The sequence below is a fragment of the Nyctibius grandis genome, chromosome 7, assembly GCF_013368605.1.
Source record: "Nyctibius grandis isolate bNycGra1 chromosome 7, bNycGra1.pri, whole genome shotgun sequence".
Classification (NCBI taxonomy): Eukaryota; Metazoa; Chordata; class Aves; order Nyctibiiformes; family Nyctibiidae; genus Nyctibius; species Nyctibius grandis.
Window position 1 is genome coordinate 36,631,324 of NC_090664.1, and position 546,935 is coordinate 37,178,258.

At 39.8% G+C, this 546,935-nt stretch overlaps 4 protein-coding genes across 9 annotated transcripts; 3 read left to right on the plus strand and 1 right to left on the minus strand.

The window, feature by feature from the left end:
- Positions 1-9,728: 9,728 nt before the first annotated feature.
- SLC39A12 (solute carrier family 39 member 12) lies at positions 9,729-42,568 on the plus strand. The gene is made up of 12 exons (XM_068405364.1): positions 9,729-9,998; positions 13,922-14,203; positions 16,694-16,901; positions 19,394-19,596; positions 23,733-23,904; positions 26,484-26,656; positions 27,923-28,075; positions 29,278-29,388; positions 31,707-31,770; positions 35,475-35,633; positions 37,043-37,230; positions 42,440-42,568. The coding sequence occupies exons 1-12, from the start codon at positions 9,729-9,731 to the stop codon at positions 42,566-42,568; spliced, it is 2,112 nt and encodes a 703-aa protein (XP_068261465.1).
- Positions 42,569-82,452: 39,884 nt separating this feature from the next.
- On the plus strand, positions 82,453-360,489 carry CACNB2 (calcium voltage-gated channel auxiliary subunit beta 2). 3 transcript variants are annotated; one of them, XM_068404461.1, is made up of 14 exons: positions 82,453-82,551; positions 95,183-95,275; positions 266,980-267,099; positions 314,254-314,376; positions 319,675-319,811; positions 321,624-321,700; positions 325,604-325,737; positions 329,110-329,190; positions 329,505-329,563; positions 332,656-332,765; positions 352,721-352,872; positions 353,613-353,708; positions 355,054-355,239; positions 359,958-360,489. In XM_068404461.1, the coding sequence occupies exons 1-14, from the start codon at positions 82,453-82,455 to the stop codon at positions 360,441-360,443; spliced, it is 1,953 nt and encodes a 650-aa protein (XP_068260562.1). In that variant the 3' UTR covers positions 360,444-360,489. The 3 variants fall into 3 exon arrangements, with proteins under 3 accessions (XP_068260562.1, XP_068260564.1, XP_068260565.1); XM_068404463.1 differs by lacking the exon at positions 325,604-325,737 and adding an exon at positions 325,883-325,902; XM_068404464.1 differs by lacking the exon at positions 359,958-360,489 and adding an exon at positions 356,650-356,697.
- Positions 360,490-367,020: 6,531 nt separating this feature from the next.
- Positions 367,021-391,941, minus strand: NSUN6 (NOP2/Sun RNA methyltransferase 6). Of its 3 annotated transcripts, none has more exons than XM_068404853.1 (12): positions 391,908-391,941; positions 389,097-389,191; positions 388,192-388,347; positions 386,456-386,535; positions 385,144-385,253; positions 383,128-383,281; positions 381,416-381,497; positions 378,426-378,545; positions 374,619-374,763; positions 372,628-372,776; positions 371,536-371,661; positions 367,021-368,659 (listed from the first exon to the last, which is right to left on the minus strand). In XM_068404853.1, the coding sequence occupies exons 2-12, from the start codon at positions 389,169-389,171 to the stop codon at positions 368,447-368,449; spliced, it is 1,410 nt and encodes a 469-aa protein (XP_068260954.1). In that variant the 5' UTR covers positions 389,172-389,191; positions 391,908-391,941; the 3' UTR covers positions 367,021-368,446. The 3 variants fall into 3 exon arrangements, with proteins under 3 accessions (XP_068260954.1, XP_068260953.1, XP_068260952.1); XM_068404852.1 differs by having other exon boundaries at positions 389,097-389,205; positions 391,908-391,936; XM_068404851.1 differs by having other exon boundaries at positions 389,097-389,205; positions 391,268-391,916.
- A 1,804-nt stretch (positions 391,942-393,745) lies between these two features.
- On the plus strand, positions 393,746-411,487 carry ARL5B (ADP ribosylation factor like GTPase 5B). 2 transcript variants are annotated; one of them, XM_068404737.1, is made up of 6 exons: positions 393,746-393,913; positions 402,567-402,627; positions 403,817-403,964; positions 406,841-406,924; positions 408,562-408,713; positions 409,452-411,487. In XM_068404737.1, the coding sequence occupies exons 1-6, from the start codon at positions 393,868-393,870 to the stop codon at positions 409,498-409,500; spliced, it is 540 nt and encodes a 179-aa protein (XP_068260838.1). In that variant the 5' UTR covers positions 393,746-393,867; the 3' UTR covers positions 409,501-411,487. The 2 variants fall into 2 exon arrangements, with proteins under 2 accessions (XP_068260838.1, XP_068260839.1); XM_068404738.1 differs by lacking the exon at positions 393,746-393,913 and adding an exon at positions 399,749-399,869.
- The last annotated feature ends 135,448 nt before the right edge of the window (positions 411,488-546,935 follow it).

Here is a 546,935-nt window from a genome sequence, read left to right on the forward strand (position 1 = left end):
GAAGTATTATTAAAATACAGCAATTCTGTTCCAGGAACTAGTGATACAAAGAATTCTTTGGCCAACACTGAGCAGAATGAACAGTGTGTCCTATTGATGATAAAATAAGAATTGTTCCTAAATTGGGTAGAACAATGGTACAAGAATATATGGTGTATTAACTCAAACTGAATTTGCAAAGTTAAAATAGGAGTTGATTTTGTATTTTCTGTATGTATTCTCATAGGCTAGGAAAAAGCAAGCCTTTATTTTATAATCTGAGGGTTACATATGTGCATTCATTGTGAATACTGGTATTTAGGTTATGTGGTTATATATAGATAAACAACTTTTAAAAGTAAAATCTTTCTTTCATAAAGTACAAGCATTTATGATAAAAAACCTCCTCTCTCACTTCTCTTGTTATCAAACCTTCAAACAGTGGCTCTAATACTGGGTTACATGGGGGAGATACTAGTTGGTCAGTAGTTTTAATGAAGGTAGAAAGTAAGTTCACTGTAATGCGATGAAGTTTGTATTTGGTTAAATTTGTTTTCTCTCAATACTGGTTCTTTCACTGTCCTTCCATTCTAGGATTTTCCTTTTTTCTTTTCACCTTTATTGCTTCAACATCTGTTACTTGAAGCCCATCTACTCACTCGACTATTCTGTAAGCTATTGTTAGTGTTGGTGCTACCTGCAAACTTTGTGAATTTAAGACAAAGAGAGGGAAAGAAACGGTCTTCCCTCCCCTCACCCTGACTCGTATTCATGACCCAGAAACTTGTATTTTTCCTTTGTTTTTAGGTAGACTTGAAGGCCTCGAGAAAAATCAGTCTTCTGTCAGGCAACAATTACCATGGTGTTTGCGTGCAGTGACTCTTCCCTACTGTGAGAATTTCTTTAGAACAACTGAACACTGAGTCATAGTTTGAAAAACAGAAAGTAATGTGAGCAAACACTTACCTTAATTTCTGTAATACTAAAAATGATTTATAAATATTTTGTAAAGTAAGACAAATTACATAAAGGGACTTTTGAGTGGTTTTTAAGCTTAAGATGATGACTATCCAACAGGAAAGGAACATTCCAATATGTTGAGGTCAGCAGTCAATGGCTGAAGAAGTGACATACAATACATAAGTCAGTTTCCTACAAGATGAATAGAATAACTGTCAAAAGGTTATTTTTCAGTTTTAAAACCTTAATTGTTTTCTATTAAAATATTACTTGGTGTTCTATGCTGTAACGCTACCTAATATTTCAATTGGGATATTTAAATTTGTAGTTTAACATATGTAATTGGACCATAAATGCTTTGGACTGGATGAGACATTGTTAGAAAAATCAGCTCATGTTTTTTGAGCCTAGTGTCTTTGGAAAACTAAAGGAGCAGAAACAAACAATATACGTAATAATAGAGTCTGATAACGCTCCAGGACGTAACCAAACAATAGGCAGTGAAAAGCTGAGTAACCAAGTTCTGCATCTATTTAGTGTAAAAGGAGGTGAGATAGCTGAAGGTGACTTGATGGCCTAGTAGCTATACTTTAATGTTTAGATACCTTCAGTAAATTTGGGCTGCGAAAATTCCTAAGGACGAACACAAGAGCATTTTTCCCCCATATGTTTTCAACTTAAAAATGAGCAACATCATATACATCCTTTTGAAGCCCTCTCTTTTTCTTGCCCAAGGTACTCATAGCTCCTACTGTGACTAAGTTCTTGATTATAATTAACGTTACTGTTGAATAGTCTTTATGGTTACCCTTACGTCCCATTTTTTTTTTTTGAAACACAGCCAGATAGTCAGCAATGGAGAGGTTGTATGAGGGAGAAATCTGTAGTAAGATGGGGGCAATTAATGAGGCTTTAGATCACACTTTCCATTTAAATGAACACTTTCTTTTTGTTAACCCGTATGAGCTTTCATGCCAGGAATATCTTAGGACAATAAATGTCACAGATTGGTTCTGTAATAGAATCATAGAATCATAGAGTCGTTTTGGTTGGAAAGGACCTTTAAGATCATCGAGTCCAACCATTAACCTAACAAAACCATTAACCTAACACTACTAAGTCCACCACTAAACCATATCCCTAAGCACCACATCTATTTGTCTTCTAAAAACCTCCAGGGATGGTGACTCGACCACTTCCCTGGGCAGCCTGTTCCAGTGCTTGACAACCCTTTCAGTGAAGAAATTTGTCCTGATATCCATGCTAAACCTCCCCTGGTGCAACTTGAGGCCGTTTCCTCTTGTCCTATCGCTTGTTACCTGGGAGAAGAGACTAACAGCCTCCTCACTACAACCTCCTTTCAGGTATCTGTAGAGAGCAATAAGGTCTCCCCTCAGACTCCTTTTCTCCAGACTAAATAACCCCAATTCCCTCAGCCGCTCCTCATAAGACTTGTTCTCCAGACCCTTCACCAGCTTTCTTGCCCTTTGTTGGACTCTCTCCAGCACCTTGACGTCTTTCTTGTAGTGAGGGGCCCAAAACTGAATACGGTATTCAAGGTGCTGCTTCACCAGTGCTGAGTACAGAGAGATGATCGCTTCCCTTGTCCTGCTGGCCACACTATTTCTGATACAGCCTAGGATGCTGTTGGCCTTCTTGGCCACCTGGGCACACTGCTGGCTCATGTTCAGCCAGCTGTCGCCTAATACCCCCAGGTCCTTTTCCACCGGGCCACTTTCCAACCACTCTTCCCCCAGCTTGTAGCGCTGTATGGGGTTGTTATGGCCAAAGTGTAGGACCCGGCACTTGGCCTTGTTCAACCTCATACCATTGGTCTCAGCCCATCTATCTAACTTGTCCAGATCCCTCCGCAGAGCCTTCCTACCCTCAAGCAGATCAACACTCCCGCTCAACTTGGTGTTGTCGGTGAACTTACTGTGCATGCACTTGATCCCCTCGTCCAGATCACTGATAAAGATATTAAAGAGAACTGGCCTCAACACTGGGGAACACCACTTGTGACCGGCCGCCAACTAGATTTAACTCCATTTATGACAATTCTTTGGACTTGGCCATCCAAGCCAGTTTTTTATCCAGCGGTAAAATTAGAAGGGCCAAAGCCCAGCTAGAACTTAATCTGGCCACTGCCATAAAAGGCAATGAAAAATGTTTCTACAAATACATTAGCCACAAGAGGAGGGCCAAGGAGAATCTCCATCCTTTACTGGATGTGGGAGGAAACAATGTGACAAAGGATGAGGAAGAGGCTGAGGTGCTTAATGCCTTCTTTGCCTCAGTCTTTAGTAGTAAGACCAGTTGTTCTCCAGGTACCCAGACCCCTGAGCTGGAAGACAGGGATGGGGAGCAGAGCGAAGGCCCCATGATCCATGGGTAAATGGTTAGTGACCTGCTACACCACTTAGACACACACAAGTCCATGGGGCAGGATGGGATCCACCCAAGGGTACTGAGGGAGCTGGTGGAAGTGCTCACCAAGCCACTTTCCATCATTTATCAGCAGTCCCGGCTAACCGGGGAGGTCCCAGCTGACTGGAAATTAGCAAATGTGACACCCATCTACAAGAAGGTCTGGAAGGAGGATCTGGGGAACTACAGGCCTGTCAGTCTGACCTCGGTGCCAGGGAAGATTATGGAGCAGATCGTCTTGAGTGACATCGTGGGGCACATACAGGACAACCAGGCAATCAGGCCCAGTCAGCACAGGTTTATGAAAGGCAGGTCCTGCTTGATTAACCTGATCTCCTTTTATGACAAGATGACCCACTTACTGGATGAGGGAAAGGCTGTGGACGTTGTCTGCCTGGACTTTAGTAAAGCCTTTGACACTGTCTCCCACAGCATTCTCTGGGAGAAACTGACTGCTCATAGGTGAGAACACACTTTTGAAGGTACAATTCTCAAAACATAAGAGGCTTTGCTGGCTGAGAGGGGAAGTAATCCATGAGTTCTTTGTGTTCTATTTTAATGTAACTAGATTTCCAGGTCTTCTTAGGACATTTTATGTGACTAAAAGGTGAATTTCACAATCCTGAATTGATATAAGGCTTGTTCCAGAATGTATATTAATATATAGAACTCTATGTTAAAATATGTAACTCAGATAATTTCAATAGCATAATTTATTTTAATTCATTGCCAATCTTAATATATGTGATATTGTTAGGGTTGACATGTGAGGCCAATGAAGCTGAATAGACTGTGGTAATTTTAAAGCACTGACATTTTTTATTACAGTACTCTGGCATTAGTTCATTGGCCAAGATGCTTTATATATTGAAATTCTACACAAATTACCTGCAAAATGTAGTCCTTTCATATGTCAATATGCTTCCTATGGCTGTAATTATAGCAATGTGCACACATCACATTAATAACATGGAGGAAATCTGCAGTACCACAAGATTCTCTTCTATTTGCCATAATTGCTGCCATTAGTAAAAGGGCAAAAAACGCATTTTCTTAGTCCATCAAAACAAGTTATACAGTATTTAAAGAATAAGAATTATATAGCTGCGTTTCTCAGTAAGCTGTGAACTTCAGCAGGGGTCTTGCTACAAGGATGCCTACGTTCTTTCCCATTCTGGCGTACAAATAAAATTCAGCCATATGTCAGGCTGGTAGAGTTAATAGGAATGTCCTTGTCACCTCAGAGAGAGTTCTCTAAAGAGTTTTCCTATTCCTACATAATTTATTCACCGATTCTTTGAAAACCAGTAAATTGCAGAGTGCAGTTATTCATGGCATTTGTGAATGGGCAACTTGCTTTTGTTCTCGCAGCAAGTGCGTAGGTAAGAGAAACAACAAGATAAGCTGCAGTAAGTCTTACTGGTTCACTTAAAATTAAAATCAATTAAGTAAATAAAAATCGTGTAACCAAAGACGGCTTACTACATGTGCTTATCATGTTCTGTGTCTGATTATGCATTTGGAAATTGCCTTCACTTCTATTCACTAAGAATGGAAGTTGGGTTATTACTATTGAGCTTTCTAAGTCATAAAAGTTTGCATTTGTGTGTGGAGAAATTTTGATATGCAGTTCTCTGAGATCATGAATCCAATCATGAAATGAAAATAAGAATTTGAAATGTTCCCATTTTTATCACTCAAAAATTGTTTTCCTGCGACGTGTACCTATGCCTGTCAGCAATCAGTTACTCTCTTACAAGTATCCCTCCATGGTAACTCTTCAAACTGATTAAACATGATTGATTATCTCTGCAAGTTCTTGAGCTCAGATCCTTGCTTGATCATGCCAACGTCCTTAACTAAGTGTAGAATGGAAAATAAAAAAAAAAATTTTAATTTCCTTATTTAATCAGGAAGTTCATCATGCCTCTGGTTTTGCTATATAGAGTCTGTTGTCATGTTAGAATGGTAAGATATTTCAATTTGAGCTACCTCAGTTCTCCAGTTCCTCTGAGGGCTCTTTCTTCCATGCTGTCATGGTTTAAAGCTGGGCTGGCTATTAAACCTGTGGCAGATGCTCTCTATTATCCCCCCCCTCCCCGCAAAGGGAAAGGGAAAGGGAAAAGGGAGAGAGACTTCCGGGTTGGAAAGTTAAAACAGTTTTAATAAACTATAATAATGAAAAAGAGTATAATAATAATAATAGAAATAATCAAATATATACAAATATATATACAAAACCAAGATTGAGCTCCCCTGAAGTCAGCCACGTCACCACCGGCACTGCAGGACAGGCTCCGGGAAGGCCCAGCCTGGGCCTAGCGACGGTCGAGAGCTGGATTCAGGGATGCACGGATCGGGATCGGGGGCAGCAGGAAAACAGTCGGAGTCCTCCTTGGACACCGGCCATAGCAGAAAGAGAGTGAGACCCTCGTGATCCCCCCGCTTTATACCGAGAATGACGTGTACGGGATGGAATACCCTAGTTGGTCAGTTTTGGGTCACCTGCCCTGTCCGCTCCCCCCTCCAGCTGCGACCCCCCCTTCGGCTTTTCACTCGTAAGCAGTGAGGAATTTAGCAGTGACCTTGGTTTTCTCTAAGAACAAGTACAGCAAGAGCCTTACTGCACAACATCCCTACCGGTGCCTCAGCGATAACTACAGACTTCGAGCGTTATCAGTCCTGGAAGCAGACAGTGTCTGCAAAACATGCAGTTAGTTTCAGAAAGTGCAGTTACCTAGAGGAGACTTAGCTGAAAGTAAAAATCACTGAAAGGAAAATTGGCCTGGTTTAGGCCAAACCAGGACACGTGCATATTATCATTCTACAGTAAGCAGAGAGTTGCTGGCTCATGACCATTGTGCATGGACTTTTTTTCCCCTTTATTAAAAATCACCGAAAGACATGCAACTGAATTTGAGCCAAAATGGCAGAGACTTATAACACATGAGAGAATAATAATTGTGATAAGTTCTTCGAGAAGTTTAAAGACATTAAACTGTACCAGTGATTTTTCTGTCTGTGTATTTCAGTGAACTTCTAATAGGCATCTAACTACACAGCTCTGTTATTATCATTGTCCCATTTCATCAGTTGACACAGCATCAAGATGGGTAGGTAGTAGGGGAATAATGCTACTACAGAAGGGTTTGAAAAAAGGACTTAGCAATTGATGCTAGCAATTACTTAAAAAGTAGTAATCCAAGTGCTGTGTAGACAGAAAAATTCTTTGATGACAGTGGCATGACTGAAAGCACAGGTAGTGCTGCAGTGTCAGGGGTAAAAGCAGAGGCTGAGACTTGAGTCATCATCGGTTATTTTGCCACCACTGAGAAACTCATTTACAAGCCAGAAGAGGTTTGCAACACTTAGTCTTAAAAAGGGAAATGAAACCAATTGTTATGTGTTGCTTTTTAATACACTGAACGCTTCCTTTTTTACCATCACTCTGTAATATAAACGTTAATGTAAGATATAGCCAGTATTATTATGTAAATCTTCTCTCAGCAGCTTTCAATAGTTATAAATCAACAAATGTGTTTTTAAATGTTAGCTTCTCTCAATAAATTGAAACAATTCACCCTCTGTTTGTACACTTTAATTGGATAGAATGAATTCTTAGTTTCAATTTGTAATTATATACAAAACACCAAATTCTATACAGATAAACCTATTCTGTTTGGAGACTGAGCAATCCCCGGAATTAAATGCTGTAAGCTATTCCCTCATTATCTGAGGAATTATTTTTATTAGTGGAACAGATCTGGACATAGTTAGCTTTGTTTCACAGAGCAAATTATATAAAAGCAAGAGGAGATGCGTATTATCATGTGTTTCTGCTTTTCAGTCATTCATATAAAAATACATTTTTGAGATTAAAATTTCTGTAATTCTTGTTTGCATAGACTTGCATATTTGACAATGTTAGTTTGATAAATATTTTTTGCAATTTATGAAGTAAAATAAAAGATAATTTGATACAAATCTGAGGGTTTCTTTTGTCCTTCAGTATCTAATAGTAGGGCTGATTTTTAAAATGCTCAGTCTTGATCACATAAGAGTTTGTACATACTTCCATGTACTTGTACTTTGTATTTTTGAGAACATTTGTTTACATTTTGCACTTCCCTCAAGCTGCTGTTGTCAGTTTACATTTTTTTTATAGTCAGTATCAGTTGCCAGTTCTCAGCCTTACTAAAACAAGGCTGTTCCCTTTGAGCTCAGCACCTTGTAGGAAACATCACCAACATTTTAGAAACCAGGATTTTTTATCAATCTAGCTTTAAAGAGAATTATGACATTTGTATTCCTACAGGCTTACTCTTCACAGGGTTTGTTCAGCCAGCTGAGATGCTAATTCTTCATTACTGCACCGAAGGTTTGGAAAGTGGGAGAATGATATGACTGGTGTACTTGTCGCTGTGGAAATCTGTCAGTCATAACAGTTTTCACTAACTTCCAGTGCAATAATATTGTAATGGCATGGTGACGTAAATGTTGACCTTGTAACAGCATCCCTCTGGAAAATCTGAGTGGAAGAAATTTTTTTTTCACCCAGTCTGAGCTATCCCAGCTTCTTTAATTGGTGCAAATGTGGCACAGAATAAGCGGGGATGAAAGAGCCTGTTCTCTATGACCAGTGTTTCCCAAAGAAAAATACCAGGTGCTTGAAAAGATTTCCGTTTCTATTCTGTTCTCATATTTGCAAAAAGAGGTAGTGTTTTGATGAAAAAAAGAAATTCAGGTTCGTTGTAAAATTGCTTAGATAATATAGTAATGTAGAGAAGAGTTAGAGTGCTTGCATGTATTATCCATCGTAATGAAATACATTCTTCAGTAGATTTTATACATCTTGCACTGCTAAAATAAAGTAGAAAAATTTTACATAAAATAACTACCAAAATATGTGAAATACATTCAATAATGTGATGCTTAGAACTTGCCAAGAACATGTACTAATTCCTATCCACCTCCATTGTTACCTTAAGAGCAGTTCTCTCCATAGCAACTGAATACTTTTCAAGGCAGCAATAAACTAATCCTCTTCAGCTTCCAGAGCACCATCAAGGAATTTTAAAAACTTTGGACTTCCAGCAGCTAAATACTTCTGAGGATTCAGAAGGCCACAAAGCTAGATATACAAGCATTCTTTTTCCCTTCAGAAGGTAAGAAAATAATGTTTAGAAATAAGTGCGTCCTCATAACAATGATAGATATTCCTAACTGCTAACGGTAAAATATATCTAAACACAAAAAGATTTTCTAACATCTAAAAACATACTAACCTTTATCTGAGTGAATGCCAATTTGAATTCAGCAGTTCCTTTTTAATTTTAAATACTTTGTTAGCAGAGTTTCCTTTAAAATAAGATACACATGTATCATATTGCAGTTAAAAGAAGCTGAACTTATGTGTGACTGTTTAACACATGTGCATTATCAATGTATGTCATTGCCAGCATCTGCCCATCAATAAAATGAAAACCTCTTTGTGTAAAACAGAAGTGAAACTCTTTTATGTTTCTTGTGCTTTGATATTGAGACAGATTATTGTTAAAGCAGAGGAGATGGTATATTAGGAAGGATAGTGATGAGGAAGGTTTATAGTAAAAAATGTCTTTTGCATCTAGAATTAACAAGTTAAACTTGTTGCTTCTGGTGTGTTTATCTTGTTTATTCACTGAGTTCTATGAATGAAATTATGACCTCGGTTTTGTAACTCTTTCATCTGATCATAAAATATCACTAATTTTTAAGTACATCCTGTTCATTCTTGTTTTGTGTTGTATAGCTACAGTTTGGTAATGTTGGTAAAGTGTTTTGAAAATAAAACCTGCTCTATGTCATTGCTGTATAATATAATTACTGCACATTTGTATCAGAATTAGACTAGTAATCTTTATTTACAGCTATTTTTGCTACTAAAAACCTGTTTCATAATGGAATGAAAGTGAAAACTATGGTATTTTCCTGTTCTTACTGAAGAGGATTATTAGTGAATGCAATAACATAACACTGAAATGAAAACCATACACTTTACTTTTATGAGGAGGGAAGGGCACTTTGAGTCAACCTCTTGGTACTTCTACAGAAGTTTTAAGGCCGTGGTTGTCTTAGTTTCCTGCTGTTCTGGGCTATAAAGCCCTTACAGGCTCCCTGTTGTTCAAAAACAGCTTGTCACTGCAAATCAGCTTAGCCGACCAATTAATAAATCCTTTCAAACATATTGCATTCACACTAATTAAAGGGTTGGGGTTTTTTTTCCCCTTTACCATTCAGACTCCTCAGGTTGCGAGTTTAAGCTGTGAAGTACAAACAACAATCCAACATTCAGTGCAGATCACGCACTGCAGGAAGAGGAGATGTGTTTTCTGACCAAGCATCCAGCTCTTGGGGTGGTATGTTCTGCTTTCATATTCTGCGTGCTCATTGCTGAAGGACAGCCTGGGGAAGAGCATGGGCAGGATGGCAGCTCTGCTCCCAGCCGAGGCTATCTGATGGAAGTTTTACACGTTCTTTCAGCTGACAACACTGAGCTCCACATGAACCACTCACGAGAACTGGTCAAAATGTTACTGGAGAGAGCTGAGTGCCCACAGCGGATTTATGGCATGCAAGAGGATTGTAATCTGGTTAGTGCTTCAATTAACAAGGGATATCTTTACAGGATCGTCAGTGAGTTCTAAAATTATTTATTACAGTGATGATACTCTACTGAATACAAAACCTAAACTTGTAAAGGGCTTGTTGTTGCAGCAAAAAATTGTCCCTGCTTTAATCGTTTCATTCTGAATTATTAATATTTATTGTTTGAGCTCATGAAGAGAGATTCCAAACATGACAGGCATTTCTTAAAAATGCCATGCTTCAGTCGCATTAACACTAATAGTTTTACTTTAAAAGTTGTCAAGTGTTTATTTTCCAACAAAGATTTTTCTACTTTATCCTGATCTAACTATAAAAGCATGAGCTTGAATTTGGGACACAAAGGATTTCCACTGTGGAAAGACATAGGTAAAAATTGGGGACCAGTTCTGCCACATTTTTTTTGTTCTGGATTTTAGTGCATAAAAATAAAACCCAGACAGGATTGTCTCAGACAGGATTGTCTCAGATTTATGTGCCACTTCCCTGAAATATTCAACATTCAGGGAAGGGTTTTGGTAGCAGTTCAGGTCAAGGAAAATCAAAGGCAGAACAATGAATCTACAGATCCAAATTGAAACTGGAAATAGTCCAAGGTACAGCTTCACAGAAGGTTTGGTTGTCTAGTTGAGTTGAGAATATTTTCAGAACTGATTCCTGATTTGACAAAGAAAGGAACAAGTGTAATAAGATTTTTGGTTCTTGTAGGACAGAGACAGTGGTAAGTGAGCAGCTGAAAGGGACTACAAAGGGCTTGGTCAGTCTTGGCGCTGATTACCATTACTCTAGCTCTGGCATTGTTCAGTGACCTACATACAGCAGCGTGTCACTTTATATAAGAATTATGAGGAATGTCATAAAGGTGAATGCTTTCACAATATACTATTTTTGGCAATCTGCCAAGCCAATGAAGTGGAGATCTTTTTCTCCTGTGCAGTAGACAACTACTCACTTAATTAGCCTTTCCTTAAATTATGTCATTTTTCATATGAGCCCCAATGTGAAATTTCATACATAAATAACGTGAGTGCCTGTTATTCCTTAAATGGGTAATTTTTACAAAGGAGATTGTGCAGTTTTTGTCTTTGCACATATGGGCAATGGATATGTACCGAATATGGACCAAGATCAAAAGCTGAGAATGTATTAAACAGTAATGGGTATTGAGTCCTCCCAAACTTCACAAAATGGGTCTAGGCCTTCTTGTTCTCCCTATTTATTTTGCTTCTCTGGATTGCCGTATTTTTTCTTGTGTTTGGGATGTATTTGTGGAGAGCATTGCCCACTGTGTCCTTGTGTGGAAGAAATCTAAGTGAAACTTAGCTGGGGTTTACTTTGGACAGGACTTCCACTCTGTTTACGTTTCATCTTGGAAATTTCCTGTGGGAAGAATTTGAGGATTTTCACCATTTCCAGTACTTCTCAGTGTTGGCTGTGTCAGTAACACTGCACACATCCTCCACTGCCAGTGCCACATGAACACAGTTGTCTATAGAAAATCCATGAGAGAGAGAGAGATGGCATCTTCAGTCACTTGCAGCCCACGTGGCACTGTGCTGAAATCTTCCAAGTTGATTTAGTAAACCAAGATAGCAAAAACTGTGTGGGAAGCGCTATCCTTCAAGATCATCAAAATTTGAAACAGAATGCCCCACCTTATCTTGGCATTTCCTTTCCCACACTTGTTGGGAATAACAAATTGATTTCAGACTCAACTTTCCCTTCTAAAGCCAGCATTCCAATCATACCACATGACTTTGTTTTCAGGTTGTTTTTTTTTCATTTTTAATGATGTCTCCAATGGGTATTTATAAGCAGTGAAGTTTAACACTTTTTTACACCCTTTTTTGGTTTGTTGTCACGTATTGGCCCCAAGACTCTTTGGGCAGGGTCTGGCAGCTATTAAATGGCATCTGACACTTCTTTATCTCCTAAGCACACAGAAGTCATATATTTCTTGCAATGGTAAGATAATTTTTTCTAACTTCTGGCCTCTTAAAAGAAACTCAGGTTTGAGTGCCCAGGTTCAAAGTTGGCCTCCTTTTTATAGCAAATAAACGTTTCTAAACCAAGGCCATGCAGAGAGTTATGCCTGTAAAATATCAGTAACAGCAAAATAACCAGTGATGGACCAATTTATATCCTCTTGATATCCCCTCAAGGGTCACTCTCTATGGGCTACTACGGAGTAGCTGCATCTTTTACAACACACCTGCTTACTTCCAATTAGCAATTTCCTTTTCAGTCATCTTCCTTGCAAGAGCAAACAGCCGCCTCACTGATTACAATTTATCCTCACTGGGTTTTGAAATGTTATAGAAGTCTTTCAAAATCTTCCACTACACGCAGTACATTTATTGTATTGCTATTGAGCGTTTGAAAAGGCTTGTTGACTAAATGGAGGTCTTTTGGGACAGAAAAACGAATAACTATATTCTTCCTAGCCCAAATACTAATTCTCAGAGACATGCATTAGAAAAAATTAGAATTATAGATCTTGATAGACAATGTAGGCAGGGCACAGTGGATCATACTATAATCTAGTTTATTTACGAGTATAAATATTTAATTTGGCAATTACCATCCACAGTTCTCCTTTTTTTTAGACTGAGTATTTGTGAGAATTTTTGTTAGAATTATTACCATTAAAAAGTAGCAGCTCTCTCAATTCTTTCAAGGATCATTGGCTTCTGAACACGACAATGTGTGTTTGATTCTACTCAGCTTCTGTGTAGGAAAATGAACTAACATACAAGGTGAGCCACATGGATCAACACATCATGCTTGTAGTCACAAAAAATTGTGACAAACTAGGTTTGTCCGACAAACTAGGTTCTGTCTGGATTCATGAATTTATTAGAGTGCAGTTTTGATCCTCCCATGGTACCTTCATGTGTTGTAGCTTCTTCTCTGAAATGTACAGTCCGGCTGCTCTACTGTAATAGTTGAGATTAGCTGACATGCCTATAACATGCTTGGAAAAGAGCCAGTTGGAAAAAAACAGGTATACAATGAATAACAAGAGTTACAGGATCTCTTCAAGTAAGATTCTTTATTCTGGAATTCAGTATCTTATTTCCCATAGCCTGACATAAAACTCTATTAGTCTTCTGGTCTAATTTTAAAGACTAACTTTTGCTTGAGCTAGCAAAAGTTTCTGGAAGGTGTCTTTGTATCAAGAAAAATGGAGGAGTTTTTATATATATTTGTATATCTATTTAAAAATATGTACTCAGACAGGAAGCCTGCACAGGGTGAGTATATCATTTCAGTCCCTCTTGAAATGCATTTGGAGGACTAAAAGGTGTTGAGACCTTGTGCTGGCTCCGCACTGGACCAAATTGTTCAAGTTAATAGAATTCATTGAGAAAAAATAAGAGTAGCTGTATGCTTGCAGGGAAAATTAAGTCTTTTAGCAGTGCATTAAATGTGATAGAACTTCTGTTTACATACTGTGAATTAACTACAGTCCAGATACAGATAAGTCTTTGTCTTATGATGTAAACACATATAGAATGCACAGGTGAGAATATGAATAGTCCTAGCCCTTATCTAATATATTTATTACCAGAAATGTAACCTGTTGAAGCCAGTGGAAGACTTTCAATTCTCTGCAATGACTGAACAGAGTTAGTCCTGTTTTGTAGTAAATTTTAAATCCCTTGGATGCTTGACATTTCTTCAAAACAGAAGGGGCTCAGGAAAAAACAGTGTGATCTTGCAGCCGTAGAACTGCAATGAATTACACGCACCCTCCTCCTGCCGTTCCTTCAGCCTGCATCTGTGTAGGCTTAGGTTCAAACCTTTAAATATGAGTTGAATTTTCCTGTTCTCCTCTCTAATTGTATTTGCAGATGACTGACAATGTGTTACCTGAGTTGAATTTCCATTTATTTTTATTTTTTCACAGTGCCTTGAACCAGATGCTTTGTTACTAATAGCTGGTGGAGATTTAAAAGACCATCTCAGCGAAGAAGTATTTGAGAGAATTTCTCTTATTCTTCTCTACTACATTCTTCATCATAGAGATGTGTGTTCTTCAGAACTCATGTTGAATAACAAGGATTACAAATTTTTCCTACAGAGTATGCTTAGTTTAAGACATGATGAAGACTGTTATTATTTTTCACGGAATGAAACTGAAGATATTTTGGCTGCAGTAAGGCAACATTTTAAAACTTCTGAAACCCAGGTAAAAAAAAACATAAATAAAAATAACTTCATATTTATTACGGATATAATGCCTTTAAGCTAGTTCAGACATTGTGTCAGTATCATGGTCCTCCAGATAACTGGTAAATAACAGTGAGAGAGCCCAGGCTGAACACCAGTCTTTTGTTGTACATGCTGTTTAAGGAGCCTTCTCCGTGACTTGCTTTTGCATGTGCTACCCAGCACTTCCACAGAGTCTGCTGAGACATAATTGGGGAGATAGTGCATATTAGGGACTATTCGCAATAGGTAATTTAGATGCAGTTGCCCTGCTTAGGGCAGATGGAAAAGAGCATAGCTGTGTAGATGCAAGATCTTGCACTTGGCTTCAAGGACAGAAAATACTTTCTCATCTCTTGTTTTTATTAGTATAGATGTACTAGCAGTGATTATATTGAAATGGTATAAAGCAGAACATCTCCAAAACTAGTCTGTCTGTATAGCAGAAATGATGAATCATTTTGCTCTGATGAGATCCTTGCCAGGCCCTGCAATTCCATGTCCATCCAAAGAAGGGTGGAATAAGGAATCTGTCCAAAGACATGATGGTTTCCTTCAGTTGGGACACATACATTTGTGACTAATTATCTACCAGCACGAACATGCCTTGTAGACAGAGTGATACAGATAAGCTTAAATTTAAAGTTAAAAAAAAAAAAAAGGCATATTGAGCATATGCAGCTACAAACATCCTTTTAAAGTCAGGGAACAGGCAGCAAGTTTTCTCACCACTGTTTATTATTCCTTATCTCAAGCTGGGTCTGTAAAATAGTAGAATAATATTCTGGAGTTCACAATCTAACGAAAAACTGTTTTCCTTGTAACGGGCAATAAAATAAGTTTTTGCCAGATAAGATAACTCCTAAAGTACAGGTTGACCTCCTGTGAGAAGCCCCTTAGATCTGTTCATAATATGCAAGTTGAATTTGGTTTATTGCGAAGTTTGAATTTGCTCTTTTCTTTTTCATTTCATTATATTTTAATTTACACCATACTGTAGTAGAGTTTCCTATGCAAACAGAAGATGTCTAGGAGTCCTGGCTGTGCAGCAGAATGTTGAGGGCCTCCAGTTCCTCTTTCTGTGTTCTTTGTGTAATCGTTTCCCATCATAAATTATTCATTGACCAGTACTTTTGGTTCTGAGTCTTGGTGAACGTGCCGATTTCTAAGAACTCCAATGGTATCTGGGCAACTGTAAAGAGGCATCGGTGGGTATTTGGCATGTCAAGATAGAATAACAATCCATAAAGTGCTTTACTGTGTGGTCTGTTTGTTTATGCTGGCAGTATTATCAGTTGTCAAGCCTGTTCAGTAACTGAGACTTCACCACTCACTGACATGAGGGAAAAGAGGGATATTGTATGAAAGGTACTCAAAACAGTATAGACTATCTAATGCTTAGAATCACCACACTTGAGTTATGGAAAAGAGCCAATGCTGCAGGGTAGTAATAGAAGAATAGCATCTTTAGTGGCTCTTTATATGTTTTGATTTCACAGAAAATATCCTCTTCTCAGTCATAGCACCTAATGTATTATTTGAAATGAGAGATGAAATTTTGGGTTGTGGAAATTTAGATGTGTAATGGATGGACAGAAAAAGAAATGCCAGCCTCCTCTCTGCAGAGTTTAAGGCATATATAGAGATGAGTATGTGTAAAATAAATTATTACTGTACTGGTTCATCTAGTTGACTTTTCAATTTAGTTAATATGGGTTAGAGACAAATGAACTTAAATATTTATCACCATTTTTTTGTATCTCTCAAACCCCAACTGTTTGCAATGAAAATAAACAAGAAAGGCAGAAATGGAAGGAAACAGGGATAAATTTCCAGGTAACTGGGAGAGCTGTACCCTCACTTCAGACATGCACACATCCACACCCATGGGTGTATACAACTGTCTACTGCTCTGTTTGGTTAGCCAGCAGGGAACTCGCCCTTTATCTGCAGAATTATATCTTTACATATCATCCCCAGATAACTGTCCCATAACAAATTATTGATTCCATTTAATAGATAGGGAACTAAAAATATTAAGAGAATTCTTTCTGAAGTTTGGGATAAAGAGTTAAGGTCTGTATTATTTGAGTCAATTTCTTGTGCCTTAACAAAAATTCTTTCCTTTCCTGCCACTTTCTGGAAGTAGATGTAGATGCAATTGAAGAGGACACAGGTGTAGTAGAAACAGCATGAAAATAACACTAAACAAAAATAACCTGAATGGACTGTACTTCTTCCCCGTCAGACACTGAGTAAAATTTCAGGCTTTTTCATTCTGTGCCTGTTCTCCTGAAAATGTCCTCTGTTTCATGTTTGCTGTCCTGCTGTCCATTACAGCTTTAATCATAGTATTTTTTCTACTCTGGCTGTCTGTGAAAGTATTATCTCCATTTTCTCCTCCTGTCACTCTGATTATTTAAATGGAGGTGACCAGGGCTGTCTTCATGCTGTTTTCTCCTGATTTCAGTGTGTTGATGTGAGTACTCTGGAGAAAAATGCTGATATAACGGACAGAGATGGTGCTGATGAAAACACTCTTCCACGCCTGGCTGCTTTAATCATTACTCTGGCTCTCCGAGGAGTCTGTATGGGGAAAGCGAGTTTGCCCTCCCCAGAATTCTTTATAAAATATATTTTCAATTCTCTAAACAGTACCACTGAGCTCCAAGTGACAGGTAAGCTATTTATTCATCTCTAGTCACCTTTTGCAACACACATTTGCGTAAAACATCTTTAAATGCCTAAAGGACTTTTTGCACTTCATTTTGGATTTAAATGTCATTTCATTTTAGAGCTGATAAGTAGTCTCTTCTAAATTTAAATTTTATTTTGGAAAATAAAATCCTTATTTTGATAATTCTCTGAAAGGTATAAAACAACTTATTAAATTAATAAATGTGTATTAAATGTGTAAATTCTTAGATTATTAAATGTGTATCATCACATTAATTTATTATGTAATTGCTCAGCACAGTCTGAACTACCCAAGAGAGCTCTGAGTGGCAATCTAGCTGTGAGGGCAGAGTTTAATGGGGCCTCGTTTACGTTGCTTCTTTATGCCAATCTTTATACATTGCAAGACTCATTTAGGGGTAGATGGGATAATTCATATACAGTAGCCAGATTAGACACCTTAGTCACTCACACTTCAGTGTAGACATACCCCCAGAAGAGATGAAATATACACAGGACACTCAGTTTTGAGCAAATGCTCTCTGCTCTCTGCCTGCTGTACCTGAAAACACCTTTATGGTTTGTGCTTCCCTACCCACCTTCCGATCTTAGTACCCAGTCAGTGAGTCTGGAATATGCAAAGTTCATTTTCTTCAGGAGCTCTGTTGCTAGATGATCAGAAATGCTACTTAACCTAAATAAATAGAAGTATAGGAGAGTTTTGAGTGGTCCAAAAATAAAAAAAAAAAATAGAAAACACAAGTGTTGAGCTCTCAGCAGCTGTTATTAAGTTCTGTAAAAGATTCTGCATGCTTAGTAGTTTAAGAAGCTAAACCATCCATTCAGGGGCCTACCATGGATTTAGAAGGTTATTATAAGACATCTGCTTTTCCTTGTTTGTGGTAACTACTAATAGCAACACTTTACAAGCTTTTTAAAGCACTTTTAAAAAGTTACATTAAGTATGGGTTAAAACAGCTTAAAAAGTTGAATTAAGCATAAGTAAAAACATTTTTACCACTCTTAGGTTACACAGAGGCACATTGAATCACAGAAGTAAATAATAAAAAAAAAAAGAACAAAATCCTCAGCCTGAAACTTGGGCTCCTAGATTGTACTTGCATAAACTGGTTTTGCAGCAAAACTCTTCCTTTAAAATTGCCAAGCCAGATCTAAAATAATTGACTCACAAGAATGGATGGAGCCATCTGGGCACAGTGCTACTAAATAGCTATATATGGTGAAATCCAGGCCTCAGGGAAGACAATAGCAAGACTTTATGGTTGGTGGAGTTAGAGTGTCATTCAGAGAAACAAAAAAATATTTTTAACCAGTTTGTTACAGTGTAAATATATTTTAAGTCTAAGCTAGTTAAATTGTCCCTTTAAATGTATTCAAATTCTTAATATTAATTGCAGGAAAGAGCAAGGAACTGGCAGCATGGAAAAAAAAGAAAATTAGAGTTGACTACATTTAGAAAACAAATCTTAGCTTCAGCTCCATTCAGATCTGTTTGCTCGAGACAAAGAAAGTAGAAAAATATCTTATCACAAGTCTTTTTGTAAGATTTGCCATTATGATTATACCATTTGGTTTTTCTGAATAACAATATTAAAAAATAAAGGATTATCACATCTTAACATTCTTAATCTCATTGATCTAAATTCCTTTGAAATTAACTTGTGGATTGCTTTTGTTTCCGATGGACAAACTCAGCTTTACAGAAACTATCACTATGGCTTCATCTTGAAAATGCAGGTGTGAAGGAAGGTGATAGGTAAGATAGGACAGAGCATGCCCCCTCATATAACCAAGCATTTCATCAGCGGGCACACCCATTGCACTCAGGTTATGTCATCAGATACATCCCTGCAGTGTCTCAGGTTTGGATTGGGGGTCTTGGCTTCCTCCTTCCTACTTCAGTGCTGTAAACAGGCATGCTTCCAGATTAGCAACTTGACCAAAGGAGAGAGAAAATCCGCTGCTCTGTGTTCCACTTCTGAAGTGCGAAGGGCAGCATAGCATCCTGAAGATTGCTTTCAGGTCACCCTGTAAAGGATCTGTCTTCCTGGTCATTCTGGACTATCCGAATACCTGTCCATGGTGTCTTAGCGTGGTGTTCCATTTACATGGGAAAATTTGAAGAATGATGAAGCTATTTAGCAGTAATTTGTAGACAACTTTGGCAGAGACCGATGATTAAATGGAAGATGAATTGCCTTTCAGTCACAGCTGTATTCCTCTGAAATAGTCATAGGCAAAACATCTGAGTGTGGTAGTGTAAAGAAGGAAAGGCTGAGTGTATATGTGTCTTGAACTTCTAGAGGTGTTGAGCGCAAATTACCTACAGTACCAAACTGAGGAGAGAAAAAAGTATTAAAATGAGTTGAATTAATGTTAAAACTAACAAAATTTTAACAACTAATTTTGTTTTTTTTCTTTTTAAATGTGTATTTTCCCATGGTAACATATCTGTTTTCTAATTAATTACTAGAACTAGAAGAGCTCCTAAACCTGCTTACAGCAAAAAAGACCTGCACTGCAAATGGACAATTCCACAGTCATAAAAGAAGACGTTATAGTGTGGCAATCAGAGATATTGGGAACAGAAATATTCCAGTCAAGACAAACCATACAAAAGGAGGCTATCTGAAAGGTTATATTGAAGATCATGAAGGGGATACAGATTGGGATCAGGTTAATTTGTTTTTATGCTGTAGTATTGGTCACAGAATTTCAGTGATAAAAGTTCAAATTGATTTGCAAACACTACATTATTTCTGAGGTAAAATTTATTAATTTGAAAAAGTCCTGTAGATACTGAATTATATTTTTATATAGTCGTATTCGTTTAAATATTAATTGGGGGAAGAATTTTATGGATGTTGAATGTATGATTAAAGTAGCTAGGAGGGGCTAACAGAATGGTTAGCGTAATGCAGAATCAGGTGTCTCTTCAAGACAAGAGAGGACTGTAGTACCATGTAGTACCATGGCTTCAATGTTTTCACATATTTATTAAAGATTTCTTGTGTTCTTGCGTTGCAGAGCTTCTAGGGCCCCTTAAGTGACCTTGTAAAAAGAAGGCTTGTTCTGTACTAAGGAAAAAAGTAAATTAAGGTCTCTATGTAAGTTGTTTATAAAAGACTTTTGTAAACTGAAGATTGGCATTTCCAAACACTTCTAACAGCCGTCTGTGGAATCCAGAAGCCTCCTTTAGAAAATATAGAGTCTGTAAGACAGGACTTTATCTACTACTCAGTATCCTCTTTGAGGTGTTTGAAGGACAGTAGGTCGTTGCAGGTGACTTTATCCTTATCCTAAATATTAGAAAATAAATACATTTTGTTTACAACAGTGATTAAGATGGTAATTGACTTCCATCCTTTAGACTGGAAGACATTCCTTAGGCAAAAAATGAGACTTCAAAGTATATACTTTGTATATATTTTGACGTATACATTTGAAATATATATTTCAAATAACATGTATCTATTGTTTTCAGTTATTTATGACTGAAGTCAACTCAACGACAATGTTTCTTCTCCATTTAGGAGAATAACAGATGTGCAATTGACTTTTGTTGTGTGGTCATTTTACGATGTGGAGGTGAGACAAATAGCATCTGGTTAATTGCCATTCTGATAGACATTTATCTATGTAATTTTATTGTAATTGGAATACATACCACATCAATATATTTATTTCTTTCCAGCTGACCACAAAAGACAATCATGCTGATCAGCATGATGAGGCATTTAATGGGGTCTCAAAATAATTTTAAATTAAGGTCATTTTAAATGTGTTTCATATTAATTTTAAATTATGAAGAGCAGAAATCAGTAGTGATACTATCTGTACCAAGAAGTAAAATTCTTCAGCAATAGAAGACTTTATAAAACACAATTTTTGATTTCTTGAACTTCTGAGACTGACTGTAACTCAAAAGATAAGTATGCAGGGGAGTTATATGAGGCTTGGGACTCAAACTGAGTGCCAAATATTCTATATAGATGAAAAAAATCACAAAAAAACATCTGGAGAGAAGAGAATTTTTCTTCTTTATTAATTCCTAGTTTCTCTTTTTTATTCCATTCCTTTTCTTTCTAGCTATGTCTACTTTGTTTGACGTTTGTCATAAAGTTAGAAGGTTTTGTGTTTTAGTGTTTCATTGCTAATTTTGTCTCCTGCTTTCTGCACGTATCTGTGATAGCCATTGTGCTCCATTAGTAACTGATGCTGCCACGTATGAGGCATTGGCTCATTTATGGCTTGTGTTTACTAACTCATTAAGATCTGTAATTTGATTTTTAGATAGAAATTATACTTTGAAACATTATCACAGAAAAAAAGATCACTGCTTTCTTTTTAAGTCATCATCGTCTCTACTGATTTAAAAAAATGCATATAAAACAAGTAAGTAGTAGATGATCTAACAAGAGCAATAATATTAAGTTCCATTAAACTATGTCACAATATCTATGTATTCATTTATTATTCCTCATTGAAGAAACATGGATTTTGGAAACCAAAATTGTCCATCCATACATACAGTTTTTCATATGCAAATTCAATTTACTTGTTTCTTCAGTATCATCCTCCAGGGGTACACACATAGTTCCTTTACTAATGGAGACTTGGTACTCTGCTTCCCTGTGTTAAAAAGCTTAAAAGGCTAGGGCTTGCAACTGGAAAACCTGCAGGTCCTCATGCCTCAAGACTTATGAGAACATTTTCCTAAGTAAGCATTAAGAATTTTTTTTATGTGTGGGTGGAATGTTTATTTTACAGATGAGATCTTGCTTTTTCTTTTAAAATTCCTGATAATAAAATTACATTTGAATTTAGGTTCATAGTAATCATGGACCTCATCTTGTCTATCCTACTTCTCAAAACAGGGCCAACATGAAAGTCAAATCGAGTTTCACAGGGCCATGTCCAGCTGAATTCTGAATGTCTCCAAAGATGGAGATTCCACAGTCTTTCTGGGAAATCTGTACCAGTGCTTTATTGACCTAATTTTGATTTTTTTTTAATTACAGCAAATTGGAATTTTTCCTGCTGCAACTAATACCTATTGCCTCTCATCCTTTTGCCGTACACCTCCGAGAGGACTCTGGCTCTATTTTCCCTATAAACCCCATTAGAGAATTGAAGACTGAAGATACCCCCAACCCTTCTCTTCTCCAAACTGAACAAACCCAGACCCCTCAGCCTCTCCCTGCACATCATGTGCCACAGTTCCCTAGCCATCTTGGTGGTCCTCCATTGGACTTCCCCCAATTTGCCAATGTCTTTCTTGTGCTGCTGGTTATTAAACTGGACATAGTCCAGATGTCCTGAGTGGAGGACAATAATCTTTTCCCATTACCTGTTGGCTACACTCTTGCTAACGCAGCCCACTTTGCAGTTAGCCTTCATTGCCACAAGGGCACACTGGTGACTCATGTTCAACTTGTCTGTCAGGAACCAAAAGGCTTTTTCTGTAAAGCTACCTTCCAGTCAGTTTTTCCCAGCCTTTATTGATGCATGAGGTTATTCTGTTTGAAGCACAATAAATTTGTCTTTGCTGATCTTCATGAAGGTCTTGTCAGCCCATTTCTTTGGCTTGTCAAGATCCCTCTAAATAGCAGCCATACCCATCAGCATATTGACTACTTGTCCCATTTGGATTTCATCTGTGAAAGGGATATGGTGTACTCTGTTCCATCACTCAGGTCATTGCTGAAGGCATTAAATAATATCAACCCCTGTACTGACCAGTGAGGAATGCTGCTCATAACCAGCCACCAGCTAGACTTCCAAATTGATACCAGTTGCTGGTGTTCCCTACTTCTAGAGTCAAAGTCACTGTCTAGAACAGGCAAACTGAAGGTCTTTTCTAATATGGTAGTTCCTGGATTGTCTTCACACTCTCCTTCTCCTTGGAGGCAGAACAGACTAGATCCGTGTGGCAAGATCACCTGTTGTCCTAAAGACCTGAATGTGGGATTCAGTATCAGTACTCAATTCATTCAGATTCTGAGTGAGCTACAAGGCATATTTTACTTTACTAATGGATGAACAAAGGCAGGAAGATATTGTTTTTTAATTGGGTTATTTAAAAGTAATGATAATTACAACTTTTTTATTTAAATAGTAATTTTATTTCAAAAGAAACTTAAGCTTCAGTGATTAGCACATAATATTTAGGAATCCCTTGATTCTCAGCTGCAGACTACTTTAAATGAAAGAAACAAAGATTTGTCTTTGAATTGAATTGAATCACAACTAATCAGATGGGATTAAGAAATGAAGATTAAGCCTTTAAGTAAAATAGTATATTTTATCTGGACCACTTCTTTTTAAAGTTCTTACAGAAATTGCCACTAGAACTGTTCAAATGCTAACTGCTCATGTTAAAGACACAAACATGCAGCACAAGGACAAATTTCAGTACTGCCTTGGTACAGGCAGCATCTTACATTAATAGCTAAGAATATGATTTGTGTTCGCATTAAAATATTTTTATTGGCACAAATAATAATAAAATATTTAGAGATATTATTGTGTTGGATCCTCATGATATTAACAGGCTTCAATAGAAATTGTGCTACTTCATACCAAAGATTCTGGTCTTTCTGAAATATACAGAAGTATCGAATTTTAATTGGGAAAAAAAGAATTAGAAGTAATTGAAGTAATTGAAGCAACTTAACCAGAAAAGAGTATATGGAAAACAAGCTTTTCTAGGTCGTATAACCCTGTGTTATTCTGAGATCCCATATTTAACCTCAACATTAAATGCAAGTATATGCAACATCTTCAGTAACTGTGTATACTTTTCTACATAGGTTTGTTTCTCTGCCAATGAACTTGTGAAGATATTTTTTAAGAACAGTTCTTCCTCCATTTCTAAGGATCACTTCAAGCAAATCAGTCCAGCTATCATTCAGCAACTATTAAGTTGTCCATGTCAGCTTCCTGACCCCAAGCAGACAAAGCTTCCACCAACAACTTTGGAAAGTAAGTTATGTTATCAGTACAGTATTGTGAAAATTCAGGTGAAGGGGTGCAGGGGCTTAACTTCTGGAGACATTTCATTTATTAATAAACCTTAAACCAAAACATGATGAGATTTTTGTACTCTGTAGTTTATGCTCTCTATAATTTCATAGCATACATGTCAGATAATAGTACTGTACTGAGAAGTGACAGGTCCTTATAAGTGTGTTGCTGGGCAGCAATGACCTGTTTTGTGGAATTTCCACCAGGTTCATTCTAGATTCATTACATTGCTCTTATATATAGCCTCACATTTATGTTAGCTGGTGTTTTATACCATACTGTGGCATATGCTTGATATACATAAGTTCTGTGTGAATGTTGCTGATTGTTCATGTTGTGATATTCTACAGCAGAGAAGCTTTGGGGATACTACTGTAGGAAGAAAAACAACCAGAAAACCAGTCACATGGGCAGCAGGACTTGTGTGACAGAGCTGGAACAAGAGTATAATCAGATTGTTTCCAGTTGCAGTCATAGCCCTCACATGCCACTGCTTCCAGGGATTTCTGCCCCATCTGTTCTGCTGATTCAGCTTCTCCTGTAACCAATCCCTAGTCCACCCTATCAAAAAAAAAATCTGAATCTGATCAGATCTAAGGACTTCTTAATGTGTTTCCTGTTTGGTTTTTTTTTTTATTTTAAACCAGCGATATCTGGTGAGTGGTTACAAACATAGGCTTGCTGGTGTATTATACGGGGCATTAATTTCTGGTGGGGGATTTGGGAGCCGGGAATGAGCAAAAAAGGAATGGGTATCTAACCTTAATCACTTGCATCTAGAGCAGCACTTTTAGGCTACAAATCAATGCTTTCAATAACTGTCCTCATATCTACATGGCCAGCTGTAGATGACTAGATCTTTTAGGAGCTAGAAAGCTTTCCCACTTCCTGCTGGCCAACGATCCTTATGGAACAGCACTTTCAATCTCTAAATTCTATCTATACTTTAATCTACACATGTTAAGCAGCTCGTGGGAATGAGTTGAGCTATCATTCCATGGTGTACAGATTACTTAAACTATGAGTGTGAATTAAAAAAACGTGTTAGATAAGGGAATGAAAGAACACTCGTGGATATCCCAAGAATGGTTATAGGAGAAAGAAATGTAGAAAATAGGAATAATCATTATAGCTCCCCAGAAGGCAGCAGTCCTTCTTTCTTATGTTATCTCTCTTCTCATTACCGGAACACCTTGCAGTCTTTACTGCTTTTATCTTTTCTATGCTACATGCATATGCCCATATTTCAGATGTAGAATCAAGGGTCAAAGAGAGTAAGGAACTTACCCAGGTCATATACAAGGTTCATACAAATTCACAGTTTGAGATTCTCCCAAGTCTAAGGCCATCAGCCCAATCAATGACATTTTAGTGATCTCATAAAGGTGAGAGATCTCTGTAGATGAGAAAAACTGAACTATTCAAACACAGAACAGAATTATAAAGAGCCCTTTCTGCAGCCCTTTCTCTGTGCTTTTTGGCAAAAGAAGGTTTCCATGACCACAGGGACACTTCTGCTGGCTTGAGACAAAGACCTTTAGGTTTGACCTATGTGTGACCCTGTGACCTGAGCACAGGCTCATTAATTTTATTCTCAGTTCTATTTTACTGACAGGCTTTGCTGTTTTGGCTAAGTCACCAAGGCCTGACCTTCCCCAAGTATTTACTATGCTCTTGTTTTTGGATGTGCAGTTTGTGAAATTTACTGTCTGATTTTATGAGGTGCTGAGCACTTGCAGTGCTATTAAAGTGTGAAACATTGTGACACTTTTGAATATTTTGGCATTAGTTCCTTCATGTCTGTTTCTCATCAGTATTTTACCTCCACCGTAAGACTTTTGTACAGATTAATCAGGATTGTGCAAAAGGTTGGAAATGTGAGCAGCGTGTAACTCTGAAGAACTATAAGAGTAACCTTCCAAAAACCCCAGTAATCTGGGAAAAACAGATTGGTGGTCCTGATGTAGTAACTAAGGGAGTGTATGTCCACAACACATTTGTAAACGTAATTTGGACCAAAGAGTTTATGCTTAGAACCTAAATCAGATGCCTACATATGTCTGAGGTTTTAGGCCTTGGTTTGTTTACTGAATATGATTTGGTTAATAACGTGATGTTGACTGTAAAGATACACAGGTGTGGCATGTGAGGGCATGCAATAACAAGCATAAATCTCTCAAGAGAGGAAACAAATGCAGATCAGCATTCACTGTGCTGCTCTGAGTGTCTCTAATCTGCACAGTCACAGTCTATTTAGCTCTTTAAGGTCTGAAATTTGGAAGCACTAGACTGTATTACCTGTAAAGCCTGAAAAAATGAATGTTTTTTTACGCTTCCAATTCTGTCATCTATATCACACATGACTAGAAAAATCTATGTAGCACGATGAATCACATCTCCTCTGTGTGCTTGTACACAGAGGTGGCAGAACATAGCCTCAAAACCAAATACAAATACAAAACAAATACTCAAACACAAATACAAACACTGGACGATTAAAGGTGCACTTGTTTTGTTTCATTTGTTTTTCCCTACAGAATATGGTTACAGTACTGTTGCTGTTTTACTTATTACTATTGGATCTATGTTTGGTACAACCCTCATTTTATTTAACTCCTGTCAAGAAATCTATACACTCATTTTACAGCTGTTTGTCGGTTTGGCTGTTGGGACCCTTTCTGGAGATGCATTGCTACACCTTATTCCTCAGGTAGGTAATACACATTTTGTGTTTTTAAAATGCTGGCACATATGCACATGCACACACACACAGAGAAAAGTTTCATTTAAACCTGACTAATGCTTATCTGTTTAAAATTAAAGCTTTCCATGACATCTGTGAACCAACTACCCAGCATTCCAATTACATTTGCACTTCGTAGTTCAGAGAGAAATTCAAAGTAGAGAGAAGCAGAAATCAATGAATGATGAATTCAGAGAAGATAAGGTTCCTATTTTCACAAAAACTTTTCAGAAAACTCATGAGTCCTGTGCAAGCCAGGTTTCTAGGTGTGTATTAAACTCTTTCATGAGGCAAATTCTGTACTATGTTTTAGGAGAAATAGTTCAAAGGTTGTATGAGGCATCCACAGTCCCCTCCACACATTCTTCCAGAGAACCAGGGGCTATCAGCCTAATTAATCCTGCTGCCTAGAACTGTAATAAAATGAGTGCTATATTTTTTTCCTAAATTAATAAAATAAATTTTAAGAATAGGATAGCGTGTAAAACAGAATCAAATTTTCCATTGTGAATTCATTTATTTTTGACTGAGTCTCCTCTGATATGACACAACTGTTATGAGTAGACTTCAACGGGTCATTGAAAGAGTGCTTCACACCTTCACTTGAGATTCTCGTCAAAATGTTCTTCATACTCAATACATCACCTCTAGAAGCAGAACTGGGAGAGTGGTTTGAGGAAGGCAATTCTCAGTGAACGTCAGACAAATGCGTTTCTTTAAGAAATACCTTTTGAGTGTGAAAGTATTCTCCTTTATCAGTTTTAAGTGACTTATCCAGTAGCCTTTAAAGTGCCCACTTTCAGAGCAAAGGAGGGCTACCATGCTGTGCCACTGGGGAAAAATGGAAGAATATCCACCAGCAGAAAGATTTATGGATTATTTTCAATATGAAGTTTACATTTTAAGATGATGCTTAGTAACTTTTTAGACTTTAAAGATCAATATACTCCAAACAAAATATAATAAATATATATAAAAGGGCAATTTCATGAAACTGTCTCTAAAAATATTGTTCCTTTCAACGTTGTGACATAATGAAGTATAGCAGAGTCTCCTAATAATTCATTTCATCCATCTACTCTTCAGCTGATTAGCTTGAAACACAATTAAATTTGAAAGAGATGGCAAAAGAAAATTTTGAGAATAAATTGAATTAACACATTATGGATTATTCTAGCAAAAATTAAAACATTGCCATTTTAAATTTTTTTATTTTATTTCTTTTTTTTTTAGACTCTTGGTTTGCATAAACATGAAGCACAAGAGGTAGAACATTTCTATGAGGGGAAAGAATATATTTGGAAACTTTTGGGAATAATTGGAGGAATTCATGGATTTTTTCTGATAGAAAAGTGTTTCTTTCTTTTGGTAACACCACGTGACCAGGTAAAGCTTTGTACAATTTATCCTTAAAAAAATCTCTTTTATTTTGAGATTTTACAGAGCACAAAATGTTAAAAAGATTGCTGACAATAATTATCATTTGTATGAGTTAAAATAAGCATTAAAAATAGCTTTCCAAAGTGCTCCTACCAGAGTTACTTTCAATTTCTATTTCACTTTGCTCTGTGGATTTTGTATGTGCTCCATGTGCTTCATGAGTGTGCTTAATATATTTATAACTCAAGAAGGAAACAGTTAATTGAATGTGTTCCATAAGCATACTGTCATGACTAGCACTGGAGCAGGTGGAGAGTGTGTATCCATATGAAATGGACAGTTGTTTACGCTCTGTTTGAAGAGGAGGAAGACATAGATGTAAGCACAAGATATTTTAAAGAAAGATATCTTAAAATTTCCAAATAGTTTTTGACCCCTATCCCAAGCTTTGAAAATCTAGTATGTATGTTGCGGTCAGTAGAACCCAATCCTATATTAATAATATCTTCTTTCTCACTGCCATGCTTATAGTAATTCTATTACTTTATTTCAGTGTGGCTGGTGCCTGAAAATACAATTACACACAAGGATATAATGTAACACAAAGTGTGTTGGCTCATTAAGTTTCCTCAGCATGGGAGACTATCTTAATGTCACTTAAGAAGTGTTTGCTTGTTCTGTTTTACAGAGAGTGTTTTAATGACTGGCCTGATTTAGATAGGCAGCAATGAGTGCCTATTCCCACTATCTTTGAGTCAACCATAAGAATATTATGTGAAATTAATAGAATGAGAGTATTTTGATGTTGGTGATATTTTATTTGTTTGGTAAAAAGTAGTCCTTTATATTACTTATTTGGAGAGGAGGGCTTTATCAGCATCCCACAAATCTTTAAACATGTTCTGCTGAGAACTGGATGAATTCTGAAAGTTAATTTTTAGATCCATCTCAGCTTCAAATTTTAATATTCAGTTTTAAAACAAAATAAGTTTCATTAAACCATTGTGGTTGTCACTGATTTATTTGATTAACTTTTCAGGTTTTTTTTTAATCAAATAAGCATTAGGAAATGTTGATGCTATCTTTTTCAATAGGTTTTATTTTGAAAAAAATAATTCTTATAAATGCTGGACTTTCACAAAAGGCTGAGAAAGACTGCACCTGTGTTCACTGGGTTTCAGAACTAATTGCAAAGCATCTTCATTCAGCAGGGCCTTTCTTTAGTTAATGGGCACTGGGGACATTCCCATGATCTTCCAGTGGAATCTGAATTAAATGAACATTCAGGCAGAGGCAAATCTACTTCAACCATACAGTTGGTAGGTTACCAATATGGCATACTTCCCTGATTTTATATCCTTCTTTCTCTGTTCCTCAAAAAATGAACCAAATTAATGTAATAAATCAGTATTATTTTTCAGTCTTTATTGATTTGTCCTTTATTACATGACACAATTGTCAGGAATCTCTAGATTTTGAAGTTTGTAATGAGCTTTTACAGAGATTTCAAACGGAGATTTTTACAATAACTTTTCTTAAGTGTGTATCAGATTGATATAACAATACACTTCCTGTACTACCATCGTTTGTGGATAAAATTCTTGAAGATTTTCCTCCTCCCTTCTTTTTAAAAATTTATCATATGTAAGGGCGGACTCTCCATGGGAAAAACTTCAGGATTTTTTAGCAGTGAGAGTTAAGTGCATAATTAGTGTACAGATTAAATCTTGGACTGTTCTTGAGCATTTTCCCACAGATTTGAAGAGTAACATAAACAATCTGGATATCTGGGAATGGTGCTTACCTATAAGAAGTTACATAATTTTCTGTTGGTCTGTGGAAAGTATCCAGACAGATATATCTTTGCAAACTAAATTGACTCATACTTTTTAACGTGTTTTCTCTTTTTCCAACAAACCTCTTCAGTTTATATGTAACATCTAGATACACAGGTTCCTGGTTATTTAAATCAGAATCTCCAGAGGTATTCTATCATGTGAACTCCATTTTACTAAAGCAGTTGTGATGGGTAAGAAAGAATCTCATGAGCCACTGCTAATCTCTCACACACAGTTGGGAAACTCTCAATTGAATGCAGAGCAAACAGACAAGTGAAGAATGTTTACTGATTTGTGAGCCACGTCATAGCTTCCTGTTTATGATAATGAATGAGCTCGTCATTCCCCTCAGATGCAAGATCCCCCTAAAGTTATGTATAGATCACATGAACCAGCCTGGCTTAGCTAGTTTGTACCAGAGAAGCCAATTTTTCAGAGTCATGTGAGTAATAGTAAGACAAACACTGGTTGACTAAGAAAAGCTTATAAATCCTTCAGGTCATTGATTAGTCTTGCAGTTTTGACTCAGAGTTCAAAGAAGTGGCATGTGAATAAATATTATAAGAGAAGTGGAACAATTACTGGAATTCATATGATTGGCTGCAATCATGGGAATTAGAGACTTTTATTTTTCCTATAAAATGTAGGATTTAAAAACCAAATCCTTTCCCTTCCTTCCTCATGCCTTTACAGCACATATCCCACATCACAACCAAGCTAATACCAGCCAAGAAACATATCCTGTTTTGCAGCCTGTACACATCTCTGTTATAGTTTTCAGAGCGGTGGCTGCTGTCCCCAGCAAAGCACTCTTCCATGCTGCTGTTGACTCTTCACTGCCTGCCATAATTTGCTTTTTTTGCCAAACAAAGAAAAGATAGTGATCATAAATTCAGTTTTTCTAGTTTCAAACAAACAAGTTTTTTGGCTCATCTCACCCTCAGACAAATTTCTAATAATTTCTTTTGTCAGAAAGAAAAGCCTCAGGGAGGTATGGGGGGAGAGAGATTCCTCATGTTCTCCCTTCTCTCCCCACAGTTGCAGTTTCTGTTAATTAAACATTAGGTCTGGTGCAGCAAATTAACTCTCTAGGATAAGGACAAAGATACTGTCTCTTTCTTCACTTGAAATAAGGGTAAATTTCACTCATCACAGTGCAGTGTACTCATGTGCTGCTATGCCCAGCCGGTGACACCTGATGCTGAGACAAAGCCCTAACTGAAGGCCAAGCAGCGAGGCACTGGAGGCTGTACCACCCTGAAGGAAAAACCCTGTATTTTGAAAGGGAGTGAAACCTACCTATGATCATCTTTTTGAGCCTTGTGTTTTCACAGAGTAACTGTGAAGAACATGAACTCTGAAGAGACTGGTGTCTACCCATTTTTCTCTGTAAATCCTGTAGACACCCTATCCAGCAGGAAACTACGATTATCCGGTCATTACAAAATGAAAAGATACAATCTGAGTTATGATGTCCTTTTTAGATCTGCATTTGGCTCAGATTTTTGTTTTCAAGCAGAAACGTGATTTTCTTGGGTTACAACAGTGCTTATGAATGTCTCTCTTCCTACCTGAGTTAGACTGTAACCTTTTCTGGACAAGGGAGATTTCTTTTTTGTGTGTCTCTGCAGTATCAATCACACTGCCAGTGCTCAATAAATGATTCTAATTATATCTATGCAATTAACAGCAACTATCTTTAATTCAAAAAGCTTTAACTTATTTGATATTTTCCTGTATTTATAGCAGCAGCTGGAAGAGCCCCTTAACACTGATCCATTATCTTTGCTTTTAACTAGAGAAGCCCAGAAGATTCTGAGTCTGCTGAAGTTCCTCCAGAAAGTAAGGCGATCAGCAAAAAAAGTTAGTATCAATAAAAAGACTAGATTAGCAACAGGAAAAGCCTTAAGACCTAAGATGGAATTGAAAGTGTGAAGCTAGCTTAGCTCTGCGTTTGCTATGTGCTACCTCACCACATCTGATGGTGCTTGACTACATAATTAAATATCTTCTTAAAGACCTTTTCAGCTGCCAACCCTGTAATTGTGAAGTTCATTAATCTCATACTGTCCGTGCTTTAGTGTTTGTTTACTCACTGTTGCAAAACATTTTTCTAAAGCCTTTGGTTAAAGGGAAACATTCAAAATTTAATACAAACCAGATTTTTTTAATTGTAAACTTTGCTTGGGCTTTTATTTCTGAAGGTAGTGAAACAATTGGTTTTTTGGCTCACTATACTAATATAATTCTTCTTGCTTCTTCTCTTACATGGTAAAGCAATAGCCTCGTTAAACCAGTAATGTTTTATTACATGTGTGGAAGTATGGGCTCATGATGGCTCTAAGTTTTAGTACAATCTGTTTTCTTCAGAGAGCTTCAAAGTAATTCTTATCTTCTCTGTTTTGTTGCTGCTTACTCCGAAACATGGGAAAATAGAGCATAAACCAAACTCTGGCTTTGACTGTACTTGTGTGACCTTGGTGAATTTAGTAGAGTTGCAGTCATTCAACTGAGGGAATGGCATTTTAATTGAAATCAGTACTATAATTGATTCCCCTTTATTTTGTGATCTCAGATCTCAGGTCATCAGTTTGATTTATTTAACAGTGTCATTATCTTCTTTTAGGTTTCTAATATTCTTCTCTGTTCTTGTGAATTTCATTTCCATTTCTGAGGCATTTGAAATCTGGATTTCCATTTATTCAGTCTCACCTATCCAGCAGTACACAATCCAGTGCCAGTTTCAGTGTGACTATTAGTCCACCTCTAGATGTTTCCATTCCGTTCAATCATCACTACCTGCTAAGCACAAACAAATTTCTAGTGATCTCAATATTATGTGTTCCAAATAACTAAATTTGGCCTATAACTAAATTTGGGGTAGTTTCTCAGTAAAATTCTTTGTTTGGTTCAATTTTTTCCTCATAGCTCAGTTTTACCTCTGTATTAGAAATTAATAAGTGAAACCGTAGTAAGAAAAGGGGGTTGTTTTGTTTTAGGGATTTTTTGAGAATACATATTTTCAAAAGTTTGTGTTGATGCAGTTCTTGTGAATAGCTAAATGCATAAACATACCTGGGTACCTTGGTACTGAGCTAAACTTTTAGGTGTTTTTTTCCAAAATGGAATGGAATCTGCAGCTCTAAGACAGAAGCCTGACATCTCCAGAAATGCCAGACTTCACTGTAAATGCATGGCAAGTAGGGCTGTGAGAGGAATCAGTCACCTTAGATAGCCAGTGAGTAACTCAGAAAGCAATAAGCTACTGGAAGAAAAAGATTTTTCACTGGCCCTTTCCTTCTCATTTATCCACACTTGTTCTATCAATATGTGAAAAGATCAAACAGTAGCGTTTTTTCTATTTGGTATACTTAGTGAGACGTTACATTAACTAGAAATATTTTTGCTGTATGAGTAATGAAAATGTTGGAAAAAAGATCTATTTATGGATAAATGTTTGCTTTAAACTTTTATTCAAAGCTTAAAAAGAATCATCTATAGTGGGAATCCTGCACCCATTAACTTTATGAAAATTACAGAATAGAATTTTTTATGAGTTCCAATCCCTGATTTAAGCAGAGAAAATAATCAAAAAGAAATGTAGGATTGTTTAAGAAGAGGCTTTGTAGAAATGGTTAGGATAATAAGTCAATAGTTAATAGTTACTGTTGCAGCAATGTAATGCAGTGAGATAATTGCCAGTAACAAATTTGCCTTAAAATATGCTGAAAGCAAATTAAGATAAACATTCAGATTTGTTTATATATGCATCTTCTTAACTTTCAGTCAAGTAATTTCACAAAGCTTACATTTGCAATTGCTCCATAATGTTAACCTGATCCCTGTGTTATACTATAGACAACATGTTGGTGTGAGTTCAAGTAATTATGGTACATCTTCTTCAACAATCAGATAGTTGAATAAAACAGACTAATATCTCAGGGCAGGCCATGATTTCATCCTCTCCAGTGCTTATTACAAATCACAAACTTGATGTTGTGCAGCAATCTATTATTTCTATCTAACTCATGCTCTGCGCTATTGATTATAAACTGCCCATAGTGTTTAGAAAGAACTGTGCAAACTGGGGACATCCATGTCTGGCTCTGTAAGCTGGCAGGAAAATCTAACAAGCCTGCCAATTTTTCTGAACCCGCAGAGCTCCCAGGCAACTAGGGAGGATTTTCTGAATACAGTTGTTAGGCTTTTATGTGCTGTGTGTTTTTTTATAATAGTCTGAAGACTTCAATTCTAGCCAGTTTCTGTAAGAAAAACATCTCCCCTATCACTATAAAATGGTCATCTCTGGAAAAACATTACTGAAGTGAAACCTTGTGATAACTATGTTCAGACAGTTTTGTGCAGCTCCACATTAGCTGCTTAGACTGTCATATTATGTCTGTGTGGGGCCATCAAAAGTCAGGAAAATACATGTTTAGGGTCCAAATCACGACCCTGCTTCTTCAGGCATAAAAGCAACCCTTTACAAAGTGTTGGGTCCCTACTGTGTAGAGGGAAGCTGAATGAGTTTCCTGAGAGGCCTTAGGATGTCCTGCTTGTATGATTATGGTTAAAATGGATGGAACAAAGTACAGGATAGGGGAGGCAGTCATATGTTGCTGAGCCTAGACATTGAGCCTATGTATGGAAGCTCATTGCTACATGAAGGGACAAAATCCCTCCCCGTGAATCCATTCAGCGTGCTACTGAGCTGTCTGGGCTACAGACTGGACAGAGAGACTGTCCCTAATTCCCTAGCTTGATTTCAGTACTTGTAGCACTAGTAGCACCCTTTCCACTCATGTCAGATGCCTGACCGTGAACATCCAATGTGCTGTTCCACAATAAAGCAAGGTCACAGAGCAGTATGGGAAAGAAAAACAGCCATCTGCATCCATGAGTGATGCTGCAGACAGGAGTACTATGAGCATAACAGCCATTAATTGACTGGAACAAAAGTTGAAAATGCGCATGCTGTAACGCTGTACTAATAGTGTTACTCCAAGGCTCTTTGCCTTTCATCTCCATCTTTCACTGTAATACAATCTCATAAAAAGCCAACTCTGAAAATATTCCTCAGTAGTAATACTAAAATGAAGAGCTGCTTGAGACCAAATATTCATCTTCACTATAGCTGTGCAATTCTGTGAGTGACAGTGGAAAAACTCCTATTAAGAAAAAAAATAACATCTAGGAAAACTTGTGTGAATTTCAGCAACCAAAGAAAGATTAATGGGAACCCTTAGGATATATCATGAGACTGGACTCCAGCCTAATTCTAATTTTTTGTCTAATAGTTGACCTAGTAGAAATAAGGAAGCTACTTCCTGGTATTTGCATCTCTGAATTATTCTACAACCTACTTTTTTGTTTCAAATGTATTGAAGGAAGTGTAATAACAAGGACAAAACAGATAAACACTATTTTCCTCTGATTATTATGACTTTTCATAATGTTACATATGAGGTCACAAAAAAAACCAAATCATTTGTAACATAGCAAAAATCTGTCTGTGTTAAAACTTCTGGGCTTTTTTGTTGTTTGTTTGTTTGTTTGTCTTTTCCCAGGTAAAAAAATTAGCTTGTTAGCAATAATGGTTCTGGTGGGTGACAGTCTTCACAATTTTGCTGATGGCTTGGTAATAGGAGCAGCATTCTCATCCTCAACAGAAACAGGTGTGACAACGACTATTGCTATTTTATGCCATGAAATTCCTCATGAAATGGGTAAGAAATATATATGTGCATTTCTCCTGATTGGTTTTGTAGTTCCAGGTTTTCCAAAGAATTCTTTCCTGTATGACATTAGTGGGAATTCTTCTTGCTTGTAGCGTCATGGTCTATAACATTAATGTGTGAGATGGACGTATAAAAAGGCTGTGTTCTTCTCTTTCCCCTTCACAAAAAGGAGAGAAGGCTTCTGCCCTCATTGTTGGATACAATCTCATTTATCCTTCTCCACATGTAAATGCCATCAGGTCAGAGTGGCCCTTTATTCTCATGCGTATAGACACAAAAAATAGTAAGCTGTGATCAAGAGCTATGTGTGCCCGACACAATGGGCTGTCTAAGATTTTTAATACACAGCAGAGCCATTTAACAATGTATTCTTCACGCTACCCTCATTCCTGCTGCTAATCAAGAATAACAAGATAAAAAAAAAAAGATGTGTGACCCATTTTACTACCAGGCAGGACAGGAAGATAGTTCTATTGAACAGTGTCCTCAGTTATCTCCTTGTGGTAAATATTTCAGTGAGGATGAAGTTGTTCTTGTCATTGTGTTGATGAACATATATAAGCAGGCAAATTTGAGATCAGAACTGTGGATTCTCATTTCTATTTTTAAATGACTGGAGATTTCATGTGCTGTCTATGTACAAAACTTCCCCAAACAAAAAGGTGGGATGGGAATTTGCTGTAAAACTGGTAACTCTTGTTTGCATAGCAAAGAAATTACCAAAATACTGAGCATCTAACTCCAAAGACAGACTTTCTTAATTCTGGGGCAGTAGTGCCCCAGTGTCAAAGTGGCATTTCTACACTCACAGAGAAGGATTTTCAAAATCTTCTACTGTGGATCTGTTATGAAATCATTTCTTTTAGAGGAAAAATCTGTGATGGGATTCTGATGTACAATTTACCAAAGTTAATTAGGCCTGAAATCAGTGGAATTAAACTGAAATCAGACTGGAATAGGTTTTTCTGACTTGCAGCACCTGTAAAACACTCAAAGGCCATGCTGCAAATATCCTCACATGATTTGAACTGGCAAGTTCCCAATCGAGAAAGATTTAGAAACTCTGGGAAAGCATGTGACTTCACTTTTGCGTGTATCCAAGTTGGAAATGCCACAGAACATCGAGAACTAACAGAAAGCCACTCCTGTGTACTGTATGCTATATTTAGGAACAGCTAAACAAATACAAGTCAATATGGGTTTTGGTTTTGTTTTTTGTTTTTTTTTTCCACACAGAATGAGTTTATAACTAATTCTACAGAAATCTAAGGGCAGGCCTTCATCATTCACTATCTTTGTGCTTATCTTAATTATTTTCCTTCATTTTTTATTACCAAGAATCTTACAAATGCATTTATCATCTAAATAATAAATTTTACGTCTTTTTGTCTATGCAGGAGATTTCGCTGTGCTGCTAAGTACAGGGCTCCCCACGAAGACTGCAATTTTGATGAATTTTATAAGTGCGCTAACAGCATTCTTAGGACTTTATATTGGCCTTTCTTTATCAATTGACCCATGCATTCAAAACTGGATCTTTACTGTTACAGCTGGAATGTTCTTGTATTTATCTTTAGCAGAAATGGTGAGAACTTCAGTCTATTGTTATACTTTCCTTTTAACATAGCCACATCACAGATGAGTGTCAGACAAATGCAGGTGGCTTAACTTGGAGAGAAAACGGGTTCATAGGCTTCTTGGGAAGAGCATGTCATCTGCCCTGTGTGTGTACAGTGCTTGGAACAAGTCTGGTTTTGTATGGCATCACTGCATGATAGGTGTAATTAGTAATAAAAAGGTGAAATAAAGGCTATTAAGAGGTTAATATATGAGAAAGGCATGAAGGACTTTTAAAGGGGGAAAAGGTAAACAATATATTTTTAGGCCTGATAGAGTTACTTAGTACAGCATAAAGAAACATTTGAACCTGCAGGGTTTTTTAAAATCTTCAAGAAATTGGTTGCTTTTTTTTCTTTTTACTGCCCTTTTCTTTATATATTTTTCACCCATTGTTTCAACACGAATTTGCTCTTTCTGAACTAAAATGCAGATGCTTATTCTGTGTTCTTTCTGGCCAGCCTTTCTATCTCAGAGAGGTCTGGATGAGCTCCTAAGCAATTCAAAACCCATCAGATATTGTATCTACTTTTTCATATTTGCCCATCATTTTTCACACTCACAGTTCAATAGCAATGATCCGACTATAGAAAAATAAAGTGTGAAGATATACATTAGGAGAAAGGTCTAAGGACTGTAGAAGAATGTGATGGAATCATAACTCACACAGATGCCTCAGGCCACATCATTTATTGAAAAGATGGCTGACTGTTACACTTGTAACAGTGCATAACTTAATTACCTTGCCAGCTTATTTTAAATGTCATATAGCTCTTTAACCTACGTGTGTTAATGTAAAGTTACTTGTAAGCTTCTGAACAAAGACCAAATATTTTGAGTGATTAGATCAAGAAGGGGGAAAAAACAGAGGTCTGTCTCTTCATAAATTATTACTATGTTTTTCCCAAGCCTGGCTGCCTCTCTGTTCTGTTCACTACCACCCCCCACACGATGCCTGAGATATCATTTGCCAGGTTCAAGCACGATATTTTAAACCTGTTATGCCATGCCAGTATTATAACCTATTTAAAAATCTACTTGTAATAATTGACCTTAGACCTTGGGTGTATTTTAGTCTATTTTTGCTACTGTAACAAAAGTAGAGTGAACATAAAGTACTCCTAAAGAGTTTATGAAGTAACTGCCTGAGGATTGTGGATGTGTCAACAGTCCTGACTGAGGTGGTAAATAAGAGACAAGAACCCTGTGTACCAAGTTGCATCTTGTTCTGACACAGAGAAATTTGGAAGTGAGGCTGCCAACCTACTCAATAGGCAAGGTTTTACTAATGTGCCTAAGAGTGATTTAGGCATATTTTTCCTTCAGTATAGGATCAGCATCCATCAGGGATCGACAAGCTCCCAGAACAACACCATGGCTTTCCCTGAGTCTTCAAAGCTATGTGCCAACTGTAAACCCCGAGAGATGACACAGTTCCAGGCAGAGACAGGGACAAGTTTTTCCCATGTTTTCAGCTTGTCACCATAATCTTGTTCTTGATGTGAAGAGGAGAAAGAAGGGAGAGGAGAGGATCTTGTTTCTCTCACCACCCTTTTATTAATAGAGATTCCAATCAGCCTTTCTCTGCATTTTGTCAAAAGAACTGCCATTGGGTTGCTCACCTAGTTGTGTCAGAATTGCAAGTGTTGAATAATACAGGTATTATTTTATTTAAAAAAATATTCCTGCAGTACTGCAGGAATCTATAGATCTGAAAAGTTTTGTATGTTTGTATAGTATATCTCAAAAGAAAATCAGCCATGCTTTATGTATTTTTCAACTTTCTGCACAGAAGTAACTTCTATTTTCTGCTGCATTCTCATCTACAAACAGCAGTCATCAGTGTTGCTGCCAATGGGGTACAAATACCAAATTGTGTACAAAGCTTAACTATAATTTTCAGTATTTGTTTTATGGGCTTTCATGTATTCATGTGCTTGTCAGAGAAGCAGTTAAATAAGAGAACAGCAATTAAATAAGACTGAACAGCCTCACTGGTTTCTGTGCTGAGAAACGTTGAGGGGTATGAGGTGGAGGTTCGTTGACAGGACAGCATTGTGAGATTGCTGCCGCAGTCAAGGTTGCACAAAACTACTTCTGTGATTAATTAAATGTTTTTCATTTCTACAAATAGCATTCTAGCTCCATTAACAAGTAGGGTAGGTTAATAATTTTTAAAATCTGAGGAAAAGGCCAAAAGATAAAATTATTTATATCCTTCATAATTTTTCACCAAGGAATTGTGCAAAACTTCATCTTCTCCATAAACAGGGAAGGTGGAAGGGAGGAGTATTTTGTCTTGTGAATGTGTATGCGCAGGTGTAATATTGCAATGTAAATTGTTTGTTGCTTCAGGATATGCGTGTGAGTAAACACCTGTAATATTGTGGGTTTAGTTGTTTCACCAAAATTAAATCCCCTGAAAACTAGATTTTTATGAGCAGTATAGTGAGATTTTTTGGTACTTGATGTCTGTTTAGAGGTCATTAGTTTAATCATACCTTTGCACTGTTTCCAAAGATCCTTTCATTAATAACATACCTTTTCTTTAACACAAATTTAATCTGAATTGAAACTTGAGACACCAATATATGGAATGGAACAGACCAACTCACTCCTAATGAACTAATTCTTTGACAAATCATGTCCCCTTCTCCTCTTGGAAAATAAACTTGAAAATCCTTTATCAGCCTCTCAAATGAGAATCTATGAAGTAATCATTATGGATATTTATGAAATCACATGTATTGTATTAAACCCCAAGGACTGGGTTGTCATTTCTGAGTGATTGTACAGATCATATTGGTTTATATGGTTCCTCACTAGAAAGACTTGCTGTCTAATTTGAAAGGAGGAGATAGAAGCAAGAAAGACAACAGGATATCAAAGAAATAGGAGCTAGCCAGCCACCCCCTGAGGCAACTAACTGATGTTTTCTCTGACTAACCTTAAAAATCTTTCTATTTTTGGAGAAAAAGGGGTCTTTTAAAAGTGACTTATTGGGCTGGTGCAGTGCAGCAGTCATGCCAAATATGCCCCAGCTTGGTAGAATTCTTGTTTAGCCAGCACATGGTTGAGAGCCCCTCATGCCTTCCTTCAGCATGCTGCTTCCTAATTCTTCGTATCTTTAATGCGCTCATGATAACATGAGCTGGAGTGGGAATAGAGTAGTCCCTTGATCAACAGTAACTCTTTTGCCTCTAACAGACTTCAAGCATTAGCAAGCGTGATGGCATCCAACAGCTCGGATGTGGTGCTGTCTTCCCTTAATTTGTGAAGTGGTTTGCATCTGCCGGTTGAATAGGCTTGTGCTTCCTAAACAAGAAGTTTTCTCTGCTGTACCACACTCATTTGTGTTCAGAGAGAGTTGAGGAACCACAGCTGATACTGTGTCATCAATCAGCTTTTATTTTCAAAGAGATAAGCAGGGATGTCACACTAGGTAAAGCTATAGAAATGGTCTGTGTTCTTGATAACATGCACATAGGTTAGGTGGAGGGAGCAGAGACCTGCACTGGACATAGAAGGGGTACTACCTGCTGAGAATTCCTTTTTAAAACTTTCTTAGGAACCTACTGTGCATGTGTGTAACTCATAAACTGGCACTGACAGCGATAAGAGAAAATACTAGCTTTTGCAGTGAGACGGGAAAAAGTTTCCTATTTAAAGAACTTGTTCACTCAGACACTGGGGAAGAGGACAAAATAGACTGATTATAAGGATAAATAAGAAAGACCAAAGGCTTGGAACCCTGAATTCAGGCCTGGGTCTTAATTAACGTTTTTTACTTACATATACAACAAAAACCACATGCTCCGAACACTTACAAGCTGTCAGTTCAGATTTTGATTTACATCAGAACTTTGAGGTGTTTACAGTTACTTTAGATTAAAAGCTTCTGATGATCCTTCAATATAAATTAAATATAACTACATGAGTTTCTAAGATGTGAATTTGTACCATAATTTAAACCACTGCCTAGTTGTTACGAAAATCCAGGACGTATGGGTTTGCCTGTTATTTTTACACAAAACTTGAAAGTGGAGACAGATTTTTCGCTAGTTTTCTTTTGGGCCCATGCCAACTTCCAGAGAAAGAAAAGTGCAGGACAAGCAGACCCAGAGACCCCCCTCTGACCGAGGGAAGGACAAGCATAGCAAACAGATGCAAGGATACCCTGTTAGCCTCCTTGGTCAGCACCACTGCACTGTCTCCCGGTGGCTGACACTGTTACAGCTCCTGTGAGGAGGCTCTAAAGAGCAGAGGAAATAAGTAGCTTCATTCAAGCACAGGCTGCGAGTGGAGCAGGAAGGGATGATGGGCGAGTGCCAGGACCACTCGCTCTTGAAGTCCACAACAAATAGACAAAAAAACCAAAACCCAACCTAAACCAAAAGTTAGTACCAGGCCATTGCTCTATATTTATTTCCAAAGTTGACGTGAAAGTATCAGCAGTCATTAGTGTCTCCCCTGGTGTCTATAATACCTAAAGCATAAATACTAAGAGAGTCTGAGCCTGAGGCTTCATTTTCACAGGCTGAGACATACATTTTGTTTAAAACTTTGATAAAAGAGACCATGTAGGGTGGAACGTCAATGTAAGTAGCTTTTAATATGATTATAAACAGCTGCTTCTCCTTTATTTGATTTAAAACTCACAGAGAAAAATATTAAATGTCATTTTTTCAAGCATATTTTAAAAATCCTGTTTTCTACTTGTATGTTTGCTAAAACCCAAGTAAATAGGAGTGTTGCCAGTTATTTCAGTAAGAGCAGGATTGACCCTATATATAGTAATAAAACAAAAAATCTCAAACAAGTTTATTCCCACAAAAGGGAATCGCTATTTTTACTAAATAAGCATTTCCTTATTGACAGCTGTATAAAATTACTAAAAGCTATTGAGAAGCTAACAAATTTTGGAATCTCATTTATAATTCTTGTCGGTGCTAGTAAAAGAACCAAAATGGATAGAATTTGATTAATTTAAATATTTCATTGTGGAGATCAGCATTGTTACAATGTACAGAACATGCTACAGATTAATAGCTATATTCAGAAACTTAGCATTTTGAAAGTTTTTTTTTTAATGAAGTTTGCCTTGTTTTCCCATAAGACTTTTTTTCCCAGAGATTAATATATCTGGCTCTCATTCTGGTGTCTTATTCTTTTTTTAGCTTCCTGAAATGACTCATATTCAGACACGGCGACCCTGGTTGATGTTTCTCCTACAGAACCTTGGATTACTATTAGGCTGGCTTTGCCTCTTACTTTTGGCTATATATGAACAGAAAATTAAAATATAAGTTTTCTATTGGAAATCTTGAAGTACCACTTGTGACAGTGGATAGCATTCTTCACAATTTTGTCATGTCTGCCATAGTGATATATAAATTAAGTTGCTGGGATTTTTATATCTGAACAGTAGATAACTATTTCACTTTATTAACTTATTGTTCAGATTTTGTAATATTTTTTGTAAACATGAATGTTTAGAATTATGTTTTATTTGTTACTGAGTTTACCAGATCCCATGCTCAAACTCACAGGAGCTTTTGATTAGTTTTTATTGAGACTGTTCTAGTTGAATGCTCTAAGTGATCTCTGCCAGTCTGTTTGAAGAAAAGAATAAAACATTTTTATATGCAATAATTAAAGTGGACTAACCATAGCTGAATAATTTGAAGCAGAAATGTTTTTTGCCTCTTAGTACAAAGAATAAATGTATTTCTATAAAACTAAAAAGTATAGCAAAACTAAGCTGTTAAATGGCATACATCAATCGCACAATATCTGCACTATCTATCTACTTCGTCAACATGAAGATCCTCAGTAGCCATATCTTACTGGTCCACTGTGGCAGGTAAAAAATGACAAGTGTAAATGTTGAAGTTTATGATCTAGAAATCTGAGAATGCCCTTTTCTGACTGTAATATAGTTTCTCTTATGTGTAATGGAATCTGTGACAGTCAAGCATTGGTCTATAGTAACTGTCAGAGTAACCACCCGCCTTCTGCATTATCCCACCTCTGATGGTTGCTCATAGCAAATGCTTATGAAGGTTTATAAGAAATATGTTTAAATTCTTTTTCCCTGATATGCCTTCCAGGCTCCTCAAATCAAGGGATTCTTTGAGCCAGATGTTGCTTCTTAGCCATCATGTTTAATAAACACCACTAGTACCTTCCCGTCAGCAATTAACTTATTCATAGATGCGCGATGTGCATTATTGAAAGAGCTTTTTCAATTGTCTAAAGTGCATGTAGCTGTGCTCTCTTAGGGCCTCCCTGCAACCCCCTCCATCCTGAGTGATTGTTGTGTAATTAGTCCTCTTGATTTCAAGGGAATTCTGCATAAGTGGAGATGACTCATTTAATTTAGTATTGCAGAATCAAGCCTGAAACAAATATACAAATTCTGCCCTGATTTTGAGGTGCTGAGCAACCTCCAGGAGGTACTAAGCAGCACTCAGCTGTGCGATTTCTGCTACTTACACGCTATCAATTTTTGGTGTAAGGACCCCCCCCGCCACCTAATTTATATTTTTGTATAAGAATTGAGATGCATTCTTTCTCCCTCCTCGGACGAATTGTGGAAATAGGGAGAGCAAATTACAGAACAAAGATATATTCTTTATGCAGCAAGAGGATATTTTCCTTGTCTTAACGCAAGCTTGAAACATGGCTACATTATGACACACTATGACTGTCTCACAATGTGTCCTGTGTTTATTTGACAGCTCCTAGTGAAGGTACAAATATTCTCATGTTACAGAGGGGAATAGAGTCTACTTTCCTAGAGCAGACTGTCAGAACTGTAATTTCTCAAAGGCTTCCTGGGCACCATACTACCTTGTCAACAAAATGTAAAGTGAAAATAATTCTGAATCTCATTGTTTATAATAGCCCAGATTCATGGGCTTATGAACCCCTAGTCAAGCACAGAATTACCCTTGGGAAAAACACCTAAAAATAATTTTAAAGGTAGGTATGCACTCATTTTCAGTGCCTGTTAGTTATGAGAATCTGTAGCAAACACCCCAGTGCACATCTAAATTTACATCTAGGCATTTACATACCTTCAAAAACCCTTGTCCCAGACAATTTATCCAAGGTCACACAGTAAGTCTCTGTCTGACTAGGGAAATGAACTGAGCTGTTTTAAGCCCCAAAGTAAAATCCTAGCTTGTTTTATTTAGGTGTGCAAATATTATGACTGCTTTTTCTGTTGATTTACCTTTGAAAGATGAGCTGAGAAGCCTCTCTCATCTTTCTCTGATGCTTCTCTTTGAATAGTTTACATTTTCCAGGAGTTTGTGCTTGCTTTTAATAAGGTAAGATTTTTTTAAAAGTGGTTTCCCAGTATTTCGTCTGTTTGTATTGGCACCAAGTCACTCCATGACCTTCAGCTGTGACAGTCAATTCAAGCAATAGCAGGACACCACTGGACGTAAGCAAAATCTATTCTTGTATCAGATGGTGCAAATGAATATTGGAAACATTTGTTATTTCAAAGAGAAGAGCTACCATAGTTTGAATGTTTATGTATGCATAATGTTTACTACCACAGAAAACAAGATGACCAATATGACCATATTTTGGCAATGTTTTTGTATTCTGAAATATTTTTCGACTATTTATTAATGTGTTGGAAAGAGGGCAAGTAATTTCTGGCAGTGTGTACTTTAAAGTTGCATATGAGCATAGGTTCACATCCTGACATGATCTGTAAACATATTGTGTCCACATCTGTTCAGAAAATGCCATCGTTTGGCTGTGTATATTTATCAGGTTTCTTGATCACATTTAATAACCAAGTTTATTTACACAGCTTCCATTGCAGGCACAAATATGTTGATCAGAATGCCAGTTAGTCCTCATTTCTGCCACAGAGCTCATATGCTTTTGTGGTATTTGTCTATAAGTGAGCAGTTCTGTCACCATTTTGCCCTGGTGTCAAGTCTGAACACCTGAAGTCTTGTTAGCGCGCGGAAGTTTGAATTCCTATGGCACTTGTGCGAGAACTTATCTCACTTCTTAAAGTTGCTGCCATTGCTGTAATTCTCTTGACATCAGTGTCTTTAAAAAGATACTGAAGGTGGAGTATTACCACGTGTAAAACAAGACTAGACTGTATATTAGGAACAAAGCATCATACAGAGGGCTGGAAACTGTTCCCATAGGTCACTGAATTAGGAAAGTAAATCAGTTTAAACCTGCAGGATTCATCTTTTTTGTCAACGCTCTCTGAAAATCCCAAGAAAAAGGATAGAAGAATATGGTTTTGTGTTCTTACAAAAGAGGAGGTGGTGCACAAGTATTCTTATGATGCATTCTCTTTCTGTTTGTTTTAAATTCTGTAGAGTTTATTCATACAGATTTCAAACAAGACTCTATTTAAAGCCAGGTATTTCTTCCTGTTCCTCCAAACCTAACAGACAGAGAGCATAATATGCCAATGTTTTTCATTGAGTCAAATCCTGAGTAAGGACTGCAGAACTTCATCACTTGCAGCCCTTAAATCATGACTAGATATCTCTCTAAGAGGTATGCAATTACTCAAACAGATGTTATGTGCTTGATGGAGAGATTACTCGGTGAGGTTTTACAGCCTGTCAGGCAGTTCTGACTAGATAATCATAATGTTCCTTTGAAACCCTAAAATATATGAATCTATAGATACAGAAATTTTTCTGGAAGAAGCTGGTTAGTATTTCTCTCTTTCATCTATTCTTAGGTTTCAGGCACTCTCAAGATGAAAAAGATAGAAAATATCTTGCTTTCCTACACAGAAAATTATAGTGAAAAGGAAAGGTTGAAAGAATTTGTTTGCTACAGTATTTTTTCTTGGAAGTTAAATGGCAGAGTGCCTCATAAAAAATACTTCCAATTCCAAACTACCAGGGATCCTAAGCATAAGAGAGCTGACCTTGTACCTCTCTTTTCTGTATATGTTACAGATTACCCAGTGACTCCTAAGATAAATAGTACCTTCTTTGCAGCCAGCTATGGTAATGCCGTTAGAAGCTTCTGGAGCTCATCTGCATGTTTGAAATACTGCCATCTATTCCTTCACTGTATTTTATGCTTTAGGCATGAATGTGGCATTTCTCCAGAGACAAAAAATACATTTTTCATATAAGAAAACATGGTTAGTTTTGATACGTATATTTGGATTGTTTTTCTTTCACCTTGCCATTGCATTTGAGAAAGCATATTATCATCGTAACAATTTTTAGCCTGCAGCTAGCAACCAAAAACAGGTTTATATCAAAGTAAGGATTAGGGCTGATACTTTTATAATAAAGGCATACTTTATCAATGTTGTTAACTTTTCTTGCTTTACTGTAACCTTTTGTTGAGTCTTCCTCTCATTTAAAAATAAGCTGCCTTCTATTGTGAGTGTAGCTGTAGGAATGTGACTACAGAAAATACAAGCAGTAGTTACACAATGGCTTTAATCAAAACAAAAAGTCCTGCGATTTATTTTACTAGACCCACCTTCATTCCTTTCTCCCCAAAAGAACAAAAAATCCACACGCGGAGCTGTTGCTCTGGGTCACGTAGGGCAATGCAAGAAGTGCCTTCTTCCTTTTATGTCTCTGATAACAGGACCAAGCACAATGGGAGACCCTGCGTAGACGTCTGGTTGCATTGAAGTCACTGCCAAGCTCCCATCGGCAGGAGCGTGGAACAGCATCCTGGTGCCAGGGGCGCAGGAATCGCAGAGGGCTGGTGACGCTTCCTTTCACAGAGCTGACAGGAGACAGAGCAGGCAGAGGGACTCCAGCGGGGCATACTTCAGTGCAGCTCTTCAACAGTTGTAGCAGAAGGATCAAAGGTTTTATAGCTGTCTCTGTACCATCCTGCAGGAGCTCACTTCAGGGCAAATTCTCAGACAGTTCACGTTGTCTTGTCTTTGGACGTGAAGGATATTGCAAAAGCGATCTGGCTGATAACCCTGTGAGTGCAGGCTCCCACAGTGCAATAATCCACAGGACCCCAGTAGTCAGGGTGACCCAAGGGAATGCCACTTCTCTGCAGAGGAACCTCCGACGATTCTCTCATAAATAAAGGAAAAGGCCTGTAGTCATGACCAGAGTGGTCCACCTTCACATTACAGCTGCAGGGCACCCAAATGGAGCATGATGTGGCAGTACCTCCTCCCCAGGGTCTCAGCTCTGACATTGCCAGAGAGCATTAAACACAGGATTACCTGGCAACCTGAATCTACCTAGCAACCATTTACATATAAACCCAAGATAATGCCGACCAACTGCTAATCCAGTGCTGTAGATGCATCTATAGGTGACATCATTTTGTCCCACTGTAGCTGGCTGGGGAGCCCTCCCTCATTTTTTTCCCAGAGGCCAGCGGAAATTAACTTGACATATCCCAGAGAGGTGACAAGAGACATGCACAGGGGAATAGACTAGTCAATTATTATGATACATTCCAGTCTTAATTTAAGGCCACGCCAAATTCTGCTGTCTCTCCATGGGCTCTCATACTGCAGGGAAGGCACCAGGACAATGTCTGCACTGGTCTGTTGGATAGCTGTCCAGGCTGTTCTTGCCAGGGTACATGGTGGGTGAGCAGCAGCCATATCTCAGGCCTGACAATTGTTTCAGTGTATCCCAGGTGTCCCTGTCATTGCAGACCAGATATGGCATCCACTCACACACTGCCTCATGCAGAAAGTCTTTTTGGCTTTCCTGGCAAGGACTTTATAGCATTTGTCCTGCCACCTGCTTGTCTGCGCTATGCAAGTAGCATAACCCATATGGTATGGGCTTCTACCTGTTCTCCTCCACCATCCATATTGATGGCTTTGGAGCAATGTGTTCCAGCTGTTTGTGACTTCTGATGTTCAGAAAGGGCAACAGAGCGTTGGAAACTTCACTGAGAACCACACAGAGGGAGACAGCATTATCTACACTGTGGTACCACCAATTTGATTCTTCTTATTTGAGAGACACTGCTATGAGTACTGAACACAAACACAAGTCATTCCTTTTTATTTCACACTGAAGTGTGTTGGTGTTGTCTTGGTGGTCTTGGGTGGTTTTATCACTAGCAACTGGTAGTGTGTCCTAATTTCAGGACTTCAAAGGCCATTTTCAAATTCTTGTGCAAAGGCTTAGTATGAGCTCCAGAGCAAGAGTACACCTACTTTATGGCTGCCATCCCAATCCAGAAGTCTGTGGGTATTGCAGTTCTTAAGTATACACGCAAAAGTCATTTATATGCATGGTACAGCACCTCAGTAGCAACCAGCTGTAATTATCAGCAAGTTTAGAAAGAAGTAAGTGGACAATACCTATCTGGTGATTTAGTATGTCCAGGGCAGCATAGCAGCATTCAGAAAACATGACACCCACAACTGAGCTATAGCCATGAATGTAATTCTTTTCCCAGGTACTATCCACGTGAGGAGTCCCATGAGTATTAGAATCATTCTGTCATACTCCAGGACTTCACTGATGACCATTTTTAGTGCACTTTGCACAAGGCTTCAGAAGAAAACATGCAATGGAGAATAAGGCCTCTTCTGTAATTTGGTAAAGAAATGAATACAAGTGGCAATGCACTCTGAATTGCATAGTGATTCATCATCCTGCGCAAATTCAAAGCACCTCCCTTTTCACTTTGAGACAAACAGGGCAAAACAGATACATAACAGGAAAGCCAGAACAAGGAAATGTCCAGGAGAAGGTTCTTGTAGATGACTCTGTAAATGCCAAAACAAACAACAAATATGTAAAGAATATTACCCCCTTCTCATTGTAGTTCATTCTCATTGGTAAGCACAAAACCCACACAATTCTCCACAAATGCTGCTGGAAAATATCGTGTCTAAGAAGTTCAGCTTTAACACTGGAAATAGTTTAAATATTACAAAACAGATGACTTCTAATAACTCTTAAACTTGAGACATGCATTGAAAATATGATCCATATATTCATAGCCATATATTTTGGAAAATACATATTCATAGTTGATTAAATCAGTATAATTTCATGTGCACGAGTTCAATTCCATCTCAAGTAATGAAAAGGAAAAAAGCTTAGGAGAGCATAGTCCATTTCTATCATTTCCTACTACCATAAAACCTACTTTTTAATTTGGCTTTTTGTACTTGCTATTAGCAAGAATATGCCATTTGTCTAGACAACAGAGTAGCTGACTGTCTGGCATAGCGTTTCTGGCATTATTAGGGTGGACTAAGAAAGCACATGACTATTTGTTGTAAATTCTTTTCTAGCATGTAATATTTTAATACACCATCAAAATTCTTAGGTTGGATTGCACTTAATTAACACTCCATTCTCGACCTTGATTCTCCTTCATGGAGCTGTGATTTTAGAAGTAATTATAATGTACTTCACTTGAGTATAGTGTGTTTTTTTGTTTCCTTCCCTTCCTCTCATTTCATTTCTGTCAGGGTTTAAAGCTGGGCTGGCGATTAAACCTGCAGCAGACGCTCTCTGTTAACCCTCCCCCCTCACCCGAAGGGAAAGGGAAAGGGAAAAGGGAGAGAGACTTACGGGTTGGAAAGTTAAAACAGTTTTAATAAACCTATAATAATGAAAAAGAGTATAATAATAATATTGGAATAATCAAATATATACAAATATATATACAAAACCAAGATCGAGCTCCCCCGATGTCGGCAACGTCCCCACCGGCACTGCAGGGCAGGCTCCGGGAAGGCCCAGGCTGGGCCTAACGACGGTCGAGAGCTGGATTCAGGGATGCAGATCAGAATCGGGATCGGGGGCAGCAGGAAAACAGTCAGAGTCCTCCTTGGACACCGGCCATAGCAGAAAGAGCAAGAGCGAGCAAGAGCGAGACCCTCGTGATCCCCCCGCTTTATACCGAGAATGACGTGTATGGGATGGAATACCCTCGTTGGTCAATTTTGGGTCACCTGCCCTGTCTGCTCCCCCCTGCAGCTGCGACCCCCCTTCGGCTTTTCACTTGTAAGCAGTGAGGAATTCAGCGGTGACCTTGGTTTCTCTAAGAAAAAAGTACAGCAAGAGCCTTACTGCACAAAATCCCTACCGGTGCCTCAGCGATAACTACAAACTTCGAGCGTTATCAGTCCTGGAAGCAGACACTGTCTGCAAAACATGTAGTTAGTTTCAGAAAGTGCAGTTACTTAGAGGAGACTTAGCTGAAAGTAAAAATCACTGAAAGGAAAATCGGCCTGGTTTAGGCCAAACCAAGACAATTTCTCCCCCCAATACAATTTCTGCTATGTGTTAAGTTTCAGCATTGGTGGAAAAAACCTAATTTGTCAGAAGATCTTTTTCCAGACATTTCATAATTATAGTGTGTGTTGGATCAGGGGCAAGAGGGACTTCAGAAAGGATGGTTCTAACTAGAGTAAGAGCAGTTCCTACCCACGTTTTGTTGGTATCAGAAAGCATGCTCCAGCTTTAAAGGGAAAAAAGGAAAAAAAAATATTTAAATGGCATGGTGCAAATACCACCATTGGTATTCACCAATCATTTTAACCCAGACTACAAGTGATCAGATCTCCTGCACTTTTCCAATCACTTTTAAAGTTATTGCTTCCCAGCTGAGACATATTAGCTGACACTGGGCATGTGCCTAATATTTTGGAAATTCTCAGTAAAACAATTGCTAACCACTTTCACTTTTACAACCTACTAGTATTACAGATGAAGACACAGAAAACCAGTTTCTAATAATGGATAGTTATTTGATTTAGGCAATATAAACTCAAAATTCCTGATGACTTGAAGTAGGTATTAATGAATTTGCAATATGTTCTTGCAGTTTGCAGTTCTGGTATGAATGTAAACCACATCATTAACAAGAGTTGCTTTTGATTCTCTTGTACCTATGTCATATAAGACATATTTCATACCTTTCCCTCTTCCTCCACAATTCACAACACAGAAGTTATCTCAGATTCAAGACAGTAAGAACAAACCTTTAGGTCCCTAGCTTTCTCAAGAATTACATTTTTGTATGTTCAAAATGGTTATTTGAATAATAAAAAGGCCCTTTCTTCTCTTCTGCACTTTTGTCCTACTTATTTGACAAAGAATTGTCAAGCTTGTTCCCCAGCAAAATTGGTGGCTCACGTGGTAAGAAACAGACCGTCTTGGCAGAAGAGTCATCCATGGTCACTATATTCATGGTTACAAAATCACGTCAGATGTCAGATTCAGACTTTGCTCTCTAATGCCCTTATGATCAGCGAGACTTACTTCGTAGCATGTAAATGCATAAACCGCTTGAATTCTCAGGTTAGTTTTACACTGGTGAAACTTTACTAAAAGCAATAATTTGTGCTTTATACTATTTTAAACAAAAGAAAACATGGACTTTTGCATTCTTTTTGTAACAAAAAACCCAAGTCTGCACAGTGCATCTGTTGCTGAGATCTACATGATAAGATCATCTGAAATACAGCCGGCAACCAGCACTGTTTCTCAAGTACTGAAAGTTCTTAGGCAGTATGTTTGATTGATGAAAAACACATTGCGTGTTCATTTATCCCCTATGTCTATTTAAAATGTGAGATATAAACATCTCTTCTACAAACATACTCAACAAACCTATATCTGTTTTACATCCTTCAGTCACCGCAATGACATTTCGTTAGCTAATCCATTGTGGAACTGACTTTTAACAAAATAGAAGCAAATTCAATTTGTTAAGTTTAACCTGATCATGTAATACCCTTCCAGTAAGTCTAGTGCTACAATTCTGGCTGCCTTATGTTATTGTTTTCTGGTGACAGATAGGCTGCGGCAAATACTTCTACCATAATTAATCTGCTCCAAGGGGGAGAAAAAAAGAAGAGTTGAAAGTAGACTTCTAAATGATATGGTACTGCACTTTGTAGTGTGAATGGGTCCTTACGATTTTTGGCTCTATGAAGGTAAGACAAATAAGACAGTACAAAACTGCGTGCAGTGACAGGGAAGAAGCAATGCTTGATATCTCTGGTACTAGTTTGGCACCAGGTCTGTTAGTCCAGTTTTGGCACTAGGTTGCTTCTCTTTAACTCTGCCTGTTGGCTACATCTACTATTTAACTCTAATTATACAGTGTTTCATATTACCTACTTAAATGAGAAAGTAATTGATCAAGCTCTCTCAGGGAACATCTAATGAAGAAGAGAGTTCCTTCCCAAATGAGATTTTTTCATGCCTTGTCTACCACACAATCCCATCAGTTGAGCTCTCCAGGAAGGTAAGAAAATGGAAAGACTTCTACAAGAGTTCAGTGGAAAATTCAAAACCCAGGGATTTCCTAACAGTTTTAAGCAGCATCTGTGGATGCTTCAAGTAATCCCTAGGTCTTGGTAAGTTTGTCAGTTTGTCTATCATCAGTAGTTAGATACAACAAAAGACACTTCCTTAGGTGCATGGTTTGATATCTGCACTAGACTTTGGAAGAGAGCACGAGGACGGCAGAGCAGAATAGAATTGTCAGTGAAAAGCCCCAAATATCGTGTACAGAAACCAGCCATTTCTAGAGATGGCTAATGCAAAAGATAGCAAAATGTCTTAATCCCACCTTTCTCTCTACAGTTTAGAGGTCTTTGAGATTGCAGGGATAATCCTTTAATCGGTCTGGATCTAATCCTCTCCTGAGGACACACACCTTATCTTTCAAAGATCTGAACCTTGTCACTCTTCTCTTTCAGAGATTGTCTGAAGGAAGCTGTTCTGCCAAATTTTATAAAGCAGGATGGCAAATCAGAATACTCAAAAGCTAGTCTGAAACTAGTAGTCCCAATTCCAGAGACTGCTTATGCATTTTCTCCAGGGCTTATTAAATGTAAATACAGAAACTCTCCTTGGAGCAAAGACTAGAGTCCACAGGTGATAAAGTGGTTACCAGGTTGGAAAGTAACAGAATCACAGAAGACCTAACGTGGGAAGGCACCTCTAGAGATTGTCTAGTCCAACCACCCTTGCTCAGAGCAGGCTCAGCTAGAGAAGGTTGCCCATGGCCATGTCCAGCTAGGTTTTGAGAATCTCCAAGGATGGAGACTGCACAACCTCTCTGGGCAACCTGTGCCAGTGCTCAGTCACTGTCACAGTAAAAAAAAAGTGTTTTTTAATGTTTAAGTAGAATTTCTTGTATTTCAATTTGTGCACATCACCTCATGTCCTATCACTAGATACCACTGAGAAGAGTCTGGCTCCATCTTCTTTTGTTGGAGTGAGTCCAGAGGAGGGCGACCAAGCTGGTGAAGGGTCTGGAGGGTCTGACCTACGAGGAATGGCTGAGGGAGCTGGGGTTGTTTAGCCTGGAGAAGAGGAGGCTCAGAGGTGACCTTGTTGCAGTCTACAACTACCTGAAGGGAGGCTGTAGTGAAGTGGGAGTCGGCCTCTTCTCCCAGGCAACTAGTGATAAGACAAGAGGACATAGCCTCAAGCTTCACCAGGGGAGGTTCAGGTTGGACATCAGGAAGAATTTCTTCTCAGAAAGGGTCATTAGACATTGGAACGGTCTACCTAGGGAGATGGTGGAGTCACCATCTCTGGATGTGTTTAAGAAAAGACTGGACATGGCACTTAGTGCCATGGTCTAGTTGACATGGTGGTGCAAGGGCAATGGTTGGACTCGATGATCCCAGAGGTCTCTTCCAACCTGATTGATTCTGTGATTCTTTACTGTTTTACTTCAGGTATCCACACTCACGTATAAGATGCCCCTGCGTCTTCTCTTCTCCAGGCTGAACAGTCCCAGTTCTCTCAGCTTCTCCTCATGCAGCAAATGCTCCAAGCACTTAACCATCTTTGTGGATCTTCACTGACCTTATATGGCCATGTCTGTCTTGTCATGGGGAGCCCAGCACTGGGCCTAGCACTCCAGATGTGTCTCACCAGGGCTAAGCAGAGAGGGTCACCTCCCTCAGGCTGCTGTAAATGCTTTGCCTAAGTAAGCCCAGGAGGCTTTTGACCTTATGTGCTGCAAGGACACGTTGCTGGCTCACATCCAACTTCTCCACCAGGATCCTTGGAGTCTTTTATGTAAAGCTGCTTTCCAGCTCGTCCCAGTCTGTATTGGTGCATGGGATTATTCCTCCCCAGGGGCAGGACTTGGCATTTCCATTTGTCGAACTTCATGAGATTCCTGTTCGCCCATTTCTCCAGCCTGTCAAGGTCCCTCTGAATGGCAGCACAAGCCCCAAGTGTATTAGCTACTCCTCCCAGTTTTGTACCACCTGCAAGTCATATTCCTTCTTTGATTTCTCTCTGACCTACTACCTTAAATTAATTCTTATAGAGTGCTAATGGGAATAGAGGAGTGCCACTCCTGTCACGGTTTAAAGCTGGGCCGGCTATTAACCCAGTGGCAGACGCTCTCTGTTAACCCTCTCCCCCCCCACCCTAAGGGAAAGGGAAAAGAGAGAGAGACTTATGGGTTGGAAAGTTAAAACAGTTTTAATAAACTATAGCAATGAAAAAGAGTATAATAAGAATAATTGAAATAATCAAATATATACAAATATATACAAAACCAAGATCGAGAGCTTGGAAATCCTCCTCAGGCAGAGTTGCTCCCCCCAGCACAGGCAGAGGGGAAAATGCAGTAGCTCCCCCTGCCATCACACCTGCAGGCTTTTAACTGGAGAACTGGCAAAGCTGGTACCAATCAGTGGGAGACAGGAGGGTGCCTCCCTCCTGGGCCCCACCTCCAGGAGGCAGTGGGTTAGTGATAAATAGGAAAGTGAGAATGACATGTATGGGATGGAATACCTTGTTGGTCAATCTTGGGTCACCTGCCCTGTCTGCTCCTCCCTGCAGGTGCAACCCCCCTTTGGCTCTTCACTCGTAAGCAGTGAGGAATTCAGCAGTGACCTTGGTTTCTTTAAGACTAATTGGCCTGGTTTGGGCCAAACCAGGACAGCTCCTCAGAATGGCCAATAACTGTGATGTAAACATAGTCCTTTGGGGAGTAGGGAACAGGGGTTTCAACCTCCTGCTGATGAAAGCAACAAGCCAATATACCATTAAAGTTCTCTATGCATTAGATACCTTGCATAAGGATAGGTATCTGCGTTTCTCTCTCAACCATCTCGGGAAAGGCAGTGACCATACTTTTTTTCAGAGGCCAGTTCACACATTAGGCAATTTTGAAGCATTTCTTGACTGTGCCCTAGAAAATGCTTAATTTCTATATCCTGAATCCTTGAGAGATACATTCTGATTTGCTCAGACTGTGACAGAAACTGAATTTTAGGGGGCTTACAAATCAAATGGGAGTTTCTCAATGTGCTGATGTACCTCTAAAAATTATACATCAAATGAGTGGGTGCTCCAGGATTGCAACTTTTAAACTAGGTGCTTGGGTTCTGCTTAACTCCTGCTTCAAACATCTTAATAGTCTATGGGCTCTAGAGGGTCTTACAGAGGGAAAGCAAATGTCACAAGCTTTTGATGCAAGGATATGACATATAGCAACTTCACCGTAGCTTTGTCCTTTCCATCCAGCCTTGTAGAGCCCCCACAGTGTACAATATCCACTGTCAAACTAAGGCTACAGACTCTAGAGAAGGGAGGAGAATGAGATGAGACAGATATTGCATAGTTATTTCATCCCATCTAACACTGCCAGCCAATCCACATCCCTGCAAATTAGTACAGTTTATGCTGTACAAAGAGCATTAGAGCTACAGATTTTTATGTTTAAAAGTTTAAACAAGTAAACATTTTTGAAAAATAAAAATAAAAATTGCTGTCTCTACATACTACCTATCATCTCCAGCCATCTCCATTTCAAAGCTATGCGAATATGTGAAGTACCCAAACATCATTTCATTAATAAGCTTGTTTGGAAGTCCAAAATTCAAAGAATAATGTCTTCTTTTCATAAGTTAACAGTTTAATTGCTATCAATAAACTTCTTCAGTTTCCTGCACTGCACAGTTTTGACTGTACTATGAGCTTTCCACGCTTTTGTTAATCCCAAAATGTGCCCATCAGATAAAATTTTCTATTTGGATAGCACTTCTTATCTTTCCAAAGTTGTTCATAAGTCTGGAACATAAGCTTTAAAATGCCAAGTTACTAAGATGTCTCTTTATCTGAGTGAATGCATCATCAGTTAAAGGAATAGTCCCTTACATTTCGGAGATTGCCTTGAGAGAAACCAGGAAGAAATTAAAGATAAACAAGAGTGAACTACGATAATGATCTGAATGTCTCTCAAATGTGTTCTCAATGCATTTTAATTGTATAATTTAATGTAATACAAATTTTATAAATCACAGACACTTTGATTAGAATAGTTTTCAGAGACCCTGCTTCATTTCTATAGCAGTTTCAGGCCTGACTCCTGCTTGAAGTCATTGAAATTCATCCACACAAAACAGTTTTGCATCCCCAAAGGGACTCAAAGGGGTCATTTTAACACAAATACCAGCTGACAGATTTCAAGGCTCCTCTGGTGTCTTTGAGAGTCCAAATATAAGAAAAAAATCTGTACCTATCTAAGAGAATTGGTGTGGTACAAATGGATAATATGCAGAACTGCGATTCCTTCAGTAGACCACAGACATTTGTGGTAGAATGAAAGCAGGATTTTTGGCTTATTTAGTATTTCATCAGAACAGAAGAGAAACTAATCAGGTAAAATATGGGACGTGGCAAGACTAAAAGGTATTAAACAAGACAGACTGTACATAAGAAAAGGGGTGACCCACAAGCAACAGCTTCTTTGTCTCCTCAATACACAATGACCCTCTCACCTCCACAAGCTGAGAGAGAAAATGTCATGTCATGAGGTTTCGGCCCACTACCGTCTCCAGCCCATGTTGTAACAGCTGATTTGTTTGGCTTGCTGTTCTCTGTGAAGGAAGTCATGGGGGTAGTGCTCCTCTATCTAGTCTAGTCTTTTCCTAAGGGGTGTTACAACTTAGTTATCCCTAACTCTGGCAAATTTAGTTGACAAAGGAAGCAAGGGACAGACTGATTAACAGGTCATTTGATCATACAGCTTTTACATCCCCTGAAAAGTTAAGCTAAAAGAATCACTGTAGGACGTAGTTCACCCTGACGTTCACGGCTTTAACAGCAGTTTGAGTTTCAACAAGAAACTCCCAGCTACTCTCTTCCTGATCAGGAAAGTGTTTGAAGGCAATAGCTTCTACAACATTATTCAAACATGACAATATCCAAACCAACACTCCAGTTCTCAAAATTCAAATTTCAAATTTAAAAAAAAAAACCAACAACAAAACAATTAGGCCCATCTAGTCTGGCTAAAGCCTAAAGGGGAAATGCTATCTAAAATACAGTGGCAAGATCAAGTTTTTGCTGAACTTCTGGTGAAGTTTTGTACTATATTGATGCTGTGTTTGTATTTTGAAGATTGCAGAGCAAACACTAAGTAAATTTAGATTGCTTTTGCTTTATGAAGTTTTGATAGTCTCCCATCTTCTCAGATGAGCTGTGTGTCTCTAGTTAACCTCATAATTATACAGGCAAGGAGATTAAAACATGTTTTGCTTTGGTCTAGAAAAGTATGAGACTAATGAAATGGTAAGATAATTTTAAAAGATAAAGAGAAAATGTTGCCTCTTTCTAAGTGTAGCAGTCAGTTCATATATTTATCCTTTCACAAAAAAAAAAAAAGGAATTGCTTCTTTCTTGCTATCAAAAATTTATCAGCATTTATAGTTGTAAATGTAGTTACCTGCCCAATATTTCCTCTGTAGAAAACCAAAATTAAATTATTTCTTTAACAGTGAAATGAGTTCTTTGAAAGCTCACAAATGTATACTTCTGTGCTGTTTCAAGTACTTCTAGTACTTTGATTACATGCTTTCTTAAAGGTTGATCAGGTGACTACAACTAGTTAGCACTTCACAAAGGTGCTACAATATAAAGTGGAGGATATTAAGTGGATTTATTGCAAGAATATTTGCTCCTGTTGACTTTTTTCCAAAATGTTCAACATTCAGTTGCTCCAGGAAAAGCTCTTTTATTCACCTTAAGACTCATATTTTACTGTGGTAAAGTGAAAGACAATCTCTTTCTTGTGCTGTTAACAGCTATGGAATTGCAAACAGCTTCTATTCACCCAAGGCATGCTATATTTCAGTAATATTTCATTCCAAAAGGGATTTATTTAATGTGAAAATCTTTAAAATTCTATTTCCTTAAGAAGTATAATTCCTATCCTTTTCATGACACAGGTTAGTGGGTTTGGCATAAAATCCATTATAAGCTCATTGGTCTGTAATAAAGTCTGATTTCATCATGGAATTTTTTAGATATTGTTTCTTGACATCTTTCAGTTATAAACAATATAAACCAGAAGTTGTTGATACAGCTTCTATAGAGAAACTAATCTCTATTTTCTAAATAATGTTTATATTATTTTATAATATTTCTTTTATTTTATAATATTTCCATTATTTTATAATATTTCTATTTTCTAAATAATGTTCATTAATGTTTATAAATATGTAAAGGGCAAGTGTCACGAGGATGGAGCCAGGGTCTTCTCAGTGACATCCCTTGACAGGACAAGGGGCAATGGGTGCAAGATGGAACACAGGTAGGTTCCACATAAATATGAGAAAAAACTTCTTTACAGTGAGGGTAACTGAACACTGGAACAGGCTGCCCAGAGAGGCTGTGGAGTCTCCTTCTCTGGAGTCATTCAAAACCCACCTGGATGCGTTCCTGTGTGATATGATCTAGGTAATCCTGCTCCGGCAGGGGGATTGGACTAGATGATCTTTTGAGGTCCCTTCCAATCCCTAACATTCTGTGATTCTGTTATTGTGTGAAATGCTGTAATTCTCTCTGGGTCAGATACGTATTGCTCATAAAATCATAGCAAATAAAAGTTCGTATCATAAAACATAGGAAAATGCTAACATTTTTAGTGAAGTGACCCCTACCTGTATATTGCATGTTTGCCCTCAGAACACATTTATGGTCTGAAGAAAATCTGGAGATAATGAAAGTGGTAGTAAATGCATTCTTAGGAATACTGTATACTTCATACTAACCACATATTTATGGTGTGGGCCAGATCCAAGACAGTAGAAAAGAAAATTAATAGCTATTTTCTGGCAGGAGAGTTTACTCCATTATTATGCACTGGATATCACAACAAAGAAGGGCTGTTTCTATTCGGGCTCTCACAGTGAATTGACAGGATATTTGGCTGTCATCCTTAAAATTTTTGGATATTGTCACGGTTTAAAGCTGGGCTAGCTATTAACCAGGTGGCAGATGCTCTCTGTTAACCCTTTCCCCCCCCCGCAAGGGAAAGGGAAAGGGAAAAGGGAGAGAGACTTATGGGTTGGAAAGTTAAAACAGTTTTAATAAACTATAGTAATGAAAAAGGATATAATAACAATAATAATAGAAATAATCAAATATATACAAATATATACAAAGCCAAGATTGAGAGCTTGGAAATCCTCCTCAGGCAGAGTTGCTCCCCCAGCATGGGCAGAGGGGAAAATGCAGTAGCTCCACCCAGCACAGACAGAGGGCAAAATGCAAAAGCTCCCCTGCCATCACACCTGCAGGCTTTTAACTGGAGAATTGGCAAAGCTGGTACCAATCAGTGGGAGACAGGAGGGCCCCTCCCTCCTGGGCCCCACCTCCAGGAGGCAGTGGGTTAGTGATAAGCAGGAAAGTGAGAATGACATGTATGGGATGGAATACCTTGCCGGTCAATCCTGGGTCACCTGCCCCGTCCACTCCTCCCTGCAGGTACAACCCCCTTCGGCTCTTCACTCATAAGCAGTGAGGAATTTAGCAGTGACCTTGGTTTCTCTAAGACTAATTGGCCTGGTTTGGGCCAAACCAGGACATTCCACCCCTTATTCCATACCATTCATGTCATACTCAGATCACCACTACCTTTTCATTTTCAAATATAGATATACATATCACTAGTTTATGATTCATCTTTATGCAAAAAGTCCATCGAGTTCATTTGGTTCAGGATTGTGGGTTTCCATCTGGTTAGCAGTCTCTCAGCAGTCTTTCTGGCTAGCAGTCTCTCTTTGTCATGGTTCGTGCCCACGGGTTGCAGGTTAAAGATGTCAGACTCGAGGAGGTTACTGGACGCCACTTGATGAAGCTAGCTCCGGTCTCATCACCACTGTCTTAACCTGAAAGACACTTATGCAGCAACAACATACAGTTCAGAATTAAGTAGTCTCACCCAGAATCAGATCACCTTCAGGGACACATCAGACTTCACCATCTTGCAACATCACCCACCAAGTACATCCAGGTCCCTGAGCAAAAGCAATCCCACGAATGGGTTTACCTTTGCCCGTTACAGGAAGAATCCAGACAGTTTTTCCCAATAGATTCCTTTCATGCACCACCGGGACTTTATCTCCTTCTACTGTATGTAGAAGGTCTGACTGAGCAGGGCCAGCTCGATTGATAGATCCCCTGGTGTTAACTAACCAGGTAGCTTGTGCCAGATGCTTATCCCAGTTTTTAAAGGTTCCACCCCCCATTGCTTTCAGGGTAGTTTTTAACAGCCCATTATACCGTTCAATTTTCCCAGAGGCTGGTGCATGATAGGGGATGTGATATACCCATTCGATGCCATGCTCTTTGGCCCAGTTGTCTATGAGACTGTTTTTGAAATGAGTCCCATTGTCCGACTCAATTCTCTCTGGCGTGCCATGTCGCCACAAGATTTGCTTTTCAAGGCCCAGAATAGTGTTCCGGGCAGTGGCATGGGGCACAGAGTATGTTTCCAACCATCCGGTGGTCGCCTCCACCATGGTAAGCACATAGCGTTTACCCTGGCGGGTTTGAGGGAGTGTGATATAGTCAATTTGCCAGGCTTCCCCATATTTATATTTCAATCACCGCCCCCCATACCACAAAGGTTTTAACCGTTTGGCTTGCTTAATTGTGGCGCATGTTTCACAATCATGGATAACCTGTGCAATAGAGTCCATGGTTAAGTCCACCCCTCGGTCACGAGCCCATCTGTATGTTGCATCTCTCCCTTGATGACCTGAAGTGTCATGAGCCCACCGAGCTAAAAATAGTTCACCTTTATGTTCCCAGTCCAAATCTATTTGGAACACTTTAGCAGCTTGATCCGCTTGTTGGTTGTTTCGATGTTCCTCAGTTGCCCGACTTTTAGGTACGGGAGCATCTACATGACGTACCTTCACGACTAGTTCCTCTAGCTGAGCAGCAATATCTTGCCACAATTCAGCAGCCCAAATAGGTTTCCCTTTGCGCTGCCAGTTGCTTCGCTTCCACTGCTTTAACCACCCCCACAAGGCATTTGCTACCATCCATGAGTCAGTATAAAGATACAGCCTTGGCCACTTTTCTCGTTTAGCAATGTCTAAAGCCAGCTGGATGGTTTTTACCTCTGCAAATTGACTTGATTCACCTTGTCCTTCTGTGGCTTCTGTGACTCGTCGTATAGGACTCCATACAGCAGCTTTCCACTTCCGATGCTTTCCTACAAGACGGCAAGATCCATCGGTGAACAGGACATACTGCTTCTCATCCTCTGGTAGTTCATTATATGGTGGGGCTTCTTCAGCACGTGTCACCTCCTTTTCTGGTGGCATTCCGAAGTCTTTGCCTTCTGGCCAGTCCATGATTACTTCTAAGATTCCTGGGCGATTAGGGTTTCCTATTCGAGCCCTCTGCGTAATTAATGCAATCCATTTACTCCACGTCGCATCAGTTGCATGATGGGTAGTGGGAACCTTACCCTTGAACATCCAGCCTAGTACCGGTAATCGAGGTGCTAGGAGAAGTTGTGCTTCAGTACCAATTACCTCTGAGGCAGCTCTAACTCCTTCATATGCTGCCAGTATCTCTTTTTCAGTTGGGGTGTAATTGGCCTCAGAGCCCTTGTATCCTCGACTCCAAAATCCTAGGGGTCGACCTCGAGTCTCCCCTGGCACTTTCTGCCAGAGGCTCCAGGTAGGACCATTGTCCCCAGCTGAGGTGTAAAGCACATTTTTAACATCTTGTCCCGTACAGACTGGTCCAAGGGCTACTGCATGCACAATCTCTTGTTTAATCTGGTCAAAAGCCTGTCGTTGTTCAGGGCCCCACTGAAAATCATTCTTCTTTCTGGTCACTTGATAAAGAGGGCGTACAATCTGGCTGTAATCTGGAATATGCATTCTCCAGAAACCCACAACGCCTAAGAAGGCTTGTGTTTCCTTTTTGTTAGTTGGTGGGGACATGGCTGTTATTTTGTTGATCACCTCTATCGGGATCTGGTGACGCCCATCTTGCCATTTAATCCCTAAAAACTGGATCTCCCGGGCAGGTCCCTTGACCTTGCCTCTTTTTATGGCAAAACCAGCTTGCAGAAGAATTTGGATTATTTTCTCCCCTTTGTCAAAAACTTCTGCTGCTGTATCTCCCCACACAATGATGTCATCAATGTATTGCAAATGTTCTGGAGCTCCACCCTTTTCTAGTGCAGTCTGGATCAGTCCGTGGCAAATAGTAGGACTGTGTTTCCACCCCTGGGGCAGTCGATTCCAGGTGTACTGGATACCTCTCCAGGTAAAAGCAAACTGTGGCCTGCACTTTGGTGCCAAGGGAATAGAGAAAAATGCATTAGCAATGTCTATGGTGGCATACCACTTGGCTGCCTTTGACTCCAGTTCGTATTGAAGTTCTAGCATGTCTGGCACAGCAGCACTCAGCGATGGCGTAACTTCATTTAGGCCACGATAGTCCACAGTTAATCTCCATTCTCCATCAGACTTTCGCACTGGCCATATAGGACTATTAAAGGGTGAGCGAGTCTTGCCAATCACTCCTTGATTTTCTAATTGTCTAATCAGTTTATGAATGGGGATCAAGGAGTCTCGATTGGTGCGATATTGTCGTCGGTGCACCGTGGCAGTAGCAATTGGCACCTGTTGTTCTTCAACCTTCAGCAACCCCACAACAGAAGGATCTTCTGAGAGGCCAGGCAAGGTAGACAGCTGTTTAATGTCCTCAGTCTCTACAGCTGCTATACCAAAGGCCCATCTATACCCTTTTGGGTCCTTGAAATACCCTCTCTTGAGGCAGTCTATGCCAAGGATGCACGGAGCATCTGGGCCAGTCACAATGGGGTGCTTTTTCCATTCATTTTCAGTTAGGCTCACTTCGGCCTCCAATACAGATAACACTTGAGATCCCCCTGTTACTCCTGAAATACTGATAGGTTCTGCCCCTTTATGATCCGATGGCATTAGGGTGCACTGTGCACCAGTGTCTACCAGGGCTCGATACCTTTGTGGTTTTAATGTGCCAGGCCATCGAATCCACACAGTCCAATAAATCCGGTTGTCCCTCTCCTCCACCTGGCTGGAGGCAGGGCCCCCCTAATTAAGAAATGGATTCGTGCTGCTCACAGGGACTGGACCTTCATTTCTCCTATTCACACTTGGGAAAAAGTGATTTGAGGCCCATCTCCCCTGACTGGGGTCCTGCTCACTGGTAACTGGAGCAGCCATCCTTCTAGAAAAATTCTCTCTGGCATTTCTTTTAGCTTGCAACTCATGTACTCGTGCCTGTAGGGTACTGGTAGGTTGTCCATGCCATCTGCTCATGTCCTCCCCATAACCACGCAGGGCAAACCACAGGATACCTCGTGATGTGTTCCGTTTCCTTTGAGCTGGTCCTGTAGGAGAGCGTTTTCTCCTAAAGGCTGCAACGCGCGCCTGTGTAGGTAGAGAGTCAAGTTTATTCTCGATCATGGACAGTTTGTCTGACAGTTGTTTAAATGAGTCCTTGTTCTCCTTAGTCAGTTTTTCCACAGCCGAGATGCGTGCCTGCAGTGGGGAAGAAATACTATCTTCATACTGTCGCATACAGTTAGCCATTTCGCCCACAGTAGAACGTGCCATATCATCTTATACCCATACATTGTCAATATTAGTATGGGGAGATGTCGGTGGAGCATTCTTCACGACCTTCCGGAACATGGATCGGTTGCATTCCACTTCATCAGGATCTACAGGATCTACAATGTCCCGTGGGTGTCTATAAATAATCTCTTGCACAGCCAGTTCTCTAAGGTAGTTAATACCTTTTTCTATAGTGGTCCATTTGCTCAGGTGGCTCATAACATCATCTTTATAGGGATACCTGCTCTTTACAGCTGACAAGAGTCGCCTCCAGAGACTGATAGTGTTTGACTTTCTTGCAAGCGCCTTATCAATACCACCATCTCTGGACAGGGATCCCAGCTGTCTGGCTTCTCTGCCATCCAATTGCATGCTGTCTGCCCCATTATCCCAGCATCGGAGCAACCAGGTAATAATAGGTTCACTGTCATAACGGCTGAAGTCTTTCCTTATATTTCTCAGGTCCTTCAGGGATAAAGAGTGGTAGGTTATCTCTACGTCCGAGTCCTCCTCTTGTGATAGTTCTGCTTTAGAAGGACCTTTCTTCTGTGAGGGGTCTGCTTTAAAAGGACGATTGAGGAAACCCCCATCTGTGTTGGGCCCTAACTCTGCCTGAGAAGGGCCCTCACCTGGGTCATATGATGGCTCTGCCTTAGAAGGCTCTGAGTCATCATCCTTCACTTCAAGAGCTGATTTCTTTTGGTATTTCTTCCTGGTTACAGGAGCAATTGGTACAGATTCGATAGATGCTGGAGTCTGAGTAGATGCAGTGGCTGTCGGGGGAGTGCTGAGAGTCTGAGTAGCTGCAGTGGCCATCTTGGGGGGTGTAGCAGCTGTGGTACAGGCTGCCGAGGCTTCAGTGGGTTTAGTGGCTGTAGCGGCAGTACACACTGTAGGATCTGAGGTGGCTGCATAACACCTACAACTGTCCCTGCACCGATATTTAATCTTATCCCACATCAGAAACACATTCAGGACAACCGAAAATAAAAACATGCCACCTAGACAGCACCATCCTAATTTCGCAAAATCTCGTGGAATCAGCTTGGCAGAAAAGGAGAAGGTACTATTTCCAGAAGTAAAACTGGAAGTGTAATCATTAACAGAATCTGCTAAAGGACGCCTGGAACGTGCAGATGAAGTTGCTACTACTGATTCGCGATTAAAGCTGCCCATCATTGTGTCATAGAGATAAGAGATCGGAATATTAACTGCCCAGTTTATCACAGCATAAATCAGTATCAAACCCCATACCAAAACAATACATTTCGACCAGCGCCCACTGCTAAACGGCATGTAAACATTCATAAGCAGCAAGCAATAACACAGTGCCCACGGCAGGTAAGGCATCATTGCAATACTCAATTGTGAAAGAAACTCCATAAAAAGATGAGATAACACAGCATTCAAAAATGACATCACCATCTTCACTATCTGTTTTAACTTTCCAACTCCTGGTAAATCTCAAAGGAAGAAATCTGATATTCTCTCAGCTGAGCTCTCCGGGTCTCCTCCCACCAGAGCCAGGATTCAACTTATCAGAGCAACCTGTTGGAGCTTCTCTCAAGCCCCACGTTGGGCACCAATAAATCTGTCACTGTTTAAAGCTGGGCTAGCTATTAACCAGGTGGCAGATGCTCTCTGTTAACCCTTTCCCCCCCCACAAGGGAAAGGGAAAAGGGAGAGAGACTTATGGGTTGGAAAGTTAAAACAGTTTTAATAAACTATAGTAATGAAAAAGAATATAATAACAATAATAATAGAAATAATCAAATATATACAAATATATACAAAGCCAAGATTGAGAGCTTGGAAATCCTCCTCAGGCAGAGTTGCTCCCCCAGCATGGGCAGAGGGGAAAATGCAGTAGCTCCACCCAGCACAGACAGAGGGCAAAATGCAAAAGCTCCCCTGCCATCACACCTGCAGGCTTTTAACTGGAGAATTGGCAAAGCTGGTACCAATCAGTGGGAGACAGGAGGGCCCCTCCCTCCTGGGCCCCACCCTCCAGGAGGCAGTGGGTTAGTGATAAGCAGGAAAGTTGAGAATGACATGTATGGGATGGAATACCTTGCCGGTCAATCCTGGGTCACCCTGCCCCCGTCCACTCCTCCCTGCAGGTACAACCCCCTTCGGCTCTTCACTCGTAAGCAGTGAGGAATTTAGCAGTGACCTTGGTTTCTCTAAGACTAATTGGCCTGGTTTGGGCCAAACCAGGACAGATATACAAAACAAAGTTTTGCAATAAATATTTACATTTGTTGTTTTATATAAAGCACTGTGCCAAGACAAAATCAGAAAAAGGCTTTAAACCTTCAAAAATGTTGAAGTAATATTTAGCTTTTCTCATTTTAAAGCGTTCCTTTCTTTTAACTGTATTTGCGCTTCTCATTTGGGAATTCCTAGCAAGATCAAATTGTCTGAGGCTTTTAACATAATGGAAGACAAAATTTGGAAGCTGCCATGGAAAACAGGTTATTATCCTGTGAACTTGTTTTCTAACCAAGATTTTATAGAGATTCAGAAGTTTAGGTGGATATTTCAGGTCTCTTCGGTGAGGATATTTTGTAAGGAAATAATAATGTCTATCTGACTAGATCTCATTTTAGGGGTTTGAGTATTTTAAACAGTAGCTGGTACAAAATCTTGAAGTGAGATTTGTATTTATTTGTTTGTTAAAGAGAATCACAACCAAAGTAAGCAAAGTTGCATTCATGTGAAGTTACTACTGAGAAATGGAAAAGATAGCAGTAAATGTAGCTGTAGTATGTAGGGTGAGAGGGTGTCAGGGTGAGAGCAGTGGATCTGCCTGGCGTGCCCAGCTCAGGGCCAGGTACTGCACTGCTACATTACTTCCCCAGGTTTCAGATTTCCACCAGCTGTATAGGGGAGTGGTGTCAGGATAGCAATTAGATAAATGTGTCTCTCAGGTTTGTTGATTATGAGCCAAATGTTGATTCTTCAGTATTACAGTATGGCACTATTGCATCCACATAGGGAAGAGATGTACACTCGATATTCCAACCTGGTTTTCAGGCTACTATGCAAAAAGGGCTATCTAATAGGGGCCAGTGTTATAAATTTTCTGAAGAGCAATAGTTGTAGCAAATTTAGAGAACTGCTTCATCTTATGGCAGTTTTAATACTTGATAGCAGCCCAGAGCACTGGAACAATCAAACTAGAAAAATCTGATCTCCTCTCTAGAGTGACTTATCTGGCAATGCTCAGAGAACCTGACCTAATTTCAGCAAGCCTTCTTGCACTCATGCTAATATGAAATGTGACAAGAGCACTTAAAAACTATTCCTGATAAAATCTCAGGGGCAAAGGGTGGCTTGTGTCTGCATCCTATCTCATTACCGCAGCAGGCAGCTATATAAACTGAGCTGTCTTAGCTGGAATCCAAGTGACTCATCACTTTAAAGACAATTACAATGTTAGCATAGATTTAAAGCATCCATTCTATAGTAGCTTGAAACATTCCCTATGGCCTGTAAAGGAGATGACTGTTTATAAATAAGAGTGCATATTTATATTGTTAATGTTTTCCTTTTCTCTTAAAAATTTATGATAATTATTCCAAAATAGTTCATCCGTATAAAATACATGAGAGTATTGTCAAGAATAATTGATTGTTTTAAATGATTATTAGAAGAGCTCAATTCAGAGATCTCCTATAGGAGTTTATCAGTCGAAATAACATATAAGTTATCCCAATAAGATGTTATTCAGCTGGCCTACTTGTAAAGGTGTAGTCATTCTAGGACACCTGATGTCACAGAGAGTTTTTATTATTATTATTATTATTATTATTATTATTTAGGTGTTATATAATAATAATAATAATAATAATAATAATAATAATAATAATATACTAGCCTGCTTGATATGATATCCTTTATTAGACTTGATTTACATTTATGGAGCTGAAATAAAATACTGTCTTTTCAAAAAGTTATGCCTAGACCTGGTGCAGTATGATGTGATTGTCACACCACTGGTAACATGGGTACGATGTTTACAAGTCTCTCAGGAGAGTTTTGTTGCTCACAAGTAACACTGATGAAATGTTATTTTTAGAAATGTTATCATACTTAGTGTTTTTACCAGCGACAGTATTGTGCATGAGACTAGTGCTGTTAGAAGTGTGTTCACAGCATCATTGTTAATCTGAGAAGCTTCCATGACTGCTACAACCCATATACACTTAAAATAACCAGGATGCAAGTTCTGTAAGGCTCTAGTAATAAAATCCCCATGTAGAAGTGCATTGGTAACAAAAATTAAAATCAGAATAAATACCAGAGGACAAGGGCATGGAAAAACATGAAATAACGTGGAATAACATGGAATAACATGGAGCAACTTCGATGCTGCTTTGATGAAAAGGTAGGAGCCACCAGAGATCAGACTGTGGAATTTTAGCCTCAAGAAAGTGATCAGATTTATTAGGCAACAAATTATATTTTCATTCTGTATGATGGCTCCAATGGCTATTGGATCAAACAGTGTTTCAAAACCACAGATATTTGTTTGGTTGGTACTCAATATGCCAACCTGGTAGGTACGTATATGCAGCCATTAGATAAATTTCAAACTCTGAAATGGAGAATCATACTCAATCCGTATCAATGAACCTTCTTTTTTGATTCTGCTCCCCTTATAGCTAAAACTTTTTCCATGGTACCTCTCAGCACAGTGTAGCTTTTTGACATTTTGACCTTTTTCTAAGTGGGAAATACAGCTCTAAACATGTTTTCCTTTTGAACTTTATGAAAAGCAAGTGAGGAGCTGTAGAAGCAAAGGTCTCTTGGCATTTATATACTGACTAGTGTGAAAGGGAATTAGTCATATAAGCCAACATTTTAAAATCCTTCCAAACTAAGATTAATTACCCGATGTTCCAGGAACTTTATCATCAGTCCAGTAAGTCGTGATGTCTTTGCTTTGTGGTATATGTTGTAGTTGCCTTTTTGGCGCTGTATAGTATTTCCTGGAGGGCTTCAAGGGCTGCAGTTACACAGCTTTTTGCATGAACTGAGTTTACTGCACACAATTTCAGGCTACAGGAAATATAAGCAGTCTGTAGGTCTTCTCTTGATTATAGTGCAATCTGGAAAGTACCACTACAGGAATCTAATCTGTCTTTGCTCTAAATGCATGGGTAGTAGTGCTAACAAAAATTGCATGTGAGACTCACTCACAGTACCCAGAGAACAGCCAAACATCACTTCCCATTCATGAAATCCTGCTGTGTTTATCTTAGGGCATTTTGGCCTCATAGTTTCCATGTATGTAGTCATAGCCACATGGAGCAATCTTTGGTTAAACCATCTCCCCTCTAAAAACAATAAGGAAAATAAACACCAGAAATGTTAGAGGTGCTCTGAGAGCCCTGCACTCAGCTTACCTGTGAGTTCCAGCATGTATCCCACTGTAGCCAAGGATCACACAGGCTGCAGCCATAAACCAGAGCTAGTTTACAATAGCTGGCCAGCACAGAAGAAGCGTGCTTGCAGCAGGACAGAGTGCAGTACGTGACAGCCACCTGAGTAGTACCAGCTCGCTCAGGCTGAATTTACAGCCCTCGCTGAGCACCGCTGCTTTCCCGTTATCCGTGCTGGCTCACTTCGGTCACTTGCAGTACAGATTTCTGGCTGCCTGGAGGCGCACTGTGAGACACCTTTACACACGTTGCTAAACCATGTTGTCACAGAGCAGCTGGTGTTCCACAGCAGGCTTTCATTTACCCTTGGCTTCATAAATCTTTGTGGATCAGCAGTGGTGTTTCAAAATCATTTTGAAGCAGGGGAGAAGGTGATGAAATAATTGGGATTTCCAGTTTGCAGCAATTCACTCTCAGCAAAGCCAAATATTTAGCAATTCATATGTTTCTTGCTAGAAATACGAAGATGCAATCTCTGCAGATGTAATTATTCACAATATTAACAACATCTTGGGGTATTTTTACAGAGAGCACAGTAAGCTGATATAGAGGTTATGAAAATGACTCTTGACAAGGCTGGTACTTGTTAATCATAGGTCTCATGAAGAACTGTAATTTCTTACTTACAAAGATAGGAAGAAGTTTCAAAGATCATGTGGTCCTTGTCTGAAACACCTAACAAACAATGAAGGTGCTGATGGCACTTCTGCGGCAGCACAGCCTCAGGACTTCACATTTTCTGAGAACTTCTAGTACTGCTCCCATACCAGTGAAACTAGACAACGTGGTAAGAGTCCACAGCCTGTCCATGTTAACAACATTATTTCCCTATTGTTAGCCTGGATGGCTAAGTAAAGACTAAAACTGTTTGGAAAAGATTTTATATTCTATAGAAAACAACACCTTTTCATCGAATAATGCTTCTGTCTGTGCTTTCACTTTTCAAGCCTTGCAGGCCTTTATTAATTTTACTTTACCAGCAATCTTCTTTTTATTTCCTTTCTTTTTTTTCCTTTTTTTTTTTCACCAAACTTGGCCTTGGATCACAGACAGATGAACCTGGGCTACAGGTTACAAGTGGGGTTTACTATATGCTTTTGTCAGTAATGTTGGCCAGCCAAATCTAGTCCTTTTTTGTACAAATGATAAACACAGTCATCAAGTAATAGCACTGAATTATTCTAAAGATGTTTGATTCCACTTGTTTGGGTGATGACAGTGGTTAGGCAGCGAACAATTTTAAGATACTAAACCTTGAAAGACTTTTAGTGGGGGGGGGGTGGGTGTTTGGTTTCGTAATAAAATGATCCTATACACTTCTTACATACGGCTACCAATCTGATCATTAACTTTGTAACACAATGCTACTTCTAACTCTGGGCTCGGAAAATATAATCCAACTACCTTTTCATAATATTTTACCTGTTACCTAAGTTCATTCTTAAGTACTTTCCTTACAGAAGCATATGTTTAATAAAGAAGATGAGGAAATGTTAGTGAATGCTGTATGTTCCTTTGCACTGATGGGTGCATCGTTTTACCTCCTGAACAAAGATTATTTTTAAAAAAGGAATTACTTTTAAAACATTTTGCATTTATAGTTTTTGTACTTGTATGTTACACTTAGAATCATTCTATCTTTTTATGTTGCTCATCATTAAAAATATGTATGTGCATAGACCAACAGGACATATAGTAACTGTGCTGAAAGAGTTTTGGTTTCTGATTTTAAGGATAATTTGGTTTATAATCTAAAATCTGTTTTATTACCCAAAAACCACAAAAGGACATTTTAGGTGTGTAGTATCATCAGCTTTGTTTAACACTTGTGTCTTCAATACTTTTTATCATATTTTTTATTTGATTTGACAATCAGATTTGATTTCCTCTAAAAGATGTTGTGTGGTATCTCTGAAGATTAAGCTACTTCTAAAATGTAAGGTCTGATCTAAAAATAGGATTACCCTTATAAAATGTGATCTGAATTGAGGTTCTGCAGTAGTAAAGAGCAAACCTGAAAAGCTCTGCTGGGGTGCCAGGTGATCTCAGAGGCACTCAACTCAATGGACATCGCATTTCTTTTTTGAGTCGCACCTGTGAGCAAAGACTATGTAACTTTTTTCCGTAAGAAACACCTAAAAGAATGCTTAGATCCACATTATTTATCTATTAGAAGGTTCTTGTAACTATCACAAATGGTCTGTCCTGAAAACAAGGTTTCTTGGGACTAGGAATGAGAAGAGTAAATATTAGTTTTTAATCCAATGGTTGAATATTCCAAGAAGATGGGAATATCCTGAGATTTGATTCCTGTTCCTAAAGGACATTTTAATTTATCCAATGCCTATTTTGGTTAAAAAGCCAGAATAGTCTCACCTTGGAAACATTTAACTGTTCTGTTGCCTTCTTTTTCCTGATCTGTAAGTTACAATTTCACTGGCTTATTATACTACTATTTTTAATCAATGTTATATATAAAAATGTTCAAAAAAGAATTGCATTTTAGATCATACAATGCAAGACAACTAGCAAAATTACTAATTCTGTCAGACATTCAGAATAATGAAAGCATTAAATGTACTTGAACACATCTTGTACGTGAAAGACACCTGTGTTGAAGTTGTTTTTCCCTTTCTAGTTGAAGCATGGTAGCAATGTAGAAGACCGGTGAATTTTCTTACAACACACAGAATGTAGCTATGCAAAGGAAGGGATTATATACAAATGCTATACTAGATTGTGGTAAATAAACTTTTATTGCAGTTGCAAACAGCAACATGAAATGCTAATTAAATAGAGTTTATAGACAGTTATTTGCACAACGGCATATGTGCGACCAAGAAAAACAGAGCAGAGACTCGGGCTGCGCAGTGAACTGGGGGTGCAGTGGTGAGTAGCACGCATTTTTGACAGCATCACTTTATGAGGAGCACTTATGAGCAGCACCTAATCTTCTCTTTTTGAAGTGTCAGAGCAAGAAGGATATAAGAAGTTTCTTTCTTCTACATGATCTTCGTGTTCTGCCTGATATTTTGGTGTGCACTCCGTTTGCATTGCTAATTGACAAGAAAGGCATGTAAAAGCCCTCTATTACAACTTTAACCTTGTTTATTTAGGGGGAAAAAAAAGAAAGAAAGATTATCTGGATGTTTCTACTTACACTGGCAAAAAGTTCCCTAGTAAAAGCCCTTTTAGGTTTACCACTAGTGGTTGAACACAACATTGCAGTCAAACTAACGCTTCTTCCAGAAGGAACTACACAGCAAATGAAGTTGGAATCGCTGAATGGGTGACCACACTCAGCTGGCCACTGTGCTGCTTTAGGACATTGCTGCCTCAGCAAAAAGGATGGCCAAATGACTATTTTACTGGTTGGAGAACTACTGCACTCAACTTACGAGTGAGAACCAAGAATTAATCTTGTTTTAAATTAGCATGCTGGATTTGAAACAGCAGGAGTCCAGGAGTTGATTCATGAACAATAGTTTGGCTGCAAACAGCTAAAACTTCGGTCCTGACTGTCTCACTGTGTTTACTGTCATTGTTTCCTTTATGCTGGGTGACATATATAGCAAAACTGAATAAAACAGTATTGTTTTTGGTAAAAGCATGCAGTAGAGATTTTTCTCAAAGAAAACAACCTCACAGTGGACCAAACTGCAAATCCCTGAGCAGTTAATAATGAGATTCACACTGATAAGTAATCCGTATGACATTGGACATATTACTTAGCAAGTAGACATTCACCAATGTATTATTCTGTTAGGAGATTTGCTCTAATACACGGTGTTGGCTTTTTTCATGTGTGTTTGATCTATTCTAAATGTTTTGTGTCAGCCTGTAGAAACGAAAACATTTTTTTTGCTATGTGTTGAATAGTAGATGAGCATTTGGAAGACATAAAAATATTTACTACAGTAAATATTGAATTAGTTTGTACAAAGTGCTTCGGAATGCTTGCATGAAGTAAGAATTGTGTTAGTGTTTATATCCAATGCAAAAGAAAACTTGTTGTTTGGTCTTCTGTCATCCAGTTAATAACTAGTGTAGAGCGCTTTGTAACTCATGAAAGGTTCTATGAAGCTAATGAAGCTACTTACATGAATGATTTGCGGGACTCCTTTTGGTGTCTTTATATACAGCTCATTCACAAATCCAGGAAAACTAGGGCTTAAGTAATAGACGAACATGAATTGTTCTCTTTTTTGATGCTTCTGTCTTCAGGTGGGCATGAAAAATTGCACTGCAGTTAGTAGGACTAGTAGCAAGGGCTGGGCTTCAGGGTTGCATCCGGTTTTCTTTTCTTACCACTAGAACATGACTAAAATGTCCCCCAATTTCTCTAGCCAAATCTGGATGTCAGCAAATGAACAGGTGATCCTGCTGACAGACGGCTCAGGTAGGAAGCCGACAAGATTAAAGATTAATTTGGAAAATACCATATCACTTCATCAACCTTCACACGTCTTTGTGTAACTCTAAAACTAAGTTAATTTAACATAATGTCAATGTCAAGCATCACTTAAGCAAGCTATGCTTTAAAATTGTCTCTGACTAGTTATTTTGGGGGTCTGAAATATATCCATCTCACTAAAACCACATTGTTAGAAGAAAATAAGAGACTTTGATGATGGAGTTTCTCTGCTTTGAGAGCTCTACAGTGATTCAGTCATGGGGAAATATAGATTAATGTATGTTACTGTGAAAGCTGAAACAACAGATTTAGAACACATTTATTTTTGTGATAGGGTAATCTGAGTATCAACTTTAAAAAATTAAGACATATCTTATTTTACAGTTTCTTTTTTAATGTTGGCATTGGTTAATATGACACTCAAAAATAATTTTTCTGTTCTCTTTAACTCCTTATACAGAAACAGTCCACAGGAACTAGTCTAGCAATAAATAGCTTCAATATTCTTGTTCCTATATTAACTCCTGGTTCAGGAGTTCATGAGCTGTGAGGGAATAAACAGATGCACACTGACTATATTTTTGTTTAAAAAAAGAAAACAAAACGACTGGGTGAAATTGAATATTGCCCAAACAAAGGCTGTAAAATCTCATCCTGAATTTATTTTATTCTCAAGAAAAACCATTTAACGTACAGAAAAATTACTAATTACCAAAGACCATGTTCCATTCTTGTGGAGGAAATTTTTTAAGGCTTTGCTCATTATCACTGTCTGAAATGTAATTTTCTTCCTGTTATGCTAGAATATGCTCCACATATCTTTGTAGAATTAGGGCTCTGGCTAACAGGCTGCTGCTTTAGTATTTGTTGCCATGGAGCTGCCTCTGCCTATTGAATTCAGATGGCACACTGAAGTTGATCCAGTCGGTCACTAAAACGTGTCTTCAGTGACCACAGAATTTCGTAAAGTCCGTAAGGAAAAGCAAGTCCTGTTCACATTTCCTATTAAGGTATTGTTTTAAGTAAAACTGAAGGTTTGTTTTTCATGGGATGCTTTGTGAGATCACTGATGGCCTGACATTCCCTCCTTGAAAGAACAATGCTTTGTCATTATTGTTCTTTGCTGTCTTTTTCAGAAATATCCATTCAGGAAAATAATCCAAGAGCGAACGTGGACATGTTTCATCACTGCTTTCACCAGGAGCAGCAGCTCCTGCGCTTCCCAGCAGGGGTGGTACGGCATTGTTTGATTTTTAATGTCCTGGGTGTCACAGGCTTGTACATCAATACAAATGCAATACACCGATACAAGCTGTTGGCTTTTAATAGATACATAATTTTAAAAGTTGATCCTTTCCTATTACTTTTATCGGTGTAATTCCATCGTGCAAAAAAAAAAAAGATATTACATCTATTTCAAGCTATTTTTTCTACAGAATAGACCAGGGCAAAATTGAAGGGAAATTTGTTTTCTTAGTATCTAATGATGTAAAGAAACCATCCAGATTTGAGAAACATGTCATAGAAAGTACTTGAGAGTATATTTTAAAATACACAGTTTCAAAATAATACTAAAGTACATATTTAGCTACAAAATGTAGAATAAATCTGATTTACGCTTGCCACAGTTTTCTTCTTTGCACATAAGTAAGAACAAAATGTTGCTATTAGGCTTCTGGCATTTTTTTCTAAGGAAGTCATATGGAATACCATTGTGATGTTACAATAAAAAACTATTATCTCAGCACAAACTTGGTTCTTAGGTTTTCGAGGGACACTTCAAGGACAGTTATCTTAATAAAATGGAGAGCTGCACAGAATCAGAGGGGAAGGTGGTGAAGTCTTATGCACTGTTTCATGTTTCAGGTAGACAAATGTTTCTCTCAAAATTTTACTCTGGAAATAGATAAGATGGTTTTGATGGCAATTAATTGTCTGTGGCTAATACAGAATTTACATCATGGTATTAATGTGGCTGCTGATATCTTATTTTTCAGAACCATTTTTCTTATGAAACTTGAAGGCTGCTAAAGCTTCATTGAAAATTGCTTTCTTACAAAATGAGAACTTCAACTTTGGTAAAGATTGGGGGGCAGGTGAGTAAAAGAGGCTTAGCTGTAAGGGAGAAAAAAGAGGAACAAACAAAAGCTTGAAGACTTGTCTTTCCTCACCCTCCTTTTGCTGCACAAAATCAAAGTATTTACCAAAAATTACTTTTTAGAAGCCAAACTGACATTATTCTGCAGTAATGTTTTCAAAACTGACCCTGGTTGTAGTTTGATGCTTATAGCTAAGCCGCTCTAAGGGCTGGTGTGCTGCCAGGAAGGAATTCTTGCAACCCTGCTCTACGCCGTGTATTCCTGCTGTCCCCCTCTTCCCCTTTCACCCTGGCCGTTGCACTTAGCGGACTTCATGGTAAGATGGCTCATGGAGATAAAGCAGCAGGGAATTAACCCTAAGAAAGGTAATTAGTTTTCTGCTACATTTTACTTTTAATTCTTGAGTGGAGTCCCCCTTGCTCAGAGAAGCACAAGTGGTGTGCAATAGGAGATCAGGTTAGCGCAGCCAAGGCGAGGAGGGAGGGAAACGACTTCTGGCAAACGCCCGCTGTTAAAATCGACTTCACAGAATCACAGAATCAATCAGGTTGGAAGAGACCTCTGGGATCATCAAGTCCAACCATTGCCCTGACACCACCATGTCAATTAGACCATGGCACTAAGTGCCATGTCCAGTCTTTTCTTAAATACATCCAGAGATGGTGACTCCACCACCTCCCTGGGCAGCCCGTTCCAATGTCTAATAACCCTTTCTGAGAAGAAATTCTTCCTAATGTCCAACCTTAACCTCCCCTGGTGAAGCTTGAGGCTGTGTCCTCTTGTCCTATCACTAGTTGCCTGGGAGAAGAGGCCGACTCCCACTACACTACAACCTCCCTTCAGGTAGTTGTAGACTGCAATAAGGTCACCTCTGAGCCTCCTCTTCTCCAGACTAAACAACCCCAGCTCCCTCAGCCGTTCCTCGTAGGTCAGACCCTCCAGACCCTGCACCAGCTTGGTCGCCCTCCTCTGGACTCGCTCCAACACCTCAACATCTTTCTTGAAGTGCGGGGCCCAGAACGGGACACAGTATTCAAGATGCGGCCTCACCAGTGCCGAGTAGAGAGGGACGATCACTTCCCTAGACCGGCTGGCTACACTATTCCTAATAGAGGCCAGGATGTCATTGGCCTTCTTGGCCACCTGGGCACACTGCTGGCTCATGTTTAGCCGGCTGTCGATCAGCACCCCCAGGTCTCTTTCCGCTGGGCTGCTTTCTAACCACTCTTCCCCCAGCCTGTAGCGCTGCAGGTGGTTGTTGTGGCTGAAGTGTAAGACCCGGCACTTGTTCTTGTTGAACCTCATGCTTCCTTGATGGTAACGTGGAGCTGTGCCATCAACGATCTGTGCTTCAGATCTGTGCATGTGTAAATTGGCAAAGAATTTGTAAACCCTTATGCGTATTAGCTCTGCCTTGGTAATGATGAGTTAACTGTCAACCACGTTGATGGTTTTGCAATCCTCATACAGAGTAGAGGTTGTTATTGTCTTTTCTTACACCATTTATTGTGAATGAAGTTTTGCTTCGGTGCCACAAATAAGTGATTGTCGGGTGGAAAAAAAATATGTCTTCCCTAAAGCAGAAAAGCCCAAGCTGAGCACAGGGCTTAATGAAGGGTAGAGGAAAGGCCAACCTCAAGGATCTGAGAAGGGCTCGGATGCCATCCTTGGACACAGGCCGCACAGTCTATTAAAAGCTGTCTCTCATGTCAGTAACTCACATGGGCTGAGCATATTTGTGGGTGAGAGCGCTATAAAGCCTTTTTGTGCTCTTGTGATTCAAGTATTTAATAATAAGAGAGCAATAATGCTATAAATAGGAACACCAAAGTTGGTAAGGACTGAGGATACAAAATGAGATATGTGGTCTCAGTTATGACAGGAGGGCAGAGAAAAAGGAAAGAAACTATCAACTGAAACCAGCAACTTCTACAGAAGTGCTTAATCAAACATGAACTTTGTGTACAACCCATCGAAAACAAAATTGCCTCTCACAAAGTGAACAGCTTGCGAGCGGGAGCGTGCCTTTTTTGGTCACGTTTTGCAAAGGGCTGAAAATATGTGCTTAGTAGGTGTTGTGTCTTTTGCAAGTATTGCGAGCCTTCCTGTGCACTAGGAGCATTTTTGCCAGTGTTTGTATCTTGCTCATATCTTCCATCATGCAGAAACCTTGTTCCTTCCAGTCCTCTTCCTCCCCCCTCAAATATGTCGTAACAATATCAATCAAGGTGTTGCTGCATGGCACCTATATCCTAAAGAAAAAAGCATAATAAACACGAGCTGGAAGAACAGATAAATTCATTAAATCCAGCCAGGCAGTGCTGTGCTCTGATACAGACTGATAATAGATTCATAAGTGAGCTTGTCTGGAGTGTTTTTGTTCAGACTCGTCGTGTGAAAGATAAAGTACAAAAATAAGAGGAATCTCTTCAGTTTGCACTTGTGACAGCCAGCTTCCAGTTTGTCACTGGAGAAGAAGATGAACTATGTCTGTTCCAAGATATTAAATCCAGGTAACTGAGTGACTTCTTGTTTTCACAATATTGAATTTCTAGCTACAATGCATTTTAAACAGGAGGTGGCACAGAGTAATAGGTGGCCAGCACTTCTTTTTAACTGATATTCCTAAAGAAATTCGCTGTATCAGGGCTTTAAACATACGCTCAATTAGAAGCACTTTAGTAGTTTCGTAAGAGTCGTCGTAACTCATCGGCCTATATTTATGCAAGTTTTTAATGATCTCCCTTGGGCCTAATTTATTAGCTTTTAGCTGCATTTGCACAAATATCAGCCAACCATCCTAGGCCTATTTTTGCACATTCAGGTGATGGTTATAGACTATATCAATCCTGTACTCACTGTACCTGTGTGCAAAGGTTAGGACACGGTGCTGACACTACATTCTTATATTGGTGGTAAGGGACAATTAAATATGCAAGGTAATACTGTGCTCCTTGCTCTAAAAGGACATCTAATCTCTCATACAACAAAAAAGTTTTTTTTTGGCACCCAAATCAGGTTATCTTCTTTGTCAGCCTAAGGTTTTGGGGTTGTTTCTTTAAAAGAAAAAACAAAAAACCAGATTCTCTTTTCTTCTGGTCTTCCAACATTTACATGTTTAGAAAAATCCAAATAAGCATGCACAACACCTCTCCATTGCAGATAAAGGCATGAAAAAACACAGCAGAGTGGTTTTCTGCTGAGAAGTGGTTAGGCATAGCAGGTTGTTTTCCCCTTGAGAAAGAACGAGCAGTTTGGAATCTCTGCATATTGTTTTTACACATTGACCCTTATCCTGGAGCAGATGTGGCCAAAAACAGCATACAGAGGGATGACTGCATGCGTATGTGTTCAGCTGAAGGATTTTCACTGCACATTTCAAGGTTAGAGAACTCTGTTCAACTGCTACACAAAAGGAGTGAAACAGAGTAAGATACTTACAATTATTTTTCTAGGCTAATCTTCTGGCCACTTATTACATCAAGGCAGTGAATGCTAATTGCTACTAAATAACCGTTAGGTAGAATATTTTTTCTCAGGAAGAAAAACAAAATAAACTTACTAGAAATTTGGAGGTGATTAGCATGCATGGGGTTTGTTGTGTTTTTTTTTTTTAAAGAAAAGCGTACAACACAACTATTTATATTTAACTATTTTTTTAAAGTCAGTGAGTTCCTTTTTGTTTATTTGTGCCCTAAAAACTTCTTTCCTGAGTCCCTGCTTTCTACAGCCCTTGTATGTAGCAAAATTATTACCTTTATCTTTTCATAAAGAAAAGAAGACAGAGTAATCATAAAAGCAAACAAAAAATGAACTTCATTTGGTATATTCAAGCTGTAATTTATGAGGGAGTAGAAATACCCTTTCAACACAGATACACAATTTATGGTTTTAGAAACTATAATGCTTCCAAAATGATCTTTACTGCTCTTAAAGAGGATGGTATACTTGAAAAAAAACGCTATGTTATTTATATACTCTTTACAAGGAAAAATCCAGGGGGCAATATGAAGGACCACTGTTACATGATTAAATATCTTCCACTCTGTTCTCTGTGTGAGAAAGAACAGGCGATCTCTGATGGGTGCCTGAAAATTTACCAAGTAAATGTACCGAATCACAGTGGATCAAGTGCTTTTCACAGAGAATGGTTTGAAACAGAAGGATAAATGGTTCCAAAGTTATAAAGGAGTTATCTTGCAATAACAACACCCCACTTAGCAATCATTAACAGGAATACTGTGTTTAGGTACTTCAGTAAATCTTTACGTATATATTATCCTTCCTTAATTATTATGATGGTCACAAAAAGTAACTCAATTAAAACAACCTAATCTGGAAGTGACAAAGAACTAACTACTTCAAGGCCTATATTAGAAGGTGAAGTATGCATTCTTCCCACCAAATATGTAAAGAGAAAAATACCTTTTTGGTTACAGCCACTAAGAGAGTATCTGGAAGCAGTCCAGGCTCTAGCATCTTTATAGTTTCAAGATTATTCAGCATCTCTATTGAACTATTTGAATGAAATGTAAGCATGTAAAAGACATTCTTTTCACTTAAAATTAAGTTTCTGTTTTGCCATAGACAACTTTGACAAAATTCTAGAAATTATTTTTGAAGAATACTACAACTTTTCAACATGAAATGTGAAACTTTTTGGACAAGTGAAAGTTCTCAAGCTGCTTCAAACCTCGGAGCACTTCCACTTGCAGAGAAAGCCAATTCCTTCTCAAGAAATGGGCAGCTCCTGCAGGATATTTTCACTATTCATATGAGAAAATCTGTAGGGGTAAGCTAGTTCAGTGAGGAAATTTGTTAGCTGTCATGGAAAATGTAATAAATCAACAACACAATTGGGAGAAAGCTTGACAGTACTTCTTGAAATTGAACTGCTTTTGTGCTGGTTTTGGTTCGCTGGTTTCTTTTCCTGTAGGTGACTATTATATTGCTCTTAGTAACAGTTGTGATTTTAAGTATATGACATGAGGCCACTCAAGAGTTTCTGTACTAATTTCTCACTGTTTGCGATCAACTGATACGCAATTTCACAAACAATCACAAAGTCATACTGAAAACATAAATTTCCCTCTCATGCTCCATGGAGCACAGCTAGGTCCAATCCAAAGATGAGGACGAGAGGTAACGGGTCTTCCTCTACAAAACCTCTTCTGACAAGTATCAGTCCATTGTGTGCTTATGTGGTCAGAGGGTTCAGTCTCTGTCAGGACAACCAGAAAGTCGGATTTTGTTGCCAAGAAATGAACGATAGATCACCTCAAGGGTGGAGGGTGATTTTCCCAGGTCAGGATTTGAACGGGTCTTTCAAAAGCCTCCTGTGGGGTACTGGATAAAACGATTGAAATTGTGCTGCTACAGGTTATATAAAATTAGACAGTGGGCTTTATCTGACCTGCTAGCTAGGAATTACTCACCCCTTGTTGATATGTGCATGGGAACCTCCAAGAAGTACAGGAAAAACCATATTAACAAGACAGTATTAACAAGACAGACCTATGGAACTTTCTCTTCGGAAAGTGCAGGTTTGCTCACTAAAACCAACCATACCCCACGACTCGGGCTTCGATACGGGTCGAGACACGCGATGCCACATGGTCAGGGCTGAGGGAGGGGCGCACCCTGACCCCCGCGCTCCCGGCCGTACCTGGCGCGGCGGGGAGGGCTGCCTGAGGGGGAGCGGCGCGCGCCAACCACCGCTCCTACCCAAACTGCGCCCGGGAACCGGCCCTCCGCAAGCCACGGAGCTCTCCGACCGCCGGGAAGCGCCGTTTACGAACAACCTACTGACGGCAGACGGGAGCGAGCCCCTCCCGCCCTCGGCCTCGGCCACGGCTGCGCCGGGGCTGACCCAGCCCGGCGCACGCCCACCGCCCGGCCCCCGCTCCCACGGCCCGGCCGAGTGGCGGGGAAAAGCAGGGCGTGACCCCCGGCTCCCCGGCCCCAAGTTTCTTGCTCGCCCCTGCGCCGCGGCCGCGCAGCCCGCCGCCCCCGCCCCGCGCTGCCGGCGGGGAGGCAGGCACCGCCCCGCGCCCGCCGCCCGGTAGCAGCCGGGAGGGAGATGCTCGTTGTCACTTTCCCTCGTCCCCACGCACCGCCCCCTGCCCTCCCCCCGCGCCCGGCGGCGGCGGTGCCCCGTCCCGTGGCGCCGCGCTGCGCGCTCCCCGCCGGCAGCAGGCCGGGCCCCGTCGCCGCCGCCGCCCGCGTCCGCCCGCCCGCCCCCTCCCCGGGCATGGCCGGGTGCTGAGGGGCGCCCCGCCGCCCCGGCTCGACTCGGCACGGCTCTGCCCCGCCGAGGGGCTCGGCGCCCAGCCGCCCGCTCTCCTCGCCAATGGTCCACAGCGACATGTCCAAATCGCCTCCCAGCCCGGCGCAGGAGGTGCAGATGGAGCTGCTGGACAACCCCCTGCCCGCGGCGGCGGCAGCGCAGGTACCGCGGGGGCGGGAGGGCTCGGCCGGCGGGGCGGGGGGCGGCGGGGCCGGGCCGGGCTCGGAGGGCTTCGCCTTGAAGCAGCGGGCGGCGGGCTGGGAGAGGCGGGGAGGGGAGCGGCGGGTCTGCCGGAGCTCCCCGTCCTTCAACTTCGGCTCCCCGCCGTCAGAAAAGTTTGACGGCTCTACTAAGGCGCCCGAAACCCCTGTCCTCGCCCCCACCCCCAAACGCCGTTTAATTAACACTCCCAGTGGGATGCTCTGTGCCATAGAAGCTTCGCAAGTCAAAAGAATCTCGCAGCTTTCTGGAGGGTGGATATATGAGAATACGTTGCTGTTAAGGTGCTCTTCCGTGCACGTATTACTCACCGGTTACGGCTATTTTCTCCTGCTTCAGTAACCTGTTGTATCTGTACCTGATGCTTACCATGCACTGCTGAAACCTTTTCATCTCTTATACAGGCTGGTAACAGTCTGTGTTGATGGAGGAGGGAGATTCTCGACGGTTATTGAGCAGGAATTTTGTGGAGGCTGAACGTACTGAGCGCGCTGCAGTTCTAAGCTGCTCGATTACCGTGCAGAAGGTGGTTGTACTGTCATCTCTGAAATTTTAACAACTTGGGCCGCGTGCACTGCGTTCAGGTGGATGTATGAGCAGAGGGAGGCAGGGTACGGATGTTGGCACGTTTGGTAAAGACTTTATGTTTTGAAAGGTGGTTCCTGTTTAGTATACGAATGTTGCATAATATCTTCGAGGTTGCAATAGTTGGCTACAAAGACTTACGGTGCTATTTTTAAACCCAGTAAAAGGGTGGTAAAATCTGATTGCGTGCGTTTTAAATTACAAACATGCTTGTTCTTGTTAGGACAGAGTTTTTTTCCTTTTGGGGTGGCAGTTTTTGTTGCTGCTGCCAAAGCTATCTCTGATACTTTATTTTCTTTGAGGAAGTGGTCCAGTTTCATCACAGAAGTGCCCGATTGCCAGAGGAAAATGCTGTCAGTCTGTCAAAAGACTCGCTAATTGATCTTACTGGGGACCAGTGACAGTAGAACAAAATCTGGGCACTGAAACAGACTAGGTTAAGCTAAAAAAGAAAAAATGTCTCTTTGGATGTGAATTTGACTGCAGCCTCCAAGTGCAGAACAGACCTTTCAGTAGGGCCATATGCTTCGCCAGCTTCTCCAGAAGCAGTGGCAAAGGAACTAATTTCTGACCTAAAAATCCCCCCCTTTTTATATCTTTTCAGCCCCAAGCACAGAATCAGCAACTGTCAAATCATATGGTGCCTCTCTGCTGTGGACAAATGTCAAATACTGATCATAAAACGGATTTTTCACCCCTCCTTTTAACTAGCCATAAAGAACCTTTGTTTAGAGAGGAAGGATAGTTTGCTAACACCCACGTTATTTATATTTCAGGTAAAGAACTTATATTCTGTTTTATAGAATTGGTTTCTGAACACTTGCAGCCAAAAAGGTTTACTTTTTAAGATAGTAATACTGCAGCTTTTTAGTTCAGGGAATGTTTTTCAGTTTTCAGAACCAAAGCCATCAGGCAAAGCAAGAATCATATCTTCTCCATATATACGTATTCTACATAAAACTTTGGTGTAGAGGAAATAAGATTATGGACACAAAAGAGCCCTTTGAATAATAATGTTAGTTAATTCCTTAGCACGATCTGCATTGAGAAACAATTATTCTGATTTGTATTTTTGCTCATTAACATGATTTCCAAAAAATCAATATTGTAAGATCTTGCTGCTTTGGAACATACAGTGAGAAGGAGAGGCTTAATGAGAGCATGTGAATCATCAAGTAGATTGCCTACAGGTGCTTCAGTCGTGCCCACTGCTATCTTTTCACTAAGGTACTTGAGTATTAATCCTGGAAACATTTCATGCCAAGTAATGCGTGAGGGAAAAAAACCCAATATGCGAGCTTCTGGAGTGATATCACTCCTAAAAGTATTCTCTCTGAAGTGCTACTTCTGGGAATTATCATTTAGCAAAATATAATTGAAGAGCTTTTGTAGAGCTGTAATAAGCCTCAAAATTTCTTTATCCAATAATTTTGCTTTTGCAAAGCTGAGGATTTCTTTTAACCTGGCTGTACATCATGGTCGATGTCTTAGATCATGCCTGTCCATCCATTTTGGCCAAACTTGTCACCACTTGGCAGAGGAGTGATATTAATTAACATTCTGGACATAATTACTCTTAAAAGGTAATTAAATACGTGGAATATTCCTAGATAGCCTCTGTGTAAAATTTATTTCTTCTTTTCATAATGCATTTTCCTAACAAGATCTGCAAACAAAATGAAATCCCTTTAGGTGTTGATCATGACAGATATGCTGTACTCTCCCTGGGAACTTCTTTTCAATGGGAACAAGGTATTGGTGTGCTATTTAGGTATTACCTAAAATTCTGTGGCTTTTGGGTCCATGCTACTGTAAAAACATAGTTCTAGGTACTCACTTTGATCCTGGTCCAGATGGGCTTGCGGTATAGTTTCAGATGTCCAGTTTTATTCAGATGAATGCCCATGCTAACAGTTACAGTGTGGACCTATTCACACAATGTCCAGGTATATGTCAGTGCACGGTGGTAGTTTTAGGTGTGGCCCTTTTGTATTAATTCAGCATTTGATCTTCTGAAATTGTAAACCAAGCAAACTCTGTTCAAATGCATCATTGTTTGATGATCGGTATCTGTTTTTTAAAAAATCAACTCCAGTCCTCTTTTTAATTCTTTAATTCAAGAACTCCTTAATTCTACAAAGTTGAATTAGTAGAATATTCACTTTAATAATTTTAATTAACCCAGATGCTATGCTGATTTGTTTATAATATATTATAACATAGCATATTAATGCCTTTCATGGTAACTCTTGGCCTCTCTTCTCTTTTCCCTCTCTCCCGTGTTTTTTTTTTCTGATCCTACTTCAAAGTCCCTCAATCCCCAGAAATCATTAGATTCTATTTCTATTGCTATTTTCTCATCATAAAGCTTCCTGTGTTGTGTCATAGGAACAGGCATAGCAAATCAGAACAGTAAATTACATGAGACGTTTCAAAGAAAATATGATGAAACCTTGTATCAAGCAACTACAGACTACCTTGCGGAGGGAGAAGGTATCTTACCCTGGATGAATTCTTCCCTGTTCCCGATTATTATTTTCCTCCTGTTCGTTTTCTTGCCTTCTTATGCATCATCTGTCAGTGCAAGTCCTAGCAACCTGACACCTTTTAAATGAAAACAATTCTCTACTTGATTGTTTTCTTCAGCTCTTTCACTTGCGTTATGATTTCCTCTGTGCCCTGATACTGTTAAGTGCTTCCTCCTCCCAAGTCTAAAGGCTTCATCATCCCAGCAGCACTTGGCTCCAGCTGCGCAGGTTGCATTGCTGAAGGTAAACTGCCAGCATGGGGTTAGGGACAGGCTTGTTCAGTTTTCCTTCTGCATTTACTGCAATTGATGTTAATGTGAATTTTAGAGTAATGTGCATGTGGTAACTCCAGAATATCAGGTTAGTTATTTGGCCCTAGCACTGACTGTTGTTCTTCCTGGATCTCCAGCTATCTTCTCAGTTGCACAGCACCACCCCTTCACTGCCTGTCTTGTGGTAATGAGGAATGGAAAGAATAGCCAGCGATTTATTCTCAGCAGATTAATCAGACTGCCCTCTGCTGCTCTCTTTCAGCTGAGTTGATTTATCGTAATTCATACTGTGTTTACCTATTCTTCAAATAAACATTTTGCAACAGCGTATTTCCCAGTACTGACTTGCAAGAATACTTTGTAAGTGATAAACAAACAAAATTTATATCCCTTTGCTTACTTAAATAATAACAATAACCATTTGTTATAGAGGCATGGAAGGTTTTGCTCAGCATCCCTAGAAGCCAGATCCAATGTAGCAGCAGCTCAGTGGAGTATATACAAATGAAGAAGAGATGAAATGCAACTCCATTCATTGGACTTTCTCAGGGTCCTCCGCAAGAGGTAGTGTTTTCTCTCCTGATGTGGTAACTTCCTTTCAGTGTTGTATTCCTTACTGACAAAAGTAATTTTTAATAGTCCTTCTAGCCAGCCCGTCTAGGGAAGTGATCGTCCCTCTCTACTCGGCACTGGTGAGGCTGCATCTTGAGTACTGTGTTCAGTTCCGGGCCCCGCACTTCAAGAAAGATGTTGAGGTGTTGGAGCGAGTCCAGAGGAGGGCGACCAAGCTGGTGCAGGGTCTGGAGGGTCTGACCTACGAGGAACGGCTGAGGGAGCTGGGGTTGTTTAGTCTGGAGAAGAGGAGGCTCAGAGGTGACCTTATTGCAGTCTACAACTACCTGAAGGGAGGTTGTAGTGAAGTGGGAGTCGGCCTCTTCTCCCGGGCAACTAGTGATAGGACAAGAGGACATAGCCTCAAGCTTCACCAGGGGAGGTTCATGTTGGACATCAGGAAGAATTTCTTTACAGAAAGGGTTATTAGACATTGGAATGGGCTGCCCAGGGAGGTGGTGGAGTCACCATCTCTGGATGTGTTTAAGAAAAGACTGGACATGGCACTTAGTGCCATGGTCTAGTTGACATGGTGGTGCAAGGGCAACGGTTGGACTCGATGATCCCTGAGGTCTCTTCCAGCCTGGTTGATTCTGTGATTCTGTGATTCACAGAAGAAGGCCCTTTAGGTTTCAGCTGTTACTTTTCTGATGAGTCTCCTCTGCTCTTCGGGTTTATTTTGCATTGTTCTGAACTCTGTCAGTAATAGGTGATCTTGCATGCTCATGCCTTCCAGAGACATTTATTTGCCACTTGAGTATAGCACATCATCAGCATATATGGGCTATAGTAATTGTTTTTTACATTTTCCTCAAGTGTAAAATCCCTCTGAAATAATTCAACAGTTTCAGTCCTAACTTATTTGTGTATCTGGTAACCATCTTCTACAGGCAATCTCTGTTTTTGTCTTGTTTTGTCTCTAGGTTTATAATTTCAAATCGTTATGGATGAAAAGTTCCTGTACTCTTCCAAGGCTGGCTTCTCTAGAGTCTCAGTTACTTTTCTTCTGCTTCTTTTACTCAGTTCTTTCCTGTGCCGGGATAGAAGAGTTTCAAAATAGCACAAAGCAACCAAAATCACCCTCCCTGTACTCCAAGGGCTTGCCTTAGTCTCTCTCGGCGGGGCAGCAGACCCTTAGCAGAGGAAAGCTTCCCCATAGTTGGCTCTTGCTCCCTGCAAATATCTTTCTGTCAGGGAGTCAGATCTCTTTTTCTGTTTGCTTGTGTAAGAAAAAGACAGAAATCCATGGAGAGCAGGTGGGGAGGAGCGGGCACGTGGCCTATAACTGCAGTTGCCAATCTTAAAAGGCTGTGGGAGGCACAGTGGGGTTTGGGCATGAGCTTCAACACCACCTGCTGTTGGGTACTCCTGTCTTGCTGAGTTGGGAGCAGACATCTTCATCACTGGTGTTACAGGGAGATGTGCAGCAGATTTGCACCGAGGTGGGTTCCCAAGTCACTGGGGAGGAGGAGAGCAGGCCAAGTCCCCTACTTCTTGTCTGGCGGGTGGAAGCTGCCAGGTGACCTGGTCTGAGGCCAGGGTGAGAGCACTGGGAGATGGCTTAGAAGTGTAGGAACTGGTGAGAATTGGGCTATTTCTAGCTGCAGTATTGGCAAGGCTTTATCGCAGGCCAGCAGAAAAGAGCATCAAAGATTTAACCCTGTCACAAATTTCTCAGCAGAAATGGATTTTCTTTTTTATGGAGGGAAAAAGGAGCATCTGTCACATACTTGTTTTTCGATTATGGATGCAAGTTTGGATAAATAGATTATTTGTGGAGGTTTTTTGTTTGTTTGTTTGGATGAATTTTTTTTGGTGTAGCTGCAGGATTTTATAAAAGGACTGTGGAATGGACTTAGCAGACTCTTCACTGCAGCTTGCATGAACTCGATGACTGTATATGGAGAGCCTCAATTTGATAGGATTCCTGAAGGGAAGCCTTGTATTTTCTGAGTTGTGTCCTGATAACAAATGTTGTTTTATTGAAGAAATCCAGGTTTTTAGACCTAACCTTGGGATTCTTCTCTGCTATAGGGACATGAGTCTGTGCTCCTCAGGCAACCTCTTCGCTGGAGGTATGTCTCAGGGCTGAGTGCCTGTCACAGGACTGCACTGATGTTGACTGTGTAGGATGACCTGAAACCCTGGCCCTGAGACAGAGGCAAGCCAGGATATATTGCTATGTCCAACATTGCTCTGTTGCCCCCATTCCAGTTGTGGAATAGAGCTGTGGAGTGCTGGGGAGCTCGTCACCAAGGTCTGTGTACATCTTCCAGCCCTTGGCTGTACTGTCAGAAAGCTGACCTCCCCTGCTTTATGAGATTAGTGTGACTTGTGGTGCAAAGGACAGAAATATTCATGTCTCTTTCTGTAGCTGACCCTTTATATCCAAAGATGTGCAGTTTGTGTTGTTTGAGTGTGAGTGTGGGAGTTTACAGTTACGCAGCCGATGCTGGAGGCTATACCACCCAGTAGCTGGAGGGTATAATTTCTGACTGGTGGCAAGCCTGGCCATTGATCAGAGAGGGCTCAGGAGGTCTGACCTACAGGAACATTCTGTTGCCTTGCTGTAAGGAATTGATTAAAGTGACAATGGCTTGTCCTTCTAAGAGGTGGATAGAGCTGGATGTGCGTGTTCTGCACTGTCCTGGCATGCCATTCTTTGTCCGGGACATGGGCATTTTTAAATATCTTTCAAAGCTTTTGCATGGGAAGGAAAAATGCTTAGTGCACTCTTTCATTTCTGACTTTTCTAGAAATTCTCTAATCCTTCAAGGGGTCTCTCTTTACCTTTAGGTATTCTTTTGATCCTTGTAATTGGTGTTTTGTTCATCTGAGATTGTGTAAGCTTCATTCCAGCTCTAAATTTTTGTTTTTCTGGTTTTGTTCTCTCCAATTCCTTTTTGCGTCTTTGTTTCGAGACCCGACTTGACATCAGTGACTCTGCTGCCTAAAGCTTCTGCACCGTTCCTTCATTCTTTGAATAAGACCAGTAGGCGAGTTTTTAAGGGTTTATCTTTGCCACCTGCCATCAGTCTCAATAACTGGTGCTATTTTACCTTTTATAATCAGTAAAGGTTCAGGCTCATGCTGTGTATAGTCTTCACCTCTGCTTTGACATATTTCCAGTTCTGGGCCCCCCAGTTCAAGAAAGATAAGGGAACTACTGGAGAGAGTCCAGCGGAGGGTTATGAAGATGATCAGAGGACTGGAGCATCTCTCTTATGAGGAAAGGCTGAGAGAGCTGGGTCTGTTTAGTATGGAGAAGAGAGACTGAGGGGAGATCTTATAAATACTTACAAATACCTTAGGGGCAGGTGTCAAGAGGATGAGGCCAGGCTCTTCTCAGTGGTGTTCAGCAACAGGACAAGGGGCAACGGGCACAAACTGAAACATGGGAAGTTTCATCTGAACATGAGAAAAAACTTCTTTACTTTTGAGGGTGACAGAGCACTGGAACAGGCTGCCCAGGGAGGTTATGGAGTCTCCTTCTCTGGAGATATTAAAAACCCTCCTGGACGCGACCCTGTGCAACGTGCTCTAGGGGAACCTGCTTTGGCAGAGGGTTGGACTAGATAATCTCCAGAGGTCCCTTCCAACCTGAACCATTCTGTGATAAAATACCGTTGGAGTGATTACTGGTGAAGAGCATTTTAAGATTCTCACTGAAGATCAGTTCCCTGGTTGTAGATAGCCGGTCATTTTAAATGTTTTATATTTCCTCTTCCAGATTATAGTATTTTGCCTGCAGAGATAAGCCATGCCTTCTGCTTGTCATGCGTGTTAGAGGATTAAATGTTACGGATGCATGCTTTTCATGTGTTGAGGCAGAACCTCATCAAAATTAAAGGGTTTCACTGAGCAACATTGATCTCAGCTGTTTGTCACAATGAGTAATTGTATATGAAACTGTTAATTATCAGGAGACTGCTATGCATGCCTCTAGTGCTTCATATCATTCCCATATTTTGTTTGATTACATGAGTTGAATAAAGGTTGCACAATGTACTTTCATGTCAGAGTTGGGAGGCGGAGTCTTTCTTTGCTTTATTAAGACTTTGTTGATGAAATAGTTTTACAAGATTACTTTGGTAGGGTTTGTTTTGTTTTGTTTTGTTTTTTTGTTTTGTTTTGTTTTTTTGGTTTTGTTTTGTTTTTTTGGTTTTGTTTTTTTTTTTTTTTTTAAGGTTTCACATTGTCTGCCAGGTATTTTAAGAAGCTGTAGAACATAAATGCCTGTGTTGTGTTTCTCATCTCTGGCAACTCAGCCAATTTTAAAAGAACTTCACACATCTGACTAATAAACCAAACTACAGTTTTGATCTTGTAAACACTTACATGTATACATAACTTTGTTTGTGTAAGATGTTCTGCTGAAATCCAATGAGAACGTTCCTGTCTGCAAACTTTTTATATAAACAGGCTTGTTCGCAGGGCTGGAGTTGGTTGTATTAAAATTAGCTGGGGCAAGCGATGGTATGCCATAGGCAGCCGGTTATGCTGGGTTTTGAGATTGTTACCATTGGGCACCGTATACTGGGGTGCAGAGACACTTGGTCCCCTATGGTTGTTCTGTTAGGTACAGCTACTGTACAGGTTAAGAACGACTGCCCCGTGTTGCTGCTTTTACTGGCCAATGTCCGTACATCGTGATTCAGGCCTTTATTTTTAGCTACCCAATTGCAGCCAGCTGCTGCACAGAACACAGATAAGGCAGCTAATTTTAATATGAAAATCATAGTAACATATTGGGTTCATTGTTAAAAAAATTTCTTTTTTTTTTTTTCCCAGAATTGAAAGTAACTGGTAGATTATTTTTTTTTGTACAAAGGTCTTGTTCTCGCATTAAGCTCTTATGGAAAAAATACACTCAAAGAAGCAAAACATAATGAATATGACAGGATGAGTATTCATGATTCTCCACATGACAGAGATAGTTAATCATTTTTTAAAATATGTAAGAATCTGTTTTGTTTATGGAAGACTTATCTCATTTTTAGAAGAAAGTTTCAAACATTTCTGACTGTGGGAATAAGCTTGAAAGGCCTGGAACACAAATGTAATCCCAGCTTAGCATCCTTTAAAATAATGAGAATAGTTATTAAATGCCGCTCTTCCCATATGCCAAAATTGTCCCCCTTTCCCCTGATTCAGAATCGTTCTGTGCATGGAAACAGCTGTAAAACTGACTTTCCCTATACTGTGTAGCCAAGACATGGCCTGCCATCATCTCAACTGTGTTTTTGTGTTTAAAGTTAGTATTTAGCTTGTGCTCCTGAATAATTTCCACTATATAAGACTAGAAGAAAAAAGTGTGTGCTGCTGTGCACCAAAAAAAAACCCCCAAAACTGAAAAATCAAGGTGAGTTTCAGTCTGAGCTGCATTTGCTGTGTGATGTTGCCTGAAATAAATGCTTTTAGTTGTTGCTACGCAGGTAGAGAAGTGTGCATTTTATCTGTGCTTGTAATGCGTTTTTATTCTGCTCTTGTTTGTTTTATCCTCAGCAAAAAACAGTCCCTCTTTTGCCTTTGTAGTAATTTTTTGTGTTATAAAAGTGAACACTATGATTCTGTACATAAAATAAATATTGAAGAAACTGGGTACAAATACAGAAAATGTGACTGTGAAAGAGAATATGTGTACATTTTTCCTAGTATCTCCTTAGGGATTACACAATACTATACTGTACATTATTTATGAAATTGCTTAGTGTGCTCTTTATGTAGATGCTTTATATTTTTGAGTTGCTATGTGAATGTTATGAATTCTTTATTTTTTTGTAAGTATATTTCCATATTCTTCCACAAAAATTGGAGAAAAGAGGGTCAGAATGTTGTCGGGTAACTACAGTGAGTTACCTCAATAAGAACCATTTTAAGAGGTAAATTTTGATTTAAAGCTATTGTTTTATTTGAAGACTACTGATGTCAAAGATACTTTTTCTGTATTTTAGGTACCTTAATATTATATTATATTAGATGGAATATTATATTATATTGGGTGGAAAAAGATGGTTCTGATAGAACTGCCTGTTCTAACAGTAACTGGAAAATGTTTTGAATAATTTGCTGGTAATGGTGGTTCCGATCTACTTTTTATTCTTATAGATCTATGAAGACCTTTCTATTATCAAAAAGTTCTTCTGTTATCAAAGATCCCTTTTAGAAATGCAACCATATAAAGTCATTCCTCATTCAATTTTAATTTTTACATTTTTGTGACCTACTGGGTTACAGTTCTAGACGCATCAGAAAGTCCTATTTTCATCCCCATAATGTGTAGAGTGCTGATTTTTATATAGTTATGGCCTAACCAACATGTGTAGTATGGCTTTTAACAGTTTTGTTAAAATCATATGAATTTGTCAAAATATCTTTCCCATAAATCTATATTTTGGGGGAAAATAATTGATTTTCTCATAAGTCATTGTTAGTTCAGTGACATAACAGGTATAAATTATTTGTGCTGAGAATCAGGGTCAGGCTGACAGATCTATTGTTACTTGAGTCATTCTTTCTAAAAGATTGGTATAATATTAGATTTCAACCAGTGCTCCGAACTTGCCCAAAATCAATGCTTATGGTCTGGATACAGCTTGAGATCGTTCTCTTGCATCTCGTGGTGGCAAGTTACCTGGATTTGTCAATCTGACAAATGATCTGAAGTTAGCAGTGGCTATCTGTCGTCCTCCTCAATTACTCTTAGATGGCAAAATATTTCATCATACTTACCATATGTGTTACTGCTAAGAGCTACAGCTCAGATTTCAAAGTCGTGATCTTAAAAATCTGCCAGTATGATATTTTAAGTGCACCTCCGAGTCTGTGCTGGAGCCCACCCTTCCCTACCATGAGAACCGAGGGGACCAACACCCAAAGCTCAGCGTGGTGCTCTCAAGATTGCCCAAGCCCAGAGAAAGACATGCTTTATGCACCCAGGCAGAGTTTTACCCCGGGGTTTGTTGTATCAGGGCCAGGTTGTCAGGAGTGTTGTGTTTTAACACGTGCACAGCCACATTCTCCAATAAGCTAGTCATAATTTTCTCGTCCTGCCTAAACCCAGGACCGACAGCAGCTTATGGCCAAAGTCAACAGCAGGATGCAGATGCATGGACTTGGAATCCTAGGAAATAATAGTGGATAAATAATATAATTTGTTATTGTAATATTTTGAGATACCAGCACGCCAGTATCGTACTATCGAGAGGGTTTGTTGTTGTTGTGTACTTTAAGGAGAACAATAAGATTTCTGTAAAGGAATTTTTATTCTTGGGAGAAGGATTGTAAGATAGTATGGGGGAGGATATGAAATTACTATCTGAAAATTTAGCATGTAGGTGATGGAGCCTGGTGTTTGGTTTTGTGTTGCCTTTTTTTTCCCCTGAGTTATTGTGGAACTCGAAAGTTCAGTGCTGAATGCAAGATGAGAGCTAAGATCGGGAAGAGGCCAAGGCAGACCTTGAAAGAGAAGACAGAGACCCTGTTTATTGCAGGGAACTGTGGGAGGTATTTAAAGACAGGAGACATGATCCAGAGAGATGGATTAGTAAAATGACATTTACAGCAGCATGATGAGTAAGGAAACAAATTGCGTTTATCAACCTCAAGGAAAATAATGTTTGAAGTAGTCAAGACATGATTTTGGTGTAAGTTTAGATGAATTTAAGCAAAGTGACTAGATAGGAAGAGCTGTCTCTTAACGTAGTTGTGCAGAACAAATCTGTGAGATTTTGCTATACCTGGGAGATGTGCCCTGGGAAGGGCCTGAGGTGGTGTCATGGCACAGTTTACAATTACTACAAAAACGAGTGGTTGCAAATAGCATAGTTTTAAACTCTTTCATGTTTTTTGATGGTTCATATTCATTGCACAGAACAAATAGCTTTTTTTGAAGGGGTTGGGCCATTTGCTGTGTTTCTAAACCATAGTTTAATAATTTTTGATTCAGCCAGCCATTGCTTTCTCCTGGTGTCTTTTTGATTTCCTAATAGATAAGAACGATGCCTTGCTTTTTAGTTACATATTATCACTTTTCCAGTTACATGTTTAGTCCTTTTTTATTGTTATACTGCTTTTTCTTACTTCAACTTTAAAAAAAAGTTATTATAAATTCTTCCTCAGTTGTAAGATTGTATCTGAATCAAAAAGTTGTTGGTCACTTCTTGCTGTTTAATGTTCCCTCAGCTGACTTGGCTCATAGCTGTGATGTGCTGGAGACTGCTCCACTATCTCCTTTTGTAGCTTATTTATTTAAACTAGCTGCAAAATAAACTGTACTTTTTAATCATTGTGACTTGGGTGAATAATAGTACAACTATACAAGTCTATAAATGCTTCTCCAAACCTGAACGTGAAAAAACCCCAGAACATCCAGGGCTCAACTGGCCAAGCCTAGTTGTGTTTGTGAGCACTCGCGCATGTTGTCCCATCAGTTACTTACTGAATATGCGCTTATTAATTGGCATGAAGCTGATCATCTGAATCCCTGCTAGCCCAGGAGACTTTGGTGATGCTTCTACTGAAAGCTTTCTGTGCAACACAAACTAATGCTGTTCCTCTAATCTTTTTTTTTCACAGTCTTATGGTAAAGGGGCAAGAAGAAAAAACCGATTTAAAGGATCAGATGGGAGTACGTCTTCTGACACTACCTCTAACAGTTTCGTACGCCAGGTATGTGTTTTTCAGCTTGTAAAAGACTGGCTGCCGCTGATGTTAATGTTCAAGTAATTTTTTTTTTGGAAAATTGTCAAATCAAAGAGTGATACTGTAGCCTGAGAAATAGCAGAAGTCTTTGCCGACACAATGAAAAATATTTGGTTGCTATTGTTTTGATCTTGGCAGAAAAATACTTTTTCATTTCTCATCCATTTCCATGTATAGTAGTTTTCATTATTTTTGTTACTCTAATGCTGTTAGGTGATTAAAGCTGGAGGAGGAGGTGGAGTCTGATGGGAGCACCTAAAGTGGCAACATTTAGGAGAAAGCATCAAAACCCTACTAATACTCAGGGTTTTCCTGCTTAAAATAGTGCTGTGTGAGGCAGATGTTTTCCTCACACATCCCAGTGTTATTTTAAGGCGTGGGTTGGAGGGGAAATCCCTGGCAGCACTTGTCCCCATCGCACTGATGCTGAAAGGCCTGTAGAGGATGGAGCGGTGCCATAGGCTTCCATTACATGTGCTTATGTGTCCCTCCGTCAGAGGGAGAGACCCAAGTGTAACCTCATGGGGATCCCAGACCTGTGTGGGTGCTTGGAGGACAGCTCAATCTGGCCAACAGAGGTGATAAAAAATGCAGGGAAGGGTATCCAGAGCCCAGTGTGGTCTTTGGCTGCAGAATGGTGCTACTGAAGCTGTCCTTTTGTGGAAGGAAAGTGTGTTTCGATGTGCTTGTGGTTGACAACAACTTAGGGAGCATGAAGGGTACCAAGAGCATCACAGTGACTATGCCTGTGCAGAGTCTGAAATACAGTTCTTCGTGTCCTGCTGATTTAAGCCATGGTTTTGCAAATGCAGACTTTGCTATCTTTTTTGGAGGGGTTCTGAAATTCAGGAGGTTTCATTGCAGAATTTTTGATTTTGCCATAAGCAGGCACCAGACCTCCTTCTCTACTGGCTTATCTTGCATGTTCCTTCATCTCAAAACATTTAATGGCTCCACTGCTGTTGCATTGGTTGTATCAGTACACATCTGCTTGCAGAATTCTTCTACTTTGTCCTGCTCTGATCATGCTAGCAGGTTTTGTGATAGGCTGTGGGTCTGATAAAATCAGGCCCCCTATTACATTTCAGTGTCTGTTGGACATAGGTGTGAAATATTAATTGATCATGAGTGGTTTTTAGTGGCTGTAAACAATATAAGGGTGGAAACCCTGGTTCAATAAATTACTTATTTGTGACATTTTGTCCTGTTTAAAAATACTCTGAAAAAAGCAGTCCAAGTAGTGTTTGAGAGCTGCAACAGGATCTCCCAGTTCCAAGGAATCTTTGTAAGGAAATCTGTGTTGCTGTTTTCCTTAGCTCCTCGTGGATGTTGAATTCAGCCCGGAACATTTTTAGCAGAATATGAGTGTTTATTTTACACTGGCTGCAGATGGTTCTTTGCCTTTCTTGTTTACCTAAATGAAGTGTGAAGTTGGTCTCAAGTATTGCTCCTTGCTGTAATGAGGGGGAGCAGGGCAAAGAGGATGTAGTACAAGGAGGTGGATCATCAAACTACATACAGATGTTGAGATGGACTCCTGTAGTGAGTGGAGATCTGGTTGGCTCTATAGACTGTGGGGCATGATTTATCAAATCTTCAAAACAGACATATAAAACAGGGTTGATGAGCTACAGTTTAAAAGTGTCTATATCTTTGCCAGGGCTCTAAAGGGCGCATAGAGTGTGACTACCTCAAGTGTAGATTTTTACAGAAGAGATTTACATATTTCCCTGAGATAAATACAAATTTGTAGTTACTCAAGTGATATAATACAAATGACCGAAAGGAAAATAGGCTTCTGTGAAAAACAGAGATTTAATAGATTGCTGAAGCAAAACTGAGTTTTGAAACGGCATTGTCACTGACGATAATAAAGGAATGTTAATGGATAAATATATGTTATGTGACATTGTCCAAAATTATTTTAAAAAAGGAAAATCATCACAAAACATTCCTCGTTAGTAATGTACAGGCAGAACTGTTCGAGTTGTAGCAGCTGTATGAGAGAAGTGTCTCTTCACAGTTGCTGCTGAGAGGTTTATTTCAGAGCTTGGACTGCATCTTCAGCAGGCTTTCCTGCTCTGATTCTCCGCCTGGGAAAGCTTGGTTTTCTCCTGCACTAAGGAAGAATTGCCACCAGCGTGACCAGGGTGCCCAGTGCCCCAGATATTAAACAGAATAGATGCAGTCGGTTTCTGCTGGCTCAGCTGCCGTGCCCTTCCCAGGAACTACCTCAGTGCTGCATATTGCTTGTCTCTGTCTTTCTTGGACAGTATTTTACATGGTATAAATGAACATAATTATTTTGCCATAAGATTTATTTGCAGGAGAAAAAGTGACTCCAAGAATTTGGTGTTTCTCCTGAGACAGGTGAAAGCTGCAGAAAAGCAGAGTGGACAAATGAATCCAAACCCAGTAGAATCAATGATGTACCTGTTTATTTTCTGTTATTTTATTTTAGTGCTGTTTTAAAACCAGGAAGTCAATTTTTGCTTGGAAAGGGGTTTGTGGGTTTTTTTTGACAGCAGTTTTGATCCAGACGTGGGATACACACAACCTGTTTCTTTCAGCAACGCTTATGATGCCTATAGCTGCCTTTTTTGCCTCCGACTTCCTTTTTTGCCCCCTCGCTTCCTGTCTCCTTTCACATTTACTTCTTAACTTATCCTGCACCTTTTATGTGCATCTATACAAGTACTCCCTTCTGCAGTCAAGAAAGAATCCTGGGATTGTCCTGGACATTCATTGCTAAGGTCTGCCTACGTTCCTCATAAAGAAGAAAGAATGTTTGGAAGGTGCTTTTGCATCATATTTAGCTGGCCTGTCCTTAAACTGGGAGAGCTGTGAGAGGCGTGCAGGTTCTTGTCGTAAGCATCAATGGGAAGTGGACGTTTCCTAACACAGAAATATATTGGTGCTGCATAAAAGAAGAAACATGTCTACTCCTAAAGAAATGTTATGCATCTGGAAGGCAGTGGAGGTATTGTGCAAGAGCAAGGGTATAGGATTCAGTCTTTTGAATCCACAGAGCTGCTTGGCCATTTAAGTTAAAGCTGCTGCAGGAGGGAGGGAGTTAGTATCTATTACTATGACAAAGCTTTATTGTGTCTGCATTTTGCTATTTCCTTAAGGACATATGCACCTCTGGCTCCAGTATGTACCTGGCAAGTTTCCTGCAATGCATACCAAATGCTACAGTAGTAAAAATAATGCCAACTTAGTTTTATTTGAATGAGAGAGAACAAAGTAACATTTTATTCAAGTTGCTTGAAAATTCCTGCTGTAGTATAAGGAGAATGAAACGCACTCTGCACAGCCCTGTGCACAATGATGTTTCCATTTAAATCTGTTTTTCAGAGTGCTGAAATAGAGCAGAGCAATCTATCCAGTATTGTTTCTAATGTCTATAAAAGAAGCATTAAACTGAAACAAGAGCAATTATATATATATAAAATACAAATTTAAAAAACCATTCTTTTCAATCCAGTTAAACCTCTTCTCTGCTGTGAATTTTATCTATTGCTATAGGGTTTTATTTCTGTTTTTCACTTGTGACACTGTAAAACCTATGAGATTTTAGGAGAATGTTTTGGATCCTGTTCTACTTGTTTGTGACAAAAAATTGTTTAGTTTTGTCTCCAGAATATTATTGATTATATTGGAGCTTAAAAAAATGACAACAGCTTGGCCTTCTTTTCACTTGTCAACAGCTACTGCTTGACTTTTCAGTAGCAGGAGAGGGAAGAATTTTTTTTCCCTCTGTTGTGTTGTGAAGTTGTATTGGCAATGAAGCAATGTATTTGAAAAGCAAAAGCATCATTGCACACCAATCAGCTCCTAACTGACTTTAATTAGTTGTCTTCAGGGAGCTAAAGAACATTGTGTTTTACAGTTTTCATCATCTTTTTTGAGCTTTGGAGTGATAAGCTGCTTGTTCTTAGGGTTAGCTATGAAAGACTGAATTGGATCTGATCTCTACTTGCTGCCATTTTGACTGATGCATGGTAGTGATTTTGTTCCCAAGGGTTTTTTTCAAAACTCAGATCAGACAAAATATTTTGCAGACAACACTATGGCACTTCCCAGAAACTTTATTTTAAGCAAAATGCATGTTCTGATAGCATTACATATTTTGTGGTTGCACTTCTGGACCTGTCTTTGTCGAGGTTTTGTTTTAAATCCTAATGATTAATCACAGAGGCAACCTAAGTTGTTAGGATTTTTACGTATTGCAAACGCATATTAGATATTGTGAAACAGACTGTAGACTATGGACTTGCTTACTGAAATATTTAAGGGTTTACAAATCTGGGGCTTTTGCCTTTAAATATTGGCTTGATGCCTGTTACACTGTGTTCACGCAAAAACACAGCTATAAATAATTATGTAGGGAATTCATTATTCTTCTACTTTCCTCTAAGGACCTCTGCCTAACTGTGTAATTACCTATTGAATTTTATGAATGGTAAAACTAAGATTTGCACTAAAAAATTATTTGAAAATATTGACTTAGTTTTTCTCATAAACATGCCTCTTAATCCTGAATTCACCAGAGTACTGGGCCATGTCAGAAATCTATTCCTCTTCTTTTAATTGCTTTTTTTTTTTTCCAGATACAGAGCTTAGCTTTGATTTTTTTCCTTTTCATGAGGGGAAAAGCTTATGTATTCAGCTCATACACGCAGCCTGCCAGTGAGGCAATGCATTTACAGGCTGAGCCACGAAGGGCTGGTATAGAGTGGGCACAGATATTAGCTTTGGTCTTAATGCCCAGTACTAACAGTCTTATGCTTTCTCTGCTAAGACTGTTACTGCATCTTGAAGACTATGTGTGAACAAGATTATGGCTAGCCAGAAAATCTAAATAAATAATGAAAAAAAAAAAAGCACATTTGCAAATTAATATATTCTTACATTCTTTGTGTGCCTCTAATTATGAGACATGTTTGGCTTGTAGAGAAGAAAGGAGCTTTTGACTTGCCTTTAGCTTTTAAACAAAACAAAATGAGGTATGTCAGAAATTTTTAGAAGTATTGTGCAAACACCGATTGTAATACATGAAAATTTGGCTTGATTTTCTCATCTTTTATTTCCGATGCTAATGTCTGGGCATATTTTTGTTAGGTTCAGGTTTCTTCTGGTCTGATTCTGCTGATTTCATTGAAAGCCACAGCAGTGATGCTTGTGGCATGTGCTTGCTATTGTGGTTGCATTGAAGCCTTATGCAAGTGATACATACTAGAACACCTGCTTATTTGAAACACATTAAAACCGTTATTTCATGGGTTTTTAATTTGGTGGAATTGTGATATCCTATGTTTTTCACTGTAAATTATAAGTTTTTGAAGGAAATGTATTGCACTTGGATAAAGCCATGTTACAGTGAGGTTGGTACATGGAGTATGATGTCTGTACTGCTGTGTTGTGGTGTTAGCGGGAGCTAACATAAATTAGATGATGTCCCTAGGAGTTGTACTAGTGTGGGAAAGCGACTATTTTTTATGTATTTCTTGTCATATGAAGTATACCAAGTTTACTGCGGAGGAGTGGGTGAAGCACTTAGAGCAGTGTAGGGTTTCATAAGAATATGTCAGTTCAGCTGTTGATGTAGAGTTTCATTCATGGCTGGTATCACAGTTCCTCAGTCATCTGGTAAAAACCAGTTAGGGATTGGGAAGAAGGCAGCTTTTAGAAGGGGTCTGGATTGAGAGTGTGTGGCTGGAGGAAGGAAGGGTGGAGGGAGAAAGGGACTGTCCCTTCTGATGGTAGTTGTGGAGCTGCCCTTAAGGCTCCGTAGGCATGGGAAAATCACATTAGGCTCATTGGGCTATAGATTTCCTCAGCTGTAGTAAGGGTTTGAAAAGTCTCCTTTTTTGGCCTGGAGAGAATAGAACAGATGCCCCTATAAAGCATGGGATTTTGGCATACATGACTGGAGGGGAGGTGGCTGAGAAAAACCCAGCGGAAAGGAAGTTCATTTGCGGACTTCAGTTCTTTCATGGGCCCTTTTTTTGTCTCAGATGGTTTCTAAGAATAGAAATCAAAATGATGCCATGTGTTTTAAAAAAACCCACACACCCGCTAACCAAAACAAACAGGGAAAACATCATAAAGCTCTTCTTACATGTCCATTTACTCTTCTTTTAGCAGGGTGTGAGAAAATTACAGGGGGGAGCGACTAAATATACTACTTTATTAAAAACTGAAGGATAGAAGCCTTCTTTATAGCCTTGAATGGGCATAGATGTTTGTTACTTTGCGTGCAGCTGAAGTCAACACATCCTTTTCCAAGCAGCAGTGGAAATTTTGAAGATGGGGCTTATATCTGATGGCTGCTGGGATGATTGCCAGCATTGCTTTTGAGCTTGCTAAGATGATGGGTGGGTGTTGTGAGGTGTCTGAGAGGACACATGTGGCCTCCTGCAAGGGGACGGGAGAGATGCGAGCCCTGAGGTGGGAGATGGCAGCCCGCTGGTGGCAGCTGTTGGACCTTCTCCTTTGGCATTCCCATTGCTGCTGTCTCATGTGTGCCTCCTGCCTGTGTGCTTCTCCTCTGGGTCTATCGGGAAGACAAGAAATGGGGCTTTCCAGCCGCTCAGGAACTACCACAGCCTGCACTCAAGTTTGGCAGAGTCAGATGTGAACCTTTGTAGTGGGGAGTTCAAAGGGCGCGACAGGACTTGTGCATCCCTGAGCCACATGGGATTTCTGCAGGTGATAGGGCTGCCTCCATGCTGGTGAGGAGGAGGAGGTGGAGGCAAGGGCTCGGCTGCTCAGGCAGTCAGAGATGTGAGGGTTTTTTAAGCAGCTAGGCAAACTGATGGAGGTAAACCATTATCTTTGCAACTTTCTAAATATACAGTTGGAGACTCTTCCATCATGGTGCATGGCATAGGGAATGAGCAGAAAGGCTTAAGCCTGACTGTGTTTTTAGGCTTTCTCCTTGGCCAAATTATCTTCCTGACTGGCGATTGCTCTCTAGCAGTCTCAGTCTTGCAGTTTTGTGCTAATCAGAGTGTGTTTTGCCTGAGCTGAACCTCTCAAAGCCTTACAGCTGCACCAAGAACCTCCTTGCCTGTATTTGCTGGTCTTTAGGGTGGGGTATAGCAGGAGCTCTAAGAAAAAACTACACAGTTGTAAACAGTTAAGATCAAAATTAGGAATAGGATTGAATGAGAATCAAGTGTTTTGTTTTATTTTGTCCCCTGCTTCTCCCAGGAAATTCACTGTGGTTTCTGGTTCTCGTATGCAGCATTGTCTCACTCAAAATAATAGTTTTTAACATTGTGGGGAGATGCAAGGTTTATTATGTGCTATCATAGATGTCTTCTAGTTATAGTAAGCACCAACATACAAAGTATCTGCAATGGGACAAGGGTTCTGGTGCATACATCTAATTACATTGTCCACGTTTAGCCCGCACCCGGGGCTAAACAATAAACAGTTTTTCTCTCACCCAATGTCCCTTCCCCAAATGAGGAAGGGAATTGGGAAAAGGAGGAAGACTTGTAGGTTGAAGTTAATCAGATTTAATGAAATGAAGAAATCAATATAAATGACAACACAAACCAGACAAAACTATACTTATCTAACAACTGACAAGTTGCTCCAGGAATCACAATGAGGGAGAGGGAGGAGAGGCAAGGAGAAGAGGAAGAGCCCTACCTCTTCCTAGCAGGCCTTCTCTTTTATAGTGAACTTGATGTCAATGGTATAGAATACACCTTGGGCCAGCCTGGGTCAGCTGCCCTGGGTTTAACTGCTGAGAGCCTTGATCACCGTGGCTGGTCACAAACTGAAACCAAATCCCAATGAAACCAGGACATACAGCTAATGCAAAAACGGTCAGAAATAATTTACAAAGATAAATGCATATTTTCACAGCTTTTTCTTACAGGCCTATTTAGTTGGAGTAGATTTGGTTTAGGGTTGTTTTTTAAAAATTTTTTTAAATGGAGTAGTCCATTGGAATTGTATATTTTTTTAAAAAGGCCTAAGATGTGGGGTTTTTTTCAGAAATAAGATGTTTTAAGTCACGTGCAAAATTCATGTTTATAATTATACGTAAAAGCACCATAAACATAGCTGCTGACTTAGTTCCTTTTACGGAAAAGTAAATCTGAAGTGATTTTTGTCATTTTAAACATTGTATTGATTTTCAGGCTTTGCATTTATGCTGTATGGTTTTGATTGGGAATAAATGCCTAAAAAAAGGGAACAGTTTTGTCCTCTGTAAAGCAAATGTTGTCTCCTGCTCCAAAATGCAAGCAGTTTCAAGGAAAATTAACCGCCGGCTGGCTGATGTGCAGCAAGCTGCTTAAGTTTCTCTCCAGTATGGAGCCTTGCTGCTCTTAGTCTCTGCAGGGCTCAGGGGGTAAAGAGAGATACTTTGCAATTAGCCGGAGGGATCTTCTGTATCTTTTGTCTTTCACAATACCCTACCAGTACATTCCTGCTCAAACTCAGGACTGTTTGGTCGTACCTCACTAAGTAGATATGTTGCAACATATACAAGTGCCATTTCTGTCCAAGTAGTCACGAAGTTGCCAGTTTTATGGGCAGTTGCAGCAGGGAGCTGTCTTCTCTTGGGCTACGTGTTTAGACAGTACTTCCAATGCTGATTATATGTTCCTGTAGATTTGAATGGTGCTTTTTTTGTGTGATCTGACTCAGACTTTTCTTTGCTGGAATATCAGGTTCACTGAAAAGCTTAGTGCTCTGCCACTTCTAAAATGAATTGTAAATCTTCTAAGGAATTTACAATAAAGCTTTTTTTTCTCGGTATTGAATTGCAGAGTGACATCCGTGTGAGCACAATTAGTGCGTGTTTTATTCACTGATGGTCACATAATATTTTAGTTCCCAAATATGACTGGTCTGAAAAATAGTAGGACCTGAAGCAGTCTTAGATATATGAAAAACTGGAAAGCTACCCTTCCTTTAAATCTGATATTGCAGAATACCTGAATTCTTCCACCTCTGCCAAAGGAGGTCATTAATAATGCTGTTGAGCTGCATAGTGTTAGTTCTAAGCTCCACATAAACCTGTAGTCTCCTATATGATAAATTATTGTCATCAGATGGTTTACTCATAGGATAATCAAGTCTTGGGTAGGAAAGAGAACTGGTTCTTGCAGACGAGTGGGGAGCTGGAAGAGGAAAGGATGGGTGAAATGAAAAAGGGAGAAATATATCTATATATGCCTTTGATATCTTTCCTCCTATTGTCTCCAAGTGGTATTTTTGAGTTTTCAATTGTTTTGCAGATTGAACCAGAAAATATTTCTGAAGTCTGGGAAGGCTGTTACAGGATGAAAACTAGACTTCTGCTTTTATGCCGAATTAGCTTGAGATGCTATGTCTTTTATGTTGGAAATACAGCTTTAAGCCATGGTTGATCAGTTGGCTCTCAAAAGTCTGCTTATCAGATTCTGCTTTTGGAGCGACTGAGCTGAAGGCAGGCGCCGTTGTTCCTGTAGAAACAGTGAAGCATGGCTAGTTGGGTTTATTTTTCCTACAAACTATGAAAATTATAGTATATATTCAGTAATCTCCCCTTACTACTTTTCTAAAAACATGTTATTGCATGCATAGCTCTCTGAAAAATAAATCATTCTTCGTCCACCTTCTTTGACCTTATTTACTTTTCAAGGCGGCTTTTGAAAACAGTAAAGTGTCAAGGAAATGTGTGCTTATAATGAAAGTTTGAAGATTATTTCAGCCTTGCCCTTGAAATAATTGCCAAGGAAATTGCCAGGGTTAGTAATAGAGTATAATCAGAAGTCAGTTGGTTTTACACATCTCTTCCCAACATTAGCTACAATTTATCCATCATCTGCCATTTATACTGAAATGGAAATAAGCTGCTTGTGTTGTTAAATAACATGCTAAAACAATGTTAAAATAAAATTTCCCATGCTTAGGAGAAATAATGTTTGCTCAAACTCCATCAGCATTTTTAAGATATCTGTCCTGGTTTTGCAGGGATATAATTTGTAGAACCACTTTTCTGTTACATTTTGTTTCAATTTGTGGCCAGCTGTGGTATGGTGATCAAGGCCATTAGCAGTGAAAGCCAGGGCAGCTGACCCAGGCTGGCCCACAGGTGTGTTCTGTAACATTAACATCAGGTTCACTATAAATGAGAAGGCTTGGTGGGAATTTGGGGTTCTTTGTTCTGCTCTCCTTTCCCTCTTTTTCCTCTCTTCTTAACAGTTGTGATCTCTGGAGGATCTTGCCACCACTCTGTGGGCTGAGTATAACTTTGTGTCTTTTGTATTAGTATTGATATTGGTTTTCTTATTTTATTAAATCTGTTTAAATTTCAACCCCTGAGTCTCCCTCCTTTTCCCAATTCCCTTTCTTGGTTGGGGAGGGGTTTTGGGTGATAGAACAACTGGTTATTGTTTAGTCCTGGGTGCGGGCTAAATGGAGACAATATCAAAGGGTAAAATTTGTAAAATCCTCATGTTCCTGTTATTATCTGAGAAAAGTGAGCACTATTTAAAATGCTGTTACAGACATGACAAAGAAATGAAAGCACATTAATAGATTTGACTGACTATGCTGTTACTATACTTTGAAATCTGAATGTAAAAAATGAGTCAACACCTTACATAATAAGTAAGTGTGGTGATAAAGTGTGGTGCTGAGATAAAGCCTCCAAATGAGATGACAAACCAAGTGGAAGAGAAACAGCATCGGTTTGAGGCCTAAGAAGCTGTGATTCATTGGAGATAGTCTGGAAGAATTGACAGTATGCTGTGTGTTTTTTTTATGGAAACAACTTAACTCTGGAAGGTTTAAGATTTTTCTAATGTTATTTGATTATTTGCTTATAATCAAGAAGCTACTTGGACCAGTACTTAAACTTTTTTGCACAGTGTTCAGCCTATGTGTGATATGTATTTATTTTAGACTGCATGCAATTTAAAATAACTTGAATTTGCATTGTTAGCTGAAATATTGCTGAAGGTTTTGAAGAGAGAAACTGCTTAAAGGTTATAATGCTCTGCCAGCAGCTTTGCAAAAAGTTTTGGGATTACCTCCCATAGGTAGTGTTTGAACTTCAAGAACACCTATACACATTAGCAGTATGCAATTCTTATTTGAACCACTCCTTATATCTGTATTTCATTTTTAAAGTGCATGCTTGGTATTCTCTCAGCCATGCAGCCCTGGCTAGCGATGGCAGTTGAAGCCAGTCACTCTGCCAGAGTGTCCTTGTGATAGACAGTGGGCGTGAGAAGGGCTTGTGCCAACCTGTCAGCCACAAATTAGGTCCTTCTCCCTTCCTCTACTCTGAGGCAAATCTGCTAATACCCATTTTATGATGCTCTGATGCCTTCTCTCTTTGCATCTCTTTCCTAAAATCCTTAGTTAAACTAGCGAGATGATTTATTAATGCTGTATTAAAACTCACGTATTGAAAGTTTTCTGTTTACCATGGAACATTCCCTTTCTTAAACCCAGGTGGCTAATTCTAAATCTTTCATGCTCAGATGCAGGCAAGGGAGCGGTGCTAGTGAATGGAAACTGTGCAGGGGAACTCCACGTGTCCAGAAAATGTGTGATTGCTAGGTCGTTGTCAAAGCTTGGGGTTCATAGAGGCCTGGGTCCAGGTTTTTCACTGAGAGAGGCAGAGGATCTGCTCTGCACTTTGAGGTATCTGATTCCTGTGTGCACGAAACTGTAACTTGTAATGAAAAGTGTTACCCTCGGGTCCAGGTCTACAAATGCCTGAACTTCTGCATGAGCCAGCAGGTCTTGTTAGGAGGCTACTTGTGATGAAGATGAATTTAGAGGAGGAGTCCAAATTAAGACACTTTTTTTTTTTTTTGACCTTTTCCAGTTTGGCTCAAGGGTCTCATCTCAACCCAGTAGACTTTTGTGTTTCTTCGTCTCTTTGGTCAACTGTATGTTTTTTTGCATCTGCCTGAGTAGCTTGTCAAATAGACACAACTATCATAAGTCCTGCAGAAACTCTATGAACAGATTATGTGAGTTACTTTGTCTTGAAAAAGAGCCAAGAAATGTCATCTTTCTTCCAGTGGGGCTGGATTCTTTTATTGCCACTCATAGCTAGGATCTCTGGTGGCACACTTGAAAATGAATAATCTAAGCCACAACTTAAAAATGTAACAAAGGATTGAGAAGCAAAGCATATTCTATACATGGCCTGTATTATATCTCCTAAATAGTTATCTCATACATCCTTAGCAGGCCACTTTTTTTTTTTTTTACCCTCTTGGAACTTGGCAAAGTTTTCTAGAAGGAAGTAGTAAATTTAAAAAAGAAATAATTCCTTTGTTGTCTGCAGTTTAGCTTTTAGATTGCTGTTTCAGAGATCCCTGTCCCTTATTTCTGGCAATCAGTTAACTTTCTTCAAGTATCTGTAGAGTGTCATCATCTCGGACCAATGGGTATGTGTTATAATTTTGCTGCGACAGTTTACATAGACCCTGCCTATTTCCACCTGCCTTCTTCCATTTTTTTTTTTTTGAAGGACCCATATCTCAAAGGCTGATGTAATAAATAATTACTTTATGATACCAAGAGAAAGTGTTTTAATTTAAACACTTAATCATTCTAAAAGAATAAAAAAGTGAATAGCATTCATCTCAGACCAAAGACAATTTGAAACATTGTGACAAAATAAAACACTATGGTTACATTTGCACTTAAAATTATCTCTCTAGAACCTGGAGACTTCCTCTGAATCTGTCAGGACTGTGTACTTACCAGCATTGGTAGTTCTAGAAATCTTACATACTTCCAGTTTGATCATGAACATTTTAAGTAGAAAGGTTTTTTGTTATGGATGTATATATAAAAATAATATATATATAAAATTTATTCATATTTTATTAGAATCTATAAATATCTAACTATGTATCTCTATGTATATAATGATCAAACTCCTGGCAGTCTTGGGTACACAGCAGTATCACATTTTATCCTTCCTGCAAGTTTTTGCTATTCAGAGTGTGACTCGGAACTAGCTTAATTGGTCCCCGTTATATGCCTGAAAGTCAACATGGTGAAATCCAGTTTAACACAACTTCAGAATTTGGCATTTCATCTGGTATTCTTCTTTCTATCTGAAACTGGCTTTCTTCCTTGGCAAGATTCGTCATGTCAGTCCAGAGCTAAATCCTTACACCATACTCAGGAAATCCAGTGGTCTCCTTTGACATGCAATGTTCATGCACTTTTTGTTATGCTACACCCTGTGCTTTCTCACAGAGTCAGCTAAATCTAGGGCTTATTTCCAGCATGCATGAACTCTATCTACTTTGGAGAATGTCCTATTAGTTCTTCCAGAAATGGCAAATGGAGCTCAGAAACACGGAAAAATCTGTATCTTTGGTATTTCATCTCCTGCTCATAACTATAACTATGGATGTTTCATTGTTGATGTGGGGAAGCACTTATGGATGACTTGCATTTAGCTCAGAGTTATTAATCACCAGGGGAAACAGAGATGAAATAATAATGAAACCCACTGCTGCAGTATTTGCTTGATTAAATGAAAGAGGGAAAGTTCATCCATGGGAACAGGTAGAGTCTGAAGTATTATAGTTTTGGCAGATCTTTATTTCATTTATGCTTTTATCACCTCTGCAGAACAAAAGTGCACAGCTTCCCCCACAGTCAGTCCTCTGTGATGGTTCTCTTGGGGTTGCTCTGAACTGGATCTGGTTTTACTGCACTCCTGACTAAAGACTGAAGCATGTTGTTCAGAAGGTGGCATTGATCTACTCCATTTTTCTAATTTTTGTGCTGTAAAACACTTAACTTGTTTAGACTTGCCACTTACATTGGTTCTGCAGGCCATTTACAAGAAGAAACAGACCTTGGCTGGATGAAATTATTAACTCTGCTGTTTCCAAGGTAGTTTTAGTTTTCTATCGTTGGGAAATTTGCAGTCAGTCAGCTTACAATTCTGGATCAATTTACACATGGGAAAAGGAGAGTTCTTCATTTAGATATTGAATTCCTTCCTCTTATTGCCTGATTATTTGGTAGACATTGGACTTGGGGGAAATCCTATTCCTAGCTTATACAAAACTTAAGCAGAAAGTTTCTAGGCAGACTTTCTTGGCAGCACACACAGTATTTTATTTTTTGTGTTAGAAAAGTTCACTGTATTTATAAGACCAGTATTATTCATGTTTTTTCAGAACACATACTTGAAGTCAAGCAGCTGCAACTTACAGTTAATCTGGCAAACATTTACCTCTCTGCGTACTCGGAGTATCAGTCAGGGATTTTTCTCTACGAGCTCTTTATAAGGCTCTTTGAAAGGTCTCACCAATGTGGTTCTGCCAGCTATGGAAGAGGACCTTAACTTTGTCTTATTTGTACTAACGGACCTTCCTTTTGAGTCTGTTTAACTGTGTATGCATCATTGCATTTTTCTTTGAAAGTGGTATTTTAATGGTCACTTGAGTTGGAAATACAATAGCCCTTATGTTTCCAGTAAGACAGGATATGTCTCAAAATACATCATTGGTTTTATTATGTAAGTAAGCCCCAAAGCAGAACACTGCCAAAATCTGAAATGTGTATAAAACCATCTATGCCAACTTGGGAAAGTGCTTCTCACTGTTTTGCACTCGGCTGGTGAGAATGTTTGCCAGCCACTGGGGCAAGGATACACCCCTCAGGCCAGCGGGTGAGCTGCTGAAGATTAATTTACCAATGCTGGCAGCTACCAGACTCCGCGCTCGCGCTGGCTTGCTGGGGCAGAGGGGCTGCACAGGCTGCTCAGCCTGCTGTAAGAGGAAGGCTCTGGGTGCTGTGTCCTGACAGGTCTCCTCTCTGTTCCCAGGTGGTAAGCCCAGCAGTCAGGAGGCCTGTGCATTGCTGGCATGCTGCTTCTCAGCCTCAGAGGACCATAGGAGCAGTCACTTGGATGTATACTACATACAGTACAGCCCAGGGCTGAAGAGTGGTTGAAGTCCATATCAAGTGCTAGGTTAATGGTTGGACTCGATCTTAAAGGTCTTCTCCAACCAAAACGATTCTATGCCAAAAACTGTCGAATCTGGATGCCTTAGTCCCTCTGGTTTTGCCCAAACTATGGGAAGCCCCTAGGTTTGGATCATACCCTGCCTGCACCGTGGCAAGCAGAGGTGTCTGTGGGCACCATTGCCTTTTTCCTCACCCCTACATTGTCGTTTCCCTGGAAGTAAACAAGTTCTCAAGGACACCCAACCTGCTGTGTGTTCCCAGAAGGTTCTGAGTTTGGGCAATGGCTGGACCATTCTCTCCTGGGGCTGCAGGACATTCCTCCCACGGGTTCACACCTGTCTTGTTTGCATGGGTGTCTGCAGCTACTAAAAGGAGAGATCAAATCCTGTTTTGAAAGAGTGTTTTGACAAAAAATGTATTGGAAATTGGGAGGTAAGCAGGTGCTCAGTATGAGACAGGTCTGGAAACAGACAGGAATGGAAATGAAATTAATATATCAATGCAGAGAATAGTTCCCAGCCTTTGTAAGCAGAAAACCCAGAATACTAGGGTGAATGAAATTTTCCCACTGTGCCTACAAACACTTTATACAGCCATTTGCTGTATAGAGTATACTAGGGATTTCTGAATAGAACTGATTTATCCAATTGCTAGCAGTCTGTTGTTTGTTAGGTCTCTACGCACCATAAATGAGGGTGACTGAGGCATTTGGATAAACATTGCTTCTTCCTTATATGGTACATCCTTACCATCGAAGAGAGTGTCTATTAATTACTATCCACTTTGCAAACTTCTCTGTTTTTTCATGAGAAGATAGGGTACAATTTGTACTATTCTATTTTAGAATATTTTTTTTTCTTGCTTTTATCTTGCTTTTCTAGGAGAAAAGGAGAACCTGGTACAAAGTCAACCCTCATTGTTGCTTAGCACATTTGGTGTGCCTCCAGTGGATGCTGTTGGCGTCAGCCAAGGCAGAAAGTGCCACTTGAGCTCTCACCCGAGCTAGCAGCATTCCTGTGCATGCTTGGTGATTATGCAGACAGACCATCTCTTCCAGAAGTTGCTTTGTATTGCCTAAATTAGTCTGCTGCTCTGAATTACTCTCCAGAAGAGGGTAATTGTAGTCCCACTGAGTACAGGGGGAACATCAGGGAGCCAGCTTTCTCATTTAGCTGCCTGTGGTTGGTTGCTGTGGATAGTCTCTTTTGCTCATACATGTATCTAATGGTCAGACTCTTCTCAGTTGATGTTTCTGCAGCTTTTTAACATTGTTAGTGCCTCTTTAGTTATTGAGCACAGATTCAGCACACATTGCTACAGTGTTTTCTGCATCTATGCATCTTTCTTATTTCTATGGAACCTTTTTGCATCTGTTCTACTTTATTGAAATCATATGGTCTATACCTATGGGGTGTAGAATACAGCGGCACATAAGCTGTTTTTAGTTTTATTGCTGTTCTGCGTTTAGGAGTGACTCATTGCTCTGGAGATTGAGTTGATATAACATTTGCACATCTCATTAGTCTAATACTGTAATTCCCAGGAAACATTACAGTGAAAAAGCCTACTGTTCAGACGGTGCATGGTGAGCTTTACTTTATTGATAATACCATGGTCTGCATGTAACAATCCTAGGTGTAATTTTCTAGCAAATGAAAATACAATACAAGGAGTCCTTTACAGAATCCAAAAAGTGATGTCTTGGAACTCAGACCTCAGGGAGCACCGGATCCAGAGTTTTAAAAGGCTTCAGTTTAATTCTGTTAGTCATACCATTCATTGTCATTAATATCAACCTTGATGCTTTTCTGAGCAGTGACATTTTTCTTTCTTTTTCAATATAAAGCTTGGAAATTGGTGACAGCTACCTGATTCAGCAAGAGATTGGTTTGAAAACTGTTTTAAAGCTCTTATTTTATGTAATGGTAGTCCATAAAGTGATACAGAATAATAAAACAAATGGAAAACCTCATACAGCCTTACTCCCCTGTAGTTTTACAATTCTCATTTAGGCAAGAATTTTAATGTGGAGCATAGCTAGTGAGCTACTTTTTAAATTTTGAGGACTAGATTGATCATCTTCTTGTTTCACTATTTGTTTCTATGTCATCTTGGAATACAATGTGTCATGTCTCCCCTCCTTCCCTCCTCTTCCAAAAAACCTCAAACCAAAAAGAGCTAATGAAGGGTCTATACAGTCTCTTTTTGCAGTATAAAAAATTCTGAAAGTGAGGAGAAACTGAAGGTAATGTACACCTTGCCAAACAGTCATTCCCAATATTAATTGTAATGGAATGTGCCTATTGCAGAAACGACAAGCAAAAAGTAGGGAGCAAAACCAGTGGAGAGTCCACTGGAAAACACTTTACTGTACTCAAGCTTCAAACCTCTCACTTCAAAGGCAGTAATATTAGGCCAGGCTTAGGAGCAGCCTGTTTTGCTGGGCCTGGGCAGCCCGCCTCCACATGAACTTGAAGTCCTCCTATGTGGAGCAAAAGCTTGGTGTTTGCCATAACATCCTTCACGGTGAGTGTTAGAGTTTGCAGCATTTGTGTATTGTCTGGGAGCAATAGTTTTGAGTTAGTCAAGTTGTTATGATAACATACCAAGGATGAAGATTCAGGCTGTGTAAAATGTATGGACAGTTCTTAATTTAAGCCAAACTCCCTGGTTGTAATTTTTGTTTTCCCCTGCTGTAAGCAGATAGCACAGTGAGGTGCATGTGCAAACTGAAGTGAAGAGCTTTGCTTTTTTTTAAGTTATCCAGTGTGTGTGTGTGTATACATGTTTTATTTTCTTTTTCTCCAGAGGACATAAAAAAAGTCCACTTGTCTTGAAAGTTCTGGGCCAACTGGTAGGCACCTGATGTGTGAATTTGCCCACAGTTGCTGGAGCAATGTTCCCCAAGTCGCAGTGATTGTTTTTTTTTTTGGCTCATGTAAATGACATCTGCTCTATTCAATGTTTTATGCATTCCAGGGACTCTCTGTTTATTGCAAGTACAAGACTAGGTGCAGAAACTCCAATTTGAGAAATATTTCTTTGACTTCCTATAACTTCAGATTTTGACCTCCGGTTTAGGTTGGAGAGCATACCTACAAACAATCCAATCTAGTAGGTGGTGTTTTATCATGTCTTGGTTCAAGATACAGAAATATAAATGAGCAAGTGAGCAACAGGTAAACTGTATGGACATAATTACCTGTAATTAATAGATTTTTAGATACCTCAAGTCCATGGACAACCTTGGATATTTCCTCTGCAGCCTCTCTTCATTGTCTGCCTGGGATTCTTAACCTCTAGGCTAAGATAAATGCCAAAATAGTCACCTTTTTTCTTTTTGTTTATTTTGTCCAAACCTTTATTCTGTTTCACAGCTTAAGACGTAGCATTGATTTATGGATAAACTGTAGTAAAAGTTCTCGTGAGTAAAACAGGAACATTTGATCAGAAAGTGATGTCCCAAATATTAACAGCTTTACAGTAAAAGACAAAAAAGAAATATACCTTCCCATACCTTGCTTAATTACCAAATAAACCTTATAAGAATAAATAACTCTGTGTTTGTAATGTATGTTTGAAAGAGCGGTTTTTAATCCAAGCTTCATTGTTTCTAAATTGCCGTAGAAATTTCTTTAACTTTGATCAGTAACATCCCCTATGTGCTACAAGCAGTAAGCAGAGTACATAATCTTTCTAGAATGTGTTTGACACATGCTTTCACTGTTCTCTAAAATATTTATGTGAATTAGAATAAGTTGTTTTCAAAATTTTTTTGAAAGTACATCTTTTTGGACCTTTTGTTTCCTTTTTTTTTTAACTTACAGTCTGTATGACTATATCTTAGTATCTCTACTATTGTGATTTGTCTTTGCATTTCTTCAGATAAGAAAAGTCTTTCAGGCTGGATTTATATAAGACCTTTTGTTCCAAATATCTTCCATGTCCTTTAAAAAAAAAAAAAAAAAAAGAAAAAGCAGTGTATTATTGCCCAGATGATTAAAATGTGAATTAAATATCCTTTGATATTGAAGCAGCTTTGGTTGAGGCAATAGGCACCTGCCACGTGTTTGGGAGCAAGGAAAATTGCGAGAGGAATGAGAGGGAGTCAGAACGTGATTAAAATTTGGCAAGGTGCTGAAATAAGTTCTTCAGCAACGGGAGGGGTTTCACGACGTGTGGGGTGGGGTGAATTTCCCCAGCCAGGAGGGCAACCCCCGGACCAGCCTGTGGGGAGAAGGTGAGAAGCAGCAGCTATAATTAGGCAGGGAGTGAGGACAGGGTGTGTGCCAAGAGCAGGACCCCTGAGCAGCTCCTTGTGTCCTGCTTGAGCCTTTCTTTCTCCAGGGCCTGGCGAGGGCCTTGTCCTTGAGCAATGACAGGAACGGGCAAAGAGAAGGTTAATTTGGGGTAGGAATTATAAACATAGGGGAAACGCGGCCTCTCATGCCATTTCTTTGGTGTCTAACAAGCATGGGGCCAGCTCTGTGAAGAGCGAGTTGTGGACGAGTGTCCAAGCAAAGAAAATGTATGCTGCGTTTTGGTGTTTTTTCAGCTTGAAAAGCAAACAGGAGTGTTTTGTTCATAGCCTCTGTCAGCGTATGCTCAAGGCACGTGTGTCAGGCTGAAGTGTCTACTGTGTGAGCGGGGAGTGGGGGGGCTCTTATATGTGTGACCCTGTTAATTGTGTTAAATGAGCAGGGAGGGAAAAATATGAAGTGCTTGAACAGCTGACAGGAGCATTCAGCATTTAATATCCTTATCTGCCCAGAAATTTAAGCGTTAAAGAGGCATGATTTGTTACAATCATTTTCCCCTCTTGGAGCAGTTATCTGGGCTCTAAGTAATGGATTATTTTGAGGAGGAAATAAATGCCTCGAAGACACAACTCGCTGCCCTCACAAATGACTTTATATCTTTTTTTCCCACTTTTTTTCCTCTGCTTCATGTTACTCATGTTTCAGCCTGAGAGCTCCAACACTGTGGCGGGTCCCATCGCGCTGGACAGGGTTTGGTATGAAGTGTTTCATAGAATCCTAGAATGGTTTGGGTTGGAAGGGAACTTTAAGGGTCATCTAGTCCAGCTTCTCCTGCATTAAGCAGGGACATCTTCAACTAGATCAGGTCACTCAGAGTGCTGTCCAACCTGACCTTCAATGTTTCCAAGGATGGGGCATCTACCACCTCTCTGGGCAACTTGTTCTAGAGTTTCACCACCCTCTTCATAAAAAACTTCTTCCTTATTTCTGTTCTGAGATCTAGCTTCCTTCCCACCTGCTCTCTGTGCTCTTGAGGATACTTGCACATTGGAAGAAGTTTGTTCCCAGATCTGTTCCTGGCCCCATTTTGGGGTTACTTTGAACTCTAAGGCTGGTTACTGGAAGCTTTAAGAAGACTCCTTGGAGCACATCGGTATCAATGAGCTGAAGCTCAGTAATCCTGAATCATTTGCATCAGTTTTGTCTCTATCTAGCCACTGAAATGCCTAGAACTCTCTTCTCATTGGACCCACTGTGCTATTTTTTTACCCATAAGTCACTTTAAAAATAATTCTTTCAAGTAAAATTAAATCTAATCTTTAATAGATACAGCTCATGAGTGGAGTAAATGATTGCTTAGTGTAGGTATTTTAAAATATGACTATTTTAAAACAGATGTGTTTCTTGTTTTATTTACTTGCTGGGAGCAGGGTTCAGGTGTCTGTAATCTTTCCCTGCCAGAGCTGATGCTATCGTTACCAGGTCACTTCTGCAAGGAGCACTCTTCCTTTCTCTGCACCAGGGTAAGTGATGGAATCAGCTCTTGGAGACGAGACACAGGGCCCTATGCCTGACAGTCTGCAGAAATCAAGTATTTCAGACTTTGCAGAGGGCACGCTAAGTCTTAGACCCAAGGATGAGCTGGAAACAATTCCTGTGGAAGAAATTCAAAGCCTTAAACCTGAGGACTTGCAGGAATCTGCTCCTGCTGAAGCAACACAGGACACTAAACCTAAGACTGGGCAGGTACGGCAAAGGGTTTGGAGTGTTTTTATGGTTATAGTAATGTATTTGTTAGCAATTATAAACTTAGTTTTCTCAATTAGGCTTGAGAAGACTTGTTTGGGTTTTACAGATTGAGCCTGTTATTTCTGTAGAGGTAGGATCTGTGAAGCCCCAGCGAGGTCTGTGGTGCAGGGCTGTTAGGTGCATGCCATGCAAACCTTTTTTGCCTTAGCTAGGCAAAAGAAGTTTCTGTATGGTGCTGTCATATTCAGGTGGATGGAGTGGACTGAGTGTATCTTTGCAAGCTGACCTACATAGCTAACTTCTCGCTATAACGCTGGGCACTATCCATAGTGGATAAATTCAAGCTGTCCTAATACGATGTGGACTTCTGTGCGCAATTTGAAATTACTAGCCTCTGTTCAGAGTGAGGCTAAAAATATGATTGTTTCTATCTGTAATAGTCTTTGTTTTCTTTGTGGTATTGTGTTTCTCTGCAGAAAATTGCACTCCACAGTGCCATCACACAGCTCAAGGAGATACATGTATATTGGGGCCTTCAAGTAGAGCAGATGTAAAATAACCTTTCTACATTGGAACAAACTTAAAATCTTTTTTGGTGTTGTTCATAACAAGGGTTAAAAAAATGTCAGGAATGAGAGACAGACTTGATGAACAGTCCTGGTGACGTGATCCTTCACTGCAGCACGAGCCCTTGTTCTAAGCAGACATGTCCTAAACACTGGACTATGTTCTTGCCCAGAAATTTTCTCCTCTGCAAAGTTTTCCGATTTGTGTGAAGTGTTCAGCACTCACTGCAGCAGGCAGTTGAACCATCTCCTATGCTCCAGGTGAGTGTCCTACCCAGCAGGCTAGCAGGTCCATATCTTTTCCTCCGAGTCAGTAGTCCAAATCTACCAGAAGCTGGATCTTAGCCTGTCTGTCTACATCCTGCATGGGTGTCTTTCTGTTCCTTGAAGACTTGTTTTGTGATGAGTGTTTTGGGGTTTTTTAAACTGAAATTTTCACCAGAAGTCCTATCCTGAGCTTGAGAAGTCTGTCCCAAAGAAAATTTTGGTAAAAATAGCATATTGTTGCAAAAAGTCTACACTGACAGATTGACTGCTTTTATCTACAGAGTTGTTCTTTTGAAAAACTCTTAAGAAACGTTAGGAAGAATTCCTTGTCAGAATGAAAAGATGACTGTTGTTTCTGGATGAAAGAATACTTAGTAATACAACAAGAAAATTAACAAGTGTCTGACATTATAACAATACAGGAATCTGAAAATGTTTTTTATAGAGTGCCTTGACTCTGTCAGAAAAATCTTAACTTCTGATGTTGAGAAGGTTTTTTCTTTTTCTTGTTGAGGGTTTGTCTGAGCTTTAGACAGAAGAAGGGTCAGGGTGAGATGGTAGTCCTCTTAATCAGTGTGACATGCAAAAACTCAGATAATAAAATTTTGAAGAATAAATGCTGCTTGAAAAAAGGCTTTCCTTCTACTTCTAAAAATGATTTCTTGGTATAAGCAAACTTCACTCTAAAACTTAGCCTTTAATCTTTGATTTTCCTATTTGTCAAATATCTTGATTAGTTACTAAATCAGAATATTAGTCCATCCGTAAGGTTAAAATGTGAGGGAATTCCTTAAGTTCCACTTTAACAGGGCATCTTTTATATCTTTTTACCCAGGTAATATTTCTATAAAGCATTAGTAATGAAATGTGACAATATTTGACCATTATAGTATAAGAGCCATCTAGTTTTGCTGTTGCTTACATCAGTGCTCACCCTACCATACGTTTTGTGCAATTTTGCAGTTTTTGCCAAATTTGTTCTGCAGTGATCCACAGAAGCCCATGTGTCATAGTTAGAGCTCTGGTTTTGGTATGAGATATACCACATGCTGCCACATGTTTGCACTTAGCGTTGCCAAATGTAAGAGTGTGCTTGATTAATGAGCAGTTGTGATCCCGTTACATGTGTCTGATGTTCTTCAGGCTGGTTTGTAAAGCCGAATTGACAGGAAATCGGCCCCAATGCACGTCTTCAAGTATGTGAGTCGGGAAAGGACAAGGGCTATTTTCAAAACCTTGTGTTTTAATCTTGGCATAGTTTATTACTTTGCTCTGACACTGCTGAACATACAGTTTCAGAACACAGAAATACAGCTCCAGGAAAGCACTGACTTTGGCATAGCCCTCCCTTTTTCTTTGTCTAATAGCTGGGAACAGTTCTTGCTGTTTAGTTCTGTAATGTTTCTCGAGTTCTTTTTGCTGTTGCTGACTGTGTGTGCAGGACCTCATACGTTATGGGGTTGTATGTGTACATGGCCCCTTTCAAAATGAAACGATTAATCATGCTGATAAAGTTGAAAAATCTTGGCACATGTACAGGAGTTCTTTGCTTATATTCAGAAGCTCTTTTTATTGTTTTTAAAATTCATCCAAAGTACATCTCAACATTTCTTTAAACTCTAGTGAACATTTAATTGAGCTAAAAAAAGGGGGGGATTCATTAGAAAATACGTTCTCTCTTAGGAAATTTCTTATTCTTAATACTTTGAACTAGATACAAATAAGTTTAGAAGTGATTTCCATTAGTGTTTTGATGTGAGGTAAATAAAAGTAAAGAGCCATTTATAAAGAACTGAAGACTGCTGTTAGTAATGAAGCAAAATGCTCAATCTATGCTTTTAAAAATATTTCTGCCTTTTTAGGACTGTCAAGAGGCAAACTTTCAGTGTATTCTGGAAACTAAGTACTTGCATTATATAATGATGTGTGTGTAGTTCTTGAACTTTTAAAATGATGTTTAGTTTATGAACTTTTCAACTTGAGCTACAGCAGATTCTGCCCGGTGACAGAAAGTACACAGAAGTTACAACCTGCAGTTTCATTAGATGCCTGGACTAAGTTTATTTTCTAACACGTCAGTATGAATGCCATTCATTCCCCAGCCTTTATATTCAGGGACTCTTAACAGATTTATGGATCTTGAGTGTCTTTTTCTCTCTGTCTCTTTGTCATCCTCCCTCCCCTTCTTTTCTGGCATCGTTTTGTAATGATTCAGATATTCCACTATTATTCTGTATTTAAAGTGAAAGTAGTGTTTGCAAGAAATGCCAGTCTAATGGACCGGGAAATTCTGGTTTCTTATCTTTAGAACCAACCCAGGATAGACAGTGGCCAGCCCAGCATCATCACACAGATGAGAAAGCCACCATTTCTTATGAATCTTAGCCTACAAATGGGGAGTCCTTAGTGGCAAATGACTGCCCTTAAAAACAGCAGAAGCATGTACTGTTATGGGAACCCAGACTGAACTGGGTGTGGGAGTTTGTGTTTGTTTCCTACAGTTTTGTGTTTGTTTCCTACAGAGGCTACATTTGCCCCTGTAAAGTGTGTGTGTGGTTACATAAGAACGAGTGAAATGCTTAGCCAAATATTTGGGTTTCTGGGTAACCCAAAAAGGATGGGAGACTTCCCTGACTGGATCACATATGGCACTGTTCTCTGTTGGGATGCTGCTGGTTCAGCATTACTCTCAAGGTGTTATTCTGCACCACCCTGATGGTGGTTTCCCATTCTGCACTGCTTGTTCTGTTCCCTTTCTCAATGAGAATAACTTTGTTGGTTGCTCCAAGTCAGTCTAATAGGTCTCGCATAAAGAAACTAATAGTTTGCTTCAGACTGGCTCCTTGTTACAACATATGCATTCATAGTATGTATGTATGCACCACTAGTGCCTTCTGTCAGTACTTTCTTTGGATGCAAACAGAAAACAACCGTAAAAGGACCTGCAGTTTGCAACGTTGGTTTGTTCCCAACATTTGTTACATCATGCCTTCTTCGGGGAGCGCAGTTGCATGTCATCTTCACGTATGTTCAGAGTACATTAGAATGAGTGGATGTTGTTCTTTCCCAAAGAATATGCAGCTCTTGTTTCTGTTTGTGATCAAGAGCAATTTAGATTGATAATATCCTCGGAGAAAGAAAAAAATATTTGTAGTGATGGATATCCTTCATTTGAAGCAACCTGATTTCTGTTGTCTTATTCTCAGTAGCATCTTAATTGTCAGAATTTGCAGTGTTCATGGTGGTGCCTTGCTTGCCTTAAGGGGATTCATGTCCAAATTTTGTCAGACTGCCTAATGCTTCGTGAATTTTTCATTAATGCTTTTAATTGTATTGGAGATAGCTCCTGTGATTTTTGGCTTTTCTTCTAGTCTGCATTAATGATTGCTTCAACTGGTTGTAACAGGATTTACTTGGACATGGGATGTTACCCTGCATTATTGGCCTGTCCTGGATGAGTCCTGTTTTATAAATATGTAACAAGCTGAATCTGAAGCCAGCAACTGGAAATGAGTTTGGCTTGTTCAGGCTGGTCTGTAGTTTATTGGCACATGACTTTTTGTATTTGAACCCGAGTTAAGCTGTTGATTTCGAAGCCGAATATCCCATCAGGAAACTGCTGCTTCTTTCAAGCTGTGTTTTGCTGTCCCTGGCTGTGGTCAGTAAGCTGGTGCTAAAAGAGGTGAAGTAAGTGCACTGCATGACTTACTGTACAGTGTTGAAGCCTTTTGTAACCACGGCCTGCCCAAGTCCCAGTGTGAAACCTGGGTGAGCAGCTGGAGAATTATGTATCATTGCTTGTAACGAAGAGTCATAACTTAGGCAAATATACGTGGTGACTCAGGGGGCCCCGTGAACTGTGAAAACAGACAACAGATTAGTTTCAGAGGGGCAGGTAGCTGAATGCCCAGCAACCTCACTTCAGCAAACCAAGGAGTGGAAAATGGCACACAGCGTTAAATGCCAAATGATCCTAAACACAGACTTGAATTATATGTGTGATTTCAGATTCTAGATGAAAATGAGGTCTCATAAATCAGTAACAACAAGGAGGAGAAGAAAGTGTAAGGTTGAGCTTGGTTTATAAAAGGATTTTTAGAGATCATAGCATTGTGAATCAGGTTTATTATTGTAACTCAAATAACATTAATTTAGGCCTCACATTATCTAAATTACTTAAGCACATCAAAAGTGTTTCTCTACACTTCAGTATTTATGGAGCTAACAGTGATCATTGCAAGTTTCTTCTGTTCTTTTTAATGCTAAAAATCCCCTTCACCCACTTTGTTCTTCCCCCTCCCTCACCTTCCTTCAAATAACCTTTCCTGTTTTTTAAAATGTGTGCCATTTACCTTTATTCTTATAGACTGTTCAAAATGCCGTTACTCTCACCTAATTTGTCCAGCTTCAGTTTCTAATCCTTTGCTTTTGTTGTGATGTTTTCTACTAGATTAAAGACCTGTTTACTGTTAGAAGCCTTTCATGCTCTATCTTACATGTAATCCCTGTTCAAGCCACCTCCTAACTTTCTTACTGCAATAAACAGACTCAACTGCTTTAACATGCCCAAAGTAATTTTTCTAGCACTTGTCTAAAATTTTAGTTTTCAGCAGCAGCCTAAAAGATGTGTGGATACCTCTCCTGCATGTATTATCCCAGTAGTAATCTTACTAATACCCTAACACCACCTACCTGTTCTCTCTTGACGTTTCTTTATAGGTTCAAAGATCAGGTTGACCTTCTAAGCTACAGACCTGCAGAGAGACTTTGTGTGAAACCAATATTGTTCTTGATCCTTTCTAGATTGCTGCTTTCCTAGGTACTCTAATATTACCTAGTCCCTCTTTTTAAATAGATCTGTGTGTTTGGCTTAAACTAATTTAATCAGGCCAAGTTCCACATATGTGAGTCATCTCCATCGTTGTTTATTGCATCCTAGAGTTTTCAGATGAACCCACCAGTGCAGCGTCCAGTTTGCTGATTACCCTTTTCCTGCAAACTCATTGGCTTATTTCATCAAACTTGGCAGAGCAGTGGAGATCCCAAAGATGTTAGTTTTATACTGATTTTGTGGAAAAAAAGAGCGGGGGCTGTGAAGCAGACAGAAATGGATGGTTCCACAGTGGGCAGACGGGTGAAATCTGGCCTTTGCCCACTCTGTATGGCAATGGTTGGGCAGGCAGTATATGTGAAGCTTGCTATGGGCCAACAAGCATAGCTTGTAGCTTCAGACAGCCACTATCTTCTGAAGCTTGTCCTTGCAGAGGTGGGAGAGGATATATATGGAAACTGGGAGCTCTGTGTTGACGCCCAGAGTGGGGATTTGGCACATGAGGGAGCTTAGGGAATTGGAGACACTGGGCTAATGCGATGGTTGTGATGGCGAAATGTGTAAGGTCGTAAGACAGACAAATGTAGGTTTTGCTGGTTTAGGCTGCCATTAGCTCCACTGAACTGGTCTGATCCCATGCAGCCATTCTTACGTTCGCATGTTAGATATGTCATGGGTCTGGGCTATATATTTAGACTCAAATGGAATTGTTTGCACTTTACTTTCTTGTCAAATGTTGTTTATTTGTCAAAATACCAAACAACCAAACCTATCTGAAAAAAATATTTTTATTTAGGTTAAAAAAATGACTGTACTATCCTAGTTTTTTGTAACAAAAAAGTTCTAACAGGAGATAGTCATAGCTAGAAGCACTAAGCACGTATTTTTAAAACAGCAGAAGAAACGTAGTGTTGCATTACTTTGGGTACTGTATGACAGTGCTGAGAGTGCTGTTTGAGACCTAGCCTGTGTTTTCAAAGATAAATTCTACATGGTTAGGCAGCTAATGCATTATTCATGTGATACTAGGGAGAAGTATAGATTTCTACTGATACTCACATATGGCTCGCTAGAGCAGTAGTATCTAGTCTTTCTTGCCGTTGCCTGCCATGGGGAAACATGAGCAGGCAGACGTTGTGCTGTTACTGGGCACTTTAGACCCCATCCTCTGCTGTGTAGAAAGCCACCGGACTGTAAAATGCAAAAAGGGAATGGCAATGAGAAGATATTAATTTTTGTTGAATTTTTTGATGACTGGTTCAGTTTCAAGTAACACCTTTTAATAATGATGTTTATGTATTTGATTTCTTTTTTTTCAAATTTATATTTTCTTCCTTAAAAATACTCTAGAAGAAATATGTCTGAGCATGTATATCAAGAAGAAACAGACAAAAATTTTAGATGGCCTTCAACTGCATTTTTCAGAAGAAGTTTTAAAAATGTTACCAGGCCAGATTACATGAGTTTTTCTGTGTTACTTTCTGTTGCTTTTTTTAATAATAGCTTCTAAATAAGAATGCATTATGATATAAATATAGACGATAACTCATGTTGCATGTCCTCTTTAAATGATTTGCCCATTGAATTTGCTCTACCAAATCTATCTGTTATAAATATTTTGTTGGTGTCCAGGCACTATTCAAATAAACTTTCTAATAATGTCTCTGAAGTCTGACATAACAGGAAATTTGTTATGGTTATATAAAGGTGGAACTTGACAAGATTAAGACATTGGGCCATGGAGTGTTTGACTGTGAAGCTCAAATGTTCAGTTTGAGTCGAGTGTATGAAATTACTTTGTACTACTGAAGACAAATGATGTTGTAGTAGGTTTGACTTATGAAAATGAAGGAAATTGATAGAAAAGCAGGTCATATTGGAGTGTTTTATTTATTCTGAAGACTGCTTCTCTTAATGGTATGGAAATTGGGTCAGTTGTTTCCTCTCCAACCTTCTGTGATCCACTAATGTCCAAATGCTTTTAATTTCTACTCTTGTTTTACTTGGTAGCTATGAGCTCCCATGCAGATCTAATGTCATCCTTTGTAGGAATATGGGGAATATAGTTTTGATTTTAAGTCCATTGAGGCCAGGATTGTATAATTTATGTCTATATAGTGTCTGACAAATCAGTCTCTGATGTTTCTTCAAGTCTTGCAAGACATTTTAGGCTAAATTTTTACTACGTGTACTATTAGCAATAACTGGTTGGAGAGTCACCTTATATTTTTCTAGTTTATTAATACAGCATATTTAATGTTGTTTTTTGCACTGACCCTTCAAAATATAACCACAAGAATCCTGTTTTGCCTGAAGAATTTAATGAAAAAATCTTCTAGAGGTTCAGGGGTGTATCTCTTTACCATGCAAGAAGATTGAATTAAAAGCTGTCAAACCTTCAAGGGAAGTTTCCACAGCTGGCATGTGATGGCATTAGACCTAGATTACAAGAAATAAGAGTGAGTTCCTGATAGCTAGGCGTTTTTTTTGGTGTTATTAAAAAATTGCTTCACCTATTGGCAAGGCACATCAAGTCCATTGGGTGGTCTATGAAGTGGCTGCCAGCAATTGCTTCTGCAGTTCAAATAATCAGATTGTAAAGATCGGTGTCCGGTGATCTGTTCTTGGCCTGCTTCAGGAGATTTCGTAGTCGTATATAAAGCAAACACTAAAAAAAGGCACATTTTTAAATGGGCAGTGAAATTTAACACACGCTATTCTGTGAATGCCAATTAAATCACCAGAATTCACATTTAATTTCTTGTCAAATACTACCCATTCAAGTGTAAACTCTATGAAGTTGAGCTACATGCTGCAGTTGGCGTCTTCTGGAAATCCTGCTGAAAGTGATAAAAAGTGCTTGAAAGTGTTATAGAAAACTGGTAAGAAGACAGAATTACATTACAGAGAAGTATTATTGCAGACGTGTGAGCATGATGGATTCATGTGTTGAATATAAAGTTAGGTCAATGTTTGTGTTTTGTTTTGGTTTTTTTTTTTTCCTTTTTGACCAACACATTAAAAATATTATACACAGGATAAATTATCATGAAAAAAAAAGGGGAAGACAGTGTCAATATTATTTTTGGAGTATTTTTAAAGTATTTTTCTTCAGTTTGTTTAGTTTGAATTATTTTTATTCTTGTGACTGCAAATATGGTCAACTAGGTTAATTATATTAATCAAAGATAGTGACTGATGAATCAGGCAAGGAAGGACAAGAAGTCGTCATTGCTTCAGTAATAACTGAGCAAAGCATACTGTAAATGCAAAATACACTCCAAACGAGTGTGCACAGGGACATATTTTAAAGAGGCTGCTAGAGCTGGTTTCTGTAATTCTTTCTCTCTTCATGATCCCTGCTGAAACACAGCTCTGTGTCCCCATGTTAATCACACAAGGAATAGCTCTTCTAGATTTTTACTCCCCATGCTTTGTAAATTATTTACAGAGTAAAGTAGCATTAAAATTTCCTATCATATATTATAAAAAAAAGGTTCAGAATGTAATAATATTCAAAGTGGAAGTACAATAGCTTTATTTAAGACTAAGTTATAATGTTTTTCTGCTGACAACAGTAATGTCCTATTTGGGTAATTTGTTTTTGTTGTATCTCATCAACATTTATTCAGGGAAACAGAAAATGTGGTCATATATAGTTTCTAAAATATAAATAATTGTTAGAAAAGCATAATATATAATATATGTGTCTTTTAATGGCAAAGGTACTGTGCCCATAATTATTACGGGGGTTGTTTTTTATTCATTTAGAATTGTAAATTGCATAGTTTCTTTGTGAAATAAGTTTGTCTTTTTTTCTGCTCAGCAATCAGGCTTAGGTCCTTTTGAATATAGATGTTTGTCTTACGTCATTTTTGCATTAGAGTAGTACAGAGATAAATGTGTTAAAACCGCAGTTGCTGTGCACTGCCAGTACGTGTGTATTTTTTTCCTGATATGTATCCTGCTGCATGTGCTGGCCAGCATCATGTGCGTGTGTATAATGGATTCCTCTTTTTGTGTTTTCATATGTCCTCTGAGGATGAATCTGTTGTTGCATGTAATTGTAAAATTCAGAACATATTCTCTCGGTGACCCCAAATGTTATATTTTTTCATGCTTGTAGTGTTGCTGCCAGCTTAAAGGATATCTAAGCTTAAGGACACAAATACATGAAAACGTGCTTCCAGAACTCTGACTTTGTCCTTCACTGTTTAATATTTCATAAAGTGTCTCAATACTGTGAATAAACAAAAGCATGGCTATTGCTCAGTTCTGTTTGAATTAGGCTGCAGCGAGTACATATAGAGTACTAAATCACTGCTTCAAGGATGGTTATAGAAAATGATTTGTCAGTTGTATTGACTGATTGATGCCCTGATGAAAGGAAAACTGGTTTTGACTACAGTGCAAATGTTCTGTGTCATCTAAATTTTGCAGTTAAAAGTTAAAGACATAAGAAAATTTGTCAATGAATATTGAAACCAGCCTTTTATGTTATGTAAATCAATTTAGTTGAATTAAAATAAAGACTTAATATGCAGAAGCCAGTGTTAAATGGTTATTTAGCATATTTAGGGAGAAGGTGAAGTGCAATAACTAGTTTTTTGTATACTTGCTGAGGTGGTTTTGGAATTCAAAGAGCTACAGGAAAAAAAAAAAAAAGCTTTTAAGAAATTCTACTATAGTTGTAAAGGGTAGACCAGCAAGGAGGTTAATCGTGTTTTCACTTAGTTTCCATGCAAGTTCCAGATAAATTGTAAGAACAATCAGAGGACAGTGAACTGGTTAATATTTACAGAATTATGTTCTTGGATACGGAACTGTTGCTTTTTTGTTGGCCTGGAAAATGAAATTCCATTTTAATTTCTAAATATATATGTTTGTTCCTCCTGCTCTCTGAAATTTATGTTTAGACCAATACACATGACATGGATGCTAAGTTTACCTAAAACAAGTATCAATCTTGCCAGCCTTGACAAGGTTAGGGGAATTGTTCTGACCTTTTGCAGTGTCAGTTAAAATGGAATATGTCTCATGCTTCAGTTTTACAGATGCCAGAGATGAAGACAAACTTTCTAATAAGAATAGTTTTGATTCCATCTTACACTTCACCATCCTGTGCTGGAAGTAGATCTCTATTCCGACAAGATTATTTTGTGTTTAAAATTCATGCATGTTATTTTAAAAATTTTCATAGATTTTAATTTCTCTGGTAGTACACATATATTTATCATAGAGCACTAAAGCAATAAATCGTAGTGGATAAAGCAGTATAGAATTCCCAGATATCATAAATTGTAAGTTAGTTATATAATTGCAGGGAAGAAGTTCTGCTGTACTGTGAGTATCTGAGGATATAGTTAGTGTTAATGTTCATTAACTTGGTAAGAGATGTATTTTGAGAATGTAAAGCAAATTGGATCACACACTGTTGTGTTACTAAACATTTATGAAACATTTTAATATAATTTTAAGAAGATTGGTTTAGGTGTATGTGTGTTTTGGTTTTTTTTTTTTTTTTCAAATTGTCATTATCTCCATAGATGGCCTATTTGCTCTCATGTTCCCACTTTCAGTGTGAGGTTTCAACACATCTAAAGATCAAAACTGAACAAAACTCATAAATTTCCTTGATTTTGTGCTGAAAATTTTGCATGATATTATTAAAGAGACAAAAGTGAACTCTACTTTCCTGCAAGATTTCAGGGTCTTCTTTCTTTATATATTGAGAAATACTTGAAAATTGATATGGAAGTGAATCTCCTGATTATACAATGGTTTGGATAAGTGTGAACCAGATTCTTTACGTAGGAAGATAAAGTGGAAGCTGTATGGGAAAGTGAAGCTCAAGGTGTGTCCCAAATGTACCCCAATCCTTTATGGATCTGGAATTGTCCAAACCAATGGTTGAACCGTATTTGTGCTGGAAACATTTTGTCCGGGGGACCTGAGTAAATCTTGTCTGAAATAAAAACCTTTCTGCATATAGCGGAGGCCTATAGGGGCCTTGGCACCAATTTCTTCGATCCATTGAATGACTCCGGTTGTGCTGTATAACTGCTAATGGAGACATAGCCAAGAATATAATCTCCTACGGGTGTTAATGACTTCCTTAGATCCCACGACCTCCCCACTTCTTGCTTGTATAAGCACTAGTATGTTTGGTAAAACTTGTTACTATCAGAGTTAGAGGGTTTTTTTTAGTTACAGGCTTCCATTCCTTGCACACTGTGCAAACCTATTGGAAGATACGATATTGCCTTGACTTTTGGCTAAAAAATGAATAAGGATTGTTAGTAGTACAAGGTACTTGTGAAGCCAGGGAATTTGTTTTTGAAAGCTGTTATCTACCATATGTATTATCAAGAAGGATATATAGCATCTTAACATTTATTTCATTGTTCACTGATATCAGTAATGTGATAAACTCACCAAATGGGTTTGTGGGCAAAATTATGAAACCAACATTTTAGACCTATTTAATTTTGCCTAAATCTGTGAAAAAAGAGTACACACTGGCTACAACTGTTGGTTATTTTTCAGGATAATTATAGGTCCAAGCTAAGATTGCTTGAGTGCTGAGATTACTCCCACATCTAAACAAATATAGACATCTTTACAAAGGGGATTTTGAAGGTCTATAACATGAAGGACACTCTTTAGCACTCAATTGAGCTCTTCTTACAAGACTCATTCTGAATTCTTTCATAGCTACACTCAGTCAAGTAGCTCCTGGCTTTGAGTGCCAATGCAACCTATGTTTCCTGTAAAAATAAAAGCATCTCAATGATTAAAATCTCATCTTTTAATTGTTTTATTCCCATTGCTCTTTGCTGTCTGGGTTAGGCCACGTTTCTTTGTCGTATGGCATGAGAAGATTGGATGCTGTGGAGCTTGTGTGCCACCTGAAGGACCACCTAGGTGGGCTGTTCTCTGCCGTGTCTGAAGAGTGGGGAAGATGGTGGCAGGGAATGTGCAGCCATTGCCCCAGCAATTCATCTAAGCTGTGTGCTTTTTCCAGTGCTGTTTGGATACAGGCAGGAAGTAGGTTTTCAGGCTTGGTGAATATCTGGCCATAATTGTTTGCTCTCATCTGCCATCTTGTCCAGAGACATATGTTTCTTTTCATCTCAGCGCTTCAGGCAGAGTAGAGAAGGGTGGTGTGTGCTGGAGCAGTCACCTGCACTGTCACCCAGCTGTCCTGCTGCCTCGACCCAGGGAAGTGGACTAGGAGCTGTACAGACCATCCAGACCACAGGCTGAGCATCTGTGTCTTAGTCCATCCTGAGGGTGAGGAAGTGGGTTTAAGGAGCTGGCACTCAAACTCTAGTGAAGAATAAACTTCTAACAGCATAGGACCACCACGGTGGTTCCTTCATGCTCCTTCCCCATACTGAAGAGAGAATTGGTTTTGTGATTGTTCCAGATTGGCCCCTTTCTGCTTTGCATGAACCCAGGAGGCTGTAATCCCTGCCTTCAGCGTGTGAGTGATTGATATTCAGCAAATCAGCATTTTCCCAGGCAAAAGAAATGGATTGGTGTTGATAATTTTTTTTATTCACTGATTCCTGGTTCTATAATTTATTAAAAGCCTATTCATAGCCAGTTAATTTCCACCAAAAATCACATTTAGTACAAAAGTATTTCCCCATCTAGATATAATGGTCCCTTTTATTTTCTCAGGATTTAAAATACTGGAAGGTAAAGAAGAGAGTGCCTTGCATCGCTAACATTGAATTTACCTTCCATTCATGTGAGGTGTGCCTTAATATAATGTTGTTCTATTCAGCACACGAACTGCGTGACACAGATGCCTCTCTGGTTATAGAGGGGTTTGGTGTGTTTTTTTTTCCCTTTATTGTTTTCTCATATGCTGATTTCTATGGTTTATTAGGAACCAATTTTCAAAAGCTGGACAAGCCTATATACTTTAGAAACAGGGTGGTTAAATATTGCTGTCTGAAATGATATCTTCCTGAAAGCAGTTCTGTATAGCAGATAGTAAGAAATATTATGCTAGTAGCTCCCTTACAGTGTTTGAGTTTCAGAATAAAATAGTAACCAAATACTTTATTAGCACATGGACTATGGATCTTGAGGGTCACATATGTTTGGTATCTGGCTTTTTTATAAAGATGTCTTTTGTAGTTAGGGAGATAGAAATGGTGAATAATAATTTTCATTCTATTAAGTAAAACTTTTTTTTTAGCAGCATATGTAGATATCTTGCACTTAAATAATATTTTAACACTGGAGTTGAACATTAAGGAGCAATATATTTTAAATCCATGAATAGTTTTCCAGTATGCAAAATCCCCCATTTTGTTTCCTTGCTATGATTCCTTTTGATTACAGATGGTCTGTGTGATAGTTGCTATAGAAACCAGACCATTTTATTTCAATCTCTCCCTGTTGCTATGGTGTGCAGAGAGCTGCTATGTATGAAGTGTCATTTAGATGTTTTTGTGATACTCCATGTAATAGTTAATTTGCAATCAATATTCTCTAACAGCAGATATAGTAATGTGACACGCTAATTAATGCCTTCTACCACCAACTGTTGGATACAACAGTTGGGCAGAAATTAGTAGCAAAGTTAGTTTAATGAATCCTACAGATACAGCTTTCTTTAAATGCTTAATATTAGAAGACAGTAACTCGGTTAGCTCACTGTTAGGCAGAATTGTATTTCTTGCCGTAGCACGGTCCTTAACTGAGCGCTGGCGTGCAAGGCACCCAGAACCTCTGAAGGCGGAGAACTCGGGTCTCCAGGGAGCCCCGCAGCAGCCGCCACGCCAGCCGAAGAGGCTGGTTTTGCAATCTACAGTTGCTAGTTACAGCTGTAGCCTTCTGGCAGCTCCTGCAGGCAGCAGCAATGGGAACTGCTGAGTGTGAATAAGCTGGAGCGCAGCTGTCCTGGCCTCCAACCTTCACCCTTCTGCCAGCCTGAAAGAAAACTAGTGTGGGGTAGTGTGTAACACTTGTAACACTTCCATGTTGCAGTTTTCCTTGCTGGATTTGACACCTAAAAATAAAAAGTCAGTTTCTATCAGATTTCAAAAATTAGATTTTCAGGAAATACTCTGAGGATGGCATGAACGAGTCCTTGGTGAAGATGATGATGATGTATTGTCATTATTCTCAGATGAAGATCAGATTATTTTTCATGCAGAATAGTTGTATCCAGAACAAAAGCCTCACCTGAAGCAGGTTAGTGAGGATATCTGCATCCCACAGCAAATCTTCAGTGATTAGTTGCCTGCCAGCTGACTTAGTTTAGTAGTATCTCCTACTTGATTTATTTTGCTCACACCCCACAACAGAGATGCTGGTGCAGCATAAAAATAATAAAACTTGCCCTGCGTCTGAGATGTCAGGAAGAGTCTGCATCGCAGGAGCGTGGTGGCTCTTTGCCTCCCTTCTGGGGTTAACCAGCCCCTGGGGGTTTTGTGCCATGTAGGGGTCAGGAACGGGGTTGCTGCTGTTGGGGTGGGCTGGCACAGGATCTTGGTCTGAAGCGCTGGTGTGCTCCCCAGCACTACGTTCTGTGAAAGTAAAGCAGGTTCTGTGGGGATTTCATTTGTTCCCAAGTTTTGCCACCCCAGAGAGGCTCCAAAATCCTCGTTCCACTTTCCCTGCACCGTTTCAGTAATAAATAGCAAGGAGCATTTAGATGATGTTAGTTATGTCTTGAAGCTTCACCAACCAACCTGCTTTGTGGTTCTGTCTCTAAGACGGGAAAATTGTACCATCAAGGTGCATCTGTATATGGCTTTGGTAGAGTTGTTTCAAGGGAGAGACTTGAGTCATGAAGTGGAAGTCATTTTGAGACAGGAAAACTTAATGATAGTCCCTTTTCAGATGTGAAATGTTCTTTAATATTATTTAACTGTCAGTAAAGAGGAATAAAGAGAAATTCTTTGTTGTGTTAAGAGGGGTTCTGGGGAAATTATGTGTGTGCTTTGAAAGTGCAAGAAGATAAACTGTTGCAAACATCTGGATCCCTCTGCCAGTTTATGCATTATGGACTACTTATGTGTTAGTGTATCTCCATTGATCGTGCTTAAGTATTCAGAGTTAAGCCTGGTATAAGTTAAATGAGAATTCTTCTTCAGCCTAGCTAATTGCCTCACAGCTCACACTTCACCTTGTTTTAAATTTTTTCAAGGCATTTGCATAATAAATATATGGAGTTAAAATGTGGTGAATTGAATTTTGTCTTAATCTCATTTGCAGTGCTGAAGTTGAGCAGCACATATGCCTGTTACCTACCATCTGAGCAGCTGAATCAGGAGATAGTCATGGCACTTACACTTTCCACTGTTTTTTTTTTTTTATCACTTCTCTTTCTGTTTATTCTTGTGATGGAGCTTAAAATGAAATAATTGAAACTTCTGGTTTAGGTCTCATGCCTTTGTTTAGAAAAAAAATTATTTTTTGCATCTTGAAGAAACATTGAATCACATAGCTACGAGTGCAAAGCACAATTCTTGATTCTTTGAGAGAGAGAGATACGTTTATCATGTCGTAGGAATTGGCTTCTAAATTGTACCCTTTCCAACGCACATGTGTACCAGTGGCACTCGCAGGGTTTGTATTTCACGTATGTGCTTTGCTGTGAGAACGGGAACCTTCTGTCACAGTCTGGATGGATTATGGGTTTGAGCCCTGTCGTATTCTCATAATATGGATTTTCACAGTTGTAATACTTTATTAATATTTACAAAGGAGAGGATAAGTGCCATTAAAGAGCCAATAGTGTATTGCAGACTCTCTGACAGTAAAGTAAATGCACATTTCAGCATAACTCTTCATATTAAAAGTTAAATTTTTGCTTAAATAGTCTGCTTAATTAAAAATTAGATCACTCAAGACACTACAGCATTGAGAAAAGCTGTCTGAAGCTGTTGCTGTAATAGTCAAAATTGAAACAGAAGGTAAAATATGTTTTTGTTCTGTCTCATTCATTCTTTTTGTTTTTTACTGTTGTATGTGAGCTAAAGAAAATGAAAGACCACTAATCTAGATAATTGAGTCTGGTCAGCCAAGACACATTGAGAATCTGACATCTGGAAACATCAGGGTACATTAATTTTTTTCGTTTTAAGTGTCTGCATTTTAAAGGCCACTATTAAGGCTGACGTGCCGTGTTTGTGGTTTGGGCTGTTTCCAAAATCAATCTTTGTCATAAAATATTTGCCCATGTGGATGGTATTGAAGGGAGGTATACAGATGGCTGCATGAACACATAGGACCAGAATCAATTTTTTTTCACATGCGGGACTATGCACCTGTTTGTGGTCCCCTCAACAAAATGCTGGCTATAAAGGTTAGAGGACAGCAGTCTTGGTTTTCTTTCTTTTTTTTTTTTTTTTTTTTGGAAGGAAGTTTAAATTAGGCCATTCTCATCTGGTATCATATAAAATGTAATCCAGAGATTATCTTTAAAACTTTAAGGTTTTATTTTGCGAGTCCAGATTGACTTGCTTCTTAGTAACAGAAAAATCATAGTAACCATTAGAAGTCACAGTTTATTACCAAGTTACATATAATGTGTCCTTAAGCAGGAAATGTTGCTTCCATCATGGTGGCATAAATAAATTTCAATTTTTGACTGGAATGAATTTGACTACATTATTTCAGGCATATCATGATAATTTTAAGTATAGTTTTAGGGTTTGTAGTCATTTAGCAACTGGATAATTTTTAATTACAGGTGAAGTATTTTTCATTTATTTCTTACAGGTTGAGCTTGTTTGTACTATTTTCATTCTTAAGTGTCTTGTAAAAATGCCTAAACAAGAAAAAAAAATTCATTAAAAATTTTCTTAAAAGCATAGTCATTATGTTCAAGACTATGTCCTACAGAGATTTCCTTTATACCCTAAAGAAGGCTGCTCCATTTTTAACTAACTCTCTTAATCCCACTTCAGCAAAAGTGAGGCATCTCTGGCTTCTTTAGTTGTGATGAGCTGTACTTGCTTGTAAAAACCCCAAGAATATTGCTGTAAAGTTGGACTGCAGGATGTCACTACAGGGTAAGAAGAGGAGCAAGAGCTTGTTGCTGCCATTTCAGGGAGAGACATCTAGTGTCTTGTTGCAAGTTAGCATGGAAATAACCTTTATAATTTTTTTTTTCTCCTTTAAAACAGGTTAGACTCAAAATAGCACCTTAAGAGCACAAAATCATGCCTGTGATTTATTTGTCTTAGGGCAGTTTTTACTGTAGACAAAACATTGCCAGTGGTGCAGGAATCTTTTTTTCTTTTTAACAGACATTTGGTACTTGTTGTAATAGTGCTTTATGATTAACCATGGAGGTAGGAGTTTTTTAAAATTTGTTTCATTAGAAAACCAGGCATGGCATGGTTATTGTGTATACTTGTATTTCTGAAGTGAAAATTTCTCTGTTGAAGAGTTGAGTCAAAGTGGAATGAAGCTTCTCCTGCAATTACATGTTTATTGCTTCTTTGCTGAAAATGGATGTAGATCTAAATCCATCATTTTTTTTCTGAGTGTGGACTTGACTTTAATGGCTCAGCATGCTGTGAGTATTAACTAAACATTCTTTCTATCGGTTTGTCAACTAATGTGTTTTCATAGAATCATAGAATGGTTTGCGTTGGAAGGGACCTTAAAGATCATCTAGTTCCAACCCGGCTGCCATAGGCAGGGACACCTTTCCACTAGATCAGGTTGCTCAAAGCCCCATCTAACCTGGCCTTAAATACAGCCAGGGAGGGGGCATCTACAGCTTCTCTGGGCAACCTGTTCCAGTGTCTCACCACCTGCACAGTAAAGAATTTCTTCCTAATATCTAATCTAGATCTACCCTCTTTCAGTTTAAAACCATTCCCTCTCGTCCTGTCACTACTTGTCCTTGTAAAAAGACCCTCTCCCTCTTTCCTGTAGGCCCCCTTCAGGTACTGGAAGGCTGCTATAAGGTCTCCCTGGAGCCTTCTCTTCTCCAGGCTGAAAAGCCCCAACTCTCTCAGCCTCTCTTCATAGGAGAGGTGCTCCAGCCCTCTGATCATCTTCGTGGCCTTCCTCGGGACTTGCTCCAACAGCTCTATGTCCTTCTTATGTTGGGGGGCCCCAGAGCTGGATGCAGTACTCCAGGTTGGGTCTCACGAGAGTGGAGTAAAGGGGCAGAATCACCTCCCTCGACCTGCTGGCCACGCTGCTTTTGATGCAGCCCAGGATGCGGTTGGCCTTCTGGGCTGCAACTGCACATTGCCGGCTCATGTTGAGCTTCTCATCAACCATCACCCCTAAGTCCTTCTCCTCAGGGCTGCTCTCAATGCATTGTCCTAGCCTGTATTTGTGCTTGGGATTGCCCCGACCCACGTGCAGGACCTTGGACTTGGCCTTGTTGAACTTCATGCGGTTCACACAGGCACAGCGCTCAAGCCTGTCAAGGTCCCTCTGGATGGCATCCCTTCCCTCCAGCATGTCCACAACACCTCACAGCTTGGTGTCGTTGGCAAACTTGCTGAGGGCGCACTCAATCCCACTGTCCATGATGCTGACAAAGATGTTAAACAGGACGGGTCCCAATACCGACCCCTGAGGAACGCCACTTGTCACTGGTGTCCACTTGGATATTGAACCGTTGACCATAACTCTTTGAGTGCGACCATCCAGCCAATTCCTTATCCACCAAGTGGTCCATCTGTCAAGTCCATGTCTCTCCAATTTAGAGACAAGGATGTCGTGCAGGATAGTGTCAAATGCTTTGCACAAGTCCAGGTAGATGACATCAGTTGCTCTTCCCCTATCCACCAGTGCTGTAACTCCTTTGTAGAAGGCCACCAAATTTCTCAGGCATGATTTGCCCTTGGTGAAGCCATGTTGGCTGTCACCAATCACCTCCTTGTTTTCCATGTGCCTTAGCATAGTTTCCAAGAGGATCTGCTCCATGATCTTGCCAGGCACAGAGGTGAGAATGACTGGCCTGTAGTTCCCTGGGTCTTCATTTTTTCCCCTTCTTGAAAATGGGGGTTTTGTTTCCCCTTTTTCAGTCGGTGGGAACTTCACCAGACTGCCACGACTTCTCAAAAATAATGGATAGCAGCTTAGCAACTTCGTCCGCCAGTTCCCTCAGGACCTGTGGATGCACCTCATCAGGTCCCATGGACTTGTGCACCTTCAGGTTCCTTAGATGGTCTCGAACCTGATCTTCTCCTACAGTGGGTGGTTCATCATCCTTCCAGTCCCTGCCTCTGCCTTCTGTGACTTGGGTGGTGAGGCTAGAGCTCTTGCCAGTGAAGACTGAGGCAAAGAAGTCATTGAGTACCTCAGCCTTCTCCATATCTTGGGTAACCAGGTCTCCCATTTCCTTCCGGAGAGGGCCCACATTTTCCCTAGTCTTCCTTTTATCACTGACATACCTATAGAAGCATTTCTTGTTGCCCTTGCCATCCCTGGCCAGATGTAATTCTATCAGGGCTTTAGCTTTCCTAACCTGGTCCCTGGCTTCTCGGACAATTTCCCTGTATTCCTCCCAGGCTACCTGCCCTTGCTTCTACCCTCTGTAGGCTTCCTTCTTGTGCCTGATTTTATCCAGAAGCTCCTTGTTCATCCATGCAGGCCTCCTGGCGTTTTTGCCTGCCTTCCTCTTTGTCGCGATGCATCGCTCCTGAGCCTGGAGGAGGTGGTCCTTGAATACTAACCAGCTTTCTTGGGGCCCTTTTCCCTCCAGGGCTTTATCCCAAGGGACTTTCCCAAGCAGGTCCCTGAAGAGGTCAAAGTCTGCTCTCCTGAAATCCAGGGTGGTGAGCTGGCTGTGCGCCCTCCTTTCTGCCCTATATATCTTGAACTCCACCATTTCATGGTAGCTGCAACCAAGGCTACCCTTGAGCTTCATGTCCCCCACCAGCCCCTCCTTGTTGGTGAGAATAAGGTCCAGCACAGCACCTCTTCTCGTATGCTCCTCTATCACTTGGAGAAGGAAGTTGTCATCCACGCATTCCAGGAACCTCCTGGATTGCTTGTGCCCAGCTGTGTTGTCCTTCCAACAGATGTCAGGGTGGTTGAAGTCCCCCATGAGGACCAGGACCTGTGAACGTGAGGCTACATCTGTCTGTGGAGGGCCTCATCTGCTTGGCCATCCTGGTCAGGTGGCCTGTAGCAGACGCCCACTATAATGTCTCCCATCCCTGCCCGCCCTTTAATCCTGACCCATAAGCTTTCCGTCAGCTCCTCCTCCATCCAAAGACAGAGCTCCATGCACTCAAACTGATCATTGACATAGAGCGCAACACCCCCTCCTCGTCTCCGCTGCCTGTCCTTCCTAAAAAGCCTGTATTCCTCCATTCCAACGCTCCAGTCGTCAGAGTCATCCCACCATGTGTCTGTGATGCCAATAAGGTCGTAGCCTTGCAGGTATGCACACGTCTCTAGTTCCTCTTGTTTGTTCCCCATGCTCCGTGTATTTACATAGAGGCATTTCCATTGGGCCCCGGACGAAGCTGCCTTGCGGCCTGAAATTCCTATCCGTGGCTCTTCTGGCGCTCTCCTGCCGACTTGCCATCCTTCTCCAGTCTCTGGGCACCTATTACTGGCCTTGGCATCGGACTGGCTGAATTGGGATGTGTAGAAGTTTGGTTGAGTGAGAAGGAGCACGATCTTGTGCCACTGAGCAGCCTGAGCAACCCAGGCTTTGAGCAAGGGTTAAGCCCAGAGCTAGCAACCTTGGACTCCCCTTGCACAGTGCAGAACAAAGAACCCCGTGGTGCCTGCTTCGCGGGAAGCAAAACTACATCTGGGAGGGGGGGCGGTCACGGCTCTGAATATGTAAACCTATGGACCAATCACAAGTGCGATCGGGGCGCGTGATTAACATATGCATAGTCTATATAACCACTGCTTTCTTTGTTAATAAACGAGAAGCTTCCATACTCACATTGAGATCGTGAAGTTTACTCCGGTCCTTTCCCCAGCACCTGCGAGCACGCCTCCCCCGGTTTTCCCCGTACTACAACTGGTAGCAGAGGATGGTTCCCTTCGGCGTGCTCTCTCCGAGACTGCGGTAAGCAGCGAAAAGGAGGTGTTGGGAAAAAGACGGCTGGGAGCGGTGCTGTTCGGGTTCAATTAAGGGCAGAGCAGACACTGGAATAGTTGGCCACTCAGCTCCCAGAGTTCAGGTGACGTTCGGGTTCAATTAAGGACAGAGCAGACACTGGAAAAGGGGCAGCCATGGAGACAGAGGCTGCAGCCACGCTGCTTGCAGATGTATTCTCTAAGAGAGGGAGCGAGACAGCGGAGAAACAGCTAATTAAGCTGATAAAGTTGGGCCAGCGCTGGGGACATTTTAAAGACACAGCGCTTGTATTTTCTGTGGAGGAATGGAGAGAAGTGGGAGACATTATGTGGGAAAAGACTGTTGAGAGGGACCCCGAGGAAAAAGAAATTAAGGAGGTGCGTGAACTCTGGCAAAACGTGATAGAGACTTTAAAAACTATGAGGGCAGCAAGAGAGGTCGCCCGCGTGGCTGCTGAGATGCGGCCGGCGCCGCCGGAGCCCAACCCCCCCCGCTAAAATAGAGAAACCTGGGGTTCTGGCTCGTTTCTTCAGGTTACCGGCGGTTAAGGGCATGTCGGCAAACATAAAGCCATCCCTGGCGGAGGTTCGTACGGCGGTAGAAGCGGCGAGCTCCCGGGAGAAATGGCGCAGTAAGAATTTAGAGGAGGAGGTTGCGAACAAAGAAATGCGTGGCGCTCCTAGGACCGCGTGGCAAAGGGAGCGGAAACAGGAGGGGGAGGGGTGGTCAGCCCCTCCGGACGCTGCGCGGCTGGCTGGCGGAGAGGCGGGCGGGCTCATCCCCTCTGCGCTGCCGGAGTACCCGCCCCTTCCGCCCTCGCCCTGTCAATCAAGATCCACACCACCTGACCGTGGGAACCTGGAAACGGATGTCACGAGTCTCCTGCAACAGGTTTTGCGGGAATTGCAGGATTTAAAGGTACAGCGACCCGAATTAAGAGCACCCGCTCCTGGATTACAAAACAAAGACAACTCCAGGGATGCTCCGCTTCCATCTGCACCTAGGGCACCGAGGTGGAGTGGGGTGATTCGTGATGCCATATTAGAAGGACACTGGAGTGCAGCAGCAAATCTAGGAGGAGTAGGAGCTTTTCCAGTGCTACAACAGAATGGAGTAGCTACTTGGGAACCACATGATTGGAAAATTCTCCAACAAGCAAAAGCTGCAGTTACCCAGTATGGAGTAAAATCAGATGCTACAAGGAATATAGTCTCCTGGATTTTTTCTGCGGATCTTTTATGCCCGCATGACTCCCGGAATTTAATGAAACTGTTGCTGACACCTACTCAGTTCCTGTTGTGGGGTTCAGAATGGGCACAACGAGCAGCCAATGAAGCTGCACGGAGAATGAACGATCCAAATGATCCTTTACATGGAGTTACTATGGACATTCTCACAGGCCAAGGAGCTTATTCTACGGTGCAAGCACAGTTACAGTTACCAGCAGTAGTACAACAAAAATCTGCACAGCTTGCATTTGAAGCATTCCAAGCCTTGCCTGGCTCCGCAATCCCGTCATTCAGATCGGTGGTTCAAGGAGCTACGGAGAAATATGAGAACTTTATTAATAGACTATGGGAAGCCGTAATGAATCATCCTGATCTTGATGAGGATAACAGGCAGCAGATGTTAAAGATCCTGGCTTTTGATAACGCAAACAGACAAACTAAACAGTTGCTCGCTAGCTTACCTAAAGGTGCAGGAGTGGAAGAAATGGTGAAGCGAGTCGAACGTGCTGATATGCAGAGAGCTAACAATACCGTTGCTGCTGCTGTGCAAAGTGCTGTTAAGGAGGTGGTTCGACCTTTGGCAGCGCTGGTACAACAAAGAGGGACACGACGACCAACGCGAGCGGGACAATCCTTTCAAGGAAATTGCTATCGATGTGGAGAGAACGGACATGTCAGAAAAGATTGCCGAGCTGCTGTCTGGTGTGATACCTGCCAGAGGAATAATCATTCAACTAAGGCGTGTCAGGGAAACTTCTACAGGAGCGCGGAGAGGGGCCGCGTGAGGAAACAAGTCAACCCATCATACGAACCAAAGGTTTTTTACAACAGCACCAACCAGCAACCCAAGGAAGCCTGGGGTTCGACGTGGAAATTACAGTAGATGTCACCTTGCGAAGTCAAGAAGTACAGAAGGTCCCTACTAATGTACAGGGTCCGCTAAGCGGGGGTTTCGATCCCATGGGAGGACTTCTGTTAGGACGATCTTCTGCTGGTATAAAAGGACTTATAATACTTCCAGGAATCATAGATGCAGACTATACCGGGATCGTATATATTATGATGTATACGCTTAATCCACCTATGTTTGTGCCAAAAGGTAGTCGAGTTGGACAAATAATCCCCCTTTCTGCCTATCAACAAGGTGCTAATACGACTACCTACCGTGGAGATTGTGGATTTGGCTCCACAGGACCAGCGGTATGTTTTACCACGAGAATGGACAACAGACCAAATATGTCAATCACAATGTCTCAGAACAACACTCGTATAAAGGTACAGGCCTTGTTGGATACAGGTGCCGACGTCACCATTGTCAGTTGACGCATCTGGCCAAGTAATTGGACACTAGAAACACCTGATTCAGACATTGCTGGCATTGGTGGGAATTCTATGACAGCTGTTAGTCATCACCCTGTGACCTTACACTTTCCAGAGGGACAGCGTGTAACTTTGAAAGTTTATGTCTTGTCCTTGCCTGGGGTTTTGGAAGCACTCATAGGGCGAGATGTTTTAAGTCAGATTGGTGCGGTTCTTACAACCACCCATTTTTGATAATGGCCGCTGGAGAGCAGTCGCCCAATCCACCCTTGACTTGGTTATCAGATGAGCCTGTGTGGGTTGACCAGTGGCCTATGACTGAAGAGCGACTGCAGATTACTAAGGGACTGGTGGAGGAACAGTTAAAAGCAGGACATATCAAACCCTCAGTTAGTCCTTGGAATACACCCATTTTTGTCATCCCTAAGAAAAGTGGAAAGTGGAGATTATTACATGATTTACGGAAAATTAATGAGCAAATGCAAGCAATGGGAGCATTGCAACCAGGTATTCCGTCACCTAACATGTTACCAGCAGGATGGCATATATTGATTGTAGACTTGAAGGACTGTTTTTTCACCATATCTTTACATCCTCAGGACACCATGAGGTTTGCCTTTTCTGTTCCTGTTATCAACAAAGCGGAACCAGCTCAAAGGTATGAATGGGTAGTTCTACCGCAGGGCATGAAAAATTCACCTACGTTATGTCAGCTTTATGTGGCATGGGCACTGAAACCATTGCGCCAGCTATGGCCACAGACTATCATCTATCATTATATGGATGATATTTTGTTATGTCAGGCCGATCCTTTTTCAGAAGAAAGTCTCCACAAACTAACAGCAACGTTGGCGGAGAAAGGTCTCGTGATTGCACCAGAAAAGATTCAACGAACTGATTCCTGGAAATACTTAGGATGGACAATTTCAGATGCTCAAATCCGGCCTCAAAAGGTGGAGCTACATACAGATTTGAAGAACCTGAGGGATGTACAAACACTTCTCGGAGATATTCAGTGGGTCCGTAACTGTGTCGGTATCTCGAACACCGAGATTGCCCCCCTCACCGAACTGCTGCGACGATCACACCCTGCTGACACCATACAGCTGTCTGAGACTCAACAAAGCACGTTGCGGTCAATCATCGCCAAATTACAAACTGCATGGTCGTCGCGACGCATTCGTGAACTACCTGTGTCTCTGCTTGTAATTAACAGTGAAAATATGGTTTGTGGTGTCATTTGTCAGTGGCAAAACAAAAAGGGGGAACTCCCCCAGGGCTACAACCAATGCCACTACAAATGCCACGATAAAGATGAAGCTTTTTGGGTGTTGGAATGGGTATTCCTTAGTGTACAACCAAAGACAAGCATACAGACTAGACCAGAAGCCATAGGGGAACTAGTGAGAAAGGGTAGATCTAGGATTATAGAATTAACGGGACTGGATCCAGCGGATATTAGTATTCCTGTTAATGCTGTAGACCTCGAATGGTGGTTCCGTAATTCTCGACCCATTCAGGAGGCGTTTTTGGGGTACGAAGGAAGAATCCATTCACAGCAACCAAAAGGTAAATTATGGCAGATATTACAGAAAAATCAATGGATAGAAAAATCTAAAGTACAGAAAACACCAATAGTGGAAGGGTTAACGGTCTATACAGATGCAGGAAAGAAACAGCACAAAGCGGTGTGTGTGTGGCAGGAAAAAGGGAATTGGGTACACCACATGCTGTATGGTCAGACCGATGATACTTTACAGACTCTGGAACTATCTGCCGTAGGCTGGGCCTTAACAAATTGGCTGGATGGGGCTATAAATATAGTCACAGATTCTATGTACGTAGCAGGTGTCATCCCACTATTGGAGGAGGCATTGCTCCGAAACACACAAAATCCCCGCCTTGGGCAGTTATTCTTGCAATTACGGTCTATTACGCGACAACGCAGTGCGCCTTGTTGCATAATACATGTGCGGAGTCATCAATGGGATCTTGGTCTGGGGAAGGGCAATCAGGTGGCAGACTCTCTGGTTAGTCCTGCTTGCCATATTCCTCCTTTAGACAAATTTCAACAAGCTAGACAAAGTCATGAGCATTTCCATCAAAATGCAAAAGGAATACAGAGACAATTTGGAATAACAGAAAATGAGGCAAAATCTATTGTTCAAGCATGTCCGAGGTGTGGGGCTCAGGGACCAGGCATTGGTATTGGTGTAAACCCGAAGGGTTTGGCAGCACTTGAGCTATGGCAGATGGATGTAACACATATTCCGGAGTTTGGGAGACAAAAATATGTACATGTCACAGTAGATACTTTCTCGAGGTTAATCTGGGCATCTGCAATGTCCGGAGAAAAGGCACAACAGGTTTGTAAACATTTGTTGGCGTGTTTTGCCGTTATGGGGGTGCCAGAACAGATCAAAACAGATAATGGGCCAGCATGTACCAGCCAAAAGTTTCGTGTATTTTCAACACGCTGGGGAGTGAAACATGTTACTGGTATACCACACTCCCCGACAGGTCAAGGGATCATCGAACGCACCCATAGAACCATAAAGGAATATTTAAGAAGACAGAAGGAGGTAGATACTGATCCAACATCGCGGTTGCATAAAGTGTTGTTTACTTTGAATTTTCTGTGTTTAACAGGGGACCGAGAAGAACCACCGGTTGTTGTACATCACCAGCAGTTGAAATTTAATAACAACACCATTATACCTCAGTTACAGGTGATTTATCGGGAACCTGCTACAGGGGAGTGGAAAGGACCGGTGCCAGTGATCCTTAGTGGCCGGGGATATATGTGCGTGGCCACTGACCAGGGACCACTTTGGGTGCCGAGCCGATCAGTAAAACCACACCTCCCCGAGAAATCGCATGGGTGATGGAACTGGTAAAAATGGTTCTTACAGGAGTTCTTGTGATTGCAGTTATATTGTTAATGTTACCATGTTTATTTTCTTGTTTGCAGAAAGCGTTAATGAAACTTGTGAATCAGGCCTGGCTTGCTCACAAACAAGAAGGGGGAATTGTAGAGGTTTGGTTGAGTGAGAAGGAGCACGATCTTGTGCCACTGAGCAGTCTGAGCAACCCAGGCTTTGAGCAAGGGTTAAGCCCAGAGCTAGCGACCTTGGACTCTCCTTGCACTGTGCAGAACAAAGAACCCTGTGGTGCCTGCTTCGCGGGAAGCAAAACTACATCTGGGAGGGGGGGCGGTCACGGCTCCGAATATGTAAACCTATGGACCAATCACAAGTGCGATCGGGGCGCGTGATTAACATATGCATAGTCTATATAACCACTGCTTTCTTTGTTAATAAACGAGAAGCTTCCATACTCACATTGAGATAACGTAGCTTACTCCGGTCCGTTCCCCAGCACCCGCGAGCACGCCTCCCCCAGTTTTCCCCTTACTACAGGGATGGACTGAGGATCCCCTCCCCCGGCAAAGCTAGTTTAAAGCCCTCTTTACGTTTTATGTATTATTAGCGATGGAGTTCTTGTTGACTGGACTAATGTCTGTCTTCTGTCCTCACACTTTTCTTTCCCCTTTGTGCTACTTTTAAAAATTACATTGTAATCTCTTTGGAACACATGCTTTGCTCTGAGTTCTGTGAAGTACTTCACACAATTGGAAGCAATGAAAATTATCAGGTATTACAAATATTACACCTAAATTCACATTCTAGATGCTGAAAAGTAGCCAAGAGTAAACTAAGATTTTTTTAAGTAAAGAAAAGGGAAAAATATACATATAGCTTAAAAAAAAAAAGAGAAAGGAAAAATATCTTTACTTGTTTTATTCCAGAATTCAGGAGCCACTTTGGGCTAAGTTTGGCAGCCCCTCCATTGCTCAGCTTTTACTATTTTTTGTGTAAGGTATAGCACACAGAACTAAATTACAAAACAAACTTGCAGGAAGCAAAACTCGCTTCACTCTATTTTAATAGAAATAATGAATATACTATTGAGATTCCTAACAAAAATTAAATCTACACGATTTGATGGAGCACAATATTAAATTCAAACAGTAAGTCCACAAATGTGTTTGACAACTAATGTCTTCGTTCAAGAGAAAACTGCCTCCTCCTTTGTTTGATGCTGAAACCATTCTGTGCCTATTGTGTGTGTGGCAGCAGCTGTATAAAATGATTTCCTATACTATGAATATAGTTAATTGCTGCAGCTATATTTTCCCTTGGTGAAAAAAAAAAAGCACCGTGTCATCTGAAGGGGAAAGGAGAAAAGGCAAAAAAAGCTTCAGGATTGGAATTGGAACTGTGAGTTTGTTTTCTCTATGCTTTGTCAAGGTAGTTGGGTACTGAAAAGATAAGCCTGTCAGTGAGTTTGAAAGTTGCTGTGGTGCTGGAAAGTTGCTATCCTTATGATGAATGCCATGCCAACAACGTGACATCTGTGAACAGTGTAACAGATACCCATCTCCATGAGTCATTGGTGATGAGGAATGTTCTTGGTTATTCTAAGATGTAGGACTGTGTTGAGAAATGTCTGTCTTTTTCATGAGCTGAATCTCTCTTCACGCTGTGGACCTGTTTGCCACTTCATTAACACTGTCACTTCTGTCTTCAATTTTGCTGAGGGAAGAGACAACTTAGTGTGTATGAGGCACATCCTTTCACCTACCCTGCAAAGGTGTCAAGCTGTCAAGCTGCTCAAAACATGAAAGATGTGTTGGACTCTTTCTTCCTATCTCCCGTTCACCCTGCTTACTTTTCTGAAGATTAGGGAGTATATTAATGTATAGATTTTAGCCTCGAACTTTGTTTTCCTTTAGTCTTTTTGGCATTTGCTCCCTATAAAATAATTGTGAGAACAGGTGGGTATGTAAAACATAACAATTTTTATGTTGATCATTAGTAGTCCTTTTAGGAACCACAGTTGTGTTTGAAGGAGAAATAGCTGTAAATTCAGAACCAATTTCAGTCACTGGTATAAAGCCATAAAGTTTTAAGATATTTTATTAATTCCCTTTCTGAATATTTTTTTTTTAGTGACTGATTTCTCAAAAAGAAGCTCACTAACTTGTTGGGTACTGGTGGCACATTATGGAGAAGCTGGAGAGTGTGGCTAAGCATAAGATGTACAAACTTTCCTGTGTCTCTGATACTGGACAAAGAGAATTTGCGGTAAATCCTTCTGAATCATTTCATTCTGTGAATGAAACCAAGTTGGTACTTGTCCAGGACTAAGCATTTGGTGTATGATAGTGTTGCTTAGCCTGTTACTAGGTGTCAAGACTAAGTATACCTGATGCCACGCCAGAACACATCTACAATTGATCTGAATCCAGCTGCACTCTTTGTTAATAACATTTATTCCCTCTATCATAACGAAAGTAATATGCAGATATAGTCTAAATCAACCATTTTGTAAGTGAGGTGAGCTGCACTTTGAATCCTCTGTGGAAAAGCAGTGAGGATATAAGATTGGACATGGAAAGTTATTTTTGTCTTTTAGTCCTATTTTGCTTTTAGCCTTATTTCCCAAATGTATTAAGTATTGCACGCAGTTAGGTGATACCTAACTTTTACCCTCTGCAATATTTGAAGGAAATTCTGGCAAGACTAACTGACAAACATCTCTTTTGTACGAGGAAAAGTCCTAAAAAGAATGAATGATGTCGAGGGATGGGAGAAAGCAAGATTTATGTAACTGCTTGTAGTGACCTGATAAAACTGTGATGAAAGGAGTGGAAGTACTGTATTGATTTTTAAAAGAGCTATAGCATACATTTATGGAAGAGATTGTCCTTAAATAACGATAGACACTCCTGAATTAGCAGCAGTTAAGATTTTTATGCATTGTGAAGAGTAGGTGAGAGACTGGAGGGGATAGCGGAACATCTTTTTGCATAAAATTTGTTGTCTTTTGACTTTCATGAAGCTGAGATTGAAATACCAGCTCTGCATTCCCAGCACTCGTGTATGCCGTAGTAGTGTGAAAGGGTATGTGGGTATGCTGGCCTCTCTTTGCCATTTTTTAACCATTCATGATCAAACTCAGTGGTGGTGTTGAATAGGTTGAAATTAGACATTCTTGGGCCACCCTAAGCCTTCTTCCAGGGATAATGTAAAGTGGGGCAAACTGGGCCATCTGCTTCAGGAGCAGATCCCAGTTCTGGAGCTCCTCCTGCAGACTTTAGCAGGGGCGCAGCAGTGCCTGGGACTGCACTGGGCAGTCGGAGGAGCTGTCTCCCATCCCCAGCTCTCCTGTCATTCTGGTGGACGCTTCCTATTCAGGCTGGACTTTGGAGGGTGGGGAAGGGGCCTAAGTTTGCTCATCTGTAAGCGATGCTGATGCCAATTCCTTGCCTTTCCCTGGGGAGGAGGTAGCGGGCAGTGGGAAAGTGTTGGGCTGGTTGCCAGCAGGGCCCTGCAGGATATTAAACTGCAACATAAATTGGTAAAGTTGGTGAAAGGGAGTTTAAGTTCTGTCTTTGAAACAATCTTTTTGTTTTCAAGGCTGACCATTTCTTTTTTTTCCTTCAAAAAAGAAAAAGAAAAGATATGTATTAAGTAGTTTAAGAAACTAAACATTTCCTTAGAGATCAAATGAGAGGTTTGAGGCGCTTAATATTACATTTCATGAATTGTTCGTGTCTGTGTAAACAACCTGATTTTTTCTTTTTTTACTGGAACTCAACTTACTTTCTTAATCTGTAACAGTCCAAAAATTATTTTCTTGCAGGATGTCTTTTGACTTCTGGCATCGTTCTAGTTATCTGCTCTTATTCATTCTCAGAATGGAGCTACTATTTTTTTGGTTTTTTTTAGTCATCACTTGATGTCTAGTGTTATCCTCATTTCAGGATTCGAAGTGGTATTTATGAGGGAGTGTAAAGGTATTAGCAGTGCATAGCACCACAGTTTGTTTCCTATATCATACTTTTATTTGCAACTAGTAACGCTTTCTGACTTTATGCCTCTCAGAGAATAAAACACATAACTGCGACATGCTGCGGTTCACAATACTGTGCTGTATTCGTTATCATGTATACATTACATAGCTATGAAACATGCAGTCCCTGTTTTGCTACTGATCCCTCATTCCAGTCTGTTTGAACTTCTGATAGCTCTGTTATCAAAACAATATACCATCCAAACAGAGAAGCCAAGATTAGTCAGTCTTAAGTTTATGCAGCCTGTCTCAGGAGACAAGGGCTTCCTGACACCACATCAGGTTTCAAGCGAAGCAGGACTGCGAGGCTTAAAATGTTTTCACTTCCAGTGAAACGCCTCAGTGCCATCTGAATTCTTCCAGGCAACAAGTAGCTGGAGGAAGTAGAAATTTCATTACTTAATACCCCAGGGATGTCTTATTCGAGTTCACGAGACATGCCATCTGGAAATTCTTGTTCATTCACATGCTGCAGCCTTTTTTGGACACTGAAGAGCTCCAAGGTGCTTGGTTTGAGTTGCTTTGGAAGTGCCCAAAATGAAATGGGCAGAAATGTTTGAGAGTCTTTATTAAAAATAAATAAATAGTTAAAAAATCTGTTTCCATCTGAGTTGCCCAGGTTACCCTGCCCTGCTATGAAGCCAGTCCAAACTTTGCTGCTGCATACCGCTACACTCCAAGCACTGCCTCTTTTTCTTCTACTTTTCACTCAGTTGTCCCTTAAAATTCCTCATGGGTCACCAGCAGCAGGATATCCTTCTCTCTCTGTCTCTTTTTTTCTGCCCCCTGAACCTTTACCCACCAGATGTTCCAGCAGAGTCCATGGGGGCTGTGGAAACATCGCCAATCACAGCCAAGCACTCTTGGCACAACCATTGTGACATTTTCGTGGCATCCATGTAGCTGTCTTGGTTTTCATTGCATATGTTTGCTAGGATGCAAGCTTGGGGTCTCCTGGTTTAATTGGGTTTTGTTTGGAAAATGTGAATTTGGGAAAAGTCTTTGATTTGGCAGAGCCTGACGTGTGGCAGAGGTATACTTTGTGGTTTGCTGTCTCTTTTCGCCTCCTACCCCACAGCCCTGGCTGTGGAGCTCAAGGGCTCCTGGGGCTTTCATGGTCTAGGGTATGGCAGCTGCCCGTGGAGCCAGGGGCTGGGAAACCCTCATCCTCTTGGAGACTGGCAAAGCCGGGAGGGTGCCACAAAACTGATAGTAACATGTGGTTTTCATCACTTACTGTTGCGTAACACAGACATCCTTTTTGGGTCTTGGGTCAGGCTGAAGAAGAAGGTTTTGAATGACTTCAATGAAGTGTGCTGAAATTTTAATAATAAAACATGATTTATTTTGCTATTTAAAAATCTATTCAAATCTATTTAGCCTTAGTTTCTAAGGTTTTTTGTCTCAAAATTGAGGCTCTTTGTGACTTCTGTGTAATGGTAGCAGTGTTTATCCCTCAGTGTTCCTACAGAATCTACAGTTTCTTTTTAAATGGCTACTTTTTTAAGCAAATGTGTAGGAAATTAATATTTAGTGAGATTCTCCCCCTCAGTCTGAGGGCAAAACTGGCAAATGAGCCCAGTACATAGAGGGAGAAATAAGTTTTATTTTTTTAGGAAACCAGACTACAATGCTATTATTTGCTTGCTTCTGTTTGATTTGAAATAGTGAAATATAGCCCTTTGTTTGCAGAAGATTCACTTCATATTGCACCAGCTGCTTTTACCATACTAGATTCTATTTATTTTCCTAGAAGAAGTTTTAAATAAGATGTGATATATATTAAAAGAAAAAAAAAAAGCTTGGTGGTGTTTTTTTTTTTTTCTTTTTAAGAAAGAACTATCAGGGAATTTCACTGAGTACTCTGAACTTCTTAAGAAATGTGTTTTGTGTTGTGTTTGAACTTCTCCATTCATTATGTTGTGGTTTGCCTATCAGTAACATCACAATTCAGTAGAAATATATTAGACAGCTGTTTTCCAAGAGTCCAACAAGTTTGGTAGTTATGGAGGGAATACCTGAAGAAGGCTGTGGAAGATACTGAAACTTCTGTAAAAGAAAGTTTTGTTGTATTTTTTTTTTAATATTGTAGCTTGTGTTTACTTTTTCATAGCAGCACATTCTTAAAACTTTCCAGCATTTTCTTAATACCTATAAAAGCTTGACAAAATAATTGTAAAGCATCGTGTAATTGTCTTTTGAATACATTTTTTCTTCAGTTAGTAATAAGGACAGATTTAGAAAAACAAACTTATTTTCAATAAAAATTAAACTGGTTATGCCTTTGCTTATTAAGTAAAATGCATAAGTAATAGAGCATTACTTTCCTGTTGTATTCTAAATGCTGAGCATTAAGTAGTGTAAGAAATGGAGATTGTAAATTCTTTCTTTAAGCAACAAGACTGATGCAAGTTAAGTTTGGGCAAAATTCTGTAGAATTTTATGTATTCAGTGTTTGTAGAATCAGGGAATGGTTGAGGTGGGAAAGCACCGCTGGAGATCATCAAGTCCAACCCCCTGCTCAGCACAGGCTCAGGTAGAACTGCTTGCTCACAGCCGTGTCCGGAAAGGTTTTAAGTATAACCAAGGATGGAGACTGCATGGTCTCTTTGGGCAATCTGTTACAGTGCATGACCACCCTCACTATAAAAAATAGTTTTCTTATACTTAATTAGAATTGTCTGTATTTCAATTTGTGCCCGTTGTCTCTTGTCCTGTCATGGAGCACCACTGAGCAGTCTGGCTCTTTATGACTTCCTTTCAGGTATGTATATATATGGATAAGATCTTCCTGAACCTTCTCTTCTCCAGGCTGAACAGTCCCAGCTTTCTGTCTCTCCTTGCACGCTAGATGCTCTGAGCCCTTCATCACCTTCATGGCCCTTGGCTGGACTCACTCCAGTATGTCTATCTTGATGAGGCTGTGTTTCTCTGGGAAAGATTATTTTCTCTGGGGAAGAATATATTCTGTGGGGAAGAAGATTTGCAAGATTATGCACTGTTGGAAAAGTGTGGTGAGCGCTCCCCCTCTTAGAGGTGCCATGAGTTCAGTGGTTTGGAGCCCTTCTGTGATGGACAGAGTTTGTATGCCTTAAACAACTTGTTTGACAACTCTGGCTGGAGAAGGGTATGTGTACTACAGAGGCCTGCAAGTCTGGCAAAAGATAAGGGTCTTGGGAACAGAACAATACCCCTGCCGTGCCTTAATTGTTGTGATTTACAACTCTGGCTAGAGGAAGAGATAAGTCCTGCGGAGGCGGGATGGTATCTTTTCCTTGGGACCAGCCTACATGTGCAACAACTTTGCAAGGCCTCAACTACGCTTGTGCAGAAGTGGGGTCATACAGCGGACACCACAACTAGGGGATCACGACCACCAGACACCCCTTGGGGGACCACCGACTCATTTCGATAACAATCTAAGACTCCAAAGCGCAGGCGTCCCAATTATAATGCATGAGAAGCGAGAGAGGGGAGATGTTACCACCCTCTCCTATCTCGCATGCAAATGACCTAAAGTATTTAGACCTTCTCGCTTGGGATGCTGGTGTGCGCTCCTGCCCGCCACCTGAGGACCGATCCTGTAAGCGATTTACCAAAGGAGCAACTCTGCAAGCAACTTACCAACACTACGAACAACTTACATCGCTGGATCCCAGGGTGGTGATATCTCTCTTTTCCTCTCTCATAGTCTCTATCCTCTCTCTCTTTTCCTTTTCCCTTTTCTCTCTTTTCTCAATGCCTTTAGAAACCCAAGACACTTACAACCATGCCACTTTCCCTGTGTTAATAAATTGTTCTTAATTTCATACCAGTTATTTGGTGTCGTTTCACCTTAATTTACTCCAAGGGATTTATGAACTAGTTGTGACCAGGTCGTAACACCTTCTGAGATCCAGGGGCTCCTCATGAGCCCTCACTGTGGACAGCATTGTAAGCTGCTTCCAAATGACCTGTCAGGAGATTCCTGCTTTTTTGGGGCTGAAAAATCAAAGGTAGCCAGCTGTGAGAGTACCTTTCTATCTCTACCATGTGCTCCAGAACCTGGACTGCTCAAATGTGCTTAGCAGGTGGTTTGTCTTTTGTTCCTCCATGTCCATCCCCTCCTCCTCCCTTGCAGTGTACTCTGGACAGAGAGTTGCAGCAATTTAGATTAAAAATGTCATAGTTTGAGCTAGGGTTAAGGTAAGAGACAAATTCAGTGTGGTTCTGGCTGTTTATTTTAACCTCTGCTGTGACACAGAAGCTCATAGATTTTATAGCTGCGTCACTGTGATCAGTGGCTTACTGACATGTTAAATGACACACATCTAGGAATGGGAGTGGATGCTACTGGGCAAAAATACATTCCACATCTACTGCGTGTAGCTGGTAACTTTCCAAACGAGCAGTGCACATTGCTTTGGAATGACTTGTTCTCGGTCTGGTTCATTCTGTTTTCTTTCCTCCTCGTTCTGAGTGGGACATTTTTTGTTGACTTTCGCTTAAAAGAAAATGCAAACTAAATAGTGTCGATACTCAGCACTAGCTTTTCCCCCTTTACTGTAAAGAACATGATCAAAACTGTCAAGCATTTAGTATCTGCAGTGGTTGGCTCCCCTTTGATGCTCACACTCCTCCTTCTGTCCAGTCTCCCTCCCTTGACAATGTGATGCTGTAGCCCTAGTGGCTTTTAATGAGCTTGAGCTGGATATGACAAGAGCTTACCATTAGCACACACACTTGGTACAGTAAGTTTATAATTTTCTGACTGGGTAAGTTGTTTAGTCAAGTCAAAAGCCCTTGACTGTGGAGTTCACCATACTTCTATCTTAGAGTTAGCCAGATTTGTCCTGTGAAACATGAGTAAACAAGCCAGGATCCTCCTCTCTTTGTGTAGTCTTTGGGCACTTCATGCTCCTGGCCCATGAATTTTTTTGGAAGAGGGAGATACTAATATTGGGAATAGATTTTTATTAAGTGATGGCTCAGTAGTTCTATGGGGACTGTGGGACAGCAAAGCTCTTCTAAGCTTCTTTCTTTAACATGTGCCCCCGTAAGTCAGATGGGGTTTACTCTGCACTATATTTGCAGAGAGTTTGTGGATCAACTAATGAAGTGTATTTCATGTCACTATTACCTGTATTGCAGGTACCACTAATTCCAGTACATCGGGATGTGTAAGTGTATATAGTAGACAGCTTGGAATTTAACTTAAAACATGATTCAAAAAGCATATCATAGAATACCAGGTTGGAAGGGACCTCAAGGAGCATCTGGTCCAACCTTTCTTGGCAAAAGCACGGTCTAGACAATGTGCTGAAATAAAAAGGAAAAATAAGAACTAGCAAGAGAAGGTTGAAAAGGAGAAGGAGGTACTACAAGGAAAGGTTAAAAGACTGGCTGTCTTGCTAAAGTATTTGCTGGAATTCAACCATATGGAGAGTTTGACTGTGCTGATTTGAAAGGAAGAAAAGCAGCTTTTATGTCAAAAACATAAGGAGTACTGTGTCCTTTGTAGTCAAAAGATAGCATTACTGTTCCTGGTAGCAAGCCAGAAGATAGTGTGTATGTGTTCACAGGTATTCTTTTCTAAACTTATGATCTGTATTCATTATTTTTATTGTTGCCAAGTGCAGTAATTTCTGCATGTGATTTCAAGAACATTCGCTAAAAATATTTTACCTTCAGTATTTTAAGAATTTTAATAGATAGATGAAGCAGTTTAATAATAATTACAGATAATGTCATAAAATCGGTTTCTGTTTACTGACTTTTTGTTATTTTACACTTTTTTTTTATTTTCTGTGGCATTTTTAATAAATCCTTTTATATTCAAATAGAAAGATGAAAAGTCAAGTTTCAAATTATTTAGTTACTCGTAATTGTTCTTTGGCCAACTTTGCCACCTAGTGGCTATAATTAAACAGAACAGTTCATTTTCTTGATTTTTTTAAAAAAGTAATGTAGCACACTATTGCTGTATTTTTTCCTTTGCATTGGATTTTCTGTGATTTTTGTGTTGGCATAATTTTCAGGTGCAACTGAACTCACTCATAATATGCTTATGAAAATAAGCACTTTATCTTCTGATGTTGTTTAAAAGCGTAATAGATGAGTGACTGCAAGTATAGGAGAGTTTAATATTAGACAATTTATGTTTTTTTAAGAAAGCAGTCTTCTCGTAATAGAATCAAAAGACAAAACTGAAAGGCCTGTTAAAATCTCTCATGAAAAAACTGTAATTTTAGGCCTCTGCTTGTATCTATTACAGACTGATTTTCCTCTAATATCCTTGTAGCATATGTAAAATAAACCATCCTCCTTTAGATACAGTCCCTACAAAGTGGAGAAAGGAGAAACCTGCATCTGCAGTGCTTTAGCTTCTAGTATGCTTTGTAAGCACCTTTGCAGACTGCTGAATGCATAGTAGTAGCAATAAAGACTGTAAAAGTATTATTTTATCCCCTTCCTCTTGCTCCTAATTCTGATGCAGAACCAGATCAAAAAGAAATAGAAATTAATATGACCCTAAATTGTAATTTTGTATGTTGTAGTGCCTTTATTTCTGTGAAATGCAATTAAAAGAGAAACTCCACAACAGCTGTTTCCTCAGTCTCCCATATCCTGTGATGGTGTACATGCTATGAACAACTGCAGTAGACAAGAAATGCGTGGGGCAGTGATGAACCCTGAAACCTCTGGGCAGTGGTTCAGCTGCTGTCTCCTCTCTGGGCTACACCAAGCCACAAGCAAGGCAGCTCCCCAATTTATAATTTATATGTAACCTTTTTCTTAAATATAGAAGCATTACCATTTTTATCCTTCCTCAAATACTTTGAGCTGACCTTGTTAAATACATTTTTACTAAATTTAAAGAGAGGTGTTAAGGGAAAAATAATTATTTCAATAGAAAATAAAGCATCACTACCCATAAAATGGGCATTTGAAATTAACAGTGATATTTAATGTTGGTAAATGTTATGATCACCATTGCAGCAAGTAGGTTTTTAGACATGGGTTATCTCCTTTCAATCTCTTTTAGGTTCCAAAGGAAAAAAGTAGCTGTTCTCTGAGCAGCAGAGCTACAGAAGCTTGATTTCCTTTTCTTATATGTGCTTTTTTTCTTTGATGTATTCCAATAACAATAATTCTTTCTAGGCAAGTGACAGCATGCGCTGTGACTGATTCAAAAATGTATGTGTGGTGGTTTCCCACACATATAGGCACGATATAGTATAAGTGGCCTGGCAGAGCATGTGACGCTTGTTTATAATTTAGTATGATTTTGTAATTATCAGGGGTTTCATTGTCTCTTATTTTATCCATCTTCTAGTACTCACCAAGCCTGTAGAAACAAAATATCTTTGAAACTTCCACTATTTGAATTAAATTGACTGACAGGTGCAGAAGCTGATGAGGTGTTGAAAGGGGGGAGAATCTGCTGGATGAAAGGAAGGATCACACAATTACATAAAGCTTTGTTCGCTAAGAAACCTTATCTAAAAAGCTATGGAAAGGCCATCACACATCTTGATCGAAGTATGACCTAGAGAGCATTCTGCATATAATAAGAAACTAAAATAGCATAGACACCTTGTTAATGTTGTCATAGCATTCATATTATCAGATTCAATACAGCAAGCTATTTCACTGTTGGAATACGTTCAATAAATCCCTGAAGTACAGGGGTCGGTAAACACAGGAGGTGGTACAGACTTTGTCTTTAATGAGAAAGAAGCAAGTCCTTGACTTTTGAGCTGGGGACTAGGGAGAGGTGCTGATAGTGTCTGAGATGGCATTAGAGATGACCTTCACATGGAAGGAGAAAACAAAGATGACTAGGTGTAGAAGCTGCCAAATGTGCGTTGTTAATGAGATTTCTGATAACATCTGTATATGCATGGTGTGACCTGAACTCGTGGCAGAACATACCTGAGAATTAGAGTTCTCAGGTGGAAACAGTAAGATTGTAGACAAATTGAAGGAAAGAAGAGAGGATACCACATAGAAACATGGTGTGTTCAAATACCCGTCAGACAGGACAGCCTGAAAAGCAGGCTGCCAATGCAGATAATGATGGATAGAAGTAGAGGATCACAAGAAAATTCAAAGAAAAGACTAATGATTAAGGGAGAAATAGGGCAATGAATAGATTTAGCATACAAGGGTACAAAAAAGAATCAGTGGAGGATCAAGTTGCAATGAAGAAGAGGAAGCCAACGCCAGAAAAAGAGAAGGAAAAACTGGTGGCAATAGCTAGGGCTTAGAGCCCACAGAGAAAATAATTTGAAGTACAGTTGATGTTTCTGGATAACAGGAGACAGAATAAACTGCAGGCAAAGGGAATGATGGGGCATAAAGAACTTCAACAGGCATGAAGAGGACAACACGTGTCTGTGTGTGGAAATGCCTGTAAAGGAGACTAGATAGCTTGGATAGCAGATCCCATAAAATCTCCTCCTGCATCAGAGTGGTGGTCCATCTAGCACAGTAGTCTGTCTCTAACTGGAGTTTAAAAAAATGCTAGTTAGAGAGGGTATGAGAGAGCCTGTCAGCTTCATAAGGTCCCTTGTTCTCCTTGTTTTGTTAGAGGGTATATCCCTGCTATTTGCATTTCTGTCGGTTTGTGGATCTGCTATTCTTGAATTTATTCAGCCCTCGCTTCCCCAGTAGTGTCTGTGGTACTGCCAGTGGCAGCAAATTCCAGAATTTCATGCCTGATGTTGTAAGAAGTATTTTATTTTACTTGGTTTACTTTATTTTACTTGTTTGAAACTGATATTCTAGAAAGTTTAAAGTATGACTCGCTGATTGCAGTTCTCTGACGTAGATCTGTATGAGAACAACTACATCTATAGCTAGGCTGATAGCTTGACAGCTTCATACAAACCAAGGTTAGTGATCATTTGAGGCAAATTATTCAGTATCTGTCTTTGGAGAGCTTTAAACATGTTGAAAAATGAGCTTACAAAAATTGCAGTTTATGTTACCTCTGTAGATGAACAGGCACAATTAGGATTGCATGTATTACCTCTTTCAGGACACACTCTGATAACAATGAGGGACTGCCTTATTAAAAGATAATTTTAAAATTATTTAACTTATTTTTGCTCAGAAATTATGTATGCATAGATGATGTAAGCAAGAAGGTTTTAAGTATTACTAATTAATTAATACATGCTAACTAGCAAAAATAGCATAGTGATAAATCACTAAATCAAAAGATTTCAGGTTACAAGGGTTTTGCTCTTTTTCAGTCTGCATTGAGAAATAGTTGTCTGCAACTTCAGCAGCTTTATAAGGAAAAATAAATTAAAAATTGGGCAGTACAGCTCTGAAGTAAAGCCAGCCAGCATGAAGCCCTCTTAATGAATATGAAGACTCCTTAGCACTAATATTCTTTTCCAGAGAAAGGCTGGCAGAGAAGAAGTTGTTTATAACATTAATAGAAAGTCAACAACATTCATTTCTGGTGGAAGACAGGAAGGTGGGAGCCATAGTTGGCAAAAGCTTGTTGTCAATAATTAAATCAGCAAACTGTTATTTAAGAATGTTTACTGAATGCAGAAGTCTTGAGCTAGTACTGCGTATTTTTTTACATTACATTTAGTTACTTAGATTTTTCCTGGAGAATACAGATCACATATAGATGATACAGTAGAGGTGATCCACTTGGAATGCCACTAAATAAGCAGCGGACTGAAGAGAACAGCATTGTGTTCTTTCAAGCAGTGCAGGAGTTGGACATGAACAAAAGTAGGTTCTCGAAAAGCCTTGGGTGGAATGGAGTATAGCACATTGTCAGTAAAACGTCACGTGCAGAAAGATGATACCACTGGAGAGAAGTCATGTTCTTAAGGTCATTTCCAGTATTTTTTGAGAGCCAGGTTTTTCATACCTTTTTTTTGGGGGGGGGGGTGTGTGTAATGTATTGTATAATATGTAACAAACGCTTCATAAAAGTTGGACTGTTTTTGAGAATCTCATGTAGGTTTTTACCACTAACTTCATAAGGAAAATATGTTTTGGTTTTGGTTTTGATTTTGGAGGGAGAGACTGTATGACTTTCTCTACAGTTCACAAAGCCAAGGGATTCAGAAACAGCCTGTTCTGCCAAAAAGTCTGAAATGCTTTTGTCATAATTTCTCTTGTCACCGTAGACCCCTCATACAGTTTTGCATGGGTGTTTAAAATGCTTTATTTATAGAGAACCGAGTGACTTAAAATATCTCAAATGAGTTTCTCTGAAGTGCTGCATGGAAAGAATGTTAAATGGTACTGAGTAAATTAATCCATTTAACAACTGACTAATATGCCAAAAACCTTTAGCTAAAAATAATACATTATTTCATAAACGTCGACTCAGATAAACCACTAAGAAGTGGGCCTGAAAAGCTTTAAAAGAATTACAGTTAGAAGCAAATCAAAGATTTTCATGTAAATTTAGGAATCGATTCAAGTACTTAAAACGAAGTTGTTGCGATGCAACTGAGAAAATTAGACCTAAATATTTGTGTGTATAAATTTTAGGGGGAGAGGCCTTTCTGAGGGACAATAGTTTACACGGAGTATCCATATCACTAAGCTAACGTCCTAGAAACATATCTCTCAGTAATCTTTGAAGGGTCATGTTGACTGGGGAAGGTTTGTGACGACTGATAGAAAGCAAATATAACCACAGTCTTCATAAAGCGTGAGAAGAAGGATCTGGGGAGCTACAGGCTGCTCAGCCTTACCTCGATTCCTGTGAAGGTGATGGAGCAGTTCCTCTTGGAAACCATTACTAAACATATGAAGCACAGGTAGGTGACTGGAAGTAGTCAGCGTAGATTTACAAAGGGCAAATCAAGCTTGACCAGCTTGACAGCCTTTTAAAATGAGATGATGTCATTGTTTAACCCCAGCCAGCAGGTTAAGCGGACACTGTCTGCAAAACATGCAGTTAGTTTCAGAAAGTGCAGTTACTTAGAAGAAACTTAACTGAAAAGAAAATTGCTTCTGTTCATGTCCAAACCAGGACAGATGATTGGTTTAGAAGACTAGAGGAGAAGAGTGGATGCTGTTTATCTTGCCTCTGGCAAGGTTTTTCCAAGCTGTTTCCCGGGACATCCTCATAGACAAAATGATGGACTAAATAAGTGGATGGTGAAGCAGAGTGAAACCTGTCAGAACTGTCAGGATTGAAGTGTTGTGATCAGCAGCATGAAGTCCAGCCCAGCTGGAGGCCAGTAGCTAGGTGCCCCAGGGGTGGTCCTGGAGCAAATATGGTTTAACCTCTTCATTAATAGTCTGGATGATTGGGCGGAGTCTACCCTGAGCAAGTTTGCAGATGCTACAAAACTGGGAGGAGTGAGTGAAACATCAGAGGGTTGTGCTGCCATCCATACGGACCTCAACAGGCTGGAGAAATGATCTGACAGGAACCTCGTAGAGTTCAATAAAGGGAGGTGCAAAGTTGTGCACCTAAGAAAGAATATAACCCCATGTACCAGTATAGACTGTGGCTGATCAGCTAGAAAACAACTTTGTAGCAAAGGCCCTGGGGGTCCTGATGGACTTCAGGTGAACAAGAGTCAGCAACGTGTCCTTGCAGCAAAGGCCAGCAGCCTCCTGGGCTGTGTTAGGAAGAGTGCTGCTGGCAGGTCAAGGGAGGTGATCCTTGCCCTCTGCTCAACTGTGGTGAGACACATCTGGAGTGCTTGGTCTAGTTTTGGGCTCCCTAGGAAAAGAGAGACATGGACATTCTAAGAGTGAGTCCAGCCAAGGGCCACAAAGTTGATAAAGGGCTTGGAGCATGTGTCATACAAGGACAGACTGAGAGGGCTGGCTGGAACTGTTCAGCTGCAGAAGGGAAGGCTCAGGGGGATCTTCTCCATATGTATAAATACCTGAATGGAAGCAGTAAAGAAGATGCTTCTTTACTAGATTCTTCTCAGTGGTGCCCCATAACAGGACAAGAGGCAATGGGCACAAAATGAAATATAGGCAATTCCAATTAAACATAAAAAACCCCTTTTGTCTGTGGGGATGGTCAAGCACTTTAACAGGTTGCCCAGAGAGGTTATGGAGTCTCCATCCTTGGAGATAATTTGAAACTCACCTGGACACAGCCCTGAGCAACCTGCTGTAGCTGAGCCTGCTCTGAGCAGGGTGTTGGATCGGTTGGACACCGATCTCCAACGGTGCCTTCCCACTCAACCATTCTGTGGTTCTGTGAGTAAATTGACATAATAATTTAGTGGAACTTAGCTGTAGAGGATCCCGAATGTAGCACAGGGTGGGCAGTCATTTTTCTGTGACTCGTTTTGATGGGGGGCTGTGTCTTGTGGGTTTTTTTAATCCAGAAAAAGGATTCAGCATGGTTTTATTCTGTCATTGTTCTCCTTTGGAATGGATGCGATGCCTTTTGAGGTAGTTGGGGCAGCTGTGCATTGAGCTTGCTGGCATTGAACACTTCAGATCCATCTCATTAGCTCAGGGCAGTCACTTGATCAGATTATGGAAGGTCTGGACACGAGCTTTGGGTGACTGTGAGCTGGCAGAGGCTTTACCCAGATAGTGCTGGTTAGCTGAGGAAGCCAATCAAAGCAAATGATAACAATTTTCCGACAGCCTCTTTTTCTTTTCCCACCTTTCAGTTTATATAACCTGTGAAATGAAGCACTTGAGGAGAATACAAATAGCTGTATCACTCATTTACACTCCAAGGGTTCATTCCTACTCAACCTTTCATGCCAGCCTATTCATTTAATTTCAGATAAAAACATTTGTCCTTTCTTCCATGTTGTTTCAATATTGGAGAAACTGCCTCTAAGTATTTGAAAATCAACCTCGCCGATTACTTCAAAACACTTTTGAAGTTTCTCCTTAGTTATTGTACCTGTTGGTATATTTGTCACCACTGTGTCACTGTTTCTTCCTGCTAAGTGTCTATACCAATCTTTTGAATATTGTTTTTTATGTATCTGATAAGCTCCTTTTTTGAAGCTGCTATCATTTTGCCCTGTGTGCGAAAATAAAATTATTCACTGAGAACATTAACCTTGGTATTGTCTTAATGATAACGGCTAACTAAAAGTTTGTTTCAAAAATATATCACAAGAAATACAAAATCAGAAGAATTGCTGTGTTCATAGAGCTATTTTTTTCAATGTTAGAGCATGGAAAAAGTATCTTTCACTGGCTTGGTAATATTCTGTCTTTTAGTGAGGTTTTCTGATTTTTAGTTCTTCTTGGGTTAGATGCCTTGTTACACCTTCAATTTAAGGTATCATGGAGGTGTTTTTATTAGAGTGACAATGTTAAGGGTGGTTTTGGTTGTGGATTTGCAAGAATTATTACATTGTTGCAGTTTGCCTAAAGACTAAGTTCACCCAGAAAGTGCTGCCTGAATAGTCAGCATTTCTTTAAATGCAATAAACACTGCTAGACATCACAAATGTGGTAATGAGAATGAGGAATACAAAAGAAAGTAAAATCCAATGTGTGCACTGAAGAAAATTTAACAGAAGATGTAAACGGTCCGATTTTGTATTCACTGCATTGTCTTATGAGGACTGTAAACAAAGTCATATTTGCAGAACATAAAATTTTACTGGATTTCAATTACAGATGAGTTTGACTCGGAGATACTTGTGTCCCTTCTATCCTCAAAATAGTCATCCCCCCCCTCCCCTCCATAAAAAGCAACTTAGAATCAAGTTGAAAAAAATGTCTTTGGTAATTGCTTGAAGTATGGTCATGACAAAGTATTTTAGTAATTTGGGAACAGGAGGGGAGAGAGACAACCAAACAATTTTCCTACCTATGTTGAAAGGAGAGATTTTATGGGGTTAGCTTGTGAAATTTTTGGTTGTGAGAGTAGATACACGCTAATTTGAGTAAAGTTGTGATACTGGTTATGTAAGGGATGGTCATGGTTGCTATGGGTCGTCTTGTTGAGTTTTAGGAAGAGCTAGAAATATAGATGCATTTATCTTCTTCAGAAGCGATCGAAACTTCTAAAATTAATTGCTGCTTTTTCATACTGTTTGCCTTACCAATGCAAGAAACTCTTACGCAAAACCAATATTCTCAATGATTTCAAAATAAATTTCTCAAATCTTAAAAAAAAGTTAAATGTATAACATATAGCTGAAGTATGGCTTTCATACTGGTGTTACTTTCTGTATGGATCTTCCCCAAGAGTAAAAAGTAGTCATTATAAGGAGAGAATAGAGAGAACTGATTGTTATGTATGTACGTATGCAACTGCTGTACTATTCCTTCTAGCTTTATTTGATTAGCTGTTTTGAACAAGTGATTCTTTTTTTTATGGTAATGTTCAATATGTCCTGATTTCCAAATGCTTTTTTCTTCCCGCTAATTGTCATTATAGCTATATTTATTAATGGTTTTGTTAGAATAACTCTAAACAGTCCTGATCTGAAGAGATCACAGAATCACAGAATTAATGGTCTGCATTGTTTATTGGTCCAGTATGCTGCTTTTGGACTGTGAAATTGTTACAAGGACACTTCCGTATGTGTCTTTATGAAGTACCAACTTCCGTCCTCCTGCTAAAGATAAATCATTACCTATCTGACTGTGTGGTAGGAGGTAAAATAAAGCTAACTTAGATTTAGGTGTATAGATTAGGTCCTTACATCCACAACTTCCTGTTTTTAATTATATTACTCTTATTACATTTTTTTAAGATGCTGAGAGCATCTGCAGGTCCAGCTGAGATGAGTTATCAGCAATACATCTTCACTAACAATTGTGGCTGTACACCAAAAGTACATTTGGCTTAGAAAGACCAGTCAACCCATTGGTGTCCATAGAAGCTGCTAGTTGTTAGATGGTCTGGAAGAAAAAAACTACCAAAAGAAAACCCCAAACCAGTTAAGCTAGTGACATTTGAATGGCTAAATATGTGCTTTGGTCCCCAAAGACACGTAGATGCTTAGCACTGCTGGTTTGTTTTGTTTTTAAAGAGGGAAATTGCACATGAAAAAGAAAAGTACTTGAAATTGGCAGAAGTTAGTTGCCTAAATTGAGTTTTAGTTGCCAGACTTTGGGATTGCAAATGTTAACTCTCTAATTACTTGGTTTCAGCAGAGTCAGAGGGCTTCCCACTCCTATGGGCAGATCTTTATTATCTTCCACTGGAAGAAAACTCTTTCCAGGCCATTCAACTAGTTTGAATACCTGATATCATTTTGCTTACATACAGATAACTTGCCTTCTTTGGAGTCCCCTCCTTCAAGCTTGGAAGCCAAGCTAATCTCTGAGGATCATCATCTTCTTCTTCCTTACCCTTTTGAGAAGATTTAACCCTTTCAATAGCCATCATCACACAGCCTACATAAAGAAAGGGTAGACATATCTTGTATAATCTCTAATTTTTTCATTGCAGATTTTAATAAACTTAGTCATGAAATTAAAAAGAAAAGTACCTTTATCTTTGCCTTTTGAAAGAAATATATTGGCCCTCTTATTTTACTATTTTGAACATACTATGTATTCGATTTTTTAGCAAAATTTGGTGGTGAAAGTGTTAAGTTTGCCTTCGTGTTAAAAAAGCGAATTGTGTAGTCATCTGGCTGGAGATGTACAGTACTGGAGACATTTGAGACTCTTAGACCACTGCCATAAAGTACTGAAGGATTTAATTTTAAGATATAATATAGCTATTAAGCCTTTTCAGTACTGGAATATTCAGTCCCTCCCAGAAGAAGTGTGATGAACTGTGATTGTAAACAGGTTAATTTAATCTGACCTGATTCCAGATGTGTCCCCTTATTGCTTTAAGGTTAATAATTTTTCGTTATATTTATCTTTTCAAAATCATTATCTGTAAGTCTCAATTATCCAAGTATTTAATTAGCTCTATCAGTGTTTTAGATTAAAAAAAAAAGAAGAAAAAAAAAAAGGGTGTTAATCCCCAAGGCTAAGTGTATATTCTGAGTTTTGATATTCTCTCAATTTCTTTTTGTAAACAGTATCAGCAGAGGAGACTGTGCCTCTGATGCGAATCAGGTAGTAAGGCCACTCAGCAGTCCTGCCTACAATTCATGTGAAACACGTATCGCCAGACAAAGCATCTGACTATTTGGAGGGTGGTTCTGTAGTCTTGAGAATCCAGAGTGAATTAAAGTCTAGACTCTGTCATTTTTTCAGGCTGTTGGGAAGGGATAAATAACAAATCAGATATGCCCAAGACAGAACAGAGGTAAAGCTGAAGCAGGGATGCTCTTGCTGGTTTGTGCATTGGGAAGAAAGCTGTAATAGCAGCAGCAGCAATAACAACAGCAGCAGCGGCAGCAGCAGCAGCAAGAGACCTTCGGAAAGCCGGGTGTTGCAGTAGTCTGAGATATAACGATCTTGTTACATCTCTTTCCTAAGTTCAGAATGGATGATATAAACCTTATGCCACGTGTAGTAAAAGATGTATATGAATACGGAATTTGCTTTGTAATAACTGGATGCTGAGGAAATAAAGACGTGCCTCTGGGTTTTTGTTGCTGTTTTTTTTCCTGCCTTTTTTTTTTTTAATCATCTGAAGAGATTGATTTACTCAGAGAAAGTAAGCTTCATCTGTCTTTAAGATAATTTAAAAGGACAGCTTGGGAGCTGGAGGGTGACTGTTTTTCTACCTGTTTCCTTGCACCTGGGACTGAAAAGTGAGGAGAGATGGACAGTGTCTCAGAGGAGACAGGGATGACCGAAGCTTCGTGAAACCGTACACTGATTGTTGTCTGCTGTCCTCTTCATGCAGTGCTGTGGGCTGGTGCACCGACGGCGAGTACGGGTTTCCTATGTAAGTTTTTGTTTGTATTAGAATGACGCTAACTTGTATGTTCAACTCCTACTATATTAGATGGGATGGGATGCCTCAGGCAGGTATTTTAATGTATATATGAGTGACCAACCAAGGCACTAAGTATCTGCGAAATAAGTTTTTACAGCATGGAGACACAAGGATTGTTTTAACAGGTATGAGTTTCTTGTCATCTATTTTTTTCAGAACTTGCTCATATCAAGACTATATCTTGTTTCAAAATAACCTGCAGTGATAAAAGACTGGAAGTCTGACCCTTCTGACTTCTTTTTTAAATGGTGTATTCTTTCTCGCTAGTAGCTCTGCGTAAGTGGAGTAATTAGAAAAGGATAGCTCTATTCATATACAATAACTGAAAATCAATTAAAGTTATAAGCAATTATGGACTGGGACAAAAATTGTTTGAAAGACCCTGAGGAAAATAAAATCATCTTGTGAGGTAGCTCTTTTGAAAAAGAGCAGTAGTACAGTGGCAGAAGTATGGCCTGATGGTTTGCATGGTTTGTTTGCTTTCCAGAACAGGATAATTCAGTACTCTGGTATGATAAGACTGCTGTGTATTGCAAAATGGCTGTCTCTAATAAATTCCACAAGGAAGACCAGTGCCAAAGCTTAAGTATTAGTAATGAAAAAGATTGGCTATTAGCTGAAATATGTCTGAACTATACTCAGCTGATGTGATAATCTCCTACGTAATCCATTTATGTTTTAACATTTCTTTTCCATTCTGCTATTCAGTTGTCAGATGTGATAAGAAACAGGAGGTTGGAACGATCTGTCTAAGCTGCAAATTGAAATTGCTGAGTATTTGCAACAAGCAGCTCATAGCTTGTTGCGGGAGAAAAGAGCAAATATATCAGGAGAAATAGTTCTGTTGTCAGGAATGCTGTGTATTTCTCTGTGTCATAGAAAGCCTTTTTACACAATGTTTAAAAAATGATCACAGAACAAGCAAGGTCATAAATAGGTGTAATCTAAGTCAAAGTTTGTATAGGGGATTGATGGAGAGAATAAAATTATTAAAAAGAAAGCAAGTCTCTCCAGATTATATTGCAGAGATGTAAACAATTAGAAATGCAAGTGTGGTCATAGTTGTTTTGCACAGATAATTTGACTTTGGATGTATTTTGCTCTCACTGGTGCAACAGTTGATACTGTTCTGTAAGAAGCAGGCAGAAGCATGGATATGCAGATGAGATCCTTGCTCAAGGTTAGAACTTAAACAGTACAGTATTTTGCATAAATTATGCAAACCCCAATGTTTAGTTCATTTTAACCATCAATTCGATATAAAATCAGAATTTGGACGTCTGTTGCGCAGATACTTATTTGATATATAGCTATTCCCCCTGTTACGCAGAAATTGAAATATGAATACATTGAAAGCACTTCTTTTTTGTTAGCGCTCTCATGCCGGTGGAGGTTGGGGTGTATGAAAATAATGACATCTTGAGATGCATCACCTACCCTTTCATTTCTCCTTGTTATTGTTACTTAACAGTAGCACCAGTCACTGTGAATAATATTATCTAGACAGAATAAAATATTTGCCTGTTTACTAAGTGTGTTTCACAACCTGGAAGTGTCAGAATACTAATTTGTGAACGACCATGACATCTACTTGAGTTTAGCCTCAGACTAAACACATTGAACTCCATCAATTCCATCATTTTTTGGATGTTTGTGGGCAATGGAGAGAAAGATGCTTGGTGAACGTCTTATAAAGTACTAAGTTTTGTACCTTATTTTGTGGTACTTGTTGTGTAAAGAGTATTGTGCAACGCTGCTGGGCCTCGTGGTATTCTGAGTACCTCGCTAACTGTATACAGAAAGGATGCTCAGTCTTAGTTAGTGAAATGTAGTTTGCCCTTGATCTTTTTGGTCCGAACCCCATTACGTGAAAGATGACCGTGTTCTCAAATGACTTAATTACAATGAAAATTCTCTCTGTTGTTTGGATCCTTGATTATCCAAACCCGTTATTATTGAATTTTTTTGGTGCTCCCCATGGCATTGGGCTAATTGAGGTTGTACTGTGTGATCCTTTTGGGATGAAAGCACTGAAATGAAAGTGAGCCAAGATATGACCCTTTTTATTAATGTCTGACTCACTGGGGGAAAACATCAGACTTTTATTCTGGGTTATTAGTTTACAGTTCTTAAGTTGCTTATGAATTGTAGTGGTGAATGATCCAACTTAGAAGTTTTTTTTTATTTTGGGGGGGGGAAGTTTAAGATATTATACTTTATGCATTGAAAAACGTATGGCAAAGTCTAACTGACTATTGTTTTGCAACCAATACAGCTCTTTCTGGTCCAGGTCCTAAAAACTGTGCAGATCTTAGGCTTAATCAATTTCTTTGGTCATGTCTGTGAGATGGGGTCATGCCTTTTGTCAAATGGGATCCATTTTCGGTAGTATGGAGAAACAGCTGTGTGGAGCTCTTCTGGGGGACAATCTCGTCTCTTTCTGAAACGTGGAGTCTAAAACGTTAGTACTAATTGTATGTTGCCCAAAATGTTTTCACAACTCTCACTGCCAGCATGTCACAGAACATCTAAATGTGCTGGAGCCTAAAGACTGACCAGTATATTTTAGCTTTCAAACTTTAGTCTATCCACCTGTTGGTCCATCCTTCAGGAGAAGTTACAATCTGATGGAAGTCACTCAGAAATCTTACACTTCTTCAGCTCTCTGCAGTTCTCCCTGGATGTGTCTGGAAAGCCACCATGAAGGCTGTTTGAACATAGAGTCCAAGATATTTCCAGAGTCTGCACGTTTCCGAATAGAACAATTAGCTGTTAACACTTTGCCTGACTGTATGTACTGTCTCCTCAGTGCTGGGAGAGTGGTCTCATTTGCAGTGGTGCAACATACCTGTCAAACTGGAAAAATTGCTTCCATGGTGACATAATAGGGGTTGACTCTGAATTTTTTATCCATGGCAAGTGAAAGACATGACAGGTACAGGAGGAGAGACTGCATAGTTTCTTGAGAGGCTCTTCAAGATGTTGAACTTGGAAGTGACCTAATGCATAGCTCAAAGTCACCTACTGGAGCATACCAAACTGGCAAACCCAAGCGCGTTGAGCACGTTAGTGTAGTGCAAAGCACAGCTAGGCTTCCTGGCTTCTCAGGGTGCAGGCGTGTTTGCAAAGTACATGGTTTATTGCTGATCTTACAGCTGTACAAGGAGTAGGTGGGTCTAGCCAGGGAGGGCCAACATCTTATGATAAGCTGGATAGGCAAGCCACAGGCTGGAATCCATTGTATTTTTAAAAACAGCTTGAAATCTTTGGTTGTGTGGGTTTCCCAACACCAATATTTATTTATTTAGTAGTTTGAAAACTCATCTTGTTGACTGTTTGAAATTTTGCTTTATTTTTATTTCTTAGAATTATCAAATGACATTTTTGCTTAGGTGAAAAGACTATTCGGAATAAGTCTCAGCCAATCACAGAATCACAGAATCACACAGAATGTTAGGGATTGGAAGGGACCTCGAAAGATCATCTAGTCCAATCCCCCTGCCGGGGCAGGATTGCCTAGACCATATCACACAGGAACGCGTCCAGGCGGGTTTTGAATGTCTCCAGAGAAGGAGACTCCACAACCTCTCTGGGCAGCCTGTTCCAGTGTTCAGTCACCCTTACAGTAAAGAAGTTTTTCCTCAAATTTAAGTGGAACCTCCTGTGCTCCAGCTTGCACCCATTGCCCCTTGTCCTGTCAAGGGATGTCACTGAGAAGAGCCTGGCTCCATCCTCTTGACACTTGCCCTTTACATATTTATAAACATTAATGAGGTCACCCCTCAGTCTCCTCTTCTCTAAGCTAAAGAGACCCAGCTCCCTCAGCCTCTCCTCATAAGGGAGATGTTCCACCCCCTTAATCATCTTTGTGGCTCTGCGCTGGACTCTCTCTAGCACTTCCCTGTCCTTCTTGAACTGAGGGGCCCAGAACTGGACACAATACTCCAGATGCGGCCTCACCAGGGCAGAGTAGAGGGGGAGGAGAACCTCTCTCGACCTGCTGACCACACCCCTTCTAATACACCCCAGGATGCCATTGGCCTTCTTGGCCACAAGGGCACATTGCTGGCTCATGGTCATCCTGTTGTCCACTAGGACCCCCAGGTCCCTTTCCCCTACACTGCTCTCCAACAGGTCTGTCCCCAACTTGTACTGGTACATGGGGTTGTTCTTGCCCAGATGCAGGACTCTACACTTGCCCTTGTTATATTTCATTAAATTTCTCCCCGCCCAACTCTCCAGCCTGTCCAGGTCTCTCTGAATGGCTGCGCAGCCTTCCGGCATCTCAGCCACTCCTCCCAGTTTTGTGAAAACTATAGCAATGTTTTAAAGATTTTTCTCAGATATATAACTGATTTGATAAAGCGTCGAGGTGATGTCTGGAAGGCAAATATTCATTACTCTGACTATAATCATTTCCAAAGGACTATTACAATTTGATATTTAAAAAAAACCACCAACCTTAAAAACATGCATTCCAAAACAATATAAACTTTATTTAAAGATTAGTAGTGAAATTTATGGTATGGCTTGCACTGTGTATTTTAGTTTAATGTAATTAAGGACCTTGCTATAGTTTTGTTTCAAGATGCTGCTTTGCTAATGGTGGGGACTGTAATTGGAGAGCTTTCTGCCTGCAGCAGCAAGCAGGTTCCAGACAGCAGGCTTTTTGTGCCTGAGTCTGGAGGATATTTCAGACCTCCTGAGGGAATGTTCTCTTTTTGGTGGTGTTAGATTTGAACTAGGTTTTTTTGTCTGTTCCTCTTGGTACTGTAATCTTTTCCATCTATCACTTAATCATTTTTCTCGCCAGACCATTCTTTATCATAGCATGTCCTTCTCCTCCTTCCTTTTGCTCATTACCTCCCTATCTTTTCTTCGTTGCTGATTTATAGGGTTATTTTTTTTCCAGATATAACTACTTTTTTCCCTCTTCTCCACCATGCTTCTCTGGTTTTGACATGCAGAAATCTTGCTTCACATTTGGAAACTTCTGTTCCTTCTGTTGAAATTAGTCCCAGCCTTATAATTTCCCTTCCCAGGACTGCACCTGCCAGGGCTATTTCTGTGACCCTTAATACTTCTGTGTCATGAACCCTCACCTTGTATTTATCCCTCTTCTTTTCTCTATTGCTGCTGTTGTCAGTTTTAGTGGAAGTTCGAGCTGTTCAAAAGCAGAAGTTGCAGGCAAAGGCAGCTGTTGATGAAGTGTTGTTATTATCAGGATTTGCCTCCACAATTCTCATCTTTGTGTATTGTAGGCAGAAAACCAACATGTTGTGAAGGAGGAAAGAAAGTACAAGGAAGTTGGGGTTTTCTGATAGTGAGAATTAAATGATATGTTTTAGTGTAAACACAGTGTATTTACACCTTAAAGGAATTGGCTGGACTAGCAAAAATAGCCCTTTAACTTTCTTAAGTGACTGGACTGTCCTTGGCACTGGGTGGGTATGGCTGACATAAAACTGTTGGGGAGCAACTCATAAGCTCTAGATTTGGGGGAATCTTTGTGTATTTTAAATACCTATCAGAAGTCCTTTTGCATTTTTTCTGTATCCTACTTTTCTAATATTTTACTTTAGTAATATGGAAAGAAAACAATAAGTGAATAAAGTAGAATAAACTGGTGTGGCAATACTTAAAGGGCAAGTGACCTGAACCAAGACTCTGTCACTCCTTGTATACCAGCCAAACCAGGGGCAAACTTTGCACTGGCCAAACTAAAGGGAAATAATCCTCTTTATCTGCGTTTACTCTGCTACAATTGTCTAACAGCCTATATTCATTATGTTGTGGAGTATTACTGAAGCTAACCAGTTTCTATTGCATTCCAGTCCTTTCAAGTGAAACCACCCATTTGCTGTAATTGTTTTGGGTTTTACATATTAGGTGGCCATAATTTCTTACTTTTGACTCCTGTGGCTGTGTTTAAATGATTGCGTTCCATTTTACTAGCATAGAGTTTGGACTACAAAGCCTTTCTTTAAAGAAACAAAACAAGACTATATTTCTTTGTCTCCTTTCTTTAAGTGCTTTCTTCTTGCTGCATTCCCTAGGTACAACCTTTGAATTTAATTAACTAGCAAAAGGGGCTTCTTTTGAAAAAATTTCTTACAGTTAGGAGGATTAAATGGAACATTTATAGCTCATTGTGCATTCTGAAGTAAAATTATATAACAGTGTGGCTGGTGGATAAAATATTGTGACAATATATGCAGTAAGGGCCTGCTCTCTTTCATTTTGTATGTAATGTAACTGCTTGAATAATAGATTTAAAATATTTTAAAATTCTAGTCAGCAGCAATATCACAATTCTAAATATACTGAAATAAAGAATTAGAGAGCCCCATTTTAGTTATTTTCCTCTATCCTCTCTGTTAAGGCTGAATTCATATTTCCGTTGGTGATGCTGTCACTAACTGCTAAACTGGGACATTACTTTGTTACCCTCTGCTAGTTGGGGTATATCAAAGTAGTAACATTATTCGCATTGTTTATGACAAGAAAAGCTCGAACTTGTGCAACCAATCTGCTTCCCTCATAAGCTCCTCCTCCTATACCAGTAGCACCCTTGACTTTGATTTTATGCATATTATTTTAGTGTTAAGAGTTTTCTGAAGCTGTATTTTAAATAAGCTGTTCTTTAAAAGGCTATGTGTTTTCTGAAACCTGTGTTATATTCATGAAAATAAGTTGCAAATTTGCAGGAAGTCATGCACTTAGAGCACTGTATGCTCTACTATTAGTCTCTTGGAGTTAATGAGTGGGAATCAGGACTTGTACCCTCTGTCTCCAGACCTGCCAGTGATTCATCCTGTGGCTGTGGACAAATCATGTGGAAAGAGGCCTGAGGCGCTTCCTTTCCACAAAACTGTGACTCTTTGATGGAAGGAGAATCCTGCTGTACAAGTATGTGTGCAGAAGGATAACGTTTTCTATGAAAACTGAAAAAAAGAATATTTGTTAAAAATTAGCACTTACAACTAACTTAAGAGGTTGTCACAAGTAAAATAGAACCCATTTTCATCCTTCATTTCTTTTCGGCTCACAGTCTTTTTACCCTCTGCCTTTTCCCTGACTTCATACACAGTGACCTTTGCTATCCTCACTTGATAAAAAAGTTTTTCTCGTTTTTTCTTGGTCTTTTACTGATTTAGTTTTTGTGTTCTCTCCTGACTATATTTTTTCCCTTCAATATTTACTTCTTCTTTCTGCTCTTCTTGGGTGTAATATCTTTGGGTATAATGCTTACTGACTTCAGTGGTAGAGGAAAAATTTAAGTATTCTTGGCAATTCTAATGCATTTTCTGATGAGTTGGCATTCCATAACAATTTTATGAGACTGTGAAGTCATGATGAATTAACTGTCTGTCTTACAGTACTAATTGAGTCTCCTGACTTCTCTGAGGAAGATTGCCATGTTTAATGTCTTTCCTACTATCTTTATACTAAACCAGAGTAGCAAAATTAATAACTTACTATAAGGGAAATAAGAGGATAAAAAAAAAAAACCCCTTTTAGATCTGAATTGAAAAGATAGATTTGGTGAAGTGCTGAACATAGCAAGAGTGCTTCAATGAGCAGGAACTGCTCTGGAAAAGGTCTTGCAATGGTTTTGGTGTGATTAAACATCCCCTTCTGTCAGGAATGTTGAAGGAAAAGGTAGTTGTTGGTTAGTGAAGAAAAGAAGAAACAGAGAGGGTCAAGGTCAAGATAGGCTGGAAGAGGCCAAACCAGATTATTGAAAGAAGGTCAGTTCTTTACTTCATCTTAAAAGAGCTAAAAGAATACAATTTGCTTAAGTAATGGGTTAATGTGCCTTTTGTATGTAGCAGAAAAAGAAGCTTCGGGCTTTTGTGGAGTCCTTAAGAAATTTTGCTAGTCAAGTCAAGACGAAATGAAATTAGGACTGAGAGTCTAGGAGGTGTTTTGGTTTGCATTGGTTTGAACATATAATTTACACCTTAGTGAACAAGTTCACTTGTAGAGCTCTTTTATATGTCATTCCTTGTCACACCTACTTTAACATTATTCGTGGGTGCAGATATTGCCAGAACTGTCCAGGATGTAGATGTTAATAAGTCTCATGGTTACAACATTATCTTTTCTGTCTGGTTCAACCAAGCACACACTTATGTAAGAAACAGGTTATTCATGAACCTATGACATCAGGTAGCAAGCCCTTTATCCTGAGCATGCTGTATTAATAGTTTATGCATATTCTTTATTTTAAAATAGCTAGTTGCCAGGGATGAGTAGTTTTTACACACTCTTCCTCTAGATGGAACCACTCTGCTGCTTCACTTGGCTGAAATAAATACTATTTGTTTAACAGCTGAAGAAACTGCTGCAGCATGTACTTGCAATCGTGCATCTATGTTCAAGTGCGCACACATGGCTAGGAGCATACTGTGTGGCATTAGAGGCATGATGCAAAAGAAGGAATGCTCTTGGGTTTTGTATTGCTTCTGGAAATAAATAATTTGAAGGTAGTGTTTGCAAACTTTGATCTGTTACAGAGTAGTGAAAATTATTGTCTTTATGGGAATAGTGCCCTACTTATTCTGCATCTGGCAAAATGCAGTCAGATGCTTCATCCTGTCCCTCATCTCTGTAAACTCTGTTTCAGACTTTATAACCAGACTGTTAGCAATAACACTTACCATCTTCACATTTTATAATCCTTTCTCTTTATGGGTTTGTGCACAGAACTTTGTCTACTATACCAGGCATTAATACCTCTATTTTCAGTAGGAACATCTTGCTTCATTTACTGCTTCTTTACTTCCATTTGTTTTTTTGCAGAAACTATCCCAGTTAAAAAGTATTTCTTTTTTTTTTTTTTTTTACTAATGCTTTTCCCATATTTTGTGGTTATGTGTTTTTTTTCAGGAAGTTGCGTATACAACTTTTTGAAGGTTTCTCTGTTTTTACCTGACTTGGAAATAAGTGGGTCTGTTTAACTCTTATCTTCTTGGACACAGTACCATAATTCAAGTAATATGGACGGCTGAATTTTTACAGATTTTAATTGAACTATGTTGTCTAATGATTGCTGGTAGTCGTCGAAGTACTGTCATGTTTCACGTTTGATCTATTGAATCAGCAACGAGCCATGATCCGTTAAACCTATTTATATTTTAGTAATAGTCAATCTACACATGGACTAACATATTTGTCTAGGTTACATATAGATTACAATACAAACTTTAAGAGAAGACAACAGGCGCAACAAGACACTAAGGGCAGGAGAAGGAAAGAAACGTTACCCTGCTTGAGGCAAAGAAATGTTCATTAAACCAGGCAAGTACATGAGATGATACCTGGTCTAAGAAGGAAATATTTGCATCTCTGAGGAAACAAAACAGTATTCATTTTGACAGGAAGAATGACCATGCAGTTTTGTAAATCTGGAGGAAATAAATTAAGTCTCAGTGACAAACATTGAGGGGGACTTCAATGATCAGATTCATTATAAAGTGCTAAGTGCCTCACCAAAAACAGGTTCTTAGTGAGGGTTGCAGCCTGAGGGTTAAGAGAAGCAGGAAGAGGGAAAATGCAGTAGAAACACAGGAAAGTCTGTGGAAAGTTTTCTGGGGGAGGATTTAGCTTCTTCACTTTTGTCTTCATAAAAATTTTTAACTGTTGACTGCTGTGGAAGTTGTAAGGAAATACTTTTCTTTTTGTTTTTATCTTGACCTGGCTTGTGTTGGATGTTGGAAAGTGCCTGCGTAATAACATGCCTCATCCAAGCCTATTGTGAGTCAAACATCCCAATGTATTCACTGCATATTTTAAGAAATATTCTATTTGTCCAGTGCATCCTCCAGGGTGTCCAAAGGTAATAAGGTCTGCCCTAGAAAGGGGTGTCCCAGGGTCAGCTGAGTCTGTGTCCCAGGTGTGTCCCAGTCACTGGTGGGAACTGAGAGAGCAACGTTTGAACAGGTCTCCAGTGAGCTTGCCAAAAAACATTTTAAAACTGTTTTCCCTTTTATGATCTATGGTGATACACCCTTCCATCCATACAGATGAGAATTTCTCAAAAATTAAAAAGATTTAAAAAAAAAAAAAAGGAAAAAGAAAAAAATTAAGACAACTTCTAAGGAAAGCTGGAGGATTACACGGCAAATCTCTCCTGGTCTGAAGTGCAGTGACCTGGCTCAGCCTTGCCATTACTGAGCTCCTGCCAACCATGGGCACAGGTCTTCATGCAGGGGACCCTTCCTGCATGCATGCATTTGCAAATGTGGTGTTTAGGCCAAATATTCTCCTCTTATTTTACACGCATTTTTGAAATTTCTTTGGATTCAAAGAGATATGGCATCATCTTGTAATTTTTTTGTGCTAGTACTGGTACTTATGCTTTCTGTACCCTTTGAGAAATGGCACGATTATAGGCGGGGAAAAAAAAAATCTTTGTTTTCCTAGATACTGTAAAAGTACCAAAGGAATAGTGCAGATGTTTTGCATTAGGGAAGTCATATATATTCTAGAAAAAATACATTTAGTCAGAGAACATGGATGATAGATGATACAGAAAAGCCAGTTTGTGACTACTGCAGTAAAAAAAGTTGTTCAAGAACAGCTCAACCAGCCGGAAATAAAAATTTTGTAAAACTGCCAAGGTCAGTGAGACCCAAAGAGATTTGCTGATTAAATGATGGTCACATGCTCATGTGCCTGTGGATTGTGTTTAATTTCTGTACTTTCATGCTGCAAAATTGAAAGCATGCTAAAAGAAGAAAAAATAGTCCACAAACTAAAGCATGCATTTGCAGTCATTACTTTAGAGGTTGTACTGTTTTTTTGTGTACCTGACAAGTTTCTGGGGTGCTCTCCAAATACGAAGTTGTGTGAATCTCAAATTGAAAATAACTGCTGTGCAACTTTGTATCACATAAAATGTAGATTTGTAATCTAGAAGGTGGAAAAGTAATTTCTTTATTTATTTATATAAAAGAAATTATTACTTTCTGGTTCCTTGATTCAATGTAGCAAATTAGACAGACAATTTTTAATATAAGAATTAATAAAAGCGACTAATTTATTGAAGTAAATACAAAGCACGTACCATGATTTCAATAGATTAACTTTTTCAGTTTGAACTTCAGAGATTCCCCAGTGTACTTCCCAAACTGAATAGGTATAATATGGCGTTGTTATCATAACACTATAGATTAGCCTGTCTAGTCAGTAGGATTGGGCTGTGACGGTGAATGTTAGGACCCAGGAAAAGCTGATTTGTAAGAAATGCTTTCTTTCTACACTGGAGAATTGTTTAGATTTCCCAATAAGAACTGGGATAAGGGATTGAAACATGCCAGTTATTCACAACTCAGGAGGGTAAAGTCTCTTGCCCAAGACAAGGGCGTTAGATGAATTTAAGGCTATTTGAGGGAATTGTAATGGCGTGTTGCTTGCCAAAATGAGATGCAGACTCCAGCAAGCTGGAGAAAGTATGACCGGGACTGTTTTCAGCCACCAAGCCTGGTTCTTCTAGTTCAGTTTCAGCTTGTTGGGGCAGGACATCTGTGCCAGCCCAGCAGCAGGGACCTTGGTGGTACCAAGAGGAGTATGGAGGAACCTGAGGGCCCCTGCTGCGCAAGGTAAACCCGTCTCCGAGAGCATATTGCTCTAAAGTCTCGGAGATCAATGTGAATATTGAGGTTCACACAGTTTGTCAAAATGAAGTTTTGAGGCTCTGCTGGTGGCTGCACTTTGCTGTGAAGGAGGACAGAGGAGAGAGCCCACCAGAGACCACCGCTGCCGCGGTTGCTGCTTGCCTCCTGCCGCCCAGTGCTGCGGCCTGGTGACGCCGAGGCGGGATACAGCCTTCCCTGTGCAGGAGGCGATGACGGGAGTAACGGATGCTGCCTCTTCGCCAGCCTCAATTTAAGGTACATTGCAGCCCTAGTGTTATATATTGTGAATATTGTTGAGATAGAGATGTTTGTGCTAGATTATGGAGTTTTTTCTTCACATAAACCTTTTTGGTTTGCAGAGGTGGTCTGTACCACTGGCTCTTCTCTCAGCTCAGGAGGCCACGCTCTGACGCCTCCTGTTAACAGGCACCATAAATGGCCGAATATCATTCTGCCATGTGCTAGTCCCATCGCTTTCACCCATCAGCGCCCAAGACGCACTCCTGAGCTCTCTCTGCTGCTGGAACGTTTAATTTGGTGCATGAAAGATGATGTAATTTGTGGCCTTTTTCCAGTACAATACTTTTGATTATATTGGATTGTGTTGAGCAGCCCAGGAGGATAATCTGTGTATGTAATACATAAAAATTACCTGGACAAGCTGAATGTTATTTAATTACCTTTTTTGTTGTCCCCTATTTCTGCCTTTTCTCCTCAGAGCCTCTTGTTGACTTTATCTACAAAGGTACTGTAAGCCAGAGCCAGGTGTTTTCCCTTGATCTGTCCTGGCCTGGCTGCTCACACCACACTTGTTCTCTTCCCTGCACGTAGATGCTAAAAAACAAGAAGGAGAGATACAGATCCATCATATCATTTTGTTTGTAGCAAATATAAATAGTCATGAGAAAGGTGAGATCAAAAAAGGCTGTACAAGCCAGACGCACCGTCTTCAAGATGAAAAATAATGTCATCTTTGTTTTTAAGAGCATGTTTCAGAGCATTTTTGTTTTGAAATCCTTGCTTCATGGTATGTTGCTTGTCCCTGAGGAATGATGTGACATGGTAGAACAGATTCTGATGTTTGCTGCCTTTTCACTGATGATTTCATTGATTAAAATACAACATTGTATGAGTTTAAAATAAAACTGCCTCTCTGAAATGCTTACACAGTTCTAGTAGTGATTTTGAACGTCACTACTCAACTTCATTGCACGTTTTTAGCAATTTGAGTTTGAGATACTTTATGATGATGTCTAATAACAACTGAGAAGAAAATCCTACCAATGGTAGGAAGGCTGAGTTCGCCTGTACTGTATCTGATACCAAAAACCCAAAACAAAACAATTGAACATTGAATAAATTCAGCATCCTGTCCTTTTCAAACATTGAACGTGTCGCTGAAAGTTTTATAATCTCAGTTATTGCTGTAGTCTAGGATATTTGGCTTTTCAGGCAGTGAATTTTCAATCAATGCAGGAGATAGCCACAGGAAAACAGTATCATCTGACGGGGTATTTAATTAGTGTTAGAAGTAAAAACAAAGTTAAAATAAATTTTTGTTTCCCCAAGCACCTTTATACTCTTTCATGGCTTTGCTTATGTGTACAATGTTCCTGTTGATTTGTTATATAAAATATTGCAAATGACTCAACTTCTTTTTGTGTGTGTGTGTTCTAAAGGAATTGTTGGAGTAGTCATCAGAAAATAACAGAAAAACACAAAAAATAACAATAAATAAGAAGAAAATATTCAAGTTATTATGCCAGTAAATCATAGCAAAGGATATTGCCCAACTGTTTGAATGAATAAATGAATGAAAAGCATTTATTTAATGTAAATATATTTGGATGAGAGATGCATACCAAAGGGTTGAGGTAGTAGGTTTCATAGTGTACTCACTGTACTTCTGATTTCCTTATATATGAATTAGACAAAACCTTCAGGTGTGTAGGAAAATTAATAGTTTTTGAAAAAGTCATAGATATCAGAATTCCTATTGCTTCTTAAGGTTTGAGGAACATTTTTAATCAAAATATTCTTAGAATTAATATATTACCTCAGTAACTGATACCTTTGTTAATGTGTGGTACATTTCCTTCTTTCAGAGAAAGGCTTGATTTGGCTTACTATTGATTATTGAATGATGCTTTTGGTTATTTTTCTTTGTAATCTCAAATACAATTTAGTATGTGACTCTCACCAAGTATTAAATATCAGTTCTTTCAATATTTTTAGTACTTCCATTATTACTCACATGCAATGAACTGAATTACCACTGAAATATTACATTTATATACTGTTTAAGCTTTCCTTTGCCATGAGTGTGTCATTAATTTTCTACTTACAAATATCCAATGTGAACTTTTCAGTAACCTCTAAAGCATCATGTAGAAGCTTGTAAAAATCATATGTATTTTCCATTTCTTTCAGTGAACCTCTTTCTTGCACTTTTCTGCATTACTATGAAACCTTTATGTTTGTGCTTTGTACTGCTGAATAGGACAGATATGGAAAGAAATTTATTGTCCTGCCTACCTTAGAAACAAACTACTGAAAACAGATACTGCATGTTATTAACATCCATAGAATTTCTTCCTGATGAATATAACCTTGTGACAACTGCTGAAGAATTATTTTTAAATCAAACTTTGAGTTATCTGAATTTTGTTTTTTTTTTTTTTTCACAGCTTTGTAGTTAGGGGGATTCTGGCTGTTTGTAAACCCATTCCATTTTCTTCCCTGACTGCTGGGCTGTACCGGCGTGACGGCAGCCTTCTCACCTTGCTACCCAACCCCTTCTTTCATCCTCTACTCATCAGCTCTGAAATTGTGCAACTTGGAGGTTTTCTACAACCGTGGTCTCTTCCAGAAGAAGTTTTTGAGAATTAGGTTAGAGGAAATAAGCTGATCCTTTGAGAAACACTAGTTACAAGTGTGATTTGGAATAAGCTGTGGGGATCTGCTTAGAGCAAGAGGTCAGTCTGCCACTGTCCTGTGTTTGGCCATCTGAGCGGGATGGTGGCACAGATCCCTGTTGGCTGGGGCTGACAGGAGGGACAGGGAAGCTGGGAGGAGGATGGAGAGAAGAGCAGGTGCTGGGCTGTGCAGTCACAAGTCATTTGGTGGCAGGGAGGAGATGACTGCCAAGATATGGAGCTAGTGAGGACAGCAGGAGGAGAAAGAGGAGGAGGGACCAGTGTCTGAGCTGCAGTATCTTTCTGGTATCAGTAAACAAAAGACCATGTGCCTCACCCTTTTTGAGGGCCTGGCCTATGTAAAGAATAAGGATTACGATTTGATAGCCCATGTCATGGGTTCCTGTGTTATGTGTACAAAGGCTTTTCTTTAATGATCTTCATTAGGCAGTGCAGTCTTCTATAATGTTCATCTAATTGCTTCACAAACTTTAATGAGTAAATTTACAGCATTTCTTTGTTGTTATTTCTGTTTTATATCTAGAGAGCAGACACGCTAATTCCAGTGTCTGCTGATTTTGAGGAGCCAAATTGAAATGACTCTGGCAACGTGCATCTGTTTCAGCCACAGCTCTGAGCTGAGAACAGTTGTGGGAAGTACCATGAAGCTTGTTGCAATCAAAATCATTCCGTGAATTCATATGTTTGTTGTTTTTTTTTTCTGGTGGTGATGGTGCTGGGACTTTTATTAAAATCTATAGAAAAATAAAAAAAGGAAAACCTCTGCATTATAGAGTGTTGAGATTAGGAAGTCAGTTATCTGAAAGCTGAAACACCCTAGAATAGTGTGTACACTGCAATGCGGTATTTAAAGGCCAAGAACCACATGATTTTTTCCTAAGATCACAGCTATATTCATCACTGGATGGCTGATACTCAAAAAAAAATAATCAATTTTCTTGATGTGAGGCACCACTTTGTTGCTGAAGTAGAAGGTCAGAAAGTGAATGTAGGACAGGAAGAGAGAGGATAGTTTTATGAATAAGACGGAAATGGATTTGGTGCTTGTTTGGCTCTTGGCAAGGCTGGACATTTTGCTTAAATCAGAGATTCAGATCATTCTCTAAGTGTCTTGTGTACCACCATTTGGGAATACCTGGTTTAAAACAACTCTGTGATCTCAAAATTGAAGTGATCAAGATTTATTTGCAGAACTGCTGAGTATGCAATACAGCGGAAGTCCACAAGTGTGCTCTAAATACAGAAAGTACTACAGAATATTAAATTCTTGGAAGGATCAGACCAGAACCCTCTCAGACTAGAGTCCTCATTAACTAATTGACTCATCTGGAATTGATATTCCAGCTATCAAATGAGAATAACAATAGCATTTTCCCTCACAAGCATCTTCAGAAATTATGCTCATTAAAGACGGGAAAACTATCGGCTGTTGCAGTGACTGTACAAGAAATGCAGACTCAGAAAGGAGATGATGCATGATGAACACGTGCGGAATATGTCTGTCATTTCAGGTTTATTGTTCAGCATTGCTCATCTGATGAGGACCTTCTGTTTTCTACAATGAGATTTGTGTCCTCTGGAATTACACCATAGGTCCTACACATAACAGGGCTAATTTCTGGACTTTCTAGTCTTGTTAGCATCTAAATTTTCAACACTTATTGTCTTTTAATTCATTATGTTTTGCAGTAGGAATTTTTAATGCATCCTGTTGGCACTAAATTAGCTGTTTTAATTCAGTATTTCTAACTCCTTCTGTATGAGGGAATAAATTTAGTTCATTTTACTTGAGCATGTGTCTGGCAAGCCAACAGCAACTACTGCTCTAAGATTTTGTGAACTGAGTTAATATTAAGAAGAAGTAGAAAACTCAAATGCCAGCTGTTTTCCAGCTTGTTTGTATGGAACCAAGTTTGTGTTTATTAGCACAGTATATAGGGTCAGACCTGATCTAATCTGTTCTACACCAGTGACAGTACTGTAGGATATCTTTGCGTTAGGTTCTAATGTAACAAACTATACTTATATCCTCTAACTTTCAGAATGGAATAAAGTCATTAATTTCTCTGTGAAATATTTTATTTTCTTTAATATGTCTAGACATGGTATATTTGAAACAGAACTGTTTCTAATAACTGCTTAACATCTCATTGAGAATGTTAAAGTGTTTCACTGCAGAAAGTTGCCACACTGCTGTAGGGATGTCTATCCGATCATATACCCTTTTATTTCACCTGTCCAGCTACTAGAATTTGAACCTCATTGAAGGCAATTATCCACAGTTTTATTTGAGCTCCAATCATTTAAAAAATTGAGTGTAGCTTTGCAGAGTAGAGTTCTTCCAGAGGATGCTATTACCCTTATGCTGTGGGACCTGGACAAGAGCCTGGTACGTGGTGTGTGTTGTGACGGGCATTTACTACACAGCATCCTGTCCATACATGTGTATGGACAGCATACATCCATACATCACACTTGGACTTTCAGAAAAGATGTGCTGTCTTTCTGCTGTGCTGGTGGTGACTCACTTCACATTTGTAAGCTGGCATCTAAATGCACTAACTCAGATTGTTTCATTGGGGATACATGTATGATATATTAGAACTGTAGAAACTATGAAAACTTAACTGGGAAGTAGAAATTTGTGCCTTTATAAGTGTACAAATGTATGTTTATAGTGTTTCTGTCTGTGCAAGCATGCAACATGCAGGTGCTTACCTTTAGCATTCTGAGAAGTCCAGAAATTCTTACCTTTTAATTTATTTGCAGGTAATTTTTTAAGTAGAACTGAGATTACCTCAGTGGCAGCCTCATTTATGTTACGTATCCTGTTGAAGTTAATGTTTCTTTTGGTTTATGTATTCTTGTTTATGCCATTTCTTCTTCCTAGGACTAAAATGGGATTTGTACTCATTAGGGCCCCCTCTTCCCAGGAACTGGCTTTAGGCAGACTTTTCTCAGCCCAGTTCCTTTTTTCAATTATATATTGACTGTACTGCAGATTCAGCAAAGATTGCAAAAACCACAGATTCATGTCTGTTTAGGGTGCTTCAGGTTGCTCCTGCTGACATCAACTTATTAGTTTCACTCCACTGGAACTGGGGGAATTACAGAGACTAATGACATAGTAATGAAACAAGTGTTGGCTGTTTAATATCTCTGCTTGATTATCAATTAGTGGAAAGCAAAATAGCTTCTGAAGTTATTTTTTCCGTGTTAAGAACTAACTTGTTGCAGAACAGCATTGAAATCTCCCTTGCATTTATTTCTGTTATTTTCATCTGTTTTATTCCTCTCAAAAATAATGGGGTTTGTGGGCTTTTTTTTTACTCTATTACTTGCATGCATCTTATCATTTTATGATCAAAGTCAGATAGAGGGAAATAGTAAATTGATATCAAAGTATGTGGGAATTCTTGTTTGCGAACAGGGAAGGACTTGTGGGTGATGTGATGGCTGGAGGCTGTCTTGGGCATAGTGATCATGAAATGGTAGAGTTTTTGATTCTTGGAGAAGTAAGGAAGGGGGTCAGCTGAACTGCTACCTTGGACTTCCGAGGGCAGACTTTGGCCTGTTTAGGAGCCTGGTTGACAGAGTCCCTTGGGAGGCAGTTCTGAAGGGCAAAGGAGTCCAGGAAGGCTGGACAGTCTTCAAGAAAGAAATCGTAAAGGCAGAGAAGCAGACTGTCCTCATGTGCTGAAAGACGAGCCGGCGGGGAAGAAGACTGGCCTGGCTGAACAGAGCTTTGACAGGAACTCGGTAAAAAAAAAAGAGAGTTTATGAGCTTTGGAAGAAGGGGCAGGCCACTCAGGAGGACTACAAGGATGTTGTGAGGCTATGCAGGGAAAAAATTAGAAGGACCAAAGCCCAACTAGAACTTAATCTGGCCACTGCCCTAAAAGGCAATAAAAAATGTTTCTACAAATACATTAGCCACAAGAGGAGGGCCAAGGAGAATCTCCATCCTTTACTGGATGTGGGAGGAAACATGGTGACAAAGGATGAGGAAGAGGCTGAGGTGCTTAATGCCTTCTTTGCCTCAGTCTTTAGTAGTAAGACCAGTTGTTCTCCAGGTACCCAGCCCCCTGAGCTGGAAGACAGGGACGGGGAGCAGAGTGAAGGCCCCATAATCCACAGAGAAATGGTTAGAGACTTGCTATGCCACTTAGACAAGCATAAGTCTATGGGGCCAGATGGGATCCACCCAAGAGTACTGAGGGAGCTGGTGGAAGTGCTCACCAAGCCACCTTACATCATTTATCAGCAGTCCCGGCTAACCGGGGAGGTCCCAGCTGACTGGAAATTAGCAAATGTGACACCCATCTACAAGAAGGGCCGAAGGAGGATCCGGGGAACTACAGGCCTGTCAGTCTGACCTCGGTGCCAGGGAAGATTATGGAGCAGATCATCTTGAGTGCTATCATGGGGCACATACAGGACAACCAGGTGATCAGGCCCAGTCAGCACGGGTTTATGAAAGGCACGTCCTGCTTGACTAACCTGATCTCCTTCTGTGACAAGATGACCCACTTACTGGATGAGGGAAAGGCTGTGGACGTTGTCTGCCTGGACTTTAGTAAAGCCTTTGACACTGTCTCCCACAGCATTCTCTGGGAGAAACTGGCTGTTCATGGCTTGGATGGGTGTACGCTTCGCTGGGTAAAAAACTGGCTGGATGGCTGGGCCCAAAGAGTTGTCGTGAATGGAGTTAAATCCAGTTGGCGGCTGGTCACAAGTGTCGTTCCCCAGAGCTCAACATTGCAGCCAGTTCTGTTCAATATCTTTATCAATGATCTGGATGAGGGGATTGAGTGCACCCTCAGTAAGTTTGCAGATGACACCCAAGTTGGGCGGGAGTGTTGATCTGCTTGAGGGCAGGAAGGCTCTGCAGAGGGATCTGGACAGGCTGGATCGATGGGCTGAGGCCAACTGTATGAGGTTCAGCAAGGCCAAGTGTTGGGTCCTGCACTTGGGGCACAACAGCCCCATGCACTGCTACAGGCTTGGGGAAGAGTGGCTGGAAAGCTGCCTGGTGGAAAAGGACCTGTGGGTGTTGGTCAATGGCTGGCTGAATATGAGCCAGCAGTGTGCCCAGGTGGCCAAGAAGGCCAAGAGCATCCTGGCTTGTATCAGAAACAGCAGGATGAGGGAAGTGATCGTCCCCCTGTAATCGGCACTGGTGAGGCCACACCTCAACATCCTGTGTTCAGTTTTGGGCCCCTCACTACAACACAAGGCATTGAGGTGCTCGAGAGACTCCAAAGAAGGGCAACAAAACTGGTGAAGGGTCTGGAGAACAAGTCTTATGAGGAGCAGCTGAGGGAACTGGGATTGTTTAGGCTGGACAAAAGGAGGCTCAGGGGAGACCTTATTGCTGTCTACAAGTACCTGATAGGATGTTGTAGCGAGGAGGTGTTAGTCTCTTCTCCCAGGTAACAAGCGATAGGACGAGAGGAAACAGCCTCAAGTTGTACCAGAGGAGGTTTAGACTGGGTATCAGGAAAAAATTCTTCACTGAAAGAGTTTTCCAGCATTGGAAGAGGCTGCCCGGGGAAGTGGTGGAGTCACCATCCCTGGAGGTATTTAAAAGATGAGTAGATGTGGTGCTTAGGGACATGGTCTAGTGGTGGACTTGGCAGTGACAGGTTAGTGGTTGGACTCAGTGATCTTAAAGGTCCTTTACAACCAAAACAATTCTGTGATTCTGTAACGATTCTGTGAATTCTGTTGTGATATTTGTATGTGTTACATATATATAAGTATGCATGCATACTATAAATATCGTATATAAGGGAGGTTTTGTCACTGTAAAAATGAATGTCAGTGGCAGCTTCTCACTGCTAACAAAACCATATATGAGATGAAACAATGTTATTTATCTCATACAAGTAATTTATATTTTATCAGAGATCTATTCCAGTGATATTAAGAGAAAGTATAGAGATCTATAGCACAGAGTTATTCGTAACAGACACACTCCTTTTTCTGGTGAGGAGCACATATTAGATTAGAAATATTTCAACAGAAATGAATGGATAAAAATACCATAGTCTTCATTGATGTTGAAGTCGAATCTTGTGCATTTAAGCACGTGCCTCTAACAGGAACAAAGGCACGACCTAAAAAGCTTTTCTTGATTATGTGTCACTGATGAATGGAAGGCAGCTCCTGTCAATAAGCAGGGCTAAGTGTTTAAGACATGGAGCTGTTGGAGCAAGTCCAGACGAGGGCCACGAAGATGATCAGAGGGCTGGAGCACCTCTCCTGTGAAGACAGGCTGAGAGTTGGGGCTCTTCAGCCTGGAGAAGAGAAGGCTCCAGGGAGACCTCATAGCAGCCCTCCAATACCTGAAGGGGTCCTACAGGAAAGAGGGAGAGGGGCTTTTTACAAGGACAAGTAGTGACAGGGTGAGGGGGAATGGTTTTAAACTGAAAGAGGGTAGAGGCCCCCTCCCTGGCCGTGTTTAAGGCCAGATTGGATGAGGCTTTGAGCAACCTGATCTAGTGGAAGGTGTCCCTGCCTGTGGCAGGGAGGGTTGGAACTAGAGGATCTTTCAGGTCCCTTCCAACCCAAACCATTCTATGTTTCTATGATTCTAAGACTGGCTTGTAGTTTATTGTCTCCAGATAATTTTAACTCACAAGCTTCGTTCTATGGCATTTTATGCCTTGAAAACTATTGTTTGTGCATTGCCGTCTGAGGACTTTATTTGGCCATCATAATTATGCTGCTACCTCAGAGAATTTTTACTCTTTCTGCCTTTCAGTGTCAGTTTTTAAAATTTATAGTTTCTTTCTCAGGACAAGGACTATTTATATTTTCTGTATGGAAAGATAAAACATTATCAGTATGAAGTGCTCCTGTGATTAAGACTGAACCAGAGGTATTTCCTCTGACTTGTTTCAGTCAGCACTTGATGTATCAGATACTTGAATGAATCTTCTCCCGGTGATGCAACAGCTTGTCCAGATAGAGGAAAAACATCGTAGGGGAACTGCATAAATCCTGAGCTTCTGTGTGCCATTGTGCATCTGTTAACCTGGTATATCATGAGTGACTGGTTAATGGCTTGCTGGCAAGTGATTCTGTGGTCAGCATGAACAGTAAAGGGGATAATAGATGTCTTTGATATACTATTCATGTAAAGATGAATCCAAGAAGAATGTGCGTCACTGGTGAAAATCAATGCCAGAGTTCCAAGATTGAGTAAAGTTATTCCGTATGCCATATGAGAGAACAGTTATAAGATCTTGGAGAGTCTCTGTAACCCAGAAGTGCTGCATAGTTGAGCAAGATAGATACAGGTGTGCATATACCTGTATATGAAGCTTCAGATTTTCCTACTAGCTTCAGTTATGGAATTAAAAGAAAGAAGGATGTATTGTATTGTATTTTAACATTTATCTTTGTAGTTTTCACTGAAACTTACAAAATATATGTATTTCATACGTGGCCGCCTCGTTTAAAGGATGACATGAACAGTACTAGTGCAATTTAGAGATACAAATACATATCCAACTTTGAGCTTCATTGAAGGTAGCAAGTTCAGCCTGCTGTTTTCTAATTTTGTCTTCCCTGGAATGTGTATTGACGTGTGATATATACAACCTAAGTCCTGATGTAAGGCTGTCAACATACAGTAGTACAGCGTTTCAAAATTTTGTTCTGTAATATCCAAGGTATTCTATAGCTCAATATTTTTGAAAAGGCTAGAAACTTTTTTTTTCTGAATATAGACAACATTTAATAGTTGCATTCTTTGTGATGTTTTTTTTCAGAAGTTAATTACAGTTTCTTTAACTATGGCAGGATTTCCACCTACTGGATTATATTTGAACATCTGCACTAGAATAATGATGTTACTCTGAAATGAAAGACCTGCTGTTAAACTACCCAGGAATTCATACTGTCTCAAATAGATGGTTCTACTTCATCAACTTCTAGAGTTTATCTGCTGCTTATTTCCTAGATACAAATCAAGGTCTTACAGTTCTAGATAAAGATGCTGATGGGCCAGTAATGGGTAGTGCTTCAGCACTATTGTCTGTCCCAGTAAGGGTAAACAGTTTCTAGAGTTTCTTTTAACAAAAAATTATGCTGTCATCTTGGAAAAGACCTTAATATTTCTTTAATACCTGCAAGCAAATTATGGACCATCCACAAATTGAATTTGTGGAATCATGAACTCATTGCATTTATACAAATACATTAAATAATGGGTGCAAAGTGACAGATGATGCTTGGAGCATAATCTAGGTCTGTATCATGAGCAGATAATAATATTAATTTATTATTTAGGAAGTCCTAGAAAAATGTCATGTTGTAATGCAAACTGCATCTGTGTGTCACAGTTATGGTGTCTGTCAGCTGGACTTAACTGAAAATTGTACGGTTTTTATTGTTTTTTATCATCTCACCCCCTTACTTGTTCTGTTCCACCAGTCTCCTTTTGTATTTTAATTTTTGTTTTCTTCTTTTCAAGATTCAATAACGCAGTTTTATGAAGGCTCTATAATTTTATAATACATCCTACCTTTTTACTTGATAGCTTATGTTTGTATTTAAATAAATGAATATATATATTTGAATATGGTTCAGGGAGGTCACTTTCTCATACATTTAAGGATATGCTTTGGAAAAAGCACATTCGAATTAGATTGATTGTGAGTTGCACCGATACCAGCAGTAGGATTTGCAGGTGTTACCCACGCGAAGGATGATGCTTCTCACATGTTCAGTGCTCAGACGCCACGCAGTTATGCTTGTACTTGATCCGTATTTGAGCAGCAGCAATCATACACAGAGTGTTTTAGGCACATAATGCCACTCTTTGATATACCATGCTTTCTGGTGAATCCGTGAGACTCCAGCAAACTCTTCCATCTGGAAATGGTTTGAAACATTCCCCTGTAAATTCATGCAGCTACTAAAAGCTGGATCCCTTTTCTCTTTTTAAAGACAGCGCAGTCTGGCTTGTTTTTACTGCACCGTTTCTCTTAAAATGGACTGCTCCAAATGCTCTCATACTGTGCAGTGGAGCATAAGTATTTTGCAAATGGTACTGGCCCGCATGCTGAGTGAGGAAGCAGAGGCCTTCCTGTATAATCCGATTTCAATCAACTCACTCTAATCACTACTGATAGTTGCAAAATTTAGCCTGGATCTGCTCTGGTAATCTAGATTGACAGGAGGTAAAAGTAAAGGGACAGAAGGGCACCGGAACAAAGAGAAACGAGCAGGGACAGTGATTTTCTGCTTTTGCTTCCCCTTCTGGGATGTGTGTCTGTGCTGGAGGGTGCACCCAGTGCCACGGCGGAGGTGCCGGGACAGCAGGTGCCCTCCGTGGGGCTGGAGTGGCAACCACCACACCACGGGTGCGCACAGCACAACAGGTACCTGTGCGACCTGTTGGTGTACATTATTTATTGACATTGAGATCCTAATTCTCTTTATTACTTGGAAGATCCTGAGGTCGTGAAATATTCAGGCATAGCAGCAGTTAAACGGTGCAGCCAGCAACTGGGCGTCTCTTCAACATTCTCTGAAGGCGAGTGGCTTCCAGTGTTGAGTTTCATTCTCCTACAAGCTCCAGTCTCGGAGCTTGGGTGGAAGCTCAGTGGGTAACTGGGTTTTGCCGGTGGAAGGGGGAAGTGTCTGTGGGAGTAGGTCCTTTTGACTTTTGGTTTTAACTTTTCTGAAAGAAGAGCCAACTTTGGATTTCATGGATATACAGAAATACAGCCAGCTGCTGCTGAAGACAGGTATTTCACAAAGATTTGTCTCTGTTTGACTGGATTGTACATTGGGAAGAAAAATGACTTTTTTTATTGTTACCTGACCACATGCCCAGTGTACCTGTGTCAGGCAGGCTAAGGGATTGTACTCCCTGGGGTAACAGAGGCACCTGGACTACCCCTCCATCTGACTTTCCATGCTGGTGGGGCTGTTGTTGGTCATCTCAGCCTTGCATGTTGCCATGCCAAAAACACCCAAGGCTAAAAATGTGTCCTGGGTAAGTACAAAAGGATGAACAAAGTTCCTATAAATATGCATTTTTTTCAGATATGTATGAATATGCTTCTCTCTCTCTATATATATATATATGTTGAAGTATAAACTTAAATAGACTGAGGTGTAAAGTAGATAAAAAAAATTATAAGAGATTAAATGTCATAATTATTTAAATTATTCCTAAGAATTAAGGAAAAAAATACAATAATTGGAACACTGGTATTTTAAAGAAACTATATTTTAAATTTATTATGGAAATTAAAAAAAATATAGTCTTTCAACTTACATGGTTTTGATATATACTTTTCATATATGCTAGTAAAGGGTTTGTGCTATGTGCTTTTAAATCAATTGCAAAATTGATGTAGCTTTCAGGGGACAGGATCAAGGCCTTACTCTTAAGGTTTAAAGATCTAGAGGAGTTTAATTATTTTAATTATATTTAAATTTCTATTTTTGTATACTTCACTGATCTGTGAATGTAGGTATTCTTATGTGTAGTATGATCCACATCTTTAAACATTATTAAAAAAGTCTCAGGAGTTGTTCCAGTATGTTGTAATAAGTTGTAATGCACAGTGGGTTGAGGGAGTCTGTGTTCAGTGTCTTTTCTGTTGACTTTTTTCTTTTTTACTAAGAAAATACGTCGTCATTTTGTCCTTATACATTATTTCTGTGTCAGAAACTAGGTTTCCCTGTTGGGGAATAAAGTAAGCCATGAAATATAATTCCAGAGTAAGTAACAGTGCCCTTTCCTAACCCCCATCACGTATGATTATACAATGCTGCCAGCGCACAGCCTGCTCTACCAAATGAGCTGAATATCACCAAACCCCAGTTTCACGCAGAAACCTGGACATGCTGGCAACTGCTCAGGAGATGGCTTTAGGGCTTCTTCAGTGACCTCACTGAGTCCCGAATCTTGCCCCAGCTGCGTTGCACATAACTGCATTACCTTGTCTACAGTGCTGGCGTTGCTCGGGAATAAAGGACATCACTGCCAGACATGAGGGTGCAGATACCTTCCCTCCCCTGTGACTGCTCAGTGATTAATAGCTATGAAAATCCATTGTTTCAGATTCCTTAAAAATTTATGTGTGTTCATGAAGCAGGCTATGGTTGTATATAAGCATAGTTGATAGATGTTTGTATCCCCCAGCTTAGGTACTGAGGGATAAACTGCTCACATACACAGTGTGTCCTCCTGGAAGCAGAAATCTTTTCTTTGTATGTTTGCAGCTATTATTATCCCCAGGTTTAGGTATTTAAAATAGCTATTTCTGGTGATTAGGTTGGAGAACACCAAGGTACTTACTCTTACCCATAGTTTCGCACTGTGGAATAATCACCAAGAATAAAATAAATAAGACCTCTCTTCCCCTCCATCCTTTCACTACAAGTTTGCATACAAAACGAAATAGATATACGCTGTCATGAAAATAGTAAATTTTGGTAATTATTTCAATGGAATGATTGATACAGACTTCATCTATCATGGCATAGCCCTATGTTGCAGACATTAATGACCTTTAATAGTTTCACTAAACCATTAGTTGCACATGTGAAATGTATAAACTATAAACTGATTTGAAAATTCCAGTGCAAAAATGGCAACTTACATGTTTGCAACTATGTGCTATATAAAGAAATAGATGCAGCATCCAAACCACTGTATGGGATTTGGGATTATTTCTACTTTATGTAATGGTTTTCTCCTTCAAAAAGAAATAAATAAAACTGCAAAAGTTATTTGTAAGGATTTCTGACTTAATTTTTAATTAAGTGTATTCTATTAGTAATTTATGGTTGTGACTGGATATCTGTTTGAGACACAGAGAACAAAAGAAAGAAATTCATAGTTCTATAAAAAGATGAAGATAGTTTTATGTAACTCTTGCATTCACCTCTTTCCCTTTGGTTTTCTTGCGGGGGGGGTGTGCGTTTAATCACTTCATCCATCTTTGGCAACATAGTATAAAAATTATTCACTACTAAGTGATGGAAGGTATCATTTCTTTAGTAAGTATAAAGATAATTTTGTGACCAGTATTTTAAATGAAAAAAAAATTAGAATAGCTATTGCACTGAGGATGTTTAAAACAAGTGATGAGAATTTTTCAGAACATAATAGTGATTTTTTTTCTAGTGCTCTAATGTTTTGAAAACCTGAGATACCCTGCAGTGAAGTAAAAGGGCACCTTACAGTATCAGATACCTGCTCAAAGTATCAATTGGTTTAAATCCCAACAAATGGAGATTACCTTCAACTCCCTGGAAATCTGGAATCTGACTCTGGAAGTTTTACCTGTCTGGAGATTTGATCTTGACCTTTGTGCATATGCAGTGAAAATATGAGGGTCCAAGACTGAATCATATGGATGAGTACAAGAAAAAAATTTTGGCTATAATCTAGCAAAGCACTTCAACATCTACTGAAATTTCAGCTTATTTCTCACCTGTGTAAAATTTAAGATTGTGGTCAACCACTTTGCTGAATCAGCATGTTTGCTAAATTTATATTATTCTGTAACTGAAGTTGACATTTGATCCTTGTGTCTTTAGCATACAAGCTCCTAAGGACAGAAACTGTGCTATGCTGGTGTATCTTTCCCTTTAGGGCTTCGAAATACCTACCTGGGTGCCTTCCACTGTGGAAAAAAAAAAACCTGCTACAGTGTTTGAAAACTAGGCACCTTCTAGAGGGGAGCGGACAGGGCAGGTGACCCAAAATTGACCAACGAGGGTATTCCATCCCATACACGTCATTCTCGGTATAAAGTGGGGGGATCACGAGGATCTCGCTCTTTTTCTGCTATGGCCGGTGTCCAGGGAGGACTCCGTCTGTTTTCCTGCTGCCCCCGATCCCGATCCGTGCGTTCCTGAATCCAGCTCTCGACCGTCGCTAGGCCCAGGCTGGGCCTTCCCGGAGCCTGCCCTGCAGTGCCGGTGGTGACGTGGCTGACTTCAGGGGAGCTCAATCTTGGTTTTGTATATATATTTGTATATATTTGATTATTCCAATATTATTATTATACTCTTTTTCATTATTATAGTTTATTAAAACTGTTTTAACTTTTCAACCCAGAAGTCTCTCTCCCTTTTCCCTTTCCCTTTCCCTCTGGGGGGAGGGGGGGGGGGATAACAGAGGGCATCTGCCGCAGGTTTAATCGCCAGCCCAGCTTTAAACCGTGACAAGAACCCACTGCAAAAAAAAGAACAAAGTCTGTGGGCCACTTTGCTAGAGTAACTCTTCTTCCCTGAAAGATGGATAGGAAATTTGGATGGATAGGAAATTTGCTGCATTGCTATTACCGTAGTTAGGATGCTTAAGAGTGCATACACAGTACATTTCTGCTTTTATTAATATTTGAATTGAGTTGCCATTGTTGGTGTTTAAGAGATAAATCTTCTTGATTGCAAAGTATCCATTATCTCTGTTCTCTTATTAATGCTCTTTGTCACACACCTAGTATCACTCAAATTCAAAAGAGTGGAATTTATACAGGCAGAGGACTGACTTTTTATGTAATTAACTAAATTACAATTCCTGGTAGACTCCCTGAGCTAATAAAAGGGACTGATATTTCTATCTCACTTTATTACTTAAGAAGTTACATGGTAGTACACACAGTGTTACAATGGTACAGAAAGTGAGGGGTGAAAGAAGAAAGATGGGATGTAAATAGTGAAATATGCTTGTTCCAGCTCAGAATGTTTCAAGAGAGGATGGGACATGTGTGGAAAATGTAAAGAATAGTTCAGTTATATTGATTTGGAAATTCTTGAAATACAGAGTAACTTGAAAAAAATGGAGGATTAAATGGTCAAAGAAAAAAAGGAGAGGAGAAAATATAAGGGAGAACAGGGAGATAAAGACAAACTAGAGCTTTGAATCTTAAGAGATATGATAGTTTTAGAAAGGAAGGATTAAACAAATGCAGAAATACCAAGAGGAGGGTGTGGCTACATTAAGAGTTCTGGTTTTGTGTCTCCATTTGGGGTCAACTGAAAATAGGAAACTGAACAAGTAGTTTGAAGAACAAACAGTGGAAAAAGCTTGAAAATAATTAAAAAAATTATCTGAGCATGGGTTTACCCTGAAACATAATGATAATGATAATACAAATGAAATTTGCTATGTTTCTAGCAGAGAAGACAAAACATTCCTTTGGATGAGTTCTTTTTGCTTGAGGTTCTCAAGGTACATGAAGGAGGAAAGCTTGGACAGAAGCACTCACTATTTACAGGCATGCTGTTACTCTGGTGTGGATTAGTGTCGATCTTGTGAGGAGACTGCTTGTAGCTACAAAAGATGGAAATGACACCTGTCTGTGGAACAATAATAGGGCTATTGCTCATTTCAAGAGGTTGTTTTAAGATGTTATTGAAAGAGGGTAGGCAAGGATCTGACAGAAGGTCTAAGTAGAGAACTGCTAACTGCAACAGTATCTCTGTGGGCTTAAAGATCTCTCCATGCAGTAATTGGAGGAGTCTATGGCAAAGGAGGCAATTGATTACTCAATTCTGACTTGCATGGAGGACTTCATCCTTTGATAAATCATGGCTCTTGACATTTAAAGATTGACAAAGCTGAAGCAGATGTAGATATTTTGGGCTGAAATACAACATTATTGGCAAAAAAAACCCCTATATATTCTCATGTTTGTTACATTGCTTATGAAGTGGTATTTCTTTTCAGTAAATCACTAGGGTGCTGTTTTGGTTCTGTCTTGGCCTGGCCTAATGTGCGCTACTGTGATACTCATTCTGTCAAATAATCATGGACTGAAATGACTTGTCATTTGCTTTCCTTCTGGTTGTTATCAAGCCCTCAGTTTCTATTGGAGACAGCTCTTAGCATTCCTGGGTGATAGATCAAGCTTCCTCAGCGAAGTTCTGAAGAGCACTTTGGCTCTGTCCACTGACAGCACAGGTTTTTTCTATTAATAGCGGCAGGCCTGGGTCGTCTCCATCATTCAGAGGGAAACCTGTGGGAAAGCCTGGATTCCAGATTGTCTCCTGTTGCTTGCATAGGACTCAAGTGGTGTGCTACAGAAAGTTCAGGGGATTTGAAGCACAAGGAAACAAAAGGCAAAAAGCTTAGTTACATATTGTTCCCTCCTCTGGTTTTTCTTGTACTTACTTATCAATGTAATTCCCACTGATTTTGGCTGGAGCTACATGCATAATCCGATTAGCAGAAAGGTCGTCAGGGCATGCAGAACTTCAAGTAGTCTGCTGTAAGCTACAGGACTTGCTTCCCCTGAAATTTCTGAAAGTTTTGCCTTGAATCAGGGGAACCACTGGAATCTGCCCACATCCTTACAGCAGCTGGGCTGTACCAGCAGCATCGCGCTGGTGGCAGTTTCTGCAGGCAGTAGTAGCCTGTGTGTGCAAGGCTAGGATTTGCGCTCAGAGTCTGCACTGGGAGTCTGGGCTGGATGTGGGTGATATATCCTTTTCAATAACACCGCTTGACTCAGGCAGATTGCTTGACCTTTAAAATTAAGCAATTGTGTTTGAAAAATAAATTAAGGATACATTCCAAATTAGAATCCATCATTAATTTTAGCACTTCATCTTTATGTGCACTGTGCCGAGTTTGTGACTACCAAGCAGCAATTTTAAAAAGACTAGAGGGCAATTTATGTTAAAGGTAGAAAGTTGTTGTTGTGCCTGACTTCATACAGTAATGAGAAGTTAACTTTCTTAGAGTACTTTTTCTTAATGCTGTGTAATAGCATACATAAGCATTTGCAACAGATGTCTAATTGCTACTTCTAATGTCTACAGACTTTTGTAATCACACAGATATAAAGGGGAAGGTAAGAGGAACGTGTTTTTCCCTTTTTAAGATGTAAAAGGTAGTTTGTTTTCCAGTATCAAAAGTTAATAAAAAGGCAGAAGTAGTTACCTGTTGACCCAGTCACAATCAATCTCAGCTGCCTTGAACTGTCTTGAGGAAGAGAAATTTCTAGAGACCTTCAGTTTATTCTGGGATAGAGGAGAGCATAGGAAAAATACAAACCTGACTTTGAAGGTAATGTTGTCTGAGATGAAATAGAATTACAGAAGCATCTGTGGATAAAGGAAAATTATGCTTTTTTTTCTCAGTAGTATTTGTACTGATCTTTGACATTAAAATCTGGATATAGGAATGCCAGCTATCTGTTCCAGTGGGTTAGTTATTTCTATTGTCATTTCCCTTTTTCTTTTCTAATTTTTTTGCTGCTACTAAAATTGGAGAAGCTTGCAATATAAATTCGCAATGTAATTTCCCTGTATTTGAATTGCAAAGACTAAAGCTGACTGAGGTCTGCCTGTTACTTAACTTTACTTAACTTTTTGACAAATGCCAGATACATCTTGCATTTCTAGAGGCAACAATGGGCCCAGAGTGTTTTAAGTGTAAATGGTTTCTTTTTCCAGTGATGCATGACAAATTTAAACATGTAACTGCATAAGCATTTATGAGTTCTTCACTCAAATCATCAGTGCATTAGTGGGAAAATTATTCCTAAAAATATGGTAGCCAAGGGAAATAGAAAGGGAGAGAAGAGAGCAGCTGCTGGACATTTAGGGCTGAGAACATATTGCAGCACTAGGAAGACTCTATAAAAATTAAGGAAGATGGGGAATTTTTAACCCTTTCATGTTTGGTTAATGTTATAGATTACACAAAAATGTTATGTTTTGTTGAACACACTAATGCTGTATGTTAAGGCTGTATAATTTTCTGTTTGGATTCATCTTGCTCCCTTTTAAAAATACCTGTTCTCATCACAATTGCTAAATTTCAACTGGAATTCTGCTTGTATATGGATTTTGTAATGTTCTGCAGTTCTTTTTATACCATTAAGTTATACTGTCCTTCAAGTAGTGTGTGACGCTGAACAAAAAATTATGCATACAATAAGAAAGAAAGACTCATGACAAATATTCAAGAAATGTGTCCATACTTCAGTCATAAAGTTTTGGATACAGTTGATCAGAATTTCATGGAAATTTATTAACTATATGCTCAAGCTTTTCTGTATCTGTTTATTTCTTGCTATTTATACTAATTTGTAAGAGGATATTTATATCTAACTATTAACTATTTTATACCGAATTCATAAGGGCTACTGATTACTCTGAAAGCCTTCCTAAGTTCCATTTTCATTAGGTAGCCTGTTCTTGAAGGAAACTAAGGACATGATTTCCCATGTGGAAATAATTTTTGAGTATTTAGAGCCAGTCTGAATGTAATATTATGCATAAAACTAAACCAAGTAAAGCATGTATTGTTATTATTTATTGTGGTAGAAAGAACTATGATAAAAATTACCACAATAAAGAAAACCAACACAGTTACCATAGTTTCTCTGAATGATCATCAGGAATATACTTCCTAGGTAGTGTTTATTTGTTGCGTCTTGAAGTGTCATCAGTAAGAGGTGTCACTAAGACGACTGCTATAGAATGAACTTGTGAACACAGAATATAACACTTGATTACTGGACTAGATAAATCTGGGCAATGATATGCAAAGGTATGTCATGCAGAAAAAAATGTATGTACAAAGAACATGCAAAAAAAGTTACATATGTGGAAGCATATGTTGCGTTCCCAAGATACACATTGGCAATGTGTACTCCTATTGTGAGTAAGAATAATATTTTTAAATAATAGTAAGTGTTACTTCTTGAAATAAGACCAGTAAATGCTTTGAGAGGCATTTAGAGAACAAAATCTCTCAAAGACTAAGAAGAAAGGATATTGTTATTAAAAAAATGGAGTGTAGCTGTGTTGGGTCCTTTGAGTGCACTAATATGCAAGATATTATTTTACAGATTTTTTCATGGCTCCACTTCTGAATGTGGTTTCCTGTTGTTAAACTGTAAGTAACAAAAGTTCTGGCTTACTCTTTCTTTGGCTAACAAGGGCCATTCAGGAGTAAGAGACATTCAGTTCCTTGAAGTTAAAGCTCCTCCCTAAAGTTGCAAGAATGTCTAAAGACATCAGGAAAACAAGAGTGAAATCCCAAAAGCACAAAGGGAACAGGGAAATCGAAGTAATGTTATCTCAGCTGTTGATATCTACCTCTTTATTTATTTCTTATTAGAAGGCGTGGGTCAGATATGACATCTCTGACAAACTGCTTCCTCTTTATAAATCATCGTCTCAATCTAGTCCTAGAGAGGTTCCTGCCTATTGGTGAAAATGGGGTGTTACTGGAATGCCTGGGCATAATTATGGCCTTTTGTAGTTGTCAGAAATTAGAGCATCAGTTAATACACTCTGCTTTGATTCAGACAGATGAATATGCAGCAGAAGGACCACGGGACAATCCCCAAATTCAAGAGCTTGTGGCTTCTTCTCATGAAAACTTTGATTTGTAGACTCAGTAGTTGGTCATATACCATGACTTGTTTCTCACAGACCAGACAAATAATTTTTTTGGTTCTGTTTGATTGATCACCTAGGAAAGAATGCACTTTCTTCTAACTTTTCTTCATACTAACTATTGTACTTTCGAACTTCATACTTGCTATTGTAAGGAAATCGAAGTTGTATTTAATGACTTAGTCTCTTTCTGAACACTGACAAAACAGCGATGCATAAGTACTTGGTGTGTGTGTGTAAGTGTGTGGAATATCGTACTTGGAAGGCATTAATACACGGTGATATTCTTTGGAGTCATTAACAATAGATAGAGAGTAAAGCTAATGAGGCAAAATGTAACTATAGAACGGACATTAATTTCCTCTTAAAATAACATTTTTAGGAGCAGATTTTTGTAGAGGAAGAAGAAACATAAACACCCTTTGCCAGCTAAAGCAACTTTGCAGTTCAGCAACTGATAAATTGTATTCTTCCGTGAAAAATATAAAAAAATCTAATTTCAAATATATCTTCAACCATTAAAAAGTATTAATGTAGCATAAATGTGTTATTAATGTAGTATTAATGTCTATAATTAGTTTCACTTAGGTAGTTTTCATTTTAAGAGTTTTGAGAAATTCTTGTTGGTTTTTTTGAATTGTAAAATGTTTCTCAATATCACAGAGACTTCTGTTAGGAGATTTTTCCCATTGTAAACAGAAATTAAACAAGCTCTATGCCAGCTATTCCAGTGCTGACAATTGGGCTCCTGCAAGGTCACTTACAAAAGCTCATAAACTTAATTAAGTTCTCTTGGAAGCTTTGACATGAAGAGTAAGTTGAAAAGTGTTGGATTGCCAGAAATTTCAGTGTTCCCAGTGCTACAGCCAACAAAGCAGCAGGAGAGGGGACAGGGCAGACCGGGGCTGTGCTCCTTAGTTCCTGGCAAAATGACACAAAGATGGAGCAAAACTTCTTGAGTGACTTTCCGACTTTCTTCTGAACAAACTGTACTCTCGAGTATCATTGCAAATGTCATCAGCTCTGTCACGTGCTTTATATTGTCATATAAGGGTAAGAAATTATCTCTGAATGTTTGAAGTCAGTAAATCTGCTCTGATGTGCTGTATAACAGTGTGAGGGCAATGCTAGGTATGATTATACTGTATTTCTGAGAAGTAAAATAACATCAGTCACACAACATCTTCTTATACTGTCACCAGAGCAGACATTTCAGTCTTTTCACCTGCGTTAGGGATGACAGGGAACGTGAGCTGCACTGCAATGTGTGTGTTATTGGGTCTGGTTTTCTCTGTCAGATGACCTCATGTGATCAGTCGATCACTTCTGTGCACTGTTGGACTGGCAGTCTTTTTAAATAAATAAAACCAATGTCCCCCCTTTCCAAAACCAATGGGAAGTTTATTTTTTATTAGCAAATCCGGTGATCCAGTAGGAGCCCTCAGGGCTGCAGTCCCTGTGCCTGCGCCCCGAGCAGTGTGGCTGGGCAGTGCTGGTCTGCAAGGCTTGGAAGGAAACCCAAGTGGGGCATTTAGCTGGTGTGAGTGACTGGAGTGGGGTTGGTGTGAGGAGGGGAGATGTTTCTCTGTCTGAAGCAAAGCCAGTCCCCGTTGATAGCCTAGTAGCCTAGTAGCATGGTTCTTTAATCCAGTGCCATCACTTCTCAGCTGTCTGTGGGAGGACCTGACCTGCAGGGTCTGGGGTTGCTTGATGAGCACCCCCAAACACCATCAGTCACCACATAAATTTGCCAACCCTTACTTTCCTTTCTCTCCTCCAAGTTCTTCCCCTTTCCCACCCTCATTCTCTCCCAGAGAAACAGCTGGTCCCTAATCATTTTTTTTCCAGTAGGTCCCAATTTTGGTATGTCTGACAGTGTTGCCCAGGTAACATGGCCTTACACCACCTTACTGATAGGGTTACCTACGCACTATGTTAGATGCGTGACCAGTTTGGTGATCACAGAGAAGGGTTCATGTATGGGTGTATAAATGAGGCACCTCTCTAAATCATAACTGCTAGTGGGAAAGCAACATGCTAAGTGATCAGATCCAATTAAGCATACAGGTTTTAATTTGAACTATTTTTGTGGTTGATTCAAGCACTCGTGAAGAAATGGCTTCTGAATTGCAGCCTTTCCTCTAAAATTCCCTTAATGTCTTGGTAAATTTGAAAGAAATACTTTTAAGAGACATTTTGTAGCATTTACACCAATGCACGCAGTATGGGCAACAAACAGGAAGAGCTAGAAGCCACTGTACAGCAGGAAGGTTATGATGTGGTTGCCATCACAGAAACGTGGTGGGATGACTCTCATGACTGGAGTGCTGCTATGGATAGCTATAAGCCCTTTAAGAGGGACAGGTGAAGCAGGAGAGGTGGTGGGGTAGCGCTATATGTTAGGGAGTGCTTGGACTGTGTCAAAATTGAGGAAGATGGTGAGGATGACAAGGTTGAATGTCTATGGGTAAAGATCAGGGGGAAGGTCGGCAGGGCAGACATTACGGTGGCAGTCTGTTATAGACCACCCAACCAGGATGAGCAGGCGGACGAGGCGTTTTACAAGCGGCTGTCAGAAGCCGCCCGGTCGCCGGCCCTTGTACTCGTGGGCGACTTCAACTTGCCGGATGTCTGCTGGAAATACAACATGGCAGAGAGGAAGCAACCTAGGAGGTTCCTAGAATGTGTGGAGGACAACTTCCTCATGCAAGTGGTAAATGAGCCCACTAGAGGAGGGGCCCTGCTTGACCTGTTGTTTGTGAACAGAGAAGGACTAGTGGGAGATGTGAGGGTCGGTGGCCATCTTGGGAGTAGCGACCACGAAATGTTAGAGTTTTCGATAGTGGGGGAAGTAAGGAGGGGCAAGAGTAGAACTTCTGCCTTAGATTTCCAGCGGGCTGACTTTAGCCTGTTTAAGAGGCTGGTGGACCGAGTCCCTTGGGAGTCGGTCCTGAAGGGCAAAGGAGTCCAGGAAGGCTGGACATGCTTCAAAAGGGAATTGCTAATTATTCAGGAGCAGGCTGTCCCGGTGTGTAGGAAGACAAGCCGTCAGGGAAAAAGACCGGCCTGGTTAAACAGAGAACTTAGGCTAGAACTTAAGGAAAAAAAGAGAGCCTACTTGCTCTGGAAGAAGGGTCAGGTAACTTGCGAGGTCTATAGGGACGTTGCCAGGTCGTGTAGGGAGAAGATTACAAGGGCCAAAGCTCAATTAGAGCTCGATTTGGCTGCTACGGTCAAAGATAACAAAAAAAGCTTCTACAAATACATTAACAGCAAAAGGAGGGTCAAGGAGAACCTCCACCACTTGCTGAATGAGGAGGGTAGTGTACTGTCAGGGGATGAGGAAAAGGCAGAGGTGCTCAATGCCTTCTTTTCCTCGGTCTTTAATGTCAAGACCGGTTGTCCTCAGGAGACTCAGCCCCCAGAGCCTGAAGTTAGGGACGGGGGGCTGTGTGAACCTCCCGTAATCCAGGAGGAGACGGTTAGTGACCTGCTGTGCCAGTTGGATACCCACAAGGCTATGGGCCCGGATGGGATTCACCCCAGAGTAATGAAGGAACTGGCAAATGAACTTGCCAAACCACTCTCAATTATCTACCGGCAGTCCTGGTTGACTGGAGAAGTTCCAGCTGACTGGAAATTAGCAAATGTAACGCCCATCTACAAGAAGGGTCAGAAGGACGATCCAGGGAACTATAGCCCTGTCAGCCTGACCTCGGTGCCAGGCAAGGTGATGGAACAGATCATCCTGAGTGCCGTTACACGGCACATGCAGGACAATCGGGGCATCGGGGCCAGCCAACATGGATTCATGAAAGGCAGGTCCTGCTTGACCAACCTGGTCTCCTTCTATGACCAAGTAACCCGCTTAGTAGATGAGGGCAGGGCTGTGGATGTAGTCTATCTAGACTTCAGTAAGGTATTCGACACTGTCTCCCACAGCATCCTCCTAGACAAACTGGCTGCCCGGGGCTTGGATGGGTGGACTCTTAAATGGGTTAAAAACTGGCTGGATGGCCGAGCCCAGAGAGTGGTGGTGAATGGGGCAAAGTCCAACTGGTGGCCGGTCACTAGCGGTGTCCCCCAGGGCTCAGTTCTGGGGCTGGTGCTGTTCAATATCTTTATAGATGATCTAGATGTAGGGATTGAGTGCACCCTCAGAAAATGTGCAGATGACACCAAGCTGGGTGGGAGTGTCGATCTGCTGGAGGGTAGGAAGGCCCTACAGAGGGATTTGGACCGGTTAGATAGATGGGCCGAGACCAACGGCATGAGGTTCAACAAGAACAAGTGCCGAGTCTTACACTTCGGCCACAACAACCCCATGCAGCTCTACAGGCTGGGGGAAGAGTGGTTAGAAAGCGGCATGGTGGAAAGAGACCTGGGGGTGCTGATCGACAGCCGGCTAAACATGAGCCAGCAGTGTGCCCAGGTGGCCAAGAAGGCCAATGGCATCCTGGCCTCTATTAGGAATAGTGTAGCCAGCCGGTCTAGGGAAGTGATCGTCCCTCTGTACTCGGCACTGGTGAGGCCGCACCTTGAATACTGTGTCCATTTCTGGGCCCTGCACTTCAAGAAAGATGTTGAGGTGTTCGAGCGAGTCCAGAGGAGGGCGACCAAGCTGGTGAAGGGTCTGGAGGGTCTGACCTACGAGGAACGGCTGAGGGAGCTGGGGTTGTTTAGCCTGGAGAAGAGGAGGCTCAGAGGTGACCTTATTGCAGTCTACAACTACCTGAAGGGAGGTTGTAGAGAAGTGGGCGTCAGCCTCTTCTCCCAGGCAACTAGTGATAGGACAAGAGGACATAGCCTCAAGCTTCGCCAGGGGAGGTTCAGGTTGGACATTAGGAAGAATTTCTTTACAGAAAGGGTCATGAGACATTGGAATGGGCTGCCCAGGGAGGTGGTGGAGTCACCATCTCTGGATGTGTTTAAGAAAAGACTGGACATGGCACTTAGTGCCATGGTCTAGTTGACATGGTGGTGTCAGGGCAATGGTTGGACTCGATGATCCCAGAGGTCTCTTCCAACCTGGTTGATTCTGTGATTCTGTGCTAGACTAGCTTATGATAGTTAATTAAGGACTTCTTTTCACTTCCAGCCAGTGCTTTTAACTACTCCCTTGTATCTTTTTCTATAGATTTATTGTTGCTAAGGGAAATACTTTGAATCCTGTGAGAAATGTGGTATATTCCCACACTGATGGAAAGTACTGTATTCTTGTATTATACAGTTTTTAAGGAACTCCTCATGCTGCGAGTTACATCATGAGTAATGAACGTGTTGGCTCTGGGAACTGGTGTTCTCCTAGTGACAGAGTAAACTCTCTGTTGAAAATATTGCATTTTTAAGGAAAAGGAATGAAAAGCTCTTTAGCAATAACTCGGGCATTCCAGATTAGTTAATTCTAATGTTGTATGGTGGTCTTTGAACTCAGGCTCTTCTTCAAGTGCTAGTAGCTGATTTCTTCTTGATATATTGTAGTGTTCTAATCTCTTGCTGGTGGGTTTTAGCAGTGTGGTTTTATATTAACCATTGTATTGTTGCTACATTGAACAGTATTACAGTACTAAATCTGCATAGAAAATTGAACTATTGAAGATTCAAGGCCGAATCTCACTATGGAGTGAAAAAGAGGGGAGTTACATTTCTACAATTATTTCAGGTATAATGCACATAAGAGAAGATAAATATTAACAATGATAATGTTGAAGCATATTTGGAAACAAAGGGTAAAATATCTCTGAAGTACGTTATGTTTTTCTGTCCATCCATCATTAACAAGAGACTTAATGATACAGTTAAAATTGTAGTTGAGGTTGAAATTTTCAAGACATGCCAAACTGTGTAATTTGTAAAAATCCATAGAGAATTCCTCATGTCCAGACAGCAAAAACTGCTTTAGTGTTTCTCACTGAAATCGGAGCCTTTAAAAACCAGAGTTGGCACGTGCCCATTATTAACTACTTAATTCTGATAGGATTTTGCTTGGATGAATGTGCCTGACTGAAGGGAGGAGGTTGAGGAAAAACCATTCAAAACCATTGTGCTTCCAAAGTGATTGATTTGTGTTGTTTCTGATATCAGCAATGCACTTGTATCAAGCTACACAAAAATTAGACTAGTTAGATGTTCACATCTTGTGTGGCTATAATGTGCAAAGTGACAGAGAAGATAAAGTCCAAAGAGAAAAAATTCCCCTCTGAAGATGCCAAGTAGTCATTGTTGAGAGGAAAGGAGAGTTTTATACTTCACTGATGCGAAGGGCTGTTTACTAACCTGTAAGTGCATGACTCTAAACGTAATGTTTATGAACACAGCAGAGACATTTTATCTACTTGTTGGATGGGGACAAAGTTGTTTCTCATTTAAGAGGGTGGCCAGGCTGTTCTCTATTTAAGGCAGAAGAAACGGAGTTTAATGAAAAAATAATAAACCTGTTGAAAATCTGAAAATGGAGACTGGCCATGAAAGTGAAGAAAGTTCATCCAGAGGGCTGAGGACATTCAGGAATGCTGAAATCTTTGCATTTTTGTCTTAAACTGGTTTGAGCTAACTGTGAGCATCCCTTGTGGGCCGTTTCTCACTCAAGGATTTGACCCATTTATGAGCTGGGGCCTTGCAAAGCCATCAGAGGTGTTCTAGCTCTCCTCTGTATCATCCAGCATATCCAGAAAAGAAACCAAGGAGAATAGCAAATGTTTAGAATCAAGGCTTAACTTTTAAGACTCAGAAAGACAACAGGACCTTTATCTGATTCCACACTCCTTGAGACAGTGACTGATTCCCATTATAAGTTAGTTTAGGGGGAAAAAAAAGGTATACCAAAGTTCTGAACCTTTCCGCCTTAACCCTGTCTGTTAAACTGCAGCTGCTTGGGTTAGAGCAGTAAAGTAAATGAAGAACTTTTGCAGTCAAAAACAATCTATCTTCCTTCTAGCAGAAAACCACCTAGAAAGGAGAAAGGACTATAGACTGAAAACATAAAAAATAAACATGAATTACAAAATAATTCAGCAATAACAGTAATTATTAATAGGAAATGTATCTAATAATTAAAAAAAATTATACATTCTTTACTGGCTCTTTTAAGGCCATTATCAATTTCTACTCATATGTTCATTTTCAGGGACACTATGTAGCTACTAGAAACACAGGTTTTGTGTCACAGTTTACTGAAAGAATGCATTCAGTAAGGATTTGGTGTAGAATAGACAGGTGTAATATTTTGTGATCAAAGTCTTTAAGTTGTTTACAGTAATTCATGATGCCTTTGCAATTCTGTGCTTAGGGGTATTTATTTTGTTGTTCACTTGATGTATTGTTAATCCTCTGAAATGTGACTAAGTGGATCTGTTGCACAAAGCATAACAACTGCGACTGCATCCAGAGCCTCTTGTAAGGACTGAGTTCCCATTTTTCAGGTATTCATGGCGCTTTCATCCCTTGCAAGCCATGTTCGGGCGTGTTGTGTTCCTTAATGGTACTGAAAATACTGTTCCAGTATTACTAGAGAACTGGTCAGTTCTCTAGCTAAATGGGTGCAACTCCTCAGCCCCTGTTACTGCCAAATTCTGCTTTCTGTTTCTGAGGTTTTTAATTTTGAATTTGCATGAATAAGCATTGCAACTTCTGTTTACAGCTGTAAATTAGGACAGTCAAATGCTTTTGTTTTCACAGAACAGGGCAAATGCTGGTTATTCCTGGGAATTTATCATAGGATATAGGGTAGGGTTTGGGACTGCTTACTGTATCCCTCTGTTCCCTGCAAGGGACCTCCGCAGGCAGTCAGCTTGTCCCTGGGGTCTGGAGTGTCTGGTAGGGAAAGTCTTCCTTCATGGGTGGCCAATCCATGGTCGGAGTCGGGGATCAGAACTTTAAATCTGATAATTTTGGAGAGTTTTTAGTTATTTCCATGGTTCCCCTGATGTGGGCACTCCAGACAAGATGTTAGTAAAGATCATCCATCTTTTCAGCTTGCCTTTTCCTGGTCATACGTAACCTCCAGGCTCAGAAGTATTTCAGCTTCATGTGTTCGTGAATGTGAATTGGGGACTCTATTGAATGAGAGGAGGGGTGTGAAAAATATCTTCAGTGAGACCTGTTTCTGGCATTTTTTAGACATAAAGGCAGCATATTAAAAAGAGCTGTATTTTTAGCCAGTATTGCTTCCTAGCAACAGACCATTTACTGTACTGTGGGCTTAAAATGTATTAAATAATTTTAGCTTTCCTACTTTAACCTCGGTGGATTACACTAACGCCTCAAGGCTCTTTTCCTGTGCTATGCTATATGCCTTCAGGTACAAGACAGCAAACTACTGTCAAGGCTATATTGTGCTTAACCCCAAATGCTGTTAAACTTTTTTTAGCATAAAGATGGCAACATAATTTCTGCTACCTTTTTACTAAGCAACTAGCCAAGTAAATATTTAGAAACTCAAGAGACTACTATCCAAAAGCTGTCCTGATTTATATTTTCACAAGTTAAAAGAAATTTAAAAAAATCTGTCATTTTTTAAAAGCTGTAAATAAAAATGAAGGAAAGAGGTGGTTAACCTTTAAATCTGATGAATTTACAGAATTTTTAGTAATTTCCATGGGATAGGAAGGAATATATTTTGCTGGTTAGATTTCTGTTAAGATTATTATTTGATTTTCTAAAAAATTATCTTTACTTATTTCCCTCTAATTCTAAACATTTAAGACTTAGTACTGAATGATTTTCACTTTATTGTTCAATTTTGGCTTTTATATTCATTTTACAGTATTGTTTTGTAGAACTTACTCCAGAAGTGGTTTTGATTTTCAGCTGTAACCAATGCGCATATCATGCTGAAGGCAAATAATAAACCTGTCTGGCTTGAGCAGCTTATTGTCTAAATAAAGCCTGTAGTGTTTAAAGAGGATACTTGGACTGAGGTATTTAAATGGTCTAGACCTGATAGTGCAAGAAGGCAAAGGTCATACAAGTAATTTTCTTCCATATCCACCTACCTTCTAAATGTTGGTTAAATCTAAGAAAATCATCCCCTCAACAACAACCTGCCTTTCCATTGGCACAGTGTAGTCACCTAGACTAAAGCAGAAATTACTTTTACACACATTTTGAATAGCTAGAAATGGTTATAGAAAGAAGCAAATAATAAGCCTTCAGTAAATTCCGGCCAGTGGCTACTCCTTGTAGACTTCTAAAATATCCTAAAGTTTAATTGTAGAATAGATTAACCGAAGTATTTTAAAATACTTCAATTACTGTAAAGTTCTAAAAGTATTTTGACATGATTTAAAATTTAATTGTAATTTATTTTTACTATTTAAATATTTGAAATATTTGGATATTCTCCAAATACACAAATATTGGATATTTGAAATATTAAGTTCTCAAAGCACTGAAAAATATTCTTTGCTATTTAAAAGAAATATCTATTGATTTAGCCCTTGTAACTGTATTTATGTCCAATTCAGCATTGAGGTTAATAGGATACAAATCTCCCGAGATTTAGGAATTTCATAATTTTTTATTTATTATCATTTTTTTTGTCCTGTTTTCTTTTCTAGTGTTTTCTTACTAGGTCTGGGCTAAGTGTTTTTCCAGTACTTCTGGAAGTGATAGCCTTTTTCTTTACCCTGTTAGGCTTCACATTTAAAATGTGAAGTAAATGTCTTTGGGCCAATTTTGTTGTTATTTATGCATGGGTAAAACAAATTACAGCTGTCAAGTTTTGGGCACACCATGGAAGATGTTTATGCAAATCACTGAATAAGTATTTTTGCATGCTTAATGAAAATTTGCATATAATAAAAAACTTCCATTTGAAAAACAAAAGTGCTGCTGAAAAAAGTCTATTCACTCTGGTTGGTGAAGTCTTTTATTATGTACAGGGTAAACATAAATAGTAAACATACTGCCGTATTATCATGTCTCTGTTCTTGCCTGCTGGCAATAAAAAGGTTATTTCTGTCGTGTTTCTTTGCTTCAGGTGCTTTTCTATTTGATTACCAATTAATATTATTTGTGGTAATGAGTATGTAGTATGGAAGCTGAAACTGAAATCTCAGCAGTCTGGCAGATGGGAGATAGATATGTTTAACTGCTACTGAGATGCAAAGGGAAATCATCAATGAATTCATGATGGGGTTCATTATGCAGACCCAAATCAGTATAAGTTTCTGACGAGGGGTTGTACTTGTAACATACAATCTTAATTCAGGCATTTTTTAAAACAGAGTCCTGAATTAGACATTAATTTTTAAAATATTATTTTTTTTAACCCAAAATGGTTCATTTTGTACTTGCATTTCAGTAAAAGTAAACTGAAAAAAATCATTTTGGTGTATTCCTAGTATTGTACAAGACATGGCATAATGTTACAAGACACTGATTTGGCCCCTGCTCCCTAAAATGAATTATTCAAGCAGCTCTAACTAGGAGTGACAGAACATGATCTTCAGCATTGCTTTCCTGCTTTTCAGTCTGGCAGACCAGGTGCTTGAAATCTGCTGATTTTCCCTACTCTTCATACAGCTACATGTTCATTATTTTAATCTGTTAAACTTTTTATGTATTTGGGTCTCAATCTTTCACGTGTTTTGTTGCAGTAACACGCAGATGAAGTCTGGCAGGGGAACGAGGCAGAGATATTCTGGGATCTCAGCATTAGGAGCTGAGCTCTTGTTTGTCTCAAGAGTAAGATGCTTCTTTCCCATAAGAAATTTTGGAACCTTGTAGGAAAGAGCTTTCAGGGTTGAAACGTTGAGTTTGGCCTCTACCCTTGCCAGATCCTTTTCTGGATCTGGTGCTTCCCATCCTTCATGAGCGTGCCATACCTCAACATCAGCTTTAGCTGCCTGGCACAGCTGGATGTGGATCCAGTCGCAATGGCCTGAAGTGCCAGTAACTCCAGAAGGTGGCCAAGGCGGGCAGCTCACAAGTCAGCCAAGTGCCACACTGGGATGTTCCCCTTGTGCACTACCCTGAACGTGCAGCTCAATATAACTGTGCCCAAACGTAATCAGTACCACCTTTCATGATGGGAGATTGTGCAGGTGGGTTCTCTAGTGTTGTCCATGAATTATGCTTTTTTCAAGGTCAGGATAATTAGATCTAAAAATGCTGTATAATAAATATTAGGATATGGCAAGCTTAAAACATTCCATAGTGTCTTTTATATTGTGCCGGTAAGATTTCAACCCTTATGAAAAAACTATAGTTTGGAATGTCATTTAATGGCTAATTTGTACGGAGCTTCTGATTTTCTCTTTTACACGTAGTTTGACATGAGAAAACATGAAATCATCAAATGTATTTCAGAGCAAAAACACGTGCCGAAATGAAGTGTCCATGTTGATATGGCAATGGGCTGCAGAGCACTGAGCTGAAAGCTGGTTTGAAAAGCCTAAGGTCGTATTTTTCAGGTCTTAAATTTTCAGAGAGAGATGTTTTAATTGTAGTTTTCTATATGCTTTAGAAATCTAAACCTAGGCTTCCCCGGGCTGGCTGCAGCTGTGGGCAGGGACCCTCTGGGGCCTCTCACTGGCCTGTGCTGGAAGTTGCAGAACCGGCTCCTTAATTTGCTCTTTTCTTCTACCTTCTACAAAATGCTGTCACAAAGTGAGTTTATGCTGCTGGCAGCACTTCATGTTTTTATCCTTCCATATTTGTATTGCCCCAGTTTCAAGATGAATTCTAGTGAGAGTATAGTAAGAAAATGTATTTTAAATTTTCTTTCGTAAATCTGAATCATACATACAAGAAAAAAATATTAAAGTAGTTGTATTAAAATCCCAAGGATTGAAGTATCATCCTGAGTTCCTCTGAAAAGTAGCCTTGCCTGCTCCACCAAAATGACCGTCTTGAAGCCCACTTCTTTCTCTGCTCTGAAGTATTTTCTTATTCTATTGCACACAACCTTCACTTACCTGACCCCTTTCTAAGGATTTTGGTGAGCTTCAGAGGTATTTATAATTGGCTGCAGTGTCTTATGATATACCATTATCGGTTGCCAGTTGATGGTATGGGAAGCCCCCCCATGTCTTTTATAGCTGTCTTGATAGATCATGTGGTGAGGGGCATACCAAAAGTCTTTCAACATTTCTATGTCAATGTTATGCTTGAGACGTGGTGTTCTTCTGTAGTTCTTAACCTATAAAATGGTATTGGTGTTATTATAGCAGAACTCAGAAAATTCTGTTGCAATCTAATGCAATTTGTTTCCTGAGACAAATTTAAACAAAAAATTGTCTATGTTGAATATGAAATAATGAAATACTCATCAGTATTTGTTGCACATATTCTGAAATATTTATTTAGATATCTGTCTGGCTTGAAGAAAACGACAAGCTTAAATCTTTAATTGACTTGATAGTCTGTGATTTTTCTTCCTAAAATTTGTCTTCAAGGAAGTATGAAGGAGAATAGAGTGCTATGGAGCAGACACAAATTTCCTTATGCTGCTATACTGCATTTTTCAAGGTTTTTAAATTACTGCTTTGCTAGTAAAAGCAAGAAAAAATCCTAGTAGTCTCATAACTGGCAGAGTTAAAAATGAGTTTTACCAAGGATACTAAATTTTAATATTTTACACAAGACAAGAGACAACAGGTGAAAAAATTGAGTGAAACTGGAAAATAAGCTGTAACGAAATCAGTGGTTTTTAAATGGTACCCAGGTGTTCTGAGAAGAGGTATTGGTGTAAATGAAGAGATATGTCATGTCACTCATTCCCTTATGTCATGAGGTCAGGAATATCCTGAAAAATATAGGTGTATTTATCTGTATAATATGACATTCCTGGCTTCGACGTCATGCAGAGCAGCATCTCCTCTCAGCCCTGCTGTGAGCTGCCTATTTTGCAGAGCTGTGAAGAAATAGCAAGCACAGCTGGGTGAGCTCTTCCTTGCCTGCGTGGGCAGCTGGATGTGAACATGGAGCTGATAAATCCAGGCTGCCAAAGAGCACGAAACCCTGGGCCTAGTGCAGACGCTGGCCCTGTATAATTCCTGCATGGCATAAATGGGAAATCAGAGATTTAATTTTGAGTACTTCTCCCCAGAGACAGCACCGTTGCAGGTTGCCCTTTATTCCACGTGGATTATAGTGTCAGCACAGCAAGGAGCTGAACTTGGAAATATTTATAAAACTGGTCTCCATTTAGTAGAGAAAACCTATTTGTTTGCAGGATCTGGTTTTATTTATATCATAAAGCTTAGTTTCCTATGCTAAACTCTCAGCCTTATATCCAGGGTTACAGATAATGAGCCATAAGTGCAGCTCAGGCGAGGAGGTGTGAAATGGCCTTAAGCCATCAGCCTTGGGACGATGACGTGACTTAATCTAAACTTTCCCCAGCTCCACTCCATCAGCCTCTGGGATGCTCAGTCCATCAGTTCTCCCTGTGTTCCCCTGCCCTCACAGGCCTCTTTTCTGGGAGCCAGGAGCTCCCATTTTGTAAAAACAGCTGCTCTGCTCGAGCTGCTCCAGTGTCTCATTTTTAATGCAGTCCTAAGACACTAAACAAATGGGTTTGTTATTTTTATCTTACACATTAGATGGTACTCTGGCTCCCTGATACTCTCTTTCTAAATGTTCTGCTTGCATTCATGGTGTACCTTGTAGATACACAATAAATGAGGGACAATGCTACCCTTGCAAAGACTTTATTATTTCGAAATGAGCGTCCCAATCTACAGGCCAACATAGTCATCGTTGGTTTTGATTTCTTTCTCAAAAAAGATATCTTTGTCATCATTTCTATGTTGTAATACAAGTACAGTCAAGTGGAAAAGGCTTAGAAATTAAATTGTAGCACTAGGCAAACCGATTCAGTGGCATTGAAATGTCATTTCTAGAATTATCCGGCTTACTGGGGAGTGTTTCAAGGAATAACCTTCTGGCGTGGCAGACTACAGTGCGGGGATTAGATGGGGTTTGCACAGCGGGCCAAATTCTGCCCAGCATTAATTAGGATTGCGTGAGCGTAAGTGAGGACAAGAATTGTCCCAGCGATTGCCATTTTATTTTTAAATCTCTGTGGTATGCTTGTGACATTATTTTTTTCCCGGGTAGGAGTGGGCTCATACCCCTTTAACTCTGAAAAAAAACCAAACCGATAATCAGATGATGTGTTGACAAAATTGTTCTACAAAGTCACAGTGTCTGTTTTGTTTTCAGAAATTTAGTATATGTTTAGGACCCTGCTTTCAAAATAAATACATCTGATTTTAATTTTGCCTAAGAAACCCTGCAATATTACCCTGTAAGCAGTTTTGAAGGTTTCTGAAAACATCCTTGGACCATAACTGAATGCCGTTTACAGAGGTTTTCCAGAAAAGCAAGAAGATCCCTAAGGCATACACAGAGTGAAGAAGAGGTGATGAGCCTGTGGGGCAGTTTGCCTGGTCCTACGACCATCCCTGCTTCTGCAGAGACATAGAAAGAAGCTCAGGGTGAAACTTTTGGATTTGACTACCAAAACCTGTGAGCAGAAGAACATAGGAAGTTAAGATGGACAAGATTTACCCCAAAATGTTAGCACAGGGCTTTGCATGCTTCCCAAATTGCTATTTAACAGTGTCAGAATGAAATATTCAAAGAGACAGCTTTGAATTTCGAGTCGGTCCGAATGTAGAATAGAATATGTAGCACGCTGCCTTCTGCTTCAAGAGCCTAGAAGAAATTGGAGCTCATTAAATAGCATTAGTACTGTTATTTTCAATAACGTGCTTTTGATCTGTGAATCTTTGCTATTTTTAATAAATCAGATAAAAAGTTCATGTGCTAAGAGGTGCTATAATTGTAATAAACTTCTAACATCGTGAAGGGAACTTTTGGAACTGTTGCTAAAAGGATGAATGCGACAGATTTAATGGTGTTCGGTGGGAGCTACCAAACAGGTTATTGAAAGGAGAATCTAGGGCAAAGAGGAGGTACGCGTATTCAAATTATTTTCCGAGGAAATAAGCCAGTGTGTGAGCTGTATTTAGGCCACTTCATTTTTATGTGGAAAAAAATTGCACACGTGTGCTAGTGGCAAAGGGTGTGGAAGGGAGTGAGGAGGAGAAAGGCATCCAGCCCTGCTGCCGAGCCACTGAGTGACAGACCGTTTGGGGGGCAGGGATGTTTCCTCACTTGCCTTCTACTGGGCATCTGGCAAACTGCTAATTTCATGCTAATTTCCCGAAGTTCATTGTGGGAACAATTGGGCCAGTTTTTAAAGAATTCATAATTCTCTTGCGTAATTGTTCGGTTTGTAAGTATGTGTTGAGCATGGCCAGGCTGAAAAAGCAGAAACTGTTGCTTGCAAAATCAATCATGTTTTGTGTTGATGTTGCAATTTGAAACAATTAATTTCAAGATTTTTTAGAATTATTATTATTATTCAATTTACAGCAAAACGATCTGACAAAGCTTGAAGCCTTGTGACTTGTGAGTGCTAATTGCTGCTGTAGTTCTGATATAGATATACTGCAAGGACCAAGGAGCAAGCCTTATACAATTCATTGTTTGAGTTCTGTCTGTTGCCTTATTTAGACAGTTGGAGTTGGAAAAGCATTTAATGATTGCCTATGCTTACTCTGTTAATAGTTTTTGTACTCTGTATATAATTATGGGCATTTAATATTATTATTCATAAGAATTCCCATTTTAACTATATCTGCCTTTATAGTATTTTTAAGTATTTTTTTGCTACTGCAGAAAAATGAGAACCTTTAAAATCAGCCCTATGATTAGATTATAAGATTAGGTAGCATGTGTAAAAGGGGAGAATACACTAGAAATGACTTTTATAATTTTTGCCAGCCACCCATGCACCTTTAGCTCATCAAGGCAGGTGCTGGCAGCTGTTTGTTTATGTTAAGAGGGGATGGCATTTATGGCTCGTGTTAAATCCTTGATTGACGCAAACTGCCTAAATCTCCTTAGGAAGAAACAACTGCTGTGAGGCACGCGGGGTCGGGTGGGCAGGAGACTCCTCTCGTGTGCGGAGCGATGCCAGGACAAATGTGTGCCTTGTGTCGCCTGTGCTGATCCGAGGTGGTTTGCTGAACGAGACGGCTGAGGAGCTGACATCAAACCCTCCCTTTGTGCTCCCTGCACACGGCTGGCGACTTGGATGGGGTGTGCAAGGGAGTAAGTTCTGGGTTGAAACGATTACTTAAAATGCGACTGTACTTGAATTTCCTCTCACCGTGAGATGAGGAGTAAATTGTAAAAATAACAAATGTAATGAAAAGTTAATTTTTCTTTTTTCTATGGGAATTTCCCTCAATGGATCAATAAACCCAGTGTGGGTTTTTTTTGTTTATGAGCAGAATTGCAACATTCTGATTTCTTTAAGTAAGCTCATCATGTAAAGAAGGGGAAAAATTGAAATTACGTTGCTTACCAGCAAGAATACCTTTCTGTCCTGGTTTAAAGAAGTAATTAAACCTGGTGGTTCTGCAGCCATGACATGACCCATTTCATGATCATACGGGGCTTGGCAGTGGCAAACCGATACCTGGGTCTTCCCATTCTCTTGTGCATTCTTTCTCACCCAAACCCAGGTGCAGGCATGTCAGGAGATGAGCAATACGTAACCAAGGAGAGAGGGGAGCTCTGAACCCTCCATCAAAAGGGATCTGTCACAAAATGTTCTGTAAAGCAGCTTTAAACCAAAATACTAGAGATGTAACACCTTCCAAATGACCTGACTTTTCCAAGTAGCCGAATGATTTATGTTCTCCATTGCAAATTAATTTTTATCAGATAATTTTGATCTAATAGATTTGCTGCAAAAATAATTTTGGAAGTAATGGATCTTTATTTAGCTCAATTGGATTTCATAAGGAAAAAAGGATTAAGAATTTTTTTTTTTAATTTAAGGAAACTCTATTCCCTGGCAGATCTCAGGTGATGTTTCAGATACTTGAAACAAAAATTCTGTTGCTGTTTGATAAAATTCTGATTTCCTGGGTGTTGTAAGAAAGTAGGATTTGGAGCAGGGGTTTCCTTGCAGGGTTTTCTTTGTTTTTCAAGGAGTGCTAATATAGGAAAACAACAGAATAAGCTGAAGTAGAATGGTTTAAAAGACTATTGAAAGGAAAATCATATTAATTAGAAAAAAACCAGTCAAAATATGGTGAGAGCAGCAAGTGATATAGAGGGAGAAGAGAATGATGATGTATGTGAGTGACGGAAATGGAAGCAGAGAGAAGACACAGAAAAGAATTATTCCAGAGTTGAAGGTGAGCTTTTAAGTCAGCTTGAGTAACAGCCATGGTTGAAAAAAAGGTGGATATAGAAATAGGCACTTGTAATTTAAAACAGAAGTAATCTGAATAATTGAATTCTTGAAAATTCATCTAATTTATAGATATTCCTTTACGGTGATATGGTTGAGATCTTAATGTTTTAGGGTGTACCAAAGTTATATTTGGGATTCAAATAATCAGATAATCACATATAACTGCACAGTGGTTTCGTATCTGTAACTCAGGGCTTGCTGTTGTCAGACACCGCAAAACTGTGTAAACTTCTGTTTTTCTGTGTTGCCAACAACATTACATAGTACATGGAAGACAACACAGCCTGATGAAGAGTGCTTCATCTCTGACTTCTGTGTACTATTAATGAAACAAAATAGGTAATAATCAAAAATTCAGTCTACAAGATGACTTGAGTTTCTGATACTTTAAGGAAGAGGTGTAAAAGATGAATTCCAGGTTTCTTTACTGTCCAGGAGCTAGAAAGGGACGTCCCTTCTCCCTCTCAGCCTCAGCTGCGGGGCAGGCAGAGGGTTTTGGGTGGGCAGAACCAGCACTGAGCATGCCGCAGCCATGCATGATTCAAAATCCTTTCTGTAGTAAAATGTGCTGTTTTAGAAAATCCTTGTGTTTGGATCATTCTCTTTTTCTTCCTTAATCCCTTTCCCTTCTTTTTTTTCTGTTACACAAGCAGCCTAATTGCTTTTATGATTCACATTCTTTCTGTTCTACAATGTATTCACCTCTCTACATCATGAGCTGATCCCAAAATACGTTACGTACCAGAAATAGCAAATGGGAGTTTTATGTTATGTTTTGTTTTGGGTTATGTTCAGGGGTTTTTTTGGTTGTTTTTTTTTTTTTTTTTTCTAGAAGCTTCTTTCCAGCAGCCTCTAGTCTAAATACTGCCCAGCAATCCTGTGGCGTTCCCCAGATCTGGGACGCAAAATCATTCTCTTAATTCCTATCTCTGATTACTTTCTGTTTCTGACCAGTCTCTGGAGCTGAAGCACACAGATTTAGTATGTTTGATTTGCTGTGCCACTGAAATTTTTTATCAGCCAAGAATAAAAAAAAAAAAGGAAACAAAAAACCCCCACCTAAACCTGTTCTCTCTGCAGCTGTACAGGAGGAAGCAGAGTCTTGGGGAGACATAAAGTTTGAAATTCTCTCCAGGTGATCCAAAGTGAACATGAGCTTTAATTTGTGTTATGTTACACTGATCTGAATATTTGCTGTGCCTAAAAGGTAATGAAATATGGTGTGGAAAAGTGATGAGAAGGGAAGCAGTGGCTGGGTGGGTCAGTATCAGTGAAAATTTGTCTTAAAGAGGTTTATAGAAATAACACCGGCTGAAGGGAGATAAATATGTATTTTTCTTAATGGATGCCATCAGCAATCCTAAATCCGCATGTAAAATACCTGGAAGTGTGGCGGATGCTTATGTAACCCAGGCCTTAAAAAAACATCAACTGCGTTAAACTAACCAGGCATTTAAATGACAGCGCTGCATACAACAGTTTTGTTTTCTAAATCTCCTTTTACATGCCTTACCAAAGCTTTATGGAAATAATTAACTGAGTTAAAGTGAAAAAGGAAGAAAATTCAGAACAGAAATAAGCCGATACTAGCGGTGCTCGAATTTGGCAGGAAGTCTGAAAGCCTGTAAGAGCTGTGTGAGATGGCTGTCCCACTGGGCAGGGATGTAGGGGGGTCTCTGGGAAGACACCGGAGAGGTTTAGCAGCACGGTGTCTGTCTGGATTGATGCCACATGGTGCTGGATTGAAAGAAAACTCCAGATGAGCAGGTGAGGATATAAAATGGAAAAACTTGAGTTGGCTTAGAAACGATGGTGAAATGATCACCTGGGTGCATTTTAAAGTACATTTGTGGCCATAAATGGGGCCTGGCTTTGCCTGTAAGAGTTATTGAAGCTGTCCAGCGCTAAGGCTGTTTCTGTACGCGGGAGCTGAGGAGCATCAGAGGTTTCCTGGCACAGGAGTGCAACTCTGTAGAGTTGTCAGAGCTGTCTCTGGTGTGCGTTTGGCCGGGACTACCTCACAGTGTTCCAGGCAGCTCTTTGGCACTGCTTGTGAGACAGCACAGGCCAGGTGGTATTCCTGTGGCGCAGTCTGCATTCAGCCATCCTCTTTTGAAGGGGAAGAGAGTTAGTTTTTAATACTCTGGACTACCCAATTCCAAGCCAGTTGGCTTCAGTTCAGGAGAATGGTCCAGGCATGTTTGATGCATTAGACCCCAGTAAGAGGAGACAGGAGTATTGTCCCATGCTAGTAGTCACCAATATATCTTCTGGGGCCCTGCAGTGATTGCTCTGCTAACTGCTAGGAGTGGACTAGGAGCCAAATGAGCCACGAGGAAAAGTCCTGATCTTCTTCCAACCCTTGGAGGTACCTCCATGTTTGTGGAAAAAGTGTTTCTGCCCTTGTATGAAAGATGGGCATTTGCATGGCCAAGATTTCATTTTAACAATCATCTGTAAGTCGTACTGTGCTTATTAATTCACAGAGCAGTAGCTGTTTCGCAGAGTAATTTTCTTTTTTTACTGTACAGCTGATCTGAAATGCAATCAGTGGTATTGCCCTGTCTGTTATAAAATGCTAAGACTCTTTTGGTTAAATTGCTCTCCATATACTTCTGCTTTTGAAAAATAGTACTTTCACAAATACGTGCTGTGTTGAAAATGAAACTTTTCAAACAAAATACTGCCATTGGTTATACAGCAAAGTTAAATAGGAAGTGCAGTGTCTACTGTAGCTTCTGGTCATGGACAAAATCAGGTTTAAAAGCAGGGCATATCATGTCTTGGCTCTTGGAGAATATTAAGGAAGTAATCATGGGAAAGAAATGGACTGATTTATATTAGGGAGGAAAATAAAATAACACTGTCAGCTGAAGTCTCTATTTGCAGAGATAATGTAACCTTCTGGGCAGTTCCTGCTGTCATGGGCTGTCCCATGACAGCGTAGTTCATGGTCGAAAGCACTGTTTAATGCTCTAGGGAAAACTCCTTCCGATAACCTGGTACTTGACAGTAGTAACATCTGTACTCACCTGTGTAGTTTAATGGAAATGCACAGCAGTTCTTTGAATGCATTTTTTTCTCCTGTGTGCAGTCATCTAAAGGGACTTCTTGCACTTAGTACCCCACATTTGGGTGGGATGTTTCTGGAAAATTTGTGCTTTAACACAATAAGAGTTGCTTTTTATTTTACCAGAGGGAAAGCTAAGTCCTTGATCACAAAACCAGAGCCAGAATTAGAAAAGAAAAACATAAAAGGAATGAAAAGGAAACTTTAAGTATATTTAACACCAACCTCCTTCCCTGGAAGATTTTGCAGAGGCATCTCTCAGCCATGAAGCCTTAGGGGCAGCTTAGCACCACGATGCTTCCTGGGAGTTGTGTTTTATATCAGCCTTTAAGCTAACTTTGGAAGTGAAGAACTCAGCATTTATCTCCTTTTCTTCTCTCTTTCTTCCCCTCATCTATTAATTTAGCACTTGACATAAAACATACTGTACCAAGTTAGAGCAAAGATTTATGTAGCTGTTTCCAATAGTAGCCAGTAGCAGAAATAGAGAGAAATATAAGCACAAAGCAAGTATGTAGTGATACCCTTCCACAAGACAGTTTATTCTCCACGAGGTCCGGCACAAGAACTGCAGCAGTGGTACTATATCTAAGGTTTATTTAATGTGTGTTTACTGGCTCTCAATGGATTTGTATTCCAAGAACGTGCTCTGTCTATGTGCTTTTTGGGTCCAGTACTGACATTTGCTGCATATGGTATTTACTCAACAGAAGTACGGTTTCTGAACTTATGCTGCAGGTAGTTGTGATGGCTCAAGTTCTTTCTTGAGGATGGATCTTTGAAATCAAAATGCAACAGGAGGGATGCTTCTGTCTTAAGGGGTTCGTCTGCATTTGAATTCTGTTGTACCCATTAATTAGCACCTTCCTCTTACCTCAAAAGCTTTCTTCTTTTTGGTTGTCTTTGTGAGTGCATGACAAATACTCTGCATGTCTTCCAAAGACGTGTGGCCTTGCAAGAGGATCTCTTGCTGTTGTCAGCTACTGGGAGGTGAGGCCCTGGCGCTGGGAGCAGGAGGCTTTCTCTTACACACCAAATTTTCATGCCACAGGCAACAAAAAGCTCTTATGCTCCCATTTCAAATGCTGAGGAGATACCATGGCCTTCAGCACTAGTGGCCCCTCCTGCCTGTATTCTGCCTGCTTTAAGTCTCATCTGTAAAGTGGGAAAAAAGCCCCCTTCATCTTATTGTGCTTCTTATTGTGTAGATAAATTCTTTTTGAAGCTACAGAAAATGCTAGTGATGAGCTTCTCAGAAAATTCAAAGAACAAGTTAAAAATACAGGCTTCAGAGCAATACAGGAGGCCTAGGGCCCAAACACTCAGGAGAACAAAGAGGAGGGAAAAAAAAGTAAGGTCACAGCTCAGTAAACATTCATCTGTCTGTGCGCTGAAAAACATAGGAGCTCTCTGGAAATCAGAATATGATTATGTAGGTGAGGACAAGGGAATTCAATTAAAGTTGACCAAATGCTTAATTGCTTTGTTTTGCAGTCTTGCTAATCTTCTGTCAAAGTAGGCTCTGTGTGTAATATATTGTAGTTTAACCTTGGTATGACTATGGTTTTTGTCATTCTTTCCCTGCTTAAAAGAAAAAAGGTATTACAGTGTTATTAATAAAAAGAGTAAATTAGTATTTTTTTGCTATGTTACGTTGTTTTCTTGAGCCTATTTACATGTCTTAATTGGCAAGCAATTGCTTTCCTAATCCATATAAGTAGTGTTGAACTGTGAATTGCAAAGTCCAGTGCCTTTTAGATTGATGGGTGGAGACTGCTGTTGTTTGCGAAGGATCACTGAAAATTCTGCATTACTGGCCTAATGAACTATAACTTCTATCAGTACAGAAAGATAATCTCAGATATTTGTAGGTTGTAGTATTCTGTGATAAATGATTCTCCAACAGAGAACATGAAATAAAATAGATGAGAGTGTGAGTAATCCACTCTTATTTTATTGACAGAAGTTGGGAAAATAATTTTAAAATAACTTATTTTTAGTCCTTTTAATGAACTGTTTTACTCACCTGTTTTTAATATAATCTTAGAGGCTGTAATGTGAAGACCATTCTCTGATTCCCTGTAACCAGAGCTCCTTGCTGGGTAGTAGTTCTGGCTCATCTATTTCAGCAAGGCTTTTTCTATCATAGTAATGCTGAATTCTTCACAAGGATTTAGTGATAATCCTGTTAACATTTTATTGTTCTTGCAATTACAAGGATGGATATAGATATCCTTGTGTGATGTTTTTATTGTCAGTAGGAAAAAAAAAGCAACTTAACAAGAAATTGTAATTGTTCTTCACTGGGGGAAAATTATGCTTAAGAAGAAAGTAGATTATAACAGTTCATCATATTTCTTCAATACATATAGCCTAAGGGGCTATTGTATGGGGAGTTTTCACTAATTGATAGCAATCCCTTCCAGACTTCACTGTGGAGTCGCACATAAACAAATACGCGTTCACTCACATACTGACAATTGCTTCATGTGGGCTATGCAATGGTACTTCGTGTCTTTTGTACTTTAGTATTAGATTGCTTTGCTGTCTCCTGAGTAAGATTACATTAATCTAGAGTTTCCAAAGTATATGTAATACTTGTATACTTTGTATAAAAATAATGTAGGAGAAGAGTACTGACCCCGAACCTTCTCCCTTCCAGTAGTTCCAGCTGTGGCAATAATGGTCTGCTGTGGTTTTTATCCCCTGTGCAGAGATGGACATGAATTTGCAAAGCACAGAAGTTAAAAAAAAACCACACTGGAATACATTAAGAGTGTATGTCATACAAAATTGCATTATTTCTTTCATTCTTTTCTGGGAGAATATGTATTAACTTGTGTGTTCAATTGAAGAGAATTGTGTATCAGTTCTGCTTTTCCAAAATACAGGCGTCTCTTAAATAGAAATGAATTTATACACACAGAAATTATGTCTGTTGGAACTTGCATAGTAGAAATGGGCCCCAGATGTTACAGTTATGTAAGGGCCTAATCTAAAGCCAACTGAAGAGAGCCTTGTGGGCTTCAGATCGCGCCAATAAGAACATTTTCAGGAGAATTAACATCGAAGGCGATTGCAGTAAGCTAACATTGTCTGTAGCTATTGTAAGTATAAAATCAAAATGTATGGATGGAGGGGTGTGCCTTATTCACTGTGGCTGGAGTTAAATTTGTACTTCAAAGGGGAAAAATGTGACATGAATTACCTTTAATAAAAAAAAAGACTTAATTTAAATGTTAAGCACAACTATATATATCTTAAAGCTGTCATTTTTCCTGTTTACTTGAGTAAGTGTTTGTGTGTGGGTGGCTAATTATTAATGTTTTGAATGTGAGATACTTGTTTTGAAGTAGATGTCTTTTCTGCTTTTAAACTGATACAGCATTATATTGCATAGCTATTGTTATGCTTTACAAAACAGAAATTAAACTCACAAAGGGAGTTAGACCCTTGGTGGGTTATCTCGTAATGCTTCACAGTGAGGTTTGGGTGGTGGAGGCTTGTTGCCCCACCACTACCAGCATCCTTTCCCCTGCTTTTGTTCCCTTTAGCTGTTTCATCTTACTGACCTGACAGAAAGAAAAATGTGAAAAAGAAACAAACCCAAACAAGTAGTTTCCTACCGGGCTAGGTATGTCGTCCTCGTGGAAGAGTCTGACAAGTGCTGGGACCAGCAGAGGGAAGGGAAGGCACTGCTGGAGGTACCAGGGATGCGGGCAGGAGTGTAGAGGACCAAGAGCTCTGCTCTCAGCAGTGGTGTTTATTTATTGAAACTGTTAGTTTAGCTGGTTTTTGTGATCTTTATGTTTTATGTGCTGCACTCAGATTCCTGTCAAGTTCCTAATGCATCTTTCAGTGTCATCAGGGAACTTAAATTTTCATCTAGTGCTGAAGTTCCTTTACTGCAGAGATTAAAAACTGTCTGTAGGAACTCTGTGAATCCTGCTTTCCTAGCTGACACCTAATCTTAAAGTACTGTTGCACAGTGATCCTGCTTTGTGGATCTCCTGCTTTGTGGATCTTGTGGTAAGGCAGTGTCATGTAAAAGTGGGAGTGTAGACTTGTGGAATTCCACATTTCCATTAAATGTATTTTTGGCAAAGCACTGTGTACTTGAAGTCAGGAAGATCATTGTCCTCAAAGATGCAACAGTTTGCTCTCAGATGCAACTGTTGCTCTCAGGAGCAAGTTTGCAAGACAAATTCCTCAAGTTGGCTGGTCAAAATGCAGAATATGAAGGTGCAGTTCTTGGTAAGGTAGACACTCTTATCATGCATTTTAACTGCAAAACATAGCTGTGAACCTTTTTCTCCCAGTAGGTATCTAACCAAGTCAGCTTGCCCTTCTTAAAAAAAAAAAAAAAAAAAATCTTCCCTGTATGTTAAAACCAGTAACCCTGCTAGTTTGAGTATTCACCTGTTTCAAACCTTCAAACCTATTTTTGCAATATTTAAGCGTTACAGAATTTTCTTCTTTATTCCGTGATGAATTTTTCATCTTGAACCCTCTCCCACTTATAGAAAATAGTTGACTTTTCACTGGCTGCAGATAGAAAAACAAGAGATTGACTTTATATCTGGTAACAAAGAAACTTTTTCTTGGAGGTAGGAGACCTTGTTCATGTCCTTTACTCAAATGGGCAGAGTGTACTTGGGAAACGCTCAGCTATCCTATAGCTCAGCTCCCACCATGCTGGGTGAGGGCCTGGGTTATTGTCTATTGCTAGAAGTATCAACCAGCCACTCTCTCAGCATCTCACCTGGGATTCTGCTGCGTGAGCGGCCCTATTCAGTTAGTGTGCAGAACACCAACCGGATTGGCCCTTTGGTAAAGATTGGAGAGGGAATGATGAACCTGAGAAACCTTCATGAACTTTGATATGAGTAAGGGAACTAAGAGGTCTCCTGCTGACAGGACTTGGGTGGTTTTGCCTGTTTTCTGTGGCAAGGCTGGTGCAGCAATTTAGGAAATCTGGGTTTGAGTCTGTTTGCTGCTGAATTGTTGACTCTGTGTGAGTTTTGACTAATTTATCATCTGCCTTCTCAACAAAAATCTTGTAGATGTCAAAATTCCTGTCTATCAACTTTGCGTAGGCATATAGAGTTTTCTGCTGTCTTGTCATGTTAAATAAATGAGGGATTTTAATACCTTGATGTCTTTTGGGAAGACTTTGGGTCTTCTCAAAGGGGAAAGGAAAATCTTCTAAAGTTCGCTCTTGCCAGGTGAGAAGAGCTGGTAACATATGTAACTTATATGAATGGCAAAGGAATAAATATTCACCTTCAAATAGGGAAAGGGAACAGCTTGGACCATACTTAACTCAACCTGAGGTCTTTGTATGGGATACTAGGATACCTAAAGAGTTGGCTGAGGAATCTCAGAAACATGAAGTTATCTTTTGAGAAACTGTATAAGACTAGTGAGGTACCTGATGACTGAATAAAAGCAAATTCGATATCTCAGGTAACAGAAGAAAAACAAATGCAGTGTCTACCTTTAAAATGGGAAAGAAAGAACAAACAGAAGAATCCTCTTGTGTATATATTAGATTTAGACATGTGGATTGACAAGTTGCCATGCATTACCTGTTCATGCATTTATCCACCAGCAAATGCCAGATAATATAATCCATAATGAGGCAGAATTACAATAAATTGCCTTAATTTGTTTGCCATATGCTAAGAGTGCCCACATGTCCACATATGGATCAGCTGATGCACAATAACGTGGTGATGAGAAAAATTACTCATATGTCTAAGCTTTTATTATTGCAGAGATATTGACTGTTGTGATCTCTAACAACTCATTTATGATCTGGTTTGTCAAGAAGAACTTTTTTAGACAGACATCCATTTTCAATTTGGGATGGAAAGAGGCAGAGTCCAGATACCTTGCTTTGCTAAACTACAAAAACTATAACCAAAACAACTTAAACATTCACAAGCAAGATTCTATTAGTATGTTACTGAGAATGAGTATTTAATCAATCAGTGCTTCTGTTCTCTTATGTGCTTAATGGCATTTATAGTACATAGTAAAATTTCATAACGTTATGTTTAAAATTGATTGACAATTCTGATGAAAACAGTTTAAATATAGAGTATTAATATTTAACATCAAAGCTACTTCTCCATTAGTGCTATACAAGATTAAAGAATGAATGAAAATAGTAATTGTTGGATAAATTGTGTTCCTGTTCTCTTAATAATCACAGAATCACAGAATCAACCAGGTTGGAAGAGACCTCTGGGATCATCGAGTCCAACCGTTGCCCTGACACCACCCTGTCAACTAGACCATGGCACTAAGTGCCACGTCCAGTCTTTTCTTAAACACATCCAGACATGGTGACTCCACCACCTCCCTGGGCAGCCCATTCCAATGTCTAATAACCCTTTCTGTAAAGAAATTCTTCCTAATGTCCAACCTGAACCTCCCCTGGCGAAGCTTGAGGCTGTGTCCTCTTGTCCTATCGCTAGTTGCCCGGGAGAAGAGGCCGACTCCCACTCCACTACAACCTCCCTTCAGGTAGTTGTAGACTGCAATAAGGTCACCTCTGAGCCTCCTCTTCTCCAGGCTAAACAACCCCAGCTCCCTCAGCCATTTCTCATAGGACAGACCCTCCAGACCCTTCACCAGCTTGGTCGCCCTCCTCTGGACTCACTCCAACACCTCAACATCTTTCATGAAGTGCGGGGCCCAGAACTGAACACAGTACTCAAGATGCGGCCTCACCAGTGCCGAGTACAGAGGGACGATCACTTCCCTAGACCGGCTGGCTACACTATTCCTAATAGAGGTCAGGATGCCATTGGCCTTCTTGGCCACCTGGGCACACTGCTGGCTCATGTTTAGCTGGCTGTCCATCAGCACCCCCAGGTCTCTTTCCACCGGGCTGCTTTCTAACCACTCTTCCCCCAGCCTGTAGAGCTGCATGGGGTTGTTGTGGCTGAAGTGTAAGACCCGGCACTTGTTCTTGTTGAACCTCATGCCGTTGGTCTCGGCCCATCTATCTAACCTGTCCAGATCCCTCTGTAGGGCCTTCCTACCCTCCAGCAGATCGACACTCCCACCCAGCTTGGTGTCATCTGCAAATTTGCTGAGGGTGCACTCAGTCCCTACGTCTAGATCATCTATAAAGATATTGAACAGCACCGGCCCCAGAACTGAGCCCTGGGGGACACCGCTAGTGACCGGCCGCCAGTTGGACTTTGCCCCATTCACCACCACTCTCTGGGCTCGGCCATCCAGCCAGTTTTTAACCCATTTAAGAGTCCACCCATCCAAGCCCCGGGCAGCCAGTTTGTCTAGGAGGATGCTGTGGGAGACAGTGTCGAATGCCTTACTGAAGTCTAGATAGACTACATCCACAGCCCTGCCCTCATCTACTAAGCGGGTCACTTGGTCATAGAAGGAGACCAGGTTGGTCGAGCAGGACCTGCCTTTCATGAATCCATGTTGGCTGGCCCCGATGCCCCGATTGTCCTGCATGTGCCGTGTAATGGCACTCAGGATGATCTGTTCCATCACCTTGCCTGGCACCGAGGTCAGGCTGACAGGGCTATAGTTCCCTGGATCGTCCTTCTGACCCTTCTTGTAGTTGGGCGTTACATTTGCTAATTTCCAGTCAGCTGGAACTTCTCCAGTTAACCAGGACTGCCGGTAGATAATTGAGAGTGGTTTGGCAAGTTCATTTGCCAGTTCCTTCATTACTCTGGGGTGAATCCCATCCGGGCCCATAGCCTTGTGGGTGTCCAACTGGCACAGCAGGTCACTAACCGTCTCCTCCTGGATTACGGGAGGTTCACACAGCCCCCTGTCCCTAACTTCAGGCTCTGGGGGCTGAGTCTCCTGAGGACAACCGGTCTTGACATTAAAGACCGAGGCAAAGAAGGCATTGAGCACCTCTGCCTTTTCCTCATCCCCTGACAGTACACTACCCTCCTCATTCAGCAAGAGGTGGAGGCTCTCCTTGACCCTTCTTTTGCTGTTGATGTATTTGTAAAAGCTTTTTTTGGTTTTTTGTTTTGTTTTTTAATGACCTTATATTTTTCTGTAAGTGGCTGAAGATCGCTCACTTTTGTTCTAAGGCACCTTAATTAATTTGTCAGGTTACACATGGCAGGCAGCTTTTAACAGACCTGGTACTTCTTAGGTGACAATTCACCCTCTCGGGCAAAAAAGGGCAGAAGTCATCTAGCATTTACTACACACTAATTCTGTGACTGTCTGCTGCTCAGAAGTTAAAAAAAAAAAAAAAAAAAGAAAAAAAAAGAAAGAAAAAGAAGTGGTTTCTATTCTGTGACTAGAAGATTTAGGGTGCTTTTGAAACTTTATGATCGGTACCAGGGAATTTCTCTGTTGCTGTTTCTGCAGTTTAAATCATCTTATTACTGTGTTTTCTTGTACAAAGTTCTTTTGTTTCAATATTGTGACGCCAAAATTTGCCATGATGACAGCCGGGTCTTGCAAGCTTAGTTTCAGTATTCTGTAAAATCTGCCGGAGGGCAGAAAATAAACTTCTGGAATCAGAACTGCCGTGTCCTAATTGCGATATTCCAGCTTGGGCTGTGATTGTGTATTCTTCAGAGTAGTTCTGATTTGCCCCAAGGTATTTGTGTCCCACAGCATGTGTTAAACTTTTTAAGGATGATAGTTTTGCCAAAAACCTAACTCAGTAATTGTACTGTAAAAAACCTCAACTTTATTAATACAGTATTGCAGCAGAAATTGCTATACTTCTCACAGCCTTCTGCGGTTGTATTTGCTGAAGTTTACTGTTTGCTTCCTCTGAAAACAGTAGTTGTTTCAACATTTCCAGTTTAATAATACATCCTAGAAGTGCCTTATGTAAGTAAAAATAAATTGCACAAGAGGTTGTCAATGTTCTGTGTATTTTTCTTTGCTGAATCTATTTCAGGTAAATAAAATTATCTATTTCATGAGAAAGAAATATTTGGTTTCTGAAACAGTGGTAAAATTTTAACAATCCTGCATTTCCAGCCTCCCCTTGCAAAAAAAAAAAAAACACCCACCCAAAAAAACCCCCAGGCAAACCTGATCATGTATAAACCAAAAGTCACTTCTAGTTTCAGTGAGTTAGAATTGTTAACAATATTGTATGCAGCTAATATAAATAAGAAATCACATTTTAAGTGATGAGGGGAGGCAAGTGCATAACTTTATATTGACCTTGGTACACCTTACAAGTGGCTGAGTGAAAATATCTGTAGAAACAGTTAATATAAATGGAAGCCAGTCTGAAGTCTATATTTTAAAAAAATAATAATCTGTTTTGATTGTTATTGTGAGCCATGTAGGTGGGGTCTGCCCTTCCCTCTCCGGCTACCGGCAACTTTACAGTCTACTTACAAAGCCAGCGTTAGGAGTGTGGCCTTTGGAAATAGGCAATGTTTTCAGCTCTCATGGAACAGAGTTTGGTCTTTGCGGGGCTTTGCTTGCCTAGCATGCCTATTGAAGACCAGTCTCAAGGCGTAAGCAAAGGAGAAGATTGCCTAGCTCAGTGAGCAGCTGGAGCAAAAAAAAATGTTTGCGCTTGTGGCTACTCTAAGGAGTCACTGCCTCATCGTGTATTATCTTAGTGGTAGCAGGAGCAGAAAGCTGCTTCTCCACAGCTGCTGTTGCTGCCTGTTCCTTACTCCTCATTACTACACCTCCAGAAGCCTCTGACCAATACAGACGTATCCTTCATTCTTTTTATTTACATTTAACCTATACTCTTATTTTAAGCCAGTTGACCCTAATCTTGCAAACTCTTAAACTTGTTAGGGCCAATAATATGATGCATGTGACTTTTCCTGATGATTTCAATGGACCAGCGAATCCATGGAAGTACTGCCATGCTGATGTGTCTAATGATTTTTTTTTTAGGATGGTAGCTTTTGTAAAGAACCATGATTAAGGTTCATGTGAATGTATCTTCTACCATGATATATCTTCTTCCTTAATTACGGTCAAACATAATTTTCTTTTTACAGGGGAGATTTCCAACCTGAATTGAGACTTACAACTTGAAATACGAGTGACTAATACCTCTGTTCAGGGGAAAAAAAAAAATCCATATCCGAGGACATCAAGAAATCCGATTATCCAGTTTTCATGTTCAGATACTACCCCATGATTTGTTTCTGGCTGCATAGCCAGTTGTTGTGTGTTAACAGGAGGCCATGCGTGCTGCAAGGCATGCATCTGAGATTAATAAAATGTTATGTTACTCCAGCAAGTGTGCAGGCTTCGTTCCTAAAGCGGCTGACGTCACTGGGAGCATGGACCCCTCCCACTCCTTCTTGGTAATTGATGGTGACGGGTTCTCTGCTGAGCTGTAACCTAACATAGGGACTGAATCAGATCAACAGCTGAGAGAAATCGCCAGCAAACAGTATCTCTCCATATAGACTAAAGCTGGGTGCTTCAAACCAGGCCATAGATGGACAAGGAACTCAAATAATGGTTAATGCAGGCTGATTTGCTGAAGTTTTCGCTGGTGCATGGCTTTGCGTTGGAGGTTTTGCTCCTGTAAGAAGCATCGCTGCTGCTGGAGGGGCTGGCCCGCTTGGAGCAAGGCTGACATGCTTGACAGACGCCTGATGTCTCCTCAAGCTAAGCACATTACTCCTGGGGTAAGCATATGTTGAAGGAGTGCAGGCCAGATGCTCGAAAGCCCTTTAATTCTACAATGCAGTATACAGGCTGGCTTGCAAGTTAACTTCATTACAGTTAAACTGTTTCACTTTGCTCTCATCTAGGCAAGCTCAAGTGTTGTTGAAAGATGTGCCAGCCTTTTCGTGGAAGTCCAAAACATACTTTTAAGCTTCCTTTTTTAAAATATACTAACCGCTGTCACATTGAAAAACTGAAAAAAACTAGTTGAGGGGAAGGGAAAGCACTCACAGGTGGCTGTTGCTGAGAGCGCTTCTGTCTATAACCTTATTAAAATAGTTAAAATGTAGTAGCTTGCTGTTTGCTCGGTGTTTTGGGGGATTGTGCTAAATTGTTTTCTTCTCAATATGAGAGCAATGGGACTCTCTGCTGGCAGTAGTTTGAAGTACATTCTCTTTACAGACACAAGTGTTACACTCTATTATTTTTGGTTTGAGTTAGGTTGTAACCTGCTCATGGGTTTTGGTTTGGTAGCACTGGACCAGGTATGTGTACCCTGGGGCCAGGGACTTACAGTAGCAGGTATCTCACTACAGCTGTGCTTGTGAAATAGAATATAAAGAGATGACAAACATTTTTTTAGAAGTTATAATTGGATGTGCTTTGGTTTATTGTTTACACTGCAGAAAACAAAGGATGAAGATTAAAATAATAAAAGTAACATAGGCATAAATTTAAGCCAAATGTTTGGCTTAAACTTGCTGCTTTCTATAACCTTTATGAGAGATTTGAATATAGTTGCAGTGAAAGAAGTGTACCATAGGCATGGCAGTAGCTTTCCAGAGTTATTCTGAGAAAACTCAAGGACAGTGGCTTGTGTAACAGCTGCTCCACAGCTTTCTTCTAGAAGGAAATCAGATTTGGGTCATTCCTATTCCTGGATTATTTAGGGATCTCCACATAGGAAGCTGAGTAGTTATTGCTAACATCCATTCTATTCTCCTCTTATGGACAACTTTTCTTTACTCAAATTAGAATGTGCTCCTATGTTTGTTGGGGGAATAATGCAACAATGGGTCTTATAGGAAGTGTGCCATGAAGTAGGAAGGTATACAACTACCATACACAACTCCACTGGACTTGTTTTCAGCATGGATGTTCAGAACAGCAGAAATAAGCTACTAGTAGAATCAGAGAATCGTTTAGGTTGGAAAAGACCCTTAAGATCATCGAATCCAACTGTAGCAATAGCTGCCTTTAGCTTTTTCTTATGTAATTGATATAGCTAAAAGCTTAAGTCTTTAAGTTTTAGTATATATCTTTTTCAAGCAGTTCTTAAGGGTTCTGATGAATTAATGTGTTTTGGGGTTCTCTGACAATCCCAATACAATTATAAATGGGGAAAACTGGAGAATAACTTTTATGGTGGGAAAAGGGTGTAAAAAGAAAAAAAAAATATCAATTGGAAAATATTGTTTTCCTAAAGAGAAGCTACCTGATGTTAGAACTTAGCACAAATAATGTCCATGTTTCCATGCAACATTTTCATCGTTCTGTCTACTGATCATCAAATAATGATATCAAGGGGAAGGTGAGTTTGATTTATCTGGGCTATAGAGTAAAATGAAGGTTTTCCCTCATATCACACCATGAAGAAGTCCAAGCTCTATTTGGCATAGTCATAGAGGTCCTGTTGGATGGAGGAAGAAGTTACTGTTCGACGGGGTAAGGGGATTGCAGGGAGTGGTGCTGTGGATGTGCAGCCCTTGTGAAGTGAGAAGCAGCAACAAAGCAGGAGAGGTGAAGTGAAACTCAGGCAGAAAGGAATAAAATTTGGCTGAAGGGATTCAGCGGTGTATATTACGTGGAACATTTGGTCAACACTTCTTTCAAAATGATGGCTGATGACCATTCTTTTCATGTTCCCTCAGTTTCTATCCTAGTTTCTAGATGTGTCATGAGGGGAAGAAGACCATTTAGCTTTGCTAATGTGAATTTTGGGTGTAGTCACTTATTGTTCAGAAATATTTTACAGGAAGCTATGCTTGCAAATTAGCTTGTTTTTAGCAGTACTAGTCCTCAAACATAATCTACTTGAAAAAGGAATTATTTAAATAGCTGAGAGGAAAGTAATAAGAAGATTGGGAAGATTAAAAAAGAGATATAGCTTGAGAACTTTCTCTTCCATATTTGTTGGCATGTGTAATTAAGTAAATTGACTATTGATGATAGTCTCTTAATGACAGATGTTGCACCAAAAGTGGATACAAATTGCATAATTGAATGGAAATTCAGATAACCGTTTAATGGGTACTTTTATCTGAATTTCCAGATTTCAGGATGACCCTTGCAACAAGCTGACCTCAAAGTATTCAAGTCAATTAAAATGTTACAGTAGGATGAAATAAAATAATGTTTATTGCATAACACATTTTCACCACCAACACAGTCCTTGTGACATAGAAATTCTTCAATATGGAAGATTTGGTAACTGCCAGAAAGCGTAAGCGCGTCAGGCACAGTAATTCCTTACGGTCTCCTGAGGCTGTCATTTTGTCCTTACCTCACCCACTATGCAGAGAAGTGACATCCTGCCTTTTGCCAATTCACACAGATTTTTCTGAATTTATGTTTTTAGCATCAGTGGAATACATAATTGCTGCTGCTATTTTTTATTCAGTTTTCAAATTGCAGTGAACGAGCCTAGGAATTGATAAAATTGAAAGGGTGAATTCTGCTATTTGCTTCCGAGGATGGATAGTGTGGAAGTGCAGCATAAAAACGGTGTAAAAAGAGGGGAGGTAAAGTGCCTTGAAACTTCCATTGCATTCAGATATCCATTTTGCAGGCTATTCAACCACCAGGTTGCTATTTTTTTTTTTTTTGCTATAGGCCAAAATACAGATGATGTTACAATTTTGAAAATAGGTTTTCTAATTACATATGCACATATGACTTTTTGCAATTTTTTAATTACTGATCCCTAAAGTCCTTTGTTATAATTACAGTGTTTCTTTGCAAATTTTGGTGTGCCACTGGTGCTGCATGTACGCTGCATGAAAGCCTGTGGTTTATATCATAATTGCAACTGCTTAATAACAGCAACCAATGTTCTGTGAAAAACGGTTTGAAAATTCTCCATACTGACTGACAGACTAAATGTTTACATTGCTGCTCATGCCCTCATCTTATATTTAAATAAGCTGCTAAGTATTAAAGCGTATGGACAGTCTTTGTATAACAGCTCTGATTTTTTAGGTTGATTTCCTAAGACAAGATTTATGCAATCCCACTTTCCATCTGTTAGTCGTGCTTCTCAGTAACTTCAATCCAATGGCCAATTTAAATCAGTCTTGCAGAGGTCTCAGAAGTATTGAGTGCTTATAACAGACCTTCTTGGGGGCTGGACCCGGAGCTGTTAAAGCCATTTGCTCGACATGCCAGTGTGCGAGAGTCAAGGCACTCTCTGGGCTCCTCTGGCATCCAAAAGATAGCATCCAGCCAGCTGATGAGCACGAATTTAACTCCAGAGCAGCTGAAACAAATGCTGCCTCTCATTCAACCAGCAACTTGCAGAAAGGGAAGGGAAGTTTCAGGGGGGGGGGAACCGAGGGTACGGAGCATGTGGTGTGTAGGGAAAATGAGAGCGAGCTGAAGGTATTGTGGAGGTGTGTGTGGGAAACCAGGCTTCATTACTTCTGCTGTTCACCAAACAACTTGTTTTTCTTTAACTCATCATTAATGATACATTGCATTTTGCAGTATTTTAGTGGATATAAATTTCTATTTTTTTTACTGTTTTGAGGCTGCTGAAAGGATGCTGACAGATTGACAATTTAGAATATTCATCCCTTAAAAATTATTAGCTTGTTAGTTAATGATATTGGTAAATATTAATATCAGAAAAAAAACATCATTTAAAGCTCTGCTAGCAACTCTAGGTGTAAAAGCTAAATTTTGCTTTGAGTAGGCTCATGCTGATCAAAGGATGTCAGTAGAAAGCCTGGCTCACAGTTGCAATAGTTGTAATGTAACTTAGTGTCTTCTCAGTTTGACAAAGTCCTCAGTCAAATATATACTATTCTTCCTGTGCAATTCAGCACAGTCTTGTAAGTATGCAGTTTAGCAGCTCAGTTCATCAGGACAGAGTTTCTTTGAAAATCTGTGTGACATGCTTGAGCTTTACATTTTTCCCTCTTATTACGAGCCTTATGATTTTGCTTATTTGTTTAAGCGCTATTCAGTGACTGGTTTTTTATTTGAAAGTTTCTGGGTGCTTCTTTTTATGTCACACTCACATATACTTTATTGTTATATGATAATAAAATATGCATACCTTTCTTGCCTTTTAATAATTTTAACAATGAAACAAGTATTTTCAAATCATAATATTATTTGAGAGAGTAATCTTTTCAATATTTGCTCTCTAGAAACTAGTAAATTAATATATGTAAGGCACTGAAAAAAGAAATGTTTGAACTTTTAAAATACTGCTTTTCAGCAATATTTCCAGTTCATCTTGGAAACAGGGTCACTTTGGTATGTAAGGAACAGGTTAATGCTTAATTATATAATAATTTCAATAGCTTACGCTACAAAAAGTCATTTTCAGACTAAGCTCTTGGATAACTTTCTGCCAAATTGAAAGTAAATCAGTGAGTTCCCAGAATATTATGATATTTTCTGGCTGAATATTTTTCTGTCAAGAAAATGTGATTAGCTTCTATTGCTGTGCTTTCACATGGATCTCCCAGCTTCATTAGAACTTGTATAGACTTAAAGCAACTAGCAGCATAATGGCAGAAGGCTTTCATTTTGGGAGAAGCTTAAGGTGTCTGAACTAAAGTGCCCGAGAAAATCATTTCCTTCTTAAATTTTCAAAGTAACTTTCTGTATTGATGCTGGTTTAGTGTAAATCAATTATTCTGTTCATGTCACACACAACACAATATACAACTTAGGTTCAATTTTATGAATTTAGGAGAGGAGAAATTCTTGTACCTTGGAATTCAAAATGCTGTCTTTTTATAGGTCACTACCTTATTAAGATAATTACGGATTTGATCAGAATTCTTATATTATTGACTTTTTGCATCGTTGTAAATCAATTGTCTAGTAAATTTTTTGTACTTAGGAGGAGTTTCTCAGTGACTTTGGAAATCCTCACTCAACTCCCCTTATTATCACAGATTTGAACCTGAAAAAGGTAGTGGGGGATGACTGCTGAATCACACGAACAGCTTCACCTTTAGAACTTCAACAAGGATATAGAAAATGCTGGAGCGCCTTTCTTGGAGTATCAGAGCCTTGCTGCCTCGGTCAGAGAAGGCAAGCCCTACACAGAAATGCAGTTTGATGTATGCTCTTCAGTTTCATGCATGAGCTTTCAGTGTTGTCAGCACTGAGGAACCACGCTGTTCAGAGCTTTTTTAATGAGCACTGATTGTGAATTGTAGCAACAGGGGAGAGAAAAATGTACCAAACAGAAAAATGGGATTGAAAAATCACATTTTTACACCAATCTAGGAGAATATAACCGACTGGGAAAAGATTATGTATATTTTCAATGTAGGAGCGAGACCTTTGCACCCTGCCCGAAGTATTACCTTCTTACTCTCTACTAACAAGATTCTATTAATTTGAGTGGACAAGGAAAATTGACTAAAAATGTCTTTCCTTCATGCTGCATCTCATCTGAGCAGTTCTGAAAATGCCGTTGTAACATGTTGCATTAGGTCTCTGTAAGGAACAACTTACTGTACGTATTGCATCCATTACATTGCAAACTAGTGATTCCACTTAGCCTAACATACTGGTTCTTCTGACTGTGCTTTCACCACAATGCACTGAGAGTTATTAGCCAGGCTTACACACCTGGTTCCCTGCTCATTAAACTGAAGTATAGTTCTGCAGTGCCAGGGTGACACCCATCATCATAGGTGGAAGAGGCCATTACAGCAGCACATATGTTGCCTTAATTCCACTTAATTCCTATTCTGAGCTCTGAAATGGGTCTCAAGTGATACATGGTCCTTTCTACAGAGACAAGTTTTCCAGCTTTCACATTTCACCAGAACTCATTTCACTGGAGCTTGTTCAATTGTACAAGCCAGTCTTCACCAAAAATTGAACATAATTAATAAAGCTTTTAGGATTGCCAAAAAAGCAAACTTCAGAAATATTAGAAGTTTCAAACATAGTAAAAATGAGAAACGGGAACTGAGATTTGAAGAAGTGATGAGGCCAAAGAAACCACAACATTTAGTGAGAATCAATAACTTAAATTGATGGAATTGTGGAATGATGGCTTGTGCCAAAAATGCATCAACAAAGGCAAAGCGTGCCAAAATGCCTCCTGTGGCCTGCTGTTGTGGCTCTGCTGATCAGATACACTTTTGTTTCTGAAATGAGAACAGAATTTAGAGGTATCAATAGCTCAAGTTTTACAAGCACTTTTATAAATGCCATTTTGAGATATGGTTGGACTTGGTACCTGAATTATTACCTCATTTTAAAAACCAAAACAGTTTTAAAGGATCAAGGGCTTAGACCTTTCCTCTATGAAGTGTCAGTTGATAAGCCAATGTCCCGAGTATGGGAATTGCACAGCTATAGTACCCAGAGGACAACCTGTAACTTGAGTGCAGTTTTCAGGACATGGAGATGTGCCAGAGGTGGTTACATCCCTGTCAGTTCGTGGTGGGTAGCCAGAGGTGGTTAATGTCCCTGTTAATTCGTGGTGGCTTCTGTACACAGCTACAAGCCAAAGTTACTCCTCAGTTGCCAGCTCTGGGAGATCAGCATCTGGCCATCATCAAGCTGCTCGTGGCACTTGAAACATTTCCGTGCATCCAGGCACAGACATGTGCTGAGTGTGAGAGCTGAAAGCTTTTTACTGAGATTAAATCCCAGTGTTTATTTAATGTAACATTCAGTGTAGCAGATCAGCAGCATGTAGTGGTGACATTATAGAGTTAAATTAGTAACTTCTCAGTGGAAAGCTGTATTTTCCAAGGAACTATAGCCATCATAGACTTATTTTTCCAGGGTTGTGTAAGTTTTGTATATTTTACTTCAAGATCTTAGTGTTATCTGTGAAGACTGGTTCTATTATTGATGTTCTTGTGCTCAGAAGAATGTGCATTTCTCTTCTTCTAATTCATAAATACAGCAAAATGAACATTATCTCTGTTTTAATCTTCAGGGTATTATTTCTTTTAACTGTGGTTGTTGAAGAGGTTTTTTTTTTCCCAACCACTTAAAGCTCTGACAAAATTTATAGCCATTTCAGAAGTGTTTGGCTGCACGTTCGGTTGTAGGCCACTTGTGTGATCATCTGAGACCAGCAAGGGCATGTTGAGCACTTGACTTGTTCTTTCTGTTTCCCCATTCTCTGTGCTTCACTGCTGCAAGGCTACAAGAAGACAATGTTCCCCATGACTCTGCATTACATTTAAAAAATTAAAATAAAAAATCTTGCCCACCCATGGGAACGATCACCTGTGGGCAGATCTTCCAACTTTATAGCATTTATAGCATTTATAGCACCTCTACAATATCTGAGTGATGCAGAGGATCCATAATACAACACGTATTTGTATTATGTATCCATAATACAAATGGTATCAAACCTTTGCTGTGTTCCTGACACTCATTGTGAATTGGGTTAAATGTTTTAACATCTGACTGCAAGACGAACAGCAGCCATTTGCAGCTTGTTATTTCTGTGACACTGTGAGAACATACTCGTGTTATCTTTCAATGCAGGAGGAGATAGCATGTGCCCCTAATGTATGTATGTTTGCAAGTTGAGAAGGTTAGTCTGCTGTTAATGTTATCACTGCTGTATCCTGAAATAGAAAACTGCAGGCAGATTGGATTGTGTTAGAGAATGGTCACCATAATAACCAATAACAATCTGCAAATGATAAGCAGATTTAGTGCTTAAAAATAAAATTTAAAGAGCATTCCAATAGTTCCATGGGCATACTTTCAGATTTCATTTTATTATTCATTCATTTTGTTTGTGAGATTTAAGACGTGACATTAATCATAAGGAGGTGTTTAATTATTGCATCTTGAACTAGTTGACATTGGTTTATTATATACCCAAATTAAATCTCATAGAATAAAATGTTACTTATCTACTCTCCTTCAGATGTACACCATCTGTAAAGAAGAATGACAAACATCCTATATGATGTATGGTATTTTATCTAAGGAGATGGACTTTGATTTTATGGCTAAATGTAAAACCAATACATTCAGAAGATAAATACAAAGTCTGCTGGAGATGAATGCGAGCATCTTGATGGTTTGGAATCAGCACCGTGTTCTGGGATGCTGCCCAACACTTCTGCTGATATGAAAATTAAAAACAAACAAAAACCCCTCTTTTAACTTGACCTAAAACATGCATATTTTGGGGGGTGGTTTAATAAGAAAGGAAGGTGTCATTCAAAAGAAGTGAAGGAGGAGGTCCAAATTGTGTCTTGGCCCCTCCATCCCCCTCCTTCCCTCTCCCCAACATACAGATAGGGGTGCTTAACAGGAGACTGGGAAACTCAAACTGAATTACTTACCTATTATGAAAGCGTATGAGCAGCATGGTGCTGTGATGCAGCTGTTAACTCTTCTGGGTTAACTTGTTTTCAGTGTCCCTTGCTGAGACAATCCTATCATTTTCATAAAATACTTAGATGTTTCTTAGAACATAGAGTTTTATATCCCAGTTGTTCTAACTGCCGGGACACTGCAGTTACCACCATACTGCATTCCGAGAGTAAAAAGGGCAAGAAGAACTGAAGAAGACCCATCCTTCAGAATGTGCTGATGTTCAGAAGAACAAGAAGTCCAGGGCTTCAGATCGTTCCTGTAGCTCTTTCAGGGCAGTAACACCCTGGGAGGTGTAAGCAAGCCACAGTTTAAGTTACTGTTAGGTGTGCTGCCCACGGTTATCCTGACCACCACGGGAGAAAATCAATGGGAGAGCTAAAATTCATAGGAAAATGCTTGCTAATTACATGCTAATCATAATTTTCCTATTTAAGTAACACTTTTAAGCAACTATTTAGTACTGGTGTGGGATAGGATAGTTTGGATGGTAGGTCATTAAAGAGAAATAATAGCTCTTGTTTTTTGGTCCCATATGTGAAAGGGGACAAGTTCTTTGTAGTTTTCTGCCACAGGTAAATTAAAAAAAAAGGAAATAGCAGCATTGCCAAACTTCCCTTAAGAATGAAATGCTTTCATTTACAAGAGACAATTCTTGTTGCTAGCTGTGCAAAAGAGAGTTACAAGCTGTTGACATTCTTCACTGGGATTTGAATTTGAATCTGAATTAGATAAGAGAGAGTTGATTGCTTTCAATTTTCTGAAAAAGAAATTGTTACGGTTGGATGCAAGTTGAAAGATTCTTGTTTATTGAGGAAGGTCTGTTTAGTCTATTAATCTTGACAACCATGTCAGCAGTTTTTTCTGTTTGTTTTCCCAAAGGCACTGTGTTGAAGTAGTATGATATACAAAGTTATTTATAGTGTAGACAATTCATAGCTATGCTTAAAAGACATGGGTCAGAGTTTAAATACCAGAGTTAAATGCTATCCTCCTAGACAATTTGAAAAGTCATTATGTTTAATCTTTGAGAATTAAAATGGAGAGATGGAATCACTAAAATATCAATGTCAGACATATTTATTATATGACTTTGTTACAATTTCACAGAGTGGTTGAGGTAGCAAAGCACCTCTGGGGGTCATCTAGTCCAAGACCCTGCTCAGAGTAGGTCCACCTAGAGCCAGTTGCCAAGGACTGTGTCCAGATAGCTTTTGAATATCTCCAAGGATGGAGGCTGCACAGCCTCCCTAGGCAACCTGTGCCAGTGCTCAGTCACTAAAAAAAAACCCCAAAAACCCAAAATCAAACAACACAAAACCCCTCAAAACCTGATGTTTAAATGGGATTTCCTGTATTTCAGCCTATGCCCATGGCTTCTTGCCCTTTCACTGGGAGTCACTGAGAAGAGTCTCTCTCTGTCTTCTGTAGTTCTTCCCATCAGGTATTATAAACATGAATAGATTTGTATGAAAGGAACAACATTTACAGAAACAATCAGAGCAAACAAAGTCCACCCATATTGATACACCTGCATTTGTACATGCTTGCCTCTGTTAACAGACATTTAATATTGCTATCGCTTTCCTAGATTCTACAGAGAAGCAAAGATTACTCTAAAAGTAATTGTGTATGGTAGAAATCTAAAGAAGTGATTTATTTTATTCTTGTGATTTACTCATCATTTCAGACTATAGTCTTGACTGTTTTGATCAATCCTCCAGGTAGCAAGTTTTTTTTTGGTCTGAGGGCTGGATTTAAGGCCCAGTTTTCATCAAGTTGGATTTGTGTGCCTGTGTAGCTCTCTGTCATACATCTTCAAGCACATGTCCTGCTGGAATGTACCAGCAGAGGAGAGGAGCAATTCCACCCTGCTGCAGACTCCTTAGCTTTGTTTCCACCTTGTTTTTTAATAGACCCATTGCTGTGTTTTTGATACTTTCTGCTTTTATCCCTGTTCCATTGCTATCCAAAACTTGGTCTCTTGCTGAAGTGTCCACCCTAGAGGTTTTTCAGTAGCCCCTATTTGCTTGATCAGCCCAGGCATCCCAGCTCTGGGTCAGCATCTTTCTGCCCCACTCCATGCCATTCCCCATTTCCCTGGTTACCTCCTAGCTTTAGGCTAGTCAGATAGCCAGCTGTCCCTGTGCAGGTGTTTTCAAATCCTATTGTGTTCCTTGCCTACCGTGAATATTTTTCTTGCCTAATCTTAAAAGCCAGACCAGAAGACACAAATTAACATCTCCCTGTAGGTCATGCAGTCACACTGCTTCCTTCCTTGTTCTGAAAGGTTTTCTGCCCTTCCCATTCCCACCATCTCTCCAGTCCTATCACTGCCAGATTCCTTTTTCAAACCTACTTCTCTCTCTTCCGTTTCCAGTTCCGTGCTCACTCTTTCTATGTGGATCATGAGATTCTCATCTATACTGTCTCTCTGCAAGGGTCAGCACCGGCGAGACACTGTCTGCCCGGTGCTGCCCAGTCCCATGCCACACTGAGGCACTGGGGCAAGGAAGCGCAGAGAAAACCCACCGGTGTCACTTAGCTGGGAGTAGAACACGGGTCATCCAGAAGTGCTGTGCTAAGTTTAAACGCCCTCAGCAGGGGTGGCATTTTTGTAGACTTTAAATCTTGGACCATAAAAGCTATATACAGATTTGCTTTGTGGAGACCTAAGACAGACTTGGGTACCTGTCATGATGTTTCAATTCAAGAGAGCAATGAGCAATGCAGCTTATTTAGCGTCCAAGCTGCCAGACTCTGGCTGCTTATACTGTCTGTAGTGAGAATTACTTGTGACATGTAAGTCACTTATGGTGACAGTCTAAGTAATGCCCTAAGTCTCTGTTGAGTATATGTGAACTGCAATCCTCCCTGATTTCATATTCATGCCAAAAGTACAGGAGCTGATGAAACTATTAAAAAAAATCACCATAATTTTTAATACATAGAAAGCAATATGTTTTCCTTATTCTTGATGGTAGGAGCAGTTGTGACATTCCTGCTGATTTTTTTTCCCAAATTTGGTTCTGAGAGCCATATCCAAGAAGGAAGCAATCAAGTTACAGCACCCAAATTTTAGCTGCTTATAAGAGCTGTATCAGACAAGCGAAGTAATGAATGATGACACTAGCTTTGCCTAATATTGACAGGTGTGGTTTCACACTAAAAAAGCTGTGCAGTAAAGCTTAGGCAATTATATTAAAACTAATGAGTGTAGGTAACCACACTCAGCATCAATAGTGGCAACCAACTTGGACAAGTGATTATTGCATTCCACTAGCAGTGTCTTACGTCTGTTATTTACCTCCATGCAGGAATGGTGCATGTTTTGTTTACTTTCTGGGAGCCCAATATTATGATATTGCTTGTTTGAAGTGTAATTTGTAATTGATATAATGTGAAGTGACCAGTTTGGCTGACAGATTAAACTACTGCTATTTTGTAAACATATGGCTGGAAGATAGTGAAGGGAAGTAAAATTAATGTCTTCTGAGTTCTAATTTGCTCTTTCCAAGAGTATATAGCTTCGTTTTAACTCTGCTTGTGAATACATACAAGAACTTAAAAAAAACAGGCTCATGAGTCACCTCACATATAGTCAACAGAGGACCAAAGGTATGTTTTGACAGAGAAGGCAGATGGAGAGAAGAATATTCTACTAACTCAAGCAAAGAAACTGAGGTAGTCAAGACAATATCTATTTAAAATAAGTGGGGTGCAAGGTGGGGAACAGGGAGGATGTTTACAATGTATTTGAACTGCATCATTTGGTGTTTTTCTTAGGAAAGAGGTCCCATCCTCTTTCCTTTGTGGAAGAAGAGGAAGTTGAGTAGCACAAACTGTTTTTCAGTGCTATATGTGTCCATGGTATCTTGTCATGATATGTTGTGTATATTATATTAACATGATTATACATATAAATGGGCAAGCATACACCCACACATTTCCTCCTTCAGACTGTATATATTCCATTATTTTTCCTAGAGCTTATGTATAGTTCTGATTATGGGATACAGTGATAGCAGCGATATGAACTATAAGGGATTTAGACGACTGAGCAGAGCGGGGTTGGGTTTCCTAGCACTGTTTTAAAGCTGTTTTGATTGGGGTTGTGTTATTGGATGCCAACTGATGGCCTTATCCCCAGTTGTGAAGGACAGCCTGTCCCAGAGGGCAGTATCTCTCTGTGCCTGGCTTACTTTATGCTGTATTCCTAAACTATCTTTAATGAGATTTATTTTTAAAGCCCCATTTTAATATTAGATTGGGAATGCTATGGGTGAATTAGTCTCTGAAGCCTTTTATTTTTTTATCCTGCTCTTTGGCTGCTTTTACTCTTTCTTGCCTGCTCTACCTGGACTGGCTGTAGGCCAGGAGCAAGGCAGGGCCTCAGGCTCTTTGTCATGGCCCAGTAGCATACGCTGGATCTGCTTCCTGTGCTGTGGAGGTAGCGGGTATAACTTTCCTGTTACCTAAGTGCCATCGTGTCACAGAGATAAAGTTTCACTGTGTTTCGCTAGCAGAGCAGTCTGGGATTAATCCACAGAAGGAAGCAATAAAGTGAGTGAAACATAGCAACAGAAAACTATCCTGGAATGGTTTTTATTTTTATTTATTTAATAGAGATATATAGTGAGATAGCTCCATGGGTTTCACCAAAACATTCATAAATTCAGATGAGCTCAGGTAATGCAGGCTGTGAACTGCCTGTTTCTGAGCTCCTCCAGGTTGAACTGGTTGTGCTCCCTCGCTGCACTCTTCCCAGCACTTCACCGCCCGCAGCATTCGCTCCCTCTGCCTCCCGGTGATGAACCCACCCCAGTGTCCGCTCCCGCCCCAGAAACGCTGCTCCTGCGGTGCTCCCGGGCCCTCCCATCCCAAACCACAGCTCCTCGGCCTCCCACTCGCTTTTTCCCGGCTCCGTTTTTCCCCGCAGCCAGTCAGGGCAGCGCCAGCGACACGTGATGAGGAGCCGGAGCCCGGCCGAGCCCCCGGCCCCGCCGGGCGCTGACAGCCGCCGCCGCTGCCCGCGGCCGCGCCCCGCCGCTGCCCCCGCCGTTGCTCCTCTCCTCTGTGGAGTTGCCTCTTCGGAGGAGTTTGCCAGACCGGCGGTTCCTCGGCCTCTCGCAGCAAGAGGTTTTGTTTTCGTGCCTGAGAGGAATAGTTAAAGAGCAGTTGGAGCGTGGGAAACGAGCGCGGGGAGCGTATCGCAGCTGTAACGCCTGCCTGGCTGGAGCACAGAAGTTGAAGATGCAGCTGAAGATCTGACTTGGGTCGCTTTGGACGCTCCGGACGTCTGTGTCAGGCCGTGAAGGTGTAGCTATGTACCTTTTTGGCAGTGAGGATTACGAAGCGGTAAGATGTAAACTAAGGATTTTTTAAAAAAATATTATTTACTTTAATGTTCCCTGTCTCAGAATTGATTAGGCAGTTTGAATTCCTGTCAGTGCTATTATTTCTGTAGTTGAACTCACCAGTTCGACTGCTTTTTAAAAAATGACATTCTTCTGCAAGTTCTTCAAGTAGTGAGATACTGTTTGCTAGATAAAATTGAATTTACTTTCGTTGTCATATTTATGGCATTGTGGTGATATTGGAAACATTCAAGTACTGATTATTTTGAGGCAATTCGGAGTTTGGGTTAAGCAAAACCATGCTTCCAAGTAATCAGACTTTGTCTCATACTTTGTAATGTAGCTAGACTACAAGTAGCTTACAGAACTGCCCTTAGTTGTATGTTAGTGGGGACGTTGCCAAACCATTTCTTTTGTACAGTTCAAAACATGTCATTGAAATATAATGTAATGTCCATCGAAAGAGCTAGCTTTAAAAAAAAAAAACCAAAACACACCCACATTAAGATCTGACACTCTTTACTTAAGTATTTGTGTAAAATGACATCTGAAATAAGTCGATAATGTAAGAGGAGGAGAAAACTGTGAATAACTCTGCCTTGTTGCATGGCATTGGTAGCTGACATAAAAGTTTGCAGTTCTGCAGCCTGAGGCTCAAGTCCTACGTCGTAAGTAAAATGGATGGATTCACACCACTCGTGACTGAAGACCTGAGGAGATTTGGGGAAAAATGACGAGACCGAAAAATGTGTATGAACTGTACTATAGGACATCAAAATAAATTTCACATGTTAAAAAGTGGCACATTCTTTGCATATAACTAGCAATTGCAAATGTTTTGTTTTGATTATTGAAGTTATTCTTTGAAGTATGAAAGCGCCTTTTATGGCAGTCTGAGTTCTACAGCATTTTTCAAGGAATTAATTTAGTTATTTTTGATTTTTCATTGGATTTTTTTTTTTAATTCCAACCAGCTATGTGTTTGAGATGCAGGAAACATAAAAGTTGTTGAGGAAAATAATTTAAATGCAGCTGTCTGCACATTGAACTCATTTGTGTGTGCGACTCGCACAAACTTTCACAAACCAAGCAAGGCAACTGAAAAGAACTTAGCTTCTCCAAAGCAGCAAACAACATGCATGGCATTGCATTAATTATGCTGTGGATTCATTACTTATAAAAATTGACAAGCAAAAGAAATGTTCCAACTTTAAAGCTTTTAATGGACTGATTTCTTTTTTTAATCCATCACATCTTTGCAGCTATTTGTAAAGGGTTGCAAATGTGTCTTAATAGATTTTTTGCCCAGTCTTTATGTTGCATTGCACCCTGTGTGGTTACTTACTGGTTTGTACAGAGAGAGAAGCTTTGGGTCTGAAATTGTAAAGTACCTTGAAAATAACCTGGATGACTGATGGTTTTAGACTCCAGTGTATCTCTCAATCTGTTTTTCTGATGCTGTTTCAATTTTTAAAAACTATTGAAGTATTCTGTGTTATAGAAAATAGTTGATATTTAAGACACCTTTCCCAGGCAGGTGGAACATCTCATTCCAGTCCCTTTTCTACTAAATAGTTAAGCGAAGTGTGATAGCATCAACAGAAAAAGGTAAGAAGTCCACGGTGTGTGGGTTTTGGCATTTTTTCTCTTCGTTCCCGCCCCACCCCCCTCCACTCTTTGATATCTCTAGAGCTCCCTGAAACTAAGGTGTAATGATCTGTTCAAACAAAATATTTCATTAAGTCCAACCAAAATATAATTTTTTTTCTTTTTAGTTTTTCTTTAAAGTAAGAAAATTCTGGGGAAAATATGGATGCACTTTTTTGGATGTTATTTTGACAGCCAGACTTACCAAGATATTCGCTTTACGCAGTGATAAGTAAGATGGAATGGATGGCCTACAGAAAGCTTGAAGAACAGTTTTCTTGTTCAGTAAAAGCTAGAATCGATGTAAAACTTCTGCTCGTACAAATCTGTAGTCCATGAAGCCATATGCTGTGCACTGTGGAAAAGGCATTTGTTTTATCTTCCCACACAAACAATTACTTGTGAGTCACTGAAGGACAAAGTGAGTGAAAAGAGTGACAGTCAAGAATCTCAGGATTTAGCTTAAAGTTCACTATTAATTTCAAAAAATTTTAAATTAGTGTGACACATTCTAGCTGTGCATATAACATTTGATTTTTATCCTAGAAAGGAGATTACTGATCAAATGAAACATAGCATGATTAAAACATCTCTTAAAGGAATTCAATAAAACCCTCTTTAAAAACCTAACCCTTACATAGACTAATAGAGAAATAGAACTTTCCTTGTGTGCATTCCACATATATGTCCCTATGAGCACACACACACGATTGAAGAAGTGTGAGTGTCTGAAGCGATATTCTAACTCAGTTAAATTTAATAGCGAAACTCCATAGACTGGTACAACGAGCTTTTGCATGTGGTGCCCTATTTTGCTTTCTTTTTGTTCCTGTGTGTAAACAAACTTGGATTATTAGTTTACTCTGAGTGCATAAGTCATCTAGATATCTGTCAGCACTGATAATCAATGTTTATATAATCTCCTGCAAACCCTATCTAAACAAAGGTAATATCACTTAAGGATCAGTTGTCAAAAGACAATGCTGGGGTTTATGACCACTTTATATTAAAGAAAATGCTACATTTTTTAAAACATTAATAAAACTATGTAGCTGTGGCCCTCCTGTTTGAAGGAGTTTTTGCGTAAATGTTCTGACATGGGATATTGAGTGTCTTTGACATTGCATTTTAGCACTTTAGGCAGATGCTTATTAACCTCTTAAGAACTGGTGGAATAACCATACAGTATCTTTTGCGATCTTTTGAGGCATTTTTTTATGCCATATACCTGGAACTGTAGAGATGTTTGAGTACAATAAGCGATTTAATTTCATAAATACAGGAAACTATAAAAAGCAATCTCACTTGTGGCTAGAACTTGTTTGTGTAGGGATTTTCCTGTTTGTTTGCAAAATAAACCTCTGAGAACAGAATTGGAATAGTTCATCAAAAGCAGAGCAGAAAGTGGTAGCTCCTTTTCACGGCTACCTGGTAAATCGTCCTCTGCATTAACCTCCCAAAGCAAAAGCATCTAAAACTTACTCCCAACAGCCTTTTGAGTTGCTGCATAAGAAATGATGGAAGTCTAGCATAGTGCTTGCATGCTTGGGAGGCCTGGCTGGCTCTCCTGTGCCCCCAGGCTATGCTTGGCTCAGCAGAGCATTTCCCATAGCTGCAGAGCCTCTGTTCTTGCTCACTCAGGTGGGCTGTGGGCGCTGGGCATCTCCAGCCACGTCCATCCCACCACTGCCTTTCCAGGGCCCCCTGGGTGTAGGTATGCAGGCCAAGGCTGACAGCACCAACTTACCTCTAATCAGGCACAGGACACCTCAGCATTTCATCTCTCCTCCCTCCCAGCAGTCTTTCCCAGTAGAAACTTTGGGCTCAGTTGTAGTAGGATGATCAGACATTGCGATGGTAACTGTAGGCTTAATTAGGATTTCTTTTGAGAGCAACCTGATTGTTGAGAAGCTGTTTTATAGCAAAGTAATCAGAGGCAGGGAGGTGTTTTCTTGATAATTGGTCATTTAAGAAAAATCAATGAATTTCATTCACTCTATTGCATGCAACTTTCAAACTTCTGCAGTCAAGTAGCGGTTTTTAACTTTCCTAAGAAACTCAAAACTCAGCTCTTTTGCTCTTCATAGATTTGTCTCTTTGAAAATATCCTTATGAAGAATGGAAAACCTCTTTATAATTCCAGTTAATTGGTTATTATGTCCAGAGCAAATGTTTTGGTTGCCTTGGAAATCCAGCATTTGTCACTTGTGTTCTTCAGGCAAAAGTTTTGGAGTTGTCTATTTAAATTAAATATTCACTTCCCTGGAGTTTATGTCCTCTTGCAGGATGGAGCACTTCTTATGGAATATTAAGTATGATGTTGATAGATGCCAGTTACACTTATGGCTCCTGCAGGGTAGTGTTCTCTTCTAAAAAGTATGAAGATCTGTGTGGTAAATTTCTAAAGGAGTAGAAGATCTTGAAGCAGTCAAATGACATTCAGGTTTGAGAAGAGTTACTTTTTGCTATTTGTGAATCAGTGAAGCCCCGATTCCATGTGCAGCAGACATACTGCTGACAGGGCTAATTTTGCCGTGTGAAGGGAAAACCACACCTATTTTAGAAATATGCTATTCTAAGTCCTAGAAATTGGTAGGGAGAGCACATTGAGGTGATTTCAGTGTTTACTCTGAGTCATCGCTACTTACCTTATTTCATAAACTGAGCAAAGGGAACAAAGATAATAAGCATGTTGTTTAAGATTGGAGAGAGTCATGTGTAACTTTAGCAATAGTATTTTTTATAGTACTGTGGCTTAACACAGGAACATCTCTGAAAATCATAAATCAGGATTGCTTCTTTGGGAACCTTTCACTTGAATTGCAAGTTTCTTATTGCAAGCACAGTTCTGCAAATGACCTGTGGTAGAATGATGTAAAAATTTAACCCTGAGATTTTGGAATTACTTTTCCTTCTTCACCTTAGTTCAACCTCAGGCAACAACATCTAATGCTATGTTCAGATGAGTAAGTTGTGTGGCACGTAGGAGTGTAACTTGAAGTACAGGCTTGAAAGGTAGGAAAATTAAACTCAGCCTCTGAGGTTTGCTTCAGAGTCATGAGTCCATCCTTGGACAAATCACTTGACATTTTGATTCTTTGCTTTTAAATTTTAGGTTCATTTCTGGTAGCGATAGATGTTTAGCTTTTTAAAGCTCCTAAGTGGCTTTTAAAATACCTGCTTTACACATACAAATGCTAGTTTTTGATTAATTTTCAACTGCAAATGTTGTACACGTGTACTGGGAATGGAGTTGTTCATGCCTAAAACTGGGTGTTTAGTGAGAAGAGCTCTATGTAAAAGACAGATGTGCTCACATCCAGAGCGGGATTGGGGTTTGTGAAACAATCACCCATAGCAAGCCTTTGCCCATGGATTCTCTGCTGCAGCCAAAGTGTAGAAGCAATACAGTTTTTCTTTCCTAAATTGGAAAAATGAGGGTCATTCTGTATGGCATCATTCCCGATGACTAGCTTAGCTGTGTTTTAAGCACTGCTTATGAATTTTGGGATTCCCCAAATCCCAAATTTGGGAGAGCTGCTGGCTTCGATCGTGTAGCAGAATGGCTTCTGAAGCAGTTTCAGTTTAGGACAGGGAAACACTAGAGAGGAAAGCCTCAATAAACCCATGCAGAGAGAGGTATTGGTCATTTCTGTGTACTCCCAAGACACTCAGTGCACTTTCTAGTTAGTGATTTGCACAACTGTAGCGACCATATGTTTTTCCCCAGAATAAAACAGATGTTTATTCTAACCTCCTGTAGTGTATGCTAAGTAGATTCTTTAAGAATGATATTACTGTTTGACCTTCATAGAGCTTTCTTTTCCTTTTCTCCTTTCTTTAATTTGAATTTCACTGTCTGAGGAAGGAGCCTTTTTGATTATTGACAGTATATTGAAGGGATTTATACTATGTCTGGCCTTCCCCTACTTCTGACCCCAGGATCCGACACATAAGCGGACAAGAAAAACGTGGGGAGCTCTGTGGAGGCTGTAGGTAGAGGCACTGAGCTGTAAGTCCTGTTACGTATGTGAGCCTCTCAACTGTAGATCAGTTGTCCCTCACGTAGAGCGCAGCATACCTTTTTTATAACATAGTGTCCTGGGGTATGTGATGCTCTCAGAGATTAAAGACAGGGTTCCCCCCTCAGGAATTAACTTCTAGAAATAGATATTCCTGACAGAAAATATGATGCAAAGCAATGACTGTAATTAACCTGGATCCTTTCGTGCTGGTTTAGTGCTGAGTGGTGTCAGAAGGCAAAGGAGGAAGGGAATTGAGCGTACCTCTTGCCATGGAAGTGGGTCACGGTTAGCATACCATGTTCGAGAAGCAGGTTTGTACCTGAGGCACATATGGGAGGGAGCCCTGTGAAATGATCAAAGGTTAAATGGTTTTTAACATTTAGAAACCAACCACACTGACCAGCTCCAGGTGATGAAATAGCAAGGGAGAAGTTTACTTCTGTGTCCTGGTTTGGCTCAAACCAGGCCAAATAGCCTTAGAGAACCCAAGGTCACTGCTTACGAGTAAAGAGCCGAAGGGGGTTGTACCTGCAGGGAGGAGTGGACGGGGCAGGTGACCCAGGATTGACCAGCAAGGTATTCCATCCCATACATGTCATTCTCACTTTCCTGTTTATCACTAACCCACTGCCTCCTGGAGGTGGGGCCCAGGAGGGAGGGGCCCTCCTGTCTCCCACTGATTGGTACCAGCTTTGCCAAATCTCCAGTTAAAAGCCTGCAGGTGTGATGGCAGGAGAGCTATTGCATTTTGCCCTCTGCCCGTGCTGGGTGGAGCTGCTGCATTTTCCCCTGTGCCCATGCATGGGGAGCAACTCTGCCTGAGGAGGATTTCCAAGCTCTCAGTCTTGGCTTAGTATATATTTGTATATATTTCTATTATTATTGTTATTATACTCTTTTTCATTATTATAGTTTATTAAAACTGTTTTAACTTTCCAACCCATAAGTCTCTCTCCCTTTTCCCTTTCCCTTGGAGGGGGGAGAGGGTTAACAGAGAGCATCTGGCACCTGGTTAATAGCCAGCCCAGCTTTAAACCGTGACATTCTGTTTACAGAGTAGAGGGGGAGAGATGTGGAGTGTGGAAATTGGACTGGCTTGGCAGGACCAGTGCAGTTCACTTCACAAATGTGAAGACAAAATAATGAAAGCAAAATATTTACAAATGACATGCACAGATGGTGTGGGTGAGCAGCCTTGTGAAGACTTTTCACAGAATTACAGCATGGTTGAGGTTGGAAGGCACCTCTGGAAGTCATCTGGTCCAACCCTTCTGCTCAGGCAAGGCCACCTAGAGCCAGTTACCCAGGACCATGTACAGATGGCTTTTGAGTATGTCCAAGGAGAGAGACTCTGCTACCTCCCTGGGCAACCTGTGCCAGTGCTTGGTCACCCTCACAGTGAAACAGCATTTCCTGATGTTCAGAGGGAGCCTCCTGTGTTTCAGTGCCCGTTGCCTCTGGTCCTGTAACTGAGCACCACTGAGAAGAGCCTGGCTCTGTCATCTTTACACTCTCCCTTCAGGTATTTATGTACATCGAAAAGATCCCCCCTGAGCCTTCTATTCTCCAGGCTGAACAGTACCAGTTCTCTCAGCCTTTCCTCATGTAAGAGGTCCTCCAGTCCCTTCACCATCTTTGTGGCCTTTCATTGGACTCTCTCCAGTATGTCGATGTCACTCTTGTACTGAGGAGCCTGGAACTGGACACACTACTCCAGGTGTGATCTCACCAGTGCCAAGTGTTTTGTTTGTATGTTTTTATCATAGCTCCCTCCTTTGCTTCTCACCTTCATCTTCCGGCTCGTAGTAAGTTCTGGTGGAAAAAAACAAAGAGTGGAGATGAATGAAGAGACCCATCTTGCATGCCCTCCACCAAACTGCTCAAGGTAGCTCTGTACCTCTCATCTCCTTTTCCCTTTGTGAAACAGCAGGGAAGGAAGTCTTGCTCAGGATCTGGGAATAGTTGGCTTCTAATTGTGTGCATAGCACCAAGTCCTGATGTAATCTTCAGCTTGCTTAGTCTTGGTTTCAGTTTTTTCCATCTGAAGGAAATAAATATGGTAATACTACCTACTTCCTGGCAAAGCACTAATGAACCTCTCTTGCTGGACAGTTTACTTACTGAAGTGAACCAGCATGAACTTTAAAAAAATTAACTTCATGATCAGGAATATTTGAGTTTTTCTTTTCTGTATTGTCATCTGCTCTACAGGTCTTGCTATAAAAAATACAGCTATTTTTCAGTGAGAAACTTGAATGTAACCATAACAAGTGTTAAATATAGGGGAAGTAATCTAGCTATGGCAGCACAGAGCTACCAAGCAGCTAATTCATTGTGCTTCTCTTGATTTATGTAGCTGCAACATACCTAGTTATCTTGGATTCCTCTGCACACACACACACGTGTGTGTGTGTATGTTTCCAGGCTTTTGGGAATTATTTACAACTTCCTCCCTGTTACACCACATTCATATTTCTTATTTAATTAGATGTCAGGAGACCTGTGTAGCTAAAGAAGTCTTGTGGGTAAAAGATACTAGTGGCATGCCTGTTTTAAGTCATCAATTTATAACTCTTGGGGTGGAGCCTTACATGGAAAAGTTGTAGCTATTTAGAAGGTGGTAGCTGGAATGTCTCTAGCTAAAGAAATGGGACTTGTATATGCTGTGCATGAACACGGTACATGAAAATTCCACATCTTGCAGGGACCTCAATGTGGTGCCTCTAACAATAGAGTTATTTTAAAGTCTGTTTTCCAGTTAAGTATTTGTGACATGCATTTTGATGTCTATGTTGCTTAGTCTGTGGATGGATGTAAGTTAGCAGAAGGGGTACACATGCTAGATGGTCTCTGTGAAAAATTGAAGTCATGACTCCCCTGCAGCACATATGGAAAGCTATAGTCGAAAAGGCATGTCCGCTCTGTCTGCCGTACGTGCCTGCCTGCCTGGTGCGGCAGACTGCCTGTTTCAGAGGCTCCATCCTGGGCAGCGCAGCTACTTTTCTCCCATCAATGGTAAATGAGCTGGTGTCTGGCAGTCTAGATAGCTTGCTGCTCTCTTGAGCTTTCAACACTATAGTAGTTACAACAGCTCAATTAAGCACTCCTAGCAAACAGGCTGGACATAGTCCGATGCCATTTTGATAGGAACCTTCCACACAGGGGAGCCAAGGGCCAAAAATTCTGTTTCAGATTATCCAACCTGAAACATCATTGATAATCTATTCCAGGCACAATTCCTTTTTTCTTTTTTTTTTTTTCCCCCTCTTCTTTTACAGTTGAGATTGTGTGTTTGTGTGGGAATACATTTTTGTTTTCCAGTTGATTATAATAAGCAGGTTTGATGAACCAGTTCAGAAACAGCTGATCAGACTAAGCCTATTATTTATTTTTATTCAATATTGGCTGTCAGGAAGTCTATCACAGAAAAAAAATCCATCTACCTCTTTACCGAAGCCATGGGCATCTGTCTTCATGAAGACATGTCTACTCTAAATTATAAACAAGCTCTGGGCAACTGGACTGACTAAATGAAGTACTGTTTGTTTACTTGTACTACATGTAACTTTCCAGATAACAACTTTAGCTGATGAATAAATTATGAAATGCTGGGGATAGTTAGCTCATCTTCCATTGGAGTCATTAATTCTTTTTTCAGCAAATCTTTTATTTACCTAGAAATAGGTAATGATAGCCATGACAAGATTGTTTATTATTTTATGCATCTCTGACCAGATTAATGTCTTAAGATTTCTGCAGGGAGAAAATTTAGCAAAACTAGAGTGTTACGATTGCCGTGACTATAGGAACCAGCAATGTTAAAAGCTTTTCTCTGAGAAATGAAAGAATGAAATCCCTGACAAGTTCTCCTGTGCACATTTCGTTGTACATTGTCATTTACAACACAATGTGAATCTATATGTTTTACTGTAGCAATGCAGAGGACTTTTTGGTATTTAAAATGCTAGAGTAACATACTGTATTTTATGATGTACAATATAGTTTTACTGTTCTGTTAAATCTTATGAACAAGTCAAATGGAGTTAATAAGCATTGGTTTTAATACGTTTTTGACTTTTTAAAGGCAGTTTCTGTGTTTTTTCCAAATATCTTGGCAAATTTGCTAATTAAAAAGAAATTCTTTAAATCAAAGTATTTATTGGTACAAGCAAAGCAATGTTCAGAGACCCAAAATGAGAGTGCTCCCTGCTGAGTTGAGCTCTTAAGACTACGGGCAGGTAGACTATTACAGAAATTTTAAGCAGAGGGAACAACAGTGGGCCAGTTCATAGGAGCAAGGCTGATACAAGCTAAATGTCATATAACTTCTTAGGTTATTATCTTAAGGTGTTCAATTACTCTTAGAATTTCCTTCCATTTTTCTAGTGTAGGAGATTAAGAAGTAAAATTCTATATAAAGTTGCAAAATTTCTATCCATGGAGATTTTCAAAACTGAACTAGACGAGGCCCTGAGCGAGCTAATCTGGGTTTGAATCTGACACTGCATTGAGCAGGAGGTTGGACTAGATGTCCTGTCCTCCGGATGTTCTGTCCCATCCTCCAGATGTCCCCTCCCCAACCTATTTTTTTTCTGTGATTCTGTTCAGAGGATACAGGCTACATAGCTATCTTACTGTCACCAAAGTAGAAGTTCTCATGTTTTGTGTTATGAGTCAAAACTCACTCTTAAAAGACTTCATCTTGTCCAACAGTTGCCCTTGATTCAGTTCCCATTGTTGAAGGATACCCTATATAATACTGAAATTTTAGGCCTCAACTTGTAATTCACTGTGATTCTTTTTGCCTTCATCTGCATTCCATATAAATACAGTGATATATCCATAAAGTGAGATCTGAAGGACAGGGGCATTAGATTGTGGCTCAAATATAGTCAATTTATCGTATGTGTCATATTGTGGTTTACCTCATATATTTAAGAAAGTTGTGTTCTGTTTCCCTTAATTATCCTGTGGTCTTTCTGAGATGAAATTATTCGTATTGTTTGCTGTAATTCTGTTACTCGTTATACTGACATACTGGCAAGAACATGGGTGGTCTTCAGAGATACTTAAGCAAAATCATAAGGCTCATTGTACAAGACTCTAGTACCATATGTGAAATTTTGCTTTCGCTAATTGACATTTCACTAGAGCTTAACAGCAAGAAGATGTGGGGTTTTTTTCATACTCACCACATACACCTATTTGCTGATATCAGCTAATAACTTAAACTGCTTTGCCTTCTGAGTGTAAGAGTTTTCCCATGCATGCGTGAATGTTATCCACCCCCCCATCAGTAACATGTATTAGTAAGGAAAAATGAATAATTCTGTTCAGCTGTATCTTGTTAGTACAAACTAATATTGTGATCAATTTGGATCCAGGGGTTGGATGGAATTTGCAGGCAAGAACACCTGGGAAATGGTCTGGATAGGACTGCCATTAGTGTGTCAAGGCAGAAAATACATTCCAACTGATACCATGTCCTCTAACCATTGTTGTCTCGTCAGCACAGGAATAAAATTTGAGATCTTTCTGTAATCAAATACCTCCCAGTAAAAAGCATATATTTAAAAAAAAAAAACAAACACCACGAGTTATGCTGTTCACTTAGGGCTATTTTAAATAAACCTGGATATCTGTGTTTGTAAGCGTGGTGGAAGAGATTAGTCCTGCCAGTTACACAACGTGTTTGGTGGATTAACTTGCCTTGTGACAATTGACAGTGTTGTCCCTGCACTTCTCTGGTAGATATTATGATGTGAATGAAATGCTATTCAATTTAAATAACGTCTATTTTCGCGTAATCAAAGAGGAAACAAGAAGGAAATACTATTGAGATCATAGGCTATGATGATTTTGAAAATGAACAGGACTTAAAAATACTGATGCCTTTTCAAATAATAAAAAAGATCCATGCCTGCAGACAACTAACAAAACACGAGAGCTCATTCGTGTTACTGTGCCAACTTCAGCAGCAAACATTTTCTTTTCTTCTGCATGAGGAAAGAAACAATAAGCCATCATTTTTGTTTTATCCTTTGTAAACTCAAAAACTTTGAAGAGGAAGGGAGATGCTAACTGTATGAATTACTGCTGATTATAGATAGAATAATTATTACAGAAGGAGTGATAGAAGGGGAGCAGAGCAAATCTAGAGTGAAATTCTGGTTTCCTTGAATGAAAGTTTAGAATACTTTGTAGTAAGTGGTTCAGCCTAATTGAAATCAGTTAAGGATAGATGTAAAATAAAAAAAAAAATTAAGGTACTAAATCCCTTTTTTTCCAAAATGCAGCTGAACTGAAGTACTATCGAAAGCCAATAGGACTTCTTAAAGCATGAAAAGCCTGTCTTGCATTTAATGTTGACTTCTGACTTTAACCTGGCCAGGGAAGCCAGCATTGTGTCTCTGGAGAATCTTTGAGAGGGTTTCGGTACAAATGTACTTGAATTGTAGTATAGCAGCACGTATACAATCTACATGGCTACTGAGTGGGCATTAGGTGTGACCTGGAAAAGATGATGCATCTTGGGTTTCTCTGTCATTTTATAATTCTTATCTGTCCATGAACTTTGAGGACTGGCTTAATGTAGAGCAAGGTGAACACAAGGAGACTGTTGAATGCTTATAAGCAGAAAAACTTGTTGTGGAATTAGCTTTCTGCTTATATGCTTCAATTTGGAAGCCTAGAACCACTGGATATTTGTTGGCTTGTGCAAAACTGCATACAGTACAGAGATGAAGTGGTTAGTGTTATAGTGTTATAAAAATGTATATTGTTTAAAAAAAAAAGGCAGATACTAGCTTACTAACTCTTCTTGTGCCAGGCATATAAGCACAAATAACATCGAGGTAATTTTTTTGTTTGACAGTATTTTTATCAATATTTTTCATCATAGAGAAGTTATCTTTCTGCCTTTGCAACAATTCAAATTTTGTTATCTTCTCTGCTGCTAAACTGGAGAGCGGCAAAAAGTAGTAACAGTTCAGAAATGCTCATTGACCTGTCATCCATCTCTTAAATTCTTGAAATCTCTCTCTCATACTTCTCCTATCAAAACCTTGTCCTTCTTTGCTGCTTTGTCATAGGTGCTCCTCTTCTGTCTGGTATGGATGATGCCCATCATCCACCTACCTACTTTCTGCTGGCTCCTTGTTCACTCTCTTCTTCTTTATCTTTACAAATCTTTGTAATATTCCTCTCCCCTCAGCAGGAGTCCAGTGGGGATAGCAGCAGTGGTACAGCTGATAAATTTGGGTGGTAATTCCTCAAGCAGAAACTGATTCCCTCATAAAGTGGAGAAAATATAACTTTTAATTGAGCACAACCGGATGAGTTTAAGGAGGGAATTCATTTGATTTCCAAACAATGGAGCAGAAAGGAAAAAGCAGGCTTTAGCCAGTGCAGTTCCTGAAGAAAACAAATTGTCAGGGACGGCATGGGTTTGTTTTTATTTCTTTGGTGAGAGTTAGCACAATGTGTTTTGAGACCTTAAGGCTTGCAGAACTGGGATTTCCATTCTTGTGTCTTTCATCGCTGCAGGTGCTGCAGAATCTTTTGTGATCAGAAACTTGCTAGGGATGTGTTGGAAGGGATCTCTTTATCTGAGAGATTTTACAAAGTTGATTGATTCTGGTAGCATATTAATAATGTTGCTTTACAGCAATCTGAGGCATTGCTTCTCTTAAAATTTTTGAATGAATTGACTATTGTATAGCACATCTATAAATACAGATTTGCCCAAGATGTGAGTTGGCTCTTTTTTGAGGAGAATTCTATTAGATTTCTTTTGAAATCCTGAACTCCTGAGTCCTGTATGAATAGGAGCACAGGCACTATATCCAGGGAGGTGATCACCTCACTCTTTACAGCACTCGCTAGAACATACCTGCTTTACTGTGACCAATTTTGGTGCCTCAACAGAAAACAGACATGGATAAACCAGACTGGGTTCAGCAGAGGGCCCCCAGGATGGTTAGGGCAGGATCACTTGGCCTGTGGGGACAGGCTGAGGGACCAGGGCTTGTTCAGCCTGGAGACAAGATGGCTTTGGGGGAAGACTGAAGGCCCCCAGCATCTACAAGGAGGTTGTCAAAAGCATGGAGCCAGGCTCTTCAGAGGTGCATGGTGGTGGGAGGACAAGAGACAAACACTGGAAATTGAAAGAAGAGAGGTTCAGACTGGATATAAGAAAAAACATCTTCACCGTGAAGCATAGTCTGCCAGTGGGATGGGTTTTCCCAGAGAGCTTGTGCAGTCTCTGTCCTTGCAGGTTTTCAAGGCCCAACTGGATACAGTCCTGAACAAGCTGGTCTGGTCTCACAGCTTGAGCAGGAGGTTGGACTAGAGATCTCATGTGTCCCCTTTCTGCCTGAACTGTCTTGTGGTCCTCAGAAAAAGATATAGTACATTGTCATAGCTCTGACACAGGAGAGAGCTCATGCAGGTATCATAGTCCTCAGGCATTCTTTTTTTTAAGATTTTGGATTTATCAGCAGATCAAACATGTATTTTGCGTCAATATTCAGTATTGTGGCAATAGATGAAAGAGCAATCAGTGGTCCAAAATTTGGTGCTTCCCCTAGAGGAGGAAATGGCTCGGCGAGGAATATGATGTAATGTGCTCTCCTGACCCAGATAGTGTCTGTTCTGAATCAGAAAGAAGTCTATTCCTGATGTTTCTTTTATGTCTGAAAAACAGAAGATGTTTGTCTTCTAGGTTGCAATAATTTTAAAAACCCAAGTTCACTTATTCTTAGAAAGCTGCTGTTGTACTCTACAAGCTTTGAATGTTCCAGAACACAAAAAATATTCCAACATTGAGTTGGGAAAGATCACAAGACCATGTGCTGCTTTTATGATTTCATTTTTCTATTGCAATTCATTTGTGTTTTATTTTCCTTCAGGTTAGCATCTAATAATTGTCACCACCTTCAGTAGCAGGCATATTTCTGTTTGCAGGTTGCCTAAAACATATACTTCTCTTTTAACCCTCACATCTTTATTTAAGCAATCATATCTCAGTAGTGCTAATATGAATCCATAGTACAAGATCTGTTTTAACTGTAAGAAAATATACTTAGATTTATTCATTATTAGATGTTATATACTATCAGATGGTTTCCTACAACCTTTTACTAATTTGTTTTTTGTGAAGAAGTGTTGTATATACTCTTCGCTTTCTTGTGTTCGCTTGCAGATGGAAAACAGAGGCAGTAACATACAGAGACTTCAGTCTCGCTTCTTAGTAAAAAGGTGGGGATAGGGCTTTAAAAGTGCAGTAGGAAGGATTTGTGAGTCAGAACCACAAACTCCCATCTTGCTCTCCCTCTTTCAGAAGGCAGTTGGTGGAGCCATACAAGCAGTGACAGCCACATGGATTGGGATGGGAGAATCAGGCATGCAGGGCTTGCTTTAGCTTCTCGCCCTTGGATGGTTATCGCACTCTGCACGCTTGATACCCTCTCCCGCTCTGTGTGGGTGCGCTAGGGTAGATATCTTTTAGAGTCAAATCTAAAAGAGCCAATGGATGTGAACAGTTGACATCACGCAATCTATACATTAAGTGGTGTATTTTGGTTTTAGAACAAAAACTGTGAATATATATGCTGGAGAGAGAGAATTTTCCGAGATTATTATTTTGATAAGTGATAGACAAGAGGGACAAAAGGCCTTTCCAGAGACTTTTCCATTGATGAAAAAGTATTATGCACTGTTGTATTCTTGAAATCAGATTACAATAATTGTAGTATGTAAATGGTGTGAGGAGCCTCATCCTCTTGGGAAAATTGCAAGTAGTTCGCTTTGGTTTATGCTCGACTTGGAGGATAGGTAATGGGTATAAAGAAACAGTCCTGATATTTTTCAAGCAGCGTACATGAGGATGAAGGCTGGAACAAAGGACTAACACCTGAAACCACAAGGACTCATGTGGCTTCTGACACCATTGGAAACTGAGCTTACATTTAGCCCACTGATGAGGATGTGTGTATTTTATGTAGCGTTTTTATCCTGAAGTAAAAGGTGCCATGCTGTGTGAAAGCTTCTCACTTGGTGTTTCTGGCAGTATCAGAGAGAGTGCAAGGCTGCAGATGCTTAAAGGATGATCGTGCCTGCTAGAGATAACTGGTCTGAGTCACAAACGAACCACTGTTTGACAAGCTTAATTTCAGTGAGCTTGGGTTAATGGAAAATTAATTAGTTAAGTCCTTGGTCTTCACTGTGTATAATTTAACTAAGGTGTGTCGGTAAGAAAACCTTTACTAATATAAGCAGTGAGCAAACTGCAGTGTCATTTTATGTCATGACAGTCATTCAATGCTGTTAACAAAAGATCATGACTAGAAAATCAAGATTTCAGTAGTAGATTATGGGCTGGAAAATAAACTTATCAGAGGTTGAAAAATGTTGTAGACAACTAGTCTTATGACAGCAGTTTCTTCAGAGTGCATGCTTGCCAAACTAACTCATGAAGATACATGGCAAAAAAGATAATTAAACAGATGAATAATATAATTACAGTATGGAAATGAAGGGTAGCAAGCAAAAATATGTAATTAAAGCAGTTGTTACATTTGAAATAGTAAAATATGGAAGACTTCACTGTATATCCTTAACCTCAACATTTTTAACAAGTTAAAACACAAGCAAATAAACCAGGCCCCAAACCTTCAATTTGTTCTCTGGAATAGATTAAAAATGTTACATTTGAAAACCAAGTAGGGGTTGTACATATAGAGATAATTTGATAAAATGCAAAGAAAATATTTTTTTCCCTTCAAAATTCTCCATTGCTAACAGAATTTCATGCTAAATTTTCAAGGAAGTTATTTTTAAGTGTGCAGAAAATCTTAATGACTTGAACCAAAATCCCAGATTAAAATATACTGGCGATCTGGAACAGAGAATTTAAATTGGCACTTTTAATTGAGCTGAGACAAATTGAAATGATGGTTTCCATGCTTTCCTTCAAATTCTTTCCTTTTCTAGTTGTCTGTTTCCTTGTTGTCATCCCCAATGTGTTTTCCATTTTTCCTCTTTTTAATTGAACCCTTGTAATTTTGTGGCTGACCCAATCTTTGTCCTTCTCTCTGTGCTCTTATATCGACACACAGCATTTTATATTCTAAATCCTTTTTTCTAAGTTGTCTTTCTGCAATTTAAAATCTTTCCTTTGTGATATCTGCTGTTGATTAATTAATACAGTCAAAAATGATATCTTTGTTTTTCCTGACAAGCTTCAATTTTTTACCTGCTTCTGTCTCAGTAAACACCAAAACAGTTCAGCTTGTTGTTACTAATAATCCTGGTTTACCTTTGCCTAAGGGCCATAAAAAGTTATCGTGAGTCAACCAAGTTGTGTTAATAACCATGTGTGTGCTGACAGTCTGAGACAAAAGTGGAATGATGCAGGTTCATGCAGCTTGCGATCATTTCCTTGGTGTATTTTTCTTTCTTTGACATCTGTCTCTGAGTTGTTCCACTGGCAACATCTTAGCTCTGTCATTGCTCTGACTCTTCCTTACAGCTCAAAATCATCAATAATTTAATGCCATCCTCTAGATCCAATTAATTGTCTCAAAAAATCAAATCCTATATTTTTGTTTAGTTTGGGGGATTTTTTTTTTTGTTTTAAAGTTCTCAATTATGTGATTATATTGCTGATAAAGTGTATTTTGATAAGCTAGGAGACCTCCTTATATTCCTGTCATTGCCCTCTTCCTCAAAAGCACTTTCTCGTGTTTCATAAGTGGGAGAATCTCTCTGTCAGAATATACAAAGCTACCAGATTATCCTCCTTCAGAGGCTTTCACAGAACTAATCTCTGCCATAATACATATAGAAAACTTACTTAGACAACAACCCACCATGGTTATGCAAGGGATGAGTCATAACGCTGGTATTGGATATTTAAAAATGTTTTATTTTCTATTGCATTGCTACCTTGATCCCTTTCTTACTCCTTTTTTTCTCCTGCTCATATTCTCCCATCCTTTAGACTGCAAGCTCTTTTAAGCAGGGTTTGTCATTCAGTTTGTGACTGTACAGTGCTTGGTACAATAGGTTCTGAAGTAGTTTTCCCTCTTAGATGTTTTTTTTTGTGAAAATGGTAAACTGTAACACACCAGGGCATCCCACAGATTGGGGAATGCTTACCTCTGACTCTGAGGGGTCTGTTTGTGAACTAGGCGAAGCTCTGCAGTTGTCCTTTTGCGTATTGCCAAAGTTTTTCTGTGAAAAGACTATACTTCCTCTAAAAAAACCTACTCATGCTACTTTTTCATAGCAGAGCAACTGGAAAGTAAGCATTTAGGCTAATATCATGAAAATGTGAGTGCAAATGTGTGGGGTTTTTTGGTGTGGGGGGTTGTTTTGGGTTTTGTTGTTTTGTTTGTCCCTGATAAAGTACCTAGTACAACTGTTTAACTGGTTCATGAATGCCAAAATCTAGGCTTCTGGAAACCTAAGGGCTATTTAAAAAAACCTTGCTCTCATCCAGCTGTGATTAGATTAGCACCTTGGAAACCTGTTAATGTTGAGCTGGGTGCTGCGATCAAGCTTGCCAAAGTCATGTTAAGGGTAAAGAGGAGACTCGTTTCCTATATAATCTCCTTTTTAATCATATTGCCACCCTAAAGCTCCCAGCTGTTCTAAAATTTCACTCCTCCTGTTATTTGAACATCCCCCATGCCTGTAGATGCCATAGCAATGCCCAATTAGCTCTAAACAACAACAACAACAAAATTCTGATCAACATTAGTTTTGTTTTTTAAATGCAAGTATAGCAGAGGATGTCAGTAACTACTGTAGGAGCTGGTAGCTCTCCTTGTATAGTAATTGTGAGAGAGCACAGTTTTACAGCATTTAATTGTAAGTGTGCGTGTAGTGGGCAAATGGCCAAGCACTGCAGGGCCCATGCCAAGGACCAGAGAGGACATCAGGACTAGACTTGGCAGTTGCCAGGCTGTGAGGTGTCCATGGCCTTTACACAGGGAGTCAGCAATTCCTACTTGATATCCCCTTAAATGAATACATGGCCTCCTTCCTTTTTCCTTTGTTAAAATGTATTTCTTCAGTTTGTCATATATGCCAAATATACATGACAAACAATTAATTGGAATTAGTTTGGTCCTTCCATAAAAATTCTACCTTCAAATATTAATTTTAACATCAACATAACATTGTATAGCATTCTCAGAGCAGCATTTTGTGGTTTCTTCAACATTGTTCAAAATAACGACATTGCTTAGACATCTGGAGAAAATTTCATAGATAAGAAATTTTCACATTCACCAGCTGTGGCCACTCTGCCAAACTGAGGTCATCATAGAATCATAGAATGGTTTGGGTTGGAAGGGACCTTAAAGATCATCCAGTTCCAACCCCCCTGCCACGGGCAGGGACACCTTTCCACTAGACCAGGTTGCTCAAAGCCCCATCCAACCTGGCCTTAAACACTGCCAGGGAGGGGGCATCCACAGCTTCTCTGGGCAACCTGTTCCAGTGTCTCACCACCCTCACAGCAAAGAATTCCTTCCTAATATCTAACCTAAATCTGCCCTCTTTCAGTTTAAAACTGTTACCCCTGGTTCTATTACTCCATGCCCTTGTAAAAAGTCCCTCTCCAGCTTTCCTGTAGGCCCCCTTCAGGTACTAGAAGGCTGCTATAAGGTCTCCCCGGAGTCTTCTTTTCTCCAGGCTGAACAAGACCAACTCTCTCAGCCTGTCTGCATAGGAGAGGTCCTATTGATGGTGCATTTGCGGGAGTGCTTCCGATTTTCTAATTGTGTGCCTCATACGTTTCAGGTTGGTCAGTTTATGATGAAATAGGACAATCTGTATTCCCTGTTGGCAGATCATAATTTGCCAATATCAGCAGTTTCACTTCATGCTAGACTTCAACACACATTTTGCCTTTGTTCTGAATCAGTTTAAAGATTTTAAGTGAAATAAAAACTTTATGGAAATAACCTTTCAACATTTTTTTTCCTTTACTTTATTTCATAGCACTCAAGAAGTAGCAGCACATCACAAAGACATAATATACCATCTCAAGTCATGTCCTAGCAGGACATGTGATGTCATTCTAACTATTTCAACAAGATTAGAAGATAAGCAGTTAGCAATATCTGTGTATAAATTCTGAATATTGAAATGAATTGTTCCTTTTATTGGCACAGTGAGGCCTGAGCTTTCCATATTCAAAGTATAAATTGAATGAAGACATAAAGATAATTCTCCTTTTGGATTTAAAATTCTCTTCAGCATTAAATGAATTAAGAGATGAAAAACATATCTAGGAGAAGAACCCAGTAATGAAGAGTCTATATATATGTGCAGTCACATGTATTTCTTTATTCCTTGTAAAATCTTGTATGTTTGCTTACAGCTTCATGCCTTCATTTAATAAATAATAATGTAAAAAGTGTCTACTTGAAGGAACTTGTTTGAACTTTCTAAGAAGATAATTATTTGAGAATTTTCAGTAATCTGGAAAGTCATCTGTCCTAAAGATACCCAATTCGTAAGTGGATTACCGCGTTAAATAGAAACTCATGGTACTCAGAGGATCACACTTATTTTTTATTAGAAAGACATAATAAAAAGGCCATGCTGAATTTGCGAGTGTGATGACAGCTGTATTAACCCGGTGAGAATTTATTACAGTGACAGACCAAGCACATCAACAGATTTTACACTATGAATGTAACACTACAGTCAAAATCTGTACTTAAGCTCCAACTGTACTGACCAAAGTTAAGGGTGGGTACAGAAAACTAGCAAGAAGAATAAGAGATCTAGAGGCATCACCTAATTTAACTAAGGAGTTTCTACCTACAAGTAAAGGAAAATAATGAAAAACCCTCTTACTTGAAGGACCCAGTGTTTTGAAGATGATACACTTCTATAATAGTAAACAAGAGACGATACGTATGGTCTTGAAGAAAAAGGCTCAAATATGATCATATATGACTATTAGCAGTGTGAAAAGCATGGGTTCATATTATAAGAATACCTCATAGAAGCTACTCTAATATAATAAGAGGTAAGATAGTTGGTAAATATTTGTGAAGCATGTCATTAAAACAGGAAATGATTTTTCAAACAAACTGGGTTTGTAAACCTTCCAAGTAAGGAGGAAAAGAAAAGGAAAAAAATAATAAATAGATGGGGTAATTATTAACGTGACTTATCTCACTTTTATTAGCCAGTTTCCCATTAAAGATGAGGAATTGGGGGCTACAGTAGCATATATTACATACGTATATTACTGCAGCTCTTTTATATTGCAGTGGAAGAAGACAGAGACCTACAGAATCTCAGAAAGGCTGAATTTCAGAAGCTCTTGGGAAAGGATCCATACTGTTCTCCAGAGCAACCCCAAAAACTTGTGTAACCCAGGGAGGAAATGTAGTTTCCTTAGCTGTCATGAACAGATGATGCACATCCACTTGGCCCTATTTTCCATCAGTAGTCAAGGTATTTCCACTGTAGTTTCATAATAGGTTTTATCTAAATTTTAATTTTTTTTTCATCTTAAAGTGGTTGAATTCATTCTTAGCTCATATAAAAATGCTCAGTAGTTTATAAAATGAATTAATTGTAATTGTATGCTCCCCCTTTTCCTGGATTGCCCTGATGTCATGCTTTGAATTTTTTTCCATATTCGAGAAGTGAAGAAGCTCCAAGCTTCTTCTTTCTACAGAAAATGTACATGACTGTGTTCGTCCCACTGGGAAAATAAATGTAATGTTGAGTTTGATTCATGTGATTTGTCAATATAATTAATATAAATTGAATCATTATGATTTTTTGGATGTGTGTTGGGACTGTGGCCAACACAAGACATGAGCAGCACTGTAAATGATCTCTGTGGCCTGGAAGATGAAATTCCAATTTTAGCAATTCTGGCCTGACCCAAAAGGCATTTTGCCCCCTTAAGGGAGATAGGAATTATGTTTCTGTGCCTCATGACTTTTTTTTTTATAGGGTGAGGACTGTTTAGGCAGCATCCCTTCTGGACAGCAGAATGAATGGTAATAAAAGTGATGCCATGCCACTTGGTCAGTGGAAAATATGATGCGTTCACCGTGGAAGTACTGTAGAAAGCTAACACCCACACTGTCCGTTGTGCGATTGATGTGTCAGGCTTAATGGCTGGTTTGTTTGTTTTCCTCTTACTTGAAGGTAGTGTTGCTTTGGGGTTGGTTTATGACATTGTGCCTCACTCGGTGACAGAATAGCACTGAGGAACTGCAGTGCTGGTGGGGAAGGGTTTGGATGTACCCTTTCTGAAGGGGGTTGAGTGTTGAGGGACCCCAGAGTGTCCTGCGGGCTGGGCTCTATGGGAGTGGAGTTCAGCACTGTTTCAGCTTTCATTAATGCTGTGATAACATCAATGGGTTTGACCAGAGGCCACTGTTGTGTCAACCATAATAGGATTTAAACTCTACACTAAACTTCTGTCCGCTTGTTGCTGCTTGTCTTTTGCCACTGTTTCCATGGGGAGCTGTGCAAAGTTGTGGCAAAGGGAAATTCTAAAGAATAGCCAGTTTTGAGAGGCTCTGGGGAGGTCACAGGTCCTCTGGGTATTTTCCTAATGGACAAAAAATTCAAGAAAAGTTTGAGTGTATTTTCTTTTATTTCTGCTCCTTTTGCTTTAGCTCAGTAGACACTTTAGTTTTGGAAGATCATTATAACATAGCAGATGTATTTGGATTCCTGTAAGCAAAATATCCATCGGAGAGTAATTTTCCTGATGTCAGGGTCAAAGACAGCTTATTAAACTCTATGCTGTAACTATTAAGGGCTTCAGGAAATAAAAAAATTAAAACATTTGGAAAGTTAAAATTTGCCTTTAAACTGTCAGTTTAGTGACATCTATTGTTTGCTCTAATAGTGGTTAAATGTAGGTAGGCTGCTGCATCACTTGTGGTGGGGCAATTTCGTTACATAGACACAAACCATGGCAGGATTCGGTCATTCCTGGGACATGCTGACATACTACGACATGTGCATGACCACTGTTCTCAGCTGTAATCTCTATTCTCTATTTTCCTTGTAACTGTGAATTTATATCGAAGGCAGGTGCTGCAGTCAGCTACAGTGATCTTTTTCAACTAGAATGTTGAATGTCTGTCAGTGAATCGTAAATGCCCTAGAAAAACCATGCCTTAGTATGTTATTCCCATATCAGTTTGTGAAAGGATAGAGGGTGGCTCTGAAAAGCAGCGTAAAGAAATTCAGTGTTTTGTTTGGCTTTTGCTATATTAGGATCTAATATTTATGTTAGGTGATATGTTGCAGTTAGTTACTTCTTTCCTCTGCTAATGTCAGAAAATATAAGCAGTAACTAGGGGGTTAAATTCCTGCTCAATAGGCATGTTTTTGGATTTACATTTTTTGTAAGAGCTCGGAGTGGAGCTCGACGCTTTGCAGCAGAGGGAAGCGCTGCCTGACAGAACCCAGCATCCGAGGGAAACGTGGCTCGACGGGAACGAGACGCTGTACCAGCTTGTCCAGTTTCACAGGGACCTTGCGTTTTCCAGCTGTTTACCCTTGAGATGTAAAATGGCAATTTGGCATAGGCTAACAAGGCAGTGTGATGTGAGCGTCTGCGTAAAAGGCTGCACATATGGAGCATGCCCGGTGATATGAGCAGCCTGTTACCCCACCCCCAGCCAATCTAGGAAGAAATGAAATGAACTTTGCACTTGCAAATGTCAATGAATACATTTTGCACAGGATTTTAAAAGGTTCACTTATAAGCACTATTTTTAACAGCTAAATCCACCCCCCAAAAGAGAAAGGAGAAAGCCCTAGGTTTTTTTCTGTGATCGATCTCAGTTTATGATCCACTGAAGCATCTCTCACAACATTTACCTGAAGCCTGGTTTATTTTACCTTTTTACTATTCAAGTTGAGATTTTTGGAGGTGATGTGGATTTTTTGGGTTTTTTGAATTTTTTTTTTAGTTTGCTTTTTACTGGCATGAGAAAATTTGAGAATTTAATTGCAGTAGAATACTTGGAAACAGTGAGGCTGCAAGCTTGAAAGGCAGAGGGAAGAGAAGGAAGGCTCTCACGGCAGAGCATGGATACGAAAGGAGCAGTGATTCTGCGGTGCTCAGCGTGCACGTGTTATGAGATCAGTGCCGGGCGCTGCAGCTGTGGGCAATAACTGAGCTGTCTGGCTAATGAAGGCCACCTGGATTAGGCTTCTGAAAAGAGCCAAAGGAGGACGTCTGAAGAATTCTGATATCTGCGTAAGCCCTATGTTTTCATTATCGGCAAATATTCTATATATTGCAGAGAGGGAGGGAAAAAAAAGACGGTGAGGAGAGGACAGTTGTTTTCGTTCTGATTGAATTAGCAGAACTCTATTTTGTATGCAGGGAGATGCAGAGCTGTCATTATTTATAGAGCTGTTCTGGCATTGTGGCTGCTTCCATTGTGGTGATACAGGGACATGTGTTGAGTCCAGACGGATTTTATTAGTTGGAAGTTGATTTGTGGTCATTTGCATGTTTTGCTGAGGGGCAGAGATGGATACGAGCCATTTGCAGTTCTGATGGGGAAAGTGTGTCAGGTAAAGAGGTTGCCCTAAAATAAAAATGGATAGCAGAGGTTAAATCTGTTAGCAGTGATATCGTGTAGTGGTAATTATTGATACTGAATTTGCATTCTGATTATAAAATGTTTCCTTGCTAGTACTGTCACTGTTTATAGAGTTTTAATTTTATGGAGCCATCCTTGAAGCTGCTGTGTGTCCTTCAGCCCTGCACTGCACCACTGCTCTAACTCCACGGAGCAACTGGCTCTGCTTGCTGAAAAGCACGCAAATAAGAGCACGGGGATAATGCAGGAAATAAAACACTGAGGAAGACACATGCACTTTTGGAAAGTTTCCAGAAGAAAATATTTACCTAGACATAATTCTTCTAAGTGACTTTCCCTTTTGGGCAGTTATTCTTTTTTCAGGGATACAGAAGTAAGAGGGAAGGCAAGGTGTATAACCACTTCTACTGGTTTTTTTTAACACCAAAACAGCTTGTGACATTATTTTTCCTTTCCTTGTGCAGGGTTCGGCGGACTCCTACACCAGCCGTCCATCCGATTCAGATGTATCTCTGGAAGAAGACAGGGAAGCAGTGCGGAGAGAGGCAGAGCGACAGGCCCAGGCACAGCTGGAAAAAGCAAAGGTAAGGGGTTAATTCATGTCACAGACTCGTAAAATGTTCAGTTTTAAAGGAAACTCATCTCGTCCATTACCGATACAAGTGTTTTTAATGTGTTAACATATAGCCTAAGACCTCTTAAAAAGATTTTCCAGACAATAGTAGAAAATAAATTTTCCAGGAAAAATCAGTTAGAATCAGTTTTCCGTAAAAGGCACTTGATTATCTTGTGTATTTCAGAATGATCTTATTTAAATGTGTGCATTTCTTCTTTTATTCAATATATTATTGAATCTGCTCATTTGTATGCACTGTATAGGGTCAAAGCTTTGAGTTCTTACTGAATATGTTCATGGACGTTACCTGTGGATCGCTATGGCACTCAAAACTTCGTTCTAGAAATCAGCCCTCAAACATCCTGTGCATCTTCTTTCAATGCAGGATCAGTCCCTGCTAGTCATATGTAAATAGAGAGTGTCTATTGCAAAGGTCTTTTTCTCCTGAAGACTTCATTGACTTTCTTTACAGTTTGTGTGTTAAATGACCCTGAGAGTAGTATGCTCTAGGGCTTGTTAAGATTTCTCCCTCTATCTCCATACTCCTAGCAGAAAATGACAGTTTAGTAAGGAAATACTAAATGAGCTTTAGGTTCTTTCTCTCTGTTTATATATTTTCCACGAGATGCATTTAGGACCATGAGGGATTTAGCAGTGAAAGTGTATAGGCTTGTTTTTCTTCCATATGTGCTGTATCTCTAAACACTATTTCACCTTTAAAAATCATGCTGATCTTATTTGGTATCATTCATTTACCACTTCATTCCATTTTTTCTTTGTTGTATGCTATCTTTTAGATCTCAGTGTATTACTGTTTTCCAAGATCTGTTTTCCATTTTCATATCTTATATTTAAATGCATTATTGAGATCCCTCCTCAGATCTACCTGATCTACATTTCTCTCTCACTTTCTCTCTGACTCCCCTCCTCCATTTCGCCTTATTTTTTATTTCCCTATCTCCCTTCCATCCCCCATTCTGTTTACTTCTCCGCTGCCAGTTTTGCCTTTGCCCATTTACAGCACCAGTACTACAAGGGTTCTTCAGAAATTCAGGAGTCAAGATCATTGAGCTATGCACCTGGCAAGTGCCAGCTCCATAAATAATATAGGACTATAATGCAGAAGCAGACAGCTTCACTGAGCCAGAAAACTTGAACAGGGAAGCTGAAAATGGTTTTTTTTAAAAAATGTAATTGTTGGTCAATATTTAATAAGAGCTCATAAAGCAGCTTTTTAACGAGATGCTGGAACTTGCCAACCTTAGGTGATGCTGAACATCTCTTTGAAGGTGGGTCCTGCTGTCCTGGGATCAGTATAGCAGAAATGCCCCAGAAGCAGCCCGCTTCTTTCCTTCCACCGTGTATCTTAGAGATGTTGCTGATAGTAATCAGGAGTTCTGGTTTTATCAGGATTGTTTTTTGCTAGTTTGAGATTTCTTTGCTCTTAGGAAAGATGATAAAGGCTGCTCTGAAATTCAGGGGAAGTGTTGAATTTTATCAGTAAATGCACAATCTTTAAAAGAAGAGTTGAAGTAATAATATCTTGCAGACTAATCAGGGTAACATTACAGCACTTGCTGCTGAACCGATGCATCTCTTAGCGATGAGTAAATCTATGCGAGTGTTGCTATGGGAATTTGGCTTACTGGTGCTGGCTTGAATGCATGGACAGTCCTTATGTAATATTCATGACCTCTACCACAGCTGCCATTGTAGTTTGTAGAGAAGCTGCTAGCAGACCCTGACTTTTTAGAACTATATTTCTATACATCAAAGCAATGTTCTCACTCCAGCTGGCATAAGATATAGTCTCTAGGTCTGACATCGTCTGAAACTGTAAGACAACTTGTGAACAGTCAAAGCAGCGAAGGCACTGCCAAAATCAGCCTGCTATAACAATGGGTAATTCCAGTCATACAGAAAACACAAAATGAATTATTTAAATCATTTGTGCTTTAAAATGGATTAAAGCTGGAACTACATAGCAATTTTGTTTCTCAGGTCAAATGTTAAAAATCATTCCAGGCTGTAATGTATGGAAATCATTTTATGTAGAGGCCGTAACAGTGTAATATTTAGTCTTGTGTAATATTCAAATAAATAATATTAAATAAAATATTATATGCATTTGGTGCTTACATTTGAAATAAATGGTTAAAAAGACGTAAATTAAACCTAACGCAGTAGATCTAAAATGTGACAGGGTGTGCCTTTATTGATTACTCAGTTCTTCACCTCCCTGAAACAGTAAAATTAATGAAGCGGTACCTTCTCTTGGTGCTGCCTGGCTCCTGCGTGCCCCCAGACCTGTTTCCCGCAGGCAGCAGGTTTTGTTGCCTGCTCTCCATGGCTGCCTCACCTTCGCCCTGGCCAGCTCTCAGGCAGAGCCAAGTGATGCAGCTGCTTTAACTTTTTGCCTTTTAGTAACGTGAGTGGAAGTGTTGATCTTAAATAAAGTCATTACAGTTGTATTTGTGACAGGAATTAGAAGAGGATGACATACACGAACAATGCAGTGGTGGAAGGAAAATGATAGTGAATTCAAGGGTAGATAAAAATTGTTGAACTGTGTCATGCACTTAATGAAAACAGTTTAATGACATCCATTTTCCTTCCGTACAGCTAGGGAAAACACCTTAAACTGAAGAGAAAAATATAGTAATAAAGCACGCAATGGCAAATTGATAGGAGGATTTTAAGACTTTTAAATTTGGATTTTTATGGATTCTAAGTGTTTGTGTAACATGAAACCAGAATATAATATGCATATCTGATATGTATCCAAACAGGGAAAATAAAACCTAAAAAGTTGTAAGAAAATACATATTCTGGCCATTTTTATTTATTTATTATTTATTTTATACAAGCATTGCTTCTCTGGAAAATGGTTAAGTGTATTATGCTGACTCACTCTGGCATGTGACTTACTGTAAGGAAGGTGGGGCCATGGGCACATGTACGGAGTGTGAGAAAATTAAGAGGCAACTGATGAGGCTACCTGCAGGGCAACAGCTACTCCCAGGGGAGACAAATCTTCAGATAAAACTGTTAAGCTCGAAGCTGAGATAAAATGTTCTTGGTTAGAGCAGTTTAGCAATGCAAATGCAGAGATGTTGGGGTTTAGTTTGTGTGTGTGTTTGTTTTTGTTTTTTAAAAAAGAAAAAAAGAACCTTCAAGGCATTGAGGATTTCCTGGGAATCCTCCTCATAGTCCACAACATGTGGCTATCTCCAGGATAAAGAGACCTGCATTGTGGCTGAGTAGGGCACCGTAATAATGCCTAAATCTAAGGGCTTGTACTGATATTTTACTGAATTTCCTAATCTTAAGCATTCACAATCCAAAAAAATAAAAAAGAAGCCCAATGATATTAATTGCTTTTAGTGTTAATACTTCAAAAATTGACATTTCTACAGAAAAAAAAGTTTTTTAGTTTTGAAGGGTGAGGATTAAAAATAAATGATAGTAAGTAAATATATTTTTTGTCCATTCCTTGCAAGTATTCAATTAATTCTCCCTTAAAATATTGCACCAAGTGAGAGGGATGAGACCAAAGGAAAACTGTGAGGTACAAGTATTAAGCGAGACCTTAAAGTTCAGTACTAAATGAGCTAAAGTTTGTACATAAGAAAGGGGACTTCAGTAATGATTTTTGGCTCTCTTCAATGCTGATAAAATGAATGCAAATATTCTGTTGATTTATTTTGCCTCAAGCACATCATGCATTATGAACTAGTTTTTGACTGAAGTACCATTAGTCAGATTGTCTGTAAACATCTTCCTTCTCTTCTGCAAGAGTAAATTCTTTCATCTCTTCAGTCTGTTCTCTTCACATTTTTAGATTTTGCCTCTTTTTTTTTCTCCCGTTGCTTTAGAGCTCCTTAGGCAGAAACAATTTTCAAATGAGATATATAGAATATTTTCCCCATTTTGGAAAATGGAATAATTTTTTTCAGTTATTTCTAGTACCTTGGTTAATAATACAGGTTCTGTTTCTCACCTGGGACTAAGGGACAGCCGTATACTCTTCATTCTCTGTGAAGGATTGTTCTCAACATCCTTTGGTCCTGAAACTTCTTAAATGGCTGTCAAAGTCGGATCACGGCCTTCCAGAAGTCAGTAATTGTGTCCATAATAGGAAATCTCAGTTCCTCTCAGCCCTGCTTTGTTTGCACTCCACCTAATGCTCTACTGCTAGCATCCTTTTAGGAGTTTCTTAAAACTTGAAATATCCATAGTCCTAGTTTAAAATGCCATTTAAATAATTTTTGTGTTAAGATGGTGAACCACTGAAATTTTGATACCTTTGTTGGCTCTTAGGCAATAATATAAGCTGTCATGTTTTGTTTTCTTAATGTGTGCTGTAGTAATGGTGATGGCTTGTGACTGTGAGTAATAGTGCAATGTCTTAAGTGTAATGCATTGTCTCCATGCATGGGTTGGGGACCACAGCTTTGAAACGTGTAGCAGGCTGGGATAATGCCTACATATCCCTGCAAGGCTGAAGGCATGAAAAAGATTGTCAGATGTAATTATCCAGTGCAGCGTTCCAAGACTAGTTATTTAAGTATTTATTCACTCTCAGACAGGTTTCACAGCCTCTGAATGACCCCATGCTGCTAGCAGGCAGCTGCAAAGCTAGTTAAGCTATGTCTCCTTAAGCTGCAGTAGCATTTTTGACCGACCAGAAATTCCCATCACCTTGATGTGTGTCCTTTTATTATTTCATCTTATTCCATCATGGAGACTCTTTCTATTTTCTCTCAATTACAAGAACATTGTGGTGCTGAACAGCACCCAAAGCCATAGCAACATAGGGTAGTACTTTGTGTTAGGTGTTGTGTATGGTAATATTTTTTTCATTGATTTCTTCTCATTTGCCCTTTGGTTTTAGAATACTTCCATTGCACGTTATCCTTTAGATAACTAATGTTGCGTGTCAGAGTTGCTGGGATTACGTGGGAGCTGGCACAGTAGTCTAGCTGGAAATGAATGAGTTGTTGATCCAAAAGTAGAGTTGCAAATCTGGTTGTTGCTTAGCTGGAGGCGAGTTCTGCATTGCTGGATCTGCTCAAATCAGGTTACAGATAGCCTTTTTCTTCATTTTCTTCATTCATTTCTGCTGCTTTTTCTTAGGACTGTAACATTGGGATGTAAAGCAGCTTCCTTTATACTGCTGTCTGTGACCTATAGTTTTTTCTTGTTTATATTCATGATCTATTTTGTCTTCAATTTAATTGTATATACTTGTTCTACACTAGAGCCTGTCATTATGTTGGCTATTTCCCTGAACAGTTTATCCATTCCCACTGTTGGGCTGCATTGTTTGGGGGCTGAAATTGTTTCTTCCAGCAGGGTCTCATGTAACCTGGAATCAAATAGTTCCAGAAATAGTACCTTCTCTAATTAAAAAAACATCTGTCATCTCCCATTCATACTGTGATTAGAGTGATCAAATCTGTTTTGTAAGTATCCTTTCCTCTTCTAATTCCTGGGTGTGAGTGGGGAAAAAGAGGGGAGGGATATTAACACAGCGTAAATTTAGATACCTAACTGTAGATAGATCCTAAAGTATCCTGATGTTCTTTAAATAATCAGCATAAAGAGATAAATTGTCTCTGAGGAATAGAGAGACAATACTGAGAAAAAGTCCTGAGGACAAGCTCTTCTGCCTGCTCTCACCTGCTGCTTTCACACACACCTGCTCGCTGCCTTGACAAGATGTCTTTGCTCTGACTTTATCTGTACGGTTATGTTCTACAGCTGGTAGCTTCCCATTGTAACGTGTTTATTTTGTACACAGGGAGAACTGTTGTACCAAAGGATTAACTTGTGAGGAAGTAGAAGGGTTTTATCAGAGAACAAAGTTATTCTGTGATCAGAGCAGGTAGTGGGCTGCCATGGGCTTTTTGGAAGCAAATGGAGTGAGGACTTCAGTGCAGCTAACAGTGGCTCACCTTGCAGAGATGCCCCAGCTAACACTGACCCATGTGATGTGATGCAGTGGCTTGGAGAAAGACTAGTTTGGACAACAAAAGCACTATGCTTTCTGCTGTTGTACCGAAGCGGCTATTTTTCCAACTAGTTGAGGAACTAACCTGATTTCTGTTAGACCAGACACCTGGCTGATGTGTGTTACTATGCAGGGAGGTACTTGTCACCTGCAGTGAAAACAAACCCGCAGACACAGTTCTTGAGTCCTTGGCAAAGATCTGAATCCCCTTCTTCCTCACTAACCCACTCTCCCAAAAAAATAGGAAGGAAGAAATAAGAAAAAAACAGATATCTATAGTTTTGGTTTTATACTTAATCAAAATAATGGAAGGAAGCTTCAAAAATAATTTTTTTTCATAATTGCAACTTGTTTTATAACATTACACACAAGATGCCAATGAGTTCTAACTATAGGTAGCAGTAGAGTGCTTTGGTACAAAATTAGACTTATGGTAGATGCCAATTCAAAAGTGTTTCCTTTGGAAAACTTAACATAAGTTACATAAACTAGTCGCTGGTTGTATAAAAAGTAAGAGAAATCAGTAGGAGCCCAAAGTAAACCTGTGATACCTGGGAGGAAGATACTCTGTGTTCCCAGCTTAGGAATATTTTAATCATAGAATCATGGAATGGTTTGGGTTGGAAGGGACCTTAAAGATCATCCAGTTCCAACCCCCCTGCCACAGGCAGGGACACCTTTCCTCTAGACCAGGTTGCTCAAAGCCCCATCCAACCTGGCCTTAAACACTGCCAGGGAGGGGGCATCCACAGCTTCTCTGGGCAACCTGTTCCAGTGTCTCACCACCCTCACACTTCCTAATATCTAATATCTAATCTAAATCTACCCTCTTTCAGTTTAAAACCGTTACCCCTCATCCTATCACTACATGCCCTTGTAAAAAGTCCCTCTCCAGCTTTCCTGTAGGCCCCCTTCAGGTACTGGAAGGCTGCTAGAAGGTCTCCTCTTCTCCAGGCTGAACAGCCCCAACTCTCTCAGCCTGTCTTCATAGGAGAGGTGCTCCGGCCCTCTGATCATCTTCATGGCCTTCCTCTCCATGTCCTTCTTATGTTGGGGGCCCCAGAGCTGAACGCAGTACTGCAGGTGGGGTCTCACGAGAGCAGAGTAAAGGGGCAGAATCACCTCCCTCGACCTGCTGGCCATGCTGCTTTTGATGCAGCCCAGGATACGGTTGGCCTTCTGGGCTGCAAGCACGCGCTTCTGGCTCGTGTTGAGCTTCTCGTCAACAATCACCCCCAAGTCCTTAAGTGCAAAACTCATCTTGAACAGTGTCTGGATTCTGCATAATTCATGGTATGAGAGAAATTAATTAAAAATGAAGATTCAGAGAGGCCCCTGCTGATGCAGGTTGTTTTCCTGCCATCTTTTCATCTATATTCTGTGTAAAGCCAGTGCACACCCTAGAGCTAAAACATAGCATGAACTTCCCCTGACATTCACTTGTGGAGCCTACAGAAACCTTTGAACGCCTTCTCTGTATATTGTCCTCCAAACCTGTATTGACATTTTCCTCCAGCATTTCATAGTCACCTGGTTTGTATTTCCAAATACAATATGATACCAGAATATTCAATGTGTAAACCCTCTATTCTATACCTTTAAAATCAATCCTAAAGTAAAGTATATGTGCTGAGATATGTTTTGGGCTGCAAAAAAATATCAAAAATATCAAAGATTGAACAGACATTTATCCTTTGTGGAAGGATGGGTAACCATTTACCCTTCTCCCTCCATTTTTGTGATGTAAATGTATACAATGGGTTTTAGTCATACAGTTTTACAAGTACCTAGTTTTACTTTTACTTACTTGATTGAACAACTTCTGTTCTAGTAGCAAGGAAGCAAGTGATCAAATAGTTTTATTCAATCTGATATGAAATCTTAACATAGAAGTTTTAGGTGACATGCTTTAGCTGAGATACTACCCACTGAAATATTACTTGTTGCAGTTATTTTTCTTAAAAAAACACCTCCTCTTTGCTAAATAGATAAAATACGATATTTTCATCCAGGATTTTTTATTTAAATCCAAGTTTATTGATAGTAACACACAGGCAAATGCTACCTATTTTTTTTTTAAAGTGATATAATATCAAACAATAAAACTGTGCAAACAATTCAGATGTTACTGCTGGAGAGAATCCAGGGTTTCTCACATTTTCTTTTTCTTTACTGTCTCCAGCTTTACTTTACTTAGTCCCCTTCCTGCCCATATTTGGGTAATTTTAGCGTACTGTAATTGTTACGTTACATTTTTTTTTTTTAATTCTTTTGGTTACCTCCAGCAAGTGGCATTAAAATGTGAACTTCTCATTTGCTTGTTCTTAGAAATGAGACTCTTTTCTTGCATCTTTTTGTGATGTAGGAATGTTTAGTGAAATAAAATTTTTCCAACTTTCTAACTCTTATAAAATGATCTTTCTTTGCTAACAGCTTAACCCATTTTGCTTTGTGAGTGTAATTTTTTTTCTTTTTTCTTCTTGGCAAAGTATGGTAGTACATTGATGGTAAAACAAAATATTTAAGATAAATATATGACTAAAATACATACCAAGACAACTGTCCTTTATTCTCATTTTGGGAATCTTATCAGGTAGATACCTATTTTTAAGGTGATTTATTGTTTATTATATCTGGAATTCAAAATCCAGTGATGCCTTGTTTTCAAAATTTTGAACAGATCTGCATTTGACTGATATGGAAAATGGGGATGCAGCCTGTGGTTTGGGTTTTTATTGCGCAAATATACTTGTGTTATTGATCTGCAAGGCATCCTTTTTCGGTGAAGGGAAAAATGTCTTGAAAGGGAAGATGAAGGATCAGACTGCAGCTGCTTTGATTATTTTGACTGGAGATGTCAAGAGTGTTGCAGTGAGAGAAGAGATGCACCTGCTGCTTTTTGACTCCATCCACTCTGCCAATTATTTGAAAATTGAGTTTTAAAAAGTTGTTGGATTCTAATATTTCCCTTGAGGTAAAACAGACGAACACAAAGCACTTGGGGTTACTATAACTCCTGATCACCTCTGGCTGTCATGAGAGAAACGCTTCCTGACTGAAATAAAAATGGGAAGAAACGCTGAGTACCTGCCATCTTGTGAATTAAGCTGTGTGCGTTGCTTTTGATAGTCAGCGGTAATAAATGGCAGTAATTGGAAAGGCAGATGTATTTCTGACTTTAGTAGCAGTCAAATTACAGCTGTAAGCATCCTTCCCAGAAGAGTTTTAAGGGAGCTTACTACATTTATCCCAGCTCTTTCATTATTTTGACCCTTTATTCCCTTTCTGCTGCGAGGCAAGTGACTCACCCCCAAAGTACAGATTTCCTTGCCTTCTCCCCTGGTGTTTCCTCATAGTTTAATCCAGTCGAGACGTAACACAGAGCCACCACAGAAGTGCTCCACTGTATTGCTTATTATTTTTCGCCTTTATAGTAGCCCCGGTATGTTCAGTGAACCTGGTCTGGTGGGGACTGAGCGTGGCCCTGCCTTCTCTGCTGCCTCTCCTGGCACTCGAGCTGTCTGCTGCAGGCACAGGGATGTGACATGAGGTTCCCTGATGGGAAGGTGAGGAAGAGGAGTATTTCCAGTGCCTGTCCCAGCTCTGCCAGCAGTGACCTGGGGACCCAGATAACTCCAGCAGCTTGTGACAAAGCAGATGGGTGCTTCCCTCTTGTGAGGATAAAGCTGTAGAGCTGTGCTGGTGTAGATGTGCTACGTATGTGTGAACTCAAATGCAGCTGAAACCCTTACTTGTTCCTCAGAAAAGGAAAGATTCCTTACTCCTACTTTTAAACTCTTCTCAGCATAAAATCAGCAGATTAAGTCACCCAGCATATAACTGTATCCTTGCTGTCTGCCTTCCAGAGCAAGAGTTTATCTTGGCGTTAGACTCAGTGCTGGGTAAAATGTCCAAGGAGAGCTCTCAAACCAAGAGTTTATCCTGAAAGCCCATGATTGAGGTACAGGCTTGAGGACAAGGGGAGGTTAGGGAAGGTTAAACAGGTCAAAATAGCTTTGGAAAGGAACAGACATCATGTGGGTTCATTAACACAGCCTTGCTCTGTGATTCAGCTTGAAGAAAATCTGGTGGCAAGGAGGAGTTACAGGGAGTTGAATGTTGACATTCTTGAGCAGGTTTGAAAGACGCGAATTTTACCTTGCATTTCTCAGACCTGACAGTCTTTCTCTCATAGCTTTTGATTGTGCTGTGTCTCACTGGCAACGTAGTTTCATGGCAGTGGCTTTGGCTCCAAAGCGTTAGTTTACGAAGTTTCCATCTGCAGCTGTTCAGTTCATTTATTTTGGTAGGGTTATTTCTAAGCCAGGTCAGTTAACCACAGTGAGCGCGGTGCAGCCTCATGGGCATCAGTGTGCTGTGACATGGGGACATGGATGGAGACCGAGTGCTCCATACCACAAGAGTGAAAAAGTAAGTGTACCCTTTTCAGCTGAGAAATCCATCTTCTCCTGTCTGGGGTAGGATCTTGCACTTACCTTACCACTGATCCTAGTTTCTGATACAGTAGCACATGCTTTTGGTTGTTCATCAGTCGCAAGTGAATGTGATTGCTCTTCAGGACTTTCCTTCAGAAGCTGTCTGATGTGAACAGGGACACGTCTACACTCTTGTTGCTTAATCCCAGGAAAAGGACCAAGACATAAAAGGGCATAAAGCAATATATCTGCTTTATCTGCTTCACTCTGTCATGAATTGAGATCTTTTTTTTGTCTCAAAAATGATGTTTCAGTATTTCTTCCTGAATGCCCTCTGGCAAATCCAGGCTAGAAATTTTGCCTAGTGCAATCTGGTGGATAGTTGTCTTCCCACAGTCAGAAGTAAACCTGCATTTTATCTTTAAACTTCAGTGTGTGTTGCAGCAATTTTCCTGTATTCGTGAGCTGTAGGCTCTCTGCCATTACTGCAGGACTGTTGCACACTCAGACAGGAACAAAGACAAACATAATTCAACAGCTGGAACGTGTAATATCGCTACCATCCTGCATGCATCTTTCATGTCATCACAAAGACATTTTTTTATACCTTTTTCTGTGTTTTATTTATCACTGGGTTCTTGAAGCTATGATCATTAATTCTAGGCACCATGAATGTCTGTCCTTGTACACGACTTCCCATGGATTCTCCCTGTATGTTTTAATCCTGATTTGAAGCTCTCACCACAGTGATCTTTTGTCAGAAAAAAAAAAAACACTACATGTAATAAACCATGCCCACTAAAGAAAACTCCTTCATGAGAGCCTGGAATTGTAGAGATGAAAGGCTAATAAATATGTCATAACTGCATCTTATTCTCAAATATTTGTATGAAACTATAATTCATGTGTATTAATAGTAGAAATGTTATTAATTGTGAACACAGAGACTCTTCTCTTTTTGAAAAGAGATAAAAAATTAGTGCCTTACTGATACTGACAAGTTTTTTATGCATGAATACAAAACAAAATAACTTCAAGTCCTAAATCTGTGTTTTTGAGAAGTTGCAGAAAGCATATGGTTGTTTTGTGAGATGGTTCATTTAGGTGCTCATACAGAGTATTCAATGGCAGTATTGCTATGACACTGTCTGTTCAGATTCCATTTATCCATATAATCATAACATCAAGCTCTGGACGTTATAAAAAAATACTATGCCGATTCTTTTCAAAAGCTCTGAAAAAGAGGGGATAAAATCTCACAAATCTTCACTGAACATTCTGCAGATGCTTCTGATCTTTTTCTCGTCTTTTGTTCACTTCTGAGTCCCAACACACGCTTCCTCAGTGTCTCCCCCACCCCGGGATGACCAACAGAAGCTTTAACACCAAATTCTCCTTGAGCCTGCTTTTAGAGGTGGAAAAGATGTACATTCCTTCCACTCCCTGACGAGCAGCTCAAAGATTTAACAGCCTTGCTAAAAGCCAACTCAGACTGGCATGCAGAAAGCGAGCTGTGTCCAGCAGATGATACTTAGACCCTTACTGACACTGTCTTGCTTCCAGCCAGCCACTTTGAGACCTGGTTTCAGCCCAATTAAAGGGAGCTTGGCTTGAATCCCAAGAGGGATTCCTTGGATCAGCATCATTACCAAGCAAATGTAATAGATCTATTTAGTATAGATCATGTTTAAATTATTATTTCATCTCAGAGTCAAATTCAGAGAATTAGGAGGAAAGTATATTTTAGTGTCATTTTAGAACTTTTAGAACATTTAGAACATTTAGAAAAAAAATCTGTCACATATTAAATGTCCTCTAAATCACTCCTCCTTTCCCAAGAGTTGTGAGGTGGTAGGCTGCATATGCAGAAAGGCAGTTTTGAGTAGCATATTTGGTTTACTGTTGAATGTTTAAATTGTAATATGAATTCTGTATTAGTCATTATATTTAGCCTAGTTAAAGTAGAAGCTAGCCCATAGGCTTTTGCATTTTTAAAAAATTACTCTGATCAGTTTAGAATGTCTATCAAAGCAGGCACTTATTCCATGTATAATGTATGTATGCAAATAATAGATACAGGTAAAGAAATGAGCCTGCACTGACTGTGAAAGAAGCCTGTTTGTTAGTAGGCTTCAGTGAATTTCTGCACATTAAATAGTGAAATTCTTTCAACTTTAAGTCAAAAAGTAGTCCATGAAGCAAAGTGCTTTTATCCCACAATTACTTTAAAAAGGCATGAAATCAACAACCAAATGAAGTGTACATTTGTAAAAGAAACATATTCCAAATATATTGTATTTAAACATGTTCATAAGCAGAATTATTCCCAGTTATTTTAGTTTTTTATTGGACTGCACTAATCAGTTAATGCTGTAAACTTTACACAGTATTTCTATAGATGAATGCTGTGGTCCAGCCCTCTTGCTGGAAAAGCTTTTATGTGACTGCAAGGTGAAATAAAACTCAGAACCATTAGAGTTAAATGTAACCTAATGGGAAAAAATAGGTACAAGCAGTATCAGTTCTGTGATCCTGTTCACCTCATTGCCATCCAAATTGTGGTTTGGCTCCGGGAGAGAGGCTGCACAGGAGTAAGAAGACATAATTTGGGGGTCATGGGAAAACAGCATTTAATTTTGGTGAAAATGTTGGCTGAAAAGAATTGAAAATATGCATAAAACTGTGGCCTGAAGGACATTCTGAATGGGAGTTCAATTTCATTATTAAAATACCCTTGAAAGTACATTTTAAGACTACTTCTTCACTTCATAAATAATCAGTATGTGACATCTGATCCAGGGCCATTCATCTCACTTACCTCTGTATTTTTCAAACAGGTAGTTATAGGGAGGATAGCTAATTTATATGTAGACATAAAATGACTAGTCCTAATTTTCTAAAATGCAAGGTTTGTCTAGATTTCATTACAACAGAGGATTGCATCCTGATCAATGTCTTGTTTGTAGGACAACTACAATAGCTCTGTTTGGTGGTGCTTTTGCCCAAATTTTCTCCTACTCACTATATATTATACCTGGCCTGTTAGTCTCTTCAGATTTCTGTTCCTTTCTTCCCCCCTTTTCCTGAATTTCCCCTTGTTCTTCATGGTGATGAGGTGCATTAAGACCCAGGCAGCCTCCTCCCTTCCTCCATGCCTGGCTGGAGCATCTCCACAGGCAGGCAGTGATGCAGGGACCAGGAGGAGCTGGGAGCTGCTGCCTGCCACGTGTGAAAAAGAGGCACCAGTCATCACAGAAAGAAAATGTAATTTTTGCAAAGCTTGAAAGCTGCTCCTTGTGTTGATTTTAAAGAGGAGAGAGGAAATTGAGGGGAAGGATATGATCTCCTTTGCAGAAATTCCTTCATCACCAATATTCAGCTCCTCAGCTGTGAAAATAAAACCAGCTGTGTAGACAGCACACATCATCTATCCTATCTACCCTTCGTGTCTAGTCTAGTTGCTGGGGTCTTTCTTACCTGCCTTCATTCATGTGCTTGCCAATCAATCAGCCGGTTGGGTAAAATTCACAATGAATGCATTAAGCTGCCTTGAGACAGAGCCGTAACTTTCTTCCTTTTGCCAGCAGTGAGAAAAGGGATCATTGAATGTGTGAAATCTTTCCAAATGCACACTTGTATTATTTCCTTACAGTTCTGTGGTGACTTTTTTATATTCTCTTCATAAATTGGGCATTTAACCCATTCCATTTGCCTTTCTGTAACAGTCATCAGTGTTTTCCTTGAGTTCAGAATGTCTTTTGTCCAGGCTGGTTTTAACCTGTAAAAAGTGGTTGTACTTAATATATGGGTCATATTTAAAAAAAAGATGGACACATATGGTCTCTGGAGTTAAAACTGTGTGTCTGTATACACATACTTAGATTATTTTCAAGTATCAAGTCCTAAGTCTTTTCAAAGCGACCACTCATGTTTCAGCTAGCAGATGATCAAATCACACCTGTGTAATGTCCTGTGTGAAAAAGCAGCTGAATTCACATGGAATAAATTACAAGTTCCATTTTATAGCATAAGAGAATACCAGACTCTAAATGTAGTCAGTAAATATCTCGGGTATGACACAACTTTTTTTTGCTTGTCTGGATTCCCTCTCAAGGCATGAACTTTTTTTTTTTTTTTTTTAACCCCCCCTCTAAGATTCAGTGCTGAATTCTCTGGATGTATTAAAGACTTTTCATTGGTGTTTCATAATGTGTTATAGATCAGAATTAGGAGCTATTTCCGTATCTTTATAAAGTACAAGCTCGCCTTTATTTTAGGACACAGACTTTTGCTTGATGAATAATCTGTTGAAATAAAACAAAATACTGCACTTGATTTGATTTAGTCAAGACTTATGTAAGGCTTTATGGGCCCTGGACACTGTATGCTGACCAAACATGAAGTAAGTGAAGTAGCCTTTTGGGCTTAGGCTTTGTAATGTTTGCTGCCTCTTTCTTCTCCTTGTTGTTTCCTCCATTCACTTTTCTTAAAGTAGGTTTCTTTTCTACTAAGCTTGATTTTCAAGATAAGAAAACCTCTTGCATGATAACATACGTTAAAGTCACCTCCACTTGTAGCTGTTCTTCTGTGCATCTGTAAGACAGTGAGTTGGTGATGACTTTGGTGATATTACTTGCAGCGTAGGTTGTTAATCTCTCATGCTAAAGCACTGAAGCCCCAAAACCATGAAAGCCCTGTGGTCCTGGTTTTTGGCACCTCTTTCTGGTCATGTGTCATCCACTTAAAACGTTTTTGATAGTGTGTTCAAAATCAGCTGTGGATGTTTCTCGAAAAGTTGGTAGCTTCTTCAAGGTTTAGACGCTATTAATAGTTTTCTACTGGTATTATTTATTTTTATATTTTTTGGCAGTTAATTGACTGTTTTAATAATCTTCCAATGTGTCAGATGTTCTTACTTTCCTTGAAGACGACCACTGGTCCACAGTATGAGAGTACTATTGCTATTGCTGCTTGATTCTTTCTTTGTTTTCTTGCTGCTTTCTTGCTTAAGGTTGAAACACTTCTTTCTGTCCAGTTTGTGCATTATGATAACAAAGACTGTGAGGTATGTGCAGTATTGGTAAATGCAGTAGTCTACATGTCTATTAAATGGAAAAGGACATCTCTGTAGTTGATAGCTTTTAAATGACAATGTTCTTTTGGACTGGTGAAAAATCACAAATAAGTTACATTTCTAATATTTAGAAGTGCAGTTTACCATTGCAGATAATGGCACCTCAGCTATCTGTTGCATTTGCTTTCCTATTAGTGAGTTTCCCTTGCCCTGCTTCCTCTGCTTATAGTTTTCTTACGAGGGAGGAATATTGTCCTTCTATAGAAAAGTAGGTGCAGTGATGGCAAATCTAGTGGAATGGGAGGTATTAAACTGTTCATACATCAAGCATATTTTTATAGACATCCCTTTCAACACGACTAAATAACGGTGTGAAACATGTTTTCATGTCTGATTTATAGTTGGATCTCTGAGCTTGCAAAGGTACTGCCTTCCTTCGCTCTAACCAGCAGACATGTTCTGTAAGTTCATGTAGTAGTCAGCACTAGCTTGCAAATCAGGAGCACTGAAAGGACTATTCACTGTGCCGAGGCAGAGAATTTGCAAACATTAGTTTTGAGGGACTTCGATTTTATAGCCTTCAGCACTACATGGAAAAGTTAAAGACAGAGACAATATTTGCCTTGTGAATTCTGGATGTGGCTTTATCTTTATTCTTCTGTTTAGGAACGTTTGGTACTTTCAGGAGCTAAAAATAGCTCTTGGCAGTGTAAAACTGAACGTTTCACCCAAAAGATTCCTCGTATTCTTTTCTTTTCCAGATGTATGAGCATGCCCAGGAGAAAAAACTCCAATTGAAAATCTGATTTATAGTCCTGCATGGGCAGAATTTGTTACAAGTTTTGCCTTATTTTTATGATGTTGCTTGGTATTTCAGGAGACCAAGGAGAAGTTTAACTGCAAGGTCATACGTGCTTGGAAAAACAACATTTCAAACTTAACTTTTTATAAAAGAAAACAGGGTACAATTACAGCTTAAGAGACAAGTGAATGATTGAGTTAATTCCCGTTTTATTTGCTTTGTCTTTGCATTTAGTACTTTGCTTTAAAAAGTATAGCTTTTTCAATAATTAGCCCACATTTCTACAAACAACATTTTTTCTGTACAACAGAAAAATGTGAGTATAACCCTAGTAAACTTTGGTTTTGATTTATTTATTAGTTGTAGTAATAAAACATTGAAAGCATTTGTGAGTTGAATCTTGAAGAGCAGAATGAGGATATGAGAAATATGATACTAAAAAGATTTGGCTGGATGCTCCTTGGACAACTTCAAAGCAAATAATCTGAGTGATGTGGAAAAGAACAGTGATTTAATCTGTCTATTCGTTGGCCTGGGTTTGGCTAACAACATGTATTTTTTGAGGAGGCGAAAGCCTTTGTAAGAAAAATGACCCAAATTTCACTTTTCACTTCTAAATACCAACATGTTTGATTTGGGGAGATTGACATTTTGGGAAGAGGTTGGTTGAATTATTACCAGGTTTTGACTCATAAGGCCATTACGGACAAATGGAAGCACTTTATATGGAAAGCCAAGAATTTATTGTTAGTTTAGTCAAAGAACTATTGTTATTCCAATTTCAATAGTTTAAAATTATATGCAGTTAAAAGGATATGTACACGAACTTTCTAATATCTACCCTTTTTTCCTACTGCACCTCTGGGTCCTAAGGCAGCTGTTGTGATTAGGGTGGGGGTGCAGTGAGTCGTCAGCATCCTTTACCGGGAGGAGCACAGTGCTGATACTGGTGGTTTCTTCCTCCTCCATGTAGGATCCATGTTGGGTTGTCCTTATCTGTTTGCTAGCGTGCATCGTGGCTTGCGCCTCTTTTTTTGCGCTGTAACTCCACGTTGCACCCAGTGGTGCTGTATGTGGTGTGTTTTGCCTGTGCTGATACTGGTTCTTTGTTCTCTTTTTGCCCCTAAGACTGGTTTTATGGCCAGCTCCCAAGGTTGCATTCATTTGATGGCCAGTCATAGACCGCTAGAGAAGTTGCTTCTAACTCTTGGGCCTCCAGGGTCGTTCAGGGCCTTCATCCTGTGCCTGTGTTCCTCTCTGCTGCATTTTATTTTAGGGTCACAGTCCATCCACGCTGCACAGAATAATTATCCATTATTACTGTTTATTAGTTGTGAAAATATATTTAATAGGCGTTACACAACACAGTTGTACAAAACTAAGGAAAAAGTAGAGCAAAGTATGTAGCAGTTACCTGGACATCAGATAATTTCTGTTAGGAGCTAAAGCAATTCTCCAGGCCAGGGAAGACAAGACCCTCAGGCCTGTGGTGTCGATTTAACAGTAAGCCTGTGGCCTGTCACATGGAACAGCAGAACTTTATTTCTTTGTCTCCAAGGGCTGTAGAGGGTTGGTGTTTATATAGTCCTTCACTTGGCATTTCTCCCACCTTCTCCAGTGAGCCTTTGAAAGGAGAAGATTTGCACAGATACCAGGCAGGCATCACAGTAGCACTGAGGTCTTGGGGGCCGGGCAGAGTTTTATCCAGTTAATCCTGACAGAGTTAACAGGAGAAGGGAGAGAAGATGTGGCGAGTGCCCTTTGAGAGAGAGGAAGGAGAAAACCCCAAAGAACTTCAAAAAAGCAAAATGTAGGAGGTCTGAGAAGTGTAGTTGGTGACGAAGTGGCAATGAAGAGAAGGAAATAAATAGGGAAAAAGGATCAGAGAAGTAAATGCAGTTTCCCCAGTTGCAGACCCCAAGAAGTCACGAGCTGAACACTAAAAACAGTGTCATTTATTAAGTGCACTCCCAAGTTTCTGAGCCTTTAGTGAAGGTTTGGGAAATATTTTCAAACCTTCTTTCACAATTGTAAGGACTAGAATATTAGCTTTAATTATTTTTTAATGAAAGCTGAGATTGTAACTAAATCATGAAATTTTAAGACCATGGACTTTAAGAATAAGGACTAAATAATCCAAGACTTTAAAATTACGCATATTGGCAACACTACTCACTTGCTTTCACAAAGTGATTAGCTGACAGGGAGGGAGATGAGAAATGTGAATGTTTCTTATCGTTTCACCCTTGAAAACTGTCTTCTAGTGCATGTCGCCATCTGTACATCTCCTCTTCTTCTGCGTTTCACATCTTCTTATCTGAATAACTTCAGCAAGCAATTTAGATACTCCAGCACATTACTGACTTCGTGAGTTCAAGGGTTCTGGGAATTAATGGAGATGGTGAAATAGGTGAAATGTTAAGTGATTAGTGACATTTAGAAAGATATCTATTTCCATTTTGTGACAAAGGCTATAGATAGCCTCTCATTTGTATCTGTGAAAATATTCTAGAAAACATCTTTAAAAGATGCAAATGCCTGGAAAGGAGACTTTAATTTACCAAGGAAACCAGTTTTGTTGTGAGCAGTGCTTAGTGCTGTCTGTCCAGTGACTGCACAGCCTGATTTGTGAGAAGAGCCTTACAGAAAAGCCATACAGCATCTAGATTTAGTCACTGCTGTCATATTTCTATATTTAATCAAGAGTTATTATAGAAATATTCCTTTTAAAGTAATACCAGCGTCACATGAGTATTATCTCAGAGGACTGTTTGTATCTCTTATAGTTATGACCTAAATTATCTATATTTAGAGCACATCACAGATCTTAATACCTGTGACTTCACAGTTTCTACTGTGAACTTCAAGGTTTAGTCAATCATGAAGGCATGCAAGTAGCAATATAAGCTGCTTCATTGTGGCCTTTTAGACTTGTGCAACATTTTTCCGTGGTAAAATGCTCCCATTCTTTAAGCTGGTTACACATTAGAGGGAGAATAAAGACAAAACTGTTTGCCATCGTCTTAGTCTATGCACGCTCACTAGTTATCCTTGTTTTGTGTTATTCTGATAAGAATTTGGTATGTTAATAATTTTGTATTTTTAAAGAAGAGACTTACCTTTTCTTTCTTGGAAGAGGTATTATTCAGGATTTCTGTCTCACCAGCTTTCCCTTTGAGACTGGTTCTTCAATGTGATGTTCGTTGCAGTTGAAGTTATATATGTGATTTCTTAATTTCCCTTTGTGATGCTTGGTCATTTTTTTGTCCAGGACTAATGTCAAATGAAAGGTAATTTATGATTATTGCATTAAAGTAATGGCCTTTGCAATTCTGTATTTTAGCATATTAGTTGCAAAGGTTACTAATGGAAACAGTAACATTGAATGGAGGACAGTAACCCTGCTAAATTGGAATTGATTATATTGTCATATACTTGGATAGCTAATTGTAAATCAAGAATCTTGTATTAAATGGAAGATTGTTACTGGTGAATTAATGGAATGAAAAAAGAGACTTCTGTTTTGAGCGCTCTCATTTGATTATCACAACTTTATAAAACACATTTTTATTTTAAATTAACATTAGATATGATTTCAAAGCAGCTGGCATATCACACCTTGAAAACAGTCACTTAGTTACTTATGTTCTCCTGTGACGACAGTACCTTACAGGATATTTTAATATTGATTTTTACCCTATAGATTATTGTATCTGAATGAGTTTTACTTCCAATTGTCCTGGAATTTTCTGACGGATATAGAAGTTGTCTGCCAGGATATGTCAGAGGCAAAACTGAGCATCTGATTCCTTACAGGTTTGGGTGAAACTACTTAAAGAAATAAAATTATGGTTGGTTTTGGTTTTTTTTGCCCCCCACAAAAGACTGAGAAGATTAACTTTCTCTGAAATAGAACAACTTCTGAAAAGTGATTCTTATTATTTATTTTTATTCTTATGTAACTTAAGTGAAACTATTCTTATACTTTTCTAAAAGTCATTTGTTAATAATTTGATTAAAACCCATGACTCCCTAATACAAATCAGTTTTTAAGCAACATTTGAGGCAAGAAGTCTGTAACTTTTATCACTACAGCTTAGTTACGTATCGTAACAAGTAAATTAAATAAAAAATCACAGCCTGTAGCACAATTTCAATTTTCTGTTAGAAACAGAAAATTGCGAATAGAAGATTGGTCGAAAGGCAGTGGCGGAGAGGCTGGGGGTCTGTCATTCGTGGACTGCTTACAAAATTGGGAGGTATTGAATTGATTTCCCATAGCTAGTTTTCAGTAGCAGCCTTTCCCATGCCATAACCAAGGTTGGAGAGCAGCATCTCTGCTAACAGTTCTAGTGGAAATACCTGCTTAGTCTTACCTAAACAGTCTTGTTGATTAAGATCCTGTGCAGTATTTTCTTAAATAATTAAATAATGCACATAGTGCCTGTTCAATTTTGTATTTTAGCTGAGTTATACAAGAGGGTGAGAAGAGGAGTTTTGTACCCCATGTGGAGGCAGGAGCCTCCCTGGAGGCTGAGCAGGCTGTGGCCTCTGGGAGCTGCTGCTGCAGGGACGCATTTGCAGAGCAGCACCAGCCAACAGCCGTGCCACCCTGTCCCTTCGGGCAGGAGCTGGCCATGCTCTAAGGATCTGGGCTTCCTCCCTTGATCTCCATAAGGGGATCATTTTCTTACAGGAAACTTATGCAACTTACCCACCTTGCCATTTCACAGTTAATGAACTCCATTAAGTTCAATAAGGATTTTATAACCTGCATTTTGGTCAAGACAAATACAGTGTTTCCTCAGTTGTTTTTACAGTTCATACTTGCCTTTTTCACTTGAGTAATTTGTTGTCATGGTTTGCTGTGCCGTTCAGTCTTCCTTGGGCATACATGTAGGAGATGGCCATGCTTCAATATACTTTAATAAGAATGCTTTGTCAAGTATTACCTTGTTGAAAGGGCAGTGTAAAACTAAGACTGATCCTGCTCATTTTAACTTGCCAGGGAATCACATTAATTTTTGTTCCTCTGCAAAGGTAGCAAGTAGAGTTCAGTAAGGTTGTTTAACGTTGCCAGGATGTTCTAACACTGCAACCATGAAATTTAGCTCAGAAACTGCTACTAGTTTCCATCCTCTCTGAGTGGGAATCCTCATCTGATACTGAATGGGAGGAGGCAGTCAGTGAGATTTCTGAGGAACAGGACTGCCAGAGGCAAAGAGAGCAGTCAGGTTGGAAAGGCTGAAGCTAGGCTGGGCAGTGGGGGGGGATAGTGTCCTTTCCCTGCACAGCCTGGCAGCCAGGGGAGCAGTGGAGGTTTTGGCTGCTGCTTTGCCCTACGCAGGAGGAATGGGGTCAGAACAGTGTTATCCAGGAGTCTGTTGGAAACTTCTCTAAGCTGCAAAGGGGTCTGTGAGGGCCAAGAGGATGCATGTAGTTAAAGCTGGAGAGCTCTTGCATGTTCTGGTGTGAAGAGGGAAGACATGACGTGTGAAGGGCTACAGTGTTCATTTTGAGGACAGGAACTAGTGAAGTGCATAGGAGTGGCAGATCATCGCTGAACTGGCGTATCTTCATTGGTATCTTCATTTATGTCTTCTGTCTGGGAGCACAGTTGCCCTGTGCGCAAGTTGCTTGTAAAGGTGAGCAGAAAAATTGCACGTGTTCTGTGGCATATGTTAAAAAAAAAAGGTAGGTAAGTCGCAGTTTTCTTACCATAATGTCAAGATATTGTCCTGTTGTCTGTTCAGAGGAGACCCTTTAGCCTGCACCTCACAGACTCCAGTTACTTGTGAATGTTCTCACTTTCATCTGTATGCAAAGGACTAGGTAGTGATTTCTAGGACTTGGAAGATTTTAGTCCTTTCCTTCATATGTGTTATCCATCTATAGAAATGCCAGGTCTGGTTTAACAGGGGAGTTACTTTCCTGGCCTTTTGGCCTTTTTCTATTCTTGGCACTGGGTATGAGTTTTATTGTAATGAACTTAATTGTTTTTTTCTTTAAAGTCAGACATTGATAGCTTGGAGTTCATTCACCCAGTGAATGCAGAAGGGAAAAAAGTAAACAGACCTATGCCAGTGTGATCTAATAGAAGAGTTCTTTTATAATTTGAGAAAAAAAAAACAGAAAAGGTAAAATCTTCAGAATACTTGAAACAGCTCATGAAATGATGACAGGAGAGAAATGACAAGGTCAGGGGGTCTAGTGGTTTGCGAGGTTATGGGATGTAAAAGCCAGTCAGCTACTATTACCCTTTGGTTTACCACTTTTGATATGGTGAACAAAAAGGTTAAAGGTTTCATGTTGTTTGCTCCTTCCCTCTTCCTTCTGGGAACAGTCGTGATCCTTTTCTTGGCTTGATCAGCAGTTAGCTCCTGACCTCATGAGGCATTTTCCCAGGAACTGAAGTCCCTTCCCTCTGTTCCTTCCCCTCCTGCATCCCATAGGATGGTACTTTGAGGAGTCTGACTAAATACCCCCGTTTGAGAAGAAGGATGTGTCTTCCAAGGTCTTTTCACTGGGATGGTAGGATTTTCCCTTTCCAGAGAGGAAACAGTATTTATGATGGAGGATCTGTCGGGTGCTTGTGTCTGCTATGTTTTTAAAGGCTCTAAGCTTTTACTAAGCCTCTCAAGGGTTACTGGGTCAGCTGCAGCTTCTGCTTCCCAATGGATTCGTTGGTTGGTTTCAGTGCTGATGGTTCAAAACTGGTATAATGTACGAAGCTGGTGAAAGGCAGTGTGCTCGTCACTGCTTGCTTGTAACGCAGGGCAGAAAAACACTCTCACGGGTTGCTTGAAAGAACACAGCTTTTTCACAGAATGTCTTGTTGTTACCTTTTGTTCAGTTTAATATTAAACTTAATTTGATATTTAGGGTAATAAATGTAGTTTGTAGGCCCCGGATCCTTTTCCATACTGAATTTCTCTTTGTTGAGGCTGTCATGTTACTGTACTACCATCAATATAATGGAGTTCTCCACTACTACAATTAAACGCTCTTTTTCTGTGACTTTGACTTTTGATTGATTACAAAGTGCAGTTGACATTTGTGCCTTGCACTGTTTACACTTTTTTTGCTTTTTCCTGCTCACCTATTGTCACAAAACTTAAGAGAACTTACTATCTATAGACTTCTACTCCGTCTATCAAATTTGTGTGAAAGACTGGAAACTTAGTGGGTGAAGAGGTCATGGTGGGTGGAATGTCTACACAGTCATACACAAACTGTGAGTATGATGCTGTGAGCCTCATTCCCTTGGGCACCCTGTGTAGAAGTCTCAGAAACACTTTTCCTTTGGTCTGCTGGTTTCCCATCATTCCAGTGCTTCTGAGTGTCAGAAGCAAAGAAAAATACAGTCTTAATATAAAGACCAATATAAAACCAATATCTTCTTATTCCATCTGAATGCAGAAATGGCTGATTTGATCTTGTGTAGGAAAAAAAAAAAAGAAAAAAAAATGTGAGTAAATAATACTAGTGCTGATAAATCAGAAAGGGTTAGGCTTCGGGGGATTTATGAGAACATTGAGTTACATGGCCAGAACACATTATACTGAGCTGGGCTGTAAAAAAGGGGGAATAAAATTGTTACTTGCAATGTAAACTCCGTTTATACCTTTTGCCTTTGACTTGTTACATAAAATGGGAATAAATAAAAGGAATCAATTTACAATTGTAACTGATGAGAAAAGTTACATGGTGTTTGTTTTGTACCTCCAATCACAAAAGTGCAAACAAGTGGCAAAGGTAGGATTTATACTGGAAATTTATTTTCGTATTAGTTTGATATAACAAAAAGTCCCAAATAGACACATAGGGTCGCAGACTTGCTGCCTGACTAGCAGCTGCTTCTGGCCTTGGGAGCGTAGCCGGGGCCAGTCCGGCCACCGAGGGCTGCACTTGCCAGGATGCCGTTGTTTCATGCCCAGATGACTGCAGTGCTGCAGTCGGGGAGGATGGGGGGCATGACAAAAACTCCTAACTGAGGCCAGGCTACTGTCCATCAAAATGCCTCAGCTACTTTGGTATCTGCATTTCATTGTGACACTGAGTTTTTTGAGATTCTGGTAAGTTACCAGATTCTTCTTCCTCTCTGTGATCCCTGGGTCTAACACATACACATTTTAGCAAGACGTAGAGCAGGCAGATAGTGAAAAATTTTGCTCTTTGGATGTGCTTATGACCTTCCTTTAATGCTTGGCACAACAGCTGAAGGTGGTGGGGGGAAGTACAGAGGGAAAAGGAGGAGGGGGAATGAATTTTAAAATATATTTTGGGCAATAGGCTCTGTCCTTACTTTACTGACTGCTGCGATTTTGCCAGTTGGGGAGAGCTCCATGATAATCACATCAGCGGTAAAGCTAAAGGCCAGATCTACTGCTACTTCTACTAATTTTCTCCATGAGCAGTGCTGTGATGCAGAGTGGTACTAGCTTATGTGCTGGGACTGTTTCCAGGAGCCCAGCGAGCTCAGTCAGCTGCTGCTCAAAGACAAGTGATAGAATAGTGTCCCATAAATTTCGCTTCTAACACTCTCTTTCACAGCTTAAACTATCTCTCTTCTTCTCTCTTGCCTTTTTATTTATTTATTTTTCATCTGTGACAGTTTTATCACTCCTCAGGGTGCTTTAAATGTCGCATTTCTGGTGGGTGTAGAAAGCTTTGGATCAGGAAGTTCTAACACTTCCCTGTCTGGCCATGGAGGCCAAGGCATGGTTACCTGACCCTCCTATATTAGCTTCCCTGCAGCAGATAATCCTGAAACACAGTGCCTTATGGAGTACCACCTTGTTCATGTCTCTTGTCCTTTTCCCTGCCCATTTCTTGGGAGTCTGGGTGTTGAAATCACTGCACTGTCTGGTGGCTTTAGGATTGGGACGAGCCTGGGAATAGCAGATACCTGATGCTTTTCTCTCTGTCTTAGGTTTTGTGGGTTGAATCTGGGGGCAGGGCTGAATACTAATGTTGACTTTTTGGTAACGGCCTTTGGGTTCAGGAATCCAGGATGTCTGGCTATTTTTCTGGCTCCTCTGAGCTTCTATGTCCTGACACACTTCTCACTTTGTTTCTGTCTTTTTGTGTCTTTCTGCTTACAGATACATCTGCCACCGTTGTGGTTGGCTTAATCTGTTTCTCTTCCCTACAAACACAGGCAGCCCCCTTATTGTGCAGGATCAAGGAGGGCTTTATGGGCCCCTTTTCCACACTGTCTCAATAAGTTGCTACCTGACCTGACCTAGTAGAGAGTGACATTTTCTTTCTGCAGGTTGCTCCCTGTGTGTCCGTGGAGGGGACTGGCTCTTCAGCATTAATCTAACCCTCTTCCTCACAGGGTCAGGGATCTTGGCCCGTGCTTTCCACCAAGGCATGTATCCTCCCGCACCCATCAGCCTGTGTGACAGCCTCCCACACGAGGCAGAGTGCAGTCCTTTACCTACAACCAACCTCAGTGCTGAAGGTTAACATGCTACTTCTCCAATCGCAAAAGATGCCCAAGTGCTGCTACATTTTCTTCTCTTCCTTTCTTTGCTGTTTTCCCAGATGTTCCCGTAAACTGTAACTAGTTCTCCAAGTTACCTCCTTATGGTTTTATTTGCCCAAAACTTAGTCAGTAGTACTTTGGGGCTATTCCAGCACAGGCAGAAGTACTTTCTGGTGCAAACTGTACTGGTGTGAACTGTGTCCTCTGGAGACGTGTTTAAATACATCTAGAGCCTTTTGTTTTACTATCGAGGCAACACATCACTATTTCTCTCTCCTCAGTTTCATACAGTGGACAAACCTTTCATATATTAAATAAAAGTGTTAGTATTAAATCCTTTTTTTTAGTAGCTTAGTGCCATTGGAGTATCCAGAACTCTTGCATGGGATCCCCTCTTTTCCATATCTTCTCTCCAATCTGCCATACCACCTAAAAGTTAAGTCTCTCTGTCAGTAAAGTCATTTGTAGCATCTCATGATCTGAGTTGTCTAGAAGTGATGAATATCCAGGTGTGAGCTGCATATGAATGCTTTTATGAATTTTAATATATAGCACTTAGATGCCTCCTTAATAAAGGCATGAGAAGTTCATAGAGTACCAGAAAAGGATAATTAACTAACCCAATCTGTATGTATATATATTTGTTTATATAGCCTGTCTGTTTGCTTTGGTAGCAAAAAGTAAGTAAAAAATCATTAACTAGAAATATCTCTCGTCATAGAAAACAGTAATATGAGATACGCAAGAGAGAAGAGATTAGCTGTGCTGGTGACTCCATGAAGTCCAGCATATGTTTGACCAAGCAAGTAGAAGTAGTGAAACAGAGAGAGAGTTTAAGTGTCTTGTGAATGTTAAGTTCTGCAGTCCATTGCCTGGTGGTTGATGTCATCTTTCTGTTTTTTTCTCTTGTTCTTTTTCCTTTCTTTTTTTTTAACATTTAAGTAGTATTAAATGATCACACTTTTGACATAATAGCTGGCAAAGACTGGAGATAAAGTCGAAAATTAAATTAGTTTAATAAGATTGACATATTTTGTTTTTTAAAATAAACTTATGTAAATGTGAAAGAGCTCACACCCTAAAATAAAATGAAGACTTAGAGGGATTTCAAGGCATTCCCAAGAAGTCTGTTCTTCTACATCACCTCAGGATGAATTGTACCTAAGCAATTCCTTATAGGTATTTGTGTAACTCATTCTTAAAACCTCTGGCAGTTAAAAAATAAGTAATATTTCTGTGTTCTCCCTGCTGTTTTCTGCACCTCTAATCATCATTGCTGTTCCTGTCCAAACCATTTCTCTTCTTCCTACACCTTCTTGAAGTGCTGTGCCCGGGATGGTGCAGCATGTGCTGGTTGAGGCCCCAGCCCCTCTTGAATCCTGCAGAAAGATTTTTTTGGGGCCTTGTGGGCTGTATGCCTGCCTGGTCATCCTCAATCCTCCATCCTCCATCCTGTCTTTCACACATGTACGACAGTCACGTCTAATTGTGATCCAGCCCTTCAATCCTGTCATTAGGACAACCATCAAGTCAGTCAAACATTTCTTTGTTACGGAGTTGATGAGTGCTGTCTGGTCATCTGCAGCTTTCCTGATTAAATTGTGGTCTGTTTCTCATTTGGATCATTCTTCTGGTTTAGAAAGACAGTTTTGAAGTCTTCCTACTTTCTTCCACAGTTCTTTTAGTTTCTTCCAGTTCAGTATCATTTGTAAATTTAAGAAGGGCATTCTGTATCCCATCATCCAAATAGTTAATGGAAATACTGAATAGTAATGAACAAGGGATACAAAGCTGCAGAAAATCAATTAATCTGTGTTCCATGTCAGCCAGCAACCTACTGTTAACCAATCTGTTGTGCGGTCTCCCTATTTCAGCAATACTTTTAGAGCTTGCTTGTGAGGGTATTAGAGGAGCAAAGATCAGAGCATCAGTCAGTCCAGCAGAGAGAGGGTTCTCTGCTGTCTGTGTATTCTCCTATAGAAAGAAGTTAGGGCTGTATGACATATTTTGTTACAGAGGTTTTCCTTGTTATCTTCTGCTTTCTCTGCATAAGCTTTTTATTCTAATTATGTTTTTCTAGAAATTGAAGTTAGCCCGACTGTTCTTCCATTTGTCATAGTCCTTTTTCCCCATTTACTATGGCTCAAAGATCGCCAGAGCAAAATATGCTATAGCTGGAGTTTTATTAAACGTCTGTGTCACCTGTGCTTTTCTTTCTGTGCCCTTAATTTTTACTCCTTTGTCATCGGGGGGTTTTTTGGGGGTTTGTCGTTGGTTGGTTGGTTGTTTTTTTGTTTGCATCTTTTTTTTCCATTTTACATATACAGTAATAGCGAACTTTTTAAAAATTGAAGACTGAACCAAATACACATGGTATTTCTGCTTTGTCAGGAACATAGAGTTTTAGATGTTTCCTTTGGGTGAGAGAACTCTTTTCTTGATCTGCTTTTTACTATTAGTATACATTAAAAGCAGGAGGAAAAAATCTTTTTAATATTGCTAACTAATTGTATAACATTTTATACTGATTTTTCCCTATTTGTTTGTTCTATTGTATTCATATTAATTTCCCCTTTAGTATTCTTTCCTAAGTTTCAGGTTATGTGCTTTCTGTCTTTTTTCATGTAGGTTAGTTTGTGCTTGTGCCCTTAATATTATTTCACTGAGGACCTGTCACCTTCCTGAACTAATTTTTTCCTTGAGAACTTCATCCCATGGGAGTAGGTTACTTGAGAATCCACTGAAAGTGTATTAAAATCTGCTTTCCTGGAGACCATTGCGTTCATTCTCTTGTTATCACTCTTTCCTCACTCTTGGTGAGTTTTCCCATTTCATGAGCACTTGTTTCTTTCCACTTTCCACTTCCATGTTCTTAAAGAGTTTCTACCAATTGGTTAGAAACAAACCTAGATGACCCCCTTTTGTTTTGTTTTCCCTACTTGTGGTTTCCAGCACATTCAAAGGTGTTACTCTTACCCTGCTTGGCTCCATTCTCAGTAAGTGTCTACATAGTTTAAATATGCCGTTGAGACAATGACCTATCTTTATATGATTGGTAAGTATTCAAATAAAACCCTTATCACCTCCTTCTCCAGGCTTGATTACTTATAACATCTCTCTTCCATTTCAGTTCCCTGTTTTTTTAAAATTTCTTGTTTTTCTTAATTTTATACTTGAATCAGAGACATTTGAGGGGCTATCTCACCGTGAATTCTGAACCTTAGAGGTCTACATATTTGTTATGCTAGGCAACATCTTTCTTTTCCTTTCCAGAAAATGCTATTCTCTTCATGTAAATTCTAATTATGCAAATTATGACATAACTCTATTTTGTTAATTAAGACATGATTTTCATTATACAGTGGGCTTCCAGTTCCTTTCAGTTACCATATTGGTGAGACTGCAAAGTGACAACAAAAAATTTGTGTAAAATGTTTAGTGGCATGGAGTAAACAGATGAGTTAGTTGTCTTCAGTTTTTAACAAATGAAAGGATGCTGATTAATTAGGTACACAATCTCTATTGTTTCATGTGAAACCAACCTTTATAAACCCATCATGATATCATGCACTGTATTAAATAAGTGTTATTTTACAATAAATATTTTAAAACTTAAGCTAATGTTTCAACTAAAGTAATATAAAAATTACGAAGCTTCATAAAGTTAAACTTGTGCTTATATTTATTCATTTTAAGTAGTTTTTATTCCCATTGTGCAGAAAATGATTCATTTTAGATGAAAACCAGTAAAAGATACTTTTGTCCTCCAATGTCTGACTCAAAAAATGAACAAAGCAATGAAAACAAGTACTAGAAGTCTTGCATTTGTTACCAATCAACCAATTCAAAAAGTTATTCAAACTGGCAGAGAAGGGTATTTCTTTGGGATGAAATACAAAAGTAAAACAAGATTAGAATATATTATTTAAATAATACCTACTGATAATTTATTATCAGTATAATTATTTAAATAATACCTGATGTTATTTTGTCTCTCCATTCTCCATGTCTTGTAAACAGGTTTTATTCACAAAAATAGAATGTTTTAACAGCCTTGCAGGTTAATATTCTACTTTTAAGCTTCACTCCAGTCTCTTAATTTCTTTAAGTAAATATGGAAATACAATATGGCTATTCATAAAATTAATTTAAATTACAAAAATAAATAAAGAGCAGAATTCTACCATCTGTTTTCCTGTATCCCCAAGTATCACTTTATGCACATGAGTTATGCCATAATGGCCATTTACAACCTTCTGGTTGACTACCAGCAATTCAGAAGCAACTGCAGATCTCCTTGGAGTATAGCCATGGATTTTATGTAATTTTAATACTAGAGGAAAGATACAGAATTTTAAAATTGTTCTTTTAGAAGCTTTACATTGTGCAGAGTTTTAGTTGCTTATTAGCAAACCATATTTGCTGTCCACTAATTCTTTATGTTGCATGTAAATGGCATTGACGCACAAAAGGTATTGAAGCAGGCTTACACGCACAAGGCTGTATCACCAGATCCGTGGCTGATGACATACATCAACTCTTTATAACGAAAGTTACTTTGGGGGGAAAATACGAAAAAAAAACAGGGAAGAGAAAGAGAGGGAAAAAAGGTAAGGGGAGACTCCCATTAGCTAGTTGGAGAAAGAACTGATGGAGTACCCTGATGAGCACTGTCGTCCTCCTCTGGGTGTTGTCACCTCTACAGTAGGTGGTGATGAGAAAGAAACTAAATTTTGGGGTTCTCTGATATAAACTAAAGCCTACAAAATAAAGGGCAAGACAGTTTGGGGGTTGGAGGGGAGGAGGGGTGATTCTCACGCCAGTGACAATCGCTTCCCAGGAGAACCTGTTGCAACAACAGGTGAAGGCATGTAAAGCACTCTGTAATGTTGAGCGTGTAAATGACAGCTGCTTATGAATAAGGTGCTAGTATGTGTAATAACGTGTTGTCTGTGGATAAAACAGCTGTGCGTAGATAGGCAGCTGTATGATACAAGGGTATTGTCTTGCTCAGGTTGGTTCCCTGGTTAGACTTGAGTGTGGGCTGCTCCACTTGCTTTGGTTCAGCCTAAGGAGCTACGTCCCTGCATACGCACAAAAAATTCAGTCCAGTGAGCTGAAGAAAGTAGAGTAAATTAAATATGTCTAGAAACCCAAATTAGAATTCTTACTGCCGCTTTGCATTTTGATGCCATGTCTCCTCTTCTTACGACAAGAAAATTATCAGAATTCTGTGTCACTTTATTTCATGCTTTTGTAATAACTCTTGCTTCATGCAACCCAGAATTAAACCTTAGCAGTTCTACAGCTATAATAAGAGTAAGGTTTATTGCCAGCTAGTGTTTCATCTGCTGGCTAGATGACTAGCTGTGCACCAGCTGTATAATATATTCTGTAAGGATATCATCATCACAGCACTCCTTACATCTCCTACACCCACCAGGAAACCTGTTTTATCTTGCACTCCAAGCAAGGAATCCAAATGAGATGTCTTAAGGAAAAGTAAATAAGAATATTAGGAAATATTAAAGGGAAGTAATTTAATTTCTAGTGCGTTACTGTGAGAGGGTGGTTTTGGACAGGATCGGAATGAAAACTCTCATAAATCTTTAGCCCCCAATTATGGGCTGCTCTTGGCACGACTCAGATGAAGAACGGCCCAAAGCCTGGCTTTTAGCCACTCTTATGTTGCTTCTCGCCTGCATGATTCTGCTGGGTTCCTGGCTTATGTCAGAGAAGCCCAAGTGCTGCTCTAACTTAATTCTAAATCTTTGGGGGATTTTTCTGGCGAAAAGGGATCTCCAGAATATATGGGCAAGGCCATGACTCTTCCTGTAACAGGGCAGGATAACTGCAGTGCAACAGCAGCTCTGCTGGTGCTAAACGTCCTGGGAAGAAGGTTTTTCATGCGAATAGAAGGGGAAGGGATAAGCACTCACTGGTCTCCCAGTTGTGCACAGCCACAGTGATGGCCAGGCTGAGGACACAAGATGTGCATTTTTGCCCAAAGGGGAAAAGGAGGATTGCAATAGTTACAGGAGGATTATAATAGACAAAGCTAGGGACATATAATTTATTTTTCTTTTGTTTGTCATTCTGCCAAAATTAAGATATTTAGCCTAATATTTTATGTGCTTCGTATCAGCTTCAAGTTAATTTTATTTGAAAAAAGATTGGAAAATGTCAGATAAAACTATGTCTCTGATTAGCTTTGCTTTAAATAGCTCTAGTTCTCAAGTCTCATATTTGTTCTGCTTTCAGCAAATATTTGAGAAGAGCACAGCCAAAGTGTGCCTCAACTCTAGTACTATTCCTCTTACAGAATATTAAACCGTTTGCAGTCTGTTAATTCTGCAGTTGAAGTTGCAAGGAGTTTTTGCCAGTGGATATAAAGATTTCAGCTGTACTGATGGTGTATGAAAATGTCAGCATGACAATAAAAATGTATTATTTAAGGAATCTTTTTGTTGTTAGTTTTACTTAAACACAGAAAATTTCACAAGCATATGTACACAAAGAATTCAATTAAAAAAATACTAAGTATGCAATATCAGGTGCTCCAAAGCTAGAAAATGAAAGATGTAAGGTGATTTGGGCTACCTTAACTTTCCTTTCTGTGTGAATATGTAATGCTAGTCTTTACCTTATAATCAAGTAGCTGATTATTATTTTGTTTCTCCCTTCTTGTTCTCTTTCTTGTTGTGGCTTAGTGTTTTCTTTATTGCATATTAGGAAGAGAGAAGTATTCACTTTTCTAATGATTTCTTGGTTTTGTGGGGCCTTCTGCAGAAGCTATCTGAATGCTTTGTGAGCATTGATTTGTCTTTATAGTATTGCAGCTGGGCAGCTAAGTCACAGGTTAAGATCAGAAGTTTCCATTAATGTTGAGTGACAAATTTAAGAAACCTTTCATACATAGCACTGAGTAGTAGGCAGGATGTGGCATGCCCGGAAAACTAGGGATTGGCGCTTTAGTTCCCTGCTTGGGGGAGAGAGAGAGGCAAAAGGTGATTCATGCCATTTTAAGAGAGACAAATCATCCCTTAGAGACTGCTTGCCTTTCTCTGTTGAACTGGGTGAGCCTCACTCTTTGATGGCAAAAATTAATCCATCAGAAGAGTATCAGATGCTATTGAGAGCTCCCTGTGTTTCATACAGTCTTGATCGGTCCCAAGGGGAGATCCTTCCTGCATGTGAGTAAGATATAGCACTGAGATGGGGGAGAACATGTGATTATGAAGTTAATGGTTGTACTGTAATACTGTACATAGTGAGGGCCAAGTTGAAGATACCACCACTGTTCCCCTAAGATAAAGGTACCTCCAGATTCTATTTTAATTTGTATATGAGAAATATCTCAGATAGTAGTGTAAGCTCTACAAAAACAATAGGTACTCAGTTGAAGAGTAGGATAACATAAGCTATGGCCACAAAATGTAACCATATGAAAGGGGCAGGAGCATTGGGTCAGCTGTAGTGTTTACCATATGCTGACATAACTTCTCAGTTTTTGTTCGGCGTATTAGTTAAGAACTGATATGACATTTGACTTTTCAAACTCTGAAATATCATCCTTGGAACATATGTTCATATTAACTTCTGGAAATGGAGCAGTCTAGCTACAAAATGTATGTTTGTAATAAAGGAAGAATTTTGCAGCATAATTTCTTGAAAAACACATGCTTAACATATTATGTAAAAGTGAAACATTTTAACTACATTAACCTTTGGCTCTAGCAGTCATAGAGACTTTCTGATCCAATTGAAAAATGAAGTGCAAAATTATTTAAATACTGGAACTAACGATAAAACTTGCAGGCATAATACTGAATTAAGACACATTTTCAGTGATATACCTTTTTTTCAGAAGCTTTTGATAATAGTATCTTCATTTTTAATCAACCTTTGCATTGTTGATTTATTTAGTGTTTACTTTAGCTTGCTGTGTCACCGATTTATGCTCTTCCTGGAGAATTTTTGTTTGTGAATAGCCTGAAAATGTTACTGCAGATCTTTTCTCTTTGTGAACCTCCTTTTAGCCAAAAAGCTAGGATTTACTAAATGCTGTCTCATAAGCTTAAATGTCTCATAAGTATAAAATGTCCTCGCTTGTGACATTGAAAAAAAGAACTTGAAATCCCAGCACAGTATTTTTCTTGCAAATGACAGTTTTCATCTGCTGGCTTTTGCTGCCAGAATAAGCATGTTTTCAGCAAGCGCAAGCAGCCTTCTTGTGCTGTGCCTGTTTCCAGCTGTTCCCGTTAGCTCCCCAAGTGGGTGGCACTGAAGAGCCACCTTTCTGGCACACTTGCATGCAGACAACACACAGCCAGTGATGAGTTTTGGCATTATGCTTTAATAAAAAATGCCCCCACTCATATGAGAAAGCTCTGTGTGCGTCACTAAAGCTATTTCGGTCTTTGCTGCCTCCTGAGCTGAACGTAAACCGACATCGGTGACTCTCTATTCAAATATGATTTCGTAAAAGGAAGGAGGAAGCATGACTTTCAAGCTGTGTGTGAAGAAGAGCTAAAATAGTAACAAAAGTATCTCTAGAGAGTACGAGAGGACAAAAAAAAATTATCTTAAGCCTACCTATTGTTAAGAAAAAATGGATCTGGCAGACTGTCTTTTGTACCAGCTGGATGTGTTAAATTTTCTTTCTGTAACATTGAGAGAAGGCATTGCTGTAGCAGGGATACCAGGGAACTGGAAGGATTCAGAGATTTCCTCAGTGAATTTCACCAGTGGGCCTTGATCCTACACACTTAATCTTTAATAGCTGGGTTTCCGTGCAGTGACCCTTACAGCCTGCTTAGAGAGTCCAAGAGGAAGGCTGATCGCGGCGGTGGCTTGTGTGATGGGGATGTCTCCTTGCTGGCCACTCTCGCAGGAGGTTGCATGTTGGTGTCAGGCTCTGGAGAGCAGTGGGTGCAATGTTTCGTAAGCAAGAATTTGATGAGCCAACCCTTTGTAAGGCAGCAGTGCAAGCACCGGTAATGGCTGGGCATAGTTCACATTGCCTTAGTTTTGGAAATAGACAATAAAACGTACTCAGATCAAACTACTGACTCTCATTGTACCATTGTTGTACTCAGGCTGCTACTTATTAACTACAGTTTTACTGTGTTTTGTTCTCCCACTGTACTTTTGTTTTTCAGCTCCTTCACTGTGTTGGAAGTGCTGAGTACAGCACCTTGCACAGACAGGCACTAATCCAAGAGTTGAGCCTCAGGCATTAGATGGTTATAAGAGCAGTGCTGTCTGCTGTAGGAAAGTAATACAACTGCTGTCTTAACCTGAAATAATAGTATATGACACACACACACACACATAAACCCCAACCTAGTGGTTAAAAAAACCCTCTTTTTAGACCACTTACAGTTAAAACTGGAAATTGGTGATTTCCACTTGTAATAAGACTTCATTTTCCTTGTACTGGACTATAAAATCCAGTATTTGTTGTCCGTTATAGATTTTTATGTCCCTCACTCATAGATATATGAGTGAACCATAGTTCCTGTGTGTTTTTTTACCATGAGGGTGGTCAAATACTGGAGGAGGATGCACTGAGAGGTTGTGGTGTCTGTTCTTGGAGGTGCTCAAGACTCACCTGGACACAGCCCTGAGCAGCCTGATCTAACCAGACCTGCTTTGGGCAGGGGTTGGACTAGGTGACTCCAGAGGCCCCTTCCAACCTCAGTTTTTCTGTGGTTCTGTCTTGCTGCCAGACTTGTTTGATACGTACACCTACGCCAATAAAAGAAGGCTTAATCTTTGCTGGAAAGTCATATTATTAATTGCTACTTACAGTGACAGCAGGTATACTGTAATGTTCTATTGGGACATCCATGAATTGTCGTTCCTTCCTTAGCAATGAGGTTGCTGAGCAGATGCTACTTTTAGAGGTTGGACAATTACTTATCTGTAATGAGGCTCCAACAATAATCAGCATTTAGGATGTAAATTTCTTGTGAATTGTTTGTGTACCCAGGTGGGTTTGATTTTTGTTTCTTGCGTAAGATGTATAAATTAGTGTACAAAATAAAAAACATAAAATAGGAAAGTTCTTTTATAGGTTTTGTTTGTTTTTCCATTCTTGAGCTGCTTTTGTAACAGTATATATTTCATAATATTGTAAACTTCTTTAAAACAGTCATGAAAATCATGTAATTCTGTAAAACATCTAGGTTTTGAACTGCTTTTGCTTTATATATTTGACTCTCGGCCAACAGCAGGACAAAATAGTGACATTTTAAGACGGCAGTTATCAGGTCATCATATTGCTATTGATCTTTGTCCTATGTGGCGTATTAATATTGCTTATGGCCCAAACACTACGTACAGGGCTACTCTGTGGAAGTAGTGTCAAACGTAGGTCATCATTTGACATATTTACTCCCTACCAAGGCTACTAATGAAAAGTTCAGGAGCAGAATCATCTTTCTTCAGCTGAAAAAATTGTGTGGTGGTTTAAATTTTCGTGAGTGCAAACCTGGTAGTGTTTCGAGAGAGACCCATTATATTCATTACCCAAGAGGAAAATAATTCCTTGCTTTCAGGGTAAGGTTACAGGCATCTGTGAGAAGTGGATATGATGAAGGATGCATAGCATTATGTATCAACAATGAGGGAGGAGACTTGCTTTGAGACCAATTTTCCGAACTTTAACACAGATGCCAACTTTGACAAGCACTTTGTCAAAATGATACGTGAAGTCATTTTCTGAGTCAGTTCTTGACTTAGCTGGCATTGCCTTCATAAAAGATGCATTCTGATCAGTGTTCTGGTTTCATTTAAACTGGTGTAAATGCCATGTACCTCTACTGTGGGAATGGTGTATAATAGAGTGAGAAATGAGATGGATCAGAGACCCTAGATCCTCATCACCTACTGCTGAAGAAAAGAAAGGCAGTCTTCAGCCTTGCTTGTATTTCTGTAGTTGTAGAGTCATTGCTTCTCATAGGACAGCCTATGGTTTGGAGAATGCTCTAATCTGTTTTTCTACATTCTGGTACTGGATGGGGAATAGAGATACTCAATTATCAAGCAACATACCCAAAATTAGTGGCTGTGAGGGAGATGACCTGTTCTGTGAGCAAATGTGTCAGAAATTTTGCCTCCTTGGCTGGGATCCCCAGAGACTGCACCTGCTGGGTTTATGGCACAGCATAAAAAATCTTAAATGAGTTATAGGGAAAAAAGGGTCCTGTCATGTTATAAGTACCTTACTAGAAAACAGATTGTATTATTTTGCTCTGTTATTGGGTGAAATATTTCTCGAATACAAATTCAGCCAAGCATGTGCAAACTTCTTCAAACTGACAGATTGACTGAGATAGACACAATGTGCAAATGCTCATGTATGCATTGAATGCAAGTTAGTCGTAAAACAAGAGTGAGGGGAAATAAGCAGCAGGGTGTAATAATACTGTAAATAGTATTTACTTACTAATGAGCGTTGACATGAAGATGTATAAGGTAAATATAACATGTGAACCAAAAGGAAGAAGGGAGATCCAAACGGAAAAAGAGAAAATTAAGTAAGGCATCCCTAGTCCCACTTTAATTTATGTTTGTCACCAAAAGTCTACAGCCAAAGTTAGTTTAACTGTTGGTGGATATGTTTTTGTTGATTTGTATTCTCAGTTAAAATCAGAAGCTGAAATTTGATTGAGAACCCTACTCCAGCGTGTGTTCCCTGCTGCCCTAGTGGTACAGGTCATGGTGGTGTTCATGGTCTGGTTATTGCTCTCCTTGTGAGGTTATTCGGTCTGTTGAATATTGTATTTTTACGGGGGGGGGGAACGAAAACAAGGTGGAAATGTTCATTCTGAAGATAAGTGAACTTTTTCAAGCTATGTTGTTTCTCTTGAGAGAGATGAAATGTTAAACTGTTTAACATCTGGGAGCATCTGTCCTTGTAGTCCAGCCTGTGGATTAACTGAGTGCTAAACTGCCATCACATTTTCACGCGGATTTAACAGGAAGTGCTTAACTGCTTTGACCCAGTCTAATTTTAGAACTGTGGAATATGTAAGCAAATACTAGATATAATTTAAAAAATACATCTGCATATGTTAAAAAAAAAAAGAGATTTTTTTCTTACATAAGGCCCTAATTACATAGACCACATCCACAGCTTTACCATCATCTATCCACCGGGTTACGTCCTCATAAAAGGCTATCAAGTTGGTTAAGCATGACTTCCCCTTGGTGAAGCCATGCTGAGTGCCCTTAATGATCCCCCTATCCTTGATGTGCCTAGAGACAGCACCAAGGACAAGTTGTTCCATCACCTTTCCGGGGATGGAGGTGAGGCTGACCGGTCTATAGTTGCCCGGGTCCTCCTTCTTGCCCTTTTTGAAGACTGGAGTGACATTCGCTTTCCTCCAGTCCTCAGGCACCTCTCCCGTTGCCCACGACTTAGCAAAGATGATGGAGAGTGGCCTAGCAATGACTTCCGCCAGCTCCCTCAGCACCCGCGGGTGCATCCCATCAGGGCCCATGGATTTATGGACATCCAGGTTGCTTAATTGGTCCCTGACCCAGCCCTCATCTACCAAGACAGATTCCTCCTCTATCCTGACTTCTTCTGGGGCCTCAGGGGTCTGGGGCTCCTCAGGACAGCCTCCAGCAGTATAGACAGAGACAAAGAAGGCATTCAGTAACTCCGCCTTCTTTTTATCCTCTGTCTCCAGGGCCCCCACCTCATTCATCAGTGGGCCTACATTGGCTCTAGTGTTGGCTTTACCTGCAATGTATTTGAAGAAGCCCTTTCTGTTGTCCTTGACCTCTCTTGCAAGGTTTAATTCCAAGGAGGCCTTAGCTTTCCTAGTTGCCTCCCTACATCCTCTGACAACAGACTTATATTCCTCCCAAGTGGCCAGCCCCTCCTTCCATGATCTGTACACCCTCTTCTTCCACTTGAGTTTGCCCAGCAGTTCCCTCTTTAACCATGCAGGTCTCCTGGTACCCTTCCTTGACTTCCTGCCTGCTGGGATGCTCTGATCTTGAGCTCGGAAGAAGCAGTCCTTGAATGCTAACCAACTATCTTGAGCCCCCTTACCTTCTAGTACCCTGTCCCATGGGATTTCCCCTAGCAATTGGTTGAAAAGGCCAAAGTTGGCCCTCCTGAAGTCCAGGGTTGTGATTCTGCTAGCTATTCTGGTCCTGCCACATGAGATCCTGAACTCTACCATCTCATGGTCACTACAACCAGGGCTGCCCTCAACCTTCACCTCTTCAACCAGACCCTCCTTGTTAGTGAGGATAAGATCCAGCAGCGCTCCTCTTCTGGTTGGCTCATCCACCATTTGCATCAGAAAGTTATCATCAATGCACTGGAGGAACCTCCTGGACTGAGGATGGCTGGCTGAGTTGGCCTCCCAGCAGATATTAGGGTAGTTGAAATCCCCCACGACAACCAGGCCCTGTAACTAAGAGACTACTCTCAGCTGCCTGTAGAAGACCTCATCACCCTCCTCATCCTGATCCGGTGGCCTGTAGTAGACACCCACAACAGTATCACCCCTGCCAGCCTGCCCCTTAATTCGCACCCGCAAACTCTCAACTCGCTCCTGATCCGCCCCTGGACAGAACTCAATACATTCTAGCTGCTCACTCACATAAAGAGCAACTCCACCACCTCTCCTTAGCGGCCTGTCTTTCCTGAACAAGACATAGCCATCCATGACCACATTCCAGTCATGCGAGGCGTCCCACCAAGTCTCTGTAATTGCCACTAAATCATAGCCCCCCGACCGAACACGGATTTCTAACTCCTCCTGTTTATTCCCCATGCTGCGCGCATTGGTGTACAGGCATTTCGGGGAGCGAGCTGAGCACACCGATTTCACCCCAGGGGGATGGGAGGCCTCCTGGTCTACCTCAACACTAGAGCGTTGCCCCAGTGGTGCAAGCTCAGCTACTACCCCATCCCCCTGCTAATTCCTGTCCCAGAACCCTTTTGCCCCTACGACATAAACCTTTCCCATGTATTACGGTCACGCCTGGTGTCTTATAAAACCAGCCATTATCAAAGAACCCAAAGCCCTGCCTGTAGTACCAGTCTCGTAGCCAGGCATTAATAGAGAGAATCGTACTATTCCATCCCACGTCATCACCTGAAAATGGAAGGAGGGAGGAGAAAACAACTTGTGCCCCAGACTCTTTCACCAACCGTCCTAGGGCCTTGTAGTCTTTCTTCATCCCCCTCAGACTATGGGATGCAGCTTCTTCCCCACCTGTCTGGAAGATCAGCAGGGGGTAGTAGTCTGTGGCCTTCACCAGGTTGGGGAGTTTCCTGGTGATATCCCTGATTCGGGCTCCAGGCAGGCTGCAGACCTCCCTGTGATGGGGGTCAGCTCTGCATATTGGACCCTCAGATCCCTTTAGGAAGGAGTCTCCAACCACTAAAACTCATCTCTTCTTCCTTGTGGGGGAGGTAGCTATACACCTGTCAGGTTTTTCTGACTGTGGTGGGACCTCTGATATAGGTTGCCTCTCCACCACATCCCCATTGGACCGGCTGTATTCCACTAGGGCTTCATATCTATTGCTCAGAGGCACCTGTGGAGGCAAGGTAGGCAAGGAGGGCACTCGCCTTTTGCCACAGCCATAGACTTGCCTCCACTCACTCCTCTCCTCTAGGTTATTGTTTTCCACCTGAGAGGGGCAGAGTACAGGTGTCCCTCGATCCTGGGAGCTCTCCGGCAGGTGCTCCCATTTTTGTTGCAGGGAAGGCAGAGCCTGGCTCCACCAGTCTATCTCCATTTCAGCCTCCAGAATGCTCCTAAGCCTTTCTACTTCGGCTTGAAGCCTTTCAACCTGGCTTTGCAGCTGTGCCGCTCGGCCGAGCAGATCATCTACCTGCTCACAGCGCACACAGCCCCCTGCCACCACAGAGACGCTGTAGCATTCCCTGCAGCCTGCGACCTGCACCATTGCCTCCTTCCGTGGGAGCTCTGTCTGGGTTCCCACATCCATTTTGGTCTTCCTCCGCCAGGTAGATACTGTTGTTCTTTCACTGAGCTGGGAAATACCTGTTGGTGACACCCCTGGTTCACAGCTCCTTGGGGCCTTCCTCGCCTTGTGCACTGGGAGGGAGTCAGCGCCCTCCCCAACGAGCTGCAAACAGCTGTGGCCTCCCCCGCCCTGGGACACACACAGCCACTGCTGACTCCCTCTCTCCCCTCTGGGCAGGGACTAGTCCCTGACCTCCAGGAGGCTTTTTATCACCCAATCAACAGGGGGTGGTGCTACTCCCCCTCCTCTCCTGATTCGTTGCCGGGAACTCCCGGGTCCGGAGTGAGGGGGGAAGCAGCTCGGGGCTGCTGCTCAGGGGGCCCAGAGTATGAAAACCGCCCAGTTACAGCCCGATGTCGCCCTCGCCCCCGCACTCACCTCAAGTCGCTGCTGCTGCTGTCGCTGCTGCCGCCGCTGTCAGCAGTCAATGGGACAGAGTCCAGTTGGAGGCCTGTGTCTAGCGGAGTCCCTCAAGGGTCGGTACTGGGACCAGTTCTATTCACTATATTCATTAATGACTTGGATGAGGGAATAGAGTGCACTGTCAGCAAGTTCGCTGATGACACAAAACTGGGAGGAGTGGCTGACACACCAGAAGGCTGCGCAGCCATTCAGAGAGACCTGGACAGGCTGGAGAGTTGGGCGGGGAGAAATTTAATGAAATATAACAAGGGCAGGTGTAGAGTCCTGCATCTGGGCGAGAACAACCCCATGTATGAGTACAAGTTGGGGACAGACCTGTTGGAGAGCAGCGTAGGGGAAAGGGACCTGGGGGTCCTAGTGGACAGCAGGATGACCATGAGCCAGCAGTGTGCCCTTGTGGCCAAGAAGGCCAATGGCATCCTGGGGTGTATTAGAAGGGCTGTGGTTAGCAGGTCAAGAGAGGTTCTCCTCCCCCTCTACTCTGCCCTGGTGAGGCCGCATCTGGAATATTGTGTCCAGTTCTGGGCCCCTCAGTTCAAGAAGGACAGGGAAGTGCTAGAGAGAGTCCAGCGCAGAGCCACAAAGATGATTAAGGGAGTGGAACATCTCCCTTATGAGGAGAGGCTGAGGGAGCTGGGTCTCTTTAGCTTAGAGAAGAGGAGACTGAGGGGTGACCTCATTAATGTTTATAAATATGTAAAGGGCAAGTGTCATGAGGATGGAGCCAGGCTCTTCTCAGTGACATCCCTTGACAGGACAAGGGTCAATGGGTGCAAGCTGGAACACAGGAGGTTCCACATAAATATGAGGAAAAACTTCTTTACGGTGTGGGTGACCGAACACTGGAACAGGCTGCCCAGAGAGGTTGTGGAGTCTCCTTCTCTGGAGACATTCAAAACCCGCCTGGCCGCGTTCCTGTGTGATATGGTGTAGGTAATCCTGCTCCGGCAGGGGGATTGGACTAGATGATCTTTCGAGGTCCCTTCCAATCCCTAACATTCTGTGATTCTGTGATACATAACTGGATTTTTTTAGTTCAAGACAATGTAGTTCAAGAAGAGAAAAAGTAGTTAATTTGACATTTCTATGAAACTTTCAGAATTATTTATGTAAAAAGGCTAGCATTTAACTTTTATAAATTAATTAGTTTTAAATATTCAATTAGATGAATTATTGTAGTCTAATCCCATGGTAATTCAATCTTCCTTTCTACCAGTATGACAAGTATCTAAAATGGGACATACTGTTTCTGTTAATATCTCCAGCAAAATGTTCTGCTTTGTTTTTCTGATCAGGGTTTTGATATTAATTTTTTGAAAGGAGAAAATGACAGAGGATTTTTTACCTGCTACTTATCTTTCATGTTAAAATAGTTCTAGAGTAGTTTCCATTTTTCTCTTTTTTTTCGAGTAGTCAGGTGTTGCTCTCTAATAGGAAATTTTAGATCACTTCTAAGAAGTATGTCAAGGACATTAACTTGCTGAAGATGTCTGTTTGTTGCAATGCAGCAGAGATTTTGAAGTCTTTAGTCAGCCTAAAGTCTTTCATCCACTGATACTATTAGGAGTAAGTCACAACACTGTTGAGCGTTTTTTATATTCGCTAGAGGGTACAGCAAATGAGAGAATGGATAAGCAAGCATATTGTCACCCCTATCACTGTTGGGCAAAGATTGTTTCTTAATATTTCCATTCTTGTTCTGAGATACATTTCTACAATTACAGTTTACTATGCTTTACAAAAAGATCATTTTTAATAACAATTAATGATTTATTCCATGCTGTACTATTTAATGATTAAGTATCATTTGGGAGATTTGACAATTCAATACTTATTCATATCTGTATTTTCAGTATTGAAATGAGTAATAGCATAGAAAGCATCAACTCTGTTAGCCTGTAATATTTAAATTCAGGACAGTTGTGGAGTTTTGTATGAATGTTAAAACCCAGTAATTTATGTTATCTTTTATTTTTAAGGAAGATACATGATATCACTGAATTCAGTGCTTGTGTGACTACTTTTTTTCTTTGTGGCAATCCTAGTTCTGTAGTATTTAGCTATCTATTATGTAGGGTAACAGAGTGCTAGTAACAGTTGAGAGAATTGTAGAGGAGTTGAGTAAGATACAAATTTGAGCTGCTAGGAAGTGGACATACCCATGTTATGTCAGCACTGCAAGGTTTTTAAATTGATGTGGAGGAATCACCAAATCTTCTTTTTTGGATGATCATTCTTATAAATACCCATTTTCAGAAATGTAATCATGAATGCATAACCATATCTCAGTGCCCTTTTAACAGTTCATCTGTGTAATGACAAAGTGAACTTATTAAGGGCTTATTAAGGGACATGCGTGCCTAGCATTTACATACCTTTCTCTCATACTGGAGTCCAGAAATTTGTATTAGGTGCCTAAACTCCTTTTGCAGCGCACTGGAAGGGGTCAGGGTATGAGAAAGGTGCCCAACACAATGAGTTAAGCCAGCTATTGTTTTTTGATTGTGATTTATATGTATCAAAAAATGATGGCTATCATTTTCTAACGCAGGATGGCAGCTAATAAGAACATCTAGGAAACTTACCTAAACCAACTCCTCCTTGTTATACATATTTTTCTACATATGTTTCTTATTAATGGATGAATTTGATCCACTTATCAGTTGTGTCTGTGTATTTTTTAATTATTATTTCTGATTTGAACTTTTTTCTATTGCACAGTGCAAATATAATCAGATTGTTTATATAACCTGTATCTATTGAGTAACAACTCCAGCGTGTTCCAACAGCAATAGGATTTTCCTTGTTGAAAGAAAACAGACACTTTAAAAATTACTCTCTGTTTATTTTATTATTGTGTTTCACATAGTACTCTTAATTTGTTAATTTATTATTTTTTTTTTCCTAGAACAGGTGACCTGGAAAGAAAAGCAATCAACTATTTGCAGTATTCTGATTGTGGCTAAACACCAAGACAGACATTGAACTCTTAGGATGTATTATTTTAAAAGTTGGGAGACAGGTATTAAAAATAGGCAGTGGATTATAGCCACAGTACTTATGACATTGTTACAAGAGGGCACCAAGAAAGAAATGAGTGATGCATACATACGTAAATGCATAGGTAAAGAGAACCAGACTGAAAAAGAAAGAACTGTTTTGAGAAGATACAGAATCACTAAGACACTGCTTTCAGACACTACGATGGGGAGGAGGGGAATGTATAGTGGATTAATTATAGCGAGGTTTTTCAACCTGTAAATATATTCAGCTATATGTCATTTTTTACTCTGCAATAGGCTTTCCAGTTTAAGTCAGTGATGTTTAAATGGTACCAGTTTCAGTCATTAGAGCACATCTGCCCAACGTTTCTTAAGATTCTTCCACTAATTCTGGAAGAAGGAACAGATGGGGTAGTGGAAAGTCCTTTTCCAATAATTTCATGATGATGTCTTTGTACAAGTACGTACTTGGATCTGGAATACCACATAAACATGAAGCCCATTCTGCAGCCTCCTTCCAAAATTTATTCCCGTTGAAACTGCCTGTTTCTCTTCTGGACACAGAGACTCTCTTGACCCCACTGTTATGAAAGAGCTTGTTGCGTCTCCTTCTAAATTAAAAATCCTTCCTAGAATGTGCTCATAGATGTCAATTGTTGACTGTGGTAGTTCATTCAAATACAGGCCTATTTAAGGAGTTTAAAAATCGGCTTCTCTGGAACCCTGTGGCTTTTACAGCACATTAGACCTAAATTAAGCAGCAGGGAACCTTCTCTCCCTTTCTTTCCAACTTTCTTTCCAACTTTCTTTCCAACTGTCCTTTCCAGGCCAGGTGGCATGATATTGTCTTTAGAATTATTTATATATCTCCCTCATTATTTTATCATGTATTATAATGTGGCAGATTTCTGTCCTCTAGCACTATGCAGGTTGTCAGAGTAATCCTGGATAGAGCAGGCAGGGATTTTTGGTAATCAGAAAAATACAGTATGATTTTTGGTTTCAGGTATTCGGGTTTGCTGTCATGAAGTAGGGGATGCATTCTCATATACTCTTTTTCGAGAATAAATGGAAGCAATTCCTTACATAGGAAATGAGATATATTTTTTTTGCTTGTCATCTCAGCAAAATACCATATTTTTAGCCAAGCCGAAGTGATGATGGATACCAACTAATAAAGCTAAAACTGTTGTCTGGTAGAAGTTTTACTACATTTTAAGTCAAAAAGTTATGCCATGTCTTCCTCAATCAGTCATGAGCACCTCTGAGCGTCAGTGCACGTCTTTAAAAATATTTTACCAGCCATAATGTATAGGGACTTCACTCTCATAAGAGCAGTGTGGAGGATTTTGGGGTGGGCTAAAAGCCTGGGGTAGGACAATGGCGGGTCTCAGGGATACTGTGTAATATCCTCTGTCCGGAGAGCAAGCTCGAGGTGTTGTTTGGTGTAGAATAAATCAGAAAAAAAGGTTATTTTCCTGTATTCTGGTTGCACCTCTGAGAAGAGGAAGCCCTCTATAGATATAGCCTGGGTTGCAGCTGGATGACAGCTTTTACAACCTGCTTAACAGTACCTGAGCAGAAAGGTGTTCATTGCTGGTGGGGCTTGGAAGGAGAAGCTGAGCAGGCAGCTGTGTGGCCAGGCGGGCCACTGACTCTTCCTGAAACTGCTTCTTGAAAACAAAACTTGTAAAAATCCTGCAACTCACTGATACCAACTACCTGTATAGGTTGTAGTATGAATTACAGGAACGAGCAAATCTCTCTGTCGCTGGTATTCAGTAACAACCTGATGATCTGAGGGCACATTACTGTGCTCTCAGAATGCCTGTGCAGTGAGAGGTCTTCCTCAGGGGTCACTGACAGTGGCTAGCACTGCTCCTCCTAATTTGTGATTTCCCTGACGACCAGGTGGGGGCTGGCACGTGGCTCCTCCGTAGCTGGAGGTAGCTCTGGGCAATTGCTGCAGGAGAACTGCAAGTGCGTAGGGACTTTCAGCTCATCCAGAGAAGATGTACTTAATTTTTACATGCATCCGGGATTACGTAACTGCTTAGTGCCAATGTTGAGATCCCAGTTTTGGATATAAATGCCTAAAAAGGCGCCTCATTATTCTTACGATTCTTCCATTGCTGGTGTGAGTGGGATCTCATAGGCAGCGGAGCCAAACTACAACAGGTTTGGCTATAACCATGGTTGAATTTCATAACTTTTACTTTGAAATGGTGTACTTAACTTCTCATTATTATACAAATTTGTATTATATCTCTTTGTTTATCAGCAAGGCATAGTAAATGATTGCAATTTAAACTTCAGGTACTAGTAACCTGAAATCTGATTCCCTTGTTCTCATTCCCTTCTGAATTCATCAGCGGTCCAGTAATTGCTGTGAAAGCAGGATAAAGCACTCCATGCAAATTCAAGCACACCTCTTAAAAATACTGTAACACAACTGTGAGGCATGACCACCTCATGACCACCTCAGTACGCATCAGTGGTTAGAAATCTCTCATAAATCGTAGCCAGAGATCTGCTGTGCAGTGCCATCAGAACTAAACATATTATGCAGATTTCCAACTGGTTTACGATTTTTAGTTACTGATTTCACTTATCCCAAATTAATTCAGAGCACTAATAGCTAGAAAAAAATCTTGTATTCTGTCAAATGCGTTGATATGAAGTAACTGCCATAGGTAAACGTGACACTTCATAACATTTTACGTGGATGTTTTGAGTGTTCTTTGTAATTTTTATTTTTAAAAAGATAACTGCAAAATCATCCTCTGTGTGTATGTTTGTACATATGTACGTGTTTGTGAGGGAAATCTTCATGCTGTTTATCTTTTGTTTTGCAGACAAAACCTGTTGCATTTGCAGTTCGGACAAATGTTGGGTACAGTGCAGCTCACGATGACGATGTTCCAGTCCCAGGGATGGCCATCTCATTTGAGGCTAAAGATTTTCTTCATGTTAAAGAAGTAAGTAAAACTAGAGGAGTAAGTGAATCTCTCTTTAAGGGTCTATTTGAGTAAAAGTGCTACTGTTTCTTAATGTTAAGATAACACTTCACGTTGTTAAAGCAGTATGCAAATGTTATATAAATAAGGTAACTCTACATAAGGAATTGAATGTTCTTTGAAATACTGTTCTCATAAAAGCAACGGCACAGAATCACAGAATCACAGAATCAATCAGGTTGGAAGAGACCTCTGGGATCATTGAGTCCAACCATTGCCCTGACACCACCCTGTCAACTAGACCATGGCACTAAGTGCCATGTCCAGTCTTTTCTTAAACACATCCAGAGATGGTGATTCCACCACCTCCCTGGGCAGCCCGTTCCAATGTCTAATAACCCTTTCTGAAAAGAAATTCTTCCTAATGTCCAACCTTAACCTCCCCTGGCGAAGCTTGAGGCTGTGTCCTCTTGTCCTATCGCTAGTTGCCTGGGAGAAGAGGCCGACTCCCACTCCGCTACAACCTCCCTCCAGGTAGTTGTAGACTGCAATAAGGTCACCTCTGAGCCTCCTCTTCTCCAGGCTAAACAACCCCAGCTCCCTCAGCCGTTCCTCGTAGGTCATACTCTCCAGACCCTTCACCAGCTTGGTCGCCCTCCTCTGGACTCGCTCCAACACCTCAACATCTTTCTTGAAGTGCGGGGCCCAGAACTGGACACAGTATTCAAGATGCGGCCTCACCAGTGCTGAGTACAGAGGGACGATCACTTCCCTAGACCGGCTGGCTACACTATTCCTAATAGAGGCCAGGATGCCATTGGCCTTCTTGGCCACCTGGGCACACTGCTGGCTCATGTTTAGCTGGCTGTCCATCAGCACCCCCAAGTCTCTTTCCACTGGGCCGCTTTCTAACCACGCTTCCCCCAGCCTGTAGCGCCTGCACAAATTCCTTACAATCAAATTAATAAAGTTTGGTAAGCAAGTGCTTTTCTTCTCTAGTAATTATCACTCACTTGGAGCTTTAAAAATCTCCATCTGCATATTCAACGATATCATATCTGTGGGTTTTACCACTCTAGCACTCTGAGATTTCATTGCGATTCAAGAGCTGAGGGTTGATTCTGTTTTATTTGTGTGATTTAACCTCAGAAAAACCCCAAATCCTCAGGTCTCCTTTTTTTCACTGAAGTTTCTTCCCTGGCACAGGCAATATTTTGTTGTTAACAGTTACATACTGATGTGGTAACTTTCAAGATGCACATGACAACAGTCAAAAAAGGTGCTTTGCGTTTCACAGAATCACAGAATGTTAGGGATTGGAAGGGACCTCGAAAGATCATCTAGTCCAATCCCCCTGCCGGAGCAGGATTACCTAGACCATATCACACAGGAACGCGTCCAGGCGGGTTTTGAACGTCTCCAGAGAAGGAGACTCCACAACCTCTCTGGGCAGCCTGTTCCAGTGTTCGGTCACCCTCACTGTAAAGTTTTTCCTCATATTTATGTGGAACCTCCTGTGTTCCAGCTTGCACCCATTGCCCCTTGTCCTGTCAAGGGATGTCCCTGAGAAGAGCCTGGCTCCATCCTCATGACACTTGCCCTTTACATATTTATAAACATGTCTCCTCTTCTCTAAGCTAAAGAGACCCAGCTCCCTCAGCCTCTCCTCATAAGGGAGACGTTCCACTCCCTTAATTATCTTCATGGCTCTGCGCTGGACTCTCTCTCATAGTTCCCTGTCCTTCTTGAACTGAGGGGCCCACAACTGGAGACAATATTCCAGATGCGGCCTCACCAGGGCAGAGTAGAAGGGGAGGAGAACCTCTCTTGACCTACTAACCACACCCCTTCTAATACACCCCAGGATGCCATTGGCCTTCTTGGCCACAAGGGCACATTGCTGGCTCATGGTCATCCTGCTGTCCACTAGGACCCCCAGGTCCCTTTCCCCTACGCTGCTCTCCAACAGGTCTGTCCCCAACTTGTACTGGTACATGGGGTTGTTCTTGCCCAGATGCAGGACTCTACACCTGCCCTTGTTATATTTCATTAAATTTCTCCCCGCCCAACTCTCCAGCCTGTCCAGGTCTCTCTGAATGGCTGCGCAGCCTTCTGGTGTGTCAGCCACTCCTCCCAGTTTTGTGTCATCAGCGAACTTGCTGACAGTGCACTCTATTCCCTCATCCAAGTCATTAATGAATATAGTGAATAGAACTGGTCCCAGTACCGACCCTTGAGGGACTCCGCTAGACACAGGCCTCCAACTGGACTCTGTTTGCTGCATTGGTTTTCTTTTCCTGTAGTTTGGCTTTGAAAATTTTCAAGTGTTACAGTCTTGTTCTTTCTCTGCTCCTTGCAAGACAATCTAAAGCAAATAACTTGGTAACTTTCCCATACAAGCCTTCCTAAGCACCCTTCTGCTCCCTTCTGAATGATTCCCTCATTTTACGAGATTTCCCAGCTTCTGGTCATATTCCATTGTGTTTTGTCAAAAAAAAACCGTCCATCTGGAAATGGAAATTTATAGCAGAAGAACTAGAAAGTTAGCTTAAGGATGAGAGCAACTTACCCATACATTTGAAATTATATCTTTGCCCCATTTTAGATTATCAAAAAATCCCTCAGTAGTTATGATTGATGATGCACAATGATTCTGCTAGTGCAGGTGCTTTGCAGAAGCGAGAAACATTCCTAACACACAGGTAGAAATGCAGATGAACAGAGACTAAGGAAACACAAGAAATGGACTTTTAGTGCCTTCGTACTAATGACTAACGATCATCATTTTCCATATCTATTAAACACAGAAAAAGGGAATAATTTGGATTCAAACTGTATATAGTGAAGAAAATACGTTTTCTGTATGATGATAGTGCGAAAGAATTGCTCTGCTCTGTCTTGTGACAAAAGTAGGGATGTGCAGGCACAGAGTCCTGGGAAAAGAAAACTGTCAGCATTCTCAGGTGAGTCTGGAAGCACTGGAAAATACGGCTCAGTTGGGTTACATTAAATGATTTTGTATAATCATCTATTCCATCTGCGTTTCAAACAAGCTGGTAATCTCAGACTTCACGTCAAGTCTTTCCCCTGTTTCTATATGAGCCAGAAACACAGTGCTAGCAGATTTTCTGTTATAATTTATGCTTTTTTCCTCACAGCACAACTTAGACTCAGATGTAAATACGTATGGCAGATAACGAGGAAGAAAAAGTTTCCTGAACTTTTCTGGATCTCCAGAAATGCCTTGAAAGGAAGCTTAGCTCAGCTGAGTTGTTATATTGTCTGTGGCTGCATGTAGCACTGAGGAATGGAAAAATAGATTAAAATGTTCTTGCAGCTTGAGGTGTAAGAACATTTACACAATGCCTGTGTAATAGAACAGGCACTCTGCACTAATTGCCATTAAAAATACCTGGTTTTCTCTCTAAGCAATTAAGGAAAGTTGACTGTCTGACGGTGCTAGGCCAGAGCTGGGTTGTGGAAGGGACCCTGTGCCAGGGCCAGGTGAACCTCTGGGATGGAGAGGTGGGAAGGGACCTCAAGGAGCCAGACCTGGACTTGCTGGTCCTGCGTTTGACAGTGGCTGTTGTATCTGGGCGGGTCAAACCTCTTCAGGACGGTGCCTTGAGCAGCGGCCCTTCCCTGCAGAGCTATATCCTCCCCCTCCATCTTCTGTGGCCATGCCCTGCTCACGCACCAGGACAATATCCCACCACATATTGCTCCTTCCATAATTTTGGTCCTCCCTATAGTTAATGCTGGGAAAACTGAAATGTCCAAAATTTAATTATTTGTGCAGATGAAAAGTAAAAAAACCTCATTTGACTGAAAAGTGCAGTGTTGCTTTTATATTTTATACCTACTGGTTGCTAGAAATAAAGAAATCTAAGTTAATCTCTGATAACTTTTGCCTGCATAGTAATGCCGTATTGGGTCAATGCTGTCCTCCTCTTGTCTGTAAGGAGTGTTCTCCAATTTGTACTGCTGGGATGGCTCAAACAAGAAAAACCTCAGTTCAAAATGTACATGGGCAATGGTGAAAAGTACTGCAGTGATTAGCTGTGAGAGAAATTTATTTTCATTACTAGGTTACATTAATTAAAACTCAGTACATATAAAGATGAAGAATTCCTTCCTGCATGAAGAAACATGCAGTGCATCATAGTCACTCCTGAATCTTTTGGGGCTTTAATGCATGGCCATAATTATTCTTTGCATTTATTTCATATTTGTGTTTCCCTTGGCACTCCAGGCACAGGCAAATTACAAAGAATCACTCACCCAGCCAGCACCTTGAGAGCTAGACACCTGGCTACCAAGATTTCCGCTATTGCTTTTTAAAATTAGAAAGTATTATGTGTGGTTTTATGTACTTATAAAACCATCTTATCCTCCAAAATTCATATTTGACAGTAGTTATTCCCATGGAACTCCTAGCGTATTGCATGTGGGCCATATATAACAGTGACCTATTCTCATCCAAAAATGGTGAATAAATAATGAAGGAAAAAGCAAATATATCTGCTCTACAGACCTCCGCAAAACAAACAAACACACACCCCCCCCCCGTGTGTATGAATAAATATTATTAAATTAGAGTAGTCACTATCTCATATTTCATATGGCTGAAATTCAGTTAATTGGACTGTCTTGTGCATTTGTAGGATTTTAAGGTTTTTTAGTTATCCAAAGGTATCCATTCCTTGTGGATCTGTCACAGTATGTGTAAGATGCAGACCACATGGGCTCTATGCAGTAGAGCATATATAAGCAGAGGAATGTAGTCATATTTCAGGAGATTTTAGTGAGTTCAGAGAAGCGGGGGAGTTTGAGAAGTAGTATTTTTTATTTTAAATAGACAACTGAATGTAATAGAATAAGAAAAATATATTATTACAGAGCTGTAAAAATTGTTGCAGTGGGTAGGAGCAGATCAGAAAAAATCTCTGATGTCCACTAAGGAGAAACATCAAAGGAGAACTAAAGCAGCTCTCATGAATGAGGAGAAAAGACTGTGATGCAGAAAAAAATAAAGATGGTGAAATGGGTGGAAATAACAGCCAGGGAGAATCCATGACATCTATGAAGAAAGTTTTCTGCTTAAGTACTGTAGCATTTTAATAATTTACAAGGTATAATTATTTTAATGTATTTCTGAATATTACCACAATTCTTCATTGCCATAATAACATAGTACAGTGATTAACTGCAGGGAAGAATTATATTAAATGGCTTAGCTGCAAATTAAAAATAATAACAAAATGTTCCCAAATACAGTAATTTCTTAGTACGTGACTTTTTTTTTTTTTTAATCTGTAGAAATTTAATAATGACTGGTGGATAGGACGGTTGGTAAAAGAAGGCTGTGAAATAGGATTCATACCAAGCCCAGTCAAACTAGAAAACATGAGGCTGCAGCATGAACAAAAGGCAAAACAAGGAAAATTCTACTCCAGGTAATAACAACAAACCATTAAAAATAGTAGTATTGACTGTAACACAACTTGGAAATTAATACTGTATATGTTCTAGTTCTGTTTAATTATTGTAATTGGCAGCTACAAACATTTTGAATCAATGAAGGAAGTAATATTTATTTGTGTAATTAATGTCATTGCCGTTTGAGGGAGAAAGTAGATATTTAGATTAGTGGTCTGTGATGGCCTATAATGGCTATTATTCCATTCTATTTTCATAAAATATTTGCAAATATACATTGCAGTTAGTACATTTACTGTGTGCAAGCACAATTTTTGACTTAAAAATCAATCATCTCCCTAAATTCTTTAGCATTTGTTACTTGTTTTCATGATCTTGCAATTTGTAAACAGTTTTAAAGCTGATTTTAGAAATTACAGAAAATAATAACATTAATTTATTTGTAAGCTGAAGACAGTGCCTGTTAGTTAGCTCTTAGGGAAAAAATGATTGGGTTTGTCAAATTCATTGCCTATAAATACAACTTTTAAGAATACTGCATTTACAGTGGAAGTTTCATGTCAAGTCATTTGTTGTCTCTGGCTGCAGCCATCATTGCATAAAAATAAAAATTGAGTCTCTAAATGTATCGAACAATACTGCAAGATGATAATAATGTCATCTTTACTATAGAATTCTTAATAAAGTAGTTTTCCAGTAAACATTAACACATGTGGAAGCAAATGCCACTTGCTTCCCTTTGGGTACACAGGAAACAAATATTTCCACTATGTCTGAGCAGGATGGAGCTGGAATTGAGAAAACAGCTGGGAAACATTTGGGAAGCCAGAAAAGCTTTCCTACTTCAGTAGGAAGGGCAGCAGGGTTTGAAGAGCATGTCTACGCTGGGAGAAGACCAGGATGCTGCAGTGCTCAGCTGTGTTCGCACGCTGTGAAATGCATTTCCTATATGTGTGTTGCCCACAGCAGGAGGACTTCAGGTTCCTTATTCCTCTCGTGATGCTTCTGATACAGCCAAATCTGACCCAGTGATTCGATGCCTTTCCAAATTGTGAAGGCTTCCGTTCTCCAGAACTTCTCACTGGACATAACACTGTCCTATGCCACAAATGTATTTATTACTGCTTATTAATATTTTAAGATGGAGAAAGTGGAAGCTACTACTATCACATGAATTATTTGAAGAGTGAAATAGCCTTTCTTAGATTCTTTTCAGTGCTTTTCTCATTACGGTAACTGAAATAAAATGACTAAAAATATTGTTTCACAACTTGGATGGGTTTTCAGAAAGCAGAACCTGACAAAACACTAGACTGCTTTATCTTCATTTGAGGGACTTTTTTTCTTAAGTGCTGCCTTGTATTGAGACAGCAAAAGAATTTGTACTTTAATTAAATTGAAAAGATATTAGGCAAACACACTATCAGTTTAATTAGGAAGCTATCAATAGATCTTCTGTTAAAGGAAACAGATATGCTCACTCACTGACTTAAGAGTTAATCTTAGTAATGAATAGTAATATTAACAATTATATATCAGGAGCCATATTAATAATTGGATCGCATTAAGATCATGAGGTAGTGAGAGCATACGCAGCAGAATGAAGTTGCACAGCAGAACAGGGAGCCTGATTGATGTTTGCAATTCCTCAGTCCTCAAAATGTACACACATTTTCTGTGAGATGTATATTTTATACCACTGTCAGAAATACTGTTTGTCTCTCAGCTAGCAGCTCATTTAGAAGGCAGGTAATAAATAAACTAGAATAAATACTGAGAAAGTTATGAAATGTCAAACTTTTTACAACAAATTTGTTGCTTTACTCCAGTAAATCAGGAGGAAACTCTTCATCCAGTTTGGGTGACATCGTTCCTAGTTCCAGAAAATCGACGCCTCCGTCATCTGGTGAGTAGGTCATGAACCCTTCAGTTTATGGACTCATGCACCTAATCTGTTAAAATTTGTATACATTTAGTCCTATTTTCCTCATTCCATGTAATTCATAGGTATAAGGTTGGGTGGTTGCGTTGCCCTGTGAGGCTGGTTTGAGTCAATGCCAGCAAGTTCAGGCAATGCTAGGGCTGTTAAAAATCCACAAAATTCCCTCTTTGCTTTTACCGCGGTGTTTTACAGAAAAGACATAATAAAAGGATGAGACTGCATTGCAAGTAGGATAGTTAGAGGTTTGGTCTGGTCTGAGCACTCCTGCTGAACAAGAAATACTTTCTGGTCCTGGAGAAAAAGCAGCAATAAGAATAAAAATTCCCAAGAGGTTTCTGCAGTAGCATTAAGAATGGCATTATTTTATGATAATAGGAACTTTTAGTTTCCCAGTTCCGATAATGAGGATATGCTTCACATAATTCTAGCATACTGGATATTTTTTGCCTTTTGTGTACAAATTTTTCACAAATACTGACAACAGACAGATTTAACTTTAATTAGGTTGGATTCAAGAGGTATGAAGCAGATACATGGCGAGTTGGTGGAGGAAACTGGTATTAACTCCTTGAAAAGAGCATAGCAGAAGATTACCAAAAAAAAAATTCTACTAAATTCAGCTGCTGTGTTGCTGGATGTTTTGTCTTCTCCCGAGACAGAAAATGTACATTTTGAATACCCCAAATCAGAAAATATTAATGAATGTTGCTAGTGCCTTGTCTAGTGAGGAAAAGATGTGTATTTTCCAATCATACCAGTTTATATGGAGCTTGGTCTGCAGAGCAGACATCTTAAAGCGATCCTGAAGATTTTAAAGTATTTACATGGACATTAAGAGAGAGAGACAGAGGAATTCAATCAAGTTATGGTAATAGCTTCATTTGATTAAATTAATTGAAAAATACATCTTTCTTTGAAATGATGAGTTTGTTTGTAACAACCAACTTTTATTACAGTTGCAGTTTGTTTATCAAAATTCCACTTAAGTTCCCTACCTCCCTTTTTTTTGAAAATATATTTTTAGTTCACTAATATGTATCCATCACAAGTCTGTAGAACATACCTAAATCTTTTATTTTACAATGGCTTTAAACTGTCATATATTTACTGTTAAGGCCTGCTTTTTCAATAACTGCATTTTTGCAGTAGAAAGTTTCCATGGACCTATGTTGTAATTTTATAGTTAGAGGATCTGAAATGCTATAATATTTTTTGTATCCTAAAAACACTTGGACAGCAGAACATAGGAAATTTTCAGAATGTTGCACAGAAGTTAAAGGTAAGAGAATGGCCAGCATACTTTGGTTACCAAGTGACTGATCGCTAGCGATCCTGTAATTTTCATTGCATTGAGTCATTTCTTCAGAGAGTAGTTTTCACAAACCTGCTTTTCTGGAGAAAGAAGAAAATCTGGTTAAATTTATTTAGTTACATTGAAGATTTGGAGAATATTTATGAATAGTGCACATTAGCTTACTCTGTGATCTTAAGATTTTGGGTCTCCAGTATTTTTTTTGCTTCTCTTAAGACATCCCAAGAAGGGTGAAAGAGGCATAGTTTGTGACTAACACAAGAACTCAAGAACTCAAGTGACTGAAGTACAGTTCAGTTATTGTTCCCAGGCCTCCTCTTTTTGAAAGTATAGTAAATGACAAATACATAAATTATTTAATGAGTTGAAGAGATTGTAACTGAATAATTAACTACATTTTTTGACTTTGAGTCGAGGATTTTTTTTTCAATATAAACTACTGCCACAGAAACAAAAAAACCCCCACAAGATGAAGAACCAGTGAAAAGCAAATGAAAAGGAGGCTCGTAGCCATTTAAATAATCAATATTACATTGATATAGTAATCAATCCATACAGTCCTCATGGGCCACCAAAGAGGATGGGATAATGATGAAAATGACTTTGGAAAAAAAGCAATGAACTAAAGATAATTAACAGTAAAAGAAGTAGCACAGAAGATATTACATAGTGTGAAGACTGAGAATTAAAAAGGGAGACATTGATATCTAGCTGATCAAATGCTGCGTTTCTGTTTTACAGGAAAATCCTAACAACCCTGATTTTTCTTTACTGATGATTTTAGTTGAACATAGAACCAAAGGAGTTTTAATATGCCTTATTATGAATGATTTAAAGCATTTGTGCTGGCCTGTGTTCAAGAAAATGATAATGTGTTCTTTTTATACTTATGAGGAGGATGAAGGAACAGTGTTGCTAGAAGAAAATGTTACATGCTTTCTGTGGCTGTTTTTAGGAGCAGGAGTATAGAAACAGGGTGTGGATCTACTCACAGGCTTTCCTGGCAAAGGCAAGCTCAAAGGCACAGTCCTGTAACTCCAGGATTGTCAGGCATCATGGCATTAGATCTGTGGGTGATTCAAATGGGAAAATATACCTTACTCAAACAGAAGAGATCACTGTTCCAAGTGTCTCTTAAATCAGCAGCTGCACGTAGGCTTGACAGAAATATTTATTTGTTGAATAATTTAATAGCAAATGCTGCTGTATTAGTTGATACCCCACTCATCAAGCAGCTGAAAGCAGGTCACTCAGGTGGTTTCAAAATAGTTTCCAGGGATTAATTACGGGTTTGGAGAAACTCAGTGCAAACGATACTGCTTACAGATCTATTTAGAGTTAGATTCAGTTCGACCTAATGGCATGGCAAGATAAGCACGTCTTACCGGTGTGTGTCACGAGATGGGTAAGATCTTTGCACACAAGGGTGATGTTGTACAACATGTTTATGGATCGCTTTTGTGTATGTACTTGCTTTCTGAAGACAAATTCAATACATTACTTAAGATCAGGATTGAGCATTGTAAACAAGGTGCCTTTTTTTTTTGGTTGGTTTGGTTTTGTTTTGTTTTGGATGTATTTAGCAGGTATCTGTTGGACTCAGCATTCAGGATAACATGGCTTTGCATTTTGAAAACGTATTTATTTCTGAGTCCATGATGATTTTTGCTTGATCTGTTGTACTTACTTGTCAAAGAGGGTAAATATTTTATATTTATGGTATAAGTGTTGTGTGCTGCATATTCGTTTGGGGTAGAGGTTGAACATCAGTGGTTTATTGTACTCACTTCCATTTTGCCCTGCCTACATCCTTACTCTTTATAACAGGATCCAGGTCTGTGAGGCAAGCTGGGATCAATTTCCCCTCTTCTGCTACCCATTCTTTTTAGTTTTCACTATTAGTAGGTCTGTTTTTATTATTTCTAATAAATGTATCTTATGACTACTGTGCATTTTTAGTTAACATGGTTAAAAATGCCAATTGTAGTCCACCCTGAGATAAATGGAGATATTATTGTACCAGTATCAGGCTGATTTTGTCTTCAGAAGTGATTTTTCTTCTGTTTCTTCATTTCCCATAGACACTCTAGTGACATTTCAAATTTTAATTGATGATACCCATTTTGAATTAGTGTTCATTGCTATAAAATAATTTAAATGTTGTTGACCAAGTTCTGTTGTTTACACTGGTGAAAGCCTTATCTATTCCAGTGAACTAGTTTCGATTTACACCAGTGTAACAAGAAAAAACTTAGCCATTGCTCTGTTCTGTAAGAGTAATTCTGTGTATGTCTGATGTAGCTGTGTAAAAGGGGATCAGAGGAAAATGTTATTGTAGCTGTTACAGATTGCCTTCTGTCTTCTAATCCTAATGTGCTGCACCTTTAAATTTTTCCCTTTGTTTTATTGTGTTTTGTATTCATGGTTGATTTTTTAATTTTTGTTTATTTATTTATTACTCTGGACAGTTTTATTTTTCTTTACCTGTTATTTCCTTTTTAACCTCTTTACTTTCCCTGTCATCTGATAATTCTGAATTGTTTGTCTGTATATAGCTATAGACATAGATGCCACTGGCTTAGATGCAGAAGAAAATGATATTCCAGCAAACCATCGCTCCCCCAAACCCAGTGCAAACAGTGTAACATCACCCCTCTCCAAAGAGAAAAGAATGCCCTTCTTTAAGAAGGTAACACCGACTTCCAAGCTCCCATCTGTCCACCTGCTCACCTGCACTGCGTCACATTTCTAGTCCTGTTAACTGTCTGCGTCCTTTGACAAGCCAATAACATGCATGCTTTGTTGTTCTTTGTTTCTTTTCCATGCTGCTGTAGCTAAGCAGAAGCAGAAATCGGTAAGTTTATATTGACATTACCTGTGTTTATCCTGCCACTGGCATCATTAGCATTATTACCCCAGATTAGCACCGCAGCTATGCTAGAATTAAGGAAGAGAAGTATCGAGCTGTTAGGGGATTCAGTACAAGAAAACAAACAGTCCCAAGTTCAGTGCATCCGTGAAACTCTGCTACAGTACTTATCCTTTTTGATGGAATAACAGGACACACTTAGAAGCCCTTCTAAAAGTTTGAGAAATTTATTTCTAACAAATCCATACAATGCACGTCTCTAGCGCATGCTTGTTCTTTCTATCTCTATCTTTCTCAAGTTTTTTTTTCCTATAACTCAAATCTATTGAAACTATTATCAGAATCTACTCAGACACTCAGATTGTACTTAGAAAACAAATAGTCAAAACCACTGTATTTTTAATTTAGTCAGTATTTGAACTTCTCATTCACTAGGTGCAAAATCTGCAGGTGAACAAGACCAGTGGAAAACCGCAGACGGTTTCCAGACCAGTGGAAGACCGGACTGCCATCCGTCAGTCAGACTTTCTTAGTATCTCAGCTATTGGAAATGATACTGGTGGTTCCCAGGAGAGCCAATGTCTTTCCATAGATAATTCAGATAACTACAGAGTTATGCAATTGGCATCCTGTTACAGCAAACTGCAGTACGTTTCTAGGATCTTTGCTGGAATAAGTTATCAAGACATTAGGTAGCAGTCAAACTCTGCAGTGAAATACCACATTTCTGTTTTTTTTGCTTTTAAACCTTAATCTTCATAGCTCTTATTCATTTGGTTTTAACCACTCACTTAAATCTACAGGTAGCAACAGCTTGTTCTAGTGCTTATAAACAGTGCCAAGTGACACTGTTGCCATTGCTGTGGATGCTCTCATGTTTAGAAAATAAGAATTATTTTCTCTCTCTCTTTTCTTCTTGAACTCTTTCAAATAATATCGGATCCTTCTCATTTCCAAAGTCACCAGTCTTTACTTCAGTATGGTATGTTAATTACTGTGTCATTCACAGACCGCTATGGAAATCAACAGCAGTTTCTTGCTTCTGAGTAATTTCTTATTTAATCATACTTATAACCAAGTATAAATGCTAAAGAAGAATAATACATGTTGACATGCATTGGATGCTGTCTGCATAAGCATCTTTCAAAGATGCAGCTTCTAGATGAACCACCTTGGACCTGGATGGTGGCTAGTCCCATCTCTCTCTTCATTCTGTGGTGCCTCTTTTCTTCTGTATCACAATCATTACTGGTTATAGTGGGTTTTGTAATACTGACATTTACAGTAAATACTGGATGGGCATCCCAAACTAATCATACATAGTCAGAACACTGAGCAAAAGCTGTATGGTCAAAACCATGCTAGTTTTTATTCTGAGTTCATATTTGAACTTGAATCTGCCAGAGAAAGCTGTATAGCTCAGTGTCAGTCCCTTAGAAAATATTAGATCCTCTAATGCTAAATCAAAGAACTAATGCTTCCGTGATAACTTTTATTCAATTTTCTGCTGACAGCTTCATTACTTCAGGCTGTAAAGATTAGAGGAAAAAAAAAGCCTGTTTCAACAGAACAGATTTTAAAAATACCCCATATTCCATCAAATAAGGTAATTTCTGTGCTTTCCCTAATTTTCAAATAGCTGGTTAACTTCTAGCATGAATATCTTTGGTTGAATCAGCCACGTTAAGGCAAAGATCTGTTGCATCAGGACACTCATGTTGTAAGCACTTACACATCTGTAATGAATTTTTCTTAGGATCTGTCTCTAATATGCTTATCAGATTATTAGTAATATTAGGAAGAACAGTGGAGGGCTGCATTTTAATACTGGCACAGAATAATTGCAGCGTTTTGCTTTGAAATGTGTTGAGTCAGATTCTTCACTTTGTAAAGTAAATTCATTTCACGTGCTTATGATGCCTTGGGCACTAGTATTCATTCTTATGTTACTAATTATCTGGTGAAGCTACAGGTAACGAAAAATAAGATAAATTAAGTTGAAAAACATTCACAAAAATGTTTTCCATGTTTTAGACTGCTTTAGACTGCTGCTTGTGTAGCATTGTGCTGTCACTGTATTAATGTCTGTCTTTGTGTTTTTGTGTTTTGGAATGTATACACTTATTTTAATGTTATTGTGAAACACCTTGGGATAGGTTGAGTACTGAAACAACAAACAATGACTGTATTCTGTGATCTTGACTGATGTATTTGTACTATGTAGACATTTGAAAAATAGATCTGGCATACCTTTTTCCATATCACCTACACATTCCTGGGTTTGGATTTCAATCATTTTTTCCCCAAGACAAAGATAAACCAAACCCTTCCTTACAAACAAAAAATTCTTTCTGATAAGACTCATTCTTGGTTATATATACTAAATAGCCATTTATTAAAGAAAAAAAAAAACAGTTTAATTTGTTTATATTTTATTTTGATAACTATAAAAATTTTTGTGTCTTTGGAAGCAGGCAATCTTTTTATCTTTGCATTTTAAAATACTTTCTATAAATTGTGCATGATACATCAGTAAGTAGTTTGGTGAATATTGTACTAACAGAATCCATTCTTGGGTGGTGATGGGAACTTCCCAAAGTGGAAGGATTGCTATCCCAAGCTCTGTTTATGAAAATTTTCTATAAATACTAACTTGATCACTCATTATTTTGATTTCATTTGCAAGTGAATTGCGGATGCAAATGTGGAGGTCAGACTATGAGTGCTCCCATGGGAATTTGCAGTGGTGTCACAATGTTTTGTCAAGCAGTGGACAGATCTGAACATGAAAAGAAATGTGTTATACTTTTCCCCTCCCTTTTTGTTTCATTTTTCTCCTTCATAATTTGCCTACGTAAAATTTTGTTGGGAAACAGATGTCACAGCTCTACGAGTCAATCATTTCAAATCACTAACCTTTTCAATTAACCAATTAGGAATTATGGAGTGGGACATGTGAATGTCTCCAGAATAACAGTTTTGTCGCTATCCAGAGCAAATATGAAAACAGCAAGAAAACCAAAAGTCAAAGAATTATGTCCTTGTCTTGTACTACCAGTTTTTGGGAAAAGTTAGTGAATCCATGATTCCTGTGTTGGTGACATCACTGGAAGTTCAGAGTTCCTAATATTGTAAGTAATGTGTAACACTTTCTCTACGTGCTGCGATGCTGAAAGCTTTTTTGTTTTGCAGACAGAGCACATCCCTCCCTATGATGTAGTGCCTTCTATGCGACCAGTAGTTTTAGTGGGGCCATCTCTGAAGGGATATGAGGTAAGTGATCGTTGTGAATCATTTTATTTTGCCAAAAATATTGTGCTTCATTTGTATTTGAATGTTCAAAGGTAGTTAAGCTGAATGACATAATTTATATCACAGGCAAAAATACAGACAGTTTTTACTTCTACAGGATACATGCTTACATGTATTTTATTTCATATCAGAATTCAGATGAAGAATAAATTACTTTCCAATCATATTGTTCAGATATAAAGCTGACAGTAAATCTTATTACATATTTTTATTGTTAGCATCAAGTATTATGAGTTTCCTATGTGATTATTAATTTGTTGTTTGTTTGCTTCTAGGTAACAGATATGATGCAAAAAGCATTATTTGATTTTTTAAAACATAGATTCGAAGGGCGGTAAGTACTTTGCAATGCAAATCTACTTGAGTTCAGGTCCTGTTTAGGTACTACCAGGTTTTTAAGAAATAATGACATTCTTGGCAAAATGTGTGTAGAAAACTAGGAATGGCAGCTAATTCCTTGTTCAGTGGACTATAGTGCTTCCTTAGCAGAGCACACTGAGGCTGTATTGCAGTGGGAAGTATTCAGGAGCATGTATTTGTTGAGAGTGGACAAAAGGATGTCTTTGTGTTCATGACTGACATTCATACTCTGGATTGCTAGATATTTATCTACAGATTTAATAATTGTGTACTATTAAAAAAACCCTTCTGTTTAAGTATTTTTTTAAGTGCTATCTCATCAGTGCTTCCTGGGTTCTATACAAGCTGATGAGGGCCACCATTCCAGTTCAGCTCTAGTTGCTTACAGTGGCATCTAACTTGGAAAGAGTGATACGAGATTTAGACTATCGAATGTATGTGATTGTCAAACTCTTGATCCCTCAAGCTGGGAGCTAGGTTTGACGGTAGTGCTGGACTCTATAAATGGGAAGTCTCTAAAGGACTGCTGGGGGGGGTGTCAGTCCCCCACCTTGCTGAAATATGGTCACCCTTGGTAGCAGACAGGCTGCACTTCACTGGGTTTTGATCTGAGCGCTGTTACAGCCTGTCACCCACAGCGTACTCGGCAAGGTCCAGTCTGGTCTGATTTGTATTTGAGCCTCCAGGCATTACTGTAGTACAAATGTCAAATGATAATCCATCTCTAAAAGGAGTGGCATGTTCTGTAATTCAAACATCTTGGACCCATGGACCAGAGACATCAGGTGGATTCTCCGCATGTAATTATATTGCTACTGGATCAGGCCCCAGATTAATATGTGCTAGTGGGTTGACATTTTGGGGGAAAAAATGAGAAAATGGGAAGGTCTTGTTATAATATCTGTAACTTCAATGAATGTTCTATTTAGTTTGAAAGTGAGCAGAGCAGTAGAACTATTCTGTCTGTCCTGGTGCTGTCAAACTTTCAAGAGGAAGCTTGAGGTTTTCTGTCTATAGCTTCAGCTCTTTACAGTACCGGACACTGTAGTTTAAGCTGTTGGATTTTCTCAGTCAAAATGATGATGTTGAGACCTAACCACTTAGTAGTCCCTCTTTATATTAGTCAGGGTTGTCAAATCTTAGATATGTACCTTCAGAATTGGAAGTTAACAAAATAGTGAGTGTTGCAAGCAGAAAAAAAAAAGTTGTATCTTAATGTCATAAACTATTTTAGAGCATACCTAATTTTCAGTTGTAGATCCAGTTGTGGCAGGGTAAAGCCACAAATACTCTCAATACAATTGATATCTATAGTAGCACATTTGAAGCATCCCAAACTTCAGTAGCAATCTGAATTGGTACTCAAGGTCCTCAACAGATTTGCACAGGAGGTTCTTAGATTCATGCTACTGCTTTCACTGCCAATCTTGCTGTCAAGCTGTCCCCAATCTTATTGCAATTGTTTCACGATAGGAACATACATGCCCTTTGTTTTGAGAGCAGACTTGTTCTTCCTGGTGTTACATATCTCAAAAGACATTAAAATGACCTTAAAAAGATGTCAAAAGATCTTAAAAAAATAGCTTTTTTTAGAGTGATAAATCCAGCTTTGCTCAATATACAATAATTCCATTTGAAAAAGGGAAAAATTATTTTCTATTGCATGTAGGAAGGAAGACTGCCAGGAAAGGAAAAAAAACACACCAAAAAAAACCCCAAAAAGCTGTAAAAGTTTGTAGTGTTCATCAATTAGCAAATAAAGATGACTAATAGTGGATTTCATTTTAAGACTAATGGCATTATCTGTGAGGAAGTGTGCCAGAAATCACCACCTTTGTTTATGTTTTTAGCTTAAGTTAAACCATGCCTAAATTTCCAAAACTATGTTACTAATCAGTATTGTGCAAATAATTCTATTTTTCTGTATTAACTTCTGGCTTTGTTACATTTTATAGGGTTTTAGATAAACATATACACATGTTGAGCTCATGGGGAAATGACTATTTGGTTACATTTCAGATGAACAGCATCTGACTGTGCTTGCTAGAGAGGAGCTCTCCCTGTTCTTAGCAAATCCATTTACTCCTTTTAAATTGCAAGCAAAATCATACAAGGAAGAACAAGGGAATACCATCAGTCTGATTTAACTCTCAGCACTGGAAGAGTGTGACCCCTAAACCTCATTAGACTCGAGAGTTTGAAAGGGAGTTTATCCAAAGGGTGCATTTTGACCCTCTAAAGCAAAACAAACTGAGTTAACTGTTTTCCTAGGAAGAAGAATATGCAGAAGGTTGTGTAGCAGGTCAGTGCAAACAACTGGAAGTAACCACTGCTTTCTTGGCTCATCTTTTCTCATAAACACAAAAGAGCCTGCCAGATACTCAGCCCAGAGTTTTCATTTGCTTGCTTCTCTGCATGCCGGTCCGTGTTTTTGGGTGGCCAGCGTATTGCTGGATCTTTCTCGAAAATTATTGGTAGCTCTTGCACTCTGTTAAAAAATGTATGCTAGTAAACTGAACAATAAAAATAAGAGTTATATGGCTGTACTAGTTTCCCTGCTAACCCTTACCTTTACCTGTTAAGTCTGCATATCCCTATATGTCTTATACATATGGTTAAAGTAAGTCAGGTTGTCATTCAGTAGCTTTCAACAAATTAATCAAAATTAGAGAAAGGAGAAACCAGCCTATTCATGCTGGGGATGCTGGTGCAAAGTCTAACCACATCAGGCCTGGACCCCCCAGGGAGATCCCATCTTCTGCAGCACATCCCTGATCTCCTCCTGCCTCCCCTCTCCCCAGACACATGTAGCTTTACAGTCAGCGGTCGTACTGCGTTTCAGTACTGTGCAGAAAGGGGGGGGATGCCTTATCAATAGCTCTTGTAACAGTATTAGTAGATAAAGTTTCTTCTCTGTTCACATTGTGCAAAGCATACTGTACTGCTGAGGAGAAGTTTTTCTGTAGTCTTAGCTATCGTCTAGTGTTAAATGAGCCTCTTTTTCTCCCCACATCCCTACAAGATAAATAACATTCTGTTCTATTTTACTGTATTTTATTTTTGCAGTATATCAATTACACGAGTCACAGCAGACATCTCGCTTGCCAAACGCTCAGTATTAAACAACCCTAGTAAGCATGCGATAATAGAGCGATCTAACACAAGATCAAGCTTAGGTAAGTACCTGTAATGATGCTGGCTGCAAATAGGCTTTAAAATATACTACTCTCAATTCGTATCTGTAAGCTAAAAATAGCCTTCTCTCTGCTGTGAGGAAATCACGCATTTCCATAATTCAGAAATCCTGGCACTAGAGATCATTTTAAAATCACTATCAGATGAACTTCATATAGTGCTGATTTTGGTTTATCCGGCTTATGTTCAGTTTTCCTGTTTTGCTCTTTGCCTCAGTGGGGAGAAGTAGCCATCCATAAGCTAAATAAAATCTGAAGAGGTATTCTTCTGGATAAATAGAAGTGATGATTTCAGAATACCTGAAATTACATGTATGTTATTGATACTGTGCATTATCTTTGATAAGATCACTAGTAGTGATAGCTACTGATAATTAGACCTGAACAAATTATTGGAGTACACATTTTCTGAATGTAGTATCAGTTTAAACTAATGCTGAGGTTGGTACAAAAAATGAAGGATGGAAAAGGGGAGGCATTTTTTAAAAACTATATAGCTAGGTTCTTAGCATACATATCTGCCATCTTACATGAGTCTTTTTGTACTGTAGCTTGTCCAGTTATATAAGTAATTAAATGTTCCTTAGCCAGAAAGGAAAACAAGCTTAGCTGGGAAGATGTAACTAAATGTCACCATCTACAGTACAGGTGGCTACACTGGAGCTTGTCGTTCCAAGGCATCCTTAGAGTAAACAGGAAAAGGTGGTCGCTTTGAAGTCGCAGCTCATGTGGACTGACCTCAGCATTTCCTGTAGCATGAGGTGTATTATATCTGAGACTCCACTGCCACCACTGGCTCATTCCCTGTGTAGGGACACCTGGAGGTAGCCGAGATGAATCCTACCAGAAATCTACATACTTGTGTTAGGGCACTCAGCTGGGATATGGGACACCCAAGTTCAAGTCCCTGCTCAAATACTAAAAAAAGGAGGAACTTGAACTCGAATGTCCTAGATCACAAGTGGATGCTCCAGCCAGGTCTCTGTCTTTACAAGGCTGCAGATTTCTCTTAGTAGCCTTTGAGAGAGCTTGGTTTCCCCTGAACACAGCATTGTATCTTGAAATCTTGTAAAATTTGTGAAACAGGAAAAGAGTCTCATTCATCCTACTAAATGGGTTCTTTATCAGTTTTATAACAAAATTTCTGAGTACACCTGTACTTTGACAGGGTATTTAACATTTTCCTAGTGTAGCTGTCCTTCTTAGAATGAGCTTCTCTGCCTTAAAAAGTTTGACTTCCCTTTCTTCAAAATTTGCTTCTTAAAACCCTTGCTTTCAGCTGTGTGCAGGCTGTGAATCTTTACTTGCAAGTAGTCTGATAGCTTCCAAGTATGTCTTAATTTAAGCGTTTTCAAATGCAATGTGCTGTAACAACATAATGAATATCTTTGCACACAAGAGTGTTCTTCAATGTGAATTCAGTCTTGTCGCCAAAGTCTATTTAATAATCTAATGAAAAGATAAAGTGTCACTTGTTTTGAATAGAACTGAGAATTGGTAATAAAGATGAAGGTCATCTACTCGTGGAACAAACAGAACCATGGTGATTAATTTCCCAGCCTGAACACAAAGCATGAGCAATTTTGTGCAATACTGCATAAATATATGCAGCAGTAAAAAGCATATAATCTGTTCCTCATGCTAAAATATTGTCATATATGTGAAACAGCTATCACAAAAATTTATACAGGAAAAGACCTCTATAAAAAATAAATGAAGCCCAATAGTGTACACCTTTACCTCAGGTGTGTACACCTTTACCTTAAGGGTAACTTTACCCTTAAGAACATCAACATATTTTCTTTGGGTCAAGGTATTTTTTTGATAGAGGTATTTAAATTGGAAGTTCTGACAGAACCTCAGTGGAAGACACCCAAAAGATGACAGTGATTATGTGTGTATGTAAATATGTGGATAAATAGATAGATACGTCGCTCTAGTTTTTGTAACAGGCCTCTTACTATAACCTAAGATTTCCTGCTAAGTATCAGGTTTTCAGTTGTTTACAATTGTTCTAAATATTAACTGATCTATAAAATCATTTTGACTTGTCTTGGGAAATATTAGTTAGAGCAGCTAGGTCATTTTAACAATCAAGTCAGGGCAAAAATTATTTCACCTATGTTAAAATATTCTCAAAACCTTTTCTTTCAGAAGCTGTAATACTCCCGTACTAATAATCTAGCAGGGTTTTGGAATTTGGTAGTGAATTGAACAGTATTTCAGTTACATGTTTCTAGGCATTTTTAATGAAAATAATGAGAAAACTTGACCAAATTATTAGAAACTGCTGTTAACACACACCAAGCTTTGCATCTGAATTGCTTAAATACTCAGCTCTCGCTGGACAAGGTCCAGCAATGATGCTGAGCAGAACCTGCCCCCAGCAGATTGGATCAGGGTAGCCAAGCAGAACTAAAGCTGGAAGGTGCTCATCTTTCAGCTTTCAATCCCTACTTTGCTGTGTAGCATGGATTATGGAGTAAAAAGTTGTTTTGTTTAAAGATGTTCAACTGGAGGAGCAGGTGGCTGGGCTAAGGGAGAGAGGCAAATAGTGAAAATCCATTATGGAAAAGGTCAGAGTTATGGAATAGGAGCTGGGATAGCTGAACCCACTGGTGAAGTACCTCCAGGGTCTGTGCTCCAGACACGGGGTAAACCATGGGAGGACAAAAACCAGCCAGGAAGGAAGTCAGGGAGGGAAATGATGTGGTAGAAGTGTGTTGGGAGGAAAACTGAGATATGCTAAAACAACCTGGAGTCAGAAAAGGGACCTGCTTTTGTAAGGTGATGGAAAAACCCTTGTGCAAGGCAAAAGAAAGAAAGTACAAGGAGTGTTACAGCCTCAATGTACCTGCAATGTACCTCAAGGTAGAAAGAGTCAGAATCAGAAAATATCATTGTAGCCTGATGGTAGGTGGCCTCTTCTAGCAGTGGTTCACAAAGAAGATGACAACATACCACTGCTGTGAGTACTTAGTTGGCTCAAGTAGTAGAGGTGAGTGGCAATATCACACCATATAGTGGAATATTTATTTTTCAGTTTGTGTGATGAATTTGCTATAAGTCAACAAAAAAATGCTATTAAAATAATATTATTAGGTTTACAAACTCAAGTTGTACAAAATAAAGGTTAGGAAGTAATAGTAAGAAGGTTAATTGTGCAACTTCTTGGTATCTTTAGGTTATGTATGCTGTGATTCAGTCTTCAGTTACGTGTCTGCAGACTACTTTTCCACGAGTCCTCTGCTTTATTTTTTTTGAAAAATGTACAAACTAATGTGAGGAATTGAAATTGCTCAGTCAATTGCTGTTTCACTTGCTATGAAACTTGTACAATGTACAAGGCAGGAAACTTCAGGAAAGCAAATGAAGTTCTCTAAAACCACGGTATGGTATTTTCAATTTAAATATGGGGGACAGCGGCGGCAGCAGCGACAGCGACTTGAGGTTAGTGCGGGGGCGAGGGCGGCATCGGGCTGTAACCGGGCGGTTTTCGTACTCTTGACCCCCCTGGAGCAGAAGCCCCGAGCTGCTTCCCCCCCACCCCGGACCCGGAGGTTCCCGGCAATGAATCAGGAGAGGAGGGGGCGTAGCCAGAGGCACCGCGGGCGATTTAAACGCATCACCCCCTGTTGATTGGGGGTGGTGATTGATTGGGTGATAAAAAGCCTCCTGGAGGACAGGGACTAGTCCCTGCCCAGGGGGTAGAGGGAGAGTCAGCAGTGATTGTGTGAGTCAGCAGTGACTGGGTGTGTCCCAGGGCGGGAGAGGCCGCAGCTGTTTGCAGCTCGTTGGGGAGGGCGCTGACTCCCTCCCAGTGCACAAGGCGAGGAAGGTGCCAAGGAGCTGTGAACCAGGGGTGTCACCAACAGGTATTTCCCAGCTCAGTGAAAGAACAATGGTATCTACCCGGCAGAAGAAGACCAAAATGGATATGGGAACCCAGACAGAGCTCCCACGGAAGGAGGCAATGGTGCAGGTCGCAGGCTGCAGGGAATGCTACAGCGTCTCTGTGGTGGCAGGGGGCTGTGTGCGCTGTGAGCAGGTAGATGATCTGCTCGGCCGAGCGGCACAGCTGCAAAGCCAGGTTGAAAGGCTTCAAGCCGAAGTAGAAAGGCTTAGGAGCATTCGGGAGGCTGAAATGGAGATAGACTGGTGGAGTCAGGCTCTGCCTTCCCTGCAACAAAAATGGGAGCACCTGCCGGAGAGCTCCCAGGATCGAGGGACCCCTGTACTCTGCCGCTCTCAGGTGGAAAACAATAACTTAGAGGAGAGGAGTGAGTGGAGGCAAGTCTATGGCCGTGGCAAAAGGCGAGTGCCCTCCTTGCCTACCTTGCCTCCACAGGTGCCTCTGAGCAATAGATATGAAGCCCTAGTGGAATACAGCCGGTCCAATGGGGATGTGGTGGAGAGGCAACCTATATCAGAGGTCCCACCACAGTCAGAAAAACCTGACAGGTGTATAGCTACCTCCTCCACAAGGAAGAAAAGAAGAGTTTTAGTGGTTGGAGACTCCTTCCTAAAGGGATCTGAGGGCCCAATATGCAGAGCTGACCCCCATCACAGGGAGGTCTGCAGCCTGCCTGGAGCCCGAATCAGGGATATCACCAGGAAACTCCCCAACCTGGTGAAGGCCACAGACTACTACCCCCTGCTGATCTTCCAGACAGGTGGGGAAGAAGCTGCATCCCATAGTCTGAGGGGGATGAAGAAAGACTACAAGGCCCTAGGACGGTTGGTGAAAGAGTCTGGGGCACAAGTTGTTTTCTCCTCCCTCCTTCCATTTTCAGGTGATGACGTGGGATGGAATAGTACAATTCTCTCTATTAATGCCTGGCTACGAGACTGGTGCTACAGGCAGGGCTTTGGGTTCTTTGATAATGGCTGCTTTTATAAGACACCAGGCGTGACCGTAATACATGGGAAAGGTTTATGTCGTAGGGGCAAAAGGGTTCTGGGACAGGAATTAGCAGGGCTCATTCGGAGAGCTTTAAACTAGATTCGAAGGGGGATGGGGTAGTAGCTGGGCTTGCACCACTGGGGCAATGCTCTAGTGTTGAGGTAGAACAGGAGGCCCCCCATCCCCCTGGGGTGAAATCGGTGTGCTCAGCTCGCTCCCTGAAATGCCTGTACACCAATACGCGCAGCATGGGGAATAAACAGGAGGAGTTAGAAATCCGTGTTCGGATTCGGGGGGCTATGATTTAGTGGCAATCACAGAGACCTGGTGGGACGCCTCGCATGACTGGAATGTGGTCATGGATGGCTATGTCCTCTTCAGGAAAGACAGGCCACTAAGGAGAGGTGGTGGAGTTGCTCTTTATGTGAGTGAGCAGCTAGAATGTATTGAGTTCTGTCCAGGGGCGGACCAGGAGTGAGTTGAGAGTTTGTGGGTGCGAAGTAAGGGGCAGGCTGGCAGGGGTGATACTGTTGTGGGTGTCTATTACAGGCCACCGGATCAGGATGAGGAGGGTGATGAGGTCTTCTACAGGCAGCTGAGAGCAGTCTCGCAATTACAGGGCCTGGTTGTCGTGGGGGATTTCAACTACCCTGATACTTGCTGGGAGGCCAACTCAGCCAGCCATCCTCAGTCCAGGAGGTTCCTCCAGTGCATTGATGATAACTTTCTGATGCAAATGGTGGATGAGCCAACTAGGAGAGGAGCACTGCTGGATCTTCTCCTTACTAACAAGGAGGGTCTGGTTGAAGAGGTGAAGGTTGAGGGCAGCCTTGGTTGTAGCGACCATGAGATGGTAGAGTTCAGGATCTCATGTGGCAGGACCAGAATAGCTAGCAGAATCACAACCCTGGACTTCAGGAGGGCCAACTTTGGCCTTTTCAACCAATTGCTAGGGGAAATTCCATGGGACAGGGTACTAGAAGGTAAGGGGGCCCAAGATAGTTGGTTAGCATTCAAGGACTGCTTCTTCCGAGCTCAAGATCAGAGCATCCCAGCAGGCAGGAAGTCAAGGAAGGGTACCAGGAGACCTGCATGGTTAAAGAGGGAACTGCTGGGCAAACTCAAGTGGAAGAAGAGGGTGTACAGATCATGGAAGGAGGGGCTGGCCACTTGGGAGGAATATAAGTCTGTTGTCAGAGGATGTAGGGAGGCAACTAGGAAAGCTAAGGCCTCCTTGGAATTAAACCTTGCAAGAGAGGTCAAGGACAACAGAAAGGGCTTCTTCAAATACATTGCAGGTAAAGCCAACACTAGAGGCAATGTAGGCCCACTGATGAATGAGGTGGGGGCCCTGGAGACAGAGGATAAAAAGAAGGCGGAGTTACTGAATGCCTTCTTTGCCTCTGTCTATACTGCTGGAGGCTGTCCTGAGGAGCCCCGGACCCCTGAGGCCCCAGAAGAAGTCAGGATAGAGGAGGAATCTGTCTTGGTAGATGAGGGCTGGGTCAGGGACCAATTAAGCAATCTGGACGTCCATAAATCCATGGGCCCTGATGGGATGCACCCGCGGGTGCTGAGGGAGCTGGCGGAAGTCATTGCTAGGCCACTCTCCATCATCTTTACTAAGTCGTGGGCAACGGGAGAGGTGCCTGAGGACTGGAGGAAAGTGAATGTCACTCCAGTCTTCAAAAAGGGCAAGAAGGAGGACCCGGGTAACTATAGACCGGTCAGCCTCACCTCCATCCCCGGAAAGGTGATGGAACAACTTGTCCTTGGTGCTGTCTCTAGGCACATCAAGGATAGGGGGATCATTAGGGGCACTCAGCATGGCTTCACCAAGGGGAGGTCATGCTTAACCAACTTGATAGCCTTTTATGAGGACGTAACCTGGTGGATAGATGATGGTAAAGCTGTGGATGTGGTCTATCTTGATTTCAGTAAAGCTTTTGACACGGTCTCCCACAGCATCCTCGCAGCTAAACTGGGGAAGTGTGGTCTGGATGATCGGGTAGTGAGGTGGATTGTAAACTGGCTGAAGGAAAGAAGCCAGAGAGTGGTGGTCAATGGGACAGAGTCCAGTTGGAGGCCTGTGTCTAGCGGAGTCCCTCAAGGGTCGGTACTGGGACCAGTTCTATTCACTATATTCATTAATGACTTGGATGAGGGAATAGAGTGCACTGTCAGCAAGTTCGCTGATGACACAAAACTGGGAGGAGTGGCTGACACACCAGAAGGCTGCGCAGCCATTCAGAGAGACCTGGACAGGCTGGAGAGTTGGGCGGGGAGAAATTTAATGAAATATAACAAGGGCAGGTGTAGAGTCCTGCATCTGGGCAAGAACAACCCCATGTACCAGTACAAGTTGGGGACAGAGCTGTTGGAGAGCAGCATAGGGGAAAGGGACCTGGGGGTTCTAGTGGACAGCAGGATGACCATGAGCCAGCAATGTGCCCTTGTGGCCAAGAAGGCCAATGGCATCCTGGGGTGTATTAGAAGGGCTGTGGTTAGTAGGTCAAGAGAGGTTCTCCTCCCCTTCTACTCTGCCCTGGTGAGGCCGCATCTGGAATATTGTGTCCAGTTCTGGGCCCTCAGTTCAAGAAGGACAGGGAAGTGCTAGAGAGAGTCCAGCGCAGAGCCACAAAGATGATTAAGGGAGTGGAACATCTCCCTTATGAGGAGAGGCTGAGGGAGCTGGGTCTCTTTAGCTTAGAGAAGAGGAGACTGAGGGGTGACCTCATTAATGTTTATAAATATGTAAAGGGCAAGTGTCATGAGGATGGAGCCAGGCTCTTCTCAGTGACATCCCTTGACAGGACAAGGGGCAATGGGTGCAAGCTGGAACACAGGAGGTTCCACTTAAATATGAGGAAAAACTTCTTTACGGTGAGGGTGACCGAACACTGGAACAGGCTGCCCAGAGAGGTTGTGGAGTCTCCTTCTCTGGAGACGTTCAAAACCCGCCTGGACGCGTTCCTGTGTGATATGGTCTAGGCAATCCTGCTCCGGCAGGGGGATTGAACTAGACGATCTTTCGAGGTCCCTTCCAATCCCTAACATTCTGTGATTCTGTGATTCTGTGAACAGGACAGGAAATAGTGATTTGACCAAAACTTTTTGTGGCAGTAAATCAATCAGCTTTAACAGGAAAGTTTTCTTGGATCCAAGATTGAATTCCTGATCATAAAAAGAAAACTCCTTCCACATCCATCTTCTGTCCTCCAAGGAGCTCATACCCCAGTAATTAAAACACACATTTGGGATGTAGGATGCGCAGAATCAAGGTTCTGCTGTATCTGGTTTGGAACAGGGATCTGAATTTCAGCCTGAAGCGTACTGAGCACAGGTCTATCTCTGTTGGTTCAGCAGATGTTGATTCTCTGTTGAAAAAGGGGATAACCCCAGTGGGAGGGGCGGGTCTGCTACCTACAACCCGATGGCCTGTAAGCTACAGCACTGCAGCATGTCGTGCCATGAGCCTCTCTTCTGAATCACAGGAGCCTGCACACCTCACCCAGGGCCAGCAAGTAGCCCCTTGGCACCACTGAGGGCTCGGTGCCAGAGATGGCACCCCGTACAGCTCACCAAGGTAGTGCAGAGCGTACCATGCCTGCAGCACGGTGACTTCCCGTGCCTGGAGCCAGGGTCGGTGCCAGCAGAGGATGGAGGCACAGAGGGAAGGGGCATCCCCTCTTCCTGCCGGGCCCCTCCGCGCTGCCTCCCGCCCTGCCCTGACAGTCCTGGCTCACCGCGGCAGAGGTGAGGTGCAGTGATGAGGGGTGGGAAGGGGGGCTCTTTTTACCAAATTAACTGAAGAGCCCAACGCAGTAGTGGATTTTGCTGCCTCTGATACAGAATTCCTATATAGTATTGGACCAGTTATTTAGAGGCTTTATAAAAATGGCTATTTTTTCCCCAGTGTTTTCTGCATGCCTCAAGCATGATTTGTAGGAGTATTGAGTATTGTGGCTGAAACTGAGATTCAGGCTTTGAACCTTTTAAACAATAATGTATGTCATCAAAATCAGCACGTTGCATGGTAATGCGCTGATTTGGAAAATGCAGATGGAAACCAGGCAGTACTTTTTGGGCTACTGGAGCTACTGTTGGGTACCTTGTGAAACACCAGCCTTATGGCTCCTCATTCCCCAGAAGTCCTCTTATTTTAGGCTCTCTTCTTTGCAGACATTTAACTGCAGAGCTGTTCTTTTCATTCCCAGCCTAGCTCAAAGAATTTTTCCCTTCTCTCAGATCAGTACTGATATCATGTACTGACAGTACAGAGCAGCATCAGGAATGTCCCGAGTTAATCCAAATGCCTCCCCCTTTGCAGCTTCAATGGGAAGCTCTTTCTTTACTCAACCACCCCTGTGTAGCGGTGCCTCATGCAGCTAGACAGTCAAGTGACTGATTTATGCCTCAGTTATGCCCACGTTTGTGAGCAGCAGTTGTAACTGCAGCAGAGAAGGCTATTAGACTTTTGAAAATATATTGTTGGTTTTTATGTAAGTATTATTTTAATAATTGGCCCTTGTTCTATCAATGAGTTAATATAGGACAAAGGTAATGTGCTTGATATATTAATACCAATTTTTTTTTCTGGGAAATAAATGAACCTCTTGTTGAGAACAACTCTTACCTTATCACCCAGTATAGGTTTGCAGTATTGTGCATATTGTTCATAATTGTGCATAACACAGTATACAGTTCAGTGAGTGCCATTATTTGGAACTGATTTAATAGATAAACCATAATGAATTTCAAGGAGGCATAGACAAACAGTGTGATAATCAGGAGCAGGAATTGCCATGAGGAAATGGATTTACAGGATTATAGGGAAGTCTCACTGGGTTTAATGCTACACACACCTATCGACTGAAAGTTTGCTTCTGTGAAGGAATCAGTTAAAAATAGACTTGGAATTTGACTCATTGGAAACCAATGCTGCCACTGAATATTTATCATTCACTGAGTATTCTAGTGTAAAATTACTGTATCCAAGAATTTTATAAAAATAGTGTCTGGCTTGTAAAGATTTAGGAGGACAATACAGTCTTACATCTTTCCTATATGAATAAAGCTCGTTTTGTATATAGGGTTGTTTGCTTGTCAATACCATTATATGTTTAATATGTGAAATGCTAGAACTAAATTTAAGGAAAGGGCAATTGATTCATTTCTTTAAAAGCCTAGAAGAAATCTGTAATTTTGAAAAGGCTTCTCTCTCCAAGAAGGTACAGGACATGCTTAAATCTCATTTGCCTGAAAATCAGTCCCAATTGGCTTAGTTAAATTTCTCTGTGTGCACATGCCATTTGCAGAAACTGTTGAACCAGCTCTGTGCTTTTGCTGCATTTCTTCATCAAAAGGACACAAATCTTTTTCTTGTTGTTTCGGTGTATGTTACACTTGTTATAACCTTACCTCATGCTGTATGCTTTGTACAAGAACCTGATTGTCTTGGCTTTTTCCATTCTTTGCTTCATTAATGCTCTCCCTTTCCAGATGTTTTGGGTATGTATACAAGCTTGCAAATTACTTTTCCTGCTGTTTTGTGTTCAGTGCTTTGTTGTACCTCACAGAACCACCGTGTGTTTCTCGTAACTGGCTCGCTGTTAGACAAAAGCCAATCCTGTACTGTGTAGCTAACTATTTCTTTTAGAAAATCTTGCCAGTTTTCCTTACTTACTTTCAAGTAGTTCTAAAAATAAAGTTGAGATTGGCAAGTAAACGCTAAAGATTAGGTTTTACACTGCAAATTTCTAAGGTGTGTGCACCTAATCTGCATATTCTAACACAGACATGTGAATGTTGATGTAAAATATATCATCATGTGTATGGTAAATTGATTGTGGTCAAATGGCTGTGAATCTCTTTATTTGCTTTGTATGTGCATATGCAGTAACCAGTCAGGAATTTGCATGTGCAATTGAGTGCCTCCCTTTAGAAAGTTGTCTCTAGAAAATGTATAGAGCTCCTATTCACATCATTAGGTTGATATCCCAGAGTTTCATTTTCTGAAAATTGAAACATAAATGCTTGAAGAAATAGTAGTGGATCACCAGTGCAAATTTCAGCCTTCTACTTTTATTTTCTTGATATCTCTGTAGAAAGCCAGTTGAATACTTGAAACTATGGTAACAATTTATTTTATATATATATATACAGACATTATAGATATATATATATATGATAAAGTTATGTATTCTCCATGTTTGGTAATTTAATGACAGTTGTTGTATATGGTAAGTTTCAAGTAAATGCTTCCCTGACTATAAATTAAAATAATTCGGATTTGACCAAGAGTGTATTTCCATTCCAAAGTCTCAAAGATCTAATATAGTTCAAAGAGAATAAAAAAGATGTTCAATGTGTTATGGAAAATCCTGATTGTCGCTTTATAATTTATCTTCAAGATAGCTGGCAGAAATGTCCAGAACTCTCACTTACAGGCATTAAATCCTCAGATACAGTAAAGTACTCTGCTAAACCTGAAGCTGCCTTGAACCAGAATGCTGTAATATAGTAGCCAGGAGCTTTTGGATTATCATTAGAATGTGGCTACACAGCTTTTTACACACAGATGGGGGAAGAGTGGCTTGAAGATCCTGAACCTATTATGAAATTTATCAGCCTCACATGTCTCAAAATGCTCTTGTATCCTGCTGGCCGAGCCTTCGTTTTGTTAACATCTAAGGTCAGAGTCTCTCTAATGAATTCTCCAGGTAGTTCTGCATTGGTTTGGTACTAACTTTCCAATATTCTCACTTACGAATACTTTTTTTGCTACAGTATTAGCAAAGTATTCTAGTGAAACTTCCCGAGTGCTTCCAAAGGACATAAGGAGGAAAAAAAAAAATTCTTGATTTTTGTAAATTAGAGATAGCTCTCAGCAACATGTCACTATATTTTTTCATTATACTGCACTGAAACACATACGATTTATAACTGTCTTGAAGCAAAGCATGTGCTAGAGACAGAGCAATGTGCTACAATAATTTAAGGTCACAGATATCTGTGTAATAACTAAGATACCTGAACAGGTGAATTAAATATTTTTAGCAAGTTAGCTGTTTGCTTAAGAATACAGTTTGCTTCCCTTAAACTATTCACCCCTGTAGATTCAGTTGATCCAGTATTTTTTCTTTCTCCTAGGCTCATGGAACTGATAGAAGTTGGTGTCTGTGTCCTCATTTTATCCCAAGACTAAGGGTTTGGGCTGTTCAGTCAGAATGCCAAGAAGTCTGTGTTCCTTTCTGTTCTCTGCTAACAGAGGCATGAACTCATAATTTCCATCAGCATGACAGGGCTATGATCACCTTTATGATGGTTGTCAGTCGGTCCTGCTGAGCCTTATGCATTTTGCATAATAATTAAACTTTCCCTGGAGAAAGAACTGGAATCCACATGTTTTGCCTCCCGCTCTAAGCATCAGGCTACAGAGTCACTATCTCTCCTGCTCAGTGAATACACAAATGTTTTGCGAGTGGCACACCATCAGCAGGGGGGGTTGAATAGCCAGCGATGGAGTGGTTCCACATCGTATCTGTGAGAAAGGCTGAGCTTTTTTATTTATGTTTGTTCTGAATAAAACAACAAACCTAGGGAACATTTACTTAGTGTCTATGTATGGACTAGAGCTGTAAAAGCCTATAGGACTGCACTGAGGAATGAGGCACAGTGCAGAAATACCCAAGTTACTGCCAGCCTGATGCGGTGCTATCCATTATGAACTATGCAGAGACACTTGCTTGGTCTCCTGGGCAAAATAAATGTTAACTTCTTCTTTGCCCAGTCTTACAATCCCAATTACCCGCTAACAGAGTGTAGGGGAGCTTAATGATGGATGCAGCACTGTGCTGCTGCACGGCACCTTCTGGAGCGGCTGTGGTTCTACCTGGCGCAGTCGTCTCAGTGCCACCCTCCCCTGTGCAGTGCTCATCCACTCGTGTTTGTGCTGCAATCTGCTGATTTCAAGCTTTTGTATTCATAGGCCATTAAAATTTACTTCCAGTTTAAACCTGGCATAAGAAGCATCATTTCAGGAATGCTATTGTTTTGCTAGCCCAGGGAGATAGGGGAGGAAGTCAATGTTTTCATGTGCTATTGAGTATTTTTAAATGACACTGTCTGTTTTGTATTTTCACATAATTACAGTATTTCGTTTCAGGAGATGTTAGTCCATTATAAGTAGATCTTGATTATGTTGAGGTTTCCAAACATCACATTGTATCTGTAAATACCACTTGGATGTGTGTGTGCGCTCAGGGCCATCTGAATTCTGTCTAAACTGAGCCTCAGCAGGCAGAAAGAGGAAAACCCTGTTTTCCTGCAGCACCTCACCCCATAGCACCCCTTCAGCGGAGCCCCGGTGTGAGCACCACGCGGAGCAGCAGACGTGCTCCTCTCCTTTCTGCCTTGTCCCTCGCAGGAGCCCCATCTGTTAGGCGTGAGTAACACGTGCAGCCACTTTCCCTGGAAAATATTGTCATCCTCCCACTCCCACCCTCCCCTTTTTATGTAACAAGCAGGTGGCTAAGGGATTTGCTTGAGACCAGGGAAATGTAAGTATATTCACAAAACTATATTTATGTTAGAAATTTGATTAAAACACCTGTAATTCAGATATCTTCTGACCCATTGCCCGAGGACTAAGCTAGAGCATTTATTCCCTCTTACTTGCTTTTATTCCCCTCCAAGACTTTTTCCTTCTTAGCTGGGTACCCTGGAGGGGAGACACAGAGTCTTCTGCTCCCCAGCATTGCCACCGCTGTGGAGTAGGACATCTAATTCTGCCTGGAGACCACGAGGCTGAACCTCCCTGGCTGGAAAAGCGATGGAGCCAGCTGTCCCATCCAACATGACCCCACTGTTAGCTCCCTGCATACCCAGAGCAACCTTGGTGCTTGAGGGGAGGAGAGGATAAGACGAGAAGAAAGAGGCCAAGTACTTACATATGTGGGGGTTTCTTAACTCGCTTGCTCCAGACTGCTCACACACCATGTAGCTTTCTGGATCGCCCTCGGTAACATCTTGGTCTCCCCACTTTGTACACAGCAAGCGCAGGCATCTAATGTAGCCTGGGATAGCCTGCTGTGGCCAAGTACCTGCATTCTGGTTAGTGCAAGACCTAATGTAGACACTTTAGTGATTTTCCTCACAATATAAGCATGTGTATAAACACACATGCTCACAAATTAAAAACTAAAATTTGAATTCTGTCAATCAACCTCATGATTTACTTCTTAATCAAGAGGTGTGTGGGCACAACTCAATAGTCATCACTTCCTTTTTGTTTTTCTTTTTTCGTTTTCTTGGATTTCAGATATGACCGTTATCCATTTCTCAGCTGGTTTTTTTGTGCAATACTTTCTGTGTGCTTTTAAGGCACTGGGGATATATAGCACATTTGTTTCTTTTGCCTTTGTTTTGGAATTCCCAAGGCTGCCTTAAACTTTTAAACGTTTCTTTAGTAATGTTCATGGAATTTAGTGATCAATTATTTTGAAGTAAGTGTGCTTGTATAAAAGAATTAGCATAAGAAAAATCATGGCTACTGATGTCTGTTCTCCTTAATTTATAAAATTATTTGAAAGCCATTTGTGCAAGGTGTTGCTGATAATTTTTATATGACATGCATTAACATAGGTATGTTTTTTCATGCTATATGTCTGTAATATCAGGAGCTCTGTTTAGAAAAAGAGAACGCTTTGTCTCAGTGGCTGTTGCAGTCCAAGTAATAATTTACAAATCTGTTTCTATGCAAAAACAGTGCCACCCATACCAAAGAGAAGTGGACAAGGTCAAATTGAATAGGATGTTAAAGTCATACTGTACTCAGTTGACAGTATGTGAACTTCACTGTTCCTACTGAAGATCAAAACCTCTTTGCTGCGTATAAGCAATATTTTGTGGTTTCTTTTTGGCCCTTGCAGGCCAGAAGCATGGCCATTTTGCATCGCATCCACATCACAAAACTGCCATCTTATCAGGGTCTTCCTAAAACATAGTGCTGATGTAGCCACTGCTCTGTCAAGTTGGGTGTCCCAGTGCCTCCTGGCTGCTATGGATGCTTTCTGCCCAGGTTTGAAGGAGGGTTGTGTTTCTCCAACTGTGTAGAGAATGTTCTTTTACCATGGCATTGTGTAAGTGACTCTAAATTCCATCATAGATCATCTTGTTATTAGTGAATTTACATAGATGCAATGCAGTGTTGCTGTGTCTTTGCCTTCACTTTAGGTGAGATTATTGTAATGAACTGTTAAAGATTTTTGCTTGATGTTCACTTGTAGGGTCCAGCTGGTGTAAAGAATATTTGTCTGTCCCATAACGGGATAAGCCATTTACTTGTGCTCTTATTGCACTGAATTTCTATTCATTTCAGGGTACAGTAGGGATATTTGGAATTAATATATGGGAGTAAGTTTAAATGTGCAATATTTGAAGTTGGCTGGGAGATGTGTACTTCTTGCTTCTTAGAGTTGACCCCCTATTGTATGGAATAGATAGTTGAGTGCTCCTGTCATTTAAAATATGTTCCCTGTCTGATTACCAGGGAGGCCACATCAAATAGGTTGTAAGGGTCGCTTTAAAATTTGATAGCTTATTTCTGGTTTTGAGTGATGTAGCTGGGCTGCCAGCATTTCATTATGATTGTCACAGTAGATCTAATTATGTTTATGCCTCTCATTATGATTGGCAAATATAATTTATTGGAGTTAACTGTTATAGCCTCACTGTTATGCGTGTCCAGTACATCAGAAGGGACGTTATTATAAATAGATGATATTCACAGAGGTGGGAAGATTGCTAATCTATTACTGTGCTGCTTTGAAGATACCACACTGTCATTGTTCTCAGCTCCCTATTTTAACTACCAGTGACATTTATGTTACTATCCCCACATGACATTTAGGGTTCTTTGCTTACTTTGGTCAAAAGTCTGTGAGAAAATTTGTGTTGAGTGTCTTGTTGGGAAAGAATCTTTACAGGTATAGAATTTTGGTTTTGAGATGTTGCTAAATAAAGATGAAAACTAAAGCTGCAGCAGTAGATAAAGCCTTTGTCATCTAATAAGAGAAACTACAATTATTTAAGTAATTGCAACAATCTCATGAGTAGTAAAAAGTTAGAATACAAGGAAGATTTCAAGCAAAATGCAGGCTTTTCCAGAAGCTGAAGAAATACTCTAAGGGACAGGAGATCAGGATCTCTTTGGCAATCTCTGTGGCCTTTTTTCCATCTATTCTTGATTGGAGAGGTAGACACACAACGTATTAGTTCATGAGCCATGCAGTGTAGTTCCTTGAACTTTTCTCCTATACCCAAGTTAATAAAAACAAATACTGAAATACTTTTTAGTTGATGGAAAATATATCTCTCTATCTTTGGACTCAGGTGGAAACTATTGATTCATACAACCATAGTTTTCTGCAATTATTGCCCTGGGAATGTTTCACAATAGAAAATACCCTGAGGCATACTCTGCCCTGGCAAAGGGTTGTTTCAAAAAGTGTAGCAGGAAATGTAGTTCACAGAGATGTATTCTTTACTGGCAGAAAAGTGCTTCCAGCAGTGTAGCAAATACTGCTTCCCCAGACAGAATTATGATACACTGGCAAAAAGACAGATTTTGCTGGTTATAAATTGTGTTGAACAAGGGTTTTTAGCAGTCTGGAATGGTCTTAAAATGATAGATTAACTGATACTGTTATACTGACTGAAGTGTTGAGCCTGGTTTGAAATTGCAGGAGAGCAATCCAAACTCATCATCAGAACAGTATGACAAATTATCTCCGATATGTTTATTCTAGTTGTCATTTGGACTTCAATTAGGGATAGACTATTGACTATCTTCTGCTAAATCACTGAGACAATGGTGTTCAGTCATTCCAACAATATCTCTATGCAACGAAGTTGTGGAAAATGTAATCATGAATGTGTGAAGAACCATCAGAAGTTCTGTCTTCAAAACTGTGTTCCTAATTCAGACAGAGCTGGGCCACAGTGCTTTTATCGACAAGCAGGAAAGCATACAGCGATACTTTCCATGCCAACACGCCGTGCACATCTCGCAATGTTCTCTGCTGTAAAAGACTGATGGCATGTACTTAGCCAAAACTGGAGATAACTACAACCAGATGGAGGTGATCTCTAATAGACAGAAAACAAAGTCAATCTCCTCCAATAGAGAACATCATATACAGATTTTCTGATGGCCATTTAAGATGTTGCTTCCTTTATAAAATGTTCGTAGTAGTCACCTATTGATTTGGAACCAAAAGACTTTGAGCTAAATGGAGACTAGCTGGGATGCTTTGCTCTGTCTTGGAAATTTTGCAGCCTTATCATGGTACCTAATTATTCAGTTGCTATTTTAAGCTAACAAAAATCAATCTCTTCACACTTCTTGAAAGAGACCATTTGCTATAGAAAACTCTCTCTAGCCAGATCAGGTAGGCCGTGTTTTCAAGCAAACATAATGCTTGTGCCAGCGTAATAGATAAAATGCTGATAGTGTAATTTCAAGAAACTCTCTAATAAATAAGTTTTTGGTGTGTCTTATTGTCATTTAAGTTTCTGTTGGTTATCTTCTAATATTTGCTTTGAATGGGCTAGGTATCTAATCTGGTTTTGGTTCATGGCATGTGCACAACCTATAAAGGGAAAACCATATGAACTACAATCTTGTCTGGCTCTATAACTTCCTTTGTAGACTTGCACAAATCACCCAAGTTCTGTAATTTCTCTGTGTCGTCAGCCTATAGAGAGATTTGAGCAGTCAAAGATGATTCCATTTCAAGGACGATTTTGCTATTATAAGATTTAGTTTTGTTTCATTTGGGAATGAAGATAGTTTCTACATCACTTCTGAAAGCAGACGCAGTCCATCTATCTTGGAGAGGTTTGCCCTGGAAACTACTGCCATTGGGCAGGGTGCTGAGGAGCTGGGAGCATGAGTTACCAGAAGACAAGATGATGATTTCTGGGAAAATCACCTTTCCAGAATTCCTGGGGTTGTGAGGAAGCTACCATAGCATTATTTGGATTATTCAGTTACTTTTTAAAAAAAGTGTTTTACACATAGTAATCGAAATTTTAATATGGTACCATGCTGAGGCCAGTATGTGAAGGAAACTGTTTTCCAGAGGTTTGATAAGTTGAAGTAAATGGAAAAACAGGAGCTTCTACAAGAAGAGTCGGAAGGATGATCCAGGGAACTATAGCCCTGTCAGCCTGACCTCGGTGCCAGGCAAGGTGATGGAACAGATCATCCTGAGTGCTATTACATGGCACATGCAGGACAATCGGGGCATCGGGGCCAGCCAACATGGATTCATGAAAGGCAGGTCCTGCTCGACCAACCTGATCTCCTTCTATGACAAAGTGACCCGCTTAGTAGATGAGGGCAGGGCTGTGTATGTAGTCTATCTAGACTTCAGTAAGGCATTCGACACTGTCTCCCACAGCATCCTCCTAGACAAACTGGCTGCCCGGGGCTTGGATGAGTGGACTCTTCGGTGGGTTAAAAACTGGCTGGATGGCCGAGCCCAGAGAGTGGTGGTAAATGGGGCAAAGTCCAACTGGTAGCCGGTCACTAGCGGTGTTCCCCAGGGCTCAGTTCTGGGGCCAGTGCTGTTCAATATCTTTATAGATGATCTAGACATAGGGATTGAGTGCACCCTCAGCAGATTTGCAGATGACACCAAGCTGGGTGGGAGTGTCGATCTGCTGGAGGGTAGGAAGGCCCTACAGAGGGATCTGGACAGGTTAGATGGGTCGAGACCAACGGCATGAGGTTCAACGAGAACAAGTGCCGGGTCTTACACTTCGGCCACAACAACCCCATGCAGCTCTACAGGCTGGGGGAAGAGTGGTAAGAAAGCGGCCCGGCGGAAAGAGACCTGGGGGTGCTGATGGACAGCCGGCTAAACATGAGCCAGCAGTGTGCCCAGGTGGCCAAGAAGGCCAATAGCATCCTGGCCTCTATTAGGAATAGTGTAGCCAGCCGGTCTAGGGAAGTGATCGTCCCTCTGTACTCGGCACTGGTGAGGCCGCACCTTGAATACTGTGTCCAGTTCTGAGCCCCACACTTCAAGAAAGATGTTGAGGTGTTGGAGCGAGTCCAGAGGCGGGTGACCAAGCTGGTGAAGGGTCTGGAGGGTCTGTCCTATGAGGAATGGCTGAGGGAGCTGGGGTTGTTTAGCGTGGAGAAGAGGAGGCTCAGAGGTGACCTTATTGCAGTCTGTAACTACCTGAAGGGAGGTTGTAGTGAAGTGGGAGTCGGCCTCTTCTCCCGGGCAACTAGTGATAGGACAAGAGGACATAGCCTCAAGCTTCACCAGGGGAGGTTCAGGTTGGACATTAGGAAGAATTTCTTTTCAGAAAGGGTCATTAGACATTGGAATGGGCTGCCCAGGGAGGTGGTGGAGTCACCATCTCTGGATGTGCTTAAGAAAAGACTGGACATGGCACTTAGTGCCATGGTCTAATTGACAAGGTGGTGTCAGGGCAATGGTTGGACTCGATGATCCCTGAGGTCTCTTCCAACCTGATTGATTCTGTGATTCTGCTAATATAGACACCTCAGTACGTCTTAATGCCTATGTTGGGCATTCCAGTTTGAGCAAGTCAATTATTACATAGGATTGAAATCAGAGCTGAAATTGTCTACATATGGGAAATAAATTGCATAGTAAGATTACCATGTGATGCAGCAGGCATTCTCACCTCTTCTTTTCTTACATAAATGGACTGGGGTCTTGTAAGAAAGTGTTAACAGTATCTCTCCAGGCTGGGATTGCAGGACGCAGTGGAGGTGAGAGAGGCAGGCAGTGCTGCCTGCGAGGGCAACAAACCGGGGGCAAAACACTCTCGTTAACGTTGCGTTCATTTCCCTAGCGCGTGCCAGGGATGCACACAGCTAACAACTCCTGCCAGCCTGAGGAGCATCACACCAGTCTACCACATCTTTACATTTCTTAAAACTAATCGCCTTTTAATACTTTCATAACTCTAATTTTCTACTTATCTGCAGCTGAAGTTCAAAGTGAAATTGAACGGATTTTTGAATTAGCAAGGACACTGCAGTTGGTAGTGCTTGATGCTGATACCATTAACCACCCAGCTCAACTAAGCAAAACCTCTCTGGCTCCCATTATAGTATATGTAAAGATTTCTTCTCCTAAGGTAAATATTTTACTGATATTCATGCTGTTTCAGTCTTTTCTTTTTTTTTTTCCCCCCGCTTTTTTTGGTCTTAAATGCAGATAATCACATGTCCTCATTAAAGTTCAGAGCTATATATTGTTATTGCTTCCCTTCGGATGGTGAAATATTATTAATTTAAAAAGTATCTTAGCTCTCGTGTTACCAAAACCCATTTTGGAAAAGATGCTGTAGCTCCCATGGTTTTTTCACATTGGGATTACGCTTTTAGTATCAATCAAGTGAGTAATGCTAACAGTTTGTTAAAAGAAAATAGTATGGAAATGAAAGAAACATTTTCACATAATGAGTATCAGACTGAGTGGTAAACCTTAACATCTCCTAATAATGTACTCTTTCATTCTGTGAAAAAACTTGCACAGACCTTGTGAAGAGGCATTTGAAAGAGAAGAACAAATTTATGGGAAGAGAACTCAGGAGAGCAATTCAAGAATTTCAACTTAGAAACAAACAAAACCAGAAGCAGCAGAGGAAAATAGGAGGGGAACTTTTTACTGCTTGTAACAGGAAAGGAGATGTTGGGAAGTAAATGAAAACTAGGTTGTTCTGGATGTAAACAGCATGGAAAATGCACCTGAAGCCAGCAAATGAAGAATTTGATCTGCTCAAGTGGACAGTTAAAAATGTAAACATTTTAAGTGGTTATATATGTACATTAAGCCCAAACCTGCTCACTTTTATTAATGTCTTATTTTTCACAGGTTTTACAGAGGTTAATAAAATCTCGAGGGAAATCTCAGGCCAAACACCTTAATGTTCAGATGGTGGCAGCTGATAAACTGGCACAGTGTCCTCCCGTGAGTTACTGTTAATTTATGTCTTGCCTTTGAAAGGTGCCTTTCTTTTCAAGCACGAGGTTAATTATGTAATTTCTGGGAATGTTTGCCCTCTTCTGGCCACATTTCGCTATTGCTTTTTTTGCAGAATGCTTCTTGAGGTCTCTGGGCTTTGCATAAGGGTGCAGGGGAAAAACAGCCCTAAAGACAAGCAGTTACTAGGATGTGTGCTGATACATTCACCACTTGAACAAACTGCGCATTTGTTTCACTTGATAATTTTTTTGGGGTTATTGGTCTAAAAATGAACCCTGTTAGTGATGTGCTTTATCTCTGGCAGTTTAGGGTAAGGCCGGTGGTTTGGGTAGCTCCCCTGGGGTGTATGTCACCACAGCCCGTCACTGCTGGCATTCTTGGTCACAATTTTGGCAAAGAGCTGTGGGGTACTGCGTAGCTGAGAGCTCTGCAGTTCTGTTGATGTGCACTGAAACAAATTCTCTGAGTTTCCACCTGTGAAGTGGAGATGATGAGACCCCAGCTGTGTTTTAAATATGGCAAGCATTATTACCTGCATACTCAACTGTCAAGAGTATAGGTTCAGAAGATGAAGGTTCAGTTCAGTTGCAGATATGGGAATTTGCCATAGTTACGCAGCTGAGTGAGGGGAATGTTTTCATCATTTAAGTTCAAGCATCTCAGTTAAGAGACTAGTCTCTTCAGGTCCCCAATAAGTCAATGAAGAATGCTAGAGACCTGCATAGGCTCTCAGAGCTGCCTTCAGGAGTACTTCTCTCTCCTTGACCAGGGAGGGAATGGAGGAAACTCGCCTCCTAACTTTAGATGCCTAAAATTAGACTGTGTGACTAATCTCTTGCCTAATATTTGTACAACACTTGGAAACCAGATGATCTGCATTACTTGTGTTTCTTACTGTTATTAGTTACTGGTCTTAGTTTGTCTTAGTTTTCTCTTAGTTATTCTAGATATGGTGAGTGAATCCCTGTTCCTGCCATTCCATTTTGTTCCAATAGCTAAAAACTTCAGTATTTAACCTTTCTTTCTGCGTATTTGAGTTTTAAGATTTGTTCAAGCTGCCTCTTCCTATCGTTATTGACTGTTTGTCCATTACTAAGTGGAAGTCATGAGGACTTGCTTTAGCAAGTGTAACATTAGTGCTAATTAATGATTACCATCTTTTGTATCAATTGCATTTAAAAAAAAAACCAAACAAAAAAAGGTGAAATATCTTAACACAAGTATTAGAAATATGGTTCATTTTTGATGAATGGAAAGTGTGGTCATCAATGTCTCTAGCTGATCTCCCTTTAGCTGGTCGTTATTCTCACTAAAACCTTTCCTTTATCAGGAAATGTTCGATGTAATTCTTGATGAGAACCAGCTTGAAGATGCTTGTGAGCACCTCGCTGACTATCTGGAAGCCTACTGGAAGGCCACACATCCACCTAGCAGCAATCCTCCTAACCAGCTTCTCACTCGCACACTTGCAACAGCCACTCTTCCTATTAGCCCAGGTCCAAATATTAACTTACAGGTACTGTTTTCATGCTATCTTTTCTTTTCTTTCTATCAACTTCTTCCTCTTCCAAAGCACACTGGTAATCTGATACTAGCATGTGCTGAATACGTCTTACTGTTGTTGATAGAGTAAGAGCTTTTTCAGTAGACGTTCACCCATTCTCAGTATAAAAGGCAAATACAGGCACATTATTATTGCTATTGTATTCACAGTAGCATGTGTTTGCATATTGACTAGGGGGCTGGTTTTGATTCTAAGGACTAAGCCTGACTGAAGACATATGGTGATGTAAAGTGGAATACTTAAGATTTTATTGTGTCTAGGACACCACTGTGCCAGTAATATGTGTACCAGCCACAAGCATTTTTATAGCTGGCCACATGTAATCCAATCAGAGGAATAAAACTGGACTAATACTATGCACATTACAGCCTCTGGTAACTCTCTGACTGATGGGCACACTATTGCTAATAGGCAAATCGCAGCCCCAGAGGCCCTGCATGACAAATTGGGTTATGTACAGAGCAGATCCACAAATGGTGGAGGGAATCTGTTCCTATCTTCCTACAGGCTGTAGAGTTGTAGAGACTGAGAGTGACTGACTGTATTAGTGAAGTCTCAAGGTCAAAGTAGCCCTTCCAGTGTTTCCTTTGTTCTTTTTTTCATTGGATATTGCTGTGAAAAGTACATACTTCCTTCGAGCCAAACTCTTACATAAAACCCGAGTCCCGCTACACATTCTGCAGAAAGACCTTGAGAAGCAGCATGTTCTGAACAGCAAGGGTACTGTCTAGCGAGCTGGGAAAAACAGGCTTTATTCCCACCTCTGCACTGACCTGCCTGTTGACTTTGGGCATATTTTGACCTCTTCTTTTCTCCTTCATCTTTCCCTTTGTATAATTGTATTAAGGTTTTCAGCATAAGGAGATCCTCTTCTTTGTATATGTGTTGCATAGCATGAAATGAGGTCTTTAAAGATGCTACTTCATTATAAATAGTGAGTGATGCCTTGAGGCCAAGAAGATCACAGTGGGGGTTAAAATACATCTGTCCCAGCTCAAATAATGGCTTACTACATCTAAATTTCCACCTAAGTTCCATATATGCCAATAAGTTACATACATATGTCGGTTAGAATTCATAACTTTGGCTAACAAAAATGCCTCCTTTTAGAAAATCAAAGAAAAATATATCTGCACCCAAATTAAAATGCCAAAAATTTTCTTTTTGTTTTTATGGTCTTGAAAAACAATTTTTTGTGTCAATTTATTTCCCATTAGAAGACCATAGGCTAGACAGGTTTGTTCTTTAACAAGAAAAATTGCTTTAGCCACCTTGCAGGGTATCTCCTCCTATGCTTTCAAAAGAGTTACAGGAAAAGAGACTGTAAGCTATAGCTCATTTCTGCATTTTTTTTGTCCTCAGAGCTGAACCACCCTGAAAAAAACATGAGCTGGAAGAATTTCTGAGTATGAAATTCAGTATTGTTGTGTGCAGACTTGCTAGCTAAACTTTCTTTGCTTTGTAGACATGTTTATTATTTTCCTCAGGGGTTTTTTATGCCTTTTGAGTGTGGATTTATAGTTCACTTACTCATTTTATTAACCACATTCTCTGGAGGAACTATACAGCGTTTTAATAACACTTTTCTGAATGCTGTGCTATCTCCTTACAAATTAACAGATTTTTATTTTAAGGACTAAAAATGAGAATGTATTTGGCGTTTCACAGTTTGTTTATAGGTCTACTAATCCAAAAGTGCAAAGCAACAGGGGTCCCTTACGGAACATAGAACTTTAACGTTGCTTTTGTTTCATTTTCCTATGATACATTTTCAGCTGACATCTCAAACCTGAGCCTGTCACGGTCTTTGAATAGAGTGGGTTTATTTTCTAATCATGGTGGCTGAACCCATTCTCTCAGTAGTGTTAAGACCCTCTATTTGGAGAATTTAAAGTCTATGTCTGTGCCATTTTTGTGGACCGCTTTGCAGAGAAAAACCATGCCACTAACCATTTGGCCTGGAGAGGACACATCCGCGCTGCAAAGCGTTTGAGTCATTCTCCCTGGGTCCAGTGCAACACCCCTTTGCCGTGAGGTGTAATTGGGTTTTGAGGTTTTTCAGCCCTGGGTGTACATTGTAATGAGAGATTTGTGTTGCCAGCTGCCAGAGTGGTATTTTTATAGCATGATGCTGACTGTGTGCATTGCATGGTATGAGGTGCTTGAAGGTGTGAGGCCTCCTGGGACTGTTTGAAATTAAGTTGGTGAAGACCATAAACCTCCTGTCTATCTGATGGAGAGCTTTGGAGCAAACTGTCCTGACAACTGTTCTCAGGTTTCCTCTTGTAGGGAAATAGTTGGCTAATTCCAAAAAGAAGACTGGAGCAACCTCACACACATATGGTGCAGGCAATTATGGACCACTGGATAGAAATAGGGAGCAAGCCAAATTGGCTGTATGGACACAGATTTCTCTCTCTCCTCTTTCATCACTGCTTAAACTTCTTCCCAAGGACCCCTACTTCTTTGAAATTACAACCTGAATAATGAAACGGGCTTATCTCAAACTTTCTCTGTTTTAGGCAAAAACCTTATGAGATTGGGCCATAAAATTCCTGCACTGCAGAATCTAATCCAAATCAGAGCCATAATTTGGTTATGAACCGCAAAGCCAGACCTTAATGCAGATTCAAACATTACCTGCTCATTGTCCCTGTAATATTTAGGGAAAGTGACCGTCACTGAATTTGCCCATAAATCCCAATAGCCCTAACACTATTCTGAAATTGCAGATATTGGTTCTAAATTTATTGATTGTGCTTCTCCACAAATACTCAAAGAGAAGATGCATCTGAGTTTGTAAAAGTAGCATTCCATTCAAAGCAGGTTCAAATTTTGCATTTGTTCTCAGACAATAGCAATGACAGATTTTATGAATCATGATTATATATATATAGGTACATACATATTTGGCATTTGACCATCTGAGAATTAAAGGATTTCACGTGTGTACCCAGTTTATGTGCCTTAAAAAGTCACGGTTGTGAACTAATAAAAATGTTTATATATCCAAAGCAGGCATTGCTTTAGACTTTTTAGCTTTTCACTTGATTACATTTACACTTCACCTCCTTTGAGTCACTTCTGTTCACCTTGAACACATCTATTCATGTTTACAATTCCTACATTCCTTTTCCAGCAAATCAGAATTATCTTGAGAATCATAAAAACAAGAACAAAAAAGAAATTTGTCCACCGTTTCTGTTACCTTGTTCTCATCTATACCATTTGTTTCAAATTAGGAACACATGGAGTAACCCAGCTAGTTGCTGGGAAGTTTACAGTACAAAATGTTGTCTTAGGAAATGAAAATTTGTCAAATTCATCAAATTCCTCATTTGAAATGTGTTGCTTTTTATAAGTTTCTGATAAAATACAGATTAGTTCCCATCCAATTTCCTGGCATTTTACTTTTTGGGTTGCTAGGAAACCCACCTGCCAGGATCTGTGGCTGAAGGACAAAATTTCCTCCTTCCCCTAGCTCTTTTCCACAACATACAAAGACAGAAAGAAGATACATTCCTGAGCTGCCCGGGAGGCAGTCCTTATTTTTAGACAATTCTGAACATAGGAGGGCAAACCTTAGACTGACTTTGGTAAATTCAGAGCAGTCTCACAAACAAATGACTGTGTAACTCTGTTAAAACCTACTTTAATTTTGTGCCAGTAGCGATGATTATGTCTTGATGTTCTTCACTTCATGTGAGAAGGATAATTCAATTTCACCATAAACTACTTCTTAAAATTTTTCAATTAAGCTTGAAAAATCTTTGGCTGTGGTTTGGGAATAAAAACAGGTTAATGTAATGAAACCCTCAAATGAGTTAAATAATGCCACTCGTTCGTTTTGCAGTGATTTCAAAGCATTATGCTGGTGAAGAGTAGGTTTGATATTACCTGGTAATTTTTATTTCAGTCTTTTAATAGTAGTGGTGTGTTAGGAAATTCTTTAGGCAATAATATCGCTCTTTTCCTGCTTTCCTTGGTGATGGTCTGTATTCTTCAGCTCTTAAAATTATGAGGTCAAAGTTTAATTTTTCATTGCCATGAAGAAATCAAGTTATTGCTGCGAAAAACAGAAGGTCAGTGATACTATTAGTATCATAATACAAACTTTATTCATACCAGATCTAATTACATTTTTTTCTCTAAAAAAACAAGCTACTCTGCAAGAGCCATGGTTTTGTACTTTGGTTCTCTGCTGGAATCCACCTCCTCAGCTCTCTCAAGTCACTTCCCCATAGCAGCTGTTTCCAAGCAGGCATCTGTAAACTCTCAGCTGATACCTGCCCTCTCCTGGTGTGATATGTCCTCTTCAATTTCTCTGCAGTGTGTCCTGCTTCTGCATGCTCTCTTTTTGGCTGGAGTGTGGTAGGCAATTATTGCTAACTGGAATAGTCAGAAACATTACAGGAGGTGAGAAAGTGTCACACAATAACCCGAGTACCACCCTTCATTCTGATTAGAGTGAAAGGAATTGTTTGTATTATAATACTGAATTTTCACTAAAAGTTGAACTCTAATGTTTTTTTCTAGTTTAGATTCAAAGTGGATTGTTGTGTACTTGAGTTTTCTTGTTTTCACGATACTTTCTAGTTGAATTTGATATTGGGGAAAGTTTTTAAATGTGTACTTCATGTATGTGAACTTACTGCTGGTTGTGATAGCAGGGATCTCAAGGAGACCAGAGGAATGACCATTCAGTCCCTGAACGCAGCAGTTCACAAATTGAAGAGGAAGCACGGGTTGAACCCATCAAGAAATCCCAGCATCGCTCTTCCTCAAGCCAACACCACAACCATCGCAGTGGTGTCAGAGGCCTTTCTAGGCAAGAAACTTTTGACTCAGAAACACAAGACAGCAGAGATTCGGCTTACGTAGAGCCAAAGGACTACTCACATGAGCACGGTGACCACTATGATTCTCACAGGGATCACAATCATAGAGACGAGTCCCACGGGAGCAGTGATCACAGACATAGAGAATCAAGGCATCGCTCAAAGGAGAGGGACCGCGAGCAGGACCACAATGAATGCAACAAACAGCGTAGTCGTCATAAATCAAGGGACCAATATTGTGACAAGGATGGGGAAGTGATATCGAAAAAACGTAATGACACAGGAGAATGGAACAGGGATGTTTACATCCGTCAGTAACTTTTGCCTCTGGCAGTCTTGTGTTTCTTTGAAGTCTTGTAACAATGCCCCTGGAAAATATCGTTGGGTTCTTCATTGCAGAACATATGGTATCCTTCTGTATGCTGATTTGTATTGCTGTTGCTTGCATAGCAATAGCATGAAATAGAATATTCATATACTTATTTTTTTGGTTAGTGCTATATGAATTAGCGCAGTACAACTGCAGAGTTCCTGATGTTGTACTATGCCATTTTTCAAGCTGTTTTTTGGTAGCTGCCACTTGGACAATATCTGTTGCCATCAAGGTGTTGTTAGTGTTTTTTAAAAAAAGGTATATTTGATGTTTAATAACTTCCCATGTATTCAGCAATCCAGAATCAGCACATAAAACATTCTAAAACTTTTTGTCTGCTCTGATTTTTAATTTGTATGCACTTGATTTGCATATTGATTTAAAAGCCACTATCTGTTGCTTGTACCTCTGGTGAACTGCATTTGAAGACAGAATTCAGTCTTGCCTTACACACAGGGGATCATAAAGTCAAAACCTATTTTCTATGTACTGGTACTGTGTACTGTATATACAGTTTATAAATGTTATTTCTGCAGACACCTTCTTACTATATAAGTTTGATCACACTGTTTTAGAGTCCTAATGCCAAGTCAGCAGATTTGCTTTTGAATTACTGGCAACTGGAACGAGCCTCATTTAGGAAATCTGTAACAGTGTTCAATCTAAATACTTTTTCTTCTGTAGCAGAAAGCTTATACTTATTGTAAATAGGAATGAGTGCTTTAGATACAGGGTCTAACTCTTATACCTTATGCTGTCCTTGCAAACCCAGTTTTGCATTTTAAATTTATGGTAAAGATAACGAACTTACCACTATAAATTATTCTTCTCTGTACAGGTCACAGAATTGCAATGGACACAGCTTAATTTTTGTTCTATTGTCAGAATAATAGAGCACACGACAGAGGTGTGTATGTGAGTGGGTGGGTGGTGGATGGGCGTATGTGTGCATGTGCACGTTAGGCAGCGAAGTGTGAGAATCTACTGAAGAAAACAGAGGTTACTCAACAGCCCAACGAGTCTGTTTCTTCATTCAGTCTATTAATTTAGAAATCCAAATTGGAGTCAGGGAATATGAGGGAGTTTACTGCCCCAGGTAATTGAGAAAGCATAAATCTGCTGGCTCTTTGTTGAGACTTCAGGAGAGTAAAAACAGGCAAATGTTACTGTGAGTGTTTCACTGGAAATGTAAAATCTTTGTGTTTTAGAGTATTTGTTTTAGTAAGAAAAGTTTACACAGCTTGTGGAGAGTTTTGTTGGAAAATAAATTTTGTAGCTTCTCCACTTTTTCTACGCTTGCCAATTCCTCTGCATTCCCACTTTGCAGCCAGCTCACTGCTTTTCCTTCATCTAAACTGTCGTGCTGCTGGTCAGAGCTTAGAAAAATGACTGTGACAAAATACTCTTGTTACGAGCTTGCTAGAGAAAAATGCATTGAAATCAAAGGGAGTGAACACAGTTTTGCATTGAACACCTGTTGCACTGGTAAGTGGGGGGAAATTCACTATCATTTTTGACTACAGCTCCCATACCCTTGCCGAGTGTAAAAGCTGTTCTGCATCACATATAGTCTTCATAGTAACTGTATGAATGAAATACTTTTTGTATTTCACTGTAAATAGCACATTATATAAAGCCTGTAGTGGGATAATAATTAATTTAGCTGAAAGTTCTTTTTTATTTATTATTTTAATTCTGAGAATATCAGTATTGCCTGATTTTGAATATCATTTTAGTGAAATGGATAAGATATATGGCAGGTGCATGTTTTCTCCAATTTCCTATTCCAGCATCCAAGCAATTCAGTTTAACTCCCTTAAACATACTTTGTCTTCCCTCTCCCTCTTCCACCCCTCTCCCTGATGCTTATATGCATTTTTTACAACCTAAGAGAGTGAAATTCTGCTGTCAGATATGTGGCTGTTCCTCCCAGTGCTGCTGACTGGTGTGGTTATTCAAGGGTAGTATTTGGCTCAAAGCACGAACTGTGGGGAACACAAGGAAAAGGGTATTTTTCTAGAAATAAAATTCTCAGCATTTTTCTAAACATCATTAAACGACTTTGTAGACGAAGCGTAGGTAAGTAGACCTGTTGTATTACTAAATGGATATATAAGACTATATATATATAAACAGTGGCTTTTGATATGAGAGGATTTTCAGGGTATCAGTGGAAGATGACATTGAAAGACTTTGTTGTTTGAATCATATCAGATCACATGTAAATGGGAAGAAAAGTTATATTGTCTTGCTCTATATAGCCTGGCTTTACCTGTTTTACCAGCTTCAGTAAATGTTCTTGCTCCCTGTAACTGTTACATGACAGCTATGTCCTCCAAGAAGTGATCTATGGATTCCACTTCAATATCTTGAATTTTTTTTTGTTCCTTTTTTTTTTTTTTCACTTTTGCTCCAGAGAGTGTTTATTTTCCACCTTTCTTAAAGTATTTTTAAAGGAATGTTTGGCAGAACTTCAAACCACTGAGTAGCTTATGAAAACTATGGAGTAGGTAGCCATGCTTAGACAAATAAATGAGAATATAAAGAGCATAGTCCAAGATGTAGTATGGCCTATGTATTGATTTATGGAATATAAATATCTTATCACAAAAAAAAGGCATGTCCCAATCCAACTAATGAGAATCATGTTTTGTATAGTGCTACTACTTACATATAGACAACATACTAACAAACACATACATTTCTTAGGCAGATGCACTCAGTAGGCTTTTATTAGCCTTGCTAAGATACTTTCCTTCAGTTAATGTTTTAAGAATGACAAATCATTTGTAATGTGAGCTTGTACTACACATATTGTACAATGCCACCTGCCTGCTGAGCAGTACTTTGAAAAGCACTTTAACAGAATTATTTCAATAAAAAGCTTTAAAAATACTCCAACTGGAGGACATATCAAAGGTTATTGTGATGAAATGTCTTTGCAAAGTTTTGCCAATAGAAAGATGAATATTATTGTTTGCATTAGGATACTAATGAGTTCACATTTCTGTATCTGGTTTCAGGAGCTTTGAATCTGAGGAATGGTAGAGGTCCCAGTGAGCTCCAGAGTCTTCTTATGTATGTGTGGTACAAAACAACCTGTAAAATTTCTATTCAAATGAGCTAAAAAGATAAGAGACAGAAGGAAAGGGAGGAAGATAAAATAGTTTAGTTAAGTGATGCATAGGTCTTGTCAGCTCTCGCTCTATATTTTTCTAAAGAATTTCAGGAAGGATGTGGAAGGAATGGGATGTATTTTAACATTTATGTGTATATATGTTAGATGTTAACCTTATTTTTGTATGTCTTTTCAAATGAATACACATCAGTGCTGTTCAGCAGCCCAAGTCAATCCTTTATCAGTTGTTCAGTGTTACACAGACATCACGGAAGAAAGAATTCTCGAGGAGGGTCTGGAAGGCGGTGAGAGTAACAGTCTCCAGACCTGTTAAGGGACAGGACAGTGGGAATGAACAAGCAAACAGGTTTGTGCAAAAAGGCAGCATCAGTAGGAGTTAAGAGCTGAAAGAAACTATTTTTAAATCGATCCATAAATTTTCTTTACTGACTAGAAATGAAAAAATTCACAGATCCATAAAACCCTCTTCTAGAATACTCATGAATTCATAGTCTGTGTCTGGCATCGGGAGTTCAGAATTTGAGAAGAGTTCCACTGTTTTTGCTTCTCAAGGTGTAAAATGAAATAGATAATTTCTCCTAAGGATCTGGCCCTAACTAATAAAGACCAGTTTTAAAGCTACATTGCATTTGAGTGGAGTACCTGTTTTCACAGAAATCTGTATAAACTCTGAACCTATAGCCCTTACTATAAGTGGAGGATAAAGAAATGAAATTGCACTCATCAAACCCTGAATAAAAGTAGAGACCCATTTTCACTTCTCCTTGCGTATCTTGTTGCTCATCCTATACATGCAGTTCCTGCCTAGGTCTAATACCCTGCCCCTTACTACTTACTGTCTTTTATGCGTTTGTTAGTTATCATTTTAAGCTCCCCTGGTTTTTAAAGTCATATTCACATTCTGTGACAACTGCAAAGGTTTTAATATGGTCCATTATCATACCCTTAGTTGGAATGCAGTGAGTGGCCTGATTGCTTTTAATCAGTGTCTGTCCAAAGTAAAAAGGTTAGTGTAAACCACCTCCTGTGTTAGTTACTACAGCCTCTTCAAGATTCATTTTGTGGTTATGTTTGACCTCCAATTGCTTTAACACATCAGGCTGAAAGTTATTTCCCAAATGCTTTTGACTTTAACTCTATTCTCTCCATGAAAATAAAGCACACTGCAAAAAAATTTATTACATAGTCTAGATGAAGAACAGAGAAATTATTTTTCAGAGTGTAATATAACATTTCTGGTGTACATTTACTTATATTTATTAATTTATTGAAGATCTTTCACCAAAATTTTAGTTCTTCTATCGTCTGTAAAATATGTGGATGCCATTTTTATTGTGAATGTTTTTAATCAAATGTTATTCAGTCGAATTTATTGCTTGGCAATTTGTCTATAATTTATTTCCCCACTTTTATATAACAAACTGTTACATATGAGCTTACAGTAGTTTTATAGACAGGTTTTTTTTATAACTTACCACCCTAGAGATGCATTCCTACGCAGCCCCGAAAAAGATTTATATCAGATATAATAGAGATTAAGCTGGTTCTTCTAACTCATCTGTGTTCTCTTTTCTTACTTTTTTTTATCTATCATGCATACCTACTCTGCAATGAATTCTAGCAGTACAAAATTGGATTTGCTTATAAATTATTTAGTTATGAACAACTAAACACAAAAATAAGGTTCTTTATATTTTAAACTACCCACTCCAAAGTAATTTCTTGTTGATCTCCATCACCAGCCTATTTCTTACCAAAATATTCGCTTTTCCTTAAAAGGCATATTAAATCCTATGATCTAAAAACTGGTGGACTCCATGACACTGAAACTGTATAATAATTTCATACTATACTAGTCTGCCTATTTTAATATCTTTATATTGACCAAGATAAATATTTAGATTTGGCACTATTACTAATCACTATTTCTGCAAATAGAGAAAACTACTTTTCAGACTTTCTTAAAGACAGGATCTGATTGCATGCCTAATCTATGTATTTTCTAGGGTTAATCTTTCATTACAATGACAATCACTTTTTTTAATTTAATATATAAATATCTCATATGGTATATATATAAATATATATATTCAATTGTGCTTCAGCACCAAACACTGAAGCATAATGATTCAGTGTGTAAAACATCCTTACCAGGAAAGTAATTCTATTATGTATTTAAAATATGTATACGCCATACATCAAAATTGTGACAATGAGAAAATATTACTGCACTTCTAGTTAAAGTCACAGTAAGATTGGAAAAGAAAAGAAAAGAAAAGAAAAGAAAAGAAAAGAAAAGAAAAGAAAAGAAAAGAAAAGAAAAGAAAAGAAAAGAAAAGAAAAGAAAAGAAAAGAAAAGAAAAGAAAAGAAAAGAAAAGAAAAGAAAAGAAAAGAAAAGAAAAGAAAAGAAAAGCATCCATCCAACTTCAGTCATCTAACTTAGCCAAGCCTGTAGTCAAAGGAAGGATGCTGGCTCCTTCAAGGGATGACTCACAGCATCTTAATTGAGTTTCTGTTCTGAAGTGCCTGATGGAGAAGTCTCTCCCCATCCCCATCCCCATCCCCGTCCCCGTCCCCGTCCCCCCCCAACTCCCCAATTACCAACAGAGAGAGGGGCATAGGGGAAACAGCTGAGGCTTATCCCTTTAATATCATAAGTGTTCTTTTCAGTCTTGCAGGTGACTTTTGCAGAAACAACTCTAGTAGTTAAGTTCAGATACCAGTAATTTTTTTTCAGGTGAAGTCTGGTCTGCAATTACACTGGAATCTAATATAAGTCAGTTACTTTTCCTCTGTTATTCATCCCCTAAGAAACTTCTTATATTAAATCAAGTGAGATCACTTTCTTGAAAAGCCTGTTTATCATTCAAAACTAAAGAAATCTGGGAAAGTCTCAACAAATCTTTCACTAAAAATTCAGCAATCTTAATTCTTCCAGCATGGCACAAATCCTGCTACTGAAACTGGAGGCAAAGTTCCTTACTTTATATGCATACACAACTTTCATTAGATGGTCTATGTGTGCTGATTAATGTTTACAGAATTTATATATTCTGCAAAAATAAAATGCTTTTTTACTAGCACTGAGTTAAAGATTTCAACACGTACTTACAATAAAAGACTAATCCCTTTTGTTACCAAGTAATTAGTTTAGCTATATTTAAACTAAAACCACTGTAGTTTATAGTATGAGCTATCATGACTCTAAATAGGATATGTCATCTACTACTGATGAAACAAAATGAGTTTAAATCTTCTTTAGACATGTTGTAGTTAATGGCAAGGAGTGACCAACAAAAGTAGACAAGTAGTAGACAAGAATTCCATCCTCCTGTCCTGCTAGGATAGCCTTTACAGAGAATGTACTAGTCAACCTTGGCAGAACAGAAGGGACATTTGTTTTATTTAAGAACAGTAGAAAACATACAGTATCGAAGCATTTATAGCAAATGTAAGTGAACAACCAAACTACTGAGAAACAGAGTTGTATAAATTGTTTTGATTGCGAGCAAATGCAAAAGCACTTCTGACAATACAAAGACAAATTATAGAAGTAGTATCACTATTTTTAATCCAACCAAATAGTTATGTGTGAAAAGAGAGACATTTTTCAGACAATGCTTTTAAAAACTAGAAATTGATGAGTAAGAGGAAAAAAACGAAACACACACAGATGTCATTTTACGTTTTTGAATTGTACTTACCTTTTCCCTCTAATTTCAGTGCTATTGTCAGTTCCAGCAGTACTGAGAAAAAGAGAATACTGTTCAAATGGAGAACATCTCTGGAACTGAAGCAGAATTTTCAAATACATCTACCACATTTTAAAAATTTAGATTATTAAAACTTTGAGCAGTGTATTAAGTCAGTTCTCATTAGCATGCTTCCCCAGTTTCAATTTTCATACGATTTTAGCTGCTGATGCTTTCGAATCAATAAAGAGTTAATATTCTTAGTTGTTTGAAAGGTGATTTGCAACATTTCAGATGGTATTATGCATTGTTTTCTGTCTTTTGATATATTACTCACAACTGTAGCCCCTTCTGTTGCAAATGTTTGATTTTTAAATTGTCACTTGTCAGCCAGTCCAATAGGCTACATCAGAATCAATACAGTTTATGCATGGGAAGTTTGATGTTGAAACAATATTTATTTACATTCCCAGAGTGAGATGGTTTAATATATTCATGCTGCTATAAAAGACATGCTACAAAGCCTAATCGTATTTTGTGTATATACTATGTGTACAGAGAATCTTGCTTGTATTAAAATAAAAGAGAAATGAGGTTCTAAGTATCAATTTATAAACCAGTTCTTTGTAAAATGTTACAGTGGTTCGTGAAGCACTATTTAATGAAGCATTAACTATTGTTAAACTTCCATAGAAACTACCTTTTCCAAAATTCACAATAATTCCCATCTATTTTATTTACATTTGCATTTCATAAAGTAGCTGACTTCCCCTCCCAGAGAAACCCTGTTCCTACACTTGCTGCAGGGACTCACATGAGAAAAGAGAAAACAGACAGCAGTATGCGTGAACATACTTGTCATTCATGCACTAACCTGCTGTAAATACAAAAGCAAATGGAGATTTAAAAATTATACTACCCTTCCCCCAACCATGACTTTCTTTCTGCAACCTGTGGCTCTTTCCCAGCAGAGCAGCTGGCAGAATTTAGTGCTGCCATAGCAACCCTGCCGTCAGCCCGTTGGCTTGGCAACGTTGCAGCAGTAAGAAACACACTTCACCTCTGAACTGTTCTTAGACTCACAGAGGTATTTTTTCAGGTTGCATTCGTAAATGCTTATTTACTGTTTGATTTAATAAACTTTGCAATAAAAAATCCTATACAGTCCTTATTTGCCAGTGAAATCAGATCATCTTCCCTGGAATCTTGCAAAGAATTAATATCCATTCCTTGCGACATCACAGCAGATGGATCAAATCTCTGCAGCAGCTTCAACTGATCAAGCGACAGTCCAGCTCCCCTCATGCCTTCTCCTCCAATGTGAGGTTCCTTTTTAAGTAACAAAGAAAAGCAAATTATTGCGTCAGTAAAATTCCTATTGTCCTAAATGAGTCCACGAGTATATGCAGAGCTGCCTAACTCTTAACGTGGACAAGCTACGTTTATATCATTCACACCAAGGGGGACTTAAAAGTAACGCGGCCCTTCTTTTCTTCCCTTCATCTGGCCAGTGTGTATACAAGCACATGTACAAGGTCCAAAGTACTTTGAGGAGATGGTGGTGCACTTAATCCACTTTAGCCCCGTAGTTTAGAGCACTTACAGAGGATAGGTACACAGGTCTAAATAAATTCATTACTCAAAGGTCTGAAACGTCACAAGAAAGCTGTTATCACCAGACAAGAAGTTCTAAAGGTTCTAGGTTTTCACTTTTAAATGATGCAGTCAAAAATAGTAGTTCCTTCGCAGTTACTTAGATACTCTAGCAGAAATACCTGGATTTTTCACATTAAAAACTTCTACTGGAGAGACTGAAAGCCCCAATCCAGAATACTTTACTGCCTGAAGCGACATCATTTTGGAAGATGATGCAGCAGAAAAATCTGAGCTTCAGATTTTCTATGTCATGTAATTAGACTAACAGGTAAATGGGACTACTGTTACCACCCTAATATGTTGGTATATGAGGCAGAGAAAGAAAGAAAGGAACAGCTTAGGCATCTGAATTCAGGAGATGGTATTTGGCATCAAAATCCTGGAGAGGAGAACGACTTAAAATCACAACCTTTTTCTCAGCATTTCTTGTGAGTAGCCTTGACTGCTTTTTATTTAATACACTGATTCCTGGAAAAATCTAATTCTTAGTTGGATTGTTCTTTCAATGCACTCAGTAAGGAGATGATGATAGAACAAAATGTGCAAAAGCTGGCATTGCAATATCAAAAATAGATCTCCTTTGTAAATCTAGTCTAGCGTAGTCTATAATGCAGCCTACTGCCGACCATTTTTTGAGCCATCACACTTTGCTAGCACATGAACTCACTCAGCACATGATGCTAGTTGCTTAACCACATACTGTGTGCTGTAAAGCTGGGCAGCCAAGAGGCTGCTGCCTGATTTTTCTCTTCCTTTCCCACAGCAGGATTTCAGTGCTTTCCAGGTAAGAGACAAAAAGAGTTGTCCATTGCAAATTGAGAAAAAAATAACATACAATGGGAGACAGGGGTAACAACTTGAAGTAATGTAATAGAAGGATGGAAAGGTCAAAGTCTAGTGAAAACAGTATTAAACAGGGTCAAGCGACTTGCTCAAAGACAGACCAGTTTTTTTTCTCTACCTTTTCCTTTTTCCTTCCAGTTAAATTATTGCATTTAAGCTGATATACAGTAGCCATCTCCTGTGTAAATTCCTAAGAGGAAGTCTGCACAAACAAAGGATCAGCTGCCATGCAGTAACCTCCACCTATGAGATCAATGCTTATGGCTCCATCTCCTGTTTTTTCCTTACCCAACATGATTCGAGGATCTGCTGCCGAAGTAAGAAAGTGGGAGACAGTGGACTGGGTATAAAACAGACCAAAGAGTATGAGAAATACATAAAGGAGAATAAGGTAAGTTGACCCTAGACTCCAGATTCATTCGAAAAAGATCACCTTAGTTTACACTACTGAGGAACTGGTTATAAGATACTATAAACTATCTGTGGATAAACAATTCAGTGTCATATTTAAAATATACAAAATCTTAATTCTTACAGATATGGCATTTGTGTGTGAAAACTAGTGCTTTATTCAAGACTGATGCCACTGTTGAGAGAAGGTCTATTGAACCAGAATTAATCTTGTATTTGAGTTAATAGGGCTTGTGTTTTGCTTTGTCATTCTATAAAGGACAATTTTTATGCTGTTAGGTAAAATGTATTACCTCAGTTGAAACAGCTGGAACTGAAAAATTCCTAGTAAATGGATGGTAAGAAAGCAGGCAGAAGAACCCTGACATAGACAGTTTTTAAGAAAAGCTTCGGTTCTGTTAAATCTTTACCAGCCTTCATATAATTTGTCATTGTACACCTATTGTATATATTTTTTTTAATTTCAGTTTAAAGATGCATCTAAACTTCTGAAGACAAATACAAGTCATCACAGAATGTATAATAAGCTAAACAGGTATGAGAGTTTTAGACTTTTCCTCAAAGTCATGATGATAAACAACTAACCCCCTCAACTCATCACATCACAAAGAGGAAGAGAGGCACATGCGGTCTAATGATAAACTCTCTCAAGGTACTAATAAAGGTAACAGATATTTTTGAAATGTATGCAGTACAGATAAAAAATTCTAGTATCTCCCTATATATTACCTCCTCCCGGACATCTTAATGGTAGACACTGACTTCAAAGAAGACAAGATACATTCTTGGGACACCGAGCCTGAAATAAATTTATTCCCTTATTCCATTAAATAACGCAAAAATAGCTCCCATAGAAACACAAGGTTCTTTCCATTTATCTCCCATCCTTTATGCAAGTCTTCACAATTTCAGTAGCATTAATAAAAAATTTTTCACCTCTCTTGTGAATGTGCAAAAAAAAGAGGATAAAATATACGCATTAAAGAAGAATTGCAAGAGAAACTTTAACCTGTCTGAACTATCTTTTGTCCCTGTTGTGTTTTAAATGACTGTTGTACAAATCAAAACAACCATAGTGCACACTGGGAAACTACTTAATGTTCCCAAAATGAAGCTCAATTAAGTGCAAAAATAGATTTAAAAGAGTCTCAGGAATCTTTGTGTTATTTCTATCCACAGCAGTTAAAATTGTCTGCAGTGAAGAAGAGATTTATTGATAGTAAATGTAGCATGCAACTTTACAGTGCCAAAACAAGTTCACTGGTTTGTTTGAAGTACCCTGAAATTACTATTACCTGTGGTTGAAGCTGGAGGCATGGAAAAGTTTTCAGAGCCCAAGCAACTTGCTCCTCATTTTCAGAGAGTGTAATTGTACACGTACTATAAACTAAAACACCTCTTGGCTTCAGCAATTTCACTGCCTGTAGGGAGAAACAAACAATAGTTCAGCTTCTTTTTAAATTCAAATACTTGCATATTAAGCATCATTAACCAAGAAACCATTAAGCTATAATATTAAAAATTAGCACTTAAACAAACTCAAATCTTTCTGTCTAAGATAGGCATTAGGATACTAATCTTCTTCGGGAATACAGTAAAGGAACCCACGGATTAGAAAGGTTCTTCTTTCCAAATCAGCATTACAGCTCATGCAGTTTATTAATGCCATTGAGATGATTCACCTTGTAAGATTTGTTATTTGTACAGCTCTGCATAGCCCAGACAGATTAGTTCTCTTTTCATCACCTGCTGTCAACCATGGATACACAATATTTTTATCAGTGATATTAGATGTCAACTGTTTCCACATATTTGGCATGGAAGCTACATCTATGCTGCTTTTTGAGCTGTGGTTCACTTTGAATATCTATAATTCAAATTTAGACAAGTTTCATGAAATCTTATCTTTCAGCATCACCCCAAGCACACTCCTACTAGCATGAAAAGTTGTAATATGGCCTCCTGGCTTTGTAGTCCATCTAATACCCCATACAGTACCTCACAGCACCACTGCATGGGAGTTCTATGCAATGAATTTACCAAGAGTCTGTGCTGCTGCAGAGAAAAGAATTTAACATGTTCTGTGACTTAGATCCTTAAAGTTATTATAAACTAAAACTGATGAAACTGAAGGAATAAAAAAACAAATACAAATTTTTTTATTTACTCTGGCTTATATATATCTTTCCCATGCTCCAATGAGTAGACTTCATCTAGCAACAGATATGGTGAGCTGAAAGGCTAACTGAATCCTAACACTCTCTTCTTTACTTAACTGCTGAAAAGGTAGGGAAAATGAGGCATCTTTTTTTCTGTATGAAGTAAGTTTTATGCGGCAAAAGCATTTATGTTCAATTTAGCTTATCTACTCAATGATGAATACATACCACAGTGAAAAGCTTGCGCTGTAGTGGCTGATAAGAGGTCACTTCCTTTAAAGTCAAAGAATAAGCCATGTTTGGTCTCTGTCCCATCCCACTACATGGAGCATCAAGAAGAATTCGATCAAATGACTCAGGTAAGAATGGAGGTCCTTCTGGAAAAAGCAGTTAGTAATGCAAAATGTGGCTGTGTCTTTCCTTGAGACCATAGATAAGCACAAGCTGTTACTGCTTCCTTGACATAAAACATTTATGTTCTATAGATGGCGTCTGCAAAAGTGATCGCAGCTAGGGACAAGTCTCAGCACTGCTGGTAGTAGATTTCATCGCTCAGAAAAATAAGAGTTTTACAGTTCTGTGCACTCAAACAATACCTGATCCTTTTAGGCAATAACATTTTTCAACCTTAATTTAATATTTTGAAAGTAAAATGTAAAAGTAATCAAAGAAAAATGTTGAAATATGACTGGTCAGAGGTGCTAGGTACAGATGTGCACACACAGGCTGTAATGAACCACAGTCAGCTCATAACTGAACCAAGTGTGTAAATCTTAACCATTAAGACTGCCTTAAATAATAATAATTGGACTGTCTATATAGTAACTATTTCTTGAGATGCATATATATCTGTAGAAAATACAGCACTCCATAAACGTGAAATATTACAATTTCTAATGTGTGACACATGCTGTCTCCACAGCAGAAAAATTCAGTAAACAAGGACTGTGAAGACAAGAACAATTTCCGAGTATTACCTGGATAGATAAGGGAATATGTAACTTCTATATGCAGAGCCTGTCCTTTCATCTGAATCTCACTGGCTCAACAGCCCAAAAGTTTCTATTGCCTTAGTGCTAGAGAGACTCTTCAGCTCAGCATCACCAAGACAAAAGTGGCTCCATACGTGTATCTGTGAGTAACCAATGAGGAAGAGAGCCACATATATTCTTTACCGCCTGTTCTCCTTCTGTTCCTCAAATATTCAAGTTAGGTCACAAGTGAAAACAAGTGGGTGACTTCATACTACTGCTACCTAGCTTGTTCCAGCACTGCAAAATGAGTCTATTTTGGCACTACTGGTTTATCTACCTCTGATCCATTACTACAACATTCAAAATATGTCATGTGTCTTAATTGCAGTCACGTGCAGAAAAGCTTTCATCATCTCCCAGTATTACAGCTAGCTCTTGTTCAGCTGTGTGAGTAAGTGCTACATATATTTTCTGTTCATAGAAAGACTATTAAGAAAGTACCTTTATTCCTGCAAAGCAGGAGTAACTGCAAGGCATAGGAACAAGGAAGGTGAATTATGCAACCTGATTCCTTGTTAGGCTAACCAGTGACTGGGATAAAATAGAGTGAGAAAGAACATCATACTTTGCACAACAAACTAAAAATAATCAAGACAGATACCATCTAAATCGTTCCATCATGGGAACAGAAACAGTATCATAAATGCAGCACTTCAGAAAAGCAAATGAAATGAACTTAAAATAATATACTGTGCTTCTATAGAACTTTCCCCTGAACAGCTGAACAAACATAAATGAACTAAACTTTGCAGCACTCCTGGGAGTTAGGTATTAATAACCCCATTTTACAGATGAGGATTCTGAGACAGAAAAGCCAAGCAATTCTGCAAAAATGTTTTTTTTCTCAGACTAAGTCAAACAATTCAGAGTATAGGCTTAAAGTTTATCATGAAAGAAGCTTTAAGGCTTCTTCAGTCTTTGATACTATCTGGGAAAGGAAAGCATTTCCTTTGTGTGTATTAGATTGTGATAAGGACAGATAGTTTGAGTTTTGTATTTGCTTCATTGAGAAGCTGATAATCACAAATGAGTAGAAAATAAAAGAGCATTCACAGTGCTGAAGCAACCTAGGTATCTGCCAAGATTTCAAGGCCTTGTAGACCTGTGGCAGGTTTAACACTATTAGTGCAAAATTGATTACTATTTTCTTCTAAAAGCTACTACTGCCCAAGTTGTTTACTTTACCTTGCTCATCCTCTCTCTTCTCAACTGAAAGTGCCTTTGTTCCATCATAGCAAAATGCCTTAATGCAATTCAGCTGTAGCAATTCAGCATTCTGCTTAATTTTTTTGACCTTGTTAGCTACCTTGTCCATGGCTATTACTTCACCCTGAAAAAAAAAAATTAAGTTTTTATCAAAAGCATAGGGATTAAACGGATGTGCAGTTCCTAATTTCCTCCCCCCAACCCCTACCATAAGCAGTGTAATGAATGCAGCTTAGTTTTCCCTATAGAATTTTGTTATTCCTAAATCCACACTCCAGTAGTCCTTGTTCTCACATATTTTCCATGAGACCTGCATTGGGCTGTGTGCATTCTGACTGGCACTAGATGCTTGGCACAGTCACTCCCTAAGGGACCCTATAATGTCTGGCAAGTGGTGGGGTTTTTTTGTTTGTTTGTTTCTTTTTGTTTGCTTTGAACTGTTTTACTGGGCACTAAGTTAGGTAAAAATGTAGCCATTTGAAAGGGGGTAGAAGTCTCAAATACATGGTAAAATAGGTCAATAGATTTTAAGTTTGCATGGAGATGGTGCGAAACACGATCACATACAGCTCAGCCCTGAGGAAATGAGGCCCACAGCCATGCCTCTGGCTTGCTCAGACTCATAACATACTATTATACTTGCAGTATTTGTCACTCAAGTTACTTTGGGAAATACTGTAAATACTAGAATAAATTTAGACATGGTGGGGGGAGAGGAATCACAATTAGACATTATTCCTTTTATGTAAGAATAAGATTTCTCTTTTTCTCTCCAAGATAAATCAAAACAGACACACAACACTATATGCTAGATGAAATCTGTAAACACAAAGGAAAGAAAACATTTTCAGTAGCATCAGTAAAATCCAGAACAGTAATACTACCTTCAAAAAAACCCCAAAGATCAAAAACCTCTACTAGACTTGCTATAACAATTAGAACCCGCTGAGAAAACATGACAACTTTTTCCTACTTGGTGATGGCTCTCTAAGGGCTTATGGAAAGGCAACATGACCAAGATAGACCGTGTTAAAAAAAAAAAACACAAACAACCATACAGTAAAGATAAGCTGTTGACTGTATGTCATGTTAGCCAATATGTACATCTAGGCCTGAGAAGTAAAAAAGGATTTATGGTGTCTCAGTGGTGTTCCGCCTTCAGCTACTGTGAGACAAATTACCTCTTACAGGAACATTCAATGACCATGTGCCACTGCTTCTTCCCTACCACCATTGAACCTATTGCACATAGAATCATAGAATCATTTAGGTTGGAAAAGACCTTTAAGATCATCAAGTCCAGCTGTAAACATAACACTGCCAAGTCCACCACTAAACCATGTGCCTAAGCACCACATCTACATGTCTCTCAGATACCTCCAGGGATGGTGACTCAACCACTTCCCTCGGCTGCCTCTTCCAATGCTTGACAATCCTTTCAGGCAAGAAATTTTTCCTAATACCCAATCCAAACCTCTCCTGGCACAACTTGAGGCCATTTCCTCTCATCCTATCGCTTGTTACTTGGCAGAAGAGACCGACACCCACCTCGCTACAACCTCCTTTCAGGTAGTTGTAGAGAGCGATAAGGTCTCCCCTCAGCCTCCTTTTCTCCAGACTAAACAACCCCAGTTCCCTCAGCCACTCCTCATAACACTTGTGCTCTAGACCCTTCACCAGCTTCGTTGCCCTTCTTTGGACTCGCTCCAGCACCTCAATGTCTGTCTTGTAGTGAGGGGCCCAAAACTGAACACAGGATTCGAGGTGCAGCCTCACCAGTGCCGAGTACAAGGGGACGATCACTTCCCTAATCCTGCTGGCCACACTATTCCTGATACAAGCCAGGATGCTGTTGGCCTTCTTGGCCACCTGGGCACATTGCCAGCTCATATTCAGCCAGGTGTCGACCAACACCTCCAGGTCCTTTTCCACCAGGCAGCTTTCCAGTCACTAACATGTGTACAGTAACAACTGATTGTGCTTGAAAGTTAGGTTTGTTGCTAAAACAGCAGATTTGCTGCACATGTGCTGTACTGTGGGTATAAGTCCTTCTCCTGAGAGACTCAGAAAAAAGAACAAGCTGGAAGACAACAGTTCTTCCCCATCTGGCCATGCCAGCCACTGACAGAACCATATCCTGAAAGACATCCAGAAAAATGGTGGTCTGCACTGGGATCCAGATAATAATAATAAATTCTCAAGCTTTAACTATTCCCAATTCCTATTTAAAAGCTCTTAACAACACAGAGTAATTTTACATTTTGATTATCTCATCTAAAAACAATATATTAATTTTTACAATTCAATCACAAAAAATATAAGATTGATTCAAATATTTCTGAAATGTTAATTATTGAATATATTATCTATGGAAATTTAGTACAGAAAATCTGTGAATGGAACTTAAGAATCAAAAAGCAGTGCAAATTTACTAAAGGAGCAGGGTTTTTTGCCATATCTTAAATTAAAATTATTTACTCAGAAAAGGAAAACCAATTCAGATAAATTTCAAAATCTGTATTCTTAATCTTTACCACTTCAGCTGGAGGTAAATACAATCAAAATATCTAAAATCACTACAGGAAAATAACAGTTATGAAAATTATACAAAACGTACATACATAGATGGAAAGAGTATAGACGTAAATAAATCCATAACAGAAATATAGGATTTTGACAGACTTCCTGTATTTATCACACTGAAATTCTTTACTGGAAGCTCTATAAATCTACCTAATAAATGTCTAATGACTGTCTAATGCATGTCTAATGCATGTTTGCAAACTTTCCATACTGAAGGAATGAACACTTCAATAAGCAAACTGTCACAGAACTGACTACTTTTCTTTTGTACGCTCCCATCTTTTGTACACTTTTGTCCCATCTTTTGTACACTCCCATCATTACCTACTGCACCTTCCCATTAATGCACAGACAACTGTTGAAGTACTGTATAATGTAACTGCAAGATTTCTAAATAATCTGATATATTCTAATAACTTAATTCCAACAAAAATAATAACACCTTACAAAATTTTTAGAGGAAATGTTACCCATTTTCCCCCTCTCTTCTAGAAAACAGTAACCTGTATTTCTGTCTTTCATTTTGCATTTAGCAATTTGATATATGCAAATTGTTATTCCTACATCCATATTCTTGTGGGCTTGTGTGTTATTTTCCTTTGTCTTTCTCTAAATATGTTTTTTGTTTCTTCTCATATTGTTACTTTCTCATGAGATATTTTTGGTTTTGTGACATTCTACCTTAGAATGACAAATTCAGACAAGAAGTTCAGTCTAAAAGCATATCTGTACTGAATAATTGATAATTTTTACTGAGAAGAAAGTTAATTGTATTAGGAACTTTTAAATATGTTTTTGTACAGAGTTGTGCATTCTTTTGGCACACAGTAGTAACCCTTGTTTTCCATATATTCTCAGTTTCATGAATCCAGCATATTCCTGCATAACTTTGCCTTGCATGTTACTAATTCTTCCATTACAAATAAATCAATAACATTTAAAAAGTCAAATCAAACATATTTCAACAGGTGAATTTGCAGCAAATAAGGTTTTAAATGTGATGGTGACTATTTGATAGTCTGTGCCCATTTCAGTAACTCTGATGTGCAGCAAAATATATTGGTAAGCAGAACGTTCAAATATTAGTTGTTTGCTGTTGTAAATTATCTGTGCATTCTGACAGCTAAGTGAAGCGAGCTGTGCAAATGAACAGTGGTCAGACTTTCTTCACCAAGACAGAAAATGCTCAACGACTTCTCTTACCTGGTCACGCATTAACGTTGCAAGATGGGTTGTTTTTCCTCCAGGTGCAGCACACATATCCAAAATTCTCTCTCCTGGTTGAGGGTTTAAAATATGGCTCACAACCACAGAAGGCAAATTCTATCATAAAAACAAATATGGGAGAATTCAAACCTTATGTCCTGTATCAAGTTCTGTATTAACAAATGACAAACTCATTAAAACAAAAATTCATTCAGCAGTGAAAATACCTATGATATTGCTGTCAGTTCCTTAACAGAAAATGAACTATTGGGATTATATAACAGAGAGAGTACAGGTCAGAAGTCTCCAGTGGCTCCTTTTTTATTTAAAGCTATATATGAGTTTCTATGACTAAAGTTTAAGGGTTCATGACTATGGAGACTACAGTGCTAAAAGTAAAAATAGAATAAATTGATACTATCACAGACAAAGAGCAGCTCTGTATATCACAAATATTTTATATTGACTTGTTTATTGGAACATTTACTATATGAACATACTGGTGTAGTACAGTAACAAACAGAAAGATCAATAGGCAGGAGTTTAAACTTGCTGAATTAAGGTACCACGAAGCTGAACCACGCTATTAATTGTATAAGCAGAACAGATGCACTGAAGAGAAATAATGTGCAATAATTGTGCACAGTATTACATGTTACACAACATGGAAATATACTGAAAGATTCTCTTCTAACGTGGTTCAACACAAAGTTATAAAAGCCTTTTAAAGTTGTCTTTACTACATGTTGTCTTTGGTTAGCACAGTTTAAAGTTCCATGCCACAGTATTCAAAAAAATCGACAATAGTTCATCTCACACATGGCAAATTTAAGTCAAAAAAGCCAGACTCAAAGGACTGTGATCAGTGGCACAAGGTCCAGCTGGAGGCCAGTCGATAGTGGTGTACCCCAGGGGTGGATCCTGGCACCAGTGTTGTCTAACCTCTTCCTTAGGGACCTGGATAATCGAAGAATGCACCCTGAACAAGTTTACAGAGGATACAAAACCAGAAAGAGTAGTTGATAAACTGGAAGGTTGTGCTGCCATTCAGAGGGACCTTGACAGGCTGGAGAAATGGAGAAACAGAATCTTATGAAGCTTGATGAACTGAAATGCTAAATCCTGCACCTGGTGCGCCCCATGCACTAATACAGGCTGGGGCTGACTGGCTGGAAGGCAGCTTTGCAGAGAAGGCCTTGGGGATCCTGGTGGACAAGAAGTTGAATATGATCTAAATTCTCATGTGCACCAATCTCTAAAATAACCTGTCTCTCTAACAATTCTGTTCCTTAAAAGCAAGTACTCTGATAAGCTGAATCAGGGAAGAAAAGTCCTCTCCTTTACTGCAGGCCATGAGACAATATATTGCTTGATAAATTACCGTTTGCCTACACCACAAGACAGCATTGATGCCAATTTAAAAATATCAAGATCAATTACAAACAGAATATATGCATAAAAATAACTCGTCTGCTGGACTGGCTCTTCTGACAAAAGAAATAATGACTAAGACAATTCACTGTAATAAAGGACTTACCTTACTGTCTGAGTGACAGTTATACAAACCAAATGAGGAGATAACTTAGAATTTCAGAGAATACCTCCGAACAAGGGTTTGAGAGAAAATTGCTATTTGCTTTAAAGATTAAAAAAACTTTTTTTTTTGAAGGCTGAACAGCTTGATTTTGTTTTAAACCCTGCTGCTAAATCATCATATTTATATTAAAAAAGTACAATATCATTGTTGGCACACTAATGGTCTTAGAAATCTAATGGAGGTGTTCACCTTATCTTCTCATGTCAGCAAACTGAAATCAATAATTTTACCTGATCTAAGAAAAACAGAAAGTTCCATGATTTCATCATCACAGAATCACAGAATGTTAGGGATTGGAAGGGACCTCGAAAGATCATCTAGTCCAATCCCCCTGCCGGGGCAGGATTGCCTAGACCATATCACACAGGAACGCGTCCAGGCGGGTTTTGAATGTCTCCAGAGAAGGAGACTCCACAACCTCTCTGGGCAGCCTGTTCCAGTGTTCAGTCACCCTTACAGTAAAGAAGTTTTTCCTCAAATTTAAGTGGAACCTCCTGTGTTCCAGCTTGCACCCATTGCCCCTTGTCCTGTCAAGGGATGTCACTGAGAAGAGCCTGGCTCCATCCTCTTGACACTTGCCCTTTACATATTTATAAACATTAATGAGGTCACCCCTCAGTCTCCTCTTCTCTAAGCTAAAGAGACCCAGCTCCCTCAGCCTCTCGTCATAAGGGAGATGTTCCACTCCCTTAATCATCCTATGTTTCAGCATAGTGCAGGCAGCCAACTGTCATATCTGAGTATTGCTTTTAATTAGTTTTATTGTGGGGGGAAAGGAGTATAGGTATCACAAATATTAAAGATGCGAAAGGAAAAGCTAGCTTGAAATAAGTTCTTAAATTTTACAAGAAAAACTACACAAAAATTTGTCATTCTTTGTAAGTTGTGCTCCCAAAGTTTTATGGTAAGAGGCAGTGAAAGCTGTAATACTGTAAGATTTTTCATGGTTATTTGGTTCAGGTGGTTTATTTCTTATTAGGTCTAATAAGATATGGATTTTCTCTTCAACTTAAAGTCAACCTAATATTTGGAGATTTTCCTGATTATCTACAGAAGGATATACCTTGAAAGAGGCTCATATTTCAGAGTTCATAGGCAGATTCCAGAAACCAAAAGTTCTATGCAGAGTATATGTGCAAAAAGAATTTCTAAGTTTTTAAGTGAATATCTCTTAAGTCACTTTGAAGTCCCTTATCATCTCTTACACACAGTAGAATTAAACCACCTACATGTAGATACTGACTTCATTCTAAACACTTTGTTTTCTTTAAATCCAAAGAGTGAATTAGGTACCATAATACACAATGAATATATAAAGTATTAATATGTGCTTAGAGGATATTCATTATTCTGCAAATAGTACAGACTTTTATTTTTGTAACAAACATACCTGTGAAAACAAATGACTAGGGAGCAAATTGTCAAACGAAGGACTAAGGAAGACTGGCTCTATCATTCTTATGCCCATCCCACTGAAAAACATGAAAAAAACATATTTCAGCTACTCAGATTTCTAATTTTTAATAGTATTCAATTAAAATCATTATGCTTACAAATAGAAACTTGAAACAATAATCTTACAAAAATGAAAGCACTTACAAATCAACTAAGAAAAATACTTTTACAATTTTGTAATCTTATATTCATTAAAATTACATCATTAAGTTGGGTCAACCATAACAAAAAATGTACTACATTATAAACTGGAAATATCTGCAAAATCTCATCAAGCAAATTTATCTTTTTGATACACAAGACAAACTGAGATCTAATCCAAGCCTTGATAATGTAAAGAAATGCATAAAACCAGATTTGAATATGTTAATTTCAATCCACAACTGCTTTTGGCTATCCATGTATGCATTAGGGCACTGGCATATGAATTCCTACTTAGATCTTCCTCCATTTTTCTAGACTGTCTGAGATTTCAGTCAAATAACTAAAGAAATTCTATTTCAAAAGCCTTACAGGAACATTGATTTGCCTGTAAAGCAAAGGTTTGAACTTACAAGCAACGTCAAAGTTTAAAATATGGATGAGTTCTGACACAGATTTCATTAAGTTAAGACAAATGTACAAGGAAATGGACAACAATAAAAACAAGAAAAAACAATGCTGAGCCTGAAAACAATAGATTGCTGAAGATAACAAGAATGAGTATTATTTTGCATATGCACTGCACAGTCCAACAAGAAGGAAGGATCTGAGAGAGCACACTTGCAGACACCAGATTTAGCATTACATACTGCCATTCCATGTCATTAACTCAACAAGTATATCCTATCATTACTTCTACTATATTTAAGCTCTAATAAATCAGAAATCCTCTGACAATGTAATGTTTTTAACTAGATCTTTTGTAGTTTGTTCTCGGGATGTGAAGTCTCAATCATTAATTTGATATCCATGTTCTTCTACACTGCTTCATATATGTGCTTTAGATGACAAGAGGAACAAACTATATGCTTTGGCAACAAAATAGAAAAGCAAGCAATCTTGAAATAGATAACTACCTTGGCAAATGCTATTAATGTTTTTAAGATATCTGACCTTATGTTCTGTCCCCTGCCCCACCAAAAAAAGCCCCTGCAAATATTTTTAGGAGATGGAAAAATCAGCAAGGCTGCACTTCTGTTCCATCCAAATAGGAAAACGGTACAGACCAATTTACCAAGATGCAATTTTGCCACAGTAAGAATGTTGTCACTTCTGTTTGTTCTGTATTATTGAAGTCATATGCTAGACATAAATTCTGAAAAGGCTCCATTTATTTCCTCCTACCTCTCAAGTAAACTGGCATCTGGATATCACTATGAAAATAAATGTTGAGTCTGCTAATACTTACTGTAGTATTTTAGTCCTAATTGCCATCACATTGCCAATACCTTAGTTGTGAAGTTACAGAAGACAGCAGGAGGCACAATTCTATTACATTCCGAGAAACTAACACATCCCAAAAAATACTGGAAATCCCAATATGCAACACAGGTCTCAGTCAAAGCCATCTTGTGATTTCACAGAAGGTACAGAACATTTCAAAATGTTTTCCCATCCTTCCCTTTGCAAAGTTGTAGGTGTAGATTGCAGTTACTATGGACTTACTTCAATGGGCCACTTGAGCTAAAGATTTCACTGCGACTCAGTTCTGAAATCCCATTTCCAAGGAACACTTTGACTCCATCAAATTCTTTGGCTCCTCTTTTACATTTGCCTTCAATATCTGAATACACTGAGACCAGATCTCCAGCTTTCATGACTGTGCAAAGAAAAACGGAAATTCTGAGATTAGTAGTATACTTGACAAGATAGTAGCGACCAAATAATTTAGGATTTTCAGTAGACTACTTAATTCAACTCCTATATCATAGCAAAATTTAAACTTTCTTAATGTAATCAAAGAAAAAGATTAACTGATATTAGGCTTTAAAGTGTACAGGGTAAACGATGGATACGAAATGACTAAAGCTATTGAGAGACACAAGGTTTCAAATCAGACAGCGTGTCTTGTTTCTTAAGAGACTAGACAAATGTTCACTTTATTTTACCACTACATGGTCACCGATAAGTTTTAAGCATACTCTTCAGGATTCAGTCCTCTGTGTGTGCTCCAAGCATGCAAGTAGTACTGTGTACAGGTCTTAAGCTTTTTGTAGCTTATATTGGCATTGCATAAACATAAAGCTTAGGGTTTGATTAGTTAAATTAAACTCAAAGCCCCCTGACAATTAGTTTACCGTCATTTGGGTTGAAAGTTCAGTGATTAAATGTCTGTTCTTGCGATATTTTTTCCCCTAGTTAGACCATCTGTGCTTAATACAGCCTTATTATATTTGGCCTCAAGTGGGTAGCATGCCCTTTTATTTTATTTTCCTATCTGCAATTCCCCTGAAGGGTTCCTAAAGTTTTATAGTATCTTTTCTTTTCTTTGAATTGATGTTGCATGCATAATTACATGCAGCAATTATGATAAATCACTAGTTGACTCAAAGAGGCATTTGAATATTTATGAGGTTGTCTAAACAAGCAGTTTCAACAACTGCTATGGCAATACACTTATTTCATTATCAAGTCCTAGACTGAAAACCATTCCTGTTCAGTGAATTGGACTTAAGCACGTGCTTAAAACTTCTTGAAGGTTTTTTCCTGAAGGGGAATGAAGTTAAGTGGCTAGGTAAATGCTTTCCTGACTCACTTAGTTTAATACTAAGAACCATGATGATTAGTAGATCTCATCACAATGGAATAATGAGATGAATCATCCAAAATTATACTGGTTTCACACAAAGTTAATTTGACCTTTAAATAAAAAATCAATAGGCTGCTGAACACTAAGCATGTATATGTAGATTTTTCATCTTGTCTCACAGGCATTGAAACAAAAATTTCCATTTCTTAAGAACCTGACATTAAAAGTGATGATTTTTCTCATCAATAGAAAAAAACCCTTTTTGCTAGATCACTCATACACAAACAATATCAAATGAATCGCCAATGGATTAAAAGAAAATCCGGTTTTTTAGACCTGTAACTTAGAATCTGACAGGATCATAAAGGCAAGTGCCTTTGTGACTGCATGAAGAAATAACATTACTAGAAATAGTATCTATTAAATAATCAACATACATCCAGTTACCATCCAGATGCATCTGTTGTAGCATCCCTTTTATTCTTTTTTTTTTTTTTTTGACAAGACTGGAAAGCAGCAAACTTCTGTGAGTTTATTCTACTGAATGTCCATGTTAAAAGTTACAGTATTCAGTAGTAAAAAACCTCTTAAAAAGCTAGGTTTTACTTTGAATGTGCTCTTTAAAAAGATTTTCAAATGAAAACAAGAAACTGCAATCCTTGAGAACTAATACTTCAGCTAGGAACTGCATGTGGAAAAAGAAACTTAGGGCAGGTGAGACATATTTACACATCATTTATTACAGTGAGAATCTCAAAAAAAAAAAGCCAGAAATACTTTAAAAAACGTATCCATAAATTACAACTATAAAATTAATTTCAGCTGTGAGTAGAAAAAAATTTATGTCACTATTTATTGGAAATTGTCATCAACAGGTGACATTTTTTCCTTCCTCTTTACAACTTAACTGGGTGTATTTAGAGAATTCTTACATCGTGAGGTAGAAATGATTCCAGGGACATAAACATGTGCTCCTCGAAGTACTGCATAACCACAGTGGGCTCCAACAATGACTTCAGATGCATGTTTTTCTAAATGTCGCCTAAAAATAAAAAAAATGTAGTTCAGTTTAAAAAAAAAAAAATACTGAAAAAGAATACCTCCCAAGTACACTCTAGTTCATAAATACTGGTTTTGTCACAAGAAAACAGAAAAAATAGTTAACTATCATGTATTACATTTAAAAGATTTATTTTAGTCCCAGAGGTATGAAAGGGAAGAGCCAAGAAGGAAACCAGTCCTCAAAATAAAGCAGATTCAGAACCATTCTGCCATTATTGTGAACCTGACACAGGAATACAAATAACTTATACTGGGATGGAGAAATAATCCTCTATCCCTTCCTAGGCCATATGATTGTAAAGTGACTTTTTTGTGTTTAACAACTGCTAAGTATTCTGTAATAAATGTATAACTAGGTGAAAGGAACTTTGCCAGTAAGAATTGTGAAGAAGATGGTTAGTCAAACGTATTAAAGTGTAAACATATTTGAATATAAAAAGAACAGAATGTTTGGGAAAAGACACTACAAAAGAGAACTAAATGTGAATGAAGAAAAAATGAAAGCATTAAATGCTATTTTAGAGTGTACAGTATTTACAAACTAGTACTACTTGTTACCAGTCTCTATCTAATCTTGATATACACTGAATCTGAAGTATGTTAGTCTTCATTATGAACAAGATACTTTAAATAAAATGTCAATCGGTGAATTCAATAAAACAATGAAGAAACTTCATAGGGGCAGACACAGATGCAACATGGGAAATACCCAAACATATCTTAAGAATGAAGAACAAATAGTCATTTTGCAGGGGATAAAACTGATTCAGAAATCCCCTCAGCATTATTGATCCAATCTCCCTAAGTCTTTCTGTGGACTTGATTCCAATGGAAGAAAACCCTGCCTGTATTTAGCTATTTTACACTTTAGTCCTATATTACACCACAAAAGTTTAGTTCTTCTGTCTGCCACCTACCCGGCTTTCCAGAGAGGAAGTATTTATGTTACATTTTCCCTATAAAAAGTTAATCTCATAAACATGGAAAGAACTCTATGTTTTCTTATGTCTTTTAAGGACTAAAACTCTGACCTGGTTAGGATATGGACTGTCCACTTGGTCTTAATATAAATGAAGTTGTGCTTCATTTATAGTTAGTTAGTTATCATAACTGTTTAACAAGAAATTTATAAGTAAAATATGTGTTATGACATTTTAAAGTTAAAGACTGAAAATTTCAAACCTGGGTCCAATGACAGGAATTAATAAGATGTCCTGGAGTTTCGGGTGCTCAAGAACTGGAACACATAGTCCTTTAAATTGCTGTTTCATTAAAAAACATAATTGTTAAGCAATACTTAAAAAACCTAATATTGAAGTACTTAGACTGAAAACTATTTTTCCATTCAATTTATAGCTGTAGAGTACAAAAAACAAATGTAGTGAAAACAGTTAAGAGAGGTTTGGAAATAGTGTGTAAGGAGACACTCCATATTAAAAATACTGGTGTAAAAGACTAAACATTTAATAAATGGAGAAATCCCCAGGCCACAAAGGGATTCACTGAGAACTGACTTCACGGAGTGGGACAGTGTTCTGGCACTCATAACCCTACCACTGGGTTTTGCTTTTTTCTGGAAGAAGGTGGTGCCGAGTTGTCACCAGATCACAGTAACACCACCTGAGAAACTTGGGTCTAATTTGTGTTATCATTTTGATGTTATTACTTATAAACTACTGTTTAACTTTACTCATGTATTGCCTGTCTTGCTTAATATGCCTGGTTGGTAATACTTCCTAGTTTTCCTTTCAGCTTATCTTCGATTGGGTACTGAGACCTGAGTTGTGCATATAGTTAAAAAAAATTACAGCTTGCCATTTTAAAACTGTTCCTGGACTTTGAAAAGACAATGTCTTCTCACCCGAGCCTTCTAAAATATAACCCTAAAACATGTAAAGCCATAAATTAGTTTGCATCTGATAAATAAGTATTTTCTCTTAAGAAAGAAAACCATCTATGAGCATATTTTTGTTAAAAACTGTCATGTAGTTTCCTTTTCTAATATAACCACAAGTAAAAATACAAGAAGTTTATGAAAAGCCAGTCTTAACTCAGTTTTCAGCAAAGCATTTTCCCTTGAAGCAAAATGTCATACTGCAATACCCATTTCCAGATTTCAAGCTAAAATTAGCATAACTCATCACCATTCCAGCCAACAGAATACTGTCAACTGCCTCTGCATCACAGAAATGTCTTGGCTCCTGTCATGCAATAGCTCCCTGTACACCCACTAGCATTAATAATTTACTGAAAGAACTGGATCTTTTTAGACAGTGTGAAGATCTAGGATAGAGTTTCAAAATAATCTACTTCTTAAACATAATGGCTTACATATTATCTGATAAATAAATGTTTAATTAAGGTAAGTGAAAATCCAGAAAATTATATAAAGATTAAAAACAGGTTAAAAAAAAATACAGCAGCTTCAGGGCATCACTCTGGGTCCAGTTTCTAAAACATACAGATTTTCTCACTTTCCTAAACAGTTTGTGCAAGGAGACATACAGCCATTCTCCTTTAATCTTAAATAAAAATGTTCTAAACATGCTGAACACAGCATACTGAACTACAGTTTTTATCTATTTCTATGATCTCCTACAGACTTATGATGCCTGTACAGTATTTACTACAGTATACCCCAATCCTATCTAAGGTCTGAATCTGCCATCTGAAAAAGAGTTGGTTGTCTTTTCCCTTCTGTTGTTGCCTTTCTTGGATGTATTAGATGAGGAACACTGCTAGACAGTGAATTTTCATTTAACATTTAATGTTGACAGGAAATCAATATGATTGCATATCGTTAATACTAGTGGACATGTATTAACTTAGGGAATAGTTTCCAGTAATGAAAAGCTCTCTTAATCAGTTAAAGATGAAATATCCTGTTATTTTTGCTGTAACAAAGAAATTGCACAAACCTTCTGGATCTCTTCAAACAGCAATTTTTTCACATGTTTCACTGAGGCCAAGTGGGTATTAACTCTAACAGTTGTGAAAGCTGGTGGATGAGACAGATGACTTAACAGAGATTGATATTTACTCTCCACCTCCTGCGTACCTAAAGCAGTGATAAGCTGAAAGTAAATGAAGATATTTTAAAATAAGTATTAAAGAGATTCACACAGTAGCCTCTTGCTCAGTGCAAAAAAAAGCACTGAATAAACATTCTGTAGAAATGGAGGAATATGGTTGTGTGGTGTGGAACAGTGAGAAGTGTCTATGTCTGGAGGCCTAATTCCAGTGAAAACCTCATAAATTTCTGGAAAAGGACTTGTTGGAAAAACAGTCGTATTAGCAAGACCATTGTAAACAGGCTGCAGCAAGTACCAAAAGTAACTGCTAGCGAGCTCTGTGATACTGTACAAAGAACAGTCCTAAGGAGATGGAAGAGTAGATTCAAAACTATGAAATAATAACTCTTATCCCAATATACAAAAAAGGTCATTTTTGTGTCCTTTGACATTAGGAATTCATAGACTGTCTCCAGTATTTTTGGTTCTGCACTGGGGTAAGGGAGTATTTCTGTCAATATTATGTGGATAATAAGTGGTTAATTTTCTGTCTTCAGTGGGATCCAAAACAGAAGTCTCAGATTTATGCCAAATTTAGTTTAAATATTTTAATGTTACTTTGAGCTAACAGGCCTAAAGAATAATTTCATATTTTAAATAGAACTATATATAAAAATCTGTGTCTCATGTGAAGACGATACCTTATTGTAAGGAATTAAAGTCACATAAAATATTAAATCAAAGGAATATTAACAGTGTTCAATATGTGAATATTTATTGATGATTAGTAGTATCTATTTCATTTCACATACCTCATTATTTCTGAACACTTGGGTGAGATACTCTTCAACTTCACGTTGGAAAGAGATCTTGGGGAAAAAAGACATCTTCCTTTAGTTTTAAAAATCTGCTGGTAAAGAACTGAAATAAGCAAAATATTTTCTTAGTGGTTTTTATCATCATTCTGTAAGTTTATAAATGTAACATAAGATGTATCCACAAACTAAGCTGCAGTTTTCGATTCTTCTGTTTTAATAATGCAATTGTACTGTACTGAAAATTCCAAATATTGCTCAGGATATGACTGTAACACTACTGTTAATTACTTTTCAGAATATGTTCACTAACATGTTTAGCATTTGCAATCACCTTACAATGTGGTTACTGGTTTCCTTGCTGTCACATCCTTCCCAGCCCTACCTTCCAAGGCTACTGTGTCAGTGTTTGAAATGTGAAGAAAGTGTCACCACCTCTAAATCGTGTCCCATTAAAGTTCCCCTAGCTATCCTTGGGGACAACTTGCCACTTAGTCCTAGAATTTTCTCACAAAGGCTCCTCACAGAATTTAGTTTTGAGTCTTCTAAGTCCCATCTTTGAAATTCTTATTCTACTACATCATTATATCTGCTCATTTTTAGAGATAATCTTCTAATTTTTTTCTGTCAGAATTCTTTTCCTCAAGCTTAACTTCTTAGGTTTCTTCCATGGTTCATATTGGGAGTAAAGTTGAGCCCTGAAGAAGGGAGGGGTGGGGAGAAGGTGTTTAAGAATTGGTTTTATTTCTCATTACCCTAATCTGCTTTGATTGGTAATAAATCAAATTAATTTTCCCCAAGTCGAGTCTGTTTTGCCTGTGACAGCAATTGCTGAGTGATCTCCCTGTCCTTATCTCGACCCATAAGCCTTTCGTTATATTTTCTCTCCCTTGTCCAGCTGAGGAGGAGAGTAATAGAGTGGCTTTGGTGAGCACCTGGCATCCAGCCAGGGTCAACCCACCATAGAAGGTATCTTTTTAGGACATTAAATGGGTATTTTATGATAACCACAGAATCCCACCGAATGATTGAGGTGATCTCACAATTACAGTTACTTCTTCATGGAAAACCAACCACTCATGTGACAGCACGTTGGCAAGAGGACTTGTTTCTGCCTCATTTTTCAAATGTGACTGAGTGCTACCATGAAACATGAGCCAGTAGGTGGTCAAAACCAAAACCTCTTGGTCAAAAACACTGCACACAAAGAACAGAACTGAAATGAAGTTCCCTAAATGTGTTATAAAAGTGAAGCGTTAGTCCCATGATACAAATTAACAAGACAACTATGTTAACAAATAATGCAAAATCTCTATGGTTTGAAATTTCATACAAAAATAGAAAAGTTATGTCTTAGAAACCACCATCTTTCTAAGCCAGGTGGCAAGTATATTACAATGCCTGCAATATAATGAGGGACAACAGAAAAACAAGAATACTAATAGATTTCACTTCTCCCCATGCAGACAGGGTAGACATCACACAGAAGCATGATGCCACATCTGTGCTTTTAACCACAGTTAATGAACACTTGTAGGAAGTCAAGGAACACGTAACAAAAGTTAAGACTTGACCCTGACCAGTTCGTAGGGCCTGGTACAAAATGTTACTACAGAAGAGCTGCTCTGTCACAGTATCCCAAAGGCATGTGGAGTCAACACATGCATTCAAATGACAAAGACAATAAACACGCTATCATTGTGCTTAGTTCATGGAAAGGAAAAACACACAAATGAGAAGCAACTCCTCAGTTAAAAAGAGCAGACAAAATAATAAACCATTGTAACCAGCCCGAAACTTTTAAAACCACACAACTGGAGGCTCAAAGCACACCCACACTACCTGCACCTTCAGCACTGCAGGTATGCCCTTTCAGGGACCATTATCTCAGAAAAGATAGAATGTAGCTTAGAAAGGTTCAGGGAAAGGTGATGACCTATAGATGGGGAATGGCTTTCAAATAAGGAAAGACTAAACAGTTTGCAATCTTCCAAGCTGGGGAACATAGTTGAGGGGGACAAGATAAAGGCTTATAAATTCATAGGCGGCAGGAAGACAGGCTGATGAGGGAGACTTCCTAGTGCCTCTTCAAATACGAGAGTCAGACTTCAAACAGAACTAGCAGGAGGCAGGTTCAAAACCAAAGAGAGGTATTTTATTCCACAGACCTGCTGTGCCATACACCTTGCCACGGGAAAGGCTTGACAGACTTCAGAAGAGAGCCCTTGAGGGAGCATCACCCCGTGTTCCCCATCTCCTTAGGGATTTCCCTGTGCCTCTGTTGGGACCTGCTGCGGAGGACGCTATGCTGGACCACGGCTTTGATCTAGATCTGCACATGAGCACCGTGGGCTGGCAACCGTAGCCAGCACCCAGGGATGCCGGACAAGGTTTAACTTTCAAACCTCTTTTCCCTACTCTTTCCCACACGAGGAAAAAGTCAGTCGGCTCACGGCTGTGGGGAGCAGAATTTGGGGCTCCCTCCTTTATTCCCCCATCCGCACCGTCATTGAAAACACCAGCTGACGCGGGGCAGGGAGGTCACAGCTCTTCGCAGCCTCCCTGAGGCCCTGCGCGGCACCTCAGCCAGGCCCAGGGGTACCGGGAGGCAACGCACGTCAGCAGGACGCTGCCACGCTGCCACCATCAGTGCCCCCTCAGTCCCGGCGAATACCGAGGGAGACGCAGGCCCAGTCCGCAACCGGGACGCCACGAGAAGGGCGGCGCACGCAGGGGCCGGGCCGGGCCGCGTTCCCCTCTCCCGCGGCGGCGCGCAGACCCCCGACAAGCCGCCAGATCCGCACCTACCGCCGCGCGCCGGCCGGTCCCGCCTCCTCCGGGGCTGCGGCAGGAAGTCCCGCCTCTGCAGACGCCGGGGATTGGTCGGAGGCAGACGGGGCGGTGCCGCTCCGGCTGTTATCATGGCAACCAGACACGCCCCTGCGGGGCCGGCCGCGTTCCCTCGGCTGTAGCGCTCTGCTGCGGGGGCCCTCCAGGGCGCAGGAATCGGTAGCGGCTAGGGCCGGCCCCGAGCCCCGGCCGGGGTAAGCGGCTCCCTCACCACCCCTGTCGCCGCTTATGGGCGGCGGAGTGGGCTGTGTGTTGCGATGTCCGTCTCCCTCTCTGGGGTTTCGAGGTCTGTGTCTCGAACGGCCGCCCGCACCGCTGCCGGCAGGTGCCGCGGTGGAGCGGCGCGTCCCTGTGTTACGGGGTAGCAATGATCAGGCCACGAGTTCACAGAATAGAATCATAGAATGGTTTGGGTTGGAAGGGGCCTTAAAGATCATCCAGCTCCAACCCCCCTGCCACAGGCAGGGACACCTTTCCACTAGACCAAGTTGCTCAAAGCCGCATCCAACCTGGCCTTAAACACTGCCAGGGAGGGGGCAGCCACAGCTTCTCTGGGCAACCTGTTCCAGTGTCTCACCACCCTCACAGGAAAGAATTTCTTCCTAATATCTAATCTAAATCTACCCTCTTTCAGTTTAAAACCGTTACCCCTCATCCTGTCACTACTTGCCCTTGTAAAAAGTCTCTCTCCAGCTTTCCTGCAGGCCCCCTTCAGGTACTGGAAGGCTGCTATGAAGTCTCCCTGGAGCCTTCTCTTCTCCAGGCTGAACAGCCCCAACTCTCTCAGCCTGTCTTCATAAGAGAGGTGCTCCAGCCCTCTGACCATCTTCGTGGCCCTCCTCTGGGCTCGCTCCAACAGGTCCATGTCCTCCTTATGTTGGGGGCCCCAGAGCTGGACACAGTACTGCAGGTGGGGTCTCACGAGAGCAGAGGGGCAGAAACACCTCCTCGACCTGCTGGCCACGCTGCCTTTGATGCAGCCCAGAATATGGTTCAATAGACAACTCCAGTACAGAAAGAACTCATTTGACAAAATGTTGCTGGCAGCACTTTCTTTTTCCCCACATTAGCAAGCTTAAAAGCTGCTGAGTGGATTAAAATAATAAGTGTTGTATTTCCACCCCTCCTGCAGGTAAATGCCTGCACATCCCTTCGCTAACGTGGAGCCGGGTTCGTGCTCTTCTACTGACCCTCCCCGAGGTGCTGCAAGGTGAGGAAACCGGGACACCCAGGCAGCAGCTCCATACGCAAGAGCCTAGAGCGCGGCACTGCAACGAGTGTGCTGGGTTTAACTGCTTTACTACTCGGGAAAGCACTGAGTGCCCTGACAACGACGAGCCCCTCCCAACAGTAACGAAGGCCGTGGACCAGCCACAGCGCCGCCCAGCTGAATGTCACGGTTACGGTGCCGGGAAAAGGACGCTGTCCGCACACACCGGCAACGCTCCCGCTCCAGGGCCGAGCACCGCGACCGGGGCTGCTTTCTGCTCCCGGCGGGGGATGAGCACACCCCGCGGCACTCCTCCCTTGCGGGGCGGCTCCCTCTCCCCCGGCCATGCTGCACCCCAGACCCCTCGGCTCTTCATCAGCCCTGGGGAAAAGCGCGGCCCGCTCCTCGCAGCTCGCCCTGAGAGACGCTGCCCGCCCGCCGCGGCCGCTCGCTCCCGCGGAGACCACCCGCCCCGTGCGTACGTGATGACGCACGGAGTCACGCGGCGCGGCAGGCGTTGGGGTGGCCCCTCGCGCCGTGCGGCCGTTGGCCGGGGGCGGGGCAACGCTGTATGCCCGCCCCCCGCGCCGCCGCCTGGCCCCGGGCAGACGCGGGCTGCGTCTGCACGAGGGGAGCCGCGGGAGCTGTCGCCGCCGCCTGGCTGAGCCTTGCGTGCCCGGGGGGCTCGGCGGGAAGCCGCGGCCAGGCATGGGCCTGATATTCGCCAAGCTGTGGGGTCTCTTCGGTAACCAAGGTGGGCGCGGGGCCCGAGCCGGCTGCGGGGAGGTGGGGTGGGCGGCGCGCCGGTGGTGAGCGGGGCGAGTGGAGCCCGCGGGGGCCGCGAGTCGCCGTCGGAGGTCGGGCGTCGGCTCTGCTCGGCGGGCTTCCCCTGAGGGCGCGTCCAGGCCAAAGTTGGGCTTTTCTTTGTGTAGCGCCTTGAGCGCTGGTTCTGCGGCGCCTCATGCTCGGAGTCGCTTTGTTTCCCTGCCTGAGGTGGTCCCTCCTCTCCCCCTTCCTCCCTGTCCGCTCCAAACACTCCGTTTATCCCGGCCAGCCCTTCACGCGGTGTGCTCCTGAGTTCGCATCGTGGTGAATCCTGCTGCCTCTCCGACGTGTTTTTTCACCGTTGTAGCTGCTGAAGCTTTGATGGACGATGAAGGTCTTGTTTGTCTTTGCTGACCCTCTGTTTTTGAGTGGGAATCTGCTATTAAAATCATGCTATTTTTATTTTAAGTATAAAGAAAAAAAAACCCACCAAACTTGTGCTGGGGCCTTTGAGGTAAAGATCTGTTTGTGTTTTGGCAAAGGTGCTAGTTAAATACAGCTAGTGACCCAAGAAAATAACTTCTTAAGCCAAGAATAAAAAAGGTCGTAAGGGGATAGCTTTCTGTTCTCTCCTACCTAGTGCACCCAGCCCCACAATAATGGCTCGTGCTCTAATCCAGAGTTCAAAACTTGTGGCTGCTACCACCTTTAGCTCAGACAGTTATCATAAAAATGGAAAATTATGGTTTATCTATTAATTTATTTATTTTAGTGGATCTTGTGTACCCAGCCTTCTTTGGTTAGAAAATAAAGTAGTCAAGGCATTTATTGTTTGTATTGTTTTCCCTTGAGGCCCTGAGTTTGGAGCAGGCAAACTGATGTCAATGTTACTGTTCTCCATCAGGTTTCCACATGCATGCTTCATTCCCACTTTAAAGTTACTAAAAATGTAGTTAAGCTTTTTTGTTCAACACTTCATTGCCAGTACAATTTTGCAAGTTTTGGGAGGCAGCTACACCTGGTGTCAATAGTCTTGTCACTCTCGGTCCACATCACCTGTCCTAATTCTGTAAATACCAGAGCAAAATCTTGGTGTGTGTACATATTAACATGTATGTGTCAAACTGTCTTTTCATGGGATGGGACTGGGAGGGAGTTCCAGACCATTTATCTTTCCCCTACGTACACTATTCTACCGCATCGTTCCTGAAGTCTTCTGACAGAGTCTTCTGAATTTGTTGTTGATGATTTGAAGATTCTTATTTGTCTGAACTGGAAAACCTGTTTGGTAAGATTCAAGGATCCTCCTATTCTCCAGAAAACTATTAAGTAGTGTCTTGGTTTTCATCAGATACTGCAATCTGCGACTCCTTTCCTTCCATGAAGGACTCCGAAGAGACGTGTAGAAGCAGAGAACTGATCAGGAGATCAGTTAGTACATGATAGATCATGTTTGTACGTGATAACATTAGATTACTTTGTTTCCATTTCATTAGTGGGAAACACATCTTTGTTACTATGTATCAGTGCCTGAAAGGAAAGTTGTTCTTCATAGGTTTAAAATATTAGTGTAAATTAGTATCACAGGTAAGATAAATGAGGCAGTACCATGAAATGCTTACCATTTGGCTTTTATCCGAGTGAGAGGCTTCTGGGATGTGTTCTGATCTCGTGTTGTTGCTGGGCTTCTTTTTGGTTTGGTTTGTTGGGGTTTTTTTGCCCTCTGTTCTTGTGGTGACCACAGAGAAGGAAGTGAGTTTCTTTTCATGACCAAAATTGAAATTCCACCCTAGACAATTATCTTCAAACATAAAGTTTTGACCCATCTAGTGGGAAATTATTCTCTACATGACTATTTTCCTCTAAATACTATTATTAATAATAATAAAGGGTAGTCATTTGTATTGAGTCACAACAACCCCATTCGGACCTGGGGGTGTCGGTCGATAGCCGACTGAATATGAGCCAGCAATGTGCCCAGGTGGCCCAGAAGGCCAACAGCATCCTGGCTTGTATCAGAAATAGTGTGGCCAGCAGGATTAGGGAAGTGATCGTCCCCTTGTACTCGGCACTGATGAGGCCGCACCTCAAATCCTGTGTTCAGTTTTGGGCCCCTCACTACAAGACAGACATTGAGGTGCTGGAGTGAGTCCAAAGGGCAACGAAGCTGGTGAAGGGTCTAGAGCATAAGTCTTGTGAGGAGCAGCTGAGGGAACTGGGGTTGTTTAGTCTGGAGAAAAGGAGGCTGAGGGGAGACCTTGTTGCTCTCTATAACTACCTGAAAGAAGGTTGTAGCGAGGTGGGTGTCGGTCTCTTCTCCTAAGTAACAAGCAATAGGATGAGAAGAAACAGCCTTAAGTTGTGCCAGGGGAGGTTTAGACTGGATATTAGGATAAGTTTCTTCACCAAAAGGGTTGTCAAGCATTGGAAGAGGCTGTCCAGGGAAGTGGTGGAGTCACCATCCCTGGAAATATCTAAGAGACATGTAGATGTGGTGCTTAGGGACATGGGTTAGTGGTGGACTTGGCAGTGTTAGGTTAACGGTTGGACTTGATGATCTTAAAGGTTTTTTCCAAACTAAACGATTCTATGATTCTGTAATTATTCAGTTGGTTTTAGTTGCTATTCTAGTTATATCAAATATAGACAATTTCTTGGAGAATTCATAGGCTGTCTCATGAAAGTGCTTGTTGAGCAGACTGGCACAGTAGCTTACACAATGATTTTGACTATCTAGAGGGAATAATCCAAAGATGCAAATAAACCCCAATGTATGTGGAGCATATCATCAGTTCATCGTGGCTAGTGTGGGTTGTGCTGATAGTCTGAAGCACTTGATACTGACAAGATGAAAGGTTAAACAAAGCAAAGATTTAGAAAGTGCCATCTGTCTTCCATCAAGTAGAGCATGGGGGAGGAGGTGTGCCTAAGTGCTAGAAGATACAGAACAGGAAATTGTTGGCATTTCACTCAGGTATTAATTATGCACCACAATTTTGCTTTACATAAATGTGAATAATAGCTGAGCTGAAAATGCCAAATCTGAAAGGTATTTGATCAATAATGTCTGGACAATATTAAAGAAGTATCTACTGGTGAGCTAATACCGTTAGCTCACAGGAAGAAGATGTATTGGTAGCTTTCTGAAAACTGTACATCGTAAGATAACTAACATCTTAAAATAAGCCCCTTGTGTTTTTGTGCCTCAGGGTTCAAATGTAACCCTGAGTAATGTGCGATGTACAGAAAAATGAGTTAATTCAGAACGACTTCTGCCTGGCAGAAAAGCCTTGTAATGAAGGTACCTTAGATCCTACTAAAGCACTGAATGTAATTTTATTAATTTACACATCATCTTTACTACTTTGCAATTTGATTCCCTTAGTATCCTTTCCAATGGTAAGGACGGGGTACTGGAAAAAAGGTCAAGAGACTTGACCTAATCTGTTTCTAAAAGCATTCAGTGATGTGTCTGTTGACTAATGTTATCTGTTGACCTCTTCCTGCAGCATTTCTTACTATTTGTGTTCACCTGTTTTAGCCCTATGACTTGGGTAGCATCTGTGTGCTCTTACCAGGGAGTTGAATCTGTCTGTTGTTCTGTTTCAATTCACTGTATGTGCAGTAGAAATTGTTCCAGTTGTTTCAGCCCATTTTGATTATAGTTAGCCCATTTTGGCAAACCTGGACTGGCTCATGGTGAAAAATGCAACGGTTAAAATAGTATTGTCTGTCTTTGACCTGTGATGGGAACTTTTAGAAGGGCCTTTAGCTCTTTTTCTTGCTCCCCTGGCAGAATGCTCTTGCTTTTCCATTGCAGTGCACCATCTACTCTCCAAATCTGGTATGTGGGATTATGGAACAAGAAAAGCTGCAGTGCAGAGCAGTTTAAGGAAACTGGGTGATGCCTGTGCTGATCTGTGATCAATGACTAATGAATGATGAGAGGAAGGCTAACAGTCTCTGCCCTGAGCACAGTCGGTCAGGGGATATCTATTTAGTTCTGTGGATATGTTTGGAAGGGTTCATTTCCCGCTTGAGTTTGGCAGTAGTCTTTAAACAGCAGCTGGTTTTGTTTGGGTGGTGGTAGTGGACAAAACTGTTCCAGGGCCTTATTTAGTCTTGTTTTCTGGTCTCTGTGTCTTTTCAGTGCAGAGATTAAAGCCTGATGGAGGGAGGACAATAAGCATTTCTATGTCGTTCAGCTCTCAATATATATTGTCTTTTAATCAAGTAGTAATTGAAGGATGCAAACTGAAGTAGCGATACTTCTAAGAGAAACAATTGGCTTAAAAATAGACTTGTCTTTTTTCTAGGTGACTTACTGATGGCTTCCTAATTCTTTGTCCTTATTTTTGAAATGGACAAAAAACACTGTCTGAGTATTGTTTTCATTTAAAATATTGTGCCCTGCAGCCATTTAAAGTCTAGTTATAGTGTCATACATTCAGACTGAATTTACACTTATTTTGAAAATAACTTTTTAAAGTATGTTTAAAAAAAATCAGACTTCAAAAATGACCGGCTTAAGCTATGATTCAGTACTCAAATGGCAGTTTTCTAAGCAACATGTAGTAACATGAATAAATGGCGGAGCAACTAACTTATTGCCTCTGTTAACACAAAGCTGAATAGAACTAGCTTGACTTACCATTCAATCAATACTATCAAGATTGCTCTTAATGAAGCTATAAGGGAAAAACAGAATTGAATGTCAGCAGCCCTGTTAAAGGCAGCTCTGACAATTGCCAGTACCTTATTCCTTTGTGCGTGTGGCTGATAGAGTTCCTTAAGAAGTTCACAAATCTGTATTTTAATTTTTTTGAATGATAGTCATTCAAAGTCTTCCAGGTTGCTCTGAATAAATGCTATAGGTGTTAAAAAACTGCCGTAACAAAAATAATGGTAGCTCTAAGTCAAGGTGATTGAATTTCTGTAATTCCACAGTTTACTTCACTTAGGCTTGCTGACAGTTCCCAGACTGTACAGTCAGGTTAGCAGAGACGATTATCAGGAAAACCATATGGATTTTGGTTCCAGTGACTGCTAAAGGCTACTTTCTTGTAATCAAGTCTAGAAGTACAAGATGTATTTAAGCAGTTCTTTTGTGTTTAAAAGAAGACTCTAAGGCAACTTCTAGTGCGCAGAATGAATCCTTGTATTGAAATGTCTTTGAACTTTAGAAAAATGCTATTCCTCCTGCCTCCTCTTTAGCAAACTTCTATCTGCATTCTGTCTTCAGCCTTGAAGCCTCCAAGATTGTTGTTCTTCGGAACTAGATGTGGGTTTTGTATTTCACAGCCTGAAAAGTATTGGTACCCTTTCCAATATTAATTTCTTCTTTCAGATACATTGGAAAAGCCTTGCTCATTATTTAAGTATTTAGAAATATTTTTATTTTTAGTTTTTGCAACTTAGAAAGAGAAAAGGGCAAAGTTCTAAGAATTGAATCTTCAGGTTTGGGTCCTTTTACCACAGAGGAATATAGAAGACTAAGTGAAGAAAAGAGTATATTATGTTTTCCTTCTAACATCTGCATGAAGATAATCTTCACGGTCCTATTATTTTGTAATACTAGACTGCCAGAGATTTTTTTTTTTAACAATACTATATATATATATTTTTTTTTTTTAAAACAGTCTGCCAGGAATGGTTGATATAACAGAATTCTTTGAGTTCTTTTAAACAATAGTTTAATACTGTTTGGTTTTTTTTTTCGTCTGCATATACCTACTTTTTCTACTTATTTTTTTTCCCCCCTCTTTCTACCTGATTTATAAAGACTCTGCTCTTCTGCTCTGGCAACTCTGTTACAGATTTTCTTCTTCCTTTGCCGAGAACGTGGTGGACTGGGGAAATATTCATGAATACACCCCAAACTGAGTTTGAATACCAGCCAGTGAAAAATAGAAACTTGGGTTAGTTTATAAGTACAGAACACAAGTGTGAGTATAAATCACTGCCTATGGTTTACTCCATAATTGTCCCTTCTCTTAAATGTAGCATCTGTCTTCTGCTAGTTGCTCTTGTAATCACGTATTCGTCTTGCTAAAATTTTGTTCTGTCTTACTTTGGCAGTTTTTAAGTTCACATGTTTTTTTCTCTAATGCACATATACAAGTAAAAATTCTGTAATCTAACCAAACTAGACAGAAATTCACCTTCTGAGTATGTAAGTGAAGGGTTTTCCATCACCAGAGATGACAATTCTGAAAGAAACTACCGTTAATAAAAGGTGGAAACTGCTATTTGTATGAGACGCTGATGCTTTCGTCTTATTATTTTCATCACCAAATCAACATTAATTAACACTTTTGTGACTGTTTCTTGTGTGTGCTATTCAGTTACTGTATAAAGTACCATTTGACTACAGAGCAACACAGATAAGCTGTGCCTTGTTTTCCCAATTACTGTTGAACCATTCACGCTTCAGTGGCTTTCGAAAACAGTCATCTCAACGGGGATTTTTTTTTTCATTACTTTAAGTAGCGTGATATTGTTTCATCCAATGCTTTTCTCACTCATTCCTAAGTAAGACTCTGTAGTCTAATTTGAAGGTGGGTTGGAGCAATGTAATGCCTGACTGGAATTCCTTTTATTTTCCTCCATGAAAACAACTCAAACAGAATGTTGCAAAAGTAGGGTCATCTTCTCCCAGCCAATAGTTGACAACATGCAACAGAAGGGTGTTTCGGTGTTTGAACTTTGAAAGCCCTTTAAACTCAACTGAATTTGAAGAAGAGGTAGACAGTCTAGCTATGTGGCATGGTTTATTAGAGTTGAAAGCAGAGAGGATTTTATACCATTTTCGTATTGGGAAAGGTTATTAGTTACTGATGCTACTTCTTGTGGAGCTAAAAATATTACTGGGGTTAAGGCCAGGAAAAGTTCTTTCCTTAGAATGTGTTGGCAGGATGCAGTAGTAGGGGAACTATATACATATCAGCATTTGTTAGGGCCATATTGCATAGTAAAACTTCCAAAAGTCCCAAGTGTTTTTTTAAAATCACTTTCAGTATGAAAAGACCTAGGTTATTATATATAAACAGATTTAAAAACAAGCAAACAAACCCCCTTTAATTCTTTCTTAGACCACCCATTTGCAGGCAAAAACCCACCCATTTGATATTTATGATAGATCTTCTGACCTTTTAGTAATTTGTTATAAGTCTTGTAGATTGAATGTGGTATTTTAGAGGAAATCTTTAAGCTGTGAACCATGTTCTGCTTTGGAATAAATGCCCTAGAATTGTAAATATTGCCCCTTCAAAAGTGAGCCTGTTCACAGAGTTTTTATGCAAGTTTTATTTCTAGTATCCATTTGTAAATTCTCTGCTCTCAAGTGATTTGCTTTTTTGTCAGTAAGCGGATCAGTATCTTCTAACTTCACACGTGTATCAAAAAGAACCACCATTCTAATTGGCTGTGCTGCTGTGTTTGAAATTCTAAGAGGGATTAACTACAGAGAAGCATATAAATTCTGGAGTTTTTTGTTGGTTCTGTTTGGTTTTGGTTTTGTTTCCCCTGTGCCTGAAAAAATTACATTGCAGCATTTGGAAGATCACTGTTTTATAAGCTGGACTTCACAGCAGGTTGAAGGAGGTGATCTTTCCGTTCTTCTCAGCACTGGTGAGGCCTCACCTGGAGTGCTGGGTCCAGTTCCAGGCTCCTCAGTACAAGAGAGACATGGACATACTGGAGAGAGCCCAGCAATGGGCCACTAGGATGATTAAGGGACTGGAGCATCTCACATATGAGAAGAGTCTGGGAGAGCTGAGGCTGTTTAGCCTTGAGAAGAAAAGGCTCAGAGGGGATCTTCTTAATGTATATAAATACCTGAAGGGAAGGTGCAAAGAGGACAGAGCCAGGCTTGTCTCAGTGGTGCCCAGTGACAGGACCAGAGGCAACGGGCACCAACTGAAACACAGGAGGTTCCTTCTGAACATCAAGAAACACTTTTTCACCGTGAGGGTGACAGCACTGACACAGGTTGCCCAGGGAGGTTGTGGAGTCTCCACCCTTGCAGATACTCAAAACCCATATGGACGTGGTCCTGCAAAACTGGCTCTAGGTGGTCCTGGTTGAGCGAGGGGGTTGGACCAGATGACCTCCAGAAGTGTCTTCCAACCTCAACCATTGTCATTCTGTAACTTTTTAGTTCAGAAATTGCAACACTGGAATTTGTGATCTATTCAAAATACAGCTTCCTCTTAGTTTATACTGTATGAATGATGATGGTCCCTTAACAAGTGGTTATTATTGAGCTTTTAATGTTAGGCTAATATTTTGTGCAGTCTTTGGATGTTTGGTGATGTTCTTAAGATGATACACTGCTATGAGTTATATTTTTTCATTGTACTTTTCTTTCTAAAACTAGATTTTTTTAATGAAGTAATCATAGTAGTAACCATTCCTTTATGAAGACTTCAAGTACTGACTTTTCCTAAAACCGTAGTCTCAGGAAAAGATGAGGCTGTGTGGATTTTTTTTTTTTCCTGTCCTGAAGTCACCAGTAGTCTGTGTAAACTATTGAAATAAGACAAACAAGCAGATGCTTTCTTCAGTAAGGAAAAGTGATTAACCAGAATTATGATTATTGCTGTTTCCACAAATTTATTCTTTTCTTTTCTGTGTATATGCAGAGCACAAAGTAATCATAGTGGGACTTGACAATGCTGGAAAGACTACTATTCTTTACCAATTGTAAGTAAATGAACCATTTTGTTTTTCTGTTTACATTTTAGTATTTGTCACTGTTTAATCATTGAAAATTCAGCTTTGCAACCTGGTGGAATCTCTAGGGTTCTAGATCACAGTTTGTACATTAATGGTATTAGTTGTAAACAGAATAAATATTTAAAGGATAAGTGGAGGAACGGCAGTGTTTTAAAACTGAACTGTAACAAAATTGTATATACAAGCACAAAGTGAACTGCAAATTCTTTTGCCATCTAATCCCATCTTTATTTGTAAGCATAGAAATAATTCTGTCGCCAAGAACTGCAAAGAAGAAAGTGATTTCTAAATTAATGGAAATTCTAGCCACTCTGCAAGAATCCATAAATGTTTCCAAATGTTTCCTGATTCCAGTGTCTACAATTTGTGATGGAGGATTCCTCAAAATAGTATTTCATCTTGCCTAGATCCTACCTTAAGCATTTTCAGTAATATCGTTGCAGTCAAATCTTGCCAGCGCTACAAGAATATCTATGATAAATTCAAGAATAATGGCAGGAATGTAATTACTATTGTAAATGTGGAAAAGGAGGAGAGTGTAGCCAAATTACTATGCATGTATTTGGATACAAAGGCAGCAGAGAACTTTTTCGAAAAAACCTTTTTCCTAAGCACTTTTGACAAAGCTTAAAGGTAGAACTGAGACATTTTCAGTTATGTAAACAAACAGTCCTTAGTAATTTCTTTTAATATTGAGTTACTAAGTTGAGTGCTCTGATAAAATTATATTCTGATTTACATTTTGCACAATTTAGTGTTGCCCTTTTTTGGGATCTTTAGAATAGCAGCTTCTACTTTGAAACAAGTGCTTTTTAATATCTGTTAGAGAGTGTCCTTTAAAAACAGAAGCCTCTTAAAATGCAGCTGCTTATCCATTTGTTATAAGCCTTTTATGTGCTTATTTTTCTTTGCTGATACCTTTAAGCATGTCTACAGTCTCTTCTACAAAAGCACGCTAGAACTTTGTCAACCACAGTTTTTAGTCCAAATTCAGATTGAACTAATCTTTTTACTAAAGAACTGCTCTTAAATATTTGCTTTATTTCTATAAAAGTTGAAATGTGTAGCTTTTACAAAAAATTTGTTGTAATTGAGCTGTGACAAGCCTTGTGGATTTTACTGGCTGGTCTTTATGGTGTGATATTGTTTCCTTTAGCTTAATGAATGAAGTGGTTCATACTTCTCCAACCATAGGAAGCAATGTAGAAGAAATAGTGGTAAAAAACACTCATTTCTTAATGTGGGATATTGGAGGACAAGAATCATTACGGTCATCATGGAATACCTATTATTCAAACACAGAGGTATGAAAAGCTGCTTTGAAATCTGCAAATTCAATAAGTTTGTTTGAAATTGTATTTATTTATTAGGAATATTGGTAGATTTTCGTAAAAATTGCAGCTGTATTATTTTAAAATCTTTTTGAGGAAGAACAAACCCCAAAAGTATAAGGTGTCTCTGCTATGCAGCCAATCTTCTGGTAATATTTGAAGTATTTTTCCTGTATACTTTACAGTAATGTTGTTTGTTCCGTGGTACAAACTGTGAAGTTAGACTTTTTTCCTAGACAATCAAATGATATCAAAATGCATTTCAGATCAAACGGGCTTTTTGCATGTTTTTTCAAGGAGATTAAAAAGAAAATTTTGCAATGTACTTTGCAAATTCGGTGAGGGTTTGCAGTGGTTAACTGAACTTCTGTACATCTAGTCTGAAATGTTTTTGAGGTAACAATAATTAAGGATGAGGAATGAAACTTTCTCTAGGCAGCAGTATTTAAAAAGCTCATCAGCTTGTGGCTTTTATCCAAAGGATAAAGGAAAGTCTAGATGTGCAGTACTGATGAGGTAACTGGTAAAGCTGCCATTGCTGAAAAATTTGGAGTAGAACTCAGCAACAGTTGTCTTTTGGGGGTTTGTTTTTTGTGCCAGTCTTTTTGATGCCAAAAGGTTATCAACGCATCATGCATATAAAATGTCTGTAGCCTCACTCTGAGACTTCTTCATTGATGTGAAAGATTTTAGACTTAGTTTCTTACCATTTCTACTAGAAGTAGAGATCTCCTGTAGATATTACTCATTATATAAACATTCCATCCTCTGGAAAAATGAGGTTTTCTGCCCTATGCCCCTCTTTGAGAGAGGGGAGGTTAGAGTGATCCACCTCAGATGTTCAGAAACTTTATCTACTGAAAGCTTGGTGATGACATCTCAACCTTCATCTCTAGTATTTTAAACTTATTTTAAATTTTATCTAGAAAAGTATGGCTACATCTAAGACACATACGCATGAGGGTTAAGAGACTTCTGCCGGCATTGTCTGGTACAGTAAGAATAAGTTCTTGACATCAGTCCATTGAGAATCTTTGATTTTGGAATTTGGGGAGATGCATGTGTTAGTTCTTTTTTTGATCCTTTTGGGACGTTCTTCATCCTATTCCAGCTAGTAAGTGTTTGAAATCCAGTGTTTTCTAGGACTTGGAAAGAAGAACTTTCCCTTTACTAAGAAGCTTTGTCTGCTGGAAACAGTTGAGGAAGAAAAGGGGTCTGATTACTATGCTAATCCTAGCCTCCCCGATATGAATAATTCCTTTACTGTTTCTCCTCATCTGCTAGACATCTCGAAGTCACAGCAGCATTAAGTTGACTTAGTTTTTTGTACTTTGAATGAAAGTGTGTTTTGAATCTCCTTAATTTTATAAGGCAAAGTGATTTGGAGCATATGTTGGACAATTATAGTGGTGACTTCTAATCCTACTTTTTTATTACTCTCTCTTTTCTCTCTTTTGTTATCTGTAAATTGAAGCAATCTAAACAAAATCTCTTGAGTAATGTAAAAATCCCACAAATAAGCTTTTCAGTGCATACCTGTCCTAATTAGTTTCAACTTAATATGGTTAATTCTGCAATCCTGTTTAAAGAGTCAGATCATATTATTAGAGAAAGGGTGTTGAGACAGGCTTACAGACACAGTATTTGGGGGGAGAATTAAGGCGAGGGAGCTCTCATGGTTAAGTTATCAGGGTTGTGGTAAACAAAAAGAGTTACAGTAAACGAGAAAAGGGATGGAAAAGTTTTCCCATCTCAGCAGAGAAGTGATGAAGTCTCTCAGATGAATGTCATCTTGGTTGCCTCTCTGGTGTAGCATTGAACTCCCTATTGGTTCTGTTTGGAGCACACTCTGGGCAGGGCAACTGTTGAACACTGATCGGTTGTTATGGTTTGTGAATACATACTATTGTGTGATGCTTACAAGCATTTACTTGAGTATTACTTACTATGTAACACCATGTCTTTTTCCTCTCTAGTGTAAGGCTATAAAATAGAAGGTACAAAACAAGGGGCAGAAAGAGTGGGCTAAAAGAGAGTAATTTTCATACCAGTGACAATTGCTTCCTATGGGAGACCTGATGTACCAGAGCTAGCAGCATCTGAGGATTCACAAGTGCATGGCCATGAGAATAATGTGCCTGGCAGGAACAGTGAGCGTAAAATCACTGCTATATCCATCTCCAGGTGCCTAGGTAGAAGGGTGCAAAGTTGTGAGAGTCCAACTGCACAGGCCCTTTGCAGTACAAAGGTTAATGTGTTGCGCAACAACATAATGCTAAGCCCTACAGATACATAGCTTTCTGAGGTCTGATGTACTACTTTAAATTAACATTTCTTAAGCCTTATGAGTAAGATGATGCTGAATTGCTAAAAATGCTTCTTTCAAAATAGGGAATGTCAATTTCAGTTTTAAAGTTTTCTGGGTATGCAAGTAGTAGCAGACAGTAATAGTTGTTTTCATTGATAACTGTGTAGCAAGTTTGTCATCCACTTTTTAAATGTAATACATTATCTGTAGGTGCTTTTAGTACCTACATCAACATTTTGCTTATGATGTAGAGCCTGAAAATCCACCAAGGAGGTTTAACCGTAGTAATGAAAGTAGATCTTAATAGTGGTGCTGAAATGTACAAGGACAATAATTTTTTTTTTTTAACTATAATTTTCACGTATGATTCCCAGGGCTCCAGCAAAAGGCTGTAACAATAAACCTCTTGTTCTATTTTCTAGTGTGCTCTGAAAGTCTATGTCTCTTTTACGTAGGAAGAAGTGGTAGTTGTCTCTTGAAAACGTGCTTTCTGTAATTTATACTTCGTACTTACGTACTGTACTATTGTTTTTTCCACTAGTTCATCATTCTTGTTGTTGACAGCATTGATAGAGAGCGACTTTCTATTACAAAAGAAGAACTTTATAGAATGCTGGCTCATGAGGTATGGTGGGGAGATGGGATAATAGTTTTCTTTTGTTGTGAACAGTCAAATAACATTACATGCTTCCTATGTTAGCAAAAATTAATCTGTCACAAAAAACTTCTGAGCCTAAATGTGCATGCATGTTGGTCACATTTTAAAACCATGTAAATTACAAATAATCAACAAAGTTGTTAAGAGGCAATCTTCTAATAGGGCTTGCTTGATTGTAATCAAATCACTCTTTACTTTGCAAATGTTGATCTTGTAAAATATCTTAATACCCAGTTACATTAATATGAAGTTTATTGTTCACCACTCTCACTTCTTTCAGTTAAATAGTTAAAATCCTTTTTTTTTTTAATTAAAAATTAATTATTAATTAAAAATAAAAAATCCTTAATTAAGGGGCATATCTAATACTATGGATAAATTAGTTTCAGTTGAGTTTCCTTCTGAATTATTTTGTTTGTAGTTTTATTATTATATGTTGTATTGAGGACTGCTCAGCATTGGGTCAACTCCTTCAAACATCCTAAATTAACATCTACATGGGATTAGCTAAAGTACATGAAAACCTTCTGTGATCACTCTCAAGCCAGATTAGGGTTGTTTTAAATCTAAATATCTGTCTTCATATTTGAAGGAAAAGAATTTAGTACAATGCAAGTAATTCTGTGGAGTTCAAATGAGTGAGATTTTTACTTTATAGTTTGGGTCTGGTAGTAAGGAGCAAATACACTACCAAAAAAGGTGGAAAGATGACTTTTTGTGGTGAAGTTTTCCCATGTAGTTTATAAATTTCCAGTGTTATAAACTCTTATGAGATTGTGTTCTACTATCTCTTGAAAACAGTTTGTAGGCCTAGACTGGACTACTTAGAGGAGTGAATTTTCAACTTTGGATCATAAAGGTTTCGGTTTTTTTCTCTTGATGGAGAAATAGTCTCCAAATTTAATATATATTTGAATGTGTTGAACACTCGTAATTACAACTGGTAGCTTCCTGAGTATTGCATTTGTTTATCCTTCTGCACTCCTAAAACCATACATCCCAGTTCTTGTTTCATTGCTGTGTGGAATTCTAATTTCTATACAGAAACAAAACAACTTTTTATTAGTTTCTGTTTTTACTAAAGCTGCTGCAGCATTATTCGAGCTCCCTTTCTGGAACAGTAGGATAAAACAAGAATTTAGATAGCTTTCTTAAGTTGTTACTGCTTTCATCACTACAGAACTTGTTTAATGAAGTTGAAAGTAATTTCAAGGGAATGATATCTATGCGGCTTTTCCATTTGAATAGTATCTAATGTAGAGTTTGGGCTGTTTATCCAATAATAATTCTGCTGGGTGGTTTGGAGTTTTATGAAATATATTTTAACAAGACTTTCATTAGGTAACATGAACATGTGGTCAACAGCAAAAGGATAGTCATATAATGCATTATGATTTGATTCTCTGTGGTGGTGAACACTTCTGAATAAATTGGTTTCTTCAGTCTTAATGTAATTAATTTTTAATTCAGTAAGTCTGTTAAAACTCCATGCTGCTGTGTAATTGTAGATTAGCTTGAATACAGTTCTTTTAAGAATTTCAGTTAACACAATGACCTTTTAGTTCTTTATAATAACTATTATGACTACTCTAAATTACTTCTAGGATTTACGGAAGGCTGCAGTTCTCATCTTTGCAAACAAGCAGGACATGAAAGGTTGCATGACAGCTGCCGAGATATCTACATACCTCACCCTTAGCTCCATAAAGGATCACCCGTGGCACATTCAGTCCTGTTGTGCTTTGACAGGAGAAGGGTAAATGTTTACTGCTTAGTATAGTAATATATGGTTAATGAGAATACTGATTAAGAAGCCTTTTGACACCAATGTGGATTTCCTGAAAGAACGTATTTTCTGATCTTTGCAGTCAGAGGGAAACTTAACTTTTCCTTTTCTGTATTGAACCTTCATAAAAAAAACAAAACAACATCAAAGGGAAGCCTTATCTTCTGAAATGGAAGACTTTTAAATAGAGATGCAAATTGAGTGAGTAAGCAGATTAGATCCCATGCGATCTTGGTGTTGAATAGAAACATATTTTTAATTTTGTAATGGGATTTTTAAAATTCTTGATACACTGCCCTTTCATGAACCAATTCAGTCTCGGTACCTGTCCGTTGTCTTTTAGCATTAGTATGTAAAGGTCTAGCTTTCAAGTCAGCAGTCTTTCAGGGGAAACCTGTAGAAAAATAAAAACTTACTTGGTTCCATGTACTTATGAGTAAGCATGTTAAAAATAGTGTCTTTTAGATTTACAAGGAAAAAAAAAATGAAAGAGTGCCAACCTTCAATAAAATAGCATGCTTGACCATCCTCTTGTGGTTAAAGCCTAAGTAGACTTAGTTTAAGACACTACTCTGTTCATGTTTCAATCCCAATTCTGGCTGATTTTATTTATTTTAAGTAGATGTTTTTAAACATAAAACCAAGTAGAAAATATTTTAAAGATGTTGGAATAGAACTATTACCAATATAATATCTCTTATCTTTCAGATTATGCCAGGGTTTGGAGTGGATGACCTCCCGTATTGGAGTGAGATAGCTTATTTTTTTTTTCCCAAAAAGAAGAGACTTCTATTTATCCTGTGAACATGTACATTTTTCTGTACTTCTGGCTGCTGAGGCAGTGACCATGTTTAATTTATATCAGCCAATCCCCAAGCTGTACTTGAATCAAGTGCAGTTGAACTGAAACACAAAGTATTTTCTTAACTTTTTTTAATACACTAATCTTCAACTGGATGAACATTTGTGAATCTGTTTTTAAGCATTGAAATTCCTCTGAATATGTATTCTAACTTTTTCAATGATAGCTTTTTAAAATGTTTTGTCATTGTCAGTATTTCATACTTCCTCTTTCTAAATAGTTTATGTAACTTACTAACATAAATGAGCGCAGTTTGTTTAATAACGAAAAAGTAGTGAGTAGGTTGACTTTACCCTGGCATAGCTCTAGCCTCTGAGGATAACTATATCTCCATCTGGGCTTTCTGGAACATAAGTAGAGTTCTAGCCAGCACAGGAGTTAACAGTTATGAATGCAAATTTTTAAATGCTGAACGAGTTAGTTATAGTTAATATTGTGGTGGCTTTTTACCTGGTATATAATTGAACTTCTGCCTTAAAAGAAATCTATTTCATTCTCAGTTTCTCTGGTAAGTACTTCTAGGATATGATTCTTTTTCTTTTACTTGAAAATACATCTCTCTACAGTGGATAAAAATTTTTTAATTAAGTGCTGGTTTAGTCATTTAGAACTTGAATACTTTTTTAAAAAATAAACCTCTTGATAATTAAATTTGGAATCACAGCAGCCAGTGTTATGTGTAGACTTGCTCTAACCTGTTAAAATTTTAAATTCTGTATACATGAGCCTTCCTCACTTTTTAGTGAGAGTGCTGTTTTCTAAATGAATGGAAGATCAAAAGGGAAGCCAGATTTATAAGCGGAACAAAATCATGGTGCTATGTCTGTAGACTTCAGAGTGAAGCTAATCTTGACATTTATCTACCTACTATCAAAGACATTTTCAGATTTTGTTGCAGATAAAGTATTGTTCCTTAATTTTTGTTTTCAGTATTATTTGCAGGAGCACAGAACTTTTGATGGTGTTCAAGTTAGATTCATTCACCTGAAATTTAGGAACTGAAAGTTGAGAAAGTAGAGCGCTTCCATTTGAGAAACAGGTGTTGAAAGATTGGACCTAGTAATGCTTAATTCAATTTGAAGAAGATGAAGTTAGATCTGTAAAGAGAATCTAAAGCTATGGATGAAGTTAGAGAAGTTGAGAACATTAGCTGCCAAAAAAAACCCAACCACCAAAGGCCCAAAAAAACCATCTGAGGGGAAAAAAACAAAACAAAACAAAAAAAGAAAACAAAACCAATAGTGAACACCCAATTCCTAGTGAAATCCCAGCAGCAGTCAGGTACCTAACCTACATAAATGCTTGCCAGGGTTTCCAAAAGCACCATTCAGCACTTTTACATGCCTACAAACCATGTGGAGTCTGGTTCCTAGAACCATTTTGCTAATTGACTGTAGGCCTTTGTTGACAAAATGTTTCTGATAAATCTTGTTTTGATAATTCAAGCACACTGAGTTTTCTTTAATAAAATGTTGTTTTGTGAATTTCAATTTGATTCCATTTTTATTTGAACAAAGCTTAATGAAATTGTAAAAGTATCAGCAAGTATGTTGTCATAGGTGTTAAAAAGAAGACTTTGAATACATGCAGAATCAGTGATTGGTTGAATGAAGTTATATATTAATGCTGGGAAGCAAAAGTCACATTTAGGAGAAAGACTATGTTGAGTGTCAAGTCAAAATGCTCAGAAAATAATTTACATCAGTGAAAAGTAATGCTTAAAGAAAAAAAGAGGAATGCAAGGCAAGGTTAAAATCTAATGCTAAAGCTTTTTGCTCTGATGTTCATGCTAACAACTGTTCTAACGTGTGAAAATAAGATTTGCTTTGTTCTTAGGGAAGTAAATTATAAATGAAAAAAATAAAATTATACTGTGAATGAGGTTTCTTGTTTGGTGACTTAATAATTTCAGTTTGCAATTTAGATTTATTTTCAGGTTTATTTTTATGTAATTCAGAAGGTAGTCCCGAGTATTTGTAAAAAGCACAATCTGGATGTGTAGCCCTTTGTTGAAAAAAAAAACCAGTATGATTTTATATTTAACATTTTCCAAATAAAACCATTCGTAAATATATAGTTTGATTACTAAATCCAGTCTTATCAGAGGTAATACATCTAGCTTTGATTAGGAGGAAATTGTCATATTGTAGACCTTAGAATATCAGAATAATGAAAGTTTTCTTTTAATTCCTTAACACTTAAGACCTTTGAGTACCTTTAAAGAAGGAAACATTCTTGACAATAGCTATGAATTTGATCACCTTACTACTTCATTTTCTACAACAGTTTTCCATTTATGATATTAGTTTGTTCACAGCATTTATGCTGTGGTTTGTTTCTTTGAAAAAGGCTTGGTGTGGTGTTTGGCGGGGGGGGGTGCGGTATTTTTAATCACCTTCAGAGCCTGTGTCCTGGCTTTGCATGGATAAAATTTATAGAATCACGTTTCTGTTAGATTTTGTTTCAGTTTGTGGCCACCCATGGTGATCAAGGCCATTAGCACTTGAACCCAGGGCAGCTGACCCAGGCTTGCCCACAGGTGTATTCTATATCATTGACATCAAGTTCACTATAAAAGGGAGGGCTTGCTGGGGAGAGGTAGGGCTCTTTTTGCTATTCTCTATTCTAGCATACCTCTTTTCCATTCTCAATGGTATTCCTGGAGCAACTTGCCAGTGCTCTGTAGCTAAGTATAATTTTGTGTGTTTTGTATTATCATTGATATTTGTTTCTTTATTTTATTAAATCTGTTTAACCCATGAGTCTCCCTCCTTTTCCTGATTCCCTTTCTTGGCTGGGGAAGGGACATTGGGTGAGAGAAAAACTGTTATTATTTAGCCCTGGGTGTGGGCTAAACGTAGACAGCCTGTTAAACTAAAAGTTGTTTGATTAAAATAATTTTTACAATGGAGTGCTTTAGAACACTGCATGTATCTTTGCACTGCCAAACACTGCATTATTTTTGTTAATCTGTATGTAGTAAATATATTGCAGGTAGTTTTTGCACTTTGAAAATATTCTGCATTTAATACACTGTTCTCAAACACTCTTAATCAGCTTCTCAGAGGAAATTACAAATGTAAGGAAACATTTAAAAACATTCTTGAGTGAAATGTCACAAAGATTTTTCTCCACAATAATCCATTTTACTCAAAGGATACTGTAATAAAGTAATTGATATGCATGTTATAGTCTAATTTATAAAATCAGACCCATTGTCTTAAAATAATGCATCATATTATGGGATAAGTGGTGCTAATTTGTTTAGCAACCTCTATGAGCATGCACCTTTGAGCAATTTTTGTCATGCTTGGATGAGGTTGGCAGGATCCACTTTTTGAAAGTAGTCTTTGCAGACTTTTATGCTCTTTTGCTTAATTGAATTTGCTTAGTTTATTTGTAATGGAATTAAGTTTTACAATACACCTTTCCCTTCCCCAATGTGTTCATCTGTAAGCTAACTGTTGTTACTAAGTATATCTGGTAATAATTTTAATGTTTCCCTCCCTGTTAATCATTTTAAGACTGAATAAAGCCTTATTGCGTAAATAAGCACTAGAAAAAATAAGCTGGCTAATTGAGTAGTGAGTGTACTATCCTTCCTATCTTTTTTTGTAGGGCTAACTTCTATCTGCTTCAATAATATATGGTAAGTGAAAACCATTTACTAAGAAAAAAAATACGTTTTGTGACCATAAAAAGTTGGTTTTCCTTTCGTACCATTTAGCACATTAAAGTGAGTCATTTGTGGTTGAGAAGGAAACAATTTTCTTTCATCTTTTCCCTACAGTTCATGGTTACTGTAGCTTGCAAATATTCAAGTGTTCTCTATTATGATTTCATATATTGAATTTTTGAAAAGTTCATTTGCTCTTCATAAACTGAAATACCCCCTGTGAAGTATGCAATGTGATTTTTTTTCAGTTTTGAAAATAAAATTCTAGTGTCAAACTGGTAGTCATTTCCCCATGTAAATATTGTACCAGACACCAAAATAGGGTTTTGGAGTGGCAAAAAGCTCTGATGAAAAATTACTGAAGTGTTTGATTTTGTGCCCTTCAACTATTTTTTTTTAAGAGTCTATTCTGTTTTTTTGTTGGGGAAAAAAAAAAAGGCAAGCTTCTGGACAAAACGTGACTTGCAGACAAATATTTCCAGACAGACCAGTAATTTGTGTTGAGTTGTGAAAATGGAGGGGTCCTGGGAAGTACAGCCAGTTGAATTGCTGTTTTTCTGTTCAATCCCAACACTATTTCATAAGGATAGGCTTTAAACAATAGATACTTTTTCAGTGTCTTTGCCTAGTGTGTTAATTTTTACCTTCTTACTGTGTCATGATAGGTTTCCTTTTTCCTCAGCAATTCCAAAAATCTTCCCAAAGAATAAAGGGTTTTGTAGACGTTCTCAAAGCAGAAGGGCCAGAGTAGCAAAATAAGTATGTGCCTGTATTTACATGTTGTTACCTAGACATGATGCACCTCTCGCATAGGAATACACCTCCTGAAATGAAACACTGTGAATAAAGTTGCCTTCCTGAAATTGTACTTTTTATCATGTTTAAAAAACAAACCCGGAAACCTCACATGTTTGTTGGCTTTAGTTTCTTAAGTTAATGGAAAGATAAGCATATGTTAAATGAAGAGAAAACTTTGTAGATAAAAGCCAACAAATTACAGAATTTTGGGTAGTTCAGAACTTCGTAAGACTAGAGAGATGTCACTGTAGATAGTCAAATCTGACATAAAATTGCTTTGATTTCAGAAAACTAAAGCTGGAATATGTCAGCTTTCATACAGAAGTTCTCCTCTTGGCTGAATCCGACTTCTTTATACTTTTACTTCATTAAGTGCAATGTTCAATCTGAGAGGTCCTGAATGTGGCAGTTTGCATTGAGGGTGTGCCTTACCTTAGTCTCTGTATTCACCACTGGAGGTCAGGCTTAGGAAACAAGCTGTCTTGATTTCTTGATGGTACCTTTCCACCTTTCCATCCTGTCTCTAATTGGAGCCCTTGTCCTTTTTTTCCCTTTTTTTCCTTCTTCCCCCTGAGGTATTGTTGCCTTGTACTGTCTTGTCTGAAGATGCTAACAAAGGCATGTGAGTACTGTACAAAAAAAAAAAAGGTGGTCATGCGCTATAGGTTTTACCAAGTAAGCCATATTTTCCTCATATGACTATCTTGCTAAGTCCAATCTCATTTCACTGTTAGCTCCCTTTTTTATTTTTTTTTTTTTCATATAGCTTAAGTACCTTCTCTGTTTGTCTGTGTTCATGTTTGCCCTCTAACCCTGAGCAGTCTCCATTTCGAAGACATTGCTGGCATCTTATCTGGGGTTCTAAAGAGTCCCCTAGCTGGATGTTCTACAGAACTTGGATAACAGTTTCTGGTACAGGGGCACAGATTTCCTGAAGTTTAGCCAGGCAGGTGGTGCTAACCCCCAGTATCCATGTCACAGCTTCCTCCAATACCTGTGGGCACTAGCAGTTTTCTAGTTTTAATATTTGCAAGTTCTTCTGTATCAAATTTAAGGCTCACTATCCATCACTGGGATTTTTCTTCTGAAATATGTGCTGGTATCCTGATCTTGTAGGTGACCTTCCTTTTTTTCTGTGAATAACTAATTCCATAAATATAATATAGAGAGAGACAGGTGTGGTTTTTTTTCCAGCAGCAGTGTTGGTCTAGTGTCAAACTTCTATTTGTGCTATGTAAGCATATACTATGTTGGAGTTCAAGACATTAAGATGTCTTATACATATTTTTATATATATATATATAATACTGCTGTAAATGGGATGGCATGTGGCTTTTTGTTTGTTTATTTTTTTTAATTTTATGCCTAGGTGGTAAAGAGCTTCGGTATCCCCAAGCCAGTGATTCCTTCCAGCTATTTACAGAATCACACAGAATCACAGAATGTTAGGGATTGGAAGGGACCTCGAAAGATCATCTAGTCCAATCCCCCTGCCGGAGCAGGATTGCCTAGATCATATCACACAGGAACGCGTCCAGGTGGGTTTTGAGTGTCTCCACAGAAGGAGACTCCACAACCTCTCTGGGCAGCCTGTTCCAGTGTTCGGTCACCCTCACCGTAAAGAAGTTTTTCCTCATATTTATGTGGAACCTCCTGTGTTCCAGCTTGCACCCATTACCCCTTGTCCTGTCAAGGGATGTCACTGAGAAGAGCCTGGCTCCATCCTCATGACACTTGCCCTTTACATATTTATAAACATTAATGAGGTCACCCCTCAGTCTCCTCCAAGCTAAAGAGACCCAGCTCCCTCAGCCTCTCCTCATAAGGGAGATGTTCCACTCCCTTAATCATCTTCGTGGCTCTGCGCTGGACTCTCTCTAGCAGTTCCCTGTCCTTCTTGAACTGAGGGGCCCAGAACTGGACACAATATTCCAGATGCAGCCTCACCAGGGCAGAGGAGAGGGGGAAGAGAACCTCTCTCAACCTGCTGACCACACCCCTTCTAATACACCCCAGGATGCCATTGGCCTTCTTGGCCACAAGGGCACACTGCTGGCTCATGGTCATCCTGTTGTCCACTAGGACCCCCAGGTCCCTTTCCCCTACGCTGCTCTCCAACAGCTCTGTCCCCAACTTGTACTCATACATGGGGCTGTTCTTGCCCAGATGCAGGACTCTACACTTGCCCTTGTTATATTTCATTAAATTTCTCCCCGCCCAACTCTCCAGCCTGTCTAGGTCTCTCTGAATGGCTGCGCAGCCTTCCGGTGTGTCAGCCACTCCTCCCAGTTTTGTGTCATCAGCGAACTTGCTGACAGCGTACTCTATTCCCTCATCCAAGTCATTAATGAATATATTGAATAGAACTGGTCCCAGTACCGACCCTTGAGGGACTCCGCGAGACACAGGCCTCCAACTGGACTCTGTCCCATTGACCACCACTCTCTGGCTTCTTTCCTTCAGCCAGTTTACAATCCACCTCACTACCCGATCATCCAGACCACACTTCCTCAGTTTAGCTGCGAGGATGCTGTGGGAGACCTTGTCAAACGCTTTACTGAAATCAAGATAGACCACATCCACAGCTTTACCATCATCTATCCACCTGGTTACGTCCTCATAAAAGGCTATCAAGTTGGTTAAGCATGACTTCCCCTTGGTGAGGCCATGCTGAGTGCCCCTAATGATCCCCCTATCCTTGATGTGCCTAGAGACAGCACCAAGAACAAGTTGTTCCATCACCTTTCCGGGGATGGAGGTGAGGCTGACCGGTCTATAGTTCCCCGGGTCCTCCTTCTTGCCCTTTTTGAAGACTGGAGTGACATTCGCTTTCCTCCAGTCCTCAGGCACCTCTCCCATTGCCCACGACTTAGCAAAGATGATGGAGAGTGGCCTAGCAATGACTTCCGCCAGCTCCCTCAGCACCCGCGGGTGCATCCCATCAGGGCCCATGGATTTATGGACATCCAGGTTGCTTAATTGGTCCCTGACCCAGCCCTCATCAACCAAGACAGATTCCTCCTCTATCCTGACTTCTTCTGGGGCCTCAGGGGTCCGGGGCTCCTCAGGACAGCCTCCAGCAGTATGGACAGAGGCAAAGAAGGCATTCAGTAACTCCGCCTTCTTTTTATCCTCTGTCTCCAGGGCCCCCATCTCATTCATCAGTGGGCCTACATTGCCTCTAGTGTTGGCTTTACCTGCAATGTATTTGAAGAAGCCCTTTCTGTTGTCCTTGACCTCTCTTGCAAGGTTTAATTCCAAGGAGGCCTTAGCTTTCCTAGTTGCCTCCCTACATCCTCTGACAACAGACTTATATTCTTCCCAAGTGGCCAGCCCCTCCTTCCATGATCTGTACACCCTCTTCTTCCACTTGAGTTTGCCCAGCAGTTCCCTGTTTAACCATGCAGGTCTCCTGGTACCCTTCCTTGACTTCCTACCTGCTGGGATGCTCTGATCTTGAGCTCGGAAGAAGCAGTCCTTGAATGCTAACCAACTGTCTTGGGCCCCCTTACCTTCTAGTACCCTGTCCCATGGGATTTCCCCTAGCAATTGCTTGAAAAGGCCAAAGTTGGCCCTCCTGAAGTAAGTCCAGGGTTGTGATTCTGCTAGCTATTCTGTTCCTGCCACATGAGATCCTGAACTCTACCATCTCATGGTCACTACAACCAAGGCTGCCCTCAACCTTCACCTCTTCAACCAGACCCTCCTTGTTAGTGAGGATAAGATCCAGCAGCGCTCCTCTCCTAGTTGGCTCATCCACCATTTGCATCAGAAAGTTATCATCAATGCACTGGAGGAACCTCCTGGACTGAGGATGGCTGGCTGAGTAGGCCTCCCAGCAACTATCAGGGTAGTTGAAATCCCCCATGACAGCCAGGCCCTGTAATTGCGAGACTGCTCTCAGCTGCCTGTAGAAGGCCTCATCACCCTCCTCATCCTGATCCAGTGGCCTGTAATAGACACCCACAACAGTATCACCCCTGCCAGCCTGCCCCTTACTTCGCACCCACAAACTCTCAACTCGCTCCTGATCCGCCCCTGGACAGAACTCAATACATTCTAGCTGCTCACTCACATAAAGAGCAACTCCACCACCTCTCCTTAGTGGCCTGTCTTTCCTGAAGAGGACATAGCCATCCATGACCACATTCCAGTCATGCGAGGCGACCCACCAAGTCTCTGTAATTGCCACTAAATCATAGCCCCCCGAATCCGAACACGGATTTCTAACTCCTCCTGTTTATTCCCCATGCTGCGTGCATTGGTGTACAGGCATTTCAGGGAGTGAGCTGAGCACGCCGATTTCACCCCAGGGGGATGGGAGGCCTCCTGGTCTACCTCAACACTAGAGCATTGCCCCAGTGGTGCAAGCCCAGCTACTACCCCATCCCCCTTTGAATCTAGTTTAAAGCTCTCCGAATGAGCCCTGCTAATTCCTGTCCCAGAACCCTTTTGCCCTTACGACATAAACCTTTCCCATGTATTACCGTCACACCTGGTGTCTTATAAAACCAGCCATTATCAAAGAACCCAAAGCCCTGCCTGTAGCACCAGTCTCGTAGCCAGGCATTAATAGAGAGAATCGTACTATTCCATCCCACATCATCACCTGAAAATGGAAGGAGGGAGGAGAAAACAACTTGTGCCCCAGACTCTTTCACCAACCGTCCTAGGGCCTTGTAGTCTTTCTTCATCCCCCTCAGACTATGGGATGCAGCTTCTTCCCCACCTGTCTGGAAGATCAGCAGGGGGTAGTAGTCTGTGGCCTTCACCAGGTTGGGGAGTTTCCTGGTGATATCCCTGATTCGGGCTCCAGGCAGGCTGCAGACCTCCCTGTGATGGGGGTCAGCTCTGCATATTGGGCCCTCAGATCCCTTTAGGAAGGAGTCTCCAACCACTAAAACTCTTCTTTTCTTCCTTGTGGAGGAGGTAGCTATATGCCTGTCAGGTTTTTCTAACTGTGGTGGGACCTCTGATATAGGTTGCCTCTCCACCACATCCCCATTGGACCGGCTGTATTCCACTAGGGCTTCATATCTATTTCTCAGAGGCACCCGTGGAGGCAAGGTAGGCAAGGAGGGCACTCGCCTTTTGCCATGGCCATAGACTTGCCTCCACTCACTCCTCTCCTCTAGGTTATTGTTTTCCACCTGAGAGGGGCAGAGTACAGGTGTCCCTCGATCCTGGGAGCTCTCCAGCAGGTGCTCCCATTTTTATTGCAGGGAAGGCAGAGCCTGGCTCCACCAGTCTATCTTCATTTCAGCCTCCAGAATGGTCCTAAGCCTTTCTACTTCATCTTGAAGCCTTTCAACCTGGCTTTGCAGCTGTGCCGCTCGGCTGAGCGGATCATCTACCTGCTCACAGTGCACACAGCCCCCTGCCACCACAGAGACGCTGTAGCATTCCCTGCAGCCTGCGACCTGCACCATCGCCTCCTTCCGTGGGAGCTCTGTCTGGGTTCCCACATCCATTTTGGTCTTCCTCCGCTGGGTAGATACCGTTGTTCTTTCACTGAGCTGGGAAATACCTGTTGGTGACACCCCTGGTTCACAGCTCCTTGGGGCCTTCCTCGCCTTGTGCACTGGGAGGGAGTCAGCGCCCTCCCCAACGAGCTGCAAACTGCTGCGGCCTCTCCCGCCCTGGGACACACACAGTCACTGCTGACTCCCCCTCTCCCCTCTGGGCAGGGACTAGTCCCTGACCTCCAGGAGGCTTTTTATCACCCAATCAACAGGGGGTGGTGCTACGCCCCCTCCTCTCCTGATTCGTTGCCGGGAACTCCCGGGTCCGGGATGGAGGGGGAAGCAGCTCGGGGCTGCTGCTCAGGGGGCCCAGAGTATGAAAGCCGCCCAGTTACAGCCTGATGCCACCCTCGCCCCTGCACTCACCCCAGTCGCTGCCACCGCTGTCGCTGCCGCCGCCGCTGTTTAAACACACTGCACATAGTAATAGGAAGAGGACTTGGGCATAGCTGCTCAAAATTTTTTTTATCAAAATAAAATTAATCGAAGAGTTGTTCTGTTAAATTTGGAGGTTTTTTTGTTTGTGTTTCTTCTTTGGTGAAGAGGTAACAAAGTAGTGTAACATTGTCACTGTAAGTGTAGGGGATTAGGGAAAGCATTTGGGTCCAAAGCAGGGCCATGAAGATGATGGGAGGGCTGGAGCACCTCTCCTATGAAGAGAGGCTGAGAGAGTTGGGGCTCTTCAGCTAGAGGCTCCGGGAAGACCTTCTAGCAGCCTTCCAGTATCTGAAGGGGGCCTACAGGAAAGCAGGAGAGGGGCTTTTTACAAGGACAAATAGTGACAGGACAAGGGGGAACGTTTTTAAACTGAAAGAGGGTAGATTTAGAATAGATATTAGGAAGAAACTCTTTACTGTGAGGGTGGTGAGATACTGGAACAGGTTGCCCAGAGAAGCTGTGCCTTCCCCCTCCCTGGCAGTGTTCAAGGCCAGGTTGGATGGGGCTTTGAGCAACCTGGTCTAGTGGAAAGGTGTCCCTGCCTGTGTCAGGGAGGGTTGGAACTAGATGATCTTTAAGGTCCCTTCCAACCCAAACCATTCTATGATTCTGTGATAAGCATTTCATCTTCAATCCCTTCCCTGGGGCAGAATCGAGGCCTCCATCTTGTGCAACTGTAGCCAATTTACAAAACATCTTGGTTGGACACTTGCTTCCTTTCATCCCAGGAGAAGCTCCGACTTTGATCCTAAAGAGACTTTCACATCATTTCAGCCATGGGAAGTATGGGTCTTTGTTTGTTTTAGTGAAGGGTGTTTGTTTTAGTGGACTGTTCCCTTTCAAAGTAAGAGGAAAACAAATCCAAACAGAAGAGCAGGAAAAAACTTGTTTGGATTTTTGTGTGTGCATTTGACTATGCTTAGCATTTAGCTGGGTGCGCGCTTTCCTTTTGTAGAGTCTGTTGTGTGAAAGATCCCGGAAGGCAACTGTGAAGAGAGCAAGTATGAAAAATGTGCCCACGATGCCAACACTAGCGATAGGAACTTGCATCTTGGAACAACCTTTAACTTTTTCTAAAATTAACTTGATGGTCTTTCAATGTTGAGTGTTTCTATATTTTGCTTCTTAGGGTACAGCAATAGAAAGGTACATACTGTCTACGCAGTGTGTGTGCCCACTATGCAGGCAGGAGAATGAGGCTCAGAGAAAGAGCTTCATGTAAATGATGTATTGGAAAGCAAGTTCTGACACTGAGATAAATTTTCATAATATTGGGTATGATACACTTATGCTTTTTCTGACTTCCTCACTTTCTGGGACCACAGACATCTCAATCCTTTTTCTCTCTGTATTGGCTGTTGACAATTACACACTGGTTATAGCAGCATAGGTCTTGCTCTCTTCAGGTATACAGGAAAATCAAAAGGCTTTTCATGTAGCTGAGTAGCTCAGAAGACATGGCTGTGCATCGTAAAAGCGAGGCTTAAATTATCGCCTTGATATTTTTGCTGGGAATTTAACTGAAATTTACTGTAGAAAATTTTAGGATTATGCCAGAATTAAACTGCTACACACGTGGTCTCTAATAAAATAGTTATGCTATTCTTGTTACGTTTGTTTCTTGTTAGTTGTGCTACTCTTCAATTAAGTTGATTTTTGTTTTGCTGGGTAGGGATAAGCATTTCATATAGCAAGTTTTCCTATATGTAACTGTGAAGACAGTCCTCCATTTGCACACCAGTATGTGTCCTCTAGATGGCAGGAATGGATCACTTTAACAGTGCCAAGCTTGCATTAACTTGTATGCTTCAGCATCGACATGAGGGATTTTAAAAATACCTTGGTAAAACAAAGTGGTTGTGTATCACTAGCTAAATCATGGGGACCATGCTTAGGTACTATGGAGAAAGCACAGAGGAGAGGAAAGTTGAATCACTGCTTCTGTGGGAGGGAAGCTTATTATGATTTTTGAATAAATTTGAAACTCAGTTCTATAGCTTAAAAGCATTTTGTATTCATCATTTATGGTTAGAATTATATTCCACACCTTTTATTGTTGCTCCATCTGAGAATGGAGACAACAGAAAAAGGAATACAATTCCCAACATGTTTAATTTTTGTAATAATCTCTGCCTGATGTCCATGACATGCCTTATTTTTTTTGGCTTTCATTGTTTGACAGTTGTTCCTCTAAGGCTCTGCACAGTTGTACTACTTACTACTACTCGGAAGTTGCAAGGCAAATGTTTGTAACATTTGGGATCTGTAACATATGAACTTTCAGTTGTACCTCTAAAATATACCTTGCTGTGTATTTAGCTTTGGTGATGATTTGTAGTCTTTCCTGTGTACTTGCTGCATATGAAGGCTAAATTCAGGTAAAATGGCAGTTTTGTTGTAAGGTTTAGATAATCTTTAATGGTAAGCAGCGCTCAAAGTAGCAGTGGTCCCAATGTGCAGTACCACCAACAGTCTTTCATTGCCCGTCTCATTTCTGTTGCAGTTGATGTAATGCGTGTCTCGTGTGAAATAGTGCTTAATTCTCACTTTTGTACAATCGGTGCTAAGTGATTCAGTATTTATCAAAAATGTATGAAATTAGAGAGCTAAGGAATGTAGAGTGGTACCAAATGTTGCAAGGTTCATGAAAATAAGTGAAGTATCTGAGCCAGTTGTTCCTGCAAGGTTTTTCTTTGTCTGAAATTCAGATAGGGGTGAGAGGAGAGACTAGAACAAAGATTAAACTGTAGTGTTGAAATATTGCTGCTTGCTGAGGAAAGGTTGGAATGGAGCCAGGAAGCACAGCATGGTGACAGGTTCTTCAATAATTATGTCATTTGGAAAGCTGTATGCATTTGGTTTAGATTTGATAATTCATAATAAGAAAAAAAAAGATGTAGTGTGGTTTGACAGAATAGGATGCCAGCTTCTACTAAGGAGTGTCTTATTGATTACTTAGATGAAGACAGTAGAATTTGGGCAATCTTGGGTTGTACCTGAAGCTTGGTTGCCAGTGTGAATTCTTGACAAGTGTTCGTGATCACCTCCTTATGTTGGTGAAATGAGGATCTTCAACTGCACTTCTTGTATAAAATGGAATTCTAGATGAAAAAAAAAAAAGGTAGCTTTTTAGCCAAAAGGACACTTTGGACACAGAAAGGACACTGGTTTTCTCCTATTAACCCAGAGAAGATAGTACACCACATCCAGCACTCTAACATCCACCCATTTGACACTTAGAGCTGCCTTTTCTCTAATTGTTAATGAACAAAATTAAACTAATCTCAAAACAATTGTTCTCAGCTTATTTAGAGTTCACAAGTTACTGTTTCTATTTCAAGCCTGAAGAAAGATTTATACAAAATACTGCCAGTCTGTTCCAAATATTAAAATATTTGGAAAAATTGGGGTCTAATTATATTTTTAGAAAGAAGCTATACATGTATGTTAATTCAAAATACTTACTGTTGGGCAATGTCAAAGGAATTTCAAGATTAACGGTATGTAGAGAGGACAGAGACAAAGCTGGAGGGAAGGGCAGGGAAGCAGCAGCAATGATAGGACGCAGTTACTCAACGATGAGCAGTGCTGCAGGTGAAGAAGAAAATATCCTTTTCTTACTCATCTATTTCTGTCCTTGCTTCTTGCTTTATATTTCCTCAGTTCATCCTTTTCTGATCTCTCCTTTCACTTCTGTCTTTGCACATCCAGCAGAATTCAGACTAGTTAGTTCTGTTTCGTTCTCTTTAATTAAAACTTGGAGTTTCTGCCAGGTGGAATGAGTCTGGAAGCAGGAAGTCTAGCAAAAGGCAGTGGCAGTGCAACCAGAGACCTTGCAATTGAAGTGGTAGACTAGAATTAGAGCTCTGTTCACTGGCAGAAGCAATGTTCATTTTGGGAAGATGGCAAAATAGTTCTCCTTCTGTCCCTGCTAAATCTTTCCTTCATGACTTTGCAAAGCCCAGTGTCATATTTAATCATGGAACAGTATTCAATTCTGAGCTGGGCTGAACATGGACAGAATTTAGAATTATTTTCTGTAAAATACTTTGAAATACGCACAAGAGAAAAACCAATCATATAAATGCAAGTGGGAAGCTATAATTCTCTCTTTATGTTTGATGGTCTCATATTTTGTGTATTACCTTTTATACAGTTTTTAAAAAACTATTTACATTATTACTAGTGCCTAATAATTAGCACTTCATTTTTATGTCCGCAATGAAAGTTACTGCTGGCCAATCTTCATTACAGGTGGAAATGACTTCATTACAGTATGGTCTCAAAGGGCTCATCCTCCATACTGAAAAAGAAAAGAAGTGGTGAACCAGGGGCACCTGGGGAGGGAGCGAAGTCTGTAGCACCATCATTTCTTTCAGCTCTTCTCTAAGGACATTCTTCAATGAAGTGATGAGCAAGAACTTCTTTCTGTTTCTGCAGTGCATTTTTCACAGCTAGTCGCGGAAGTAACTTTTATGTACAAGTTGTACCAAAGAGTTTAATGGATAAAACTTTAGGCACCTGTTGGAGTGTGTGTGAGCTCAGCTGTGCTCTGAGTCTGTAGGGTGAGATCCCATTCTGTTCCCAAAGCTGCTCAAATAAACATACTCGCACAAGATTTTGTCAAAACCACACACACTTCAAGATTTAAACATGCTTTCTAAGAAAGCTGACCTGTAGATCTCCACACTCCGATTGCATAGGTGTACCCTTTCTGTGGCGGGATTGTCCAGCCCTCAGAAGCTGTCTCCAAAGCCCTACGTGGAGGCTTCTGTGCTCTGCAGCAGCACATGGTGCACTCACTGCATGCACAAAGAATGAGGTGGATCTGCCTCCAGACATGACACCGATCTCATGGCATTGTTCTCCAGAAATGGCCATGATTACCAATGAAGACACTGGAAGCTGAAATGAAAGGTACAAAGATAAAATGTAGTGAAAGTATTGGTTAAAATTTTCAGATGTAACCACTGACCTTTTGAAATTAAATGAATAAAAGGTGCTGTTGGTCAGGAAAACGTCGGCTGAGTTCTTTCAAAGAATCTCAGAAAACACGTTTCAAAAATAGTGCTGCTAAAACTGATAGTTATTCAAGAAAATCTTGGTAACTGGCTAACACTGGTCAAAATCTTCTATGACAGGTTTAAGAAAAGTGTGGCCATTTTCTTTACAAAACAAAACTCTGGTTTCTGGCCTCTTATTTTTCAAGACCACTTTTTAAGAAGTGTTTTCACTGAATCACTTGAGTGCTTGTCATTTTCCCCTCAGCTTTTCACACATCCTCTTAGAGGCTTCATTCCATTGTATAGGCAACAGAACTAGAGCAGAAAGTTCACTAGTTTGACCAGAGTCAAAAAGGAAGTTACTGACAGATATTGGGCTTGGAGATTTGTTGTTCTAATCCCATGTTCAGAAAAGGGGTTTTTGGACAAGCTTTAAAATTTGACAACAATATATCTTCAGTCACCACCAATACTTAAACTCCAGTGCTGGGAAAAAACTTTGAATGCATTTTTTTTAAATGGCATAACTAGACATTTGGTATAGATTTCAGCTGAGTACAGTACAATTAAATAGAGGCTGAAGAAGCCAATTGAAAGAATAATGTTCAAACTTGTAGGAAAATATGCGTGACTGATTTTTTTTAAAGATATATATAAAATTTCCCTTGCATGTAAAGGAAATTGATGCAGAAACATATTGTAGTCTGTCCAGTTAATATTGAACAAAATTTGTATTGATCCTACAAAAGCCCAAACACTCTGTTCTTAGCCCTGCTTTTCCCATCCAACAGTTGCTCTTGGACTCAGCACCTTTCAAAAATGAATACAAACTCTTAAAATATTTTCCCTTCGCTCTTTTATCAGTAAGTTGCAAGACAGCAGCTACTTGATAAAATCCATTTTCAATTTAGTAGGAAATATAACATGTTTCTGCTGTGGAGGAAAACTGGGAAGTAATTACTGTAGAATTAAATCCTATTGCTTCTGTGAAAATAAACAATATAGGAGCTGTCTGGGGACTTGCAGGAGGATGTGTAATCCAACAGTGCTCATTCTTTACAAAATATCTAATTAGGAGTCAATGGACAAAATGTTGGACTGCTTGCAATTCCATACACTGATTCCCTGCAAGTGTTGTAGAAAGTTTCATTTGCTTATGAATCTTTTTGTCTTTTTGCTTTGCTTTTTAGCTGCAATGAAAATGGGATCTTACATTAACATGAATTGTGTATAACTGGATAATAAGCAATTAAATTCAGTACCTTCTTAATTCAATTGCTGGTCTGATTGTCTCTTCTGTGCAGTCAAGAATGTTTCAGCTAGTCTCTGTATAGATTGATAAATATTTCTAAAAACAAAAAGAATTTAAAAAAGGTTATCTATATATGAGCTGAAATAATGAGGGGGCAAAAGTAATCTCATCTAAGGTCAGACCATTTTTGCCTTGTGTGACTCAAGTCACACAGCAGAAGGCAGACAGAAGCTGCTTTGGGAGAGAAAGGAATTTGAGGTTTTTAATTGTGCTGAACAAGTACTAGACAAGAGGCCTGTGTGTGAGTCATGGGCTTTACATTCCAACCTTTTTCTTTTCAGTTGTTGTTCTATTGACTTCTTGTCAGCTGGGATTTCTGAACACTGAACACAAAGATTCCTGGGCAGAGACTATATTGGTGACAAGAGTAGTAAACCATGGCATACCACTGTGCCCCGTTTTCACTCTGTCAGGATTTCTGGCTTAAGCTGAAGACGCACAGACTCTCCCAACCAATTATAAGGTATAGACACAGTTTTAAATTAGAAGTTGTCCAGTACACTTACAATATGACAAGTAAAAATTAGCCATTGAGCCTATAAATCTGCTTTAATATACATACTAATGAATTCAGGGTTATGGAAAAAATTACTTGGAAGATTCATAATTATTTGATTGCTTTGAAACACAGATGTCAGTGGCTTTATTTTTAAAGCCTAATACTAGAATCAGAGAGAATTTTAATATTGCTAAAATTATGCTAAAATGCCATTGGAATTTCAGGCAAAACAGATCTAACTTTGGCTAGTAAATCTATTTGATTTCAAAGGAACAGAGCAATAAAACCCTTGAAGCGGGCATTACCTGAAGGTAATTGACTGTGTCTATGAGTTAAATGTTCCAAGGAAAAGAGAAGACTGCTTCTAGCTGACGAGGTCAATTATCCCCTCACTGTGTCCTTTTCGGCACTTCAGTTCCAAGTTAAGTAACTGTCATCGCTTGTGGTTGGGTGGAATCTCACACTGATTTTTTTTTTTCATTTTGTTTGTTTAAAAAACATTGACTGTAAAATGGCATTATGTGATAAATGGAGTAGTTAAAGGTTGGTGTGACAGTATTGTATTTGGGCATCCCTGTAAGCTCTATTTTGATCATGGGTGGAATCCTGATGAATTAGAAACAAATTAAATGTACGTGGACAAAATCAGACAGTGCTGAACCAAACAGAGACTTGGTAAAAGGTCAGTCCGCTGGTTCAGAAGCCAGTAGGCAGTGAGAGGTCAGACAGACATCTGTTTTATTTCAGATGTCCAAGTTCAACTGGTGAGTCCCACACACAAGAAAAGCCTCACCTGATCTCTCTGCCTGAGGAGCCCAAGGAGATGGGCTCTCCCAGACCCTCTCTCAGGATGTTCCTCAGGGAATATCCTCAAACTTTTCCCATAGCTGTTTTGGCTTGATGCCCCTCTTATGGGATCCCCAATGGTGAAGCACAGACCATGACACATCTGTTATTTGAGACTTCCCCCCACGCCCTTTGGTTATACTATATATAGATTGTACCTTTTCCCTTGCCATAGTTTCCTGTTCATTTACTTCATAAATGAACTCACAGCCATTCAGAGCTTTATACTGTTTATAAATAACCTTAAAATGATTTCTGCTGCACTACATCAGGTTTTTGAAGCACATAGCATGATAACAGGACAATCAAACATCGTGGAGATTAAGTTTTAGCAATAGTACTTTGAATTCAACAACCAGCTCTAGTTCAGAGATCTTGTGTTTCTATTATTTAAATCCTTGTTTTATTCCTCTCAAGAAGGGCAATGTAGTCAAAGGAAATGGGGGTGGGAGTGGAGCTGTGGGAGTGTGTGGCAAAAGGGGAAACTTTAGGTACAGTAAAGCTATACAAGGTGCTATGCTATAGATAGTATGCAAAAAAAGAAATGGAGACTGATCTCTGATTTTTTTCTGTTCTTTGTTGTTCTCTGAACGTTTTTTCTATGATTTCTTTGTTTCTATCCTTTCCTTCCCAAGCTTCTAAGTGAAGAATCAACTTGGAAGATTTTGAGTTTTCTTTTCAAGATTTGTATATCACAGTGGAGTTGAAGATAAACTTAATAAATTGGGCTAACTGGATAGCATTGAGTATTATAACTATAAATGCCATTCTCATATAAGTAACCAATATTTTCTGTGTATTGCATGCATTTTTCATTTGAACAGTTTCCTCAACATAAAATAGTGCTTTAATAACCTGGGACCTGTGCAAATATAGACAATATGTATTTTAATTCTTCCTGCCTGCACCAGTCCTACCTTCTGTTCTTTCATCACCATATACTGGATGAAGTCTAAAGGAGATGGACTTGTGATGTAAAAGATCTTTTTCAGAAGATTTAAACTAGTTTATTCAGTAGTATTATTCATGATCTTATTTGATCTCGGTTACTTCCTCTAGAGATCAGAGAAACGTAGTTCCTTCTTATCAATTTATTTCATGCAGTATACCATACTATGCAATGCCACCCAGCTTCACTGGGATTTTAAAGTTTAATGTCTTAAAGAAGTTTGGTAAATCTGAGTATATTTTAATTCAGCCTATTTTTCCAACTCAACTTTCTTTCCATTTGCCATCAAAATAATAGGAAGTGTTAACATCTATTATAAACCGGTTCCCTGGAAGAAGAGGCCTCTCTGTACTGTCATAGAAAAATTGGCTTCTTATGTAGATTAGTTCAAGCCATATTCTGTACATAAATGTCTGGTTGCAAATGAGTACAGTAAAATAGATATTTTTATTTCAGACTTGTGAAATATTATATTGATGAAAATAATCATACGGTAAAAAAAACTCAGGTTTCTAATCTCAGTCATTACTTTAAGCAGATGAAAAATATCAATGCCATTGGAAATGCAGATGAAAATGAAGTTAACATTAGATGCATATTTTTATGACAGCAAAATATGTTTTGAAAACATAAGACACAGTATAGGTCCTACAAAGATATTAAAGAAAGACCATTCAAAAGACCAGCAATTTAGACTGAATATGTGACTTCCACTCTGCAAGTTGGAAGAGATTGGCAAACTTTGGGATTGAATATCTTGGAGGCAATAGAAGTTAAAAACTAGAAGAACTATATATTCACTGCTACAAACCATGAAAATTACTATTGTCAAGCGTCTGTAAAAAACATTCACACCATTGTAGAGCAAGGATTGAAGGAGTGATTGATATGCCGAGTCAGCTCCTCTTGCAGTCAAGAATGAATTCAACATCCAGCAGATACCCTGACAACGTCTGCACTTATGTAATGAGATTTCTGACAGAATTTGCACAGTTTCTTCTGCGTGCGTGTAATGTTTCAAATTAATAATCTAAAATTCGTTCAATGCCGATGACCATTCCACTGAAGCTGTAGATTTCTATCCCTGTTACTGATCAGTGCTCTTCCATGATAATGGAAGGATAAGGAATATGTAAAGGGCAAGTGTCATGACGATGGAGCCAGGCTCTTCTCAGTGACATCCCTTGACAGGACAAGGGGCAATGGGTGCAAGCTGGAACACAGGCGGTTCCACATAAATATGAGGAAAAACTTCTTTACGGTGAGGGTAACCAAACACGAACAGGCTGCCCAGAGAGGTTGTGGAGTCTCCTTCTCTGGAGACATTCAAAACCCGCCTGGACGCGTTCCTGTGTGATATGATCTAGGTAATCCTGCTCTGGCAGGGGGATTGGACTAGATGATCTTTCGAGGTCCCTTCCAATCCCTAACATTCTGTGATTCTGTGATAATCAGTGAATTACTTTGTCAGCAAATCATATTTTGTACTGTATACTGGATTATTCAAACTGCAAAGATCTCACATAAGATGGTCTGCTTATCACCATCAATTTAAAGAAACAACAATGAACAGGAAACAATAAAATGAAATCAAATTCTCAAAGGAAGCACAACATAGTTTTCTATCACTTGTTGAAAAACCTAGGTCACGTTGGTGAGAGAAGTAACCTGTGAAAATTAAATATGCTGCATTACTTCCAGTATCTTCAATATGCTTTACTGAGCTAGAGAGTAAGTTTATCAGCAGTTATCAGCCCTCTTAAAACTCTCAAGGTTCTGCTAAACAGAGACCAGAGCTAAACAACATTGCTTTTGTGTTTTGTCATTGAGACTTAGTGAAAGTTCTGCATCTGACTTAGTGTGTGAAACTTGAGTGTCATTTAAACTGTCTAAACATTGAGCATGCATTTTTAAACACTAAGTAGATGTTAAATAACAAAACCTGTTGTATTTTCATTGTATATACCACCTAATGTATAATGAATAGCTTTAAAGGATGCTCCCTAGTGAGTTTGCTTAATGGGGGGGTGTATTCTGTAGAAAGAGCTTCATCTGAAATGTGTACTGGCTTGAACTCTGTGCAGCTGTGCTGAGCTTCTTGGGATTGCAGGTTTTGCTATCTGTAGGGACAATGTCTCCTTCAAATACATAATGCATAAAATTTAAATTGTGATTAAAAATGAAGAAAATCATGAACAAACACAGCTGTGTTTGCATGTGTATTCTTTGTCACTGTCTCTCCCTGTAGGTTTGTCGGTCTCCACTCCCATAAGAAAAGAGGAGGAGGAGATAGTTGCAAAAAAATTTTGTTTGCTTGTTTAAAACACATTTAACAGTTCCACTACTTTCTGTGAGAAAATTAAGACTTTCTGTCTTTGCCAACCCCAACTGAAAACATGTGACCTAGCCCAAAAAGTTTAAAATAAGTAGAATTGTCTTAAGGGAAGATAGTAGGTCTAGTGATGGTGAAAGTATTGCACTGAAATGTCTCTGAAACTGCTTGGATAGTTCCTAAATGTTTACGTTAGAGCCAGCATATTAGTATATTCATTGCTAATTATGTTTTGAGTCTGTGCAGGGATGTTCAAGATGTATTTCAGGAAGACATTAATAGATAATCGCTACTCTGAGGAGAGAACTATCTTAATATAACCATTACCTGGTAAGGGAGTGTTAAGACAAGGAGTAGCAGACTAGACTGTTGATGTTGTAATTCTTACTCAGGAAGAGTACAACTGTTGCCTCAGTTCATTTTCTTTTCCCAATTTGGCTACTTAGTCTCTCATTTGCTTCTCATAGTGAAATATTTATTCAACAATTTCCTTATACTAGTGAATGTTATATGAAAGAATGTGGAGAAAATGTCATGTGAAAGGGCTGGACATATAACTTCTGCACCAGAAGGCTTTAGAGCAGTTAGGAGTTATTTGCAGGCACAACTGAGGCTTAGAAGACCTCACTGATGCGACTGAAATTAGCTGCTCTGAGGGGAGTGGGGCAGAATTGCATATGAGGAGCTTTCCCGGCTTGGTGTATTCGGGTGCCAGCTCAAATTCAAATCTGGCTTGGATCACAAGTTAGAATGAGTTTGCACACTTGTACCCCAGGAACATTTAGCTATACGCCAATGCCACCTTACAGTTTGGCACAGTAGTAGTGTGAAAAAGCTTTCTCAGTGGCTGTCTGCCCTGTATGTGCTTCTCTTGCCATGAAATCAGTTCTGAGTAAATCAGGTTCATTCATCACCAGAAAGAAATATAAAAAAAAAAAGGGGCAAAAAGGAAAGAAATAAAAAAGAATTGTTGCCTAAGAGGAATTGTAGCTTTTAGTACAGAGTCATTTAATGATTTGAATACATAGATGATGTTTTTTCTTTTTTCTTTTTATCTTTATTAAGCACATAGCTTGGAACACCACTTGAGAAGGAACAATACAATAAAAGTGTTATATCTATTCATTGTATCTTATCTTACTTCTGTACATTAAATCTCCTTCAAAATGTCATGTGTAGCAATCAGATTCCTCCTGAGAATAGATTTTTATTTCAGATATAATCCAAAGCCAACGGGTTTCATAGATTTCTTTGCATACCTAGTACAGCTATTTGAAAGGCATCGTTTAAAATGTGCCTTTAACTAGCTCTACAGCACTTTGTAGGCTCTGTACAAATATTATTTAGGTGGTTAGCTTTGCCAACCAGAAGAATTTCAGAAGCAAAGTAACATGACAGAAAATAACAGCAGCTGATGCTATATTATGTAGAAGTAGCCGCTGTGGCTGGAGTATGTCCCATCTCCAGTGTTCAGGACAGGGACAGATTCTTACAGTTTCTCTGAATGAGGTGCCTGCATCTGGTCACGATGCAGTTGCCTCAGACCAGAAAACTGCTTTCCTTCATTGGAACCAAGTGGGATGGATCCTAGATACCTAGCCCTGAGAGATTCAGGCATGCTGACATGTCTGCAACATGCTCATAAAATCTGCATAATTCAGGACCTCACTCCCCATCCTTCATCATTGTTCCAATACTCCCTCTCAGATGTGCCCATTTCTTCCTTGCCTGTGAAGCAGCCGTTTAGGAGGGCCAGAAAACAGCAAATGCAGCCAGGAGTGAAGATACGGTGCCAAGGACATGGCCTGAGCATTGGTCAGCCAAGGAAGAGATGAGGTAATTACAAGCGCAATAGAGTAGAACACCTATAGTGAAGTTCCTACGTAACAAATTTTCATCATCCTGAATCCTCCCACAGCCTAAGCCTGTGCATTTGTCTCCTAGATCGCAAGTGTAACAGCCTTTTTTCCCAGATTATCCAGCTTTTCATCATTACCTACAATTTCAAACCACCCTGTTTTTCTTCAGTGCCTCCATGCTGTTGCATTGCACAAAAGGGAACATATCTCGTAGCCTGGAGTCCAGCTGTTTTATATTTAATGAGGGTTGTGTTTTGTTTTGTTTTGTTTTTTTCACTTAGCTTGAGTGAATGAAAATAAGAGAATGGAGGCAGGGTATGTGGGGCACGCCAGTTTCCAGAAGATGAAGTTCACCAACACTTTTTAATTTGTCCTTATTACTACTGGGGAGTCATTGCCTGGGAGTACTTTCTAAAACTACTCTTATTTCTTTCTTAAATGTTACTTGCCATACAGATAATCCTTATGTATCAAAGGAAACTGGTTGTTTTTTTTTAATTTAACTCTTATTTGTTTTGGAGTACAGAGGTGCTGTAAAATGGAGATGTTAAACAAACAGGCTTGTGGCTGACTACTCTCTCAAGAGCAGGTGACAGAAGTTTCTGAAAATAGGGGATAAGGGATTAGTACAAGAAAATATAACTACATGGGGAACTGCGAGTAGAAAAAAAAAAGACCAATAAATTAATTATTCAAATCTTTCTAAAAAGAAAAGAAGCAGCAAGGTGCAATTCTTCAAAGGGAAAAAAGACCCATTAATTGGACTTGACAAAGTTTAAAATGTAAACTCTTCTGTCTGTCATGCAACACCTCTTTGGATAGATCACCAAAGGTCACGAGCAGTTTAGCATAAATTAAGGGCAGCACACAGACCAGTGCTTGTCAGTAATTACATGTTTATATTACATTTGTAAATTAAAGTGATGCTCAGAAGACTCATCCTAATGTTTTGTTATATGGCAGAATCACAGCGAGGGAAATCTTTGGAATTTTGTTTTTATTTTGAAGCTTGCAGTCAAATTGCTAAAAGGTAACTAATGCCTGTTAAAGCCAAGTAACTTTTTGAATCAGAATGCAAGGTGAGATTCCTGAAATGTTATTTCCTAACATGTCACATTGAAGACTCTGTTTTGCACTTTTCTAAGAAATTGCTGTTGCTAATAATGAAGAATAGCTATTAAGGTAGTGGAAAAAAAAAAAGTATTTAAACAAATTTTCCTTCCATTTTTATTCCCCCTGGGCTAGCAAATGCTGCTCCACAACAAGTAAATAGGTAAGGTTAATACTGTATTAAAAATGTAAACAGTTTCTTGATCACTTCTGAAAAGTCAAATAATTAGGAAAAAAATTACAGTAATGACTGAATTTAAAATCCTCATATTAGTAATACTACCTATTGCCACTAGCGTTACTGACTTGGTCTATGAACGTTGTTTCACCTCTCTGGCCTGTTTCCCTATCTGAAAAATAGGGAATAATGATAGTTTAGAAACTGCTGAGAGAACTAAGGCTGACAGGTGCAGTAGAGCTGCTGAGGGGATTTTAAATCTAATCTGTGTGTTCCTTCCTAAGACATCACTACACCAAGAGATGTTGCTTCGTCCTCTCTCTGTCTCAGTTCTCCTATTATCATGTGCATGTTGGGACTATAAATTCAGTTTTTCTGAAAAAGGTAAGAAAACTCCACATTCCAAAAATGAATCTAGTTGAATCTGTTGCATAGTTGTTCTGTTTGAGAAAGGCTGTTGAGATGTCCCAGAAACCCTGAACAAATGTAAGGTATCATAGTAGCCCCAACAAAACTGCAGGTAACTTGTGGGACGTGTTTAGTGAAACATTTTGAAGCTGTGTCAGACTGTGACATCTCACCAGCTAAGGAAGATGTTTGAGGTCCAGATCCTGTGTGCTGATGTAGTTCCCATGCTGCTTTCTGTTTATCTTTTGCATTTGCTTTTGATCAGCATTTCCTGCAACTCTGATCTTTCCCAACAGTCTCTTCCTCAAGATCACATGAGCAATAATATGTCAGTCCATGATGCGCCATGTATTGCAGAATTAATATATGTTGTGCTTTCACCTGTGTATAGATAGAAAGTGGTTACAAATTACCCTGCATATCTACTGACCTGTTTCAGAATCAGTGATCTGCCTGAATATAATTGTTAAATTGTTAACATTAAAACAGTGGTTGTCATATTCTCTACTGGAGAGAAAGCTGGCTCCTCTTATTGCTCAAGTCTGTAGTGAAAACGTTTGGGGAAAAAAAGAATTATTACATTTATACATTCAGTCTTCCCCAGGCTGCAATTGCTTTTTTCTTCTCAGAATCAATTGCTGAAACCCCTACATCACTGCTGCTGTTAATAAAACTTAATCATCATTTTAGTGGGCAGTGAATAGGCTTTTAATTTTCATTCTGTTCATTTATAAAGAAATGAATTCTCAGTCCTGCTATTTGCAGCTAAAGATGTAACATTGGTCAAACCTCAAATAGTTTACATATGCCCTTTTGTCTCAGAGAATTTCCCCAAAGTTTGATGTGGGAGCTTTTGCAGACCTGAGAGGATGTTTATCCTCAGGCTTCCCTGGACATTTCAGAGTTGAAAGGAAAAATCCTTGGAAGCTCTTTCTTTCTTTCTTCCTCTGCCATGATATGAACAGGTTTATTTTATTGCAAAGGGAGCCACTGGATAAGAAATAAAATAATAAACCCCATTCCCTGCCTTCACTGTTGTGCCTGCTTGAACCTGCCTGAGAAGCAGTGAAAGGTCTGACCTGCTCCCTTCGGTATCCAAGTCCTGCTCGTGGTCAGGCTGACGCAGCCGGAATCAGCCAGATGGAAGCACCGGGTGCACATCCTTCCCTCTCCTCTCGGAGCCAGAGGAAGAGGTGACACCTACAACAGGAACATCCCTCATCTTTGCAGGTTAGATGCTATCCCGGTCCTCAGATATTCAGGACATCCAGGAACATAATTCAGTAGCATAACGCCTCTCTCTCTTCAGTCTTCAGATTGTGACACAAAATCAATGAGAGGATTGATTGCAAAGTTAGTGCTGTTGAAAGTTACTTTTGTTTATTTTTTTCCTCATGAAGAGAGGTGCCCATGAGCATTCTTGTTGGTTTAATGAACTGCTGAAAATTTTCAACCAACAAGACGCTAAAATTACTTGTTCTTCATGACGACAGGAAAAAATAATTCTGAATAGCATGCTGCTGCTATAACTGCCTGCATCCTGAGCTTACACTACAGGTATTTTTCCAAAAATGGCATCAGCTACACATAACAAAAAGAGAAACCCAAGGTGGCTTAACAAAACAACTTTCCTGTACTTATCAATTTTGGCTTTCTTGTCTGTTTTTAATAGACACTATTGCATTAGATCAGTCAAAGGCATAACAGGAAGGCACAAAGAACTGAAAGAATTTTCAGGTATCCATATTAGACCATGATACAGTTTTATAACCTCATCTCTGTAACAAGCAAAGAGAAAAATAAAAGCTTTATAATCTTTCTGAAAACACAGAGGAAAAAGAAATAGATAAAGGTTATTTATTAAATATATTACCACCAAATATTAATGTATGTTGCCTAGATGGCAGGAAATGTCAACAAAAATTAACTAGAGCTGATCTTTTCTTCCATTATACAGTTCTAATTGGATTAATATTCTTGTTTCTTTAAGTAGTAGGAAAGTTACTGTGAAAAAAAAGAAAATAGTTATAATTCTCAGTTGTGGAGTTACTCAGGAAATGCATGTCAGCCACTCCTTTTTGACTTAAGTTCTTTGACTAAAATCTACCCTATTATTTCTTAAAGTAATAAATTATGGAAAAAGAAATGTGAGCTTACTATGTTACAGACCTGACTTACCTCTCCTGTTTGAATAAAAATGTCTCGTGGAAAAAATGGAGTTGAGCTTTCTTCTTCTCATTACATGCACTATATAAAGAAATAAAATTGGATGTGTTTCTTCTGATGTCTTCTTAGATCGTACCTTCCCTCAAATGGAGAGAGAGGCTTAGCCTTACCCTGTGTTGTATCTCATGATAGGGAATATCAGGCAATAATATATGCTGTGAGAAGTAAAGCCCAGATCTTATCCTGATGAACCTATATTTATCAGAGACTCCTGAAAAATTCATTTTGCCTGCTCAAATAGAAAATAATTAGTCTTTACTTAGAATTAACATATTTATTATGCATGTGGCTGTACTTGCTTCATTGGGTTGGAATACTCCTTTGAGTGAGCACAGCTCAGTGTGGAAGAGGAGGTGAACCCCTGCTTGGAGCGGGCTCAGGGGGACTCGATCCCCCTTCTGGGAAAAGGAGTGAACTTTATGTTTAGTAACCATGGGCTACATTCATGAAGTTAAGCTTAACTTGTTTCTTACTTTTTGTTAGGCTTATTTTTTCTAAGAGAACTATCCCAAGCCACTTCTGCTGAGCTAGTAATGGCAGTGCTCTCTGCAGTGTGCTGCTGATGGGTCACTGAAAAACTGGTGTTTGCACAATGACTGGGCAGTAGGTGTCCCTGAGATCATTAAAAAAAAAAAACACCCCACACACAAAGTGTGTTGTTACTTCACCCAGAAGCTTAAAAAACAAGAAAGAAGTGCATAAGTGTTTGCTATTGCTTGTTTCAGCCTCTTTTTAGTGGGTTTAGGAACATGCTTAAGGCAACTGTGCTCTTTAGACCCACAATTACCTAACAGACACACAAATCAAAGTATCATCATGACTGAAAACTTGACAGTTAAAAACCAATTGGACAATTTCAGTTGCTGCAACTGTGTCCTTCTGGTAACTGATTTTTTTTCCTCAGTATTTTCACCAATGTGAAGGTTTTCCTTCTTATTTGCTAATACTAATATAAACTGAAGTTTGCTACTGATTCTTTAGTGAAAACAATTAAACTGACCTCATAGAAAGGACTATTACTTACGGTAATATACAAGATTATTTTTTCCTTTTTATGTTTTTGTTCTCTAGTTTCTAATAGCTATTACTTGAAGCAAATCTCAGTTTTAAAGGTACCTTCTGAGTGCTGTGATTCAAAAAAATAGTTTAAACATCTATTTCAGCAAAACATGAAGTTCTCTCTGCAGGTAATAGTTATGTGCTATCTGAAATCCAGAGGGCAATCTCTGCAGTTTTATCTATCTTTCACCCCGCCTTTTTAAACTTAAAGACTCAGGCATGAGGGCGTAGCAAACTTCTGCAGAAATGGGAAATGTCAAGCACAGATGATCTGTGACTAGCATGAATTTTAGAATAACTCAAATTTTCACTCTCATTCCATCAGTCCTTACTTGCAACTGCCCTCTTTGGGCCTTAACAACTCTGCAACAAACAGTGTATATATGAATCCACACAAACAGAAGAAATGCCTGGTAGACACTGTGGATAAGAGTCATCAATCCTAAATGTAGACATTTAAATATTGTTGTTAATAGTTAACCTAGTTACACTATGCTCCTTCTGCAGTCATCTAAAAGAATTAGCATGTGATTCACTTGACCTGTGTTAGATGTCAGCATTAGGATGACATGACTCTTGCTCTGCCCTCCTCTCACTGTATCTACTGGCTGTTGCTTAAAGGTAATGGTGGGTGATTATCTCAGGTGTAGACATTTATACTAAATCAGACTGATCCCATCCTATATCATCATTAGTTTTTTGAAATCAATATCCCATTGAAAGGTATGCACTTTTGGTGCTTTTGTTTTAGTTTATCAATACATATGCTTAAAAAGAGGCTCAGTTTACTACATTTGTGTACAATTCATAAGTATTTTAATATTTTTTTTCAAAGGAGGAAATAATGATCTTTTTAAAAGGCATAGTATTTCCCTAAGGTAGGTGAGAGTTCCTTGGGCATCTTGAAATGCTCATACTGTATTGATAAGTACTACAGAAAATACAACAACCTAAATTAATATACTAAAAGGTCATGATTTGAAATGGAAAGCCTACAATTCTGCAACTGCAAATCAACGGTTGGTTAACGGTTGGACTTGATGATCTTAAAGGTCTTTTCCAACCAAAATGAGTCTATGATTCTAATGCATAGAGCATTTCTGTATATCTGATTTACAAGTACAGGTTTTATTCAGAGAGAGAACTACGTAATAAATATTCTCTTAGCAGTGCAAGATATTGGTAGTTGTGGGGATCTGTTCCTTGTCCCCCTTTTTTTTGGCATTGTCTCAGAAACCGTCCTATCCCACGTGCTCAGACGCCATCTTCTGAGGTAAAGGACTACCTGACTTTGACGACATTTTCTCAGGCAAGAAGTTAGTCGCCAACTAGGGGTGAGTAACGTCTCCGCCCTGCAGCCCTCCACCCCCTCCGGAGAGACCCATCCGGGATATTGGGCGACAGCCTGGCAATGGGACAGTCCTACGGCGCGGGAACCAGACCTGTCACGCCCTTGGGACTGTGAGTGTTGCGAACTATGAGTGGCGGCTCCACGTCAGCATGACTCTGCAAAAATTCTCTATAAAAGAGGCCGTTTTGCCCCACCATGTGCACGTCCATCCCCGACTACCGAGAATCAACAGAGGACCCATGGGATGCCACGGGATCCAGGGTGGTAACTATCCTTACCCTCTCAACCGATCTCTTTTCCTCACTTCCTTTTACTTCTCTCTCTCATTTTCCCTCCCTTCCTTGTTCACTAAGTTGCCTCATTGTTGGACTTAATAAAGTCAAGGTTAAGTTTATTGATACCGTGCCTCGGTTGTGCTTTGTCCGAACTAGGGGATCACGAATCTATTTTATTTTTGGTCAGGATTTTGGGGGTGCTTGACCTGCAGGCAGGTAAAGCATACAGTGTGATTTATCAGGCAGGTCCCATGTGGACTGACTGCAATTGAATCAGGCGGGTCCCACCCACGTGGACTGACTGCATTGAATGGGCGGGTCCCTCTCGGGACTGACTGCATTTAATTTCTAGATTTACTAATAAGGCAGGTGCAAGCTTAATCCGGAACCTGACAGTAGTAAACTGGAAAACTTGATAAACACTCTGTGAATCCACTTTGGTACCATTAAGGGATATATTTACCAGGTGTGCTTTTGTAACTAAAATGAAAAATAAAGCAAAAGTAATTGAAGTGGAATTCTCTTATTTTATGCCTTTGACATCAGAGATATAAATGACACCATATTAGGTGGTTGTACATTCAAACTAGTGTTGCAAAAAATCTCTAAATCTTCAGTGATAACTTCTATCACTACCTTTGAAATTTTATGATGTGCTGACAATAATTATCAAATCAAACAGTCACTAATTCTACACATCACTCTTCCAGCATATCTGTTTTTCTCAATGAAAGGCAGAAAGGGAATTAATCTGGAACTCCAAGTTCATTTTTTCTTTCATTTCTTCACTGCTACCATCCACCTTTTACATAAACCGCCTAAAATAAATTGTAAGATCTATATATCACCACTTTTATGATCTGGCTTTTAAATATGCCTGAAACAAAAACTGCACACATGGACCATGGTAAGATGCAAGTACTAAAAGGTGCATGTCTTTGTCAGACTTTATAAGATTGCTTCTAACACAAGCAATTGGTGACAAAGTGTAAAGGATAATAGTGAAGAAAACATTTCTCCTGATGCCTTGCTTAGATGTTAGACCAAAAGTCTTATAAATCCAGTTTAGCAAAACTTCAATGAAAAGTATAAAATCTGAAGAGTAAAAGGTCTGAACCTCAGGTGGTATAAAGCCTTTGATACTGTCTCCCACGGCATTCTTCTGGATAAGCTGGCATCCCGCAGCTTGGACAGGTGCACACTTCGCTGGGTTAAGCACTTGCTGGATGGCCGGGCCCAGAGAGTGGTGGTGAACGGTAGCACATCCAGTTGGCATCCGGTCACTAGTGGTATCCCCCAGGGCTCAGTACTGGGCCCTGTCCTGTTTAATATCTTTACTGATGATCTGGATGAGGGTATCGAGTGCACCCTCAGTAAATTCGTGGATGATACTAAGTTGGGTGGGAGTGTTGATCTGCTGGAGGGTAGGAAGGCTCTGCAGAGGGATCTGGGCAGGTTAGATAGATGGGCTGAGACCAATGGTATGAGGTTGAACAAGGCGAAGTGCCGGGTCCTACACTTTGGCCATAACAACCCCATACAGTGTTACAGGCTGGGGTAAGAGTGGTTGGAAAGTGGCCCGGTGGAAAAGGACCTGGGGGTATTAGTGGACAGCTGGCTGAACATGAGCCAGCAGTGTGCTCAGGTAGCCAAGAAGGCCAACAGCACCCTGGCTTGTATCAGGAATAGTGTGGCCAGCCGGTCTAGGGAAGTAATCGTCCCCCTGTACTCGGCACTGGTGAGGCCGCATCTTGAGTACTGTGTTCAGTTCTGGGCCCCTCACTTCAAGAAAGACATTGAGGTGCAGGAGAGAGTCCAGAGGAGGGCAACAAAGCTGGTGAAGGGTCTGGAGGGTACGTCCTATGAGGAGTGGCTGGGGGAACTGGGATTGTTTAGCCTGGAGAAAAGGAGTCTGAGGGGAGACCTTATTGCTGTCTACAAGTACCTGAAAGGAGGTTGTAGTGAGGTGGGGGTCGGCCTCTTCTCCCAGGCAACTAGCAACAGGACTAGAGGACATAGCCTCAAGTTGCTTCAGGGGAGGTTCAGGTTAGACATTAGGAAGATTTCTTCTCAGAAAGGGTCATTAGACATTGGAATGGGCTGCCCAGGGAGGTGGTGGAATCACCATCCCTGGAGGCGTTTAAATATAAATGCAAATCAAAATATATATATTTAAATATAAATACAAATCAAAGACCCATGAAGATGCTAGAGCAAAATAATACCTGTTGCAGTTTCTGATAAGATGATCAGCATTAGATGACCAATTCCATAAAACACTATCCATTAAATTAATATCTGATACTTCTGTGGCTAAAAGAATCTTCCTCAAGTTCTAGGTTGTTCATTGGCAATGCTGAGGTTTGTATTTGCGTAGCAATTATCTTCTACTTTTGTCATTTTCTTCTGCAGTAATTTGCAGCTGACTATTCTTTTTCACTCTTTCTTCTACTATGTCTTACTTATAAATAATTTCTCTGTATTTTGCTTGGGTGTAGAAGAGATAGGTTAGTAATTTTTTTCTTGTATTAAGGGGTAGCATAATCTCTCTGATTCTTTTTACTCATGGAGGCTTCTGTTCACAGCAGATTTTAATAATCCTTTTGATGCTCCTGAACTTCCATGTCCTATAAAGTTGAGTCAATTTTTTATTTCATGCCATCATGCTTAATCTTTTTTCTGCTAAAAATTGTTCCACTTTGGTAATGGGAATGTCAGTCTTCATCACACCAATGTGTGTTATTAGCTTTCATCTCCTGTGCTCGTGATTGACTTATCATAGTTTCTTCTTTATATCTATAAGCAATCTGCCTTTTCCACTTTTTATCATATATAAAAACATTTGGCTATTTTTATCTTGAATTTAATCATTGGATGGGTTAACTGGCAGATAATGATAGCTCGGTTTTTCATTTGATGATGTTGCATTTTAGAGAACTGAAGAACTGAAAATAATGGTTGTTGATCTTGTGCTGATTTTGGCTGGGATAGAGTTGATTTTCTTCATAGTAGCTAGTATGGGGCCATGTTTTGGATTTGTGCTGAGAATAATGTTGATAACACACTGACGTTCTAGTTGTTGCCAAGCAATGCTTACATTAAGCCAAGGACTTTTTCAGTTTCTCGTACTGCCCCTGTCCGCCCAGCTGCTTCTCTACAAGAAGCTGGGAGGAGACACTGTCAGGACAGCCAACCAAAACTGGCCAAAGGGATATAACATACCATAGGATGTCATGCTCAGTATATAAGCTGGGGGGATTTGGCTGGGGGGAGCGATCGCTGCTCAGGGACTGGCTGGGCATTGGTCAGCAGGTGGTGAGCGGTTGAATCACTTGTTTTTTTCCTTGTTTTTTTTGTCTCTCCTTTTTTGTTATTTTCCTTATCATTACAGTTTAGTAGTAGTAGTAGTACTAGTACTAGTAGTAGTAGTAGTAGTAGTAGTAATATTTTATTCTATTTTATTTAACTCATTAAACTCTTCTTATCTCAACCCATGAGTTTTCTTATCTTTTTGCCCTGATTCTCTCCTCCATATCACTGCGGGGGAAGAAGTGAGCGAGCGACACATGGTACTTACTTAGTTGCTGACTGGGGTTAACCACAAATGTACCATAGAAATGTATAGAAACTGTAGAAATGTACAGAAACCATGGAAATATACCCATATAAAAAAAGAGAAAGTGGACTGAAACCTAGACAGAACAGTATTTGGTACTTGGAAGTGCATCCAGAAATGTACAAAATTTTGTAATAAAATTAAGAAAAGCTATAGATTGTCCTGTTATTTTTCCAACATTCATCTAAAAAAAGTAAAAATCTAATGGGCCATATAAAAAATTTTCTGTTATCTTCTCATTCAGATGGGAAACATTTAGTGCTCCTCAGATTTTTTTTCTTCCTTGATCTATTAAATACTTCTTCTTTTTTAAGCCTGATTTTGTAGAGAAACAAGACTTAAGTATTCACACTGCCAGCTAAATTCAGTTGCCAAAGCATTCAGTGTCATTTTCAATACCTTAACACTTCCCATGTGGCTTCTAGCTGCCACTCCAAAAGGGAAAGGAGTCCAATAGGTCCTGGGTCACATCTGCTAATCTTGTGTGGGTATTGGAGGTGCTCAGCGTGTAAAAATGGCACTAGACACCGGTATTTAAGCAACTGAATCCCCTACTGTTCACCTGTCAGTTCTTACCTAGTAACTTCGGAGCCTATTTCTTTTTCTAACAATTTGGCAGAGTGGTGAAAACCCTATAGGTACACCTTTTGTATGACTTCTGTGAAAACTGTCATCCAGGCAGAGGAGAGTCCCCCTCACCAAGGGAAAGCAATGCTTGCAGGGCAGCTTTGGCCATGTACGCATGGGATTTCCCGGCAACACCCGGGTGCTCCACATCGGCTCGAGCCGATGGACGGTGGGGGCACAAGCAGGAGCTGAGGGGAGCCTTGCAAGATTTCAAATCAAGTCCCTCTACTGAAGCCAATGGGAGATCAGCTCAGCTCAGGAAATCCTACTGAATTCAAGGGCTATATTTTGTCTGAAGATGAATAAGGTTATTCTTAAAGAAATCTTCCTCAAGATACGTGGTTAGAATTGATTTCGCACATTTAAATTTTCTTTCACTTCAGATGTTATATGAGAGGGTAACTGCAGCACACAGAATACATCTAAATGCGATCTTAAATTGCAGTCTTATCACAATATGTGCATCCACATTTTCCTTGTTCATACATTTTCTTTTTACATATGTACTTCTCATTCACTTTTATTTCATTTCCTTTTAATGATTTTTCTGTAGTATGTGTTCATGTTCTCTGTTGCTCTTCCTCAATGGAATGCCTAAATCTGCTTGCTGTAGTTTACATGATAGTCCGAGGCACCAAAGCATTCTTTTGTCAGCTTTGCTTCAGTTTTTTTCTGCCCTCTGCTCTGGGCCCGATATCAATTCCTATTAAGCAGCTTCTTGTGAAATAGTCTACCACCTACTGGTCTTACGTTTCAGGTAGCACACAAGAACACTTTTTACCCCTTGTCAACAGCACAGTTTCAATGTTTTCAGACTTAAACTCAATGTCATACTGATGACAATACATTGCATGGTGGAAAACTTGCAATTACTCCCCATACAACAAATATTTCTTTGAAAGAATTTGTAATTATTTCTTGTTACTGTGCCTTTATTACAGAGAGATGTATTCAACATGTTGCGCTTTTGAAGGACTTTAATATTTATCCTCAAACCTATTTTCAATGCATAAATTTAAGTCTTTGGTCCCGTTGCAAAATATGTCATAAATATTGATCTGAACAGCTTGTTGTTTGCACAGAACACTGGAAAATTCAGCAGTGAGATCACTTGTTTGGTCCTTCTTCCAATTTAACTTGACCATCTGTTATGCTTCATTGGCTGCTAGCAAACCAGAAGATTAATTTTAGACGTTTGACTGCAAGCTTTTATAGATTTAAAATTCCTGAATTATGGCCCTTTTTAAATCTGTAACAGAATCTAAAAACATTTTCATTGGATTTAAGGGGAGTTGTGCAACATTCCAAATGCATTCACTTATTCATTCCTTAAATAGTTTCTCCCTAACGATAAATATACACTATGTCTTAGAAAATATGAGAATTAATGCACAAATAAAATATAAATTATTTCTGTAATGATGCTAGAAATGTAAAGGGGAATATAGAGGGACCAGTTTGATCATCCAGCTAAGATTTCTTGCACACTTTCCCAGAAGTCAAAGGGTTATGTGACTTTTAGTGGGTGGATTAATTTGGCCTGTACTTCTTGGATTATTTTTAAACTTATTTCAGACTTTTGTACTTCATAAAAAACCAAAGTGCTTGACAGATATTTGGGTTACGTTCCTGGAATAATTCTTACATAGAAACACGCAGCAAAAAGACACACAGCTTTGCATTTTCAGCTTTGCATTTTCAGCTTTGGCAGAGCCGTTTTTGTTTCAGCGTTGAAGTTATTAGACAAAAAGCTTTTTGCTAATTAGATAACAAGGCAATAAATTATTTGTTTGCACTTTCTCCAGAGAGTAATGGTAGCATTCTGCCACTAATCCTGTTTACATATTGCCCCGCGTGTCTGCCATTTGGAACAAGGACTTTCTGTTATCACTCAACAGTATCAGGATATTATCTCTAGCAGTAAATTTGAAGTAAGAAAGTTTAAAAGGATTTTAATGACATTTTACTCAAAACCTGAGTTTCTATGCCAGGGTTTATAATGTGAAACAAAAATATAGTTTTATTTTAATAAAAATCCTTACATTTTCTTGCTAGAAAAACATTTTATGGTAGAAAAGAAAGTTGCTCCTACTGAAACAATTGGTAGCTGTCTGTTGTCTGACAACAGGCTTGCAGCCAATGGGGCCTTGGTGAAACATCTGGGTGCAAAATATCAATTAGGTGGCTTTTCTCCTGTTGTTAAACAATTTTTGCAAAAATAAAACATTTTCTACCAGTTTTTATGTCTCTCTCCACATATGTCTCTCTCCATTTATGTCTCTCTCCTGGTTAACTGGAGAAGTTCCAGCTGACTGGAAATTAGCAAATGTAACGCCCATCTACAAGAAGGGTCAGAAGGACGATCCAGGGAACTATAGCCCTGTCAGCCTGACCTCGGTGCCAGGCAAGGTGATGGAACAGATCATCCTGAGTGCCATTACACGGCACATGCAGGACAATCGGGGCATCGGGGCCAGCCAACATGGATTCATGAAAGGCAGGTCCTGCTCGACCAACCTGATCTCCTTCTATGACCAAGTGACCCGCTTAGTAGATGAGGGCAGGGCTGTGTATGTAGTCTATCTAGACTTCAGTAAGGCATTCGACACTGTCTCCCACAGCATCCTCCTGGACAAACTGTCTGCCTGGGGCTTGGATGGGTGGACTCTTAAATGGGTTAAAAACTGGCTGGATGGCTGAGCCCAGAGAGTGATGGTGAATGGGGCAAAGTCCAACTGGCGGCCGGTCACTAGCGGTGTTCCCCAGGGCTCAGTTCTGGGGCCGGTGCTGTTCAATATCTTTATAGATGATCTAGACGTAGGGACTGAGTGCACCCTCAGCAAATTTGCAGATGACACCAAGCTGGGTGGGAGTGTTGATCTGCTGGAGGGTAGGAAGGCTCTACAGAGGGATTTGGACAGGTTAGATAGATGGGCCGAGACCAACGGCATGAGGTTCAACAAGAACAAGTGCCGGGTCTTACACTTCGGCCACAACAACCCCATGCAGCTCTACAGGCTGGGGGAGGAGTGGTTAGAAAGCGGCCCGGTGGAAAGAGACCTGGGGGTGCTGATGGACAGCCAGCTAAACATGAGCCAGCAGTGTGCCCAGGTGGTCAAGAAGGCCAATGGCATCCTGGCCTCTATTAGGAATAGTGTAGCCAGCCGGTCTAGGGAAGTGATCGTCCCTCTGTACTCAGCACTGGTGAGGCCGCATCTTGAGTTCTGTGTCCATTTCTGGGCCCCGCACTTCAAGAAAGTTGTTGAGGTGTTGGAGTGAGTCCAGAGGAGGGCGACCAAGCTGGTGAAGGGTCTGGAGGGTCTGACCTACGAGGAACGGCTGGGGTTGTTTAGCCTGGAGAAGAGGAGGCTCAGAGGTGACCTTGTTGCAGTCTACAACTACCTGAAGGGAGGTTGTAGTGAAGTGGGAGTTGGCCTCTTCTCCCGGGCAACTAGCGATAGGACAAGAGGACACAGCCTCAAGCTTCGCCAGGGGAGGTTCAGGTTGGACATTAGGAAGAATTTCTTTTCAGAAAGGGTCATTAGACATTGGAATGGGCTGCCCAGGGAGGTGGTGGAGTCACCATCTCTGGATGTGTTTAAGAAAAGACTGGACATGGCACTTAGTGCCATGGTCTAGTTGACAGGGTGGTGTCAGGGCAACGGTTGGACTCGATGATCCCAGAGGTCTCTTCCAACCTGGTTGATTCTGTGATTCTGTGATATTGTGAACTGGGCTCTCACAGTTCTACCCAATCTTGCCTATAATTGCTTAGGGAAATTTTGGCACAGCCCTCATATGTGCTTTTTTTCTGTATTCGACGATGCAAGTTTATCTAATTTTTCAAAGAAAGAAAAGAAGAGTAGCTTGCAAGTGCTTTAGTTAAAGAGGAAGTTTCTTTTGCTATGCAGATATATCTCCTGATGTGTTGAGTGGAGTTTCTGTTAATATTTGATAGCAATGCTTTTGATTTGAAAATGTACCATCCATATGAAAAGTAGGTTGGAATGTGTTTTCTGACTTACAAGTCACTTGTTAGAGCAATGTCTGAATTCAGTGTAGACGCTGCTCGAAGCAGTAGGTTGCATGAGATGACCAGCCTATCATCAAAGGTAGCCAGTGGATATGGTGTTTTTTTTTTATTTTAGCAAAGCTTTTGATACTGTGTCTCACAGTATCCTTCTGGATAAAATGTCCAGCACAGAGATAGACAAGTCCATAATACATTGGTTGAGCAATTGGCTGACGGGTCAGGCTCAAAAAGTTTTAGTAAATGGGGTTACATCAGGCTGATGAGCAGTCACCAGTGGGGTTCACCAGGGCTCAATTTTAGGGCCAGTTCTCTTCAATGTTTTTATAAATGATCTTACATTAAGCAAGTTTGCTGATGATACTAAACTAGAAGGAGCTGTGGACTCCCTCGAGGGTAGAGAGGCCTTACAGAGAGATCTGGATAGACTAGAGAGCTGAGTGATCACCAACCATATGAAATTTAACAAGAGCAAGTGAAGGATTCTCCACCTGGGATGGGGCAATCCTGGTTAATATGTATAAATTGGGGTATGAGAGGCTAGAGAGCAGCCCCATGGAGAGAGATCTGGGGGAGTTAGGGTTGATGGCAAGCTGAACATGAGTCAACAGTGTGCCCTGGCAGCCAAAAGGGCCAACCGTGTCCTGGGGTGCATCAAGCACAGCATAGTTAGCCGGTGATTGTCACACTCTGCACTGCATTGGTGCAGCCCTACCTCCAGTACTGTGTGGAGTTTTGGGCACCTCAATATAAGAAGGACATCTAACTAACAGAGTGTGCCCAGAGGAGGGTGACCAAGATGGTGAAAGGTCTCAAGGGCAGGACTTATGAGGAGCGGCTGAAGTCACTTGCTTTGTTCGGCTTGGAGAAGAGAAGGCTGAGAGGTGACCTCATTGCAGTCTACAACTTCCTCACTTGGGGCAGCAGAGGGAGAAGTGGTGATCTCCTCTCCGGTGACCAGAGACAGGACACAAGGCAATGGAATGAAGCTGCATCAGGGGAAGTTCAGATTGGACATTAGGAAAAGGTTCTTCACTAACAGGGAAGTGGGCACAACACCAAGCCTGTCAGAGTTCAAGGAGCATCTGGATGACGCCCTTAGTCATACAGTTTAATTTTAGGTAGTCCTACAAGGAGCAAGGAGTTGTAATCGATGTTCTTTAGGGGTCCCTTCCAGCTTGAGATAGTCTATGATTCTATAATCCTATGATGTTACGTCTGCCAAAGTTAAGTTGGCAAAGAAAAGCAAATATTTTGTTTTTACTATAAGGCAAGTGTCTAATGAGAGGATCTACTGCTCATTTATGCTCTCCCTTCCCTCAGATTTTGGTGATGATGGCATAATTCTCTTGTTGTATGAAGCTGTCAGTCCTGCCAAATTCACTTAGTGTTTTATAAATGATATTATTTCTTTGTCTTCATTCACTGAAGTTTAATACAAGCTTTTTTTCCATCTTCCATTATTACAGGAGGGTTACCTTCTTTTATAAATGGATGAGTTGAGTAAGGAATTTCTTTCTGCCACTGTCACTATGTGCCTTCTTTGCAAATAATTATTACTCTCTATGGGCTTTACATCAAATTAGTGGGAACATTTTCTAGCACTTCCTTGCTAGAATGGTGGTGGTTATGTCATTGTCCACCTGCTATTTAAAAGGATATGTGAATATGAAAAGACAAACCTCAAAGTAATTCTAGAATTGTGACAGGTCAAGACCCTGAATTCTGTTATTTTTAATTAAAACAATTTTTATTCTTAAATCTAAAAAACATATGGATATTTTATAAGACATTTCATTAAGAAGTTACTAGGACTCCATCTGTACTTAAAGGGATGAGGGGAGCAGTTTGCCTCAAAAGACCAGAATAGAAGCTGCTCTTGAAGGTTCTTGAATTCTTTTAGCATTTTTTTAAATTGCCATCTAGAATATAGAAGTGGAAAAGGGAAGTAAAACAAAAATGAAAGTGGAAATGGGATGACCAAATGCTGTTATTTTGATCAGCAATTTAGTTTAAGTTCATTACTGCAAGAATTCAAAAAGTTGGTTTTGGTTTTTTAGCTCAATCATCCTCAGATGCATGGATGTTATTTTCTCTCTCTTACATAGTGGGTAGATATTCCATTTATACCTTCAACCTATGCCCTCAACTTTAAACGGCAGTAATCAATGTATTGCCAAGCTGAAACACAAGTACTTAAAAATCACCGTGAATTACTTGAGTGCCATGAGGTTAAAAATAAAAAGGTGTACTTAATAAACTGATATAATCATGTTTGCCTTCAATGTTTTGATCCTTTTCAACATATTCAGTTTTGCCACAGAATCACAGAATCACAGAATCACAGAATGTTAGGGATTGGAAGGGACCTCGAAAGATCATCTAGTCCAATCCCCCTGCCGGAGCAGGATTGCCTAGACCATATCACACAGGAACGCGTCCAGGCGGGTTTTGAATGTCTCCAGAGAAGGAGATTCCACAACCTCTCTGGGCAGCCTGTTCCAGTGTTTGGTCACCCTCACCATAAAGAAGTTTTTCCTCATATTTATGTGGAACCTCCTGTGTTCCAGCTTGCACCCATTGCCCCTTCACAGAATCACAGAATCACAGAATGTTAGGGATTGGAAGGGACCTCGAAAGATCATCTAGTCCAATCCCCCTGCCGGGGCAGGATTGCCTAGACCATATCACACAGGAAAGCGTCCAGGCGGGTTTTGAATGTCTCCAGAGAAGGAGACTCCACAACCTCTCTGGGCAGCCTGTTCCAGTGTTCAGTCACCCTTACAGTAAAGAAGTTTTTCCTCAAATTTAAGTGGAACCTCCTGTGCTCCAGCTTGCACCCATTGCCCCCTTGTCCTGTCAAGGGATGTCACTGAGAAGAGCCTGGCTCCATCCTCTTGACACTTGCCCTTTACATATTTATAAACATTAATGAGGTCACCCCTCAGTCTCCTCTTCTCTAAGCTAAAGAGACCCAGCTCCCTCAGCCTCTCCTCATAAGGGAGATGTTCCACTCCCTTAATCATCTTCGTGGCTCTGCGCTGGACTCTCTCTAGCACTTCCCTGTCCTTCTTGAACTGAGGGGCCCAGAACTGGACACAATACTCAGATGCGGCCTCACCAGGGCAGAGTAGAGGGGGAGGAGAACCTCTCTCGACCTGCTGACCACACCCCTTCTAATACACCCCAGGATGCCATTGGCCTTCTTGGCCACAAGGGCACACTGCTGGCTCATGGTCATCCTGTTGTCCACTAGGACCCCCAGGTCCCTTTCCCCTATGCTGGTCTCCAACAGCTCTGTCCCCAACTTGTACTGGTACATGGGGTTGTTCTTGCCCAGATGCAGGACTCTACACTTGCCCTTGTTATATTTCATTAAATTTCTCCCTGCCCAACTCTCCAGCCTGTCCAGGTCTCTCTGAATGGCTGCGCAGCCTTCCGGCACATCAGCCACTCCTCCCAGTTTTGTGTCATCAGCGAACTTGCTGACAGCGCACTCTAATCCCTCATCCAAGTCATTAATGAATATATTGAATAGTACTGGTCCCAGAACCGACCCTTGCAGAACTCCGCTAGACACAGACCTCCAACTGGACTCTGTCCCGCTGACCACTACTCTCTGGCTTCTTTCCTTCAGCCAGTTTACAATCCACCTCACTACCCGATCATCCAGACCACACTTCCCCAGTTTAGCTGCGAGGATGCTGTGGGAGACCGTGTCAAACGCTTTACTGAAATCAAGATAGACCACATCCACAGCTTTACCATCATCTATCCACTGGGTAACATCCTCATAAAAGGCTATCAAGTTGGTTGAGCAAGACTTCCCGTTGGTGAAGCCATGCTGAGTGCCCCTAATGATCCCCCTGTCCTTGATGTGCCTAGAGACAGCACCAAGAACAAGTTGTTCCATCACCTTTCCAGGGATGGAGGTGAGGCTGACAGGTCTATAGTTACCCGGGTCCTCCTTCTTGCCCTTTTTGAAGACTGGAGTGACATTCGCTTTCCTCCAGTCCTCAGGCACCTCTCCCATTGCCCACGACTTAGCAAAGATGATGGAGAGTGGCCTAGCAATGACTTCCGCCAGCTCCCTCAGCACCCGCGGGTGCATCCCATCAGGGCCCATGGATTTATGGATGTCCAGGTTGCTTAATTGGTCCCTGACCCAGCCCTCATCAACCAAGACAGATTCCTCCTCTATCCTGACTTCTTCTGAGGCCGCAGGGGTCCAGGGCTCCTCAGGACAGCCTCCAACAGTATAGACAGAGGCAAAGAAGGCATTCAGTAACTCCGCCTTCTTTTTATCCTCTGTCTCCAGGACCCCCACCTCATTCATCAGTGGGCCTACATTGCCTCTAGTGTTGGCTTTACCTGCAATGTATTTGAAGAAGCCCTTTCTGTTGTCCTTGACCTCTCTTGCAAGGTTTAATTCCAAGGAGGCCTTAGCTTTCCTAGTTGCCTCCCTACATCCTCTGACAACAGACTTATATTCCTCCTAAGTGGCCAGCCCCTCCTTCCACGATCTGTACACCTTCTTCTTCCACTTGAGTTTGCCCAGCAGTTCCCTGTTCAACCATGCAGGTCTCCTGGTACCCTTCCTTGACTTCCTACCTGTTGGGATGCTCTGATCTTGAGCTCGGAAGAAGCAGTCCTTGAATGCTAACCAACTATCTTGGGCCCCCTTACCTTCTAGTACCCTGTCCCATGGGATTTCCCCTAGCAATTGCTTGAAAAGGCCAAAGTTGGCCCTCCTGAAGTTCAGGGTTGTGATTCTGCTAGCTATTCTGTTCCTGCCACATGAGATCCTGAACTCTACCATCTCATGGTCGCTACAACCAAGGCTGCCCTCAACCTTCACCTCTTCAACCAGACCCTCCTTGTTAGTGAGGATAAGATCCAGCAGCGCTCCTCTCCTAGTTGGCTCATCCACCATTTGCATCAGAAAGTTATCATCAATGCACTGGAGGAACCTCCTGGACTGGGGATGGCTGGCTGAGTAGGCCTCCCAGCAAATATCAGGGTAGTTGAAATCCCCCACAACAACCAGGCCCTGTAATTGCGAGACTGCTCTCAGCTGCCTGTAGAAGGCCTCATCACCCTCCTCATCCTGATCCGGTGGCCTGTAATAGACACCCACAACAGTATCACCCCTGCCAGCCTGCCCCTTAATTCGCACCCACAAACTCTCAACTCGCTCCTGATCTGCCTCTGGACAGAACTCAATACTTTCTAGCTGCTCACTCACATAAAGAGCAACTCCACCACCTCTCCTTAGCGGCCTGTCTTTCCTGAACAGGACATAGCCATCCATGACCACATTCCAGTCATGCGAGGCGTCCCACCAAGTCTCTGTAATTGCCACTAGATCATAGCCCCCCGACCGAACACGGATTTCTAACTCCTCCTGCTTATTCCCCATGCTGCGTGCATTGGTGTACAGGCATTTCAGGGAGCGAGCTGAGCACACCGATTTCATCCCAGATTCACCCCCTGATTTCACCCCAGGGGGATGGGGGGCCTCCTGGTCTACCTCAACACTAGAGCATTGCCCCAGTGGTGCAAGTCCAGCTACCACCCCATCCCCCTTCGAATCTAGTTTAAAGCTCTCCGAATGAGCCCTGCTAATTCCTGTCCCAGAACCCTTTTGCCCCTACGACATAAACCTTTCCCATGTATCACTGTCACGCTTGTTGTCTTATAAAACCAGCCATTATCAAAGAACCAAAGCCCTGCCTGTAGCACCAGTCTCGTAGCCAGGCGTTAATAGAGAGAATCCTACTATTCCATCCCACGTCATCACCTGAAAATGGAAGGAGGAATGGAATTGTCCTGTCAAGGGATGTCCCTGAGAAGAGCCTGGCTCCATCCTCATGACACTTGCCCTTTACATATTTATAAACATTAATGAGGTCACCCCTCAGTCTCCTCTTCTAAAGAGACCCAGCTCCCTCAGCCTCTCCTCATAAGGGAGATGTTCCACCCCCTTAATCATTTTCGTGGCTATGCGCTGGACTCTCTCTAGCACTTCCCTGTCCTTCTTGAACTGAGGGGCCCAGAACTGGACACAATATTCCAGATGCGGCCTCACCAGAGCAGAGTAGAGGGGGAGGAGAACCTCTCTCGACCTGCTGACCACACCCCTTCTAATACACCCCAGGATGCCATTGGCCTTCTTGGCCACAAGGGCACACTGCTGGCTCATGGTCATCCTGCTGTCCACTAGGACCCCCAGGTCCCTTTCCCCTACGCTGCTCTCCAACAGCTCTGTCCCCAACTTGTACTCATACATGGGGTTGTTCTTGCCCAGATGCAGGACTCTACACTTGCCCTTGTTATATTTCATTAAATTTCTCCCCGCCCAACTCTCCAGCCTGTCTAGGTCTCTCTGAATGGCTGCACAGCCTTCCGGTGTGTCAGCTACTCCTCCCAGTTTTGTGTCATCAGCGAACTTGCTGACAGTGCACTCTGTTCCCTCATCCAAGTCATTAATGAATATATTGAATAGTACTGGTCCCAATACCGACCCTTGAGGGACTCTGCTAGACACAGGCCTCCAACTGGACTCTGTCCCATTGACAGTCATTTTGCATAAACTTGTCTTGATCTTTAATGAGAAACAAAAGGGAAATGAATGTATTCAGATAAAAGAAAATAAGGCCAACTTGGCGAAGTGCAGGTACTCAATCTGTTCCCTTTCTTTCCAAGTGAAAATGATTGATGTGGCATGGCATGGACTCAGCACGGCTACTGTAGCTTGGCCTACGTCATTTCCCTCTGAAGACAGCAATAGCTGGTTCACTCTAGCCATGGGCTGCACAGTTCTCTGAAGTGAGTGTTCATGAAGGCATTCATAAATCAAAAAGGGAATAAATTAGTTAGCTGGTGTGGAACTCATTTAGCATTAAGGATACAAGAGAAAAGATAGTCAAAGAAGCTAATGAGAAATGTGTAAGTCAAGTTGATGCAGAAATATCTATGCATTTTATTTTAATCTCTCTCCCCTTCTTTATTTTGTATTTTCCTTGATCCTACCTAAAACTGGCTTTATGGAATTAGACCAAAAATTGCATCCAAGTATCCTCTTTGTCATAAGGAATAGTAACAGATACCCATGAAGGAGATAGGGAGCTGAGCAACTGTAAAGTGGCTTTTCCCTCCTGTGCTCCAGCTTTCAGCAGCCTTCAGGTCTTTGAAAGTTATCCTGCTTTCCAGCATGTTTCCACCTAGATTATTAAAGTTTCCATGAACTGACATACGAAAAGCAGATGTTGACCAGCAACATATTTGACCCTCTGGACTTCATTCTGACCTCTTGCAGACAGTGTCTACTACCCTCCTTTTCTACAGTCCTGAGTGTCTTTAATGCTCCTCTGTTACAGCTCTTCCCAGCAGCAGAGCTGGAATGAGCTTCAGGCCCCATACTGGACTGAAAAAAAAACAGAAGAGGGGTAAAGTACAGACAGTTTTTGAAGAAGCAGGAGAAAGATGAACTTACTGGTAAAAGAAGTTGCAGGAATGTCAGAGAGAAGAAGGGATAAAATCTCTTGTGTCTTGTGTTATGTGGGGTATCCTGTACAATCATTTTAAAAAAAATTAAGTCGGATTAGTGATTTAACTGCAGTTTAAGAAAGGATGAAAACTTACAAATACTGGAGATGATAAGCAATTTTATTCCCTCTTGGGTCAAATATTAGGATTATTTTAATAGAGAAGCAGAAGTTTATTACCAAATTAATAGTTACGCGTCATTCTATAACAGCATATTAAAACCAATAATTCATCTCTCATCTTTCCCCTTCTAGTCAAGCTCCTACTGCACTCTCTTCCCTGCCTCTTTGCTCATTTTTATAATCTTAGTTCACAAAAAGGACTGAGGAAATGCCAACATGCTTGTATTCTCAGCTGACTTTTTTTTGGGGGGAGGTGGGGCAGCATTTGACCAACACAAAAAGCTTTCTGCTCTCAAACATCTTCTAATTAGGTAGCTTACTCTAGACTGCAACCTTCGTTAAATTGCATTAAACAGACTTTTAAAAAAAGTCTCAATCTAAAAGTGAAAGTCTCTTTCCCAAATCTGGACTAGTTTTTGCAACTCTTTTCTGATTGTTTTCCAATTTGTCAATGTGTCTCTTAAAGCATCAGGAGAAACGGGATGTGGTATCAGCAGGGAAAGGTTCATTAGTGTTTCACGTAGTAATCTAAGCTTCTTCCTCTTTCTGTTCTTCCCAATTTGCTGTATAAATATGCAGTGAATAGCATAAGTCTACAGTGTGGCTGCAGGTGCTATATAGAATAATAGTAATAAAAAAACCACAAGTAAATCCTTTATATCTTTTGTGATAAAATCCTCAAAGTCTTCCTGAAAAGTAGAAGAAAAAGTCTTTAGCTTAAGATCTTGATGCAGTTACAAGGAGACTGCCCTTTTCTAGATGAAGTACTTCTGTACTTTAAAAAAGGGAAGTCAATTTTATGATTTAGAACCTTTAAAAAAAACTTCTAACCTTGCTTGTCTTAAGTGGCAGATGTCATTAAAATTCTATCAGAATGTCAGATATTTAGATCAGCTGTATCTCTGCCAAGGCACCTTACTGATTTGATTTACTTCTATAAAGCACTATTTATTGTGATGAATGTGTAATGCAAGATATTTTTGTACAGAAAGTGTTCAAAGAACTAGGACTCTTTCAGAACTCATTAGTGTATAAAGTTATAAAATTTAGATTATATTTTTTTTAGTGCTTCTCACTGGCTTCAAGAGATGTAGCATCAGTTCAGGTTTATTTTCTCTAAGTGTTCATGTGATGGACAGATAGTGCTGGGCAAGCCTGGAGCAGCAATGGCATGTGAACAGGAGGAACAACAGGTAGTCACCACCTCTGAGGTGTCCAGCTGATTCAGAAGGTGTGCTGATAGTTCCAGATTATAACAGCTGAGAAAATTAAGGGAGGAGACTGAAGCATCCAGTTAAAACGTATGTAAGATTTTTATTTTCTATATTTTATTGTGTACCATTTATGAGCTCTTGGATTAGTTAGGGAGGAAACATTTTAGTAACAAGACCAGTGAGTAGTGAGTTTTATGTAATGAAATTCCTTGTTATCTTATTTTTACCTTAAATTATCAAAAAAATTCTTAAACCTCTTTGTAGACAGTTACAGTATAGTGGAATAAAAAATACTATACTAAATCAGAAATTAAATATTTTTCATTGAAATGGTTTGGACAACTAGGCTGCAAAACATACATAGTAATTACTCTACTGGAACTAATTTTTTGGGTAGTGGACAGCTGTTGGTGAGGCACTACCTTGGAACTCTTTTTCTATCTGGGCTTTTAAATCCCAGTATATTTTAAGCAGGAATGACAGACATATAATTTGCTCTCCAGTAGAAATGTAGCTAGTATCACGTTTACAAAGATTATCTAAACACTTATGTAGACAGCACTTCTCATTAATACATCGATCAGCCAAATGTGCTGAGCACGTTTTCACATCGCATAGTAGCTGATTTTTCTACTGAAAGGTGGTGAAAATGGTTGGTCTTTTTATTTCCCCTTAGGAGTTACTTTATTCCAGGGTGTAAGAGGAAAATTAGTTCCCCCTAATACCTCTACATATTAATATTTTATGTTATTTTTCATTGTGCTTTGTTACATACATGGTTGCTTGTATTGCCTTCAGTGGGAACTCTCCAGCTGATGCCATAGAAGGGTGATGTGTCTGGTCACACAATGAGCAGCACAATGTCTCTGGGATGCAGATGTTGGGGCTGGGGGGGGCTTAAGCATATATAGAGGAGGAGAACTTTATGAAGTCCAGAGACATTAACTTATCCAAATGAAAATATACCATCCCATAGGAACTTTCTGCAGGTGGCACCTTTTTCACCCCAACTACATTGCAGACTATGTACATAGAAATTAACTCACCTGTGCTGATATGTGACACGCTCTAGGGCTGTGAACATCAGCTATTTAGGAAGAGAGCATGAAATGAATAACATTACGTCTAATTGACATAGGAAGGGGAATTCAGTTAGTTGGAATGGAATTTAAAGCTGTTTTAATTTTGTTTCAATTAAGTTAAAAAATGTCCTGTCTGTAGAAGCAAGATCATAGCAGATAAAATAGTGGTGATAGATTGCTTACATTACTGAAAATATTTCTATGGTTATCTTTAATCATATTTTATCAGGAAAAGTCATATTAAATTCCTGCAGCTACCCTGTTTATTACTTTGCCTGTACAATCTGATCCTGATGATTTTAAAACTCAGGTAACTTTCTTCCTTCAGATTTATAAATGCTCTTTTTTTTCCTAATTCTAAATGAGCTTCTGCCCCACCTCAGGAATCTTTTACATAATGAGAGCACTGATTTTTTTGGAGACTCCTGAATTTAAGGTTGGTTATTTGACTTCTTGTTTGTACTTCAGTTTTTCATAAGCTTGGGTAACTCTGTAACCATTCTTTCAGCTGCGGTTAAGAAGTCTAGTAATGGGTAGTAATGGGTTTGAGATAAATGATTAGTTATTAAACACTTGGTTCTTTTTTATTTATTATCTCTTAGAATAACATTTAATGGCAAAAATATATAATTTATCAAAGGTCACTAATATTGCTTACCACAAGGAAAAGAATGTGTTAAGCTGATCATGCTGACTGCGAAATCTTGACTGAATACTGGTTTGTGTATTACTTTATAGTTTTGTCCAAGTATTCGATATCTGAGGGGCTTTAATCACAAAGAGATCATATAGCATTCTCCTTGTCTTTGTTATAAATGTCCTTGTCATATTTTTCATATGAGATTCCTGGGACAAATATAGTGTTAAAAATGAAACTGGCTCTTGATGGCTACTCTCACAATTTTTAATCAACATTTCAGTGCCCATTCTTGAGGATCAAGCAAGTGGTTCTAAAAACAATGAAGGCTGTGCATGTCAGAAAAGGGCTTTTGAATCACACTATTCTTTGGAGAGTCAGTGTAGACAGTGGAGTAGTAGTCTGGTGTATTCATGGTGACCTTTGACACTTAGTAGACAGCTACAATATTTAAGACCAGCTGCTGCTATTTCTGGACATTCTTAGCTATGAGCTATAGTCATGATGACTACAGCTGAAGATCATGACTGTCTGAAACACAATTGCATGTATATAAAATGGTGGGGACAGCTTTCTACCCAGAGGCAGATGACCATAGGTATAACAGGAATGAAAAGTAGTAAAGACTGAGAATGAAACCCAAGTTTGAAGTTCTACTTTGTGTGACACTGGGGGTAAAAAAAAAAAAAAAAAAAAGAAGAAAAAAAAGACATTATTTTCCTTTCTGCCTGTCTGTCTTGATATTTCATCTGCAATCAGATGTTAAACAGCAAGGCTTGGGGTGGGGATGGGCAGGGATATGCTGTACCTCAAATTTAATATAACCAGACATCTGGATGATTTTCATGTGCATTTCTGTTGACTTAGTACTTTCCTTAATGAAGATCTTGAAAATGAAAGACAAAAGAGTCAAGCTTGGGACTCAGTTTGCAATGATTATTCATCATTACTTTTTACCTCTAAAATAATTTTAAGCAGTTGGCTGCTGCTAACAGTAATGGTGAACTCTGGTTGTGTGTTCCACCATGGATGAGGAAGAGATGATCTGTGAGTGCAGTGCTGTACCCTATGCATCTTATTTGATCTGAGTCTGACAGTGTGTGCTTCAGGAAAATGAATATCTAGATAACGTAGCAGACTTTCTATAAGCTTCTTAATTTGGTATTATTCTTAAAATGAATCTAGGTTGTGAGAAGTTAACTGGTGGCATCAATAGTATGATGGCTTCTTTAGAGTTGTTTGTCAGTGCATGGGTGTTTAATAATAGATTTCTCCCTTTGAAGCATGGATATTTTCTTTGATAAAGTTTCTAGCTGTGGTCAGAAGCAGAGGCAGAACATTTGTGAGCATTCAGGCTGCCTGTAAACTCACTTTTCCCAGTATGCTGAAGCTCCCATCTAATCTGCAAATTTATAGTTCTTTTCCAAAGAAATAAGCGTCTGGGTGAGGGACTAGTGTTTGTTAATCTTACCCTGATATGGAGTTGGTATACAGCTAGAGCAAACTGCAGAGAACCTGAAAACATGCTTGAGTCTGATAATGTGGATGAGATTCCAATAATACAGATGTAGCCTGATGTGTTCCCACAATGGGTATCACAGAGGATAAACTAAATTATTTTTGCTGTTTACTACCCATGATATCTCCTAAAGCACTTTGAGGAGATGAAGCAAAAGTTCTTGAAGGAAAATGATTTCTTAGAGAACTAGGAGATTAAAAGAATCTGAACCTACAGAGACCAGTATCTCTCTGAGCCTTTAAGGGTAGCAACCTACATAGATGAAATAGTTTCAGGGCAGTATTTTTCTATTATTTACTTTTTTCCCAAGACTCTTCAGAACTGTCGTTGTTTGTTCACAGGGTTGTCAGGAAAATAATACTTTGGTGCCATGTTCCCAACAGTGAAAGAACTATGGTTAGGTTTTACATGTTCTTTGACTTTCTGATTAGTTGGGGTGATTCAGTATTATAATTTGATATTGATATGATCTAAATAATTTCAAGGGCTTCTAACTCCTTCTTTAGAATGAGGGACAATGCTGGTTTTGCAAATCAAACAGAGAATGGTTTGGCCATTGATTTTTCTTTTTATTTATGTGTGGACCAGGGTATAGCCAGATGAGTGTATCTTTGGAGAGTTAAGGTGGCACCCCACATTCTTTCCTTGAAGCATAGATTTTAGTTTTGGAAGGCTGCAATATTTTGTATATGCATTAGAGTATTTGATCAGTACTTAAAGAGCTGCGATACACAAAAGGTCAGATTAAATAATCCAGGGCTTCCATTTTGCTGTATTTTCTATGAAAGCTGTGAAGAATTTATATCAGAATTCAATGTGCTGGGTTGTTTTTATATTCTGGGAATTTGATTTGATTTGTTAATTTTTTGCTGTTTTTTTGATTTGTTGTGGTTTCCCGTTCTTTTTTGGTGGGGAGAAGTGTTACTGCAAATTAGGGATTTCAAACTGTAATTGCTTTCTACCACCACATACATATGTGCAGATATTTCTGCTCTAATTCTGGGAAAAGGTATCTATTTTTCACATTTTGAATCTTAACCGAGTTATACAACAGTCTTAACAGAATTACACAATCTTGGTTTTGTAAATATATTTTTGTCAACAGGGAACATAGTGATCTGCCACGAGATGGAGTATTCACTCTGGATTTCACATATCCTCATACACCCTTCAGTAACTGGAGACACAGCTTATGTCTCTGAAAGAGCGAAAGCAACAAGTCACAATTTAAATTATTTATTTCTATGCTCAACTAGTTAGGCAACATGGGAGACTAGGAACTGAAGTAAGCCAGAGATGATATTGCTTTCTATTGGAATTATTTGTTTATCTGTTCTGTTCAATTTGTGGTTAGTTTTAAGCAAAAATGAGTAGTTGAAAATGTGTTTATTCATTTCTTATAGGTTATAATGCAGAACAAAACACTTTCTTAGTAACAGCAATTATATAGCTGAGGCTCTAACGCAGTTTATGTTGTTAGCTTTGGTGACTCCATAGGCTCCATAGGAAAAGTTAACAGGAAGAGTCGCTCCTCAGACTGGCTGTTATCAGCAAAACCCTGCTAGATTCCTCACTTTCCTAGATCTGTACATTGTACTGTTGCTGCAGAGGATGTCATGGCTTTTGGTCCGTTCCTCATTTGGAAAACAAATGTTCTGGCTTTCCAAAGCATCTTCCTGAGGTCTGACATTGCCTGGCTGTCTCACTGGAGGTATGTGCCAAGCTCCTGCAGTACTGGTCTGGCCCCCCACCACTGTTAGTAGTAAAGAAAAACCATAATACTCGGGATCAACTAAGGCAGACTTCATCTGTCACAAGATATACTTCAACTAGGAACTGGAGCAGACATGGAGAAGAGACCATGGCAACATGCAGAGCTGTCTGGGGCTCCACAGGTTATAGCGGAAGCTCCCTACATCTGTAGATCCTTGGCTCTTTGAAGCTTTTCTCTTCTGCTTTGCTGCTCCCAGGCTCTGAGGGCAAAAGAGTAGGTCAGAAGCCACACAATGGAAACTAACATAGATTTATTATTTTCTCTTCAGCCAGTCATTTCTATAAGAGAAGAAAGTGCACAGGCCACAAAAAATACGTGGTATGATTGACATTCATTTGCAATCATTTAGCTGGTAACTCAGTCCTTTTCAGTGTATGTCCTGACATAAATTACCTGAGTTTTTCTAAATGGACTACTTGGTACATACTGCCAAAAACTCAGCACCTACATTTCTCATCAGAAATCATGTGCTATAGTTTTGCAGTGCAATGGCTGAAGGCTCTGTCGTTTACTGTGTATTAGTCTTGATGGGAATGGGGCTCTTATAGAGACCTGTTGCTTGTCCCTGTTCCCCCCCACCACATTGACTGAATATTAATAAGAGTCTTTCTAGGAATCGCTCATGTTCACAGGGTTTTTTCTGCCACAAATAATAGAAATGCTTCCTAGGTGAAGTTCAGCCCTATAGGTTTGTTCTGATGAGGTTTATATAATCCTTCTCCAAGGGCAAATGCAAAGCTACATTTTAAAACTGTCATTTTTCTAAGAGGGCATTGACTGAAGTGGATTAAGTAATGGTAAAGGGAATCACAGAGAAAAAATCTCCCTGGTATGGCATTCTAGTTGCCCCATTTGGATCAGCTCTTTGTTATGCAAATGGAGTTTCATTCACTTGTGTTATTTTACATGGACTTACACCTTTTGTTTGCATTCCACATACAGGGGTTTTGTTTGTTTGTTTGTTTTAGTATGTGTTTGCCTTTGCTGCCACTCTTTTTGTTGTTGTTGGCAAACAACTGTACTCAAGGCTGCAGTAGTTTGGACTCTCTGATGATTTTCATATTACAGAATATTTCATGATTTCTGACATGGAAGACATAGAAATTCTATATATTAATCATCCAGCTTTGTCGGATGTGTTCTCCGTAAGAGTTCATAAACATTTCAGGTTTGCGATCCAAACACCTGAGATGTATCACAGGGTATAACACCTGCCATTTTATAAAATTCAGTTGTGGTTTCTACATAGCCTGTCGATAATAAATAAACTGTTCAACATTATTGTGTAATGATAGAAGCAGGTGCTGTGGTTGTTTTATTTTCTTACTTGTTTCAGCAGCAGAGATCCAAATCTTTTAAAGTATTAGAAGAGCTGTTAGTTTAACACTCAGAGCTTTCCACTCCATGTAATTTCAATTTTTAAAGTGCTGAGTAAGACTTAGTGCAATAATTAAAAAGACATCATTTGTAATTATAAAGAAGCTGATAAAACTAGCACAATAACATTAGCTTCATAAAACTTGACCATTCCTTTTGTACTTTCTTTTTCCTGTGTCATCACATCTTGCTGTTTTCCACGCTCCAGTGTTTTCTAGAATCTAAAGAGGAACAAGTCAGAAAATTCTACCTCTGTAGCAGCGATGTTGTTCTTCCGTCACTCTGTTTCCTCTCTGGATAATAGCTTGCTGCAGAAGTTAGCAGTTTCTTTTGGCTAGGGCTGTGCTCCACATAATCTTTACTTTGATTTTTCATCTGGAGAGTCACAAACTGAGCCCTGAATCCTTTTTTTTTTTTTTATCCTGATGTCTAGAAGAAACCCTGGAAGTTGATACAAAGTGGTTTCCACTTTGTGCTAAGTATTAAATGGCGTTAGGTTTTGATGCCTTCAGTTGCACAAGTACCTTTTCAAGGAACTGGACACAATGTGAATGGTTCTCAAAGCTTTAGGGCACCTGGGGCTCCTGTTAGTTTCAATCAAAGCTCTAGCTACTCATCACTTTTTAATAATTGTTTGATGATTGTGTTTTTGAAAGCTGTATTCAGGCTGTCATATACATCTGATAGACTCTGGTTTTGTCTGCTTTTGTTGGCCGAGGGGAAAGGTTTCTTATGAATGGCCTATGGTACTTCCAAAGAGGTAGGAAGCAAAATTTCACATGTTCTTTTGCCCTTCAAATTGCTAGTTTAATTTGAGGCATGGCATCAGTAGGAAAAAATGAACATGCGATATAGCGCTGTAATTGCTGCAGAAGATGCTTTGCATACTTTAGTTCCCCAAGTGGCATATATGATTTCTTTCTGCTGTGTGTGTGATTGCTTCTGATACCTGGAGAAAGGATGATATTTTTAAAGAATTTTCATCGATAATATATAAAATGCACCTATATAATAGTCCCAAATTACATATGAGATACTATATTATTATGTTACATATTATATTCTATACAATATATATTATAATATGTCATATAGAGATACATATATATAGTTGTTTGGAGTAAATTGCTGGACAACTATAAACATTAAAGAATAGTGAATGTCCTGTTATTGGGAAAAGTAAGACTAGACCCCAATCTGCTCTAAATCTGTATGTCAAACCTTATCTTCTTGAGCATTAAGGTTTTCTGTCCTATAATCTGTCAATTATGACCGAGTGCTCTTCCTCAGACAGAACAACTGTAAGGGAGTGTCACGGTTTAAAGCTGGGCCGGCTATTAAACCTATGGCAGGTGCTCTCTGTTAACCCTCCCCCTCCCCCCAGAGGGAAAGGGAAAGGGAAAAGGGAGAGAGGCTTCCGGGTTGGAAAGTTAAAACAGTTTTAATAAACTATAATAATGAAAAAGAGTATAATAACAATAATAGAAATAATCAAATATATACAAATATATATACAAAACCAAGATTGAGCTCCCCTGAAGTCAGCCACGTCACCACCGGCACTGCAGGGCAGGCTCTGGGAAGGCCCAGCCTGGGCCTAGAGATGGTCGAGAGCTGGATTCAGGAACACACGGATCGGGATCGGGGGCAGCAGGAAAACAGACGGAGTCCTCCTTGGACACCAGCCATAGAAGAAAGAGAGCGAGACCCTCGTGATCCCCCCGCTTTATACTGAGAATGACGTGTATGGGATGGAATACCCTCGTTGGTCAATTTTGGGTCACCTGCCCTGTCTGCTCCCCCCTGCAGCTGCGACCGCCCCTTCGGCTCTTCACTCGTAAGCAGTGAGGAATTCAGCAGTGACCTTGGTTTCTCTCAAGAACAAGTACAGCAAGAGCCTTTCTGCACAACATCCCTACCGGTGCCTCAGTGATAACTACAAACTTCAAGCGTTATCAGTCCTGGAAGTAGACACTGTCTGCAAAACATGCAGTTAGTTTCAGAAAGTGCAGTTACTTAGAGGAGACTTAGCTGAAAGTAAAAATCACTGAAAGGAAAATTGGCCTGGTTTAGGCCAAACCAGGACAGGGAGAAATAGCCATGGTGTCTAAGGTAAACACTCCATTCTCCTGACATATATCCACAAAATAAACGTATCCATTTCATCAATGTAATCACAAATGTGGCCAACAGGTCTGCCTTCCACCCCTGCCAATTTGAGAATTCTCCTGTCCTGACAAGTGGTCTTTCCCTGGGCAAGTCCTGGAAGAACGGGCATGTAGAGCTGGTGGGATGAGAGAATTCGGTAACAAATTGTTTCACAGAAGACTCCCTACAAAGTGTATTTCCCACATCTGATGTACCAAATCCATTTCTGGTTCAGAGCTATGTTGGAAGACAAGATAGTTGCCTGAATTTTAAGAGTGAGCACTGATTGAGGTTGCACTCATCAGTGGTAGCTGCAACTCCTCTACTACATTACATACATCATCTATTGTGCCAAGCTATAAAACAAAGCAATTGGACTGATCATGTAAGCTGTAAGGAGCATGTACTTAGAAATATGCACAGTTGCTTCTGTCTGTAAATACAGCCACAAAAAATCAGGCAAAACATTTGGGGACAATACTGTTTAGCACCAGATGTTGTTGGACCCCACTAAGTCTAGACACTATTGTCATTTCTACAGTGGAAAGGGATTTTCAAGCAAAGAATTAGAAACAATGTGCTAAGTCAAGTGGAAATTTTTATTATAACTCTGCATGCTTCCGAATGCTGATATCTTCTTATTCAAAGGATTACTATTCCCAAATCTTTTTGTGTCAGGGTGATAGAGGGCTACTTCATTGGTTGCTTAGAGGCTAATCTTGGGAACTGTAAATAAGGACTTGTTAAAAACAGAACAAATCTACCTTAGAGCGTATGAAAAACAACCTAGGAAAATGCTCATTCTTATTTCAGTGTCTCTGTTTTGTACATTGCTTTTTTTTTTAATTAACCTGTCTCGAACAAAGGTTTTATTTACATAAGCAACATACAACTGTCAAAAAGTGATCAAAAACATTTTACGTTTTATTCAGCCAGTTCTTCCATGCATATGGATGACCAAAACAAAAATGTGTACTCCACAATCTATGCTGCTCTGCTGATAAATTTGCTGGAAGTTCTGTAGTTTACTTTGATTTTTTTCTGTCTGTAGAGCCATGATGACAGCCCTTTTTCATACACTGTATCTCTGACAGTCCTGACAGTTACAGACTTTAGAATTTTGCAGCCCTCAAGGACAAGTATTGAACTTTGGTGAAAAACTGTGGTTTCATGTGTGTATGTGGTATTTACTCTGATACACTGATGAATACTTAATGCTATTTACTATAAACACTTTTAAAATGTGGTTTGTAAAAAAACAACCCACCATACAAAATAAAAACCCAGACAAAAGTTTCTTCAACAAACGTCTTCAAAACGAGTTCATCACTTGTATTCTATAGTGTTCATAGAACTGGAAGTCCTACTGAAAGCACTATATAGGAGAAACACCAGCCTGAAGGTAAACACGCTTCCACACTTGTTTAACTTAGCACAGCTGCATGTTACAAAAAAAAGAAGTGTCATCATCTCCTACAACAGCTTTACTTTCATTTTTGTTCACTTGTCTTGCAAAAAAGAAAGCTGTTCATGGAAGTGATGCTGTCAGTAGAGGTGAGCAGGTGTAGTCTGATTTGTACAGCCTTTACTAGCAGGTCTGATGTGGAGAAACCAGCACAGAAAAATTTGTGCTATTGGTGATTAGAACATTTTTCTTTTTGGTTAAAAGCTCCTCAAACATGAAACAGAATAACGGAAATACAAGCAAGATGGGATCCCCCAAAGACACTTGTAGTGTTCCTTCTCAAAGCAACAGTCAACCCTTGGATTTTTTTGTCACCTTGCACTTAAATCGAGACGGTTTCTGTCCATTATCCCTTTGGTAACCAGATCGAATTGGATAGAACAGGGTCTTCAGAGGAGCAGTGATTTTAATTTTCTTTGTTGCCTCTCTCCTGTAAGTCTCCATTTTCTCAGTATTGTATTTGCTACTTTTTAGCCCTGGTTTGTCTCTTATCATGCCATTTATACTTTTTTTTTTTTTAAATTTAAACAGCCTGGGAGCTCTTATTGTTTGTAGTTTTTACCTTTGATCCTTGGATGCTGACTACCTTACCTTTACTTTCATCATTTGTTGAGTAGTTAAAATGTTTCTGAATCTGCCTTCCCCCCCCACAACTTTTTTAGGCAGATATAAAGTATACAAATTGCTTTTCCATGGCAATTTTGCCTGACACAGCACATTTTGCTGTGTCAGGCACATCTGCACTAAGGAGATGTTACAGTAGAAGTGCATTCAGTTTGAGCATTTTGGCTTTCAAGAGTCATTTAAAGATCCTTTTCTTCCAATATCAATTTAACTGAGTCTGAACCTCTGTTAGTCCAAGAGAAATTAACTCAAAATTTCCAACTTTTCTGGTCATTGGTATGAAGACATAAACCAGCTGAGGTTTGCTCTGAGCTAGGCTCAGCATAACTTACTGGGAATTAATGAAGTTATATCTGCAAAAAATACTCACCTGACAGCTGCAGAGTGGAAAATAAGTGCACTGTCTACAAAAGATGGCTTTTAAGATGTTTCTAAAATTGAATAGTTCAGTATGTTGCAAAATGAAAGTTTCGTTGAACAACAAGATAACCTAGCAAAGGACATTAAAATTGTCTAGGTTTGCAACTCGATATGATAGAAGGATAATTGGACTCACTAGTACTTGAATAAAGAACCACAATAGACTTCATTCAGAAACATGAATGAATATATGAATCTCAGTGTATTCATTTTTTGTTACAATATACTGATCAAAGTACAGATGCCTACTACTGAAATCACTTCCATTAATGAACTTGTGCTTATAGGAGAACTAGAGAAATTTTTCAAAGTATTAATGAAGAAAGATTTGATGCAATCTTAATACAGTGTGCCAATCATGCGCATAGCAAAAATAATCCTGTGAGTCTGAACTCTTCCTGGGGAAGAAACTTTAATTTGTGCTTTCCATAGTATTAATATAAGATGTTCTGGGACCTTCACAGTAAACTATGTAGAGAAGGTGTCAAATGTAGCCTGAATAGCTTCCTTGAATTTTCCCTGTTTCATTCTCAATTTGTTTGGCTTTCTGTTTGAAGTGGCTACCTTACTCCTGGGCAAAATATGAATTAATCCCACTCCTTAATTATTTCTGCTAAGTGTTTGCCCTTTGGGGAAAATCATACTTCTACCAATATGACACGTCAAAGGTGACTAGATGATCTAATATTCCAACTTTCTCTTGCCTTTTTATTTATGTTTTCCATCCCTTTTTTTTTTTTGCCTTACTTGCCTTTTCTTTTATCTCAGTCTATTTTGCTTTTCAATTGCTATTATTTTGCCTTTTTCTTTTCTTCTGTTGTCTATCCTGGCTGTTCTTGCCAGATGCATTCATAACTTCCTTCTCTGTCTTTTATGGACTTTCTTATGTCCACTGATTCTCTTATGTTAAGTGGCACCAGACTCATAGCTAAGGCTCAATTCTGACTTCCATCCGAAGCTGTCACTTTGTCATTTCACAATGCAGAGCACGTACCTCCATCTCTCAACTGAGGATGATAACTCTCATCATGAATTGTGTGGTTCAATCATTAATGTTTAAAAGACATGCAGACTTCTCTTCTGGACTGTTAAATAGTATCACTGAGCTTGCAGTTTCAATTTTACTGTGTCATTTTGTTCAGCATTGCTACCTAATTTACTTTCCCACTTTGGTCTGAATAACTTTTCTGGCAGATAGTCTCCCCTGTCCAATTTTGAATGCTTTTTTTTTGACATGGAAAGTGATGGAGTCACTGAACTGCAGATATCTGCATTCACTGGGTCTTTGGCAGCTCTTTAGCTGGGTTATTCCTTCTCTTGTGTATTAGTGCTATAGAAGGGAAAAAAGTCTATCATCTGGTGCACACACTGGCCCCAAAATAGGAGCTGGTCTCAGTAGCACTTCCACTTTAGCATCATTAGGTGTCATCCAAAGAAACAAGTCCTGTAGGACTGCAAAAATGTCTATTGGGATGAGGGGAGTCCAACAACTGAGTGCAAACTAGGGAACAGTAGGTTTCGTTCTGTACCGGTTGCTACAGATCACACAGCACTGCATGGCAGAAGGATGAACGAATGCTGAGTGATTACACTTTACAAGGAAAAATAATCTGGTACTTATCATTAACAAGTAACTCCACACGATTGCATCATAAAGTCTGCCTGCCCTTCTTAACATTACTTTGTGTATATTTGTGTGTATGTAAACAAAATCAGTGTGAATGTATGCTTGTGTCTCCATGGTTATAAATCTATTCATATAAGATTCTACTATTTTAATCACGTCCTCAAGGGTGATTCAATTTCTGACTTGTTTGGCATATCTTTTTTGATCAGCTTCCCCAGTACAAAAGGAATTATTTCCACAGTTAAAAAACACAACAGGGCACTATAGTAATATGTGGAATTTCTATTTGTTATTTGTAGTAGCCTTTCTCATAGGGAGTTTTTTGCAGCATACTAGAACTGATGGTAGCATACACTCTGTATTACCCTACCCTGGCCTCTTTTTAATTCAGATCGTGTTTTGCTTAACTGCATTTTCTCTCATTAATATTCTGAACTTTTAAGACTGGTAGCGTCAGAAGTAAGTCACTCCGCTAACACCAGTATGTCGGAATTTATAAGAGTTTTGTTCAAACTGCTCATAAATGCCAATAACGACATAGTCTCCTTGAATCTAGAAGTGCTTAGCTGGAGCTAATGTCTTTACTGAAGTCCCCAAATTACCTGTGAACTCTCCTTAGCAATCGTATTTAAACTATTATTTACAAAGAAGTCTACGATGTCCTCACCATCTTAATGACCTCAAAAAGCCAAAGCCAATGCACACATGCACGTGCACAATTCTATTTTTTTTCTTTTTTTTATCAATACATTCATTTCATTGTATAAATTTACTCATATACCTGCAGATAAAGTATTTCCATTAATTAACTGATGACACTGTTGCAAAATGAGGTTTTACTGTACCAAAATCTCCCTGACTATCAAGGTTTAGAATCACAGAATCACAGAATCACAGAATCAATCAGGTTGGAAGAGACCTCTGGGATCATCGAGTCCAACCGTTGCCCTTACACCACCCTGTCAACTAGACCATGGCACTAAGTGCCATGTCCAGTCTTTTCTTAAACACATCCAGAGATGGTGACTCCACCACCTCCCTGGGCAGCCCATTCCAATGTCTAATAACCCTTTCTGAAAAGAAATTCTTCCTGATGTCCAACCTGAACCTCCCCTGGTGAAGCTTGAGGCTGTGTCCTCTTGTCCTATCGCTAGTTGCCCGGGAGAAGAGGCCAACTCCCACTTCACTACAACCTCCCTTCAGGTAGTTGTAGACCGCAATAAGGTCACCTCTGAGCCTCCTCTTCTCCACGCTAAACAACCCCAGCTCCCTCAGCCGTTCCTCGTAGGCCATACCCTCCAGACCCTTCACCAGCTTGGTCGCCCTCCTCTGGACTCACTCCAACACCTCAACATCTTTCTTGAAGTGTGGGGCCCAGAACTGGACACAGTACTCAAGATGCGGCCTCACCAGTGCCGAGTACAGAGGGACGATCACTTCCCTAGACCGGCTGGCTACACTATTCCTAATAGAGGCCAGGATGCCATTGGCCTTCTTGACCACCTGGGCACACTGCTGACTCATGTTTAGCTGGCTGTCCATCAGCACCCCCAGGTCTCTTTCCACCTGGCTGCTTTCTAACCACTCCTCCCCCAGCCTGTAGAGCTGCATGGGGTTATTGTGGCCGAAGCGTAAGACCCGGCACTTGTTCTTGTTGAACCTCATGCCGTTGGTCTCGGCCCATCTATCTAACCTGTCCAAATCCCTCTGTAGGGCCTTCCTACCCTCCAGCAGATCAACACTCCCACCCAGCTTGGTGTCATCTGCAAATTTGCTGAGGGTGCACTCAGTCCCTACGTCTAGATCATCTATAAAGATATTGAACAGCACCGGCCCCAGAACTGAGCCCTGGGGAACACCGCTAGTGACCGGCCGCCAGTTGGACTTTGCCCCATTCACCATCACTCTCTGGGCTCAGCCATCCAGCCAGTTTTTAACCCATTGAAGAGTCCACCCATCCAAGCCCCGGGCAGCCAGTTTGTCTAGGAGGATGCTGTGGGAGACAGTGTCGAATGCCTTACTGAAGTCTAGATAGACTACATCCACAGCCCTGCCCTCATCTACTAAGCGGGAATAAAGGTGCTTCCATCCAAATGTCTCTTTGATGCTAGTTTAGCAAAACAAATTTCTGTTAGGAATTTGACTAAAGACCTGTCTTTCAGTCTAGTTTATTCATCTCTAATAATCATGATAAGGTAGACACAAGTATTTAACCCCAAAGCTCCCCTACATACATTATAAAGCTACATATAGACAAGAGCTCTTTCATATATGCATTGGAAAAGCAGTGAAGCCACCTTATGGATATAATTGATATGAACCTGCATTTTTGTTTAGTTGTTCTTTCAAGATACTAAGAATCCTTGACTCCTCTAAAAGCAGCCTGGTACAGACTTCTGTCCTGGAGACAAGTCACCTGGCACATGACATTCTGGCTTTCATAGCTTTTGATGCTCTAATTACACAGCAGTACCTTGAAGTCTTTCCAACAGTCCTACTGTACATATAATTTTTAATGGGCTGCAGTGGTATAGGCTATTTTGCTTTCTGGATTAGTGCAGAAACTTTGCAGTGGAGTTCCTTAAGACAGAATTTGGCAATAACTGCTGAGATGCAAAGAAGAAAATAGAGAGAACATTGTTTGGGGGAAATTAAGTTAATGTAGTCACACATCTTAATCCGATGGGCATTTTTTATTGCATTTGTTTTAAAGTTGTATATTGGCCTTCCTTGCTGTATTGACCTACAATAGTCCCTCTTTTTTGTGTGTGGAACTGGTTCTGGTTTCAGTGTTACTTTCTTTATTGTTAATTAAATGCACCAGAAAGCTTCTTATCTCTGGAAGGAATCCTTTTTCAGTAAGAAAAATTATCTCTGAGAATCGGAAAGAAAAGGGAAATTAGATGATAGAAAGTGGCAAGAAAATAAAAATCACTATGAAAGTGATGAATAGAAATTGCTTGGCTCTTTATCAGTTATGAATTAACACTTTTCTCAAAGTTGCCAATTATGCAACCACAAATTTAGCAGATCAGCAGGCCAAAATTAAATAACTATTTAATATGAAAACATAAATTATTTGGTAGCATCTTGTTCCAAATATAGATTTTATTTCAAAAGAGAGGAGTTTATTCATTTGCAAAGAAAACCAGTATTTTTCTATGTGCGATAGGCCGCATTCTCTTTTTCTGAATTCAATTATTTATTCATTTTTTCTTTCTCTCTTTCTTTTTTTTTTTATTAAATCAGGATATAAGTTATGTTCCCCCCCCAAAAAAAAAGACCAGTTAGCTCATTGCTATGGAAACACAAAAAAGGATGTGTTTGTCTTAACTAACGGAATAATTTAAAAATCAATTTAATTAAAGAAAACCAAAGGGATTATTACATATTAAGGAATAGACATACAAGTTAGCCTGACATGCATCAACTCAACCATGATAATTGATCATTCATGCACTCTTCAGACACGACAAGTCATGAGTTAAGTTTACTTAAGTAACAGTTAAACAAGATTAACGTAAGTGACACTGCTTCCTTTTGCTATAGGTTTGGAGTGGACAGATTGCCACAGCCTAGTTTTTAACTAGTGACTTGTTAAACAATGTCAACTTGAACAGGTGTCTGAGTCATTGGTAGTTTGAGACATAGTTTAAGCTAAACTTAAATACTCTTTGTGTACACTTGAAACTAAAATAGATTCCTTAATAGCATTTCTACTGCTTTAACATAATGGGAGCTTAAATCAAATTACAATTAAAGCTTTGTAAGAAGGACGAGTTTGGCAATGCAGAACAAGGGTAAGCTCATTCCTCTGGTGTGTGGAATGCTCTCAGTTCTAGTGTCACATAAGTTGAGAAGGAAATACTGGCCATACTTCAAGCTTCAGAAGAGAGGACAGGACCCCTACAAGCTTAATGGAGCCTAAAACTGATTTAGCAAGCCAGTTCTTTAACTGGAGCCTCAATAGTGCAATTGAAAAACACCATTTAATTATCAAAATGGGAATTGAAAAACACCAAGGAAGACACTAGGTCTTCCATTAACAATTATTTTCTTTACTTACATGCAAATGTATTCTAAGTGTTCTGAGTGTCCCTGTCAGGACTGTGCTTTAATATAAATTTTGAATATTTTTTAATATATAGTGATATATTGGAAAAATAAAATACTTGCAGCTTTTCCTTTTTTAGCATCTACATGTTAGTGTTGCAGGAAATGAGCATCACCTGATTCCTTGAAATGAAGAGGGGTTTTTCTTTCAAAAGACCTGGAGTGATAAATACTTTTTGCTAGTTCAGATAACAGTAATCTTCAAGTCATGAAAGTAAGACCAGCTAATACAGGAAGTTAACCATCACCCATTTAATCAGAGGCAGATATTTCCTAGGCAAAGCACAATATGATACAAATTTTAAAAACCTTCCTATTCTTTGTGAATGAGTGACCATAGCTGATCATAACTTCAAAATGTTGCCTTGGGTTTATGTGGCAAGGTTTTGGTAGCAGGTGGGCTGCAGGGGTGGCTTCTGTGAGAAGACACCAGAAGCTTCCCCCATGTCAGACAGAGCCAGTTCCAGCCAGCTCCAAGCTGGACCTACCACTGGCCAAAACTGAGCCCACTGGTGATGTTGGTAGCACCTCTGTGATAACATATTTAAGAAAAGGTAAAAAGTGCTGTTCAACAGCAGCTGGGGAAGAGGAGTGAAAAAATGAGAGAAACAGCCCTGCAGATACCAAGGTCAGTAAAGAAGGAGGGGGGAGAGGTGCTCCAGGTGCTGGAGCAGAGATTCTCCTGCAGCCTGTGGTGAAGACCATGGTGATGCAGGTTGTCCTTCTGCAGCCCATGGAGGACCACAGTGGAGCAGATATCCACACTGCAGCCCATGGAAGACCCTGTGCTGGATCAGGTGGATGTGCCCTGAAGGAAGCTGTGACCCCATGGAGAGCCCACACTAGAGCGGGCTCCTGGCAGGAACTGTGAGCTTGCGGAGAGGAGCCCATGCAGGAACAGGTTTTCTGGCAGGACCTATGACCCTATGGGGGACCCACACAGGAGCAGTCCACTCCTGAAGGACTGCATCCTATGGAAAGAACCCATGCTGGAGCAGTTCTTGAAGAACTGCAACCTGTGGGAAGGTCCCATGCTGGAGAAGTTCATGAAGGACTGTATTCCATGGGAGGGACCCCATGCTGGAGCAGGGGAAGACTGTGAGGAGGAACGAGTGGCAGAGACCACAACTCCCGTTCCCCAATGCCCTGCATCACTCTGGGGGAAGAGGTAGAAGAGTTGGGAGTGAAGTTGAGCCTGAGAAGAAGGGAGGGGTGGAGAGGAAGGTCGTTTTAGATTTGTTGTTATTTCTCATTATCCTACTCTGATTAATTGGCAATAAATTAAATTAATTTCCCTAAGTTGAGTCTGTTTTGTCCATGACAGTAGTTGGTAAGTCATCTCTCTGTCCTTATATCAACCCATGAGCTTTTTGTCACATTTTTCTCCTCCTGTCCTGTTGAGGAGTGATAGAGTGGTTTGGTGGGCATGTGGTAGCTAGCCAAGGTCAACCCACTACAAGCATAATTGTAAGTTTGCTATCCACAAAAGAATACAAATCCAGTCATAACAGGATAAATGTTCACACCAACCTTCATTAAAAAGGGTCTCTAGTGGGCTTTAAGTGAATTTGTTGTGCCACCTCAAAATTTACTAAGATCTCAACATTGAACTAATGTTGAGCTGCAAGATCTGTAACTAGAAGGAGTTTGCACATGCAGTAAGGGAGGTATTCAGAATGGCCATGCCCAGGGTGATGGTTCAGATGTGCCTGTTTGCCTCACTGCATACTCTAAAGACACAGACATGCCTAAGAAGGTATGTCTAAAACCAGTTAATTTACCTCATTCTCAGTTTTATTGACTGACTCAATTTTTCATTATGTTTAATCAAATCAACAAGAACTAGGTAATTTATTTTGTAATTAATATAGCCGCCTTTTTAATACTGATGAGCTTTCTATTTGGCCAATTCAATCACTGATGCCTAAAAGAAACCTGAAATGGCTGCAGAAAATAACAATTTTTCCCCCATAGATGTGCTTTTGCATAATTGTCTTTTAACTGTATTCATAGTTTTCTTCAACAGGGTGCAGGAATATATCTGTAACAGTGGTCTAACTGATGTGGTAAGACCTGTATTGCATTGTCTGTCTCCTTGAAACAGTAGAAAAATATTTTCATTATTACCTTTTTTGTTGTCCTCCAGGCTGATGTTATTAGGCTGTAACTAAGATTCGGGAAATGCCTCTTAACATTTGTAACTTCTGTTATGCAAAATTTTAGACTAAATAATCCTAATGGTCCATTTTGTATGTAAAACCTATGAAAAAATATTCTTGCCTGCACCTGGCCAAGTAACCTTGTAGTATAACCTCGTACACTCTTTTCAGCAACCTTGATGGTCTTTTTATCTTTTAAGTTATGGTCTTGTATGTGTCATCCAACTACTGCTTCATACATAGTCACTATAATCTTTATTTATGTGCTTAGATGCATATATAGAGGGGTGTGTATGTGTGTTTATTGGTTAAAACAGTAATATATTGTAAAACATGACAATTGTACAGACTTTGTCCCAGAGGAAGCTGGTGCATAAGGAAATATCTGAACATAAAGGAAACTCACTTGTGAACCAAAACCAGCAGCCGTACAGAATGCTGGATTAGATGGGCTCCTTAAATCTCTTCTAGGTGCCTTTTCACAGTCCCTCCTGCTCCACTTCCCCTTTCCACACAGTAAAGGTTTTCCGTAGACAGTAAACCCCGAGTCTCTGGCCTCAGACATTATTTCGTGGACTTCCGTTCATCCATCTCTGGTCACATGGAAACAATGAAATGTATGTGTTTGGGTCTGCAGATCTAGACTTTGAAATGTCACTTAGATTGCAGGGTGTTGTAGCTTGGAGAAAAGCAAGCAAATTTACTTCCAGCAGTTTAATAATGTGCCAGTAATATTACTGTAGTTGAATAGATATTAATAATGAGTAGTTTCCAGATTTTTATTCAAAAAGAGGAATTTGCAGTTGTCATAATTGACTTAACCTTTATGTTTACAGTTGGTCAAAACAATAGGAGATTACCCTCCCTTTCCTATGCTGTGTTCCTTCTGCTGTCATATCCCGCTTCTGTATGGAAACTGATGTCCCTGCACAGTTGTGCAAACTAGTGCAAGAAATTTCTTAAGCTTAAACTTCCTTGTAGATGCTGGCCAAATTTGCATTGCCTGGGGTCCCTGAACATGAGAATCACTATCGGCTAGTGCCTCTGGGACACTGACTGCTTCATGTATCTGCTTTTTTTCCAAGGCAATGTAACAGCCATTAATAATTTAGCACAGAAGAAATACCTGAGTAAAGTACTTCCCAGTGGCAGGAGACAGACCTCACAACTACTGATGCAGTGCTGTATTTAGTATTCCATATTTAAAATTTCTTAGTATATAGTAGCTTGTTCCATCACCATTGTGACTGAGAAGGGAGGAATTCCCTTTCTGATTCAGCCTCCAGAACTGTAACAGGTCTCATTTATGCCATTAGCAATTTGAAACCTTCAGTTGTTCCCAGCCACAGCTCATTATTGTCCACTATACTGATGCAGTTACTGAGTACCAACCATATTTGTTTTCCTAGCTCTCATAAAAAATGTAGCAGAAACATTAATCAAAGCTCCAGAGTATTCAGCCCGTAAGTTCCCAGTCAGAGAAAAAAAATCTCTCCTTTTACATCATTGTCAGTGGCTCATAATTTAAGTCATAGGAGAACTAGGCAGCAATTTCCTTCCAGTGGTCCATGCAAGGGGAAGACACATTATTTGTTTAGTGGTCTAGTGTCAGGCGCTGGTGCCTCACTTACCATCCCTACAAAAGGCAACAAAACAGAAAGGAATTGTGGAGAGCTATAAAATATGAGGCAGTGTTTTGAGATCTTTAGCATGGTTTTGCACTTTACAATTACTGGAATCAACTATATTAGATTATTCATTAATTTTTATTCTTTTTTTTTTACCCTGAAACATGTAACATGGTCTGTATAATGAAATTTATCCTTTAAATTAATCAAAGAATGAAGGATGTTCACTAAGAAAACACATTTTCAATCCTCCCTTTTTGTTTTCTTCTTCCTTCACTGTTTAGCTTTACTGCTGAAGACGTCTGCTGAGGCAACTTTTAAAATTCTTTAATGTAACTGTAAAGGGCAGTTTTGCAAGCACAAAGGTACAATATTTTTTCCACATCAGCTCTCCACATTATTCTTGCCAACAGGTGTATTGCTTATAGACTGTTCTTTCAAATCTGATGCTCTAACCATTTTGATTTAATTCTATAGTCCTACAACTTGCTGGTAGTTTTCAGTACTAGCAATTTCTTCAGCATTCGTCACTTCTTCAGAAGGAGTCTGGGAAGGACTTTGCAAACGATTGCTTTCTTTTAAACTGTTGCTTGTCAAAGAACTGTAACCAAAGAAACAAATTATGTTTTTAAATAGATGGAGATCTGTGTTAAGTAATCAAAGCAGATTATTTTAAAACAATATTCACTCTGCTTCCAACACTAGGAATAGGTCCTGCGTGTGGGTCGGGGCAATCCCAAGCACAAATACAGGCTAGGCGGACAATGCATTGAGAGCAGCCCTGAGGAGAAGGACTTGGGGGTGATGGTTGACGAGAAGCTCCACATGAGCTGGCAATGTGCAGTTGCAGCCCAGAAGGCCAACCGTATCCTGGGCTGCATCAAAAGCAGTGTGGCCAGCAGGTCGAGGGAGGTGATTCTGCCCCTTTACTCCACTCTCGTGAGACCCCACCTGGAGTACTGTGTTCAGCTCTGGGGCCCCCAACATAAGAAGGACATGGAGCTGTTGGAGCGAGTCCAGAGGAGGGCCACGAAGATGATCAGAGGGCTGGAGCACCTCTCCTATGAAGACAGGCTGAGAGAGTTGTGGCTCTTCAGCCTGGAGAAGAGAAGGCTCCAGGGAGACCTCACAGCAGCCTTCCAGTACCTGAAAGGGACCTACAGGAAAGCGGGAGAGGGGCTTTTTACAAGGGTGCAAGTAGTGACAGGACGAGAGGGAATGGTTTTAAACTGAAAGAGGGTAGATTTAGATTAGATATTAGGAAGAAATTCTTTACTGTGAGGTTAGTGAGACACTGGAACAGGTTGCCCAGAGAAGTTGTGGCTGCCCCCTCCCTGGCCGTGTTTAAGGCCAGGTTGGATGAGGCTTTGAGCAACCTGTTCTAGAGGAAAGGTGTCCCTGCCTGTGGCAGGGGGGTTGGAACTAGATGATTTTTAAGGTCCCTTCCAACCCAAACCATTCTGTGATTCTATGATAATAGATTTTTCAAAACTGTGAAAATTAAAAATTTCCATTTTTCTGAAACGAATCAGAACTCCAGGAATCTTGATTTCTGAATCTGAAACAAATCCTCCCTCCTCCTATTAAAAATAACAGCTTTAAGTCTCTGCTCAGACAGTGATGGGAAGGAGCAGATGTTTTTTTCCTTGCTCATTTTGACCAGATATTTCTTCCTATTGACTGAAGTGCCATTTCCAATGAAAAGTTGGGATCCTGAGCGATCAAATTTTTGCAATGGAAAAATGTTCTCATCATAAATTGCTCTTTAGACATCATTCTTGCTTGTCACTTGGACTGAGGGACAGATTCTCTGCCCTTTTCTACTCTCAGCCTCAGTGACAGGAAAAGAAAAGTCTCCAGCTGTAATACACTTGCTTGTATCACCTCTGGGAGCAGCAGAGTGTCTGTGACAACCGGCATTTACATGGCCTCGGTGAAAGATCTGAGCCTGGAGGTGAGGAGCAGAGGTGACACGGTCAGCTGGGAGGCAAACCTTCGTTTTCTCCCACAGGTACCTGCTCCAATGAGTGGGCAATTAGTTAGGTAGAGTAATTTTCTTGACATCCTTGTTTCCCTCTTTGTCGTTCTTCACCATGCCACAGCTATAATGAAATAGGAACTTCAGCCTTGGTTCAGCTTTTTGCACTTGAGAGAGAGGGTCACTTCTCTACTTCATGCACAGCAAAATTTTCTAAAGGAGATGTGTGTATGGGTTTGTTCTAGTGAGGTATCAGTAATGCAGGAACAACAGTATTTCAGTTCTGCATTACTTTTGCATTCCTTAGGCTTTGTCAATAGATCAACATTTCGTTGGCTGACCTTTCTGTTTCTCTCTTGTTTAGCCTCATTAACCTTTGAGGAATAAGGTGGATAGGACAGCAGGCAATCAAAACACAGAAAACCTGAGAAGGTCACTGTAATGTGGTGTGAAGATGGACTTCACGTAATGAAAGAGTATGCATTTCCTTTCCTTGCTGTCACACTCTTCTATTCAATATTGTCCTGTACGTGCCATCATGTGGCACATACAGGATAACCAGACAATCAGGCCCAGTCAGCATGGGTTTATGAAAGGCAGGTCCTGCTTGACTAACCTGATCTCCTTCTATGATAAGATGACCCGCTTACTGGATGAGGGAAAGGCTGTGGATGTCATCTACTTAGACTTTAGTAAAGCCTTTGACACTGTTTCCCACAGCATTCTACTGGAGAAACTGACTGCTCATGGCTTGGACAGGCGTACGCTTCACTGGGTAAAAAACTGGCTGGATGGCCAGGCCCAAAGAGCTGTGGTGAATGTAGTTAAATCCAGTTGGTGGCCGGTCACAAGTGGTGTTCCTCAGGGCTCAGTATTGGGACCAGTTCTGTTCAATATCTTTATCAATGTACTGGATGAGGGGATCGAGTGCACCCTCAGTAAGTTTGCAGATGACACCAAGTTGGGCGGGAGTGTTGATCTGCTTGAGGGCAGGAAGGTTCTGCAGAGGGACCTGGACAGGCTGGATCTATTGGCCGAGGCCAACCTTATGAGGTTCAACAAGGCCAAGTGTCGGGTCCTGCACTTGGGGCACAACAACCCCATGCACTGCTACAGGCATGGGGAAGAGTGGCTGGAAAGCTGCCTGGTGGAAAAGGACCTGCGGGTGCTGGTCAACAGCTGTCTGAATATGAGCCAACAGTGTTCCCAGGTGGCCAAGGCGGCCAAGAGCACCCTGGCTTGTATCAGAAATAGTGTGGCCAGCAGGATTAGGGAAGTGATCGTCCCTCTGTACTCAGCACTGGTGAGGCCGCACCTCGAACACTGTGTTCAGTTTTGGGCCCCTCACTACATGAAAGACATTGAGGTGTTGGAGCGAGTCCAAAGAAGGGCAACGAAGCTGGTGAAGGGTCTAGAGCACAAGTGTTATGAGGAGTGGCTGAGGGAACTGGGATTGTTTAGTCTGGAGAAAAGGAGTCTGAGGGGAGACCTTATCGTTCTCTACAACTACCTGAAAGGAGGTTGTAGTGAGGTGGGTGTTAGTCTCTTCTGCCAAGTAACAAGTGATAGGATGAGAGGAAATGGCTTCAAGTTGTTCCAGGGGAGGTTAGACTGGATATCAGGAAAAATTTCTTCACTGAAAAGGTTATCAAGCATTGGAAGAGGCTGCCCAGGGAAGTGGTTGAGTCACCATCCCTGGAGGTATTTGAAAGCCGTGTAGATGTGGTGTTTAGGGACATGATTTAGTGGTTAACTTGGCAACGCTAGGTTAATGGTTGGATGTGATGATCTTAAAGGTCCTTTCCAACCAAAACAATTCTATGATTCTATAGTATTTCTTGAAGGAGGAAGCATAACACATTAGTTAAGTCTGTGCTGGTCCCTCCGGAGCACTGTCCATCTCCTGAGCCCATAAGGCCTTCCCTGTGAACTGACTGTGTCACTTGACATCCAAGTGCTCCTCAGCTCTCTTCCCCATATCTTTCTACCAGTGGGAAGGTATTTTGGGCACACAAGCCAGAAAGGAATAGTAGTTTGCTCTGGCAGACCCTCCACTCTGGACAATGTTGGGAACCAGAGCTGCGCAGTATTGCGCATAGCATTGGAGACCTATCTAGTCTCTGCTTTTTTCTTACAGATTGCGGAATTATCAATTTATAGTTTGCAGCACATCCTAAATGGTTCTTGTGGGAATCAGGACTCTTTGCAAAACTGACAAGTCTCCTTGTCTCCAGTGGACCGAGAAGATTCCTGTTGGTGGGTTTTTATCATTTGGACCAGTCTGGGGTTTCAGTTTAGTTTCATTTGGGTCAGATTACCTTCTTAACTCTGTAATTGCAATGTGGGAAATCTGCTGAAGCATAGCAAAATCAGGAGGCATTTGATGAAATGTTTTTAAAAAATTATGGAGGGAAGGATGAGTTTGTAAGCAATGGCAGGTAAAAGGGAAATCATGAGCAGAATAATGAGAAAAGAATGTGTGAGAGGAGAATAGTGATTTAAGGGAGATTTTTTGGTTCTTGTGCTGCTCCTTTAGGAGCACTGCCCATCTCCTGAGGGGTGTGTTCTGCATAACACTGGGGCACATAGCTGGTATAATCAACGGTCTCACATCAAAGTCAGGCAGATTGGGTGAATGAGAAATAACTGGGCATGAGGTGGGGAAGATGCAGAAATTGCTGTGTTGTGACTTTGCTTATATAGTTGATTTTAACACTTGTAGAGAGAATTTTAAGATTGAACACTCTAAATCAAAACCAAACCAAAATGACCAACCAACCCCGTAAGCGTATGCATCACTGATATTTATTACAATAGATCTGCTTTTCTAGAAGAGGAGAGAATGATTTTTGAAATGTAGCAGTTGTGAAAAGCGTCAGCTTGACAGTTAGAAATGGAGCTTGTCCAAGGGAAAGTTGTACCACTTTAAGTTGGTTAAACTGGAGCAATCAGTTCCCTCTTGTGAATATTCTAACTTCTTTTTCAAGAACTTGCTTTTTAGAATTAAAAGTAAAAAAAACATGTCAACAAACATTTTTGTGCCAGTTTAGCTGTTTCCGTATGAAATAAGGCCTTTAATTATACAGCACAACTCTCTTCACAGAATCACAGAATCACAGGATGTTAGGGATTGGAAGGGACCTCGAAAGATCATCTAGTCCAATCCCCCTGCCAGAGCAGGATTGCCTAGACCATATCACACAGGAACGCGTCCAGGCAGGTTTTGAATGTCTCCAGAGAAGGAGACTCCACAACCTCTCTGGGCAGCCTGTTCCAGTGTTCGGTCACCCTCACCGTAAAGAAGTTTTTCCTCATATTTATGTGGAACCTCCTGTGTTCCAGCTTGCACCTCTTACTGGGACAGGGTCAGACACTTTGCAAACATCTGTGCTGGTGGAAGACACTGGTGCCCTTTTTATTCCCTGCACTTTGCTGGGGGTTACCACCCCATAGCTCACCTAATAGAAGGGACCATATGGACAGTTCCACCTGTAGACCAGGCAAAGGCAGGTTTAAGCAGACTGGAGTTACTGGGGGGATGCTGCACTTGCACTCCCCTCCACACACAGGGAGATGTCAGCAGCAACACCCATACAGCTGTCAGTGACAAGCAGCTGAGAATAGTAATGTCTTCACTGCACGTCTAGATCTGGAAAGGATATCTGTCCTGCCTTAGGCAATGAATAAATGAGTGTAAAAAAGCCCTGAAATCCTGTACTTACCCAAAGTATATGGCTATGTTAGAAATTTGCAGCAGCTTGAACTAATGGATAGTCAATAAGTTATCACGTTTAACTTGCACTATTGAACCATCTAATATTGTCCATTAATGCTTGTTCCTGGGCATATTTTGTGGGCATCTACACAATACCTAATGCTAAGTACATGTAGGGCAGGTGTAGTCCAGTGACATTTAAGAAGTCTAGAAGCTAATTTATCATACTCTAATATAAGTGATAAAGTGAACAATGATTAGGACTGCATTTTGCAGAACAGTTTTAACAATGAAAAGCAGGAAAATTTCACTTTATTACTGATAACCTTTTTGTTTCAGAAAGAAGAAGAAAAAAAAAGAGTTGTATTTGTTTAAAACAGACACCTAGAAATCCTAAGGATTTCTTATTGCCATGTGTAGGTCCTTACCTGTGACAGGGTAGTCGCAATCTTGTGTGAGAGCCAACATCTTCCTGAAGTTTTAAAATGTAGCAAAAGGTAAACAAAGCATGCTTTCACATGCAGGGAATAATGATTTTTTTAAATGCCTTTGAAATGTCTTTTTTTTTATAATAAAGATGAAAAAACCTTAACAAAAACAAGGGTTGATTTTTTGTGCGTGTGATTTTTATATTAAAAGACGAAATATACCATTGTTAATGTTACTTATACAGGGCTTGTATAAAGCTTGCAGTTTTAAAAACATAATGCCATGTGGATACAGGAAGCTGTATTATTTATCCAGTGAAAGTATGTATGCTAGTTTGGAAAGATAAGCTGAGATAGGACTGTTCAGCTGTCTCACTTGAGCATTTTCTTTACATCAGTGACTCTGCTTCCAAGTACGAGATAAGCAGGATTTGGTGCTCTGAAGTTGTGCTCTGACTATTATATTGTACATTGCAGTATCTTGCATTTGCTCCTTATAGAGAATTATATAGTAGGGTAAAAGTGGACCATAGCAGTGTCAGTCCAGAGTCTGAGAACTCAGTGGCATTACTCGTGTGCTTTGAGTTAAGCGCATGCTTTATGAGATCCAGGGTGGAAATTGTGAGAGTCTCAGGATGAGATAGCATCATCCTGACTGAAAATCTTCCTTTCTTTCTTTAAAAAAAATCCCTACAACTCTAATCAATAAATGAAAACACCTAAGAAATATCAAGAGATGTTCATTTCAAAGACAAGCATGTCTGAGTTTTATAGAGCCAGAAGTTATTTTTTATGGTGTGTGTGATTTAGTACCGCTGAGACTGAAACAGGTTGTCAGGCAGAAGATGAAGCAAGTACGAACCACTGAGCCCTGTTCTTGCAGGAGCTCTGTCATAACCGATGGCAGCATCTGTACTGGCAGCACTAAAATAAGTGTGTGAATAAGGAGGTGAGCCAAGCAAAATTAGCCATTTCTGCTCCAGTAAACATACAGTGACATAACTGTCTTAAAAGGGCAAAGAAAGTAGTGATTTTTTGATTGCTTCATTTTCTAGTTTCTGTTTATGTGTACATGACATGTCTGAGAGAGCTCTAAACCCTAGAAAGAAACAAAACGGCTTCCTCCAAATTAAAGGAGGAGAAGTGAGAGAGGCACCAGAAAAGCTTGTTCTGTCTACATTTAGACTTTGCTAACTGGAGAAGATTTGAGTAGTAGAAATAATACTTGTGTGACACTTGCTTTATAGTTTCTCTTTTCCATTTGGACTTATCATCTAGTGATGATATTCTGTGACTTCACTCGAAACACTTTTGTGCTCCCTGTGTGACCGTTCTAGACTTGAATACTTTGCCGATTTGAATCTCTCACAATCTAAAATCATGTCTGATCAGGAACTGCTGTGCCTGCGGCAGATCCAGCCAAATGCAGCAGGGCTACGGCCATCTCTGTGACTGGCCCATGCTACAAAGAAGATGGGGTCCCGCCTCTCTAGCTCTCCTGGTAAGCTTATACCTTGAACATTTAATGACACTCTGGTTTGCGAACTTGCACAGAGAGCATAGTATCCTGAAATATAAGCATTCTGGGAAATAATGAAACAATGTCAAGAAAGGCAAAGGCCGTGTTTCTTGAGCTCAGCTGGATCTGTTAAAATACGTGGTTTGTGGGAGTCCATCGTATCCTGTGACTTGCAGCACTTGTTCCTGTGTGCCACAAAGGAACGTACATTCCACGTTCAAGGTGTGTTTCAAACAGCTTTGTGAAGCTGTTCAACCTTTACTGCCTTTTGGACCTCTTCCCACTATGAAGAAAAAAGTGTCTTCCTGGACAGTGGAGCAGTCCATACTGGCAGAAGAGTGCAAAAGGCAAAGATTATGATGCCTTCTGTAAGAAAAAGAGAGATGGGGCATTTATTTACTTACCGATGGAGCTGAAGAGGTACTCTGATCTTCAAAGCTGAAAAACATAAAAGAAAAAGAAGGATAAATGGTGTATAGTGCTGTTATTCAGCGCTGTTTGAGGACACCTCAGACTTCCTCAAAAGATCCCTTCAGACTCAATGGTATGAGGGAGACCAGAGGAAAGATGGACACATGGAACATTAAATCAGGCAGTTGAAAAAGAAATCAAAAATGGCTTTGGCATTCTTTTGGAGGAAAAGAACCCACACAACTTGTAAAATATCTATATAGTATCTACCAGTAGCTTTACTTCAGTATCTGTATCTTCCTTACTCATTTTCAAGGTGTATTTCCACTACAAAAAGTGGCCTTTCTCCATTTCTCTGTTCATCACAGACTTACAGCTCAATACCTGCCTTCCAGGGTCAAAAAATGCATGCACCATCCCCAAATACAACACCGTATATTATGTTTGTCCGTTAGTCTTGTCTCTTTACTTCTTGCTGTATGTCCTTTGCTCCCATAGACATGTGAGATACCTGCTGAAATAGAGAATCAGGGCATTTGGATGTTGGGTTGTTTCATACATACTACTACTGCTTTCCCTGAATGTTCCTGAGTTAAATCTGTGCATCTTCTGCACAGCATGGTCAGACCATCTCATTTTAAGGCTTATCTCTGAAAAATGACTTGGTCAAGGAACAATTCTCTGTTCTTTTTTTTAAATGAAAAAATTGAAACAACATAAAAATAAATTCTTTCAAAGCTTAGAAAGTCAGATGAGCATATTCTCATTGTTCTCATCTGAATAATTTTCTTTGTAGGGAGATCATTACAATGATGGCACTTTTAGATTTGAAAGCTAGCACTGTGGGATGGAGATAGTCAGTGGCTGATCCTTTCCCGTCTTGCTAAGACAGGAATACATGCTCTTTGCTTTCACAGTAAAACAGACAGCAATAATAAAGCATCATATTGAGAAGTTGCTTGCCTTTTTAGAAGCTCAGTGCAAGATGCATATTCAACCAGATGACCTGATATCTGCCATTGCAAAGATCTGTTCATCCCACCTAGTTTGAGGCCTCTAATTAAAGAGAGCCATTTTTCTTTGACTCCTAAAAAATCACTGGGGAGAATATAAGGGGATCTTAACTGCCCTCTGAAGGAGCCTACCTGTCTTGTAACTTCACATTGGCTGCCTTCCTTACTAAAATGTCTAAATTAGATTCCTCATGTTAGGTAAAGTAAATGTCCCTGATGTGATTTAAATCAAATTTGGTGTGAATAAGGTAGTAAATGCTGCAAAATGAGACAATAACAGGATGCTGCATTGTGAACGGTGGAGCTATTCAAAGTTACAAAACATTGTATTTTGCTAGACTACTCTAAAAAAAAGTATGGGAACTGTCTTGCCTTGTCCTATTTTCTTCAGAATATAAACTCTTCACCTTAAAAAACTTACAGAAAAATGTTTCAGATGTACATGACTTAATAAGGGAGATGATTCAAACATGTTGAAGATTTATGTATGGTTCACTACTTTCTGAGGGTACTAAAACTTTCGAGAACTGGTTGATGATAGTGCTTCCTGAAGAGACAGAGCTGGGCCGGCTATTAAACCTGTGGCAGATGCTCTCTGTTATTCCCCCCCTTCCCCCAAAGGGAAAGGGAAAGGGAAAAGGGAGAGAGACTTCCCGGTTGGAAAGTTAAAACAGTTTTAATAAACTATAATAATGGAAAAAGAGTATAATAACAATAATAGAAATAATCAAATATATACAAATATATATACAAAACCAAGATTGAGCTCCCCTGAAGTCAGCCACGTCACCACCAGCACTGCAGGGCAGGCTCTGGGAAGGCCCAGGCTGGGCCTAGCGACGGTCGAGAGCTGGATTCAGGAATGCAAGGATCGGGATCGGGGGCAGCAGGAAAACAGACGGAGTCCTCCTTGGACACCGGCCATAGAAGAAAGAGAGCGAGACCCTCGTGATCCCCCCGCTTTATACTGAGAATGATGTGTATGGGATGGAATACCCTCGTTGGTCAATTTTGGGTCACCTGCCCTGTCCGCTCCCCCCTGCAGCTGCGACCCCCCCTTCGGCTCTTCGCTCATAAGCAGAGAGGAATTCAGTAGTGACCTTGGTTTCTCTAAGAACAAGTACAGCAAGAGCCTTTCTGCACAACATCCCTACCGGTGCCTCAGCGATAACTACAAACTTTGAGCGTTATCAGTCCTGGAAGCAGACACTGTCCGCAAAAACAGGCAGTTAGTTTCAGAAAGTGCTGTTACTTAGAGGAGACTTAGCTGAAAGTAAAAATCACTGAAAGGAAAATTGGCCTGGTTTAGGCCAAACCAGGACATTCCACCCCTTATTCCATACCATTCACGCCATACTCAGATCTACACTAACTTTTCATTTTCAAATATATACAGATAACATTAGTTTATGATTCATCTCTATACAAAAAAAAGTTCATCAAGTTCATTTAGTTCAGGATTGTGGGTTTCCATCTGGCTCGGAGTCTCCCAGGGTAGAAGAGATGGTATGAGCTTTGTCACAGTTCATGCCCACGGTTGCAGGTTAAAGATGTCAGTCTCGAGGAGGTTACTGGACGCCACTTGCAGCTAGCTCCGATCTCATCACCACTGCTTCAACCTGAAAGACACTTATGAACACTGTTAGTATTATGCAGCAATTAACATCATGCAGTTCAGAATTAAGTATTCTCACCCAGGATCAGATCACCTTCAGGGACACATCGGACTCCACCATCTTGCAGCATCACCCACCAAGTACATCCTGGTCCTTGAGCAAAAGCAATCCCATGAATGAGTTTACCTTTGCCCGTAGCAGGAAGAAACCAAACAGTTTTTCCCAACAGATTCCTTTCATGCACCACAGGGACTTTATCCCCTTCTACTGTATGTAGAAGGTCTGACTGAGCAGGGCCAGCTCGGTTGATAGATCCTCTGGTGTTAACTAACCAGGTAGCTTGTGCCAAATGCTTATCCCAGTTTTTAAAGGTTCCACCCCCCATTGCTTTCAGGGTAGTTTTTAACAGCCCATTATACCATTCAATTTTCCCAGATGCTGGTGCATGATAGGGGATCTGATATACCCATTCGATGCCATGCTCTTTGGCCCAGTTATCTATGAGACTGTTTTTGAAATGAGTCCCATTGTCCGACTCAATTCTCTCTGGCATGCCGTGTTGCCACAAGATTTGCTTTTCGATGCCCAGAATAGTGTTCCGGGCAGCGGCATGGGGCACAGAGTATGTTTCCAACCATCCATTGGTCGCCTCCACCATGGTAAGAACATAACGTTTACCCTGGCGGGTTTGAGGGAGTGTGATATAGTCAATTTGCCAGGCCTCCCCATATTTATATTTCAACCACCGCCCCCCATACCACAAAGGTTTTAACCGTTTGGCTTGCTTAATTGCGGCGCATGTTTCACAATCATGGATAACTTGTGCAATAGAGTCCATAGTTAAGTCCACCCCTCGGTCACGAGCCCATCTGTATGTTGCATCTCTCCCTTGATGACCTGAAGTGTCATGAGCCCACAGAGCTAAAAATAGTTCACCATTATGTTCCCAGTCCAAATCTATTTGGAACACGTTAGCAGCCTGATCTGCTTGTTGGTTGTTTTGATGTTCCTCAGTTGCCCGACTTTTAGGTACGGGAGCATCTACATGACGTACCTTCACGACTAGTTTCTCTAGCCGAGCAGCAATATCTTGCCACAGTTCAGCAGCCCAAATAGGTTTACCTTTACGCTGCCAGTTGCTTCGCTTCCACTGCTTTAACCACCCCCACTAGGCATTTGCTACCATCCATGAGTCAGTATAAAGATACAGCCTTGGCCACTTTTCTCGTTCAGCAATGTCTAAAGCCTGCTGGATGGCTTTTACCTCTGCGAATTGACTTGATTCACCTTGTCCTTCTGTGGCTTCTGTGACTCGTCGTATAGGACTCCATACAGCAGCTTTCCACTTCCGATGCTTTCCTACAAGACGACAGGATCCATCGGTGAACAGGGCATACTGCTTCTCATCCTCTGGTAATTCATTATATGGTGGGGCTTCTTCAGCACGTGTCACCTCCTTTTCTGCTGGCATTCCGAAGTCTTTGCCTTCTGGCCAGTCCATGATCACTTCTAAGATTCCTGGGTGATTAGGGTTTCCTATTCGAGCCCTCTGTGTAATTAATGCAATCCATTTACTCCATGTAGCATCAGTTGCATGATGAGTAGTAGGAACCTTACCCTTGAACATCCAGCCTAGTACTGGTAATCGGGGTGCCAGGAGAAGCTGTGCTTCAGTACCAATTACCTCTGAGGCAGCTCTAACTCCTTCATATGCTGCCAGTATCTCTTTTTCAGTTGGAGTGTAATTGGCCTCGGAGCCCTTGTATCCTCAACTCCAAAATCCTAGGGGTCGACCTCGAGTCTCCCCTGGCACTTTCTGCCAGAGGCTCCAGGTAGGACCATTGTCCCCAGCTGCGGTGTAGAGCATATTTTTAACATCTTGTCCCATACGGACTGGTCCAAGGGCTACTGCATGCACAATCTCTTGTTTAATCTGGTCAAAAGCCTGTTGTTGTTCAGGGCCCCACTGAAAATCATTCTTCTTTCTGGTCACTTGATAAAGAGGGCGTACAATCTGGCTGTAATCTGGAATATGCATTCTCCAGAAACCCACAACACCTAAGAAGGCTTGTGTTTCCTTTTTGTTAGCTGGTGCGGACATAGCTGTTATTTTGTTGGTCACCTCTATCAGGATCTGGTGATGCCCATCTTGCCATTTAATCCCTAAAAACTGGATCTCCCGGGCAGGTCCCTTGACCTTGCCTCTTTTTATGGCAAAACCAGCTTTCAGAAGAATTTGGATGATTTTCTCCCCTTTGTCAAAAACTTCTGCTGCTGTATCACCCCATACAATGATGTCATCAATGTATTGCAAATGTTCTGGAGCTCCACCCTTTTCTAGTGCAGTCTGGATCAGTCCATGGCAAATAGTAGGACTGTGTTTCCACCCCTGGGGCAGTCGATTCCAGGTATACTGGATACCTCTCCAGGTAAAAGCAAACTGTGGCCTGCACTTTGGTGCCAAGGGAATAGAGAAAAATGCATTAGCTATGTCTATGGTGGCATACCACTTGGCTGCCTTTGACTCCAGTTCGTATTGAAGTTCTAGCATGTCTGGCACAGCAGCACTCAGTGGTGGCGTAACTTCATTTAGGCCACGATAGTCCACAGTTAATCTCCATTCTCCATCAGACTTTCGCACTGGCCATATAGGACTATTAAAGGGTGAGCGAGTCTTGCCAATCACTCCTTGATTTTCTAATTGTCTAATCAGTTTATGAATGGGGATCAGGGAGTCTCAATTGGTACGATATTGTCGTCGGTGCACCATGGCAGTAGCAACTGGCACCTGTTGTTCTTCAACCTTCAGCAACCCCACAACAGAAGGATCCTCTGAGACGCCACGCAAGATAGACAGCTGTTCAATGTCCTCAGTCTCTACAGCTGCTATACCAAAGGCCCATCTATATCCTTTTGGATCCTTAAAATACCCTCTTGAGGCAGTCTATGCCAAGGATGCATGGAGCATCTGGACCAGTCACAATGGGGTGCTTTTTCCATTCATTTTCAGTTAGGCTCACTTCAGCCTCCAATACAGATAACTCTTGAGATCCCCCTGTTACTCCTGAAATACTGATAGATTCTGTCCCTTTATGATTCGATGGCATGAGGGTGCACAGTGCACCAGTGTCTACCAGGGCTCGATACTTTTGTGGTTCTAATGTGCCAGGCCATTGAATCCACACAGTCCAATAAACTCGGTTGTCCCTCTCCTCCTCCTGGCTAGAGGCAGGGCCCCTCTAATTAAAGACTGGATTCGTGCAGCTCACTGGGATTGGACCTTCATTTCCCCTATTCATATTTGGGAAACAGGGACCCGAGGCCCATCTACCGTGACTGGAGTCCTGCTCATTGGTAACTGGAGCAGCCATCCTCCTAGGAAAATTCTCTCTGGTATTTCTGTTAGCTTGCAACTCACGTACTCGTGCCTGTAGGGTACTGGTAGGTTGTCCATGCCATCTGCTCATGTCCTCCCCATAATCACGCAGGGTAAACCACAGGATACCTCGTGACGTGTTCCGTTTCCTTAGAGCCGGTCCAGTAGGAGGGCGTTTCCTCCTAAAGGCTGCAACGCGGGCCTGTGTAGGTAGAGATTTAAGCTGATTCTCGATCCTGGACAGTTTGTCTGACAGTTGTTTAAATGAGTCCTCTTCCTTAGTCACTTTTCCCACAGCCGAGACACGGGCCTGCAGTGGGGAAGAAATACTATCTTCATACTGTCGCATACAGCTAGTCATTTCGCCCACACTAGGTCGTGCCATAGCATCTTCTCCCCAGACTAATATTGACAACGTATGGGTATGTGTCGGTGGAGCACTCCTCACAACCTTCCGGAACATGGATCGGTTGCATTCCACTTCATCAGGATTTACAGCATCTACAATGTCCTGAGGGTGTTTATAAATGATCTCTTGCACAGCCAGTTCTCTAAGGTAGTTAATACCTTTTTCTATAGTGATCCAGTTGCTTAGGTGGCTCATAACATCATCTTTGTAGGGATACCTGCTCTTTACAGATGACAAGAGTCGCCTCCAGAGACTGATAGTGTTTGACCTTCTTGGAAGCATCTTATCAATACCACCATCTCTGGACAGGGATCCCAACTGTCTGGCTTCTCTACCATCCAATTCTATGCTATCCGCCCCATTATCCCAGCATCGGAGCAACCAGGTAATAATTGGCTCACGGTCATAATGACTAAAGTCTTTCCTTATACTTCGCAGTTCTTTCAGGGATAAGGAGTGGTAGGTTATCTCTACGTCCGAGTCCGAGTCCTCCTGTGATTGTTCTGCTTTAGAAGGATCTTTCTTCTGTGATGGGTCTGCTTTAAAAAGATGATCAAGGAAACCCCCATCTGTGACAGGCCTTGACTCTGACTGAGAAGGGCCCTCACCTGGGTCCTGTGCTGGCTCTGCCTTAGAAGGCTCTGAGTCATCATCCTTCACTTTACTAGCTGATTTCTTTTGGTGTTTTCTCCTGGTTACAGGGGCAGCATAATACCTACCGCTGTTACTGCACTGACATCTAATCACATACAACACCAGAAACACATTCAGGACACCCAAAAATAACAACATGCCCTGTTCGAATTTTGCAGGGATCAGCTTGGCAAAAAAGGAGCAGATACTATCAAAATCAGTTAAAAGACGCCTGGTGTGCGCAGCTACGGATTCGCGATTAAAGCTGCCCATCATTGTATCATAGAGATAAGAGATGGGAATAATAACTGCCCAGTTTATCACGACATAAATCGGTATCAAAACCCATACTGAAACGACACATTTCTACCAGCACGCCCTGTTAAACCACGTGTAAGCACTAACACACAGCGCATACGGCAAGTAAGGTATTATTACACTTAACTCCCAAACAAGCTTTATAAAGAAAAGAGGTAACACAAGGTTCACAAATGACATTATCATCTTAGCTATCTGTTTTAATTTCCAACCCCTCGTAAATCTCTAAGGAAGAAATCTGATACTCGTGGCTGAGCTCTCCGGGTCTCCTCCCACTGGAGCTGGGATTCGACTTATCAGAGCAACCTGTCGGAGCTTCTCTCGAGCCCCACGTTGGGCACCAATAAATCTGTCAGGGTTTAAAGCTGGGCCGGCTATTAAACCTGTGGCAGATGCTCTCTGTTATCCCCCCCCTTTCCCCAAAAGGGAAAGGGAAAGGGAAAAGAGAGAGAGACTTCCCGGTTGGAAAGTTAAAACAGTTTTAATAAACTATAATAATGAAAAAAGAGTATAATAACAATAATAGAAATAATCAAATATATACAAATACATATACAAAACCAAGATCGAGCTCCCCTGAAGTCAGCCACGTCACCACCGGCACTGCAGGACAGGCTCCGGGAAGGCCCACGCTGGGCCTAGCGATGGTCGAGAGCTGGATTCAGGAATGCAAGGATCGGGATCGGGGGCAGCAGGAAAACAGACGGAGTCCTCCTTGGACACCGGCCATAGAAGAAAGAGAGCAAGACCCTCGTGATCCCCCCGCTTTATACTGAGAATGACGTGTATGGGATGGAATACCTTCGTTGGTCAATTTTGGGTCACCTGCCCTGTCCGCTCCCCCCTGCAGCTGCGACCCCCCTTTGGCTCTTCACTCGTAAGCAGAGAGGAATTCAGTAGTGACCTTGGTTTCTCTAAGAACAAGTACAGCAAGAGCCTTTCTGCACAACATCCCTACCGGTGCCTCAGCGATAACTACAAACTTTGAGCGTTATCAGTCCTGGAAGCAGACACTGTCTGCAAAACATGCAGTTAGTTTCAGAAAGTGCTGTTACTTAGAGGAGACTTAGCTGAAAGTAAAAATCACTGAAAGGAAAATTGGCCTGGTTTAGGCCAAACCAGGACATGAGGGTACTAAAACTTTCGAGAACTGGTTGATGATAGTGCTTCCTGAAGAGACAGAGCAAACATGATTTTGTACAGCTTCCTGAAAATTTAGGGCATGGAAAAAAAAGTGGTATGTCTTCAGAAATACCTTTTTGCTTTCATCTTTTGATATTGTTAATGCATATTTAATTCCCTTTAATTCACAGGTCAGATGAGTATGAGATTTTTCTTTCATTTATAACTATAATTTTCCAGTCCGTGCTTTTCAAGTGTTATCTCTTTCAGCAGAGGACTGTTTTCACTGAGGCAGACAATGGCTCATAGCACACAGCTAAGGAGCAATATAAGAACATGGTTAGGAGCAAGGCAAGGTCAAGGAGGTAGTTCCTAAATATACTATCCCAGCTTCCAGCAACCTATGGCTCAGAGATTAATCTAGATGTCATTACTTTGTGTTTAGCAGTCCTTGATGAATTTCTGTTCAATGAATGGGTCTAGTCACTTCCGAAGTCAAGTAAACTTTTAGCATTCTCAGTGTCTTGGGACAATGAATTGAACAGTTTAACTCTTTTATGTGGAAAAAGTATTTTATTTTTTATTCTGAATTGCCACCTGCTACTTGCGTTTGATGTCTTCTGCTTTTTTTGTATAATGACAAATGATGAATTATGGTTCCTTATTTCCCTTCAGTTGAGTTTTTATAAATGTTTGTCATATTTCCCAACAGACAATTCTTTTCCAGGCTTCAGAGTCCGAATCTATTGAGTTACCTTTTCAGTGTGAGCTATTTTATACTTCTATTGCCTTTCTTTGCAGCTATTCTAGTTCTGCTCTAGTCTTTTGGTGACACAAGTGGAATGCCCATTTAAGATGTACCGTGGATTTATTCTGTGATATAGGGATATTTTTTGCTATGTTCAATATTCTTTTCCTAAAATTTGCTAACATCATATTCGCTTTTCTGAAAGTATAATATTTAACCTATTAAAAAACTCTGTCTTTTCCATGAGGGATAATAGCTAGTTCAGAATGCACCGGTGTGTATGCATCCAGTCAGTGTTGTTTTTCCTATGTGCATTACCTTATCTTTATCAGTAACTTACCTTCCTGTGCATTGCTCCGTGACTTACCTCCAGCATGTCCTTTCTCTGTCATTTGCTTCTGGCTTTTGTATTTCCTAGCCTGAACTTATAATCATGATAAAATGTTGTCATCTTACTTTTACTACCTTCCACAGATTTATGAAATCTTGCCATAGTTTACCATTTATGAGTATGTCGAAGAGTATCAGATTCAGCTGAGATTCCTCTGGCATGCAAAGGAGTCTCTCTCTCATCTTTTGAACTTATTCTGCTTCCTATTTTGCATCTAGGAATCCACAAAAAGGCTTTCTTTCTTATCCCATGACACTTATATTCTAGCACTTTGGCAGGGACTTTGTTAAAATAATCACAGAAAACCCCAAGTAAATGATATATTAACCAAATGACTCTAGTCTACAAACTCATTTTGATTTATTCTGGGAACTCCAATAGAACATAAGGCCATGACCTCCCTCTACAGAACTGACATTGGTTCTTCCTCAAGATTCCTTATTTGTTTTTGTGCCTACTGATCCATTTTTTTATTGGACCACAATTAGCAGGCAGAAACATATAGGGTGTTGTGGTGGACATCTGCTACAGACTGAGCAGAAAGAAGAATTAGATAAAGCCTTCTCCAGACAACTAGAAGACTTACATTTGAGGACTCTAGTCCTCATGGGAGACTTTAACCATCCTCCAGTAAGTATCACTACAGATGTGAATGTCAGAGACAGCCTTGGCTGCAGTGATGGTGGAGTTCAGGATCCTGAGAGCAGAGTACAAGCATAAAGCAGGATCACAACCCTTGACCTCTGGAGAGCAGACTTTGGCCTGTTCAGGGACTTGCTTGGAAGAACCCCATGGGATACAGCCTTGGAGAGGAGTCCAGGAGAGCTGCTTGATTTTCAAGGATCACCTCCTCCAGGCTCAATATTGACCCATACCAATGTGCAGGATGTCAGACAAAGGCGGCAGGAGGACTGTGAGGATGCACAAAGAGCTCCTGATTAAAATCAGATGTGAAAAGTAAGCATACAAGAGTTGGAAGCAGGGACAGGTGTTCTGGGAAAAGTATAGAGACACTGTCTGAGCGTGCAGGAATGAGGTTAGGGAAACCAAGGAATATCTGATGTTGAGCCTGGTGAGGGGCATGAAGGACAACAAGAAGGCTTCTGCAGGTGTATCATCTGCAAAAAGACAACTAGGGAAAATGTGAGGTCACTGCTGAATAGGTCAGGGGACCTGGTGACAAAGGACACAGAAAGGCTCACCTCCTTCACCTCCATCTTTACTAGTAAAGCCTTAAGGAATCTCAGGCCCCTGAGACGAGTGGCAAAGTTTGGAGAAAGGAAATTCTACTCTTGGTAGAGAAGGATCGGGTTGGGAGATGTTTAAACAAACTGGACATACTCTAGTCCATGGGACCTGATGGGATGCACCTCCCAAGTGTTGAGGGAGTTGGCTGACGTCATTGTGAAGCCACTCTTGATCATCTTTGAAAGGTCATGGTGACTGGGGAAGTTGTCTGAGGATTGGAAGAAAGCACCATCAGCAAGTTTGTTGATGATACAGAACTGAGAGGGGTGGCTGATACACCAGAATATTGCACTGCCATTTAAAGGGACCTTTACACACTGGAGAAAGGGGGTTGGACTACCTCTGGATGATCTCCACAGATTCCCTCCAGCCTCAGTGGAGATTCCCTCCAGCCTCGGTGGTTCTGCATTTCCAAGTTTCTGTGACTGTTACAGTTTCTACCAGTTTCCCCAGTGCAGGTGTCAGAAAGAAATATCAATATTTTACCATCAGAGCCTTTGAAAAACGCATTTTTTTTTGCTGTTTCATCCACCTGGTACTAATACAATTTTAAGGAATATAGTTTAGCAGTGTGTTTTGTAATATTGAGATTTTATTTTTCATTTTTTCAGAACTTTTTCTGATATTAGAATTCTGTCTTTTAATTTTGTCTATTTTTAAACCGTCTTCTACTGACAGTTTTATCAGAGACAGATTCTTCACTCTTTTCCAAGTAAAGAAAGTTTCAGTCATGAGAACTTTTCTAATATCTCTACAGTGACTACAGGTATAAAGGATCTGAAGACCTCTCTTCTTTAGGAACTTCTTTTATACTTTCATTTTCAGGCCCCACAGACTGTTCATCTCTGAGTTTGGAATATTTATTATACGTTTATTATTAGCCCTTATGTCATTAGCTCTTACATGTTCAGTTAGGTACTGCAGTCCATAGACTACTTTGCATTTATGATGCACAGATGATGTATACTTTTATATATTCATATTTTGAAAAAAAAAATACTCTTTATCCAAAACTATGTTTTAGGGATATGAAAAAGTTGTACCATTTTTTAGATTTCAATCTAAAAAATAGATAATGACTTTGACCCCATCAGGACCTTTTCAGGTAATAGCTAACCAGAACGATGTGTATGCCTGGAGAAGACTGTGTAGGGTCAAGAAGTTCAACTTCCAAAAGGTCTTTAGGGGATAAAACTAAAGATGTTTAAGGACATTTCTAGACAGCAGTGCAGTGATATTGAATTTTAATGAACATAGTTGTGTCTGTTGGATGGTCCCTGTCCTAGCTTGTAACTATGAATTATGGTCTAAGTAATGTTTGCCTTATCTTCTTTAGGTCATTAAGACTTCTTTGTGCACACTATTATTTTTTATATCTGGTCAATGTCACTTAATCAGAGTACTCAGTCTTTGAAAAATACCTTTTCTTTTTACATGCATACATATTTGTTTGTGGAGATGTTTGTTTGCATTATTAGATGTATTTATATTTATATACTTACAGGCATTACTTATTGGAACCATTATGATATGCATATATCAAAAATGAGAACCCTCAATTAATATTTCATTAAGAAATTGAATTTTGGGATTTTTTAATGTGCATTTTCACTTCAATAGAGTGACCAAGAAAGGAGTAAGAAAATAGGAACTAATTAAATACAGCACATTTTTAGTCAGTATTGGACCAAACTAGAAAAAGCAACTGTGCCCATGAGTGGAGTGCAAAATGACCTGGGTGGAGAAATTTTTGGCACTTATAAATTAATTTCTGTGAGTACTAAATAAAGATACAGTCTGCTAGAAGCATATTTACAGAGCAGATATATTAACACCATCAGTATTTCTTTGGACAGTGTTTGCCAGAAGTTCATTTGTTCAGAAATATTGGTGTATTTTTTCAGCAGTTCAAAGATGAGGATGTTAATTCCTGTGGGATATTATCTGATTTGAAGGAGCATATTTTGTTTAATTTGTTTAGTTTCTTGGGGAATATAGATAATATACTATGTGAATTCAGGCTAATTGCTTGTATTGCTGCCCATAAGATAAATCTGCCACTGCGAAGGGGTTTTGGTCTCCAAGACAGAGAAGGTTTTGTTCTCCAAGTAGCTCCATATGCTAGCCAAAATCAAGGGCTGTGGAAAAAGGACTATTTGGAAAATGATGTGGAGTTGTATAAGCTGCTGAACAACACCATGTCTGCTTTAGAACTTCTTTCTTTCTATCCCATGATAAATGCAGAGTCACTGCCAACTACTGTCAATCTTTGCCGCAGAAGAGTTTATGTATCGATATCCATATGTAGCTCCACCTTTTCATCAGCCAGCAAGAACTTTAAAGTTGGGTAAAGCATGTATTTTGTGTCAGGGAAGTAGGACAATTTCACATTATGCTACATTGTTGATACACAATTTTGACGAAAATAATGTTTTATATTGAAATCTAAAATTCAATTATTTTATTCCTAAGAATGAGAAAAAGTCTTGAAATAGGAAACTCTTCAGAGGATGGCTATGTTGTCCCCCTGCATTAGCATATGGGGAAACGAGTTCCATGAAATATGGCTCTTAAATGTACAGACCTTTACAAATCAGCCAATACACTGAATCCTAAGGGAAAGAGACCAGAGGTAATTGCACAGATGAAGAACAACTGAAATATGTTCGTGACAACATATCACACTAAGCAGAGTATATTATGAAGGTTTTCTTCCACATTACTTTGGGACAGTAACTCTATGGACCCAGCACTGATCCCTCTGTATATCAGACTTAAGATCAGCACTGCTCTCACTCAGCATGCACCATGACTCAAATCTGGGTTAATTTGAATTGGTATATGGACAACAGTCTTGTCTATAAACCAGCAAATGGTGTTAGGATCAAATAATCCAATAAAAAAACAGAAGTGCTCCAACTGAGCAGAAGTGAAAAAGGGTATACAAAATTCCAGATATACCTGGAATTATGGAATTAGAGAAGGGATCAAAATTAGCAGAGATAATTTGCAGCTTTATTATTGACTGAAAATGATTGATAGTTGTATATTTTTGGAGGATATAGAGAGTGTATTTTCTGCTTGTCTGGCAAGCTGTTCTCAGAATGGAATTTAATCTGTAATAAACCATCTTTTTGCTTCGCCCTCTTCAGTCAAGGTTATGTTTGTCTTTACATAGAAACTGCTGTTTAAATTCATTATGAGTGCTTTAAAAATACAAACAATTTGGCTAATGATTTGTCCTTTTCATAAAAAAATAGTCTTCTAATGAGGTCAGCTTTGGTCACAGTGATTTGTTAGAAGCAACAGACCATATTCCAGTTCATCAAAATTTCATTATACTCCAGTTCCTAAAAATGCCAAGAAAAAATAATGTTGCAATCTAAGATGTCAAGGAAATAATGTATCCAAACATTTTATTTGCTTCTTAACACCTTAGAGAGGTAGTGATGTGCTGTGTTGCAACTTCCTTTTTATTACATCTGACAAGACATTAGATCAAACTTTTGCAACAGAAATAATCTGTATTTAAGAACATAGTCCTGTTATCTTTATCAGAGGTATTGAAAGCTATCTTATAATTGAGACCTTCTTTAGGTTCTTGGGGCTGTGTGGCATCTGCCTCCTTCATGGCTGTTCAGAGGATAGGATAGGATAAATAAGGAGAGAGTCTTGAAAAGAGTTCGTAATGTCATCTGTTGCAAGGTCTATACGACATAAGAGGGCAACATACACTCCACAGCACATATCCTCCTGAACATTCTCAAGACCCTTCTAGATTTTGGCTCTGCTTTCTGCTGAGATTAGTCAGGATGCTTTCAGGGTTGCAGTTCTAGCTTCATTTTGTGTCTAAATTCTACTTATGTCCCTCTTGGCATATCAGTCCTCTTTTAGGTCTGGCCCTCAGGTATTATAATGATGATCACTAGGAGGGAAAAAATGTCTCAAAAGGGACAAGCTGTATTGCAGTGTGCAAACTAGGGGATGCAGGAAAACTGAAACCTCTCTTTGTCCTACACCCTGAATTCTTTGAGTGTATTTATTATACACAAGTCCTGCTTTTCTACTTCAAAGGAGGCTCTAAAGTGATCATTAATGTTTCCTTGGTATAACCTTAGCATTCTGATGAAATTCTATCTCAGATAATTGTGTCCTGCCTTCCCCAGTTCCCTGTGCCATTTCAGCTGGATATGAGATTCTTTTCTCACTATCCTTTCTTAGCTGTTGTGAGCAATTGCTGTCTAGAGGCAAGGCTGCGGTGGGTGGGTGATCTACTTATATAGTCTCTCCTTCATTTATTTCCCAAGGGAATGTTGATTCTTAATTTAATGTTTTTGAAGCACTGAAGGAGCAATTGTAGTAAGCATTGGGCAAAGCATTATTTTCTTTGCTATTTCAATGGTTTTGATACTTTGGTAAAAGGTGTATAAAATAGTACAACTTTTTAAAATATAAGAAGATATCTACTAAGTATGGTAATTTGATGAGAATTGTAACTCAGAGAAAATCAGTCCTATTTCTTCTGTTTCCTAATGGTAGAAGAGTTGCCTTGCTCCATGAGGCAGGAATAGGAGATGATCAAGTGAATGTACATGACAGCAGGAAGAAAGAGGAAATGAGGTGTTTTTTACATAAAGCCTGATAACTAAACTAAGTGCAATTTCCTCTCATTTTCTGAGACACGGTGTGAAACATACAGATGCATGACAGAATGACAATTTTGCTGTTATTATGCCCTCTTGATCAAATTGATTAACTTGTTCAACCAAAATAAAGATGTTTTCTTTGGATGCAATATAGAATTTGCTTTAGTGGAATACTAATTAAATATAACAGCAAGGGAAAAATTTATTTCTTGTTACGAACTTCCCTGTGCTCCAGGAACGGGTAGTAAGCGTCTTTGGACATATCCCACACAGAATAACATAACTTCTTTACTCAGAGCAACTCCATTAAGAATATTTTGTAGATCTAAGAAGGGGAATTTGGCTCCTAGTGTTGAACTAGTATATGTAATTCTTTGCTAAGTTCTCCTATGTAGAATGATCTTTGCTATAATTACAATCTTTGAGTGTAAAGGGAGAAATCTGTTGCATTCAAATGTCAGTATATAAACCTCTCTATTCGTATTACATTGGTTTCTGCAGCTATTGCAATAACCTTGGCATTTACAGGGCAACGGGGAGCTTAATGAATGCTTTGTATACTGTACATACAACTAGAAACTACTGTGTCAGCAAGAACAACCCCTATCACATGTCCCAGCTATGGTGTGCTATGCAGAACCATCCCATAAACAGAATTAAAATTGTGTACAGAAATGACTAGTAAGGGAGAAAGGCTACAGAGTGCCTGAAAATTTAAGGCTGGAATAGATTACTAGATCATAGTAGACCATCCAGTCAGACCTCCTTTATACCACATGGTGTTGCGTTTCATACCATGATACATTTATTGAGCCAGTGTCTACCTGGCTTAGACATTTTTGGTCTGTAGTTCCAGAATCCTTCCCTGAGGTGGCAAATCTCATGTGACCATGTGCTTAAGTATGCATAGTGTATAGGACTGCAAACTCTAATCTGAGCTTGGAACACACTTTGTTTTCTTTTTGCCTTAATCCAGTACCTGATCCAGTACAGATCACAGCATTTGCAGATGCTGAACAAAAAAACACCTGACAGCAAAGTACCTGTTAAAACTTACCTCATGGAAAAGTTAACATTTCTGATTAGAAGGCATCAAAAACTGAACTGCAGAGTCTGTTACTGTTTTGGGAAATGCCATCCAGTGGTTAATCACCTTGAATATAAAAAAAAATCCTTATTCCTTGTTTCACTCATGTTTAGCTGCAGTTGTCAGCTTCTTTCACTAAGTGGCCCCTTCATATCTGGTGCTTTCTTTCAAATAAGGTGCTAAGTACTTGAATATTTTCAAGGAGCTTTGTTTTTACTATTTTTAAATTTCTACAGTTTTAAAACATTTATTCTAAAACACCAGATATAGATGAAACATTTCTAGTGGAAAAATATTACTTTTTGTAAAACTAAAACTTTTCACAAAAACATTTCCAAATCAAATGTATCAGACTGTGCAGAAAAAACAATATGATATCTGGCAGACTTCTGACTTAGAGCCTCAGATAGTGTCTGTCATGTGCACACCAGCTGAGAAGTTGTTTTGTCATGTTTTTACTTTGGTTTGTTTTCTGTTTTGTGAGACACATTTGCGCAGAAATTTCTTCTTACGAAGTTGTGATGAAGCCTTGTGATGGTTACTTGGGAGTGACTATTTATTATAACTCCTACACAATTTCTGTAGTTTTTGTTCCCAAGTGAGGCCTACATTCCTTGTTTCTTGCTGTAAATGCTCACATTTAGCTCTATTAAATCAAAGGTTTTGTAAAGACCTCTTTAACCAAGAAATCCATATTATTTTGGATGGTATCTTATAAGCAATACCTTTATCTTCCTGTCTGACCACTGATAGTTTAATACTATTAAATCTAGATGCTATTAGAAAAACCCCATTTGTTGATGAGTCTCACAGACACTCCTTTCAAACTTGGCTAATAGGCCAATTTGTAATCTTCTCATTATGTACTTGCAGTGCTAATTCAAATGGTTTTATTATTCCTAGAGTCTTATGCTTCTACAGTAAGTACACTTAAACAAATTTGCCATTTCATTAAATAATTAAGTCAATTTTGCTTGACAGGATCAATTTCCTGTAAAACAATGTCACGGTTTAAAGCTGGGCCGGCTATTAAACCTGTGGCAGATGCTCTCTGTTAACCCTCCTTCCCCCACCCAAAGGGAAAGGGAAAGGGAAAAGGGAGAGAGACTTACGGGTTGGAAAGTTAAAACAGTTTTAATAAACTATAGTAATGAAAAAGAGTATAATAAGAATAATAGAAATAATCAAATATATACAAATACATACAAAACCAAGATCAAGAGCTTGGAAATCCTCCTCAGGCAGAGCTGCTCCCCCCAGCACAGGCAGAGGGGAAAATGCAATAGCACCCCCTGCCATCACACCTGCAGGCTTTTAACTGGAGAATTGGCAAAGCTGGTACCAATCAGTGGGAGACAGGAGGGCCCCTCCCTCCTGGGCCCACCTCCAGGAGGCAGTGGGTTAGTGATAAATAGGAAAGTTGAGAATGACATGTATGGGATGGAATACCTCGTTGGTCAATCTTGGGTCACCTGCCCTGTCTGCTCCTCCCTGCAGGTGCAACCCCCCTTTTGCTCTTCACTCGTAAGCAGTGAGGCATTTAGCAGTGACCTTGGCTTCTCTAAGACTAATTGGCCTGGTTTGGGCCAAACCAGGACATTCCACCCCTTATTCCATACCATTCACGTCATACTCAGATCACCACTACCTTTCATTTTCAAATATTTATACACATATCACTAGTTTATGATTCATCTTTATGCAAAAAGTTCATCAAGTTCATTTAGTTCAGGATTGTGGGTTCCATCTGGCTAGCAGTTCTCTCAGCAGTCTCTCTGGCTAGCAGTCTCTTTTGTCATGGTTCGTGCCCACGGGTTGCAGGTAAAGATGTCAGACTCGAGGAGGTTACTGGACGCCACTTGATGAAGCTAGCTCCGGTCTCATCACCGCTGTCTTAACCTGAAAGACGCTTATGCAGCAACAACATACAGTTCAGAATTAAGTAGTCTCACCCAGAATCAGATCACCTTCAGGGACACATCGGACTTCACCATCTTGCAACATCACCCACCAAGTACATCCAGGTCCCTGAGCAAAAGCAATCCCACGAATGAGTTTACCTTTGCCCATTGCAGGAAGAATCCAGACAGTTTTTCCCAATAGATTCCTTTCATGCACCACAGGGACTTTATCTCCTTCTACTGTATGTAGAAGGTCTGACTGAGCACGGCCAGCTCGATTGATAGATCCCCTGGTGTTAACTAACCAGGTAGCTTGTGCCAAATGCTTATCCCAGTTTTTAAAGGTTCCACCCCCCATTGCTTTCAGGGTAGTTTTTAACAGCCCATTATACCATTCAATTTTCCCAGAGACTGGTGCATGATAGGGGATCTGATATACCCATTCGATGCCATGCTCTTTGGCCCAGTTATCTATGAGACTGTTTTTGAAATGAGTCCCATTGTCCAACTCAATTCTCTCTGGCATGCCGTGTTGCCACAAGATTTGCTTTTCGATGCCCAGAATAGTGTTCCGGGCAGCGGCATGGGGCACAGAGTATGTTTCCAACCATCCATTGGTCGCCTCCACCATGGTAAGCACATAACGTTTACCCTGGCGGGTTTGAGGGAGTGTGATATAGTCAATTTGCCAGGCCTCCCCATATTTATATTTCAACCACCGCCCCCCATACCACAAAGGTTTTAACCGTTTGGCTTGCTTAATTGCGGCACATGTTTCACAATCATGGATAACTTGTGCAATAGAGTCCATAGTTAAGTCCACCCCTCGGTCACGAGCCCATCTGTATGTTGCATCTCTCCCTTGATGACCTGAAGTGTCATGAGCCCACAGAGCTAAAAATAGTTCACCATTATGTTCCCAGTCCAAATCTATTTGGAACACGTTAGCAGCCTGATCTGCTTGTTGGTTGTTTTGATGTTCCTCAGTTGCCCGACTTTAGGTACGGGAGCATCTACATGACGTACCTTCACGACTAGTTTCTCTAGCCGAGCAGCAATATCTTGCCACAGTTCAGCAGCCCAAATAGGTTTACCTTTGCGCTGCCAGTTGCTTCGCTTCCACTGCTTTAACCACCCCCACTAGGCATTTGCTACCATCCATGAGTCAGTATAAAGATACAGCCTTGGCCACTTTTTCTCGTTCAGCAATGTCTAAAGCCTGCTGGATGGCTTTTACCTCTGCGAATTGACTTGATTCACCTTGTCCTTCTGTGGCTTCTGTGACTTGTCGTATGGGACTCCATACAGCAGCTTTCCACTTCCGATGCTTTCCTACAAGACGGCAGGATCCATCGGTGAACAGGGCATACTGCTTCTCATCCTCTGGTAATTCATTATATGGTGGGGCTTCTTCAGCACGTGTCACCTCCTTTTCTGCTGGCATTCCGAAGTCTTTGCCTTCTGGCCAGTCCATGATCACTTCTAAGATTCCTGGGTGATTAGGGTTTCCTATTCGAGCCCTCTGTGTAATTAATGCAATCCATTTACTCCATGTAGCATCAGTTGCATGATGAGTAGTAGGAACCTTACCCTTGAACATCCAGCCTAGTACTGGTAATCGGGGTGCCAGGAGAAGCTGTGCCTCAGTACCAATTACCTCTGAAGCAGCTCTAACTCCTTCATATGCTGCCAGTATCTCTTTTTCATTTGGGGTGTAATTGGCCTCGGAGCCCTTGTATCCTCAACTCCAAAATCCTAGGGATCGACCTCGAGTCTCCCCTGGCACTTTCTGCCAGAGGCTCCAGGTAGGACCATTGTCCCCAGCTGCAGTGTAGAGCACATTTTTAACATCTTGTCCCGTACGGACTGGTCCAAGGGCTACTGCATGCACAATCTCTTGTTTAATCTGGTCAAAAGCCTGTTGTTGTTCAGGGCCCCACTGAAAATCATTCTTCTTTCTGGTCACTTGATAAAGAGGGCGTACAATCTGGCTGTAATCTGGAATATGCATTCTCCAGAAACCCACAACGCCTAAGAAGGCTTGTGTTTCCTTTTTGTTAGCTGGTGCGGACATAGCTGTTATTTTGTTGGTCACCTCTATCGGGATCTGGTGACGCCCATCTTGCCATTTAATCCCTAAAAACTGGATCTCCCGGGCAGGTCCCTTGACCTTGCCTCTTTTTATGGCAAAACCAGCTTTCAGAAGAATTTGGATGATTTTCTCCCCTTTGTCAAAAACTTCTGCTGCTGTATCACCCCATACAATGATGTCATCAATGTATTGCAAATGTTCTGGAGCTCCACCCTTTTCTAGTGCAGTCTGGATCAGTCCATGGCAAACAGTAGGACTGTGTTTCCACCCCTGGGGCAGTCGATTCCAGGTATACTGGATACCTCTCCAGGTAAAAGCAAACTGTGGCCTGCACTTTGGTGCCAAGGGAATAGAGAAAAATGCATTAGCTATGTCTATGGTGGCATACCACTTGGTTGCCTTTGACTCCAGTTCGTATTGAAGTTCTAGCATGTCTGGCACAGCAGCACTCAGTGGTGGCGTAACTTCATTTAGGCCACGGTAGTCCACAGTTAATCTCCATTCTCCATCAGACTTTCGCACTGGCCATATAGGACTATTAAAGGGTGAGCGAGTCTTGCCAATCACTCCTTGATTTTCTAATTGTCTAATCAGTTTATGAATGGGGATCAGGGAGTCTCGATTGGTACGATATTGTCGTCAGTGCACAGTGGTAGTAGCAATTGGCACCTGTTGTTCTTCAACCTTCAGCAACCCCACAACAGAAGGATCTTCTGAGAGACCACGCAAGGTAAACAGCTGTTTAATGTCCTCAGTCTCTACAGCTGCTATACCAAAGGCCCATCTATATCCTTTTGGATCCTTAAAATACCCTCTCTTGAGGCAGTCTATGCCAAGGATGCATGGAGCATCTGGGCCAGTCACAATGGGGTGCTTTTTCCATTCATTTTTAGTTAGGCTTACTTTGGCCTCCAATACAGATAACACTTGAGATCCTCCTGTTACTCCTGAAATACTGATAGATTCTGCCCCTTTATGATCCGATGGCATGAGGGTGCACTGTGCACCAATGTCTACCAAGGCTCAATACCTTTGTGGTTTTGATGTGCCAGGCCATCGAATACACACAGTCCAATAAACTCGGTTGTCCCTCTCCTCCACCTGGCTGGAGGCAGGGCCCCTCTAATTAAGAAATGGATTCATGCTGCTCACAGGGACTGGACCTTCATTTCTCCTATTCACACTTGGGAAAAAGGGATTTGAGGCCCATCTACCGTGACTGGAGTCCTGCTCATTGGTAACTGGAGCAGCCATCCTTCTAGAAAAATTCTCTCTGGCATTTCTTTTAGCTTGCAACTCACGTACTCGTGCCTGTAGGGTACTGGTATGTTGTCCATGCCATCTGCTCATGTCCTCCACATAACCACGCAGGGCAAACCACAGGATACCTCATGATGTGTTCCGTTTCCTTTGAGGTGGTCCAGTAGGAGAGCGTTTTCTCCTAACAGCTGCAACGCGCGCCTGTGTAGGTAGAGAGTCAAGTTTATTCTCGATCCTGGACAGTTTGTCTGACAGTTGTTTAAATGAGTCCTTGTTTTCCTTAGTCAGTTTTTCCACAGCCGAGATGCGTGCCTGCAGTGGGGAAGAAATACTATCTTCATACTGTCGCATACAGTTAGCCATTTTGCCCACAGTAGAATGTGCCATATCATCTTCTCCCCAGACAAATCTTGACAATGTGTGGGTATATGTCGGTGGAGCATTCTTCACAACCTTCCGGAACATGGATCGGTTGCATTCCACTTCATCAGGATCTACAGGATCTACAATGTCCCATGGGTGTCTATAAATGATCTCTTGCACAGCCAGTTCTCTAAGGTAGTTAATACCTTTTTCTATAGTGGTCCATTTGCTTAGGTGGCTCATAACATCATCTTTGTAGGGATACCTGCTCTTTACAGCTGACAAGAGTCGCCTCCAGAGACTGATAGTGTTTGACTTTCTTGCGAGCGCCTTATCAATACCACCATCTCTGGACAGGGATCCCAACTGTCTGGCTTCTCTGCCATCTAATTGTATGCTATCCGCCCCATTATCCCAGCATCAGAGCAACCAGGTAATAATAGGCTCACCGTCATAACGGCTGAAGTTTTTCCTTATATTTCTCAGGTCCTTCAGGGATAAGGAGTGGTAGGTTATCTCTACGTCCGAGTCCTCCTCTTGTGATAGTTCTGCTTTAGAAGGACCTTTCTTCTGTGAGGGGTCTGCTTTAAAAGGACGATTGAGGAAACCCCCATCTGTGTCAGGCCCTAACTCTGCCTGAGAAGGGCCCTCACCTGGGTCATATGATGGCTCTGCCTTAGAAGGCTCTGAGTCATCATCCTTCTCTTCACGATCTGATTTCTTTCAGTATTTCTTCCTGGTTACAGGAGCAATTGGTACAGATTCGATAGATGCTGGGGTCTGAGTAGATGCAGTGGCTGTTGTGGAGTGCTGAGACTCATTAGAGTCTGAGTAGCTGCCAGTGGCCATCTTGGGGGGTTTAGCAGCTGTGGTGCAGGCTGCCAAGGTTTCAGTGGATTTAGTGGCTGGAGCAGCAGCACACACTATAGGATCTGAGGTGGCTGCATAACACCTACACCTGTCCCTGCACCGATATTTAATCTTATCCCACATCAGAAACACATTCAGGACAACCGAAATAAAAACATGCCACCTAGACAGCACCATCTTAATTTCGCAAAATCTAGTGGAATCCGCCTTGGCAGAAAAGAAGAAGGTACTATTTCCAGAAGTAAAATTGGAAGTGTAATCATTAACAGAATCAGCTAAAGGACGCCCGGAGTCGTGCAGATGAAGTCGCTGCCTACTGATTCCCAATTAAAGCTGCCCATCATTGTGTCATAGAGATAAGAGATCGGAATAGGAACTGCCCAGTTATCACAGCATAAATCAATAGCAAACCCCATACCAAAACAATACATTTCGACCAGCGCCCACTGCTAAACTGCATGTAAACATTCAGAAGCAGCAAGCAATAACACAGTGCCCACAGCAGGTAAGGCATCATTGCAATACTCAATTGTGAAAGAAACTCTAAAAAGATGAGATAACACAGCATTCAAAAATGACATCACTATCTTCACTCTCTGTTTTAATTTCCAACCCCTCATAAATCTCAAAGGAAAGAAATCTGATACTCTCTCAGCTGAGCTTTCCGGGTCTCCTCCCACCAGAGCCAGGATTCAACTTATCAGAGCAACCTGTTGGAGCTTCTCTCAAGCCCCACGTGGGCACCAATAAATCTGTCAGGGTTTAAAGCTAGGCCGGCTATTAAACCTGTGGCAGATGCTCTCTGTTAACCCTCCTTCCCCCACCCTAAGGGAAAGGGAAAAGGGGAGATGAGACTCTATGGTTGGAAAGTTTTAAAACAGTTTTAATAAACTATAGTAATGAAAAAGAGTATAATAAGGAATAATAGAAATAATCAAATATATACAAAACCAAGATCGAGAGCTTGGAAATCCTCCTCAGGCAGAGCTGCTCCCCCCCCAGCACAGGCAGAGGGGAAAATGCAGTAGCTCCCCCTGCCAACACACCTGCAGGCTTTTAACTGGAGAATTGGCAAAGCTGGTACCAATCAGTGGGAGACAGGAGGGCCCCTCCCTCCTGGGCCCCACCTCCAGGAGGCAGTGGGTTAGTGATAAATAGGAAAGTGAGAATGACGTGTATGGGATGGAATACCTCGTTGGTCAATCTTGGGTCACCTGCCCTGTCTGCTCCTCCCTGCAGGTACGACCCCCCCCCCTTTTGCTCTTCACTCGTAAGCAGTGAGGAATTTAGCAGTGACCTTGGTTTCTCTAAGACTAATTGGCCTGGTTTGGGCCAAACCAGGACAAACAACTGAAAATTAAGTTATTTGATTCCTCTAACAGGTTTTCCAAGAGTTTGTCTTGTTTAATATCAGTAGTTATTCCTGTCATCCTTTTTGCCTTTTGTGACTTTAGCCCAGTGTTAATTCTCTAGCAATATTTTAGCACTTCCTCTGAGTCCCAGATTTATTTGAAGGAACATACACAGACCAGAGATTGTCCACTGGTTTGAAAGTAACTATCACTTCTAAGTGTTGATTAACAGCCTCTTTAGTTATCGCTAGTTGTGAAGTCTTCCACATTTGTCGATTTGTACATTATCCTGCTTCTTCCCAAACATAAAATAGAAATATTTATTGAACACTTCAGTCTGTTTGTTACTCGTTGCTGCTGTTATTATCATTACTGTCTCCATCTGATAATGAATACAAAATGTTGCTAAATTTCCCACATGCTTAAAACTTTTTTTATCTCTTGCTCTTCCAACAATTGGTTTTCCCCAATGTACTTATTATCCTTTGTCACTTCTATATGCCTCATAACTTCTAATTTACTTTAATTCCCATTTTCTCTTTTCCTCAGTCTTTTATTTCTAATTGCTTTCTTATTTCCAATTGCTGCCTTAACTTTTCCACTGAAAGCAGAATGGGCTTTTAGATAAAGATGCATAGTTTATACATGTGGTGAAAAAATTATGGCATCTTATAGACTTGGAGGAAAACGGGCATGATTCAGTTAAATTCAGGAGTGTCATCTGTACAAAACTACTTTGAAAAGCTTGAAATAGAGTGAAGTTGTGTTTGTCAAGATTGGAAAATCTGGAAGGCCTGAAAGGGAGACTTGTGTGTATGAATTGTGAGGAAAGGCTATGCCTTGAAGATGCTTTTCAGGAAGAATTGGGAAATGTGTAGATTATCTGGATTTGAGGACAGATGTTAAGATAACACCTAGATTATTGGACCTGAGTGGGTAGTAGATACAAAAAGGAATTTTTCTAGAGTGATATAGGCTGAAGAGGTGATTCCTGGGGAAAACAACAAGCTCTGCTTAGTTTTCTTTAACTTACACAGATGGGGAGACAAAAAGTGTCAGAAGGTCTGGCAGAGATTTCAGTTTGAATATAAGGAGGCAAACCTGATGGCAGAAATGGATCTGCATGTCCTAGCAAAGAGGTGATTGCTGAAGCTGTACTTGCAATGGAGGTCATAAGCGAAAAAGAAGGTGGAGAGAAGATGGGGTAAGAATAAGGATTTGTGGATTCAAATGAACAACTACCATGGACTTTCTTTCACTGCTTTACTGAGGGGAAGTTGGTCAGGTCCATTCCCCACCTGGCTGTGGAAATTGGAACTGGGGGAGTGAATGGAGATGTGATATTGTTATTTCATATCTTGTTACCTGAAGAAGAAGCCTAGGATAAGTTTCTGAGACTTACACTATTTCATGAAGAAATAGCATCAGAAACAGCTGGTGAACAGTTACAGGGAGACAATTTGGGAAATGTTGCAATTAGAATTTTAATTTATTCCAAAAATTATGTCTATGAATACATTTCTGCCTTGATCTCGGTTTATGATGAATTTTCTCAGACTATAATCTCATGATTGAAATGGTGTATATTCCAACCTGCGTTAGAGCTGGGAAGGATGCAGTGAGATTCTCTTCTGCATCTTATGTCAGAGTTTCAAGGGGGGAGGTCTGTAAACACTGTCTTTCCCTCCACCAGAAAATGGTCTGTGCCCTTGAAAGAAAGGAGGAAGTTCTGGTGAAAGTTGCCAGCATGGCTGACAATTTCTGTAGCCAGTGGTGCAAAATGCCTCATGTGACTAATCTTGTCTCAGTTACCTTTACCTGCTCACGTTGTCCATTGCAGCGAGATACAGATAAAGTTTAATTCCTGGAGCTGTAGTGAAGTGCTTTCAGTTCACTACATCCTGGCCCAATAAAGAAGATAGCATTTTTCATGTGAATATGCAAGGGAATGATTTTAAAGTCGATTTCCACAAGAATGTATTTGAATAAAATGTCGTTGCTTGGAGAATGTCTCCACCAATCTAACCAAAACCATTGAATCAAGTTCATTCTCTAATGTGACTGCCTGTGATTATTATTTTCACTCACCTACCAGTTTCAATTAGTGATTTGGTTTGTTCCATTTGGTGTAAAATAAACAACAGAAATAAGTTATTACTTATGTTGTATAGATTAAAATGATAAAATGTAATAATGTTGCTACTAAGTGTTCTAACATTACTACACTAGTTTCCACCAGACCTGTTTCAAGCAATGACTAGAGGAATCTGAAGCTCCACAGCATTGGAGGGCAGAAATGCTTTTTGTTCCATTGCTTCAGCACGGGTCCACCTTCAGTGAAGTAACTATCACTACTAAACTTACACCTCTGTCCCAATCATGGTGCCATCAGCCAAACTTCATACAGTTATAAAGACACAACTCTTTTTTTCAATGGCAGAATTGTGTCTATGGTTTGTATAAAAAAAATGTTTTTTCTCCAGAAATGGGATACATTATAACAAATGGGTTGCAAACAATATAAGTTTAGTATTTAGGCTTTGAGAAAGACTCCCATAACCTTTTCTGGTATTTATTTTTTAAAAAGGTTGAAACACCCAAACATTTGCTAACTATTTTATATCAAAACCTGTCAATGGAATATATAGCTCAGTAATTCAGTTTGTTTCATCAGCAACATTTTGTTACACCTTGAATTGATTTCTAGTTCCAGAGTGCAGCATATTTCATACTAAATCCTTCCTGAATTGTGTTGAAAACTATTATTTGCTACTCATGACAACAAAAATAATGCCATCACATTAGTGCCCCTTGGTATTAAAAATAGAAGACAAGGAATGTTAATTCAAACAGCGTGTGTATTATTGCTCTTGCTGTCACGTAATTCGATCTACTTAAAATGAAGATATGCTGCTCTAACTAATGCCACAATTCAGTCAAGTAATCGTTTCCTAAAGTTGATTCCACCCCATAATGCACTACTAAAGAAAAAGAATCTTTCTAAAGTGGTACTAATTGTTGTACACTTCAAGCCCTTTTGGAAGTTATAGAAGAGAATGTAGGGGTAAAATGACTTAGTCTTCATTTGTCCTGAAATTGTAGAACATTGATTTAAATTTTCCTCATTTTAGGTGCACGCTGTATAATGATAATGTATCCTGATAGCCACTATTCCTCCTGCAATCAAGTTGCTATTATGACTATTTGATTTGAAAATATGAAGATAAATCTTCATAATGATATCATGTGATGGAAACAAATGGCATTTGTTTTAGGTGAAGCATGTGAAGGAAAAAAAAATAAGCTAATAATTACATTTTTTAGAAACAGTATTATTTTTGTTCATTGGAAATATTCTACAGAAAATATATAGTGTTTTGATAAGTATGGGCTTGCAAGAGAGCTGAGGATATTTATGTTTTAGAATCATTCCATCTACTTAAAATAGATATACACTATTACATCAGTATTTCATTGTGACTAGTGAGGGTAAAAAATGCTTTGACTTGATACTGCAAATGATTGTGAGAGCAGTTCTTGGTAGGCAAAAATTTACTATTTTTGGTCTACTATTTTTACATAGAGACAAGCCTTGGTTTTTAATATCTGGTCATTACTTATGTGAATCAGTTAAAAAGTGTTTGAGGTTTTTTTAGCTTTGTTTAAAATTTGAATTTTTCATAAGGAACAATGTTAGTGGATTAATTAACAGTTAATGACAAGCATTTAGTTTTTTTTAAAAAAAACACCTTCTAGCTACTCTAATTTCAGCCATGTCTGATTCCAGGAAAGTCTCTCATGTTAGGACCTTTCTGATTTCCTTGGTCTAAATGATATAAAGAACAGGAAAGGAGTACGGATCTCAGCTTTTGTATTTCCCAGACATCACACAGTTTTGTTCTTAATATCTAATAAATTCAAAGTTGAGGTTATGACTTGGATAGTCACTTTTTGCCTGCATCCTGTATATGCTGTTGCACGTATTATACGCTTAATATGCAAACATATAATTATGTTCTGTATATTCACCAATAATAATATATATGTATGTGTATACATGTGTACACTTAAGTATATATGCATATATAAATATATGAAGACCATATATATATGTACATACCTATAGACACACATATCTGGCTTGTAGGACACAACTAATCACTTTGAGTTTCATTATGAGCTTAGGCAAACAACTTGGCATTTTCACTGTATAGGACACAACAAATGCTAGCAAAAGAAAAGCAGGCAATTCAAAATCAGCTAATGTTTTAGCCATTGCTCACCCTATATTCAACTATGCTGTTTCCTTTAATGTTCCCTAGTGCAACTATCATCCCTATATAAATAAGTCGTTATACCACAGAATGTGTTAGATGGTTACGTACACGGACATGTACCATCTTTAACAAAAAGGAAGAAATTCCTTCTGATTAAAATGCTGTTCTCTCACTCCTTGGCATGTCATACAATTTGGAACACAACCTTTGAAAGAAGACATTGCTAGAGGGAAGTAGACCCATTAAATAGTTATAATATATATATATGAATAAAACATCTCTGTGTTTTGTGATAGTGTAAAGTGTAAAGGGTCAGACTGAAGAGTGTTTAGATTTTGAAAAAGTGACAGCAATGCTGACACTTGGAAGCTCCTGGGTTTTCACTGATACTGTAATAAATCACCTTGCTTCCCCATTAAAAAGAAGCCTTTAGAACTGCCACACCTGTAAACTCACTGTAGGCACTAAAATCAAATAGTTTATCTTCACTACATAGATAAACAAATCCAATTAGGACCCATCAGACTGTGATGGTCTCATTAAAAATACTCCAGTTTTATCTTGGATAATCACAAATGTGTATTTATTTAAGATACCAGAAAGCAAAAAGGAAAGATTAAAAGGCAAACCATTGGAAGTTGCACCTACAGTGAAATTCCAAGGTATATTTTGACTTTATTTTTACTCATTCTTCTCATCATCTTGGCCTGCTCTTATATAATATGATTACTTTTTCTGTTTCTGTTTTCTTGGGCAGATAAATAAGTCTATTGTAAGGTACACACTGAGAAATCTTAGGGCAGTCTGTGTTTGTCCTCTGGGATACTACCTTTTTTTTTCCCCTGGAAAAGGAATATCTTCAAAAGTATTCTGCAATGTCTTTTATCTAGATCTATGCAGTGCTAACTCAAAATTAGTCTGTTAGATTACTTTAGCATTTTTTATTAATCAGGTGATTGGACCAGATTCAGCTTTGAATTAGTGGCAAAGATGAGAATAAAAATGGTAGCTTTGGCTTGTAGATAGAGCCATTAAGTATTTGGCAACATAGTCTGAAGGGTGTATCAATTTATGAGATTATGATCTCCAGTGGTGGTTGGTGTGAATCAGACCACAATAGTGGGAGGTTGATCATCTGTTGCCTTTTCCGCTTGAGTAACTGGATTCATTTCTAACCTGGATCTTCGAAAAATTAATCATAATACACATTATTTTCTGAAATTGGAAATATGTTATGAAATGTACAGCATGTAAGTATCAGCAGTGGAAAATCAGTATGTATTTACTAGTTTTTGTATATTTATAGACTTCAGGAAACCCTGTGCTTTACACTGTCATTTTACCCTATTCTAATACACCCCTTTTCAGAGTCTCTAGTGTTTGTTATTTTCTGGAATGGGAAGCTAAAAATACATTTTGCCAGGGCATTACCTTAGATGTTAACACAGAGACTCCTAGGTCAAGTCCTTCTTCCAAAGAGTGTTTATGTATTTTAGCTGTATCTTCCACTGCCCTTTTTGAAGTATGTGATATCTACTGATGAATTCCACAGAGAGCTCAGTGACCTATTAGATGACACTCCTGTTGCCACTCCCAGTAAATAGGAGGAAGATAGGTTAAAGACCATGACTGGGATTAGGGACTAATTAGCTAATCAGATTGCTTTGCACTGTCAACTCTAAGGTACCTCTGAGAGAGTACAAATTCTTTGGACAAACAGAAGCCATTAGTATTTATGAATGAAGCACTTAGTGCTTTAGGGGTCTCCAGAAATAGGTAGTGAATGATCAGGGCTTAAAGGATTTCAGATTTGGTACCACATGCCTATATTCTGCTTAATTTTCACTGTAGATATTTTGATATAGTCTATTTTGGATTTGAGCCTTAAATTCTATGCCTCAGTTCTCCATTCTTAAAAGACCCTCCTTTACATAGCAGAGTTGTTATGGAGAGAAATTAATTCCTGGCTATGAAGTATGTGAAAATGATAGAAGATGTGCAAAACCCTTTATAGCTAGAAGCAAAGAGGAAACATTTTCCTGTTACTGTTCCTGTTATTTCTGAACACTCAGTCTGTCAGGCATTTGCCCAGCAGCAGGTTTGGTTCCTCATTTCCCATTTACTTAGTCCCCTCCAGGGAAAGTCAGGATAATTTTGATTTCCCTTTAATGGCTCATTGCTTCCTAATCAATATTCTTACCTGACATTCTATTTTTTACCAGAAATTTGTGTTTGACACAGCTATAAAGAAGCCAGAGAAGAGAAAAGGGCCTATTTAGGCCCCATTCCTAGTACAAGTGTGAGGCAAATGCCTTCAATATGCCTGAAAACACCCTGTCACATTAATTCTCTACAACCGTTGAGATTCCTTTCTCATGAGAAGTTAAGAAATTGACTTGTAAAGCACTAAGGATATTGCCTCTTGGTACTCGGTCTCAAGCATCAACACAGTCCCCTCTTCAATGAAAATATATGCAAGCATAAAATAAAGCCAGTATTTTAATATAGTGCTGATACGCAGCACTTCGCAGAATTTGCACAGTACTGAGACCTGTTGCTATGTACAATCCTTTACAAACTTTAGATCCAAGAGCCAACCACAACCTTGTTGATGTTGTTTAGTATATCTCTGGGGATATCAATTAATCTGGATATCATTTAGCATGTGATATTAGTTTTATTAAATATGCAGATTTATTAATATTTCACGGCATCATTTAGTTGGATGTTTAAAAAAAGATTTTATGAATCTATTATTTAAATGAGATAAAGGATTATATGGTTCTTTATGCAGAAAATATATCTCATCTCTCTTACTTTATTATCTCATTTGGTTTTAGATGAAGGATGTTGAATTGCATAATGAGGGAACGAGATCTCATTTTCACCAAAGCTGCTCAAACTTAATGCATGGGCTTCAAGCTCCACTGTTCTTCTAAGTAATAAGACTCTATGTCATACTTTTTTGCTTGCGAAACGTGGAGTAGCACATTGTGAAGTTTCTAATTCCATGGTGTGCAACTGCCTGTGACATTATTAATTGAATGATGACTGAAGTCTACAGTATATTATCGCTTTCTGGGTTACAGTTTCTTCTTCCTTTTAATATGCATGGTTTTGTTCCTTCAGGGCTGTTGGAAGGAAGAAAACTAGTGTGTGGTCAAACAATATCTAGCAATGATGCATCAGTGATATTCTCTTACGTACAAGATGTAAACTTCAAGTGCTTTCTAAAAACCTAACTACAAGTTAGAATGGATTTCAGAGGTAAAACAGAGTCAGCAGCAAACCATTCTTTAAACATTACTTGATTTAAATTGACTGCACATCACCTGTCTCTGGTGATCATCTTCCATTATTCATTGTCATACTTTGGTTCTTCAGGTTTCTTCTTGGAGCACCTAAATATTTCTGTTAGTAAGCATGCATGGCTTGCTTTGAAATGGCCAGACTGTGTCTGATGATTCATAAACCAATGGTGGCTAAATTCATTTGAGGGTCTAAGTCTAAGGAAATGTTGTGAAATTATCTAAGTCTAATGAAATGTAAGCCATCAGCTGAAATCTGGAATAGAGCCAAGATAGAGGCTCTGATTTTTTTTACTTTACTTGCTGGGTCAGAGCTGACAAGGTCAAACCTCATGCACAGCTAAGTGAAAATGAAAGTAGCACTGTTTACAATAACTTTTGATGACATGTTTAAGAATTTTAAATTGCCCTAGCAGTACGAAGCCAAGATATTTAAAGACTATTCAGTCACAATTCATGGCATTTCAATTGAGTGTAAACTGACGAGTCACAGTGGATCATAGACCTAGAAAAATAATTTCTGAAATGTAAGATCAGTAGAACAGCACATATTTAACACTTGTGGGAAAGTCAGGCTTTCTGATTTATTCCTTACCCCAACCTGGACGAAAGAGAAGTCAGTTAGGGTTTCTACAGGCATTATTGAAGGTGTTGGGACCCTCAGGAAGGAGATAATATGTAGAACTCTGGTGGTGATCAGGGGCTAACATGAGATCAGAGTTGCTGGGAGGCTGAGTTCACAGGATTAATATGGGTATATAACAGAATCATAGAATCAAGAAAGTATAATTTAGCTTAACAGAGAAATTGGCACATGTGGAAAGATAATGGAAATTTCCCCCTTCTCTCAAATTATTTCACATAATGAGTTCAGTGCATTTGTAAAATCATTGCTGGGTTTGGTCCAAGAAATCAGCAGGAATTATTCCCTAATTTTTCACTGTGCTGTATGGTGTCATGAATATTGAGGTGACTGACCACATACAATTAAGCATGAAATTTCTGGCTTAATTTATTTTGTTGATTCCTGAGAGAACATTTCATTTCATATCTGTAAGAAGGTGCGAGAGTTCTTTCCACACTTACTCTCTCAACTTAGCATTTTGGCTTTTGCACTGCCATTTTTGCATGTTTTACAGTGAAGATACCAAGCAATAGCAACTTGTCCTCACCAGGGCACTGCTCACTTTGTAAACAAACTTGAATCGCTAGTCTCCTATTCAGCTAAGAAGGGAGTCCAAGTTTTAGAGTCAGATCTCCACAGATAATTGTAGTCAAATACAATCATACGTAAGCAATAGTGCAAGGCTTTAAATTTGAATTTTCTAAAATTAGTAAAGAAATTACTAGTTCAGACTGCAATCAAACAGAAGATAAGTAATCTAAAGGCATGCCATCATGGCAGGTCACATTTATTAGGCTATTCTGTCTACAGTAGCTCTCCAGATGGTTCCCATAGTTATATTTAATAGCTAACTTAAATCCCAGACAGAAACTTCAAAAGGAGCTGATGAAATCTCTCAAGGCAAACTCTGGCTTTGTGATGCGTACAGCATTTGTCCTTCCAGTATGGGCCTTTATTGCTACTATGGTATTACTTTCAAATATTGAATTTTAATGGCATGTAAAGAAACTTCTGTGAACATTACTCAAACAGTAATTGAAGACTGATTATTTTATTAATAGGTTTTTTGAATGAGGGATTATTTTCTTAGTCTGTCTGGGATTGAAATACAAGTGATTTAACTCTCACAAAACCAGTGTGATGCATGCTCCAAAATTATCTGATCCAACCTTTCTGCAGCGCTCTGTAGAAGAGAGAAGTTAAGTGCCTTTGTGTACGCTCCTGAGACAGAAGAAAACTAAGTCCAGATGTATCAGCCCAACATTTTGGTATACATGTATAAATAAAATGATCCTTATAAAACAGAAATGCCAAAATGAGTAGTAAGAGAACAGAAGTTTGATTTCCACCTAACAGTTCAATTGTCATTAATACTGCTAATGAAGTTCCAGAATTTCTTGTCAGTACCTTAGTTAAAAACTATCTTTGAACCCACATATGTAATGTTCTATACAGTCTATTATTTCATTACCAAAGAATCACCAACAATGACCTCTATTTTATTTCAAAAAAAAAGATATATAAAATACTGTATTAAATGTTCACCTATTTATATTCAACACGTTCTCAAGTACCTTTTTTTATTTTTCCACAGTTTATTTTAAAATCAGTTAGTATAACTCTTCCAAAAAGAATTCTGTGTGTGGAAACTTATATGATTTGTTTATGCTATAGTAATTTTTAAATGTTGTTTATATTCAATAGGAGTATATATCTATTTGAATAATGATTTCATATAAATTAATGCAGGTAGGAAATAAGTGTTTGGAATAGAAGTATCTCAGAGAGAGGATAAGAAAGATGCTGGGTTTGATGGCAAAGAAATACACAAAAATCCTCATATCTGGGTTGAAAATCACAGTCAGAGTTTGTTGCACTTGAGAAATGAAAAAAAATTCATTTTCATGCAAAAGACCCTGAGACAGACTTTTTTTGCACATCCAAAGCTCTTCATGTGGGGAAGATTTTGGGCATTCTTAGAGTGTTACATTCTGGTTATCTGTATAAAACTCATATAAAACAGGATTTGTTCAGGGAATTGACTTAAAATTTGATTAGTATTAGGTGAATGTTTTTTTTTATTGTTGATCTAAACAGGTCTGCTCTCTATGTAATCAGCATATGCACAAGATTATTTTCCAATAGTGTTTAGGTTTCCAGGATACAAAATTGTGCCCCTACAGCATGATACTATGCAGATTTTTCTTCTTAATCTTGCCTGGAGTGTTCTTGTTGCACGTTCATTGAAAGAGTACATAGGAGATACAAGAGGGCTGTGAAAATAACTGAACAGAAAAGGTTTTGACTTTTAACAAAAACTGATAAAATAAAAAATTGGAATAAAACACAGGTAGTGTAAATTACTCTACAAATTTATGATATCTATTTAACTAATCTGGTGTAAAAATCTTTTTTAAGACCCTCTTTATTATCTTACAATTGTCCTTTCTTATTATATTTTCTTATTCCTTTTTGCGATTGGTCTAGCTGACACTACCAACACTGCTTAGAATTTTACACTTTTCATTTAAGTAGTATCTTGACATCTACTTTTGTAGGCTAAAGACAAAAGTAGGCATTCAAATGTCTCTTAAAGTTCAAAGTGGTCAGCCAGGCTGGATAAAAAAAGCTGATAGGTTCAGATTATTTCTCATTGCCATTTATTGAGAAGATTTGATCAGAACACCTGAAAACAACTGTCACAGAATAACAATGGAGCTATCTTTTGAGTGCATGGATATCAATTTTCTGTTCTTCAAATTTCAGCCATAGTGCAAAAATATGTTATTTTGTAACAATAATCCATAAAAGCTTCAATATTTAAATTCACCTAGCATGATTACTAATCCAATACCAAAATTTGTGCTGATATACAGTAAGAACCTTCCTATTTCAGTGGTTACACCTGTATACAAAAATGTCAAAGGTAAAGCATAGTGCCATTGTTTCTCTGAAGTTTTTCCTTAACCTCCCTTGGAATGAATTATATTCTTTATGATTTTAAAAATTCAAGCTTAGTTTTCTTTTTTTTTAGATTGTTAAATTTTTCATGTCCCGAGTTGACTATATGAGCATATTTCTAGGACTAAAAAATAATTTTTAAGACTTATGAGAAAAAGAATAATGTTCGTGTTAGAACTTTAAACTTGCTCACTTTTATAACTGAATAATTTTAAAATCTCAGTTGATTCTCTCTTCCCTTACAGAAACAGTTTTCTTAACGAAAGGATGAAACCCTGTACTTTGGTGAACTCTATGGGGAACTTCAGTGGAGTCAGCATTATCCAAAGCAAACAACTGCAACAGAACACAATCTAAAAAATATATCAGGGAGGACATTACAAGGCAGAGCCTCTGGGTTCTGTAAACACAGTCCTTATATCTCATGAAGTAACTAAAGAATATGAAAGAGAATGAAAATTTTTAAGATGGACCTCCAGACCACTATGCTCAACATGAGCTCTGCAATCATCCATTTACCCCTGTTTTGCATCACAAGGAATTTATTAACTTTGGTATTTTGGATAGAAAGCATATATTCTGCATTTAGGTACAGAAATACAAATAATTTGATGTCAGAAGTCCTAAATACTTCCAATTCTGGCTAACTGTAATTGAGGATGTTCAACATTCATGAAAATCAGTCTGCTTTGACTTAAGTGTCTATCCCTGAATGTACATACAAAGGTTTGCTCAGATTTAAAATTCTCATTAAACCTCTCTGAGCTTAAGATATAAGGAATGTACAATATTTTTACTTGCTCATGTAATAACATTCTTAGGTGTAGTAGAAGCATTTGAAAATTTGTTAGCAATAAAAAGCATATTAAATAATGCTGCAGAAAGGTGAATTCTCTGTACTTAACTTCTGAAACCATCAGTAGCCTTCCCCTCAGTTTTCAGTCAATCAGTATCATCCCTTCTTTGTTTCCAGCACTCATGTCCACACAATTTTAAAATTTTCTATGCTAACTTCCTACCTTCTTTTCCAGCATCAAGTTAAGTTGTTTCTCTATCTACTTAACCCCTCATCAAATAGAAGAGTTCTTTCAACAAATGTAGGCCCATTTCCTTTCTCCCTGTCTCTTCTTTCTCTAGTAAATGAATAATTTAATATCATCATATTAGTATTCATGCACATCCTCATCATTTAGTGATGACAGTAAATCAAAGCTGAAAACACATCTGTTTACAGAGAAATTACCATATTGCATATAGTGTATGCAAATTCTATGCAACTTTTCTTATTTCCTTGAAGGCAGAATGCTCATTCTTCTGATACAGCTAATTATTCCCATATCTGAGTTTGACTTGCTGATGAGATATATTTGTGGTTTTCAACACTGCATTTGGAGTCTTCTTCCCATCCATGAACTTGACATACTGAATACAAGCTGCTAGATATCGCATTGTCTTTAAAGATCCTATCATTTTAACCATGGTAAGTTAACACAAAGGGAAAAAATCATTATTGCAAGTAGAATGAATAAATTATAGCCAAAATTTAAACAGAAATATCCACTCTATTTTTCATTGTATCTCAGTTAAGTAATTGCAAGTGATTTGTTTTGTGCTTTTTAATAAGTTTTACCTGCATGCAAGACGAAAATATTCTTTTATCAGACGTTTAGTTGCAAACCTACCTTCTAGGGTTGAACAGTAAAACATAGTGCCAGTAATATTTTCTTTGCTAATAAAACAGTTTTTCATTTTTTGATAATTTAATTGAATAGCCTTCCACTGCATAAAAAATTATTTGTATGTAATGTATGATGATTTGAAATTGGTTCTGTGCCCTATATCTTATGAACCTTTCACTAAGAGCATATGCACACAACAACTTACGTTCTAAGAAATAAGCTGTTTTTCCTGGACACATACATGACAAGAAGTTTTCTCTTTCACAGATTTTGTTCGTGTACTGATGTCACACAAAGAAATCATAACTAAGCACCCAATGAAGATACAATAACTAATAGATATGAGCTTCCTACAATATTATTTATCTACCCTAAGTATATCAATAAGAGAAACAATCAGTTCCCCAGAACTTTAATGGTTTTAACGTCATACAATCTTTGTGCGTGCTGTGGACTAATGGCAAATGCCCCCGTAATTGATTGTTATAGAGACAAAGGCAGCAAATACACTTTTACTGGCAAAGTGTAGCAGTCCAAAAAAGAATTCCAACAAAACTCACAATAATTTCTAGCTGCTTGTTGAATTAAAGACCATCTGCAGTGTTGCTCTGATGACTATAATTATGTTAATAGTTCAACTAGTACATAAACTAAGGTTAGGGCTCATTCCTTCAGTGCTGTAAATTCTGCAAATCTCTTTACTGAGTGGGTTGGAAGTAAAACAGAATTTTTGTTTCCTACGGAGAAGTGGAAAAATGTATTCTTCTCTGCTATATTTCCTAAATAAATATCCACAATTACTTCATAGTCAGTGGAAAGTTTATCACATTACATAACCAAATAGTAAATCTAATTTACTAATTAATGAATTTTCAAGAAAGTGATAGGCAGCAAAAGAGTGATTGTCATTCCTTCAAAATGATGATGACGACAGATTTGTATTGCTATAACGCCTGCCTTTGCTTAGTTTTATTGTAAACCTGGCCAATTTGGTCTCCTCTCTTTTATGCATGTTGCAGTTCCTGGAGGAAGGTTGGTAGCTGGAGTATGGACAACTATTAGGGAAGCTGCTCTTTAGAAGTTGATGTATTTGAGGACACAGTATTGTTCTGACTCTGCAGGTTTGATGCTTATGGTTCGATGTTTATGGAAGGCATAAATTATGCTTTGTCAGCATAATTTGATATTCATCATTTAAAAAAAAAATCTTACTCCATGGTTGCTGCTTTTTTTTGAAAGTCAGCTTCTTTGTCCATAATCTGCTCATTACTATTATAAAGAGTAAGATTGCAACAGTGCATCAGAATAAAATTCCTCTCGGGCCAGTGTGCTCTTGTGCTCTGACAACGAAGGCATCAAGTGAATGTAAGCTGACTTTCCATATACTCGATAGCAGTACAATCACTGTAGGTAGATTAGGGTACGGCGACCAGAAAATCTCGGGCTGTAACGGAAGGTAGGCGTGGCGAAAGGAGCAGGATGTGTCATTATCGTGCGAGTTCGTACGGGACAAGACGACTATATAAGGCTGTTGCGCAGTTAAATAAACGCCATTTGTCGCATCCTCACATTGGTGTCAGTGCTCAATGGCCCTGGGGTGCGGATAGCCTCAGGCCAGCCAGCAACCGAACGGAGCTTGCCGCAGACAAGCGGCAACAAGTGGTGACCCCGACGTGATTGCTGGACTGGCGGACCGCAGGCGGTCGGGGTGGGTTCACGAGCCATGGAAACCTTGATAAAGGTGATTTCGTTACTGGGCGGGGAATTTAAGATTTCTGTGAAATCGAAAGACGTAGCCCAGTGTGTGGACTGTCTCATTAAAGCGGGGGGCGGTGGCAGGACGGGCTGATTGTTTACAGCCGAATACCTGGGAGTGGTGCTCGATGAAGCTCGCTGAGCGAGCTACGGCAGCGGGTTCTGCCAAAGAATTAAAAACATGGGGAGTTATCTTGTGGCTGCTACGGGCTGCGCAGGAGGACTGGGCGACATGGGATGCGGCTCGGACGTGTTTACATGGGGTCTACCCTGACCAAGACAAAAATGGCAGTGGTGAAACTCCTCCAACATATACTCTCCGAGAGAGGAATTAAATATGACGAAGCTGTGTTAAAGCAGTTACTGTTCTGGGCAAAAGATAAAGGACATTTTACAACCTTTAATGATGTCTTTGAAGTGCCTTTATGGGAGAAGATTGGTGACTCTCTCTGGAATGCGGTGTCAAGTGGTGATAAGGAAGCCTTTAAATTGTCTGCTACATGGAGGCTGGTTAGTGAAGCGTTAAAAGGAATAAAAGCAGAGAGAGAAGTCACACATACAGCTTTTATAGCTTTAGGACCACAGGCGCCTACTACCCCCTCACTGTTTGCGGGACCAACACCTCCCACGGCCCCGGTGGCTGTACCGGTGGCAGCTCCTTTATCACCGTGGGTACAGACGGCTCCGAAAAAAGCTGAGGAGTGGGGAGTGAGAAAAATAGATACAGATCCATCAGAACCGGTAGTGCGCCCTAAAACACGAACTCGATTTGGACTAATTGATTCAGACACTGAACAGGAGACTTGGCAGAAACCCCCCTCCGAAACCCCCTCCCTCTCATTGATCTCTCTACGGATGAGGCTGAGCAGGAGGACAAGAAGGAGGGTAAACATGCTTTGTACCCACCTTTACCGGATTCGCCATTTACGGAGTCAGCAGTACCAGAATCACAAGGACTTAAAGGACTGTTACCATCACGAAATGGACACGAACTTGACATGACAGAGCTTGGTAGACGACTGGAAGAATTAAAGATGGAATTGTAGCAGCATCGTTCAGCCAACGCCTCAGGACACGTGACTATGTCTCCCCCAAAACCCCCCTCTGTGTTCGGGACAAGTATTAGGGCCACCTCAACCTCCTTTACAACTCCCTACTCCACCTTTAGATCAGGGCAGGGGGGGAGGTTTGCGTCCATCTGGTAATGTGGGAGGTGAGGGAGAGGGTCAGCGTCCGCCTGCGTATACAGGGGAAGGGGGGGGAGGTGAGGGAGGAGTAAAATGGAAAGGGGTCATTCGAGATGCGTTATTAGAAGGAGTTATAATTCCACAAGCATATCCGGTGATTGTGGGTGCGGGTCCTGAGGGAAGAAATATTTGGCAACTGTTAGATTGGAAAATTGTAAAAGAAGCATTACCACTATAGTTAGTGAAAGACAACACAGGTGAGGACTGCAGAAAAGTTGTTGCAGGGATGGCAAATCGTAATGCCACCTTAACTGAGCTAATGGATGCTTGTGAGAAAGTAGGAACCACCACATTTCAGATGGAGCATTTAGCAAAAACTTTTGCGGCGGCAATTAAGGTAGTTCATCGTTGTTATACATGCGAACAGGAAGGTCACTTTAAGAAAAACTGCCTTAAGAAGTTGAAGCTGAGTGGGAGAGATAACTCTGTTTTGATGTGTCATTGCTGTGGGAAGCTGGGGCATTTTGTGAAGCGGTGCAGGTCTCAGTATAATGCTCAAGGTCAGCTGATAACAACCAGCTGCAGAATACAGGGAAACTGGAGAAAGAACGCGGGGGGAGGAACTGTGTGCTGACACAAATGAATCTTCCCAACCAGTTCCAGGCCTAAGCAGTTAACTCGCAGCCCGAACTGCAGGGAGCGCAGGACTGGTGTTTCCACACAGGGTTAACCTGTGCGGCTGCCAAGCCTTGGACCTGTGGCAAACAGGGATAATGCTAATGCTGATTGTCAAAAGATCATTGAAGCTTTACCTGGAAAAACAGATTTGAATGCTATGATAAAGGCATGTGCAAAAGTAGGTACTGTGGAACATAAGGCTCAAGTTATGGCTGCGGCCGTACTTGGGGCTTGCGTCGTCACAATTGCAGTCTCTATTCCAATTGTTAGCAGGGGACACAACTTTAACAGCGCCACGACACACTACTTCAGAGGTACAGCAACTGATTACAGAAATAGAAAGCAGGCTACATTCCAAATTTGTACATTGTATTGATTTGAATCAGGAAATACAAATTATCACTTTGTTTGATAGGCAAATTCCGTATGCAATAATTGGTCAATGGAATTCAGAATGATCAGATTCATTACAGAGCTATTGGCACAGATTATTCATCAAAGGACGGACGCGATGTCGGGAGCTTGTGGCCAGAGATCCCTGCATCACTAACCGTTCCTATTGCAGCTCAATATTTTGAGTGGTGTATGGCTAATAGCTTTGCTTTGCAAACAGCTATGGAGAATTTCTCGGGACAGGTTGTTTACCACTTGCCCTCCCATCCTGTTATAAAATTGAGTGCGGAGCTTCCAATTGCCACAGGAGTGTGGTGCGCAGACACTCCTGTGGATGGAATTACCATTTTTACGGATGGATCTAGAACACAGGCAAGGCCCGCCTTGTCTGGTATTCTGACGGCAAGTGGGAATCTATGGTAGTACAACAAAAGAGTTCACCTCAGGTGGTAGAATTACGAGCTGTATTAAAAATATTTCAGAATTTTCCCATTCCCTTTAATTTGGTTACTGATTCAGCATATGTAGCTGGCATTGTAAAACAATTGGATAGATCTGTTATAGAGCATATATGTAATCAGTGTGTTTTTGAATTGCTGCGAGCTCTGTGGCAAGAAATTCAAATCCAAACTGCATTGTTTTATGTTTTACATGTAAGAAATCATACTAATTTGCCTGGGTTTATTGCAGAAGACAATGCTCGAGTGGACTCTTTGGTTTTTTATCCTAAAACAACAATTTGTACCAGAGTGGAAGCAATAGCACAACTGCTTGTCAAAGTGCATAAAAGAATTACAGACATTACCGGACTAGACTCAGATGCTATCTATTTACCTATCAGAAAGGAATATCTGCAGTGGTTAACAAATCAGTCAACTCTTTTTCAAATGGCCTTACAGGACTTTACTGGACAATTGTTAACACATTTGCCAAAAGATAAAAAGCTACAGTTTATTTGCAAACAGGATTGGGAAGAAAAACCTATCAGATCAGAGATACCTGTGACTGGACTAGCTGTTTTTACTGATGCAGGAAAGCGATCACATTCAGCAGTTATTACCTGGCAAGAGGATGGACAATGGAAACATTGTAAATTCTCAGGACAAACTGAGGACTCATTGCAGACACTTGAATTTTTTGCGATATATCAGGTTTTTGTAAAATGGAAGGATTTACCTGTCAATATTGTAACAGACTCTCTTTATGCAGCAGGCATTGTAAATCGAATTGAAAAAGCTTTTATACGACCAATAAGAAATATGCGACTTTACACCATTTTGCTACAGTTGCATCAAGTAATAAACCTCAGAGAGATACCTTATTTTGTCACCCACATTTGTAGTCATCAATTTGATCAAGGTTTGAGCATTGGAAATAATAAAGCAGACACACTTGTGTCCTATACGCAAATATCACCAAATTTATTTGAACAAGTACACCTATCCCATCAATTCTTTCATCAATCAGCGAAAATGTTAGCGAAACAATTTCACCTCACCATGGCACAAGCACATGAATTAGTTAGTGCTTGTCCTAATTGTCAGAAAATTGGCATGGGAATTGGAATAGGGGTAAATCCTCGAGGACTGAGTGCGTTGCAACTGTGGCAAATGGATGTTACTCACATTACAGAATTTGGAAGGCTCAAATATGTTCATGTATCTGTTGATACGTTTTCACATGTAATATGGGCAACAGCACAAACTGGGGAAACAGGTCGTCATGTCAAACGACATTTACTTGCTTACTTTGCAAGTCTTAGGATTCCACAACAACTTAAGACTGATAATGGACCAGCATACTGTTCATAGATTTTTTGTCAATTTTGTCAGCTATGGGGTATTACACATGTCACTGGGATTCCTCATTCGCCTACGGGTCAGGCGATTGTGGAACATGCTCATAGTACATTGAAACAGCTTCTGCAAAAACAAAAAGGGGGAGAGGTGACTGAACCTTCTGAGAGACTTGCAAAAGCTGTTTATGTACTTAACCATTTAACTTTAGCAGGAGATAAGGAGCGACCCCCAATTTTAATACATTGGGAGGCAGTTCGACAGGGAGCAAGCTATGTGCAAAACAAAGGCGAAGTGTGGTATAGGGAACCAGGTACTAACGAGTGGTTAGGACCAGGGGAACTATTACTAATGGGTCGAGGTTATGCTTCTGTCTCTACAGGCACAGGAGTACGGTGGTTTCCAATCAAGTGTATTAAACCATATGTGGAGGTGGGATTTAGATCCGGAGATCCGACAGAGAGTAGCAGAAGACAGCAGGGCAATCAGGGATGCAGCAGGAAATAATTGGCTCAACAAAATCCTGCAAGAATTAGGTGGATTGTCTCTAAAAGGATGGTTAGCCACATTATTAGAGGGAATAGTTTATGTAGTTGTGATTATAACTATCATAGGGATCTGCGTGGGTTGTGTTAAGACAATCATTGAGAATAGTATATGGAAGTAGTGAGATAATAAATCTAACTACTTCCAAAGGGGGAAATTGATACCGGATGGTTTAGCAACAGTTTAGCAAGAGTAGGCCTCAGAGTAGGCTCTAAAAGGCCTGATCTGTGTTACCTTTAAACAGAATCAGCTTTCCTGTCAGTAATTTTCCTTTCAGCTAGAATAATAGAGAATAACAGTATGTTCTGAAGTAAACTACATGTTTTGTAGATAGAGTCTGCTTATGGGAATGTTTATAATAGGCATTATCCTACTTGTGTTACCCTGTTTGTTTGCATGTTTGCAGAAAACTGTGCAACGAATGGTCAATACAACCTTTGTGGCTCAACAACAGAGAGCAGGATTTATGGGTAACCAAGGCTGGGATTCTCTGACTGGGCTCTGCGAGACACAGGGAACCAGGTTTGAGTAAGAAACAAAAACACAGAATTAAGATTCTTGGGGAGGGGGAAGGATTCCCAGACGTAATTCCTGTCAACTACCAATCTCACATTTTACATCGCCCTCTTTATTCTTTAAATCATTTTGCCCGGGGAGACCAAGAGCGTGCCCCAATTGAGCGACACTGGGGTCCAGAGGTGCCAGAAGTGGGCCCCCCAGTCAAGGTTCAGTTCCCTGGGACAGCGGAGTGGGAAACAGGTTGGGAGCTGCTACATCACAGGAGGGGGTATGCCGCCATCAAACGGGATGATGTTATACAGTGGGTCCCTACATGCTGTTTGCGCCCTGATTTAAAACAAAATCCTAACCCAAAGTAATATGTACGCTGTCCGAGCTTTATGTTTTGCAGGAATACCTGTGGGGGAAGCCGAAACAGCACCAGCCTCGACCTTCAGACGTGAGGAGTCATGACAGTACAGAGAGCCTGGTAAAGCAGCGGGGCACCAAGAAAGATGAGGAACGGCGACCGTTGCTGAGTGAAACAAAAGCTTTGAACAATGCGCTCATGATTAGCTTGCTTTTGCTTTGCATCTCAGGAGTTGCAGGGGAATCTTACTGGAGAACCTGGGCTCGGGATGTTGTATCCACCAGCTACGCTTACGCTTTGATGCAAGGCTCCAGAATCAGCGATACGCTTTACTTCGCATGACTTGAAGCATGGGGAGGGGGAAATGTAGGTAGATTAGGGTACGGCGACCGGAAAATCTCGGGCTGTAACGGAAGGTGGGCGTGGTGAAAGGAGCAGGATGTGTCATTATTGTGCGAGTTCGTACGGGACAAGACGACTATATAAGGCTGTTGCGCAGTTAAATAAAAGCCATTTGTTGCATCCTCACATTGGTGTCAGTGCTCAATGGCCCTGGGGTGCGGATAGCCTCAGGCCAGCCAGCAACCGAACGGAGCTTGCTGCAGACAAGCGGCAACAATCACTAACCAAAAAGTGTGAAAGTTTTGAATAGATGAGTGAATCTTTCAGTTCTGCTCAGAAAACAGTTTCATGTCTTTCAGAAAATGTGAGAAGAAAGTTGAGCAGGGATTCAACCATTTTCAAGACCAAACCCCAGATCCATTCCTGTATCTTAGCTTTTCCTCAGTAACTTGCTTGCATGAGACAAATTCATTCATTGAAACAAAGCACCAACAAACTAAGAGCCATTTTTTCTTGCTGTATTCACCCTGAATTAAGCATGTGTTGATTCTAGGTCAAAAAATGATATGGCAATGCTGTAAAAATATCCTGTCTCTTTTGTGGCATACACACACACAAATTGTTTTCCCCATCTTTATAATTCATTAAAGAAAACAATACATGAAGTAAAAAGCTCTCTTAAAAACCCAAGAAAATAATATCATCCATAGAATATATTTGGCAAAAGGGAGTTATAAAAAAACCAAAAAAATTCTGTGACTGGAGCAGATGACTAGATAAAATGTCAGTTTGAATAACTAAAAGAAAAATATAATTTCTGCAATTCAAAGTTTAGCACTGTATTAGTAAAAGTCTAAGGAGATCAATCAAGATTTATTTTATTTTATAAATCATTATATACCTGCCAAAATCCTAATAAGAAAAGTACTCAGGAAAACCTCAAAAATCTGAAATCACCTGTATTAAACCTACAATCACTAATTATCTCTATTATGCCTGGAATGAACATAATGACATAAGCTATACTTAAGGTAATCAGGCTCTACCACCACCACTGGCAGTCAAAGCAGGTGGGCAGAGCAATTTAAAGCCAGTTAGCTCTTCTACTTGTATGAATTTTATGAATTGTAGGAGTTGAGTTAAAACTTGTTCACACTGTGAATGAAATAGCTCTTCATTACAGTAAATGAAACAAAACATCAGTTATTTCGTGTAATCAGGTAGCTAAACCAAAAATCTTCACCTAAAGTGGTAGTGCTTGGCACTATCCAAAACTAAGACAAACTAAACCGCATATGCACCAAGAAAGCAGCTGGCTGTCCCTCTCTTGGTGGGTGAATGTGTCTGTATCTGAGAGGAAGAGAAATACTGAGGATATGGCTGTGAAAATCAAAGCCACAGTGAGAACAAATATTGGGAACATAGGCCTGAGAGAAACCTGTAGAGAAGTTTTAGATAAAGTCCTGGATAAAAGAGTCTTACACTGAGTGTTAACAAAGAATCCTTCTGTACTTGACTCATAGTGTATTCAGAGAAAAAAGATTTATCTTTTTTTTTAGAAATATGAAGAATTGGATCAAAAATAATGGTTATCAGTGTCATTTGACTGGTATCATTTGGGCCCCATAGGGCAACTCATCAGACTTTATTTTATTTACCTCTGTGAATTTTATTGAAAAGGCCTGGTACTAAGAAGCAGAACCAAGTTAAATTAAAAAATTATACACATGAAGTTAGGCTGCCTAATTGGTAATTATTTTGTAATGTTTCAGGAAACACTGTTCTTTGACAACATCTTCATTTTTGCCTTTCAATTTTTATCTACATTCTAGGTTCATCTGATGTTCACTTGGGTAGAAAATCTGAGGATGGTGGTAAAGGAACAGTAACTATGAGTATGATAAAAATGAGCTTTGCACAATCTTAATTTACTATTTGTGCGGCTGGAAGGAAGAAGTCTTAACTGTCTGCATTGATCATAATAAAAATCTCATTTATCTTAAGCATTTCAACCTGAAAACATTATCAGCTTCATGTAATGAAAAGCTTTAGAGAGACTGGAGGTTGTGTGTTCAGATACACATTCCTGCACTAGTTACACAGTTATATTTTCATTATAGGAATAAAACAGTAGTGACAGCTACTCAAAGAAAAAGAAACAATAACATTCATACAAATTTAGAAGAAAATATTGCATTGGATGCCTGAAAGAGAAAGATGAACAGAGGAAGAAAAATAGGAAAGATAAAGCATTTGTTACCCCAAATGATGTATGTGCTGATGATCAATATTTTTCACACTATGGCAAAAGCAAGCTTAGGGTTTACAGGCAGTAGCAGTGACACATACTGGCTTGGCAAGGCAGTTAAGCATAGGACTACAGTTTAATATTGTATTTGTAAATAGTTCTGGTGACTTGGGAAGGGCTTGATCCAAACCTTTTTGAAATCATTGACAGATTCTCCTTTGGCTGCATGGGCTTTAGAGCCTATCCTAAGTATTGGTTGAGGAGGTGAAGGATGCTAACTGCGTTCTGCCACTTGTGTTCATTTTGGGTTCCTTGTTACTCTTAAAATGCTTTAATTTTATAGAAAGTTAAAATTTAATATGTTCTTAGAGTCAGATCCAACCAGCATTTAATTTCTTTTTCATGTTTATACTTTCACTTCAGTTCTCAGTAAAATAAAGCAAATTATTTAATATTTAAAACAAATATATCTTCTGTACCTGGAGATTAATGAGCCTGGGAAAAATTATTATTATAATGCTGGGTATATGATTTTGACAATGAAATATGTATTTTTTTAGTACTTCTGGCAAGGAAATGAATTTAATATTCTTAAACGCCTAGAAAGGTTAAGAAATGAAATGCAAATATGTTTCTGTATTAAGCCAGTACATTTCCATCTAAACTGAAGTGAAAAAGCCAGTACAGTGGGATCTCTTCAGATTCACACAATGCATAATATGAAAAACAGCATTCCCAGCACATTTGTTCTTCCTTTTCCAGCTCATTTACTTTCCATCTATAAGCCTATTTGGAGCTTCTATTACACAGTGAATGGTTTTCCAATTTATGCCACATTCATTCATATTTTACCTACTGTCAGTAATAAAAAGAACACTTATTTTGTCTTTAAAGCTTAATTTTTATTGTCATAATTAAGTTTATATCTTAATTCCACTTAATTTTATTGGAATTTTAGTTCTGTGAATGGTAGAGGGGTTGGTTCAGCCTTCTCAACATTACATTGGAACGGAACTGCAAGACCTTTGTTTTCTACAGAATCGTGAGAAAGGTTCTTTAACTGTGTGTATTTCATCCAAATCTTCTGTTTTGATCTGAAATCCTGTCCATGTAGTAGGACTTATTCCACTAGCAGCCTTAAGTTCAAATAAAGCTCATATTCAGGAGCAAATCTGGGAACCTAAGTGTTCATCCACGCATATACACAGACACATTGTTGCTAGCTAACACCCACTCCATCCTCCACAAGCCTGATGTTTGCCAAATCTTGCCTCCTGTGGGTAACTTTTATGCACTTGCACACACTGTGTATGCTTGTTGATATCCGTGTTTGTGCTCAAGGTGGCATAGGAGCTGTAGCTATGAGTTATGGCAGTTCTCTCTTCATGTTTTCCCTTGAATTCTCTTTTTGGGTGTTCTGGTCCCAGACCTAGACAAAAGCTTGGAGAAATTATAGTCTTTAAAATAGATACCAGCCTATGAAGAGAAGGTGAAAATCCTGGAGATTTTCTTTGTTGGCAATGTAGGAAAAAGGAATATTATACTTTCTCGGCCACCCTCTTTCATACAGATTTAAGAAAACAAATAGAAAGGGTTGCTTTTTCTAGCAGAGGCAGCTGTGCAACAACTTGCTGTCCCTGCTTTTCTCCCTCCAAAACCCAATAGGATTTAAATTTAGGAAAGTCCAGCTCAACAAGAAGCCAACTATTTTTTTCAAAAGTGAACCAAGCCAAAGATTAACTTAGTGTTGTGGTGCCAGCAAACTATTTGGATAAAGGCCCATTTCTATTAGTTTGGAAATGTGTATACTTCTGTGTGGGTGACAAGTTTTGTTTTCATTTTGCTGCACAGTGCTTTCATTTCGTAAGCTTTTTTAGCTGCGAGTGACTGTGGGAGGCATGCAACAGTATTATTTAAAATTTCAGAAAGTAATTCTGCTAACAGATTAAATTAACTGAGAATTCTGACATTGTGCCCTTTAGTGGTGGATCTGCTAGCAAAGAAATACTTTCTTCTGTCACCTAAATAACTAGTTTTAATTTACTTGTTTGGACATTTGTATGGAACTCAAATGTAGCAACTCTTATCTAATCTGTCTTGTCCATTCTAGCACATTTCTGGTCAATTTTATTTTTTGTTTCATGAGGTTTTGTTCTAAGGCTCTGTTTCCAGTCTTAGCTTTATTTTCTGTCACTCTCTGATTTTTAAAATCCCCTCTCCTTTCCTTTATTAAATACTTTTCATTCTTGTATCCTTGGGTCTTGGCCAGTAATATGGTCACTTGCTATCAGAAATGCTCTGTCATTTGCGCTTGATTAAGAAAAAAAAAGGCCATGATTCAGATGAGTGTTAATACTGCCTTTCCAAGAGTCTTAAAGATACATCAAAATATTAATAAATCTAGTTTTGTATGACAGCAGCAACCTAAGGGAGGACAGAATATAAGACAAAAACAGGTTGTCCTGATCATCTGGTCTGACCATCCACAATAATTTCATCCAGCAGTTGTGCATCAGTAGTAAATATCATGATGTTCCTTTTGCATATGGGGATATTAAGGATTTCAGTTTCCTGTAAGTCACAAATTAAGCATTAGAAACAAGCAGCTTGGATTCCAGCCTCCTTCTTCTAACCAACAAAACATGTTTTCTCACAAAAACAATCCATGTCTATTAAGCCCTGGGAAACCAGTTCCATCAGATAAAACTAAATACAAAATCAAGCTCTAAACTGGGGCTTAGTTTGATGCTGCCAGCAGGTTTTGATTTTGCTTTATTCTTAAAAAATCCAGAGAAAGTTTATTTCTACAGCTGTTGATTACTCTGTCAGAGCATAATTTATCACCAGAGAGCAAGAGGAATTCCCATCTTCGAAACCTCCTCAGAGTTCGTACGCTGGAATAGGAGGTATCATATTGTTTTTTTATGCAAATCACTATAGTTTTTAGCTTCCTTTAGGATGAATAGTTTTTTACTCACTGTTTTTTATCTTGATAGAACTTAAAATTTCAAAATAAAGTCTGTTTCAGCTATTCATTGTAAGTCTAATGTCTGTCTTACTTATGCTCATGCTCCCTAGCAGCGCTTTGTTCCTATCACTTTCCAGGGGGTTTCTCGTTTTGAGCACCCATGTCTCTGCTCCATGTTCTGCACTGCTGACTCCTTTTACCACAGTTTCTGGTTCAGATGATCCCCTGCAGCTATTGTGGAAAGAGTGTAGGTAAAGATAAAAATGTACAAAATCAGACACTTTGGTGTAGTGTCTGTTAGCCAAAGTCCAAAATGGCTGACTTAATTAGTAAGGAGAAGAGCAAGAAAACTAGCTGCTACCTATTTTGATGTGAAATAGGTAGAAATGAGCAAACACATACAAAACTACATTTTCCCATAAGTAACAAATCTCTGTGAGTTTTTAGTAACAAAGTATTCTGATTATTTTTTGTATGTGTAATTCAAATGCAGTCTCACCATGTCAGCGTCTGTTGTGGTTTAACCTGGCAGGCAGCTAAACACCACACAGCCGTTCGCTTACTCCCTTCCAGTGGAACAGGGCAGAGAATCGGAAAAAAAGGTAAAACTTGTAGGTTGAGATAAAGACAGTTTAACAGGACAGAAATGGAAGGGAAAATAATAATAATGATAAAAGAATATACAAAACAAGTAAAGCACAATGCAATTACTCACCACCTGCCGATCAATGCCCACCCAATCCCCCAGCATATTTTTTATGTGCACTACAGGGACTTTATCCCCTTCTACAGTACGCAAAAGTTTTGATTGGACAGGGCCAGGTCAATTGGCAAATCCTCTAATGTTGACTAACCAGGTGGCTTTTGCTAAATGTGTATCCTAATGTTTGAACGTCTCAGCACCCATTGGTCTCAGTGTAGTCTTTAACAGTTCATTGTATCATTCAATTTTCCTGAAGGCTGGTGCATGATAAGGGATGTGATATACCTGCTCAATGCAATGCTCTTTGGCCCAGATGTCTATGAGGTTGTTTTGGAAATGAGTCCCGTTGTCTGACTCAGTTCTCTCTGGGGTGCTATGTCACCATAAGACTTGTTTTTCAAGGCCCAGGACAGTGTTCTGGGTGGTGGCATGGGGCACAGGATATGTTTTCAGTCATCCAGTGGTTACGGAACACATGGCACTTGCCTTGGCGGGCTCGTGGGAATATGATATAGCCAATCTGCCAGGCCTCCCCATACTAATAATTCAGCCATCACCCTCCATACCAGAGAGGCTTTAACTGCTTGGCTTGCTTGATTGCAGAGCATGTTTCACATTCATGGATAACCTGTGCAGCAGTGTCCATGGTCAAGTCCACCACTCGATCACGAGCCCATCTATATGTTACATCTCTTCCTTGATTGCCTGAGGTGTCATGGACCCACTGAGCTATAAATAATTCACCCTTACGTTGCCAGTCCTGATCCATCTGAGCCATTTGGAACTAGATGATCTTTAAGGTCCCTTCCAACCCAAACCTTTCTATGATTCTATGATTCTATGATTTCAATCTTAGCAGTCTGATTCACCTGCTGGTTGTTTTGATGTTCTTCAGTAGCCTGAATCTTGGGGCCCTGAGCAATGACAAGCCTTGGAACAAATTAAATGGGACATAGTTCATGCAGTAGCCCTTGGGACAGTCTGGGCAGGACAACATGTAAAAAATGCACTTTACACCGCAGCCTGGGAGAATGGCTCTACTTGGAGCCTCTGGCAGAAAGCACCAGGGAACACTTGAAGATGCATAGGTATCCAAGCAGAGAAATAACATTTATTATACAATTACTACCTTCAGAATTTCAAAGACCTCACTAATGTTCACAAGCATTTTTAATAACTCCATAACTTCCATTAAAATTATTTGGGAGAGAAATATCTTCCAATGTAAAAAAGTTTACATCGCCTGGAAAGGTGACTGCATGACCAAATTAAATCCCTCCTGACATGTGTCTCATGCATTTTTGGGGGAGGTTCTGGAGATTATTGAGGGAAACTGGTTCAAAGCTCAGGTGTGGCAGTGGCTGATCCCCAGCTCCGGGATGGCTAGTGAGGAGCTTGGCTCCACCAAGAAGCTCAGCAGTGCCCTTCATCCCTTCCACCATACTGGCAGGGCAAGAAGGATTAGTGAGCGGTTTGGCCGAATGGCTTCCCCTTATGTCCTAGCTTTTCTCAGTGCTCAAGGTCTGAGGTGGTCAGAAAAAGGCTGAGATTTCCCAGGCTGATATGGAGCCAAAGGGTCCCATAGCACAAGCAACTCTGGTGGCCTCTTGTCCGGTCTTGCTCACTTGGAGGGTGACTGTGCAATCAGCTGTACGCCAGCTGCAGCCAGAGCCCTGGAGATCCATGTATCCTGCCAGCAGTTTTCTCAATTAAGAAGGTATTGTCCACCCTGCAGGCACAAGCACAATGACAAGCTGCTGTGGATTGTCTCTGTGCTTGTTTGTCCAGATGCACCTGCACCTACTTCCATCAGCCTGGACACCTCCGGGCAAACACTAATCATTGTCATCGTCTCTCTGAGTTTTCCTTGGAAATCCTTTGCCACAAAGATGTCATAATTGCAAAAAGAAATCTGAGAAAAATAAGGAGTTTCTTTACTGCTTTTCAGAACTGCTCTTTTCCAGTATAAAAAAGTTGAGAGCATTCATCTCATGCAGCATGTGGTAGGGAAGGAGATGTGAGGGCACAGGACTTTCTGATACAGTGTTAGAAGACAGCTGCGTAACTGAGGTTTGTTGTCTGCCTCCAAACTGTCTTTCTAGACTTTGGTAGGTATTATTCCCTCAGTGTGGCCTGTTTCCCCTCCTGGGAAGGGTTATAACACTGACAGTGTAGGTATCCTGTCAGTGATCCACTTGCTAGATTGTTGCGTGCAAGAGACAACCTAAAAGAGACGTCTAATCTCTGCCAAAGATACTTCCTGCACCTGTATCCAGCCAGCTGCAGGATGTGGCTTTATCCAGATATTTGTTCTCATTTCCTACCGATCATTTTGCATTAAGTTCAGAGTTGATCTCTTTCATTTGGAGTTATTTATTCAAAATTTATTTGGGACTCAAGTAGAATCACAAAAATTAAGTCCCCACTTTTATTTGAGTCGTTGGTTGATGTTGTATACCTTTCAGTCAGCCATGTTGCAGGTCTGCACTAGTAGGTTTGTACCACAAACTTTTATGCTACCTAATTTCTCAATACATATCTGCACCCATTGCTGTGAACATTTTGTTTGTGCCACCGAGGGATGAAAATCATTAGTATCTGTCAGGTGCTGTTTGCTTGTCTGCCATGAAGTGGGTCAGCTATGTCAACTCTGTTCATGGTTTATGCCTCAGAAATGACTACAGCCAAAACTGACGTCTTTGCTGGCAGCAGCCTCAGCAAAAGAACAAAGAGACTGAAGAGTCTGAATTTACTGGTCATTTCATCTCAAATTTTGTTTTTTCTATGATCTTGTAATTATATTTTTTAAACAATTGAATTGCCATTAATGGTTGTTTCTTCTAATTTTAGCAGAATATTGAAGATGAACTGTAATGTGTGGCCTGTATGTACCGTCTACATAGAAAATAATTAACTGCTTGTTATAAAGTAATATCTGTCTTCTTGTGAAATGTTACACTAGGCTTCTACCTCCTTCACAACTGCTACTTTACCTGATATTAAGTTATTCAAGTATTCTTTGATGAGTTACCTCATTTCTACATAAGTCATGCTAAAAATGTAATTTTCTTAGTGATGGATGTCCATTCATTTATTTATTGTGTCTTGGGAATTTGCTTTCCAAAATAGAATTTTAATAGATGTTAAATCAATTAATATCCATTTACCAATCTTTGAAGATTAACTGTTTAAGGTAGAGCTCAGACTACTGTCAAGAAATAATCTTTTAGTGTTGATTACTATCTGATTTGTGGTTTTGTCTCCTATGAAGGTTATGCTGAAATTGCTTCAGTATTCTCTGGAGTCCTTGGATTTCCTTGATTGCAGTCAGTGAGGCTTTTGGCCTTACAAACACAAGCAGAAGGCTCATTAATCAGTAAATTTTTACTGGGAATAGGAACATGCTGAGTTTCAGTGCTAGGTACTACATTTCGAAAATTTTGAAATTGTAGATTTGAAATTATGTACTACTGAGGGAAAGCAGCACACACTTTTTGTTGAAAAGACTCACAGAATAGCTCTGGATGACTTAAATGGAAGTGGTCAAAGATAAAAATGTCAAAATATTGTGGTGGTGTTCACCCTTTGTATAGCCCAGTATATAAGATATTTTATATTACTAGTCACAGGCCATAGCCTTTGTGTCACTTTGACAGTGCAGGGTCTCAGGACTCATCAGGGCATGTCTTGTCCTGTTTGAGCTTGTTTTAACAATTTTCTAGGGGACAAGTCACTGTAGCCTAGTCCATTTTAGCATAAGCTCTGTGATAACTATGTACTGCAAAGGTCTGAGAAACTTAGGTAGTCCCTGAACAAATGACAGCCCTTTTTCAGCTGAGGATAAGGGAGGCATTGGGTGACTTTCAAACTTCAACTGGGAACCAAGGAGACGGAAGGAAGCTATTGCAAGAAAACATGCTAAATTAGACCCAACTATACCCTAGGGCAAAGACAAAGACTCTGAATTATACCCCTAAAAAGGCATCATTCCCCCCCGGTGCAGACTTCAAGGTGCTGGTGACTTGTCTCAATACTCCCCCATGCTTCTTGAGGCAGATTGAAACTGCTGATGTTAGGACGCAGAGGAACATTGTAGAGATGAACATGACAGGAAGAAAAGGGTTAGATACTTGGAAGGTCATGTACATCAACTGCATTAGTGAGGATTTTCTTAGAAAATTTGGACTATTAAAATAGAAATTGAACTGTTTAAAATTCTTAGCTCCATATTTATGTGTTTCCCTATTACTCTTGCAAGGTTTTGAGTGTTTAATATATTTCAGATTTAAGTTATTTGATGCTGAAGTACAGCCACTGAAGTGGGTGGAGCAATGCTGCATCACATTAGTGTGGTGGACCTCTAAACATTTATCAGTTTGGGGAAATTTTTGGCCTAACTTAGAACTTCTCAAGACTCGAATTTTTCCTCAATGTTCTAATAATATTCAGCTAAAATCTTTATTAGAGTTGCTTAATGGAACTACTGCTTAAATAGTTGAAAAAAATAGATGTAGGAGTTTGTTCACTCAGATGAGTTGGTTTTTTTGATGTGGTAAATACCTAATTCATAACAGCTGTCTAGAATTTTAAATCAGTAAGGAAAAGCAATAAAAGTTTGTTGCCATACCTGAAGTAACCTGTCATTATATATAAACATTACACTCATTTTAAAATTTGTAATTCAACAGAAACATCCAATAACTATGATAAGGACTGAAAACTATTGTTGCTCATGGTAGGCAATACATAACTGTGAAAAACAGCAACCATGCTAAATTTTGAAAACAAACACTCAGTGGTGTAAAACCTCAATCACACCTTTGACAGTTGTAGTCTGACAATGTGTGGTGTATCACACAGTGGAGCAGATGACATAAGAAAACATTTCTTTTTATCCCAGTTTTTGATACACTGCAACTACATTCAAAGCAGCTGTGGAAGTAGTTTTGCTTGCTGCAGGAGGACCATCCTCATGGTGGTAGACCCTTGCCACGGCAGCTTCTCTGACATCAGTACTCTAAGACTTCAAGCTTTTTCAAAAAAATAAATTCTATAATTTTTCTAAGCAGCTTGTAGATAAAACCATGATGTTTTTTCTAAAAGAGCAGCTGAAAGCTGTTTGCTTTAATGCAGGTGTAGTGGATCACTACCTGATGAATCACATGGGCAGAAGCAGCAGGCTGGGCAAGGACTGTTGATGAAGGGTAGGAATTCAAGAAGATCTGGAGGCTGCATGCTAGACTAAGGTATTTGCGAGTTTTAGGCTGTGAATGGGATTTAGTTCTTTTTCCTGTGATGGGGGAGAATAATGGGTTTCCTTCAGCTGTTTAGGACTCATCCAGCCTGCTAGCTCCACACACTTTCCTAGATGTAGTCAGGAGGTCTGGGGGTACTCTTTGTGATGGGGAGATGGGAATAGTGGCCTGGGGGTGTTTCTGATTCATTCCACTATCTGGGGTGGCTCTAGAAATACCATTTGGAACAGCATCAAGGTCCCTCTAAGCTATACCTACAGCTGCTGTGTTATGAGAGTTTTTAGATTAGTGAAAAAATGATTGTGTCTTAGTGGTAGCCCTCTTAAGAAGAGAAGAGGAAGGGGTTTGTTTGTTTATTTTGCTCTTTTGTTTCTTTGCTTATCCTATTGATGCTATTTCACTGTAAACAAAGTCACTCCAAGTACAAAACAACATTAAAAAGAGGTTAGAACCAGTAAGGAAGGTTCTGACATTCTGATGATCTATGAGAATATATTACATTTCTTATTAACTCATTAATGCATCTAGATTGAGATTCATATTCTTTTAGCTTAGATTTTAGGATTAAATGAATCACTAGGTCTAAACAATATATTTTTTAAAAAGTGGGGTTTTTTTTTGTGGTGGCAGAATATAAAATAATAAAAAAATAACAGTGACATAATATTTCCTTAAAGTGTGAAATTTCTCTGAGTATTACATAGCTCCAATTGAAAAGTGGTTATTCTAAATACAATTTCTAGTATTGTCTGGGTTAAGTTAAGAAGCATAACTAGGCATTTTAGACTTAGGATAAAGCTGCTTTATTGAGACAGCACAGAGTGACCCTGTGGTTTATTGTAATTAATTTTTTTCCAAATGAAGCACGCACTCTGAATTTTACACAATTTCATTGTGTAAGCGTTAAGTTTCTACCATTAATCTCCCAAGTGCTTTAATTTCTAGGACTCTTCCCAAACCATGCATGTGCCTTTATTACATAAATTTTGATTTTGCATTAGTTGCACTGAAAGTATGTTTTGAAGGAGGTTCTCTGTGAGAATCTCACCTTTTCATTTAATCTCTCTGAAAATCAGAGCTGGAAAGTATCCCTCTCTTATTTTTCATGAAATATTATTTCTTTGGATATCAAGATATTCCCCTTATATTGAAAGCTGACTTACAATTTATTGAGAAAATTTGCTCGGGAATACTAGTTTCTATATGGTCATATTTATCAGGAGGTATTAGAGTAATTCAGAAATTTTCAGACCACTTATCAGTTTACAGATGAAGAAATTGAGATAAATGAGAGTTTTGATCAAGAAAGATTTGTAATAATGTGCTTCATGTATCTTTTTGTGGGAATAACTTCTAGAAATATGTGCAGCAAGCATGACTGCTGAGAAACCCTCAGGAGCAGTGTCATGCCAGAGATGCCTTAAAGCCAAAATCAATAGTATGAGAAAACCTGGTGGATACATTTATTAATTTTTAATCTGATTACGAAGGTATATGCTCTGATGAGACTCCCTCTAAGTTTTAACAGCCTAATTTCCAGCTCTTGGGCACATGGACATGTTTCAGGACTAAAGCTGAATATTGCTGCAGTCACTAGTCTGGGCTGTGCTGATTCTACTCCAGTTATGGGAGATAAGCCCAGGGAGATTGCTTTCTTCCAGATTTCTCCCTAATCTTGCTGTTTTTTTTCTAACTAATGTTATATGTTAACAGACAGAAACAGGCAGACAGATGACGGGAAGGATTTGTTTGCACTCACTTGCATACCTAGAACTGATACCAAAGAGTAAGCTTGTTTTATTGTTGATGGAAAACACCAGGCATCTCTAAAGGAGTTGTTTCACTCAGAGATAGACATCTTTGGGTGATTTGCCCTGAGAAGGTGTTTGTCTGCCTCTGCTACCTGCAAAGCCTTTGGTCTTTGGCTCAGTCTCTAGCAAACAAGGATAAGATAGATGAATCCTCAAATGCATACAGTTGAGATGGATAGCAAAACTATTTAATTTGGTTCCAGTTTGATTTTTATAATATATTTTGTCTACAAACTTTGGAATTAAGCTAGATCTATTTATATTTCTTGGGGGCGAGGGGAAGGCCAGCCCTTGTTCTGATAGCCATTAGGCATGCTCAGCACATTAACATTTTGGTTCCAACGATGGGTGCATTATTGAAAGCAATATCCCAGCTGTTCCTGCTCACTGTGTGACCTAAAGCAGAACAGCCGTGGAGACTGTGGAATGGATACCTTTGCATGAGACTAGAGAAGAGCATGAGTTCCATGAGCACACCTAATACACTTTGGCTGCTGCTTGGTGTTTGGTCCATGGGACCAGACTGAAGCTAGTTTGAGTTAAACACCTTGTGAAATGCTTTTAGTCATGTGATGTAATAGTTCGTGTTACATAACGCATCAGGTCCTGAGCCCCATGGGTTTCACTCTACAGCTCTGCTCTCCTGAGGCAGGGCTACTTGACAAATCAGTTACAGCTGAAGAGGGCTTAGAGGACCAGGGAGCTGCTTACAGCAGAGAACAGAACCAAAATGCTTGGTGGAATGATGTGATGGAAGAAAGACTTTCCTGTTGACTTGGAGAAGACTGTGTGAGAGAGGTATGTACTGAAATCTATTGGAAGTTTTCAGACTGGAAAGCAAATGCTGAGAAAATCATTATTCCACTCTTGCTCCAATTTCTCTGAAGAAGCAGATAGTAGGTGGGAGGTAGAAATGTTTCTGCCTGATCAGAGTTTATACCAATTCATAGTTTTGTCTTCTAATAGGATATTGCTTTATGGATTAGAAGCACTTTTGGTAATTTTTTTTTTCCCCTCTTACTTTGGGTTTGAGTGAGAATGGCAGTTCTACTGATCTCTTGACAGTTCAGAATCAAAATATTTTTTCTCCAAAATCTGGGTGCCAAGATAAATTCTAGCACATGGTACACATAGGGATGAGATTAGTCTTTTGTGTCTCCTCTTGATTACTTACTTTCCATTCTGTCAGCACTTATCATCTGTTCTTGAATGTGATATGGGCTGTCATTACAAAAATAGAAATTATGCTACCAAGAATTTTCCTGAAACATCACCTTATTTCAATCTGTAATGATCTGGGACTTTGACTGACCTGATTTTACCTAGTTCATCATACCTTGCATTAGTATTATGGGCTTTTTTCTTCACTAGTTTTAACTGCCGTGTTCATGCTGTACACTGATCAATATATTAAGTTTGGTTTTAACCTCTCAATTGATTTTACTAATATCTTTTATTAAATGGAGATGGGTGGTAAGATCACTTAGCCAGCATCCTTCTTAATCAAGTGTATTAATATCTTAGTCCTCTTTCAAGTTAACTATTAAGTTAGTGACACTTAACTGGAAGCAGACGGTATGCAATTATTGCCCTTCACGTTAAGTAAAGAATTCTGTCAATTCCTGTTAAAAACTGATCAGTTTGGGGTTACTGTGGTTGCTTGTTTTTCTTCAACTTTGCAGAAGTAATTCAGTTCCAATTTGACAATTAAAAACTAGAGCAGTCGTATGATAATATGAATAACATTTTTGGGGGAGGGGCTCTCAAAGTCTTGGCTGAATAGTTGTGAATTATTTAAAAAATAAAATTTTTGTGATTTTCTTAATGATCAGATAAAATCGTTCTTACATAAACAAATTTGGAGGATTGTTTGCATTAAGGTTAATGATGTTTATTAAAACTGTACATTAGGAGAAAATGTTAAAAGTATACACACTGGTGCTGTAATGCTCCCTACTCTGATCATGTATAAAAATGTTATAATCTTGCCATTAAGAGGTTATATTAAATTTAACGAATTTTTGATTTCTCTGAAGGTGTGACTATGTTTTCTATTCTGTAAGACTTTTCCCTGAAAGTAGGTTAGTAGTGGCAGCAAAATTTGAACACTATTTTATGGATGATGAAACTAATATCCTATTTTTTGAGTTCTTTTCTCTGTTTCATGTGTTGATAATTGGCTCTACAAAAACTTAATGGAGAATTACTAACTGCAATCCATTTCCTGCTTAAACTGATAACTTTCTGTTGACATGAAAAACATGTAAAAATGCAAAACTTCTCTGGCCCTGTTTCAGAGCCTGTTTGGACTTCTTTATAAGACTTACCTTTTAAAAATCCTAGATTAAATACCTACAACTTTTTCAACAGATATACTTAAACAAATGGAAAGAATGAGAAGGCAATCTTGTTTTCACTTACTGCAAAAGTATTTTGTCTTGGCTTAAATGAAAAGAATTGGGGTAAGCCAGATAAATCCACTTTTGATGTAAATTCAAGCAGCTTTTTATTTTATTTTTTTTTTCCTTTTTTTTGAGAACTGCTTATTTGCTAAAGTAACTTTGAAAATAGACATAGTGCCTGGCTCTGCTTCTTCTCCTTTTAGTCTAGTTTCTTCACAAAATTTCTCTACTGCTTTCAAAAATACCCCTTTGATTATTGCCTGTCCTTCTGCTTTTCTGACATCCTGCATATTTTTACTGGTTTATACGTCTTCATTCTCTCTCTGCTCCTCCTTTTTCTAGATCTTGATTCCTCTTTCTGCTTTCAGGGTGCTTGCAGTTCAGTACTTGCAGTGTTTGTCCTTTTGACTTTCCCTACAAGTCTCTTGCTTCCAAGTAATTTTTTGGTCCTTTTTTTATGTTTCTCAGAGCTGTGAAAAACTGTGGTGTTCTTGTTAGTTGACAAGAGGGCTGACTTGCTGCGATTATCAAGAAACTCTCCCTTCTTGTTCATAGCCACCTATGCAAAAAGAGACACCTTTTATTTGGTTTTGCACTTTTTGTTTGATCTTCACTGAAATACCATTTTTTTTCTTCTTCACTAAAAATCCTTGCATAACACCCTAAATTCTTTCTGAATATTTGATGCATTTTTCATCTATTTCCACTCATAACAGATCTTACGGGGATTCTGACTGGTTTGGGTTATACAATTTTGTTTCTTATTAATGTTTTAGAGCATAATAAAAATGGCAATGGATACCAGCTTTTGCTAAAAATTGCCCTCTTACTCACAGAACTTGAATGCAAATTTTACACTACAGACAGAGCAGAACAACTTAGAATATTGCAGCAGAAGCTTTATTAAAATGGGAGACAGCTGAAAGACTAGTAAATCTTGTCATTGTGCAGTACAACAGTGTGAGGAGGAGTTTTAGAAGAGGTAGGGGAAAAGAAAGAATAAGATGAAATATTGTATGTTGGAGAAAATAGATTGGAAAACAAAGCAGCTGAATAGCATAAAGTATTTAAGCTTTTACAAATGTAGCAATATGACATATTATATGGAATAGATTTTTTTAATATAACTATAGAAGCTTCTAATCTAACTTGTACTTATGGAAGTGAAGCAAACAATTCAGTGATACACATTCTTGATGAACTCTGATATATGAATTACATGATCTTTAAGGTCCCTTCCAACCCAGACCATTCTATGATATATATCTATGAACTTTTAATTCATTTATTAGCAGCTCTGCTTTTCTTCAGGAAGTTTTCCAATCAGCTCTATGGCCTGAGGACAAAGCATTAAAACGAAGCACATAAAATGATGTCCGCAGAAGGATAGTGATGAAAAGGGTGGAGTTGAACCAAATGAGCTAGAACATGCTCTCTAGGCAGAACTGAAACCTTTATTAC

Excerpts from the sequence above, each read along its gene's own strand:
- SLC39A12 (XM_068405364.1), top strand. The coding sequence starts at position 9,729 with ATGTGTTTTCTGACCAAGCATCCAGCTCTTGGGGTGGTATGTTCTGCT. Across the intron at positions 14,204-16,693 it reads TTAAAACTTCTGAAACCCAG|TGTGTTGATGTGAGTACTCT; the intron begins GTAAAAAAAAAC and ends TCCTGATTTCAG. Across the intron at positions 29,389-31,706 it reads CTACTTCAACCATACAGTTG|AGAAGCCCAGAAGATTCTGA; the intron begins GTAGGTTACCAA and ends GCTTTTAACTAG.
- CACNB2 (XM_068404461.1), top strand. The coding sequence starts at position 82,453 with ATGGTCCACAGCGACATGTCCAAATCGCCTCCCAGCCCGGCGCAGGAG. Across the intron at positions 314,377-319,674 it reads ATTTTCTTCATGTTAAAGAA|AAATTTAATAATGACTGGTG; the intron begins GTAAGTAAAACT and ends TTTAATCTGTAG. Across the intron at positions 329,564-332,655 it reads AAACATAGATTCGAAGGGCG|TATATCAATTACACGAGTCA; the intron begins GTAAGTACTTTG and ends TTATTTTTGCAG.
- NSUN6 (XM_068404853.1), bottom strand. The coding sequence starts at position 389,171 with ATGTCTTTTTTCCCCAAGATCTCTTTCCAACGTGAAGTTGAAGAGTAT. Across the intron at positions 386,536-388,191 it reads TGTTTGAAGAGATCCAGAAG|CAATTTAAAGGACTATGTGT; the intron begins GTTTGTGCAATT and ends TTAATGAAACAG. Across the intron at positions 371,662-372,627 it reads AGCGCAAGCTTTTCACTGTG|GCAGTGAAATTGCTGAAGCC; the intron begins GTATGTATTCAT and ends TTCTCCCTACAG.
- ARL5B (XM_068404737.1), top strand. The coding sequence starts at position 393,868 with ATGGGCCTGATATTCGCCAAGCTGTGGGGTCTCTTCGGTAACCAAG. Across the intron at positions 402,628-403,816 it reads ACTACTATTCTTTACCAATT|CTTAATGAATGAAGTGGTTC; the intron begins GTAAGTAAATGA and ends TGTTTCCTTTAG. Across the intron at positions 403,965-406,840 it reads CCTATTATTCAAACACAGAG|TTCATCATTCTTGTTGTTGA; the intron begins GTATGAAAAGCT and ends TTTTTCCACTAG.